The sequence below is a fragment of the Mustela lutreola genome, chromosome 1, assembly GCF_030435805.1.
Source record: "Mustela lutreola isolate mMusLut2 chromosome 1, mMusLut2.pri, whole genome shotgun sequence".
Taxonomy (NCBI): domain Eukaryota; kingdom Metazoa; phylum Chordata; class Mammalia; order Carnivora; family Mustelidae; genus Mustela; species Mustela lutreola.
This window is the reverse complement of record NC_081290.1, coordinates 282,794,687-283,337,703: the sequence shown is the minus strand read 5'-3', so window position 1 is coordinate 283,337,703 and position 543,017 is coordinate 282,794,687. Positions and strand designations below refer to the sequence as shown.

Here is a 543,017-nt window from a genome sequence, read left to right as displayed (position 1 = left end):
AGGGCCCGAGCTGCACGCGGCACACCAGGGCGCCCAGGGCCTCACAGTCCTCCACGTCGCACGGGTACCGTGCGGCCAGCACGTTGCCTTTGGCCTCCTCATAGAGCAGCCGCAGGACCTCCTCATCGTGGATCTGTGGGCCGGGGGGGTGGGGAAGGGCCGCTCAGCTGGGCCGCCGCACCCGTGTCCAGGGGCCTAGGGACACAGGACCCCGGAGATGGGTGGTCCCACCCGGGGCTCACGGTCTCACCTGGAGCTCCCGCCGCTTTGGGAAAAACACGTTCCTTCGGAACTGCAGGGAAGGCTCATCTGAGGAGAGAGGCTGGGGGTCACTGCCTGGCCCCCCGGTCCGGCCCAGCCCTCTCCCCGCACAGGTCCAGTGCCGCCTTCCTGCACCACAACTGCCAGAACCTGAGGGCCGTCCCGAGAGTGGGACACCTGGTTTATCTTGACGTCACCCCACGCCACCCTCTCCTGCCTTCCCCCCAAGGAACCCATAAAAGCTGGTAACTGAGGCCCGGGGGGCCCGAGGGGCTGCCCTCCCCCCGCCCCTGGCAGAGCCTGGGCTTCCCCATTCCCCGGGCCCGATCTCTGGCTTTGAGGAGCCTCGGGTCCCCGGAGCAGCTATGGTTGCCCGGAGAGGCCCAGGCGGGCCCAGCACTAACCCGCAGCCACGTCGTCGTCGGGCGCGTCAGTGAAGCGCAGCAGCAACTCGGGCCACTGGCGGCCGAGCTTGTAGGGCCGGTGCCGGGGCTTCAGCTGCACCTCTGCGGGAGAGAGAGGAAGCGGCTCGTCTGAGCCTCTGGGCGGGACAACGGCCACCCAAGGACACAGCAACGTGGTGGTGGCAGTCGTGGTCGGTGGCTTTAAGATTTATTTATCTATCATTTGAGCAACAGAGAGAGGGGGAAAGAGCATGTGTGCACACATGCAGGGGGTGGGGTGGGGTCAGAGGGAAAGAGAGAATCTCAAGCAGATTGCACCCCCACCCTGACTTGCCACTGAGTACGGAGCCTGATGCGGGGCTCGATCTCACGACCTGAGCTGAAACCAAATGTGGGTCACTCAACTGACTAAACCCCCTGCCCCTGTGCCCCTGTCATGGCCAGCATTAACTGAGCAGATAGAAGCTTCCAGAAGGACTTCAAGTAGATGACGTGCATCTGCCCTGTGGTAACACTATCCTCATTTCATGCGTAGGGAGAAATGAGGCTCAGAGAGGTTAAGTTACTTGCCGAAGTCACACCAGGGAGAGAGGGTCAGGCTCCAGGCAGCGCCAGCCTCTGACCATTCCCTCTGGCACCAAGGGTCGGCTGGAGCACAGAGGCTATGGCTGACAACGGCCACCCGAGGACAGGGATGGAGGTGCAGATGAACCCCCCGGGGCCATTAGGAAGCAGAACACAAAGCTGGTGACCAAGGCCCGAGGGGCCACCCTCCCCTGCCCCTGGCAGAGCCTGGGCCTCCCCCTCAGCAGGCCCCATGTCCAGCATCTCCCCCCGGAGCCCCAGCGTCCATTCCACGCCATCCAGCTCCCCAGCCCATCTTCTCACTCCCTCTCCCACTCTGCTCCTGCTATATAGGCCTCCCTTCAGTCACTGAACCTTCCCAGCTCGTCGGTGCCTCAGGGCCTTTGCACTTCCTGTTCCTCCTGCCTCAGACTCTCTTCGCCCTAGACCCGTATGTGGCTGGCTGACTTAGGTCTTGGTTCCAGTGTCTCCTTCTCCAGACCCTTTACCAAGGCAGCCCCCCGTCACCTTCCACGCCAACTGCACACTGATTTGGTTACTTTTACGGTATTTACCACTATCTGATGTCACCCCCTGTCACTGCCCCACTAGCCAGTGAATCCTCAGGTCACTTCAACAAGAGTGGCTCTGTCCCATTCACTGCTGTACCCCTGGCCCGCCACAGGCCCTCACGGAGGTGGGCAGAATGGCCAAGTGCACCACTCACGCCCAGCCCCTTGACTGGGCAGCCAGCTGGCCCAAGACTCAACAGTAATGAGAAAGGGCTTTCATCTCCTGTGCCAGTGACCATGGCCTTTGAGAAGCAGAGGTCATTTCTAAGCAATCAGTGATGAATGAGCATGGCTTCCGGAGGTCAAGGAGCAGGGAATGGCAACATCTATGCCATCACCTGGTTTCCCCTGCCTTCCGACCTCGCTTCTGACCCCTAGCTCCCCTCTTGACCTCCCAGCAGAGGGCAGAGGGTCCAGTGCCTTATCCCACCAGCTTAAAGCCAAGAGTCCCCCTCTCTGTTCTTTGGACTTCCATCTGGTCCCTGATGTTAACCCGAAACAGGAACCACAACCCCCACACGGGCCTCGCTCCTGCCCGCAGCCTCTCCCACCCAGCCCTGCCATCAGCTTCCTCACACCCCTCTCTCTGTTTCTCCCATTCACACTCCCCGGTGGCTCCTCAACCCCCCATCCAACGTGGATCCTTGACCACACCCATGTGTCCCCATCTCTGCCTCACCCCTCCCCAGAGGGGGCACTGGCCCTGCAACCCCAGCAGCAGCGTCCTCTCCCCTCCAGGAGAGGCTCCCTCTGCAACCCCACCGACCCGGTCACTCAGCAGGGCCGCCGTGGGCTCTCTGCCTGGACGGTCCCAGGACACCAGAGCTGGACGGCACAGAGACCATCCAAGGACAGGTGGAAAACTGAAACCCAAAGAGGGACAGTGCCCACCCAAGCCCCCAAGAGTCAGCAGCTAAACCAGGACCTGAGCTCCTGCACCAGACTTTAGACTGCGAGGACCCTGACCCTGAGAGCGGGACGCCTTTAGTCCTGCTCCCAGTGTCCCCAGCGCTTAGAGTGCCAGCCAGCGCAGTGGTGTGTGTGTGTGTGTGTCTGTGTGGTTCTACACATACTTGTGAAGTGAACAGCGTACTTGACCAGCTGGGACCCCTGAAGACACTAAGGAGGGGAGTGGAGCCGGGACAACGGTGCCCTTCCTTCTGCCCACAGCCCGTCCAGCAGCTCAGAGGACTCCCAGGATCACAGCACGACACCGGCCCCGTGGTGTCCGATGGGGCCTTCCCATCTGGAGACTTTCACCCAAATGAAACTGATGGTCCCTGGAACCGGTTCCATACAGAGCGACAAAGGCACTGAGAAGGACAAACTTCCTGAACATCCAGCTTGCAGTGCGGCTCCAGCCAACAGCGCCCTGCCCCTGCCCTAGAGCCCCGGGCCATCTGCCACTGCTTACCCCACTGAGTCAGGGGTAGCCAAGGGTTCCAAGGGACCTGAGTCAGCGCTGAAATGGCCCTTCGGCCCTCCTGAAACCCAGCCTGGGAACCAAGTAGGCGCTGACTTCATGCCGGAGCCTCTAACCACTCTCGTCCCCAACAGGGCGGTGGCACAGAGTGACCCTGCCGGCCACACAGGCAGCCCATTCATGTTCTTGCGGGGTGGGGGGGAGCAGGAATGCGATGAGGGAGTGGGGGTGGAGGAAGCAGGAGGAGCAGACAAGAGGCCCAGCTGCGGGGACAGGGAGCCTGAGGCAGCACAGGGGCGAGCCACCCCCGGCTTCCCAAAGATACAAACCAAGGGGCCCACCGTTTGGGCCAAGACCCGGAGGCTGAGAAAGGGGCAGCTGAGCTGAGTGGGGAACGGATGGAGAAGACGTGTCAGCAGGAAGAGGGGGGGTCAGAGCAGCAGCTGTACAGGAAGCTTCCATGGTGGGGGGGGCACGGACAGGATGGAGACACATGGGAGGGGCATTCCCTCCCCAACTAGGCTGGGACAGATCCTCCCTGTAGGGCAGAGGCACAAATCCCATCGGTCTCAAGAAAGAAGTCACCGCTCGGGGCCCTGAGGGACCCGTCACCCGCTTCTTGCCCCTGTTCTCTACAAGAAAGGAGAGTATCTCAGCTCCGCAGACATGCCCGGCCCTGGCGCCTCTTGAGGCATCCTCTCCTCTGACCCCCTTCCTGTGTGAACCAGCAGGCTGAAGGCCCTATGCGGAGGCCCCAGGGACCTCCCCTTCCCCCACTCCTGCCCCCCCCCCGCCCCCGCCTTGGGATTTCAGCCTGAAAGGCCAGGACACAGGTGGTCCTGGGGAAGCCAAGCAGGGCTGCAGGAAAGCCGGGTTCTTGCCTGTCCTGCCCTCCCCACCTGCGAGGCTGGCTGCTTCCTGGGCCAGGTCCCACCTTCCTCCCTGCCCTCAAGCAGGATTCAGTTCAAAGAGGCTGGCTGCGGGGGGCCAACCAGGCTGCCACTCTGATCTGAGTCCTACTACTCCCGGAACCCATCACTCCACACCGCACCTTCTTCATCTGCAGCACAGACCGGGGCCATGAGGGTAAGGAGGGATTTCACTCAAGAAATGCCCACTCGGGCTGCAGCACAGACCACGTGCTCCATGAACATGGATCTCTTCCCTCCCTCCCTGTCCCCTAATCCTGTTCCCCCGATGCCCCAGGCTCCAGCACCACGGAGGCTGAGGGCCAGGATTGACCCTTCCTTGGCCACCAGCAGAGAGAAAGAAGAGGGGTCGCAGAAGAGCCAGGTGTCCTCTCAGGGCTCCGGGCCCTAAAAGTGGGGGCTAGCTGTAGGTCCCACCTAGGTCTCACCTTCTCCTGATGCACAGCAGCCGGAGGTTTCGGAAGCGGCCCCCTCCCCAGCCCCTGGTCACTGCCCTTCTGACCCTCCAGCCTGGGCTTCTCACAGCCAAGCCTTACCCAGCAGAGGGGACACAAGCCAGAGTGCGAAGACGTCCAGGGCGATGTCCGGGAGCTGCAGGACCTCACGGACAGCCCGGTGCAGCTCGTGGGCACTGAGCGAGGGCAGGTTGTCCACGGCCAGGGGCAGCACTGTGTCATCCGCCAGGTACACCAGCACGTCAGCTGCTGCAACGGAGGCTAGGTGGGGTCAGCTGGGTCTGCTCCCTAGGCATGGAACCCCTCTACCCCTCACTGGGGCTGGAGGCCTCTCCCTGCACCTTGGGGTGACCAAGGCTACACCCAGAGGCAGAGCCCCAGCAGCCCCAAAGGACCCTGTGAAGAGTGCTGTTAAGACTTACTCGAGACCCTCAAACCACCCAGAAATCCTGCAACTCTGGCCCAGGAACCAACCTAGCCCCACCCTAACTCCCAAAGGCTGGCCACTGCATTCCCACACACTCTCCTGGCAGCCCCAAGGACTCTGCTGGGCTTCTTCCTTGACAGAGAACATTCCACAGGTGGGGACTGAGGCAGAGACAGGCAGAACCCATCCTGAGTTTATAGGAGTTGGCATATCAGGCTGGGAAGCAGGAGAGCTGCCAACCCACTGTTATGCTTAGGCGAGTGGCTGTCTCTCTCTAGCCCAGCCTAAGACGGAATTGAGGATTCCTAAGGCTGCCCCGGGGTAAAGCAATTTCCAGGGCTCAGCTTCCATACGATTCTTCATGCCTCAGGACTCAATAACATAGTCTTTTAGGACTGTCTAAAGAGGCCAGGAGAGGGGCACCTGGGTGGCTCAGTGGGTTGAGCCTCTGCCTTCGGCTCAGGTCATGATCTCGGGGTCCTAGGATCGAGCCCCGCGTCGGGCTCTCTGCTCAGTGAGAAGCCTGCTTCCCCCCACTCACCCCATCTGCTGCTGCTGCTCTGCCTACTTGTGATCTCTGTCAAATAAATACATAAAATCTTAAAAAAAAAAAAAAAAAAAAAAAGAGGCCAGGAGAAATACAGTCTAAAAAGCTGGGTTTTACTTGGGACAGCCCATAGCATTCTTATTCGGAAGCTGGTGCCTAAGGGAGACCCTTGAAAGAGCAGCCAGATTCAAATTCCCCATCCCTGGAGTTGAGGGACTGTGGGAGAGATGGAGCTTGGAGGCCTGTACACTTGGGTCCCAGTCCTAGCCTGGGCCCTGGCTAGCAGGCTGACTTCAACAATGTCAATTGTCTCATCTGTAAAGCAGGGCGAACACCCCTCTCTCAAAGCATGGCTGTGGGTCAAATGCGGGTGAAGCCTATGAAAGGCAAAGGCGTAGTTTATCATTGACACAAGTGAAAGCGTATTTCGGATTTCCAGTCTGTTCTGCCATACCCGCTACTTTCTTGACGGACCATAAAATCATCTCCAGGAGGCTGTGATTCAGACTCACTTTTCAGGTAGGGACAACTGAGGCAGGACAGGCTCCAGGACCTAGTGACTTAATAATCTCTCTAGGGCCCAATTTCCTTCCTTATAAAATGAAAATAATGACCCCTGCTTTCAAACCGCTTTTTGCGAGAAAGAAATCAAAGAACCTGAACGCATCCCTTTCCATTCATGAGATTTTGTTTGAATTTCACAGCTCGGCAAGACTTGCTCCTTTTACAAATGAGAAACGGGAATTTCAAGAACAGAACCCACCTTGGCCAACAGCCTAGTGACAAAGCCCGGCGGCAGCTCTGTCTTCTATCACTTCTCCACACCTCCATAGACCTTATTTGTTAATGAATACATAAAATTCTCTCTAATGAAAGAGATGACAAGCCAGGGCCACTTCCCCAGGGCTGGGGCCTCAGCTCCATACAGATAGGAGGGGATGGGGACAGGGACCCACCTCGGGTTCCCACGGAGGACACGCTGCTACGATGGGACCGCTCAGCGGGGCCCGGCTGCCCAGCATTGCCTTCTGTCCCGTCCATCTGCAGAGAGAAAGAGAAAGAACGGTTACTGGGGGGTCCAGGGATTGAGGGTTGGGGAGCTCCTCAAGCTCCCACTGAAGAAGGGCGGAGTCCCGGCTGATCTGCGAAAGTGAACAGCATTAGCTAGAGGCACCGGTGGGCAGAGCAGTGGATCTTCAGCCCCCTCGAGGTCGAGGCTGGTGGGAAGGGTCAGGGCACTGATGGTCAGGAGCGGGGTCGAAGCTCGGCCGGCCGGGATGCCAGCTCAGGGCACGGAGCCCTTCCTCCCATCCGGGGCGGGAACCCGCGCAGGGCGCCGCCGTAAACTCACCTCGCGGGGAGTCAGTGCCCGCCGCTTCAGCCCACGCTCCGGGTCTGAGCCCGACCCCCAGCTCTGGCTCCCGCCCTGAAGTGCGCGAGGACTCCGGGACCCGCTCAGGAACCAGCTCCCGGGACTGCGACGCGGAAGCTGGGGCGGAGGAAGCGTGACGCGCACGGCCCCGCCTCCCAATCCGCAGGAGCCAATGGGAGCCCGGGGCTGCGGCGCACGCGCCCTGCGCGGCGCCCGCGCGCTCTCTCCGCCCGCGCGCTTTCTCCGCCCACCCGCGCAGGCAAGCCTGGGTCTCCGCGATAGGTGGCTTCGCGGGTTTGCTCACGCCCGTGGTCAACAGGTGGCCTCCCACAGGGCTGCCCGCTGGCCTGTAACAAGGTGTAGCGAAGGTTCGAGGAAATCGAGAACGGGGACTCACTCGCGTGTGGTTTGGGGCCGGTCGCCTCACCTGTGAAAGGGAGATGCTTCCTGGGACTTGTCAGGGTAGAGGTGACTCAGGCAGCAGCCGTACTGCAGCGCCCCTGGGCCATGACGGGTGATGGACTCTTTGCTGGGGTCAGAAGACTGGGTGCCTGGCCGGGCTCAGCCTGACAAGCCCCAGTTTCCTATCCTGTAAAAGGTAGAAGTTGAACTCAACGACAGCCAGTGACTCTCGAATTATATGCTAGAAACTCAGGCCAAGCACACTTGATTTTCCAAGGAGCAGTCACATTAGTCCTCTCTATCTTAGTCTGGAGACCTTGATCTGTTCCCAGGCTGGAAAGAGACAGACAGGAAAACCACCTATTCCAAGGTCAGGTCACCAACATGTCCTGGCAACACCAGCATGTGTACGTGCTGCTTCCACCCCTGCTCCCTTTCTCTTGCAGCTGACTTGTGCCTCATTATTCTCCTGTGTGCTGTGGGGAAGCGGCATGTACGCCTGATGTGTAGATATCAGGGAGAAAAACAGGTCCGTGGGGCACCTTCCTGAGCCAGAAGAACCAGAAGTCATTCTAGCCACAACAATGGGCTGGATGATCAGGGATGGGGGTGCATAGCAAAACGGGGAGTGGGCTCACCCTGCCCTCTTTCCCCAGCATTGGAAGGCAGCCCCATCTCCTAACCCAGCCCGTTTCCTTAGTATAAACAGCTCTTTCCCTGCCCTCCAGGATCCACGCTACCCCACACTGGAACCCACTGCAACATGTCTTCCTTGCCTAAACTAAGGACTCAAGAAAGTTCGATGCGAGCTGGAGAGAAGAGTGAGCAATAATCAGCATCTCCTCCAGGGGGCGCTTGGGGGGGGGCTCAGCCGGTTAAGTGCCTGCCTTTGGCTCAGGTCATGATCCCAGAGTCCTGGGATCAGCCCCACATTGGGCTCCCTGCTCAGCAGGGTGGAGGGAGTCTGCTTTTCCCTCTCCCTTGCAGATCCCTGGGCTTGTGTGCCCCCCCCCCACTCTCTCTCTTTCTCTCTCTCAAAAAACAAAAACAAAACAAAACAAGCATCTCTTTCCAGGTTCTAAGCTCTGAGACCCTCAGACCAGGATACGATGGCTTGGTGGGCTCCCTTATCCAGCCAGATCACAGTGGGAGCACAGTTCAGTGTCACTGAGTGCTTACTGGGTGTGGGGTCTGGGCTAGGGCAGGAGGTGAGGCACTGCCTTGCCCTCAGCAAGCTCAATTATGGTTTAATTAGAGGTAGAGAGGGGGAAGAAGTAAGCCCAGGAGAGATGCGTATTTCTTTTCTTTAAGTAATTTCTTTTATTTATTTTTTATTTTATTTATTTTTTAAAAAGATTTTGTTTATTTGACAGAGAGAGAGAGTTGCGGGAACTGTGGGAGCGTGGTGAGGACCCCAGGGAAGCCCGGGGCAGTCAGAGCACAGCAGGCGAGGTTGGAAGATGGGGTGGCACCTGGGGGCAGGGGTTTGTGTGTGGTGGGTTTGACAGGTGATGAGGAGTTTGGGGGGGTTGTGAGCTAGAGTGGGATGAGGTCAGAGCTCTGCCCGGCCAGGCAGAAGACGGGCCTGGTTGGATTTCGAGGAGAAGAGTCCAGCCAGGGCTGGGGCTGCCCTTTGGCAAGGCTCCCGGGAGGGGTCGTGGGTCTGCCTTGAACTGGGGGGGCGGGGGGGATGGGAGAAGAGAGCGGGGCCCATTCTGATGTGAGGGTCACCAGGCCTTTAGAGCCAAGTGGCCTGAGACTGCGCAATCAGCTGGGCTGGTTTCCTGCTTTCAGAAGCAGGAAAAGATCCGCCCCCCCCCCCCCACCACCAAGGGCCACAGAAGCAATCGCCCACTTGGGAGAGAGCGACCAGCAGAATGAGGACAGCAGCCCAGCCCTCGGCAAGGAAGGGCACTGGGGCAGCCCAAGGAGCCCCGGGCAGCTCTAGGTGGAGGACATCAGAGATGAGCCCTGCTTCCTAAAACCCGTCTACCCGTGAGGAAGTAGCGGTGAGTGGGTTCTACTTTGGCCACAGCGGGAAAGCAGAAGGGTGAGTGGGACTGGTCCTTGGGTATCTGACAGGGAACAAAGAGTTGCATGATCTGGAGAGGCAGGTAGGGATACTGTTAGGATTTCACATTCTTTGGGGCCCTTTGGAGATGGGGCGAGAGAAGTGGAGACCCAGGGCAGGCTGGGGGGCTGCCCACTAATGCTGTTCCCCGCCCCTCACCGTTTACTCCTTCATTCTTGTGCCAAATATGTATTAAGCACCTGTCCTCTGCTACGTGCTGTGCTGAGCCTTCGGGATAACATCAGTGAACAACAGCCAGAGGTCCCAGCCCAGACAGACAACAAGTCAATTCCTTGTTGCATCAGACAGTCACGGGTGCTGTGGAAGAACAAAGAGGAAGAGCCAGGGCAGGGGCACCAGGAGTGTCTGAGTCCAGGCTAGACCAGGCCACCAGGGAGAGGGAACAGCTGGTGCCAAAGGCCTGGAGGCAGGAGCCTGTTGGATGAAAAGAAGGAGGCCCGGGAGGCTGGGACAGAGTAACCAGGGCACGGCCAGAGATGAGGTCGAAGGAATGTGGAGCTGAACGCTGAGGCGTCCTAGAGCCTGAAGGACTTCCGTTTTCAGTCTGAGCAGGAAGGGACCCTTGCAAGGTATGGAGCAAAGCGCAGACACGGTCTGACTTAAATTTCAGCTGAATCCCTTTGGCTGCTAGGTGGAGAACAGACTGGAAGTGGGCAGGGGAGGAGGCGGGGAGGCCAGGCAGGAGACAAGCAGAGGCCTTGGTGGCTTTGGGGCAGGGCGCTAGCAGAGGAAGAGGAGAGGAATGCTGGGATTTGGGTCCTGCTTTGAAGGCATAACCCAGTTTCCTTATGGGATCATGGGGAGGTGTGAGACAGAGGGAGGAGGCAAGGGGGACTCCAAAATTTGGCACCCACATTTGGAGACTTCACGGATTTCTATGGGTGGTGACACCTGCGCCTTGGATCTGTGTGCCCTGAAAAGAGGACCCCGCCCCGGCCCCACTTCTCAGCAGACCTACGAATAGCATCTGACAATATCCCGTGGCCGGGGATGTGAACAATACGTTACATCAGCACCCCCCACCCTGTAAAGTCTGTTCACGTCAGACACTCATGCTCGGCAGCGACCTCAGCACTTGGGTTGTCCATGTCCCCGGGTCTGCCCTGATGCTCCCCCCTCTGCCCTGACCCCCACCGTGTGCATCCACATCCATCCGTGTCCTACCTCCAAGTCCGCAGGACTGCTGCTGGGCTCCCTCGCCTTGCTGCTCAGGAATAACTGAAATGTCATGGAGCCGTGATCCTGAACGTGACCACCACCACCCCACCCCTGCCCCACCCTAGAAGCCCTCCTTGGATGACCTCCAGAGCAACCCAAAGGATGCGGGAGACAGAGCCTCAGGAAGCACGGGCCTTGCCACAGATCAGCCGAGACAGGAACTCCAGTCTGGATGACATGGAAGCCTCTGCTCCCCCACCCTTAGGCAGAGAGAGAGGGTGGGAGCAGGAAAAATAAAGGTACCAGGCAAGGTGGGAAACACAAGGCATGAGCCATCATCTGATTGGTAAAGAGATGCAACAAATTTTTAAGTGATATAAAATATCACTTTCAAAACAATAGCGAGGGGCACCTGGGTGACTCAGTGGGTGAAGCCTCTGCCTTCGGCTCAGGTCATGATCGCAGGGTCCTGGGATTGAGTGCTGCGTTGGGCTCTCTGCTCAGCAGGGAGCCTGCTTCCCCCCCCCCCCCCGCGCCCGTCTTCCTCTCTGCCTACTTGTCATCTTTCTCTCTTTGTCAAATAAGTAAATAAATAAAATCTTTAAAAAAAAAAAAACATGGGGCGCCTGGGTGGCTCAATGGGTGAAGCCTCTGCCTTCAGCTCAGGTCATGATCCCAGGGTCCTGGTATCGAACCCCACATCAGGCTCTCTGCTTAGTGGAGAGCCTGCTTCCTCCTCTCTCTCACTGCCTGCCTCTCTGCCTACTTGTGATCTCTGTCTGTCAAATAAATAAATAAATAAAATCTTTTAAAAAAATTGAAAAAACAAAAACAGCGAGGAGTGAGCGTGTTTAAGCAGACCCAGCTTGTAAGAAGCCGGCGGGGGAGCGGAATCCGAAGCGTGCTAGAACGTGCTTGGTGTACTGGCCGCAGGGAGGGTTGGAAGGAAGGAAACAGAGAGGAGGAGAGACGGATGCAGGCCTCCCTGTGTGTCACTTTAGATTGTCGTCCAAAGAAAAATGGGCTTTCATAACCCCAGCGCTGAGACACCAGCCACCCTTGATAACCCCCGAATCCCCAGCTTGCCCCCTGGGAGGGAGGCCCGGAGAAGAGAAGTCTGTGCACGAGGGAGGCTGTGTATGACTCACACAAGGGAGCCGGGGAAGCTGCACACCCCCCTGGGAGAAGGTAGGGCTTCAGGCTAGGGAGTCACTCCTCTCCGGGTTGTGCCCACCCTGTCCGCTCTGGGGTTCCCAGGGCACTGGGACCGAGCTGGGCCTGCCCCATGGTGGCCCTGCTCCATCTCTGCCGGCCTGGCCACCAGTCCCAGGGGGTTGGGCTAGCCAGGCCAGACTGGACAGGCAGGGCCTTGCCCTGGACAGGCTCATTAAAGCCTTGCGGGCTGGGGCAGCCCTGGAGGCTGGGGCGTGGCTGCCTCGCCTGGTCCCGCAGCAAGGCTGCAAGGCCATCGTGCGCCGGCAGGGGGCGGGCCACCCGCCACGATCCCTGCTCTGAGATTTCACACTCCGCACAGGCCTTCTCCACCGTCAGGGCCACCCAAGGTGGCTTCCTCCCCTCCCGGTGTGGAGGTCTGGGCACTGGGCCACCCTCCCGGCCGAGTTAAACATTAGTGGGAGGTTATCGGACAGGCGACGGGGAGGGAGATCAGGGACGGCCAGACGCTCCCTAGTGTCTCCTGTCTGGAGCCACCGGTTCCCGCCCCTGCCAGACAATGCCCGTGGAGGAGTTTGTGGCCGGATGGATCTCTGGTGAGACGTTTTTCTTCCTTCTGCTACGTGCCCCCCTAGCGGTCTGTCACTGCCAGGGGACATAGAAGGAACAGAGACCAAAGTCTTGGTGGCTTTGGAGCCAGGGGACCAGCTCCCAGAGCCTCCTGGCAGCTGCCTTGGGGGCGCGGGGAAGAAGGTGCATGTCTCTAAGCTACGCGGCCCTCACCTCCAGGGCCACGGTCAGCCCTCTCCCAGACACACCTGCAGACCTTCACCGAGAACCCCACTCTCTAGGCCCACCCTGTGGGGCTCAGAAAGGAATTTCACCTTGGACCCCTGCAGCTGTCCTGCCTTCCCCTCTGGGCCTCTGCCCTAGTTTCCGGCGCCGAGGCCAGCTGTGTCGAGGGCCCAGCCCGGCTACTGGGTGTCCCTCAGCAGAAAGAGAGGGACATTCCGAACCTGCCTCCGGGGCCTGTGACCTCACCCAAGAATCCAGGGCCAGCATCTGCTCTGGGGGGCAAGATCGGAATGTGGGGAGGTGGCCTGGGGGCTGGGCTCTCCTCCTCGGGGGGGGGCAGCAAGACGCCGTTGGGCCCCCAGCTCCGTACTGTGAGTCTGAACCAAGGCCCCGTACTCTGCAGCAGGCGTGAGTAAGAAAGGGATCAGGCTGGCAGGGACGTGGGAGCCCTGGAGAATCTGTCCCAGGGCCCCACAGGAGAATCTGTCCCAGGGCCCCACAGTTAGATAAGCAAGCAGGACAGTCAGTGCTGGACACTGTGAGGACACGGCGTCTGTGGCGGGCTCCTCCCTTCTGCCTGGGTGTCCTCTGGGAACAGCATTGTCCCCTGGTCCCCACACCTCCCTAGCCCAGAGCTTGGCATGGAGGAGGAGGCAAGGGGGCCTGCGGGAGATCTTTGGAGTCCGGCCGGAAGGCCTGGCCCCATCTTCTCCTGCCCGAGCTCCCCTCTCCTCGGCCAGGTGCAAGGGGTCCCCCTCATAGCATCTTCTTATCATGCAGGAGCTCTGGGCTTGGTCCTGGGACACCCTTTTGACACGGTAAAGGTGAGTCAGTCGAGGGGAGGCAGCTCAGGAATGAAGGCTGTCACCGGAACCAGATGTCACCATGCCTTGAGAGCAGGGCCCGGCTGATGGGCAGATTTCCTATCAGTCCTGCGCTGCTGGTATCCGGCCGGGCAGAGCAGGAGGAGCCGGAGGCTGGAGCCATCCCTGTCCATCCCTCCTGGGCTGCCTGCTCTGTCCTCCTCACGCAGGTGCGGCTGCAGACCCAGACCACATACCGGGGCATCTTCGACTGCGTGGTTAAGACTTACCGCCATGAGTCGGTGGGTGTCTCGCTTCTCTGGGGCTTCGGCAGGGGGAGGCCTCTGGGTGGTCGGCAGCAGCTTTCTCCTCCCCCAGTGGGGCTCTGCCCCTGAGAGAGAGGAGACCAAAGCTGGGGGTTCCCGGGAGCTGGTTGTGCCCCAAGACTGTCCCCAGCCTCAGCCGGCCTCAGCTTCCCTTCGGCAGGACTCAGGACTGGTTTCTGGCCAGAGGGGACCCTGTCAGAGTGAGAAGGGCAAAGAGGGACCCCCCTTCCCCCAACTTGGCCCTAAGGTCGCCTTGTCTTTCTACAGCTTCTGGGCTTTTTCAAGGGAATGAGCTTCCCCATTGCAAGCATAGCCGTGGTCAACTCCGTGCTGTTCGGGGTCTACAGCAACACGCTGCTGGCGCTCACAGCGACTTCCCACCGGGAGCGGCGGGCCCAGCCTCCCAGCTACGCGCATGTCTTCCTCGCTGGCTGCACGGGAGGCTTCATGCAGGTGAGAGGGAGGGGAGGGGACACGTACACACAGGTGCTTGCAAGCACGCACACGCAGGTGTGAGCGCACATGTACCTCCAGAGCGGTCTGCCGGGCTCAGTGCTGTGGGAAGACCTCTCTCCCGGGGGATCCATTGCCCTGGAGAACTGATAGTATTGACAGAGCCCCGAGCCTAGCTCCTCCAGTGCTGGCGTGGTCCTGGCAGCCCTCCAGCCCATGCCCCGCTCAGCCCTTTTGCCTGAAGCTTCAACAAGGCCCCAGTCCATAGATCTCGCTGGGAGAGGCCTGGGTATTAATCATTAAAGAGCTCCCATCATTTAGTTTTGGTCTTTGTTCTCAGCATTTAAGGATTGGGCTTTCGATTGGTGGGGAGGAGGAAAGAGGGGCCTCCAGACACGGGGGCACGGGCAGCTGATAGCGGGGTGTGAGCATAGAGGCAGAGGGACCTGTGCCTGACTCTACCCCACACCCCAGCCTGAGGCGCCTGAGGTCACCATCTATTCGGCACCTGCCCTCATGCCCCTAACACACTTTCTGGGGCAGAGACCAAGGACAAAGGACAGAATTAGGTGGCTCACGCCAGTGAATTAATGATTCACGAGATAGCCGCAGGTCCTGGCTTTCCTTCTGTCCCTTCTTGTGCGGAGCACATGCCTGCATATTTCCCAAGTGAGATTCCACGCTAGCGGCTGACCCAGCCAGGCCCAGCTCCTAAGTCGCCCTCCTCTCCAGCTCTTGCAAAGCCGAGCGGATAGCAGAACTGGGGACTGTAGGCTCACGGATGGGGACCGGGTTCAAGGTCCAGCAGGAACCCCGTTTGTCATCAAGCCCATGGATTCAGCTTCCCAGGGTCTTGGAGTAGAAGCTAGATTTTAGTGTGGCCTGGGATGGGGAGCAGAGGGGCCCTAACCTGCCCCTACTCACTACCCTACCTTTGGCTCAGCCACTTCTGCATCACCAGGAGCCCAGGACTCAGGGGCATATCCCCTGGAGAAACCCTGAGCTTGGCATTGCCCACAGGCTCTGAAAGAGTGACATCAGGGTCCAGCCTTAGAGGGAGGGAGCCCAGTCTACCTTCCTGCGCGAGAAGAAGTAAGCAAAGTCGTTCTGCCATTGTCCGAACATCGCTGCCAGAGCCGGCTTCCAGGGCTAAGGAACTAAGCTCATGTACTTTCCACGAAAGAAACAAAACCCACAGAAACCCCTCATGACATGCTAACTTCAACCTGACCTCAGATCTCATCTGGACTCTTTTTATTTTTTTTTTTTAATTTTTAAAAAGAATTTTATTTATTTATTTGACACAGAGAGAGAGAGAGAGATCACAAGTAGGCAGAGAGGCCGGCAGAGAGAGGGGGAGGCAGGCTCCCCGCTAAGCAGAGAGCCCGATGTGGGACTTGATCCCAGGACCCTGAAACCATGACCTGAACCGAAGGCAGAGGCTTTAACCCACTGAGCCACCCAGGCACCTCTCATCTGGACTTTAACAGCTGACCTTGACTTACTGCATCCTTGACCCTCACATTAGCCCCCGGCCCCAGCTTCCCTCCATATCCACCCAGAAGTGCTAACAGTGCCCCAAATGTTTGTCCCTTCTGCCTCTGCCGGGTGATGAGAGTCCTAGGACCCACAGAACCCACCATCGCCCAGCTTCTGTTGGGACCCTAGTGGTTGGGGGTTTGCAGGAGGCAGGAAAGACTGGCTCAACGCTTGACCCCCTCCGGGGCCTCTGAGAGGTGTCCCGCGGGAAGTACAGGGAGGAAGAATCTAGGAATTGATTCTTCAGGCCGGAAGTGACCTCCTTTAGTCTGGGGAGGGGTCAGACCTGTCTCAGGGACCCAGACTGAATGCTTCCTTCAGACCCCATCACTGCAGGTGCCAGCTACCCCCCACCCCAGCTTTGGGGAGGCTTCTTGGAGAAGCAATCCAGGATTGTCTCTGAGCATGTGCCAGGCAAGGTCGGTGCCGTTGTCCGAGGAGATGGCAGTGCCGCCGGCTGTCCGGGGCCAATGCTAAGGGTGGCGCCCGGCCTGTGCCCAGCCCTGCCGGCAGCGGGAGTGGCGAGTCCGATGGGCAGACGCGGCCCTACTCTGCCCACCACCATCCTCTTGTTAGGATCCTCCTCGCTCGGAGCCCCACCCAGGCTCTCGGTGCTTCCTTTCCTCCAGGTCTACTGCTTGGCCCCTTTTGACCTCATCAAAGTCCGGCTACAAAACCAGACAGAGCCGAGGGCGCGGCCGGGCAGCCCCCCGCCCCGGTACCGGGGTCCCGTGCACTGCGCAGTCTCCATCTGCCAGGAGGAGGGGCCCCGGGGCCTCTTCCGGGGAGCCTGGGCCCTGATGCTGAGGGACACCCCGACATTGGGCATCTATTTTGTCACCTACGAGTGGCTTTGCCGCCAGTCCACACCAGAAGGACAGAGCCCCAGTAAGTGGACTGCATGAGTGGGAGGCGGACATAAGGGAGTGGGGGAGGGGTGCTGGCCTTGGCCGCGGAGGATGGGGAGGAAGCCCAGGGACTGGGTGGGGGGGTCTTTTCTCCTTGGTCTGACACCCACCTGGGCTTCCTCTGCCCCAGGCTCAGCCTCGGTGTTGGTGGCAGGGGGCTTCGCAGGCATCCTCTCCTGGGCGGTGGCCACCCCCTTGGACGTGATCAAGTCCCGGATGCAGATGGCGGGGCTGAAGCACAGGGTGTACCGGGGGGTGCTGGACTGCATGGCGAGCAGTGTCCGGCAGGAAGGCCTGGGGGTCTTCTTCCGGGGGCTGACGATCAACAGCGCCCGCGCCTTTCCTGTCAACGCCGTCATCTTCCTCAGCTACGAGTACCTCCTGCGCTGGTAGGGCTGAGCGTGGCCACGTAGTGTCCCCAGCTCCCCCGCCAGACCCCCGCCCCACCGCCCAGATGCGGGGTCACGGGGAGCGCACCCGCTTGCTTCTCCAATTGGAGAGGCCGGGTCTTTCCTGATGGGCAGGCAGCGGCGGAGGGCCGGGCCTCGGGCTCCTGGACTCCGGACCCCAGGGCTGGCTTCAGGCTCCCAGCACCACTTGCCTTGGCTCCCGTGCTCCCCAGGGCTGTGAAACACTCTCAGTGGCCCCTGGTGCCGGTGACATTTGGCCCGACCTGTGACTTCACCCCTCAGAGAGCTCTCAGAGCCGGCTCTCCTGGGCGCTAATGACCCCCTGGATTCCAGCACCGCATCCTCACCCACCCCCACCTGCTCCCCCAAACTGGAGAGCAGCCTTCTCTCCCCTGCTGGTCCAGAACCCTTCAGTGGCTCCCTTGGCCTGTGGGGAAAAGCCCCACCTCCTGGGCTCTCTCCTCCCTGGAGGCTTGGGTGGCCCTTGATCCCTCCTGGCCAGCAGAGGGCAGCACGCCCCTTGGCTAAGCCCGCTCCTTGGCCCAGGCAGAGCACTGTCTGCCAGAGTCCTTTCTGACAGGCAAGGGAGTTCCCCCTTGCTCCCCACTGGCTGTGGGGTTTTCATATCACCCCCTACCCCCTCCTTTATTCCCCAACCCTCGCCCTGCCCCCCCCCCCCATCCCTCTCACATCCCACCACATGCCTCTATCACAGCCCCGGGTTTCTGATTCGCTCCTCAACCTGGCCCCATGACACAGGGAGCTCCTAGAGATCAGGGGTCAGACTTCGGATCTGTTCCCCCACTCCGGCCACCACACCTGCTTCCTTCGTCCCCCCCCATCTTAGGTTTTGCCTGCATGGCCCCTCTCGGAGTGGTCCCAGAAGTCAGGAGCCACTCCTCCCCGGGGTGTCTCCCATCTCCTCATTGATGGCGTTTATTTTCTTTACTTGTCTCAATTGCTAAGCGACAATGACAAGAAAGTTTGCTTGAATGGCAATAAAGCTGAGCAGAGTTTGTACCCACTAATGTCTCCATCTGGTCTGAGATCCACCCGGGCCCACCTTATGGTGACTTGAATGCCCAGAATTCTTGCCAGTGACTGGGGGCTCCCTCTTCAAACCATCACAATAGGGGCACCTGGCTGGCTCTTTCAGTGGAACATGAGACTGGTGATCTTGAGGTTGTAAGTTTGAGCCCCACACTGCGAGCAGAGATTACTTTAAACACACACACACACACACACACACAAAACACAACAAAACCCATCACCATATTATCACAGTTCACAACATTATAACAATCATCACAGTCTCAGCTCAGAGACAGTGTTTAACTTCTCCGAGGTCACACAGCCAGAATGCCTCACACCCCGCCTGGGCACATCCGAGCCTCCAGCCCCAGAGCCCAGTTACTTGGCTGCTCTGTGCTTCCTGGGGCCTGAGACCATCACCCACCAAAGTTCAAGCTCACTGGGGCTCGGCTTAATGGCATTAGGTCTCCTTCACTGAATCCTGGGCTGCGGATGGTGGGTGGCCCCCCAACTGCCCCCCACCCCTGCCTTCCTCCGCTGTCACAGTGTAGCCTCAGGGCTCGAGGCCCGGGGGCCATCTCCACTTCCTCACCTCCCCCAGAGCTCAGCGGGCCCGTGCTTGGACTTTGGCTCGAGAAATGTGTAACGTGTGCAAACTGCTCGTCTCTTGGCTTCGAGGAGATGCCTCACTCTTGGCCCAAAGTGTTGACCCCCGAAGGCCCCACTGGGGAGGCAGGAGGCACCCCATTGGCCAGGAGCCTGGGTGCCGGGGAGCACGGCCTTTTACACATGTTAAAGTTTAAGAAATGGCGTCTAGGTGCTCCTGCCGGCCGATACGCGCTGCCCTTCCGAGCTGAGGGAGTCATCAGTCCAGCAGACATGAGCTGAACTCCCAGCGCCGGAGGCCTCCCCTCCTGCCCGCACTCAGGGAGCCTGTGCTTCTGGGATGGAAAAACGGGGTCTGTCTCAGCCACTCACTGCCCTTTCTGTGCCTTAGTTTCCCCTGATGTCGGGTCAGTCTGTGAGCCCCAGTGGCTGTCCAGCTCCGCCGCGGGGCCAGGCCTTTGGGGCTGGATGTGGCAGTGGTAGTCCGACAGTTGTTGGGGCCATGGGGCAGGGGGCAGTGGGTGCCTGGGAAATGGGCTTATAATGGGCAGGAAGGGAGCAGGCAGTCAGGGTGGTCCTCTGTAGCTTGTCATGCATCATGTTACCAGTCAGCAAGAGAATAATAGTTTAAAAATCCTTTTTTGATTTGGTTTTAGTTAAATCCTTTTTGGGGGTAGTAACTGCGCCTGTGAGACTGTCTCTGTATTATCCGTTTTCCCTATCTGGTTTTTTCTAGAGGTGTCTCTGGGGGCTGGAGCTCCCTCCTCTAGCTTCTCACTCACAACCAGAGAGAAGGCAGGCCTCCCGTTGGGCCGCTCCTTCCGCTGCCAGGTCGAGGGTGATGACGGACAAGGGACAATGGTGTCTAGCCCAGCGGCTAGAACAGAGCTGGGATTAGCGAGAAAGCAACTCACTCCTCTTTCAGAGACCCAGGAAGGGGCACAAGAGTGTTAGAAAGGTGGGTGGAGGGGCGCCTGGGTGGCTCAGTGGGTTAAGCCTCTGCCTTAAGCTCAGGTCATGATCTCAGGGTCCTGGGACCAAGCCCCGCATCGGGCTCTCTCCTTCGCGGGAAGCCTGCTTCCCCCACTTTCTCTGCCTGCCTCTCTGCCTACTTGTGATCTCTCTGTTAAATAAATAAAATCTTAAAAAAAAAAAAAAAGAAAGGAGGGTGGCAAGACAAAGATCAGGCAGGAAATGAACAAGGATTTTCTTTCTTTCTTTTTTTTTTTTTAAACTAGGCTTCACAGCCAGCATGGAGCCCAGCTCAGGGCTTGAACTCACAACCCTGAGATCAAGACCTGAGTAGAGGGGCACTGGGTGGCTCATTCGGTTAACTGTCTCTGCCTTTGGCTCTAGGTCATGATCCCAGGGTCCTGGGATCGAGCCCCACATTGACCTCCTGCTTAGCGGGGAGTCTGCTTCCCCCTCTGCTGCTCCCCTTGCTTGTGCTTGCTCTCTGTCTCTCGCTCACTCTCTCTCTTTCGCAAATAAAATAAAGTTAAAAAAAAAAGAAAGAGCTGAGCTGAGATTGAGAGTCAAACGCTAAACCAATCGAACCACCCAGGTGCCCTATGGCCAAGGGTATTTTTAAAAGCCACGTGTTTTTACATGAGCAGAGTCTCGTAATATTCATGTTTAAATTCCTCAAGGAGTGGCGCCTGGGTGGCTCCATAGGTTAAAGCCTCTGCCTTTGGCTCGGGTCATGATCTCAGGGTCCTGGGATCGAGCCCCACATCGGGCTCTCTGCTCAGCAGGGAGCCTGCTTCCTCCTCTCTCTCTGCCTGCTACTCTGCCTACTTGTGATCTCTGTCGAATAAATAAATAAAATCTTTTAAAAAAAATAAATTCCTCAAGGAATTACTATGTTGTTAGAGGCCATCATTCTTTTTGAGAGCTCACAGAATCCCTAAAAACCAAACAGCAAATGCACCTGCTTTGAGGTTGACAATGGGGCTGGTATCCGAGCCTTGCGTATAAGCAGCCCGTGACTTGGACAAACGTAAATAGCATCTCGTTGGTTTCCACGATGTCAAACGTGACACTTGCTTTTACAGCAGTGATCACAGTAGGAGACATTAGAAGAGGTTAACTGGTGTGGACTCCATGCGCACAGGGAGAAATGACACACTGTGGGACGCTTCTGGCTTAATTCACTTCTCCCACACTTACTCGACAGCTGAGCCATGGGGATGCGGTTTTCGAATGTGCTTCTATGGTGTTTCCAGCCTGACTACTGTCCCGAGCCCTAGGTCCACACTGCTGGCTGTCTCTGCTCACGCATTCTTGAGCATCCCAAAGTGCCACGTTCCCCCTCCAGCCTGCTCCTCCTGCAGTGCTCTGTGGCCCAGAAATGTCCTCAGGCCAGAGGTCTCAGAGAAGCTGCCCTCCGCCCACATCAAAGGAGTCCCCAGCTCCTGCCAACGCTGCCCCTAAAGTTTTCTAGGACTCACTCTCTCTTTCTCAGTCCTAAAACCACAGCCCCAGTCCTGTCCTGAAGCTGGACAAACTACTCACCTTCTTCCTATGGCATTGCTTCTTCCAGAGCAATGGCTTCCCATTGCTCTGTGGAATCAGGACAAACCCCTTCTACAACCTTCAAGGTCCTCAGACATTTGCCTTCTCTTGGTTCCTTAAACAACCACGTTCTCTCTCACCACAGGACATTTGCATGTACAGTTCTCACTGGCTGTGCACCTCCCACTTACCCTTCTGCTGCCATCACCACTTCTTTAGGAAAACTTTCCTCAGTCCCACTGTCTAGGTCAAGTTCCTCTGGCTTATGCCAGTGTTCAGAATCACCAGGGGGGACGTGTTCAAATACAGATTACTGGGTCCCATGCTGGGGTTTCTGAATCGGGGGGTTTGAGGAGACTCCAAGAATTTGTGCTTTCCTAAGTTTCTACTGATGCTGCCAGCATGGGCCACAGTCTGAGAACCACTAGCTTGTGCTCTCATGTAATCCCCACTTTATCTGGAATCACAGGCTTTTGTGCGTATGATTCTTTTATGATTATTGTCCTTCCTCTAAGCTATGAGCTCTGTGAAGCTGAGAACTTGCCTCTTTTTGTTCATCATCAAAATGCTAGCAGACACATAAGAGTTGTTCAATAAAGAGCTTTGAACAAATGAATGAATGAGTAAATGAAAAAAAAACACAAAAACAAAAAACCCGGTCTTCCCAATATCCCTTCTGGCAGACTGGTGCTCTAGACTTTACCCAGAGCCCTCCTTCTACAAGGCAGCTGGATTCCAGATCTGTTATTACAAACACGATCTTAAAACCGTTGCTGGGACACTTGGGTGGCTCAGTTGGTTAAGCGGCTGCCTTTGGCTCAGGTCATGATCCCAGCGTCCTGGGATCGAGTCCCACATCGGGCTCCTTGCTCGGCAGGAGCCTGCTTCTCCCCCCGCCTCTGCCTGCCACTCTGTCTGCCTGTGCTCACTCATTCTTTCTCCCTCTCTCTCTGACAAATAAATAAATAAAGTCTTAAAAAAAAAAAAAAAAAAAAAAAACCGTTGCTAACTTTTCAAGAAGTAAGAGAACTTCCCAAGGGCAAATCGGGGTATTGGAACTAGAGCTGCCCTTGGGGCTCACACTAATGCTGAGACCTTGGAGGTAAAGAACTTCCTGGAGCTGAAGACTAGACATTGAGTGACACCCACAGGGGCGCTGAACCCAAGACTCATAAATTAAACCAAGATTCTGGAAAAGGATACCCCTTTAGCGAAAGGGTAAACTAGAAAACCTCCATCCACCAGTAAAGGGAATCTACAAAGAAACCTACCTCTCCCTTGTGGTGGGCAGAAATTAAGAGTTAGAGTCCCCTCTGTGAACCAGGAACCACAGTCCTACTCACCGTACTTCAGGTCTGAAACAGCTTTCCCCGGAGAAAATTAATTTAGCGTGTCAGTAGCGCCCTCTAGTGCCTGGTAGGAGTAATTACACATTCTTCTGAAAGGGCTGCTAAATCAGACCTTCAAGTTTTCCAGAGATTAAAAAAAAGAACAACCTAATAAGATATTTTTAAAAATGATTCCCACATCCAGAAATTAAAAGACACACAAAGAAAAAAAGCTACCATGAGTTGAAGCATCAGTAGAAACAAAAGCAACAGATCTAGTGTTCCCCCACCCCCAGGCTATATATAGGTCACTTCCTAGTTCTCTCGCTGGTTCCTTAGGTACAGGGACTGTGTCTTATTCACCTCTGCCGCCGTCTGAGCAGAGGGTACTCAACACAGGCTTGTAGATAAACGGAAACGCCCGCACTTAGTCCTGCCCTCACTGTGCGGGTGGTGATGCCTGCCGGGACCTTGGTAAGAGCTCCGCTCTGTTGGGCACAGCAGGTGTCTTCCTTCCTCTCCTTCCTGCCCATCAGGTCTCACCGAATGCAGTAGCTTCCTGACTTCCTTGGTTTTCCTGCTTCCGCGTGTGTCCCCCCCCCCCCCCCACTTCCCATATGAGCTTCACACAGTGACTGAATCTGATTTTCTAAAACATAACGTGTGTTCCTCCGTTATCCAAATCAGGCCCCCACCAAGACCACCCCTCCAAACTGCTTGTCTCACTTGAGGTGACCGTGAACAATGTGACCCCGAGGCCCCTGCTTCCTCTCCTCTCCACCCTCCTCCTCTGCTTGACCCCCCCCTCCGCCCCCACTCTCTACCACAGGACAGTTGCTCCAGCCTGTGACGTTTGCACCTGCTGCTCCCTGGGCAGAGAACACTTCCTTACTCTTTGTGACTCAGCCCAAAGGCCTTCTCCCTAACTCCCGTCTCCCAGCCCCTCTCAAAAACATCACTATTTTATTCTCATCTTGGCACAGATTTCCCTCTAAAATGACCACGTTTATTGGTTTGCTCGCCTCTTCTTTATCTCCCTCTGCCAGAAAGAAAGGCTTGAAGAGGAGGGATCCTTTCTGTCTTGTGTTCTCTATGAGCTGGAGGGTCCTGGGACAGCGCCTGACTCACAAGCAAAGACGTCAGTAAATAGTGTTTGAATGAGCTAACGAAGTCACTTGCAAACAGGACAAGAATGTTACAGGACAGCAGCGCAGGAAAGGAAATGGTTCTTTGTGGCTTTAAAAGAAAGGCTCTGGGAGGAAGGCAGAAATATGGCCGTCAGGCTGAGCTGCTCTAACCGGAATACAGCACCCAGGACAGAGGGCTGGTGTGTCCCCTCCTTGTTACTTTGGTCGGGTCTTTAGAGGTCATATAATTCTGGTTTTACCGTTTAAGGAGATAGGTCAGAACTGGGATGATTTCAGAAAAGGGACAATGGAAGATAGGTAGGAAAACTGGAATCTGTGAGGAAAGCCTACAGGATTTGGGGCTTGGAAGACCATCAGGCAGGCTCAGCACGGTTTAAAAGTGAGCTGTCCGGGTCACCTGGGGGGCTCAGTTGGTTAAGTGTCTGACTCTTGATTTGGTCTCAGGTCATGATCCCAGGGTGGCTGGGTAAGGGTCCACACTCAACACAGAGTCTGCTTACGACTCTTCCTCTCCCTCTGCCCCTCCCCCTGCTTGCGTGGCTGCCGTGGACACTGAGTCCTGGACCGCAGTATCCCCAAAACCAAAAGCTGCCCCGCACTGACTTGTGATGGCCTACTGCCTTTTACGCCACAAGAAGATTTTGGCCAGAACTGGACTCCTCACCAGCCCGGGTCTGTCTGTGCCGATGGCCCATGGCCTTTCCAGGTGAATCCAGCCTCTTCAAGTCCTCCTTCCTGACCTGGCTCGGGCTAACCATCTCCCACCTGGACCACTTGGACTCTGTCTGCCAGTGGCTCTCACATCTTCGACTCACCCTCCACATCTCAATTTTTCTAGAACCCCCACGAATGACTGTCCCCATCCCGACTGAGGAACTTTGGGGTGCCCCCTCACCAGGTCTAGTGAGCTAAACAGCCCTCCTGCTCCCCAGGCCTCCCCATGTGCTCTGGAGGAGCCACCTGCCTCCGCCCACCACACTGTGCTCCCTCCCAGTCGGCCTCCGCGCCCGCCATCCCTTGTGTTGGACTGGTCTTACCGGCCAAGCTGCAGCTCAGAGGGCACAACCCCTCCAGGAGTCTCCCCGGGCTCTGCGGGGCCACAGGACTGTGCACCTGTCTGGGTGACAGCCTTTAATCACGATGCACCTCTGCTGTCCCAAGGTCCTGCCCAGCGGGGACGCCATTTATGCAGTCTCACCATGCAGGCTTGCTGGAGAGATGCTGTGAAATGGACGGATGAACACGTGACTCTTCCCAGTTCTGGCTCCTTCTGGTTTCCCTAGACGGTCCCCAGCCTGGCCCCCTCCTTCCTAACACCACCTGCCAGCCTCGATCTGAGAGCAGAGTTCGAGAGCCGCAGAACTCGGGATCTATCAGCAGGTACGAATTCCCCATTCCCTGAGAGCCCTTCCTGCTGGATTGCTGGAAGAAAGCACGTCCTGTTGGTCACCGGCTGGCGCAGCCCAGACAGCGGAGGTGCGGCAAGCCTCAGTAGCCAAACAAAAGAATCTTAGTCGATTCTCCCAGGAAATTAATACCCTGACCTCTTTTCTGATTACAAATTTTATTTCCAGAAGCAGAACTGTTTCAAACACAGAGTTCGAGGGATTGGCCTGTTTGTAAAGCCCCAATTCCATCTTCCCGAGGCCCAGCCTCCCTAGAGGTTTGGAAACGAGGCGCTAGTTTCACCCCACTGTGCGCCCTGTCTTTCGACCCCACTTCTCAAGGCTTGGACAACTTTCTCTCAGAGCTTAGACTGGGTCTCCCAGCGTGTCTCCCTCGCACACCTTTCACAAGAGCTCCATTTCCACGGGAAAGAGACCAGCCTCCCGTCTGCCTTCTAGAGAGGGCGTTTCCATGGGAAACAGGAGAGGAGAGGCTCCGGCCATGAGGGGCCCTTCACAGGCAGCAGAGCCGCTCTACCTCCTCCTCGCAGGCGTAGAATTTTTCAAAGAGCGCAGGGGAGGGGCTGTTGCACTCCAGCCACCTCCGGAGCGTGCCCAGAGCCCGGAGAGCGTCTGCTTTGGTGGGCAGGGGCTGGAAGCCGTCCTCCCCAACCCCCTCCTCGGCCTTGGCGCCCGTCTCCTCTTTGCACGCTCCAGATGAGGGCTCCTCGCCCTCCAGGTCCACAAAGCGGGCAAACTCCTGGAGACTCAGCCCGCTGGGGACCAGAGGCAGCTCGGAGGCTTCGTTGGGGGCTGGCGGCAGCTGGCAGGGAGCCAGCCCTTCCTGGATGAAGCCTCTGACGATGAGCTGCGGGGGCACCTTGGCCCAGGCCGCTGCTGCCAGGTGCAGCGCATCCAGCATTGTGAGGCCCGCCCCGGCCTCTGCCAGCGAGACGCCGGCCCTCCTGCTCTGCACAGCGGCCAGCTTGCCCAGCAGCCGGTGCCGGTAATGTGTCTTGAAGGCTCGGACCACAGAGCTGGGCAGGGCTGGTGTGCTGGGGGCGGCCGTGGTGGCGGCCAGCGGCAGGAGCCTCACGTGGCGGAGTCCGGGCAGGCTGGCCAGCTCCTCCAGCACCCGGGCCGCCAGCAGCAGGGTGACCTGTCGCCCCTGCCGGCCCATGTCCCTGTCGAACTGGGCCAGCCACTCGGACCAGGGGATGCCCAGGTCAGGGTGGCAGGAGGCAGGCAGGGCCTCACTGTTGACGCCAAAGAAGCACCTGGGCGAGGCCTGGAGCCCACTGACCAGCAGCCGCCGCTTCTCCGTGCCCCTGCTGTTGGTGCACAGCAGCACCCGCACGCGCTCACAGGGCCCCCCGCTGCCGGGCACGGCCCGGTACAGCAGAGGCACTTCGGCACAGCCGAAAACGTCCTCTGGGGAGAAGTCTTTAAGGGAAAGAGGAGGCTGGGCCCGGGACATGGGGCTTGGGGGAGGGGGCTCCGGGGGGGAGGAGGGCGCAAGTCCGTGGCGGCCCCCGAAGCCTACGTTGTTCCGGCGCTTCCAGCGGACCAGCCAGCCGATGCTGGGCACAAAATCCTGGCCCATGATGTCAGCCAGTTCCTTGGCTTTGTGGAGCAGCATGGGCCCCGTGACGTCCCAGGCCTTGGCCCGGGCAATGTGGTACCAGCAGAGCAGAGCCTCGTCCATCCCGCTGTACTTGGACTCCCGCTTGCGCTTGCGCTCCCGGTTGGCCGTGCCGCTGCACCAGTCGGCCAGCAGCTTCTCCTTGTTCTTGCAGATGCGCGAGATCTGGGGCTGGGAGACCTGGAAGCGCCGGGCCACCTCTGACTGGGACATCTTGGACTCATCCAGGAGCTCCAGCACCTGGATCTTCTCAGCCAGGGACAGGGCGTGAAGCTTCTTCTTGCTGCTCAGCTCCATGGCTTCTCCGCGGCCCCTGTGGGGGTAAGAAACAGTGAGTGGGGTCCGGAGGGCCGAGGCCAGGAGGACAGGAAAGGAGCCCAGGGAGGCAGAGAGAATATACGAGGACAGGGAAAGAGGCTGCTGTGTGGCAGAGACTAGGGAAGACTGGGCCAGCTGGGAGAGCGTGAGAGGGTGCCCTGGGCAGGCGTTCAGGGGGCTGGGTGGGACGGAAGGGAATGGCGAGGCTGAGGGAGCCGTGGGCTGGGCACCGACCCAGAGGAATGCCAGAGCAGAGCTGGGGAGGCGCGTGGCTTACTGGTCAGAGGGAGAAGGGGTCTGGCCTGGGATCCAGGGGAGAAAGATGAATAAAGCCAAGGGGACAGCTGCAGACACAACAAAGGAGTGTGGGGAGGGGAGGACGGGGGGGGGGGGGGGCGGCGGCAGAGCTGAGTGGGGCAGGTGTAGGGGATAATCAGGGCCGGGGCTGGGTAGTCCCTGGGAGGGGGAGAGGGATGATGGCCTGGGCTGGATTTCAATGAAGATGTTGGGGGCGGGGTGGTGAGCAGAGTTGAGGTGACAAGTGTACAGACGACAAAGAGCGACAGATGGGGGCAGGAGGAGCGAGGCTAATTTGGTGCTGGGTCCAGAGGAGGTAAGACTGGGCGGGGGTCCCGCCTGGAGAGCGAGAGGGAGTGGGAGCACGGGGCCGAGATGGCAGGTGCACAGGCGACAAACAGCAAGAGGGGTGAGGAGGCCGAGGGCAGCGAGAGGGACGGAGTGTCCCCAGAGGGGAGGGAGGTGGCATGGGAGAGGTACTAGGAGCGCGGGCACGAGCGCCTGGGACCGAGGCCCGGAGCCCGGCTCCGCCACCTGGCCGGCCTCTCTCCACCTCGACGCGGGGTCGGTCGGCGGGGCGTACCCAGGCGCCCGCCTGCCCTCCCGGCCGCCCGGCCTCCCGCTCCGCACCCACCTCAGGCGCTCGTCCCGCGGCTCCCGCCCCTGCCCCGGCTCTGCTCAGCTCGGAGCCCCTGTCCCGGCGGCGACGGGAGAGCAGGGGAGGGACGGGCGCCACGACCCGGAGGGCCGAGTGGGCCGAGGGGCTGCGCGGGGGGCGGGCGGCGGGCGGCGGGCAGCGGGCGCGCGCACAGGAAGGCCCCGTGCGCGCCACCCGCGCCGGGCTCTCTCCGGGCTGCGAAGACCGCGGTGCTGCGCTCAGCTCCCACCCGCCGCAGCCCCGCCCAGGCCCCATCAGATTGGCTCTCAATGACGTCCCGTCCCGCCCCCAGCTAAGTCTCATTGGACGTCGCAGAAGTCGCGGGGCCCTCTCGGGGGCGGGGCTTCCAGCGCGAGCGGCGGTGAGGCGGAGCCAAAAGCCCGCGGGAGTCCCGGAGGCAGCGCCAGCCGTTGGGGCCTGAGGAGCCTCGGGGCAGCGCGGGGGCCGGCGAGCAGATCTGGCGTCTCAAGGCCTTCTTGGCCGTGACCTAGGCAGTCGCAGCTTTCTCGTCTACCAAACAGGGCTAATACCGCTCCCCGACTGGTTGTGAGGAAAATGGATGAAAGCTTTAAGCCACACAAAAGCTGTTACCATGGACAGCGCTGGCCTCAGGTTGATCGGTCCATCTGGGGATAGAACTTGCCTGGCGCCAGTTTGTTGTTTTGTTTGTTTGTTTGAATTTTACTTATTCATTTGACAGAGAGAGATCACAAGTAGGCAGAGAGGCAGGCAGAGAGAGAGGAAGGGAAGCAGGCTCTCTGCTGAGCAGAGAGCCCCACGCGGGGCAAAATCCGAGAACCCGGAGATCATGACCTAAGCCAAAGGCAGAGGCTTTAACCCACTGAGCCACCCAGGTGCCCCTGTTTTGGTTTTTAAAGTAGGCTCCATGCTCAACGTGGGCTCCAGCTCACAACCTCGAGATCAAGAGTTGCATGCTCTCATGACTGAGCCAGCCAGGTGCCCCATGGCCAGTTCTGATTTAGGGCAAATAAGGACTAATCTTTATTAGTTTTGATAGTGGTTGGCAAGGTTCAAGTTTCTTTCTTTCTTTTTTTTTAAGAGTGCAGAGCCGGGGCACCTGGGTGGCTCGGTGAGTTCAGGTCATGATCCCAGGGTCCTGGGATCGAGCTCGAGTCAGGCTATCTGCTCTGCAAGGAGCCTGCTTCCTCCCTTCTCTCTTTCTGCCTGCCTCTCTGCCTACTTGTGATCTCACTCTCTGTCAAATAAATAAAATCTTAAAAAAAAAAAAAAAAGTGCAGAGCCAACTCCAGGATCTGCGCAGGGCTGGATCTTACAACCCTGAGGTCGTGAGGGTAATCGCCGAAATTAAGAGTCCGATGCTTAACCGACTGAGCCACTCAGGCGCCAGAAGATTCAAGTTTTTAAACTTAAGGTCTAATACCAGTCTTTTCCTTAGTAATCTTCAGTCCTGCCTGTTCTTAGCAACTGAAGGTATGGCCTGTGGTCGCGTGTTCTCATCCTCAACTTCTGCCTGCTTTCCCTCCCCCACTCCCAGCTCTGATGGGAAGCCCAGGGCCACCATGAGTCCCCGTGTCTCTGCCTCACAGGCAACCTTCCCCAACCCAATCTACGCCTGATCCCTTTTCCATCTATGTCCCATGCTAAACCCCAACTTCGCAAACCTTTTCCAAATATCTTCTCTTAGGCTGCTACAGCTTTTTTTTCCTTCCCATTTCTTTTCCTTCTATTTTTTTTCTAGCTCCTACTCAGCCACCAAGGATCATTGCTTTACTCCCTCTGCTTCTGTCCTACTTCCGTGTAAAAGCCTGAGGATAGGGGATGTGCTCTATTACTAACACAATTCCCGGCTCAGAGCACACCCAGCTTACTTATTGAATGCAATGGCCTAGGCCACTGGCTTTCCAGTGGGTCAGTGCTTTTCAGTGTATGTGCTGCTGAAGTGAGCACGGTTCAGTGGTTTTCAGGCTGTTTCAAAAAGCCCTAAGGATACCTCAGGGGGTTCATAACTGATTGAGGAAAATCTTAAAAGTTTAAGAGCTACAAAACACTTTCAAGTGAGGTACAGATCCATTATGGAAGCCGTCAACAACAAAATGTTGGCTGCAAGGAAAGGCATCGTTTTTCGTGCACATAAACAATCCCCAAGGAAGGTGGCCGTGCGGGCAGAGTTCATGCTCATGGCGGGTAAAGGAAGGAATGCCAGGCACGCGAAGTCGAAGTATCTCTATGCTCGTGAACAAAGCTTTTACATGTCCCACTATGATGTTCTTTTCTTCTGTCATTCTTTTGTATTTATGATTCAGCTTCTGAACCCACTTTAAGTATCTAAAATCCCAAGATTAACCTTTAGAAGACTGTCACCACTTGCATATACAAGTATAACAGAATTACCTTCAAACAAACCAAAATATAGACCCAGGATGCTAATGTTGATTTTAACCCAAATTTTGTATTGATCAAAACAACCTGTCTTGTCTACCAAGGAATCATTAGAACATGAATTTACATGAAGAAATTAGAACTAACAGGGGCACCTGGGTGGATCAGTCTCTTGAGCCTCAGACGCTTGATTTCGGCTCAGGTCATGATCTCAGGGTCATAGATCAAGCCGTGTCGGGCTCTGTGCTGGGTACAGAGTCTGTCTGAGATTCTCTCCCCTTCCCTATCCTCCAACCCCCACTCATGCTCACTCAACAGATAAAATCTTAAAAACAGGGCCACCTGGGTAGCTCAGTGGGTTGGGCCTTTGCCTTCGGCTCAGCGTATGTGCTGATCTCACGGTCCTGGGATCAAGCCCCGAGTCAGGCTCTCTGCTCGGCGGGGAGCCTGCTTCCACTCTCTCTCTGCCTGCCTTGCTGCCTACTTGTGATCTCTGTCAAATAAATAAATAAAATCTTTAAAAAAAAAATCTTAAAAACAGGAAAAGATATCAAACAAAGTACTCAATTTTATATCTGCTTTACATACTAGGCTTTAGCAAAATTTTAATTGGGGATTAAAAGCTGTTATTTCAAAACACTTATAAACCACTGACCTGTGGAAGAGAAGTTTTAGGCTGAAATGACTTTCTCAACCAGGGAAGGGAGTCGAGATAAACCATCCAGCAGGGAGTTCTGTGTAAAAACGTTTATTTGTACTAATGTTTAGAATACAGGAACTAAAGAAAGAAAGACACCTCAACTCCAAAGGGACAGTGAATTAGGGCCTGCCCACAGCCAAGGGGAAGGCCACTCCAGGGGGTTCTGGCATGGACTATCTCCCTCCACTACGTCATGTCAGTGTCACCAGGCAAAAAACTGAGGAATCAGGATGTGAAGACCTTACCAGCTGCTAGCGAGTGTGCAAGGGAAGAGAGGGATGTCTATGTGGCTTCCCTGTGACCCAGGGGCCAGGACACAGAGAGCAGGAGGCAGAGGTTCCCAATTCAGTCAAGGGCAGGAGCTGGATGTCCAGGTCCAGGAAGAACAAAAAGGGGATTCTGGAGGTAGGCTTTTTTCATCGAGTTAAAAAACAGGCACATTATCCAACGTCTCCCTGTGGCCCCCAAGCTGCTGGCCTGGCCCCCTGATTCTTCCCCTCTCCCCACAAAACCAAAGGGAATAGGAGGGGAGGCAGAAGACAGCAAATTCCAAGGGTGGGGAATGCTTCGGTCATTGAGACCACCTGTGAGCGAGCCCCGTGTGCACAAGGAAGAATCAGGTGAAGCTGCGACTCCCCCTGGGGTGGGGTGGGGTGGGTCCGGGCAGAGCAAGGAGAGTGACCAAGAGCATCCTGGCTTGGGCGAAGGGTCCTGGGTAGCAGGAAGAGAGAGAGCTGCAGAGAGCCGCTCTGGGGGAAGGAGGGAGCGAGGCTAAGCAGCACCAAGGCTCCTTGCAAGCGCCGCCTCGGCTTGCTCTGTCGCTCACTCCCAGCTGCTCCTGGCAGAGGCCCTGTTCTGGCTCGCCTCCAGGGGAAGGGAAAACCCTGGGGACCAGAGTGGAGGCAGAGCTGAGAGAAAAGTGAGCTGCTCTCCTACTCGTACTCGGAGGACACGGTTTGAACCCTGTGATCGCCAGGGCCGGGGCCCAAGGGAGGCCGAGTGAAAGCACTTCACGGAGAGCAGTGAGGAGCTGGGCCGCAGGTGTGCCCTGGCGCAGGGTGCTGCTCCATTCTCCCTGAGGGCCTAGGGCCAGAGGCAGTCAGAGCTGCCGCCTCAGCTTGCTGCTGCCAAAGGCAGATTGGCACGACCACCCGAGGTTCTCTGGACTTGTGAAAGAGGAGGAAGGAAAGGTGGGTATGAAAAACAAGAGAGGAAGAGAGGAACAGCCCTAGATGTACGGCGGGGGGAGCAGGGGTGGGGCACATCAAGAGGAGTTCTGGTTCTGGTAGATGGAAGCTTTCTCCTTCAACAGGTCCAGACACAAGTGGCAGCTCCAACTTCCTGCAGAGAAGCAGAAAGGGGTCAGGATGGGTCCCGTACCGCCCTAAGGTGCTGTCCTGCCACTCCCCACACCTCACTTCCAGGAGCAGGACCAGCTAGAGAAGGCTGGGAGATGTTCTGCGGTAGCAAAGTTCCATGGTTATCCTGAGCTAAAAGAAACCTCCTGGGCTTCAAATATCAGGAAAAATAATTCCCAACGGTGATGAAAGAAATAATCACGTGGAGGACTATTCCCAAATACAGACTCCTAGGCCCTCTTAAATCTGAAATCTCTAGGAGCACCTGGGAAGACTAAATTTTTAAAGCATCTCAGCTTTACACTTGTGATTAGAGAAGAACCAGACTTTGTTCTCAAGGCCCCAAAGGTCAGGATGAAGATCATAATAGTGGTTCTAGAGAAACCAGTTTTGACTCCACATAAGATAGCTTTCTGGGGAAACCATGCAAAGATGAGATGGGCTCACCACCAGGTGTTTAAGAGGCCAAGGAGTAGTGACAGGAAGAGGGGGTGAACTGTGACGACCCAATGTGTTACGATCTATCTCTTAGAATAGATGGGGAGAAACGTCCCTTGAAAAGTAAGCGTTTCAAACTTTGCTTATTAGTATTTATTATGGTTGTGTTCTTCTATGTGTGTGTGTGTGTTCTTCTGTGTGTTTTTTTAGCAACAAAATTAGTCCTTAATGCCTCAAAATTAGTGTCAATGTTTATCTGTGGATGTGGATGTGTATAGGGGAAAGAATCTAGACCTTTTATAAGCTCTGCAGAGACATGGGGCGCTCGGAATGTAAGAAGGGCCTTTCTAACCCAAAGGTCAATAGCACAGGGGCTGGACGGCTTCTCTGTAAACAGCCAGCCAGAATGTTAAATAGTTTAGGCTTTGCAAGCCACATATAGTCTTGGTCCCATGTTCTTTTTTTAAATCACCATTAAAAATGTGAAAAACATTCTTAGCTTAGAAATTATACACATGCCAGCTGAGGCTGGGCCTGGCTACTGATGAGCTGCAGTTTGCGGACCCCTTGACCTAAGAGCCTAGCCCACCTTGCAGCTTCTAGAGAATTCTCCCTCAGCTCCCGGCAGCTCCTCACTACCTCAGCCTCTGACAGTACTCCAGTATGAAGGCCCCTCTACAGTTCATGTGGAATTTTGTCTGTAAACTGGTTATTTCATGGTTAAAAAAAATAAAAGATGAAACACGCTACTTCTCCCCGAAGTGGACTTAGAAGCTGCGCATGACAGACGACAACAGCAGTGTGCTCCCCTGCAGCTGCCAAAGGACTTGCAGACTTTGTTCGTGTCCCCTTCCCTAGGGGGGGGTGCCAGCAGTGTGACCTACATTACAGGTTACTCTAACCACAGTGAGGCGCTTTCTCCTGTCTGCTGCTGGCCCACAGCATTTGTGCACAGTAAAAGCCACTGGGCACACACAGCCTCCTAAGTAAGCTCCCAGATTTCTGTGAAGGAGGGGTTTAGGCACAGAGATCTGGCCGGCAGAGGGGCACCTGCAGAGAGACAGCTGCTTTCTGGTGCCAACACCGGTTTGGCTGAAAAGCTTGTGCAAACTCGGGAGCATTATTAAGCGAACTATGGGAGGGATAGACTGACCCATTCAGGTTCCAGGTTCAATACCTTTCCAGCCTGGGCAAGGGAAAAGAGAGGAAATGCACACTCAAACCTATCACATTCAAAGAGCTGATACCAAAGCCTCGCATCAGACAAACCACGAACTCAGCCCAGCTCCCTGGGCTGCCTGGAGGAAAGCAAAAGCACTCCTTCCGGTGACTCCGCTCAGCCCCAGGTCTCTCTTTGGTTGCTGATTTTCTGCATTTCTAAATGTATCTGGTGATAATGTGCGAACGTTAAACCCTCAAAGCGGAAATGCTAGGAAAGCATTCTAAGTGAAGGACAAGTGTCTATTCCCTAATCTGGAAGAACACACAGGAGAACTCACTTACTGTACAATTATTTTCCAGGTCACTAGTAAGATACTTGTTCTGCGTGAGAGGTCAGGACAACCTACCTTCAGGAGGCTCAGACATAGACGGGGTGAGACAGTACATATGGTAGCCGCGGTCACAGTCGTCGCAGAAGAGCAGCTGGTCCTAGAGGAGGCAAGAAGGAGGTGGAAGGGGCAGGTGAGTGACCAGTGGGGGTGGACAGGGACAGGAGCTTCTGTAGACACTGCTGCTTCTTCCGAGGGCGGCAGGGCAGCTGGCGGGGAGGTGCAGACCTGCGAATTTCTGGAGAGGAAATTCTCCACGCAGACCGAGTGAGTCACTGTCACACTGCCTGAACCCTACCAGCTTCCGAATTCAGCCCACGGCCTCCACTCTTGTCCCCTACGTGCTAGTCTTCACAGAGGAAACTTTTTTAAAAATGTTAAGACAGAGCACATCACTCCCAATTAAACCCTCAGACCTGGTGACACCTGCCCTCCGATCCCTTCTCCGACCGCGCTCCTGCTGCAGGGAGGCCCCACCAGCCCAACTGCCTCGGTCCACTGGGCCCGTCTGCCCGAAGGTCCCCAGCCTCATTGCTCCTGTCCTGAGCACGTTGTGCCCGCAAACCTTCTCGGACTGACCCCTCTGAACCAACCGAATCTCTACCCCAGCACCGCCTCCTTGGAGAAGGTTGCTCTGACCACCAACACCGGGTACCCAGCGGCCTGGCCCACCATGGCTGCCGCTCTCTTCCCGGCACGCTGGACAACCGCAGTGCCTTTCCTCGCTCACTGCCTGCTCCCCACAAGGAGGGCAAGTCCACGGTGGGGGGTCAGGGGGGACCCTGCCATCTTGTTTAGCGCCGAGTGCCCGGAATGGCGTCTGATACCAGGCTAGTGCCCCAGGGAAGGTCTGCTGCTCCCCAAGAGGCAGCTACAGGCTGGGGGGTGGGGGGCTGCGGGGCGGCACGGGGACACGCACATCGTTCTCGGAGGTGCCGCAGATGTTGCAGCACTTGCACTCGATGCACTGCCAACGGTAGGTCTTCACGGCCGCCATCATCACTGGGGTGAACTGCAGGCAAGACGGGTGTCCTGCGGGTGGGAGGAGGGGCGCGTCACCTGGGCGGCGGCGGCAGAAGGCAGGGGTTGAGGGGGAACCCTTGGCCCCGGGCGGGGGGCGGGTACCTGAGCGGCCGCAGTCCGAGCAGGACACCAGCTCCTCAGGCTGCCCTGTCTTCTTGTTGATCTTGGAATCCCCGAGGCAGAAGTCGCAGTAGTTGTTGGGCAGCGCCAGGCCGTCGGGACCCTTCTTGGCTACAGAGAGGGAAAGAGCTCCGCATGGGCTCCCGGGGGCCTCGAGGCATCCAGCAGCCCTGCAGGGAGGCCTTCCCGGGGGCAGGCTGACTCCCCCTGCCCCGCCTCCGGCGTGCCAGCTTACACTTCTGCTCCTCCGACCTCTGGGAAACCGGGGTGGGGGGCTGCGAGTCTTCCTTGTCCTCGCCCTCCTCCTCCGCCAGGTGGGAGTGGGCGTAGTGGTAACTGAGGCCTGGTCGGTTCTTGTAACGTTTTCCACAAACTGGGTGGGGACAAGAGGACAGAGAAAGGTGTTGGGATCCGAGAGAGCCACATCCCCACCCCCTCGCCCCCCTCTCCCCCCAGCTGCGGGGCTCCAGCTGAGGCGGAGGCAACCACCCCTGCCCCCGTGGGCTCTGTCTGCGACAGGCCTTCAGTGACGGCCACCTGCCTCTGGCGAGGAGCAACAGGCCCTGGGGTTCTCCAGTTTCCATGGCTCTGGCCTCTGTTACACCCCAGCCCACGGCCACCTCTGCTCTTCCGCACTGGCTGTCTGGGAGGCTGAACCCTGGCCCCGTTACCACTTGCCCTGGGACTAGTCTGGGGGAGGGAGCTCCAGGTCAGGAAGGGAAGGGAATCTAAAATTTTGTAATCTGGCAGGAAGGAAAAAAAGGGAAGGAAGAGACTCCCGACTTTTTGACCTCTCAATAACCACGGGAAGCTCAAGCTGTCCATGTATACCACAGAGCTCACCCCTGCCCAATGAGGATACAGGAGTAGGGAGTGGATCCCTTGGGGAATCACCTATCAGTAAGTCTGTTGGGGTATCTGGCCCCCAAGGCAGCTGGAAGACACTCCCACGTCAGTGCCCTGCCCACCCCCGCATCGATCAGCAAGGAGAGCAGATCCCCACGAGGCATCTTGCACTCTTAAGCATTGCACTCTTAAGCAGTGACACCAAAAAGAGCTCAGGCCGGCAGGAGGGAGCGGGGATAGGACGGAGACGGCGGGGCGCGGAGAAGCGCTAGCGGACCACCGAGCGCCTGTCCCGCCTGTCCCGCCTGTCCCGGGGAAGGGGAAGCACAGGGGTCTGTCTGTAGTGGGTTCCTGAGCACACTTCTGAAGCCACCCCATGCAGTGGGGCCGAGCAGCCCTAGGAGCAAGTCTGTGGGAGACAAGCGGTGGTCAAGGCAGCTTCCAGGACCGTGAGGAGTGGCGTACCACCGAAAGCCCACTGCTCCTATCCCCATGCCATTCCAGAGACGCTGACACTAGCATCGCAGGAGATGAGCAAGGCGGGAGAAACGAGGGAGGAGGGAAGAGGGAGAGGAAAACCGAAAGTCTGAAAAGTTGAGAGAGCTACCTCTCTGGGGCGCTTTCGAGGTATGCTTTTGTTTGAAACTATCTGAAAGACAGAAAGAAAAGTCATGAGAAGAAGGCCTTGATACACTTGAGACAGGAGCGGCAGCAGCAGGAAAGCGGAGCCAACGAGAGAGAAACCAGCGGCGCTGGTGCTCCCAGGGCGGAGGGACAGAGGTGGGGCGAGTCAGAGAGAAGGGGGAGAGCAGACACTGAAAAATCCGGTGCTGGACTCTGGGGGGCCCTGGCTTGACTGGGGCCAGCAGACGCGGATGTGGTCGACAGAGGGGCCAATTCTGCCTGCTGTGTGCGCCCCCGGCCCCAGCACCCCACCCCAGGGGACAGCAGAAACCTTTCCCGGAGCATGCAGGGCCCACCCATTGGGCAGCAGAGGCTGGGACCTCCCAAGGGTCTCAGAGGGAACCAGTCAGCAGGCAGGAGAAAGCATTCAGGCCTTTTGTTACCACCCTGAGCAAGAACACAACCCTCCCTCCCCTCAGATCCTGAGCAGGGGCTGGGTCCAAGGCAGGGACCACCCGCCCACTCGCGAGGCACTCACTGTCACAGGCATAGGGCTTGTCCCGATCCTCCAAGATGGAAGCATCCAGCTTCTTACGGGCACTGCCCACACCTTTACCCTGCCAGAAACGAAACGAAACAAAACCAACAGAAAGATCCCCTTATTAAGATGCCAGGCCTAGGCCTGGGTGGTCTGCCTTCGGCTAAGGTCGTGATCCCGGGTCCTGGGACAGAGCCCCACACCGGGCCCCCTGCTCTATGGGAAGCCAGTTTCTCCCTCTCTCACCCCCCTGCTTGTGTTCCCTCTCTGTGTCAAATAAATTAATAAAATCTTTGAAAAAACAAAACACAACGAAACAAAGATGTCTACCTGAGGAGTAAACTCCCTGGGGAAGTGACTGCTAATTTCACAAAGAGGAAACATGGCACAAGCAACAGCACAGGGCGCGCTGCAGGCGCCCCCGCAGGCAGGGCTCTGCCTCCTCACCTTGGACTTCCCCTTGCCCCGACGCTTGGGAGTGTCTTCTTCATAGTCCTCGTCATCCAGGTCATCTAGGAAGTCCTCTGGTTCTAGGATCCGCTGAGTGGACAGAAGGATTACGATGGGCAGATACAATGTACCTCCAGAAGGTCACCTGCAATGGGCCCGGCCAGGCCACCCAGAACCTCCTCTGTGTGCGGAGGCCCTCTGCTGGCCCCTCCAGTCTGGCCTCATTCCTCATGGCTGCCCTGTAACACCCCAGAATCCCATTCCTTTTCCTTTCCATGCTTTGGGCTTTCCTTCCTTTTCGACTCTTTTCCTGTTGCTCCCCTAGAGTGCCTTCTCCACTCTCTCCAAGGGGCTGACTCAAATGCCATGTTTTCATGAAGTCTTCCCTGCTACCCTAAGTAGCCGTGCTCTCTCCTGCCTCTGATCTGCTGCCCTAGGAACATACGATCAGTGGTTCCCTTCTGACAGCTCACTTCTTATATTAATTTTTTTTAGTCTATTTAATTTTTTTAGTAATCTCCACACCCAGGCTGGGACTTGAACTCATGACCTCGAGGTCAAGAGAAGCATGCTCTACAGACGGAGCCACTTCTTAGATTTCAATCAAGAGCTCTGAGGGTGCCAGGGAAGCTCAGTCAGTTAAGTGTCTGCCTTCCGCTCGGGTCATGATCCCAGAGTGCTGGGATCGAGTCTGGAGTTGGGATCCCTGCTCAGCAGGGAGTCTGCTTCTCCATCTCCTGTTCCCCCTAGTTGTGGGCACTCTGTCAAATAAATAAATAAAATCTTAAAAAAAAAAAAAAAAAAAGACCTTTGCTGCTAACTTGTGTGGGCTTATAGGAAGTTTTTTTTCCCTAACTGCTCTGCTTCAGCTTCCCTGTTATGTGGAACAGAGGCCACGGTACCTACTTCCTATGGCTGTAGAGACTAGAGAAAATGATGAACAAGCACTTAGCACAGTGCCTGCCACAGTTTTAACTCTTATTATTTCTGGGCATAGTTTTATCTTCGTCGCTGGTAGGGACCAGGCCTGCTTCACCCATGTAACCTCAGGCACCAGAAAACATCTGTGACAAAGACGCCGAATGAGGGAAAGTCTGTACTTAGAAGAAAAGGAACAGGAGAAACTGGATACTAATAGCAAAGCCAGTCAGTACCCAGTGCTAACTAGGGAATGAGCAGGACCAGAACCCCAGGGGCCTTCCTCCTGGCCCAAAGCTTTTGCTTCCATTCTGAATACGGGGTGGCCTCCGATAAAGAGGAGGCTGGTTTCCATCAGAGCTCCCTTAGCCATGGGGTTCATCTTATACCTTCCGTGCTCGACTGTTGGTCACAGGAAACTCGCCCAGGCTGTCATCATCCACTCGGGGGTCAGGGGCACCTCGCTTCTCCAAGGGGTCTGTGCGCAACAGAGCCTCCAAACTACTGCCGTCTTGAGAGATCAGCCCCTCTTTCTTCAGGGTCTGGTCTGTGTCTGCAGGCAAGGTCAGGATGAAGCGAGGCTCAGAAGGGCTGAAAGCAGGCCGCTCTGGGTCTACACAGTGCTAGGCCAGCCATGCGCCAGTCACTGTCTTTTGGTCTCTGGCTGCCTAGGAACCAAGACACCCCGTTTACTTGGCACCGTAACTTATCTGTTTACTTGTCTCCTCTATCAGACTGAGCTCTGTAAAGGAGGGAATGGCATCTCACCCACTCTAGCATCTTTAGGATCTAGCACTAGGCCGGGTACGTAAGAGGTGACTGATTAACAGCCTTACAAGCAGCAGACCACACCCTAGCTCAAGAAGGGGTGTGCTTTACCTGGTTTAATAGATGGGAAAGAAAGTCTTGGGTCCTCAGGAGGGTGGGCTCGCCGCTTTTTCCGCCAGCGCCGGGCAGGATAGGAGTATAGCTGACCAGAGGCCAATCCTGTGGGAAAGAAGAAAGAAAAGTCAAGGCCTAACGCAGTCCTGGGCAATAACATCAAACACCTTCTAGAGGAGTAGCACCCCCTACCCACCAAGTTCTACAGTGAGGGAGCAATATGGACAGTGAGGGCCTGGGGGCAGGAGAAGTCACAGTTCGTGGAAAAGAGAAACAGATGGAAGCTCGAGGGCCTTGGCTAACACAGAGCTCCCCAGAAGCCCAGCGCCAGCCTCAGTAGGGCAGCCCTGCAGAAAACAAAGATACTGGTACGAACCCGCCTGCTTCATCTCCCCTGGGCCTCTAACCCAGGCAAGACCGTATTCATGCACGCGTGGAAGCAGTGAGGAAAACCCTCTCAGCTGGCCCATCACGTAAGATGAAGCTTCTGCCTTCCCTGTGCTCCCGAGTCTGAACCCTCACCTCACCTGGACCCCGGTGTCGTTTCTCCATCCAGATGTAACAGTTGCTCTGGGCCACTCCAGTCTGCGAGTCTAAGAAAGGCAGGCGCACACTGCGCTCAGCGCAGAGGCGGGCATTGTAGTTGTGGCACTGCTCCATGGCGTCCTTGTAGTACTGCTCCCCAAGGCTGCGGCGGACACAAAGATCAGGTGCGCATGTGCTGGGGCAGGGCAGAGCACAGGGTGCCGAGCGGCCCCGCTCCCCTGCCATCTGCTGCTTTAGAAGGCTCAAGGGACTGGGAGACTGCGGCTCTGGTCCTATTTGCCTCGGTTTCTGCCTCATGGGACACCACACCCCTTCACTAAGCCACTATGAGGAAAGGCACTTCATAAATTACCATCAGGAACACATGATCTCTCATGTGTCTACTCAGGCCTAAGCCTAACCCACAAAGATGGGGAGAAACTAACATTCATTCTGTGCCTCTCTTGGAGTCCAGCCCCGTGCTAGTCCTCCCTTAACCCTCCTGACTCTGAGAAGCACAGGTTAGCTTCTTTTCACAATCGAGGAAGAGTTCTACAAGATCTAGAGCCCTCACTAAAATATAGTTAACAAACTACAGCACCTCTACACAACAAATTTTTATTAAGCCATAAAAAAGAAGGAAACTCTTCATGTGCTGATATCAAACCATCTCCAAGACGACTAGAAAAAAAGCGAGGTACAGTGCTGAGAAGTGTTCCAGGATGCTACCATTTATGTAACAAGAAGTAGAGAAGAAACTGTAGGCCTCCAGAGAGAAAAACTGGGTGACCTGCTGGGGCGGGGGGGATTCCTCCTATATGCCATTTTAGATCTTTTAAATTCGTACTAGGTGCAGGTTTCCCCCACTGTCTGATGGTGTACTTTCTGCCACTTGACTTTTATAAGAGACCTACAACAGCACCTATTTTCACTAACTGGAAGACATCTAGAGAGGATTTTCATTTTTAAGAAGAGGCAATTGCTTTTTTGCTTTTTGCCATGTCGGCTTATGTACAGTTTCTTAAGAACACTCTACTTTGAATAGTGGGGGTGGGGGGAACCTGTACTGAGCGAACTAATTAATGCCACGTGCTAATTTTATTTTATTTCTTTTTTTTAAAGATTTTATTTGTTTATTTGACAGAGATCACAAGTAGGCAGAGAGACAGGCAGAGAGAGAGGAGGAAGCGGGCTCCCTGCTGAGCAGAGAGCCCGATGTGGGTCTTGATCCCAGGACCCTGGGATCATGACCTGAGCCGAAGGCAGAGGCTTTAACCCACTGAGCCACCCAGGCACCCCGCATGTGCTAATTTTAAAGTCACTGGAAAACATGTGAAAAACACCTGAACTTCTTTGAATCCTACTTTTTTCCCGAGTGCCATTAGAGTGATATAAAACCTGTTTGCTCACAGGCCCATCTGAGGCCCTTTTCCATTCTCACACCATCAAATTATACAGGAAAGAACCTTCTTTCACTCAGAAGACTCAGTTTGAAATCTCAGTAAAGGTAAAACTTTAAGTGCTTTAAAAAGCTGGACAACTACACAGTGCCAGGAGTTACCTGGTTCTAAGAAGCATGTACACAGAACCAACCTTGTTCTCATCCTCAGGGCATAACAAACGCATTAGTACTGGAATGACAGTGACCCGTCTTTACATATTCGATCCACTGTAAATAAACCGAGGGCAGAGGTGGTTTCTTTCTCACAGTATCCCTAGTATCCACGAAGGTGTCTGGGACATCTTGACCTGGGAGTAAAAAGACCTTGCACTGCAAGTCACCCCACAAATGTGGACATTCAGTCAGCCCGTGTGGAGCTCAGCTTCCTCTGCTGGCCTGGGGGAGCCGGACTAGATACGCTCTAACATATTCTACTAGAGGGAGAACCCTTGCATGAGGAGCTGGACCGAGTGTGTCTCTGTTGTTTATGTCCATAACTCAAACTCCACTGACAAACCAGGCTCTGGAATCCGAGGGGGCTTTCACAGAGCGGTCACAACAGACCATGCAGGCACAGCTTAGTATGTTCCCAAGCTACTGAAGACACACCACACACAAGGTGACAGCAACACAAGATTGCCTGACTTGATTCAATGAGTGGTAATAACTGTAATTTGCGGTAGTAAGCAGGAATCTTGTGTTGGGGAGTGGAAGAAAAAGGGAACAGGCTCACGTTAGCCAGCCTTTAGGAGGCAGCCATGTCCTCACCACACAGAGGAAAATTGGATAAACAAGGCCGAGCGCAGCAGCTCCTTTGTTTCTGCTGATGGCAATGGATACTGATGCTAGAAGTCAAATGGAAGGAAGGGTGAGATGTGCAGAAGGCTGCAGAGTCAGAGCACTGAAGCTACAACTGGTTTTAGGGGGGAAAATAAGAGAGTCTGTCACAGCACTTGGGAGTTAAGGGGATTTCAGAAAGTGGCAAACTGCCTTGTGAGAGAACTGGGAATGAAACACCCAAGTCAGGGGGAGAGGGGATCTGATGAAGACAGACCAAGAGAGAACGAGAGGGAATTTATAAATGGGAAAATTCTTTTCCCAGAACCAGATGCAAGTCAAAAAAGATGAGCTAGTAGTCCTGACCTCCATGTATAACCTCAGCTGTTCAAAAAGCAGGCATCCCACGATCAAGAGAAGTTCCAGAAAAGTATCGCCTGGGTGAGGACGGTACTGGAAGAACGGAAGCCCCCTCTTGCAGGGCAAGGTCTGTAGGGAAATGTATTAATTGCAGTGACCAGCCCTCTGCAGCTAGAACTGAGAACGTTGGCTTCTCATGACCAGCACTCACGAACCAGGGGCTGGTGACCCTCACAATCTCTGTAGCTCCTTTAAGAGAAATGAGTCGTGCGCAACTCCTCCCTTCTAGGACTACATGAAAGGGTTGGCAACTCTATTTCCCTGAAGAAAGTCTTCCAACATAAAATCTCGTTACCTATTAACTCTTAAAACCTAGGGAAGTTTGACATTCCCCCAGCACAGTAAGATTTCCAAGGCAGGAGCTCTGATTTCTTTCCAGGAAGCATGAAACCTGTGTAAAACCTCCCTTTACAGTGGGCTTGGGGTGTGTGTGTGTGGGGGGGGGAGTAGTCAACAAAGAGAAAGGCAGGGAAACAAAGAAAGAACATCTGAGTCAGGAAGAATAACTATATAAATGGTAGATCAAGAGCGACATTTCTAAATTGAGGGAAATGTCAGCCTGAAGAAAGAGCTGGGGGAAACTGGAGTGGGCAGATCAGAGAGAAAGATAATAGTGTTGGGAGGAGGGGGAGCTGAACGAGGAGGCTGGATGGAGCTGAAAGCAAGTTAAAAAAAAAAAAAAAAAAAAACCACAGGAGGAGAAGAAGGCACTTAGCTTAATGGAAGTGGGAAGGCATTCTCAAAGAAAAGGCTCCAGGCCGGGAGGAGGGGAGGTGGGCAAAGCATGCACTCTTTAAAAAGGCTCTTGGGAAGAGTGGGGGCTCAGCCACCACAAAGGCAGATGAGAAGCTCTGAGTCCCTCAGAACAGTTTCCAAACCTTTACCCTGTCATCCAGCCCAAATCCAAAAACCCTGCCTGGGCAATGAGTCGCCTCTCAGTTTTCCTACCTCTGCATCAAGCCCAATTTACCCACTGAAAAGAGCTTGCTCTATCGGCCCACCGGGCCCGAACCCATCTCTTCAGGGAGGAGGCTAGGTTCAATCAAGTCCCAAAGCATCTTTAACTCACAGCCAACAGACCCCGCTCCATTTTCCCCAACAACCATTAACTTTAACTTTGCTCGACACCTGACCAGCACAGGGCGACTGCACAGCGCGCAGCCTGCCGACCTAGATGCCCCTCCAGGCTGCAGAGGCGTCCTGGACCGCTTCCGTCCAGTTCCCGTTTTTTTGGTGGCTGGACTGGCGGGTGCAAAGGCCCTCTCCCCTGAAGTTCCTTCCCTTCTGCACCGCCTTGCTCCTCAACACCTTCTTCCCGATGATGCTTCTGGTCTTGGCCATCAGATACTCAGACCCCCACCCCCCACCCCGATCGTCAAGGGGCTGTTAAAACAAAACAGCCCCGCGGTGCTTAGCCGCACAAGGGCTGCTGAGCCTGTTGTTCCAGGACCGGCCGCGGGCAGCGGATCCAGAGGGGTCGGCGCCCGGCTTCGTGGGGACACGGGTCGGTCCCGGGCCCGCCCTCGGCCCGGCCCCTCCGGACCCAGGCGTCTGGTCTCGGAAGCGCACCCGGACTGTGTCTCTCCTACGCAACGACGGCGCCATACTCGGGCCACCGTGAGCCCGAAGGAGCGCTCAGACCGCAGGGCGCCGCAGGGAGGGTGCCCGTAAGGGGCTCCCGTGTGCCCCCCTCAGGGCCTCCACAAGTTTCCAAAGAAGCGCAACGTCTTCTTGGGAGTCTCCTGTTGCCCTCCCTACTAGGAGTCGCAAGCAGGCCTTCTCGGGCACGTCCTTCCCTCCGCCTCGTCCCCTCCCGCACCGCCGCCTACTCCCAGGCCTCTTAAAAGATCTCCCGGCCTAGGAGAGAAAGAAACGACTACTCACAGCTTCACTACATTTTCTACCACAGCCGCCATCTTCCCTGCTCCTCTCCCTCAGGAGGCCCGGAGCCCTCAGCGCGCAGGCGCCGGGACGGCACCGGGGAACCGGTTTCCTCGTTCCTCTGCGCAGGCGCCGCCCGAAAGCGCGCGCCCGAGAACGAGGCCGGGAGAACGGGCTTCGTGACAGTCCACCCGGGTCGGGGAGTCGAGTCGAGGGAGTCCAATGCGCAGGCGCGACGGAAACGGGCGCGCGCCCCGAGGCTCTTGCGGGAGCCCCGGGTCTTCCGTGTGGAGGGCGGGACGGGAGAGGGAAGGTCTGGCCTGATGCAGAAACGAGAGGGTTGATGACATGAAGATGGTGAAAACTTGAGACCCAGAGCTGGATTAGATGGAGCATTATGCGTTCTGCTGCCTCACCGACATTTATCCTTGTGGTTAACCCCTTGCCTTCACTCATGGGCGCGGGGAGGGAGTTGGTGGGTCGCAGAAAACAAGAGTAATGCACAATCCACTTGGGTCCCCAATCGTGTGCCTCTTCAAGGAGAGGAAAATTGACGCCCGAACTGGGCAGTTCTTTGGCCTGAACACTGGAGTCTTGGCAAAAGTTACCTCCCCTTCCCGCCACCAAACCCAGCCACCAACATCAGTGATACCCTCCTCCCTTGCTTCCTACTTCTGTCCCTCCACTTAGTCTCTGAAGAATTTCCCTCCTGCAACTATGCGTGAATCTTTTGTACCACTCATTATTCCTTCACTGTTGAATCGTGCAAATTCATATACAAATGTGGCTTAATATCCTTTTAAAAATTCAGAGCCCTTCCTTCAGCCCGTGGTTGCCTTGGCTTATCACCCCATTTTTTCTTACCCTTTCACAGCGAGGTTTCTGTTTATACTCCCTATCTCTGTTGACTTATTTCCAAGACCCTTTCGCCCAGTTTAATGACAGTTTTGTTCCCACTGGTTCATTGAAGCAGGTCGTAACAAAGACACCATGACATTCTGACCAGTCCCTCCTTTTTCTTTTTTCAAGAATTAATTAATTTTGGGACGCCTGGGTGGCTCAGTTGGTTAAGCAGCTGCCTTCGGCTCAGGTCATGATCCCAGCGTCCTGGGATCGAGTCCCACATCGGGCTCCTTGCTCTGCAGGGAGCCTGCTTCTCCCTCTGACTCTGCCTTCCACTCTGTCTGCCTATGCTCGCTCTTGCTCGCTCTCTCTGACAAATAAATAAAATCTTAAAAAAAAAAAAAAAAAAAAGATTCTCAAAAAAAAAAAAAGAATTAATTAATTTTTTTTTATTTGAGTGAGAGGGAGCACGTGCAGGGGTGGGGAGGAGAAGCAGAGGGAGAGGAATAAGCTGACTGTGGAGCCTGATGGAGGGTTGGGGGGGTCCATCCCACCGCCCCTGAGATCATGATGTGAGTCAAAATTAAGAATCCACCGTTCAACCCACCCAACCACCCAGGCGCCCTCCATTTCCTCCTTTTTCAAGCCCTTTTCAGGGTCTCTGAGATGAACATTCTCCTGGCTGGTCTCTGAACACATTGACAGCAGTTCCTTCAGCCTCTTTTGCTGATTCTGTCCTTTGTCCCACTTTCATATGTCACAGTCCTCAGGGTGTGGCCTTTGGTGTTTGCCAAATACCTTCTGCCATCAGCTCCAAGATGCACATGTTCCCCATGCCCCTCCCCTACTTTAATATTTCAGAATTGAGTGACATCTTACTATCACCGTGCCTTAAAATCACTTTTGGTAGATGGGGGTTGTGTGATATTGGACAGTGCCTACCCTGCACTCAACTCACATAGCAGGTGGTGGCCACTGGGAAGAAAAACCCAGAAACAATACTGGTGCAGTCTTTTACCTCTAGGAACTGAACGACTGTGGGGATAAAGAGTATCAGAAATGATTCCAAAGCAGGAGTCGAAAGTTCATTGTGTGTTGTGGCCTGAATGTTTGTGATCCTCCCCCAATCCTCTGTTGAAGCATTAACCCCAATATGATGGCATTTGGAGGTGAAGTCTTTGGGAAGCGATTAGGTTCAGATGAGGTCACGAGGGTGGGGCCCTCGTGATGGCATTAGTGCCCTCGTAAGAAGACAGCTTTCTCTTTCCCTGAGGAAAGGCCCTGTGATGTCACAGCAGGAAGAGCTAAACACTCTGGAGAGTAGTTCTCTTCGGAGGAGAGTGACAAGAGGGGCCATAAGGTGGCTACTGAAGTGCTAGGAATGTTCTTTTTTCTTCTTCTGGGTAGTGGGTACATAGGTTGGTTCACTTTATAAAAATTTATTGAACTACCCAAAACTGGGGCACTTTGCTGCATGTATATGTCAATAAGAAAATTTAAAAATATTAGAAATAATATAGAGGGGCACCTGGGTGGCTCAGTGGGTTAAAGCCTCTCCCTTCGGCTCAGGTCATGATCCCAGAGTCCTGGGATCGAGCCCCACATCGGGCTCTCTGCTCCACGGGAAGCCTGCTTCCTCCTCTCTGCCTGCCTCTCTGCCTACTCCTTGTGATCTCTGTCTGTCAAATAAATAAATAAAGTATTTGAAAAAAAAAAAGAAATAATATACAGGTTAGTTCTGTGTAGATGGAAAGGTAGTTTGTGGGCCCAGAATCAATGCCTTTCACTTCTTTTAGGATTCTTTCAAGAAATGCTACATCAGGGGCACCTGAGTGGCTCAGTGGGTTAAAGCCTCTGCCTTCAGCTCAGGTCATGATCCCAGGGTGCTGGGATCAAGCCCCGCATCAGGCTCTCTGCTTGGCGGGGAGCCTACTTCTCCCTCTCTCTCTCCCTCTCTCTCTGCCTGCCTTTCTGCCTACTTGTGATCTCTGTCTGTCAAATAAATAAATAAAATCTAAAAAAAAAAAAGAAAGAAAGAAAAGAAAAGAAATGCTACATCACTGAGCAACAGATGCTCTGACCCAGTAACCAGTATATACAATGTTTCTCTTACAGGAAGGAACCAAGGAGTGGAAGTGGGGTGCGGCCTTTTGCAATCTCAATGAAGGACTTTTTTGCAAAGTGTTTCCTATTTCTGGGCCTCTGGGTTCGGCCTGACCTAAGGGAGGAATGCTTCCACGAGGGGGCACAATAATGATTTCCCTAAATTAGGAGCTAAGACTGCCAATGGGTTATTTTTTGTTCTGCTTGCCACTGGGCAAGAAAGGAAAAAGAGGGCATGCTATTGGCTTGTGTGATTGATTCTTTTTTATTTTTTCTTTCTTAAGATTGAATTTATTTATTTGGAAGAGAGAGAGGATAATTGGACTGATATTTAGGAAGCTAAAACCCAAAGATGTAAGCCCAGAATTTGAAGCAATTTTTGTCCTGGGGACATTTACTGATCTGGGAGATATAACTGTGAAACTGAGCTGTTGTTTGGTGGTTTTGGTGGGGAGGGTTAAAAATCAAAACCCAAAGCCATCCCAAGGTAGGAGAATAGATACCCCACCATGGACACATAAACACGTTAAGATGGGATCCTAACTTGTGTGAACTTGTAGCCCAAAATCATATCTGGGTGGTTCAGGGAAGCTTAAGCCTTGAGTTTGGATTAAAGTAGACCCATCTTTATACAGCCCCCGGTCACCTGACAGAAGCAAGAATATCTGGTATTGAGTAATAAGTTTTATAAATGAATGTATTGTCATCCTAGTCCCCAAATTATTTCTACAAACATGTTTTTCAGATATGACATCCAACCCATCGTCAAAGATAATCAGGCACACAGAGTAAAAAGAAACCTTGTGGGACGCCTGGGTGGCTCAGTGGGTTAAACCCTCTGCCTTCAGCTCAGGTTATGATCCCAGAGTCCTGGGATCAAGCCCTGCATTGGGCTCTCTGCTGGGTGGGGGAGCCTGCTGCCCTTCCTCTCTCTCTGCCTATCTCTCTGTCTGTTTGTGATTTCTGCCTGCCAAATAAATAAATAAAATAAAATCTTAAAAAAAAAAAAAGAAGCCTTGTACAAGGACCTATACAAAAACTATAAAACATAAATTGACCCACACAAAGATTTAACATGCGGAATTTCTGATACTGACCACAAAATAACACTGCTTATTGTGTTTAAAGGAGTAAAAAAACCAGTATAAAAACATCTGTGGGCGGAGCACCTGGGTGGCTCAGTGTTAAGCTTCTGCCTTTGGCTCAGGTAGTGAACCCAGGGTCCTGGGATCGAGCCCCACAACCAGCTCCCTGCTCGGTGGGGAGCCTGCTTCCCCCTCTCCCTCTGCTTGTCCTTCCCCCTGCTTGTTCTCTCTCTCTCTCTCTGTCGAATAAATAAATAAAATCTTAAACACACACACACACACACACACACACACACACACACACCTGCAGTGGGCAAGTGGGATTAAGAAGTACCACAACATGGGGCGCCTGGGTGGCTCAGTGGGTTAAAGCCTCTGCCTTCGGCTCAGGTCATGATTCCAGGGTCCTGGGATAGAGCCCCGCATCGGGCTCTCTGCTCAGAAGGGAGCCTGCTTCTCCCTCTCCCTCTGCCTGACTCTCTGCCTACTTGTGATCTGTCTGTCAAATAAATTAAAAAAAAAAAAAAAAGAAGAAGAAGTGCCACGACAGAATTTTAAAAGAACAATATGGAACTTCTCCAACTGAACAGTGAGATAACCAAAATTAAGAACACAATGAATCCAGATTACTCATAACTGAAGAGACAACATAGAAAACCAGAGGCTAGGTAGGCAGAACTTGTCCTTAATACTGCATAAAAGACAAAAGAACAGAAAATACAGAAGTAGAGCAGAAACATTGATACATAGAGAGATCTAACATACATTTAAAACAAATGTTTTTATGAAGTTGGCTCCATGCCCAGTGTGCAGCCCAACGCAGGCCTTGAACTAGTGACCCTTGAGATCAAGATCCTGAGCTGAGACCCAAAGTCAGATGCTTAAACTGAATGAGCCACCCAGGTTTCCCCTCATATATATTTAATTGGAGTGTCAGAGGGTAAGGAGAGAGAAAGGAGCATAGGCAATGTTTAAAGGGGAAAATGACAATGCTGAAAGAGGTGTTTGTTTGTTTTAAAATTTTATTTGGGGCGCCTGGGTGGCTCAGTGGGTTAAGCCTCTGCCTTCGGCTCAGGCATGATCTCAGGGTGCTGGGATTGAGCCCCACATCGGGCTCTCTGCTCAGCAGGGAACCTGCTTCCCCCTCTCTCTCTGCCTGCTGCTCTGCCTACTTGTGATCTATCTCTCTGTCAAATAAATTTTTTTACATTTTTTATTAAAGATTTTATTTATTTATTTGACAGACAGAAATCACAAGTAGGCAGAGAGGCAGGCAGAGAAAGGGGAGGAAGCAGGTTCAATGCTGAGCAGAGGGCCCGATGCGGGGCTCGATCCCAGCACCCTGGGATCATGACCTGAGCCGAAGGCAGAGGCTTTAACCCACTGAACCACCCAGGCACCCCTAAATAAAATCTCTTAGAAAAAAGGTTTTATTTATATGAGCAAGAGAGATCGAGAGAGAGAATGAGCAGGGGCGAAGAGCAGAGAGAGGGCGAAGCAGACTCCCCGATGAGCAGGGAGTGCAGGAGGGGCTTGGTCCCAGGTCTCAAGGGACCAAAGCCAGAGCTGAAGGCAGACTGGTAACCAACTGAGCCAGCCAGGTACCCCTGAAAGATATGAATCCATAGATTAAAGAAGCCAAATAAGACTGAAGTGAGCTAAATAAAGACGTCTCGGAGATAAATGCTAGGGTATTTAGGATGAAGTGTTATAATGTCCACATCTTATTTTCAAAAGGTCAGGATGATAGTTTTGATAGGCGAAGAGATAAAGCAAATGAAGCAAAATGGTAAAAATGGGCAAATCTAGATGAAGGTGTATGGATGTACATTGTACTCATCTTTCAGTATTTCTGTAGGTTTGAAATGTTTGAAAATAAAAGCTTAGGGGGAAATAATCAATTCTATACAGGTAGATCCGCCGTTCTTTAAAAATGGAAGTCTGGGGACGCCTGGGTGGCTTGGCTGGTTAAGCCTCTGCCTTCTGCTCAGGTCATGATCCCAGGGTCCTGGGATTGAGCCCCACATCGGGCTCCTCGCTCAGAGGGGAGCCTGCTTCTCTCTGCCTCTGCTTGCCACTCTGGCTGCTTGTGCCTCTGACAAATAAATAAATAAATAAATAAAATCTTTAAAAAAAAAAGGGAAGTCTGGGACAACCTGGTAAAGAACCCTGAACCACCAAGACGAAGGCTGGAGGAAAAGGCTGAAGGCAAACTGGCTGGCCCAGTTAGTAGAACGTCTGACTCTTGATCTTAGGGTCGTGGGTTCAATCCCCATGCTGGGGGTAGAGGTTGCATTAAAAAAGATAAAATCCGGGCGCCTGGGTGGCTCAGTGGTTAAGCCGCTGCCTTCGGCTCAGGTCATGATCTCGGGGTCCTGGGATCGAGTCCCGCATCGGGCTCTCTGCTCAGCAGGGAGCCTGCTTCCTCCTCTCTCTCTCTCTGCCTGCCTCTCTGCCTACTTGTGATTTCTCTCTGTCGAATAAATAAATAAAATCTTTAAAAAAAAAAAAAAAAGATAAAATCCTCAAAAAAAAAAAAAAAAAAAAGTAAAAGAAAGTCTTTGAAGGCAAAGGGAACACGAACTGGTTAGTAAAGGAGGGGAAGTTATTCATACCAGCTATGGTTTTGTAGAAAAAGTCTGTCGCTCCTACATATATTTCTCTTCTTGCTGTGGCAAGTATATTTTTACGTATTTTCATTCTCCCATTCTCTCCTTCTTTCTACTCTAGAGTCTAGGGTGTCTTGGTGGTAATTAACTTTACCGCAGAGTTCATAGTTTGCGAGACATTGAGATGGGCTAGTAAACGAAAAATTGCAGGAGGAACGAACATCCGTGAATCCTGGCCTTGCAAGCGGGTGTGATCATTGGCAGATTTTGAGTCATTTCCCTTTGGAAGAAGAGTGAATATATTTTCGGCAGAAAGAGGAGTAGATGCTTTGTACTAGGGAGGCTTATATTATTTTACATGGCTGCCTTGGTGCAAGCAAGGATTCCTCGTTGAGTTCATCTGATGTTTCAGGTGTCCTGTCTAGTTCCCCTTTTCCAGCCTGACACAGCAACCCCACGTGCTCTCCCAGCGCCCCTTGGGTGGGGGTGTCTGACGCAGGGTGGCTGGGGAGCAGCTCCAGGGCACCCAAGACAGGCATGGGTGCTCTGACCTCGGCTCAGGTCCAGGGCAAGGTGTGGTCTTGCAGCTGGGCAAAGCTCTAAGGAAGGTTTGCTTTTTTTCTTGTCTTCCCTTTCCAAGGCAGAAGGGACAAGCGTTTCAAGCACCAGGAGAGGGAGCCTGCAGGCAAGGAGCTGCTTACCTCTTACCTACGAAGTCCTTTTGCCTTAGCACTTTACCAGGGTCTGGGGTGGCACCCGTGTTGGGGGAGTGGGTTGCAGTCAGGTATAGTCTTTAGGGTCTCACAGACCTGGGTTAAAATCCCAGTACCGATAGTGAAACCACTAATCTCTAATGATGGTAAAATTTTCAAATTAAACAGACAAGGGGTGTTTGGAGGGCTCAGTCTTTAGGTGCCTGCCTTCAGTTCAGGTCAGGATTCCACAGCCCCACATCAGACTTCCTGCGTGGCGGGAAGCCTGCTTCTCCCTCTGCCACTCGCCATGCTTGTGTTCCCTCTCTCACTGTGTCTCTCTCTGTCAAATTAATAAAATCCTAAAAGAAAAAAATAAAAAGACAAAGTGTAGCAGGGATGAAACATGACGCGGGTTCTATGGAAAATGGGGGGGGGTGATTCCTCAAGAAATTAAATATAGAATGACATAGTATGACCCAGTGATTCCACTTGTACGTATATACCCAGAAGAATGGAAAGCAAGGACTCAGACTGATGTTTGTGCCCCAATGTTCATAGGAGCCTTGTTCTCGATGGCCCAGAGGTAGAAGCAACCAGGCATCCACTGAGGGGTGAATGGATACACGACATGTGGGATAGACAGACAACGGAATATTGTTCAGCCTTTAGAAGAAGGACATTTCAACACACGTGGCAGCAGGGATGAACCTCGAAGATGTCAGGCTAAATGAAATAAGCCAAAAGACAAATACCCTGTGACTCCACTTACATCCGGTCCCCAGAGCAGTCACGTTCAGAGAGACAGGAAGTAGATGGGGGTTGCCAGGGGCTGGGGGAAGGGAGAGCGAGGAGTTCGTGTTTTGTGGGTATGGAGTTTCACTTTGGGAAAAGAAGAAAGTTCTGGAATAAATGGTGGTGATTGTTGCAGAAGAACATGAATGTATTAATGCCACTAAATCGTACACTTAAACATAGTTAAAATGGTCAGTTTCATATTGTGTATATTTTAACACACACATGTACACAGCCCTGTGGCCAAGCAAAATGCCTCTGGGTCCCATTCAGCCCCCACTATGAAATCTGACACAGGGAATGGAGGCAGGAAAGGCTGGGGGCAAGGTTGGAGTCTGGGATCCGCAGGGTCAGAAGGATGGAGAACCAGTGGTTAATGGAAGCAGGGGACAGCCAAGGCTTGAACTTGCCTCCAGCCACCGTGTGGCCTGTACCGATCAGACACAAGCCCCGCCTTAGCCCTCTCCCCTCCTCACCCCGCAGTGGCTTCTTCCTCTCTGACCTTCCGTCCATCTTCCATTGGCTCGGGCAGTGACCTGCTAAAACCTGGATCTGACCACGTGTCTCTCCTGCTTAAAATCCTTCTACAGCTCCCCATTGCAAGCAAAGCCATTCCCAGCGGACTCCAAGCTGTTTCCCCAGTCCTGCCTTTCCAGAGCCCCACGTTCCTTTATGTCCATAGCCATTTTGGAGTACCTTCCATGTGGCAGTTCATAAACCTTGTCCCTAACTTTTCCCACAACCCTGCGAGGTCAGGACCACTGACCCATTCTAGAGATGGAGAAACTGAATCTCACACAGACTAGGTCAGACCCAGAGATCCGCGCTCTTTTCACCACTTGGCGGCTCCTCTGTCATTCACTCTGGTGCCTCAGTGCCTTTGCTTATGCACGAGTGTATCTTAGCCTTCAGGTTTGGGCCAGAATCATGTCTGACCATCCTAATGGGCCCTCTGCCCCAGACATGCCCGATCTTATTTTCTTTACCATTGTTCAACACGGTGGGAAATCCTCTTACCTGCTTACAAATTCAATATTCTTTTTCCACTAGAATATGAGCTACAGGAGAGCAGGGATTGCGTCCGTCTGACATCCCCGGCACCGGGAACACGCTTGAGTGCCCCCTAACTGCTCACTAAATAGTGCTGATGAGCTCCGTTTGATCCCTCCTGGCCCCAGGTCTGGCCCTCCCTCCTGCATGCGCCCTCAGTCCTCTGATGCTGGTGCACCTGCTGGTCCCTTGCACCAGGGCTTATTCTTTCAGTCTTGGGTCTCCCCCATAGACCCCAGCAGCCTGGGCATGGCGCCTGTCTTACCCCAGGGCTCAGCCACCTCTTGTAAACACCAGAAGCAACACTGCAATATCCCCAGGTGGCATTTGGTTGGTTCCTGCTCCCAGGTAGAAGTTTTCAAAGGGGACCAAGCTTTCTGGGAGTGGGGTCCTCCCCGTGCTTCCCCAGGTCAGCCCATGTCGCAGAGACCAGTCTGCCTTCTGGAGGAAAGCTAGGTCAAGGGTGTAGAGAGCACAGCTACCAGCAGCAGCAAGTTTTATTGCGACCAGAATCTCCTGGTCATGGGAGGGGGATGGGGCCGAGGGACATTTGGTCATCGATGCCATGTTCCTAGTCCAAGACATGGAACCGAAGGTCTGGCTGGCTATGCCGTGCCTCCCCCAACCGTGCCCCGCCCCCAATCAGGGCATCCCCTGGGGCTGAGACAGAAGGCAGGTGGAAAGGGGAGTCCGTCTTGGCAGAGCCCTCATCCAAGGGAGGTGAGGGAAGGAGGAGCAGTTGGCGGTGGGGGTCCAGCTGGCCCAAGATGCTCAGGGCCCTTTGGGCTGACTTCTGCAGGTGTCCTTAGTGTGTTTTAGGGGAAAGCAATGAGGCACACTCTGCCCCTAGGAAGAGCCTGGGAGGGAAAAAAGGCTCAGAGAAAGAAATCACTGGCCAGCGACCATGCAGTGGGACCTCGGGAATCCTGACTTCTAGGCCCGGGCTGCATCGCCCCCTGCCTCCCAGCATTCACTCCAACCTGAGCACCCGGCCTGGCCAGCCTTGGTCCTACATGGGGATCTGCATGTGGCCCAGGTCCTGGTCCATGATCTGGAGAACGTCGTCCAGGATGGAAGGCCCCAGGTCCACGTGCAGGGAGAGCAGGGAGCTGGCATGGGACAGGAAGGGCTCCTCGGCCCCTGACTCGGGGGTCAGCCCATTGTGGGCAGAGTCAGCCTCTGGAATTCTCCAGATGTCCACATTGCCTGCCTCCTGCGGGGAAGGCTGTGGGGAAGGCTGCGGGGTCTCCAGGTGCAGGCGAGGGGGTTTGGGTGGGGCCTGGCTTGTGGGCAAGGTGAGGGCCTGGGGCCCACCGATGACAGGGAGAGAGATGGCGTTCTTGAGCAGAGGGGATGGCCCTTCGGGGAGCTCCCGCCCGCACAGCGTGGCGGTGCGGGTGAACTGGAAGGGGAGGTCGAAGGCGCCATCCTCCTCAGGTCCCTCGACGGTGGTCCCTGGCAGGAGGTGGAACTTGCCCTGTAGGAAGGAAATGTCGCCGAACATGTCGCTGCCCCCGCCGCTGCCAATATGGATGGTGTGGCGGAAGTCTCCTAGCGGCGGGCTGATCATGTCCGACGACAGCAGGTCCCGCAGCTTCTCCTTCTTGCCCTTGCGGCTGCCACGCTTCAGGTAGATGGGCACCTTGGTGGACATCGTGACCTCAGCGCCCAGGCCCGGCTCCTGGCGCTGGGGACAGTGGGGACCGCAGCCTCCTCTCACGGCCTTGGCCACAGACACCAAAACCTTGGTGAAGGGCGAAAACTGATGTGTGGGATGTGACCGAAGATGTCCCAAGGGATGAGAAAAAGAAAGAAGTCAGAAGGCTGAGACAACAAAAATCGGTTTCTCCCCAAAAGAGTTGAAAGTGCTCTGGAAAATTAGCAGCAGCGAAGTGGAACTCTTGGAGACAGCCGCGCTCTCCCGTCTTGTTCTCACGAGGGTCTCCCTGGGAGGCTGAAGAGCTGAAACACCAAAGGTGCAAGTCAGGGACAGAAGGACACAAGGCAGAGGCATTGGTGTCATTTCTGAGGCCCCCGCGTCAGCCCCAGGAGCCCAGGTGCGGCCACTCCTCTGCGGGAAGCCATGTTGGAGGAAGCACGTGTTCGCTTGCAGACTCACTGCCCCTGGAAGCCTGGATCACCAGCACTGAGCCCCTCTCCTGTCCAGGAGGGAAGCTGAGGCCTGGGAACCTGGGTGACAGGCCCAGAGTCATATCCAAAGTCCTGGCTTTGGTCTCTCGCCCTGGGTTTCTGGCTCTGCCCATCGCTGTTGCCTGGGTTCTGCATCAGCTGTGTCCCAGGACATAGCAACTGTCAAGTTTGTGTGGGAAGGTCTCTCAGACCAGTCTTGGTCCCCTACTGGACCAATGAGAGAGATTTTGTGAACTCTGTCTCGGCCACCTGCCCGTGCCAGGCCTGGACACGTGGCAGGTGTTCGGCCAACAGGGCCGAATGACAGACGCCTTCGTTGGGCCCAATCTCATCCCACCCAGAAGTGAGGTCATGCCGGAGTGCCCCTTCTTTCCTCCGGGTTGGCAGTTCACAGCTCCGGGAAGGAGTCTGCCATAGTTACTGTCCCGCCACCCTGCCCAGCGCCTGACGGGAAGATGCAGTGGAGGGTACAAATATTTTGAGGGCTCTGCGCTGTGCCTGGCATTTTGCGGAGTTCCTTGCAAACGCATCTCATTTAGTCGTTGCTATCAACCTCCTCTCATCCCCGTTTGAACACCCAACCCAGAACACATGTTGCAGGGATTTGCACAAGGCATTGACGAGGGAGAGAAGCAGAATGCAAAAGGGTAGTATGGAAGATTCCATTTCTGGGGCACCTGGGGGGCTCAGTCGGTTAAGCGCCCGACTCTTGGTTTGGCTCAGGTCACGATCTCAGGGTCATGAGATGGAGCCCTGTGTCGAGTTCCACCCTCAGCAGTGAGCCTGCTTGAGACTCTCTCTCTCTCTCCCTCTGCCTCACTCAAGCGTGTGCGCTCTCTCGCTCTCTCTCAAATAAATAAAGTCTTAAAAAAAAAAAAAAGATTCTATTTCTGACAGCAGTGACCAACTCCCCTCTGCTCTGCCCCTTCCCCGTGTAAGCACGCAGGTATGTGTACCTACAGATATGATCCGAGTAGGATTATACCCTACATAAAAAGAGAGAACATGGGCGCCTGGGTGGTTCAGTGGGTTAAGCCTCTGCCTTCGGCTCAGGTCGTGATCTCAGGGTCCTGGGATTGAGTCCCACATCGGGCTCTCTGCTCTGCAGGGAGCCTGCTTCCTCCTCTCTCTCTGCCTGCCTGTCTGCCTACGTGTGATCTCTGTCTGTCAAATAAATAAATCAAATCTTTAAAAAAAAAAAAAAAAGAGAGAGAGAGAGAGAACCTGGAAGGCCAGCAGGGGGTTGTTATATGTAGACCGCGGTAGGGGGGAAGGGGAAGGCAGGGAAGGGGTTTGGAGTCAGTGATATGGCAGGAGAGGAGCGTCCTAGATAAAAACTACCTGTAATATTTGGTATTGTTACTAGAAAGTGATATATGTAACTGAAAAAAGGATGGTTGGCAAAATGCTGATGATGGTTCTCTCCAGGTGGCAGATTTCAGATGATTTTGCCTTTCTTCTTCATACTTTTATAAGCTCCAGATCTGAATAATAAGCATATGTTACTTAGGTGCACATATAATTTGTGTAGTCAGAAAAAAATAAAGCTATTTTTAATGTGGAAAAAATAAGTGCACTGTGGTGGGGTGTCATGCTGGCTTAACAGAAGAAGGAAGCATGGCAGGCCCTCCTTGGCGTTCCCACGGTTGGGGATTGGCCTTGAACGTGGATATGAGAGCCCAGATGTGGAATTGGAACACAAAAGGCAAAGAAATGTGTCCAAGGTCGTCCAGAGGGTAAGCAGATGAGCCCCCCTCCCCCACTGCCCCCTCCGAAGGCTGCCAAGGGGCTGAGAAGGTAGGAAAAGGGCCAGGGAGGGGTGGAGAAGCAGCTCGGAGGCCTGGCCTGCTCCTAGGCCCCATTCTCCGTCCGGGGCCGGGTGAAGAAAGAATGAGGGGCTGGCAAGAAGGAGCAGGAAGGAGGAAGGAGGATGCAGGAGAGGCAGAGTTCCAGCTCCCAGCCCAGGCCCTCACTCCGGAAACCCCACCCCAGGACCGGACACTCCAGGTCAGTCACACTGAGCCACAGGGACCGGACATCTTGCCCCTCCCTGAGCACCTGCAGTTTAACAGGAAACAAAGGAGTGACTCTCCAGTGGCAGAATTCCAGCTAAGCTTGGAAGGAGCTGAGCGGAGGGTGGAGGGCGGGGGAGGCGGTGGGTGCCTCGAGGTCCTGGGATCGCACCCCTCACTCATGGAGCGGACATTTACCTGTGATCACCATGCTAGACCTGGGGGCACGCCAACAGCCACCTGACCTGTGTCCTTGGCAGGCAAGCAGTCCTGGGGCAGCTTTTCCCTCCTTTGCACTCACGAAGAGTGGGGCAGACTGGTGGGATCTGTCATCCCCCCCACCCCATCACAGAGTGCACCAAGAGAGCCTGTGTGTTTCCACAACAAACTGGGCGTCCCTGACAGCTGTCTCGCTCTGAGCCAGATGTACCCGCCCATTTCCAGATGTGGGGAGAACTGGGGCTGGGGGGGAAGGGTTGGGCCAGCGTCAGCCACCCAGGGGAGAGCTGGGAATTGCAATCATCAAGCCCTAAGGATTCGGATTTGGCAAGCGTGAGACCCCAGTCTCCAGCTGCCCTCACACGGTTCCCATTTGAAAGTTCCCAGGCACAGCACGGTGGGTGTCACCACTGACTTCTACAGAGGCAGAAGCTGAACCTCAGAGACCTTAACGTTGCTGAGGCTGCTCAGCTGGGAAGAGGAAAAGTGGGCCCCAGTACCCAGCCAGGTCCCTGTAGCTCTGATGCAGTGGGCCACCCAACCTCTGAAAGCTGGGGAGCAGGAAAAAAAGCAGGCTCCCAGCTAAGCTGGGGCTACTCGGTCCCCAGAATGCCTCCATTTAAGTCCATTTGGCTACCCCTCTCCGCTAATTTGCAAGGATCCAGAGATATGAGAATGAGCTCTCCCTCAGGACAAGGCTATGGGGGGCTGGGAAGGGGTGGCTTTCCCCAGAAGTGGGAGGAGCAGATGGGAGCTTGCCCTGGAAAGGAGCCTTGGGCCTCCTTCAGAGAGAATGACTTGCGGGAGGCACAGCCCCTTACCTTGGCTAGGAGTACTAGTCCACTCCCCATCACCGGTGTTCAAAGAGCCAACCCCTGACCTCGAAATCAGGAGCCAGAAATTGAATCCATCTCCATCTGGGACTCTCTGTGACCTTGGGCAAGACACGTCTCCTTTCTGGCCCTCACTTTCCCCATCAATAAAATGGACTGACAAAGCCATCACCAGAAGGCTACTGGAAGACCATACTGCCACAGTTACAAATGAGAGATGTAGGACAGATGGGGTTGGGGGTCCCTGTCATTCATTCGACAAACAGCTGTAGGGCCTGCCTTCCTCAAGCAATTTGGTTATCCGGGGACAGTGCTCCGAACAAGACCAACACCGAATACTTCCACCCTCCAAGCGATCGTCTTCTCCCGCCTGCCCTGGAGGCAGCCTGCGAGTCCCGCTCGCTCGCGGGCGGGAGTCTCCCCGGATCCTCGGGGTCCCTGTGCGGGGCTGCGCTCGGCTTCACGGCCGCTAGGTGGCGCTCGCTCGCTCTGTCGCCCAGCATCTAAGAGGCGTCCCTGCGCGAGCCAGGGTCTCGAGCTCGCTTCGGGCTCCAGGCAGGGGCCCCCCAAGGAGTGGCACGTTCGCTTATCAGATGCGGATCGTCTGGGGGATGTTCTTCTCTTGGGGTGTTCTGGTCTCACGACCAGACGGTAGGTGGGGAAAGGGACGATCGGGGATCTTGTCAGGGTCTCCAAGCTCTGGGAGGAGCCTCCCGCGTGCTTTCCGGCCTGGGCGATGTCCGAGTGTCCGCTCGGCGCAGGGCCAGAGCTCGGGCGAGCAGGCCCCCACCCCTGGCTCCCGCGGGTCGGGTTCCTCAGCCCCAGCTCGGGTTCCGGCGCCGACCCCTCCCCGCCCTCTGCCGGAGCACCCAGCCCGGATCCGTTTCAGGACACTCGCGGCCGCGGCTAAAGATAGGAGGACACATCACCATCAACTAAAAATACGACCCCCAGCCCGGGCGGGATCGCTGGGCGGCGGGAGGGCACTCCTACGTCCCGGGTGTGGGGCGGAGGCGAGGGCTCAGGGTGAAGGGCGGGACCACGAGTTAGGGTTCGGGACGCGTTGCCCCTTGCAGGCGGAGGGGGCGCGGGCGTGGCCGCTGGGACGGACACGCGGGCGGGAAACACCGTGGAGCCCGAGGCTCCCGGGAAAGGACATGCGCGGGGGTGACACAGGGGCCGGGGCGCCACGGGGTGGGCCTCTCAGGGGGGCCCCTGGGAGTCGCGGACGGGCTGCAGAGTCCCGGCCCGAACTCACCTTGACGCGCGCAGGCGGCGGACCCGCAGTCGGCGAAAGCTCGGGAGCGGGACGGCGCGGTTCTGAGAGGCGATCCCGGCGGTGAACTCACAGCAAGATCCGTGGCCCCTGAAGCCCCGCCCCTGGCCCGCGGAGCCAATGCCCGGGCCGCCCCCAGCCAGGCCCCGCCCACATCCCCGCCCCACTAGGGGCCCAGCCTGTGCTCCCCCTTCGGTGGCGCGGCGCCCAGGTCCCGCAGCGGCGCGGGCGCGGGGTCCAGGGCAGGCTCGGGTAGCTGCGGGCCGGGCGGTGTCGGGTGCTCGGGCTGGACTCTGCGGACTCCGGCTGCCCCCGTCGGAACCAGAACTCTCGGTATTCGAAGGACCGAGGGGGCGGCCGCCGGAAGACCGAATTATAGTTCTTCGTAATTCACCGAGCGTCCTTGGACCCGTTGCTCCGTGGAGGGCTGGGTCTGGGGAGCCGCCCATCAAGTGTATTTGGTGGCCACTAAGGGAATGACTGAGGCCTTGGAGGCAGCCGAGTTAAAATATTAAACTTGAGAGAGCTTTAAGTTTACGGCCCCCTAGAAAAGAGAGCACTGAGGGTGTGTGGGCAAGGTGGCCTGGGCACGCCCGTTTGCCCTCAGTCTAGGCGGCTTCCTTCCGGGGCGGGGGTGGAACCCATTCGTAGACTCATTCTAGCTTCTTTTCATTCATTCATTCATTCATTCATTCATTCCGTAGCTTGTCATCCAGCCACTGTCCCTCCTGCCCTGTCCTCCCTCCCACAGCACACCCTGGGAGGGAACAGCAGCTCTGTGTCAAGCCTTGAGCGCTGTCTCTGAGCCGTGGACCTGGGTGGTGTGCTGACTCTGCTGCCCACTTGCTCTGTGGCCACAGGCAAAGGACGGTCCCTTTCTGAGCCTCTTTGCCTGTAAAAGGAGAGTTACATGAGTCCCCAACAAGGTAAGAAACTTGTGTGTGCTTTCTGGATGGGAATACAAGCCCCACAACGGTCACTTTTATACAAACATTGGAACAGTTGCTTTGGGGACAGCAAGCTGGCCTCGTCCCCTGACCTAGAATGACTCCACTGATGAGACCTCCTGAGCCTGCAGGAATGTGGCTGAGGCACAGCCCCCTACACTCTGCTCATCTGCTGAGAGTCCTCCTTTGGGGGAAGGAGGATGGGAAGGTTCGAGAGCTCCCTTCAGAGCTGGTGACAAAATAGAAACTTGCAGGGATGGAAGTTCGGATAGGCAAAGACACTCTTCCGAAGCCACATGATCCTGGGAACCAGTTCCAGAGCTCTTTGCAGAGGTTTGGGGGTGGGGAGGCTGTTGGGGACCATTAGGGGATGGGTAGAGAGCAGCGCATTTGGCCACATCAGCCAGGCTCTAGCCCCTGCTCCCCCCCCACTTAGCGACTGGTGAGCTTTCTCTGCAGCCTGGCTGGCAGGCCAGGACTCCTAACAGGGGCCCAGAGCATTGGGGGACTGTCTTAAGTCCCCTGGATGTGACAAGCTTCCAGTTCAGTGGCGGCTCCCCATGTGGCTCAGTGTACCCGTCATCAGTTAGAGCTCGAGCTCAGAGCAGCCGCCTGCACAAAGCCTACACCGGAGGCATGATTGCGGCCTGGTGGGGGTTCTGGGCTTTGCAAGCACTCGGGAGAGCGCTCCATCCTCTCTGCACAGATGAGGCTGGGTCACTCCGCTGGGGCCGGAGGAATCCCCCGAGATGCCCCGACTGCTCCTCTCCTCGAGCTTTTGCTGAATGGGCAGGATCTTTGCACACACGCACGGGCTGCTGTGGAAGCCCAGCAATTAGCGTGCGCTTATGAACCAGGACTCCTTTTGCTAAAATTGGCGCTTTTTAAATGCAACTTCTCAGGCTGTGTGTAAGGGCCTGAGTGTGGGCGGGGAGGCTGGGATCCCGGGCCAGGGGATAGCGCCAGGGGGTCCTGCTTTTCTGACTCAGCAGACATTCAGGTCAAGTGTCCTGCCCCCCTTCCCTGCCTGCACCCCGTGTCCAGGGTCTAATACCTCAGCCAAGGCCTGGACTGTTCTCCCTGGAAGGGCTCCTGGGCACCCTGGAGGCTGAGGGGCAGGACCTGAAGGGCTTTTGGGTAGGGTCAGGCACGAGGAAAGCTATGGATGGAGAAATGCCTGGAATGGGCTATTGAACTTCCTTCTCCTCCGCTGGGAGCTCTCTCTGGCCCTGAGATCGGTCCAGCTGGTTTCTCCCACCCCATGGCTGCTCCCCCCTCCCCCGTAGGGCCCTGTAATCAGCGCACAGGGACTGACTCAGGCTTTCCTTCCCCTCCCAGCCCCTTCTTCCTGGAAATCACATACGTCAGCAGCCCCAACCCCTGTGGACAGAGTCGGAAGCCCCTTCTCCAAGGTTAAGTGGGGAGGATGGGGGGGCTGGCAGGGAAGGACCCCCCCAGGCTGGAGCCGGCTCACCACAGCCCCACCTACCTTGGGAGGCGGATGGGAGGATGGGGCCCAGGAGTGGGGGGGGGGGGGGCAGGCCTGAGAGCAGAGAGTCACAAGGGAAGCATAGCAATGATCTTGGAGGCAATCTAGAGAGCCAGTGAAAAGAGACAAAGTATCTGGAAGTGGCATCAGCACCGCTACCGCCCAGGGCCGTGGAGCAGCAGGGAGCTGGGCAGAAGCTCCATCCGCCCCTGGAAGCCTCCTCCACTGCAGCCCGAGCTCAGCCTGCAGGGCCCCATGGCCTCAGCCAACCCTAGGCCTGGGTTGGATTTTTCCTTGATTGTTTCTTGTTTCCTTCCTCTCCTGGGCTCCTGCCAGCTCCGGCCCTGCCCTCCTCACTCTTCGCCCTCCTTCAGAGAAGTCTGTTTGGCCAGAGCCTGAGACTTGAGATGGGAGTCCCTTTGGAGCTGCCCCCTGCTTCTGCCTCTGTCTTGAACCCCTCCTGGGGAGCTGGGTATCATGGCCTTGTGGGGAGGTCTTTCCTCTGACTCTGGGTTTTGGCTCCAGGCCCAGAGCCATGGGGGTTTCCAGAGTGGTGACAGCTCTGTCCTAGGAGGGACCAGCCCAGGCATTTCCCCCAGACACCTCTATGAGCATCCAAGCCCATGGCTGCCCTTTGGCCTAGGGAACACAGAGTCAACAGGGGCAGTCTTCAACTCTTCCTACCTCCTCAAGACACCCTGTCGCCGTTCATTTTGAAAAGTCATATTTGATTCTGCTTCTTGTCTATGGCTGTGCTGGACCAGGGAAGACACAGATGGCCAAGACTGGTCCCTGGCTTGCAGGGAACAGATATCCCCAAATGAAACAAATAACCAATCCTAAAACAGCACATTCTGTGCCATAAAGGAGGTCCTCCAGGGTAGAGGCTGGCTCTGATTCCACTCCATCTATGCCAGGCCAGCCTGGATGAGGCTCAGTTAGTGACTGCGGATTGAAAGAAGAACTAGAAAGATCAGAAAAGAGAAGGGTTTGTTTTGCTAGAGGTGAGGAAGCAGATGGGAGCTTTAAGGAAACTTCAAGGAGGAGGTGATACTCGAGCAGGGTATTAACGGGTGAATAGGAGTTCGCCAGGCAGGGAAAGGGAACGGCGTCACAGGGGGAGCAGGCAAAGGCCAAGGCAAAGGTCAGGAGGAGTACAAGTAGATGTGATCGGGGGAATAAGAGCTATCCAGAAGATTGTGGCACAGGACAGGGAAAGGGTAAGAGGGCAGTGGGTGAACACAGTCTTCCTTGCCCAGCATCCATCTCTCTTACTCTGGGGACCTCCGCTCAGTTTTCCAGAGTCTCCTGCGTGACTAACCCCACCCCCAAGGCAAAAGCCTCCCCTTTACCCCTGCCCCTCAGGCATCCATTCTCCCTGCAGACAACCGACATTATCAGCTTCTTGTAAACACTTCTGGAGATACTCTTGGCCTGTGCAAGCAAAGCCCCTCCCATCCTTTCTACACGAAGGGCAGTATCTAGGCGAGTGCCTCCCCCCCCCCCCCAGGTCCCACAGGTCCTGGTGGCCGTGGTGGGGGCAGAACAGGCTCTACTGTCAGAGGCAGGGGAAGGGACCCCACAGGGCATCTCACTGAGCCTCTGCCCTTCCCATTCCTCTGCCCCCTTGCTTTTTCCGGTTAACATTAAATTGTCCTTGGTGTCCCCCTTTTGCTGCTGTGTTCCAGGCTGTCCTGGTGTACCTAAGTCGCTCAGCCGGTGGCCCTTTCGGTCGTTCCCAGCCCTTTCCTATGACAGGCAGGGCTGCTGTGAGTCACTTCGTACAGCTGCCCATTCACACACACGTGAGCACAGCTGCGGAGTCATTGCTGCGCGCGGGGTGGGGGGTGGGGACCTGCGCAGCTGTCATTCGGTCAGCTCTGTCTGCTGGTCCTTCAAAGGGGTGTGCCTGGTACCCGGCCCCTGCACAGACCGCGGGCCCCTCTCTCCTCAGCCTCCCCGAGTGCCTGCTTCTCCAGCTCTTTGTTCTCTGCTCGTCTGCAAGGGAGAACCAGACTGGCCGAAGGAGCCTCCGTGTGGCTTCAGTGTGTGTTTCCCTTACGCGAAGTGAGTTTGGCTGCCTTGTCCTTGGCTTTGGGGCCATTCCTCGTTCCTTCCTTCTCTGGCTGCACAGGTTCATTTCGGAAGGTCGCTTCAGAGATGGGGACCTAAAGCGAGGCCTGACCACAGGCAGGGGGTACTCTGGGGACCGTTGGTTCAAGAAAGACAGAGCTTGGCTCTGAGCTGTGGTGTAAAAGCCAGAGTTGGAGATAATAAAGTAGGAAGATTAGAATTTGGTGACAGACCGGCCACGGGGCCCTTGGAGGGAGGAGAAGGGGGTGGTTGAGCCCAATCCAGGGCGGAATGGATGGGGGGGGGACGGTGGTGTCACCGAGGGAGTGTAGGATTCTTGGGGCGAAGCTGATGTGCCGCCTGCCTATTCTCAACCCCCCCACACCCCAGCTTACATGCTTCCAGGTCCACCATCCCTGGGCAGGGATTGCCGGCTGCCCCCCTCCCTCTGCCGCTGGGGCCGCCCTCGGCTCACTCAGCCATCTCCCCAGGACATCCTGCTGCTCTCCGCTGCGGCGTCTCCCCCCGCCAGGGAAGGCTTCTGCACCCCCAGGCGATGTCATGTCCCCTTGTGATACCCTTGGAGAAACTCTAGGTCGCTGTCCCCTCTGTGCCACTGTCAACAGATTCACATCCATCCCCCTCTGGACGGTAGCCACCAGCATCTCCCCAGAGTGCGTGCAGCATAGCAGGCACCTGACCAACAAGCAAAGGAATGGGTCAGCGAATGAACACCACGATGCTGGGGACAGCAGGAAGGGGGCGTGTCAGTGCTGGGGACATAGGAAGAGGGCATGTCCAGGACAGGGGTTTAGGAAATAAGAGCCTGGAGCCAAGGACTTCTCTGCATGCCCACCCAGTTTTGGTTTTCGCCACAGCATATGCCTGCCCCTGTGCCTGGTGTTTGCTTGTTCTCGGTTTCTGCCCTGGAGTGGAGCTCTGGGGGAAGCAGGCATCGTCTGTTCAGCTCCCGCCTGCATCCAGATCGCACCCCGACACAGCAACACAGCATGGGCCCACAGTGAGTGTTTGGCAACAGGAGAGAATGTGGGAAGTGAAGGGCTCGGTCTCCAGGGCCGCACACCAGAGGCAGAGGCACTCCTGCCTCCTCCTTTCCAGGCGCTTGTCTGGGAAGGTGGAAGGGAAGCCACTCCTGCAGGTACGTCCTGTGGGCCTACTGCCTGCGATGCTCGGCAGGGATGGGACCAGCTCCTGCTCTCGGGAGGCAGGCATCCTGCTGGATTCACGGGGAGGAGGTTACCCACGGGACATGGAGAACAGAGTGGAGGAGCCAGGTCGCTGTGCGCGTGTTTCTTTTAAAACAAACATGCCCATAGCGAAAGATTTCAAATGCACTATGAGCATGGACATGACAATTAATTCTCTGAGTCCTCCTGCCCCTGGCCTCTAGCCCTTCCACACCTGCCCCAGAAGCAAACCATTGTTCCTAGATGTGTTCAAAGGGGCAAGGCATTTGAAGGGGACAGAGGCTTCAAGGGGACTGTGAGCCTTGGGAAGGACCTGTAGGAATCAGGAATGGCCATGCCTTCTAGACCCTGGCCCGCACTTCGCCTCCTGCTCCTGGAGCAAAGAAGCCAGGAGGGCACTGCTGCTGGCTTCCAGGGAGAGCCACCGGCCCAGAGGGGCTGCCTCTGCCAGCCGGGCAGTTCCCCCTTCCCACTCTTGGCGGGGGCGGGGCTGCTGACTTGACCCTGGACCAGATGCTTCAGACCCTGGAAGATCGGGGTGATAGAGCGGGCAGAGGAGATGGGGCTCAGCGGGACCTTCAGGCAGCAGGATGCAGGGATTGGGGTCAGCAGGGTCATGGGGCAGCAGCTGTCCCAGAGACCTCTGAGGGCCCCTGTGGCCCAGGCAGCTGCCGGCCTGGCCTCTCAGCTGTCATGTGGCCTCCGGGGAGGGCAGGGAGCCTGGGACGTGGGGAATCGGGACCTGGCCGTGGGCCCAGGTGGGTCTGAGGGCAGGCTGGGCCCCGGGGGCCTGAGCATTTCTAGGGCAGACCTGGAGGGAGCAGATAGGTCTGGCTGCTCAGGAATGGAGGGGTGACAGAATCCCACCTCAGTGACCTCCAGACTGGGAGGCCAGGAGGGTCAGCTCCACTCCAGCTCCCCCCTCCTCCGCCAGACCCCCAGGACCTCCCTGTTCTCCAGCTTTATGTAGGCCCCTCCCAGATCCACCAGTCCAGTCCCCACCCCTCACCAGAGTGGGGCTCCTGTCACCCACTGGCCCAGCCCAATAACCATTTGGGTGTCCCCCCTTGGTCCCAACCTGCCCCCAACAGTCCCAGGGACCTCCCTGAACACCTGCCTCAAACCGCAATCCCAGGCACCTGGGCTATTACCTGCAAGTCCTTCTAAGCCTGTCCTTGTCGTGGACCAAGTTGGTCAGTGTGGCAGGGTGGAGAGACAGAGGGTTTGGAGTTTAAATCCCACTTCTGTCACTTCCTTAGGCCGGTGACATCCAGCCTCTGAGCACCTGCCAGCGGGGCTTGCTGGAGTTAGGTGTGATATCTACGTCAGCGTTCACACAGTGCATCCTCAGAGATGTTAGCTCCTTTGCCCTCCTACCTGAGCTGTTTTCTCCATCCATCCCCTGGCAGTCATCCCAATCCTGCTGTCCTGGAGCAGCCCCCCATCTCTTTGGTGGCAGATGACAAAAAATTCAATTCCAACTAGTTTAAGAAAAAAAGAAGCGGGTGTATTTGTGGCTTAGGTTTTGAGGGGGTGGGGCTACTGTCATCAGAACTCAGATGATGTGGCCTGGTGCTGACCTCTCCCTCTCTAACTTCTGGCAATATGTCCTCTGGTTTAGTGCCTGCTCAGGACGGGTTTCCCCTCATTGTGGCAAGATGGCTGCAGCAGCTCTGCCATTGCTGCCGAGTCTTTTCTACCACTCCTGCAGTCATGGTGTCCTGGAGTCATGGTGTTTGGACTGTCTTCGGTCATGCTTCTCTCCCAGATCATTCACCAAGGGCAGGAAGGAGCAATGTGCTTCTTGGTTTAGGCAAGGGAGGAGTGTGGAGGAGGGGTGGTTCCCCACAGGGAAACCAGGGTGCTGTTTCTATGGGAACAGAAATGGGTACCAGGAGGCTCTGTCTTCCCATAGCTCTTAGAGTGTCTCTGGCCTCCAGACTCCCCGGGCTTCACTCTGCCCTTTGTGGCACTGCCAGGCCTTCCTAAGATGCAGGTTTCAGGGTCGCCTGGGCGGCTCAGTGGGTTAGAGCCTCTGCTTTTGGCTCGGGTCATGGTCTTGGGGTCCTAGGATCGAGCCCTGCTTTGGGCTCTCTGCTCGACGGGGATCCTGCTTCCTCCTCTCTCTCTGCCTGCCTCCCTGCCTGCTTGTGATCTCTGTCAAATAAATAAATAAAATCTTCAAAAAAAAAAAAAAAAAGATGCAGGTTCCATACTACCCTCCTGCTCCACACAGAAGCTTCCGAAAGTTCCCTGGGGTGAATCAGATACAAACTCCTTTGCAAGACATTCCTGACTTCAGTCTGGCTCCAGAGCTCTGTTCCTGGCCCGTCCCTTCTTTTTGTCCCTCTCTGCCCCTCTTCTTCCTCCTCTTTCCAGGCATTCTCTTCCTCGTGGGTAACAAGCACACTGAAGACAGATGTCCCAACACTGGAGCATCACTTGTGACAGCCACAATATGGGAACAGCCCCGTCCATCACCTGATGAGGGAAGGACAACACTGTCCATCTGCACAAGGGATCACGACTCAAACAAGGGGAGAAAGGAAATGAAAGTCTTGACTCCTGCTAGAGTGTGGACGGCCCTTGAGAAAGAAGCCAGACGCAGAGGACCACGTGTGCTGTGATCCCGTTTGTGTGATATGCCCAGAACAGACAAGTGTGTCGAGGTGGAAAGTAGGTCTGTGTTTTCCAGGGGAGTGACGGCTAATGGGGATGCGATTTCTTTTAGAGGTGAGGAAAATGTGGAATTCAATAGTTATGCTGTTCATATGACATTGTGAATGTACTAAAAACCACCAAATGGTACACGATCAGATGGTAAAGTTGATGCTGGTCGTGTATCTCACTAATTTTTAAAATGTTAAAAAAACCCAGAAAATAAAAACTACCCCCACCCCTGCCCCAGTCAGTCAAGGCCCTTCAAGGCTAGTTAGGAAGGTCAAGTGTGGAGGAAGACCCCTCTGTGTGGCCAAACAGGACTGGCTTTCCGGGGGGCGGGGCGGGGGTGCTCAGCCAGGAGCCCCAAGGTCAGGAGAAAGGACACATGTACCAAACAGAAGTGAAACATCAGCCCTGAAGGCTACTCCCAGCACCAGGGGAAGCTGCAAGATGGGCTGAGCCAGGCTGGGTGACCCCAGGTCAAGGGAAAGGAAACGCCAAGACTGAAGTAGCTGCAGAGGCAAAGCAGGATGGAGGCCCCCAGGAGCAGAGTCACCCTGGGCTTGGGGGGGCGGCTGTGGCACAAGATGTGGAACTTGCGAAAAGCACAGGGACTTTGTCTACTCAGAACCATCTGTCCCACCCTTAGGCTTGTGTCTCAAGGGCACGGGCACGAGGACCAGGGGAGAGGCCACCCAGCAAAACGGGGATTCTGAAGCAGGAGGGTCCCAGGAGTCCCGGCCCAGCCCTGGCTCCCCGGCTTCCTCCACCCTCTCTCCCCGACACCCATCCCCCAGCCTTACTCCAGAGGGCGGTGCCCAGCACAGGAGCCAGAGGGACGTCAGGCAGGACATTAATGTCCCAGCTGAAAAGAGGTCTGGGAACGGCCACTTGGCAGTCGCTGGGCACCGGCTCCCTGACACCAGCAAAAGGGAACTGTCTGGTGGCAAAGAGGCGCTCGCCTGCCGAGTGGTGTGCAATCTGGGGTTTTCTGTGTGTTAAATGCCTCCACGGGCCTCCAGGATCACTTTCAACAGTCACGCGACTCGTTTCCAGGCAACGGGCTTGAGCTCCCATTCATGCTGAGCTCCAGCTTTCTGCCTCTGCCTGGCACACGCCCCCATCGCCCCCACCACGCAGAATCTTCCTCCCCTTCCGCCAACTGCCCCATCACACGGACACTCTGGATCTTGCGGATCTTGCGGAGCCTGTCCTAAGGGGAGAGGAGGCTTTGTACCCTCCAATGGGGGACGACCACACGATTCCCCACAAAACTGCTTCAGTGGCTTGAGCATAATTGGCTAGAGCCGGGCTCCCGCTGAGCCCGCAGGGACCATGCGATAAGGTTTGCCCACGGCCTGGTTTATCGTGGCCCAGGGCCTGCTGCTTAATCTTCCCCCGGCCAGGGTTTCCCAAGGGGCGGGGGCGGGGTGCAAGGTTTTGGCAGACGGCTGTTCTGGAACTGTTTGAGGTCGTGGAAGAGGGCCCCCGGGCTCCTAAATGCCACATCCAGAGACGAAGTGGCTGGGTGCTCGGGGATCTTGAGGAGGGAAACTCAGCTCCCCATGCTGGGGCTTGTCTCTGTTCTCGTGTTCAGACGAGCCTATAAAATGAACGAGATGAAACCACAGCTGCTAGTTTTCAAAGGGAGGCGTTTCTCCCAAAGCCGGTGGGACCTGCCGTGGACTCCCCCTCGCCATCCAGGGCAGGCGGCAAAGGTGGGGCCCTGCTCTGTCACCTGTTTGTCTCTGACTCAGGCCGCTGGCATCACGCCTGCCGCACCCTTGCACACTTCCCTCAGCCCAACAGTCGAGCTCCTCCCGCTTGGCTTTGGCAGACGAGGCGGGAGAGCCCACTGGCTTTGGGCAGAAACTCAGTCCACGTTTAGCTAGTGACGGCTTCTCCCCAAATGCCAGGACACACGGGGTGTTTGGGGACCCTAGAGGGCCCCACCCGGCCAAGAGCTCCAGGCTCTGGGCAAGCCCCACGTGTTGTACAACCTTGGCAGGGCCGGCGCTGGGGAATCCAGCTTTGGCAGGGCTCCGGGAGGCCGCCCCCTCCAGATGGAGTGGTCAGGCTGGGACCACTGCCCGCAGAACAGGGCTGCGCGGGGAGGGCCAGGCGCGCCGCCAGCTCCTCGCTCTGCAATCCCCCCACTCCTTGGCCCCCTCCCCCACCATGGAGGCCACGAAGGCCTGGGGAGGGTCAGGGCTGCTGCCGGACCGACACCCAGTATGACAGACATGCTGGCTTCACTGGGCACAGGTTAAGGAAGCAACGTTCTTTGTTCCCTGCCAGGAAAAAGAAGAAGGAAAAAGAACTCCACTCAGGAGTCCCCCTCGCAATTTACTTTTATTTCTCCAAAAGTTGTTTCCGTGTCTGACTCCCGCCGAGAGATGACCAAGCCTTCTGGCCTTTTCCGAGCACACTGCGTCCACAGCCAGTTCGCCCTGGGCTCTGTGTGTCCACGAAGAAGCAAGAGCTTTCTTCCAGAGCAGCTCGACTCCAGGTCAGGGTCAGGGTCCAGCTGTGCTGGGCCTGTGCCCTGCAGCCTCCCTGCGCTAGGTGACTGTCCGCTGTCCTGCACCTTCCGGCGGCCTGGCTCCCGGCGGGGGGCCGCTCCTGGGCTCGCAGACGTCCGCGAGCACCACACGATGGGGGACGAGGAAGCGCCCAGGCCTCAGATCCTGACCACCTGGGCGGCCACGCACGGACTCTGCCTCCCCTCCCCGCCCGCCGCCCGCCGCCTCCTGAGGAAGAGGCGGCCGAAGGTGCCCCCCACCTGCCCCTTGGTGAGGCGCCCAGGATTCACACAGATGCAGCCGAGGACGTCCTGGGGAAAGGAAAGGGGCAGACGTGAGAAAGCTGGAACCACCCAACAGACCCCGGAGAGGAGCGGAAGGCAACGGAACGCATCTCCTGTCCAACCTGTTAACTCACTATTGGAAAGCCCCGAGTTCCTTTTGAGCCTCTGAACCACAATAAAAAAGCGTAACAATCAGCTCCCCAGCTTAGGAGACAAACCTGACCTGGTTATTGTTTCCAAGAGCGGAACACATTTTGACCTCTTGAGGTCCCACTAGCTGATTAGGCCAAGAGAGCTACGGCTTGGGTGGATCCCGAGGGACCCACCCCGGGGGCGGAGCCGGGGCCTCAGGTGGCAGAGATGAGAATGACCCAAGGGCTTCTTCAAAGTTCTCATGGTGGAGCCCTTTCCGGAGGTGACATCCGAGTTCTGGGGAGTGGGGCAGGCAAGTGCACGTGTGAAATGTCCCCAGGTCTCCCGGATATGGCCCCACGTGACAGTCACTGTGCGAGGACCTTCCTACCTGCCCCTGGGGCTCCCAGGCTGGCTCGCTGAACACCCGGGGGGTACACGGGAGCAGGGAGACAGCTGTTACTCAAACATTTTACTAAAAGATTCATTTTCTAGTCCTTTTATCACCTCTCCCCAAGAAAGGAGCACCATCCCCAGCATGAGGAGCGGGGACCAGCGGTCTAGAAGGGAAAGTCAGACGGGTCCTGGTGTTTCTGGGGAAAAAGCAGAGTTCAAACCTACCTTCACAAAGTATTTCAGCTCTGATGGGATAATGAAGACATCCGGGGTGACGGGCAGCTGTGCGTAGGTGTAGAAATTCTCATAGTCAATGGCCATGTCTTCCTGGGGAGGGTAGAGCGGGTAGTAGCTACAGAGATGGAGAGAAGCAGTCAGCAGTGGCGGGGCTGGGGGCCCCTCTTCCCGCACCGTCTCCCCACTCCTCCCTGTGTTTGGGGGACAGAAGGCCGGCTTGTCATCACATAGGCGGGGGGAGAGTTCCCGGGGAGTGGCCTGAGGAAGGTGCTCGCAATCAAATCCGTCAAAGCACCGGATCCCAAAGCACACTTGTGCTGGTCAGAGAGCCCCACAAGCGAGCTCACCTCCTCTGGGTCAGGATGTGCTTGAGGATTCGGCTGAGTCTGTCTGAAGGTCCGGAAGTACTGGGGAAGCAAGCAAGAAATGGAATGCAGAGCCTTGCTTCTCAGAGTCTGTGTCTCTTTGGGGAGGACCTGAGGACTCAATAAACCGGGGAGAAGCTCCAGGGCCCAGAGGCAGTGATGAGAGGGTACCTCTGGGGAAGTTGAAAGACCCCCTCCAACAAAGAGCTGGGTCTGTTCACCCCGAGAAGGGGAGCAGGCCACCGGGCTGAAAAGGCAGAGAGCAGGCATCCCAGGTGATCAAGACCATGGAAGCCGCTGGCTCAAACTGCAGTGTGCGAGAATGTGCAAGAAGCGTACCAGCGTGCGGTGAGCGTGAAGTCAGGGGGCCCCTGCACCTCGGACCCCAGCCAGCAAGCACACACCCATCTCGCCTAACACACGCACGGCTTTACACGTGATGGAGGAACCACTGGACGGCTGTCAGCAAGCAGGCTAGGTCTGAGTTTCTGCAGACCGATGGCCAGCTGAGCAGCTTTGCAGCTCACTTGCACGAGCAGGGACACCCCCTCCTGCTTAGGTCATGAGAGTGGGAGGTGAAGAAAAGGAGATAAACTTCTGTGATGAGAAACGGAGCGCAAAGACGCATGGCCATGGCTCTACGGGGTCTCCAGCACCACAGACAAGTGGGAGCAGAGACCGACCCCGTCGCTCCCTCTGGGAACAGACAAACGTGAATGGCCTAAGGGTTTGGCACAAAGCGCTGCTCTGAGGACTTCCCAGTCAAGGCTCTGCCAACCAGCCCCGTGGTTTTCTTGGTGGAAGAAAGGCCCGGGGTCCAGAGAGCCAGCGTCCTGCCTGCCGGACCAGAAGTGCTCCCCACCTACTGATCTCCTCGGCTCCCATGTGGAACAGCAGATCCGTGGACGTCAGGCCAAGAATCACGCCGTTGACGGCGAGGCTGCAGGGCTCAGACACGAACTGCACTCGCTGAAACGAGAGGGGCGAGGTGAGCATTTGTGCACCCAACTTAGAAATGTCCTGCCCATGTCGGGGGGACAGTGGGGGGGTCTCCCAGGGGTGGGGAGACCACCAAAAGGGGGGCCAAACCGACGGACAGTAAATCACAAATACATCTGTCTGTTAAAGAAAGATGCTCAAGAGTCAGGCCCATCCACCCTCCCCTCCGGGGCCAGAGTGGGGGCGCCGCTACCTTTCTGTCGTCTCGAAGCAGATCGGAGTAGCTGAAGGGTGGCTGTGGGTACACAGGCTCGCGGTGCACGTCCCTCACAGACGGGACAAAGACGAGGCGGGAGCCAGAGCTGCTTTGTCAGAAAACCGTCAGGAGAGGGAGAAAGGCGAGTGCAGACGAGTTAGAACAGCTGGCTGACAGACGGCAAACGTCGTGCTCGGGACAAGGGCCCCCGTCCAGGGAGGAATTTCCCAGCTGAACTCTAGCAGGAGAGAGGCCGTTTCCCACGGGACACCGTGAGCACAAGGCACCTTGTTCCCACTCCCGCGCATCTACCTCAGTGAGGCTCGGGTCACCCGGGACACGCTTTCTCCCGGCTCTGTGTGGTGTGCCGCTGGGGCAAGGGCACGTTTGGTGGGAAAGAAAGGGGGAGCCGACATTGGGATAGAGAAGATCTAGAAAGACAAGGTTTTGACCAAAGAATCAGGGCCTTGCAGCCAGACAGGAAACCAAACCTCTGACTCCACACTGTGCACACACACGGGGCGTACAGGCGGGAGTCTCCCTGACCCGGTGGGGTGGGGGCACTCTTGCCCAGGGAGGGACCAGCCATGCTGGCCGGACCCCCACACTGCTTCACACATGGAGGGTCAAACCACAACCTCCTACCAGAACACTGGGTCCTAATTACAACAACGGACAGACACACCTCCCGAGGGATGAGGAAGAACACACGTGGCCTTTCCCCAAGGCCCTTCCCTCTCCCACAGGGAAGCGATGCTCCAAGTTTCTCTCAGCAGACTGGCTAGCCAGACTGACGGGATTATTTAATAGCGACGGCAAACAGAGATTTCCTTCGATGGAAGCAGAAGGGGGATCTCTAGGGTTCAACATGTGAGCGAAGAAAAACCTTCAACTCTAGGACCCAACGATTTATCCTCAGTCACACAAAAGAGGAAAAAAAAATCCCGTTTCCTTGGTTCCCTCAGCTGTGTTTGGCAGGGGGCCTACTACAAACCACACAGGCGCCCAGTGTCACTTTGAGGGTATGTTTAAACCCCTCCAACAGTGCCTACTGCCAGCTCCCTCTCTTGCTTAAACTCTACAGCCTTCCCAGACGCAGGTATAGCTCCGTAGCTGCCTGTCCTATGGGAGAAAGGTATTGGTGACTGTTGGCACATCTGTCAACCATCATACCTGCTCAGAGTGTGAACTGAGACATGTGCAACAGAAACCAGGACCTTGAGACCACTTTGGTCAACAGTTACTGTCCTCGTGACATGGAGAAGTACACGATCAAGTCACTCGAAGCCAGGGCTGACCATCCCAGGACCAGCTGAGCTCCAGGCCCAGGGCGGGGGGACTCAGTCCAGGAGGGACACAGAGGGCGGAGATGCCACTGGCCCTGCTTAAAGGTTGCTGCTTCAGGGACGTTCTGGAAGAGCAATGGTTAAGGAGGAAACAGCCCTCCTGCTCATGGTTGTGAAGTGGCTGTAGGGGGAGGGATCAGAAAGAAAATTCCAACTATGCTGAGCATTGCACAACCCCGTGCACAGCGGTGGGAGGGTCCCCACAGCCGCTCCCTCTGCAGGGTTGCTGCTCGGCGGCAGCTCGGCTCTCAGTGCAGGGGGCACTTCCGCGAGCTCTTGCTTTTACTGATAATCAGCTCTGTACGTCTGATCTCTCAGGGATAAAAATAAAGTCCCCCAGCATGGAGTGCTTATATACTGTTTTGGGGAGGGCGGGGCAGCTCCCCATGCCCCGGGGTGCACGCTGGCTGCAGATGAAAGTGCCTGGCAGCGCTGGGCGCTAGCCCCATAGTCACAATGCCCAGTCTGTTCTTTGTTTGTTCCACTGCTGTCACCACCACACGGGGCGAGGAACCAAAAACAGAACCCGATGTCGCACTGAGAGCACCCGGCCTGCTGGGGCATGGCTACACGGTCCCTGATCATCCCCAGGGGACCCCACTGAACAAGGACACCAGCCCTGCTCCTGGTAGCTGGGGCGGGGAGGGGCATCTCTGAGGAGCACCAGGTGCTCCCTAGGTCTGGCCTGCGTCAGGACAAACAGCAAGAGGGGAGGCACTTGTATTAACTTCATTTGAGGGAGGGAGTGAGGAAGGGGCAGACCCAGAGGTAGGCTCAGTCCCCTGGGCCCCAGGTAAGCTAGGCGGGCTTCTCCTCAGTCCCTGAGGCCTGCCAGACCGGCCTTGCTGCCGCTACAAGAAGGTAGTATTACGACTAATCAACTCTGGGATCAGTTCTCACAGCGAATGGGAGGAAGATTATACATCTTGTTTTAAAAACCACCTTTGTTACAGACTTGTTTTTAAAAGCTTAGCCTCAGGAATGTTTATTTTCTCTGAGCTCAGCCATAGGCAGGCAGATCCCTAGAGGAGAAGATCCATCACCTGTACCAGATCCCCTCAAACCCAGGCCCTGGAGGAAGAGGGCAGGAAGTGAGGACATCTGCTTCCCGAGTAACTTCCTACTTGTAGTTTGGGACTTTTCTTGGAATAGTGCCTTTTCTCTCAAATTAGAATCGCATGTCTCTCCTCAGTTCCTGCCCCTTGGTCTACAGCAAGGATCTAAGATCCCCCACGCCCCCCATGGCCTGCTCGGCCGTCAGCAGTGCCCCGTGAAGCGTGGGGCAGCTCAGACTCTGGGGAAGGACTTGGACTCACCCCAAAACACTCACTCATGCAGCGAGATGCTTGGGGCCCCTGGGGATTTCGTTGGGGAACTCATCAAACACTTCTCAGAATCAGCTGGGAAGGTTCCCAGGAAGTAGGAGTTTGCACAAAAGGGAGTGACAAAGGGAAGGAAGCAAGGGGCAAGCGAGGGACGAAAGTCTGTGCAGCCTCTTCCTGGCCAGTGTGTTTATCTTTGTGTTTTAGAGACGCCTCTAAGCCCGGCGTCCGTGCACTTGGGAGTCAAGAGAGGGATCTGATCTCTGGAGTTCAAAAGGATGAAGGGACAGGAGCTACCGTTACTTCTTGCCGCGGGGAACCCGGGCAGGTGACGCTCTGTCCAACAGTCTCAATTCTGACCTGCGCGTCCCTTCGATAATTGTCCGCAGACACTGCTTGAAAATATCTTCAAACGGACTTGTGAGCAGGCAGCTCTGCAAGAGAAGGAAGGAGACAATTCAGAGGGCAGACGCCGGCCTTCACTGACCCGCCTGGCGAGGAGCTGAAGGACAGACAACGATGAAAGACACACGTTCATGGTCTCTGTCCTCAAGAGCAGTCTGTCTGGGGGCAGGAAAGCAGGTGGGGGGAGGAGTTCATCCTCTAGAACATAAACTGAAACACTAGAAGCAACAGTGCTCCGAAATCCTTCCTGTGGAAGGTGCGACATCCTGAGACAAAGGGCAGGAGGCACTGACTCTCGGCCGCAGAGATGTCCCGGGAAGGGCCTTTTGTGTTTTCTGCATCGAAGGACGGCAAGACGGGGGTCCTGGAGCCAAGGGTAGCAGCTTAGTGAGCCACAGACCCCTGCATCTGTGCGAGCGTGCTCAGGCCTTGGGACCCAGCATCACATGGGGACCCCAGACTCACAGACATGTATTTCCTTCCCCAGCTTCCAAACGGGCCTGCATTCTAGTGACACGAAGCCTTCCAATGCAGTCTCTTTATAAAAACGCCTTGCTACAGTGCTTTTCTGATTAGCCGCAGGTTTGTGACAAATGCTGCATAAACTCCAGAATATGGAAACAAGAGTGAGAGCTCAACGGGAGGGAAGAATCCGGCACGTCCCCTACCAGCCTCGACTTACCTCAACCTGTTCGTGCTTTGCGTCCAGGAAAGGTCCAAGCTGCAGATAGAGAAGCGAAGTATCAGAACCGCACGTGTCCGGGAGCGCCTTCACACACCCTCTCCTAGTGGTTCTCTGCCCAGGGTCCGTCTGTCCCTCTGGACAGCAGACGGGGTTGGGTGCCCAGTGAACATCACAGGCAAAGCCACGACCCTGGATGCAGGGAGGCCGCCAGGGCCCCCTAACCAGGTGTGCTGCCTCCTACAGGGGGGCCTTTCTTTCTTTTTTTAAAAATATTTATTTATTTGAGAGAGATCACAAGTAGACAGAAAGGCAGGCAGAGAGAGAGGGAGAAGCAGGCTCCCTGCTGTGTGGGGCGGAATCCCAGGACCCTGAGATCATGACCTGAGCCGAAGGCAGAGACTTAATGCACTGAGCCACCCAGGCGCCCCTAGGGGGCCTTTCTTAAAAAAAAAAAAAAAAAAAGACTTTATTTGAGAGAGAGAGAGAGGGGAGGAGCTGAGAGGGAGGGGGAGAGAATCGGAAGCAGGCTCCATGATCAGTGCAGAGCCCAAATGGGGACTTGATCTCACAACCATGAGATCATGACCTGAGCTGAAACCAAGCATCAGACACTTGACTGACTGAGCCACTCAGACGCCCCGGGCCTTTTTCTACGGTCTCCTCCCCGGTTTCTTCCTTGGTGCCTCCCCTAGCGGAGCTGTCCCAGGAGGCTGTCCTACCAGGATGCAGACATCCGGCAGATCGCGGTTGATGACGGCGATCAGATCGAGCAGGGGGTCGTACGTGATGCTGTCGGATGTGGTGTATGGGCCACAGGCCACCAGGACCATGTTTTGCTCAAAATCTAAGACAGAAAGGATCATAAGGTATTGATTAGAAGATAAAGGGATGGTGGAAGAAAGGACAATTAGGGAAAAGTGCCAGAGGACTCAATTAATCAAGTCTCCCTATGTGTACAACTCTGGGAATCCAAGATCTCATCCCCATCCACAAAGAATGCTCTGCCAGCTGCTAGAGAAAGGGAAGTAAGCAAGTAACTAGGGAGTGACAGGCAGTTTGCCAGCAGCACACGTGGGCAATGGGAGGAAGCAGCAATCAGGAAAGATATGATCAAGGTGAGGTATGCTCATGCCTTTCCCCTATTTTTTTATTATGATAGAACACAAATAACATACAATTTGCTATCATCACCATTTTTTTTTTTTTAAAAGATTTTATTTACCTATTTGAGAGAGATTTATTGAGAGAGATCACAAGCAGGCAGAGAGAGAGGAGGAAGCAGGCTCCCTGCTGAGCAGAGAGCCCGATGCGGGGCTCGATCCCAAGACTCCGAGTTCATGACCTGAGCCGAAGGCAGTGGCTTAACCCGCTGAGCCACCCAGGCGCCCCTATCATCACCATTTTTAAGTATACATTTCAGTGGCATTAAATAAATGCAGAATGCTGTGCAATCATCACTGCCATCCATTCCCAGAACTCTTTCATCTCGTGCAACCGAAACTCTTGTCTCCATTAAACATGAACCCCTGCTCTCCCAGACCCTGGCCACCATTCTCTTGTCTGTCTCTAGGATTCTGGCTACTCTAAGTATCTCATGTAAGTGGAACCATACACTATTTATCTTTTTGTGACTGGCTTATTTCACTTTGCTTATGCTTGTAAGTAGAATTTTCTGGGAGCAAGGGCAGGGCAGCGTCCTGGAGAGTGTGCGGTTTGAGGGAACATCTGTGGTCCAGGGTGGCTGGGGAACGTGGTCCGGTGAGGAGTCGAGAAAGACGGGCTGGGTGTGAGGTTCGGCCTGGGATTCCCGTATGGGGTACAGAGGTGTGACATTTGGCTACTTGTCTCGCACGACCCTTTCCCCACAGCACTGGCCTTCCCTTGGGAGAGCCAGCCCTCTCTCTCCTGCACCAGGCAGTCCGGGGGTGTAATGCTGTCCCCTAGCCAAGAGCCAGGTGTGTGATCAGTCTGAGCCATCCATACTCTCCTCTCTGCTTCTGGAATCTCGAGGTGAATCATTCAAGAAGAGAAGAAAGGGCGGAGCTGACCTATTACGGCCAGAGGTAACTGGATGAGAGCTGGGGAATTCCTGCTGGCTGGACACCTAGGGCTGCTCCAAAGTCTGCATTTCTAGCTCCCCGTCCTCGCTACAGCTAGCTGGATTTCCCCTAACAAATTCTTTTTCTTTCTTAGGTTTCTCGGTTTCTATAGCTTACACCAACAAAACCCAAAGATCTCTGACTTAACATGGAGTTGTGTTAGTTTCCTATGGCTGCTGTGACAAATTATCACAACCTTAGTGGCCGAAATCAAACACACATTTATGATTATGGTTCTGGGGGTCAGAAATCCCACAATCAAGGTTCTGGCAGGGCTGCATTCCTTCTGGAGGCTCCAGGCAAGAGGTTTCCTTGCCTTTTCCAGCTTCTAGAAGCCACCTGCATTTCTTGGCTCAGGACCCCTCTTCCATCTTCCCAGCCAGCCCACTTTTCCTACTTTTGATGTGGATCGTTCTGCCTCCTCCCTACAAAGACCCTTGTGATGTCACTGGGCCCACCCAGACAATCCAGGATAATCTCAGGATTCTTAAGTAAAGGACACCTGTGAAGTCCCTTCTGCTGTAGAGAGAAACACAGTCCCCGTCCGAGGAAGTAGGCCATTACGCGTCTACCAGAGCAGGAACGCCGTGAAGCGGGATTGAGGGTTCAGGGAGAAGAGTCTATTTCACCCTGTGCTAGGGCAGGGGACAAAGTTATATGTGGTTCTGAGGAGCCTATAGCAGATGGAAACCCTGGAGGAGAGCAAGTGCCAGCAGACCAGGGCCCATGTCTCACTCTGCGTCTCCAAGTGCATATCTCAATACCTTGGTTAAAACTGTTTGTTCATAACTAATTCCACTGCTTCCAGAGGCTTCCCTGGCACACGGCTCAGGCTCCGGGCATCTCAGCCACGTCAGTTTCATCTCGCCATGCACAGTGGATCTAATACCACCACGTTCATTGGTTCGTTGCCAAAAACATGGGTCTTCTGATGCAACGTGCAACGTCATAAACCCTGAAATTTCATTCCTGATTCTAGGTCATCGCCAAGAACGCCCTCATCACACCCCGTTACTGGGCACGGGGTGCTGACAATACCCTTGAGTCGGCCGTCTCACTAAGAGTCCTCAACAGTCTTCTGCTTTCCTTCCCAAAATGCTCTGAATGATTCTGAAGCAGACTGTTAGAATTTCTTTTTGTCTTTTCCCATCCAGATTAGTTACCAAATAACTCCAGGCCTCCTTAGAAATTTGTCTTTTTTTGGGGGGGTGCCTGGGTGGCTCAGTGGGTTAAAGCCCCTGCCTTTGGCTCAGGTCATGATCCCAGGGTCCTGGGATGGAGCCCCGCATTGGGCTCTATGCTTGGCGGAGAGCCTGCTTCCTCTTCTCTCTTTCTGCCTACCTATGATCTCTGACTGCCAAATGAGTAAAAAAAATCCTTTAAAAAAAAAAAAAAAGAAATTTGTCTTTTTTTTTTACAAAAAGATTTTATTTCTTTGAGAGAAAGAGAGCATGAGCACAGCAGGAAAGTGGCAGTGCCAGCGGGAGTGGGAGAAGCAGACTCCTGCTGAGCGGGAAGCCTAACTAAGAGCATGACCTGAGCTGAAGGCAGACACTTAACTGACTGAGCCACCCAGGTGCCCCAGAAATTTGTCTAACTTTTTAATAAACTTTCTTTTTTGTTTTTTTTAAGATTTTATTTATTTATTTGTCAGAGACAGAGAGAGAGAGAGCGAGCGAGTGAGCACAGGCAGACAAAGAGGCAGGCAGAAGCAGAGGGAGAAGCAGGCTCCCTGCCGAACAAGAAGCCCGACGTGGGACTTGATCCCAGGACCCCGGGATCATGACCCGAGCCGAAGGCAGCTGCTTAACCAACTGAGCCACCCAGGCGTCCCTTTAATAAACTTTCAATTTTGGAATAACTTCAGAAGCATAGGAAAGTTGCAAAGATAATACCAAGTTCTTGTATATATACCCTTCCCCCCGCGTCCCCGAACGCCAGCACCCTGCCTGACCGGGTGCATCTGTCAAAATGAACCCAGGAACACTTGGGTGTCTCGGTCAGTTAAGCATCTGACTCTTGGGGCGCCTGGGTGGCTCAGTGGGTTAAAGCCTCTGCCTTCGGCTCGGGTCATAATCTCAGGGTCCTGGGATCGAGCCCCACATCGGGATCTCTGCTCAGCGGGGAGCCTGTCCCCCCGCCCCCAACTGACTCTCTGCCTACTTGTGATCTCTGTCAAATATATAAATAAAAATCTTAAAAAAAAAAAAAAGCATCTGACTCTTGATTTCAGCTCAGGTCATGATGGTGAGATCACACTGTGTGGGGCGTGCCTTCCGCCCCCTCCCGCCCAATCCCCACGGACTGCGTGCACGCTTTCACTCTCTCTCTCAAATAAATAAATCTCTAAAAAAACCAAAACGAAATGAAGGAATTCGCTCTGGCTTATTATTGTTAATTCCTGACTATTTGAGGGTCACTAGGTTTTCCATAATGTCCCTTTTCTCTTCCAGGATCCCAAGCAGGACCCCACAGCAAACTGAATGAAATTCCTTTTAAAACCATTCCTATTTGGTCTTTTACAAAATAACTTCCAGACACAGATGGCATGCCTCGTGTAGCCAGAACCCAGGCTCACTGGGCTCAGACCCTGGCCTTCCAAAGGGCCCGGGAAGCCGCCCACCCGCTGTCCTTCCTAGCCTCCCCCGGGGTGCTGCCAGGCACGTTCTGCAGCTTTCTCAGGGCCTGAGGAACCCAGATCCTCCTCCTCCACCCTCGCGGTGAGCAGAACAATGTTTGAACTCACACTTACCTCCATCCTCTTCGGTGGGCTGATAAAATGGAAGTGGCAGACCCTTAAAAACAGGAGAAAAGCTGAACTGAGTTCCTGGTTGAACAACAAAAAAAGGGAGGGGGTGGGCCCTGAATGTGGGTGGGGAACTGCGGCATGGGCAGGTGGGGAGGGCGGGCTGCGGTGTGGGAGGAAGAAAGCGGCCTCCGTCTTGCCCCCTGGAGCTCAAAGCTCACAGAACGGACTGTTCCTACTGTTTTCCTGTATGGCACAGAGCGGCAACGAAACCCAGGTAATGGGAGGTCACGGCTAACCTCGTTAACACCCAGCAGAAGGTGCGAGAGCACAGGTGCCCAGAGTCCCAGGATTCTAGGCAAAACCCAAGAGCAGGGAATCTGCCACTTTTGCTCTAGTTATTTGCAAATCCGTGGAGGACTGCTGCCTAGAGCAGGGGATGGCAAACTAGGGGCTTTGGGGCCCATCCGGCTACCGCCTGCTTTCACGAAGTTAGCCACACTCGCTGGCTTCTATGGCACTTCTAAGCCACCAAAGCCGTCATCGTGGCAGAGACTGTAAGGCCTGTAAAGCTTCAGATATTTACTGTACGGCCCTTTGCAGAAATGGTCTGCAGGAGGCCTGGAGGTAGCTTCCCAATCTATAGCTAGAGGACTGAGAAGCAAATAAATAGGTTCTCCGTGTTTCCAGGACGGACAGAACGGCCAATACTGTGTCTACAGCAGAGGAGGGCGGGGGGGGGCAGTCACCCTCGTACCTCATAGAGTTTGGTGGCAATAAATTTTCTACCAGTCGTGTTGATTCCTTCCATAATTACAACCTGAAGAACAAGTGGAATGGGAGATAAACAAGAGATCGGCAATAAAAGTATTTTGATAAAGTTAAAAAGTATGAAGGTACTGGGGCGTCTGACCAGGTCAGTGGGGAGGACATGTGACTCTTGGTCTTGGGGTCATGAGTTTGAGCCCCACGTTGGGGGTATTTCACTTAAAAAAACATCTATTAAGTACTAAGCGCACCTATCTCATTTTATAATTAGAAACTTGGGGGTATTTTTCTAGGAAACAAATTAAGAGGGTTGTGCCAGTAATAATAATTATGTTCCATATGGATGATCTAATTTTTTGTAACAATTCTATGAGGTAAGAAGTATTATTTCCACTTTAGAGACAAAGACACTCTGCTTCGAGATGATAAGGAGCTTGGCTACAGTGACAGGCCGTGCTGGGCGGAGATGGAGGCTGAACCCGGCAGCAGGTCCCAGGGCTGAGGTCAGAGCATTTGGGGAAATCTGGAATCTGTACACTGGAGTCTGCCCTCGGGCCAGTGCTCCCGCCACACCTCAGGAGAGTATGAGGCAGCCTGGGACGCAATGTTCATCCTACCACCGCCCCCATACACGCTGCAGAGTACACAGCACGCATGCGTCCCGTCTCACCTGTCCGGGAAACAGAGAATATTCTTTGAGCTCAGATAAATCCACTGGAATCTGAGCCCCCGAGGAATGCTCCCGGTCCCCCTCGAGAATCACGGACTTGCTGTTCAGCTTCCCATTTGTGTCACAGCCGATCTGGCCCAGCAGAGTAATGGGCTCCTACCGAAGATGTAACATACATGTGACAGTCCTGGGGGCAGGAGCTCGAGATCTGGGGTCACCAGAATGGACAGCGGAGGATTTTTTTGGCTGGGCCACCCTACTGACAAGCATCATCAGTGATTCTCAGGGCATCTGGTCTGCCCACCCACCCACTGCTTGAGGCCCTCTAAGCGGTCACCTAAGCTTGGGCATCTCTAGTGAAGATAAACTTGGTTCCTGCGCCCCCAAGGCAGCCCAGTGCATTTCTGGATAGTTTCAAACATTAACAGCTCATGTCTGTTGAGCTTACTGAATACCAGGCACGTTCTAAAGGCTTACGTGTATTAACCTGTTTAATCCTCGCAGTGATGATGAAGAGGACACTATTTCTGGACCCACTTTACAAAAGAGAGAAATCAGCCACAGGTTATGTAATTTAGTTAAGGTCAAAGTGTGGGTCAATTCTGGGTTTGAAGTGTGGCTCCAGAGCCATATCCTTAACCACACACTGTATGGTCTCTTAACAGGAAATTCTTCTTTAAATTGAGCTGAAATGTCTCTCTCTGGCTTCCTTTGTCCTGTCCCCATTCCTGGGGCAGACTGAGGAAGTCCAATCCTTCCCCACAAGACCGTGCATTGCTGCCTCCCCTCCACTGCTTCCTCCTAAACTTCCTTATATGACATGTTTTGTGTATCATCCCCAAGTGGTCAATCTTCTCTGAATGCAAACAATGACAGAAGTGCCTTAAGGAATCTTCTAGAACACATTTCCCCTTAGGTTAAAAAATGTTTCAGGGGGGCGCCTGGGTGGCTCAGTGGGTTAAAGCCTCTGCCTTCGGCTCAGGTCATGATCCCAGGGTCCTGGGATCGAGCCCCGAATCAGGCTCTCTGCTCAGCGGGGAGCCTGCTCCCCGCCCCCCACCGCCTGCCTCTCTGCCTACTTGTGATCTCTGTCTGACAAATAAATAAAATCTTAAAAAAAAAATTTCCAGAGAGAAAGCACTGGAGCATATGCCAGATTAAACCACAATTAAAGATATTGCTGGCAATGGTTGATCCGCAAGGACAGACACCAAACTAGATGAGCGACTATGGGTCACTGCTCCTGGACCCTATCCTTGCTGTTGTCCTCATAACCTGATCACTGAACACTTCTATCCGTGGGAAATCTCCAGGGGGCTACCTGCCTCACACTAGAAAGGAGAAGGCCTCAGTCTTTGCTTATGTAGAAGAACCCTAATCCAAGGGCAAAGAAAATGTTATTAAATTCGACCACGACAGATGTTCTAACTAGAACATAGACAAGAAGTAAAAAAGGGAGCAAGGATGCCTTTTTATCATTAGTTTAAAAATACAATATTAGGGAGCTAGGTGGCTCAGTGGGTTAAGCGTCTGTCTTCAGCTCAGGTCATGATCTCAGGGTCCTGGGATCGAGCCCCGCATTGGGCTCTCTGCTCAACAGGGAGCCTGCTCACCTCCCCCCCAATGCCCCCCACTGCCTGCTTGTGATCTCTTTTTATCAAATAAATAAAATCTTCTTAAAAATTTACAGTATTATTTAGGAAGGACTATTAGAACGATTCTTACTTGAGCTGGGACCAGAACAGGAGCAAAAGCCTCAATCTTGTAATGTTCCTTGAGTTCACTGCCAAGTTCCTCTATCTTACAGGTCAGAACTGAAAGCCCAGAGAGGGGAAAAGTATTGTGTTTAGGACATTCCACTTGTAAAGGGAGAAGATACAGCGCATTGTAAAATACTGAAGTCAGTCAATTTACAGAAGTAGGAGGTGCCCAGGACTTCCTGCTAAAGCCCTAGCCAATCTCCCAGTATCTAGTGGCTGAAATTTGGCCACAGATCACGTGGCACACTCCCCGAGAGTCAGCACAGATGCCCACAACCCAGCCTTCCTTTCCTTCTGGTCATCAGTGAGGTTTAGGGCAAGTCAAGTCCAACCTGGAGAATCTTCCATTCTTTACAAGGAAGACACCATAAATGTCTTTGATTTTCATTGGCTTCTACGCAGTTCAAATGGTTGTCACCGGGAAATGGTTATGTGCTTTCTCTTTAGGGAAGCGGAGTGACTTGGGAGAATTGCTGAGAGGGTCACGTCCTGTCCCTCCACTGCTAGGGGCATCCTGAGGACATCTACGAACTTCTGTATTCAAAGGAGACCTTGGAACTTGTTCTACCGGCCTAGCTAAAGCTGTGTTACTTACTCTACGCCTTTCCAGGTGGTTTTATATTCTCCAGAATCGCAAAAAGATAAACAATTACCGTCTCGAATATCTGGAAGCTTCTGGAACATTGATTTGTAGCTCCTGGTGAGTGACTCTGGACCCCCCAAGACCTTCAGGCTGAGGTTACCGGCCCCTCCTCTTCCAGACCAAGATACTCCCTGTGCTGAACCAAAGGAGGTAACCACTTCTCCTCGGTTATTTCTCGAGCTGTATTTCTGAGAGGGAGTAGCACTGATTGGAAGCAAAAGAGATACGCATTACCGAGTTTGTATTTAAAGTGTGAGGTGAATAAAATGAGGTAACCTTTTGGAAAGGGGGACTGGAGAAACGTCAAGCTGGCCTCACATTTTATAAATCTTATCAGCTTAATGGGGTTGGATATACCCAGACCTTTAAGGAATTTCAGGAATGAGGGTAAGCTTAGAGACAGAGACATATTTTCAAAAGGCTTTCTCCTGGATTACAGCTAAACAAAGGAAAACCAAACTGAACTCTGGATTGATTAAAAAGCGAGTCTGAAGTACCACTTTCTTTTCTCTCTTACAATTTTTTTTTTTAAAAGATTTTATTTATTTATTTGACAGAGAGAGATTATAAGTAGGCAGAGAGAGAGAGAGGAGGAAGCAGGCTCCCTGCTGAGCAGAGAGCCCGATGTGGGACTCGATCCCAGGACCCTGAGATCATGACCTGAGCCGAAGGCAGTGGCTTAACCCACTGAGCCACCCAGGCACCCCCTCTCTTACAATTTTTTAAAAGATTTTTTTATTAGAGAGAAAGAGAGGGAACAGGCAGGGGAGGGTCAGAGACAGAGGCAGACTCCCCGCTGAGCAGGGAGCCTGATGCAGGGCTCAATCCCAGGTTCCTGAGATCATGACGTGAGCTGAAGGTAGACGCTCAACCAACTGAGCCACTCAAAGGCCTCTCTTATGATTTTTTTCCCCGCACGTACTAGAATACCCTAGAGCCTGGCTGTGGATAAGACCAAAGTTGCTGTGCATCTCTAATACGGCACAACACAGCTCAAGGTAGACACCACACTGAAATGAAGGTCAAAGGACTTAATCAGCCCCCCGTGTGTGTAGATGGGGCTGTACTGAGTTCAGCCAGCTGGTGGAAAACCGTTCCCACTCTCCGAGGCCCAGCTGACAAGCGCTCGTATTTCCACGGCCCGCCTGGTAAACAAGAACACGGAGGTCACTGAGCTCCCCGGAAGGCCATGCGGGCCTCCCACCCCCTGGCTGGGAACGCAGCTGGCAGCGAGCTCGCTTTCAGACGGTCTGCCCCTAGGACCCAAGCTCTGCAGGCGACAGTTTCACAGGCGATACTGAAACTGGAGCCATGGTTCCTGCTTCCCATAGAGGCTATGGGAGAGGAGCTCAGTTAATGAGCTCGGGCCCTGCGCTGCTTCTACGTGAATAATTTACAGGTTACTTCCATAAATTACAAAACCAGTTTCTGATGTCAGCTTTATTAGCGTGCATTAAAAAATGCCAAGGCAGCACAGGGCCGCCTTCTCTGAGCTCCTCCCCAAGCGGCCCCGTGGGACAGCCATCACTGCTGGCCCCTTAGTGCCAGGACACTTCAAGGGACTGCTGCTGTCACCGTGCTGGCTCGGCTGATGAGAACCGTCTCTACCCAGCAAGTTTCAAAGATGGCCTCGTATGTCTAGAAAGCTCACTTCCCAAACCCGTTTGAGAACTCCCGAAAGCAGCAGGGGATCATGCTAGGGAAACTGTCCTTCCAAGTCCCATGGCCGCTCTTCTGGAGTGACCGTTGTCACCTCCTTTCTCAAGCGGCAGAACTGGACAATCTTCAGTTCTGCTCTGTCGACAAGGGGACCACGGCACAAGCAGTTCGAATTTCCCTAAACGGTAAACGTGACGGGTCCTTGGCCTGACGCAGCAGCACCAAGCCTCTCTTCCACCCAGCAGGGCCATCGCCTATGGAATGTGCTAACAGGAGACATGTCATTTACGGATTTCAAAAAAATCACATGTGATCTTTGTGGATTTACGTGCAGAGGTGGCAGCAGGATAAAAATGCCAACTAAGTCCGCGCAGACGCACAGTGACATGCAAACTCTCAGGAACTAGCTGTAACCTGAGAGAGGAACAATAAGCAGGTTTTCCAACAAGATGAACACAGATATGTGCTTTTCTTTTAAAAAAAATAGACGCTGTGGGGGCGCCTGGATGGCTCAGTAAGCTAAGCGTCCGCCTTCGGCTCAGGCAGGTCGTGATTCTAGGCTCCTGGGATGGAGCCCCACATCGGGTTCTCTGCTCAGCGGGGTGCCTGCTTCTCCCTCTCCCTCTGCCTGCCACTCCCCCTGCTTGTGCTCTCTGACAAATAAAATCTTAAAGAAAAAGTTGATACTAGAGATGAAAAGAAGAAGAACAAGGCGAAGAAACCCAACAACAACAGAACTAACAGAGGCAGATGGAAACCTATCTGTCTCCCTTGGCAAGACTCCCAAGACTCACGGGCTTCTGAATAGACAGGTTGTTTTCCGGAGAAGGTATCTGTTCCTGATCTGGGAAATGAGCCCCAGAAAAGTGGGTGGAAAGTGAGTTTCCTTAACGACTGGAAGACGCAGTAATTTTCCACACAGGAAGGTTAGGCAGCGAGAGCAGACAGCAGTAAGCCCTCGAGCCAGACACCAGAGCCACACGCTCACCTGCATGGACTCCCTCACTCCGGAGGGTCAGTCCCTCAACAATCACAGAAAGGGGAGAGCCGGCCCGCTGTCCGGCAGCTGGATCCATTCTGATCCGTACCTTGGAGAGAAACTTGACGGCGAAAGGAGTTGATGGGGGCTCCGAGTAGACACAGTCCTTTTTGTTAGGGGGGTTTCTGGGGTGGTGATAGCTCGCTTCTGAGAACCCTAGAACAAAACAGAAAACGAGATCCCAGTCACCGAAGACCCAAGTAGCTAACTGAGGGTACGGCCACTCAGGAAGAAAAGCACGATCAGTGCCCAAGTGAAGGGCATAAGGTAGGACTGGGCTGGTTCCCTTCTTAAGGCCCCATCTCCAAGCAAAATCCCATATAGAAATCTTCAGCAGCCATCACCAAATCCATCAGAATCCTGTCCCCATTTTGAAGGCAATTATGAAAAAGGATCAACATTTCCCAGAAAGGACTGCCAGACCGGCAATCTGTCCTGTCAAACTGTTCATGTGGTCACTTTCTTTCCCCGCCCCTTTGCTCTGGAACAGCTAGAAATTTTAATCTGCACAGACACATTATCCTGACAAGGGGTAGGACCACATTACTACTCATTTTGGCAAAATCCCCTGCACGTTTTCACAATTAGAGAAGGGAAATGACTCTGGGAAGAGAGCATGGTTGAGCCCGTAGTCTGAGTGTGCAGCAAACGCCTCACTCATGGTCACTCCTGTTCTCGGGCTTTTGCTCATCCACAGGAATCCAAAGTAAACCCAGGACAGAGGATGAGACCCGCGGCTCCGAGGTCTGCTGCTTTCCAGAGTCTGGGACGGCTGACTGGGGCAGAGCAGGGGTAAACTCTTTGCCGGGACCACAACCAGGAGGCCCGCGGCTCTGCAGAGGATTCCCTGCCCTTGGGCTCCTCCTGGCTGCGCACCAAAGTCATGTCACCACAGCCTCCTGCTGGTGACGACTGGGGTCAAACACTGGAGAACAGACGCAAGGCCATTATCAAGTAGCTGGGACAGAAATTAGGTTTTAAAAAGACCCTGATGCTACCGCTCTTGTACAATAACCAAATTTTTAATATTCCTCTCTGCTATTTTCATATTTTTCCAATTTAAAAAATATATGAATTCTAATATTTACAATCTTAGTTTAAATATAAACCTTTATTTGAGTATTACCTATACTGATTTTTTCCACACTATATTAACTATGAACATTTTCCCACCAACTCTGTCCTTTTTTAGTAGCTGTGATTAAACTGATACACTGGGTTGACGTGAATACTTCTCTACTGCTGGGTGAATGGGTGCTTGTACCTTTGGCTGATCCTAAATAATGCTGATGCTCATCTTCACACAGATGGCTTCCCCCATAATTCAGATTACTTCCTTAGGAGAGATTCTGACTAGGGACTATTACCGGGCCAAAGGATGGGTAAGATTTTATGGTTTTGGTGTATTTCCTCAAACTAATATCTTTTTTTTTTTTTAAAGATTTTATTTATTTATTTGACAGACGGAGATCACAAGTAGGCAGAGAGGCAGGCAGAGAGAGACAGAGAAGCAGGCTCCCTGCTGAGCAGAGATCCCGATACGGGACTCGATCCCAGGACCCTGGGATCATGACCTGAGCTGAAGGCAGAGGCTTTATTTAACCCACTGAACCATCCAGGCGCCCCTCAAACTAATATCCTAAATGACTCCTATAATCCACAGAGGCTGTGGAACTCTAGGTCCAAGGTTAGGAGCAGGTATTTCAAGAGAAGGACAGTCCATCTCCCAGGACTTGGCGAGAGGATGGGAGACAGGGCAGTTTCATGGCCTTTGTCCTCAGCGCTCGCAGCCAAACCCGATGGTGTCAACAGACCAACTCCAGTCAGACTTCTCGGGGATGTGCTCGCTCTGAACACACTCAAGAGATTTGCTATTAATGCTGCACGTCTAGGCATTTACAGTGAGAAAAGCCAGGACCGAGGAGACCATATTCTCATATCCTGGGGCAAGCACATTCTCACACCACCCAGAAACCCAAATTATAGCCCAGGTTGCCAATTTATTCATTTACTAGGAAGCCGATGCTGGTGGCACGGGAACTTCAGATCCGCAGGCTAACCCATTCTCTCCGATCAGGCAGGACATGTGGAAAGCAGAATGATCACCAGGGGATTTATGGCGAGCGCAGAGGCAGAATAGTTATTAACTGCACAAGTCAAACATTTAATGATGATCGGAGGAGGCCACCAGGACACTGGGCTCTACACCATGGGCACACCTGCCTCGGAGACCCAGCAAGGGTCTGGCAAGCTCGCTGTGCACTGTTTGTGCGAGGAAAGGCCAACGTGTGGCCCCATGACTACGCAGTCAGGAGGCCACTGATGTACGGCCTAACGATGACTGAGCAGTTTCCTGGGATAGGTATGATTCTAGGTATTTCATGTTCCTCTGGGCCAGACCCACGTGGCATCTCCTCTGGGCTTTCCACTGGTCTTTCATCTTGTTTGTTCATTTCAGTCCAACCCACTTAACTCTGATTCCGGGGTCACCAGCTGTGACTCCTAACTGAGCGTCCATGGCAGGAACGGGCATCCTTAGAATGGCATTTCTCTCCCTGGAGGGGCATATACTCCCCTGGGAAACCAAGTAAATTTGTATTTGACCTACGCGTCAGTCCACAGAGCGCTGGGTGACCAGGAGTCAGTCCCCAAGAACACGCTCAGCTCTGGACATACAGACAGATCGCAACTGCTGGACCTGTGAGGCCGTCACATGAAGCAGCCTCACCAGGGCCCGCAATCCCAGCTGGTGGTGCTCCTTAGGGAGCCAAGCAACCGTCCTTACTCAGAAGGTCTGTCCTTCAACTATTAACACGCCAGGCTCTGGGAAAACAGCAGCAAACACAGCCATGTTTCTGCTCTCAGGGAGCTTCTGTTCTAACACAGGGAGGCAGACTGACACAGAGCAGTAAATACACAACCTGCCTCATGTTAGTAAGTGCCACGGAGAAAAGGAAAGCAAGAGAAGGAAACCAAGGCGCGAAAGAGGAGGGGCTTGCTCTCGGCCGTGGGTCTGTTCCCTCAGACAGGGGACAGAGGAGGCGGACTCATGTCTGGGGTGTCTGAAGAGCAGAGAGACCGCCAGAGTGAGGAGGAGAGGGAAGTGGACAGGGAGTGGGGCCAACTCAGACCCTCACACACTTCCTGAATGTGATCGGGGAAGATGGGGGAGACGGTGGAGGGCGGGGGAGCAGCAAATCCTGGCCTTGTGTTTGAAAGGAGATGGCACACGGTGCCTACTGTGTGAACGGCTCAGAGACGGACATAGCAGAAAGCAGCCAGGACAGGGAACTGTCCTGCTCATCCAGGAGAGGACAGTACCAAGGACCTGGTGGCAACAGGTCCCGGTGCACAAGGGGAGAGGGCTGGTGAATGAGTTGTTTTGTGTCAGCAACTTCACAGGGCATGTTTTCAGCTTTCTTGCTCTCTGCAGGCACACCTAAACTACTTGCCTTCTTCCTCATGATGCAACTGGACTTTGAAAAATTAAGGCTTCCTCCGTGTTTATGGATTTCTACAAATTTATTTTGAGCTTCTTCTTCTTCTTCTTCTTCTTTTTTTTTTTTTAAAGATTTTATTTATTTATTTGCTAGGGATCACAAGTAGGCAGAGAGGCAGGCAGAGAGAGAGGGGGAAGCAGGCTCCCTGCTGGGCAGAAAGCGTGACTCGGGGCTCTATCCCAGGATCCTGAGATCATGCCCTGAGCCAAAAGCAGAGGCTTTAACCCACTGAGCCTCCCAGGCGCCCCTATTTTGAGCTTCTTAAGGGCAGAGCCCAGCCGTGCCTGTTCTCTCCACCACTGCTCTCCCAGCATCTGGTACTGAGCCTGGCACACAGCAGCTACTCAGTAAATGAATGGAAGCATCGGGATCTTAGAGATAAGGAAGCTGCAGCTCAGAGGGATAAAATAACTCACCCAAGGTCCTCTAGGTCTTCTGACACAGGCTCTGACATCAACACTATCCCACTACCCTAGCCTACCCCTCATGCTAGGATCCAACATTGGAACTGAATCATTCAGTTACAGCACCTCCACCGGATACAACGCTCTGCAACTTTTACGAAGAGTAATAATGGAGAAACTGTATTTATGAACATTTTATGATGCTTATGCTAGTTGAAAAAAGGCAGGATAGCTCTATGGTTCCAAGGACTGCCATTACGTAAACACGGCTATGCCTGTGACGGAAAGGAGGCCGTGTCAGTGGCAGCACGGCAGCAACTGTATGGGTGGCTCCTTTTCTCCCTCAGAACTTCGAATGTCGTGACACTGTTTTTAGAATAAAGAAAAAAGGCTACTCGTGGGAAGCGATCTCCAACCTAGACTGACCTTAGAGGGCGTGGTGTAGGAGTCCAAGAGGCTCTCTTCTTCTTTCTCCACTTCGATTCTACAAACAGTGCTCAGGAAAAACAGACTTCCATCCGAAATTGAAGGCAAGGGTCGATTAAACAAGAAAGCCAATTAGTAGGTACTCTAATTATTACTTGCTTTTAAATTACGCAAATTACAAGATACAGCACCCAGCTTTCTATAAAGACCAGCAGCAGGAAAGGATACAGCTCTTGGATGGAAACAATGTCTCTGGCTCCAGCGTGCCCACCATCCCTGGGCGCTCTGGACGATTTTTTGCTCAGACACTGAGGAATAAAAGATAATGAATGTATTATTCCATAGTCAAGTAACAGAGGAGGTGTGCTCCAGAGCTGTGAGGTAATAACAGGCATTCAAAATACAATCTAATATATAAAATTCCTCCAAGAAAGAGTTAAGTCAAGACAATGCACGGCAGGCTAGCAAAGAAGAGTTCTCCTGGGACTGTTTGCAACCGCTCAAAGCTAACACCACCATCAATGATTTGCTGAAGGCCTACATACCACCCAACATACTGTTTCAGGTGATTCTGACCCACTCTCGTCTAATTCTTACAATAACCATAAAAAAATACGGGTTATTAGAACCAGTAACCGAAGAGGAAATGGACGCTGAGGGACAGACGTTATGTTGGCTGCCCCTGTGCACACTGGGCCAGAGTTCAGCTGTGTTTCTGAAGCCCACACTCATCTCACACCACCTCCCCCTGAAGAGGAGGAATGGAGAATTTCATTATTAGTTTCCTTACATTTTGTTCTTACCTCATGCTCAAAAGAGTTCAGGATGTCTGGGGTGAGGCCAACTTTCCCCGTTCTGGTGCAGAAGGCTATCAGCTCGGCTACCATGCCCTCCTCGTTCTGTCCGTACAGGAGGCACAGCTCCACCACTGCGGGAAGGGAAAGAGTGCAGGTGAGACCACAGATGGTTTCTCGCAGCTTCCGCCCGGGAAAAGTGAAAACAGTCTTTGATTTCTTCAGTCAGTGTTTCCTCAGCACCCACTGGTGCCAGGCCCGGTTCCAGGCATGAGAATAGAGCAGTGAACAACAGAGAAGAATCCTTATCTCCACAAAGCTTAGTCTTGGAGACAGAAAACAAGGAAATAAAATCTGTGCTATGTTAGATGGTTCAATGTGCTGCGTAGAAGAAAGCTGGGTGCACCCAGGTGGCTCGGTCCGGTAAGCAGCTGCCTTTAGCTCAGGTCATGATCCCAGTGTCCTGGGACGGAACCCCAGGTTGGGCTCCTTGCTCAGCGGGGAGTCTAATTCTCCCTCCTCCTGTGCGCTCTCTCTTTTCTAAGATTTTATTTATTTATTTGAGAGAGACTGTGAGAGAGAGAGAGAGCACGAAAGGCGGAAGGGTCAGAGGGAGAAGCAGAGTCCCCGCTGAGCAGGGAGCCCGATGTGGGCTTGACCCCAGGACGCTGGGATCATGACCCAAGCCTAAGGCAGACGCTTAACCCACTGAGCCACCCAGTGCCCCTCCCTCCCTTGCTCTTGCTCTCTCTCCCTCTTCCCCTTTCAAATAAATAAAATCTTAAAAAAATAGATAAGATTAAAAAGAAAAAGAAAGCTGGGGAAGGGATCAGAGGTTTGGGAGCAGGGATTGGTCATTTTCAATACAGGGATTAGGGAAGGCTTTGCTGAGAAGGTGGAGAGCGAGCCATGCAGTATTTAGGGAAAGAGATTTCATGCAAAGATCCGGAGGCAGAAGCGAGATCACCACTGCGGCTAGAACACAGTGAGGAAGGAGACAGACAAGGAGTTCAAGGGGGAGCCGATTGTTGGCCACTAGTTAGTGGTTAGTACCCCGAGCAACTTAGAAAATCACCAGAGGGTTAGTACCCTGGTTAGTACCCCGAGCAACTTAGAAAATCACCAGAGGGTTCGGACAGGGCGGTAACATGGCCCAGCTTCCGGTGAACAGGGTCACTCTGGATGCCGTGTTAAGCAAAGAGCGAGCGAAGGAGGCAAGGGTAGCATCAGGGGAACCAGTGAAGAGAACCGTGGCAAAGTGCAAGCGAGCAATGCCGGCGGCTTGGACCAAGGTGGGGGCAGTGAGGTGTGGCGAGAAGTGGTTGGACCTCACACAGGAAGCATCGTGAGGGTAAAGCCAATGGGATTTGCTGATGGTGAAGAAAAAACAGAATCAAAGATGATGTGGGTTTCAGGCTGAGCACCTGGAAGGGTGGGGAAGAGAGCAGCAGGAAGTCCTACGAGGAAAGGGAAGACACACGGTTTTTAGATGCATGGAGTTCGAGGTGCCCATTACACACCCAGCTAGCAGCTGGACAAGTGAGCTGGCCATTTAGCAAGTGGTCCAGGCTAAGATAGGCACCTGGAAATCATCAGCAACACATGGGATGAAAGGCCGAGAGACCACATGAGATTCCCTAAGGAAGTGTGTGCATCTGGGACTCAGCATGAGCCTGAGAAGCGGTGACAAGCAAGATAAGAGAACAAGTAGGTGTAGTGTCTGAGAAGCTAAGAGATGTGTTTCAAAGAAGACACGACAAACGGTGTCAAATGCTAATTCCGGATGGGAACTGAAAAGTCACCCCGAGTTTAGCTAAGTTAAGGTCACTGGTGACCCTGAGAGAAGCAATTTCAGAGAAGCCGTGGGGATGAAAAAGATTACTGAAACAGGCTTAAGGAGGACAAATCTGAAGACAGCAAATACAGAAAACAGACAACCCTTTTGAAGAGGTTTGCTGTAATTGGGGAGGAAAGAACTGGAAGTGGGAATGGGTTCAACAGAGTATTTTATTTTTATTTTTTAAAGATTTTATTTATTTATTTGACAGAGAGAGAGATCACAAGTAGGCAGAGAGACAGGCAGGGGGGGTGGGGGGGGTTTAGCAGGCTCCCTGCCGAGCACAGAGCCCAGTGCAGGGCTGGATCCCAGAACCCTGAGATCCTGAACCCTGAGATCCCAGAGAACCCTGAGATCCTGATCCCCTGAGATCCCAGAACCCTGAGATCCCAGAAACCTGAGCTGAAGGCAGAGGCTTTAACCCACTGAGCCACCCAGGTGTCCTTCAACAGAGTATTTTAAAAGTGGAGCAAGAACCACACTACTGTGCTATCAGGAGAAAAACTCTCATAGTGAGAAAAATAGAAAACATGTAAGAGGTTAGAATTACTGGAGCAATGTTCGTAAGAAGGTTCGAGAAGGAATGGGATTTAGGACTCTAGTTGGGGGGGGTCTGGATTTTACTAGGAATAGGGAGAATTTATTCATTGGAATAAGGCATCAGAAGAGGTAGGTGTGAAGAAGTAATGGTGGAAGTTTTCTGTTTCTACTTTTTTGGTGAGACAAGAAGTTCATCAGCTTTGAGTGGGACAGAAGGACCTTAAAGGAGAAGGTGACAAACTTAAAAGTCCCACTGAGGTTAGTAATTATGAATTCAAAGACTAGAATTCTAACACCACTGCCAAAGTAGTTCTGTGAGATAAAAGCAACAGCATTTTGGAAAAGAATGCACTGGGCATAAGACCTTGGAGAATTCTGGTATCTCACGGAAAGTTAACATGTTTGCATTTTGGTTTTACACATTAAAAAAGAAGTTCTAAATGTTGACGAATGGTTAGGGCAGGGGCACGTTCATCACGATTCTGAAACTGAGAACTCTACACCTCCCAAGACACTGCTTCTGACATCTCCTGCCCCAGAGCCTGACCAGTAAGAGGGAGCACCCACACTCGATGAGAGGAGACTGGGGTTCAGACAAGCCGTCTCCTGGTCTGTTTCAGCCTCTGTAAACAGCTGACAAGCTCCCCAGCGTTTTTATCAGAGCTAAAATTCAATTTGGGGAACCCACCTCAAGGGATCATATTTGCACAGACCACCAACAGCTTTGATGAGAAGTGATGGATCAGAAGTTTACAGCCAGGCTGGAAAGGGAGGAGCCACGAATAAAAAGTTACATTTCAAACCCCCCACGGCTCTTGTTCTGTTTTGGAGGCTTAAAGAATTTCACAACTCGCGCCACCGGGCCTAGTCTGATCCTGGCACCGCCCAATTCCACCTTTCCGAAACTGCGCGGGTTTAAAGTCGTGCTTCATATTCTTACTCTTGAGTTGGGATCCAAGCAGGACACTGCAAACGCTGCCAAGTCCCTACATCCCATATCGCAAGACTTGGTTTAATTTTTCGCCTCCCAAACACCAAGAGGTCTGATCTAGGGGAGGGGAGAAACTTGGCTGCGTTCCCTTTGGGGTTCTAGGCGACTGGGAACACCGAGCGGGAGCGCGGATCCCGGCTGGGGGCGGCGCGGGGCCGAGGCACTCACATTTCTCGGTCAGAGCCGCCTCGCATTCTACGTCGAAGATCTGCAACTCTTCCACCAGGCGCTGGGCGCACACGCTCATGGTGACCCCGCAGGGAAGCCGGGGGCCCGGCCCACCGAGCTCCGACCTGAGTTCCGGGAACCCACGGCGTGGAGACTGATGGGGAGGACGAGGTTCCTCGGATCCTGGGCACCCTCACAGAGAGCGAGACGGAAGAGGACCAAATGGCCCAAGACCTCCGGCGGTCGGAAGGCCCCGGCCTCAGCCACGGAGAAACACTTCTTTTTAATGTGGGAGGAGCCCCCAAGCGCCCGAAGGGAGGAAGCCGAAAGCTCGTTAACTCGCACTCCTGGGGAGAACGTCCTGCTCCCTAAAAGCTATCGCGAAGCACCTCCAGGACTGGGACAGAACAGCTCAAGCAGCGAAAACCCGCCAAATGGTTTGCACGGCGCGCGCATGCGCGAGACGGGTTAAACCCCGCCCCTTCCCTTCTGCTTCCTTCTTGTTCCCAAACGTCGCGCGCCCCCGCGCGTCCAAGGGCGCGTGCGCACAAACGCCGACACGCCCGCTCGTGCGCCCGGCGGTCCGCCTACCTCATGGCGGCTGCGCAGTTGTGTCTCATAGGGCGCCAAAGTTGGGCTCTGGAGCGCGTTGTCCTTGGCCCGCATCCCTTAAATCGCGTCTGGCTGCCAGCCGTGGTTGCCTATATTTTGGCACCGCCTGCTGGGCCAAGCTCCGTGACCCAGGCTCGTCACCTTTTTGTCCTGTGGTTTGGTGCGCAGGCGCTGCTGTGCACACACCCGCAACCTCCCAGAGCCGCTGTGTCCAGCGCGTGTGTTTCCGTCTCTGTCCTGGTCTGCACTCGGCCTGCCCGCACGTATCTTAAAAAAGTGGTTTTGTTAGGGAATCCGGTTGATTATCTTCAGTGGTTATCAGCTTGGGCCCGGCCACAGGGATAGGTCTGTTTTCTAAACCTGGGGCACTTTGGTGGAAAGGTGAGGTTATGCCTTTGTTCGGCGTGCATACGTTAGGTTTGGATGCCTTTGGGATTTCCCGGTGGAAATCCCAGTTTCCGGTGGGCGACTGAAAACTTGGGAGTGAAAATGGTTCACTAAGAGGGAGAGAGTGGAAGTAAAATGAAAAGGTGGCCTTCCCCTGAAGTTTCTCTTAAGTCTTTGAGCTGTTGGCTCAGCTTGGAAAAGTAATCTTAGACATCGTGTTCCCCTGGTATACTGGTAGGATCTTTCTAGAAAAGTTTGCGAGTATATATGAGGAGCCTGGAAGATGTTCATTTGCTCTCGACTCAGCATTTCTTATCCTAAGAAAACCCGCCCAAATCCAGGCAATGTTTTGGGTACAAAGATGTTTGCGGTAGCTTCATTGACAACATTTAAAATGCACACTGTTCCAACAAAGATAGGGGCTAACTAAGGAAAGTATGGGGTTTTACCAAAGCGGTGATTCCCAAGACTGCACCAGAGATCAAAGACTTCTAGGGGACACCTCAGGGAATGAGATGAGGGACGGGCCAGGCAGAGCCAGAGCACCCTGTCTTAGCTTCAGCCAGACAAGGTAGAGCCGACCTTAGTCTGCTTCCCCATTCAAGGGTGGGTGGAGAGGGAAAATCTTCACTCTCCCCTAAGGCCTCTACTGGTAGGTACAGAGGGCAGAGGGTAGGAGTGGTTCTCCTGGGTGCAAGCAATAAAGGGTGTAATCATTTTCTATTGTTATGTAGTGATTTATCACGAACTTAGTGGCTTAAAACAACATCCACGCAGTACCCCAAGCAACGTTCTGTAGGTCAGCTGTCTGGGCAAATCATGTCTTCATGTCTCCATTCTCTGCTCAGTGAGGCTGAAACCAAGGTGTTGCCAAGCTGGATTCCTTTCTAGGGGTTTCTTCAACCTGCCAGAGGAACTCTGTTTTTATTTTTATTTATTTTTAAAGATTTTTTATTTATTTATCAGAGAGAGAGAGGGGGAGAGAGCAAGCACAGGCAGACAGAATGGCAGGCAGAGGCAGAGGGAGAAGCAGGCTCCCTGCCGAGCAAGGAGCCCGATGTGGGACTCAATCCCAGGACGCTGGGATCATGACCCGAGCCGAAGGCAGCTGCTTAACCAACTGAGCCACCCAGGCGTCCCGGAACTCTGTTTTTAAAAGGCTCTTGTTATTAGGTCAAGTCCACCCAGATCATTGCCCTTTATTAAGGCCAAATGATTTGGGACTATAAATTACATCCACGAAATACCTTTACATAGTGTTCGCTTAGTGTGAAGAGGGCACTGTTCTTCCATAAAAAGACAGACTCAGTAGAGCGTGAAAAAGAAAAATTAAAGGCGAAAGAGGAAGTCATTGAATGTCTGGAACTATTCTGAAATAGGTAAGGCCTTCCATGTTGGGTATAGTTTCCTTTCATGATAAAAATAAATGCTAAAAATAATGTAGTAGAGAAGAGGAAGATTTAAATCATCTGCTCTCAGTGTCAAATAGACTAGGTCTGACCCCAGCTGTCCTCCCTGTCAATCCTTTCCTGAATTAGTTGCCTGTTACTGTTTGGAGGTAGGTGATGGGGGCCAGTTGTCAAAAGACTGATGCTCGTGTTTTATAGAAAGCTTTCAAGAGCTTGTCAATACTCTTTCTCTAGAATGTGCGATTATTTTTGTATGTTATACTCAGATAACAGGAAAAATCTCATTCCACATCCTGTTACAAATGCTTAGTGGTCATTTGGATTTCCTTTTCTGCAGCTGGCATGTCTACATCCTTTGTCATTTGCCTTTTATGACCAAGTAGCAGGAGCTCTTTGTATATCATCGACCAAAGGTCGCAAATTATGGCCCTTAGACCAAAACTGGCCAGCTGCCTGTTTCTGTAAGGCCTTCTAGTTAAGAGTATTTTTTACATTTTTAAGTGGTTGGAAAAAATTAAAAAAAGAGTATTTTAAGATGCATGGAAATGATATGAAATCCAAATTTCAATATGCATAAAATTTTATTGGAATGAAGCGGTGTTCATTTGTTTACAGTCTATGGCTGAGTCTGTGCTACAGAGACAGACTTGAATAGTTGTGACAGAGACCATATGACCCTCAAACCTCAAATATCTACCCTCTGTCATTTACAGAAAATGTCTGCAGACCTGTCAAAGACGATAACCACTGTCTAGCAAGTGTGTTGCACCCAGACTTTTTCCAATCTGTATTTTAACTTTGTCGTTTCTTCTACCAAAGTTTTAGAATTTTGTTTAAAGATTTTATTTTTAAGTAATCTCTACAGGCAATGTGGGGTTTGAACTCACAACCCTGAGATCAGGAGTCAATGACTCCACCAACTGAGCCAGCCAGGTGCCCCTCCCATTTTAATGTCCGCTGTTTCCTTTGTGGCTTTTTGGTTTCCTGTTCTGCTTAATAAAGTCTCCCTAAACAAAGCTTGTTTATGCCAATTTCCTTCTAACTTCTCTTTGATTAATTTAATTGTTTTACATTTCATCTTTTGACCTCTATCTACTCTCTCTCTGTACTTGTTTTATTTATATTGTGAGGAATGATTTATCTTTGTTTTCTTCCAGGCAAACAGCCAGTATGTCAGGTAAACTTAGTAAATGAAACATTGTTCTCCAAGTGAACCGAACTGTGATCTTTTCATGTATCAAGTCCCCATAAATACTTGAATCTACTTCTTGGATGTTTTCCCCCCATTCTGTTGATTTATTTATTGCCTTTTCTGTGTCATGATAATAATTTTTTTGATTACAGTAGTGGGTCAAATAGGTTTTGGATCAGGAACGTATCGTCAAGTCCTAAAATAACAGTGACTTGGGCAAAAACAGAAGTTTATTTCTCTGTCAGATAAAAGAATCCAGAAATGGGCAGCCTGGGACTGATGTGATGGCTTCATGTTCATCACGGGCTGAATTCCTTCCACCTTTCTCTTCAACTATGCTTGTGTTAGCATCCATACTTAAGGTCAGCTCAGAGTCCAAGATGGCTTCTGGAATGCTAGCCATCACATCACTTTCCAAGCGGGGTGGGGGTGAGACTTTTCCGAACCTTCCAAACCTTCATCTGTTCCTCTCTGAAGGAGTCATTCTGTAAACTCTTCTGACAACTTTTAGATTTTAGTCACCAAGCCATATCTTTAAAGGAGGCCAGGATATGCAAGTTTATAAGTTTTTTTTTTTTAAAGATTTTATTTATTTATTTGACAGGCAGAGATCACAAGTAGGCAGAGAGGTGGGCAGAGATAGAGAGGAAGGGAAGCAGGCTCCCTGCTGAGCAGAGAGCCCGATGTGGGGCTCGATCCCAGGACTCTGGGATCATAACCTGAGCTGAAGGCAGAGGCTTTAACCCACTGAGCCACCCAGGCGCCCCTAAGAGATGATTTTAAACTTTAAAATCCTTTTATGTTTTCCAGCCCATCCCAGGCCATTCTGATTGGAGGTATTTAAAGTTTTTATTTACTTGGGAAGAATTGATACGTTTTTTATAAAAAGATTTTTTTTTTTTAAGATTTTATTTTTAAGGAATCACACTCAGCATGGAGCTTAAACTCACAACCCTGAGGTCAAGAGCCGCATGCTCCACTGACCCACCCAGCCAGGTGCCTCAAGAATTGATACTTAAATGATATCAAGCAGGATCTTGATATCTCTTCATTTTTCTAGGCCTTGTGTTTATGTCCTTAAATACAACTTTGCAGCTTTTTCCATATAGATCCTGATTTTGTTCAAATTATTGATGCAATATTTTTTTCTTGGTCTTGTGAATGGAATATTTTTTCCACACTGATTTCTACTTGGTTATTGACAATTCGAAGAAAAGCTATTGGGTGTTTTTTGGTTTTTGTTTTAAATTTATTTGAGGGTGGGAAGGAGCAGAGGGAGAGAGAGAGAGAGAGAATCTGAAGCAGACTCCCTGCTGAGCACGGAGCCCAAGGTGGGACTCGATCTCACGACCTTGAGATCATGACCTGAGTTGAAACCAAGAGCCAGACTCTCAACCGACTGAAACACCCAGGCGCCCCAGCTATTGGTTTTTGGTACATATTTCTTGAAGCCAGTCATTTTTGCCAAATCCCTTCATTTTAATGTTTTAGAAGAGCCTCAGATTTTCTAGATTATATTGCTATAAATAAAGGTATCTGTTTCCCCTTCTTTTCCAATGTTGATGCTAGTCCTTCTATTTTCCTGCATCAGCGCATTGATCCAAACCTTGAAATCACAGTCGAGGGTGCCTGGGTGGCTCAGTTGGTGAAGTGTCTGCCTTCGGCTCAGGTTGTAATCTCAGGGTCCTGGGATCAAGTCCTGCATCAGGTTTCCTGCTCAGCGGCGAGTCTGTGTCTCCCTCTTCTTCTGTGATCTCTCTTGCTTTCACTCTCTCTCAGATAATAAAATAAATCTTAGAAAAAAAGCTCACAGTTGAAACAGAACGGGCATTTTGCCCTTTGGCTGTTTCTAAGAGTAGTGGCTTTGGCATGGCCTCGTGTGGTTTGGTGATTGCTACTGGTTTTGTTAAGAATACATAATCAGGGGTTGGTTGTTTTCTTCCAATTCTCTTTTACTCAGAGTTTATTAGGAATGGCTGCTGAATTGTACACAACCACAAGACAACGATTTTCTCTTTTAACTCACAAATGTAATAAAGCAAATCTTGTCACTTCGCACCCACTAAGAAGGCTATAATAAAAGAGATCAGCGGGGCGCCTGCGTGGCTCAGGCGGTTGACTGTCTTGACTCTTGGTTTTGGCTCCGGTCATGATCTCAGAGTTGCAAGATTGAGCCCAAGCCCTGCGTAGAGCTCTTGGGATTCTCTGCTTGGGATTCTCTCTCGGCCCCTTCCCTCCCAGCCCCCACTACTGGCACGCTCCTGCGTGTGCTCTCCTTCTCTCTCAAAAAAGGAAAGAAAGAGGGCTCAGTCATTTAAGTTTCCCAGGGTTCTGGGATCGAGTCCTGCATCAGGCTCCTTGCTTAGCAGGGAGCCTGCTGTTTCCCCTGCTTGTGCTCTCTCCGTCTTTCTGACAAATAAATAAAATATTGAATGAAAGAAAGAACGAACAAGCATAGGAATAGAAGGCCACATAATATATAATTCCATTTATATAATATGTCTGAAAGAGACAAATCCATAGAGATGGAGAATGGTTTAGTGGTTGCCAGGAGCTGGGGGAGGGAAGAAATGGGGAGTGACTGCTAATGGGTATAGGGTTTCTTTTTGGAGTAAAGAGAATGTTCTAAAATTCGATAGTGGTGATGGTTGCCCAATGTGTAAATATATGACATTGTGAATATAATAAAAACCGCTGAATTGTACCATTTTATAGGGTGAGTTATCCCAATAAAACTTTTATTTTAAACAAGGTTATGTGTGTTCTAAGCAATATAGTCTACTGTAAATGTCTAAAATTTTCTTTACTTTGAGATACTATATAATTAATATAATTCCTGTTAAGCTGTGAAATAAACCTTATTATCCTGAAGGGCTTGGCGGGGGGGTGGGGTGGGTGGGAGTGCGTGTCACTAATTTTTTGAGTGACTTGTCATCTCTAAGGAACTGTATAGTCAGGGAATAAAATGCAGAGTCCCAAGCAGCAACATCCTAAAATCTGTGGGTGAAAACCCGGGCTGCTTGTGGTGAGGAAGGGCACATCCTGGTGCATGTGGCCAGGGTCAGTCAGAGAGTTTCCAGAACAGCCTGTGTTCTGAGCGACCTCTTGGGTCCCACTCACTGCACCCTTGCTCTGGGACAGCCGTTTCTTTGACCTTTGCTATGTCGTGTGATGATGCTATGATCCCCGAGTTCATGAAATAGTTACTTCTACTTCCCAAATGTGAATACAGAAGCTCTGAACGGGAGGTGAGGTGTCCAGAGAAGGTTCTCAGCTTAAAGGCAATGATGGATCCCAGCCTAGCCCAGGTCTCCACCCCATGTCCATGCTTTAATTGCCGCTGAAACAGACACACAACCATCGTCTCGATGTGGCCATGCAATATTTGCAAAGTGTCGTACAAGCGACAATGCTTTTTCTATCTTTTGTCTTTTGGTTTTTAGCATCTTCTTGTGAGGAAGACCTTGTTAATCCCGGCTTCCTGATAGGGATCCCATAAATGCAGCGAGGCTAGGTAAGTGGCTGGAGGTCACACAGCTGCTAAGAGCGGAGCAGACTGAGGACTGGGTCTTTTTTACTGTAGCCTTGAGGGGGTGTAGAGAAACCACTGTGGGAGCCCTCAGGAAACAGTGAGGGGAGACTTCAAACCAGCTCCCGTCATTGCTTTCCAGGACTTGGATTGCAAACGGGGGACCTCGAGGATCTCACATTTATTAGAAATGTTGGAAAGGGTGAAGGTCCGGGCCCGTCGTACACTGCCGCTAGCAACACACCGGGCGGGTAGGTCACACGTCTCCTTTCGTTCCCTCGCAGGGGTGGACTCAAATCAGATGGAGCGTGGGGTTGAGAAAGTTGTGTTTGGAAATTGCAAAGTGTGGCTTTGAGAGAATTGAGTCAAACTGCAGCAGCAGTATATAAATTTATTATATAATATTTATAATCCATAACGTAATTAATAACATATACCATAAGAGTAAACCATCACATCCATCCCCGGCCCAAGGACACCAAAGAGAAATTTTAAAGGACTTGAGGGAAGTGCCGAGATAGGATGGAAATACTTTGAACTGTCATATGATAATGTCATTTGTATGAAGTGAGAAAGAAAATTTGAGAGCGTTACAACAGAATCCCAAGACAAGCAATGCGATATCCTAAGTGAGAAAGGACTAATTTTACTCTTTTAAAAAAAGATTTTATTTATTTATTTGACACACAGAGAGAGATCACAAGTAGGCAGAGAGGCAGGCAGAGACAGAGGGAGAAGCAGGCTCCCCACTGAGCAGAGATCCTGAGACCATGAGATCATGACCTAAGCCAAAGGCAGAGGCTTAACTCACTGAGCCACCCAGGCGCCCCTAATTTTACTCTTTAAATTCATTTTACACCTTAATTATTTGCTTATCATGGTAAAGACACAACATAAAATTTACCACCTTAGCCATCTTTCAGTGTACTGCTAGTGTGATCTCCTCATTTATCTTTGGCACTCTTGCTGCTGGGAGCCATTGCTCTACCCTGTAGGCATGTTGCCACCAGGTGGCGGCAGAGTGTCTCAGTCCAGAACTGTTAGTTACTCCAGCGGGCCTTTCCGGATCCCCGGTCGGTTGCTAGCGAAACCAGGGCTCTTTGGATGGTGGGGTGGGGGTAGGGGACAGAATTAAAACAAAGCCATGAACCTTGAGCCAATTAACTACTGTTTACTGAGTAACCATCACGTCTGAGGCACTGGATTCTCTCTGTGGCGGAAAGGGATCTGGGTTACAAGGACAGCAAACCTTGGGAGCATCTAATAATAAGAGCATAATGAGAGCAGCTGGATCCACACCAAAGGGGTTGGGCACCATGCTGGGGCTTCTTCTGTCTTATCCTCACTCCTTAAAGCAACCTGGTGTGGCATTATTGCTCCCCGCCTCCTTTCTGCGGCCACACTGGTCCTTTGTCACCAGGCTTTTCATCGCCACTGGGGCCCCCACCCGGACCAGTCCCCTCTTCCCAGAGCTAACTCCAATTCTTTCCTGTTTTCATCTTGGGGCTGTCTTCTCTGACCTCCAGGACCTCTCTTTTGGGATCCTAATTACAACTTTATTTTTTTAACTTTTTTAAAAAAGATTTTATTTATTTATTTGACAGACAGAGATCACAAGTAGGCAGAGAGGCAGGCAGAGAGAGAGAGAGAGAGGGCGAAGCAGGCTCCCTGCTGAGGAGAGAGCCCCCATGCGGGGCTCAATCTCAGGACCCTGGGTCATGACCTGAGCTGAAGGCAGAGGCTTCAACCCACTGAGCCACCCAGGCGCCCCCTAATTACAACTTTAATTTCATGTTTATTTCTTGTGTTAGTTAATATCTTGGGTTAGTCAATATCTCTGCAGCCCATTTTACCCTAAGCTCCACTGGGCAGGCGGCATGTGTGTTTTTAGACCCTGGTGCCTGACACATGGTAGGCTCTCAGCCCACTGCATACTGAAGGAACAAAGGAAACAAGGTATTTGCTTAGGGTCCCACAGCCAGTAGAGATCCCAACCTAGAGGGGCTGCAGATTTGCACTCTGTCCTCTCAGGTTGGCTTTGAGCCCTTTGTGACCTTGGGGAGGTTATCTATTTCTGCACTTCAGTTTCCTAATTTGTCAAATGAGCATAAAACCCTGCCGGGGTCCCTGCATGGCTTGGCTCAGTCTGTTGAGTGTCTGACCCTCAATTTCAGCTCAGGTTGTGATCTCAGGGTCCTGAGCCCCGGTTGCATTGAGCTCAGCGTTTGGGGGGGGGTCTGCTTGAGATTCTCTCCCTCTGCTTCTGCCTCAGCTTGCTTGCACTCTCTCTCTCTCTCTCTCCCTCTCTCTCTCAAATAAATACTCTTAAAAAAAAAAAAAAAAAAAGGAAGAAAACCATGCAGAAGGACTGTTGGACCCCAGGTCAGCTGTGACAGTGAAATGAGTTGATACATCCAAAGCATTTAGGTACTAGGGTATGGGGCAGAGACCCACAGGAGAACATAAATGATCTCATTAATAATGCCTTTATTATTATTTTATTTATTTATTATTTTATTATTATTGCTATGTAAAGATCTTTATTTATTTGAGAGAGAGAGAGAAAAAGAGAGCATGAGCTGGGGGGAGGGGCAGAGAGAGAGAAGCAGGCTCCCCACTGAGCAGGGAGCTTGATGCAGGGTTCAATCCCAGGACCCAAGCCAAAGGCAGACACTCAACTGACTGAGCCACCCAGGCGTTCCTCATTAATAATGTTCTATATTGATTACATGTTGAAATGATAATATCTGAAATACCTTGGGGTTAAATAAAATATCTTTTATCATAATGTATACTATAAATTAGTTTTTTGAAACTTCTAAAAAATGTGGCCACTAGGAAATTTAAAATTACGTATGTGACTTGGGTTCTGTTTCTAGCAGACAACCGCTGCTCTAGGTCGCGGTTTCAATGTGGAATTAGCTGGGTGGTCTAAAAGCAGGCTTTGACCTGCCCTGTTGGGTGAACTGGAAAGAGTAGCTGATATCTCTGAATCTCAGTTTCCTCCTGTGTAAGCAGGAAAAGTCACAGACGTGTGGTGCCTTTTTATACTGGGGTATAATGCTGGTCAGCCCCTTGCACAGTGCCTGGTGTCTGGAATGTCCTCGATAAACTTTAATTATCCTAATTGTGATCGTGGCAAGGAGTAGACTACATTCCGATGGTGGAAACTGCTGGCCGTCCTATACCCGTGTTTCATTTCTTCTACCAAGACACACCAGCTTCTTAGCTGGCCCAGTGGCTACCCAGAATCAAACCTACATCTCCTAGCCTCCCTTGTAGCCTCATGTGGCCATCTACCAGGTTCTGGCGAAGAGGATGTGAGTCACAGAGAAGTGGGTACCCTCTGGGCTGTGTCCTTAAGGGAAAGAAGCAACAGGCCCCCATCTCCCAATGGTTGGAATGGGGCATGACGGCAGCGATCTTGGATTGTGAGGACAAAAGGAAAGCCCAAAGGATGACAGAGCTAATGAAAGAATGTTCTTAGGTCTCTGATGCTGTGGAGACACATTCCTTCCAGCCTGGATGCCTTATGTCTGACCTATAACAGGAGAGTGAAATTGATTTTTTAAAAACCACCTTTGGGGCACCTGGATGACTCAGGCGGTTAAGCGTCTGACTCTTGATCTCAGCTCAGGTCTTGATCTCAAGGTTGTGAGTTCAAGCCCCACACTGGGCTCCATGCTGGGCATAGAACCAATATAAAAACCACTATTCTTTTGTCTGTGCACTCTAATGTGTACAGCTCTGGTGTGGAGAGACTGTCCAAGCTAGCACCTGGGATACCAAGATTCCCATGAGTAGCTGAGTTCCAGACCCTGAAGGGTATAAATATCCTACTTGCCTTGGTCCAGATTGGTCCAGGACCAGGTAGGACTGACCTTGTGTGTTGAGGCCCTCAGTGTAGCTGGAGGAAGCCAGGAGTGGACATCCTCGCTTCTCCAAAGGCCTTCACCTCTACTCCTTGGTCCTGTTTCCCAAAGAAGGAGCACTTGGGTATTTGTGTGCAACTCACCCCTTGGAGTTGCCCAGAGTGTAGAGCTCTGAATGGACCTGCATTCCTCAGGCCCGAGGATTCCTGGGAGGACCACAAGTGCATCGGTATCCTGGTTTAAAAACTAGTCTAGGTGTTTATAAGCTAGACTTTCAAAAATGAGTTCAGTGGGGACGACATCACCTGGGCCTCTCTGAGGAGGAGGAAGGTGAAGGAAGCCATGGAGACCCAGTGTAGACAACCAGCTCCTCATCAGCCTCACCTCTCAACTTGAAATTCAACCAGCTCCTCACTGGCCTCACTTCTCAACTTGAACCTCACCCTTTGTCTTCTCAGAAGGATGCAGTGAGAGCTCTGGGCTTAACAACAGGTGGGTGTAAAAGCCGGGGAAATCAGCTGACGTGGGTCTAGTGCCCACTCCCTCTGAATGTGAAAGGCCCTGGAGAAGCCCCGAGGGAGGGAGCTGTTTGGGGTCAAAGACCTTAACTAGGTAATTTCAGCAAGAGGTTTAAAAAAAATCTCCACAAGGTCTTTGATGTTCTTCCCTCCCATAGGTGAAGCCTAATTCCCCTCCTGTCATGCACGGCTTGGACTCAGGGCCTCATTTTTTTTTGTGACTAGAATGTGGTGGGAAAAGCCCGTGTGTGACATCTGAAATTGGGACAGAAAAGCCATTGTGGCTCCAGTCTCTCTCTCTCGGATCCCTCGCTCCGAGGAAGCCAGATGCCATGCTGTGGGGACACTCCAGCAGCTCTGTGGACAGGTCGACATGGCAGAGAACGAGGCCTCCCGCCACCACCTGTCAATGAGCATCTTTTGGCAACAGCTCCTTCAGGTGACATAGCCCCAGCCAGCCTCCTGACTGTCACCTCACGAGGAACGCAAACCCAGAAGCACCCGACTCAATGGCTCCCGAATTCCTCACCTGCAGAGACTGTGGGGTAAGACATTTGTTATTCTGAGCTGCTAACTTTCTGACTAATTTGTTACATAGCCATGTATAACTAATACATTCAGGTTTCCAGAGATTTCTCTGGGTGTAAGCTTCTCTTGGACACTTGCCCTCCGTGCCCAGATGACTTCTTGCCATATTTTCAGAGATATAAAATCTTCAGGAACAGCATAAAAATTTTAAAATATTTGTTGAGGGGGTGCCTGGCTGGCTCAGTCAGAAGAGTGTGTGGCTCTTGATCTCAGGATCGTGAGTTCAAGACCCACATTGGGTGTAGAGATGACTTGAAATAAAATAAAAAATAAAATAAAATAAAATAAAATATTTATTTGTTGACTTGAATGCAGAACGAGAATACACAATACAAGAATAAGCAATTTAATTAAGTTTGCTAAATGATCCAAGCAGCGTTGAGGTGGCTCCCTCCACAGCTGTGGCTTCAGGGCCCCCCCTACCCAGATGGCTCATGGATTTTTACCTGTAGTGGATCGTAGTGGATTTTTCCTTTGAGGTCAGAGGTGCAGGCACAACTGCTTTCTTTTGGAGGGAAAACATCTTAAGTTCAGGATTCCCTAAACTAAATTAGGACCTTCCCCTTCAACATGGTCCTCTTCTGGCATTGCCTGTCCTAGCGAATGACACCAACGTCCATCTAGAACCATGCGTCTCAAGTCTGGGAGTCGCCTGGATGAAGCTCTCGGCCCCTCCCACCACATTGCTTCCCTCTTCTTCCCCAGTGAAACCCCTTTTCCTTACCCCATCACCACCATTCAAGTCCAGGCGACACCCCATCTCCCCTGCACATCTGCAGTGACCTACCAATTGGTCTTCACACCACTCTGGCTCCCTTCTCATCTGTTTTCTACTCAACCAGCGTGGTTTTTTTCAAAAAGCAATGTAATCCTATCACACTTGCCTCCTCTCGCCTCTTGCCCCATCTTGCATTAAGAGTCAACCTTCACTTCCTGTTGCTCATAGGATGATGAGCCATATCCTTACCGTGGCCTCAAGACTCTGCCCAGTTTGGCTTCAGCTAGCCTCCTTTGATATTACTGCGTTCCAGTCCCGGGGGCCTTGCTTCCATGATGGAGCCAAACTTCTTCCTGCCACAGGACTCTTGCACATGCCCTTCTCCTCTGATTGGGTCTGTTTTTACCCCTCTCATTGCTTCATACTCTCCATTCTTTTTTCACATCACAGACTAAGTAGGAACTATCCCCAACCCACCTGACCAGGTCAGTCCACACCCCCCCATCATACCCTCTCATAACTCTTATCCTAATGGAAATGTTATATTATTTTTGACCCCATACCAAATGGTAGGGAACCTGGCTATAAACTCATGGTTTTGTTTCAGTGCCTGGATGTGAGAAATGTTCAGTAAGTATTAGCTGAATGAATGTTACTTTCTGTTATCTTCAGAATAGCCCTGTGAGGTCACTATTTTTAATAAAAATTATTTATCTATTTATTTACTTATTTAGAGAGGAGGGGGAGAGGGACAGAGACTCTTGAGCAGACCCCCCCACACACACACACACCCTGCTGTGTGTGGAACCTCAGGTAGGGCTCGATCTCCTGAACCTGAGATCATGACCCGAGTCGAAATCAAGAGTCGGATGCTTAACTGACTAAGCCACCCCGGTACCCTGGGTGTACCCTGAGGTACACATGTTTATCTTCATTTTCCAGATGGGGAGACTGAGGTTAAATGACCTGCCCAAGGCCATGCAGGCAGAAGCTGAACTCACCTCCAGCTGAGTGTACAGACCACATCATCTGTTTCTCTGCTGCTGGGCCAAGGCCCAGATGTCTTTCTGAGTTTTATCTAAGTTTTTTTTCACTTCCTTTTATATAACCTGAAAATTTCCTGAGAAGCTCTTGAGTCAATAGCCCTCCTCTTAAAAAACAGTTGTTATTGCCATGATGTTTTAAGAATTGTAGTAAATGACGCATGATAAGAATCAGGCCAGGTGAATTGCTTTCCTCCTGCTGTAGAACAGCTTAATGTTTGGTGATTAAGCAGAACCGCTGAGTGCAGCTGTGCAGGCTGTTCACTGAGCAAGGGTGCCCAACCAAATGGGTGGGAAAGTGATGGTGAAATTGAGCCCACATTTTGCTGGCCAAGCTGCGCTGTGAAGCTGTATCTCCCCAGGGTGTGGTGGGGGTTGGGACTCTTTCCAGCATGTGCAAAGGCACCCCTCACTCCCCAAGCTAGGGGCTCAGGAAGCCGCCTCTGCCCGGAGGGGAGTGCCTTTCTCAAGTTCACTCAAGGGTAGTATATGGGCTAGGTGGCCTGGGGTTTATGGTCAGCCCATTTGCACATTTTAATTGAATCGAGCTTTCTCTGCTGTAGCAATTTTGGAAGAAAAGGGCCTTGTGTATTTGGGGACTATCGTGTATGAACAGGAAAAGGTGGGAATGACATTAGCCATTCTCTGTCCCAGCCCCACTTTCAGGTCTGGTGGCTCATCTGCTGGACATTCTTCCATAGGGCACAATGTTAACTGTCCTAGAACCAGGGCTAGACTGAACTGGGCCCCAGTTTTTCTCTCTTGTCCTTGCAGGTGACGTTGTGGGAGCTGGCCTGGGTCTCCAAGGATCATGTGACCGGGCAAGATGAACTTCGCTTCTCTGTAGCAAACACTCACTTGAAGGGCAGCTTGAGGACACTGGTTTTGTTTTGTTTTGTTTTAAATATTTTATTTATTTATTTGACAGAGAGGGAGAGATCACAAGTAGGCAGAGAGGCAGGCAGAGGGGGGGGGAAGCAGGCTCCCTGCTGCGCAGACAGCCTGATGCGGGGTTCGATCCCATGACCCTGAGATCATGACCTGAGCCGAAGGCAGAGGCTTAACCCACTGAGCCACCCAGGCGCCCCTTGTTTTGTTTTTTTAAGGTTTTATTTTATTTTATTTTTCAAGATTTTATTTATTTATTTATTTATTTGACAGAGAGATCACAAGTAGGCAGAGAGGCAGACAGAGGGGCGGGGAGGGAAGCAGGCTCCTCACCCAGCCGAGAGCCTGACGTGGGGCTCGATCCTAGAACCCCGAGATCATGACCCAAGCTGAAGGCAGAGGCTTTAACCCACTGAGCCAACCAGGTGCTCCAAGGCTTTATTTATTTATTTTTTTATTTGTCAGAGAGAGAGCACAAGCAGGGGGAGCAACAGGCAGAGGGAGAAAGCAAGCTCCGTGCTGAGCAGGGAGCCCCATATGGGACTCGATCTCAGGACTCTAGGATCATGACCGGAGCCAAAGGCAGATGCTTAACTGACTGCACCACCCAGACATCCGAGGTGAGTGTTTTCACCATGTTCTCCCCCGCCCACCTTCAAAGAAGAACGACTTCTCCGGGGCTCATCTCCCTCAAGCCTGGTGAGGGCCTTTCCCCTTCTGAGGTGCTCCCCCTTAAAACCCCGTCAGAGGAGTGCTGTTGGCTCAGACACTCTAGCTTCCTCAGGCGGAACGGACTGGCCAGTTTAATAAATTCAAATATTCTAAATATTCTTCTGGCTTGTCCTGGGAGACGAGGTGGTGTGTCAGGTGGGCCCTAAAGAAGGAGCTATGAAGGATGCCCATTTTTTGGTTTTATTTTGTTTTGTAAAATTAGCTGATTTTTTTTAGTACTGAAAAAAGCAAATACCTTGAACTTACGCAGATAGCTAGCAAGTGGCCAGAAAGCCAAGTGCATTTTCAGCTCCATTTACATGGAATTAAAGCAACAAGTTTTGTGCATCACCTTATCTTGCTAAACACCAAATGTTCAATTTGTTCCTGCAGTTGAAATGAGCTTACTACAACGTCTTATTGTTCATAATTATCAGGCTGACTCTGGCACTCTGTTCTCCCACAATTCTTTATCTTGTTTTCTTCTCATGAAAGTATTTCAACAGTTATACCTCCTTTCCTAACCAAACCCAAAAAAGTCTAGAATTTTGAGCCCCCCCCCTTTTTTTTTAAAAAAAGATTTTATTTATTTATTTATTTATTTATTTGACAGAGAGAGAGAGATCAGAGAGAGAGGCAGGCAGAGAGAGAGAGGGAAGCAGGCTCCCTGCCGAGCAAAGAGCCTGATGTGGGGCTCCATCCCAGGATCCTGAGATCATGACCTGAGTTGAAGGCAGAGGCTTAACCCACTGAGCCACCCAGGCGCCCCTTGAGCCCTTTTTAAATAAAAGGTGATGTTTAGCTATTTCCACTTCTGTGTGTAAGACTTAAGTGTCCCTTTATGTTCTAATGTCACTTGGTCGCTCTTTTAAGCATCTATCTATCTCTCTGTATATATTTTAAAGATTTTATTTATTTGAGAGAGAAGGAGAGCACGCCAAGAGCAGGGGGAGAGGCAGAGGGAGAAGCAGACTCCCCGCTGAGCAGGGAGCCAAGCAGGCCATCCCAGGACCCTGCAATCATGATCTGAGCCAAAGGCAGTTGCTTAAGTGAGCCACATCAGAAATATATTGGATGGCTTGCTGATAAGTGACAGTATCTTGTTAGGTATATTGAATGAAAAGTGATCATTTCAAGTTTGCTGATTGAATTTACTTTCAAACATTGAAAATTTTGCTTCAAATGGACATTAAGGAGACTTGTCAATTCTTCGTTTTTACCTGCTTACATGAAGTTAGGCAAAAGTTGGGGAAGAGAATAAACTGTCCATATTATGGTAAAACAAAGTTATAACACAGAGACCCTTGTCATATGTCCCCAGAGTTTCCCTGAAGAGCCACATTCTTGCAGCAAGCAAGCATTTACCCCTTTAATGCCTGAATTCCAGTGACCCCCCCCCCCCCCGGCCTTCCCCAGGAGACTCTGTGGCTCCCGCCTGTCATGCATGGCTTCCTTCACTCAGTGCCCACTCAGCTTCTCCCCATGTCCCTTCTCTCGCCTGTTCTGTCTCTTGCTCACAGATGAACACCTTCCATGGAAAAGGCCTGGCTTTATGCAGATGGGACCAGCGACATAATTTAAAGGGCTTAGGCAGAAATGAAAATGCTCAGAAATGATTATGAATATCAAGATGGTGGCCGCAGAGCATTAAACCAAATGTGGGACACTCCCGAGTGTGGGGACAGTTGGTGTTGATGTTGGCTTGACGCTGGCTTGAAGTTGGTGTTCAGTAATTCTCAGCTAATGCCAGAGGGTCCCTTTGCTTGCAGCCAGCACTGGGCCACGACTGAGTGGTTGGTGGCCCTTCTCTCGACTTGGGCTTCTCATTTGCTCTCTTTCTGCGCAAAGGGTCTATATTATAATCCTTACTAAATCTTCCTGAGACCAGCTGCTGGTCTAGGAGAGGAAGAGGGAATGCTAGTAACAGCCTTGGCTGAGGAACCAGGAGATCTGGAGAGGATTATAAGACAAATGATTTTAGGTTGCCCTCGAGTGAGTGCTTGCTAAAGAGAGAAATGGCCCTGGGGCCTGGGAGCCAATCACAATAGTAGCACTGAGGGTATTTTCTTTAGACATTCTTTCTCTCTGGCACAGAACTATGCTGGAACAAAGCAAATAGTAAGAAATGACCCAGAAAAGTCACATTTTTCATACATTACCTTGTCTATTCAAAGTAATCTGCAGCCAGGGTGCCTGGGTGGCTCAGTTGGTTGAACATCTGACTCTTAATTTCAGCTCAGGTCTAGATCTTATGGGTCATGAGATCGAGCCCCACATTGGGCTCTGTGCTCAGGAGGGAGTCTGCTTGAAGATTGTCTTTCTGCCCCTCCTCCCCACCAAATAAATAAATCTTTTAAAAAAAGAAATCAGCACCCATCAGGGATGGTTCCTGTTTGCATATGAAGGAGACTTCATGCTCAGGTCCTCTTCAGCCATTGGACTCCAGCACTGGTCACGTGCTCAGAGACAGCTGGAGAGGAAGTATCAGGAGCAGTGCGACGGTGGAAATGTTCTGGATCTGTGCCGTCCTCTACAGCAGCCGCATATGGTTGCTGAACGCTTGAATTGTGGCTAGTGAAACCGAGGAAATGAATTTTAAATTTCATTTAATTTTAATCAGTTTTGGTTTCAATCTCGGTAACCACCTGTGGCTGATAGCAACCACACTGGACAGCACAGACTAAAGCCCCAGCCCAGATGGAGACACCGTATCTTCAAACAACTTTTAATCTTCTAGGGCAGGCAAAGCACAGTGCGGGGAACCATAGGGAGGGCCGCCGAGCCTCCCACCCTTCCTGCTGCTGGACTCTTGTAGGAGACAAGATGGGGAACAATAACTAAGAATTAGAGAATCTACAAGCTGATGAGAACTCAAGCTTACTTTGTCCTTTTCTGGTGATGTTGTTAGACTCTTTCTGTTGTAGAAATGCCCCTAGGATGGGATGCTGATGATGATGTGATGAGAGTTTTCCACTGGGAAGTTACCCAGGACCGTGGCACTTTTCTTTTTTTAAAGATTGTATTTATTTACTTGACACAGTCTGAGAGACAGCAAGAGAGGGAATACAAGCAGGGGGAGTGTGAGTGGGAGAGTGGGAGAGGGAGAAGCAGGCTTCCTGCTGAGCAGGGAGCCCCACGTGGGGCTCGATCCCAGGACCCCATCCAGCCCCAAGATCATGACCCCAGCCGAAGGCCGACACCCAGCCGACACCCAATGAGCCACCCATGCGTCCCTGGGACTGTGGAACTTCTGAAATGGTGGAGTAAGGACCTTCAAATATCTCTGCCCCCCAAAACAATGTGAACACTTAAAAAAGATATAAAAATCAACTTTATTCAGAACTCTGAAAATGAATCAAAATTAATCAAGAGGCTTGTAACAGATGCTCCACAGATTAGTCATAAGCAAAATGCCCATCAAAACCACAATGAGATGACACTACACCCACTGACTCTAACGAAAAAAAAAAAAAAAAGGAAAATAACAGGTTTTGGCAAGGATGTGGAGAAATTGGAGCCCTCAGATATTGCCTTGCAGGGGGGAACGTAAAGCGGTGCCATCTCAGTACAAAACAGTCTGGCCATCCCTCCAAAAGTTACCATATGGCCTAATGATTCCTTGTGTAGATATACGACCCAAAGAACTAAAAACAGGCGTTCAAACAACTACTTGTACACCAACGTTCATAGCAACACAAATCACAGTCGCCCCAAAGTGGAAACAACTCGTATGACCAAGAGTTGACGAATGGATGAACAGGTCGGTAGATCCCTGACATGGAATGTTATTGGGCATAAAAAGGAACGAATCACTGACACGTGCTATGGTGTGATTGACCCTTGATAGCATTACGCTGCGTTGAGGAAAGCAGACACAAACGACCACATATTATACGTTCTCATTCATATGAAATATCCAAAATAGGCAAGTCTGTAGAGTCAGGAAGTAGATCTGCGCACACCAGGTATTGGGGGAAAAGAGGTATGAACAGTGATTGCTGATAGATACGGAGGTTCTGTACAGGGTGTCGAATATGCTCTAAAATTACCCAGTGGTGACAGTTGCACAAATTCATGAATATACTATGAACCACAGAATTATGAACTTTAGAAGGTTAAATGTTATGGTATGTGCATTATAGCTCAATAAAACTGTTATTAAAATAACCACACGAAGCTACTGAGTACGAAAGACCTACTTTGTCCTTTAGCTTTGTTTTGTTTTTAATTATTTATTCTAAACATTGTGGTGAAATAGACATAACATAAAATAGGCACCCATCAGCCATGTAAGAGCGATTAGCCTGGACGCCATTCTTGTCTTGGGTGACAGGCTCTCTGGGCTCCTTTCCGACTGATCCCCACAAAAGAAGTTGGGAGTGTCAGTTTGGCGAGGACTCAGAACTCCTTTCGGGACAGATCACTGGATGAGAGGGAGCTAGAGAAAAGCAAGCAGCCACTAAGGGGCCTGGCCAAGGCTACCTTTTGGACCCCTGAAAGCTCTTCAGGGGACCTGGTTCCTTACTTGCCCATCTGCGCATCCAGAAAGAACCCCTCTACTACTTTTTTCTTAGCTGATTCCTCCCATAGGAGAATGAGGGGAAAGTCCAGGATGGGCCTCTGGACATTCTCTTGTGAGTAGCTTGGGTGGCCTTCAAGGGACCTCACTCGCAGTTCCCTGTTCTGGTAAGGAACAGTCTCCTGTTTCTGACTCCTCCTCTTCTGAGCATTACTGGGAGGTCCTTTGAACTGGTTACACCACTTATGTGAAGGAATGGCCAAGCAGGGCAAAAAAACTAAGATCTAAGGGATCTCCCAACTTTTCGGTTCCATCAGGGCTTATCCCAGGTGGATTTCCCCTCCCTGGGTGCCCCATCTTGCCCCTCCCGGTGGCTGTGCCAGAAAGAACAACTCTACTTAAAGAAGTCTGGAGTATCTACTGAGTTCTAAAAGAGTCTTAAGGGTGGGGAAGCCAGGGTTGCTCTCTGGAGGTAGGGCCAAGCTTGGGTAAGTGCGACTTCTCCCAGCACCTTTCAGAGAGGATGGGGTGGGGGGTGGGGATGGGGGGATTGGCAGGGCTCTGGCTGTCAGAGGCGAGAGTAGGGCCACACATCAGGAAAAGATGAGGAGAACTGAGGTGGGGAATGCCTTGTCCCTCTTCCCAAGTCTCCCTAATCAACTTTAAGAAATTGAAGTAAGGGATGCCTTTTCCTCTCTCCTTGTGGATGAGTAATTAACTCCCCGACCAACACCTTTCTTCCTTCAGAATCTCTCCCTGGCATTATAGGTTACAGGAAGGGTATCAAACCTGTAAATCACTCAATATCATTCACTCGAATGCCTTCCTGGTTTTAACTGACGAAGGCAACTCATTTGCTTTTGTCTGGGGCACGGCCACAATACAAGTTGGAGGATGAGACTTGGCCACCTGAGTGACTTTGCCTTCTGGGTGCTAACTGGGAAAAAGGTGGCTCATTTTCTTTTGTTCTGATTTTCACCATGTAGGATTGATCCAGCCTCCTACTGCTTTCATTTGGACCCCCAACCCCCAGTGGGGTAGGGAGGAATCAAGGAACATCACATCCACATCAAAAGTTGATTGGCACACGGAGTCTGCAGGGGAATCCTGCCTGGCTTCACCCTTCCTGGGGTAAGATCAGGTCCCCTAACCTGTCCCTCCCTATCTTGGAACCCCTGCTGGTGCTCGAGGGCTTGACCCTCTTCGAGAACAGGTAGTGCTCCAAGGAGGACCAAAGGGAGGGGCTGCGACAAGACCTGAGATGAGGGGGGACCTCAAAGTTTTCCAAACTCGGATGTAAGGCTTCTGTTAAATCAGACCCTCTCTGAAGCAGAAAAATGGGGCGTCCTGGCCACTGCTTAAGAATACGGGGATCAAGGGGCACCTGGGTGGCTCAGTGGGTTAGGCCGCTGCCTTCGGCTCGGGTCATGATCTCAGGGTCCTGGGATCGAGTCCCGCATCGGGCTCTCTGCTCAGCAGGGAGCCTGCTTCCTCCTCTCTCTCTCTCTGCCTGCCTCTCTGCCTACTTGTGTTCTCTCTCTGTCAAATAAATAAATAAAATCTTTAAAAAAAAAAAAAAAGAATACGGGGATCAAGAGATGGGTGAGCCCATGGATGGTCTTGCTTTCCAACTGGAGCGCTTGTTATTCCTCCTCAAGACCCCAACTGGGGACCCTCTCAAGACCTCAGTGAGGATATGAATGATCCCTTTGGAAATTGGTATCACCGGCCCTTCCAAGCCTGCATCATAGAGGGATTGAAACCTAGAGGTTTCTCTCCCTCATTCATTTCCTGCGTTAATGGCTATAATTGGAGCCAACTGTGATTCGTCTGTCTCAGGATGGAGACTTTTAAGGACTATTCCCAAGTTCCTGTAGAAACTCTGTTTGTTTTGGGAAATTCACTGTCTTCTCTGGCCTGACATGGATGGCATATTTCCACTTTGGTGGAAAAAAACATGCCATCTACTCATCTGTCCAAGCTGGTAAGGTTTAGAACCAGGAGGGATTCCATCTAGGTTTGCTGAAGGTCAAATAAGCTCACGTTAAAATGGCTGCTAATCTTGTCTCAGAGTCTTCCTGGGTAATTTTTAAGGAAGTTCTGCTTGGATGTTAAATGAGATTACATCTAGGTCTTTTCCAAATAGGATAAAGTGCTAATAAAGCATTGATTACCGGACTTAGGTTTGTGCTTTTAAAGGATATCTGGGTCTGTTGGTAAAAAATTGGTGGTTAATCTTGTCTCGAAGTTTTCTAGAGAAATTTTTAAGGAGGTGGCTTTCAAAGTCTCTGGTAAGGGTATCTGGGTCTGTAGGTAAGTTAAGTGTCAACCCAAACTCGGGAAGAAAACCCAACAATTTTCTCAGATTGAGAGAGGTTCTCATTGAATACACAGTCGGCTCTCCTGGTGCTCCCCATGCTGAGGTCATTCTTAAAGACCCAGTCAGCTTCCAGGTTCCGAAGGCTCTGGCACCAAATGCCCTATCTATGGCTGCCTGGGACACTGGAAGTGAGAATGCCCCCAGTGACAAAAACTAAGGAGAACACTGGAAATCTGAAGGCCCTCGGGGACCTTAATCCTCAAGGGCTCAGGTGGCCAGAGCCCTGATTGGGACTGCTGGGTCCTGGGGCTCTCCATGGGGCTCCTCCCCAACAGCTCACCCTAAGGAACCCAGAGCCCCAGGCCGTTTTGGAAACACCAGGAAAACCAGCCCATTTCCTTCTTGATACAGGAGACACCCTTTCTGTTCTCTCTGCCCTGGGCCAACTATTCAACTGCGATGTTGTCGTTAAGGGTATCACTGGGCAACCCATTAGCCAGATTTTTTTCTCATCTTCTGGGATGCAGCTGGGGAGACCTGATTTTCTTCCTTCCTTCCTTCCTTTCTTTCTTTCACTCGTTTCTTTTCTTCTCTCTCTCTCTCTCTTTTTTTCTGGTGCAAAAAAGTGATTTTATTAAAGCACGGGGACAGGACCATCGACAGAAAGAGCTGTAGTGGGGTCAGAAGAAGTGGCCCATTACATACATTCAAGTCGGGTGGGGGTTAGGGAGAGTGTAAGTCTCTAAAGAATTTTGGAAGCAAGGTTTCCAGGACCTTGAGGAGGCTAGCCATTGTGGCCAAAATGTGATTTATTACCGTCTAATAAAACCTTAGTCATGAGACCCTTCAGATGTATATTGGTGGGCCATAAGCTTGGGGGGGGGGAGGTGATCACTAACATGGAACTTGGTGGGGTTTAGAGATAAAGGAATCTTCTAAAGAATTTTTATATGTTAAAGTGGACTTACAGGACCTTGGGGGGGTGGGGGGGTGGGGCTAAGATTGGCTTTTGCCCTTAGGAAAGTAGCATCATTGAGGCAATAGAGTCCTTAGAGGAAGAAGGTCCCCTGCCTGTTTCCAGGACTGTCAGTGGGGTAGTGAGGAAATTTAATAACTTTTCTTCTGCCTTTGTTTCCCACATCACCCATCACCCATCACAAAACACCTGAGGGGTGTTTTCGGGTTTCATTTGCTGCGGCTGAGGTCAGCTGGAAAGAAGAGCTGAAGGAGAAATGTAAGACAAAGGTCAGGGAGTACAAGCAGGTGGGCAGTGAGCGTCAGGCCCTGGGGTCCAGCGGGTGAAATCCCCGAATGCTCTTCCATCACAGGCATGTAGGAAAGATGTTCGGGTTCGAAGCCAACAGCCAAGAAAGAATTCTTGAGAAGTTTTGGTGCCAAAAGGGTTTTTTTTAAAGCACAGGGACAGGACCTGTGGGCAGGAAGAGCTGCCTCTCTCACTCTTTCTTAAGTCCAGAAGTTCCACACTTCTTTTAGGTAAAGAGAAACTCTCGTAGTGATGGCCCCTAGGCAGGCTGGCAATGGCCTCCCTGTAATGGAGGCTGATATTAATTCCCAGGTCTGGGCATCCCAGGCCAAGGTGGGTTGGGACTTAACATAAGCAGTGCCTGTCCCCATATACCTAAAGGACCCCACCGCTTTCCTTTGATGGAAAGGTTATTGGGACATAATAGGACACAGTCACGGAGAAAGGGCAGGTCCCCTCTATTGGTTGATCAAGGACACCCAGACAAGCCAGTACCCACCTATTAATGTGGGATCCAGAGTCAGAGAAAGCTTTTAAGAATCTCAAGAGGGCCTTGCTCAGTGCCCAGCTCTAAGTCTTTCCACTGTGAAGGATGTGACAGAAAGGGAATGACCTCGGGCGTCCTAATCCCCGGCTGGCCAGCATGCCTTAGGGGCAGCTATAGCTGCCGGCTCCCTTGATTCCCGAATCTATGAAACTGATTCTGGGACAGGAAAAACGTGAAGAATGACCAGTTCCCCCATTCACAAGTCCCCAGAGGCAAACAGTGAGTAGGAAGTTACCCTGGGGAAGACGGGCAAAGGGACAGGTATCCTCTGGTTTGGGTAGACACCCTCACCTACTGGGTTAAGCTCTTTCCCTCTAGAACCAAAAAAGCCACAGAAGATCCCTTGGCTTGGACTCCCCCAGACCCTGCAGAGGGAGTAGCCAAGGTTTGGGGCTCTATCACACCATGTCTGAAGACGTCAATCCTTGGAAGAATGAAATGGCACAAGAGACAAGTAAAAATTGGGTGTCTCTACTCCCTATCGCCTTATATGGGAGACCCTTCCTTGTCAATGACCTGCTGACAGACAAGGAAGTCTTTGATTTAATAAATCATCTCATCCCTCTTGCAAGAAGCTTCCCAACTCCCAGCCCCCAAATAACCAACCTCTCCTACTTCACCCTGGGGGCCAAGTCTTGTTAGAGCCAGTCTGGGAAGACCCGCACCCAGGGACAACTCCCAACAGCAATGTGCCTGAAGTTCAAGCCTGGGTCCCCGAAATCCTTCTGGGAACCTAGAGAGGACCTCCAACTTGTCTTGGAGGCACAAGAAACAGATAAGTCTTTTTCCTTTTGCCGGCCATCGCCTCACAAATACATGCTCTATTTCTCGCCGGACCCCCGGCTGTACTCGGTCTTGCATTATGCATTGGGCCTTGCCTCCTAAGTGCTCTGACCCACTTTAGATCTTCCAGAATAAAGATCATCAAACTCCAAATGATGGTGGTTCAGAAGGAGCCTCGCACGGAGGTCAAACCAGACACCTGCAGGGGACCGCGTGACAGATCTTGATGAGAGCAGCCCTGACTGCCGCCCCATCCATGCCCCTGACCAGCAGGAAGTAGCTACGATCGGTCGTCACCCTTTTTCCCTGACAGTAGTTGGGGTTACCTCTTTAGAGGAGGGAATGATGAAGGATAATTGGAAGGCAGGCAGGCAGAAACAAGGGACCCCCCAACACCTTAAGAGGAAACCACCCTTTAAAGGATTTTATGCTGCCCTGGAAGGAGCCCTCCATCCTTCCCACAGGATAGATAGGTGACAGAAACTTGATTGGATGACAGGTGCAGGGAGGGTTAATCAGATGAAAACAGCTGGCCAACAAGCCCATAAAAAACCCTAGACTTAGAAACTCCCGGTGGCAACCCCTTGGGGTCCCTCCCTCCTCGAGAGCTTTGTACTATCCCTTCACTATCGCTCAATAAACCTTGTTTTGCTGCCCACCAAAAATAAATAAACAAATAAAAATAAAACAAATATCATACAGATTTTTAAGGCATTGGTCAAGCAAAATAGGAAATACTAAAGTTAGTCATTAAAATTCTGAAAAATTCATATGATATGTGAAATCATATTCGTATATGATTTATCATTCTTGAACTCAGGTATGATCAAAATATTTTATTTATTTATTTATTTTTAAAGATTTTACTTTTAAATTTATTTTTTTTTTAAGATTTTATTTATTTATTTGACAGAGGGAGAGATCACAGGTAGACAGGGAGGCAGGTGGCGGGGGGGGGAGCAGGCTCCTTGCTGAGCCTAGAGCCCATTCGGGGCTCCATCCCAGGACCTTGAGATCATGACCTGAGCCGAAGTCAGAGGCTTAACCCACTGAGCCACGCAGGTGCCCCTAAGGTTTTTATTTTTAAGTCATCTCTACAACCAATGTGGGACTCAAACTTACAGCCCTGGGATCAAGAGTCCCTCGTGGGGCACCCCGATGGCTCAGCTGGTTGGGTGTCTGACTCTTGACTTCAGCTCAGGTCATGATCTCAGGGTTGTGAGATCAAGCCCGGTATTGGGCTCATGCTCAACAGGGAGTCTGCTTGAGATTCTCTCTTGCTCCCCCTCTGGCCCTCCCTGCTGTATGTGTCGGTGTGTGTGGAGTCACGCGCTCTCTCTCAAGTAAATAAATCTTAAAAAAAAAAAAAAAAAAAAGAGGGCGCCTGGGTGGCTCAGTGGGTTAGGGCCTCTGCCTTCGGCTCAGGTCGCGATCCCAGGGTCCTGGGAACGAGCCCTGCATCAGGCTCTCTGCTCAGCAGGGAGCCTGCTTCCTCCTCTCTCTCTCTCTCTCTGTCTGCCTCTCCCCCAACTTGTGATCTCTGTCTGTCAAACAAATAAATAAAATCTTAAAAAGAAAAAAAAAAAAGAAGAAGAAGGAGCATTTGCTTCACTGACTGAGCCAGCCGGGTGCCCCGATCTAAATCTTTGTAAACTTAGGTTTTCTTTCTTTTTTTTTTTTTTAAGATTTTATTTATTTATTAGAGAGATAAAGAGAGAACACAAGTAGGCAAAGAGGCAGGCAGAGAGAGGGGGAGAAGCAGGCACTCTGCTGAGCAGGGAACTGGATGTGGGGCTCAATCCCAGGAGCCTGAGATCATGATCTGAGCCAAAGGCAGAGGCTTAACCCACTGAGTCACCCAGGAGCCCCTAAACTTAGGTTTTCTGAAGCAGTCAAGTTTTATAGTCTGTTTTGATGTACTACTTTAATTCAGTTATGTTCAACCATTATCTGTTTTCAAAAAAGGGATTTTTATTTCTAAAAACAAACCATGATATAATTCATAATCATAATTCAAACGAGAATTGAATATTGGTTAATCGTTCATACTTAAAGCAGATAAATAAGTAAACAACAAACAGAAATAACAAAATATGAATTAGCATTTGAGAAACTTAGCTGAATTTTTTTGTATTCTATTTAACATCATTAGTTCAGAGGCTAGTAACAAAAACATGAACACTGCAATAATCCTCTGTCTTCTATGTTAGAGAAAACGTAGGTGTAGGGAAAAAAAAATACATACATTTACATGCCCATGCTGGATAGAGAAGCTCAGTGATAACCAGCGGACACCTTGATTTTCAGAAATTCAGGAGGCTCTTCTCCATACCGAAGCCCTGTGGGTCTCAAGCATATGTCCTTGTATATCAAATGACCATTACCAAACTTAGCGATATCAGTAACTAGCAAGCGATGTCAACAGCGCTCTGATCAACATCTTGGACACGCCCCTCACCACCTCTCTTTGGAAGCTCTGCTAGGTTTTTGGCCTTTTGGAGTCTCAGGCATTCACCCTGTGATCTGGGCTGCCTCCCTGGGCTGCTCGCCAGAGAGCTGGTTGGGTCATCCACAGGCAATGTAGGATATGACCTTGAGCTGCAGCTACTAAGGGTTTCAGGGTCTGATAAGAGCCACCACCAAGGAGACAAAACCCTTGGGGAGGCAGCCTGGGGGGACGTTTTCAGCCATCATGTCATTGTTTTAGATTAATCATAGAAAAAAGCTGTTGGACTTGAAAAATATTTCAATCATAAAAATTTCCAAACAGGGCGCCTGGGTGGCTCAGTGGGTTAAGCCCCTGCCTTCTGCTCAGGTATGATCTCAGCGTCCTGGGATCAAGCCCCACATCAGGCTCTCTCTCAGCAGGGAGCCTGCCCCCTGACCCCCATGCACCTGTCTCTCTGCCTACTTGTGATCTGTCTGCCAAATAAATAAATAAAATCTTAAAAATTTTTCCAAACACGTCCCAAAGTAGGAAGATCAAGGAACTCCCTGCTTCAACCCTGGCACTCACTCTGTCCACTTTTCTAGAATTTTAAAGCAAATTCCCGATGTTTCATTTCATTCCTAAATACTTCAGCTTCACATCTTTTTTCTTTTTTAAAAAGGGACGTTGGCTTCTGTTACCTGATGCCACTTCACAAAATCGACGGATCCCTTCATATCTACTTAAAGCTCATTCTTCATATTCAAGTGTCACAGATTGTCCAATACGTGTCATTTCTCGTTGGTCTCTAAGTCGAATGACTCATCTGCCTTATAATATTTCCAGAGCACAGCCCTATCGTTGCTGTCCATAGTGGTCAAGCGGGGTGCCACCGCATTTCCTTGGCAAGACGTGTCACATTTCCAAAACATGAGAAAGTGAAGAGAGAGGAAGGGCCATTCAGAATATAGGTGTGGGTCCAGAGAAATCACACCGTACATTCGACTTTTGTCTTTTCTGGGAGAAGTGAGGCCAATCCTTTCTTTGTGGTATTTTCACTGACGTTTCTTTGCTTGTCACGAGCCATCTTCACTCTGGGTAAGGAAAGACACAGAACAACATGCTCTGAGCGGAAAAGCGAGAGCTTCAGAAATGGACGGGCTCCTGGGTCTCTGCCACCGCCCTGAGAAGGAGGGTGCTTGCTGCCCCAGAAGAAGGGTGAAATGGAAATGCAGAGCTGCCCCCTGAGAGGTGCCCCCCGGCCAGGCCAGGCCAGCCCAGCCCATCTGACCTGCAGACACACCCAAGCCCAGCCCCGATCCTCCAAGCCACAGATAAGGAACCCACTTGCAAAGAAGTGCTTTGTGGGTAGATTAGATGACCGTCTTCCTTCTAACCTAGAAAGCATGGCTGAACTTCATCTGAAGGGACAGACTGACTCACTTGTTCCCTACCCCGTGTTTTGCAGCCACAGGTTAGGTGACAAGAGGGATTTAGCCATGCGACCGCTCCCCTCCACATACAAAGTGATGATGTATTTAATAGAAGGAGAATTAGGCAGCACTGTATATGGCCTCCTGTGGGATTCACCTCCAAATGCTTCCTCAGGCTCCCGGGCGATCACCACCAATTTTAAGACACCTGAAGCCATTATGACATTTACAGAAGGAGGGGGAGGGGCAGTGCGAGTGGCCCCAGAGGTCCTGACATGGGCCCAGGGGGGTGCCCCCCACTCCTGCCAAGGCAGCAAGAACCCCAGAGGACCCTTTCCCACTGCTGGTCCCCACAGGCTACAAGGACTTTCTGAGACACTGGAGAGATGGGAGCAGGAAGTCTCTTACCTCTTCTCTGTCTCCTGGATGGTGTTCGGCAACGGCTGGTTGTTGGTCTCTATCAGGAAGGAGCCCGCTGTGGCTGCCAGGATAGGGACCAGGCCAAACATCACCGGCTGTAGCACTGGGCTATGGTTGCCCAGGATGTAGACCAGGGGGGACAAGAGGGAGCCCAGGCGTGTGCTGAAGATCCCAGCACTCATCCCGGTCTGCCTGAGGAGACAGAGAACACGGAAGGGGTTGGGACCGTGCAGGTGCACTGCCGGAATTCAAGCACCTGCACCAAGCCTGAGAGGATCTGGTGAATGAATGAATGAACCAGGCCCTGAGTGTCAGGGCTGGTGCACAAGAGATAAGAAGGCTGCGTGGCAAAGGGCCTGATCCTGGGATGGGTCATGTGGGGGCACATCATGGGGAAGGGAACCTTGATCTCAGATGCGGCCAGGGGGATGCTTACTGGGAGCCATGATAATGACGGAAAGCCTGACAGCTGATACTTACTGAGCACGTGCTCTGGGCTGGGCACTGCTCCAACACTCAACTCCTCAGCTCCTCATTTCCTACCACTATCTGGGATACTGACATTTTTCCGAAGCTATAGACATGATACCGTTTATGGAGTGCCTGCCAAGTTCCGGTCACTATTCCAAGAGCAATGTCCTACGAGACCCAAAATCACGTTAAAATAGGGACTTGAACCTGCTCTTTTGAGACATGAAACCACAAAACCATTTCCAAATGGAGGCTGGTTTCCTTAGTGGCCCAGCTCTGAGCAACAGGGGCTGCAGTCTCGGTCCCAGAGACAATGACCCATCTTCTTACCTGACTTCGGTTGGGAAGAGCTCCATGGTGTATAGGTAGAGACAACTGAAACAGCCGGCCAGGCTCCCTTTCCCAAACAAACAGAGGATCATCTTAAAGGTATTCAAGTCTGAGAGAAGGCAGTGGGTGGGGTGTAGACAAAAGGGAGTTAATGAAATGTCAATGTAATCACTAATCACCTGTTCTGACATCTCATTGTGTCAAGCACCTCCCGGCCCCATGGCCTTTGCACTGGCCGTACTCCCTCCTCAGCGAGCTCTTCTCCCCACTATTCACCTTCTTCTTTCTTTCTTTCTTTTTTTTTTTTTTTTTAAAGATTTTATTTATTTATTTGACAAACAGAGATTATAAGTAGGCAGAGAGGAAGGCAGAGAGAGAGGAGGAAGCAGGCTCCGTGCTGAGCAGAGAGCCCGATGCGGGGCTCGATCCCAGGACCCTGGGATCATGACCTGAGCTGAAGGCAGAGGCTTTAACCCACTGAACCATCCAGGCGCCCCTCACCTTCTTATTTCTCATCTTCTTCTCATCCTTCTCAACTCAAATGCTACTTTGGCGAGGAGGACTTCCCTGATCTGTTTCACTGAGCGGAGCCCACCATATATTCCCTTACTCCTTGGACATCTCCTCTGAGGCACTGATCTCAACTGCAATTAATTATAGTCTGTCTCCCTAAAGGCTTCTGTGTTCCCTGAACCTGGGTCTGGTCTGAGCCCCGGGGCCGGCAGGTGCTGGAGAAAGAGCCGTGAATAACTAACAACCAACCCAAGTTGCTACTTTCAGATGAGGCAGGGGCAGTTGGGGAGTGCGGAATGCTGAGATTTAGCCCTGTCCCGGGGAGTTGGGGAGGTGACTGTCCCACAGACATAGGGTTTTCATCAGTAAAATGATAGATGCGACAGTCTTCAACACATCCCCCACTTGCAGGATTCTAGATTTTTGTGATTCCTACAACCATTTCAGATTAGTATCCCTTGCTACTAGATCTCAGAGGGCTGAATTTATATCTTTATAAACTTACCTAATGATGATAGCTAAAATTTATTCAATGTTTCCCATGAGCCGGGCACTGGGATATGAACTTTTTACACAGGATCTTTAATGATTTTTTAAAAATTATTGCAAACATGGAAAACTATAGAGATTGCTATGACAAAATGCCCATGTCACCATCATGTTGTTTTCCCCGATGTTAGCACCTATTAGCTGTGTGACCTTGGACAAGTCACTTCACCTCTCTGTGATTTATTTATTTATGCTTCAGTTATAAAAGCAGCTTATGATGATCAGATGAGTTGATACATGTGAAGGACTAGCACAGTGCTTGGCAGGCAGTTAACCCCAAATAAGAGCTTCTTAATTATTCTTCCTAAACAACTGTGAGTGTCAATGGAGGGTAAGTGGGTCGACTTGTCCATGATCACAGGAAACCAGTTGAAAAAAGGTTCATCTGGTTCTCTAGTCTGCTCTGAATCATCAAACCAGACCGTGTCATCCATCATATCAGAAGAGAATTTTCACGAGACCCAGAAGAAAACCTCACCTCGAGGAAGAAATGAGGTGACAAGGATCACGCAACCGGCCGCCAGCTGCAAAGAGATGGCAGTGATTCGGCGGCCAAAGTAGCCCATGCTCAGGCCCGTCAGCAGCTTCATGGGGAAATCCACGACTGTAAACAGCAGTTGTGTCCAGTAGATGTTGAACCCAAATTTCTGCACATCCAAACCCAGCCCAAAAAAGGAGAAGCCTGCGGAAAACCTGGAGGAGAGAAAGTGCCAGCAATTTACTTCCTACTCTAGAGGTGACCCATGGTTTGCCTTTCTTTCAAATGGAAGGAGTCTCCAACATTCTGGCCATGGATAGGATGCGATCCTATTCTAGAACCCAATCCTCTCTGGTTCCAGACTTTGCCAGGTTTTCCCATCTTCTCAGATTGCTTCGCCCATGATCTGTTGCCTCCGTCTCTGTCTCAAGCCAGTGGGGTACCAAGGAATGACAACTCAGGAGCAGCCGTCAGGTGAATGATTCGGGTGGGGGGTTGTCACTCTTTGGGGCACCACTCACCATCCCAGGGCGATACAGCAAGTTGTCCTGCGGAGTCCCGGAGTGCGGAAGAGATCGAGGAGGAATGGGGTCTCCTTGATAGCAGCTGTGTCCTCCTGCATGTGGAGCCTTACTACCTAGCAGGAAAAGACCAGAGTGGGGATGACGGAAGAAAGGGCTCCGGCCCTTAGTCCTTCCACTTCCTGATGCCCTACAATTACTTGATTCCTCCCACATTGGCCAATTCCTTCACACACACCCTCAAGGAGAAATACAGGACTTCAAATTATGGGCGTGTATTCTCGTATATAGCAACTTCTCCTTTTCTTTTAACTAGAGTTTCTTGATGGTCAACAATGACCACCATTTATTGAGTACTTGTTATGTGCCAGATGGGGGTCTAAGTACTGGATGTGAACGAACTTATTTAATGTAAGGGAGATTCTGCAATCCTTTTTACAGAAGAGGAAACAGAAGCTCCGAAGGTTAAATAATTTGCCCAAGGTCACAGAGCTCTAAGTAGGGAGCTGGGAGTCAAACCCTGGTGAATGGCCCTAAGTCTGGGATCTTAGCCATTGTTATTTTGTTTCTTCATGTTCGTAGTTAGAAAGGTCCCTGCCTCCTCTTTCTCCAGCTCTACTCTCAATTCCCCCTCTCCAGAACTGTCTTCTACTCTTCTAGGTGTTTCTTCTCATACTTATTTCCTATTTCCGGATAAAATGCTACACTGCTATGGCTTGATTTTCCAACGTTAGATTGATTTATGCTAAGAAAGAATGAAGGCTTAACCCTCTTACTCTACTACCTCTGACCTAACCCTTCCCTTCTGTAATTCTCCCAATGTAAGTCTCATTCAGAGTTGAACCATGTCGTGTACTCTGATTATATTTCTTTCTGTGATGTGAGCTTTTTATTTTCCTAAAGTTAATAATTGCCTCTTTTGTGTATTTGCTTGCTAATATTCTTGGTTTCTTAAGTACTTGGCACTTATTTATCCCCAAATTCTTTGATAGAATGATAAAATTCTTATTAAGAGGATAAAGTTCAATGAGCAATCTATCAAGATCATTTTTTTTCCTTCATGAAAGGCCTCTGGTATATGTCTATTCATGTGTTTCAGTACAGACTGATCATTCTTTAGGTTTTCTGTCCAACTCTTTCCCTTCTTTATTACCTTTCTCCTATTTGGGATCTTCTATTTCCTGGATTCCCTGGCTTACATCCTTGTTTTGGTGGAATGTCCCCTGTGGTAGCTTCTGAGAAAGGGTGTAACAAGACACTTTCCCCAAAGGTCCTCTGTCTATCTGTTGGTGACAGCAACTGCTTCTGGATGTAGACACTTACCTCTTTGTTCACCCTCGGGAGGCCAACTTAAGCCCCCACTGAGAATTACTGCCAACTCAGGAGGAAGGGTTCGGGTAGTGTGTGGGTTCCCTTTGTGCCTACCTCTGGAGTGAGTTTCCTCCCCTGCTCCTTTCTGCCATTTAATGTTGCCACAGCCTGCAGATTTTTCACAGCCTTGTCAAGTTTGTTGTGGGTGATGAGCCAGCAAGCCGATTCTGGCAGACCCCTAACGGTGAGAGGGCATGGGGTAAGGGAGGGACCAGTCTGGAGGGAGGGACCGATCAGACAGGCAGAGCCTTGAGCCCAACCCTATCCCTGACCAGCTGGAAGGGCCAAGGGATCTCCATCCACAGTGCTTGCCCAGGTACAGGGCTCACACTCCCAATCACCATAGGTCAAGGGCTAGCCCACTTGGAAACAGGGAGATCCAAGAGAAAAATCGGAAAGAACAAAATGGGAGGAGCGTCAGTGAAAGGGGCCTTGGTTGTTTCCGCCATTTTTCTCTTGGTCCTACCGCAAGATATGAATTCGGGCACGTGTTTGTTTTTGCAGAACTGTCACCACGTTGCACACATTTTCTGTCTCCTGCATTTCTCATTTCATGCTGCGCTCTCAATACCTCTCATGGCGCTAGTTTGGGTCTCCCCTGTCATTTTGAGAATTTTGCCTACTTTCCCATGGCTCTGGATTTAAACCTCTTCTCAGTGGCCGGCGGGGTCAAGTGTGCAGCCACTTAGAACCCCAGATGGCGCGATTCACCAGACGATTCGCCAAGGTTGATACGGAGAAAAAGAAACCAAATGAAAACACCTCGTATATCAAGGGTCCTCTCTTCTCTCCTTAAGGAGGTTGGCCCGGTGATGGGTGTTAAGGCAAGCACGGATTGCATGGAGCACTGGGTGTTATACTCAAACAAGGAATCATGAACACTACATCAAAACACTAATGAAGGGGTTCCTGAGTGGCTCAGTGGGTTGAAGCCTCTGCCTTTGGCTCAGGTCATGATCCCAGGGTCCTGGGATTGAGCCCCACATCGGGCTCTCTGCTCAGCAGGGAGTCTGCTTCTCTCTCTCTCTGCCTGCCTCTCTGCCTACTTGTGATATCTATCTGATAAATAAATAAAATCTTTTAAAAAACAGTAATGAAGTACTGTATGGTGATTAACACAACGTTAAAAAAACAGAATATTAAAAAAAAAGGAGATCAGATCTCAGCAGAGCCAAGCCAAGGTCGGCTCTGAGGCCAGCAAACACCTCACTGACATGAAGTCAGACCAGACAAGGCAACTCTACGTAGGCCAGGGGGCGTCTGGGAGCTGACGTACCAGGAGTACAGAAGAATGATCACGTAGGCGACAGATAGGGTGCCCTGGAGCCAGCGCCAGGGGCGGATGAGGTAGGCCAGGCCTGTGAGGACCACCTGGCCCAACGTGATCATGTACATGGTGTAGATATTCACCAGCGTCCGCCTCTGCGTCGGGGTCCACTCCATGGCTGGGGATGACAAGTGTGGCAGTGCTGGTAGTGAGCTCCCAGGGCCAGGGAGAGGGGTCAGCCTGGGTGAATCAGGGGCAGGGACCCCAGACAAGACCGCTGTGGAACTTGCCCCCGATGAACCCTGTTGATGGGCGGGCTCTGACCCCGCTCGTTGCCATGCAGGGCACACTGTCCTGAGCATCCCAAGCAACTTTGCCATCTCATTTGGTCTTTGTGACACCCCTCTACAGGGCCATCTGGGATCCATCACCCCCAACACAGGCAAGGAGTATGTCCCGGGGACTGGGAATTCGAGCCTGGGGCTAGCTTAAGCCACCACCTTCAAAGAGCAGACATTTCCTGAAGGTCTTCGAGGGGGCCGGGTATCATTCTATAAATAGGTATGAGATGAGGGAGGTTCAATCATTATCACCCTGTATCACAGATGGGGAAACGGAGGCCCAGACAGGGTAACTGAAGTGCCCCCCCACCCCACCCCCGCCCCCCCGGGTGGCACAGCGGTGAGCGGAGCAGCCAGGGCTCTGCAGGGGTACTCACTGAGGCAGAGGCTGGTGATAATGATGCCGGTCATGGCCATCCCGCTGAGGAACCTGAGCACGCAGTAGGCCAGTAAGTTGGGCGAGAAAGCGGCGCTGGTGCCCGCGGCCATCATCAGCAGTATCCCGCTCCGCAGCGCTGTCTTGCGTCCACACCTGCCACCGGGACCGACGGAGCCGCCGGCTGAGCCCCCGGGTCCGGCTGCCAAGTGGCCTCTCTGCCCCCGCTTTCACCCCAGCCTGCTGGCCTCCACCAGTCTGCCCCTCACTCCCCCACATCCTTAGGAAAGGCCTTGGGAAGGGACTCCCGCCTTGCCCCCGCCCCTCCCCACACGAGTTGCCGAGGCCTAGATTCCCCTAGGGAAGGAGGGTTTATTCTTTGCCTCTTGGCTCCGTTCCTTGTTGAAGTACAGCTGTTTCCAGATGGGGCTGTGATGAGCATCTGCGTGTGGCTTCTGGTCCCTGCCCCATGGGGGAGGGAGTGTGAGCAGCGCCTCCAGTGTTCCAAGGGACCCTCGACCCCACACTCATTCTCTTCTACCCCCTCTCAGACCCCCATGGGCCAGGCAGGTGCCAAGTGCTGAGGCCTCGACCGGGAGCTCCCTTGTCCCTTCCCATGGGACCCCCTACCCGCACCCTCTGTCCTGGCCACTGCGCGAGAATCAGACAATAAGGAAGAAACGTAGGTAAAACACACAGACCGTCAGAGGCCACAGAACAGCGCGGAGCAGAGAAGAACAGGGAACGTCAGAGGGGCTGTCCTTGTAAATAGGGTGGCCAGAGAAGGCTCCTCTGGGCAGGTGACACCACAGAGTGCCACGGACATAGCACTGAGGTGTGTCATCTAAGGTCAAGAGCGTCATTTTCCCCATTTTACAGATGAGAAAACAGAGGATCAAGTTGAAATGACATGCGCCACACCCGCAGCCAGTGAGAAATCCCCATCATTGTACTCTGAGGCTGTGAGACGTGGCCTGAAGAGGGGTCCTGGGACTAGTGCCCCTGGTGGGGGAATAGCCAGTGCAAAGGCAGGAGGAAGGAGTAGGAGGGGCAGGGCCGGTGCTGGGTTCAGAGCCCTGGCTCCGGGGCCAGCCCGGGCAGGGCCAGCAGCCCACGCACCCACCAGGCTTCACAGGCTAGGAACCAACGGGCTGGCGGAAGGTCGAGCAGAGGAAAGGCAGGGTCTGTTCTGCACCTGATAGGATCGCTCTTCCCATAGGTCTGAGAGCAACAGAAGGGGTCAGGAATAGGAAGAAGCAGGGAGGCTCCTTCAAAGGCTGTTGCAGCCAGCCCGGGGCTAGGGGAAGGAGGCTGCTCCCGGAGTGGTGGCCTCGGAGGCGGCGAGCGGAGGAGGTAGGTCCAGGTCTGTGCCGACGCAGAGCTGTACAGAGCAGACAGGGTTTGCTGGGATACGGGAGAGGAGGGAAATGGTGGGCGAGGTAGGGGGGAGGAGGGGGGGGAGCCAAGGGGAGGTCTCAAAAGGGATCAGGCAAACAGTGGAGAAGAGATGGGTTCACAGACTCAGGAGGTCCATCCAGCTCCTACTGGTCTCTTCCCAGAGGCGAGAGCTCTTGACTTGGAGCTCCACTCGGATGTGCTGCAGCTCTCAGCCATCTGTACGCACAGTACGAGCTGGCCAGGCTGCAGGCCCCTTGTTACTGGGGACTGGCGTTTAAGGCAAGAGATCCTTGCCAGCCCCATGGAGATGACTTTAATTCCCTCCTTTCACCTCTGAGTAGGTGGCGGGGTGGGGGACAGAGTCTGGGGCCCTCCAGGTGGCCTCCTTTCCGATGAGCAAGGCGCCCCTCCTGCCCAGAGCTTAAGGCTGGGTGTACCAGCACAGGGGACTGTGGTTGAGTGTTCCAGGAGCCCAGCCAGGGGAGACACAGGCGACTGGGGTCACTGGGTGACTGGGAGGGCCCCTCAGTTGTACAGAAATGATCCCAAGAGCTAAGTGAACTTTCCAAGGTTTCCTAGAGGGGCAGAGCCCAGCTCCGCTAATGTCCACCTGCCATGTTCTTTCTGCGGCACCGGGGTGGGGTTGGGGGGAAGCTTCCAACAGGCTGGCAAAAATCAAGAGAGGCAAAAGATTAGAAGACGCTGTACCCGGGAGTGGAGTTCTCAGAAATGTGCCTTGGCCTGTTCGGCTTGAACAAGGATCATCAGTCCAGATACGGCATCGAGCGCAAATCTGCTTCCTTTTTTTTTTTTTTTTTTTTTTTTTTTTAAAGATTTTTTTTTTATTTATTTATCAGAGAGAGGGTGGGGAGAGAGCGAGCACAGGCAGACAGAATGGCAGGCAGAGGCAGAGGGAGAAGCAGGCTCCCTGCTCAGCAAGGAGCCCGATGTGGGACTCGATCCCAGGACGCTGGGATCATGACCTGAGCCGAAGGCAGCTGCTTAACCAACTGAGCCACCCAGGCGTCCCGTTTTTTTTTTTTTTTTTTTTTTTAAAGATTTTCTTATTTATTTGTCAGAGAGAGAGAGAGAGAGGGAGAGAGAGTGAGCACAGGCAGACAGAATGGCAGGCAGAGGCAGAGGGAGAAGCAGACTCCCTGCCGAGCAAAGAGCCTGATATGGGGCTCAATCCCAGGACACTGGGATCATGACCTGAGCCGAAGGCAGCTGCTTAACCAACTGAGCCATCCAGGCGTCCTGCAAAGCTGCTTCCTGATGAGAACATTGTCCTCACTTCCAAGAACATGGACAAAATGTCCACGCTGGAATCAGTTTTCCGTGGGACCAGTGGTGCTGAGCCCCGCGTCATCTCTGAAATGGGAGCAGCCACCCAGGGCTATTGGGAGGACCTGGGAGAGCGCTCCATAGAATCAGCCACTTACAGCAACAGTGACTGTGCCAGGGGCTCCTGCTTCCTCGGGAAGCGACCCGTGGAGGCAACCCAGCGGGGAAATCATGGCTGGCAGAAACAAGACCACGGACGCAGCTTTATCACCATTCCCATGATGAAGTCCTTCTGCCGCGTGACTCCAAATTCATCCCCAAGCAGAGAGTAATTCGAGAGTCATGATTGCAATTCATTGCAGAACAAAATAAGGAGGTGTCACCACCCCCAGCCCTCATCAGATGCAGGCACAGGGACTGTCTTCTAGAAAAGTTGGGGTGTCCGGGACCTGGGCAGGGAGGGGCGAGCGCTCTAGCCTGACCCCTCCGTTTGAGGTGTCGGGTGTAGCCCTGGTCGTCTGGCAGGGTAAGGAGGTACGGGGGTCTTCTCCTGTGGGGTCCTGAGCCGTTGAGGACAGTGGGGGGATAGCATGAACTCTAGCCTAGTTGGAAGCTTCTGGAGATTTCCTCAGGCCTCCTCCCCTCACCTGTCAGAGAAGATGCCAAAGACAGTAGCTCCGACCAGCTGTCCCATCATGTATATGGACTGGGCAATGGACTTCAGTGACTTGTGCTTGCACACCAAGTCCCACTGGACAGAAAGAGACAAGTGTCAGCAAGTGGCCCATGTACCCTCACCGTGTGGCTTCCGTAGAATAGTAAGAGCTGCCTTGTCACCTCTTACATGCTAATATGGTCCCACAGCTTGTCCTTCAGCCCATAACCCTGCTTTCATGAGCACTGGCCCTTTTAGATTAAATGGCGGAAACCTCGATTATCAGCGTCACCGTGATGAATTAAGCATGTTATCCCAGATGTTTTATGAAACACTTGGTCCCGAGTCTTAGAAAACCTCTACCCTAAAAGAAAGATGACCAGCACAAATCTAGACCCAGTTTACTGGAAAGGCTTCCTTTTTTCCTTCTTTTTGTTCCCATTTCATTCAGCGGTCTGAGAAATTTGGGAGAAAACAGGAAAACAAAGGCACCTGGGTGGCTCAGTGGGTTAAGCCTCTGCCTTCAGCTCAGGTCATGATGGCAGGGTCCTGGATTGACCCCCACATGCTGAGCAGGGAAACTGCTTCTCCCTCTCCCTCTCTCTCTGCTGTTTCCCCTGCTTGTGCTCCCTTGCTCTCTGCCAAATAAATAAATAAAATCTTAAAACACACACTCGCACACACAGGAAAATGGATGTCATGTCGATTTTCTGACTGCTTTGCAAATAGCTAAGTGAAGGCAAAATAAAATCATCAGACCAAGTGTCGGGGTGGGAGACGCAGTAGGATGGAGCCCTCCGACGTGTCTGAATGTCTTATGCACAGCGAAAACTTCAGCAGAATCTGGGGCCACTCTATGATCCTACAATCCCACTCCTGGGCATACACCCAGCAGAAATGAAAACCTGTGTCCACCCCAATACGTGTGCAAGAACACACATGACCGTGATATTCATAATAGCCCCAAACCGGAAATAGTGCAGGTGCATTTCTCGGTAGAAATGACATAGATTGTGTGGTATATTCGTGCCATGAGATGCTCCATGACCCTGAGAAAGAACCAGCTCCCAAATAATATATCAAGATGATTGACTCTTAAAAATCCATACTGAATGAAAAAAATCCGAGCACACTGAAGAACACACACTATGATCCCATGGGTGTAGGGGTTGTTGCATAGTGATGTAGTGACATAGTGACGTAGTGACGTAGAAAGGTGCAAGGGAGCCTTCTGGGGTCCTTAGAAGCATTCTGTATCTTGAGCTGGTGTTTACCTATGTAAATGTCATCCTGCCACACACTTAAATTTTGAGCATTTCATGGAACAATTTACACCTCCATTAAAATAAAACAAACAAAAAAGCATCTAAAGACCCAGCGTTCAGCTGTAGCCTTGTCTCACCTCAGAAACGATGGAGGAGGCAACACTCTGGTCATACACCCACCCATCCAGGCAGACCTCGGTGTCCAAGCTTAAAGAGGAGGTGTCGTTGAGGCTTAGGATCTGCCAATGGGGCTCAGAGAACCGCAGGCACCGCTCAGGTTTCCGGTCCTTGTCCAGGGGGATGAAGACCCTCAGTAAGTCCCCATCCCCCACACCGCCGGGGGCATGAGACCCATTGGTCCAGTTGGCCGGCCGGCAATGATGCTCCGGGGTTATGGCGGTGAAGTTCTGCAGAAAGTTGTGACAGCCGATCAGGAGGGCGGGGAACATCATGAGAGCAGTCTGGAGGATCTGGAACTTTCCCATGCCGCCGATGGTGTGGAGCAGCTCCGAGAAGCCCATGGTGCGCTCTCTGCTGTGGCTGTTGACAGAGGTGTTTGCCCACATGCACCGCAGTCTAATTTATAGGCTCTCTCACCTCCTTCTAGTGGGTTCTTGGGAAAGAGCTTCTGGGTATCTGTCCAGAATCATGATATCATCACATCTTATTTGCTCTGCATCAGGAAATAAGGTGTTTCCACTTAAGAATATTTGTTCAAGGGGTGCCTGGGTGGCTCAGTCGTTAAGTGTCTGCTTTCTGCTCAGGTCATGCATGATCTTGGGGTCCTGGGTTCGAGCTTCGCATCAGGCTCTCTGCTCGGCAGGAAGCCTGCTTCTCTCTCTCCTTATCCCACACCCCCTGCTCGTGTTCCCTTTCTCGTTGTCTCTCTGTCAAATAGATCTTTAAAAAAAAAAAAAAGAAAGAAAGAATATTTCTTCAAAGAATAAACTTTTCACATGACCATTTCAACGGAGTCCTTCCAGGTAAGTTCCCTGTGTCTTAATTGCACAAGTCCATTGTCAATATTTACTGAAGACCTGCAGACTGGTTATCGTCCCCAGGCTCATGGGCAACATTACAGCTGTGTGTGTGGCAACAAAAAGTGATAAATTCTTGGGAGCCCGGGAGGCTCACTCCATTAAGCATCTGCCTTCAGATCAGGTCGTGATCCCCAGAGTTCTGGGATCGAGCCCCGCTTTGGGAAATCCCTGCTCGGCTGGGGCCTGCTATCTCTCTCTCCTCCTGCTTGCCACTCCCTTTGCTTGTGCACTCTCTCTCTCGCTCGCTGTGTCAAATAAATAAATTAATAAATTTAAAACACCTTTTTAAGAAAAAGTGATAAATTCTCTGAGTCAGCCTTGGTTAAGCTGAGAGGCAGAACTGTAGGCTCGGATCAAACCCGCACACGAGACAGCGCCCGGCCAAGGTCAAGGCCTGATTGATTTGGCTGGTAAAGATACAAGAAGCCGTTTTCTGTTTTAAGGTTTATTACTTACACAGACAGTGAGAAGACAAGTAAGTCAAAGGCGTCAGCTCCCTGAGGCTCTGGTCCAATACATCCAAAAAAGGATGACCTTGAAACCAAAGGGGTTAGGGGATGGCAAGATGAGTTGTGGGATGCCTGCAGCTGAGAAGCCGGCTCCAGACTGCAGCCAAGAGCCTGTAGCTCTCTCCCAGAGCAGGCGCTCAGAGGCCTCCGACCCCATCAGAACACAGGGGTGACAAGAAAGTCTCACGATGCTCCGGGGTACACAGGTGGGCAAGGGGCAGAGGCGTTGTGGTGGCTCCCACATTGGTCCCACTCTCTGGTGTCCCAGAAGACAGCAGCTTCTCACCCAGAAGTAGACGAGCCATGGTTCCAGCCTCTGCCTGCATGGCCTGGGTGGGGTCTCCAGGGCGCCATGGCCCACACGTTCCCCTAAAACTCTACCCCCAACCCTTTACTCGCAGCTGAGGCCACTCCCCCAGACACTGGTGTTAATTGTACTCTTAGGGGCTTGAACCAAGTATTTTTTCCAATTTTTAAAATTGTGATTTAAAAAATTGTGGTAAAATACACATAAAATTTGCCATCTTTTAAAAAATATTTTATTTATTTATTTGACAGAAAGCGGCACAGCGAGAGAGGGAACACAAGCAGGGGGAGCGGGAGAGGGAGAAGCACGCTCCCTGCTGGGCAGGGTGTCCGATGCGGGGTTCGATTCCAGGACCCCGAGATCATGACCTGAGCCAAACACAGATGCTTCACGACTGAGCCACCCAGGTGCCCCATAAAAGTTGTCAGCTTAACCATGTTGAAAGGCACAGTTCAGTGGTATTAAGTACACTCACAATGCTATGCAAACATCACCACCGTCTACCTCTATAACTCATCTTGTTGAGCTGAAACTCTGTCCCCATGAAACACTAACTCCCCATCCCCCACTCTCCAAGCCCCTAGTCCCCAGCCTTCTACTCCATCTCTACGATTTTCACCAAACTAAGCACCTCATATAAATGGAGTAACACAGATTAGGTTTTTTTGTGACCGGCGTATTTCACTTAGCATAATGTCCTTGTGGTTCATCCGTTCTGTAGTGTGTTCAGAATTGCCTTCCTTTTAAGGCAGAATAATAATATCCCATTGTCTGTCTACACCACATTTTGTTTATCCACTCATCCATCAGTGGACCGGTGGTTTGCTTCCACATTTTAGCTCTTGTGAATAATACTGCCAACCACTGTGGACATACAGATATCTCTTGGAAGTCCTGCTTTCAGTTCTTGGGGGTATATACTCCAAAGTGGGGTTGTTGGATCATTAATGTAATCCCATGTTTAATGCTTGGAGGAACCATCATACCGCTTTCCAAGGGGGCAGCGCCATTTGGGTTCCCATCAACAGTGCCCAAATGTGGCAATTTCTCCACATCCTCGCCAGCACCTGTCATTAGTAGCCATCTAATGCGTGTCTGGGAGGGTCTCTCCTTGTAATTTCTATCTGCATTCCCCTACTGATCAGTGGCACGGAGCATCTTTTCACGTGCTTACTTACTGGCCATTTGTCTGTCTTTGGAAAATGTTTATTCAAGCCCTTTGCCTCTTTTTGAATCATCTTGGTCGGAGAGCTTTGGGTGTCCTCTGTGTATTTCTGGATATCCACCCCTCCTCAGATATATAAACTGCAAATATTTTCTCCCATTCTGTGGGTTACCGTGGACCCACTCCACTTTCCGTGCCTTAGAAACCGTCAGACTACTGAGCACAGCTGCCCCTCTGTGGGCTGCCCAGGGCTGTACCGCCCAGCCCCCCTCTGCAGCCAGCCAGCAAATAGGTCATTGAACAAATAACACAGCAAGAGTGGCCGCCGGCCACGCACTTCACCTTGCCAAGCTTGCAGGAAGTTCAGGGCGCTAAGATTGCCAGTGGCTTGGGACGCCTGGGTGGCTCAGTTGGTTAAGCAGCTGCCTTCGGCTCAGGTCATGATCCCAGCGTCCTGGGATCGAGTCCCACATCGGGCTCCTTGCTCCGCAGGGAGCCTGCTTCTCCCTCTCCCTCTGACTCTGCCTTCCACTCTGTCTGCCTGTGCTCGCTCTTGCTCTCTCTCTGACAAATAAATAAATAAAATCTTTAAAAAAAAAAAAAAAAAAAGATTGCCGGTGGCCACCTGTGCTGGAGAGTTTAGAGTGACGACCAGTCTGTGAGAAACATAAAAACCCATCCAACAATAACAAGAGGAAAGCAAAGGGACTGAGCCAGTGTCCAGAATGTTCATCTTGTTCTGTCTTCTAGAGTGGAGGTTGCTCCCTCTTGGGTTCAGTAGCTTTTGGCAGGTGTCTAATTAAGACCTTATTACGGGCACCTGGGTGGCTCGGTTGGTTGAGCGTCTAAGCTTGATGTCGGCTCTGGTCATGATCTCAGGGTGGTGAGATCAAGCCCTGCGTTGGGCTCCATACTGGGACCTGCTTGAGATTCTCCCCTGCTCTCTCTCTCTCTGCCCCTCCCCCATCCCCAAAAGACTCTTTATTAGTCAGTGGTCAAGTTGAGGGTGGCAGCGAATGGCTGGGTTAAACTGCCCGGATGTCCCCTGAATAGGTGAGAAAGAGATTCGTGTCCCTGCCCGTGCCCTGATCTCCCAGGTGTAAGGTGATCCCTTCTTCCCATAGTCCTGCGGGCCCCATGGCTACTCCGTCAACAATCAATTCGCCCTCTCCAGTCTTCTCCATGTCTTACCTGCCAAATAATGACATCAGCAGCCCTAGGAGTGGGCTTAACCTAGTACTGGTAATTCTTTTTTGCACTGGTATTTTTATTTTATTTTTATTTTTTTAAAGATTTTATTTATTTACTTGACAGAGAGAGAGATCGAAAGTAGGCAGAGAGGCAGGCAGAAAGGGGGGTGGGAAGCAGGCTCCCCGCTGAGCAGAGAGCTGGACACAGGGCTTGATCCCAGGACCCTGAGATCATGATCTGAGCTGAAGGCAGATGCTTAACCCACTGAGCCACCCAAGTGCCCCTGCACTGGTTTTTTTTGTTGTTGTTGTTGTTTTGTTTTGTTTTTTAAAGCATGAAAGTGATTCCAGGATTGAGAATCAAGATTTTACATTTTCTTTAAAAATAAAAATTACAGATGTTTACAACAGATTTGTTTTTAAAACTATAAAAAAAGGGGAAAAAACAGCTTTCCCCAGATAGAGTCACTTGTGCTAAATCCCACTCCAGCCAAGCAAGACTTATTACCTAATTGCCTAATTGCAGTTTTAGCATCTCCTAGGAGTGGAATTTTAAACCAATTAGTGTAGCATTTCCTGATCCGCACTAGTGAGGTCGTCTGCTAGAGAGACCTCTGTCCTTCTGCCCAAAGGAAGGGGACTGTATTAATCCTTTCTTCCATTTGTGACTTCGATGTTGCTGCCTTAAAAAAGCTGTTTTCCTTTTGCCTTAAGAAGTTTTCCATTTTGTACAGCTCCTTGGAGCTCTTTTCTGTTTGCTAGGAGGGATGCTGCCCAAGTCATGAATCATCGAATAAAGCCAATTAGATCTTCAAATTTAATTTGGCAGGAGTAACAGAATCCAAAGCCAAACTCCTTTTTCTTTCTTTTTCTTTTTTTTTTAAAGTAGGCTCCACGCACAACATGGGGCTTGAACATAGGACACTACCAACTGAGGCAGCCTGATGTCCCAAAGCCAAGTTTCTGATGGCATTTGGGGACAGCAAGAAGCAAGGTGTGCTACCCTAAAACCTCTTTTTTGAGTTCTTTTTCTTTACCTGTAAGTTCCTCTCGGTTCTGAGCTCCTGGTCTAACTGGCCTTTGGATGCAGGACGGGTCAGGCTGAGCTAGCAGACGATTCCGTCCAGGGCCCAACTGTGCTCACGAGTGGGTCTGCCCAGAGGCAAGCCTCTAGGCTATTAGACTGCCAGATTCTTGAGTGGAAAGCACCTAGCCCTTAATTGCTTTTGAAGATCCATGTGGGAACTGTTAGTGGCAGTCCCCAGTCCCCAGCTGTTGGGGACTGCTGCTTCAATTCTCTCCCTAGTCCAAGCTTCCAAGGGAATTGTTGGTGCTGTGCATGGACTATTTGCTGGGCCAGGACAGAGTGACATGTCTCGGTTATTGCTGATCTATTAAGGTGCATATGTTTCTTCATCTTGTCTTGTACAGGTAAAGGCTAGTTGCCCATGAGAACTCCAGGAGTCAAAAAAGTCCACCAAAATTGGTGGGCATTTAAAGCATTTATTTATATTTATTTTTGTTTTGTTTCATGTCATGTCATTTCATTTCAAGCATTTAAAAGTTGCTATGACACTGCCACCGCACCCAGAGACTCCATGTTAGGATAAGCTGGTCACGGAAGAGGTGAGATTAATACGAGGTCACCTACGAACCTCAAGAAAATTTCCGTGCACCAAGGTACACTGTATAACATCACACAGTTCCCAACCCACAATGGCACATCTTTTTGGGTAATAGTTTGGCTCCAAGATACCCAACGTCACAGCTGAAAGTGCTCAGTGGGGAGCCTGCTTCTCCCTCTTCCACTCTTCTTGCTTGTATCTCCTCTCTCTCTGTCTGTCTCTCTCTTTATCTGTGTCAAACAAATAAATAAAAACCTTTAAAAATTTTAAAATCTTAGGGACGCCTGGGTGGCTCAGTTGGTTGGACGACTGCCTTCGGCTCAGGTCATGATCCTGGAGTCCCGGGATAGAGTCCCGCATCGGACTCCCAGCTCCATGGGGAGTCTGCTTCTCCCTCTGACCTTCTCCTCGCTCATGCTCTCTCTCACTGTGTCTCTCTCAAGTAAATAAATAAAAATCTTAAAAAAAATTTTTTTTTAAATTTAAAAATAAGTAACTAAATAAAAACAACCAGACATTACAATGGTCATTACAGGGAATGTTCCTATAGGTAAGTTTGTTCATTTAAAAAGTGAACATGAGGGGCGCCTGGGTGGCTCAGTGGGTTAAAGCCTCTGCCTTTGGCTCAGGTCATGATCCCAGGGTCCTGGGATCGAGCCCTGCATCGGGCTCTCTGCTTAGCAGGGAGCCTGCTTCCTCCTCTCTCTCTCTGCCTGCCTCTCTACCTACTTGTAATCTCTGTCTGTCAAATAAATAAATAAATCTTTTTTTTTTTTTAAAGTGCATGTGAAAGTAAGGGTTTTCAAATTAAACAAGCAGAACAGGATACTTATTTTGGCTGGCATGCAGAAACCTCCAAAAGGCTAAGATTTTTTTTTTTTTCAAAAAGGCTAAGATTTATGGTAAAAAGCTAATGAAAAATTAAAGATAAAATTGTACCTAGAACAAAAGACTGGAAGGCTGAGAAAAGCAAGCCTTCTGCTCCCCTCAGTCCTCCCTGGAGCATCTAGAATGCCGTGTACATTGCCTGTCCCCTAGGGAGAGACTGCTAAGCAGGTACCTTTTGAAATAAGACCACTCAAGGCTGCCGATGGTCCTCTTCCAGTCTCCTACCCTCCTCGAGCAAAGGCCCATCTGAGACCCAGCACCGCATCATCCTTTCCAAATCCAAGCCAACGATCATTGACCTTCAGGAGTGACTCCAGATCTTGTGACAATCGCGTCTTGTACACCCTCCCTGTGGATGGCTCCCAGACCCACAGGGTTAATAACACCAGAAAGAGTTGCTGTTCGTCCCAGCTGAAAGTGACAAAATATTTAAAAGAATGTTTAAGTAGCTCTATGGTTGGAAGTTGGACAGGTGGTTGGATGATATTCCAAGATATCATCTTGGATAAGAACATTTTTTTTTTTTTTGGCCTTCACCGCTGTGCTAAATGCATCCAAAAGGACAGAAAAATTTTCCAATATAGTTGGATGGTTATGTTAGTATTTTGATATCTTTTAGGCGGCAATCCAATTCCCTGAGGAATTAAAAACAGCTCTCCTCGTTTTACAACTTGAGTCTTTACAGAATCCAGGTAAGGCTCTAGAATATTCAACGTCTCTTTTACCAATCCCTCAACCTCTCCTACTGATCGCCAAAGGCCCCTTCTTGTGCCTCTGAGATGTACGTGTGCTACCTGGTCTTCTCCAGGAACTTTTATCTAGGTCATGTCTTTAACATGCCAATGTCAGGGGCACCTGGCTGGCTCAGTGGGTGGGGTGTGTGACCCTTGATCTTGGGGTCATGAGTTCAAGCCCCAAGTTGGATATAAGGCTTACTTAAAAATTAATAAAATTAAAAATTTTAAAATAAAATAAAATATCAACTTCAGGGAAGTCATTCTTACCAGAAGAAAAACAAAAGTAGGAAAGCTTATTTGAAATTTAAACAAATAAGAAACAATAACAACTTTAAGTGTCTCCTCCACAAATGCCTATCACGTGGTAGGAATCTGAGAGTGGAACACAGCCTTTCTGTGTCTGTCCTATGTCCACGTGTGTCTGTGTGAGTCTGTGTGTGTGTAAATTCGTAGCATTTTCTAACTGCAGATGGTATTGCCAAAATTAATTTGTTAAAGATCTCCCCTTAACTGGCTTAAAGAAAATCAAGTGCTTACATACAAAATCAAGTGCTTAGTGTTTACATAAATTAAATTCTCAAAAATATAATACAAACTTAATCCAGATGAGGGTGCCTGGGTGGTACAGTCGGTTGGGTATCTAACTTTTGGTTTTGGTTCTGGTTGTGATCTCCGGCTGGTGGGATCAAGCCCGGTGTCAGGCTCTGAGCTTAGCAAGGAGTCAGCTTGATACACTTGCCCTCTGCCCTTCCCTACCATGTGTGTGCATATAAGCACACACACACACACACACACACACACACTACGGGAAATAGATCAATATTTTAAAAAAAAGAAATTTAATCCAGATCAATTTCCAGGACATGTGATGTGGGGAAATATTTGCTATTAAAGCTAGTTTCAGTTTGTGAATTTATTTTTATTTTTATTTTATTTTTTATTTATTTACTTGACACACAGAGAGATCACAAGTAGGCAGAGGCAGGCAGAGGGCGGGGAGGGAAGCAGGCTCCCCGCCGAGCAGAGAGCTGGATGCAGGGCTCGATCCCAGGACCCTGAGATCTGACCTGAGCCGAAGGCAAAGCCTTAACCCACTGGGCCATCCAGGCGCCCAGTTTGTGGATTTAATTAAGGCAGGAATATCTTTAGAGTTAGCAGCATTGAATATAATCTTTTTAGTCCCCCTAGGCTTACTAAAGGCCTGGTAAGTTCATATTATTGCTTACAGAATTCGTCAGCAGGAAAAATACCTCGAGACAATGGCTGACTGTCTTTTTAAAAAAATATATTTTATTTATTTATTTTCAGAGGGAGAGAGGTTGTGCAAGCATGTGAGTTGGGGATGAAGGGCAGAGTGAGAGAGGGAATCTCCAGCAGACTCCACAGTGAGCATGGAGCCTGGCCCGATCGCATCACCCGGAGATCATGACCGGGGCCTAAACCAAGAGTCAGACACTTGGTGGACTGGGCCACCCAACTTTGTGTAGAATCTAAGTGTATTCATTGAGAGGCCAATCTGTAGAATGCTAGAGTAACATTTCACAACTGTTTGCTCCTTTTTCTTTGTTTTACTTTTCTTCTTTTAAGGGTTAAGAATTCCAATATACCAGCTACTAGAAATAATAAGGTAAATTATCCACATGCGAGGAAAGTTAAGAGTGTGAGAAGGTATGGGGAATGGAGGCATGTTTTTGTGTTGAGGGAGAAGTAATTTTGTTCCAATCTGAGGCTGGTTGTCCAAAGAGGAAAAACATAGGACAAATCTGAAAGTAAGCAGATTTTGTGAAAAGGAGTCTGGGGAAAGGAATTTTAGTGTGGTCAGGCTAAATGAATTTAAAGGTTAAAAGAAGCTTTAACATCAATAGTATACTTATGCAAAACTAAACTTTAGGTTTTTCTTTTATCTGATGAAAGGACATGTTTTCTTTATTTTTCTAAAAAAGGGTGTTTTTTTTTAAAAGATTTTATTTATTTATTTGACAGAGAGAGATCACAAGTAGGCAGAGAGGCAGGCAGAGAGAGAGAGAGGAGGAAGCAGGCTCCCTGCCGAGCAGAGAGCCCGATGCGGGACTCGATCCCAGGACGAGAGATCATGACCTGAGCCGAAGGCAGCGGCTTAACCCACTGAGCCACCCAGGTGCCCCTAAAAAAGGGTGTTTTAAAATGATAATGAAAACATAACAGTTCAAAATCTGTGGGACACAGCAAAGGCAGTCCTGAGAGGAAAATATATAGTGGTACAGGACTTTCTCAAGAAACAAGAAAGTTCTCAAATACACAACCTAACCCTACACCTGAAGGAGCTGGAGAAAGAACAAGAAAGAAAGCCTAAACCCAGCAGGAGAAGAGAAATCGTAAAGATCAGAGCAGAAATCAATGAAATAGAAACAAAAAACCCAATAGAACAAATCAACGAAACTTGGAGCTGGTTCTTTGAAAGAATTAATAAGATTGATAAACCCCTGGCCAGACTTATCAAAATGAAAAGAGAAAGGACCCAAATAAATAAAATAATGAATGAAAGAAGAGAGATCACAACCAACACCAAAGAAATACAAACAATTATAAAAACATACTATGAGCAACTCTATGCCAACAAATTTGACAATCTGGAAGAAATGGATGCATTTTTTTTTTAAAGATTTTATCTATTTATTTGGCAGACAGAGATCACAAGTAGGCAGAGAAGCAGGCAGAGAGAGAGAGAGAGAGGAGGAAGCAGGCTCCTTGCTGAGCAGAGAGCCTGATGTGGGGCTCGATCTCGGAACCTTGGGATCATGACCTGAGCCAAAGGCAGAGGCTTTAACCAACTGAGCCACCCAGGAGCCCCAAAATGGATGCATTTCTAAAGACATATAAACTACCACAACTGAACCAGGAAGAAATAGAAAACCTGAACAGACCCATAACCAGTAAGGAGATTGAAACAGTCATCAAAAATCTCCAAACAAACAAAAGCCCAGGGCCAGACAGCTTCCCAGGGGAATTCAACCAAACATTTAAAAAAGAATTAATTCCTATTCTCCTGAAACGGTTCCAAAAAATAGAAATGGAAGGAAAACTTCCAAACTCATTTTATGAGGCCAGCATCACCTTGATCCCAAAACCAGACAAGGATCCCATCAAAAAAGAGAATTATAGGGGCGCCTGGGTGGCTCAGTGGGTTAAGCCACTGCCTTCGGCTCAGGTCATGATCCCAGGGTCCTGGGATCGAGCCCTGTGTCGGGCTCTCTGATCAGCAGGGAGCCTGCTTCCTCCTCTCTCTCTCTGCCTGCCTCTCTGCCTACTTGTGATCTCTCTCTGCCAAATAAATAAATAAAATCTTTTAAAAAAGAGAGAGAATTATAGACCAATACCCTTGATGAACACAGATGCGAAAATTCTCACCAAAATACCTAGCCAATAGGATTCAACAGTACATTAAAAGGATTATTCACCATGACCAAGGGGGAATTTATTCCAGAGTTGCAAGTTTGGTTCAACATCTGCAAATCAATCAATGTGATACAATACATTAATAAAAGAAAGAACAAGAACTATATGATACTCTCAATAGATGCTGAAAAAGCATTTGACAAAGTACAGCATCCCTTCTTGATCAAAACTCGTCAAAGTGTAGGGATAGAGGGCACATACTTCAATATTGTCAAAGCCATCTATGAAAAACCCACCTCAAATATCATTCTCAATGGAGAAAAACTGAAAGCTTTTCCGCTAAGGTCAGGAACACGGCAGGGACGTCCATTATCACCACTTCTATTCAACATAGTACTAGAAGTCCTAGCCTCAGCAATCAGACAACAAAAAGAAATTAAAGACATCCAGATCGGGCGCCTGGGTGGCTCAGTGGGTTAAGCCGCTGCCTTCGGCTCAGGTCATGATCTCAGGGTCCTGGGATCAAGTTCCGCATTGGGCTCTCTGCTCAGCAGGGAGCCTGCTTCCTCCTCTCTCTCTCTCTGCCTGCTTCTCTGCCTACTTGTGATGTCTCTCTGTCAAATAAATAAAATTAAAAATCTTAAAAAAAAAAAAAAAGACATCCAGATCGGCACAGTAGAAGTCAAACTATCACTCTTCACAGATGATATGATACTATTTGTGGAAAACCCAAAAGACTTCACTCCAAAACTGCTAGAACTTGTACAGGAATTTAGTAAAGTGTCAGGATATAAAATCAATGCACAGAAATCAGTTGCATTTCTCTACACCAACAACAAGACAGAAGAAAGAGAAATTAAGGAGTCAATTCCATTTACAATTGCACCCAAAACTATTAGATACCTAGGAATAAACCTAACCAAAGAGGCAAAGAATCTATACTCAGGAAACTATAAAGTACTCATGAAAGAAATTGAGGAAGACACAAAGAAATGGAAAAACGTTCCATGATCCTGGATTGGGAGACCAAATATTGTGAAAATGTCTATGCTACCTAAAGCAATCTACACACTTAATGCAATCCCTATCAAAATCCCACCCATTTTTTTCCCAAAGAAATGGAACAAACAATCCTAAAATTTAAATGGAACCAGAAAAGACCTCAAATAGCCAAAGGAATATTGAAAAAGAAAGCCAAAGTTGGTGGCATCACAATTCTGGACTTCAAGCTCTATTACAAAGCCATCATCATCATCAAGACACTATGGTACCGGCACAAAAACAGACACATAGATCAATGGAACAGAATAGAGAGCCCAGAAATAGACCCTCAACTCTATGGTCAACTAATCTTCGACAAAAGAGGAAAGAATGTCCAATGGAAAAATGACAGCCTCTTCAATAAATGGTTTTGGGAAAATTGGACAGCCACATGCATAAAAATGAAATCGGACCATTTGCTTACACGACACATGAAAATAGACTCAAAATGGATGAAAGACCTCAATGTGAGAAAGGAATCCATCAAAATCCTTGAGGAGAACACAGGCAGCAGCCTCTTTGACCTCAGCTGCAGCAACTTCTTCCTAGGAACATTGCCAAAGGCAAGGGAAGCGAGGGCAAAAATGAACTATTGGGATTTCATCAAGATCAAAAGCTTTTGCACAGCAAAGGAAACAGTCAACAAAACCAAAAGACAACTGACAGAATGGGAGAAGATATTGGCAAATGATATATCAGATAAAGGGCTAGCGTCCAAAACCTATAAAGAACTTAGCAAACTCAACACCCAAAGAACAAATAATCCAATCAAGAAATGGGCAGAGGACGTGAACAGACATTTCTGCAAAGAAGACATCCAGATGGCCAACAGACACATGAAAAAGTGCTCCACATCACTCGGCATCAGGGAAATACAAATCAAAACCACAATGAGATATCACCTCACACCAGTCAGAATGGCTAAAATTAACAAGTGAGGAAATGACAGATGCTGGCGAGGATGGGGAGAAAGGGGAACCCTCCTACACTGTTGGTGGGAATGCGAGCTGGTGCAACCACTCTGGAAAATAGCATAGAAGTTCCTCAAAAAGTTGAAAATAGACCTACCTTATGACCCAGCAATTTCACTACTGGGTATTTACCCTAAAGATACAAATGTAGTGATCCGAAGGGGCACGTGCACCTGAATGTTTATAGTAGCAATGTCTACAATAGCCAAACTATGGAAAGAACCTAGATGTCCATCAATAGATGAATGGATAAAGAAGAGGTGGTATATATACACAATGGAATACTATGCAGCCATCAAAAGAAATGAAATCTTGCCATTTGCGACGACGTGGATGGAACTAGAGGGCATCATGCTTAGTGAAATAAGTCAATCAGAGAAAGACAGCTGTCATATGATCTCCCTGATATGAGGAAGTAGAGATGCAACATGGGGGGTTTGGGAGTAGGAAAAGAATAAATGAAACAAGCTGGGATTGGGAGGGAGACAAACCATAACTGACTCTTAATTTCACAAAACAAACGAGGGTTGCTGGGGGGAGGGGGGTCAGGATAGGGGGGTGTGGTTATGGACATTGGGGAGGGTATGTGCTATGGTGAGTGCTGTGAAGTGTGTAAACCTGGCGATTCACAGACCTGTACCCCTGGGGATAAAAATACATTCTATGTTTATGAATAAATAAAAATTAAAAAATTAAATAAAAAGAATAAAAATAAAAAAGGGTGTTTTAAAACATTTTATTTATTTATTTGACAGAGACAGAGAGATCACAAGTAGGCAGAGGCAGGCAGAGAGAGGGGGGGAAGCAGGCTCTCCGCTGAGCAGAGAGCCCAGTTCAGGGCTGGATCTCAGAACTCTGGGATCATGACCTAAGCTGAAGGCAGACACTTAACTAACTGAGCACCCAGGTGCACCAACTTTTGATTTTTTTTTTATTATTAACATATAATGTATTATTTGTTTCAGGGGTACAGGTCTGTGAATCATCAGTCTTACACAATTCGCAGCGCTCACCATAGCACATACAGTCGTCAGTGTCCATCACCCAGCCGCACTATCCACCCCCCCACCTCCAGCAACCCTCAGTTTGTTTCCAGGGATTAAGCGAGTCTCTTATGGTTTTTCTTCCTCTCTGGTTTCATCTTGTTTCATTTTTCCCTCCCTTCCCCTGTGATCCTCCGTCTTATTTCTCAAATTCCGCATATCAGGGAGATCATATGGTAATTGTCTTTCTCTGGTTGACTTATTTTGCTTAGCATAATACCCTCTGTTCCATCCACATTGTTGCAAATGGAAAGATTTCATTTTTGATAGCTGCATAATATTCCACCACATATATACACCACATCTTCTTTATCCATTCATCTGTTGATGGACATCTGGGCTCCTTTCATCATTTGGCTATTGTGGACCTTTGATTTTTTTTTTAAAGGTTTTACTTATTTATTTAAGAGTGAGAGCGGGAGCAGGGGGAGAGGCAAAAGAGAAACAGACACTCCACTGAGCACTGAGCCCAATGTAGGGCTTGATACCAGGATCCCAAGATCCTGACCTGAAGCTAAATCAAGAGTTGGATGCCTTTGAGCCACACAGGCACTCTATCTTTGATCTTTTTAATCAAAACTATTTCCTGTGTTTGCTGTCTTTATCTGATCTTTGACTACTTAGCTAATACTTTCAATATTAACAGTACTAAGTTTTTCTCAGAATTACGCAACTGTCTATATTTGCCTGTGAAGTCTTTGTCACTTTGGTTAAATAGATAACTTAGTCATGTTTTAGTGACCCATGATCCCATTTAACGAAAGGTTTTAAAAACTTTCGATGTTTTTTTTTTTTTGAGAGAGAAAGAGAGATAGAGTGTGTGTGTGTGTGTGTGTGTGAGAGAGAGAGAGAGAGAATGAGAGAGAGAGAGAGAGAGCACCTGTGTGAGTGGGGGGTGGCGGGGCAGAAGGAGAGGGAGGGAGAGAAACTCCAGCATGCTCTGAGCTCAGCACCGATCTGACGCAGGGCTCGATCTCACAAGGCGGAGATCACGACTTGAGCCAAAATCAAGAGTTAGACACGTAACCAGCTGAGTCATCTAGGCTCCCCAAAAACTTTTGATATTTTTGACAAACTTCCTCAAAATCAAGTTCTTAAATGAACTCTCCTTCTCCTTCTCCAAGTAGGCTCCATCCTGGGCATGGAGCCCAACATGGGGCTTAACTCACAGCCCTGAGATCAAAACCTGAGCTGAGATCAGGAGTTGGATGCTTGACTGACTGAGCTACCCAAGAACCCCAGTGAAGTCTGTTTGATCTCAAACTAACTTGGAGATTTTTTGGAGGTCCTTGGAACATCTCAAAAGGTTTGTTCTCTCTCTTTATAAGAAGGGAGATGTGAAACTAATTAGGCTGATTTGATATGTTAAATTACATAGGAAGCATTGTCAAATAAGAAGTTACACTAATGGGTGCCTGGGTGGCTCAGTTGATTAAGCATCCAACTCTTGATTTTGGCTCAGGTCATATCTCAGGGTCATGAGATCAAGCCCCGTGTCGGGCTCCATGATTTGCGGGGAGTCTGCTTGAGGTTCTCTCTCTCCCTCTGCTCCTCCCCCCAGTAGCATTCTTCCCCCTCTTCTACTAAATCTATCTTAAAAATAAAATAAAAAATAAAATATTGTGTCACAGAAACAACCAGACTTTCTTGTCAGTTCCATTATAATGAACTTTCATCAGATCTTTAATAATGGATATCTAAAAATCTTTGTCATTTACAGAGTTTTTATTTTACTCTGATGCTTTTATAAAAGTGTTCCAACAAATTGCTTCATATTCAAGGAAACTCCTGGGAAGTACTTTAGAATACAGGGCTGTTGTTCTTTTCAAAATCATTTTAAGTTTAAAAAAAATCACTTTAAGTTCATAAAAGTGAACTGGTAAGAATTTACAGAACTAATGGAAAAACTGGGTTCAAGCAGAACAAGAATGAATAAAGTGGGACCAAAGAAACTGATGAGGATGATTATAATTTTTAATTTTTTATTTGAAACGTTGCTGGTTCTTGAACATTTGTTTTTTTTTTTTTTTCCAGATTTAAGAAAATTTTGTTCTCTTTTCTCTTACTATGGCTCATGGTGATTTGCTAAGGTATACCTTTATAAACAAAGACGAAACATTAATTTCCTCTCCCTCCCTGATCCTGCCAGAAACTCTTGTTCTTTCCATGGTAATATATTTAGTTATGTGTGTAAGCTCAGTAAGAATCTATTCTCCTCGTAACAGGACACAACCGGAGACACTGGGTGTATTACCAAACCTTTGATTGGAACGTCATATTTGAGAGAGATATGCAAGCCTCAGATATGATCAGATAGCTTTAAGGAGCTGTTTTAACCTTGGCTTGGCTTCCTGGCCTCTGGCTTTTAAGAATTCAATCTGAGTTTCGTTATAGAAAGTTCCAGCAAAGGGGCGCCTGGGTGGCCAAGCTGGCTAAGCAGCTGTCTCTGGCTCAGGTCATGATCCCGGGGTCATAGGATCAAGTTCCTTATCAGACTCCCTGTTCAGCAAGGAGCCTCCATCTCCCTCTGTCTGCTGCTCCCCTAGCTTGTGCTTGCTCGCTCTTTCTCTGTCAAATAAATAAATAAAATCTCAAAAAAAAAAAAAAAGTTTTCAGGAAAGCTGTCTTAAAAAGAGCTTATATGGTCAATCACTATTTTTGCTTTGCTTATGTAGATAATCAGGCCAAGTTTAATACAAATAAATTAGTTTTACTGTGATTATCTTTGGCTTAAAACAAGCAGACGGGGGGGAATGATCGCCAAGAGAAAAATTATGTTTGCACCTTTGCCTAGATATTAGATTCTCATCCTGCTCGTTGCCTTTGAGGTTTTGGGACACACCTGCAAAATGGACGCAATCCTGTATTCTTCTAGTTTCCTCAAATATCTGGCTATGACTCCCCAAATGTTCTAATTTTCTCTGATCCGGAATTCCCCTTGAATCTCTCTCAAAGGGACTCTCCGAGGTCTGTGTGGTCCTGTGCAGACCCGGAAGACCTCCAAAGCGAACTGACCAGGAGGAGAAGCAGCTGATCTTGAAGGTGAGTGTGTCTACCCAAGATGCTGAGTCAAAACTTCGAAGCTCAGCTACACATGAAATCCTTCCTTCTTTTCTTTCATTTACGCTGGCCTTGGCCTGATGAGACAACACCATCGTCGGGATCTCCCAGGCCATTACAGTGGGGGGGGGGAGGCGGGGGGCGGGGGGTGCTAATCTTTCAGACTGCTGGATTGGTCATCAAAAACTCTGACCTTGGGGCGCTTGGGTGGCTCAGTGGGTTAAAGCCTCTGCCTTCGGCTCAGTCATGATCCCAGGGTCCTGGGATAGAGCCCCACATGGAGCTCTCTGCGAAGCAGTAAGCCTGCTTCCCTTCCTCTCTCTCTGCCTGCCTCTCTGCCTACTTGCAATCTCTGTCTTTCAAATAAATAAATAAAGTCTTAAAAACAAAAACAAAAACAAAAACAAAAAGCTCTAACCTATCTATGATGCCAGAGGCCTCCTGGTCCATTTCGCTGTTGCTGGCTAACAGTGCCAAACTTGAGGGACTGCGTGTCGAGGCTGTATGCGAAGAAAGGGACACAGGGCAAAGGTAACCAGAACAAAATTCCCTGTGTGGCCTGCAGCCCTTTAAATATTTCCATGCCTCGTGGATGTCACCTTTCTGGTCCAGAATCCAGCAGGAAATTCCCAGAAGGCCTTTATGAGTCCTTCATGCCTTCATGCAGAGCTTTACTTCCCTGGTTAGGAATAAATGTAAATGAGGCTATAATCAGGAGCGTCTCCTTAACTCTTGAAATTATTGCAGATTTGCTGCTAAAGCGATAGCTACCCAAGAAAAAGGCTTAGGTTCTCTGGCCCAAGTTGTTCTTGATAAGAGGATGACCCTTGATTATATTTCAGCCGAGCGAGGTGTCTGGGCTGAGGCCAACACTACCGGCTACACCCGGATCGAAACTTCTGGGGAGGGACGCCTGGGTGGTTCAGTTAGTTAAGCAGCTGCCTTCGGCTCAGGTCATGATCCCAGTGTCCTGGGATTGAGTCCCACATTGGCCTCCTTGCTCGGCAGGGAGCCTGCTTCTCCCTCTGCCTCTGCCTGCCATTCTGTCTGCCTGTGCTCACTCTCTCTCCCTCTCTCTCTCTCTCTGATGAATAAATAAAATCTTAAAAAAAAAAAAAAAAAAGAAACTTCTGGGGAAGTTGAAACTCAATTACATGAGCCCAGTTGTACCTAATTACGTACCATGACATAATTACACTGAGCCAGCTGCTTGGCTTAGAAAGGTGACTCCTTCAAAGGGGTCTTTGACTCCTCGGGATTTGGATTGGTTTGGGTCCCGGGCACCATGGCTCTGAAGAGTGCTCCAGTCACTGGGAATTATCCTGTCTATAATAACCAGAGTAATCTCCCTGGCATGTTATATTATCTCAAAAGTTTATTTTTAAAGGATTTTATTTCTTTATTTGTCAGAGAGAGAGAGAGAGAGCACAAGCAGGGGGAGCGGCAGGCAGAGGGAGAAGTAGGCTCCCTGACGAGTGAGGAACCTGATGCGGAACTCGATCCCAGGATCCCGGGATCATGACTCAAGCCGAAGACAGACGCTTAACCAACTGAGCGGCCTAGGCATCCCTCTCTCAAAAGTTTAAATTCATGTTGGCAGCTACTAATCACCAAGCAAATCGTCTCTCGAAGACTGGAACATCAGAAAGGAATAAAGACTAAAAAATTGTAAACTTGAAGTCATGATTTGTGAATACCAGAGATTCAGTAAAAAAACCTTGCAAAAACCATCCTGACTTGTGGCCTCTGTGTCACCCAGAGGATCAGTACAGGCTGGGACAAGTACAGAGCAGTCGCTGAGAGTGGCACCCATGCCTTCAATTTTGATTACATCCTCTCAGGTTGGGAGTCTAATCAAAAGGGCAGAATCATTTAAAAAAGGAACAACAGGCCAAAATAGAGTCACTTGTGCCAAACCCCACACCAACGAACCAAGACTTAATACCTAACCAAATGGCAGTTTTAGCTTCTTCTGGGAGAGGCTGGAACCAATCAGTCTGGAATTTCCTGATCAGCCCCAGTGAGGTCATCTGCTTGATAAAGCCCCTCCCCACCGACACCCTGTCCTTTCCTAAAGGAAGGTGACCTTCTTGAAATAGTCCTTTCTTCTGTTTATGACTGCCATATCCCTTTCCTTTTCTGCCCACAAAAACTTTCCATTCTGTGTAGATCCTCAGAGCTCCTTTCTGTGTTCTGGATGAGCTGTTGCCTGATTCATGAAATGTTGAGTAAAGTCAATTAGACCTTCAAATTTACTCAAATTCTGGGCGTTTTAAAAAGATTTTATTAATTTGAGAGAGATAGAGTGAGTGAGCACAAGCAAAGGGAGCAGGAGAGGGAGAGGGAGCAGCAGGCTCCCCACTGAGCAGGGAGCCTGATTCGGGTCTCGATCCAGGGACCTGGAGATCATGACCTGAGCCGAAGGCAGATGCTTAACTGACTGAGCCACCCGGGTGCCCCCTAATTCTGCTTTTCAATAAAATATGTACAAAATCTTGTTTCTCTATTCAGGTCTTCCATTTTGCTTTTCTGCCTCCTCCCTCAGAGTTCAGCAGTGACATATCATTTTTTTAAAGATTTTATTTATTTACTTGACAGGGAGAGATCACAAGTAGGCAGAGAAGCAGGCAGAGAGAGAGAGGAGGAAGCAGCCTCCCCGCTGAGCAGAGAGCCCGATGTGGGACTCAATCCCAGGACCCTGAGATCATGACCTGAGCTGAGGGCAGTGGCTTAACCCACTGAGCCACCCAGGTGCCCTACATGTCACTTTTTAAAAAAAAAATCCTCATACCGTTTCGTCTACTCGTCAACATGAACTGAGTTCTTGCTCTGAGTGGACCATGGTAGCTACACACGAAGTTGACATAACTGTCTTCAAGGAGCCACGATGCTAGATCAGCCTGTAATGAATCCATCACAAACGGTGAGGGCAGAATCACCCAGAGGCAGGCAGGGAAGGTAGGGAATGCTGCTGCCTGGAGGCGGGGACTGTCATGGTGGATCTTAAGGCATGACAGCAGCCTGCTGCCTTTCAAATTACTGATCCACTGGGGGCTGTGGGTTGAGAACAACTCAGAAAGGAAACTCACATCAAAGATCGCTGAATGAGAGGTGAGATCTATGGGAGGAACTGAGGCTTTGGTGCATCAGGGCTCATGCCTTGGGACAGCTTTCTGGAGGATTCTCCAAGCTCTGTTCCAAAGTGTAAGCTGCTGAAAGACTTGACCTTGGCGAAATGACATGTTGCAGTGGTTCCTGCCCAAACTCTGATATTCTTACTTTTTTCCCAGATTGTCCTTTTTTCCTAGAGCTTTAGGGGTGGAGCCCTGATCTCATCGATTCTCTGGTAATTCCAGGGGAAGGGATCAGACAGGGAAGTTTGCTCAAGACTACTCAGTAAACCAGGATTTGAATCCTTCATGAATCCAATCTGAATGACAGTGAAGGCCAAGGTCAGGGGTGCAGGCACCTGTCCAACATCTGGACTGGGAATGGATCTGAATGGAATGAATTCACCTCCCTGTGAGATGTTTGGAGAACCAAGCCACATCCTGTTTCTGCAAGGTGGTATTGCCAGGAATGCGCGGGAGGGGTTGAGGTCTCCATCCAGTGCCTGAGTCCAGCTTCATCACATTTGTGATGCCAGTCAGCTGCTGGTGGTCAGTTTCTTTCTAGGAACCAGAGCGCTGGTTTGTGGCTGGCTCTTTGGGACAGTCCTTGGCCTCCCTCACCCCCATCAGCGTCAGAAACAGCCGTGGGGGTGTCTGGACATCCAAAGAGGTATTGTGAGCCAGCACGAGGCTTCTGGCAGCTTAGATGGTTTCTTTGAGGGGAGAAGCTCCGAGCTGCTGGAGAGAAATTTCTTCCCTCTTCTCTTCTTCATCCTTCTTGGAAAGACCTCCTTTGACTCTGTTGAAATGAAAAGGCAAATGGAAAAATAAGACAAAAAGGCAGAAAGGAGGTGGCAAGAAGCAGGTGGTGTGTGCACAGCCTTCAAGACCTGGGTCTCTACTGTCTGCAAACCCCCAAGGATGGTAGAAGCCACAGCGGCCCTTCCCCTAGTCCTCATGGGGGCCCCTCAGGGAAAGACTACAAGGTTAAAAAGTTTTCCAACGAAGATTTGAGGCCAGACACACACCCAAGGTCTCTCAACTGGTTAATGGGGCACCAGGCTCACTGAACTTGCTGGGGCTGGGCCTGGCTCCCTTGCGGGCCAAGGACACCCCCAGAGACCATGGGGGGACGGGGCACTGCCAAGGCCCTTCTCCCTCTTCCCCAGGTAGAGAATCAGTCAGGCAGGAGCAGAGAGGAAAGTCAGGGGCTGGGCCTCCCAAACGGTATGAGGGCTGCCCCATGGGGCTTTCCATCCTTTGAACAGGTGCAGTTTTGCCTTTTTCGATTGTATTCCTCGATCTTTGAAATAATTCGTGTTTTGGTCCCTTTTATTTCATCCTGGAATTGTGCAGCCCAAGAATGGTTTGTTCTACATAGTTTTGTTAGTCTTCATTGATTTCTTGTTTTCGTCATTTACACCTCTCATCAATTTCTCTAGTCTATTTTCGCAGGCTCCGGTGTGAGAACGTTTTCAATGTTCCAGATGTTTAATCAGAGCTTTCATCCTGGATTGTAACTCTTTTATTGCTAACCTTTTAGTCCAATGGTTTAAGCCATTTTGGGGTGTGATTATCTCTTCACATAATTCCAAAGAAACGTCTCTTTCTACTCCCTCTACTGCCCGCCATGTCTCTCTTTTCTGCACTTGAAGCCTTGTAGCCTTTTTTTTTTTTTAAAGATTTTATTTATTTATTTGACAGAGAGAGATCACAGTAGGAGAGAGGAAGAGAAGAGATCACAGAGAGAGAGGAAGGGAAGCAGGCCCCCTGCTGAGCAGAGAGCCCGATGTGGGACTCGATCCCAGGACCCTGAGATCATGACCTGATCGGAAGGCAGTGGCTTAACCCACTGAACCACCCAGGTGCCCCGCCTTGTAGCCTTTTTGACTCTGTCTCTTGGGTCCATTCACCCATTGTGTGGACAGAAGCCTGTCCCACCTGCCTCTGTCTCCTCAGCTCCCACCCATGGATTCCCCATCCTTTCCAAAGACAATTCCTAAAAACCCAGAGGCAGACATTCTCCAGATTCAACTGCTCCTATGGTTAGACTGGCTCAACGCCATTTTTTAAATTTATCATATGAGCAAAGATGACCAGAAGGCCTGTTGTGGGACCTGAAATCCATGGTCTTCTTTTCTTAAATTCTGGAATATAATACAATAAGCATTGAAAGTGTACTGGGGTGGGGGGCGCCTGGGTGGCTCAGTGGGTTAAAGCCTCTGCCTTCGGCTCAGGTCATGATCCCAGGGTCCTGGGATCGAGTCCCGCATCGGGCTGTCTGCTCAGCGGGGAGCCTGCTTCCTCCTCTCTCTCTGCCTGCTTCTCTGCCTGCTTGTGATCTCCATCTGTCAAATAAATAAATAAAATCTTTAAAAAAATAAAATAAAATAAAAGTGTACTGGGGTCAGCCATGCAGCTGGTGTTCACCATGCGTGAGACGGTGGCAGGAGGTCCCAGCTGACCAATGGGTTGGGCTTTAGTCTTGGTGGAGTGTCAGACCTCCTGCTGAAAGCCTGCAACCCATCCCCCACCCCTCACCTCTCTAAGCCCCCACTACCAGTGGAAGAAACTCCATGGAAGGTCACTAACGGGAGCCTCACAAATGTGTCCAGGCCCTGTGGCCTCTCATCTGGGTCTTTCCACCATTTTGGCAGGCTTTAAGGAGCATTAACCTCTTCCCAGACCCATCCCTAGCTTCTGGGCCTTGAGAAGGGCTTCCCTGTGCCTGGGAAATGACCTAATTGAATTCTTTTTTTTTTTTTCTTTTTAATTTTTAAATATTTTATTTATTTATTTGACAGAGAGAGATACAGCGAGAGAGGGAATACAAGCAGAGGGAGTGGGAGAGGGAGAAGCAGGCTCCCTGCCGAGCAGAGAGCCTGATGCGGGCTCAATCCCAGGACCCTGGGATCATGACCTGAGCCAAAAGCAGACATTCAATACTGAGCCACCTAGGTGCCCCGACCTAACTGAATTCTTATAATTATTTTCATTGTGTGCCTCTCCATCTAGGTTACCAAAGAAAGCCTGCTCAATATAGACAATTTGGAGATAATTTTCCTATTAAAATATTTTTAATGTTTTATTCATTTTTCTAATCTCTATCCAGTGCAGGGCTCAAACTCAGGACCCCAAGACTGAATCTCTTGTTCTTCTGACTGAGCCAGCCAGGTACCCCTGTAGATAATTTTTTAAAATGTAAAGTAGCCAGGGGGTGCCTGAGTGGCTCAGTTGGTTAAGCGGCTGCCTTTGGATCGGGTCATGATCCCAGGGTCCTGGCATCGAGTCCCACATCGGGCTCCCTGCTCAGCAGAGAGCCTGCTTCTCTCTCTTCCTCTGCCTGCCTCTCTGCCTACTTGTGATCTCTCTATCAGATAAATAAATAAAATCTTTAAAAAAAAAAAAAAGAAAAGAAAAAGCAAAGTAACCAGGAAAAAAATTCTCACTCATACCTTGAGGCACCAATTGTCACCATTTTAAGATATTTCTTTCTTGCGAGTCTCTATTTTTTTTTGAAGTTTATTTTTATTTTATTTATTTATTTACTTGCTTACGTAATCGCCACACCTGATGTGGGGCTCAAACCCATGACCTCAAGATCAAGAGTTGTATGTTCCACACACTAAGCCAGCCAGACATCCCTTGAGTCTCTTCTTTATTTTTTTTTAAAGATTTTATTTATTTATTTGACAGACACATATCACAAGTAAGCAGAGAGGCAGGCAGAGAGAGAGGGAGAAGCAGGTTCCCCACGGAGCAAAGAGCCCGATGTGGGGCTTGATCCCAGGACCCTGGAATCATGACCTGAGCTGAAGGTAGATGTTTTAACCCACTGAGCCACCCAGGCGCCCCAGTCTCTTATTTCTTGACATAATTAGGAAATATCATAATTGATTTTAATATACTGTTTAAAAATATAGTATAAACATTCCCCAGGCCCTTAAAAAGTCTTCATCGGGGCGCCTGGTGGCTCAGTGGGTAAAGCCTCTGCCTTCGGCTCAGGTCATGATCTCGGGGTCGTGGGATCAAGCCCTGCATCAGGTTCTGAGATCAAGCCCCACATCCGGCTCTCTGCTCAGCAGGGAGCCTGCTTCCCCTCTTTCTCTGCCTGTATCTCTGCTTACTTGTGATCTCTGTGAAGTGGATAAATAAAATCTTTAAAAAAGTCTTAATCAACATAACTTTTTACTATTGCACGGTATATTATAATTGATTGAAATTGTTGGAGAGCTGGAGAGTTTACATTTTTTCCGGGCGTATTAAATATGGTGATGAATATCCTTGTCAATATCCTTTGTCCACATTTCAGCTTATTTGCTTACTGCAGAGTCCTGCAAATGTTGTTGCTACTTAGAAGTATATGAAAATTTGCCATCTCATGATCAGTAATGCCAAAGAAACTTGCAGGAGTTTCCTCCTTCCTGTCTATACGTCTTCCTTGACTACTACTATGTTTTAAACGTTTTCCTTATTGGATATTTAAAAATGACCTCTTTCCCATTTTATTTTACATTTATTTGATTATGACTGACGTGAATAGCTTTCCTCTGTTTATTTTCTATCAGCATTTCCTCTTTTGTGAATGTTCTATTCTTACAGAAGAGGATTTTTTGAGCAGGGTTAGTCCACTCTTCCTTTGCTGTGTTGCCCCAACAAACTGGGGCATAAGCCCAGCTGGGTCACAGAGGCTGACCTGGCCCCACACCAGGCATACAGACCATTCTGGAAAAACAGTATCTGCTCTTGTGATTAATGAAGGATGGGAACAATTTACATAGAAATTATTCATTAACAAATGGATTTTTGGCAGCCTGTGAAGTAAAAACGGAAGAGGTTCCCTTACATCTTTACATAACCCAGTAACCAGTAGTAGAAGGTGTGTTACTGCTGATCCCTCTTGGTTTGCCGCCATCTTGGAGATGGGTAACGTGAACCTTGGAAAGAGACATTCTCTTCTCATCTTAATCTTTGACACCCCAGGGGGATGCCTGGGTGGCTCAGTGGGTTAGGCTGCTGCCTTCGGCTCAGGTCACGATCCCAGAGTCCTAGGATCGAGTCCCGCATCAGGCTCCTTGCTCAGCAGAGAGCCTGCTTCTTTCTCCGCCTCTGCCTGCCTCTCTGACTACTTGTGTGCTCTCTCTCTCTTTATGACAAATACATAAATAAATAAAATCTTTAAAAAAAAAAAGTGACCTGCTTCCCCCTCTCTCTCTCTACCTGCCTCTTTGCCTACTTGTGATCTCTCTCTGTGTGTCAAATAAATAAATAAAGTCTTAAAAAAAAGAAAAGAAAAGAAAATTCCGCTCGACAGAGGCTGTTTCTTGCCTCCTGTTCCCCAACATCACCATTTCCTACAAAACCAAAACAAGTTGAGTTGTCTCTGTCTCTTATTTGGTTATGGGGGAATTGTCAAGAAGAACCCTGGACAGGTTATTAAAGAACATGGACCAGAACCCCTGAGAATCATGCAGGAGCATATTAAATTTTTTATCTGATTATAAGCCCCTCAGGGGCTCTAAAAATCCTAACTGCGGATGCCTGGGTGGCTCAGTTGGTTAAGCGACTGCCTTCTGCTCAGGTCACGATCCCGGAGTCCTGGGATCAAGTCCCGCATTGGGCTCCCAGCTCCATGGGGAGTCTGTGTTTCCTTCTGACCTTCTCCCATCTCAAGCTCTCTCTCTCTCTCTCTCTCAAATAAATAAATAAATAAAAATCTTAAAAATAAAAAAATCCTAACTGCAAGAGGTCCCATGGCTGTTGGAACAGGTAATCATGAAGAACACTCATTCTTCATGGGGATGATGTTGTTTCCAGGAGGCAAAAACTGGTTCTTGGTGGGGGGAGAGGGGGACACAAAAAATCCAAGATATTAAATGGTTTGTGGCCTTCCAAAGGGCCACAGTATGTCAACAGATACACAGTGTATCTGTGGTATTACATTGTTATTGGGAGGGTGGGGGTGTGATTAGGGGGAAAGAAATGTATATATAGAAAAAGCCCCGCAGTGGGGAGGGGAGGGGTGATAATGAGAAATGGTTGAGAAACTGTCCCAAAGCAACTGCTCGTCCAGCTCCAACCCAAGAGCAGGTTTTGTTCCCCAAGATGTGAGCCCATTCTATTTGCTAAAAAAGCATCGTGCTATTTCCTCCTTAATAAATCACAGGTTTAGGGGCGCCTGGGTGGCTCAGACAGGGAAGCATCTGACTTCAGCTCAGGTCAAGATCTCAGGACCTTGGGACTGAGCCCCAAGACCCCATCAGGCTCTGTGTTCAGTGGGGAGTCCGCTTTACCCTCTCCCTCTGCCCTTCCTGCCGCTCATGCTCTCTCTCTTTCTCTCTCAAATAAATAAACAAACACAATCTTAACCAAAAAATCACTCACAGCTTTAGATTTCTTATGCAAAAGTTTATACAAGATGCAAACAGGCTCTGAATGTGGCTCATCTACCTTTTGGCCTTGTTATACTTGCTATAATCTCAAGGGGGCATCTAGAGGCATGTGAGGTTGGCGGAGTGGGGAGGTCAGGGGGATTGCCCTTTATCTGTTTATGACAATGACAACCCCATCAAGAATATATGGAAAAACTTTTCTTCCCTTCTCTTCCTGAACAATTCGATCTTAAAGCCATCATGTGGGGCAAAGCAAGGTAGGTGTCCACATAGAGGGACCAGGATGGACCTTTGGAGCCCAGGGTGGGTGTAGAGGGGTCCACGGAGGAGAGGGATGGGTTACATGCTGGGGGATTGATGAGTTAGGCAACTAGGTTAAGGCGGAGGGAAGGCAGGTTTCTCCTTGTCAGAGAAGGGAGTTAAATATGAAAAGGGACCAAACTGGGATAAACCTGGTGGTGGGTGCTGTTGGATTGGAGTTGGAAGTAATGGTGTGACTCATGGTTTTCAGTATGATCTACAGATATTAAAAAAAAAAAAAGATGTACTGCTCTCTGTATCTATATGTATATTCATATATTCCCTACTTCTGTCTGCTGAGAGGGCTTGAGAGCAGGAAAAAAACCATAATAATGAGTCCCTCATACGTGGATCTTGGATTGTTTTTAATTTAAGATTTATTTGAGAGAGAGAGAAGGGTGCGGGAGGAGCAGAGAGAGAGAGAGAATCTCAAACAGACGCTCTGCTGAACCCAATGGTGGGGGCCCATCTTACAACCCTGAGACCGTGACCTGAGCCAAAATCAAGAGGCAGACCCTTAACCAACTGAACCACCCAGGCGCCCCAAGGACCTTGGCTTCTAAATACCAATCTTTCTTAAAATGAACCAGGGAAAAGGTTGCTACCAAGACAGCTATGGGGAAATGAGCTAGACTAGCCAGAAAACAAGGACATACTGAAAGAATCGTGAAAGAACACGATGGTGGGATACAATGAGCAGGACTCGGGCTCATGCCTGTGATAACCGTGCCAGAGATGTCTAAGCTGCAACCGGTAACATCGGAAAACCCCAACCCGGGGGAAAATCTACAGAACAACTGGTCTGACATCTTCAAAACGGTCAAGGTCATGGTGAATTCACAGCTAGTCTGTGGCAGCTCCGTGTTCAACTTCAAAGACACCTGGAGCCAAGACACTGACCATCAACCACAGCAAGGAGGAAATAGACTAGCCAGTAATTCATCAGGTGCTATCAAAGTGGGGCTCTCCCTCTGGAGGACGCCTCTCCCAGCCCGTCTAGTATGGTGTGTTGAAAATTATGAACTTATGGTCTGCAGTTGGTTTACCTGGTTCTACCATCTGATTTTAGCTGTGACCAATGGGATACCGAGAAAACCCCTCAACAGGCATATGTGCCTAGGCTTCCCTGAGATTTCGGTATCTCCCTTTCATGCTGAAAGCCTGTGACAGAGACCAGAGGGCAGACAGGACCCCCGGGTGGTGCACCAGGATACCCTGGGCCTTCCTGATGGTTGCCTGCATTTTTTCCCCTCTTAACTGTTTTGCATCCTTCATCTCCTGAAAGCCCTTTATAAGTGTACTTTATGGCCTCACACTTGTCCTTCCTAGTATAAAACCTTGTCGATCTGTTGGAGTCTAGAGGGTCCGAGAACACCGGAAGACTTCGTCCAGCCCAAATGAAATACAACGTCTAAATGCCTCTTCTGATTCTGAACCACATCCTCTTGTTCTATAGGATGTTGGGGGTGGGGCCAGGGATGGGGGTGGGGAAGACAAGCAGAACTTGACCAAGGCCAGAGGATTAAATGGAAATCATTTATCAATATTAGCTTTCTGACTGGGATGGCTCCACTGAGGTTGTGTAACAGAACATCCTTGTTGGAGAGAATTACACATTAGAGTATTTGGCAGGGGGGTCTCGACAACGTTCTCCTCTAGGGTTCAGACGAAGAGGGTATTTTTGAGATTGCCCCAGACCTCGCTCAACACACACAGACACAAACACCCTCAAACATATGTTAATGTAAAAAATAAATGATAAAACCATACAAAATCTGGGATGACTCTGCAGCATTTGTGAAGCTTCAGAGAACACTCTGTTTTTAGATGTTGGTTAGTTTCGCCACATGGTCAAGGTCTCCACACCCCCGGGATGACCGGGCTCCTGTAGGACCAGCTAGGTCAGATCTGATCAGCAAATCGTTGTGAGAAAGAATGGCTTTCTCCCAACTATTTTATTCTATTTTATTTTAAAGATTTTACTTACTGGGGTGCCTGGGTGTCTCAGTTGGTTAAGCCACTGCCTTCAACTCAGGTCATGATCCCAGAGTCCCGGAATCGAGTCCCACATCAGGCTCCTAGCTCTACGGGGAGTCTGCTTCTCCCTCTGACCTTCTCCCTTCTCTTGCTCTCTCTCTCTCTCAAGTAAATAAATAATATCTTTTAAAAAAAATAAAGATTTTACTTACTTATTTGATACAGAGTGAGAACACAGGGGAAGCGGCAGACAGAGGGAGAAGCAGACTCCCAGTTGAGCACGGAGCCTAGAGCCCAACTTGGTGCTCAATCCCAGGACCCCAGGGTTAATGACCTCACCCAAAGGCAGATGCTTCACCAACTGAGCCACCCAGGTGCCCCTCAACAATTAAAAAAAATGAAATTATTTTTAGGGGCGCCTGGGTGGCTCAGTCAGTTAAGCATTGGATTCTTGATTTCAGCTCAGGTCATGATCTCAGGGTTGTGGAATTGAGCCCCATGTCTGGCTCCATGCTCGGCATGGAGTCTGCTTGAGATTCTCTCTCTCCCTCACTCTCCCCCTACACTCTCTCTCTCAATAAATTAAATTAAATTAGTTTTAGTAAATGGTCTCCATCATGTAATTGGTTCACATCTGTAACAACATACAGTAGCTTTATAATAAATGTTCCTGGCAGGATCAAAGGGAGCTCTGTTACTCAAAACTCGAATTCATTTGGCATTACTGAGATTTTTCTAGAGCTCGGATTTCAAACACAGTCCACCTCGCAGGTCCCTAGAGCAAGGGCTCCAGCTGCCAGATCAAGCTGGACCCCGAGAAAGCTACAGCCTCGGGCCCTGTTCCCTTACCCCATCTAAGGGTCTTCGGTGACCTCACTGTTGCTGGGAAACGCACCAAGTCCACCGCATTTTCAGAAAGATCCTCAAGCACATCACCTTACTCAGTGACCGCCCCGAGGAGATCCATGAGAGAAATTTTTTCCAATGTTAATTGTTGAGGAAAGTTCCACTTTCCCCAGAGAACTGGTAGCGCTTTTCCTCTCTGACAATACGACAAAAGTCATTAAGGGGCGTTTCCCTTTCTGGTGTTCTGGGCCAATCTGGAAGGCCACCCCGGCAGCCACACAGGCCTGTCTTTGCTTCTGAATGTGGCACCTCTCCTCCCTACAAACCGTCATCCCCATGTCTCTGCCAGGCTTGACCTCAACTCATTCCCTGTTTTGCCTGGTCTCCAATTTATTCTTTGTTCTGTGTCACCATTCACGGTTGGGTCTGTCCTTGATGAAAGCCAAGCCTCTTACACAAAGGTGGGTGGGCGAGGCTGGTCTTCCCGGTGTGGCTCTCACCCACCCACCATGACATTGGTACCGCAGCGGGAGGACCCTCATGGCCCCAAGTCATTTCACAGGAACCTGCAGCCTGTTTGGCCCCACCCCCACCCCACCATGCCCAGAGGCTCCTTACCTCCTCTCCATGGCCTCGATGGTCTCCAGCAGGGGCGCGTTGCGGGTCTCAGCCAAGAAGCAGACAGCCAGCCCAGCCAGGATCGAAGTGGCCCCAAAGCCCATGGGGGGCAGGATGGCACTGAACTCCCCGAGCGTGGTGATCAGGGGTGCAACCAGACCCCCAAAGCGGGCACTGACCGAGGCAAAGCCCATCCCCATCTGCCTAAAAAGTGCAGACTGGTCAGTGACTGTGGCCCAGACTGCCTAGAGGGCCGGGCCCCGGGTGTCAGGGAGCAGATGGAAAGGAGGAGGGGTCTTGCTTCACCAAACTCAGCAGGTGCTGAGGCCTGGGGCTCCGGGGTCTCCCAGCTTGGGGCAGGTGCTGCTCTGCTCCCCTCACCCCATGGACCCACCTGATCTCTGTGGGGTACAGCTCTCCAGTGAACAGGTACACAGAGATGAACGAGCTGGCCAGGCAGCCTTTGCCTAGTGCTGCCTGGGCCGTGCGCAGGGTCTGCATATCTGCAGAGAGGTGGACAGAGCCAGGGGTTAGGGGGAGCTCAGAGCCCCAAAGGGGTCAGGGAGGCAGAGGGGTAGCAGTGGGAGCAGGGGTGCTCGGGAGGGGATGGGATATGGGGAAGAGGCTGAGGCTGAGGCTCAGAGCCCGAAAAGGGAGGAGGGAGGCCAAGCAGCGGGCGGCACGGATTGGAATCCGCATCACCTCATGTTGCCCCCCCGAGGCCCCGGAATGCCCCACCCTGCTCTTCTCTCACTTCTGCCTCCTTTTCCCCTTTCTGAGGCAAGACAAACTTTGGAGTGAGGCCTGGGTTCAAACCCCAGCTCTGAGCCAGCTGGGTGATCTTGGTCACTTGCATTTAACCTCTCTGGTGTCCTCAACCATAAAATGAGGAAAATACCAGCACCTGCTTCACCGGGTTGTCATAAGTTTCCATGACGTCAGGAGTGCAAAGGGCTCAGCGCTCACTCAATGTTTGCTCTTACCATTATTAACTTGTCCTGCTGTTGGTTATGAACAGTAAAACCCCCACGGCACGCCCAACCTCCAAGCAACGGTCAAGGAAATTATGGTACATCCTCCGGCTGTGCACTGGGTCCAGGAGGGAAGACGTAAAAGATACCCACACCTGGACCCTACCCCCCTCCATGACATTAAAGCCTCTTGGGGAGAGCCTCAAGTTTGGGTATTTCTTTCAAGGTCCCTCGGAGATTCCAACAAGCAGCCAGAGTTGTAAAACACCAATCTGGATGAATTGTCATACAGTAATACAACACTGGGGTCATGGGACATTTGTATGAACAGGAACAAGCATCTCGGGACACCTGGGTGACACAGGCCATTAAGCATCCAACTCTCAGTCTCAACTCAGGTGTTGACCTCAGAGTCATGAGTTCAAGTCCCACGCTGGACTCCACACTGGGCATGGAGTCTACTTAAAAAATAATAATAATAAATAGGGGATTCTGGGTGGCTCGGGTGAGCGACTGACTTCAGCTCAGGTCATGATCTTGGGATCCTGGGGTCAACCCTCCTCAGCAGGGAGTCTGTTTCTCCCTCCCTCTCTGTTCCTCCTACCATGTTCTGGCACTCTCTCTAAACTGAATGAAAAAAAGCTTTAAAAATAATAATAACAATAAATAAATAAAATGAAAAAGCACATTTATGTTATATAGTGAAATAGGATATATTTTATATATATAAATAAGATATACACATACATATAAATATAATCATATGTATACACACATATAATATTATCTCAATTATGTCAAATACAAAATCTACAAAAAGAAAAAAAGATTGGATAAAATGTGTCAAAATACCAATAGTAGTAATGTACCATTCCATAGGAAGGTAATAAGACACTGAGAAATCAGACAAGTGGCCCAAGGCCATGAGCCCTTGGCTTCCCACAAGCTCTAGGACTCTTGACATTCAACCCCGGCTTCTTGTTGGAATCACTGGACTGTTTATTAGATACCTACATTTGGGTCCCATTCCTTGACACTGGAACCCCTGGGAACTGGGAATTTCAAAGGTCATCAACCTGATCTCCCTGACAAGATGGTAAATGCCTTGGGGGCAAAGACTCATGTCTCTGCCAATTCTCCACCATGACCCTGATACTGAGCCCTGAGTGCTTAGTAAAAACTCTGCTAATAGATAGTCACTTCCTTTCCAGATCCTGAAGAACATCCCTCAGTCCTGTTCCCTTGTTGTAGTCAAGGCTCACCAGACCCCAGAGACTCCCGGGCAGTCATGGCAAGAGCAGATGGCTCACCTTCGGGCACAAACATGTTCACGATCACCATGAGCCCAGCCAGGATGAGGAAGGAGGCCACGGTGGCCCGGCGGCCCACATAAATCATGGTGGTGGTGGCCACCAGCATGGCCGGGATGTCTATGACCCCGAACAGGACCTGCACCAGGTATACACTGAGTCCAAACTTCTGCAAGTCCATGGCCAGCCCGTAGTAAGCCATGGAGGTGGAGAACCTGGAAGATGCAGCAGAACGGTCCTGCTTCAGCCCAAGGTCCACATTTCTGGACCCAGGGGATGGCACACAGGATGAATGACATAGGACTCCATTTTCAGGGAGTGAAAATCCCCTGAATTTAACATGCCCCTCTCCCCTTCCCCTCACCAAATCCAAGTCTCTGACTTGGGTTTTAGAGCCCAGGCTACCCTCCCTCCATGTCCCTGCTTAAGCACCTGCTCCCCGAGACCAAATGTGGGCTCCGGAGTGTGAGTGTTTTTCCCTATCTGCACTGCTCCAGCCCCTCTTCCTCCCTTCAGTGGCTGATCTGAACTTCACATCTAAGAGCTGGAAGGAGAAAACGAGAGCCTTCCAACCAGGCGAAGACCCCGTCGGACCCTCACAGCGTCTCCCGATGTTTACTGAGAAGTCTGCACCCGTAGATGGCTGCTTCTGCCGAGGCGGGGTTTACAGTCAATCTGATGGCAAAGGTCTGGAATTCCCACACTGCGGGGAGGGGTGGGGGAGCTCTAGAGAAATTTAAAATGTCCCTGCGGCAGTGTCTCAAAGAGTTATTTGTACATCCGTGTTCATAGCAGCACTGTTCACAAGAGTGGAAAGGTGGCAGCAAGCCCAAGTGTCCATCAACTGACGGGTAGATAAACCGCACGTGGGGAACGCGGGTGATTACTCAGCCTTCCGAAGCAGGAAGCAGGCGCTGAACTGCACAGCGATCAGCCATCGTGATGCCACACTTCGTTAGGTGTCATTGAGCCCACTTAACAATAAAAGCGTGGGACAGGCCCTCATGCACCCGGCGGGTCGGCCTGCCCACGTTTCCCTGCAACACCTCATGCGACACAAGCTCTGGGACATCTGGGGGCAGAGGGAGGTGGAAAAATGGAATTTGGCAGGGGGCTCTCTCCAAGCAGGACCCCGGCCTCTGCCCCCTTAGTGCTTACTGAGAAACGCCTCCCTTCCTCCCACCTACCCCCAGCTACTTGAGTCGGGGAGATGGAGAAGAAAAGACCCTTCTAGAAAGCTGATACAGTTATTCTTGTTGACTCTAGGCAGGTCTGGGTTCATGTAACACGCAAAGATATTTACAGAGACGGTTGCGTTATTAGAAGCAAGTAGCGGATCTGTGTGGTACTGACCCATTTTTGTAAGAATACATGTGGCGTCTTCTGTGTACAAAGGTCTAGAAGGATATGGACTCGTGCTTGGCAGGGCTTGCTGCTGGGGGGGTGGGGTGAGCAGAGTGGGAGGAGAAGCTTTCGGTTTTCTTCAGTACAGTGATAACAGGTACGAGTCTTGAGTTTACCAAGATACTGTTCTATACGTGAATGTTTCTAATCTCCACAACCGCCCTATGTGGTAGGTATTATTATGATATCAGTGTTACAGGTGAGGAAACTGAGGCACAGAGAGGTTAAGGAACTCGCCCAAGATGACACAGACAGAGCTGTGGCAGATAAGTGGCAGAGCTGAGATTCGAATCCAAGCAGTCGGGTTCCAGAGTCCTGCCTTTTGTTTTGTCTTGTTTTTAATTTTTATTTTGTTTTTAATTTTTTTAAGATTTTATTTATTTATGTGACAGAGAGAGACAGAGCACAAGTAGGCAGAGAGGCAGGCAGAGGGAGGGGGAGAAGCAGACTCTCCGCTGAGCAGGGAGCCCGATGCGGTGCTCGATCCCAGGACCCTGGGCGACGACCTGAGGCAAAGGCAGAGACTTAACCCTCTGAGCCACCCAGGCGCCCCTGTTTTGTCTTGTTTTTTAAATTGAACTACACTTGAGTCTAGTCTCACAACCAATACATGACCCTGTCTACGTTTCTGGGTTGTTTGAAAAATCAAATTTTTTCCCAATGAGTATGCAGTGGTTTTGTAATTTAGGAATAAAAAAACAACCAACCAGTAGAGAAAAAGAAATCCACGTTACAGGAGGCATTTACAACAGGAGCTTGTGAAAGCCTACCAGTTCCTCAAAATTCTTTTTCCTCCTCCCAAATCTCCCCACCTGCCTGCAGAAACTCCATCCGGCTGACCCAGTCCCTAGCTGCCCGAATTACTTCCTTCAAACAGAAACGGGCCTTAGCTTATTCTCTCCAGAAGGATCCAAGAGGGGACTTTCAACCCTGGAATTTTTCATTCATGATGATTCTTCCCAGTGGGAAGAGGAGAGCGAAGCAGGGGGTGGGCCCCAACTTGGGTTCTGAGGAGCCCTCTGGCTGCCCAGGGCAGAAGCCCTCCAAAGGTCCAGAGTGGTGGACAATCCCACCAGTGCATAGGGGACACAGCTCCAAACTTAAATCAGAGACTAGACTCTACCTGAGCACTTAACTCGGCCAGGTGTGGGGGGTTACATGTCTAAACATTTAGTTCTCAAAAGGACCTTAGTGGTAGGCATCTAAGCTGGAAACTGTGGCACCAGGAGGCTGGCTGCCTCGCTCAAGGTCACCCAGGTCATCTGGTCATCTACCACAGCCTGGCTGGTAACCACTGAGTAAGAATGCTGGGTGTCCTCCTGAGAACAGATGACTTGTAGCCTGTGTTCCCTACTTCACAAATATCAACCCTTACTATTTACATACCTAGGGCATCCTGGTCCTTAAAATACCCTCTACCCCCTTTCTAAATCCATTCCTCATCTTAGGATTTGCCAGCTCCAGTCTGTGCTAATGGGAACAAGTTGTCCTTGTGGTTTGATCCGTTTTACACTTCCTGTTTATCTAGGTGGCCGCTCTGAATTCCTTCCTGGTCCCCTGGCAAACTCCACAACCGTTTTTGTAAAACCCACTTAGACGCCATCTCCTGCATGATGTGCTCGGCAGCTCCAGTCAGGAGAACTGCTGTAAGGACACTTGTCATACCTCATAGACATTATTGTCTCCTTGTCTGTCCCTTCCTGACCCACAAGTGTTTCTCCAGAGTTGGACACTTCCTAGAATCTCCTGGAGAGCCCCAAAGGGCCTATCAGGAGGGGACAAGGTGCATTTTGGAAAAGCTGCATGGGTAATTCCAATGGGCGCCCCCAGCCCCACCAAGGTGAGACCCACTGTCCAGATGTGGGGTCCCCAGATCAGCACAAATGTCTCATCTATGACCACATCTTAGCGCTGAGCAGAGGGCCAGAGAACCGTAGAGAAAGGGTAGGGAACAAGGTCGAATTCACGAGGCTCACCTGCTCATTGCATTAAGAGTATTTGAGAACAGAGTTTGGAAGTGGCGATAAGAGGAGGCTTGGCCCTGCCTCAGGTCAAAGACGTGGGCTCGAGCACATCACCTACCAGACCACCATGAGACAGCACGTGACCTTCCGGATAGCCGGGGTTCGGAAGAGGTCCAAGACCGAGTTAGAGGTGCGCACGCTTGCGATCTCACTCTGGAGGTAGGAGTTCACCACCTGGACACGGGAAGTTTGATCAGCAAAAGGAAAGGATCTGGGACCCTGTTTTCCTGCGAGGAGTCCCTTCATCTGGGGAGAGGAAGGTCAAGGCTGCGGTCCCCGGCAAGATGGCTGGTTCTAGTCTCTGCATCCTGGGACTGATGGCTTTCAACAGATTTGTTTCCAGAGCTTCGGGATGAAGCAGAGGCTCCAGTGTGAGTCCCAGGGCTCCTGAGCTGCCTGCTGATTAGGCTGAAATCGCCACCTGTGGTTCTGGAGGGACCCTCACACCTCACTCCCAGGAGAGACTCTGAGATAGGCCTGGGTCGTGGTTAAAGGCAGGGGTTCTGAGCGGTTCTGCCACTTTCCACTGTGTGTTCTTAGGCAAATGACCCGGCCCATTCAAACTTGGCCTCCTCAACCACAAAAGTAACACATTAAATGAGATTATGGGCATAAAGCCCTCAGCAGAGTGCCTAGCATGGGGCTCGAGGAAACCCTACTTACTCATAATAAATGGTGACGATCTTACAAATGGTAATTCTCTGATGCTGGTATTTATCGTAAGGGTACCTTTATTATTGATTCTTTGATAATTTCCTCTTACGGCTTCTACTTCAATATTTTCATTTTATTATTTTATCTAAATTTCGGCAATTCCATGGGAATGGGGTTATTTCCCCATGGCAGAGATGGATGGACCGATGAACAAAGCAGTTAAATGATTTCTCGCAGACCGCCCAGCCCTTCGATGGTGATGCCTTCTCGCCTCCCCAGAAGTCTTCCCTCTCTCCTCACTCCCAGCCTCTCCACCTGGATGGTGGGGCGCGTCCCGGCAAGCTACTGAGTCCTGGCACATCCTGAGGCCACCAGCCAGATTAGAAACGGTCCCTCCCCTTTCTTCCAGCCCCGCCGCCTACCTCTTTGGTCAGCCTCTCCCCTTCCTGCGTTCTCCCGTTCATGACGGCCACCTTCCGCAGGTTCTCCACGGCTAACTGCGACCTGCCGTGCAGCAGGAGCCAGCGGGATGACTCTGGCAGCCACCTGGGACCAAGAGAAGGATGAAGGACCGCAGGGGTGAGTAGAGCGCCTTCCATTCGCCAAACGCAAATGCACCTTCTTTTCCTTTCCAGCCGCCTCCAGACTCAGGAAGACTGGGGACACACCAGCTTCCCTTTCCCAAAGCACAGCGGACAGGGACCCACTGAAAGGCACCTAAAAAACGGTGACAGATTCAGTTTTGAATCTGGTTCTGACCCTGCCGTGTGGCTTGAATAAGTCATGGCTCTCTCTGGGCTGCGTCTCAGTTCCCCTCCTGTTGGGAGTTGCAAAGGAACTGATGAGCAAAGCAAAACCACTCGAACGTTCTGGAGCCCTACATCAACGGAAGGGATTTTATCAGAGCTTCCTGACAGCCGTGGGCAATGCCTGTGAGCCTGTGGTCCCCACAAGCATCCACCCCCTTTCAAGTCCCCACCATGCCCGGCAAGGCTCAGTCACACAGGGGCACCCTCCCAACCCCCCTCCATGTCGGGACGTACCAAGAATAGAGGAAGAAGATGAGGAACGGAACAGAGACAGCAAACTGCAGCCAGCGCCAGGGGCGGATCAGGTATGCCACTCCGGCCAGGATGAGCTGACCCAGGGTAAAGGAGTACCCCAGCAAGACCCCGGCCACGGTCCGGCCCCGGGTGGGCATCCACTCCACGACTGCAGAGGGAATCAGGGCAAGATCAGTGGCACCACAGCCCCCAAGGTTGTCTAATGCACCTGTGCCCTCATATCGACTCTGTGGCCACTTGAAATTTTTCCAGAGATCTACTGAGACACAGGTGCACCCAAGAACTAAATATAACCAGTAAGGGACACCTGGGTGGCTCAGTCAGTTAAGCATCTGCTTTCAGCTCAGGTGGTGATCCCAGGGTCCTGGGATCGAGCCCTGCATCTGCTCCTTGCTCAGCGGGGAGCCTGCTTCTGCCTCTGCCTGCTGTTCCCTTTTCTTGTGTTCTCTCTGACAAATAAATTTTTTAAAAATCTTTAAAAAAAATTAAAAAATACATATAACCAATTAAACCACAAGAATGTTAGAAAAAATCATGGTAATTTTTTTTCAATCTTAGAGTCAGGAAAATCTTTTCTAAGAATGCCAGAAAACCCAGAAAAAAAACAAAAGCAACGAATGGGAAAATCAACAAATTTGACTTTATAAAAATAAGAGTGTCTGCATATAAAAACCAACGCCTTGACTGGCTTTAACAAAAACAAACAAGCACCATAAATCAAGTCATAATGTCAACAAAAACATGCAAACAAAAACTTTGCAACTCAAATTATAGATAAAAGGTACATTTCCTTAATATTGGAAGGGCTCATATATCTATAGGAAAACCACCAAAAGGAAAAAAAAAAAAAAAAAAAAAAAAAAAACAGAGAGAAGAAAAGAAAAAAACAAAAAAAGAAAAAGCCCACAAAAACCAGCAAAAGATATAAATGGTTGGTAGGAAAGGAAATATTATGGCTCTTAATTATATGATTTTTTTGTAAATAGCAGAACTTGGAAACAACCTAGCTGTCCACGCATAGGGCACTGGTTAAGAAATCACGCTCGCTCTTACAAGGCAACCGTAGCCCATTAATGAGGACACTTCCCCTTCCCAGAAGCAGGCAGCTCCTGCGTCCTGTCCATCACCAAATCCTGTTGCTTCTACCAACAGAATCCAGTTGAGCCCTTCCTGCTAGCACGCACCTGGGGGAGTAGCTAGCCACTCCCCCCACCTCCCCACCCCACCCCACCCCACCCCTGCAGCCAAGCCACTCTGCCGCTGGCTGGCTGGCGGGGAGGCATGAGGCTTGGAACTGGCCGCCCTGGTGGCAAACACTCAGATCAGGTCAGGCCTCTCCTCGGCTTGGGGTCCTCCAGGTTCTCCTGCCTTTCAGAGTCAAAGCCAAAGTCTGTAAGTGGTCACAGGCCCTAAGGACCTACAACTCCAACTCCCTGACCTCACCTGTCACCACTCCACCCCCTGCTTCCCACCCTCCCGCCACAAAAACCCCCTCCTCGGGAGGCCTGGGTGGCTTAGTCAGCTAAGCGCCTGCCTTCAGCTCAGGTCATGATCGGGGGGTCCTGGGATCGAGCCCCGAATCTGGCTCCTTCTCTCAGCAACAAGCCTGCTTCTCCCTCCACCTGCCGGTCCCCTGTTCGTACTCGCTCTCTCTCTGACAAATAAATAAATAAATTCTTTAAAAAAAAAAAAAAAAAAAAAAGAGGGCGCCTGGGTGGCTCAGTGGGTTAAGCCGCTGCCTTCGGCTCAGGTCATGATCTCAGGGTCCTGGGATCGAGTCCCGCATCGGGCTCTCTGCTCAGCAGGGAGCCTGCTTCCTTCTCTCTCTCTCTCTCTGCCTGCCTCTCAGTGTACTTGTAATTTCTCTCTGTCAAATAAATAAATAAAATCTTTAAAGAAAAAGAAAAAAAGAACCCCCTCATCTTGACCCCACTAGAAACACACACCCCTCAGGGCCTTTGCCTGGAATGTTCCTCTCCCAGATAGCGGCGGGGCACACCCCCTCCCTCCTGCAAGCTCTGCCCAGTGACCCCTCTCAGCGAGGACTTGCCCTGGCCGCTCCACCGTCCCCCCAGCTCCCTGCTCGCTCATTCCCTTTCTGGGCTTTAGTTTCCTCTGCAGCATGGGTGCCCTTCACACACACTGTATAAGCCGCTTGTTTGTGCGGCTTTCTTCCTGCACAAAACAGAGGCTCCGTGGGACCAGAAATCTGCTATGTACCTTGTTCCATCTCTGGCGCTCAGAGCCGCATCTGGTATGTAGTGGTAGTACAGGGTGTGTGTGTGTGTGTGTGTGTGTGTGCGCGCAGGGATATGCGTATATGGGTGCGTGCACAGGTAGGAGAGTTTATGTGTTCGTAGGAGGTGTGTCTCACAGACCCAATTCTAGCACGACACGGGCCGTGCATGTCCGATCCCGCCTTCCGATCCCACCAGCTGTGGCTGCGCGCCCGCCCTGGAGGCTGAGGCCAGTGGGCTGGGATTTGTGGGGATCACGCGTGAGATCAACAACCTTCAGGGTCCTGATTCAGAGAGGGGGATGTCAGGTGTGCGAGCCTGGTGCGGCCTGGTTCTCCAGCCCTAAGATTTTCCCCCATCCCTGAAATGAAGGACCCATCCCGTCTTCGGCAGCAGTGTCTGGATCCCTCAGACCCTCCCTGAGCCTGGTAGTGTCCCAGGTGTCCCAGCTAGCCCTTAGCACAAACCGGTGGCCGGCCTGTGTGCACCATGGGCTTTCTACTGCCTGACGGCGCTCCATGCCGGAGCGACCAGCAGCAGCCGGAAACCAGCCTGGAGTGAGGACTGACCCTGTCACTTTGGGCATGGGGAACATTCCCATCTGGCTCCCAAGGGGCCAGGTCTCCACCTTGGGGCTAAGGAGCCTGGGTGAGCCCTGCCCTTTTTGGAGCCACAGCATCTTAGGACAGCCTGGAGCCTTGGGGACCACTGCATCTCAGCTCCCTTTGTGACCCCACACTGAACCTGGCATACAGTAGGTGCTTACTAAGTGGTTCCTAGGGACTATAGCACACAGGAAACAACCCAAGTCTCTCAGCATATGGAGGGACGCGTTGCTGCCAGGGTCTGCGGCTCACGGCCGGTGGGGAGAGCCCAGATAGCCCGAGAACCCCGGGGCGGGGTGGGGGTGGCGAGTGTTTCTGAGTGGAAGTCACTGGACGTGCATCCCAACACAATAGTAAAGACGTCCACAGATCTGGCGTGATCCCCACTTCCACAAGCCGGCCGCCCCGCCAGGGCCCTCCTTAGCTGGACTCACCCAGGGAGAGGGAGTTGAGGATGATTCCAGAGAAGGTCATGCCCATCAGGAACCGGAAGACGCAGTAGGCACCAAAGGAGCCGAAGTAGGCGGTGGCGGCCCCGGAAACTGCCAGCTGCAGGTACGACCAGACCAGGGGGCCCTTGCGGCCCAGCCTGAGCCGGGCGCCGGGCTGGGGTTAGCTTCCGGGGGCAGCAGCCGCATCTCTCGTGGGGGCTGCCGGGGGAGGGAGAGAGGAAGCGGCTCCCCCAGGCCAGTCCCTCCAACAGAGCCAGGGGCACCTGCTGGGACGCAGGTGCTGGCTGCCGAGGGTCAGGGAGGGAAAACCGGACACGAAGACTTGTCTTTTTTTTTTTTTTTTAAACATATTTTCTTTCTTTTTTTTTTTTTTAAGATTTTATTTATTTATTTGACAGATAGAGATCACAAGTAGGGAGAGAGGCAGGCAGAGAGAGAGAGAGGAGGAAGCAGGCTCCCTGCTGAGCAGAGAGCCCGATGCGGGGCTCCATCCCAGGACCCTGAGATCATGACCTGAGGCGAAGGGAGAGGCTTAACCCACTGAGCCACCCAGGCGCCCCAAGACTTCTCTTTTGTCTTTTGTTCCTTCACCAGAGGAGTGTATCTGCCCCTGCCCCAACCCCGCTCCTGATCTTCGGGGCTTGTGGTCAGAAGGCCCCCTGAGTGAGCTTCTGGCTGGACAGAGGCCTCACACCAGGACTCAGGGGCCAGTGGGAGCAGGACCCCAGCGTCGAGTCCTCATTTGAGCTGGTCATGCTGGGGAGGTCCAGGTGGGACGGGGGCTTGTCACAGCACAAATGGGTCGAAGGTCAGGGTTCAGGGTAGCAGGGTTATCCTGGTCCAGCCTTGGCCCTGCCCCATGTGTGAGTGAGGGTCCGGGGCCGGAGCCCTGGCGCGGCTGGGAGGGCAGCAGGCCAGGAAGGGGGCCGCACGCTGCTCGCCCCCCGACCCATTCACTTGTTCACGCATTCATTCTCTGACGCAAACATACCTCAATCACCTCGAGGTAAGTAACCGTCCTGCACTGGGGGCTGGTGACAAACGCGACACCGTGGGTAAGAGACAAGCTCGTCCACAGGAAGGGCGGGCTGTGCCATGACCTAGTACAGCCACAGTCATGGCAGAGCTGCCCACGAGGGGCCTAAAGCACAGAGCCCGGGGCGGGGGGCCCTCTGGAACTGGCAGGGAGGGTGGGGAGATGGGGAGGGGGAAGGGGCGGACGAGCTAGAAGGTGGGAGCAAGAAGACAGGAGGTGCGGAGCCGACTCCATCGTGGCCAAGCGCCGGGTTGGGTATCTTGGGGTCCCTCTAGAAGGGCTGCCAGCTACCCTCAGGGGCCGTTCTTCTTAGTTCCGGTCATCCATACCATAGAATTTCAGCAGGGACAGTAGGGAGGACCAGAAAGTTCTTTGTAAAGGAACATGCAGAGGCCTGGAGGGGAAGTAAAAGCCAGGTCCAGAAGCACCCGTGTGGTGCACCAGCATTGGCATGACACAGGTGAGACAGAGCATATGTACCCGTGGCACGGATGACATAAAATCATAAAATATTGGGGCATCTGGGTGGCTCAGTCATTAAGCACCTACCTTCGGCTCAGGTCGTGATCCCCGGGTCCCCGCCTGGAGCCCCGCATCGGGCTCCCTGCTTGGTGGGAAGCCTGCTTCTCCCTCTCCTGCTCCCCCTACTTGGGTTCCCTCTCTCTGTGTCAATTAAATAAATAAAAACTTTTAAAGAGGGCACCTAGGTGGCTCAGTGGGTTAAGCCGCTGCCTTCGGCTCAGGTCATGATCTCAGGGTCCTGGGATCGAGTCCCACATTGGGCTCTCTGCTCAGCAGGGAGCCTGCTTCCTCCTCTCTCTCTCTGCCTGCCTCTCTGCTTACTTGTGATCTCTGTCAAATAAATAAAATCTTAAAAAAAAAACAAACTTTTAAAGAATCATAAAATATATCTGGAAAGAGACACAGAAACCAGGCTGCCCTCTAGATATCAGTGGACGGTGGGACAGCAGCGGGAAAGGGACGCTTCCCTGCAGACTCTCCCACACCTTCTAGAACGGTGAACCATGCGAATACGTCATCTCTCTACCAATCAGCGTCAATAAAGTAAAATGAATGAAGAGGCTCAGGTGGCTGGGACGCTCCCCGTCAAGGCTCACCTGTCCGCGAGGCTGCCGAATACGGCGGCGCCCACCAGCACCCCGGCCATGTAGATGGACTGAGCTAGGTCGCGGAGGGGGCGGGCCTCACACACCAGATCCCACTGCAGGGGAGAGAGGGAGAGGGGCGCTCTAGCCTCGGCCTCGGGCAGCAGCTCCCCCACCCGTCCACCGCGCTGGCTCCCCCGCGGACCTCCGTCACGATAGTGGCCGGGAATGTGCTGAGGTCATAGACCCAGCCGTCCTTACAGTCCTCCGTGGCTGCCCCGTGGACAGAGGTGTTGGGGCTCAGGAGGGCCCACTGAGGTTCCGTGAAGCGCCGGCACGGTTCAGGGGCCCCGAGCTGGTCCAGGGGTACGGTGGCCCTCAGCCAGGCCCCCGAGTGGTTGGTGGCGGCCATGGTGTGGTTGGCGGAGCCCCGGCAGTGGTGGCTGGGCACAGCGGCCGTAAAATTCTGCAGGAAGTTGTGACACGCCAGCAGGCTGCAGGGCAGGAGCAGCAGGGCCGTGTAGACGAGCTGGAACCGCCCCACACCACCCAGGCTGTCCAGCAGGTCCGTGAAGGCCATGGCCACGGGCTATTGCCCAGCCTGCTGGGGCCTTATATAAAGGATGGGCCCCCCCGGGAGGTGGAGGTCAGGACCGCATGCCCTGCGTCCGGCAGGTCAGAGGGGTCCGGTTACACCTCATAGGAGGCCCTGGGAGTCCCCAGGCCTGCAGGGCTCCCCCTCCCTCCAGGGCCTCGGTCCTCACTTCTCTCCATCTCTGCTCCCAGTTAGAAAACCGGGGGTCCCAGAGCGCTGCCTTGCAGCCCACCGCCGGGATCCGCAGGCCCAGCCGCCCCGCCCCTGCCGCCCCCCCACCTGCGAGACCCCAGCAGTCCCTGCCGCCCATCACCACGCTCCCCTCTCTCCTGGGGGCCACCGAGAGGCACCTTCCAGAGCCCGATCCAGACAGCGTAGGGGACCCAGTCCCTGGGCCCCAGCCCCCAAGAAGAGGCTGCACAGGATCAACTGGGGTGGGGCAGGATGGGAATGCTGGGGCAGGGGGGCTCAGAGGCAGCCGGGGTCTCCCCGCCTCCGTCGCAGGCACTCAGCCTCAGTGTGGGGTGTGTGGGCGGGTAAGGCCACCAGACCGTCCAGACTATTACCTCAATGCGCTCTCAAACCAAACCCCAACACAGAGAACTACAAGGGGGTGGAGGGGCATGAGACTGTCCTGCCAGCCCCCCACCTGGCCCCCCTCACCAGCCCAGACTCCCAGCAAGTGACAGGCACCCCCGCCCCCTGCTACTGACGGGACACCAAGGCCCAGGCCCAGCTCTAGGGCTCCTGGGGGCCAAATGCTGCTCGGGACAGGGAGTCCAGGCCCTGAACCAGCCTGTGGCAAGCAGTGCCCAGGACGTCTGCCACTCGGGGCTCTATCTGGGCCTCCCCCAGCCGCCGAGGGCAGCCACCATCCCCACCCCAGGCTCCGTCAGCCTCTGCCCTGCAGACACCATCCTAGTTTGTGGCGTACCCCCACCTCCCCCCGCTTCCCACTGTCCTCTCTCTTCTACCCTCACCGCAAGCCACTCTTATCTCTGGTAAGAAAAGCTGCGACCCAGAGGGGCTGAGCAGCTTACATAAGCTGCAGGTGTCCGGGTGAAGGAGGCCCTTGTGTTCTGGAAGCTTCCTGGGGGGTCAGGTTTGTGCTCAGTGGGAGTTCGGGTTGCAGCCGGAACCTTCCGGGCGGAGCGTACATGGAGGGCAGGGGTCAGGCCTCTGGGGCTTCGAGTTAGGGCACAGGGGACCAGCAAGGCTGGTCAGGGGGACCTCCCCAGTATGGCCTTGCCCCTGCAGCTGGGAGCCCCATCCTCCCCAGCTTCCTAGGTACCCGGACTCCAGCAGGGGTGTGAGCCCCCCCAGGAGGAGCCGCAGCGAGGGGATGGTGGGAGGCCCTGGGCTGTCCCTCCAGCTCCAGGCTTGCTGGTGCCTTCCTGGGCAGCAGCTTGGGGCAGAAATACACTCCGGACACAGGGGTGGGGCCTTTTCCTTTATTGTTTGGGGTTTCTCGGCATGGAAATGTGAGATCCCCACCCCACCCCATACCCAGGTGCCTCTGGCACCCCCATTACTGGTACACCAGTCCCTGAAGAGTCCCCGTTAAAGTCACCAATATAAAAAAGGAAGGAGCGGGGGAGGGAGCACCCAACTACCCCTCATGCCCGGCGACTCCTGGCTGGCAGGTGGGGCAGGGCAGGCCACAGAGAGGAGGGACACGGGCTTCTGCGCAGGAAGGAGCGGGCCTTCCCAGGCCCAGGAGGAGGCCTCGGCTGGGAAGGGCCCTGCACAGCTGGGCTGTAACTGTGCAGAGCTAGTGGTTCTGTCTGAAGGTCTGCAGGTGACACTGGGTGGCGGGGCGGGGGGGGGGGGGGGCGCTCTGGACACCGTCGGGACACCAGGAGGCCCGGGGCTGTCGGCTCCCCCTGGAGCCCCATCCTGAGGCAGGGACAAGCGAAAGCTGCCTTCCTTGTTTGGAGACCGGAGGGGCAGACGAGTCCCCCCCTGCCCCCCCCAGCCCACAGAGGGCAAAGGCAGGGAAGGCCACACGGCTCTGCGCAGAGCAGATGAGCCGCAGCAGCTGGGACATGTAGGACAGGAGGACGAGGCTGCCTCCCGCTCCGAGGAAGGCACTTGCAGCTGGTGTGGCCTGCTGTGGCATGGTGGGAAGGCATGGCTTGGCAGACGAGCGAGAGGAACACAGCAAGGGGGCCTGAGCCCCTGCCTCATGCAAACATGGTCAGCTGTAACCACTGCCGGGGGTGGGGGGTGGAGAGACGGGTCAGGCGGGGACAGCAGAGACGCCAAGTCCAGCCTCCCGCCCCAGAAGACACTGTCGCTTCACCCACTGAGGGCAGGTGGGAGGGGGCCCTCTGGGGGAAGGAGCGCCACAGAGACCTCCCGGAGCCCGGCCCTCCCTTCCTGCTCCCTTCCCTGGACCCAGGCGACCCCACCCCCTCCTTCAAGGACCCAGGAGGCCTGGCCTTTGGGGCTGGGTCTGAAGCCCCAGGACCCAGACGACCCCACCCCCTCCTTCAAGGACTCAGGAGGCCTGGCCTTTGGGGCTGGGTCTGAAGCCCTAGGCTTGCTACCCCCGAGCAGGTAAGGAAGTTCCACCAACCCTAAATGCCCTCCCCTGCCACAGCCAAGGGCAGTGCCCACCTTGAACAGATCAAAGGTCACGACACCATCCAGATCCGTGTCCAGAGTTTTGAAAAATCCTACATTCAAAAGAAGATGTTCTGGCACTGAGAACCCAGTAGAACATTCCTACAAGACCAGGACCCACCCTGCCCCTCATTCCCCATCCCCATAGCACCCCAAGCCCTCACCTGTGCCTGCCGGGGAAACAGCTCTTCCTGCTGCCCGAGCCCCGCTGCTGCCAGGTCCCCGCTCCCCTAACCTCCCAGCACTCAGCCTGCAGGGCCCCAAGTGCCGCGCCCTTCACCTCTCTGGCACACGCCATGGCACGTCTGTCCTATCTCTCCCTATTGCCCTGTCATTCCCCCACAGCTGATGAGAGACAGAACCAGAGGCAGGAGCCCGACGGGGCACTCACGGAACATGGTCTCCAGCCGCACTAGGCAGCACACGAAGTTGTCGAAGTCCACGGCCAGGTCTGGCTCCGAGTAGCGGGTGATAATGAGCTCATACAGCTTCTTGTTGAGCTTGAAGCCTGGCCCGGGAGAGTGGGTAAGGGCCAGGGAGGCATGGCCTGGCCCGAGGGGACAGGGAGGGGGACTGGAGGCAGGGCGCAGGGTGAGCCCTGCAGCTCCAAGGCCTGAAGGGCTCCTGAGTAGGGCCCGCTGCTGGGAGGGGCTGGGCAAGCAAGTGCCAGCCCCAGAGGGAGCGAGGGCCTGACAGCCCCAGGGAATCAGGGGCCAGAGGGCCCAGGGGTCAAGTTTTATTTGTGCGGAAAGCCCTGGCCTCATCCGGACACGCACCTCCCTCACTCGAGGCTCAGGCGCCAAGCTCCACCCCACCCTGGCTGTGAGGCAGCAGGCCAGTCACTTTCCCTCTCTGAGCCCTACTTTCTTCGGCGTACAGTGGAGATAGTAAGAGACCCTTGCCCAGTCAGGCTGCAGAGGACAAAAGGAAATGCTGACAAAGCACTTAGCTCAGTCCCCACAGGATGCCACAACCAATCATCACCACCATCCCCGGGACAAGGACAGTGTGCTAGCCTGCCACCCTGGGTCACTAGTGGGGAATCGGCCTGGGGCCATCGGCCTCTGGCACTCAGGCCTTACCCGCAGACTCGATGGCCATCCGCATCTCGTAGGCGCTCATGCTGCCCGACTTGTCCAAGTCAAACTTCCGGAAGATGGACTAGAGCAGGGAGCGGAGGGTGAGGGCCGGGCCGAGGGAGGCACCCAGCCCTTCCCGCCACCCCCCAGGGTGGGGGCTTGATGAGGGTGCAGGGGAAAGACCCGAAAGGTGGGCCAGGGGCTGGGATCTAGAGGTGTGGCCCCAGGGTGGGCACAGGCTCTGCCTGGGATCGAGGCCACAGCAGAGGGCGGGCACCAGCAGGGCCGAGGGACCACCCACCAGGTAATTCCGGATTCGGTTCCACAGGATGTTAAACTCCACCAGGCCCAGTTTCCCGTTGCCGTCCCGCTGGTGGCTACTGTTAAGAAGCTTAAACCAGGGGCGCGTGGGAGGCTCATTTGGGTAAGCATCTGCCTTCAGCCCAGGTCATGATCTCAGGGTCCAGAGATCGAGCCCCGCATCAGGTTCCCTGCTCAGCAGGGAACCTGCTTCTCCCTCTGCCTCTGCCTCTTCCCTGCTCGTGCGCATGTGTGCACCCTCGCTCTCTAATAAATATTTTTAAAAGGGCAGCTTAAACCAGGCACAGGGTGAGAACAACCGGGAAGAAGGGGAGACTGACCTCAAGGTGAGGGGAGACGGGAAGAGGCAGGAACCTGCAAAGCCAGGGGGGTTGGGTTTGGAGGATACAAAAAGCACCAACTTGAAGGTCACTCAAGGACCTAGACCCTGCTCTATCGCTCACTCAACACAAAGCCTGTGCCTCCGTTTCCCCTTCCCAGTCAACGGGAAGTTGCCCGAGAAAAGAGCTTGTCTGTCCACACTTGACAGGGCTTTTGTCCCTTTCTCTGCACTGTTCCTGGGAGAGGTCACAGGGTGTCCCTCTCCCACTCGCTGCCCAACCCAAGCAGCCTCAGGAAACAGAAGCGAAGGATACGTCCATGAGGTTCACCATGCTGCGGCACGACTCCAGGCTGAAGCCCTTGGTACGCAAGTCCTTGTCTGCAAGAAAACCAGTTCCAACACCTCAACCCCGCAAGCTTCTGCGGCACCGCGCAGGGGTCCCCAGGGGGACGGGGACCAGGCGAGCACGATTCCTGGCGCCTGGCATGGAAAGTCTAGCAGAGTGGGTGCGTCAGGTCATTTTTATCATTAGCACGGTTTAAAGTACTAGAACAATCAAGCTGGTGTGCCGTCAGCCATGTCCCTGCCAGAGAAGAGCCACAAATGAAAGGGAGTCAGTGCCAAACAGACGTGGGACAGACGCAGTACGAACGTGAGGCCAAGGCGGCCACGGCAGGGCTGGGGTTTGCCACGGGCCCCACCGCGGGGCCAGAGGAGAGGGCTCTGGGCTGAGGGAGCAGCGTGGAAGGAGGTCAGAGGCGGGGGCAAAGGGAAGGTCGGGGGTGGCTGCCCTTGGCTGTGCACATGGGGGGGAGTGGAGGGGGAGCCAGCCTCCTTCTGCTTGATGCCACTTGGCCCGGCCCTGGGGTGTATCTTCTTGAGGGGGGTGGGCTTCTCCTTCATACTATGGTGCTTGTCAACAGCTCCGCTTCTAGAACAACACTGAGCCCCGGCACTCGGGCGGAGAACAGGGACCGGCCAGATGGTGGAAGGAGTCCGAGAGGGAAGTGGGGTGAGCAGGGCTCAGAAAGGCAGTGGGGGCTTGCCCCGCCCACGAACACCGAGGACTTGGGTTTGGCTCAATGTGGGAGCAGAAGCCCAGATTGTGGAGTTCAGAGGAAGCGAGGACCCAGGGCGGAGAGGTGCCGGGACGCTCACGTTTGCTGATGATCCTGTTCAGAATGGTCTGCAGCTCCTTGACGCTGATCTCCATGTCCTGGGGGGGAGACGGATGGCACCACCCACCCTGGGGAAAGGCTGCCCCCCGCTGCCCCGGAGCCCCTCACCCCAGCCCACCCAGCCTACCTCCCCTGCCAGCTGCCTGAAGAGGGTCTTGAAACTCGCGTCAATCTCCTCTTCTGAGAGCACTTGCTGGATGGAGAGCAGAGGAGAGCAGGTCAGGAGCGAGGCTGGGACCACTCGTCACCACCTGCCCTCTCGGAGCCTCACTCTTCTCACCTGGAAAGTGGGAATCTAGACCCGCCCCCCCCCCCCCCCCCCCGCGGCCCGTCCACCTGCCCAGGGCTCTGTGGCCCAAACTGGGCACCCTTCAGATCTGTGATGGGGGGGCAAGTTCCCGAACCTCCCTGAACTTGAGCTTCTCGCTGAAGGGGAACAGGGTGACGGCATCCTGACACGGTTGTCATGGAGGAAACGGGGTGACCAAGGAGCTCAGCAAAAACCCGAAAGAGACGAGCTCAGGGATCTCGCACCACTATTACCTCAAAAGCCTTTGCAAACTGTCAGGTGCTGGGCGGATGAGGGATCAGGATCCCTCTCACAGCTCCTCGCAGGAGCCAAGACGCCCAGGTCCCCACGACACACCCAGGTTGAGGGCAGAAAAGGAAGGCAGGGGGTAGGGAGTGTGGGGGGTGGGTAGGGCACACACCTCATCAGGGAGATTGGCCTGGATCTGGTCGTCCAGCTCCCTGCAGGGGTGGGGAGAGAGGGGGTCCAGTCAGGAGGGCGCAGGGAGACCCCAAGCAGGTGGGGAGCAGGCACTGGCGAGAGGCTCTCGACTCACTGGGTCCCTGCGCTCTTCTCCGAGAAGAAGCGCAGCACGAAGTCCCCCTCCTTGTTGGGCTCGAAGGTGGAGGGCACCACCACGTACTCCCCGGGCGGCAGGCGGAAGCGGGTGCTGACCTCCCGCAGGTTGATGAACTGCTCTGAGCGCGCCCGCGAGGAGTTCGCCAGGAAGAAGTCCCGCTTCAGGTGCACTGCGGGCTGGCCCACCAGCTGGCCGGAAGCAAGGAGGGGGCGGGGCTGCAGATGGCCACGCCCCTGTCCCCCCAGGAGCCGCCCACTGACCCAGACCCTGACAACTCTGACAAATGGTTTCGTCTGTTTCCTCATGGGTCAGGCGCAGGCGACAACCCTGCCTACCGCACAGGGCGGCGGCGAGGAGACACTCTGGAGGTGGACGGGGATTCTAGGGCACCACTGAAGAAACATTCCCACGATTATTCCCCAAGTCACTCAACACAGGTACGTTCCGGGGGGTGGGGCCCTCGTTTAAAGCTCACGCGGGCCATGTGAGCTGGTGTTCTCGCTGACACTGAGGCTTGGAGCTAAGGCAGCTTGCTCAGGGCTGCGGAGTATTTAGCTATCCCGGGCAGCCGCAGCCAGCGCTCACTCAGGGGAAACAGCAAGACAGGAAGAGCCTCAGGTGTGTGGGAGAGGGCGGGGTGGGGGGGGGAACTGCTCTGAGGGCCAGGGTTCAAATCCAGCTCCCTCACTTGTTACCTGCCCTGGCGCCCAGAACAGCAGTGTCTGCCCCCAGCCCCGGGAGAGGGGAGGAGGGCAGTTAGCGAGCCATAAGAGGAGGTGACTTCTTAACTCTCTACGCACGAGCCATCTTGCTCCCCTCTGGGCACCGTCAGGCCCCCTGTGTTCAGGGGTATGGAAATCCAGGTGGTTCTGGTGTTACACCTACCTCCGGAGGGACCTGCCAGAGAGATGGAGGAGTTAAGAGACCTGCGCCTGGCCCAGAGCTGGGGGTGGGGGGCAGCATTTCCTGGGCAGAGGTCCTGAGTTCTTAAGAATGATGGGTTGAAGACACCAGGAGGCAGAGCCCAGGACCACTGGTGGCCCCAGACCCATCATCACAGCAGAGCGGGATCGCAGGACCTCAGGAAAGGGAGCCTGGTCCTCTTCAGGCAGGAGGCAGGGTTCTCTTCATCCTCAGAATGCCCTGGGCCTTGGCTCTGAATCAGAGAACCCCGGACAGACCCCAGGTGGCCAGCTGCCATGTCCCAAAGGCCAGGGACATCAGAGGTCTATACCAGTCTGCGACCAGGAGCTCTGGGCCTGGGTCAAGACCGCAGTCATTCTTTGCCCCTACCAGCAAGGTCCAGAAGTTTGTGTCTTAAACATAAGGGGTGAAGCGGGGCCCTCCCAAGCCAGCCTCTGCTTATACACTTCTAAGACAGGGAGCTCACTACTCCACCAGGACGCACACATGCCTACTTCTTTCTGAAGCCAAGCCCAAGCCTGTCCCCTAAAAGCTACCTCCCAGTTGTCAACTAAGCCAAATCCCTCTACCCAAGAGCGACTTCAGCAGGTGCCTCTGGGGACAGTGTCCCAGGCCTCCTGCCTGAACGCTATGGCAGCAGGGTCCTCTGGCGCCCCCTGCTGGAACTCGCCAGCAGGCTTCTCCGCTGGTTCTGGGCCAACCCCCCGGGGCTCACCTCATAGACCGCGAAGCCAATGGTCTCCATGTCCCGGCCAAAGCGGCGCTCGCGGCGACGGTGCTTCTGCATGAGGGCGAGCACGAAGCTGCAGCCTGACTCGCGACCCCCGTAGTCGTCGTCTGCATCATCCGTCTCCTCCAGCCGGATCTTGAACTGGGGATTGACCCAGAAGGTCGCTGCAGGAGGTGGGTGGTCGGCAGGAATCAGAGGAGGAACAGGGCGGAGTGGCCCCTCTGCGTGTCTGTTCACCCAGTCATCCAACAAACAGTTCTAAGTGTGCACCGTGTGCCCTGTGACAGCCCTGCAGCGGGGACACACGGTCCCTACCCTCGCATTCCAGGAGGGGAGCAAAGTATGAGCAAGTCAGTGTAACTGACAGAACAGTTACAAAAATAAGCAAGCATCTCCGAGGAGGTGATAATTGAGAGAGATGGAAAGGAGAAGCCCTGGGAAGACCCTGGGCAGCAGAAGAGAGAACCAAGAGCCCCACACATGAGGGACAGCCAGGATCTAAGGCAGCATCGGACTCCAGCGAGCACGGGGGATCCAGAAAGGTGGCAAAGGGGCAGGAGCAGGGTGGGTGGTAAGGAGTGTGGTTTGAATCGAAGAGCAAAAGGACCTCCCCAGCCCCAACAGGCTTGCACCAGAAGGGGCCCGAATGGATTTGGGTAACTGCTGTGTGGACAATGACCTAGGGAAGAAAAAGAGAAAGCAGGGTCTGACAGGAGGCCTCAGAGCTGCAAGGGTGACAAAGACATTTCTGGCAGTTGGGTGATTCAGCGGCCCACAGCCCCTAAAACAACCAGGTGCTGGATACAATACTCGAAACCACTTTTTAGACACGAATAAGCCACGGCATTCCCCTCCCCCCCACACAAGGTGACATTAACCAAAATGAGATGCGCTCAAGTGCCAGCCAGGATGTGGAGAGCAGAACCTCCGACAGGGCTGGTGGGGGTGCAGAAAGGGGCAGCCACTGCGCAGAACAGTCCGCCAGTTCTTCGAATGGTTAAACACAGAATGACCCTATGACCTTGCACTTCCAATCCGAGGTACTTCCCCAAGTAAGCAAAAATGTACATCCACACAAAAACTTGCATGTGAGTGCTCTTAGTTGCATCATTTATAATATCCAAATGCAGAAATAACCCAATTGTCCATCAACTGAGGAACAGACAGGAAAATTGTGGCATAACCAAATGATGGAATATTACTCAGCAACAAAAAAGGAATGGAGCACAGATGCACACTCTTAACATGGGTGAGTGTACAAACAGGCAAATCCATGCAACGGGGTGTGGGGGGTTACGGAGGAACGAGGAGGAAGAAGGGCTCAGGAGTGACAGCCATGGGGTGTGTGGTTTCTTTGGGGGCTAAAAAATGTTCTAGGGGCGCCTGGGTGGCTCAGTGGATTAAAGCCTCTGCCTTCGGCTCAGGTCATAATCTCAGGGTCTTGGGATCGAGCCCCGAATCGGGCTTTCTGCTCAGCAGGGAACCTGCTTCCCTTCCTCTATCTCTGCCTGCCTCTCTGCCTACTTGTGATCTCTGTCAAATAAATAAATCTTAAAAAAAAATGTTCTAAAATTGATGTGGTGATAGATCTGAATATATGAAATATATTGAAATAAACAGTGATTTGATATATGAAAATAAACAGTGATTTTTATACTTGAGGTAGGTGAATTGTATCATAAGTGAACTACATCTCAGTAAAGCCTTTTTTTATTTTTATTTTTTTTTAAAGATTTTATTTATTTATTTGACAGAGAGACACACAGCTAGGGAGGGAACACAAGCAAGGGGAGTGGGAGAGGGAGAAGCAGGCTTCCCGCTGAGCAGAGATTCCGATTGGGGGCTGGATCCCAGGACCCTGGGATCATGACCCCAGCCAAAGGCAGACACTTAATGACTGAGTCACCCAGGCACCCAGTAAAGCCTTTTTAAAAAATCGACATGAGGTAGGGGACCTGGGTGGCTCAGCAGGTTGTGTGTCTGACTCCGGCTCCGATCACGGTCTCGGGGTCCTGGGATCAAGCAAGCCCCATGTCAGGCTCCCCACTCAGCAGAGTCTGCTTGCCCTTCTCCCTCTGCCTCTCCTGCTCATGCTTTTTCTCTCAAATAAATAAACATAATCTTTAAACAAACAAACAAACAAAAAGGACACTAGGAGCCTACAAGGTAAATAACGCCAAAGGACTTCTGCTGACTCCTGGAAACCCTGAGCCCTGGGTTCTGGCACAGGAGACCAAATCTAATAGGATGGCACCTGGGTGGCTCAGGCAGTTAAGCGCCTGCTTTTGGCTCAGGTTGTGATCCCAGAGTCCTGGGATGGAGTCCGGCATCGGGCTCCCTGCTCAGCGGGGAGTCTGGTTCTCTGCCCCTCCCCTGGCTCATGCGCTTTCTCTCTCTCCCTCTTGCTCACTCTCTAAGTAAATAAATAAAATCTTAAAAAAAAAAAAAATCTAATAGGAGATCCTGGTGATATAACTGAGACCCTATGAGGAATGCCAACAGTGTTAATAGTGAAAGAAAAATAAACCCCATTGGGAAGAAGGGGGGAAAATCTCCCGGAGAATTTACACCCACAAGCCTTCAAGAGAGCTTGTGGTTTTATTTATTTATTTATTTCATTTTAATATTTTATTTATTTGATAGAGATCACAAGTAGGCAGAGAGGCAGGCAGAGAGAGAGAAGGAAGCAGGCTCCCCGCTGAGCAGAGAGCCCAATGCAGGGCTCAATCCCAGGACCCTGGGACCATGACCCGAGTTGAAGGCAGAGGCTTTAACCCACTGAGCCACCCAGGAGCCCCAAACTTGGGTTTTACTTCATGCTGCCTGTGGGGTCAAGGAAATCTTAAGGAGAGAATTTGTTTTTGAAAGAGTCCTGGGTTAGCAGCATCCCAGGTGACTGACAGAAACACTCGAGGAACCCAACTTTACCCAAGGACTCCAAGACCTCCCACCCATGAACTTGTAGGCCAAATGGGTCAAAAATCTCACAATGCAGGGGCGTCTGGGTGGCTCAGTCGGTTAAGTATCTGCCTTTCGCTCAGGTCATGATCCCAGGGTCCCAGGATCGAGACCCACGTGAGGCTCCTTGCTCAGTGGCGTGTCTGCTTCTCCCACTGCCTGCTGCTCCTCTGCTTATGCTGACAAATAAATAAAATTAAAAAAAAAATCTCACAAGGAAAGAAGGCATGAGGAGTAAAAACCAGCAGCCACAGTGGACAAAAACCAACCCACCAAGACTTCAGATATTGCAATAATCAGACACAGCATATAAAAAAGACTAGACATATATTTAAAGAAATAAATGAAAAACTTGAAAATATGAGGAAGAATGAACAGATTTGAAAAAGAGACATCAGAACTTCTAGACATAAATTTTTAAACAAAATTAAGTACTTGTTAGAAGGATTAACCAACAGGGGCACCTGGATGGCTCAGTGGGTTAAGCCTCTGCCTTTGACTCAGGTCATGATCTCAGGGTCCTTGGATCGAGCCCTGAATCAGGCTTTCTGCTCAGTAAGAAGCCTGCTTCCTCCTCTCTCTCTGCCTGCCTCTCTGCCTACTTGTGATCTCTGTCTGTCATATAAATAAATAAAATATTTTTTTTAAAAAAAGACAGTAGAGTATTGAGAATGGAAGGAACGCTCCAAAATGTGACCCAGGGAGATTAGATGGAAAACTGAAGCGATGTTAAGAGACACAGACGACTAAGCAAGAAGTTCCAGCTTACATTAGATTGGAATTCTAAAAGGAAAAAAACGAAGAGTGTAAGACAGAGCTGCTATTCTAGAAGCTCATGACTAAAAATTTTCTAGAATTGTCTGAACACATCAATTTGCAGATGGACAAAGTCCAATGACTCCAAAGAGGAATGAAAACAAATCCACACTTCAGTACATCATGGTGAAATGACAGAGTATCAAAGGTAAACAATCTTAAAACAGAAAAGACAAAGCATCGCAGGAGGCATGGGAGACAGAGTCTGACTCCCGGAGCAACAGAAGCAGAATGAAGAGTAACAACTTCCTTCAATGGGCTGGGAAGTCTCACAATCCAGAATTCTGTGTTCAGAGAACTGCTGAGAATAAACACCCTATGAGGGCATTTTACAGAGCTACTGAGAACGTTTAGGGAAGGAGAGGGAGGAGGAGACGGACAGTAAGAAACACAAAGGGTGTATTTCGGGGAGATGGAAAATGGTCTCAGACGAAAGTTGTGAAAATGGTGAGAAAAAAATTATGTGGAAAATCTAATGAATATGGACTATATCAAATAGTGATGATGATGATATTTAAGAATTAAATATAAAGATATTAAGAAAAGTGTTTAGAATTAAAATCTAAAAACAGCATATTAAACAAAGGGAGGGGTGAGCCAAGTTAAGTAGTCTAAGGTCTTTGCATCGTTCAGGAGGAGGGTAAAGATATTGATCAACTAACTTCAGAATGTATTAAGAACGTATATCTTCGGGGCTGCCTGGGTGGCTCAGTCGTTAAGCATCTGCCTTAGCTTGGGTCAGGATCCCAGGGTCCTAGGATAGAGCCCCACATCAGGCTCTCTGCTCAGCGGGAAGCCTGCTTCTCCCTCTCCCATTCCCCCTGCTTATGTTCCCTCTCTCGCTGAGTCTCTTTCTCTGTCAAATATATAAATAAAAAATCTTAAAAAAAAAAAAAGTATATCTTCCAAATTCATAGACTGAAAAGCCAGCAGAGAAAAAGGTTAAAGAATTCAATCCAAAATAAGGCATAACAGGAGGGATAAATAAAATGTGCAGTAAGTCTGCTGAAATAAATGCAAAGTTATTAGTAATCACTGTAACTGTAAGTGGATTAAACTTTTTAATCAAATGGCAAAATTTTTCAAACAGATTATTAAAAAGCCAGCTACAGTCAGTTTATGAAAGATAACAACTAAAACACTGAGCTTTAGAAAAGATCAGACATCACAGAGTATAGTGAAACATACCACAAAATTACTAACCAGAAGAAAACTGTAATTGCTATAGTGACATTGAGTGAAATATACTTAAAACTACAAGATTTGTTACTGAAGGGGGAGCCTGGGTCACTCAGTCACTAAGCATCTGCCTTCGGCTCAGGTCACGATTCCAGGGTCCGAGGATCGAGCCCCACACTGGGCTCCCTGCTCTGCGGGGACCCTGCTTCTCCCTCTCCCACTCTCCCTGCTTGTGTTCCCTCTCTTGCTCTCTCTTCTTCTGTCAAACATATAAACAGAATCTTAAAAAAAAAAAAAAAATTGTTACCAAAAAAGGTAGCCATTAAGTAACAACAAAACAGGTTCAATTCACTAGCAACTGAAAACAATTCTAAGCCTGATGCACCTAATATCATAATGCAGAACATGTAGAGAAAAATAACTGACATATAAAGGGAAAATCAGCAAAACCATCAGGAGGGGGTTTGATTTTATCCTCCCTCTTCCAGTAATTAACAGATTAAGTTTCATATGGTGAACAATTATAAAGCATTCCCCCTAGCCCTCAGAACTGTGTCATGGTCAAGAGAACAGACTGCAGGGCTGCAATCCTGGGTTCAAATCCCAGCTCCGCCACTTCTTAGTGACCCACCTTCCTTAACTGTTAAACACGTAATAATGAAAGTACCTACCTCGTAGGGTCAGCGTGAAAGTTAAGCAAGTTACTGCACTTCAAATACTTAGAGGAATGCTTGGCATATAATACAAAACAGGTAAGTGTTGGCCAGTCTTATTGAGAATGTGGGGACACAGAGGAAAACTCACCACGTGCTGGCCTGCAGAACCAGCTTCTATTTATTTCAAAGCAATGATCTCATACAGATTGTAAAAGAATAATTAGCAGGTTATAACTGGGAGGTTTGGTTATAGACTCAATCTCATTACAGGCATATTCAGATTTTCTGTTTTCCTTAAGTCAATGTTGGTAGCCTGTCTCTTTCTAGGAACTTGTCCATTTCATCTAGGTTAGCTGATTTGTTGGCACACAATTATTCACAGTATCTCCTTATAATCCATTTATTTCTGTTGGGTTTGTAGTCATGTTCTCTCTTTAATTCCTGATTTTACTAACTGGAGTCTTCTTTTTTCTTGTTTAGTTTGGCTAAAGATTTGCCAATTTTGCTGAGCTTTTCAAAGGACTGACTATTGATCTCCCTGATTTTTCTCTATTGTTTCTCTATTCTCTGATTCCTTTCTTTGGACTTTCATCCTTATTATTTCCTTTCTTATGCTTGCTTTGGGTTTAGTTTGCAATTTTACAGGTTATTGATCTCAGATTTTTTTTTAAATACAGGCACATAGTGTTTTAATTACTATTCTACATGATTTCTCATTTACATGATCATTTCTTTTTGATAAACTAACTCATTCTATGTGACACTACCTTGACACCAAAGCCAGATAAAGACATCCCAAGAAAATCACAGGACATCACTTATAAATATCAAAGTAAAAATCCCCAACAAAATACTAGCAAATCAAATCCAAAGGTATCTTAAAAGGATCAGACCCCATGAAACAGGATTTATCTCAAGAATGAGAGATAGTTTCAACATAAGAAAATCAACCAATGTAATATATATACTACATTAACAGAAGAAAGGGGGAAAACCTACATGATCATCGTAATTGATATAGAAAAGGCATTTCATGAAGTCCAACACACATTCATGATAAAAAAAAAAAATTCAGAAAACTAAGAATAGGGGCGCTTGGGTGGTTCAGTCATTAAGCATCTGCCTTGGGCTCGGGTCATGATCCCAGGTCCTGGGATCGAGCCCCATGTCGGGCTCCTTGGTCAGCAGGAAGCCTGCTTCTCCTTCTCCCACCCCCCCTGCTTGTGTCCCTCTCTCACTGTTTCTCTATCAAATAAATAAAATCTTAAAAAAACAAATACCCACTAGGAACAAAATGGCATGACCTCAATATGACAAAGAATGTTTATAGAAAAGCCAGTAATATCATACTCAGAGACTGCAACTTTCACCCTAAGATCAGGAACAAGATGCCTGCTTATACCACTGCTATATAACCACGGTATGGGAAGCTCTAGCTAGAGCAATTAGTCAAGGGGAGAAAAAAAAGCATTCAAATTGCAAAGGAAAAAAACTATTTCCATTTGCAAATAACATGATCCTGTATATAGAAAAACATGAAGAATCCACAAGAAAGTTACGAGAACTAGTATCAAAGTCAGCAAAGCTGCAGATTACGAAGCTCAAGACACAAAAATCAATTGTGTTTCCATACACCAACAATGAACAATTGAAAAAGGAAATTAGTAAAATAATTCCTTTACAACAGTATACAAAAGAATAAACTACCTAGATATAAATTTAACAAAGGAGCTGAAAAACTTAACATTGCTGAAAGAAATTAATGAAAAAATAAAAAGATACCCCAAGTTCATGGATCAGATAATTTAGTATTATTAAAATGTCAACACTATCAGAAGTGATCTGCAGATTCGATATAATCTTTACTAAAATTCCAACACCTTTCTTCACAGAAGTGGAAAAGCATTATCCTCAGACTCATATGGAATTATAAGGGGCCCAGAAGTCATAATGATTATGAAAAAAAACGCAAAAGGTAGAAGACTCACACTTCCGGATTTCAAAGCTTACTACAAAGCTACAGTAATTGCTACAGTAACTATAACATTGTGGTACAGGCTTAAGAATGGATATAGAGGGGTGTGTGGGTTCTCAGTCAGTTAAGCATCTGACTCCTGATTTCACCTCAGATCACGATCTCAGGGTTGTGAGATCGAGCCCTGCATTGGGCTCTTTGCTGAGCATGGAGTCTGCTTGGGATTCTCTCTCCCTCACACATGCTCTCTGAGTGAATGAATGAGTAAATGAATGAATAAATAAAATCTTAAAATAAAAAAGGGATATATAAACTAAAAGAAAAGGACTGAGTCCAAAAACAAACCCATATACATAGATGGCCAACTGATTTTTGCCATGGGTGCCAAGACCATTCAATGGGGAAAACGTAGTTTTGTCAACAGATCATGCTGAAACAACTGATGTCCACACGCACACAAATTCAGCTGGACACCTATCTCACACCATATATGGTACTACAGTGATCAGTGATCTCTTACACTACTATTGTGCTTATTTGGGGGTACTACAAGTTGTACCCACTTAAACAAATGCCATGCGTGTTCTAACAATTCCACCCACCGGCTGTCCACCTTTCTCCCTCTTCTGGGGCCTTCCTATTCCTGGAGACACAACAATATTAAAATGAGACCAGTGCATCACCCTACAATGGCCTCTGAGTGTTCAAATGAAAGAGTCCCATGTCTCCCACTTTTAATCAAAAACTAGAAATGATTAAGCTTAATGAGGAAGGTGTGTCAAAAGCCAAAAGGGGCAGAAGGCTAGGCCTCCTGCATCAAACAGCCAAGTTGTGACTACAAAGGAAAAATTCTTTTTTTTTAAGATTTTATTTATTTATTTATTTGACAGATAGAGATCACACGTAGGCAGAGAGGCAGGCAGAGAGAGAGGAGGAAGCAGGCTCCCCGCTGAGTAGAGAGTCCCACGCGGGGCTCGAACCCAGGACCCTGGGATTAAGCCCCAGATGGGGCTCCCCACTCAGTGAGGAATCTGCTTCACCCTCTACCCCTCTCCAGCTCAAGGGCCTGTGTGCACTCTTTTTCTCTCTCAAAATAAATAAGATCTTTAAAAAAATAAAAGCACTATTCCAGTGAACACATGATAAGAAAGTGAGATAACCTTATCACTGATAAGAAGTTTTAGTGGTCCGGACAAAAGATCAAACCAGCCCCAACGTTCCCTAGGCGAAGACCTAATCCAGAGTAAGGTCCTAATTCTCTCCAGTTCTGGGAAGGCTGAGTGAGGTGAGGAAGCTGCAGAAGGAAAGTCTGAAGGCACCAGACGTTGGTTCATACATTTGAGAAAAGAAGCCAACTCCGTAACATGAAGGTGCCAGGAGACACAGCAAGTAGGAGCGGCAGCAGCAAGTTCCCAGCAGATAAAGCTGAGAGCATGAATGCAAGCAGCTACACTAACCAACAGATTTTCAGTGTAAACAAAGCAGCCTTCTATTGGAGGAAGATGCCATCTATGACTTTCATAGCTGGAGAGGAGAAGTCAATGCCTGCTCTCAAGGCGTCAAAGGATAGGCTGACTCTCTCATTAGCGGCTAACACAGTTGTTAACTTTAAGTTGAAGGCAGTGCTCATTTATTGTTCCATAAATCCTAGGGCTCTTTAGAATTATGCCAAACCTACTCTGTCTGTGCCCTCTAAATTATTAATTTTTTTTACATGATCTCTACACCCAACCTGGGGCTCAAACTCATGACCTGGAGATCAAGAGTTGCACGCTCCTCCTACTTAACCAGCCAGATGCCCCCAGCTGTGCTCTTTGAATGGAATAACAAAGCCTCTGTGACGGCACATCTGTTTATAACATGCTTTATGAACATTTCAAGACCATTGCTGAGATCTCCTGTTCATAAGATTCCTTTTGAAATATGACTGCTCTTTGACAATCCACCTGGTCACCCAAGAACTCTGATGGGGACACACAATGATATTAATGTTGTTTTCATGCCTAGCATAGTACCCATAATGCAGCTGCCGGATCAAGGAGTAATTTCAAGTCTTTCTGCTTACGCTTTTCAAGTCTTACTACTTAAGAAATACATTTTGTAAGAAGACAGTGATTCCTCTGATGGATCTTGGCAAAGTTAACTGAAATTCTTCTAGGGGGCGCTTGGGTGACTCTGACGGTTAAGCATCTGCCTTCAACTCAGGTCATGATCCCAGGGTCCTGGGATCAAGCCCCACATTGGGTTCCAAGCTCAGTGGAGAGCCTGCTTCTCCCTCTCTCTGCCAATCCCCCTGCTTGTGCTCTTTCTCTCCGTCAAATTATTAAAATCTTAAATAAAATTAAATTAAAATGACCTGACTATTTGAATAGCAACTCTGAAAAACATACATAAGTGGCCGATGAATACATGAAAAGACATTCTTTTCAACATCATTCATCATTAGGGAAATGCAAATTGTCAATGAGATGCCATTTTATACCCACCAGGGGCAGCTACAATAAAAAACCTGGTCAATGACAAGTGTTGACAAGCATGTGGAGAAACCGGAAGTCTGACAGCGCTAGCGGGAATGTATCACAGTGCTGTCACTTTAGGAAATAGGTGGCAGTTCCTCAGAGTCAAACATGGGGTTACCATGCAACCCAACAATTTCGCTCCTAAGAAGAGACCCAAGGGAACATCTGCTCCCACAAATACAGGTACATGAATGCTCGTGGCAGTACAACTCATAAGAGCCCAAAACTAGAAACAATCTCAATGTCCAACAACTGATGACTGAATGAGCGTAAGGTGGTGTTATACACACCGTGGAGTATTTTTCAGCCATAAAAAAGAAATCCAGTACTGGGAGCATGCTGCCACAGGGACAGCCTTTGAAAACATTATAATAAGGGAAAGAAGCCAGGTATGAAAAGCCACATGTTGTATGATCCCATTTACAATGCCTAGAAGACACAAATCTACAGAGACAAAATGTAGAGCAGTGGTTCCCAGGGGCTTAGGGAGAGAGAGGGAGAGAGGGAGTGATCCTTATGGATACAAGGTTTCTTTGGGGAGTAGTGAAAAGGTTCTGGCATTAGATAGTGGTGGTGATGGCCCAACACTGCAGGTATACAAAAAAATCACTGGTGCCTGGGTGTCTAAGTTGTTAAGCATCTGCCTTCAGCTCAGGTCATGATCCCAGGGTCCTGGGATCAAGTTCCGCATAGGTGTCCCTGCTCAGCAGGGGGCCTGCTTTTCTCTCCTCCCTGCTTTTGCTCTAACTATCTCTGTCTCTCTCACTCTCTCAAATAAATAAAAGCTTTTAAAAAATTATAGTTTAAAAAATTTGCTAGAGGGGCACCTGGGTGGCTCAGTCCGTTAAGTGTCTGACTCTGGATATCAGCTCAGGTCATGATCTCAGGGATAGGACATCGAGCCCTATGGGCATGAAGTTTGCTTAAGATTCTGTTCCTGTGTCCCCCTCCCACCGCCAACTACTCTCTTGCCCCATGCACTATTGGGAAAAAAAATAAAAAAAGATTGCTGGATACAAAATAAATTTAAAAGGTCAAGTACATGTTACTGTGTTATTTGGGAAAGAGAATTTGAAGAGACGCCATTTATAATAGCAACAAGATGATACAGTACCTAGTAATTAAGCTCAAAGATATTTAAGTCTTCTAGATGAAAATTATAAAATTTCATTGAAAGACACTAAGAAGACCAAAACAGAAACATGCCACATTCTTGGATAAGATGACTCAAAGCTTTAAAGATGTCAGTTCTCCCCAAATCGATTCACAGTGTCAGCGCAATTCCACATAAAGTCTCAAAATGATTCTCTGTAAGGCTTAGTAGCTGATTCTAAAATTCGTACAGGAAAACAGAGGGCACGAATAGCTAAGAGACTCTTGAAGGCGTTTGTCCCACCCCCAAAGGACTTCTCGCAGATCTCTAGCAATGAAATCAACGTGCTATCCACAGAAGCAGAAAACCAAGGGATGGAATGGTGAGTCCAGAAGGAGACGCACACGGATACGGGAACAATCGCATGGAGCGTCACCGCAGCGAGAAAAGGAGAGAGTTTTCTTAATAAATGATGCAGGGCACAGCTATTGCCTATTTGAGGAAAAACTGGAACTGGATCCCCACAAGGAGGAAAAAATGCTTCAAAACAGGGCTATGAGCCATGCTGGGAACACGGAGGACACGGGACATGGGAACAGAGCGGTGGCGGGGGAGGGTCTGGGTAAGCCGAAGATACGGGTGGCCTTCCAAAGAGATCGCACGGTGAGGACGGAAGCTAGACCACAGCGGGTTAAAAATCTGAACTGGAAGCTGAAAGGAAACGGGGAGTGTAGCGAACCGGAACATTTTGCTTCGAAGGGGAGCAGAGCAATGGGTGGGGAAGTCTGGTTACGAGAGGTGCTCTCAGACGGGGGAAATGGAGAACAGGGGCCGGGGGTGATGGATGATGGAGCCTAAGGCTTTCAGACACGTGGGAGAACAGGAGCCAGAGCAGGGGCAAGGGTGGCCCCCCATGAGCACGGGCAGTTCTGTCATTGTCACAGTCAAGAGAGCAGTAATGACGGGCATAGGCCAAGACAGGCAGGACGAACACCAGAGGCACCCTGCGGGAAGTAGAGGTATCCCTCAAGTGCAAGGCCAGGTCCGCAGATGGGAGTGACCGCGGAGGCAGATCTGAGGGAGTGGAGATGTTCCTAACTGGCAAGGGAACTGGCGGGAACCATGCAAGGTGGTCCTCTGAGGGCCACGGCTGTGAATTTACAGGGAAAATGCTGCCCCCGTTGCGTGACAGGGAATATGCAGCCCCTCTCAGTGGTCCTGCAGCTGATGGAGAGGGTTCAGCTAGGATTCTTCGGGGGAGGAGGAGGAGCAGAGGGAGCCAGGAGCCAGAGTGTCTGCGGGGACAAGATGCCATGGTGACTCTAACTGGTGAGAAGAAAAGGCACAATGACTGGGGAAGGACAGAGCAACAGTGGGCTTCACAGACCAGACGGTCAGATGAGGCTGAGGGCTGCCGGAGGAGGGGGCCCAAAGGGTCAGGGCAGAGGTCAGGGTGCGAGGTCTGGCCAGGCTCCGGTGGGCCTCCGGGGGGTGCCTGAACTAAGGTGGAAGAAAGGGTCGCTGAGGGTGTGGGTGGGGAGGAATGGAGAGCCCAGGTTGTGGCCCACGTCACCCGCATGGATTCAGAAGTTCAGGGAACAGTGGCCGGAGGCCCAGGCAGGAAGACAGCAAGCCAGGAGGGAAGGTTCCAGAATGAGGAGTAAAGGATACTCCCCGAGGAAAATCTCAGAGGTCAGCACAACCACGCCATCTCACAAATGAGAAAAACGGGGAGGCTTGGGGAGGAGACGCGCGGGAAGCAAGGTGAGCGAACCAGGAGGCAGCCAGGCCCAGACGCCACCCCTGGGTGCCCCGCGGGCCTCGAGGTCAGGTCACCTGGGTAGTTCCGGCAGCCGCCCGCGGTGCTCCCCCGCCGCCAGGTGCCCTCGTACAGCGTCGTGTTCCACTTGCGGATGGACCGGCTCTTGAGCGCATCGGGCGTCAGGTTGCAGATCTCCAGGCGCGTGAACTCACGCATGAAGTCCCGGAAGGACATCCTGGGGTCCCGGAACACAGTTGAGCCCCGGTCCCCAGCCAGGGCACAGAGGGAGGGTGCAGGTGTGGGGTTTGTGGAGCTCGGGAACTGGAGCGCAAACCCCAGAGGGCCGGACAGGGCAGGGGCCGCTCACCAGAACTCTCCGTCCTCCATCTTCACCCGGAGCTGCTCCCGCTCGTAAGGGTCCACATTATTCCACTCCGAGGAGCTGGGGGGAGAGGGCGCTGCCAGGTGCCGGCAGGACTGACCGGCGACCTCCGTCCCAGGGGCCCATCCTCCCTGAGCCCCGGTCAGAAGGCCTCCGTGTGGTCCAGCCCAATGTCCCAATTCCAGGGGTTGTCACAGGAGGACCAGCTCCAAGGATGCTCTGCCTGAACTGTGTCGGGACAGTCCCCCAGAACCAGTAACACAGAGATGCCCTCCAAAACCCCCCTCCCCGGTCAGTCCTGAGCACAGCCCCAGCACAGACACCGGCAGCCCCGACCAGCCTCCCCAGCCAGGGTCCACTGCCCCTCACCCGTCACTCCAGGCTCCCGTCCACTCCACCTCGCCCCAGGGGTTCCGCATCCGGATCAGGCTCACCATCTGGCCCTGGTAGTTCACCTGTTCCCCAGAGCTCCCGTCAGTGCCCGCTTCGAGCAAAAGTCACTTCCCGCCCCGCTTTGAGCAAAAGTCACTTCCCGCCCCTTCACCCTCAGGAGTCCTGCTCAGCGCCCAGCACCGCAGCAGGGGAAATACAGCCGGTTCTCTAGGAATTTACCGTGGAGGGAGGCAGCTATGCACACAAGCTACCGAAAACCAGGGCAGAGCAAGATAAACATTTCAGGATCAGGGGCCACGAGTAAGATGCTTTGGGAGGTCAAAGAGCCAGCCCTTCCCCCAAGCCCTGGGCACAAGCCAAACAGGCAAAGGCAAGAGAGGAGGCGGGAACCACCCTCCAGGGAAGAACCCCATGTGGGCTGCTACCTGCTTGGCCCCTGTCACAGAGTAAGCATGGCCCTTCACCAGCTTCTTGAAGGTGATGGCCTCCATGTCCAGAACGCTGGAGATCTGCACAGCAACACAAGTGTCGTGGTCAGGGGCCAGGTTCCAGGGACCACAGGCACCCGCATCCCCAGTCAGGAGGTGAGTCCCAAGCATCACAGGTCCCAGACATCCCCCAAACACATACGACGGCCACTGAGAGTGGCAAGCAGGGACCCTGACTCTACCTAACGCCCCCACATACACTGCACCCCTGGAAGGGGAGGGTCACTCCTCCAATGCCACCACTGGCGGAGGGGGGCCTGGGCAGCCCACTGACACTGCTTTGGCCAGAGCTGGCCAGACCCATGCACACACACACGTGCACACACACACATAGCGTGTGCTCTCCCAGAGCCCCAAGGCCCTCACGGAGAGGGATGCGGTGAGGTGGAGAAGGGGGTGAGGACAGAACTGAGTCAGCGAGGACTGGGGGAGAAGGGCAAGAGCAGGGATGGGGTTAGAGCTAAGGACACAGTGATGTGGGGGGAGGAGCCCGAGGTCAAGGGTAAGTGGTGAGGACAGAAAAGCAGCAGGGGAGGTGATGAACAGCACTGGCCGACAGCACCGGGCAGCAGAAGGGCAGGAAAACAAGCTGTCTGTCTGAGGTCTGGGGGACAGGAACGACACCAGCCACGAAGGAGGCAGACAGGACTGAGGTGACAGATGAGGCTGGGTGAGAATCCAGCGATGGGGTGAGGTGATGGGTCTGGAGCCAAGTCTGGGGCCAGGACAAGGCCCCGGGCTGGGCTGGAAAAGGAAACCGCTGGAAGAGAAGACAGGTCATGCGGGGGAGGGGTGCTCAGGGGTCAAGGCTGGGTGCACTCACGTCAATGGAGCAGCCCAGGAGGGACCCCCGCTCCAGGGCCTTGAGGATGATTTGATAGAGGTCGCTGGGTGCCTTGCGCAGCTCATACCACTCGGTGACCCCGCCTGTGAAGTCCTCGAAGCCTTCTGAAGTGCTGCCCCCGGAGAGGGCCTCATAGCTGCCATTCACCCTGCGGGCAGCCCCAGGTCAGCGCTCTGGCAGCAAACAAGGCCCCAGGGTCCCCTGCCATGGCCCATGGCCCCTACTCACTTGGCATAAGCCTTCTCGAGCAGGGCACTCCAGAACTCGTTGCCTTGGGCAGAGTGAACAAACACCAGCTTCCCATCCTTCATGGGCAGCAGGTCATCCACGACTACGTCCACCCATTCCCCAAACTGCCACAGCTGGAGGGGACGAGAGCACGGTGAGCACCTGAGCCCCACCATCTGCTAGATGCCGGACCACGCACCCCAGATCTAGAAGCCTGAACGAGGTGGCCTCTCTGAATCTCAGTTTCCCTGGCCAGAAAAGGGAACAGTGGAGCCTTCTTCAAGGGAAAACAAACCATGCTCACAGAGCTAAAAAGTTTTTAGGGCAGCATTACTGATACTCTGGAAACAGACCAAGGTGCTTTCTCAGGTATGGAGAGCCTGGAAGGCCCTGGGGGCTTGGCTCTCGTGGACCTAGTCCCCTCCCTTCTGCATTCTAGGTCTTATTCTAGGTCATTCTAGGTCCGGATGTGTGTCTGGAGGCGGTGCGCGACAGGATAGACATGTAAAGGAAGTGTGGATCAAAAAACATGGCATCTAGACCACCCTAGATGGATGCGGTTCCCGCATTCATGGGTTTGCTTCAGAGATGGCGGGAGAGACAGGCCCCAGGACCTTCCCAGGACCAGAGACATCAAGAGCCTGGGGCCAGAAGCGATGGAGTGCCAGGTAGGTGGGAAGGAGTGCAGAACAGCCTTGCAACGAGAGGAAGCGGGCCCAAGTAGTTAGGATTTGGAGGCAGGCGTATGGAACAGGCCAATCAGGAGGCCAGGGAGGAGCGGATTGGAGGAGGGCGGGAAGGGGGCGGGGCAGAGAGGCCACACCCCTGCGAGCGGGACCCTGCAGGTGCAACCCTAGGTACCTCTGTTCTGCTCTGCTCAGGCCCAGGGCAGGATGGAACAGGGAAAAGGACCCCCTGAACAGGCCAGAGGGGAGAAGGCCCTGGAATCCCCCGGGCAGGGTTGGGGCCACTAGGGCCAGAGGGTCTAATCCAGAGTTGATGGGGGGTTTCTCTCTCCCAGCATCAGCTGACTGAGAATTCCTTAGTGTGACTTGAGAAATGGGCTCTGTGTGCAAAAAGGGAATGGGGGGGGGGGGGGGTCCTGGGTGGCTCAGTGGGTTAAGCCTCTGCCTTCGGCTCAGGTCATGATCTCAGGGTCTTGGGATCAAGCCCCACATCAGGCTCTCTGCTCAGGAGCGAGCGTGCTTCCCCCTCTCCTTCTGCCTGCCTCTCTGCCTACTTGTGATCTCTGTCAAATAAATAATATTTTAGAAAGGAGGGGGATAGCAGGTTTAAACAGATTTAATCCCTTCTTTCTTCTCTGCAGGGCTCTGTCAGAGGCTAGAAGCTGCCAAAGTGCAGGAGGAGGTGGGGGAGAGGGGCCACTTGAGCCACCGGTGGGGATGACCACCTGTGCTGGTCTGTTTTCCCACAGGGGATCACTATCCATTCTTCAGATGGGACACTGAGACCCTGTGGAGGAAAAGCATTTGTCCCTCAGGAAATACTACAGAGATCTTTCAATTCTTCTGAGCACTTTCCTCCTGATACCCACAACCACACGGGAAAGCCGCCAGCCGAAATACCTGCCTTGCCCAGCCGTTTCACACATGACAGATCTGAGATGGCATCAAGAGGTCAAATTCTTTCTAGAGGGAGGACCGATCCCCGCAGGGTGTGGACTTAAGCTGCCCTAACATCAGAGTGCTGTGAGTCACCGGTCCTCACCTCCTCCAGGGCCTGCTACCCCCTTTTCCCCTGGTCCTAGGTGGATCCGGGGCTCCTCACCTGGAAATGGAAGATGCCGGCATAGCCGTTCTGGAAGCTTTGGCCGTGTGGAACCACTCGATGCAGAAGCGTGTCATTGAGGGTGAGGGAGGCAATGGCAGCCAGGAGCCAACAGTCCCCTGGGATGGGAGGGACCCAATCAGGACTGCTCTGCACATCTGCTCCCCGGGAAGCATGGATGCCCATTCCTGGAAGAACCTGGGATTCCCTGGGCACCCTGTCCCTCAACAAAGAGACCTGACCTAGGAATCTAGGCAAACCAGCCCAGCGCTGATAGCCAGAACCTGCCTGAGCTTGCAGGAGGGAGGGAGGGGTTAGGGCAGAGCCGGAAGGAACAGGCAGGGGGAACTACTCTGGAAAAAACACTCAGAATCCCAACCCCCGCCCCCAACCAAAGGCCTACCCAGTGCTCCCTGGCAGATGTCTGTGCGCGTGGCTCCATCCACAATGAACTGGGGATTCGAGAGCAGCTCCTGCAAGAGACCCGAGTCCTGTCTCTGGGCCAGACCCCCCCCCCCCCCGAAACTGGAACCCAGCCGCCCCACAGCCCACTCCCCACCAGGGACCTGGAGTCCTATTCCCACTCCTCACCCAGGACAGGGGTAAACTGAGCCCACCCCGGGGAGGGGGTCCCTCTCACCGTGGGGCGCTTCCACTTGATGCCATAGGTTTTGGAGGAGTTGGGGCCCAGGTCCTTGTAGCCTAGGCTCTGGGGCACCGGGGGGAAAGCCTCGTCACGAAAGAGGGCCCCACTCTGCAGGCAATGAGCCCGCAGCTGCTCATAGTCTTGGCCCATGTACTTGATGGCGTTTTCATGGCGCCCAAGGCCCAGATCCTTGGCCCGCTGCTTCTGCACTTGAGCAGACACCCCGGTGCAGTACACGGGGGTGATGAGCTCCTCAGCCATCCTGCAGGACAGACCAGCGTGCTCAGAACCCAGGCCTTCCCAAAGCTAGAACTGGGTCTCCTGCCTGCCCCTGACCACCCCTACTTTCCAAACCTGGGGTTTCCCCACCTCACCGCTCCGCTCATAGAACCCAGGACTCTCTGCCACCTCCTTATGCCCCCAGAAACCAGGAGGGGGGCTGTTCCGCCCCTCGGTGCACTGGCCACCCCCTCCCCAACTCTACATAATGCTAACCCCTCCCCTTCCCAGACTCCCATTGTCGCGGGCCCGCAGTGCTGGGCTCAGCGGGCCAGGCAGGTGAGGCAAGGCAGAGCCGGGAGATGACACAGGAACCCCTTCCCCAAACAGCCAAGCTCCTAGGCACTGGCCCCTTTACCGGACTGGGAGGCTGAGAACTCCAGGCAGCCAGGGTCCCCCTCCCCAGCGCCCTGAGACGGGCTGGGTGATCCAGGGCTGCCGGGCCTCCGTCCCGACCCCTCCGGCCTTCCCCCAGCCCAGCCCCTGGAGACAGTGGTGAGCGCAGGCTGGGCCGGCTGCCTGGGCTGAGCGGCTTCCCGAGCCGCCGCCCCTGTCCCGGGCACTCAGAAGACCCGGCGCAGGGGGGCAGCCCCTCAGCCCGAGAGCAGTGGCCAGAGGTCGGGAAATCCTGGCCGGGACACCCAGCTCCTTACCTGGGGGAGCAGTGTTTGGGGGATCGCTGCAGTCCCTGCGGCTGCCTTCCCGGGTGGCGGCTCAGGGCAGGGCCCAACCAGGAAGAGCGCTCCTCCCCGCCCTCCTCCCGCTGCCCCTCCGCCCTCCTCTCCCCCTCCCTCCTCCTGCTCCTCCTCGGCCTCCTACCCGGCTTCCCCTCGGCTCCCCCTTATCTCGGCGTCCCCTTCTCCGACTATCTCTCTCCCAGGGTCTCCCCGCCCCTCCCACCGCCGCCGCGCCCGCGCGAGGACAGATCACTGAAAGGCACAGCGGTGCCCGGGGAGGGGCCGCTGCGGCCCAGACGGAAGGGCACCGCGGGGGCGGGGGAGGGGAGCGCGGGGGAGGGCAGGGCCGGGGGTATTTTTAACCCGGGGCCGCGGCTCGGGTTGCAGGGCCGGGCCGCCCCACCCCAGGCGGCGCCCCCGGAGGGCATTCCCCGGGGCTCAGCTCGCCTCGCCTCCCGCCGCCCCCCGCCAGCCCCGCCGCGCCCCCAGCGCTGGGCAGAGATTGCCTCTGGCAGCGGCGGCCGCTCGGAGGAGGGGCCGGGCTGGCGGCGGGCGCACCCCTGCCGGACGCGGGCCACACGGCAGCCGGGACCCCGCCGCAGCCCGGCTCCGCGCCGCCACCCCGCTACCCGCCCCCGCGGCTCCAGCTCGGGGCGCCTCCAACCCGGCCCGAGCGGCTCCGCCCGCCCCCCGGCCCCGGCTCGCGGCGCGACCTTGAGCGAGTCCCGGCCCCTCCCGGCCTCGGTTTCCCGGGTGTGTGCGGCGAGAATGGGACGGAGCCCGGCAATGGCGGGAACCCATCTTCCTCCTGCGCTCGGGGGTTTCTTGGACCCGGAACCGGCGAGAGGTGGGCGTCTGTGCCCGCGCCCCCGAGTCCTCGGCCCACCCACCTGGATGCGTCCTTGTGCCGCCTTACCCGGGAGGGGGCGGCAGAGGCTGCAGGCAGGTCGGCGGGCCCACGCTGGACCCACAGATCCGCCTCCCGCCTCGCGAGCTGTGCTGGGAGAAGTCGGAGAGCCCGGAGCCCGAGGGTGGAGGACTGCGGCGTTCGCCCAGCTCAGGGCTTCTCGCTGACCACGGGGGCCAGGCCCAGCAGCCGCTGCCGCTCTCCTAGCATGTATACACGAGCATTTTGTTGGGGGAAACAGTGCATTACCTTTTCTAGGATTCCAGGACACATGGACCCCGGAAGGGTGAGAGCCCCTGATTTAACCCGACCTCATTCACAGCCTCACTTTACAGATGAGGAAAACTGAGGCCGAAGGATGCGACTTGCCGAGTCCCCTCACCTGGGGCCGGAACCAGGGCTCTTTGCTCTTCTCCCTTCAGCATTCATGTGTCCACTCTTGGCTAAACCTTCTTGCCAAAGCCTCTCTGCACAGCAGAGACCCATGACTAAGACACACCAGCCCCCTCTGGGGGAGTGGGCTCTCCTGGTCCCCTGGTTTTGGTGGTTGGGAAGTTGAGTCCTGATGGACACGTAGAAGTTAACTAGGCAATGAATTGCTGGAGAGGGTGTCCCAGGGGAACACAGCTTATGCAAAGGGCCGCAGGCTGGGAGAGGACATGGCAATGAGGGGAACAGCAGGTGTTCCTTGTAACTAGATGACCAGGAATAAGGGGGCCTGCAAGAAGAAAGAAGCTCTGGAGAGGTACGTGGGTCGACCTATATATCCCACAGTCCCCAGAATCACCTTCACAAAGCTATCACTGCTACTGTATTTGATTGTTCATGAACTAGGAACCGACCATCTCCTGTATGTGCACAGACTGGGCTCACCTGAGCCTAAGATGGTGAAGACCCCATGGCCACACCCCCTCTGAAGGAGGGGCTCACTCATGTAATTATGATCCCCATAATTAGGAAGAATTGATGCCAAGTCCTATCTAGTCCAGGGGTTAGGAGTGGGCATAAATCAGACACAGGGAGGTATGAGAGGCTAGGGGAGATGCCAGGCTGGGGAACTGCGTTGGCACAGTGGAGAAACTAAAATATGCATAATGTAACTTGAGCAGAGAGAGAGAGAGTTATAGCAGGACTAGGTGAACCACAGGAGTTTCCATCTTATTCTCCTAGGAGTAGAAGGCTGTCAGATTTGTGCAGATGAAGAAGGAGGCTGCAAGGGAGTGGGTTGGAGGGGGCAGGAGAGGAAGCAGGGGGCGCAGATAAAAGACCAGAGAGAGGGGGGCACCTGGGTGGCTCAGTGGGTTAAGCCTCTGCCTTCAGCTTCAGTCATGATCTCAGGGTCCTGGGATTGAGCCCCGCATCGGGCTCTCTGCTCAGCAGGGAGCCTGCTTCCCCCTCTCTCTTTGCCTGCCTCTCTGCCTACTTGTGATCTCTGTCAAATAAATAAATAAAATCTTTAAAAGAAAAAAGAAAAGAAAAATACTGACCATGTTGGCAAGAGCTGAAGTTCTCAAATGCTGCTGGTGGGAATTCAGAATGACATCGCCACTCTGGAAACCAGTTTGACAGTTTCTTCAAAATATGTTTCCTAAACATATATTTAGCGATAAATAGAAGTGACCTATAGAGCTTCAGAAAGACAGTAGAAAATCTCAAATGCCGGTTATTCAGTAGAAGAAGCCAGAAAAAAAAGCTGTATAGTATGTGATTCCAACTACATAACATTCTGTAAAAGCCAAAACTAGAGAGAGAAATAAGGGACCAGTGGTTGCCAGGGGTTTGCGGGAGGAGGGGAGAGATGAATAGGACATTTTTAGGGCAGTAAAAGTTCTGTATATTATAATGGTAGATACATGACATTACGCACTTGTCAAAACCCATAGAATGTACAACATTAAGAGTAAATCCTAACATAAACCATTACCTCTCTCTCGCTGCCTGCCTCTTTCCAATGAAGAAATAAAATCTTTTTAAAAATGGTCTTTAAAAAAGGAAACAGTTAAACATAAACCTGCCATATAGGACCCATTATTCCTCTCCTAGGCATTTACCCAAGAGAGATAAAAGCTTATGTCCACACCAAGACTAGTGTGTGAATAGTCATAGATTTTTCTTCCTTTTGGTGGTCAAAAGATCATGGAGTCTTCTCCTTTGTTTGTTTGTTTTTTCTTTACTAATATTTTCTTTTTTTTAAAAGATTTTATTTATTTATTTGACAGAGAGAGAGATCACAAGTAGGCAGAGAGGCAGGCAGAGAGAGAGAGGGGGAAGCAGGCTCCCTGTTGAGCAGAGAGCCCAATGTAGGGCTTGATCCCAGGACCCTGAGATCATGACCCGAGCTGAAGGCAGAGGCTTTAACCCACTGAGCCACCAGGCGCCCCCAGTCTTCTCCTTTGTAGCCGGGCATCCCACCGCACCACTGCTGACATCATCCATGGTCTTGACGTTGGCAGCCGTCAACCCCGCTGCCCACAGACTGGGCAAGCCCTACGATTTCTGTAATGGCTCCCGAGCATTCTAGTTAAAGATCGGTGTGGTATCTGTCCGGCAATGTTGATGGATAGATAGTGTCCAAAAGAGATGTTTCCACTGGGTTTAATTCTTTTCTGCTCTGTCTTTTGGTGGTTCCTTGAGGGTTTTGATGATCAGGGCAGAGGCAAAAAGTACTACCCCAACCAATGAACAAAGGAATATCATAGCCTGAGTTACATGTGACTCACTAAATTAAATAAAACTTATTGTACACACACATACACACACAAAAGAAAGAAGGTGCCACCCCCATTTGGTCCTGTCCGTGTCCTCAGTCCCTTGTAATCACCTGTTGCTTTTGGCAATGTCATCTCCAGTCTTCTGGGGGGACAGACCCCAAGGGCCAATCTTGGGCGCCAGCACCAATGTGGCCCCCACCTCTCCGCCAGTGCATCTCAGGTGTACAATTCTGATTGCCTTGGGGTCAAACCTAAGCAGCAGGGTGGAGGCAGCTAGAGCCAGATGAAGCCAGATTTGGGACGAACCAGGAAGTTGCACAGGGCCCCCCTAAGAGCACAGAGCAGAAAGCTATTCACAGCAATTTTAGTCATAGCAGGCCAAACTAGAACCAATCAAATCTTCATCTGTGCATTGTGAATACATAAACTAAAGGTAGTATACATACACAGTAGAATACTACCCAGCTATAAAAAGGACCAGATGAATCTCGGAATAATTATAACAAGTGTAAGAAGCCAGACAAAAATATATATTATATACTTCCACTTCTATGAAAAGTCTAGAAAAAGGATGCCAATTTAGTGAAAGCAGATCAGTGGTTACTTGGGGGTAGGGAGAGGGTGCCAGCAGGTGGGAAATTGTGGGGAGGGTTACAAAGGGGCTGGAGGAAACTTTTGAGGGATGGATCATGTTCATTACTCCATTAGGTTTCAGGGGTGAATACCTGTCAAAACAAAATGTATATTTTAAATGTGTGTGGTTTATTGTATGCCAGCCAGACCTCAACAAACCTATTGAAAACACCAATAGGATTTGGAGTGCCTGGATGGCTCAGTTGGTAGATCACGTGACTCCCGAGCTCAGGGTTGTAAGGTCAAGCCCTATGTGAATATAGGACTACTTTCTTAAAAAAGTCTTTTTTTAAAAAGTCAGTCTTTTTTTTCTTTTTTAAAAGATTTCATTTACTTATTTGACAGAGAGAGACTGCGAGAGCAGGAACACAAGCAGGGGGAGTGGGAGAGGGAGAAGCAGGCTTCCTGCCAAGCAGGGAGTCCAATGTGGGGCTCGATCCCAGGACCCTGGGATAATGACCTGAGCCAAAGGCAGACACTTAACCAACTGAACCACCCAGTGCGCCTAAAAAATCAGTCTTAAAAAAAAAAAAAGAAAAGCAAACAAACAAACCCGAATAGGACTTAGGGTTAGACATGGCTCTTGGAACACAGTAGGGAATCAAAGACAACTCCAAACCGTTGACCTGGCTTGACCACCTGAGTAAATTAAAGGGAGGGATGGCTCATCAAGCTGGGGACAACAGTGCAAGACTTTGGGGGAACACCTCCTCCAAGCAGACAAGCCCAAAGTGGGAACAGCTCTCAGAAGAAAGGTACAAATTTGGAAGTCATTAGCCATTAGTGCCACCTGAAAGAAGAGGTCAGGGGACAGACACTCTATTCTGGATACCAAGATACTTCATAAAGATGTCAGTTTTCCATAAAGCAATCTATATAGGGGCACCTGGGTGGCTCAGTGGGTTGAGCCGCTGCCTTCGGCTCGGGTCATGGTCTCAGGGTCCTGGGATCGAGTCCCGCATCGGGCTCTCTGCTTGGCAGGGGGCCTGCTTCCCTTCCTCTCTCTCTGCCTGCCTCTCTGCCTACTTGTGATCTCTCTGTGTCAAATAAATAAATAAAATTTTTTAAAAAGGCAATCTATATAAATATCACAATTTATAATCTAACTGATTGGGGGTGGCTAGAAAAGTTGATTTAAGGTCCATATGGAAAGTTAAACAAAGAATAGCCAGGGTGTGCCTGGGTGGCTCAGTGGGTTAAAGCCTCTGCCTTTGGCTCAGGTCATGATCCCAAAGTCCTGGGATCAAGCCCCACATCAGGCTCTCTGCTCAGCAGGGAGCCTGCTTCCTCCTCTCTCTCTCTCTCTCTCTCTGCCTCTCTCTGCCTACTTGTGATCTCTGTCTGTCAAATAAATAAAATCTTTAAAAAAAAAAAAAAAAAGAATAGCCAGGAAACTTCTGAAAACAAAGGGAAATCAATTGAGACTAACCCTACCAGATACTAAAGCACAACAAATCCATCATAATAATTAGATGTAATAATTAAAGAAGGGTACTGACACATGTAGATCATTGGAAGTTAGAAAAATCTAGGAGTAGGGGGCACCTGGGTGGCTCAGGCACTTAAGCACCCAATTCTTGATCTCAGCTCATGTCTTGATCTCAGGGTTGTGAGTTCAAGCCCCACGTTGGGCTCCACACTGGGAGTGGAGCCGTCTTTAAAAGAAAAAGGAAAAAGAAAAATCTAGGGGTGCCTGAGTGGCTCAAGGGTTAAAGCCTCCGCCTTCAGCTCAGGTCATGATCCCAGGGTCCTGGGATCGAGCCCTGCATCAGGCCTGCTTCCTCCTCTCTCTCTGCCTGCCTCTCTGCCTACTTGTAATCTCTGTCTGTCAAATAAATAAGTAAAATCTTTTTTAAAAAAAAAGAAAGAAAAATCTAGAATTAGATCTAAATTCACATGGGAATTTAGTTTTTTAAAAAAGTAGCATTTCAAGTCTGTTGAGAAAAGATGAGTTTAAATGAAAGGCAATAGGAAAATGGGAAGGAATTTTGCATATGATAAATTCCAGATGAACTCAAGATGAATTCTAGATAAATTCCAGATGAACTCAAGATCTGGATGTAAAAAAACGAAAATAAAAATGTAGCCAAGGGATGCTTTGGTGGCTCAGTGGGTTAAAGCCTCTGCCTTCAGCTCAGGTCATGATCTCAGGGTCCTGGGATGGAGCCCCTCATGCGGCTTTCTGCTCAGCAGGGAGCCTGCATCCTCTTCTCTCTCTCTCTCTCTCTGCCTGCCTCTCCCCCAACTTGAAATCTCTGTCAAATAAATAAATAAAATATTTTTTATATGTAGCCAAGAGCTAAGGAAAAAGATTCTTTAGTCATCTCAGTGTGAAAAAGTTCTTTTTAACTATGATATGAAATCCAGAAGCCACAAAAAAAAAAAACACACCTTATTTTACTACATTAAAAAACCTGCCCAGCAAAGTCAGCAAGAAACTTACAACTGACTTCTTGAAGAGCTGTTTTTCCTGCAAACCCTTGTACGTCAATCAGAAACAAAAAAAATGGGAGAAATGGACAAAGAATAGGGTTGTTCACAGAGAAGACAAACAGCTCTTAATTGTATGAACTTTAACTCACTAAGGAGAAATGCAAATTAGAACTTCACCAAGAGACCATTTTTCACTTAACAGTTTGGCAAAGATAAAAAAAATCTGGTATGTCAGGGCGCCTGGGTGGATCAGTCGGTGAAGCAGTTGCCTTTGGCTCAGGTCATAATGTCAGGGTCCTGGGATCGAGCCCCACATCAGGCAGAGAGCCTGTTTCTCCCTCTCTCTCTGCCTGCTGCTCTGCCTCCTTGTACTCTATCTCCGTGTCAAATAAATACCCCCCCCCCAAAAAAAAATCTGGTATGTCACTGATGGGTGAATGTTCTGGAAAACAGCCTTTTTATGTACTGCTAGAGGTGGCGATCGGTATGTGCACGGCCTCTATAAAGGGACATTTGGCAAAAATTGTAAAAATGACTATTTTGACATGGCCTTGGGGCAATTCTTAAAGGAATTCCTACTACAGGTATCTTTTCATATTTGAATAATGATGTCCTTACAAAGTCTTGGTGACTCTCTGTAGGACGACTTGGAATAGCAGAATTCTGGAAGCAACTTAAATGTCAATGGATAAGGAACAAACTACATTTTGGTATGGCTATGAAGAGGAATACTACACAGCCATCAAAAGGAATGTATGGATAAGGAACCATCTTCAAACCTGGGGTACCCACAACCCCCTCCTCAGGTTTGATCATTTGGTATTAGACTCACAGAACTCAGGAAAGTACTTTACTTAGGAGTTTTATTTTAAAAGACACAACTCTGAAGCAGCCAAATAAAAGATGTGCCTAGGACAAGGAATGGCAGGGAAGGACACAGAACTTCTGTGCCCTCTCTCGGCAGCCCACCAACCCAGCACCTCTGTGTCCACCCATCCAGAACTGCTCCGATTTCCTGACCCCCTCTCCTCCCTGCAGGAGGTGGGGAAGCTGAAAATTCCTGCTCCTGATTGGTTTTTCTGGGGTAAGGAGGGGTCCCACATGGAGTCACTTCATTAGCATGAACTCAGGTGTGGTTCAAAGGGGCTCATGGTGAGAACCAAATTCACTCCTGTGACTCAAAACATTGTAAGGATTTTAGTAACTCCGGGCCAGGAACCAGGGACGGGGGACAAGGACCAAATCCATACATTTTTTTTTTTTTTATCATACTACATTTGGTTAGGTCTGCTTATACTCTTTCTCTGGAAGGGGAACCAGGGATACGAGGTAACTCTTAGTTCAAAATTTAAAGTCTAGGGCGTCTGGGTGGCTCAGTGGGTTAAGCCTCTGCCTTCAGCTCAGGTCATGATCTCAGCGTCCTGGGATCGAGTCCTGTATCGGGCTCTCTGCTCATCGGAGAGCCCGCTTCCCCCCCTCTCTCTGCCTGCCTCTCTGACTACTTGTGATTTCTCTGTGTGTGTGTCAAATAAATAAATAAAATCCTTAAAAAAATGTAAAATGTACACGTGAATATATTACCTCTCTGAAAAACAAATGAAAAGGACTTTGTAGCCCATGTCTTAGCTTTTAATGCCTGCAATCCCCCAGCTTTCTCATTTCCATGCTTCCTGGGAGCCACTCGGTGTGCAGGGAAATGGTGTGCAGATCCCCTTGTCTGACGCTGGTGGATTTCACCAGCTTCAGACCAGCAGCTCCCCCAAACACACCCTCCCCTCCAGACTTTCCCTAGGCAGCCATTCACTCTACTGGTGACACCCATGGCTTGCCTCTGAGCTCCGTTCTTGAGACACTTCTAAACACTTCTAGGATTACTGTGCTCAAACCTCACAACAGGGACACCTGGATGGCCCAGTCGCTTAAACATCTGCCTTCAGCTCAGGTCATGATCCCAGGGTCCTGGGATCAAACTCCACATGGGACTCCTCGCTCGCTCGGTGGGAAGCCTGCTTCTTCCTCTACCCTCTGCCTACCACTCGGCTGACTTGTGCTCTCTCTCTCTCTGACAGATAAAATCTTTAAAAAAAGAATACCTCTTGTCATTCAACCTCACAGACAACATGCACAGGTGATATTATAGAAGGGAAAGTGAGGTTGGGTGACTGGTCGTCATCGGAAAGGGGAATTGTTATCAGAGCCTCTACTCGTGAGTCTCCATCACTGGAGCTTAAAGTTGGCAGACCCCCTTCTCTTCCCATTCCCTCCCCAGCCCTGCCCTGGGTCAAGGAGCCAGGCCAGGGCCTAAGCACAGTCGGTGTCCTATGGACACGAGTTTATTAGAGGGGCCAGGGTCAGAGTGGGTACATCTGGGAGGAGGTGACAGGGGGCCTGGGCAGCTCAGCCAGCCTGACGTCAATAGGACAGAAGGCTGGGGTGGGGGGCCCACAGCTAGTGGACCTTGGGTCAGCGGGCGAGCAGGTGGGCTACTCTTCACCCAGAGAGTGTCAGCACCCAGGGCACGGTGGAGGCTTCGGGAGGACTGCGGAGAAAGGACGAAGAGGCTCATCAGAGAAGAAACTTACCGCATGCACACAGCTAGGAGGTGGCAGGGCTGGGCCAGGGGCCCAAGCCTGCTGGACCCCAGGTCCTGGGTCCCTTCTTCCCATTTTATCAGGCCCCACACCTGCCTCCTAGGCTCCCAAGGCCAGCCCCAGCTGCTGTCCCCAACTCACTGTGGAGAGTGTAGGTGCCCGGCTCCAGCTGCAGTTGGGGGGGCGGGATGATGAGGAAGCCGCCCGCCAAGGGGTCTTCAGCCACTGAGAGGCAAGCTTCGAGGGGAGCGCAATGCCACTCAGGGTTTGGGGAAGGGCACTTGGATAAGACAGGCACCGGGTGGGGCTGGTGGCAGCACTGGCTGTGGGAAGGGGGCTGGCCGTGGAGGGAACAGGGAGGTGGCGAGGGGCTGGGGGGCCCAGGAAGGAGGACCTGGGCCTTTGGACCCCTCTGAGCCCCACCGTGCTGGGGGTGCCGCTCTCGAGTCCAGGCCCAGTGGGACGGCTCCTTGGCCATGACCTGGCGTGAGTAGAGTCCGTAGTAAATAGGGGGTGGGAGGTCCAGCCTTGTGCCCCCCACCCCAGAATGATGGTGGGGCCTCACCTCCTCACAGCACTCGCGGCTCACCATGGCCCGGAAGCCCATCCGGGCCCACAGCTTATCCCTCTGATGCAGGAAATCCGCCACCCGGAGATGCCAGTCTTTTCCCAGGGCCCACAGAAAAATCACGCATTTGGGGTCCTCCACATCCTCCTCCATGTCATTAGCGAGAAACCTGGCAGGCAGCGAGCAGAGGCCATAAGCCTGTGGGTCCCCCCCCCCCCCGCCTCCGCATCCCACAACCCCCATCTAGCGTCTCCACCGCCCGCCCTGGCCACTCACAGAGCCAGGAACAGGTTGCTGTGGGTGTACTCGTGGAGCTTCAGGTTGGCGCGCCGGAAGTAGACCAGCACCATGGCCAGAAGATACTGCAGACCCAGAAAGGGGGAGAGGTTACAGGGAGGAACAGGGGAGGGGGGGCTCTACTCCCACGGTGTCACCTCACCTTATCTGAAATCTGGAAACAGGGATCTTTGGAAAGGAATTCCTGGAGGAAGCTGTGCTCTGCAGTAGAGAAGAGAGATGGCGGACTGGGGTTACCATCGGCCCCCATAAGACAAGAGCGGCTTCAGGGTTCCAAAGCCCAAGCCTCGGCTGAACCCACATCCTGCCAGGACCCCTCCCTTCCCCTTGCCACACTGGGGTCACCTGCAAAGGGAAGGGACAGAGATTTCAGAGGCAAGCGTGGGCAAGGGAGATCCTACCTCTCATCCTAATGTCAGTGCCAGGCCCCACAGCCCCTTCCATGCCGGCCCCCAAGTGAACTCACCCAGCAGGTTGAGAAAGGCCTGGAGCTCCTGGTGCGGGCGCTGATGGACAGACCCACTCCCCCTACCTGGATGGCTCCAGCCCCCCAGCTTCACCTGGGTGACAACCTCGGGCAAAGTGGCCAAGTCTTGAGTGTCGCTCATCTCAAAGCGGGTGGGAGCAGGTGCGGCGGGGCAGGATGGCCTGCAGAGAAAGCAGCCTCCGGATTTAGCACCTACCCTCCTCGCCCCCCACAAATCCAGGGGTTTGGTGAGGCTGGCCTGACAGAGGACCTCCAGGAGGTGGGGAGATGGGCGTGGAGACTTGGAATGGGGGGCGGGGCGGTGCCAGGAGCAGACAGAAACTGGCCTCTGTGTGGGGTGAGGAGGCCCGAAAAGCAGCAGAGTCCCTGGAGCCCGCAGCAGCAGCAGCACCCCCCACCCCACTCCATCCCGGCACCCCAGGCCGGGCCAGGGAGGAAGCCGAGCAGCAACAGGGCCCCGTGGAGGGCTTCCTAAGTGCCTGGAGCTGTGCTAAATTCTTTAAGAGCATTATCTCTCTTCCTCCGGGTAGGTGGGTCTAGGTCAATACCCATCGCGCAAACATGGAAGTGAAGAGCGGAAGTCTCATGGCCACTTAAATACGCGGCCTGCCTGACCCTCAAAGCCCAGGAGTTTAATTGCTCCTCTGGCCCCCCAACTCTCCCTTCACCAAAGCAGCATACTTGGAAGGACCACCAACCCACTTCTTCACGGAGAGGAAAGTGAGGCCCAGAGTGGGGAATGTGATTAGACCAATAATTGCATTTAGAGTCATGTGAAGTGGGGTCACCTCAAAATTTTCAGGCTACGGGAAGAGGCACCAACTCCGGGGCTCAGAAGTTGCCGCGCACCACCCTGTGGCCAACCTGGGGACCTCCACCTAGGCTCCTACAAGCCAAGCCGCCCACCCTTCTCCAAACAGCCTTACCTGAGCTAGGGGATTACCTACAGCATGACTCCAGCCCCCCAGCCGGGATTTATATACTCCTGGCGCTGCTCCGCCCCCGAAGCCCTCCACCAATCAGACCCCTTCCTGGGGAGGGGGTGGGGCTTTGGGCCATCACCACCCACTTCTGCCTGGAGTGAACACGGTCTCCACGTTAGCCTCCCAGCTGCGGCCTCCCAAGGTAAGAGCTTCTCCAAGGGTTCATCACCTGCAAGAGGGGTAAAGGCAGGACGGCGGGACCCCAGGACCGGAGTGGCGACGCGGCCCCCTCCCCACCTCTTCATAAAGGTGGAGCCAAGGGGCGGGCCGGAAAAGGGGCCGGGGCACCATTCACTGATTGTGCCTTGGTGGGGCTGGGTTGCTGGCCGGGGCTGTGTTTGTTTCAGATCCAGGAACCTCAAAACCTAGGAGCCAGAGAGGAGAGTGTCTTGGCATGAGAATTCCCAGAGTCCACATCCCCCTTCCAAGATCCTTGAGCGGCAGGGGGAGCCTTGTCAGTGGCTCCGAGGTAGGACGAGAGGCCTTTGCCAAAGACCAACAAGCCCCTCCCACCCCACCCCACCCCACCCGAACCCAACCCCACCCCACCCCCAGTCTGGTGCACACCTTAAGCCTTTCCGCCTTCACTGAGTCATTTACTCTCTCTACAATCCCAGGCGACAGTCAGCACCTTTATTACTTTCTACATTTGACAAGTGACACTTTTTCCCCCATTTTTTTTTTATTGTGGTCAAATACACATCATGTACAATTTAGTATCTTAGCCGTTTTTGAGTAGATTTAAGTACATTCGTACTGTTTTGCAAACATGACCATCATCTATCTCCAGAATGCTTCATCTTGCAAAAGTGGGTGTCTACACCTATCAAACAATCACCCCCTCTTCCCCTCCCCCAGTGCAGGGTAACCACCATGCTGCTTTCTGTGTCTATGAATTCAGCTACTCTAGGGGCCTCCTACAAGGAGAATCAGGCAGGAGTTGTCTTTTTGTGACCGGCTTATTTCGCTTAGCATGTCTTCAGGGTTCATCCGCACCCTGGCATATGTCAGAATTTCCTTCCTTTTTAAGGCTGAGTAATATTCCGCTCCGCGGATAGACCGCAGTTTGCTTTTCCGTTCATTCACCGATGGGCAGGCACATAGGCTGTTTCCCCCATCCTGGCTCTGGTGAATAAGGCAGCCATGAGCGTAAGTGTACGAATATCTCGAGACCTGGCTGTTCATTCTTTGAGGTGCACACTGAGAAGGGTCAGGTGGTAATTCTATATTTAATTCTTTGAGGAAGCATCAAGCTGTTTTCCACAGCTAGGGCACCATTTTGCAGTCGCGCAAACGGAGGCCGAGGGTTCTAACTTCGCATTGTGGCCAACATTGCTATTTTCTGTTTTGTTGATGGTAGCCACCCTAATGAGTGAGAGGTGCTAACGGATGACTTTTTTTTTTTTTTTTTTTAAGATTTCATTTATTTGTCAGAGAGAGCGAGCGAGAGCAAGCACAGGCAGACAGAGAGGCAGGCAGAGTCAGACGGAGAAGCAGGCTCCCTGCGGAGCAAGGAGCCCGATATGGGACTCGATCCCAGGACGCTGGGATCATGACCTGAGCCAAAGGCAGCTGCTTAACCAACTGAGCCACCCAGGCGTCCCAACGGATGACTTTTAAAATACGTATTTACGGTCACCTGGGTGGCTCAGTCGGTTGAGCATGTGCCTTCTGCTCAGGTCATGATCTCGGGGTCCTGGGACTGAGTCCCCACATCTGGCTCCCTGCTCCGTGGGGAGCCTGCTTCTCCCTCTGACTCTCCCTCTCCAATCTCTCTTGCTCTCATTCTCTCTCAAATAAATTAATCTTTAAATAAAATAAAATATGTATTCAATAAAAATGGAGGCCAGAAAGAAGTTGAATCATTCATGCTCCAAATCCCACCAGAGGTGACAACAGAAGTGGGCTCAAGTCACATGACCAACACGTCTGCCACTGCGAGGTTGTTTTTGTGGTTCTCACTGACATTTTTCAGATGCGAAACTGAGGCTCATTGGGGCCTCAACCTGCCAACGTTTGAGTGAAGGAGGGAAGGAATGTGGCAGGGCCCGGTGTGGAGGTCAGGCCTGCGGACCTCAGTTGCCACAGTGCCACGGTTCACTGTTGGACACTCAGCAGCCGTCTCGGCTTTGCTCCCAGTCTCGGGCTTTGACCCTGGCTGCCAAGTGTGACTTTTCATTCCTAGGGACTCTCCCTCCTGTTCTGCGTTCCTTCGTCTCTGTCAGTTTCTGAATCCATTAATCTCTTGATCTTTATGTCTCTCAATCTCTCTGCATTTCTGGGTATCTGGGTATATTGGGGTCTCTTGGTGTCTCCGTGTCTTGGGGTTTCTTGTGGTGTCTCTGGATCTCTGGGTCTCTCTCAGTGTCTGGGTCTCTATATGCATCTCTGGATCTCTTGGTCACTCTGGATCTCTGGACATCTCTCAGTTTCTGCATGCCTTAGAATCTTTGGGTTTCTGAGTCTCTGTGAGTATCTCTGAATCTCTCCTTTCTTTGTGTCTCTGGTCTGAGTCCTCTCCTTGGGGCCACCTCCCACACTCCCTGAGGTTGCTGAGCCTCTCTCTGACTACAGGGTCCCATCAGGCCGCCCTGCTTGTGTGTGTGTGGGAGGGGTGCCATGTCTGTGTTTCCCCTTGTGTATTTGATGTTGGCCTCCCCAGAAAGGAAACTGTGACCCCCACGGTCTCCATACCAAGTCCCCTAAACATGTCACTAAAGAGCCTATAACTGAATCAGTTCCCATGTTCGTCACGACCACCCACGATGTTGATATGGTTAGTGACCTCGTTTTACAAATCAGAAGGATGACAACTAAACCCCAGAGTTTGGATGGTCCCTGGGAGGTTATGCAACTCAGCTAGTGAGGGGAGGGCCACATTTCAACCTGGCGGTCTGGCCTAAGCCACGGAGCCTGGCTGTCTGGTCTAGCGCTGTTTCCAGACGAGCCTGACACAGAGAAGGTGTTCAGAACAAACGAGCGAATGAATGAATAACGAATCCCCCAGACCAGCTGTGTTTTCAGCCCCCCACCCTCAGCAGGTGGGTACAAAGAAGCCTCAGGTGGGTTTCCGGCCCAATCCCTTCAGTGCCAGCCTTGGGTTCCACGCTCCACACTGGAGAGAACGTTTTCGTTTTTCATTTTGAAAGAATTCTCGACTCACATAGATATTGCCTGAAAAGTATGGAGGGATGCTTGGATGGCTCAGTCGGTTAAGCGTCCAACTCTTGATTTCGGCTCGGGTGGTAATCTCAGGGTCATAAGATCGAGCCCCACACAGGGCTCTGCACTGAACGTGATGCCTGCTTACGATTCTCTCTTCCTCTCTCTCTGCCCCTCCCCCACTCCCATGCCTCTTAAAAAAAAAGGAAAAGTATGGAAAAGTTTGTGGCCTCTTTGCCCAGCTTCCCCCAATGCTAACATCTTACAAACCAGAAAACACTGAGAACCAGGAAATTGACATTGGTATAACAAAACTGCACCTCATCCAGATTTCATCAGTTTTGACAAGCACTCATTTATTTATTTGCATGGTGTCTGGTTCTATAAATGTTATCACACGCTTGGACTGGTGTATCTGCAACCCCAAGCAGGATACAAACAATTCCATCACCCAGAGGAGCTCCCTTACCAGTCCTTCAGAGGCACACCCTCCGCCCCACCCGCCTCCAGCAACCATTCCTGTGTCACCACCGTAAGAACATTACACAATTAGAATCATACTGGATGTGACCTTGGAGGCTGGCTTTTTCACTCTGCGTTTCATCTGCCCAGGTTGCTGCATGTATCAAAGGTTCGTTCCTTTTTATGACCATGTTTTGTTTTTTAAAAGATTTTATGGGGGCACCTGGGTGGCTCAGTGGGTTAAAGCCTCTGCCTTCGGCTCAGGTCATGATCCCAGGGTCCTGGGATCGAGCCCCGTATCGGGCTCTCTGCTCCGCAGGGAGCCTGCTTCCTCCTCTCTCTGTGCCTGCTTCTCTGCCTACTTGTGACCTCTGTATGTCAAATAAATAAATAAAATCTTAAAAAAAAAGATTTTATGTATTTGTTTGTTTGTCAGAGAGAGAGAGAGAACACAAACAGGAAAGCTGCAGGCAGAGGTAGAAGAAGAAGCAGGCTCCCTGCCGACAAGGAGCCTGATTCAGGACTTGATCTTAGGACCCTGGAATCACTTCTTGAGCCGAAGGCAGGCGCTTAACTGACTGAGCCACTCAGGCATCCCATGACCATGAATTTTTATTACCAACTAGTATTCCACAGTTCGGAATGGGTTGTCACCAGTATGGGCTATTACAGTTAAAGCTGCTATGAATGTTTGTATACGGTCTTTACATGGCCATACGTTTTTATTTCTCTAAGATAAACACCTAGGGGGAGTCATATTGTAAATGTATGTTTAACTTTATAAGGGACTGTGAAACTTTTTCAGAGACAATTTTCATATTGTCAGTATTCTTTATTTTAGTCCTATGGTTTGTTTTTCTTTCTTTTCACTCCCTCCTAGGCATTTCTACCTGTAAAGGAATATGTAACTTCTCTTTTTTAATTATTATTTTTGTTTTATGTGTTATTTTATTATTTTATTTTATTATCTTTTATTATTCTGACATCCTCTACATATAAACTTTCAATAACTGGATTTCTAAGCAACAAATTCTAATTAAATAATTTTGGGGGCGCCGGGGTGGCTCAGTGGGTTAAGCCTCTGCTTTCAGCTCAGGTCATGATCTCAGGGTCCTGGGATCGAGCCCACATCGGGCTCTCTGCTCAGCGGGGAGCCTGCTTCCTCCTCTCTCTGCCTACTTGTAATCTCTCTTTCTCCGTCAAATAAATAAATAAAATCTTTAAAGAAAAAATCTTAAAAAAAATAATAATCTTTACTGGAATTCTTTGTATAATGTGTCACGCATTTCTGTGTCTAACCATACTTACTTATGTGGTTTCCTTAGTCGTGTGGGTTTCATTTGCATTTCCCTAACGGCTGATGATACTGAACATCTTGTGCTTATTTTCAATTGTGGAGTGTATCGTAGCCCTCTTCCCCACCAAGAGATGTTAGCCCTCCCTCCTCCATTTCCTGTGAATGTGATGTGCTTTGGAAACAGGGTCTCTGCAGATGTAATCAGGTAAAGATGAGATCAGACTTGATAAGGGTAAATCCTAGTCTAGTATGACTGGTGTCCTTAGAAGGGAAGAGCCACGGAGACAGACACAGAGAGGAGAACACCAGGTGAAGACAGATGCATGAGGAGGAGGGGAAAGGGGGCCCTGGATGGCTCAGTTGGTGGAACATCTGACTCCTGGTTTTGGTTCAGGTCATGATCTCATCAAGGTCATGATCTCATCAAGGTCACAGAGATTGAGCCCTGCGAGGGCTCCAGGCTCAGTGGGGAGTCTGATGGAGATTCTCTCTCTCCCTCTGCCCCTTGTCCTTGTCCGGCGCTCACGCCCTCTCTCTCTCTCTCTCTCTCTGTCTCAGATAAAATCCCCAGACCGAAGACAGCCATGTAACAGCAGAGGCAGACGCTGGAACGTTGTGACTGCCATCCAGGGAACACCACAGTGTGCTTGCACCCACCAGAGAGACAGCATGGAGCCACTAACACCTTGATTTTGGGCTTCTGGCCTCCAACGCGGAGATAGTAGCTTTTTCCCAAAGCCCTCCCGCTCATGGTGCTTTGCTATGTGGCAGCCCTGGGACATGCGTACATTTTGCAACATAATAACAACAAAATTAGGGGTTGTTCCACAGTACATTTTTTATTGCCCTGCGTCAACCACATAGAAAAGTACACAGACCAGAGAACTGCATCTTCTCTGGTCAAGTGTTTCTTGGGATCTGTTGCCTGTTTGTTAATTGGATGTCTGTTTTCTTATCGTCAAGTCTCGAGCATTCTTTACATATTCTCAGTGCAAGCTTTTGTCAGATAAGTGATTTGTAAATATTTTCTCCCGAACTAGAGCTTGTCATTTTGCCTCTTACTGTTGTCTTTCAGGGAGCACAGCTGTCATTTTTGATGATGTTCCGTGATCGACTGTTGTTAATAAACTGTGGGATTTCAAAGGTAGGGGTTCTCCCATTCGAGGGCCTCAAGGAGCCCAAGAGAGAGACAAAAATAAGAGAGGAGAGGATGCCTGGGTGGCTCAGTGGGTTAAGCTGCTGCCTTCGGCTCAGGTTGTGATCTCAGGGTCCTGGGATCGAGTCCCGCATCGGGCTCTCTGCTCAGCAGGGAGACTGCTTCCCTTCCTCTCTCTCTCTGCCTGCCTCTCTGCCTACTTGTGATCTCTCTCTCTCTGTCAAATAAATAAATAAATAAATCTTTTTAAAAAAAACTCCCATAATTTAAAAAAAAAAAAAAATATATATATATATATAAGAGAGGAGAGAGGGAGCCAAGGGTAGATCACTCTAGAAGAAAAAACCAGAGTCTCGGGGCTGGGGATGCCCAGTCTGGGTGTGTAGGAGGCCCAGGGGGCGGGAGGGGGGGCAGGAGCTGGGGTGAGGGGACTGGAGGATGGAGGAGCTGGAGATGAGCCCTGAGTGGGCATGTTCGGGGGGGTCACCATGGAACACAATCGTGGAGGCAGAGGGCAGCCAAACTTCCAGGCCTGGTTCTGGAGGCCCTTCTTGGCCCATGCTCCTGGATTTGCTACCTGAATTGTCTTGTCTATTCCACTGGCTGTAGATCTTTCCAGAGGCCGCAGAGGCTCTTCCCAGCCCTGACACTCCCTCATGTCCACACTTATACCTCTCGCTGCCTCTCAGCCCTCTCTGCTGGTTTTCTCCAGGCACCTCACAATCTGCCCCCAGGAACCATTCCTTCCTCCTTTCCCCCACCACTTACCAGCAGTTGTTCAAAAGCAACATAGTAACAACAAAATTGGGGCCCTTCCTCAGTACATTTTTTTATTGCCCTGCCTCAACCACATAGAAAAGTACACAGAACAGAAATGAGTTCCGTGATGAATTTTCAGAACCCACCTGTGTAGCCGGGGGCCCCAGTCTCTATCCACCGCCCCCATCCCCCATGCTCCCCAAAGGCCAGTCAGTGTTCTGGACTCTAATCTCATCAGTTAGTTTTGCCTGTTTTTAACTTTACGTAAATAGAAGTACACAGTAGGTTTGCTCTGGGGTGAGATTTCGTCATGCTGCTGCTTCCTTCCCCTTGCTGGTGAGAATTTGGATTTTTTTTTTTTTTTTTTTTTGACAGATAGAGATCACAAGCAGGCAGAGAGAGAGGAGGAAGCAGGCTCCACGCTGAGCACAGAGTCCGATGCGGGGCTCGATCCCAGAACGCTGGGATCGTGACTTGCACCAAAGGCAGAGGCTTTAACCCACTGAGGCACCCAGGCGCCACTTGGGTGAGAATTTAAAAGTATTTTTACTTTCTTTTTCATCCCTGACATCCAGTTCATCACTACATCTTATGGATTCTCTCTCAAAAATCGCTCCCTAGTTCATGCCCATCTCCCCCCAGCTGCCTCCCCGGCCATCAACTCCTGCCTGATGACCCCCGTGGTCTGCTGAGTATTCTCTGCCTTCTTGTGCTCTTGGCCCTCCCTAGAGCTGCGGTGATCTTTGAAAAATAGTCCTTTCAGGGAGGTCGGTTAAGCGTCTGCCTTAGCTCTGGTCATGTTCTCAGGGTCCTGGGATCGAGTCCCGCATCATGCTCCCTGCTCAGCGGGGAGTTGGTAAAAACTTAAAAATTAAAATAAAAATAGTTGGGGCGCCTGAGTGGCTCAGTGGGTTAAAGCCTCTGCCTTCAGCTCAGGTCATGATCCCAGGGTCCTGGGATTGAGCCCCACATCGGGCTCTCTGCTTAGCGGGGAGCCTGCTTCCTCCTCTCTCTCTCTGTCTGCCTCTCTGCCTACTTGTGATCTCTGTCTGTCAAATAAATAAATAAAATCTTCAAAAATAAATAAATAAAAATAAAAATAAAAATAGTCCTTTTAATAAAATACAACCTCCTTAACCATGGTACTTAGATATGATCACATCTTGTTTCCCTGTCACCTCCCAGTACATCAATGCCTTTAGATCAGGGACCTGGTCAGCTTTGTCTGTCCCCAAGCTTCCAGCCCTGACTCAGAGCCTACTGTGTAGCCCTCTGCTCACATTCCCCGGGATGAACTGATGGCTTACCAGGCCCTGCACCCTCTGGTCTTGCTCCTGACTGTGGCCCTGGCACTGCCCCTCCCCCACCTTCCAGTCAGACCAGCTTCTTTAGTTCTTCTCTGAACTCTGTCCCCCACTCCTTGCCCCAGGGCCTTTATGCATGCTAGTTCCTCCAAATAAGACAGGTGTCCTTTCTCTGGGACAATTCTACTCCCTTACCCCCTTTTATACTTACCGGGTGGCTTGCTTCAGTTGCTGGAATTTGAATAGAAATGGTTTATGCCGTATCTGAGCAGAAGCTGTCAGAGTCCCAAGATGGTTCTACCCTTCCTCTTTTCCAGCTGCACTGGACAGCCTCTCTAGCCTGGAGTCCGGAAGAAAGAAGCCATGGAACGGATCCCGAGCCAAGCTGTAAAGGGCATGGATTGTGAACAAGAGATAAACGTTTGTTTTTGAAAGCCACTGAGATTTGGGAATTGCTTATTGTCGTATCAGATCTCTATTTGCTGCTGTGACAAACTGCTAGCAATAGAACAAATTTACTATCTTTTATATGAATCTATTCTATTGCAGGTTCTGGAGGTTCCATGTGGACCTGGCCTGCATTCCTTGGTTCATGGCCTCACCCTCTGTCTTCACAGAGAGCAGCCCCATGTCTTCAAATCTCGAACTCGGACCCCACTTCCACTTTTAAGGACCCTGATGATGACATTGAGCTCACCTAGATAATCCACGATAATCTCTCCATCTCCAGATCCCAGACTTAATCGCCTCTCCAAAGTACCTTTCGCTCTGAGGTCAGATTCCCAGTTTCCAGGAACTGGGAGGCAGACATCTTTGAGAGGCCGCTATTCTACCCACTATATATATTACAGCATAATTTATGCACTGCTACCAAATTTCCTATTTATAAAATCGTATATTAGCACTGCGTGCTATCTATAAAAATACACATGAAACACAAGGATATGGGGGTACCTGGGTGGCTCAGTCGGTTGGGCGGCTGACTCTTGATTTCAGCTCAGGCTGTGATCTCAGGGTCATGAGATCGAGCCCCGTGTCAGGCTCCTTGCCAGGCATGGAGCCTGCTTGGGATTCTCTCTCTCTCCATCTGTCCTGCCCCACATTGCTCATGCTCTTTCAAAAGGAAAAAAAAAAAAAAAAGGATATAAAGAATTTGGAAGTACAAGGATAGAGAAAAAAATTAGGCAAATACTAAAAGAAAGTTGAAATAGCTACATTAGTATAGCTGTTAACAAATTCCAGGTTAAAAGCATTACCAGGCAGAAAGAGGGTGCTTCCGTAATGATTTCTAAAATATATAGCAATTTAGAATTTATTTATTCTTAAAAATAAAGTCCATGGGGCACCTGGGTGGCTCGGTCAGTTAAGTGTCTACCTTCAGCTCAGGTCATGATCTTGGAGTGCCAGGATCAAGTCCGGCAATGGGCTCCCCAATCAGCAAGGAGTCTGCTCCTCCCTCTGCTCCTCCTGCTGCTTGTCCTCTCTCTCTCTCTCTCTCTCTAATCAATAAATAAAATCTTTTAAAAAAAGTAAAGTCCGGGACGCCTGGGTGGCTCAGTGGGTTAGGCCGCTGCTTTCGGCTCAGGTCATGATCTCAGGGTACTGAGATCGAGTCCCACATCGGGCTCTCTGCTCGGTAGGGAGCCTGCTTCCTCCTCTCTCTCTCTGCCTACTTGTAATCTCTCTATGTCAAATAAATAAATAAAAAATAAAAAACCTTAAAAAAAAATAAAAAAAGTAAAGTCCATAAGCAATAAAAATATGTAACTATATTGGGGTGCCTGGGTGGCTCAGTGGGTTAAGCCTCTGCCTTCAGCTCAGGTCATGATCCCAGGGTCCTGGGATTGAGCCCCATATCAGGCTCTCTGCAGAGAGCCTGCTTCCCCCCACCATCTGCCTGCCTCTCTGCCTACTTGTGATCTCTCTCTCTCTGTCAAATAAATAAATAAAATCTTTAAAATAAAGAAAAGAAAAGGGCAGTAGAGCACATGTATAATAAGTAAGAAATGACCAGGGGAAAAACTGTGGACAAAGAAATGTTTCCATCTTAAGGTTCATTTCCAAATCTCAGAGTGAGGAGTGCAGTAAACTCTCTCCCCAATGAAACAACCATTTAACTGGGAAAAAATAATTTTGACAACTCAGCTATTCAGTGTCTGGAAGTTATCCTACAGGCATATCCAACAAACGTAGAAGAATTCATTAAGGAAAATCTCAGTAAGAACAGTGAGAGCTTGTGGCATTTGGGCCACCACACACTTCTTTCTCTTCCCCTCCCCCCCCCCTTCTGTCTTCCAAAAGCTGTCTTCTGGGGCTGTGCAGCTGAGAAAACAGGGCCCCCCCCCTCCCATTCCAATCCCTATTTCCAAGTATAGAGTGAGTATTTTCACTCCAGGAGGGGCAAACGCTCAATGGTGTCACCCCCTTGTCACGGAAACTCTCTCTAGTCCAGGAAGGTGCAACAAAAAAGAACCAAGCATCTTCTCCCCCGACACAACCCACACTTGCAGGGAAGAAGCTCTACTCCAGGCATGACAGACCTAAAATACTGGATCCCCAGGCTTCACACCCCAGCCGTCTCCTAGGACAGGTGTTGCGTGCCGGAAGGAAAAGTCCAGAAGACCTCAGGCTACTGTCCCCCTCCCCCACCAGCTTACAGAGAAGAGACTTTACTCATGATAATGGCTGCTCTCCCCACCCCTAAATCCCACAGGGTAAGACAGGGGTTCCAGCCCCGGTGGGTGGAAAGGCAGGCCATAAGGAGGAAGAGCTCCATGGTTCTACCGGAAGGAACTGATTTTATCTGGCACAATGGCAGCCTGTGGCTTGTCTTCTCATTCCCAGTTCCTAGGTAATAAAAAGTTGAGTTTTCCATCTTGGGCCTTTCTCGCTTCTTCTCTCTTGGACCAGTTAATCCTGAGGGAAACAGTGTTTCCATCTTTGGCCTTTCTCACTTCCTCTCTCTTGGATCAGTTATTCTGAGGGAAGCCGTGCTGTAAGCAGTCCCACCGAGAGGCCCACGTGGCGTGGAACCTTGTTCTCCAGCTGGGGAGGAGCTGAGGCCTGCCCATAGCCGCGTGAGGGAGCTTAGAATGGAACTTTCTTAAGCTTCGGCCTCCGCGGAGCCTCGAGTTGACCGCAGCCTTGCTTAACTCATTAAGTTAACTCATTAAGATGAGCTCATGAGAGAGACCACGAGCCAGAGCCCTCAATGAGGCCGCACCCAGATTCCAGGCACCCACAGAAGTTGCTAGAACACAGGAGATAGATAGCTTCATGACAATAGATTGCTAAACAGAGGACCAGTCCTAGCAGTCATTAAAACAAGTATAAAGCCTCTGCAAGTAACACAATGTGGTAGGGGTACAGGAAAAGACAGACCAGCAGAATAGAAGAGAAAATCTAATCGCAGTACAGGGGAAATCTGGAGTGGAACAGGAGGCACAGGCAGGATCTCAAATCCACCGGAGAAAAGGTGGCCTTTATAATAAATGGTGTGGGACCACCACCAGCTCTCTGGACAAAGAAGAGAAAAAAGACCCATTCTTTACACTCTAGCTGAGAATACACTTCGGGTGTATCAGGAATCGAAACGTCAAATATAAAACCATAGGAGTACTAGAAGAAAATATGAATGATTTCCTTATTCCCCTCTGAGTAGAGACGGCTTTTCTAACTCTGATTCAAAATCCAGAGATAGTAAAGGAGAAGATTAATAAATTCTACCACCTCATGTGAAGAAAAGAGCTTTGCCCGGTGAAAACATGAAGAAGCTGTGACGGCCATCTTGGGATCCTGAGAGGACAGGTCAGGAGACAAAAATCAACACGCTGAGAATGTCAGGGGAGAAAGATAAGAAAATCCTGGATCTCTGATGACATCATTGAGCCATTTAATTACCAGAGGCATTTACCACCTACTCGGGCTTCTCATCGTATGAAATAATAAACGTCCTTTATTTTAAAGCCTTCAGAAGAGGAGACTTTTGCTTGGGTTGAAATGATCTCATGCTAATCCTTGATTCACATAAAACATCCCAGCAAAAGGAACATTGTATACAAACTAGAAAACAAAAGCTTCTGAACAAAGGAAGACACCGGACAAATTAAGAGAAAACTTTTCAACCCATGTCCTTAGTATAGAAAGAACTATTACAAATTGTGAGGCAAAAGACTAAAACCCAGATTTTTAAAAATGGGGAAGAGATCGCAACAGAAAATTCACTGAATAAAAGAAATAAAAATCATTTTCAAACGTATGAAAAAATCTCCAAACTCAAATAAATCAAATTAAATCAACACCAAAACACCTACCAGATTGGTAAAAAGTAAACAATATGACAACATATTTTGTTGGTGAGGCTGTGGTGAAACAGACCTTCCCATGTTGCCAGTGGAAACGGGAACTGTGTGACCCTTCTGTAGGGAAATTTGGCACATCTAACAAAGCTACGTGTGTACTTACTTTGTGGCCCAGTAATGTCACTTCCAGGAATTTCCCCTGATGTACACCTCTAACAAAATGAAAATATATATGCATGAGGTTATTTATTGAAGCATTGTTTGTCATTGCAAATAATTGAAACACACTTTACATACTATGTCGTACATGGGAGATAAGTGAGGGGATTTGGTACATCCAGACAATGGAATACTATGCAGCTATAAAAGGGGGAAATGGGGGGCACCTGAATAGTCAGTTGGTTGAGTAACCAACTTGATTTTTCAGCTTGTCATGATCTCAGGCTCATGAGATCGAGCCCTGCATCAGACTCTGAGCTCAGCGTGGAGTCTGTTTGAGATTCTCTCTCTCTCTCTCCCCCGCTGCCCCTCCCTGCTCTCTCAAACAAATAAATAAATAAAATTTAAAAACAAAAAGAATGAAGAAAATCTCTATGAACCACAAGGGAGTAATTTCCACCATATAGGATGTTATCCTTTATGCAAGAAGGAGGGGCTATAAGGAAATATACCTGTATCTATCCATTTGTGCAAAAAAGAAAAAAAACAAGACAGATAAAACCAGAACTGATGACATTTATTACCTTTATGGAGTAGGTGGGAACAGGTTAGAAAGAAGCCAGGAATGGAAATAGCATAGAAGGGATTAGGGAGGAATGACCCTTCCCTGAGTGTGTTTTTGTATAGCGTTGACACTTAGATCCATGTTAATGTCTCCCTACCCCCAAAACAATAAATAAATAAAACCAACTGGACTATGGGGGGGGGTGCCCAAAAAGGAAAATAAATAGAAAGCATGAACTTCACTGCATGAAAAATAAGTAACATGGGGCACCTGGGTGGCTCAGTGGGTCAAGCCTCTGGTTATGATCCAAGGGTCCTGGGATCGAGCCCCGCATTAGACTCTGCTAGCAGGGAGCCTGCTTCCCCACCCCCAACCCGCCTGCCTCTCTGCCTACTTGTGATCTCTGTCACACAAATAAATAAATAAATAAATAGTCAAATAAATAAATAAATAAATCTTAAAAAAATAAGTAGCATAACCACACTGAAAGGAGTGGGGAAGACAAAAAATTCCCCTAAGTCACTTTAGATATCAGTATTTTGACCACATACTGTAAGGCAAAAGACAGAGGTACTGAACAACACAGGTATTATACTCGAATTACAGTATTTGTTTTTTAGACTGGTATGGGTTAGAATTCTGAAACTATCTAATGTATATACTTGTATTAAGCATTAAGTAACATCCTGTGGGTTTCTCACTGTTAGAATAAGGAAAAGGGTGTCTTGGATTGGAATCAAAAGCATTAGTATAAAGTCGTGATCTGCATATATGTTAAACACATATATAACATGACACATGTAAAACATGCATGTGATATATGTAAACACACACGCACACAGAGGAATAGATCTAGAAACAAAGAGATGTATGCAGGCATAATTATATCCCTACTCTACACACTGACAAGGCCTAGAGAAAATGGCCTCCAGCGGCCGTGAGCACGGCCAATATCCAGATCATAGTTCTTCAGTTCCATTCTCCAATAAACGTATTCCGGGCTCTTTGGAGAAATGGTTCGTTTCCAGGCTAGGGCAGTCCTGGTTGACATCATGAATTCAACATCATCGGAGACCCTGACCAAGAATGACCCACCTAAGCAGCTCCGAAATTCCTGACCCACAGAAACTATGAGACAATAAATATTTGTTGTTTTAAGCTACAAAGTTTTAGTATAACTGTTACATAACAATGAATAATGTGCCAATGATATGCAATTTGGAATCCTGGATTGGATTGTGGACAGAATTCTTTTTCTGTGGACAGAAAAAGACATTAATGGGACCATTGGCACAATTAAAACAAGATTTACAGATTAGCTAATAGTATTGTGGTGCTGTTCATTTCCGGTTTCAAGAACAGTCCTGTGGTTGTGTAAGATGTCAGCATTAAGAGTGGTTAGGTGACGGGTATACAGGAACTCTTTGCACTGTTTTTGCATTTTTTTGTAAGGCTGAAATTATTTCAAAATAAAGAGTTTTTTTAAAAAGAACCAAAATATGCCTAATGAAAGTTGAAGGAGTATAATAATAAAGAGCAGAAATTAATAAAAGAGGAAAAATTTTAAAGTCAAAATTGGGTTCTTTGATAATACCCATAAGATCAACAAACCTCTGGCAAGACTGATTCAGAGAAATTTTTAAAAGAGAAGGCACAGGGGGGCGGGTGGCTCAGTCATTAAGCATCTGCCTTTGGCTCAGGTCATGATCCCAGTGTCCTCAGATCAGGCCCTGCATAGGGCTCCCTGCTCAGCAAGAAGTCTGCTTCTCCCTCTCCCACTCCCCTGCTTGTGTTCCCTCTCTCGCTGTGTCTCTCTCTGTCAAATAAATAAGTAAAACTTAAAAAAACAAAGAGAGAGAGAGAAGGCACATATTAACAATAATAGGAATGAAAAGGGAGCTAATAACTACGGGTATTAGAAAATAAATATATGAGGATATTATAAACAACATTATGACAACTTTTATATTTATATTTTATATACGAAACATATACTGGAGTGCCTGGGTGGCTCAGTCAGTTAAGCCTCTGATTTGGTTTCAGCTCAGGTCATGATCTCACTGTTGTGAGATTAAGCCCCACATTGGGCTCTGAACTCAGCTTAGAGTCGGCTTGAGATCCTCTCCCTCTGACTCTCCCTCCACTTGCATTCTCTCTCTTTCTCTCTCAAATAAATAAATAACTGAATAAATAAAATCTTAAAAAGAAATATATTTATTTTATATACTTAGATTTGTTTACATGAAAGTAGACAAGTCCCTATAGAAAAATAGAATTCACCAAAACTAAAACAGATGGAAATAGAAATCCTGCTTAGTCCTATAACAGTAAACAAATTGAATCATTAGACAAAATCTTATAAAGAAAACTCCAGGCCTATATGGTTCCACCAGTAACTACAATTCAAAAAATAAATAATTACAATTATTTATTAACTACAATTCAAAAAATAAATAATTGCATCTCACACAAATCTTTCCAGGATATAGGGAAAAAAAAGAGGGCCCTTCCTCCACACATCATCAGGGTACCATACTTGATACCAAAAAGTCAATAAAGACTACATAAGAAATTCTTCAGTTTCAGAACATAGACATAAAAACCTCAAGCAAATCAATAGTAAACTGAATCTAATAATATATAGAAAAGATAACATATTGTGCGCAAATTAGATTTATTCTAAAAAGGCCAGGTTAGGGGCACCTGGGTGGCTCAATGGTTTAAGCATCTAACTCTTGATCTCAGCTCAGGTCTTGATCTCAGGGTCTTGAGTTCAGGCCCCGACATTGGGCTCCAAGCTGGGCATGGAGCCTTCTTAAAATCAATCGATCAATCAATCAAGAGGCCAGGTTAGAGATGAGAAATTTAATGAATGCAATTTAGCCATTTAACTTAGAGAGGAAAAATTGCAGCCCTTTAATGAAGGCACAGAGTGCATCTTCCCATGCCCAGTGAAACCCACCCCACAGGGCACATTGCAGCAGTAGCGGACATGTGGCCAAGAGTAATGGAAGAGGCAGGGTCTGGGCAGAAAGTCTGAGCCAGTTGTTGAAACAGGATCTAAATCCTGGGAGCTTTATTGGGCATGCAGTCAGCTTCATACTGAAAAAGAAAATCCATGGGGTGCCTGGGTGGCTCAGTGGGTTAAAGCCTCTGCCTTCAGCTCAGGTCATGATCCCAGGGTCTTAGGATCAAGCCCCATGTTGGACTCTTTGCTCCTCGGGGAGCCTGCTTCCCCCTCTCTCTCTCTGCCTGCCTCTCTGCCTACTTGTGATCTCTGTCTGTCAAATAAATAAATAAAATCTTTAAAAAAAAGAAAAAGAAAATCCTTTCAATTCTTAACTGGAATATTTTGACAAGCATCTTTAAAATAAAACAGCCACTCAAGTTTATGAGAAACATGATAGCGAGGGAATGACTTTAAAAATAATATAAATTAGGGTTGTGGGGGTCGGGGAGATGTGCTGGGAAGAGGAAATGGGTAAACAGCGATGTCACTGTTCTGGTTTTCGAGCCGGGTGTTTGTTATTTCACTCCATTGCTTATGTATATCTGACATCAATTATTTCGTACATACCAAATATTTCATAATTTTAAAAAGTGAACTCAGGCTTCTTCTCAACTTGTAGTCTCTGGGATTCCCCATCTTAGAGAATAATTCTATCTTCCACCCAGAAGCCTGGGGCTGCTTGGCTCTTCCTTTTTTCTCTCTCCCCCAGTTACTCAGATACCACCTCCTGGCCCTCTCTTGCCTTCGGGGTGTCTGTCCACCCTCCCTAGACCAGACCAGGCTGTTTTTATCTCCGTCTGAATGCTGCATCAGCTTCCTGACCACTCTTCCTGCTCCAGCGGCCACCCCCTTCCCTCCGCCAGTCCCTCCCTCTGCTGCGGCCATGATGACATTTCCCAGAGCAGACCTGCTCCTCCTCCTCCAGCTTAAACCCTGCAGCATCTCCCCACTGACCCTCTTCTGGCTGTTTATTTTTTTTTTTTTTTAAGATTTTATTTATTTATTTGAAAGACAGAGATCACAAGTAGGCAGAGAGGCAGGCAGAGAGAGAGGAAGAAGCAGGCTCTCTGCCGAGCAGAGAGCCCGATGCGGGGCTCGATCCCAAGACCCCGGGATCATGACCTGAGCTGAAGGCAGAGGCTTTAACCCACTGAGCCACCCAGGCGCCCCTCTTCTGGCTGTTTACAAGGCCAAGCGTGCTCAGTCCTCACTCCCCTCTTCAGACTCATTTTCAGCCGTTCTGTGCCTCACTCCGCAAGCTCATCACTCAGGGATTTTCCTTGTTTCCTATAATTCAACCACACTTTTGGACCAGAGGGTCTTCCTACTGATCCCTGTTCCTCTTCCCCTTCCCCCCACCACATGCTCTAATTCTCTTCCAGTTCTATCCTAAATGTCATTTCCTCATCCCATTTTTCATTATTTTTTATTACTCATTACCAGCTGTGGTCTTTGAAAACTGTCCTAACCATCTCCCTCACTTCCTATATCCCAGACTTCCAGCCCAGTGCAGATCTCCAGGGAGCTCCAAGGCTGCCCAGGGGATGGCAGAGCCACAAGATGGAAGGAGCCTGGGCTCTTGAGTAACCGGGTGGAAGCCTGCCCTCCAATTGTTCCTCTCTCTATTGAAGATACAGATGTATTTGTTATCTGCTGTTGTATAAAAGTTATCCCAGAACTTTCAAAAAAGAATCTACTACCTTGCTGTTCCATGCATTAGGCAGTTCAGGAGAAACAGAGCTAGGAAGTTCAACTCACTGTGTCTCGTGAGGTTTGCAGTCAAGATGTCAGCCAGAACTACCATCATTGGAAGGTTTGGTAGAGGCCGGAGGTTTGCAGGGGGTCCCCCTCTTTGTGGGCTCATTCACATGGCTGGGGGCTGCAGGGCCTCCATTGCACACCACATGGTCCTGTCCAGAGTGCTGCTTGCTTGTCTTCCTGCCATGGCATCTGGCTTCCCCCAGAGTGAGTTGACCCAAGACAGAGAGCACACTGGAAGCCAAGTCTCACAAGTCAAGCCATCACTTTTGTTTGAATCTACTCATTAAAAGCGAATTACTGAGCCCAGTTCGCACTCAAGGAGAGGGGAATTGGGGCCACCTCTTGAAAAGAGGGGTATCAAGAATGCATGGATGTATCCTAGAAAGGCCACACCCTGGCTGAACCCATTCGTCCATCTACGTGGTTCCTGCACCTGAGGAGAAGCAAGTCAGATAACCCGAGGGCTGTCTCTGGTCTCACTGTGACCTTGGGATGCAGGAGTCCCTGGGCACACACCTCCTGGAGTTCTTCTTGTTTCTCTATTCAGATCCTGGTCCTTCCCTCTGAGAGAACTGGTCGCCAACTTCTCCTCCCTGCTCCCACCTCCACACACATTCCCTTGTCCTGTTCCCATATCTCCCTGAACCCATATCCGTGCACACTTCCCACAGGGACAGAAAGACGGACTCTCCTCCCTTCAGCCATGCGGGGTCCCCCTCATCTGTTCCACCTCCCCTCCGCTCTTGATTTTCCAAAGTCAACACTTCCCTGTGTGTTTCCTTGTTTATTAGTTGTCCGTGGTCTGGAAGCTCCAGGAGGAGAGGTTTTGTTCATGAATGCGTTCTCTACACTGAGCACAGGGCTGGCTCATAGTGGGCACTTGGTGAATACTTGCTGGGTAACTGGTTGATGAGCATTAAGGAGGCACATGATCTGATGAGTCCTGGGTGTCATACGCAACTGATGAATTATTGAACACTACATCTGAAACTAACAAGGTACTCTATGTTGGCTAACTGAATTTCAGTTTAAAAAAATACTTGCTGGATAAAGAAATGACTGAATCGGGGGAGCAGGGGGACTCCATTCTCATGGTAAAGAGGTAGGAGGAAAATTATGGGTCCCAAATTTCCTGCACTGTGCAAGAAGGTTCATGAGGGCAGAAAGTGTGCTTTTGCTCCCTACTGAGTCCCCAGCACACAGCCCTGTGCCTGGCATGTAACGGGCCCTACAAATGTGTGCTGATTGCCCAAGCTAGCAATTTATTGCCCCTAATACCTTTCTTTGTCTATAAAACACTTTCATAACAGTTGCTATCCCTGGACCTGTCCTTAGCCCAGTCCTATACTATGTCCCTTTCATAGATGCCCTCAGGGTCTCGATTCAGAGTTATGACATGGTCTCACACCTGGCCACCTGCCCCCTGCAACGGGCAGAGACTTGAGCTCCCTGGCCCTGCTCTGCCCTCCAAGGACACTCAGGTTGTGTAGCCCAGCGGTGACTGCTCCCTGGTTTTGTCCAAAGACTGTGGGTAATGAGTGAACCCCAGACACTGCTTGAAAGGGTGGGTGGAACTCACCACAGTTCATGGGGAGAGTTGGGTGCAGACAGTGGGGGCTCTTGGATCACAAGAAGTGCTGGGGAGTGTTGGGAAACCAGACAATGTCCCAATGGTATCCTTAGTGTCCTAGCTCGGCCACTCTCCAGCAGGGTGGCTCTGACTAAGTTCTCTAGCCACTCTGAGCTTCTGCTTTCTCATCAATAAAATGGTAACTTGGGGCACCTGGCTGGCTCAGTCACTACAGCATGCAACTCTTGAACTCGGGATCATGAGTTCAAGCCCCACTTTGGGCTAAGAGTTTACTTCAGAAAAAAAATGGCAATTTGTCACGGGGATTGAGAAAATGGATATGTTGCAAAGTAAAGAGATGGTGAGGCCAACCTGGGTTTAAATCCTGACTTTGTCTTTCCCTATTAGCTGCACAAACCTCAGGCAAGTTACCTAATCTTTCTGTACCTCAGTTTCCCCATCCATGACAGAGGCAGGATAATAGTGCCTGGCTCATAGGATTGCAATGAGCCAAGCATACAGTCAGAGCTCAGCATACGTGGGCTGTGTGATAATCCTTACAATTTACAACACACACACACACACACAACACTCTGCCCTGACAGAGGTCCCAGACACAGGAGCAATGACAATATAGGGTCAGATGAGATTGCCCTCCCATTGGCTCAGGGCCATGGGCACCAAGAAAAGGGAGAGAGTCACTTGGGTTTACAGCCGATGCTTGAAAGTATCTTTGGAGGTGCACTAAGCATTTTCTGCGCAAACAGGAGGAGGAAAGCATCTCATACAAAGGGGAAACGAAAGAGAAGAAGGCTACACTGAAGAGACCAAGCAGAGCATGAGGAATGAGGACAAGTTAAGTCTGGCCACGACACAAAGTGCGTGAGCGACAGTGGGGGCGGCAGGCTGAGGCAGATCACCGGGGAATCCGAATGCCCAGGGAGCGGACGGGGGTGTAGCCATCTGGCTCCCGTGGCATCCGTCCCAGCCTCCTCCTAGCTGCCTTCTTGGACTTGCAGAGGTTGGAATGAAGGAAAAAAAAAAAAAAAAAAAGTTCCAGCTGTTTAGCTGCAAGCTGGAATCACGTGAGACTTAACTCTGGAACTTAACTTTGGAACGGAGTGAAATGGAGCCCCACCCCCACCCCCCCTGCATTCTCCTGGTGTGGCTCCAGCACAGACGTGTGACTCTGGAACCCCTGCACTGTGGAGGCTTCCAAGTCCCTGGATGGCAGGGACACCTCACAGGGACAGCGGTGTAGGCACTGACTGGAACCCTGCCCAGGAAATGAGGTAGGAGAATCCGAACAATAACAACAAAAACAAAACAAAACAAAAGAAACAAACAAACAAAAAAAAAAACAAAAAAACCCAAAAGAGAAAAAAAACACACAAACATAAAAACAATTTCAATAGAAACTGTCCCCTCAATCCTCCATGAAACTGCAGCCCCATGTCCCGGGCGGTCAGCTCCAAGTCAGTGAATGTGCCCACCCATCTGTGTATCCATCCAAACCAATGTCTAGTCACTCCTTCAATATCTACTGAACTCGTGTTGTGTCCCAGGCCCTGGACCTGGGGCTGGGAACGGCGAGACAAACCAGATATCATGCCCACTTTGGTTTTGGTTATCTGTTGCTGTGGAACAGACCCCCCTCAAACTGGAAGGTTTGTAACAATAATCATCATGTGTTTCCTTACAATTTTGCCATTTGGGCAAGGGTGGAAAGCTCTTTCCTCTGGCACGTGGCATCATCTAGGGCGGCCCGATATTTTCCCAGCAGAGGACGGGTTTATTCAGCAATCACTGAGAATTACAACAGGGGACAAGCAACCTCCAGCAAACCACCAGCAAGTCCCTGACCCCAGGAGAGGACCACTCTTTTATAGAGGCAAGGGGGGAGTTGGGGGTTACAAACTCAAAGTCCATTGGAGTAAATTGGGAGCTTGAAGTGCAGTCGCTTCTCAATGGCTGAGCTCTGTCTGTCGTTGGCTGGGCTGTTGCTGGGGCAAGAAGAAATTTCCCTGACCCTCGCTTGGAGAGTACAGGGGTAACCACTTGCGCAGTCTGCCTTTTCCGGTTGGGTCTGCGGTGGACAGCTAGCGCCGGGCCCAAGAGCGCCCCCTGCCGGCCTCCTGGCTCCATTCTCAGCGAAGTTTCCTTTTCTTAATTTTCACACCGGCATGGACTTAGTCTAGAGAAGAAACAGAATGTCATAAACGTATGTCAGATAAATGATGGGACAAATTCCTGAAATGTGCCTCTGGAGCCAATACCCAGCTGAACGGAGGAGTGGGCATGGCTTCTCAAGGAGTGCCAAGAATGCCTCATTTCAACACGTGTCCCAAGGAACAAAGCTAAATGCCCACAGAGCTGGGACAGATAATGAGCAGCAGTGACCTTGGCCGCTGGCCCCATCCAAGCAGCTGTAACCCGGAAGTGGGCCCGACGGGTCAAGTTTCCTGGAGGAGCCAGACATCCTTACTTCTTATGCGAAATCTTACACGTTTTAAGCAATGACAACTAATTGATAAAAAATTGTCAGTGCCGTATTGGGCAAATGAAACTCAACCACAGGCCAGATGTGCCTATGGGCAGGCAGCTCAGATCTCTGGTCTGAAGGCTGTTTGCCCTCCAGAATGCCAATGGTGCCCTCCTCGACGAAGTTTCAGGCTAACCCTGCCACGCAGCTCCCAGCAACCCAGGATTGCTGCTGCCCTTATTTTTAAAATCTTTTTCTGCTTATGAAAGGAATCCCCTTTCTTGGTGAAAAACTCAAACCTTACAGAAATTCCAAACACATCCCATAACACAGATCTAATCCTCTCTCCACCTTCCACCCACGCAACCACCCGTCACAGTTGGTGAATATTCTTGCAGATATTTTCAGAGTAATTTTTTTTTTCAGTTCACAAAATTGAAATCTTACTGTATAACCATGTTACAATCTTTTTTCACAATAACATAGAATAGACCACTTTTACATTGATGTAAACTCATCCTTCTTAATGCCTGCGTTTAGGAGACACGGTGGTCAAGGTGAATGATTATGGAATCAGATAGACCTGCGTTCAAACCCTGTGTCCTACTACTTTGATACTAAGTGACTGGTCCAGTGGCCCAAGTTCTCTGAGCCTCGGTTTCCTCACCTATAAAATGAGAGAAGTAATGTCGTCTACCTTGCCAGGATGGGTTAGATGAATTTTAGTTGCTACCGTAACTGTTCTGCTCTTTGGTTATATAAATTTCATCATTGGCCTATTGATGGGCATGTAGGTTGTTTCTAAATTTTCTCTATTATAAACTGCACTTTGGGGAATTCTTTTTTTTTTTTTTTTTTTTTTTTTTTTAAGGGGAATTCTTTGTCAAGATGATTCCTAGAATTGAAATTGCTGGGTCATGGGGTATCTACATTTTTTTTTTTGACTCATTGAAATCCTCAAAATCATTTTATAAATAGTTATACAAGTAATAGATGAATATATTCTTTCATATGGTTTTAAGCTGCTCATAAGCCTGCAGGGCAAAACAGCCATCTCTCATTGCAACACTCCTCCCCCCATCCCACCTCCTCCTCTTTTCCCTAGAGATGTGCCCTTTATTTATTTTTCTTTTTTTCTTTAAGTAGGCTCCATGCCCAGCATGGAGCCCAACATGGGGCTTGAACTCACGACCCTGAAATCAAGGCCTGAGCTGAGATCAAGAGCCGGATGCTTAATAGACTGAGCCTCCCAGGCACCCCTCGGTGTCCCTTTTAAAAGTGTATTCTTTGTCAATAGGTGCATGTAATATATAATGTGTTTATAAATACACACAGAGGGTTTATTTTTTCTTTATATCAATGAGGCCATACTTCTAACATTATTCTGGGAGTTACTTTTTAACCTAATAAAATGAGAAATTTTTCTGCATCAGGATATGGAGACTTACCTCATTCTTACTATGTAAAGAACTATTACAGACTACAAAAAGAGAAAAATGTAGGAGTGCCTGGATGACTTAGTCAGTGGGACACGTAACTCTTGATGTCAAGGTTGTGGTTTCGAGCCCCATGTGTGGTGTAGAGATTGCTGAAAAATAAAATCTTAAAAAAAAAATGTAGACCCATCTATGTATCCTCCACCAGCTTAGGAAAGGAAGAGGGGTTTTTTCTTCTTTTTTTAAATATTTTATTTATTTGGAGAGAGAGAGAGCAGGAGGGAGGGGCAAAGAGAGCGGAGAGAAAGAAATCTCAAGCAGACTCCTCGCTGAGTCTGGAGCCTGACGCGGGGTTTGATTCCAGGACCCTGAGATCATGACCTGAGCCGAAGGCAGAGGCTTAACCCACTGAGCCACGCAGGCACCCCTGTTTGTTTGTTTTCTATCGTAATCTTTACACCCAATGTGGGGCTCGAACTCACAACCCCAAGGTCAAGAGTCACACACTCTTCCAACTGAGCCATCCAGTCATCCCCACATATATGTACATTTTAAAATAAACTCTTAAGGGACGCCTGGGTGGCTCAGTTGGTTAAGCAGCTGCCTTCGGCTCAGGTCATGATCCCAGCGTCCTGGGATCGAGTCCCACATTGGGCTCCTTGCTCCACAGGGAGCCTGCTTCTCCCTCTGACTCTTCCTTCTACTCTGTCTACCTGTGCTCGCTCTCACTCACTCTCTCTCTGACAAATAAATAAATAAAATCTTTAAAAAAAAAAAAAAAAAAAAAAAAATAAACTCTTAAGTTCCATGAAAAAGTCTTTTGATTTAGATTGAAATTTTAGGTCAATTTGCAGGAGAGCTGAGATTTCCTGCCAGAAACGCACGAGGTACCAGTATCTCCACATCCTTGCTTATAGTTGTCATGGTTGTTCTTTTTGTGTCTTTTTTATTGTAACCATCCTAACGGATGTGAAGTGATCTCCTTGTGGTTTGGATTTGCATCTCCTTCATGTATCTATTGGCCTTTTCTTCTCTGAAGAAATTTCTGTTCAATTCCTTTGCCATTTTTGAATTGTGTTGTCTTTTGAATTGAGTTTTAAGAATTCTTTTTATATGCTAGATACAAGTCTTTTATCAAATATATGATCTGAAAATTTTTTTTCTTATTCTGTGAGTTGTCTCTTCAATTTCCTGATGGTTTCTTTTGAAGCACAGAAGTTCTAAATTTTCATGATGTCCAATTTATCTAGTTTTCCTTACATTGCTGTGCTTTTGTTGTCATATCCAAAAAACCATTATCTAACCCAAGGTCATGAAGATTTATGCCTGTTTTTTTTCCTAAGACTTTCATAGTTTTAGGTCTTACATTTAGGCCTTTGATCCATTTTGAGCTAATTTTTGGTGTATGGCGTGAGGTAGGGTTCCCAGCACCATTTGCTGACAAGACTAATTCTCTCCCACTGCATCGTGTTGGCACCCTTGTTGATAATCAATTGACTATAAATATTTGTGTTTATTTCTGGACTTTTAATTCTACTCCATTGCTTTATTTGTCTATCCTCTTATCAGTACTACATAATCTTGATTATTGTGGCTTGGTACTAAGTTTTAAAATCAGGAGGTATGAGCACTCCAGCCTTCTTCTTCCTCTTCAAGAGCATTTTCTCTATTCTGGGTCTCATGCATTTGCAGATGAATTTGAAGATCATCTTGTCAATTTTTGCACTGAAGGCAACAGGGATTTTGACAGGGACTAGATGAATTTAATTTAGATCAATTTTGAGGACGATGCCATCTACCAATATTAAGTCCTATAATCCATACATATGAGATGTTTCTCAATTTATTTAGATGTTTAATTTCTATCAACAATATTTTGTAATATTCAGTGTACCAGCCTTACACTTCTCTTGTTCAATTTATTTATAAGGATTTTATTCTTTTTGGTGCATTGTGAATGGAATTTTCTTGATCTCATTTGTGGATTGTTCATTGCTAGTGAATAAAACTACAATTGATTTTTACACATTGGTTTCTATCCTGCAACCTTGGGGAACTCATTTACTATTTTTTGATGGATTCCTTAGGATTTTCTACATACAAGATCCTGTCATTTGCAAATAGAGATACTTTTATTTCTTCTTTTCCAACTAGATGGTTTTTATTTATTTTCTTGCCTAAATACCCTGACTAAAACTTTCAGTATAATACTAAATAGAAGCGACAAGTGTGGACATTTTTTTCTTGTATCCAGTCTTAGAGGGAAAGTGCTCAGTCTTTTACCATTATTGTAATGTTAGCTTGCATTTTTCATACATGCCATTTATACGGTTCAGGAAGTCCTAACAGATTCCTGGCTTTGGTTTTGTTTGTTTGTTTGTTTGTTTGTTTTTTAAGATTTTATTTATTTGAAGGACACCTGGATAGCTCAGTGGGTTAAGCCTCTGCCTTCAGCTCAGGTTATAATCTCAAGGCCATGGGATGGAGCCCCGCATCTGGCCCTCTGCTTAGCAGGGAGCCTGCTTCCCCCCACCCCCACCTGCCTCTCTGCCTACTTGTTCTCTGTGTGTGTGCGTCAAATAAATAAATTTTTTTAAAAAAATTTTTTAAAGATTTTATTTATTTGAGTGAGAGACAGAGTGCGGATGGCGGAGGGGCAGAGGGAGAGGGAGAAGCAGCCTCCCTGCTGAGCTGGGAGCATGACTCCAGTCTCTATCCCAGGACTCTGAGATCATGACTTGAGCCGAGGTCAGATGCTTAACCAACTGAGCCACTGAGGTGCCCTCCATTGGGCTCCCTGCTCAGTGGGGAGTCTGCTTTTCCCTCTCCCTCCTCCCCTCCCCCTAGCTCATTCAATAACAGAGGTGCTAGGGTGATCCTTTTAGACCTAAGAAGAGGGCCCGCCACCTCCATTCAGCACCCCCAATGGCTCCTCCTGTCATTCAAAGTAAAAGCCAAAGTCCTTATAATGGCTAATGCCATCTGGTTCTTCCTCCTCCTCCCACTTACCCTTTTGCTATTTCCACTCCAGCCATACTCACCTCCTCCCAACAACCCAGGACAGGTCCACTCTTCACCAACGGTGACTCTTTACCCAGGGGTCCCTTTGGCTCATGCCCCTTCCTCCTTCAAGTCTTTGTTTAGCTTCTCACTTACACTGCAACCTGCTTCAAGGAGCCCCACCACACTCCTGATCTCCTTCATTCCCCTCTTGTTTTGCCTACAGCTTATTACCTACTTATTACCTCCCAGCACAGTAGCGAATTCCCTTATATCATGTATCTGGTTTTTTTTTTTTTTTTTTTTAAAGATTTTATTTATTTATTTGACAGAGAGAAATCACAAGTAGACGGAGAGGCAGGCAGAGAGAGAGAGAGAGAGGGAAGCAGGCTCCCTGCTGAGCAGAGAGCCCGATGCGGGACTCGATCCCAGGACCCCGAGATCATGACCTGAGCCGAAGGCAGCGGCCCAATCCACTGAGCCACCCAGGCGCCCTCATGTATCTGGTTTATCATCCATCACACCCACCAAGGTAAAACTTCACAAAGGCAGAGATTGTCATTATGTTCACTGATATCCTGAGTTCCTAGAACAGGCTGCATCTGACAGGTTTGCAGACAACTGAATAAATGATTTAATTACCAGTTTGGGTGTGGGGACAGATGGGAAAGGGAGAGGATGAACAAGATGCCCAGGTTTCTGAAGCCAGGGCAGGGGTGGAGAACTACGAACACTAAAATTTAAAAAAAAAAAAAAAATAGATATTTCAGCTGGAGACCAGACCTGGGAGTCATCAGCACCTGGGTGGGAGTATGGAGTCCACAGGAGCAGAGGGCATTATGCAGAGAAAACAAACAGAAGGGACCAATATGGACACCAATATCTAGGACAGACGAGATAGGACAGACAGAGGAGAGGATGCACAGCCAGGAAGAAAAGCAGAGGCCTGTGGGATCACAGAATCTCAGGTATGAGACTTCTTGGGAGAGAGGTCGAGTCAGGCAAGAAGGGAAAGTTGACCGCTGGATGCAGTCACTAGAAAGTAACACATGGCCTTGTCGGGGAGCCAACTCTGTAACAGGTTACAGGCTAAACTTGTCAGGCCAATTCAGGAGGTGATGAAGGTGGCTGAGGCCAACAGGATGGGAATTTAGCGTCAGACAGACCCAACGCCAATCCAGGAACAGGTCTTGTTAAACCTCTGAACCTCCATTAATCCACGTACAAAATGAGAATGGCACCTCGTAGCCCATACGCTTTGGTGACTGATTGCTACCCAAGACGGAAGAAATGCAAGATACAAATTGGGTGTACTGGCTTCATTCTGTCAATGAGCAGACTGGTTTGGCTGCGATTGAGACACAAACTGAAATAATGCGCAGCTCAAGACCTGTTGTAGCTGCGGTTATGGCCGGGGAGCGGACAATACAAGGCAGAGCTGTAGGCACAGGGAAACTGAAGTCGAGCCCTTTGCATAGAACACTATTCCAAATCAGCCGGTGTTAAAGATCTGCCTTCTTAGTCCTAGACACAACAGCTTGCGCCTCTCTTTTGTGGCGCAGCAAACGTTCCCCTTGGGCAGACACAGATCACCCGCCCACGGACTGTACCCCCCTGCACCCCACCCCTCCCAGCCAGCTGTCCGCCCACCGGGCTCGGACCTAGACCTAGGCAACGCTGCCTTTAGCGCCTAGCAACCGCTCACCTGCTACGCTCTCTCCATAGGCCGGCCAGTCTCTTTCCTTTTTCTTATTGGTCCGCGTAACTCTATCTCGGCCAATTAGCAGCAGCCACGGGGACCCAACACACTCCCACACAATTTGGGGGTGATCATGAAGGAGCAAATTTTTCTTTTCTGAACCTAGTTCTCCAGGAAAGCATCTGATTTGCTGTGAAATCTTCTGGAGTGAGACCCTAAGACATTTTATTTCTCTAAGACATTTTATTTCTCTTAAGCCCGTAATGTCGGTCCCTGGCACACTCCCCCCCCCAAAATGGTACGGCCCGCACAAAGCCCCACCTTCCTCCCCTCCCTGAGAGCCCGAGTCCTCCTCTAGGCTGAGTCCGCTCAGAGACGGAGACGATACCATCTGGGACTAATAGTCGGGGGGACTCCAGCCACCTGCCGGGCTACCCTATTCCGCTGCGACCACCTCTCGTACCTCTTGCTCCGGCCGTGGGCGCGACGCCTGGGTACAGTGGTGGGGCCACCGCTGTCGGCCCCACGGAGGGTGCGCGGTGCGGCCAACGGAAGGGTGCACTTGGTACGACCCACTCGGCGCCACGCCGGAAGTGAGGTGTCTGACTCCCGAAGTTCCGGCTCGCAGGGGGTGGGCAGTGTTGTTAACCGGAGCCGCCTCCGCAGTTGCGGGGATCGAGCGGGCTCGCGGCGCTGGGCTCCTGGTGAGTCGGCCGGGGTCGGGCCCGGGTTGTGGTTGGGAGTCGGGACCTGGGCCCTCCCCTTGAGGGCTCCGGGGTCGGCGCGCCCCCTGAGCCCCGCTCGCGGCTTGTCAGCTGGTGGTGGACCTCAGGCGCCCGCGCGGCCGCTCTTCAGAGGCCGGGCCCCGCCTGCGACGCTCGCTGCTCCTGGCGATCACAGGTGCGGGGGCGTCCCGGGTCCCTCTCCGTGTCGCCGCTGCATCCCGGCGATCGGCCGTTTCTCCGCTGCCCCCGAGTGGACACTGCCCCGGGGGTTGGGGGGGGGACGCCAGGGTTCCAGGCTGACGTATCCTGCCCGCTCCCGCGGGGCGCGCGTGGCCGCTGCCCACCCTGCCCGAGCTGTCACCGGCGCTGTCGCCTGCCCACCTGCGCCCCCCAGCGCCTGGCTTCTCCCGATCCAGGCGGCACTTTCCTGCTTCTGGAGGTTTCTGCGTGTGCATCCTCCCCATCATCTTCACTTTAGAGGCCGTGGTAGCGGTTCCCTCTCCTGCAGCACGTTTGCTTTTCCTCGTGCCTCCCTAGAGGCGGCGGCTTGGCAGGCGGCGTGGAAAACCCTAGATTTGAAACAAGACTGACCCAGGCTCCAGACCTTGCGTCAGTGGGCTCGCTTAACCCCCCTTGAGCCTCCATTTTCTTATTTGTAAAATAGGGGCGCGTATGCTGTTCTTGGCGTCATGATTGTGAGGGTGAGGCGAGGCGGGTTTGGGGTTTTTTTTTTCCCCACTCCTATTTGGTGACACTGCGTGTCGGGCGGGGGGCTGGGTTTGCACGGTGTACGCATCACACGGGTGATTCCTTCCCTTTCCCCACGCAGGTCTCCAGGCCAGGGCAATGTTCCGCACCGCAGTGATGATGGCGGCCAGCCTGGCGCTGACCGGGGCCGTGGTGGCTCATGCCTACTACCTCAAGCACCAGTTCTACCCCACTGTGGTGTACTTGACCAAGTCCAGCCCCAGTATGGCAGTGAGTTCAGGGCTCAGGGTAGGGGGAATCTCCCTGGGCGGGGAGGCAGAGTCCGCTTGAGGCGCGGGGGGGGGGGGGGGGGGGGGGCGGAGTTAGAGGTCAGGTAAGTGGGAGAAAGGCCAAGTAGCCCACTAGCTGCCTGCCTTTTAATTAATTGGGATGGGGACATTGGGGGAGGTTCCCAAATGAGGAGCCCCAGACATAGCAGAGCAGAAAGTGACCTCAAACCATAGCTTATTCTCACTCCTAGGTCCTCTACATCCAGGCCTTTGTCCTTGTCTTTCTCTTGGGCAAAGTGATGGGCAAGGTGTTCTTTGGACAGCTGAGGGCAGCAGAGATGGAGGTAAGATGTTCTTGACTGCAAAAGCGAGGGGCAGGGAGCTGGACAAGCAGAGTGTCTTGAGGTCCTCATCATTCCTTGTCCACCCCCCAGCACCTTCTGGAACGTTCCTGGTATGCTGTCACTGAGACTTGTCTGGCCTTCACCGTGTTTCGGGACGACTTCAGCCCCCGCTTTGTTGCACTCTTCACCCTCCTTCTCTTCCTCAAGTGTTTTCACTGGCTGGCTGAGGACCGTGTGGACTTTGTGAGTTGGGTTGAGGGCGTTCTCCGGAGCAGATGGGAGCCAGGGATTGGCTTGGTGGGTGGGCTTGGGCAGTGAAGTCCGGCTTGGGGATGTGGGGTAAGCCCCGGCCTTCCTGATGGGCCCCTTTTCTGCTCTGCCTCAGATGGAACGCAGCCCCAACATCTCCTGGCTCTTTCACTGCCGCATTGTCTGTGAGTGAGATCCCTGGGAGGGACGAGGAGGGAGCTGGAGGGACGAGAGGCTCTGTGGACGATCGGAACACGACAAGTCACTAACCGTGGTCCTGTACCCTAGAGCACAGGCATCCCCCTTGACCCACAGCTGTACAGGAAAGATAAATTTGGAAGTTAATTTGCATCACCTCTGTCCTGTTCCACCCCAGGGCTCCTCAGCTGCCCAGCCCCGAAGCCCTTGGCCTCCTCACCTGGAGCTCGGGCCGCTCTAATACCCTCCTAGGCAAAACTGCAGTTCCCAGGGGGCTGGGGTCAGTGGAGTGTGGCGCCTGACTAGATGGCTAGGGCCGTGGTGGGCCGGAGGGTGGGGTCTTGAAGGAGGAGGTGGCCATCAGGCCCGGTGCTGACCCCACCAATCCCCCATTTGGGGGGGTCCCCACAGCCCTCATGTTCCTCCTTGGTACCCTGGACTTCCTCTTCGTCAGCCACGCCTATCACAGCATCCTGACCCGCGGGGCCTCTGTGCAGCTGGTGTTTGGCTTTGAGGTAAAACTGCCGGAGGTAGCACCGAACGTGCCTCGAATAACCCAACAGACCCCTCCCGAGCACCTGTTCTGGGGCCGGGCTTGCCGTCAGTCAGCATCAGCTCTTGCCTTGTACACACGCACACCCAGGAGAGCAGGAAAGCGTGGAGGGAGGCGCATGGGGAGGAGCAGCTCCAACCTGGCGCCCTGGGAGGGCCTTCTGGACGTTGTGGCCCGAGGAGTGGGCTACTGCCCACCGCAGGAATGAGCTTGACGAACAGCGGGGTGAGGAGGGGTGCTCGGTGCCAACATTCCCACTGGTTGAGCGCTCACTTGGACGCTAGACCCTGTGCCGAGCACTCAACCTGTGGCTTTTCGTCGGCAAAGGAATGTCGTTAGAAAGAGACAGTTAAGGGGGCGCCTGGGTGGCTCAGTGGGTTAAAGCCTTTGCCTTCGGCTCGGGTCATGGTCCCAGGCTGCTGGGAACGAGCCCCGCATCGCTTCGGGCTCTCTGCTCAGAGGGGAGCCTGCTTCCCCCTCTCTCTCTGCCCGCTTCTCTGTCTACTTGTGATCTCTGCCAAATAAATGAATAAAATCTTAGGAAAAAAAAGAAAAGAAAAGAAAGGGACAGTTAATTCTGTCATTGGACAGACAGGCTGCCAGGGTTGGAGAGGTCTGGTGAGTCACCAGAAGTCCCAGCAGCCGGGGAGTGGAGGAGCTGAGGGGTGACGCGTCCCTGCCCATCGCTGCGCTCTGCCCTGCAGACGCCCGGCCCCAGCCGTGTGTGGCTGCCGCCAGGGGGCGCCGTGTGCTGACGTCCCCGCCCCCTCCTCCCGCAGTACGCCATCCTGATGACTATGGTCCTCACCATCTTCATCAAGTACGTCCTGCACTCCGTGGACCTCCAGAGCGAGAACCCCTGGGACAATAAGGCCGTGTACATGCTCTACACGGAGCTGTTCACAGGTGAGAAGAGCCTGGGCCTCCTGGACCGGAACCAGCGTCCCCGGCCCTGCCTCCCAGGCCCTGTGACTGCTGCTCTCTGCACTTCTCCTTGCCCCCAGGCTTCATCAAGGTTTTGCTGTACATGGCTTTCATGACTATCATGATCAAGGTGCACACCTTCCCTCTCTTTGCCATCCGGCCCATGTACCTGGCCATGAGGTAAGCCCAGCCCAGCCCTCCCCTACCGGTCCCACACCTGATCCTCCCCCCTTCACCCAGCGCTCACCGCACGTGGTCTTGCAGGCAGTTCAAGAAGGCTGTGACGGATGCCATCATGTCCCGCCGCGCCATCCGTAACATGAACACACTGTAAGTGGGCTGGACGGCTGCCGTCCCGAGCTCTGCCCCTGGTTCCCCCAACTCCGCCTCTGGTCTTGACCTAGCCTTGGCCTGTCCTCACTAGGTATCCAGATGCCACCCCAGAGGAACTCCAGGCAATGGACAACGTCTGCATCATCTGCCGAGAAGAGATGGTGACGGGGGCCAAGAGATTGCCCTGCAACCACATTTTCCACACCAGGTGGGGGGGCGGTGCCCAGGGAGCCGGACATTGGGGGAGAGGCTCTGGAAGGCTCTGGAAGGCTGCCCCCCTGGGGATCTGCAGACCATCGCCTTGTCTTCATGCCCTTAGCTGCCTGCGCTCCTGGTTCCAGCGGCAGCAGACCTGCCCCACCTGCCGCATGGACGTTCTCCGTGCATCACTGCCGACCCAGTCACCTGCGCCCCCGGAGCCTGCTGAGCAGGGGCCACAGCCGGCCGCTCACCCCCCACCACTCCTGCCGCAGCCCCCCAACTGTGAGTGGCCCCCTCATCTGGCCATTCAGCACACCCTGTTCTGAGCTGGGTATGGGAAACACGAGGTGAATCAGACTCCCTGTCCTCGAGGAGCTCAGTCTGGGCAGGGAAGGGGGTCATAGGAAGAAACATCAAATGGCTGGTAGTCATGGGTCATCAGTGCTGAGTTCAGACGGGCCCTTGGGAGCAAAGACGGGGTTCCTAACACCCAGCCCCTTGGGTGTGACTTGCATCTGTCTCACTTGGATCTTTTCCCACTACCCTGTTCTCTCTCTGCAGTCCCCCAGGGCCTCCTGCCTCCCTTTCCTCCAGGCATGTTCCCGCTGTGGCCCCCGATGGGCCCCTTCCCACCTGTCCCACCTCCCCCCAGCTCGGGAGAGGCCGGGGCCCCTCCATCCACCAGTGCAGGTGAGTTTCTCCGGGACTGCGACAGCCAAGGGGTGGGAGGAATGGAAGCGGAGTCCTCTTAACATTCTCCAAACTGTTCTTACCCTTCAGCAGCCCTTCCTCGGCCCAGTGGAGCCGCCACAACCACAGGGGCTGCTGCGGCCCCGGCCCCAGCCCCTGGCTCCGCCCCCGCCCCTGAAGCCGGCCCCGCCCCAGGCTTCCCCTTCCCTCCCCCCTGGATGGGCGTGCCGCTGCCTCCACCTTTTGGTAAGCCGAGCCGCAGGCGGGGTTGATGGGGAGGAGGGGTCGGTGGGACCCAGGCTGAGCCTCGACCTCTCTCCAGCCTTCCCCCCCATGCCCGTGCCCCCCGCGGGCTTTGCCGGGCTGACCCCGGAGGAGCTGCGGGCCCTGGAAGGCCACGAGCGGCAGCACCTGGAGGCCCGGCTGCAGAGCCTGCGCAACATCCACACGCTGCTGGACGCCGCGATGCTGCAGATCAACCAGTACCTCACCGTGCTCGCCTCCCTGGGGTACGTCCGCGGCCCCCACGGAGGGCCCCCGGCTGGGGTTGCCTCGGCCCACCTATCTGTAGGCAGACCAGGAGCTCCAGGTTCTCGAGGCCTCTGTCCTCTTGCTGCAGAAGGCCTGCCTGGGTCTCAGGAGGGCTGACGGTTAGTAGAGCGTGGACTTCAAATCCCGCTCCTTCAGGTTTTTCTAAAATCGGACGACTCCTAATTCTCAGTGCTTTCGTTCATCACGGGGCCCTTCTCCCAAGTGGTGACCCTGTGCCTGAGAACCAGTGGCCCTGATCTGAGTCAGCAAATATAAAGGCCCCTAGAACCAGCCTGTCCTAAGTTCAGGTCCTGGTCCCACCACTCGCTTGCCCCGAGACCACTCTCGCCTTATTTGAATAAGTCCCACCCACAGGTCACGTGCAGAGAGCCCAGCACGTGGGGGTGATGGCACAGGCCTGGCGGGGCACTGGAGTCAGAGATTTGAGTGGGGTTTTATTCAGGGGAAAGTCTGCGGGTGTCCCTTGGAGCCTGGCACCCCGCAGTCTCAGAGCGAACAAGGCTACCACCAGTGCTCGCCGGCAGGTGGCTTATGGCACATCTACGGTGTGGGCCCCCGAGGACTCCCACAGCATGTGCTCGCCTGTGTCTGCTGTTCCCTTGGGCCTCAGACGTCCCTCAGCGCTGATGCTACCCTGCAGGGCTCATAAGGGGCAGACAAATCTGCCCAGTCGTGCCAGGATGTCAAGGCCTCACCTGCCCCTTCCTCCTTCTCTTCCCAGGCCCCCCCGACCTGCTGCCTCAGTCAGCCCCACTGAGGAGACGGCCCCTGCAGTGGTCACTGCTGCCTCCCCCACCAGCATCCCCAGCTCTGAGACCACCACCCCCTCCCCTGGGGCCTCCCCACCAGCCCCTGAGCCTGAAAAGCCTCCAGGTAGTCTCGGTCAGCCTGGGGGTTGGGCTGGGGAGTGGGGAAGGAACTTCTCTGGGTTCCACTTCTGAACTCTGTCCGCAGCTCCTGAGTCACTGGGCACGGAGGAGCTGCCTGAGGACGGGGAGCCTGATGCAGCAGAGCTCCGCCGCCGCCGCCTGCAGAAGCTGGAGTCCCCCGTCGCCCACTGACATTACCCCGGCCCTCCCCTGCCTCCCCTCTCTCGGGCGGCCCTAATGTAACACGTCCCGCCACCAAGTGCCCGCTCCCTCTCCGTGTGCACCAGGGAGCACCGACCCCCAGCTCTGAGAGAAAGGAGGAGGCATCCCCCAGGCCAAGTGGAAAGACGCCTGAGGCCCCAGTTGACTCCAGCCCTTCCAGTCCCGGGCAGCCTTGGGGATCTCGGGTCCATTCCAGCCTCCCTCCCCCACCCTTCAGCCTGTTCTGCTGGGGCCGTGAAGGCAGGAAGGCAGTCTCAGAGAAGCTCTCTCTGGGAGAAGGGGCAGCCCATCCAAGGCCCACCTGTGTGTGTGTGTGTGTGTGTGTGTGTGTGTGTGTGTGTGTTTGTGAAGTCGCTTTCGTGCTAAACAGTATTAGCGCCCCGATCCCATGTGTGAACTTAAGGGCCTGGAGGCAGGCCAGGAACTTGCTCCCTGGGCCACCCACCAAGATTGGTACTGCTGTCCCTTTTCTTACGCTAAACTCCCTAGAGGCCCTTTGTGATGGTGGCTGTGTCACTCGTGCCCTGTGGTGTTTCCGTGTCTTACTGGCAACCGCCCAGCTCAGGGAGAGGCCTGCCTTGGGCTGGAGGAGCAGGGGGGCAGCACTGAGGTGCCCTGCCCCTCTCCCCAGGGCCCTTTCTCCCTGAGGTCTGTCTATCAAGTGAGACCATTCCTGGTCTCACCCAGCAACCACTGCCCAGCCTTGCGCCAGGCTGAGGGCCCGTGCGTCTGCTCCTGAACCACTGTGAGCCCCAGAATCTGTGGAAGGCCACTTCTTGACTTACAGAATGTCTCGGGTTCAGAAGAATTGGAACTACTTCCTTGCTGTTGTCTTTTGGCTTAAATTTTGTCTTTGAACTTGAATGCTTGACCCTAGGAAAGAGGAGCAGGAGTGTCTGGCTCCTGGTCTTTCCAGTTTAGAAAAGGCACTGGGCCAGGTAGGGACCACAGGAGCTGAGGCCCGCCTGCCCTTGTCTTTTTTTTCCCCTCGGTTCTGTGTTACAAGAGTTGCTGGAGACCGTTTCAGATGATTATTTAATTTGTAAATATTGTACAAATTTTAATAGCTTAAATTGTATATACAGCCAAATAAAGACTCGCCTTAGTGACTGGTGGAGCTGGGTGTCACAGGAACAGCAAGCCAGGCTGCTGCTGCTTGCTCGAGCTGTCGACTTGAGAATCCCCAGGGCCGTGGGTTTCGTCAGACAAGACATTGACTGTTCTGGAGCTACCCCCATTTGCCATATGAAGAAACTGAGCCCCCAAGAAGTTCAGTTCCCTGCCTTCGAGGCTAAGTAGGGGAGCCAGGCTTTGAGGGTGGGAACTCAGGCCTATGACCTTTGTAGCTCCCTAGATGGGGCAACTGTGAAGGTTCACGGGCTGGGGGCGTGGGTCGGGATGGCAGGGGCAAAAGGCCAGCATCTTCCTGCGAAGCCGCTGTCTAGCCTCGATACCAGGCCACCAGGGAAGGCAGGCTGGCTCTGCCCGACTGCTGGGAGCTCCCGAGCACCCCCTTGTGGAGGCACCAACTCAAGCTAATCACTCAGCATCGGGCTGTCGACTGGAGATGCAGTCAGGCCCAACTCTCCCAAGAATGGAGCCCAGGCGAGGGGCCTTCTACTTCTCCGTGGGTGAAAGGAACGAGTTCAGGGGCTGACCAGGGCCCTCTATGCCTATGCCCCGTGGAACTGAAGACCTCCAGGAACCACGCCCGAGTCCTGTGTGTTCTCCACAGCCGCCACCAAACCAGGTCTGGCCCAGAGCAAGGGCTTGAGAACATCTGCAGCAGTGAGCGTGTGAAGGCCAAGGAAGACACATACTCAGCGGGTCTGCTCTGCACTACCCGCCCCTCAACTGGGTTGGGCTGTTACTTCCACCGGTCAACAACCTCCAGAATCTGAACAGTAAGCCCAGTGAGCTCCACCAGAGGCAGGGTCCCCACTGGCAGGCAGCCCTCCCCGCCGCGGGCATCTGTGGAGAGGGTCACATTCCCCCTAAAGTGAGCGAGGCCTGCTCTGAAGCCCTTTAGCCCTGACTGCGCCCTGCCCAAGCTCTTAGCCCTGGCATTTATACCTCCTGTCCTAGTTGCTCCAACAGTCACCTCACTCCTCCCGAGACCCCCCAGACTCTAGTCTTGGGGGAATGCTATCATGCAGGCTGCTCAGCTGGCCCTCAGAAGCCCTTCTCCAGGAGCCAGGCTTTGAGCTGCTGGTCAAAGTAGCCCTTGATGCGCAGGGTACCTGTCACCTCATTGACCTGGGTGACCGGTGTCTTCCCCAGCAGTGGACTCAGAAAATCTTCCACATCTTTCTGCAGGGCCTGAGGAGGGAGAGGGAAGACCACACATCAAGCCTGGTCAGACCATCCCCTTATAAGACTCCCATCCCTCCGGTCCCGAAAGGGTTAGTATCAGCCCCCGACCCATGTCCTCACTTACCCAGATGTCCCCCTCCACCTTCCGGATGACAGTCATCTGGCGGTTGCCATGTGTGATGTCCTTGTAGACAGGGATGTTGTGCATTCGAGAGCGCCGCACCAAGTAGGGCAGGTCGGGTGGGGGGTCTATTACATGCAAGAACAGTGAGAAGCCAGACCTCCCCAGGCTTTATGCCCCCTCAGCTCATGCCCTTCAGTGCACCCGACGGTAAAGCCACCTCGATTTCAGGTCAGAACACCTGCTCTTTCCCTAAATTGAAGCCAAGACCAGCTGCTTCACTCTGATAACCTCCTAGGCCTAGCACAGGGCGTGGCAGTAGAAGATGCTCAAGAAGAAACAAAATTAGGGCCATGCCTCCCTATATCTTTAGATCCCCATCTGGGGCCAATCCTTGCACTTCTCCCCTGGGTCAGGGAGGTTAGTAGCAATCTCTGACACAAAGAAACGGGGATTTACAGCACTGAACACCTACCTACCACATGCCGGGCTCTGTATTAAGTGTTTTATGTACCAAGCAGATTATCGCCATCTTGCTGAAACTCCATATGGGAGAAGCTAAGTGACTAACTCGTGACCACACTGGCAATGAACAGCAAAGTCAAATCTGAACCCAGAAATGCCCAACAACCAAGCTGTGTTCTCAAAGATGGTACGAGGCCCACTGGGGTGGGAGTGGGGGTTCCAGCTTTCAGGTCTTCTCTCTATGCTTCACTTCTCCAGAATGGGAAGACTCCATCCCGACAGTGTGGATGGATGGGTACTAGTAAAACAGCGCTGCCTTCCCAGGCCCTTCCTTGAACACGAGGCAGATGCTAAGCCCTGAGACACCTCAACACGAGTCCTGAACCCACTGGGGAATCCAGAGCCTCAACTGGGGAGGTAGACCAGTAGGGAGAGGAAGTTTTCCCCCTATAAACCTCAAGCCATCCCGATCGCCCAGCTCACCTCTGGGTGGCTGCCAACCACTGGGAGTGGGATAGTGTTCATGGTTCGGTGGCTTTGGGATGCTGGTAGGGGGTATCAGGCGCTCCACAAAATGGTATTCATCTACAGACTCCATAAAGCTGGGGTAATCAGGAGGCTCCTGGGTTTGGCTCTGAGGCCAAAAACAAAAAAACCAAACAACTATGAGCCCACCCACTACACACCCACCCATCAAAGGAGAGGCAGAACTTGTTAAAAAAGGAAGCACTACAGGTGCAAAAAACGGCATAAATAAAAGCCTGGAGACAGAAAAGCCCCAGACTTCAGTCGGCCAGGATAGAGGTGAGAGTAGAAAAGAAATTCAGGCACTCTGAAGGACTTGCCCCCTTAGGATTTCTGTGTGACTCAAAAACCATAGTCAAGGCACCAGGGTGGCTCAGTCGTTAAGCATCTGCCTTTGGCTCAGGTCATGACCCCAGGGTCCTCATCAGGCTCCCTGCTCTGCGGGAAGTCTGTTTCTTCCTCTCCCTCTCCCACTCCCCCTGCTTGTGTTCCCTCTCTCGCTGTGTCTCTCTCTGTCGAATAAATAAATAAAATCTTATTTTTTAAGATTTTATTTATTTATTCGACAGAGATCACAAGTAGGCAGAGAGGGAGGGAGGGATGCAGGCGCCCCACTGAGCAGAGAACCCGATGCCAGGCTCGATCTCAGGACCCTGGGATCATGACCTGAGCCAAGGCAGAGGCTTTAGCCCACTGAGCCACCCAGGCGCCCCAAATAAATAAATAAAATCTTAAAAAAAAAAAAAAAAAAAAAGGCAATTTACTCTAAGTCTGACCGACTGAATTTTTTCAGTGTTTTAAAGCTTCCTCTAAACGTTCTACTGAAATATTCTAGTTCAGGATTAGGCACTTTCAGCAATCGTGATAATCCCACTCACAATCACCCGTTGTGACCCTCGCTTACCTGGAACATTCTGGCTTCATATAAACACCCCCAGGCAATGGATGGACTAAATGTGTTACGGGTATTTTGACTGAATTCTTACAATGACACAAGTTAGGTATTTTACTACCCCCTTTTACTATGTAGGAAAAATTAAGACATCAACAAACCATCTACCTAAGGTAACTCTCCGCAAACTGTCCTCCCATTCTCCAGCCTGAAGATTCTTTTTGGACACTTTTCCCAAAAGATACCCTGGAGTCCTGATAGGCCCGGGGTTACGAGAAAAGGGAAGCAGATTGGAGTGGACTGTGTATCATGAACTCTAGGTTCTCATTACTGTCGTCAATGATCTAGGGCCGACCACTACCCTGTGGAACCGTATCCCTTTTAAAAAATTAGCCGGAGTCGTTGGGCAGCCCCTCCCAGTTCTGACTCACCCAAATGGTCCACCAATCAGGTTCTAAGCCCCAAACACCGAGGCGCACTACAGGCCTTGCACCTTGCCTCTATCTTGTATCTCAGCTCCAGGGTTACAGGAGTAACAGTGTTACTCCTGTAACTGTTACAGGAGTAAGAGCCCTGTCTTCCCCATCTCCAGGCTCAGCGTTCTCACCAGCTGCCGTAGCCCACAGCCCCGCTGGACGCCGGTTCTCCATCCTCTCAGCGTAGCGCGGAACATGGCCGCTGCCATCTTGAACTTCTCCCGTACACCGGTCTTCTGCGCGCGCAACCGGCCAGGTCCCGCCCCTTAAGGGGCGCGCTCCCGGGACCGGAAGAACGCTTGCGCAAAGCGTAAAGAGGCGGAGCTAGAACTGCAGTGGGCGGTACAACAACCAAAGGCTCTAGCGGTCGCCCAGCAGTGACGTGGCACGCAGCAGGCAGTGTAGACGTGCGCGCCCCTGCTCCTTCCTCTTTCTCGACTCCATCTTCGCAGGAGCGGCTGCGGTGCCCGCGGTTCAGGTAAGATTTGGGCCACCGCTGGATCTGGAGGGCCTAGTAGCAGGTGGGCCGCGAAGTCAGAGGGCGCGGGAAAGACAGAGGGAGAGGGTGTGTCCTGAGGGCCAGCTCCCGGTCCGCACCCGACCTCCCTGACAGGCCCGGCCTTACCCACGTGAGATCCCGCGACCACCTATATCTCAGCGCGATCGGTGCCGGCCCGCTGCCTCCCCCCGACCCCCTTTCTCCCAGAGCATTCTTCTCTTACGAGCCTTTCTTTCGTCAGTCGCCGACATGCAGCTCTTCGTCCGCGCCCAGGAGCTACACACCCTCGAGGTGACCGGCCAGGAGACGGTCGCCCAGATCAAGGTAAGGCTGCGTGGTGCTGCCTGGGCACCGTCCTTTTGTGTTCTTCAGTCTCGCTCCTCGGGGACGCTGATGAGCCTTATTTTACCATAGGCTCATGTAGCCTCGCTGGAGGGCATCGCTCCTGAAGATCAAGTCGTGCTCCTGGCGGGCACGCCCCTGGAGGATGAGGCTACCCTAGGTCAGTGTGGAGTGGAGGCACTGACCACCCTGGAAGTAGCCGGCCGCATGCTTGGAGGTGAGTTGGGGAGCATTGTACTTTGAAATGTCGGTAAACTCATAATACGAGTGTGGGGTGTGGGGTTCAGTGTCCTAACCCCAGGGTGGTGGTTCCTGTTTACCTTCCTCATTAAGAGGTCTATGGGAGACGGAGCTAGAGCCTAGTTCTGTTTCAATTACTTGTTAGCCCCTTGTTCGCTCACTGAAATCAAGTCCGACTGGATCCCTCAAGGTACTTTTCAGCTCTTGTTTAAAGTTGGGCTGGAAGATACTGAAGTGAAACCCTGGAACGTACTGTACTAAACACTCCTGGTCAGAGGTCATATCTCTGCACCTTTCTTTGCAGCCCCTGTTGGTCCCTGTTTATTTTTAAAGGCTTGAGTTAAGGAAGAAAGGATTCTGCTGGGTGGGGCCTTCTTGCTCTCCTAACTGCGTTCTGACTTCTTTGCCACCACAGGTAAAGTCCACGGTTCTCTGGCCCGTGCTGGGAAAGTAAGAGGGCAGACTCCCAAGGTAGGTGACCGTATTCGGGGTTTTTGGGTTTTGTGTGCAGGTTTTGTTTTGTTTGTTTGTTTTTCAGCTAAGCCAAGACCTTTGGTCTTTCCTCTGTTTGCCCTCTCCCTCCCTGGAGGTAAGACTGAGGGATGGTCCGGGAGGTCTGATGATCCTTCCCTTTTCCCAGGTGGCCAAACAGGAGAAAAAGAAGAAGAAGACAGGCCGAGCCAAGCGGCGGATGCAGTACAACCGGCGCTTTGTCAACGTTGTGCCCACTTTTGGCAAGAAGAAGGGCCCCAATGCCAACTCTTAAGTCCATTGTAATCCTGGCTCTCCCCCAATAAAGCCTCTTACGTAGTTCAATCATTTCATTGTTTCATCTTAATGTACAGGGAGGGCCTCGGGAAGATACTTGTTCGGGTATCTTCTGGGGCTGGTGGTGTGTTGATTAGAACAGTGAGGCCTGGTTCTGGTTTCTTGGCACTGTCAGGTTGGAAGAGACGGGCCTCGGGTTGGGGAAGCAGTGGTAAACTGTAGGGAAAGGGTTACCATGAAAATTGGTAACTCCAGATGGCAACTCTTTGGATGGAAATTGGGGGAGATTTCCTAATCCAAATAACTTGACAAGTCTGCCAAATCATTTTTTACTGTTTTGTTTTTTTATTTTTAATATTTTATTTATTTATTTGACAGAGATCACAAGTAGGCAGAGAGAGAGGAGGAAGCAGGCTCCCCGATGAGCAGAAAGCTCAGTGCAGGACTTGATCGCAGGACACTGAGATCATGACCTGAGCTCAAGGCAGCAGCTTAACCCACTGAGCCACCTAGGCGCCCTTGTTTTTTGTTTTTTAAGGTTTTTTTTTTTTTTTTTTAAATTTTTTTTTTTTTTAAGATTTTATTTATTTATCAGAGAGGGGGAGAGAGAGAGCACAGGCAGACAGAATGGCAGGCAGAGGCAGAGGGAGAAGCAGGCTCCCCGCTGAGCAAGGAGCCCGATATGGGACTCGATCCCAGGACGCTGGGATCATGACCTGAGCGGAAGGCAGCTGCCTAACCAACTGAGCCACCCAGGCGTCCCTGTTTTTGTTTTTTTTTTTTAAGATTTATTTGTCAGAGAGAACACAAGCAGGCTTAGCGGCAGGCAGAGGAAGAGAGAGAAGCAGGCTCCCCACTGAGCAAGGAGCCTGATGTAGGACTTTATCCTAGGACCTTGGGATCATGACCTGAGCCCAAAGCAGCAACTTAACCAACTGAGCCACCCAGGCGTCCCTGTTTTTTAAGGTTTATTTGAAATGGAGCAGGGGAGGGCAGAGGTAGAGAATCTTTGCTCAAACACACACACACACACCCAGCCCCATCCCAAGCATGGGGTTCTACACAGAGCTCCATCTCAAGATTTGAGCTGAAACCAAGTTAAGACATTAACTGAATAACCCATCCAGGCACCCTGTTCTTGTTCTTCGAACAGAGGAGATAAGAATTCTTGTGGGAGGATTATGGAGGCATCAGCAGAGAAATTTGGGTAGAAAATATATCAGGGAAGGGCAGTCTGACTTTTCCTAAACTTAGAACCAGCTATGGCCTTAGTGGAGTCCAGGGCACAGGTCCAGTATGTCCCTACTTGAGAAAATCTGGGCCACCTCTATTGGGGGGGAAGTCAGTGGTGCACGCCCTGAAAGAGAATTCACCCAAAGCAGAAGGAGATGAAATTTATTGAATATACAGCAAAAGAGCAGGGGGCAGGACAGTAAAGGAGAGACTGCCAGGAGGCAGTGGTGGGGGGCCTGAGGTTAAGGGGGAGGGGGGAAGAGTTAAGAGACCTTGTGGAACTTTTACTTTTTTTAGTACCTGTGCCTGGTTGTAAGCAGCCTGTTGTTGCTCAGCTAGGACTTAAGACTATTTTGAGGTGGATCTGTGCAGTCAGCCCAGTGGTGGCTGTAGGCCCTTTTATTTTACCTTAACTGGGACTTCATTGCCCATGCCTGTTCCCTGAAAGTGGCTGCCACAGAAAGCCTTGCCTGATGACCTTGGCATGACGGTGACCTTGTTTGTAGCTCCAACTGTCCAGCTAACTTCGTTCATGAAATCACAGCTCAGGTTGGTGGGTTGTTGGTAGTGTTCCTGGGAGTGGATTCTCTGGGCTTCATTCAAAGTTCCCCTAGCAACACGCGCACCCACCCATTTTGTGAAGGTTTTCAAACCTGCTGGTTCTCTAAAATACAGTATGAGATGAGGTAAAGACCTTGTATCTAGACTTGGACTGCCTTAAGTTTGAATCCTTGCTTCATTTATTTTCCAACTCTCCAACCTTAAAATGACTTAATTTCTGCTCTCATGTCTTGAGAGTTGTGAAGAATATACAGGATGTGAAGGTCTTAGGTCACCTGCCACATAGGAAGTGTGCAAGCCTACAGGCTCTTTTTATCTCTAGTAATCTTTAGGAAAAGTCAGTCACCTCCCTTCTAGACATTTGATTCTTGTGGGTTAAGTGAGGAAGGTAGTTAACAAGTAAGCGGTAGAGTCTCAAGGTAAGGAGGGTGTTGCAAAGAAAGAGGGGAGGTTGGGAATAGACTGTGCAAAGCTGTGTGGTTTTGTCAGACCTGAACAGGAGTTCGGTTTTGAGTCCAAGGGCAACGGAGGGTCACCAAGTATAGGGAAGGGTTTAAGTAAGGGCCTGATGCGTTCTGACTTGTGATCAATCCGGTGCTTCCTCTGGCTGGTTTCTCTGGATGGCTGGCAAGAAAGGGAACCAGATAAGGGACTCGTAACTGAAACCACCAGTAGTAATGGGATGTGGAAAACAAGCGGACTTGATGGTCTTCAAATCCATCCAGATCTTGAGAGGGAAATAGATGATCCATAAGGAGATAAATACAAGGGATTGTGAAGGCAGAACTTACTGGGGGTGGGACTAAAGAAACAGCTCTCTTTTCATGGGTGTGATGGACCAAGTCCTGGGGGCCCTAGCATGGTTTGTGTGGGTTATCGCCCCCCACTCTACAAACTAAGCTTCATTAGGGCAGAGACCCCATCTCTTTGCTGCTCAGTGTGTTTCTGGCACCCAGTATGGATTCTGCACTTTAAAGTTGGACGAACCATAGATTTGGAGGGAAATCATACAGGAGTTCAGATACCTGTTAAAGTTTCTCTTTTCTCAAGAGGGGAAATACCTCCAACACACACATACAGAGTCTAGACCAAGGAGTCCATCTTCACCCTTTTTCTGCACTCCCCTTTATGTGTCTGTGTCCTCTAGTAGAATAGCTGCCCTTCCAGTGGAGGGAGGCATCACATCCCCCATAGGCCTGGGGCATTTAGGGGCCTTTGAGGAGGTGCTTCGAGAAGATCCTTTTCCGCCAGGTCGCTTTACCGTGCTTCAAGGAACCACTAGGGGGCGAGCAGGTACCAGCGAAGCACGGGCCTCGGGCACCGGCCCTCGCTCCCTCCCGCGCAGGGCGGGACCCGTGCGTCCCGACCCACTCCTGCGCCTGCTCAAGAGCTATTTGGCAGTGGGGGCGGGGCTCGGCTTCCGAGGGTGGGCGGAAGTTGCCGAAAGGCTTCGGGGGCTTTACGCTCCGTTGGCCTCGCAAGGAGGCGGAAGTAACCGATTAGCACCGGAAGTTGTCCGGGGCCGCCTGCGCGTGTTCGCTAGTACGCGGGGCGCCAGTTGCCATGGAGCCGGCCGGGCCTTGCAGTTTCTGCCCGGCCGGGGAGGCCCAGCCCGCGCGCTACACCTGCCCTCGCTGTAACGTGCCCTACTGCTCGCTGCGCTGCTACCGGGCGCACGGCACCTGCGCCGAAGACTTCTACCGGGACCAGGTGCTGGGAGAGCTCCGCGGCCGCAGCGCCTCACCCAGCCGCCTGGCCGGCGCCCTACGGCGGCTGCGGCAGCAACGCGAGACCGAGGATGACCCCGAGGACGCGGGCCTCAAGTCTGGCCCGGCGCCAGGTGGCCTCACCAGGCTCTGGGAGCTGCTGGCGCCGGCCGAGAAGGCGGCCTTCGAGCGGCTGCTGAGCCGTGGCGAGGCCGGGCGGCTGCTGCCCCCGTGGCGGCCGTGGTGGTGGGGCCGCGGGGCCGGGCCGCGGCTTCTGGAAGAGGTGGATGATGCCGCGGGCCGTGACCCTGCGGAGCTGGAGCCCACGCCCGCGAGGAGCCCACCGGAACCCGCGAAGGAGGCTGCCGCCGAGCCGTTTCTCGAAGACGCTCGCGAGGCCCGCTCGCCCACTGTGCCCTCCCGGATCCCCACGCTGGCCAGCCTGAGCCGCAGCCCGCCCTCGCCACTCGTGCGCTTCCAGCTGCCCAACGTGCTGTTTGCCTACGCGCACACTCTTGCCTTGTATCACGGTGGCGACGATGCACTGGTCTCCGACTTCTGTGCCACGCTGCTCGGCGTGTCGGGAGCACTGGGTGCGCAGCAGGTCTTTGCCTCTGCCGAGGAAGCCCTGCAGGCCGCAGCCCAGGTGCTCGAAGCAGGCGAGCATCCTCCCGGGCCCCTGGGCACCCGGGGCGCCATGCGCGAAGCTGCCCGCATCCTGATGGGCGAAGGCCCAGCAGACCAGAAGGGCTACACACTGGCAGCACTGGGGCACCTGGCACAGACCCTAGGCCGGGCCCGGAAGCAGGCCGTGGCCACGGAGGAGCGAGATCGCCTCTACCGGGCGCGGAAGAAGTGCCAGTTCCTATTGGCTTGGACCAATGAAAATGAGACGGCCCTCATGCCGCTGGCTCTGGACTGTGCCAGGGCCCATCGAGCCCATGCTGTGGCGGCAGAGGAGGTGGCAGCCCTCACTGGGGAGTTGGAGCGGCTTTGGGGAGGCCCCCTGCCACCTGCTCCAAGAATTCTCATCGAGGAACTCCCGGGCTGATCTGGGATCTCCCTGTCTTTAATAAAGCTGTGACTGGTCTGCCCTGTGAGCAGTGCCTGCTTCTGACTCACAGCTGCTGTCCACCCCACCCCACACCCCTGGCATCCCTAGACTCTCCAGCCCAAAGCCACCTCTCAGCTTGTCCTGGATCCGAGCTGACCCAGCGAATTTTTAAACACCCTGGCCCCAGAAAGGGAGGGAAGTGGTACCATGGCTTCCAGATGTTTATCCAGGAGGAAGAGCAGCCCCTCCACTCCCATTGTTGGGCACTGGCTGCATTTCTTCTTGCTCCAGAGCCCTTGTCCGAGACTGTTCGTCCCTGCTTGCTGGAGCTCAGAGCGGCACAGGGCCCAGGCTCCTGGTGCTGGCTGCACTGACAGACGGGTGGGCACCTGCCCTGCCCGGGTGAGCAGAGCCGCTTCAGTAGACGTAGGGCAGGATTCGGTAAGGCACGCGCCGGCAGTACTCACGCCAGGCCAGGCCATACTTCCGCAGGCACTGCTGCTCGTCCCGGGCCTCGCGGTGCACCAGCAGTGCCGTGAAGTAGAGGACATAGAAGTAGGGCAGCAGGTGGGACACTCCTGTGGGGAAGTGGAGGCTGTGACCGCCCAGCAGCCCCCCAGTTCACAAAGGTTTCCGCATCAAATGGCTCACAGGGACACGGGCTCCTTTGGAAGGTCTGCAGTGCGGTGCTGGCTCGCAAGCCAGGCATAGAGGCCCAGCTCCCTGACGCCTCCCTCTGCCAGGGGATGGGACATCCCTGTTCTCACCTCCACACCCAGATGGGGCATCCTGTGGTTACCACCTTTGTCCCCCTCATGTGTGGTCCCCATTCCGTGCCCCCCCAAGCCACTCACCACAGGGCAAGGACCAGGCCAGAGCCATGATGAGGTCTCCAAGGTAGTTGGGATGGCGGACCATACCCCACCACCCAGACACCAGCAGCTGTCGCCCCGTGGCTGTGGGGATGGTCTCAAGGCCTGGGGGAAGACAGGGAGTGGGATGGGGGAACTGGCAGGAGCCCAGCTGCACTGCTTCGCTCATGGCTTCCTGGCAGCCCAGCTCACCAGCCACTCTGGGGTCAGAAGGGTTCTTCCGGAAGGTGTTCTTCTGGGAATTGGCTCCCCGGAAGATGTAGTAACCAACAGCTGGGGAAGGCATGGGCAGGTGGTCAGGGTCGAGGTTTAGAGCCTTCTAGGTGACCCTGACCATTCACCCGCAGCCCAGACTCCGTTCGCCTGGAGACCTAGGACCCAGCCCTTCCCCCACACCGCCCCCCCCCCATCGCCACCCCTGTGTTAGAGGAGCACCTGAGGCTTAGTATCTACAGGGTGCTGAAGAAAAGGCAGGAATGAATGAAAGGGGGAGGAGTCCCGTCCTGACTGACCATTCATGAGGCAGATGACGGAGGCCATGGGCAGCCCCAGGGCCTGCGGGTGGTGGAGCAGGAACTGGGCCTGCAGGCTGTAAGTGAAGGGGACCCACGCCAGGTCCCCAAAGGCCAGCATGAAGCCAAACCCGTCGTGTGTGATGTCCATGGTGGTGAGGACGGCCTCCTGCAGGGATGGGACCCCGACACACCCGCTTAGTCCCCATGCGGTCCTCAAATGCCCTCCCTGCCTCTTCGCCCGCTCCCGCCTCACCTCGTGCCAGAGAGCATCAGCTACATAGAGTAGCTGGAAGCCATTGACCAGCCACATGGCCAGTGAGGGAGTCCCCCGAAGCTCCGCTTCCTGCATCAGCAGGGCCAGGTTGATGAGGACCTGGGGACGTGGGAGAGGGAGGACAGGGCAGTCTGTCTCCAGCCCGCCCCCACGGAGGTGGCAGCACCTAGCGGGGTAGTGGCCAGCCTTTTCCCTTATCTCTCTCTCGGCTCTCGGCCACTAAGTCCTTGGCCCTTTGCTGAATGAATCCAACCGCTCTACCCAGGGGCAAAAACTGCCACGGATGCGTCCAGAGGGGCTCCCTGCCCGTGTGGGCTCTCGCCTTGACCTGTAATGTTCCTTTGGGGAGAGCAACATAGAAAGCCACTGGACACATCAGGCTTGGTTTTAAATCTCCGCTTTCCCACTTGGGCAAGTTGCTTTCCCTCTCCAAAGGCTCCTTCCCCGCAACACCATGTGGTAAATGGAGTTAATCATGGACCTGCCTCACGTTGCTGTTGGACTTGTTGACACGAGGCATGTTCTTAGCTCACAGCAAATACACATGAGTAAACCCATCTGGTAGCGCTGGGTTGGCGCTGTCACTAACATTACCACTTCTAACCCTCACCAGAACCTTCGCAGCAAGTTCTCACTTTATCCCACCTTGCACGTGGGGAAGTGGCCTCGGCAGCCACAGCGCGGATCCACGGCGGGCCCTGGCCTCATCTCACCTCTGATCTCCAGGGTGACATGAGGGACACTGCCCAAGAGACCCTTGGGGAAGCTGTGACCACAGTCCAGCATGGGTGATTATAACCCATAACCACAGTTGGCATGTCCTCAACGCCACTAGTGATGGACAGCTTGCTATCCATCAGTCTCAATGATCAGTCTCAAGTTCTACACCGCTAGGACCAGCAGGTGGCATAGCCTCAGCCTCTCCTGTCCTCAAAATAGAGTTTGAGCTTGATTTATTTAAAGTCGCACCTGCTCACCTAACTCCCTCCGTGCTTTTTCTCCCCAGCACATAGCACCCCTGCCGTGCTGTACAGATTTCACTTATGTTTCGTGTGTTTTTCCTAGAGTGTAGGCTCCGTGAGGACAGAGTTTTGTTTTTTGGGTTTTGTTTTGTTTTGTTTGCTTTCCTGTAACTTTCTTTCTCTTTTGTCTCCTTGTACCTAGAGTAGTGTCCAGGGCACTCAACCAGTATTTGTGGGATGAATGACTAATGGTTTTCATCTGTGCAATAGTGGCCCGGCCCTGCCCTGCCCAAGCACTGCTTCCCCACTCCGCCCCCTCCTCCTGGCCCACATAGCCATGCCCAGCATACCCAGCCGATGAGGCCAGGCCGCAGTTCACAGAAATATTTGAAGTCGAAGGACCAGATGCGCGGGTTGAGCTCCCGTCCCAGGAAGAAGTCGTAGATGGGATTGCCTGGAGAACAGCGGAGCCTGAAGTCGCGAGCGAGCACCCCCCCATCTGCCTTTATCTGCACCCTACTGGGACCCCTCTCACCTGAGTTCCCCCCAGGCGCCAGGGCTGAGGCAGGGGCCACCAGAGCCTTCAGATAGAGAAGGAGGCTGAAGATGAAGGCTGTGAGGGTGGCTGCAAAGGCCAAGGGCAGGAGCATTTCTGGGAGCGCCCCCAGAGGCAGCCCGGCACACACAGCCAAGCCCACCAACAGGGCTGTCAGCACCAGGGCCTGGAAGCCTGAAACCAGTACACAATGAGTCCTGGGGGCTGCGCCTCTACACCTGCGCCCTTCCCCTCCCCTCCACTCCCTCCGTCACACACACACACACACACACACGCCCCGGCAACACACAGACACAGTCCAAAAGCCCAAGGAGGTCAATGACCTTGCCCTTGGCTTTCAGGGGGTCTCCCCAACCACTGCTCTGGTGCAGAGTAAGAGCAAATGCTGCGGGTAGGTGTGGAAGAACAAGGGATGTGGAGAGGGACACTGAATCCCCCAAGGCTACCCCGGGCACAGATCCTAACACAGGCATCTAACGGAGCTCGGGGTTGGGGGCTACTCTCCATTGGGTCTAGAGCTCCACCCCCACAGGCACAACTCCAGCGCGGGGATCCATCCCCCACCCCCGCGACCGTGCACCGTTAATGGGGTAGCGCAGGCGACTCTTGTCCTTCAGTTCCTGTCCCTCCGCCACCTGTGAGCACAAAGAGGCTCTGATAAGAGGTGAGAGTGAACCCCCTCCCTCAGCCCGCCTCCCCCGCCATCCCCCGCCCAGTCCACACCTTGCGCGCCGGCAATAGGTAGAGAGCCGCCTGAAGGCCGAGCCAAGTGAGCCACAGCAGCAGCATCTGCGGGCTCCACAGCACTTCGGGCCCCGGAAGGTAGGGGGGTGGGCCCAGGAGGCGCGCCGGGCCCGAGCGGGCCACCAGGAGCAGGTGGAACATGGTGGCAGGAAGCAGCAGCATCAGCGCCGCGGCGCCTGGAGACGCGGAGGCGATCGCGTCGGGCGTGCGCTCCGCAGCTGTCCGCCACCGCCCCCTCCGCATTCCCTGCCCAGGACCCCTCAGGGCTCCCCACCTACATTCCCACTGCCCTCTTCCCTACCCCGTTCTCAGCCCTCAGCCCGGCCCCATCTTGAGCCCGGCCCCCTTGCTCCCCCGAAGATCCTCCCGCTCTCGGTGCAACCCCCCACAGATCCCGTGCTCTGCAGCCCCCTCCCCAGTCCCCCGCAACCCCCAGATCCCTCTGCCTCTGGACACCCTTCAAAGCTTTCCATTCTCAGATCCTGCTCCTCTGCCCCACTCCCCCGCAGCCGTTTGCAGTTCACCCCACTTCGCTGAGCCTGACCCCAGATTCCACCCTTGCCCCATTACCCAGGGGTCCCCCGAATTCCAGCGGAGGCCGGGAGCCCTGAGGAGAGGCCATGGTCTCCGCTCCACCGAGGGGGGGAGGGGGTACACAAGAGTCCGTCAGAGAAACACAGTCCGCCTCATCCCGAGGACATGAGCCTGGTGACGCGGGGTATCAGACCGCTACACTGGAACCTACTTGGTCCCCGCGCTCGGACTACCACCACCCACGTCCCGAGATCTTTAAATGGCCCCACCCCCGGCTCATCCTGGGCCCAGCAATCCAGCCAATCGGCTCGGGGGGGCGGGTCGGCCACGGGCGCCTCCAGAGCCACCCCACAACTCCACCCCCAGCCGGCCCCGCCCCCGCAAGCCAGAGAGGGGAGGAGACAACACGTCTTTATTGCGGGGTCTGGAGGCCAGGAGGGGAGCGGGCCGAGGACACACTGGAGACCGGGGGATGGGGAGGCTGGGGCGACAGCGTAAGCCCGCGCATGGCAGCGGCCCCGCCTAGCCTCGCTCACAGATGACCTCGACGACACTGGGTTCCATGGGCACTGGGTCCGGGCAGCGCAGGGCGGCCGAGGCCACCACTTCATCCAGCAGCAGGTGCACAAGCTCCTCATCGGCCACGAAACGCCACAGGTAGAGCTGCAGGAAGTGACAGTCCACCTGCACCTGCTGCAGGCCGAAGCGCCCAAAGGTGCGCAGCCGCACGCATTCGAGCAGCGTCTTCAGGCTGATCTTGATGATGCCGGTTAGCACGGATACCTGCGGGCAAGGATACAGGAATGCAGCCCTGGGACAGCCCGCGTTGGGAAGGGGTACTGGGTTCCTGAGGGCACCCGCGCGCGTTCTGGGCAGGGGCCAGAGAGACAGCAAGAGGCCAGGGTGTAAAAGTCCCAGGACCCCCTAAGAGGGAGGGACAAATACAATGTTGGCACCATCTTCTGGAGAACAGACAGGGATGGCCCAACGATCAGAAGCAGAGGAGGGAGTCAGCACTAACATGGGGAGCCGAGAGGCTTGCTGAGTTAAAAGAACACCAAGTGCCAGAATGTGGGCTGGTTTGCGAAGACGAAGGTGTGGACAGGAATTCCTGGGGAGGACCGGGACTACTTTAACAAAAAGGACAAGAGTCAAAGAAGCATTCTAATGCACATCCAGACCCAGGCTGGGAGCATACCAAAGTCAGGGCAGAGGGCCAAGGGATATGGTGACAGTGGGGCTCTGAATGACCGTTCACTCCTAGAAACAGCCCAGAGATGGAGCCTGGGTAGGGACAGAGTCCAAGGTTCCCTGACTCAGTATGGGATTGCTTCAGCCAACCTTCCCAAGGGGCCCTGGAAGGTGGGGTCACTGCGGACTCAGACCTTGTTGAACTCCACAGGGCTGAACACGTCAATACGCTCAGAAAACAACTTCTGGATGTTGCTCAAGAGATTAGTGTCCATTGGGGCGCTGGATGGTGGGGAAGACAAGCAATCAGAGCCCACCCTGCACCCCCATCCTCCTCTGTCCATTCCCCCTGGGGTTACCCTGGCCAGCCAGACCTGGGCGTGTAGCTAGGTGCATAGCGACCCTGCTGCCGAGAGCTGCTGTACACAGAGAAGGTCCTTTTGCTGGAGTCGCTGCTCTGGGCCTTGCGGACACCCTCTTCATACAGAAGCCCCACCTGGTGGTGAAAGGACGCATTGCAAGGAGGCCAGAGCAAACGGAGCCTCCAGGACACCCTAAATGAATCACAGGGTAGTGGGGACCTGGTATCTAGTTGGTACCTGGTCATTGTTTAGAGAACCAGGGGAGTGGGGCAAAGGTGGGACATAAGACTTGGTGCTGAGGCTCCATCTTCCGTGCTAGCCCTGCCCGCCCTGATTCCCTGGATGAAGTGGGGCAAAGATACCCGGAGCCAGGACTGAGGAGGAACAAGGCCACAGACGCAGGCACTGATGTCTTGATCTTCCGAAGGCTGCTACCCCCACACCCACAGCCTGCATCAGGAGCCCCCGGCCAGCCTGGGGGTAAGCACCTGCACGTCAATCGCCGTGGTGTCCTCTACCACCCGCTTCATGACGGCGCGCACGTTCCGGGGCTCCAGGGTGCTGAGCCAGTCCCTGGTCTCCACGCTCTTGCGCAGCATCTGCGAGATGACCAGGCCCTGCACCTTCACATAGTGGGTCAGTAGCCTCCGTGCCGTCTCTCTCGCCTCCGCACACAGCGTGCTCACGGGCGTCACCGGAGACTGGTCCTGAGCCAGGGGCGCAGAGGACAGAGAGACAGTGAGTGCTGGGGGCAGCTCAGGGGCCCCTGCCAGGCAGGAGCAGGGCACAGGCTGGGCTGGGGCAGGGCCTAGGCAGCTGGCCTGAGTCTGACCACGACAGCCCTGCCCGTGGGGGACCACCATCCCTGACCCTGCTGCGAGCTAGTGGTTCACCTGCACGAGAAACTGTTCATCAGTAAGGGTGAGGATGTAGGAGATGGTGGCTGTCTCATAGTCCAGGCAGAGGCGGGAGAGCAGCAGGAGCAGAGCTGGCGGTGTGGCACCCCCCTTCTCCCCAGGGCTGTCACAGAAGCTCTGCGCTGTCTGGCACATGGAGCGGATGAAGCCCACGATGAGGCCCTCACGAACACCCTGGCTGCAGAACTCGCCCTGTGAGAAGGAGGGCCCCGGATACATAGCAGGTTCCCTCTCCCAGGCAGGGGCTGCTAGCGACCCTTGTCTGGGACTCTAAATGCCCTGGCCCCTCTCCAAGGGACAGCTTCCTCCTGCATTCCAGGACCCAAGAGCAGCTCCCCTGCTTGGTGGGGGGTGGGGGGGCTGCAAAGGGACAAAGCCAGTGCTGGGGACCCTGCTTGCGGATGCCCTCCAGCCTTCCCCTCCCCTCCAGGCTGTGCCAGCCTTCCTCCTGACTGTCTGAAACCACATCCAGAGCTCCTGGGCAAGGACTGGTGCCCTGCAAACTGCCAAACTCTAGGATGAATAAAAGAATGCCCAGAATGGGGGTGGGGGGGAATATGCCCAAAGGCAGGCCATACCCGGAAGTAGGGCTTGTTGGAGAAGGACACCTCCTTGGCGGTGAAGAGGTGCACAGCTGCCAGGGAGGCCTTGATGTGGCTCAGGATGGAGCTGGCCACATTGGCCAGCAACTCGGCCAGGCCAGGGCCTTCCTTTCCAGCCAGGCGAGGGGCAGCCAAAGCCTGCCGCACGTCGGTCAGGCAACCCAGGAAGGCGGCGCGCAGGCCCTGCAGGTGGTGGCCCAGGCGCTCCCTGGCCACCCGCTCCACGATCTCCGTGGCGGCCTCCGCCAGCCCTGTAGCGGCCAGCAAGGCCCCAGGTGCGCGCAGGCGCCGATGGAAGCGGTCCAGCGCCCGCACCAGCAGCGAGTTGTCGCCACTGCCCTGCTCCTGTGCCAGCCGCCGCTCCACCAGCGCGAAGTAGCGGCCACCCAGCTCCCGGGCGAAGGCCGCCAGCTTCTCGGCACCCGCCGGGCCCTGGGCCGCAAACAGCTCCTGGTAGGCCGAGGCCACCTGGCAGAGGCCACCCACGAAGCCACTTCCTCCGAGATCGGTGAATTCTAAGACGTCGGGAGCGGGAGGGGAGGGCCCCAGCTCTGCCTCCAGGCTCTGCAGCTCGGCCTCCAGCCGCCCGCGGGCATGCGCCAGGAACTCGTCACACAGCTCCTCCGCGGGCTCGCCCAGGGCCAGCAGCAGCTCCACGCACTCTGCCTGCTCCGGGGCGCCAGAGCCGCCCTCCCTGCGAGGTGCGAGGTGGCGGTGAAGGACAGGCTGACACAGGTCGGGGTGGGGTGTGGGGTAGACGCTCGGCGGGGTGGGTCAGCGCCCCGGGGGCCACACCTGAAGCGCTGCCGCAGCTGCTGAGCCAGACGAGCCGTGATGACCTGGCAGTCGTCCTGGATGGCGCGGAACGAGGGCAGGTGCTGGTACTGCTGCAGCACGGCCCGCGCGCGGCCCTGGTAGCGCACCGCCTGCCCGTAGGCGCCCAGCTCCACGCACTTGGTGAGGCGCGAGGGCAGCTCGAAGAGGAACTGCAGCTTCCGCAGCAGCGCGTGGACGCCTGGGGGACGGGGACAGGTGGCGTGAGCCCCAGGGCTCCGGGCGACCCGCTCAGGCTCCGGCTCGGGATCCCGCTCCGGCTCCGGGGCCCAGCCCACCTGCTAGCTTGGTGATGCGCTCGTGGCGGTCCTGCAGGGTGGCGCTGATGCGCGCGCTGAAGTCCGTGATCACCGCCATGTTGGTGGCCAGCCGGTCCATCTCGTCCTCCATCTTCCGGAAGTCGTTCTTCATCTTCCGGATGGTGTCTGGGCGGGCAAGGGAGCGGGAGAGGGCAAGGGGGATACTTGGCACAAGGGCAGCGCTCAGCTTGAGGCAGGATCCAAATGCTCCCCCCAAACACACACTCATGCACCTGTGTGCGTGCGCGCCTCTTTCCCAGATGCTCCTGAGCCAGCTCAAGGGTCACATTGATGATTCAGTGCAAAAGGGTCTGACATGGTGCTTGGTTACAGTAAATGGAAGGGAGCACCCCTGGTGTGCCCTGGTGCAGTGTGGAGAGGCTTACGGACCCACAGTCCCTGCACACAAGATGCCAAAGGAGAGCACAGAGCACGTGGCAGGAAGCTGTCTGCTCCTGCTGAGGGGCATCCTCTGTGTCCAACCCACTGCCTGGCACGGAAGAGACACCTTCATGTCCTTCCCAGAACGCCCAAGCCCTTTCACTTCACCTTCTGGAACACAGCCAACCCTCTCTGAAGGGTCCTTTCCCTTTTGTCTTAAGGGAAACCTGCCTAAGGAGACAGTTCTTTTCATACCCAGTGCCTCAGAGCCTGGCCCCTTGACACGTCTAGATAGTTTCTACTCTTCCTCCCTTTAAGACACCCCATCTTCTTGGAAGACCATGCCATCAAACTACACCCTTCTTGTTGCCATCCCTATTGTCCTCGGTGCCACACCTCTACATTGCTGATCACTGTCACCTCCTTGTGGACAACAACATCCATCTATATGGGGATGCTGGGTGGCTCAGTCAGTTAAGTGTCTGCCTTCTGCTCAGGTCATGGTTCCAGGGTCCTGAGATCAAGCCCCCGCATCAGGCTCCCTGCTCAGCAGGAAGTCTGCTTCTCCCTCTGCCCCTCCCCCCAATCCTATTCTCTCTCACATCCTCTGCTCTCTCTAATAAATAAATAAACCTTAAAATAAAATAAAATAAAATAAAAATCCATAAAAAAAGAAATGTATTATTGGGATAAGGGTACCATTCCAAATCAGTGGGCAAAAGATGAATTATTCTACAAATAGTGTTGGGACAAATGGAGAGCCATTTGAAACAAAAGTATAGCTGGATTCAGACCTCACACCTGACACACACACAATCACACACAGAACAGATGAATCCAAGTTTAAGTGTGATTTTAAAATGTAATCACAAAAGTATGTGAAGAAAATCAGAGAGAATTTTAAATAATATTAGGGATGGAAAGGTCACTCTACAACACCTCAAACTCAGAAGTCATCAAAGAGCAGATTAATACAATTGTTTGATCTGCAAAAACCACCATGAGCTAAATCAAGACGAAATTTTTAAAAAAGATTTTATCTATTTATTTGAGAGACAGGGAGAGGGAGCAGCAGACTCCCTGCCGAGTAGGGAGCCAGATGCGGGGCTCTATCCCCAGACTCTGGGATCATGACCTGAGCCAAAAGCAGATGCTTAATGACTGAGCCACCCAGGTGCCCCAAAGATGAAATTTTTTAAAAAGGGGAACCTGGGTGGTTCAGTCAGTGAATGTCTGCCTTCAGCTCAGGTCATGATCCGCTCGCTCTCTCTCATGCTCTCTCGCTGCCAAATAAATAAAATCTTTTTAAAAATAATAAAGATTTATTTATTTATTTATTTGACAGAGAGAGATCACAAGCAGGCAGAGAGGCAGGCAGAGAGAGAGGAGGAAGCAGGCTCCCTGCTGAGCAGAGAGCCCGATGCGGGGCTTGATCCCAGGACCCTGAGATCATGACCCGAGCCGAAGGCAGCAGCTTAACCACTGAGCCACCCGGGCGCCCCTTAAAAATAATAAATAAAATTTAAGAAGAGCTGCAGGTCATTTCATAGAGGGCTATTTTTCCTTAGTATATAAAGAATTCTTCTAAATCAATATGAAAAAGAACAGCCCTATAGAAAAATAGGAAAAAGACATGAACAGGCAGTTCAGAGACAAGGATATCCAACAGCTCTTAAACAGGCAAAAGATGTTCCACCTCCCTCACAGAAAAATGGCAACTACAGAGATTTTCACTTTTCACCTATGGGATTGTCAAAGATGAAAAACGACCAGGGTATCGACCACGGTATTTATGAAGAGCTATGCTCTTAGCTGCCGGTGGTCGTGCAAACTGATGAATGTTTATGGAAAGGAGCCCGGCAACATCTACCTACAGTCATCCGTGAGTCTTCCCACCCATACCTGGTTTGTGTGTGGCTCCTGGACCATGGGAATATTCTCTGAGCAGGCCTGGGGCAGCAAACCAACTTGGGGAGACAGCAAGAGAAGCAAGGTAAGGAAAGAAACATCAATGACAAGGACTAGGGAAATCAAAGGGAACAGACACAGAAGTTGCAGGGAAAAAAAACAGGGAAGATAAGAAAGAACCCACAGAGCGAAAATGTATGGAGCAACTGAGAGGTTCTAAAAATTTATACAAGGAAGCCATGAATCAGCAAAACAAGCTGTTCATGTTAGCAACGCGGTCTATGGCATAAGACCCACTCATCCTTATTCTTAGAGATGATTCTCTAGAGAGGAAAGTTGCTAAAAAGTAAACTCACATAAATGAAATGACTATACTACTCGTTGGGGCCCTACTCTGGAGGTGTATTTTGTTAGAAAAGGATGATTGCATTGCCAAGCCACTGACAGTGAATTAAAGAACACAGCACACACAGTGCTGCACAGTTAAAAACTGAAGAAAAGGGGGCGCCTGGGTGGCTCAGTGGGTTAAGCCTCTGCCTTCGGCTCAGGTCGTGACCTCAGGGTCCTGGGATTGAGCCCCGCATCGGGCTCTCTGTTCAGAAGGGAGCCTGCTTTCTCCTCTCTCTCTCTCTCTCTCTCTCTGTCTGCCTCTCTGCCTACTTGTGATTTCTTTCTCTCTCTGTCAAATAAAAAAATAAATATTTTTTTAAAAACCTGAATAAAAGGAGAGCAAAGGCAAAAGAGGGAAGCTGAGGCACCAGAAGGATCATGGGCTAATGGTCATGGAGAAGCCTGGAAGCCCAAGAGGCATTTCATCCTCCCCCAAATTCTGTTTTGCTTATAAACAGTGTAACTTGTTGACATAACCTCCTTCCAGGTCTGTCAAATGATACCATCAAAAGAGCAGATTCCTTTTTGGAGTAGGTATTTGGGTCCTTGAGTCTGACTTCCAAAGGGGAAAAAAAAAAAGAATCCAAACACTAAGTTGTCACTGAAACAGAGTAAAAGAAAACCTACTGCTGGTGTCACTGTTGCTGAATGCACAGGCACAGAGCCATTGAAATGGAAACAAAAGTTGTTACCATGTGAAAAAACAACAACACAAAATCCCACACCACTGAGTAATAAAGACTACACTGCACATCCTTGAACTATTTGCAGCCTGTTAAGAAAAGCAGCTTGCACCAGGGCAAATGTTTGGACACCCAGATCCTAGCTTGGGAGAGGAGTGGGTGGTGGCTGGTAGGAGGCTGCAGGGGCCCTGCCAGCCTGGGTGCTGACTGCGGGTGGGTTCCATTCAGGAAACTCCCGCAGCTGTCCTCCTGTGACCTGTGCACTTTTCTCTATGTCTGCGCGTCTTCAATAACGTTTACTGTTAAAGGTTGCTCTGTCACTGCCTGGGGAAAGGAATGGGAAGAGGCTTTTCTCGGTACAACCTTTGAGACCTTTTCAGTTTTGAAACAGATAAATGCAATTATTACAAAACCTAAATATCGAGGCCAGAGGTTGGCAAAGTGCAGCCTGGAGGACAAACCTGACTTGATCCCTGTTTAGCATTTTGGTTTTTAACTGGGATATGATCGGGATACCATAAAATTCAGTGGTTTTGGGGGCACCCTGGGTGGCTCAGTCAATTGAGCATCTGTCTTCCACTCAGGTCATGATCCCAGGGTCCTAGGATCGAGCCCCATGTCGGGCTCCTTCTTCCTCTGCCCCTCTGCCCCCACTCACATGCTCTCTCTCTCTCTCAAAATCTTTTTTAAAAAATTCAGTGCTTTTTGGACGCCTGGGTGGCTCAGTTGGTTAAGCAGCTGCCTTCGGCTCAGGTCATGATCCCAGCGTCCTGGGATCGAGTCCCACATCGGGCTCCTTGCTCCGCAGGGAGCCTGCTTCTTCCTCTGACTCTGCCTTCCACTCTGTCTGCCTGTGCTCGCTCTCGCTTGCTCTCTCTCTGACAAATAAATAAATAAAATCTTTAAAAAAAAAAAATTCAGTGCTTTTTAATATTTTTAGTATAGTCACAAGATTGTTTAACTGTTGTAATAAACACTAAGTCTTATAGAAGACCAAGGAAGCACAGACCTATATCCCAAAACAAACAATACATTCTATGGTAATTAACTGGATATAAATTAAAAAAAAAAAAAAAACACTAAGCTAAAACTTCCAAAAAAAAGAAAAAAATCATATAACTGATATCATCATCTAGTTCCAGAACACTTATCACCCCAAAGAGAAGCCCCGTAACCCGTGGCAGTCACTCCTTATTTCTCCCTTGCCTCAGGCCCTGCCAACCACTCATCTGTTTTCTATTTCTATGCATTTGTCTGTTCTGTACATTTAACTCAAATGGAATTATACAAAATGTGGCCTTTTGCACCTGGCTTCTTTCATTAGGCACATCTGCAACGTTCTCTACATTACAGCGTGAATCCGTATGTCGTGGTTTATTATGACCGAGGTATGTTCTATTGTGTGGATCCACATCTGTCTCCCCATCCACCAACTGGTGGCCATCTGGATTGCTCCTATGGGCTACTATGAATAATGCTGCTATGAGTGCATTCACGTACGTGCTTTTGCGTGAACGTGTTTTCAGTTCTCTTCAGTGGAATTTCTGGGGTGTATGCTAACTCTGTGCTTAGCTCTTTGAGGAACAGCCAAAGTATTTCCAGGTGCACCATTCTGTCTTCCTGCCAGTAATATGAGAGTACCAAACCCTCCACATCTTCATCAACATCTGTCATATTCCATTTTCTGGAAATCCCAGTGGTGTGCAGTAGTATCTCACTGTTTTTGTTTTTTTAAGATTTTATTTGGGGCAACTGGGTGGCTCAGTGGGTTAAACCTCTGCCTTTGGCTCAGGTCATGATCTTGGGGTCCTGGGACCGAGTCCCGTGTCGGGCTCTCTGCTCGGCAGGGAGCCTGCTTCCCCTTTCTCTCTCTGCCTACTTGTGATCTCTCTGTCAAATAAATAAAAATCTTAAAAAAAAAAAAAAAAAAAAAAAAAGGTTTCTTCTGACAGTCTGGCAGCAGATGCTGTGATTATCTGACATGCTTCGCCCCATAGGATCTCCCAGGTTCATTTCACGCCTGGCTCCCCTTTAGAGGTAATAATCCAACCAAACTAAACCAAAACTCTAGCTCATCATGACCCTCTTCCCAACCTGATTTTCTTGCGGTTTCTTGAGCACCACACCCACCACCCGACCATCAAGCTGAAACCTCGGGGTCATTCTTTATGCCCAAAGCTCCTCAACACCATGGCCCATCGATACTGCCGCAGATATTTGTTTGTCCATCACCGTCCATCTCCACCGCTACCAACCTGATGTAAGCTCCCCAGATCTCTAGCTTGGACAAGCGAAAAGGCCTCCCTCCAGCCACCTCTCCAACCCACTCCTCCCAGAGCAGCTGGAGGGATCTTTTCAGAACAGAAATCTGCCGTATCACTCTTGTGTCTGAACTCCTTGCTTAGCTTAGTGCTTAGTACGGATAAAGGCAAACTTCCTTACTATGTACTTATGCTCTCCAACAGCTGCCCGCCTGACTGGCCCTGCCCACACGCAGCTCTCCCTGCTCCAGCAGAGGCGCTCCTGACCCTTGGTGAAGGCCAACCCCCTGCCCCTGCACTGCTCTATCTCCTCCCCCTTTCCCAAAGACTCTGCCCCTGCCATTCCCCTCTCTCTGCACCATCCATCAGCACTCCAAATGCTAATGTTTCAGCCAAGCGGATCAATTCTATTTTTTGGAATGCTTCCCTCCTGTGGCTGCTCAGATACCCAGGCCCCTGACTGTCCTCAAACCTCTGCAAATGAGATCCTCCTTCTCTTCAATACTTCTGAATGTCAGGATGCCCCAGGGCTCAGTCCTTAGACTTCTTCTCTCTGCACACTTTCTCCATCAGAGCGCCTCCTACTCCCCCGTACCTCGAGTTCCAGCCTTCTCTGAACTCCACACCCTTCAAGTAAGCAATTCAAAACCAATTTCAGGGGCGCCTGGGTGGCTCAGTGGGTTGGGCCGCTGCCTTCGGCTCGGGTCATGATCTCAGGGTCCTGGGATCGAGTCCCGCATTGGGCTCTCTGCTCAGCAGGGAGCCTGCTTCCCTCTCTCTCTCTCTCTGCCTGCCTCTCCATCTACTTGTGATTTCTCTCTGTCAAATAAATAAATAAAATCTTAAAAAAAAAAAAAAAAATTTCAGATCCTTCCACTTTCCCCTGCTGCCATCTTGGTCCATGCCACCAGCATCTCGCCTGAACTGCTGCAACAGCCACCTAATGGGGGGCTCGGCCACCTGTGCCTCCCTCTAGTCCCTTCCCCACAGAGTGGACAGACGGGTCCTTTTGAAATAAAAGTTAGGTTACCCCATTCTCCTCATTTCAACTCATTCCAAGTAGAGAGCGGGATCCTCATAAACACTTTCATGGCCCTACAAAATCTGGTCTTCTACAAAAGCCTCTACCACCACCCACCTCTCTCCTCCTCCCTCGCTCCCCCTTAACTTCCTGCCATACCCTGAATTCGCCTGACATGACCTTTCTTCAGAGCCTCTGCCCCTGCTGCTTCCTCCCCAACCAGGGCTGGTTCGCTCTCCTGAAAGCCCTGCTCAAATGTCACCACCTCCAAGGGGTCTTACACTTACTCTAGCTGAAGACAGACCCACACATACATCACTCTTTTCTCCCTACTCTATTTTCTTCCTCTAGCACTTACTACTGCCTTGGTGCATTCATTTATTGACTGTCTCCCCAACAAGGATACGGGCTGCAGGGAGGACCTCGACCTAGCTGGTTCATTACTTACCCTCAATATGCAGAACAGCTCTTGGCAAAAAAAAAAAAAAAAAGAGCGGGGGGAGAGGCATTCAATGAATACTTCTTGAATGGATGTAAGACTTTAAAGTATTTATAGATTTAGAACCCCTGATTCCAACACTCACTTTATAATTTTCTCCCTTTCTTAGGAAAAAGATAAAATAACAAGCCATCCTCATTAAGAGCTCAATGTCAAAACTATACAAATTCTGGGCGCCTGGGTGGCTCAGTGGGTTAAGCCGCTGCCTTCGGCTCAGGTCATGATCTCAGGGTCCTGGGATCGAGTCCCGTATCGGGCTCTCTGCTCAGCAGGGAGCCTGCTTCCCTCTCTCTCTCTCTGCATGCCTCTCCATCTACTTGTGATTTCTCTCTGTCAAGTAAATAAATAAAATCTTAAAAAAAAAAAAAAACTATACAAATTCTAACACAGGGAAAATGCAATGCTTGCAAAATTCTGGTGGGAAATTTCGTAGCTCAGAGATTACGATGATTTCTTTTCTTAAAAACGATTTATTTATTTTAGAGAGACCATGGTGGGGGAGGGTCAGAGGGAGAGGAAGAGTGGGAGAGAGCAGCAGACCACCCACGGAGCTTGGAGCCCCAACAACCAGGCTCAATCTCCATCTTGTGACCCTGAGATCACAGCCTGAACCAAAATCAAGAGCTGGATTGTTAGCCAGCTGAGATGCCCAGGGCTCCCTAGAAATTCTTTTTGGTGGATGCTATTAGCAAATAAAAGATGCCTACTCATTGAACCTGCTTCACATCAGACAAAAGAACAATGACCACACCCAGCATTGTGACAGTAGTAGGGTAAGAGATGTCAGAATGAACCTCACAAAGGTTCACCCAACATTTTCAGAAACCACAGACAGACCCTGAAGACCCGCTTCTAGGACTAAGTACACAGGGGTCCAAAATTATCATGAAAGTCATTTCACCAACATAAGAAGAGTAGTTACTGTGACTGATAGCTGAACATTGTCTAGCACTGTCCCTAGACTGAGAATAAAGGGGGCAGGAAGGGGGGGAACCACCTTTACATGATCTTTGTGTCCCTTAATGTCCTAAGTTTTCTGTTTCTTTGCTCGATTTAAAAGGGGAAAAAGGGGGTGCCTGGGTGGCTCAGTGAGTTAAGCCTCTGCCTTCAGCTCAGGTCATGATCTCAGGGTCCTGGGATCGAGTCCCGCATTGGGCTCTCTGCTCAGCAGGGAGCCTGCTCCCCCCCCCCGCCTGCCTCCCTGCTCTGCTTGTGATTTCTGTGTGTCAAAAAAATAAAATTTTTAAAAATAATAAAAGGGGGGGGCGCCTGGGTGGCTCAAGTGGGTTAAGCCGCTGCCTTCAGCTCAGGTCATGATCTCAGGGTCCTGGGATCGAGTCCCACATCGGGCTCTCTGCTCAGCGGGGGGCCTGCTTCCCTTCCTCTCTCTCTGTGATCTCTTTCATTCCTCTCTCCTACTGTGATCTCTCTCTGTCAAATAAATAAATAAAATCTTAAAAAAAAAAAAAAACTTAAAAAAAAAAAAAATAATAATAATAAAAGGGGGCAAAGGATAGAGGAAGGGAGAGAAAGAGAGACAGGCCCAGCCACAAGACAGACCTGGACAAGAGAAGAAAGCTACCACGAGTAAGAGAAACAAACTCATCCCGAAACATCCTTGGTGTCAGGGACTCCAAGTGGTTCAGGTAACCCACGTCAGTCTAAAATTTCATTTTGGTTTTTCCCCCCTTTGATCCTTAGAGCAACCCTCTGAGAGCAGCTATGACCTCGCTAGTCATTTGACCACCAAAGCTCTCAGAGAGAGGTGACATGGGATTAATGTCAGGGAAAACCTACAGTCTGGGTCTCCTCCCCCTGAATCCCCTGCTGGTTTCCCCAACACAGGACAACAGGTAAGCAGCGGGACTGTGTGTCCCAGCGGGAATCACCTGTGGCGGAGATGAACTTGTTATAGTTCTCATAGACCAGGGTCTGCATGTCGCTGTCCAGAGCCCGGATCTGCCGCACCATGTCTGTCTCACTGTCCATCAGCTGGGCCAGGGGGCACTCTCTACGCAGCTGGAGGAAATCGGGGTGTTAGTGCTCAGGTCCGGGGACCCCCATGGCCCTCGGCTAACCCCTACCTGGTCGGTTTTTCGGTGCAAGAAAACCCTCATCCGACCCCTGTCAGGAATCCTAGACATGGGGCCTATCGGTGGCATAGGTCGTTACTGGATTCGACCCTGTTTGGGGTTTGTCAGCCTTTGAAATGCTCAGACCCAGCCAGGGCCCAGTCCAGAGCCCATTAGCGCCCGGGCCACGCCCCCTGCCGCCGGCCTACCAGAACACCAGCCTCGGACACCTCACACTCCACACCTCCGTAGGCCAGGGCAAGCCTGCCCATGCCCCCCTTACACTCCAGCTCTGCCCCCGCTTCCTCCCCGAGGGTCGTCTTGTTTTTAGGAGCCCCTGCTTCCCTCACCCCCGCAACAAAGTCGAAGTCATGACCTGGGGGTGCAATGTATCAGGGGTTTGGTTCCCCCAACACACAAAAACACACCTTGTCCAGGTACACTTCCGGGTCGAAGTGCGCCCCGTTGAGATCCGTCGGGTCCAGGGGGTCCGACCCTGGGGGGCGCCCCGCCGTCTCCCCCTCCGAGAGACCGTAGTAAAGCTTCAGCATTCCGTGCGCCTTCCGCCGACGCTCCGGGGCCTCTGCCTCAGGCCCCTCGGGAGAGTCCCCAGGTCCAGACCCCGTACCGGGCCCAGCGGCTGCCGCCGCCATCGCTCCAACTGCAGCCCACAGGCGTGAGGCTGGGAAAAGGACCGGGAGGAAGCACTTCCGGGAGCCATAAAGTTCTTGTTGCAACGAGGCAGTCCTTTAGCTGAAACGTCCCCCTGCAACCCTGGGTCCTTCGAGACTAGCGTTCCCCCGTCCCTTTCCTCCGCGAGCGAAGAGGTTCCGGGAGAGCCCTAGGTTCCCACGAGCCTCTCGAGCGGAAGGAGTGACTGGAACTTGTGGGGTGCTTCCCTCCCAGAAGGAAAGCGAGTCGTGGCTCCCAGTCCCGCAGCCCGGCACGCAAAAGCCCCCGGAATACGTCCCTGGATGCCGCGGACGCAGCGCCGACGGTGGAGCCAGAGAGCGTGTGCCTGACATCCTGGCATTGGCTCGTTACCGGGGGGGGGGGGGGGGGGGGGCGAGGCTCAGTTTCCCCCATTCCTAATCCGGGGTGGGGGGCGACTTCACAGGAGTCTGCGAGAAGGCTGAGAGGGTTAGATGCCCGTACAGGGCGTGCAGTGCCTCTAGCTGCTAATGCTGCTGCCGCTGCTGCTGCTTTTTTTTTTTTGAAGTCCCCAAGCGCAACATACATGCTTAGAAAGAAGCCCATTTCTTGAGATGCCAGGGACTGGTGGGCCATACAAGTGAGAAGTGAGGGGCTGGTGGAGATGTCGAGGATCATTCTCAGGCATCCAATTTCATCAGAATGCAGGTGTCCACCAAGGTGCAGCGCTCAGTCGGACAGCAATGAAGTTCAGATTGAGAAAGGATGAGTTTTAATAGAGAAAGCGACTTTATCGAGGTGGTCCTTGGAACATTTCTTGTGATTGGCTGGCGGCGGGGGCGGGGACAGGGGTGGGGGCGGGGGGGTGTTGGAATGGTATCCACCTTGTTTAATCATTCTTTGGCAGGGGTCCCACAGGCCAAACACATCCCACCACCTGTTTTCATTTGGCCTGTGAGCTAGGACTAGTGTGTTGCTTTTTTTGTTTGTTTTTAATGGTTAGAAAAATATATATAAATGACATTTCATGAGGTGAAAATTTTGTAACATTCTTATAATCAGAGTAGATCTTTAAAGTTCTCAACAGGAGAAAAACAGTTGTAACTTGTAGGGTGACAGATGTTAACCAGATTTGCGATCCTTTAAAAATATATACAAATATCAAATCATTACATTGTACACTTAAAAATAATGTAATATGTCTATCTCAGTTTAAGACAATTTTCATAAAATACGAAAATCATGTGAAAGTATATGAGTTCTGGCAGTGTCTATAATTTTATTTGAACACAGTCAGGCCTCCTTGTTTACATATTTTCTATGCCTGGTTTTGCATTACAAAAGAGGTGTTGAGTTGTTGTGAGAGAAACTTTATGGGGGCTCCTGGGTAGCTCAGTTGTTAGGCAGAAGGTCAGGGTCCTGGGATGGAGCCCCTCATCAGGCTCCCTGCTCAGCAGGGAGCCTGCTTCCCTCTCTCTCTCGGGGCGCCTGGGTGGCTCAGTGGGTTAAGCCGCTGCCTTCGGCTCAGGTCATGATCTCAGGGTCCTGGGATCGAGTCCCGCATCGGGCTCTCTGCTCAGCAGGAAGCCTGCTTCCCCCTCTCTCTCTCTGCCTGCCTCTCCATCTACTTGTAATTTCTCTCTGTCAAATAAATAAATAAAATCTTTAAAAAAAAAAAAAACATTTATAACTGGTAGAAAAAATAACTTGAGGGGCAACTGGGTGGCTCAGTTGGTTAAGCGTCTGCCTTTGACTCAGGTCATGATCCCAGGGTCCTGGGATCAAGCCCCACATCAGGCTCCCTGCTCAGCAGGAAGCCTAGTTCTCCCTCTCCCATTCCCCTGCTTGTGTCCCTATCAAATAAAATCTTTAAAAAAAAAAAAAAAAAAAGAGGGACCCAAAAGATGCCCACTCACCAAACTGTTGAGGGGATTACCTCTGTTAGGTAGGTAGGAGTGGTGGGAGGGAGGTCATTGCCTTCTCCTCTGTATGCTTGTGTGTTACCCAAATCTTGTAATTACAAGAACATAGTCATACGCTACTTAAACTTTTAAATGGCATTGAGCCAGAAGCCCTAACGTATGAAAGTTTACTTGTAGTCACATGAGACTAGAGGTGCAGTGATTTCAACAGTGGGCCAATGGCTGAGCATTGGGTGAGTCACCCCTACGTCAGAATGTGGGGTCTGAGGGACTGTGGTGATTAATGACACTAGGAAGCAAGCATGGAGATGGCAGGGCATTTTGGGTCTTGACGGAGAATCTAACTTCTGTGGCTGGCAGAGAGGAAGGCGGCCGCGGTGGGGCAGAATTCAAGCACCCTTCTTCTACTCTAGTCCCTGGGAGTTTCATGTCCCTCCACACCATTTATGCCCATTTTTCTGGATGATACTTGTGAGTTCTAGAGTTTTCCTCTCTTCCATGTATGGAGGAAATGTTTCCTTGTTGCTTGGAAGGGTCCCTACCCAGTCAGTCACAGCCTTGGGTAGAACTGGACCTTCATTTCAGTCCTCAGTGCATCCCTCACTCATTGGCCAGAAGCGCCCGGGCTGACACTCCCTCTCTGTACCTCGGATTTGGGCGCAAAATAGGATTTATGCCACCTGCCTCACCTGGGACTCTTGGAAAGGACGGGGCTGGTGGCTGTGAAAGTGCTGAGTGCTGGAAGGTGGCAGATGGTTAAGCTGGTCGGCATCAGGTCCCCGGACCTTTGAGGCAGGACGGAAAAGCCAGGTGCTCTCTGGGCCATGCCAAGGGAGAGAATGGCGAAGGCCCCAGGACAGCTGTGGGCAAGCTCTTGTCTCTTCCCTTCGCCTTGTTCCTCCCCATTCGGGAATGGAGCAAAAACTTGGGAGCCATTCGGCCCAGGCCTCCCCTCACCTGGGGGTCCCCTCCAGCTACACATCCAGGGCCTAGTCTAGACTTGCACGTACCTAGGACATGCCCTTCCACATTCTGAGCCCCAGCTCTGTAGACATGTGCCCACAGTGCCCCCTGTGTAGAACCATCAAGGGACTCGGTAAGCAGATAGGCATGAGCACACGAAGCGTGCGTGCAGGCAGGATGGTGAGGGACGCCGTTCCTTCCTCGACGCTCCTGCTGGTCTGTACCGTCAGCCCTCCGTCTGACCTTCCATAACCCGGAGCTCCCCCAGCCACCCGTGAACCACTCCCATACTGGCTGGAATCAGCCTGTATTCTAGAATCTTGTCCCTCTCCTATGTCCTCGTGGTTCTAGCATCCCACCACAATTCCAGACCACGCACTCGGGTCCCGGAAGGGTCAGCTGCTGCTCCCGAACGGGGCCGGTTTGCTCAGGTTCCGCTGTCAGCCTCGCGTCTATGCGGCCGCCACGATGCGGTGGGTGGACCGGCTAGCTGTGCTCTTCTTCCCGCAAGGCATGGTGCTCACCGCCGCTGCCCTGATGATCTTCTTTATACACCTCGGCGTCCTTGCCAGCGACGTGCACAACTTCTACGTCACCCACCGCTACGACCGCATGAGCTTTCAATACACGGTGGTCCTGATGGTAGCCTGGGGCCAGGGCTCAAGGGCTGGTCGGGGGAGGCCCAGGGGCTGATGGAAGCCCCGCTGTTGTCTCAGGGGCCACTCCCCCACTGGACGGGGCCTACAGTTCTCCCAGGTGATCAGCATCTGCTGGGCTGCCATGGGATCACTCTACGCTGAGATGACAGATGACAAGTTTCTTCGGTGCTTTGCCCTGACCATCCTGAGTGAGTGGGGGAAGGGGTCGTGCTGAAGGGGAGGGGGAACTCTGGATCCCCAGACATGGCAGAGAGCGGGCAGGGAATGCTGATAGGGGCTCTCTTGTCTGCCCAGTCCTAAACGGAGTCATGTTCTTCAACCGCCTGTCCCTTGAGTTTCTGGCCATCCAGTACCGGCAGGAGAACCACTGAGGCCTGAGGACTGGGCTGAGAAGGGGGAAGGAAAAGGCGGCTTCGGTGTTTTAATAAAGTCTGTCATTTATTTCCACCTGTCATCTCCTTTGTGGGGAGGGCGGGGGGCTGGAGACTCAGGGTAAGCAGGTCAAGACAAACGTTTGCCCTGTGGGGGCCCCAGGCCCAGCCAGCAGCCCCTCTCATGGACTGGACTGGGCCTGGGATCTTAGTGTCTCAGGCTTGAAAAAGAGGAGCAGAAGGAAAGTCCCTAGACCGCCCTACCTCAGGCCCCCATGTCCTAGGCTGGCCCGGCTCCCAGCGAGGGCTCAGGAGGGACCCACACGGATGTGAGGGTTCATGAGGGGGTCCAGGTTGGGATCGCTGTCAGCTGCGGCTCGGCCCAGGCGAGACATGAGCGCGAGGAGGGCCAGAAAGCCCAAAAGCCCCAGGAGCAGCAGCAGCCCTGCCCGCTGCAGCAGGGTCAGCGGCCGCTTACGAGACCCAGCCCGGCTCCTGGGGGGGGGGGGGGGGACGAGGGGGAAGTCAGGTCAGGCGCCCCTCGGCCCAGAGAGGAACCCCAGACATGATGCCTGCCTTCTGGCCCCGGTGCCACTGTCCCCAAGGCTTGCTGCTTCAGTGTGCAAGCTAATCCCCACGCCTGCTTATTACACAGCAGACAGTGCAGCTCCAACCGGCGGAAGCAACCACCGTTCTGCAAACCAGAACGTGTCGGGCACATCAGAGTCGCTAGGCTCAGGGGTTGTCAGAGCAGGAACAGGCCTCAAAGAGCCCCACCTCAAGCCTCAGATACCTAGCAGGCGAGGAAAGAGCCCTATGGCGGACCAGACTCAAGACTCCCAGGGCTGAGCGGGGGCCTGAGTAGCCAGACACCAGGTACTGTGGTTACCCAAACTGAAGCCCATCTTCTCTATCACACAATGATCACGCCTGGGGCCTCTGGCTCTCATTTCCTCCCCTCCCCCTTTCTGGCAGCCGGGCCCCCCTGCCCCTGCATACCTGAGCAGCTGGGCCAGCCAGCCGAGGGCAGGCCGGCGACGGTACTTGTCGTCATCACAATCCCCGTGGAGGCCTGGTGAACGGTCATCATCCCGCGTGTCATACACCTTCCTCGGGGCTGAGGCTGCAGAAGCAGAGCCACCGGTATCCACAGGCTCAGTGAAACTGGCCTGCAGCAGGGTGGGCAGGAAGTCCTTGCCCTCTCAGCCCACCAGAGCACCTCAGAATTGTGGGGAAGGAATGCCTTTGTCAGAGAGAGGAGGGGGGCCCCCCGGGGTGGCCCATTCCCTTCCTATCCTCCCCCAGACCGTACAATTATCTGGCTCACCGTGAGTCAAGGGCTCAGGATTGCCCATGTGAATCACTGTGTGCTGCTCGGGCCGGCTCGGGGAAGCGGGGGGCCGGGGGACTTGGCTGTAGAACGATGGGGCAGCGGAAGCGCTGGTTATCTCCTCCTGTTCAGCAGTACCACTGGCTGTGGCAAGAAGGGAGCGGTCAGCAGAGCAGGGGGGCTAGGGCCCCCAAAGGCAGTGCGGACCGCCACTTACCATTAAAGCTAGACCAGTCAGAGAAGTCAGAGGTGTTGAGGGGCTCGGGTTCCGGGCTCACCACCTCATCAATCTGCAGGAAGGAACCTGTGTCACCAGCAGGCCCGGGGCTGTCCCTCCCCACCCATCTGTCCCAGGTGGGACCCAGGGCAGATGCTCAGTCAGACAGACAGACAGACAGGTTCTCACCAGAGGAAGGCCCAGTCCTGCCCGGGCCCAGTTGACCGTGGCCAGCTTCTCTCTCAGTGCGGAAGCCACAGGGCCAGCCAGGTTGTTTGAGGGGAAGATGGGCCCACTGCAGGTGGGACACTGGTAGCCAGCAGGCGCTGTGTTTCGGGGTAGCTGGGCAGCACGTTCATTGAGGCAGGCCCAGTGGAAGAGGTCTTAGGGCCCATGAAACAGGGGAAGAGAGGCATGAAGAAGAAGACACTTAGGACATCTAGCCCAGCAACAGCCCCTAGCCTGCTACACAGACGTATGCACACCCACGCACATAAGCCCACAGCTTTCTCCTTCCTGTCCTCGCTCAGGTCCGTTTCAACAGTGTTCCCTAAGCATGTGGCCTTCTTGGCCACCATTACTTGACCCAGTCAACCAGATGCTAGCAAGATCTCCAGCGCAATAGAAGGGAGAAGCCCACTAGGGTGTGAAGAAGACGTCAGCGACCCTTAAAGTGAGTCCTCTCTGAACACACACTCATCACAAGCTCCTTGGGCTAACAGCTAATCAAGAACAGTTTCAGAAAAAGTTTCTAGACACACAGAGGCACACGTATGCCCACGAGCGCATACGCACACGTGCCTGTACACCTACAATCAAACACAAATACCATCCCCTGCATCTATACTTGGGGGCACACTGATTCCCACATGTACACACCTATACATTCACGTTTGCTGAAAACTAGCAGTCACCCACACATTCTCCTGCAACCTCCCAACATACTTTTGTTCATACGTGCACATGCATTTCCCCATTCATTCATCCGCAGGTACGAAGACACTACCACACGTAAAGTCATAACATTAAATTCATGTGCGTATGCCCACACACTCATCACACTGAGAAACACACACATGGAGCTCTTTTGCACTAGCTCCTTCAAAAAGTGGAGTTAAGCTTCTTACACCAGCGTCAAGTCAAGGTCATGGAACATGTGAGTGCCAACTTCTTTTGGCTGAATGTACTGTGAGAAACTCCCTTCCTGTTTAATTGAAATGAATAGCAGATCCCAAATGTCCAAAAGCCTCCTGCCTTCAGCTCCCTGCTGGTCCAGCCAGCTACTGCTTACAGCCAAAATGATACCAACAAGTTGGACTGGCTCTCACTCAAGCCTCAAAATGGGAAAGAAATAAATTAAGAGCTTTAATTTTTAGGGAAAAACACGGAGGCCTAGGAAGGGAAAATGACTTGCATGAGCTCACACAGCAGGTAAATAACATAGGACTAGAATTTGGGGCTCCAGCCTCCCAAGCTTGGGAAGATCTCATTGCCCTGCTGCTTAGAGAGGACCCAGAAACTGGTCACCAAGCTGGGCAGGCCTCACCATAACAGACAAGGCGGGTCGTCTCCCGGTTGGCGAGAGGTATGTTGCACAGGCGGCAATTCGGATTGTAGTCACTATCTTGGAGCCACTGCAGATAGGACTGGACGATGCACTGGAGTGGGAGAGAGAGGTCACAACGGGGGCCCATCTCCTCAAGGCCCAGCTGCTTGTCTCATCACAGAGGAGAATCATCCTTTCGTTTGTTCCATCAGTAAACATTTATTGAGCACACACTGTGCCAGAGTCTGTCTTATGGGCTGGAGATAGAGCCGAGCACAAAAGATACAAAGTTCCTGCCCTCCTGGAGCTTCATGCCAACCCCTGGCCCTTCATGGGAGTTGGAGGAAACCAATCCGGCCGGCCCACCCACTGCCCTGCTCAGCCCCTCCCCTGAAGGCCCCACCTTGGCGTGATTGGCTACCAGGCAGTGCTCGCAGACGTTGACCCGGTGTTCGAAGCAAAACAGATTGGTGACCTTCCTCTTGGGGCACTTGCAAAGTCCCATATTCGACCCTGAGAAAGGGGTCTGAGTTGACAAAGAGCCAGGTTCCGATGTTCGCCACGACGAACTCACAAGCCCAGATCGTTTCCACTCTTAACTCCCCTAAACATCTCTCATAATCGCCCCAACCCCCAATTCCTGCCTACTGCCCCTCTACATTCAGGGCCACGCCCCCCGAACGAATCCCGCCTGCGGTGACCCCTCCTCATTCCTCCTCGCTCCCGCCCCCGGCCAGGTCCCTCCACCGGCGAGCCTCCGATACCACCGGCCCCGCCCCCAGGGGCTCGGCCTGAGCCCCACCCCCTCCAAGCTCCGCCCCCACATTCAACACAGGTTTCTCCCCCCGCACCCCCGCCCCCGCCCCCGCCCCGTGTTTACCGATTGACCGCCGCACCGGTGCCGACGGGCGCGAGCGCTGGCCCGAGGCGCGGAAGGAGAGACACCGCGCTCAGCCGACCTCCCGCTCTGCGCTCTCTGCCTCGGGCCGCTCCGATTATCCCTCCGCTGCCACGTCTCTTCCGGGTGCGGCGCGTGCTGATGACGCCAGCGTGTCGCTGGCCCCGCCCCTGCTGACGCTAGACGTGAAGAGCGAGGAGCCTTGAGAGGAATACAGCGGCCCGCCCGCCTTACGCCACTTCCGCTTCCTCCAGGCAGGGCGGGTAATTCGAACGTTTAGGTCTCCGTCGACCCTCCGGGTTGGCGCGAGCCCCGGCGGCGGAGACCGCGGCGAGGGTTGAGACCAAGGCTAACATGTCCGAGAGGCGAACGCGGTCCGGAGGAGCCGCCCAGCGCTCCGGTGAGCGGAAGGCGCGCGGGAGCGTGGGGCCGAGCCGTTTGAGGGACGGAGTCCCGCGAGGAGTCCCTCCCCCCACCGCTCTAGGAGGCTCACTCCCCGGGAAGCAGCTTGTTCGGGAACCTTCTCTCGCTCACTCCTGATCCTGTTCTCCAGACTCTGAGGCCTAGAGTCTGCCCCGACCTCCTAACTTTTTTTCCCTTCGCAGGGCCGGGGGCCCCATCTCCTACTCAGTCTCTGCGGAGGTCCCAGCGGAAATCAGGCCCTGATCTCCAGAGCACCCTCCCTGAAATCTGGCCCAAGGTGAGCCCCTGCTTGCTCGTTTCTGCCCCGGAGGCCGCTGGGCTAATGTGGAACTCACACTCACTCCTCTTTTCTAGGCACCCCATGCGGCTCCAGGCAGAAAGCCCATCGTTTTAAAGAAGATCGTAGCGCATTCTGTAGAGGTGAGGACTGAGGGAAGCCTTGTGGGTTGGGAGCCAAAATTGGGGTTGGCTATGTTGTCAGTTATTATTTTCTCCACAGGTGCCGCCTGTCCACACACCTCGAAGGAGCCCAAGGGTGAGTTCATTTTTATCTGCTTAGCGGAATGGAATCCAGGGCACCCTAGAGATGGGGCAGGTCATACTGGCTGCTCACATCTGCCTAGGGAGCAGTTTTGAGGTACAGATCTTCGTCCAGAGATTATACTGAATGAAATAAGTCAAGCAGAGAAAGTCAGTTATCATATGGTTTCACTCATTTATGGAACATAGGAAATAGCACAGAGGACACTAGGAGAAGGAAGGGGAAATGAAGGCCGGGGGGGGGACGGGAATCAGAGGGGGAAACCATCCGTGAGAGACTATGGACTCCGAGAAACTAATTGAGGGAAAGGGGCTGAGGGGATGGGTTAGCCCAGTGATGGGTATTAAGGAGGGCACCTGTGGCATGGAGCACTGGGTGTCAAACGCAAACAGTAAATCATGGAACACAACATCGGAAACTAATGATGTACTGTATGGTGACTAACATAACATTAAAAAAAAAAAAAGCTCTTTCTCCAGTTAGGATTGGATAAACCTAACATAAGTTGAAACTATTACAAAACAAAAATCTGTTTAATATGCCGAATCTATCAAACATCTTAATTTAGCTTAGCATGCCTTTAATGTGTTCAGAACACCAACGTTCGCATGCAGATGGGCAAATTATCTAATACAAAGCCTATTCATAATGAAGAGTTGAGTATCTTTTATTTTCTTGAAAACTGTACTGAAAGTAAGCAATGGAATGGGTATAAATTTATCAGTTGTTTACCCACGTGATAGCGTGGCTGACCGGGAGCCACAGCTTCCTGCCATTGCTAGCATCACAAGAGGATCTTACCACATACGTATCACCAGCCTGGGAAAAGATCAAAATTCGAAGTATGATTTCTAGTGAATGCCTATCAGTTTTGCTTCACTATGACATTGGAAAACTTCTTAAGTGAAACCGTCACTGGGTCGGGAAGCATCTGTGGGTTTTTTTGTTGTTGTTTTTAAAGATTTTATTTATTTATTTGACAGACAGAAATCATAAGCAGGCAGAGAGGCAGGCAGAGAGAGAGGTGGAAGCAGGCTCCCTGCCGGGCAGAGAGCCCGATGCAGGGCTCAATTCCAGGACCCTGGGACCATGACCTGAGCCGAAGGCAGAGGCTTTAACCCACTGAGCCACCCAGGTGCCCCAGCATCTGTATTTTGAAACAGTTTGCCTCTGGAGACTCTCATGCATCACCAGTCTTGCTCACTTCCTTGTGGATTTCATACGTTTAGGTCTCGATGTCCTGATGTTCCCCCAGTGTTTTCCTATGAGAGCTGAGCTGTGTCCCTAGTATTCCTTCTCTCTAGTCCCATCTCCTCAATTTGTGAGAACAGGTTGTTGTAAGATACGTGTACAGCATTTTTACTGTTTTAGCAGAAGTAATTAAGGATGTTTTGTGAATAGAAAACCTGTGCCTGAAAATATAAGTGAGAAATGCTAGCTACCTTTTAGGGGTGGGGGAAAAGGTGAACAAGTGATAACAGCTGCGTGCCGAGGACTACAGTGAGAAAAGTACTAGATGTTACGAAGGCACCTAACCCAGACCAGCTTGCCCTGGGGCCAGGTAGTCACTAAGGTATGCTTGAGTGTTTTGGGGAAAAAAAATCTCTCTGGGGTCTGGGTGGTGACTGAGGTGCAAACAGCCTGCCGGGGACCCCAAGACCAGGTAGGAAGGCTTGCCAGGAATCCTGCAGCGAGATGGCGGAGGCCTGAAGTAAGGTGAGGGCAGAGTGATGCTCTGTCCTTCCTCTCATCACGTGACCTTCCCATCACACAGTACGGCGCTGAAAGGACACCTTCCAGAAGGCTTTCCTTTCCACTTGTGCCCCGTCACACACACCACTTGTGTCCTGTTTCTCTATGTAGTTCTCCTTAGGCCTTCTCCACGTCTGAATGTCTGCGTGTTGTCCTACGGGCAGTGACTTGTGCCTCCCTTGTAATCATTCATTCTTGTGGGTTGAACGATAGATTGCTGAGATGGAGCAAGAGAAGCGACGAGGACTTGTGTGAGCGCTTACTGTCGGGCATGAGGAAGGGGTCTTCGGGGCTAACCCTCATTTTGGGCAGCATCCCTTTTACTCAGACTCGTTACTAAGACTCCAATTGCCTGTGCTTGTAGCCAGGAAGAGTCTCTCTGGATAATCAACGCCATTCCTTGTGTTAGCCCCCAAGAGTAACTGCATTTGTCCTGTTTCCTACCGGGTCCAGCTGCCAGAAAGCTCAGTGCCGCGTTTGGGGTCCATTAAGGTATCAAACACCTGTTCCACGCAGGGCTCTGCGGAAGGTGCTGGCTAGAGGTCGGGTCCGCCGGACAGATAAAGACCCCTGCTCCCAGGAAGTTCGTGTTCTCGTTGGGGTGATAGGTGACCAGTGTATAAGAGAGGTTGTTGGGACACCTGGGTGGCTCAGTTGGTTAAGCAGCTGCCTTCGGCTCAGGTCATGGTCCCAGCGTCCTGGGATCGAGTCCCGCATCGGGCTCCTTGCTCCGCAGGGAACCTGCTTCTCCCTCTGACTCTGCCTTCCACTCTGTCTGCCTGTGCTCACTCGCGCTTGCTCGCTTTCTGACAAATAAATAAATAAAACCTAAAAAAAAAAAAAAAAAAAAAAAACATTCCTGGCTATATGGAACTTTAAAAAAAAAAAAAAAAAAGAGAGGTTGTTGGGCCAGGAGTAAAGAGCAGGGGTAGCGGGGCTGGTCCCTATTCTGTGGTAAGAAACGGCTTCTCTGAGGAAGCAGTATTTGAGCCGAGAGTGGAATTTTAAGGAGCAAACACGTGAACCTCTTTTTTTGTTTGGTTGTTTTTTTTGCTTAAGATTCTATTTATTGATTTGACAGAGGGAAACACAGCAAGAGAGGGAACTCAAGCAGGGAGAGCGGAAGAGGGAGAAGCAGGCTTCCGGCCCGAGGCAGGGCTTGATCCCAGGACCCCAGAATCATGACCTGAGCCAAAGGCAGACACTTAACAACTGAGCCTCCCAGGCACCCTTATGAGATTAATATGCATATGAGATTAGGCTTTTTCCCGTTCATAATCTTGTCGTGACTCCCTGGTTCTCAGAGCAAGGGTCTCCATGGCCCTCCCCTTCCAATGTCCTACAGATGGCCCTGTAGTGGCCCCCATCACCTCTCGAACCCCATCTTCAGTTTCTCTCCTCACTTTCTCTCAGCGACCCTGGCCTTGTTCCTTTACCTTTCCCTGCGCACCTGTACCTCAGGACTTTGGCACCTCTGTTCCCTCTGTCTACAACACTTGGCCTCCATGTGACTCACTCCCTCACCTCCCTGAAGTTCTAACTCAGACGGCTCCCCAGTGGGGCCTACATTGACCTTCACCTACTTAAAATCCCAGCTCACCCCTGGTGCTATCCTGTTCTGTTTTTTTCCAAAGCACTTAACACTTCTAACGTGCTGCATGACTTTTACCTGTTCGTTACCCGTTTTGCCCCCGCCAGAATGGAAACTCCATGGAGACAGGGCTTTCTCTGTTTTATTCCTGGCCATTCTCCTGGTGCCGAGAAAGTACCTGGAACTGGGCAGGTGACCGGGAGGTACTCGTTGACCAGATGGATGTGTTAGGAAAACCATTGCCAGCTGTGTGACACATGGACCAGAGGGCCCAGGTGGAAGCAGGCAGAGGCATCGGGAGCTTGTCGAACTGGTCTAGATAACATGAAGGGGCTTGCGGTCAGTAGGGGTGGCTAGATTCTAGTCGGTTTTTTGTGTTTGTTTTTTTTTTTTAAGATTTTATTTATTTATTTGACAGAGATAGATCACAAGTAGGCAGAGAGGCAGGCAGAGAGAGAGAGGGGAGGAAGCAGCCTCCCTGCTGAGCAGAGAGCCCGATGCGGGACTCGATCCCAGGACCCTGAGATCATGACCTGAGCCAAAGGCAGCGGCTCAATCCACTGAGCCACCCAGGCACCCCTCTGGTCGGTTTTTGATGGGAGGCAGAGCTGGTAACATCTGGTGGTGAGAAGTCTTGCCTTACCAAAGTGGACTCAGAAGTGAGGACAGATTCTTCTTTTCTTCCCCTCCCCAAATCTGTCTCAAGGTCTGACTTGGTGCCTGACCTGTCTTCTGTTTTCCTTTTGAAAATGTCCTATGGGTTTTTTCACCCTGAATCTCCTCGGACCTTTCTGGAAGTAAGTAATACAGCTAACTAACAAGGAGGTGTTCTCTCTTCTGGCCCGGTGCAGATTGCTTTTTTCTTGGAGAAGGAAAACAACCCTCCCAGCAAGGAGCCTGCGAAGGAGGACCGCTTCAAGGCATGTGGAGTTCCTGTCACGCCCACCACCACCCCCGTGCTCTGCCCCCTGAATGCTGAGTCTAGCTCCAAGGAAGGAGAGCTGGATGCCAGAGACTTGGAAATGTCTAAGAAGGTCAGGCGATCCTACAGCCGCCTGGATACCTTCGGCTCCGCCTCTACCTCCACCCCGGGCCGCCGGTCTTGCTTTGGTTTCGAGGGGCTGCTGGGGTCAGAAGACCTGGCCCAGGTCTCGCCTGTGGTGTGTTCCAAGTCAACCGAAGCCCCCAGGGTCCCTGTGAAGCCCTGGGCCCCAGATACAACTCTGCCCGGAATTTCGCCGCCAGCCGTGAAGGAGAAACGCAAGAAGAGAAAGGTGCCCGAGGTCCTGGTGAGTGAGGGCCAGGGCTTTCCCCCACTGTTGCCCCAGATGTGCCCGGAGGCTGCCAGGACTTGGGCCGGCCTGGGGCTCAGTGCCTGCAGGGTTCTGGGTACGTGTGCTCTGGCCAGCACCCCCTGGCCCCCGTCCTCCTCACCTGCCCCCTTTTCTCTCCCCCTAGAAATCGGAGCTGGATGAATGGGCCGCGGCCATGAACGCGGAGTTTGAAGCTGCTGAGCAGTTTGATCTCCTGGTTGAATGAGATGTCGGGGAGTCCCTGGCCATCCTCTCGCCTCCCCTGTACATAGCTCCTCCCTGTGGAGAAGACCCTTGGGGCCCCTCCTCTGGCCTTGTTCCATGTACATAAGCAGCTACTATGCGAGGCCTGTGTTCCTCAGGGGGCTGGGGCGGTGACAACAGCCGTCTCAGGAAATGGGGCTCGCTGGGCCTGGCCACGCTTTGCTGTCCTGTGTCTGGTCTGGCCTCCCCCTGCCTCCCAGTGGAGTCTCGCCGTTTGACAGCTGGGCCGCACACTAGGGAGTAGGAGCTGCTGGCCCAGCCAGAGGAGGGGAAAGGCCTGGGACTGCAGGTGAGCAGGGACCGGGGCTGTGGTTGGGAAGCGCAGCTGCTCTGCGCCGCCCCAGAGGCCTCATTCCCAGCCACAAGCCCATCTACGTAAAGAGGCTCTCAGATTCTGTAGATGGTCCAGGAGAGAATTCATGGGTTGGGAGGAGTTTAACCTGTGAGAAGAAGACACTGGACACTGTAGAATTTTACATTTTGAAGGAGGTGGGGAAGCCTTGGTTGGGTCTGAGACCAAAAGTATTTGCTCAGAGATGCTGTGTTTAATCACTCTGCCCTGCTGCTGACATGTTCGGTTAAATGCCAGGCGGGAGGAGCACAGGCTGCTTGGGGTAAAGAGGGTGCGTTTCCCGGTGTGGCCGTCAGGTCCCGGAAACTGAGGCCCAGGCTTCTGGACCAGACACCGCACAGGGCCAGGAAAGGGGTGGTGGCGGGAGGTGCCCCAGTTGCCACACACACCTATTACAAAACAAAGTGCACAGAGGCTCCTCCCCCCTAGAGGGGAAAACGGGGTTGTATGCTCCGCCCCCTTGTGCTAGACCTGCTAGCTTTGCAGTTGCAGCTCGCTGGTGCATGTTTTGACATTTCCAGGGTCATAGCAGTAGAGGCTGAGAGGAGCGTGTCAGGGCTGGTGGGGAGCAGAATACCGGGGAGGATGCGCTCATGCTTGGTTAGGGGACCTGAGACCCCGGGCCACGCCTGGAGGGTGCTAACAAAAGCCCTTGCAGGGCCTGGGAGCCCTGGGCTACCTGTTCGACACTTCGTGATTTGTCAGACTGCCCTGCCCCAAGCACGCCCCACTGCCAGGCAGCCCAGATGCCCCTGAGCCGGACAGCTGACGAATTCTTGTCCTCCCCTGCTGCCGGGGCAGAGCTCCTGGGAAGAGCCTTAGTCCTGCAGAGTAGGGAGTCACCAGGTGGTGTGGAGTTGATGTCATCATGGCAAATTGTTTCTGTCCCTGAGAAATTAGGACTGTGGGGTGTAGGGAAAAACTGTGTTGCTGTTGTTGTTTGAATTAAAAAACAAAACCCTGATTAAAAAGTTTCTGCCTATTTGAGACCGTTGTTTTATGGAGGCAGAGGCGAAGGTGGGAGGTGCAGGAAGCCAAGCCTCCTTTGGGCTGTGTCACCAGGGTTGTCCCCTTGTACGGGAGACCGCCAGCCTGGCCTCCAGTAGCCCCGTGATCACTGCTTGGCCTTCACATCGGGCTTTTTCCGTGTAGTCCCAGCTGCTCCTCCAAGGTAGGGCTGCTTGCAAAGGAGGCCTCCAGGGAGCCCCAGCCCGTCCTGTCCCAGGAGGAAAGCCGCTGGTCCTGGGGTGGGGCTGCTGAGAGCCTCACTCAGAGCCTGGAGACCCCAACCCCACAAGGTCCAGCCCTCTTCCCCTGCAAGCCAGCTCCTCCCCTGGCCCAGCCCCTGTGTGCTCTACGGCGCTGGCACCCGGAGCCTCCCGGGGAGCTAGTCAGAGATCCGGGTTCCTGGGAATTCTCCGCCTCGGCCCACGGAGGGGCTCGAGGAGGCCCAGAGACGAGCGTGCAGCTTGCGGCAGGCGGCACAAGCTGGCCTCCCTCCACCTCCTTACCCTCGACCTTGCCTCCTGGTCCTCAGAACGCAGTAAGTTCTTGAAAGCTTCACATTCTCCCTACGGCCTCCCCAAGCCCCGCTTCTACCCCGGCCCCCAGGAGAGCAGTCCTCTCCTTTCAAGGCCAACTTCCCACTTGGTCTTTTGATTCAGTTCTCATCTCTCGGACCTTGCTCAGTCCCGAACAGTCTTCTGTTCATTACGGTAAAAAACAACCACCAAAAAGTCGACCAGCGTCTGTTTTTAACTACTACCATTAGTCCTTTTAGGGCTAAGCTCTTTGAAAGAATGTTCGGGGGCTCTCTGCTTCTGTCCCGCTTACTGTGATGTGTCCCACATCGCCGCCCTGTTCCCTTCTCAGGCAGAAGCAACCAGCAACCCCGTGATGACCCAAGCGACAGGCTCCGGTCTCCGCCACACTCTGCCCGGCTGAGAACACCCCTTTCACCCCTTTCGGTGCCATGGCATCACTGGGCCCTCTATCTTGACTTCCCCTAAAATTTCAGGGCACCCAGGTTCAATCCGGGGCCCTCTTTCCAGCCTGCTGGCTCTCCCCAGATGAGGACAGGCTCTCTGGGCCGCCTTCTTTTCATTCATGGCCAGTCTTGATCTCCATCCCATACCTTCTTCCCGAGCTCTGAACCAGAATCTAAAACTACCCTTTGACTCGGAATTCCTCTCAAACTCAGATCAGCCACGAGCTCTCCTCTCCCTGTGCTCCCTATGACTTCCACGTTCCCCCAGCTGACCTCGCCATACATGCCAGGAGCCCGGGCATCCTCGTGGGCAGCCCTACCCTCTCCCCGCTCCGTCCTGTCAGCCCTAACTTCAATCTCTCCCCACAGCCACCGGACAGCACCGGCTTCCTAGCAGATCTCTCCTTTTAACCTCTCCCCTCTCCAAACTGTCTATACGGCAGGCAGACTGCGTCTCCTAGAAGACAAAATGTGATCCCGCTTTTCCAACGTAAAATCCTTCGATACCATTCTACTTCAGGGTGTAACACCCAGAAGAATGGAAAGCAGGATCTTGAAGACATATTCGTACAGATCATCGTGAGGCTTCCTTTTGTGGTGTTGGCATCTCCTGCACACGTCCCCTGGTATCACCATGCCGACTCTGGTCACGTGGGGTAGCTTGTACTTGCCTCTCTCCATTTGCACGACCTTCAGCTTCCCGGCCCCAGTGTCTTCTTGTCCCAGTTACGGCCCAAACAACCCACACAGAGACACACAAAGGTTTCCCGTGCCGCCTTGTCACTTGGGGGCTACAGCCCAGGCCCCCTCACGCTGTCCCAGCGGGAGTGCCCTTGGGCACGAGCCTGCCCCAAATTGCTCCCCTACTTCTTGATGCTCAAGGAGCCCCTTCGTGGTGGTCTCCAGAACTCTGAGCCGAATGTGTGGTTCCCTTCTTTCATGGCCAGGGCTGTCTGTACCGACGTCTGTTAGGGCCCATCTCCCTGAGCTGCGGTCACCTGGGAACCTGGGGTCTCCCCCAGCCCCGGGAGCTTCTCCTGGGCAGAACTGGGTCCTGATCACCTGTCTGTGTATTCTCAGGACCCTGCTGAGGTGTGTCCCCTGGACGGCATTTGGTCAACCTTTTACCACAGAGTGAATGGTGTTCAATTGTGTTCATGCCATTCTTTACTGGTCTTGTCTTATATATTGGCCCCTTCGGGCTGCTTCCGGTTTTTCCTCTTGGTGTAAATTGGCCTCTGTGTAAATTTTTTTTTTTTTTTAAGATTTTGTTTATTTTTTTGACAGAGGGAGAGATCACAAGTAGGCAGAGAGGCAGGCAGAGAGAGACGGGAAAGCAGGCTCCCTGCAGACAGACACTTAACCGACTGAGCCACCCAGGCGCCTTTAGAGTTGTGTCTTTAGGCCTAGTTACCAAAGTGATATTACCAGGGACAAAGGACCTGGTTAGTTTCGTGGATCTCGTTACACGCTGTCAGCTTGCCCTTGGGACAAGTCAAACATGGCGATGCGAGTCCTGGTATTACCTTGGAGCTCAGTGAGTCCCCAGAATTAAACAACACCCCTTTCCCAGCAGGGTATTGCTGGCCACTAAGATCCTGTTACTGTTGGGGCGCCTGGGTGGCTCAGTGGGTTAAAGTCTCTGTCTTCAGCTTAGGTCATGATCCCAGGGATCAAGCCCCACATCAGGCTCTCTGCTCAGGAGGGAGCCTGCTTCTAACTCTCTCTCTGCCTACTTGTGATCTCTGTCAAATAAATAAATAAAATCTTTTTTTAAAAGAAGATCCTGTTATCATCATGTGGACAAGAATTTAAAAATTTTAGGCCATCTGGAAAGGCTCGATGTACTGCGGAGAGCACATGATGTGGGATCCCCGCCCCAGCCCGCGGGCCTATCAAAAGCCCAGATGGAAGCTCTGTGTGAAGGCCACATCTGAGGTCACTATTTGCCATGGGATTGGATTGTCCTCCGTCGCAAGGCCCGCAGATGTACAAGATTCTTCTGGAAGATCTGGAAGTGAAAAATGGTGATGATTCCATCTCTTGACTCGCGACCTTCTGTCACTTGGGGAGAAGCTGCTATTTCAAGCCTGCTCCAGGGGAACATCTAACACCGCCTTGTAGAGACAGACGCATCCTCGGGCTCAACCCAGCTCTGGCTCCACAAGAACCTATCCAAGGGGGTCCCAGGGGAAGGGGGTCCCAGGGGAGGCACATTTGCTCAGCAGAGAAAAGAGCCGGTGCCATTCAGATTGCAGAGCGGGGAGGGAACAGGAGAGGGAAGAACGGCATAGGCGAGAGCGTGGAGGTGGGTCAAGTTCGAGCTGGTGCTGGGAAGTGAGGCTCCTGGGCGGTCCTGCACCGTTGTTCAGGGACAGCGAAATATTAAGGGGATTACGAATGAGGGTGAATGAGGCTGCTCGCAACGTGGGGCTGGAACGGCACACTCTTTGCCTCTCCCCGTCCCATTGATCATTTCTACACCCAAAATGGGAGGGATTCTCTACCTTTTTACAGGCTACTGTAGGATTCCTTTCAATAGGGTGCCCCTCGTGCCTCCACGCCCGATAATTTGCATTTGCAGGGATTCAGTTCATGAAATATTGTCAACATGTGGTATGTTGCCACCTAACACACAGGCCACCTTAGCGAAATTTGAATTTCACACAAACAATGAGTCTTTTGTTTAGTATAAGTACTGCCCAAACATGGCATGGCATACTTAAACCTTTTTTTTTTTTTTTTTAAGATTTTTATTTATTTATTTGAGAGGCAGGCAGAGAGAGAGAGAGGGAAGCAGGCTCCCTGCCGAGCAGAGAGCCCGATGCGGGACTTGATCCCAGGACCCTGAGATCATGACCTGAGCCAAAGGCAGCGGCTTAACCCACTGAGCCACCCAGGCGCCCCAACCTTTTTTTTTTTTTTTTAAAGATTTTATTTATTTATTTGACAGAGAGAGACAGAGATATAACAAGTAAAGTAGGCAGAGAGGCAGGCAGAGAGGGAGGGGAAGCAGGTTCCCTGATGAGCAGAAAGCCTGATGCAGGGCTCGGTCCCAGGACCCCGAGATCATGACCCGAGCCAAAGGCAGAACCTTAACCCACTGAACCACCCAGGTGTCCCACACTTAAATTTTTAAAAAGTTCTTGCTTTTCGTCTGAAATTCAGATCGCACCATGTCCTTGTATTTGCTAAATGTGGTAGCCCCAATTTTGAGGGGTCTGGTTTGCTGGACAGAACTGGTCGTGGAGGCTGCCCCAAGGAAACCAGACAGGGCTGGCAAGAGGGAAACCGGCAGGACTGGTGGACGCGGCTTGCCAACTGCGCGTCTGTGTCCTTCAGTCTCCCAGGGGAAGACAAAAAGCCTTCTCTAACCCCGTGGTAAAGCCAGAAGTACAGCCTCCGGAGAAGCCTAAGCCAGAAGACCCTCAGGTCTCCGGGGAGCCAGGCTTAGAGGTGATAGGAAGCCCCGGGGCTCCCCAAGTCAGAGAGCAGGGGCGGCTGGGAGGGGGACATCCCCGATGCTACCAGCCTCATGCTGTGCCATCACCATGGCACCTTCTCTGCCAAAGCCACCCTCTTCAGAGCAAAAGTTAGACCTGCAGCCAGAACCCACCGCGACCTTCCTGTTTACCCTCCTGAGCACAGCGGAGCCCACTGAGTCCAACAAGCCTGAAGAGTAAGGCTGTGTGTGTGTGTGTGTGTGTGTGTGTGTGTGTGTGCGCGCGCAGGGGAGGGAGGCGGAGGGGACTTCCCTCTGCTAACATTCAGAGCCAGGCCAGGACTCAGCCTGGGGTGGGCAGAGGGAAGACCCATGTACAGGCCCTGGGCCTGGGGCTGCCTCCGCCCCCTCCCCAAGCTGCCCAGCCCACCCTCCCCCAACCTCTAGACTCCCTGGTCCCACCCTCTCTGTGTACTCGTCCCAGAGTCCTAGAGAACCAAGAGTGCCAGTTCCTGGACAAGGAAGACTGGGGCCCCCAGCGGACCTCAAAGGAAATCAGCCATTTGCAGAGTGATTGCAGGAGGTGAGCTGGCTGGGGACAGGTTGGGGCAGATAGGGGTGACAGAGTTTTTCCCCACTGAGGTCAGGTCCTGGGTTTGCATCTTCCATTCACCCTCCTCCTTCCCTCCTTCCCTTGCCTTCTCACCCGTTCTGCTCTGGGTGACCTCCTCACTGGCCAGCGGGTCCCTTCCCCTCCGAGCATCAGTGTCCTCCTGTGTGAGCGGGAGCTGCCCCTCGGCCTTGGGGGCCACAGCTCTTCGCCATCAGTCGACTGTGTGCCCGCACACCTGGTCTGCAAGCAGTCTCTGGCGGCCTCTAAGGGACCCCCCGCCCCTCCTTTCATTGCCCAAGAACCAGATGGGGAAGTTTGGTCTGTGAAGCAGCAGGCGTGGGGCGGTCTGGTCTCAGGGTGGGGCAGTGGGAGCCAGTCCCTCGGGGCTGCACGGGGAATCCCAGAGCGTGGATCTGGGTGGTCAGCACTTTCGTTCATACCCAGAGCACTCAAGCAGGGCTGGTTCCAGGCTTGACCCTCTTGCTAGCCTGGAACCTCAGAGAATTCTGTCAGCGTCCCCGCTGGAGCCCGACAGGGTGGGATGGCTAGCCTGCTCCCTGGAGCGGCCGGTCCTTCGCTTGCTAAAGAGGAGAAAAAAGACACGTCATCCCCGTCTGCGCCTGCTGCTGCCAGCCACTTGGGAAGAACAGTTCCGTCCCTGCCTGTGGCTTTGCCACGACGAGAAGACTGGGCTCCAGTGAAACCCTGTTCCCGGGCGGCTGCTCCAGGCCACACAGCTCACGCAGGAGATGGGAGCCGGGGCCGGAGGACGCTGCTTTGGACAAGAACCTGTGGGCTGAATGGATATTTTTCAATTCTAGACTCTGGGAGTCACTGAGCACTATCCAAGCAGACAACCGGGCCCTGGGGGAAAAGCTGCAAAATCTGGTAAGGTGCTCTGCCCAGGCCGCCGCCTCCCTGCCTCCCAGCCCTGCTAGGGCACCTCCCGCAGTCCTGCCTGGGGTCGCTACCCACCTCTGGGCACTGCAACCTTCTGTTCCAGCCAACCTTGTCATATGAGAGCCTAAGGAAGGAAGCAAAGGCCCTCCAGGAGGAGGCGAAGGCTGTCGCGGACGGAGCCCAGGCTGTCCAGGAGGGTGCCCAGGCCATCCAGGGGGTGGCACTGTTCCAGGTGCAGGGGCAGCCCCACTGCTGCCCGTAGGGAGGAAGGGCACGCCTTCCCCGGCCGCTCCCTCAGCTCCCCGAGCCTGTAGCAGCCCAGCTCCCGGAAGGTAGCACTGTTCGTCCCGTAGCCTGGGGCTCCCATGTCCCACAGACACCAACATCAGCCCTGGCCAGGCCCAAGGCTGGAGACTAGACACTTCCCCGGGGAGCCATGCCAGCAGCTCCTCTCCAGGTCACAGTAATAAACTTGTCTGAAGCTGAGCCGCCACTCACCGCCTGTTTGTGGGCCCTTGGAAATCAGAGAGGTGGGAAGTCAACCTCTCCAAAATGAGCTTGGTCCCTGGGCCCCCTCGGACATCCCCCCCCACCTTACTCCTCTGGTCCTGAACACCCACCACCTCAGAGGGGGTTCCAGGTCTGGTCGGTGTCAGCCTCAAGGGCAGTGTCCCAGGGATAAGCGCTAGGGTAGGACTGGAAGGGGGCCACGCCCCTCTCCCCCAGGGATGGAGGCCCCTGGTCTAACTCCAAAGGGCAGAAAGAGACTAGGGAGCGGCAGTCAGAGCTGTGCCTGCCTTGAGACTTTGGATAAATCTCTTCCCCTTTGTAAGTCAAGTCAAGGGCAGGGATGGGGACTCCTAGTGGGAGCTCCCTGAGGGTCCAACACCCAACACCCGCCACACTCCTGAGTCCTCACACACTTCCCCAGTGGGACCATCCCACCCTTGGCAGCAACTGGCTGCCTGACTTCCCACTGAAGCAGAGAGAGAGAGAGAGAAAGAGAGAGAGAAAAAATTTCCATACAACTAGACAGGGAGCATGCTTCAGTTCTGTGAGGAAGTTGATGGCGACAGTAAGATGACAGAACCAGTTTTAAGGAGGTTACAAGAAAGCAATCCAATCAAGAAATATCTCTCTCTCTCTCAATATATATATATATATATATATATATATATATATATGTATATCAGATAGAGATCTGAGAAAACAGAAGGAATCCTGAAATAAGATCACAAAGTTAGATAAAAATTGGTCAATACCTTCTGGAAAAGTTTTTCTCAAAGCCCCGTAATTCCATGGGGGATTGAACTGCTTATCACTGGAACATTGCCCTTGTGGCTAACACCAACCAGACCTGGAACCTCTTCTGGGGTGGTGGGAGTTCAGGACCAGAGAACCAAGGCAGGGTGGATGTCAGTGGGGATCCAGGGACCAGGGAAGGTCTCATGGAGAAGCGACACTGCAGCAAAGATGCGGGGGACCTGAGGGAGGAGCCCCAAAGATGGCTGGGGGAACAGTGTTCCAGAAAGCCAGAACAGCAGACTGATGGTGAAATTGCCCTCTAGGAGCGAGGAAGAGTGAGAAGGCCGGGACCAGGCGAAGACAGTGGGGTTGCTGGCCAGTGGTGAGGGCTGGCTTGAGGTTTGGGATCCTAAACTTAAAGCGAGACCAGTGAGGTCCTGTGAGTCGGCAGGCCCATTCAGGGTCAAGGGTACAGTACAGGTGCAGGGTGGGCAGAGAGTCAGGTTTTTTCCCCAGTGGAGGTGGCCAAGACAGAGAGGAATAGGCGAGTGGAGAGGCTTTGCAAAGGGCTGGGCCGGAGGAAGGACAGGGAAAGTGGGAAGAGCTGGCACCGTACGTCAGGGGTCCTGGAGGGACCCGAGAACGCTGCCATCAGTGGGATCGATGAGCGAAGTGGGAAAAGAAAAGGAGATGAGTTTGCTACCTTAAGTGGTTTCCATCAGCCCCACAAACCAACATGTTCAGGGAGGGCCCCAAGGCCACACTGCTGTGGCGTGGGAGCAGAAAAAGCCTGTGACAGGGATATCTTGGGGACTCACTACCAGGCCTGCTTGTACGCCAGCATCAGGATTGCTGGGACAAATGCTGAGGTCACGCCCGTCCAGTGGGAAGTCCGGACAGGAACAAGAGAAGGAATCGGCGTGAGAGATCATCTCTGGGTGGCCTCTTTCATCTTGCGTCATGTATGTGAAGACTCTGCAGCGATAGCAACCTTGGATCCTGGGCCCATTCCCAGGAACCGGGATGTCTATGCCAACTTCAGTGCCAAGGCCACGTGAGAAGAGAATGATCGGAAGTACATTGAGGAGTCCATCGGGAAACCGAGCAAGCGACACCAGTACGACATCAGAGCCTACAGACTCGAGGGGAGCCTGGATAACGCCGGGCACTGAAATGGATTTCGTGAAATGTCCAACATCACTGACTTCTCCGCCAGTGTGGCCAGCTGGGGGTTAGCATCAGCGTTACCTGGACTGTCAGTCAGGAGAAGACCCCTGCCAACCGCGAGCCCTTTCTGGTGACAAGAGCCCTCATCCACACGAGTCTTCTCAGTGAAACTGGCGACGAACCTTCCAGAACAAAAACGAAGGGGACTAGACTTGCCGCCATCAAACCCCTCCCAGCCCTCCATCCTGCCTCCATGTTTGCCCCTTCTTGGCTCTCCTAATAGCTGTAACTTAAAGGGCAGAATATCAAGGTCACTTTTATCCCTCATGCCCAGGTAATATCTCTTGCTTTCTTTGACCAGGGTCAAGTTCTTAATCTTCTTACAGCCCCCACCCCTTTCCTCCCCTGTCACTGAAGCGTCTAATACGTCTAATACGTTAGCAGGGAGGGGTAGGGAGACACACCACTGTTTCCATTCAGTCAGGGGCCCCTATAACCAACTTTCTATTAAAAGGGAGATTTATCAGAATGGCTAAAATTAACAAGTCAGGAAATGACAGATGCTGGAGAGGATGCAGAGAAAGGGGAACCCTCCTACACTGTTGGTGGGAATGCGAGCTGGAGCAACCACTCTAGAAAACAGCATGGATGGGGCGCCTGGGTGGCTTAGTGGGTTAAAGCCTCTGCCTTCAGCTCAGGTCATGATCTCAGGCTCTCTGCTCAGCAGGGAGCCTGCTTCCTTCTCTCTCTCTCTCTGGCTACTTCTCTGCCTACTACTGATCTCTGTCTGTCAAATAAATAAGTAAAATATTAAAAAAGAAAACAGCATGGAGTTTCCTCAAAAAGTTGAAAGTAGAGCTACCCTATGACCCAGCAATTGCACTACTGGGTATTTACCCTAAAGATACAAATGTAGTGATCCGAAGGGGCACGAGCACCCGAATGTTTATAGCAGCCATGTCCACAATAGCCAAACTATGGAAAGAACCTAGTTGTCCATCAATAGATGAATGGATAAAGAAGAAGAGGTATATATATAATATACATTATATATTATATATATTTATATATATAATGGAATACTATGCAGCCATCAAAAGAAATGAAATCTTGCCATCTGCGACAAGGTGGATGGAACTAGAGGGTATTATGCTGAGCAAAGTAAGTCAATTGGAGAAAGACAATTATCATATTGATGAAGTTCTTGAACCTAGGTGAGGTTCGGAGCCAAAGGCTAAGAAGGAATTCTTAAGATGTCTTTGGTGCAAAAAGGTGGTTTATTAGAGCACAAGGACAGGACCCGTGGGCAGACGGAGATGCTGCCCCGGGGATGTGAGGAGTGGCTTATATACACAGGAGTTGGGTAGGTGAGGACAAAGAGGGTGTTCAGAAGGGCTATCAGGGTAAAGAAGACTGTCAGGATATGGAAGGCCTGGTTACTATCAAGCCAAGGCCATTTTCCCTCTAATGAGGCGCTAACATAAAGACAATTGGGAGTCTCCCGGTAAAATGTCACATTCCTGCTATCCAGCGTCCTTGTTAGTGAGATTTAGGTTTAGAAGAAATTTAACTCTATTTACTTTTCCTTCTACCTCAGCCTCCTTCAGTTTTGTTTATGGAGGGGAGGGCGACATTAGGGCTTGAGGAACTGAGTTCTGTGCCTCTGGAAACTGGGCTATTGATAAGGTAATTTCTTTTTTGCAAATCTCAAGGACATTTGTAAACCAAGGGAGACTCCTGCCTTGCAGGGTTGTGATCTCTGCAGGTTAACTATTTGTTTTTCCTTTAGGGCAGCCCGGGGTGCCTGAGGAATGTCACACATATTACCGAGGGGAGTGGGTGGAGACGGGGTGCAAGGTGCCAGCTTTTGCTTTGTCCCCAGCCGGCCTCCTACTCCCTCATCAATATGATCTCCCTGATATGAGGAAGTTGAGAGGCAACGTGGGGGGTTGGGGGCATAGGAAAAGAATAAATGAAACAAGATGGGATCAGGAGGGAGACTCTTAATCTCACAAAACAAACTGAGGGTTGCCAGGGGGCAGGGGGTAGGGAGAGGGTGGTTGGGTTATGGACACTGGGGAAGGTATGTGCTATGGTGAGTGCTGTGAAGTGTATAAACCTGGCGAATCACAGACCTGTACCCCTGGGGCTAATAATACATTATTTTAATAAAAAATAAAAAATTAAAAATTAAAAATAAAACGGAGACTTATGAGGGGCACCTGGGTGGGTCAGTGAGTTAAGCATCTGCTTTCAGCTCAAATCCTGATCCCAGGGTCCTGGAATTGAGCCCCACATCGGGCTCCCTGCTCCTTCTCCCTCTCCCCCGATCCTGCTCTCTCTCTTTCTCTCAAATAAATAAATAAAACTTAAAAAAAATAAAAGTGAGACTTAGGAGAGAACCAAGCAGGAAATGCCCCTCCCCCCATCCTCCTGGTACAGCTTCCCTCACGGGGGCAAAATGGCCCTTCCCTGGAGACAAGAGCATCATGAAGGGATGACCCCATTCTTGGAAGAAAAAGTCCTTACTGCTTGGTCCTCCATTTATAACACAAAGCAGGGTAGTATTTCCATATTTAAATGTAGAAAATGATATATATGGGTGTGCAGATTTGTGTTTTTTGTTTTTTTTCTCCTAAAGGAGGAAAAACAGCGGTTACTGGGAGTCAGATACGGGGTGAATAATAGTCCGGTTGGACATAAGGGTGAGCGAGGCAGGGCTGGCAAAGCTGGCGATCTGGGGCTCTCTGTTATTCCCTCCTTGTCACTGCAGGGTCCTCTGTGTTCTGCCCACCCTTGGTGGGGGGCAGGGAGGTGGATACCGGTCAGGTAACAGGTGGAAGCGCGTTGTAGAAGGGGCAGTCACCAGAGTCCTGTGGCTTTGGTTTAAAAGACACACACGTACATGTGGCGGTTTAGAAAGAAGAGTTAGCTGGTCGACCTGAGCGTGGTACTGACAAGGAGCTCCTGGGAATGTATTCTAGCACGTAGCTAACGTGGGTCTTCTGATACATTCACATTTTTCAAGAAGCAAAAGAGAGAAGCTTAGCTTTTAATCCTATCTGTAGTGCTTCTGAGCCTTTGTCTTTGCAGAAGCCCTTGTAGGCTTCAACTGTCCCCTTCCCATCTCTGCTCTGTGAGGAGATGGGACAGCCCCGGTGTCAGAACCCATGTCATTTTTTTTTTTTTTAAGATTTTATTTATTTATTTGACAGAGTGAAATCACAAGTAGATGGAGAGGCAGGCAGAGAGAGAGAGAGGAAAGCAGGCTCTCCGCTGAGCAGAGAGCCCGATGCGGGACTCGATCCCAGGACTCTGAGATCATGACCTGAGCCGAAGGCAGCGGCTTAACCCACTGAGCCACCCAGGTGCCCAGAACCCATGTCATTTTGTGTCTTCGTGTCTATTCTCTGGGTGTGAGATACACCTTTTCTCTCTTAAGATTCCTGAGAATTACTTTTTCTTTTACAATAAAAAAACAAACCCCACCTTCGTCCCTACACTTTCCCGGCTGTGTCTGGCTGTTTTTAATGTTGGTTGCACCAGGCCGCCCGTGGTTTTTGCCTGCCACAATGACTTTTCACTGTCACGTGCAGTAAGTTCAGAGCTGGACAGCTCCTCGTGGTAAACAAATTGTTTACCCCCTAGAGAAGCTCCTATAAATCAACCAAACATTCCTAAGATCAATTCTTTGTGTTTCTTTTAAATTCCTATGTGCCTTTTCATTCTTTTCTTTCCTACCAAAAAAAAAAAAAAAAGGGAAAATTTTTAAAAGACAAAGGAAGCTCAAGTTTACTTGTTCAAGGAATTTTGAGAAATCTGTTTTGAGTCCTGCTGCCAAAGAGCTCTTCGCTGCACTTCCGGTGTTTGGAATCTCAGGATGAAGGCATTCCCTGGAGCTACAGGTTTGTAGTAGGGTTCAAACCCCAGCCCTCCCCTCCCTGCGCTCCAGACCGTGGCTTTGACTTATAATGCTAGAACACTGTCTCAAAAAAGGTAATGTTCAGGGAGGGGTCACAGCTCCCACCCAGCCAAGATGGGGAAAGGAAAACCGACCAGGCTCCTGTCCGTGCCTACAGCTGTGCGGACACCAGCTGACTCCAACAGCCAGAGCTGGAGAGCTCAGATCTCACACACAGCTGTCACACGCTCTTGTCCACATATCCTGTCTGGAACATCCCATGTTTAAAAGGCAAAATTCTTCCACGAGCAGGCGGTGTAGAACATGCAGCAGCTGCTTCCTCGTGTCCTTACCATGTCTGTTCTTTAGCTTATCAGTGGATCTTGGTGTCCCTCCCACTGCCTGCCTGTCGCTCTCGGCCCGCAAGAACGACACGGAGACACGCGTGGAGGCAAACTTCTTTAATGGCTTCTTTTTATCTTCCCCCTCTGGCGCAGCACAGCACGCAGCTCCCGCGGCCCCGCTCGGGTGCCGCCGCCGCCTCCAGGGCCGCGCGCCGCCCCTCGGCGCCCCCCGCCGCTGCCACGGTCCGGGGTGCGGCCCCCTCCGGCGGGCGAGGCTCCGCCCGGCCTGGCTCCCGGGGGCCCGCCCCTCTACAAGTACATTCAAGCATATATACACCGGCAGCTTAGCCCGCCTAGCCAATCACCGCAGTGCTCATGCACCTCCCGCGTGAGTGGACCTAAATGAACAGCCAATCATATTCAGTCCCTTACAGCTCTTATAGTAGGCCTCCTGTACTGGCTCCCAACACCTGCCTCCCTCCTGTGTCCTCACGAATGCATCTGCTCCCTACCCAGATGGGCTTCTGATAAGATCCAAGGTCATATGTGGAGCGCTGATAATCACCCAGCCAGAAACTGTGGCTTCCTGGTGTGCCTCCCTGAAGTCACTGATCACGCTAGGCCCCCTTCATAGTCCTGCCACACTAACATGCTAATCCTCCCGACCGGGCAACATGCAGGGAGATGGACATGGAGAGTGAGGGGCAGGTGGTGCCCACGAAACAGGGTTGTGAGCAGGAAGGAGGCTGATCTGAGACTGGGCAGTGAAATATCTCACACACACACAAACACACCACACACACACACACACACACACACATTTTCCATGGCCTGGCTCCCCCAGCTCTTCGGGCATCTTTGGGACAATCAATGGCTGCCAAAGGCCCAAGGCAGGATAGATGATGGCGGGTAGGAGGAGTCACAGCCCAGGGAGCTCCTCAACCCTGCCCAGCTCTCTGAGGCCCAGAGGAGGCTCAGCATTTGTGCGGAGGAAGTACTCTCCCTCTCCCTGTGCACATGCTGGGCCATTTGCATTGGCCCTTTTGCCCCTTGCCTTCTCAACCTTGGAGGATCCCCTCAAATGTTCCCTCTTAGAAGTCCTCATCCTCCCCAGGGGAAACACACTGGTCCTCCCTTTATAGGGGCGCTTACCACATGGTTGAGCCCAAAGCCTGCCTGTCTCCCTACTAGACTTGAATTCCTGGGTCTCCCAGGACCTGGATCTGGGCACCTTCTCCTCCTCAGGGGCTGGCATGGGTCTTGCACAGAGCCAAATGAATGAATGAAGTTTGCAGGAGGGAAGGAGTGAATAAACGAATGGCTAGATGGGTGGGTGGGTAGGTGGATGGATGGGGGGCAGGTAGCTGGCTGGCCGGCTGGCTGGAGCGGTGGACTGACAGATGGCTCAATGGATGGATGGAAGAGTGGGTTGGGGGGTGGGTGGGTAAGTAGGATGGACGGATGGTTGAAGAGACGAATGGATTCCAGATCAGGTCAGGGGATGGAGGTCACCTAGCCAAGGAACTGTGGCCTTCCTTGGCTCTGACCTCTAGAATGGCCTCCCTCTCTTAGAATTCGATGTCCTCCCATAAGCTGGGACCCCTACAGGATACATAAAGAGAATTCTTGTAAATCCCTCTTCACATTTTAGGGATCCAGATGAGGCAGGAGTGGCTAAAACTTATTGAGCTCCCACTAGGTGCCCGACACTGGCTAGATGTTTCCATGGATGCAGTCTTCTTAAATGGAAATAGCATTAGTTTTGTGAAATAAGCCTATTATCCCTATTTCACAGCTAAGAAAACGGGTTTAGAGAAGCTAAGTGAATTGCCCAACATCACACAGCCCATGTCTAGCAAGGATGGCAATTTGAACTCAAAACCTCTTCCAGCAGCCAGGGCTGGAAATGCTGGAAATCAAATGACACTGAGGAGGGGCCCCTGGGTGGCTCAGTTGGTTAAGGGTCTGCCTTTGGCTCAGGTCATGATCCTGGGGTCCTGGGATGGAGCCATGCAAGGGACTCCCTGCTTAGTAGGGAGTCTGCTTCTCCATCTCCCCCTCTTCCTGCTCACTCTCTCTCTCTCAAATAAATAAAGTCTTTAAAAATATATATTAGAGGGGCACCTCTAATGGGTGCCTGATTGGATTATAGCCTCTGCCTTTGGCTCAGGTCATGATCCCAGAGTCGTGGGATGGAGCCCCACATTGGGCTCTCTGCTCCATAGGGAGCCTGCTTCCCCCTCTCTCTCTCTCTGCCTGTCTCTCTGCCTACTTGTGATCTCTCTCTTTGTCAAATAAATACATAAATAAAATCTTTAAATATATATATTTATATATATTAGAAATGACACTGAGGAGATAGGTAGGGATGGCAGGGAGTTGGCCCAGTCTTGCTCTAACCGGGGCTCTGAGTTCCCATTCGGGCTTGGCCCTCTGTTTTACTGGGAGATCTGGCTGAGCCCTTGTCCCTGTCTGGGTCTCAGTGTGCCTGTGTGGACTTGACATCCCTGGGGGTCCCTTCCAGGTGACTGATGCCAGAACCGAGATGGCTGTGAACCACTCCTGGCCCTCCCTGCAGGATGCTCCGGGACTCTCCCTAGGGCTGGAGGCCAAAGGACAGGGCCACCCACCAGGTAATGGTTAACTAGACCTGCACCCATCTATAAAGAGTGACCCCATCTTGCCAAGACACTGCAGGATGCAGTGGGTGAAGGTGCTTGGTGGGGTGGTGGGGGCCGCTGCCCTCTTGGGGCTGGGGATCATCCTGGGCCACTTCGCCATCCCTAAAGGGGCCAATGTCCCAGCGCCCAGCGTCTCCCAGGACCTGGACCTGGAGATCCTTGAGACCGTCATGCAGCAGCTGGAAGCCAGCAGGATCCGAGAGAACCTCAGGTGAGAGGGCTGGCTCCCCTCCCCGCCTGCTTGCCAGAGCCACCCCCCTCCCCCTGCATCTGCGTCTGCCCATGCCTCTGCCCACCCTACAGAGAGCTCTCCAGAGAGCCTCACTTGGCCTCCAGCCCCCGGGATGAGGCCCTGGTGCAGCTGCTGCTGCAGCGATGGCAGGACCCAGAGTCGGGCCTTGACGCAGCTGAGGCGCCCGCCTATGAAGTGCTGCTGTCCTTCCCCAGCCGGGAGCAGCCCAACCGTGTGGCCGTTGGTGAGGTGCCGCTCAGGCGGGGGGGGGGGGGGGGGGGGGCACCTGTGCGGGCGGGTCGGGGGGAGCTGCCAGGCCCAGTCCTGAGGCCTCCTCCCGTCCACAGTGAATCCCACCGGGAGCGTCGTGTTCTCCTGTCGCCAGAGCGAGCAGAACCTGACTGGGGAGCAGGTGGGGCCCGACGTGGTGCCCCCATATGCCGCCTACGCTCCCCCAGGAACCCCACAGGTGGGTCTGGGACATCCCCTCCACGCCCAGCGCCAGGCCCCCCCCTCCCCTCTGGCTCCAGCCCAGCTTCTCCCTTCCTGACCCGGGGCCCTCCCCCATACTCCATTACTGCTCCTTTACCATCACCGAGTCATTCTGCAAACCCTAGCGGCCCTTACTCAAGACCAGACCAGGGGTAACTCTGCTCCTGGGGGGCTTACAAGCTCTGACTGAGGAGGAAAATCGAATCCAATGTCATCACCCTGCCACGCAGCAGCCACGCTCTCCTGTCCTCACCCCCTCTTTCCTGGGGCGGGTTCTGAGAATCACCTCCTCTTGCTACCAGGGCCTCCTCGTCTATGCCAACCGCGGAACGGAAGAAGACTTTATGAATCTACAGACTCAGGGCATCAAACTGGAAGGCACCATTGCGCTGACCCGCTATGGGGGTGCAGGACGGGGGGCCAAGGTGAGCAGCCAGCGCCAGGGAACTGGGGGCTGGGAACAAGGCAGGGAACTGGGTGGGCCAGGAGCCAGCCCCTGACGGGATGGAGTGGTGTTGGGTGGTGCACCGAGCTCTGGGTTGGGACCGAAGCAGCGGGCTCCATTTCTACTGTTGGCACTCGTGATGTGCTGTGTGACCCTGGGGGCTTCCTCTTACCCCTCTGAGCCTTGGGAAATCAGTGGATCAGGCAAAGTGTTCACCTTCGTTATTCTGGAGTCCAAGTTTTCCTGCCAAGGAGTTCTGAATATTTAGCTTAAATCCCTCTGGTTGGTTGCCTCTCAGCCTGCATCTTTTCAACTAAAAATTTTGACTAATTATGTCATGTCTGTGGTTTTTTAAAATTTAGTTTAGTTTTTTTTTTTTTTTTAATTAAAAAAGGTATAGAGTGAGGGAAAAGACTAGGTACGGATTAGTGTTTGGTGACTTCAGAGTTTCAGGTTGGCAAGATGAGGAACTCAGTGGGTGGTGGCAGTGGCAGTATAGTAATGTAGTATGTCCTTCATCCCGCTGAACTTTGTGCTATAAAGTGGAGAGGGCAGTAAATTTTATTTTATCTGTAGTTGAAAGAGGTGCCCATAATAAAAGCTGCAAAAAAAAAAAAAAAAAAGAGGGAAGAGGCATGGTCTAATTATACAGATCACAGAATTTCCCTTTAAAAAAAAAAAGTCGAGTGGGAAAGTTCTCCTGCAATGCCATCCTCCAAAGAGGTAATCTGCTGATTTGTTTATTTGTTTTAGTTTTCGGGAGATCAACCCACAGTTTCTTTTGGAAGAGGTGCATATGAATATGATTTTTTATTTCCCCCTTCTTCTATAAAAGCAGCGTAGTAGGGGTGCCTGGGTGGCTCAGTGGGTTAAAGCCGCTGCCTTCAGCTCAGGTCGTGATCCCAGGGTTCTGGGATAGAGCCCCGCATAGGGCTCTCTGCTCAGTGGGGTGCCTGCTTCCTCCTCTCTCTCTGCCTGCCTCTCTGCCTACTTGTGATCTCTGTCTGTCAAATAAAAAAAAAAAAAAAAAAAGCAGCGTAGTATACCCACTGTTTCAAACAGTGCTTTTGTTTGTTTGTTTGTTTACCTTAATACCTCCTGGAGATCATTCTCAACTGGTACATAAATTGCGACCTTGTTCTTTTTCTTTTTCTGAGGTCCTGTTTTGTTTTTATGGTACTAAAACACGCCAGCATAAAATTAAATGGAATCAAATTATAAAATAAATCTCCAGTGTTTAATGCTGGCCCTTAAGCACCTTTACAGTGTTGGACAACTGTCGCCCCCATCCATTTCCAGAACTCTTGATCATTCCCAATGAAACTCTGTGCCCCTTAAACACTCAAGCTCCCCCCATTCCTCCCCAGCTCCGGGGAACCTCTCACTCATACGTTCTAGAAACGTATGAATTTGCCTGTTCTAGAAACCTCACATAAGAGGAATCCCGCACTATCTGTCTTTTTGTGTCTGGCTTCTCACCGATCGTCATGTTTTCAAGTCACATGGATGCAGAGCCCGAGCATCATTGCTTCCAAAGGCTGAATTATATTCTCTTGCACGCGGGGGGCCACTGGTTCGTCCACTCCTCCCAGTGGGCACTTGAGCCGATCTCCGCTAATGGCTCCTATGAACAGGGCCACTGTGCCCGTGGCCGCACCATACCCTGCTCCCCTAGGCAGCTGCCTGGCGGCCGCGGCTCAACACTCCATTTCTGTGCCCTCCACCCTGATCAGCATTGGCCCAGCTGTGCCCCTGGTCCATTGCTGCCACCAGCCGCACTGCAGTCAAGGACTGGTGCCAACATCCTCTTGCCTGTGGGAAGACAGATCTTCCACAGCAAGGAAGGAAGTGGGAAAGGGACCTGAGCCCGCCTCCCCCTTGCCCTAAACACAGTCTCATTCACCTCCCGCAGGCTGTGAACGCTGCCAAGTACGGGGTCGCTGGGGTGCTGGTGTACACGGACCCCGCAGACATCAACGACGGGCAGAGCTCTGCCAACGAGACCTTCCCAAACTCCTGGCGCCTGCCTCCGTCTGGGGTGGAGCGAGGCTCCTATTATGAGTATTTTGGGGATCCCCTGACTCCCTACCTTCCAGCCAATCCCTCTTCCTTTCGCCTGGATCCTGATGCTGCCCCTGGATTTCCTCCGATTCCCGCTCAACCCATTGGCTTCGACGATGCCAAAAGCCTTCTCTGGTAAGCTCTTGTGCCCGCCACCCCCGGGGGGGGACCCCTACCCACCCTCCAGTGGCCCCAACCATCGATGCCCACACCATTCACCTCCTCCCCAGTAACCTCCAGGGACCTGTGGCCCCAGCTGCCTGGCAGGGAGCACTGGGTTGTGACTACAGGTTGGGGCCCGGCTTCCGGTCTGATGGCGACTTCCCAGCAGACAGGTGAGCTGGGGCCCCTCCTCCTCACGGCTCCTCTCCTCTGCCTCCTCTCCCCTGGTCATGCTTCCCGGTCCACCTCAAGGCCTAGCCTTTCCCTTTCTTCTCTCTCCCAACGGTCCCCTGACTCCAGAACACCTACCTGTCCTGTCTTGGGGAAAGCCAGTGAAACAGCTGTGCGGCCCACAAGGCCCCGTGGAGTTTCACGCCCACTTCACCTCTGACCTCCACACTTCGGCCACCCCCTCTCTTGAACTACCAAGCTCATTCCCAAACCAAGACTTCCGCACTCACTGTTCCCTCTGCCTGGAACACCCTTCCCCATACTCCTGCCATTCCTGGCCAGCACTAACCTTCCCACCTGCCACCAGGTAACCTCTCAGGGGTGGACCCCTTAGTGTCCTCCCCATTTCCCTTCAGCCAGTTCTCCTCTGCAGTCGCTCAGTTCCTCAGGCTTCGTCTTGCTGGGGGAGGGGGGATGGGACATCCCACAAAGGCGGGGCTGTGTCTGTCTCAGTTACTGCCCAGTGCCTGCTAAATATCCAATAAGTACTTAACTGAATGAGTCCATGGAAAGAACTGGAATCAGAAGACTGGGGCTTGCTTCCTCTTTTTTTTTTTTTCCTGTAAATAGAGGACATTTTTTTTTTAATATTTTATTTATTTATTTGACACAGAGAGAGAGAAATCCCAAGTAGACAGGCAGGCAGAGAGAGAGGGGGAAGCAGTCTCCCGGCTGAGCAGAGAGCCCAATGCGGGGCTCGATCCCATGACCCTGAGACCATGACCTGAGCCAAAGGCAGAGGCTTAACCCAATGAGCCATCCAGGTGCCCTAGAGGACATTTAATATTAAGTGCTGATCAAACAGAACACAAGTGGAGAGTTCATAGGCGAGGGGTAGCTTGTGCAGGGGTGTGTGTGGGGGGGGAGGGGTTCTTGGAAAGTAGTCCCTGGAGTCTCCTGAGCAAAGAGGTCTGGACTTTGGGTATGATGTGCATCCAAGGCAACCAGTCCTTGGCCTAAGTTGGGGCCCCCCACAGGGTGTCTGTGGAGTCTCACCTTTTTTCCAGCTCCTTTGCTGGAATCCACACTCCCGGGATAGGGGACTTGGTCCTTGCGAGGGGTCCGGAGGGCGTCCAGGAAGCAGGCCAGGGTTGGGACTAGGGCTCAGGGCCCACTGCCCGAGGAGATGAGAACCCCTAGGGCTGTGCACCGTCTTTCCCTCTGCCCCCATTCCTTCCTCCAGGCTGGCCAAGAGCAGAGTGGCGGTGAGCAGGGCCCCCAGCCTCTACTGAGTCCCAGGGTCCTCAGAGGGTGGGGTGGAGGAAAGGTGGAGACAGGGTCTGGGCCACCAGCTGACACCACCAGTTTAAAACTGTACCTTAAGGGATGCCTGGGTCTTTGCTCAGTGGGGAGCCTGCTTCTCCCTCTGCCTGGGCTCAGCACTCTCCTTCTCTGACAAATAAATAAAATCTTAAAAACAAAAACAAAAATAAAAACAAAAACAAAACAACACCTGTAACTGAAGTGGGGGGGGGGGGCTTCCAGCCTGGGGTCAGGGTGGGAGCGAGGAGGAGGAGCTGGAGCGGGAGTGCGAAGCGGCCGAGGAAAAAGCGAACAAGAAGTTTTGGGTTTTGCTTCCGGCATAAGAACGATTTTGTTTTTGGATCCTGGTCTTAGGATTTACTGGGGGTGGTGGGAGGGGAAGGGAAGGATGGTGCGGAGGTCCTTGCTGCCTCTCTACTTACCTGCGGGCCAGAGACTTGGTGGTGTCCCTTTCTCGTTCTGGGTCTCAGTTTCCCCTGCATCGGGTTGGGAGCGGGAGTGGTCAGGGCCAAGCCTCTGGTCGCCCCCCGGGCTCCCCAAGCCAGGTGAACGTGAGTGTCCACAACCGCCGGGAGCTGCGGAACTCCTCCAACGTCCTGGGGATCATCCGCGGCGCTGTGGAGCCAGGTGAGTCCCTCGGGCTGGGCCCCGCCCCGGGCGTCTCTAGCCACGCCCCCTGCGCCCGGCCTGGCTGGCCCCGCCCACACTCCCCGGGGAATCTGAGTGTCCACTCCTCTCGCCAGACCGCTACGTGCTTTACGGAAACCACCGCGACAGCTGGGTACATGGGGCCGTGGACCCCAGCAGTGGCACTGCCGTCCTCCTGGAGCTCTCCCGAGTCCTGGGGACCCTGCTGAAGAAGGGTGAGGCAGCCCCGGTCTCTGGTCTAGGGACCGTCCCCGCAGGCGGTCACCTCCAGCCCGCGCCTCCCTACGCTCGCGGGAGTCCTGCCCCACCTCCTCTGTCTCCCGCTCCAGCGCTCACTTGTGCCAAGTTCGAGGGCCCCGGGGGCCGACCTGCATGGACGCCAGCCCTGGCCTAGCTCAAGTCGCCCGGTGGGATGTGGGGAACTCGTGCAGTGGTGAGGCCGGGTGCCGCCAGGAGCAAGGCGGTCCCCAGCCTCTGCTTTCAGGGAGCTTCAGCACAGTTGAGGCAGCGATAACAGACAGTCGCTAACAAATATGTCCCCTGTGCCTGCTGTATGCCAAGCCAGTTCCAGGCACAGCAGACTCCACAGTGAACACCCCAATTGCTGCATGCAAAGACGTCGCCGTAAGGAGGACTATCCAAGGGGCTTTCTGGGCACACGCCTGAGCTCAGGAACGCCTCCCTGTGGAAGTGGCAGTTTGGGGTGGGGTGGGGATCCAGGTGGAGGGCATAGCATGTGAAAAGGAGGGCCTGGACCAGGGGCCACCCAGCTGGGGAGTTTGGGGTTCAGTCCAAGGTTGGGGGGAAGATGGCATGGGATTTTTTTTTTAAGATTTTAAATAATATATTTATTTATTTATTTGAGAGAGAGAGAACGCACAAGTGGGCGGGTGTGGGGGGATATGGGAAGGAGCAGAGGCAGAGAGGCAGAGGGAGAGGGAGAAGCAGGCTCCACGCTGAGCAGGGAGCCCCATGCGGGACTCAATCCCAGGATCCTGAGATCGTGACCTGAGCTGAAGGCAGACGCCCAAATGACTGAGCCACCCACATGCCCTTAACCATGTTTAAGTGTACAGATCAGTGGCATTAAGTATATTCCGTGTTGTACACCCATCACCACTATTCATCTCTAGAACTTTTCATCACCATTCTAAAGTTCTAACTATATAATTTGAATTGGTACCAACTGAATCTCATACAAAAGCTCACTCCTATAGAGCTCTGTCCTTCCCAGTTACGGTACTGATGTCACAAATTACATCTTTATGCATGTGTCCCCCTTCACATTGATTTTGAGGTGCCTAAGAGACATTCCTGGGGGGAGGGCAAGCAGGCAGTTGAAGGTGCCGATCTCCAAGCTCAGAAAAGAGACTCCAGACATCCACTGAGGAGTTCCTGGCATCCATGACTGGTAAAACCACAGGTGTGGTTGAGATCAACTGATAGCGGAGGGAGGGGCTTGTGGAGAGAGACTGGGAGTGTGGCTTTACTCCCTTTGGTAGTGTTGGAATTTCTGTCTCTGTTCAAGTGTTTAATTTAAAAAAAATATATTATTTATTTATTAATTTATTTGACAGAGAGAGAGCACAAGCAGGTGGACTAGTAGAGAGTGGGAGGGGGAAAAGCAGACTCCCTGCTGAGCAAGGAGCTGGATGCAGGGGCTCCATCCCAGGGCCCTGGGATCATGACATGAGCCAAAGGCAGTCGCTTAACTAATTGAGTCACCCAGGCGCCCCACAAGTATTTTATTTTGAAATAATTTCAGACTTACATGAGACTTGCCAAAACAGTACAAAGGAGCCTTGGACACCATTCACCCAGATACTCCTGATACTAAGATTTTACCATGTTAGCTCTTTCTCTCTCTGTTGTTTTCTGGAGTGTTTGAAAGTTGCAGAAACGCGGCACCTTTACCCACAAACATATCATGGTGTATTTCCTAAAAATAAGGACATTTTCTTTCAGGGCCACAATATAATGATCAGAATCAGCAAAAGAACAATGTTGCTACCTGTTCTTATGATGACCTTTAAAGAGCAAAAGAAATTTCTGACCCAAGGTGTCAATGCAGGGTCCCACATTGTATGTGTGGTAGTGACACGTGTCATCTGTAAGAGTTCCATAATTCTTTTATGATCCTCATGTTACTTTGTTGAGGGTTCCTTAATTTGGATTCATCTGATTAGAGTCAGGTTATACATTTTGGGCAGGAAAGAGTGTGAGAATTAGTCATGGCAAGCACATAATCCTTTTATATTTTAACGATTTGGATTTAAAATAAAAAGCTGAGAGGGGCGCCTGGGTGGCTCAGTTGGTTAAGCATCCAACACTTGATCTCAGCTCAGGTCTAGAACTCAGGGTTGTGGGTTCAAGCCCCAAGTTGGGCTCTGCATTGGGTTCCACGCTGGGCATGGAGTCTACTTAAAAAGATAAAATTAAAACAGAAAGCTGAGAAAGGATCAAAGGGCACTGAGATGGAGCTCAAGATGGAAGCACACACAGGGACGTGTGGTGCTGTAGGCTGCCAGGGGCTGTGGGAGGCAGGGTTGCCAATTCCTTAAGCCCCTGGACTCTGGAGCCAGACCCTGGACTTGAACCCTGACTTCATGCCTACCAGCTGTGTTACGCTGGGCAAGTCATTTAACTTTTGTGTGGCTCAGTTTCATCTGCAAAATGGAGACAGTAAGCCTCTGTCCCTTAAGTCCCTAAGGAGAGCCTCACTTTATTATCACCGAGTGAAGGTTGCAGGAGAGTTTGGCACGGGGTGCCGGAAGGAGACAGTGGGGGATGGAGTGTCCGGAGGTCTCTACTCCCCTCTAAGGAAGGGGGAGGCAGGGCATTCTGGCAGAAGGGACCACCTGGGATTGGCACAGAGGGCAGTGTTGGGGCAGGGTTCCAGCCCTCGAGGGAGCCTGGGAGAAGGGGACGGAAACTCGAAGGATGGCCTGGAGAGGCCGGGGGACCTAGACCTCTTGTCACTGGCTGCCCCGCCACGGCCGGCCCTTCCTCCTCTCCGCGTCCCCGGCGTTCCCCCCAAGTCACCCCGAAGATCCGGCGACCCTGTCCTCCAGCCCTTTATCCCGCTCCCCAGGAACCTGGCGTCCCCGCAGATCTATAGTGTTCGCGAGCTGGGGCGCAGAGGAGTTTGGGCTCATTGGCTCCACAGAATTCACCGAGGTGAGTGAGCCCGGCGAGGCGGGCGGTGGCCGGGTTCCCGAGGCGGAGGCTGGCCGGGCTCACGTGGGCTCCCAAACCGCAGGAATTCTTCAGCAAGCTGCAGGAGCGCACCGTGGCCTACATCAACGTGGACATCTCGGTGTTTGGTATGGGGGCCGGCGGCTGGGCTGACGGGGACAGGGAGAACAAGGGGCGGCGGCCCGAATAGTCTTTCTGCGGTCTGCCCACAGCCAATGCCACTTTGAGGGCGCAGGGGACGCCCCCGGTCCAGAGCGTCATCTTTGCTGCGGCCAAACAGGTGAAAGGGGCGGGGCAGGGAGGAGGGCAGGGCGGGTGGGGCGGGCGGGGCTGGAGCCGGTCCTGATCGCAGGGGCCTGGCGGGGATACTGAGGCCGGGGACAGGCCTTGTGGGACCCTCAGGCCTGTGCTTAGGATGGATACTCGGGTGGGCCCGGCGGAGGGCCACCTGTTGGGCCTGGGGAGGGGCCGGCCCCAGACTAGGTTCCCCTCTGGTTCAGATCCCCGCACCAAGCCCGGTTGGCCTCAGCATCTACGACAACTGGATCCGGTATTCCAACCGTAGCAGCCCAGCCTACGGCGTGGTTCCCAGGTGAGCCCAGGGCCAGGACAGGGGCCCCAGGTGGGCAGCCTGGCCCAGTACCCTCCAGCCCAACCGACTTTCTTTTCACAGCCTGAGCTCTCTGGGCGCTGGCAGCGACTATGCACCTTTCATTCACTTCCTGGGCATCTCCTCCATGGACATCGCTTACACCTATGACCTGGTGAGTGCGTACCCCTCTGTCCCCCAGCTCGGTATGTTGCTCCCCCAGCCCCTTCCTCTCTTAGAGCCTCTCTAGTGCAGCCGAGTCTGGCTCACTCACTCAGTAGCTTAAGAAACTTAGCCTCTCTGAGCATCTGTTTACGCTCGCCTATGTTATTTTATCCAATTTAAGCTACTACTGATTTTAAGATGCAACACTGTGGTATGCACCATTGGCGGAGTTGGGGGGCGCAGGGACACACTGCCAGTTAGTTGTAGGATGACATTGACTTGAAAAGCATCCTGGCTTTTCAGCTCTTCAAGGAGCTTGCAACTCTTGATCTTGGGGTCATGAGTTCAAGCCCCACGTTGGATGTAGAGGTTACTTAAAAAAATAAAATCTTAGGGCGCCTGCGTGGCTCAGTCATTAACCTTCAGGTCGTGATCCCGGGGTCCTGGGATTGAGTTCCACATCAGGCCCCTGCTCAGCGGAAAGTCTGCTCCTTCCCTCTCCCACTTCCCCTGCTCGTGTTCTCTCTCACTGTCTTTCTCTGTCAAATAAATAAATAAAATCTTAAAATATATATATAATAAAATCTTAAAACTAAAGAGGCATCCTGATTCAAGATCTTAAAAAATGAAAACATGTTTACCCCAGAATAATTAAAGAACGGTATGAAACTGTGGAAGGCCACGGGAAGGCTTGAGACGAGAACCAGGCCCTGGTCCAGGCCCTGACCTGTGCCTCCTTGAAAGGCCGAATAGCTGAACAAAAGGCTTAGGTCGATAAAGTCAAGTAGCACTGAGAAAGGGTCTGCTCGCCTACGTGACTTCCCACACATTTGCTAGTCAGATAGAAACGATTTGGCTGGGGTCAGAAATTCTTGGCTGGTCCTTGCAAGGGCTATAGACTACACCGTTTTTTTTGTTGTTGTTGTTTATTTTTTATTTTTTATTTTTTTTAAATAAACATATATTTTTATCCCCAGGGGTATAGGTCTGTGAATCGCCAGGTTTACACACTTCACAGCACTCAAGAAAGCACATACCCTCCCCAATGTCCATAATCCCACCCCCTTCGCCAAACCCCCTCCCCCCAGCAACCCTCAGTTTGTTTCGTGAGATTAAGAGTCACTTACGGTTTGTACACCGTTTTTAAGACTGTGCTGTGCTTACACAAACTATGTCTTGAGTGGCCTTGAAGTCAGTACATCTGGCGCTAGAGGGTCTGCTATTGGTGCTTGGGAAATAGATAATAGGAAAGCTTGAAGGATTTTCTGTGCATGTTGCAAACTCTTTAGTAATCAGCTAAAAATAAATACTTTCTTATGATTGTTTCTGTTAGCTCTATAATGCCTCACAGCCTTGGATAAAATCGGCACTGTTGGACATCCTCCTCCGCGCTCCTCCTGTCCCCATCTCTTTGTCTCTTAATTTCTTTTCACCATCCTCTTACCCTCTCGACCCTGGTCGATGTGTCGCACCGGCCGCGACGTGAACAGGGATGGATTGGTAGCACTGGTGTGCGGGGATCAAAGAAGGTGAGGCATACGGAGTGCCCAGCTGTGTCTCCCTGCCTGATGCTCCAAAAGCTTCTCCCCCTCATGGCCCTACCGCTCCTGGGTGGTAGAGTTGGGATTGGAATCCTCTGATTTGAGTCCCGAGCTTTCTCCTTCATATGAAATAGGAAACTGGCAGCGGACTCAGCTGGGCCACTATTAGCTGTGAGGTCAGGCAGGTAATGTAATCTCAGCCCTCAGTTTCCTCCTCTTTAAGTGGAATTCTAGAACCCACCTCGTGGCTGTAGCGATGATTTGAGATAATATCCTTCTGCTGTAGCTCACTGTTGGTACATGCCCCTCTCTTCTCATCCCAAGCCTGTCACCTTGGCATTGTTCCCCTAGAGCAAGACGTCAGCCAGGATCTACCCCACTTACCACACAGCCTTCGACACCTTTGGTTACGTGGACAAATTTGTGGACCCTGGTGAGGAGGGGGCAGGCAAGGGGAATCCTGAGGTTGGGGGAGGAGGGACTGAAGACTGAGCCCTGGCCTGGTCACCCTCCCCGCAGGCTTCAGCAGCCACCAGGCTGTGGCCCGGACAGCAGGGAGCGTGCTTCTTAGGCTCAGCGACAGCCTCTTCCTTCCTCTGAATGTCAGTGACTATGGAGAGACCCTCCGAAGTTTTCTGCAGGCTGCACAGCAGCACCTGGGGGGCCTACTGGAGCAGCACAGCATCAGCCTGGGTATGGAGCCCCCTTGACATGGAGGTGTGGGGAGCGCTCTGCCCTCCAGGGCTAAGATGCTGGCTGTTCCCCACAGGCCGTCTGGTGACTGCAGTGGAGAAATTTGAGGCCGCAGCCGAGGCCTTGGAGCAGCACCAATCCGCGCTGCAGAAAGGCTCCCCTGAGTGAGCGAGGGCACTAAGCAGGTGTCTGGGAGGGCGGCATCGGGGCCAGGAGGCAGGCTGCCCACTGGGCTGCTGGTTCCGGGGTGACAAAGGTCCCGCCGCTTCCAGCCCCCTGCAGGTCCGGATGCTCAACGACCAGCTGATGCTTTTGGAGCGGACCTTCCTAAACCCGCGAGCCTTCCCAGAGGAACGCTACTACAGGTGAGCCTGTTCCAAAGCTCTTGGGAAGTACAGTGGGGGGAGGCTGGGCAGGGGCAGCCACTGGAGGGAGGAGCTAAGAGATTTCCTGGTCTTTAGAGCACAGCCCAGCCCCTTCAAACAGTTGGGGAATTGGGCTCAAAGGATGGGCGCAAACCCATCTAGGTCACCTTGGGACTATAAGTGGTCTCTCACCACCACTGCTTTAAGGGTCCCAGATTTCAGAGGCAGTGGGGAGGCGCCTCTGTGCCTTGCTATATACAGATGAGCCCGTTCCAGGCTGAAGCCCCTCTCTTTCCTGGTCCCTGAGTGACTATGCTTCCCCCATCTCTCCCGTCAGCCATGTGCTCTGGGCACCCCGCACCAGCTCCGTAGCCACATTCCCTGGCCTGGCCAATGCCTGCTCCAGGGCCATGAACACCAGCCTTGGATCGGAAGCCTGGGCTGAAGTGCGGAGGCAGCTCAGCATCTTGGTGGTGGCCCTGGAGGGTGCAGCGGCCACCCTAAGGCCTGTGGCTGACCTCTGACCCCAGCTCCTCACGGCCTTCAACCTGACGTTCTCCCACTCCAGTTTTCTTTGAGTGTGTCCCAGTCTTCCTTGATGCCAACCTGAGGCCAATCACGGGACCCTATCAAGCTTCTGAGACAACAGCTTAGGGTCCCACCAGTTGGGGACACCGGAGGGGAATGAGATGCTTTCCTCAGGGTATACCCCTACCCTGTCTCAACTCCTCCCTGCCCTCCCCCAAATCAACCAAGCAGAGTTATTGCTCCTACAAAACAAATAAAACACTTTTATTGTGTAGGAACTATGAAAAAAGAAACCTGAGGGCTCAGAGCCAGTCCTGGGCTCTGGAAGAGTGTCCGGCTCCTCCTCATGCGGGGGACTTGGGTCTGTCCACACCCTCCTCTTCCTCCTCAGCCATGACCACCTCCTCCAGGGTGCGCCCTGCAAGTTTGCTCCCCACCAACACTTGGCAGGTGCCAGCAGGTGGCAGCCCTTCCTCAGTGTAGCGACCTCTGAGAAACACAACTCTTTCCTGTCCATCCAAGGGCAGTCCGTGGGCCTGGCACAGGTCCCGCGCCTCTTCGGGCCCATCCAGGGCCAGGAGGTGGACCATGAAGGCCAGAGGCAAGGTCTGGCCTTTGGGGGTGCTCAGGGCACGAGCGAGGCGGGCCAGGGCTCCCCGGCGAGCACGGCCTACGTGACACCGGATAGCGCAGCTCTGCAGGTAAGGCAGGACGCGGAGCAGGCGGAACAGGCGGGCGGTGTTGCCTTCGCGAAAGGCCGAGTCCACAGCCAGGGCCCGGCGCAGGGCCGGGCAGGAACGAAGGGCGTCAGGCAGCTGCAGGACCTCATGCAGGGCCTCCACGGAGCCTGTAAGGGCGGAAGCCAGGGTGAGGAGAACTTGTCTTTCCCATACCGGGCCCCCCTCCATCCCGTCCCGTTAGGCCTCCCTCCCAAAGGCTCGGTCCTCAGCCCCGCCCACCTCCCCGCCTACCGCCAAGCGCACCTCCGACCTTGGCCCGCCTGCTTTCCACTTTGGCCGCGCCCCTCCCCTGGGCCAAGCTCACCTTCCCGCGGGCTTTTTTTCATCAGCCCCCTCCAGAGCCTTATCTGAATGTGTTGCCAGAGCCCCTTCAGTCCGGATCCTCGTAACGAAGGGAGGCATTGTTTTTGGATGAGGGAGACAGGCCCAGATAAGTTCACGACTTGCCCGAGGGCTGTCTCAGAGTTCCAATGTAGCAGAATTTGACACAACAAAACCCAAGTTTCCTGACTTCAAATCCACAGCCCTTTCTCCAATTGCCCTAAAAAGCTGGCTCAGGTGTCCACCCGGTTAAGGCCTTTTCTTTAGAGGACATTCTGCCTCTGCTTCCCCTGCAGGAGAATCATGGACACTGGAACCTTGGACCACTTTTGTAAACTGAGGCTTCTGACCCATTAGTGGGGTTTGAAACCAAGAGCATTTTATTACAATTAAATACAACAGAATTTATTAGAATGCACCGTCCGTTCATGGGAAGGATCTAATGTTTTGAAACTTGTGTGTCACCACGTGAGGGTTCAGTGGATCCTGTGCATTGACTTGACACACATTTAGAAGGCAGGGGTGGGGAGGGAGCTAAAGGTGAGATTGCAAAGCTTCTCTTTCCTTCCCCGGCCTCCACTGTCCCCACGGAGGCACCACCTCTACCCCGTACCGCCGCGGAGACCCCGACTCACCCAGATTATAGAGCAGAAAGAGACCCTGGAAGGCGGCCTGGCGGGGATGCGGCCCGGCACCCTGCGCGTAGCAGCGCCGCAGGGAACCGAAGCCCTCCTGCACCTGGGCCTGCAGCAGCACCGGGTCCGCCGGCCCGCGCGCCCCGTCCGGCCCCAGCCGCGCCGCCACGGCCAGCAGCACGGCCAGCGCGGCCTCCAGCACCGCCGCCGCCTCGGCGTCGCCCGCGCCCTGCAGGGCCAGGTCCAGCCGTACGGCGCGCAGCCGGTCCGCCACGAAGCTGGCCACCTCGGCGCAGGATGCGTCGGCGCGCTCGGCCACCTCGCCGGCCAGGTAGCGCACGGTGGCCAGCAGCACGGACGGCGGACGCAGCTGGCTCGGCGGGGGCCGCGCCTTGCCGGCGGCCGGCCGCTGGTACTCCTTCACGGCGCGCTGCGGGTCCGCGCGGGGCGGGTCGCTACCGCACCCCGGCGCCACCTCGAAGCGGTGGAGGCGGCGCTCCTTTTCGCGCTCGGCGCGCTCGGCGGCCGGACACATGTCTGGGCAGGTGCCCATGGGCAGCTCGCAGCCGGCCATGGCGGCGCTGAGGGGAAAGGATAGGGTCTCAACATCCCGGAGACGACGGCGGCCGCTCGCCCCGTTCTACGCGAAGGCAGGCGGAGGGCGGCCGGAGCTCGAGCGCCGGGGCGGGCGGATCCCAGCTGGGCCCCGCCTACCCGCCCTACCCGGCTCCCGCCGTCCTCTCACCGAGTCTTGTCTCCTCCCACAAGGCCTGGAGTAGGCCTCCCGAGACACACTGCGTTGTAGTTCAGCGCCGCCACTTCCGACTCAAGCGCGGCCAAAGCGCCCAGGATGCACCGCACCCAGCCCAGCCCACTCCCATGATGCACCAACCTGTAGTCCCTTCCGCAACCAATCGCTTTGCCGGAGAGGCGGGGAAAGCCGTGGAGCCACGCCCTCCGGGCTTCAGCTAGCCAAACCGTGAAACCTCGCGCTTAGCTTTTGGGCACCTCCCAAGATGGGTAACCCCAGTTTCGGTTCCTCTTCGTCATCCCCTTCACCCAGTAACCTGGCTCAATGGGCCTCACTGTCATTTTCTACTCGTTTCCCTGGAGACTGTTCTCCCCATTTTCTAGATCAGGGGTCAGCAGACTTTTCCTGCAAAGGCCCAGATAGTAAATGCTTTGGGATTGGCAGGTCGCAACTGGGCAACTCGGCAACTATTCACCTCTGCTGGTGCAGCGGGAAAGCAGCCACAGACAGTATCAAGTGAACGAATCTGTGTTCCAACAGAATTTTATTTTCAATACTTAAATTTCATTAATTTCCATCTGTCACAGAATACTATGCTTTTGATTTTTTTTTTCAACTGTTAAAAAATGTAAAAACCATTCCAGCTCATGAGCCTTACCAAAAAAAAAAAAAAAAAAAGGCCTTGGGCAGGATGCAGCTGCAGGCCATGGTCAGCAGAACCCTGTTCTAGATGGGTGAACGTCTAGCTCAGGACCAGGGGTGCGGCCCCCACAAGATACACAGGTGGGATCAGAAGTGTTTTGTCCTGATTCCAAAGTGGCAGTTCGGTCAAGGAGCTCTGAATTCGTATTTGTCTCACTGTTGGTCCAGTTACATACAGAAATGACCCCTAGAGTTACAAGACCAGGACCCTGGGCCAGGCCCCAGGGAGTGTGAAAGGGAGTGGTGGCTGGCAGTGCTGGAGCTAGAGTCCTGGGCTGGGGTTCACTCCTCCTCAGGAGGGGAGCTGGGACAGGTGCATGTTCAAGATTTCTTCTGCTCTCTTCAAGTACTCAGCTGCCTTCTTCTTCACACCCTCCCGGCGGGCAGGTGATGGGTCACCTGTGGAGAGAGAATGGCTCGGCTGAGATCCCTGGGTTCAAAACCCTTGGCCAAGCCCCTTAATGGCTCACAGAGCATCAACATGTGTCTTTCCCCACCTCCCTGGAAACCCCATCTATTTGCCCCATTTTACAAATAAGAAAACTGAGGCCACAAGAGGTAAAGAAACTGTCAGAGGTTATGCAGTTGGTCAGTGGTGGCAATTCTGATCCTTGACTGGTTTGTCTCTCACTTTCCGTTCCCTTCTCACCCAAGACTCCAGGCCTGACCTTCCACCTTCCAGTCGTACTCACCAGGAACACCCTGCAGCAGGATGTGCACGCCGTCCCGGTAGCCCTGCAGAGCTGCAGCGTAGGCACCTGCCTTCTCATCCCGCAGAGCCTGGGTGATGAGCTCTGTGGCTTGGCTCAGGTAGGCAGGGGCTGGCCGGCCTTCCTCGTCCTCTTCCTGCCCTCCAGGCTCCCAGGGTTCCTGGTCCAGCCTTTCAGTCTCTGCCTCCATCGCTGCCAGCTCACCCATGTGGGTTGGACTGGGGCCTGCACCTTCTACAATCAGATATGAAGGGCTCAGGCCAGGCTGCCCTCCATTTCCCAGGGCCTGAAGCCCCTCCCCAGACCTCTCTTGCCCATCAGGGTACCAACCTGCCGCAGGTGGAGGGAAGCATTGCCCAAGGAAGTCAAAAGCCATTCATATATAATAGACTTGCCACGATCGATTTAATTGGTGGAGTTCCTATGCTTTTGTAAAGACAATATTACCTTCCTAATTCTTTCTTTAGGTCTGTATTAACATTAGTTTGCGGGGTCTGGGTCACTGGACCTACTTCCCTCCTGACTACAGTTGATCTACAAATCTAAGAATTCCCACCACAAAGTTTAACTGAAGGACGCCAGACCAGGGCAGAAATGCTCCAAACCCTGGAATGTCAGAGTAACAGATGCAGAGAATCTCACATCTTACAACTTTAGCTGAGGACCCAAACAGGAAGACAGTGGGTGGTGGGTATCCTCCAATTCCAGAGAGGGCTCCTTATAGACCCCAGGACTGGCAAAAAGGAGGCCAAACATCCCCTCTGCAGCTTATACAAGAGAAGGCTAGGGGTGCCTGGGTGGCTCAGTGGGTTAAAGTCTCTGCCTTCAGTTCAGGGTCCTGAGATCGAGGCCCTCATTGGGATCTCTGCTCAGCATGGAGCCTGCTTCCTCCTTTCTCTCTGCCTGCCTCTCTGCCTACTTGTGACCTCTGTCTGTTAGATAAATAAAATCTTTAAAAAAAAAAAGTTTCTTTAAAAAAAAGAAACAAAAGGTAAGGCTAGTGATATGGCCCATCTTTGGTGAAAAGGCCTTTAGAGGGAAGGTGCCAGAAACAGAAGCACCAGGGCGCACCACTGGCCTGGAGGGGGAGGGGCGGACATTTCTTTTAGCTCCAACCCAGTGACCCCAGGAGGAGACTGGAGGACCTCCTGAAGGAAGTGAAGATGACCTCTCACTTCCCAGCTGTACATACAGGCCTCCCTATGCTGCTCATGGAGCAGAAGGCAGAGAAGTTCCGGGGATGCCCTAACGTGAGTTCAAGAGTCTGATGATGCACGTGCTGAAGAGAGAGACAAGTGCCAGCTCCTTGCTTGGACGATTCTGATGGTGAGGGACTGGCTAGAGGTGCCCACAACAGCGGGACAAGGAGGCAACGCACCATCTGAGGGAACGGTACTTCCAGGCTTTCGCGGGGCAGGAGTTGGGGAGTTAAAATTTTCTTTCCTTTTTTTTTTTTTTCTTCTTTAGGATTTTATTTATTTATTTGACAGAGAGAGAGAGATCACAAGCAGCAGGCAGGGGTTGGGGGAGGTGGGGCAGGGCGGGGAGCAGGCTCCCTTCCGAGCAGAGAGCCTGATGCGGGGCTTGATTCGAGAACCCTGAGATCATGACCTGAACCGAAGGCAGAGGCTTTAACCCACTGAGCCACCCAGGCGCCCCAAGTTTTCTCTTCTTTTTAAAGGTTTTATTGGGGTGTCTGGGTGGCTCAGTGGGTTAAAGCCTCTGCTTTCAGCTCGGGTCATGATCCCAGGGTCCTGGGTTCGAGCCCCGCGTTGTCGGGCTCTCTGCTCAGCAGAGAGTCTGCTTCCCCTCCCCTCTCTCTGCCTGCCTCTGCCTGCTTGTGATCTCTGACAAATAAATAAACAAAATCTTTTAAAAAAATTTGACAGAGAGATCACAAGTAAGCAGAGAGGCAGGCAGAGAGAGAGAGAGAGGAGGAAGCAGGCTCCCCGCTGAGCAGAGAGCCCGACACGGGACTCCATCCCAGGACCCTGGGATCACGACCGGAGCCGAAGGCAGCGGCTTAACCCACTGAGCCACCCAGGCGCCCCAAGATTTTATTGATTTGTGAGAGAGAGAGAGAGCGAGCAAAAGCAGGGGGAGCGGTAGGCAGAGGAAGAGGGAGAAGTAGGTTCCCCACTGAGAAAGGAGCCCTACCGAGACTCGATTCCAGGACCCTGATGCTTAATCAACTGAGCAACCCTGGCATTCCAGAGTTCGGGAGTTTTCTTATGGGGCAAGGGAATGTCTGATGGGAGTTACTGACAGGAGTCTTGACAGTTCCAGTCAGAGCATCTGGCCACCGGGCACCCGTGGGGGTTCAACTGGGGCAGGGAGGCAAGGCCCCAGCGACACCAATCCCTCCTTCCCCCCAACCCCTTCTCTCCTATCCCAGCTATGGAGGGGCTGAAGGAGCCCCTGGAACAGGAGGAGGCAGAACGAGAGGAGTAAAAGGACACCCCTCCCAGGTGAGTGGGGCGGCGGTATGGAGCTGAATAACCGGGCGGAAGACTGAGGTCCCCATGTGGATCGGAGCCGGGGCGGGGAGCGAACCCAGATGCCTGAAACCGATCACAAAGCTGACAGTCTGCCCAGGTCACCAAAGGCCAAAGAAGAAAAACCAACAAAGCAGGCTTCAGAATACGGCAGGATTCCAAACTGAAACCCTTTCACAATGATCCCGAAGCAGAAGAGCCGCTTCCACACCCCAGCTGGAGGAACCGCACAGAGTCGGAGACTTTGAGAATGAAAAGGTCCAGGGTCTCGGAGCCGGGGACTCTCAGCTCCAGGACCCAGACCTCCACGGGAAGTGGGGAGGCTTCTCCTTCCACGGCAGGTCTGGGGTGCCCCCGCCATGCCTACGCCTCCTGCAAGAGGGCATCCTGTGCTGTTCTCTGAGTCCGAGCCTCACCCCCCTGACCAGAAGCCTGTCCTGCCTTCCGGATCTTCGGTGTGAGACCCCCCAACCGGCCAGGACACCCCGACCTTGGGCTTCCAACGGAAGGAACTCAAATACTACCAAGACAGTGTGACCCCTGACTGTTCCAAAGCTTTCTTAGAAGAGCCAGCTCTCCCTGAGCAGACCTCCCTTTCCCCTGTGGTTGCTCACTGTCCAGGGGCATCTAACTCATGGGCCCTGGCAGCAGGGTGCCTGCTTCCACTGCTCACTGAGGCTGCCCACTGCCCGCATGGGGGTGCGTGTTTCTAGGATTTACAGGTGCTACGCATGTTGGTCAGCGGCTCTGCCCCCCTCTCCTTGCCCCTACCGCAGCCCCCCTCGGCTTGTCCCAGCTTGTTACCTTCCCTGGAGAAGGGGTCGAAGAGGGCGAGCTCGGCCTCTGTGAGGGGGCCTCGGGCAGGGGAACTGGACGCCTCCTCGGTGCTCCCGCAGTTAAAGAGGAGATCCAGGGCCTCCTGGGCAGGGCTGGACGGTGGGGGATCCGCTGTGGAACCAATCATTGGGGACATTCATGCCCGTCCTTGACATTCCCAGCTTTCAAATACAATTACCCTCTCACTAACGCCTTGTGGCGCCCAAGGGCATCGACAAGCCCACTCTTCATATGGGTTGTACCGCTTTTACAGATGAAGAAACTAGAGCCAAGAGAAGGAAAATGGCCTGGCTAGAGCTTCTCAGCACGTTAGCAGCAGAGAAGCTGGGACAGACCCCAGAATTTTTTCTAAGCTCACCAAGGAGGGAGTGTGTCCTCCCCAACACCCTCCAGCCCTGGCTCCCACCCCGACACAGAGATGTACCTGGCACCTCCAGTTCCTCCAGGCCTCTCCTCTCTGCAGGGAGCGGCTGGGGCAACCAGGGCTCCTCAGGGGGCGGCGTGGGGATCAGAGGGGGCGGCAGGATGTGGAGGTCTCTGGACATGTCGGAGGGCTGGGTCACCTCCCCACCCTGCAGGAGAGAAAGACAGGGACGGGCAGCGGGGATGGGGGGGTGGCCTCAGGGTGCAGCCCAGGGGGCAGGGAGCTCTCCCAGGCGCTGGGGAGGAGGGACAGGCAGCAACACATACCCGGAAGAAGGCCTGGAGCTGCGGGCTGTTGTTGAGCGCAGGGATGTGCACAGTGAAGCGAAGCAAGTCCTCGGCCCCCTTCCGCCGCTCTTCAATCACTGAGGCCTCGAACCGGCCTGCAGCGCCCAGGAGGAGAAATGGGGAGAGAAGCAGTGGTCCACGGGGGTCGCTTTCCTTCTTCTGCCTCGGAGGATCCCAGCAGCCAATGGCTCTCCCACCCATTCTCCTTGCTCCTGGGGGAGCAACCTTCTGGGGCTCCCCCAAGGGGGCAGGGACCAAGCTCCCTCGTCCTCTGTGTACCAGATGTTTATCAAGCACCTACTACGGTGCAAGGTTCAGCAGGTGAATGGGAGGAGGGCACGGAGTCCGCTGTCACAGGATCACATCCCAGACAGGGGGAGGCGGGCAACCCACAAGAAACAAAATAATTTCGGATGGCTCTGATGCAACAGAGAGGAAGGTTAAGACTCAGGGAGGAGAAGTGACTTGCCTAAGGTCACACAGCTAGCAGCTGCTTTTTCCTAGTCTCCCTGCTCTGTTCTAGGTATGCTGCGGAATTAGCTACCTCGGACCTAGCAGCCGGCTACGGTGCCCACAGCCTGGCACCACCCTCCGGCAGCAACCCTTCACCTTGCTGTGAAAGAGAATCTCCCGCGAGTCTAGAGATCCAAACAGCAGCTCACTCCTGTCCACCAGTAATACGTCACGAGTGGCATGTGCAATTACTAATTTTCTCTTAGCCACGTTAAAAAGAAACAGGTTAACTCAACTTTAGTAATACATTCCACTTAACCTGGTATATCTGAAATAGTCTCATTTGCACGTGTGATCGATAAATAAATTATTGCCACAGTTTACAGTCCATTTCAGTGGGCATTCGACCCATACGGCAAGCCTCGGCTCAGACTCCCCACATCTGGCTCACAGCTGCTGCTTCTGGACAGTGTGGGTCTAGAGGTGAGACCAGCTCCTGGGGAGGAATTCTGGTTCTGCCACTGACAGGCCAAGCCCCTTTAGGACCCTGAGCCTCAGCTTCCTTGTCCTGGAAATGGGGCTAAGGAAGATGGACTGCTGAAGGGCTCCACACACACTGAAGGCTCGGCTGCTCTGAGCCTGCCTCAGTTTCCCCAGGTGTGAAATGAGGCTGTCTCTAAGGCCCCCCCCCAAGAAGTGCTTCTGCTGGGGGTTTTGGGCCCCCATCAGGCTCCCTGCACCAGCAGGGGTCCCCTCTGCCCACCTCTTCCTCCATCTCTGGCCTGAATGCGTAGATCAACACTCACCAAACACTTGGGCGCGGGGGAAGGCCGGGAACTCCTCCAGGCGGCGGAAGAGGTTGCGGTGGGTGTAGGCCAGGTCCCCGTGCAGCTTGCGGAAGTCACTGTACCGCTTCCAGACCACCACCTGCCAACGATGCAAGACTTGACCTAGGCTGGCAATGGTGGCGGATGAAAGAGGCTTTCCCCATTCCCAGCCTGGAACAGCACATGCGTGCCTGTGTGCGTGTGTGAGTGCGTGCCTGTGTGCCTGTGTGCGTGCGTGTGTGGCTTGGGGCAGAGGGCCAGTTCCTCCCAGGGCTGAGGAGTTACCAGCTGTTCCTTTGCTGCTCCTGCATCTGGACCTGGGGAATGGTTCCCCTTCCTCCCAGGAGCCTCACCTCTTTGACATCCTCTGGATCCTTCTTTGAGATGAACTGAGGAAGAAAGGCAAGAAGCAGATGAGACCAGAGGCTGACATCTGACACCCCATCTCCCAGTAAAATCCAGCGACGCCCCAGGTACCTCCCAGCCCTCATCGTGGCCTTTGGCTGTTGGCCACTGGTATCAAGGGGTCCTGGCTTCAAGGCTTTGTGTCACCTGAAGCAGTTTTTCTATCACGTGCTAGTTTCTTCATCTGCCAGATGGAAGGATCCCATCCAGACCCCTTGGTCCTCAGCCCAACTTTCATCTCCGTTCCTTCACGAATCTGCATGTCATCCTGGCACAAGGGGCCACGCTGACCTCTGCATCGTTCCCGTCTTCTGTGTGTGCTGCCGAAGCGAGCACTATCGCCCTTCCTTTGAAGGCCCAAGTCCCTGCATCTCCTTCTGAAATTAGAGACCCTCCAGTTCTCTAAAAAGTGAGCTTCTGTCCCAGGAGCCACTCCTTCCTTAAGTGAGGAAGTCTCTGTGGGCAAACACTCCTGAATGCAGAAGACAGCATCACTGGGTTGCGACCCCCGGAAGAGAAGAATGGGGTCTGAGCTGGAGAGAAGACTCTGTACTCACTATGGTATATTCATAATAATTAGAAAATACCACTCCAAGGGCGCCTGGGTGGCTCAGTGGGTTAAAGCCTCTGCCTTTTGCTCAGGTCATGATCCCAGGGTCCTGGGATCTAGCCCTGCATCAGGCTCTCTGCTCAGCGGGGAGCTTGGTTCCCTCTCTCTCTCTGCCTGCCTGTGATCTCTGTCTCTCAAATAAAAAATAAAATCTTAAAAAAAAAGAAAGAAAATAACACTACAGTGTGGACTATTTGATAGTTTTCCAGAATCCCCTTTAATTATCCTAGATCCCGAGGCAGCAGATAGGATTAACATGCCCATTTACCAGTGCAAGATTACACAGCACATTTTGCAAATGACCTATCTGATAATGAGCTGATATCCAAAATATATAAAGAACTCCTACTCAATACCAAAAAACCCAAAACAATCCAATTTAAAAATGGGCAGAGAGAGGAGACTGGTGGCTTAGGTCATGATCTCAGGGTCGTAAGATCGAGTCTCATGTAGGGCTCCGTGCTGGGTGTGGAGCCTACTTAAAGATTCTCTCTCTCTCCCACTCTTTCTGTATCCCTCACTGGGTCAAGGAAGGAAGGAAGTAAAGAAGAGAGAGAGGAAGGACACGAGTAAAGGTAACTAAATCAATCCCAAAAAGGGGGGGGCAGAGGGGCGCCTGGGTGGCTCAGTGGGTTAAAGCCGCTGCCTTCAGCTTGGGTCATGATTTCAGGGTCCTGGGATCGAGCCCTGCATGGGGCTCTCTGCTCAGCGGGGAGCTTGCTTCCTCCTCTCTCTCTGCCTGCCTCTCTGCCTACTTGTGATCTCTGTCTGCCAAATAAATAAATCTTTAAAAAAAAAGGGGGGGGGGAGGCAGAGGACCTGAATAGATGTTTCTCCAAAGAAGATATACAGATAAGCAACAAACAGATGAAAAGATATCCATATCACTCACCACCAAGGAAATGCAAATCAAAGTCACAATGAGATACCACCTCATGCCAGTCAGAACAAAAAGGTAAGAAATAACAACTGTTGGTGAAAATGTAGAGAAAAAAACTTTGAAGCACTGTCTGTGGGGATGTAAATCAGTGCACCACTGTGGAAAACAGTATGGAGTTTCCCAAAAAATTAAAAATAGAAATACCGGGCGCCTGGGTGGCTCAGTGGGTTAAGCTGCTGCCTTCGGCTCAGGTCATGATCTCAGGGTCCTGGGATCGAGTCCCGCATCGGGCTCTCTGCTCAGCAGGGAGCCTGCTTCCCTCTCTCTCTCTGTCTCTCTGCCTGCCTCTCCATCTACTTGTGATTTCTCTCTGTCAAATAAATAAATAAAATTAAAAAAAAAATAGAAATACCACTGGAGCTGGTAATCCCACTTCTGGGTATTTACCCAAAGAATACGAAATCACTAATTGGAAAAGATATATGCACCCTTATGTTTATTGCAGCATTATTTATAATAGCCAAGATATGGAAGCGCTCTAAGTGTCCACCCATAGGTGAATGGATAAAGAAAATGTTGTAGATACAGACAATGGAGTATTACTTAGCCATAAAAAAGAATAAAATCTTATCATTTGTGCCAACATGGATGGACTGAGAAGATACTACACTACGTGAAATACGTCAGACCCAGAAAGACAAACACTACGGGATTTCACGGATACGTGGAATCTAAAAAACAAAACAAAATAAACAAAACCAGGAACAGACTCATAAATACAGACAAGGAACTGGTGGTTGCCAGAGGGGATGCGGATGGAGGGAATCAGTGACATAGATGAAGCAGATAAGAGGTACAGACTTCCAGTTCGACAATAAATAAGTCATCGGGATGAAAAGTACAACACAGGGAACACAGTTTATAATACTGCAATAACTTTGTGTGGCAACTGATGGTGAACTACACTTACCATGGTGAGCAATTCCTAATGACGATAAATGTCGAATCACTATGTTGTGCACCTGAGACTAACATAATATTGTAATATTCTATGTCAACTGTACCTCAGTTGAAAATAAAAATTAGAAAGAAAAAAAATCACATACCAAGTATGAGGGACTGCTAGGATCAAAACCCTGGCCTTTGCTTTTCATGCCCGAGTCAGCCTGAAATATCCTGGGTAAAAGAAACTAGATTTAAAAACTGCTCAGGAATATATATGCCTGACAAAGGAGTCAGATCTAGAATATAGAAAGAACCAGAGATCAGTACTAAAGACAAACAACTCGACTTTCAAAACTGGGCAAAATATGGGGTGCCTGGGTGGCTCAGTGGGTTAAAGCCTCTGCCTTCGGCTCAGGTCATGATCCCAGGGTTCAGGGAGCCTGCTTCCTCCTCTCTCTCTCTGCCTGCTTCTCTGCCTACTTGTGATCTCTGTCTGTCAAATAAATAAGTAAAATCTTAAAAAAAAAAAAAAAAAACTGGGCAAAATATTTGAGCAGGAACCTCCCACAAAAGAAGGTGTTTGAATGGGCAGTAAGATAACGAAAATATGGGGGCGCCTGGGTGGCTCAGTCAGTTAAGCATCTGCCTTTGGCTCAGGTCATGATCCCAGGGTCCTGGGACTGAGCCCTGATTTGAGCTCCTTGCTCAGCAGGAAGCCTGCTTCTCCCTCTCCCCCTCTGTGATCTCTCTCACTTTCACACTCTCTCAAATAAATAAATAAATAAAATCTTAAAAGAAAAAACGATGAGAATATGCTCAATATCATTAGTCATCAGAGAAATGCAAATTATACCCTAATGAGGTATCACATACCCACCCACCTAAAATGCCTAGAACTGAAGATGCTGAAGTATTCGTGAGAAATGGGAGTATAAAACGATACTTTAAGTACTGTACCACTTTGGAAAACTGGTAAATTCCTTCCTTCCTTCCCTTCCTTCTCCTCCACTCCCTTCCCTTCCTTCATTTTTTAATGATTTTAAAGCAATCTCTACATCCAACGTGGGGCCTGAACTCACAACCCTGAAATCAAGAGTTGCATGCTCTAGGGCGCCTGGGTGGCTCAGTTGGTTTAGCGACTGCCTTGGCTCAGGTCATGATCCTGGGGTCCTGGGATTGAGCCCCACCAGGTTCTCCCTCCTCTGTAGGAAGCCTGCTTCTCCTTCCTCTGCTTCCCACTCCCCGTTTGTGCCTTCTCTCTGTCAAATAAATAAATAAGATCTTTTTAAAAAAGAGTCACACACTCCAACAGAGCCAGCCAGGCACCCCAGAAGCTGGTACTTTAAAGAGATGACCTAGATAAAAGCTCCTGGAGAAGATTGTAGCACACTTAACATCTCAGAGGCACAAGGAGGAGCCTTTGGAGATAACAGGGGAGGTTTAGGGATCAGTAAAAAAAAAAAAAAAAAAAAAAAAAAAAAAATTGGCTTTGAATTTTCCGGAGCCTCACCTGCGGTTCTGTAAAGACTCAAGGTGTAAAACAGGGACAGCTGCTTTTAATTCTTCAGGGAATTAAAAGATATGAAAAGACTGATCCATTTTTGTTGGAAAGTTCTGTCCCTTTGGGTACATTTAGCATAGGGGTAAAGGCCAAAAAACAAAAACTAAGACAAGAAACAAGTTCTTATCAGGCTCTGAGTATCAGCCACTAATCTGGCCAACTTCCACCCACAGAGCTACTTAAACACTCTTTTAAATATTGTGTCAGTTTCAGCTAGGATGAACAGCAAAGGGCACATGGGAAACTGGTAATTTCTAGGGCAACTACATACGTAGCTATCAAATGACTGAGCAATTCCACTCCTAGGTACACACCAAGGAAAAATGGGTGCACAGGTCCCTAAAAAGACTTGTACATGAATATTCCCACAACTCTACTCATAACAACTAAAAAATTTTTTAGACACAACTCAAATGTCCATCAAAAGGAGAACGAATAAAGAAATGGTGGTATATTTCTAGAAAGGACTACTATCACATGGCAAAAAAAATTACACATGCAACAACATGGATGAATTCCAAAAACATTATATAGAGAGTGAAAAATGCCAAATACAAATACTTGCTGATTTTATTCGGTTGAGGTTCAAGAACCAACAAAACTACTCTTATAGTGAAAGAAGCCAGGACAGTGGTTACCTCTGTGGGAGAAGAACTATAGACGGAAAGATACAAAGAAAGTCTCTGGGGTGAGGGAAATGTTTGTATCCTGATATGAGCACTGCCTACGCGGATCTATAGGTATGAGAAAATTACTGAGCTGTACACTTAGGGTTTATGCACATTATGTATACAGCTTATGTCTCCGTTTTAAAAATTTTACAAGGGGAAACAACAAAACACTGAGGAATACCGGCATGTGACTTGCGGAGCTGTGCGTAAATGATAAACTGGATACTCATATCTGCTTTTAAATGTAGGGTTGCTGTGCAAGGATAAACAAGGAATTAGCAGCATTGGTTCTCACCAAAATGGCAGACGAACAGGGATAGTAAAAGAGGGAAAACTATTTCTCTTTCAAAGTCATAAAAACATACCGATGTAATGCATGTTACTTGCTTAAAAACCAACAGAAAGATTTATAGGAAAAGGTTTAAGTCCCTTGCCGCACCTTTCCCACCCCCAGTCCGATCTTCCTAGGACTGTGTGTGTGTGTGTGTGTGTTTGCAGAGGCAAGAGAGACATAAAAAATATGGGGAAAGCTGTTTTAAACATCTAAGATTCTGTACTTAAATCGCTTTGGAAGCTGTTTTAAACATCTAAGATTCTGTACTTAAATCGCTTTGTGTTTTCACTTCCCTTTAATAGTTACTAATGCATCAGTTTAATAGTTGCCTAGTTTAAACTTTGAAAGGTACGAAACAATTTACAGTGAAAAGTCTTCCCCCCCCCCACCAGTTCTCGGGTATCATTCTGCAGATAAATTTTATACCGTTCCTTTTTTAAAATTCCTCATAGTTTCCTCCCTGTATCTATAAAATCTGCTTATAACGTTGTTACTGCTTCGTAATCAAGTTTAGTCTTTATTGACTTCCTGCTGTGACCGTGAAGATAGAGACTTGAAAATTTCTCCGGAGCTGTACGAATTTTTAGGCATAGATAGGTTGTTTTTTTTGTTGTTGTTGTTTTGTTTTGTTTTTTAATTAAACTCTTTTCAAAGGGGTTTTTATGTAAATATCAAACAAACCAGTTAACACAACTTACTCCAAGAGACTGGAGAAATAACGAAGATTTGGGCGGAGCCAGAGTTTTGGCGTTAATTTAAAGAAATTCACAGTCTGGTGAGCAGACACCACTCGTCGGGCGTGGGAACCCACCCCTCCCACTCCAAGAGCTGCTGTCCACGCCCTTTTAAAAGGACAGCGCCCTCCCAGAGCCGCACCCCCCCACACCCCGTTAAAGAAGTAAACGCAGGCTCCTACCGCAGCCTCCTCTTAAAGGGGAAATGCATTTCTGCCATCTAGAAAGGGAGCGTCCAGGAGTGACTTGCCTTAAAGTAAAACACTGCCCCCCACCTTGTTAAAAGGGTAAAGGTCCCCTCCGGGCCCCACCTCACCTGCGCGGTCACTTTATACTCGGTGTAGCCCTTGGGGTGGGTCCGGGGGTCGGAGACTGTGTAGTGCCGCAGGAAGTCGTCCTTCGCCTGGCGGGACATGGCAGCCGAGCGAGAGTGGAGCTGACCGCCGGCCTCTGCCTCCTCCACGCCGCCCCCGCCCCTCCGGGTCAGTCTACGCCAGCCGCCGCCGCTCCGGGGCCTGCGCCCGCCTTCCTCGGTCCCAGGGAGCAGGTCGCAAGTGACGGCGCAGTTCTCGGCCGCGGTGTGCATCCAGGGAGCGTCTAAAAAGTTCTCGGTGGCTGGTAAAGCGTAAACTAGGTGATTTGAGAGTTAAGGACTTGGGAAGGTTGGATCACTCCGCTCCGAACAACGTTTAAGTCAGCCCAAGCCTACCCGGTTCCCTTCTTTTGGCTACCTACCGAAGTTTTATCGTGTCCAGTGCGTGCCAGGTGTAGCCAATCATTTCCCTGTCTCCTTCCATAGGATTCGCTAGTTCATGTTTTCTGCAAGGGTAGAGGGGGCAAAATTGACCTCCAGAGCAGCAGAATGGTTTCACAGTTTCCGAAGTCACACTTCTTACCTACTGGAGCCCAAGTTTCTTATCTCTAGAATGTTTATAGTGTTTATGATAGGAGATATTATAATAGAATCTACTTCAGAGGATGACTTTTTTTCCCCCTTCTTGGTCTGTCCAGCGTTCACTGCCACCTCTCCATTAGAACCGTATCTTTGTTTGGAGGTGGTTCTGTCTAGGTAGCCCTTCAGCTTCCTACCCCAGAATCCAAAGGTGCCAGGTCCTTGCCCTAGGTCTTGTGTGGGGCAGCTCTCTTCTGAAGTCTGAATCTTGAGTTTCTTGAGTGAGGGATAGAGGGCACAACACCAGGGCCAAGGGACCACTGTGTTCCTCATGTGCAGATTGAGCCTCTGGGCCCTCTGCTTTCTGAACCTGATGTTGGACATCTGGAGTCTGCCGTCAGGATGCTGTGAGTTCTTAGTATCCCTCCAGGAACCATCCTTTCTGGGGAAGGCAGTTGTGATCCATGTCTGGGGCAGGTCGCTGGGGACCCTGACCAATACCAGGACAGCCAGGTTGTGAAGGTTCAAAGTGGTAGTGTGTGGGTGAAGCATTTAAGGCTCACGGCCACTCTTAGAGGGGACACTGTATGGCTAGTTTCCAGAAAGAGACAAAGCCAACTCCCAAATGAGACTCGTGGAAACTCGGACATGGGGTAGATTATCCAGGAGCTGTTTGGGAGGAGGCTTAGATGGGGTGGTGTCCCCTTGAACAACACACACCTCTAGAAACCCCTTTTAGCATCACTTCTGTTCTCTCAAGCTCTCCCAGCAGGACTGGCCCCAAATCTCTTTCTTGCCCATTATTCTCTCCCCTTCCTGGCCCTGCATTGCATTTCCCAATTCCCCAATTCTCATCTTTTTCTCTTTTTTTGCTCTGTCTCCTCCAAGCCCATTCCTATTTAGATCAGTCCCCCCCAATCCCACTACCCCCCCCACCCCGCCTTCAGACTCCAACTCCACCATTTCCATCACCAGAAAAAGCAAACAAAAGAGCTTTCTCCCTGGGCAGGAGAGAGGAAAGCTGCAAAGGCACAGCTGCCAGCCTAGCTCCCCACATCCCCACCCTTGAGGGCCTGACCACAGGATGCAGACTTGCTGCCACGGCTCAGACACCCACCCCCCTCCACAGGCCTTGGTAATGAGTATAACCTTGTTATTTCCTTGTCTCCAACCATGCAGAATTCATGCTTTAAACCAAGGATGCTGCTTACTAAGCTTTGAGCAGAAACAAAAACCTGGAATAGTATGGTGTAGTTGTTAAATGTGCTGGGTCCATATCCCAGCTCCCCCACCTCCTCGCTGGGTGGCTTTGAGCAAGTCACATTATCTCCCTCCTGGAGGCTCAGTTGCCCTATAGACGGGATCCGGAGAGTCTGTACTGCTGAGGGCTGTTCTTCAATGTGATGATACCGGGAAGAGCTTCGAACAGAACCCAGTGGAGTTAGCGGCCACCGGTAGGACCAGGGCAGGGGGCCCTGTGAAAACAGCCACCTGTCCGGACATCTGTGGGGCAGCCCTGCTCCGGAGAGCGCCTTAGTCTTCAGAAGACCCTTCCCTGCTCTGTTTGCTTAGCAAGCTCTGTTTGACCTTGTCCTCTTACACTGGAGTCCTCTCCCCTCCCCACTTCCAAGAGTCCTTGAGCTTCATTTCTCGGTCACGTGCTTGACCCAGACCTGCCTGCAGAGCTGTATAGGCAGTCTGCTGCCTCTGGGTTCCTGGCTGTGGTGGGGAGTTGGGAGCTGAAATTCAGCCCGTATTCCATTCAGCTGAGCCCTGATGGGGGGCTGTGTCCCTTTTCCTTATTCACTGTTACAGTAAACTGCCCCTTCCCCTTCCTCTACATAGAGAACTTCTACTTGGCCTTCATGCCCAACGTTAATGTCACTTCCTCCAGGAAGCCTGCCTGGACTCTTCCAAATGGAATTAGTTTCGGCCCCCAGCCTGTGCTCCTCTAATTCTTCATGTGTCCCTCTGACACTGCAGTAGTGAACCCTTTGACTGGAACGACCTGTTCCTTTCGGTGCCCTGCTACTCTGTGGGCTCCTGGGGGTCTTGCAGAGCTGTGGAAGCAACAAATGACTCCACGAGGAACTGGGGCAAGGAACGGTTTATTCTCACAGCGGAGTTAAGGGTGAGGCCCAAGCCTTGGTAGCAGCAGAGGCAGCCCCCTCCCGGCCCCAGCCCTGTCCCTTCAGTGTGGCAGCTGCCCGTGGTGGGTTGGGAGGCAGGGTGACAGCCTGGGGCCACAGAGCAGCAGTGGGCGGCATTAGCAGCAGCAGCAGGTTACAGGGTGGGGGTCAGGGCATTGGTCAGGCTGGCTGACTCCCATACCCCCACGGATGGCGCCTGAGGAGGGCTGGGGTGGGGGTGGGGGAGGGCCGGATTGTGAGGTGGGGGGCATCCGGAGGGGTTCAGTCAGCTGTGAATATGCGGCTGGAAATGTCATCCAGGAGCCAGTCAACACCGAGCAGGAGGTTCTCGCCGGTGACGGCACTACAGCCCCGGATGCACCAATGGTGGCTGTGGATGGAGTCCAGTTCCAGGGCCTGGAGAGGCGGGGGTCGGGGAGGGAGAGAGCAGGGAGGGACCCCCGGTGACCACAGGCCCTGCCACCCACAGCCCCTTCCCCTCTCCTGGCCCAGGAGAAATCCGGGCCTCCCTCAAAGGCTCTCAGAAGTACCCCCCTGGCCCCTGGGCCCTGTGTACACCCCCAGACCAGCACTACCCCTCAGTAACAGCACAGCACCTGCTGCGGCTCCAGGAGCACCTGCTAGGATCCAGGCCTTGTGCTCTGTGCCACACAAACGTCCTCCCATCCATTCCTTCCAAGTCCCAAGGAGCCACAGGGATTGCTGGCCATTTCATGGAGGAGAACACCTCAGAGAGGTCAAGCAACCTGCCTAAGGTCACACAGCTCGTAAGAGACAGAACCGAGATTCTAACCCCACTCTTTCTCATGCTGGTGCTCACGTTCTACAGTAGGAGGCAGGATACAATCTGGGGTCCCAAGGGCCAGCACGGAAACCCTGGCTCTGCATGACCTCGCTTCTCTAAACCTGCTTCGCCCTCTGCAGAAGGATTGTAATGGCTCCTCCTGCACGAGCCGGGGGTGAGGACTGAAGGGGTTCGTCCACGCCAAGATCTGGCACAGAATGAGGATTCACCACTGGGCCAGCTGCTGTTACCCTTTAGGGTAAGGTTTGCATGTCTGCCTTCCCCCAGCCTGGGGCGTAACAGCTCACTCTTGTTAATCGCTCCATCTCTAGTGTCCTGCATACATCCTGCCCCAGAAGAGGAGCTAACACATGCTTTTTAAATAAGTTAACCAAGAAATGTAGGCCCCTTTTCCTCCATGCGCCTATGCCAAGGCCCACACTCACCTCACGGATGGCGTTAGAGGACAGTGCTCCAGGCAGGTCCTGCTTGTTGGCAAAGATGAGGAGGGTGGCTCCAGCCAGGCGCTGAGGGGAGAGAAATGGGGAGGGTGGGGAGTAGGGACTCAGAGGGCAGCCCCCCCTCCTCTGATCACCCAGAGCAGACGGGGTCAGAGAGCAACCTGGAAAATTAGGGTAATGCCTCAGGGTGGTTGGAGAGGCCCAAACAGGGTAATGAATGTGGACGTGCCTTGTGAGTCCAGCCATGTGTGGGGAGGGGGCAGGGAAGGAAGGAGCCCTAGGTGGGGGCCCAGCAGACACTTCTCTCCTCCATGCCTCAGTTTCTTCCTCCATAAATGGGAAGGGGGTGATGGACAAGATAATGAGCCTTTTGTTCTAGATTGCTCTGTGATGACCTGAGCTGGCCAAATAATGCAATCATCCCAAGGCCACGGGGTCTGCTGGGAGTGACCTTTCTGTCTTCCAAGGTCATGTAGCACTTCCACTGTTCACTACCCTGCTGGGCCTCTCTCTCTGCCTCTGCTTCCAGTTCCTTCCACGTGTGTTTCTGACTGGGAGTCCCTCCAGGTAGGTAGGTGAATCTGGGCATGATAAAAGGCCTCGAGGTGCCAGGCCAGGGCTGAGCACGTACAGCCACGATCTCACTGGACCTGCCTGACACCCCCCGGAGGTGGCTAGTGCTAGACCAGGTGACCGCGCCCCTGTATGCCCAGAATGGTCCTGTTTATGTCTGTTGTCCCTGTATAATTAGGAACAAGTCCCTCTTTCATTCTTAAAAGTCTCTTGGTTTTCAACTAAATGCCAGTGCAGTAACCTGGATCAAGTACTGGGGCAGAAAAAAGGGGCTTAATAGAAAAACTGGTGAAATCTAAGTAGAATCTACAGTCAAGACTAACTTGCCAATGTTAATTTCTTTGTTTTGACAAATGCAGGTTGTTATGTGCAAGATTACCACTAGGGGAAGCAGGGTGAACAGCAGATAGGGTATCTCTTCAAACTCCTTGCAACTTTTCTGTAAACCTAAAATTTTATTTAAAGAAAAGTGTATGGGGCTATATAATGAGTTATATGATCCCCCTAATTCAAATGCCCATCTCAGAAATGAGGACATGAAGGTTCAGAGAGGCTAAGTGTCTTGCCTGTGGTCACACAGCAAAGAGTCCAACTCCTGAGCCAGGCTCCACTGCCTCTCAAAGCTTCACACACTGGCCTCGAGTCATCCTCCTTAAAGCCCCATTCAGGTGGAGAACCTGAACTCAGGGCAGTGACATCAAAGGGACATGAACCCCAGGTCTCAGTTCATAGCACGTCCTGCCCACAGCACTTTGGGGCTTCCTGGGACCAAGCATACAGGTGGTCTCTGTCTCCTAAAGGGTGATCTGAGAAGAAAGAGACCCCGCCCTAGGTGTTCCTCTGGGGTCATGGGTCCCTCAGGGAATCCGCTGAGGAAGGGGTTCGCGCATCCACGCCTGGGCACCGAGTCTTGGGGGCTGGATGGTACTGGAAGCCTGGCTTCCCAGGCTTGGCAGGTGCCCCGCCCACCTCCTCCACCAACAGGCTCTGGAGCTCCCGCCGGCAGTCCTGCATGCGTTGGCGGTCAGCGCTGTCCACCACCCAGATGAGGCCATCCGTGCTCTCGAAGTAGTTCCTCCAGTAGGACCGCAGGGACTTCTGGCCACCCACGTCCCAGATGTTCAGCTTGAACCTGGGCAGGAAGGGGGGGGTGGTGGCGCAAGGCTCAGCCAGGCCCCTCAACCATGCTCCCTGCCCCACTCCAGGGCCAGCCCTCCGCAGGGTCCCCGCTCACCCTCGGTGTTCCAAGGTCTTGATGTTGAAGCCCAGCGTCGGGGAGATGGTGTCAATGTCTTCCCCATTGAACTTCTTGAGGATGGTTGTTTTGCCAGCATTGTCCAGGCCACTGGGGCACGGCAGGTTAAGGAGAAGTCCCCAGGCCCTTGTTTTAGGGGAGATGTTGCTTCCCACCACGTAGCATATTAGTTGAGCCCATGCCTGACACACACATTAATTGGCCCAGGATAAGTGGGAAAGGTTGGAGCATTTAAGACTTTCTCACCTCCGCCTAACCAAAGGCTGCTCAGGCTACTCCACAGTATTTAATGAATGCTTACTATGTGCCGGGCCCTATTCCGGTGCTGGGGGTACCCCAGAGCCAAAGTCCCCACCCTGGGCAGCTCCTACTCCAGTATGGAGACAGTCGACAGAGGGCAAACAAATGAGAAACGAGGCACCGTCAGCTCGTGGGGAGCATAAGAAATACAACTAAGGAGTTTTCAGAGAGGGCCACCGCAGGAGCCTTCTTTAGCTGGGGCCCCTCTAGACCTGAGGCCCAAACTGCAAGGAGCCAGCTTTCCAGAGGACTAGGGAAGAGCCTTCCATACAGAGAGAACGGCACGAGCAAGTATCTGAAGGTAGTCACCTGCACCTGTTTCTAGACTGTTCCAAACCCTTTGCTGCTAAGTTGAGTGTGCAAACGAATGGGTGAGTTCAGCAGCTAGTGGAGCCCCACCCCCCCATCCCATCCTTCCAACACTTAAGAGGGCTGGCACCCAAGAGGGGGCCCAGGGGACTCAAACCAGTAGAATGACGGTGCGAAAAGCTGTCTGGAGGCCCAGCCTTCAGCCTTCGGCCCCCCCGAACCGCCTTCCTCCACCGGACCATTCCCATCAGCTGACAAGCTGGAGTCTCTCCCCACACCCGCTCTTGATCCCTCTTCCCTCTACTTATTCCTTGATTTCTTTCCCTTTATAGCAAATCTCCCCCCAAATGCTGTCCATACTCTCCCTCTCCCATTTCTGTCCCCCTGCTCTTTCTTGAACCCGTGAGACTTTTGCTCCCACTGCTTCCCTGAAACTGCTCTGGCCAAAGTCCCTGAAGACCTCACATTGTTCTCCGGCTGGGCAGTCCCCAGCCCCCCTCCTCCTCCCCATCTCCCACCTCCATTCCCTTGCCTGGTTCCCACTGCCCCAGCCTATAATCCAGGCATGCCTCAGTGCTCCTCTGTCCACATTCATCCCTTAGTGCTCTCACCCAGGATCATGACTTCAAATACCATCTTTATGCTCATGGCTTCCAAATGTACACATCCCACCCAGCTCCTCCCCTGGACTCAGTCCCTCTATCCAGCTGCCCATCTGACACTTACACGGGAGTGCCACACCCCGAGTTCCCATCTTTCTGAACCTGCTCCCTATCCCTTCCCCATCTCAGCGAGTGGTTCTTCATTCTCTGAACTGCTCAGGCCAGAAACCTAGAAGTCGGACTTGACTTCACTCCCTGCTTACACCCGAGTCCAATCCAGTAGCAATGCCTGCAGGGCCTCCGGTCAAAATGTCCCCCAACACCCATCTCTTCACAGATTCCATTGGTCCAAGCCATCATGCTACAGCGCCTGTGGTGCAGCAAGCTCACACTTTAGCTCAGATCACACTCCCCCGGCACTTCTCATTTAAAGGAAAAGCCAAGAACCAAAAGGCCTTACACGAAGTGGCTCTTCTGTCCCCTCTGTCCTAATCTCCTTGTACACTCTCTCCAGCCACCAGGCCCTCCTCGACACACCAGCTGAGCGCCTCCTTCCAGACCTTCCATTTGTTGTTCCTTTTGCTTAAACAAATTTCCCCAGATAGCTACATGGTTCATCCCTCATCTGTCTTTACTGTCATTTTCTCACTGTGGCCTTCGCTGACCTTGTTTAAACTGCATTCGTCTCCACGCATCTTAGACATTTTACCTATTTGCTTTGTCAACATCTTTCTCCCCACAGCATTACAGACCATCCCTGCCGTTAAGGATTTGTTTTGCTGTTTTACCCCAGGCCCTACGACAGTGCCTAGCACAGGGTAGGCACTCAATAAATATAATCGGATGAGTGAATTCTCTGTGCCTTTCTCTGAGCTCTTTATAACAAACACGATGTGAATATTATAAAGTTATCTGCGCACTTCAGTATCTTCTCTGCCGGGATTGGGGAGCTCCGGGTAAGACCCGCCCAGCTCTGGGATTTCAGATTCGCAACGGGGCCTGGAACGGAGGAGAGGGCGCGAGTGCAGGCGCCCGCTAACCGGACTCAGAAGGTCGGCGGGGCCCTCGGGCCTACAAACGTCGGGGTAGTGATGCGAGTGGTTACTGACCGGCCGTGCGGTCACAAAGACGAAATACTGCCCACACGGAAAAAACAAACCTCGCGGTCTACACCCACCTCGCTAGGAGCGCAGGGCGGGGCCCGCACACCCCCGGGATTCCGACCTTGAGGGCGGGGCCGGGGCCTGGCACCCTCGGACGTGGGGGGAGGAAGGTCAGAGCCAGGGGGGACAGGGGCCTCACGCTCGAGCCAGACCAACGGGTGGTGGCATCCGAGACGCCTCCGAGCCCCCCTCCCCCCCTACATAAGGACATGTGGCCCGGCCGCTGCGCCTTTAGGCCCTCACCTTTGGCCTTGGGAAAGGAGCCCCCCCGCCCCGAGCCGGTGGTACGGCCTCCTCCCGGCCCCCCGCCGGGGCGATTGGTAGGGCCCACGTGCGTGACGCACAATGGGCAGTTGGTGCGCGCCGGCCGCGCCCCCCGCGCCCGGTAGGGGGCGCCTGGCCCCGCCCGCCCGGCGAGGCTTCCCCCACCCCGCTACCCTCGCGGCTCCGGCGTCCGGGAGGATACAGCATGAGCAGTCGCAGCTCCCGCTCTTTCTGCTTCATCTTCTTCAGAATGGTCAGGAGCCCCATGGTCCCTGTAGCCCCCTCCCGGCCGCCGTTTCTTCCTAGTCCCGGGACTCCTCTCTCTGCTCCTATTGGCTATCACGCCCACCGACAGCGCAGTCTATTGGTCGGCCTCTCGTTTGGTCCCGCCCTCGCTCCCACGTGACCGCGAAGGCGCCGGGCAGTGCTGGTCCCTCTAGCGGCGCTGGGGGCTTCTGCTGGGCCGCCCGCGTTAACCCTTCGCTTCCCGAGGGCTTGGGGTACAAGGGCCCTGCCAATCCTTCCTCCCCAGAAACCCAGGCTCGGCTGGGAACGGAAACCCGGGTTGTATCTTGGCTGCATAGGAAGTAGGAGATGTGACCCAGGAGTCGGAATTCAGAGCCCCAGGGAGGTTGACAAGCTCGTTATTGGCCGCGTTCCCCGGAAACAAGGTCCAGATCTTGCCCGTCTTGGACCTCGGCATCATCCTCCACTTGCCAGTTAGCGGGCTTCCCCCTTCTTCCGTCTCCTGGGTTTGTCGAGAGTGGGCGGAGGATTCTACATCGCGGGCGAAAATGCCCCCTAGGGGTCGTTTCGAAATGTGCGGGGGCATTTTGGGGGTGTCCCAATTGCAAGGTACAGCCCCTGTCGTTTTGAAGGTGGGGAGCAGGCCCGCGTGAAGCACTGTCCCGCCCAGGACGTCCGTGGTCTCTCCGTTGAGAAGCCCTTTCACATGATGCTTATACCCTGACTGGCATATAGTAGGTACTCAATAAATAGTTGTTGAACGAATGAAATTGTTCAAGAGTTTGGTTCTTCACCTCGGCTCTCAAGTCCTGAAGACGGGAAGAAAACGAGGATAGGGAGTAGGCAAATTGTAAACTCAAGAGTGGGGAGCTAAGCTTGTGGTCTTAGGCTGAGCCCTTCCCCCAGCCCACTGCAGGGAAAATGCGAGTAGAAGGCTCTCTGTTGCTTGGGAAAGAACAGTTCCACCCGAACTGAAGATAGTGGCTGATTTCTGTGAATTGTTTATAAAGCACTCCACGTTTTCTGCTTCATCCCCCTGGCAACCTTTTTGTTTCCTTATTGTACATGTGAGAGTGACCTCGGGAGAATCTAGAAGGAGCTTGGGCAGCAGGGAAACTCAGGTCCGGTTGACAGGAAGATGCCCCGTTTTTTCAGGGGCTCTCCATAGTGTTGGCCTAGAGAGGGAGAAGTCTGGAGCAATCCCGAGCTTCCAGTCCTGCAGAAGAAGGTTGTGGACAGATGCGGGCTGGACAGAACAGGGTGCCTGGGGGAGTGCCCTCAGTCAGTACTGTGTACCCTCCACCAGGCACACAAAAGGGGAGACAGCAGCCTAACTCTTATCCAAAGGCTTTGACACACAACTAAGATCACAAGATGCCTACCGCTCTGCCTCCGAGAGTCTATGCTCCAGAAATTCCAGCACCAGCGAGTGAACAGTTACGATAAGGAAGTTCTCCGTGACAGGGTTTGGAACAACAAGAAACGGGGGAGAAAATGCCTCCAGTGGGGAATCAGTTACCTAAGCTGGGGTACCGGTGTGGTAGATCCCATGAAGCTTTTGAGAAGGATGAGATGGAGCAGATGTTATGACACGTTAAGTGAAAAATCCATTTTCAATCCTATTTTAATTTAAAAAATAACAGTAATAACAATGACTCACAAAACAGTGTTTTCTTATGGGGTGCAGCCCATTAAGCAGAATGAGAAACTACTTTAGGATCACAAATTCGTTGAACCATAGGAAATCACTCAGATCTGACTGTTTTGACTACAAAGATGTCAGTTTTGTATGGTTCAACTCAGCAGCATTAGCAAAAAAATTATGTGGGGGGGGCACCTGGGTGGCTCAGTGGGTTAAAGCCTCTGCCTTTGGCTCGGGTCATGGTCTCGGGATTCTGGGATTGAGCCCCAGTGTCAGGCTCTCTGCTCAGCTGGGAGCCTGCTTCCTGCTCTCTCTCTCTCTGCCTGCCTCTCTGCCTACTTGTGATCTGTGTCTGTCAAATAAATAAATAAAATCTTTAAAAAAAATTACGTGGAATGAACCGACTAGACCATATCGCTGCCTTTGCCCATGGAGTAAAGGTAAGTCACATTTGTTGAAAAATCCGGATATTTATATGTACGTGAGAGTACGTACATCTCTTTGAGTGAGAGTCCTAGTCATGGAAGTTTGAAAATCACTGCCATTCAACTGTTAACTCTCGAGTGGGTTTGAGGGAAACTTAAAAATTACCTTAAGGGGCGCCTGGGTGGCTCAGTGGATTAAAGCCTCTGTCTGTCTGTCAAATAAATAAATAAATCTTAAAAAAAAATTACCTTAAGCACACCTGGATTGATTTACTTTATGACCACCTCTAGTATCCAAACCCTTGTTTAAATGTCAGGATCAAAGCCCTGCTCTGTGCAAGCTGTTGTAGCCTCTCACAGGCCACAGGGTAGGATTATAATGGATAGCAATTAAAAAAGCAAAAAAAAACAAAACAAAAAAAACAAAAAAAAACAGGCACCTAGATGGCTCAGTGGGTTAAACCTCTGCCTTTGACTCAGGTCATGATCCCAGGGTTCTGGGATCAAGCCCATCAGGCGCTCTGCTCAGCAGGGAGCCTGCTCCACCCACCCCACCCCACCCCCCAGCCTGCCTGTTGCTCTGCCTACTTGTGATCTCTCTTTCTGTCAAATAAATAAATCTTTAAAAACAAAAACCTGAAGGCTCTGTGAAATAGTGGTCCAGGATGTAACTGAATTTAACTTTTTTTTTAAGATTTTTCTTAAAAAAAAGAAAGATTTTACTTTGATTTATTTTTTTGAGAGAGAGAGAGAGAGCGAGCAGGAGAGGGGAGAGGTCAGAGGAAGAAACAGATTCCCCGCTGAGCAGAGAGCCCGATGCAGGACTCCATCCCCAGACCCCGGGATCATGACCTGAGCCAAAGGCAGATGCTTAACCCACTGAGCCACCCAGGCAGTCCTATATTTAACTTTTGAATAATAATTGCCTAGGGAGGCACCTGGGGGGCTCAGTGGGTTAAGCATTGCATTCTTGGTTTGGGTTCCTGTCCCGATCTCAGCATGGAGTCTGCTTGAGATTCTGCACATGCACACTCACTCGCGCTCTCTCTCTGGAATAAATAATAAATCTTAGAAAAATAACAATCACCTGTAGCTAGAGATCTAGACGGGAGGGTAGAGAGGAGGGGCAGAGCGGGTTTTAAAGACAAGGTCAGGAGCCTCGAGAGTGACAGGCGGTATTTTTATTTGCCTGATCGAAAGGAAGAAAGGGTGTTCTTAAGAAAGTCAAATCTTTAGGGAATACCTTTGGAAGAAAACTGGAAAGATCTATATAGCTGTCGCTATATATAAAACTGTGAATATATATATATTCACAAGAGAGAATCGGGAAACTGAAATACCAAATCTTAACAACTGTGAAACCTGCTGTTGGAGGGAGAGTTTCTTGAGGCCCAGTAAATGGATTAGAACTTGAGGATGGAGCTCTAGATGCCTTTTAAAAAGGCACACGTGTTTACCCAATGTCTGGGGAGGAAATTTTTGGTATTATTTTAATTGTAAGAGGTGCACCCTTTCTGAGTCGGCAATACATTTCGTGTATCACCTTTAGAATCATAAAAGAAAAGTAACAGAACTCTTTTTATCCTGGAACAACAGCAAGCCGGGGGAAAAGATCCTGCCTTACTTAAATTGCTAGTCATGAAGCACTGGCCAGAGCTGTACCTAAGTATTTTATTTATTTATTTGTGTATATAAGTATTTATTTTTAAGCTTGCCCTCGATGAATTTTCTATAATGAAGTATAACGTTCATGGACGTTGTTTAAAGCTATAGTTTTGATAAGAGAAAGCCTATTTTTTTTTCCCCTGGTGAGAGTCATCTTTGAGCCCAGGCGAATGACAGAAGCATCAACTATCACTTGGTGGCAGCATACCCAAGTGTAGGTCTTGTCCTACTAATCAGTAAACGGAGAGCTGGAAGGCGGAGTGCGTGCACTGGAATGGCCGTGGCCTTCAGACCACAGTTCTGCTCTGGCCCGTTCTAGGACTCTCACCCCTGATCTTTCTGTAAACCGCAAGCACCCAGGAAAGGCGCTGTCCCCAGTAGATGTGTACGACGTGCCGGCCCTGGCCGAATAAATCCTCACAGGGCAAGCAGGAGTGTCCAGGCCTCCTCACTCCTGGCCTCAGCCCGGCTGCCTCACTCCAACTTACAGATGACAAAACAAAGTCTTCACGCACACCTCCGTCCAAGGGCACATGACATCCTTAGGCTTTTCCAGAACCTTTAGAATGGGGGAAGGTCTTGAGAGCCTGAGCTCTTCCAACAAACACGACCACGTGTGCCTGTGGGGTCCTCGAGAGCTATACTGTGCCCAGGCTTCTCGTGGCCACGGCGCCTGGCGGGGTGAACGGACTGGTGGGGTGCGTGGTAGCTATGCCTTCCCTCGGCAACCTGAGAGGCAAAATGATTGACCTCGGTCACCGCCTAAGGTCTACAGCATGATGGTTTGACCTGGTGAAATGGTTGCTGTGATAGGTTTAGCTTCTCATGTAAATACAATAAAGAAAGAAAAAGAAAAAGGAGAAGAAATTCTCCTTACGATGATAACTCTTAGGATTTATTCTCGTAACTTCCCTATACCTCTCGAGGCACTGTTGGCTCTGGGCCTGGAGGGTCTCCCCTTACGTCGTCGTCCTCAGTACTTCGTTATCTTGCAACTAGAAGCTGGTGTGTTCGGACCACCTTGCTCCATCTGCCCCTCCTGGATTATCCATCTCTGGTGTTGGATATGGATCTTTTTAATACTTTTAAAAAAAGATTTTATTTATTTGAGAGAGAGACAGAGCATGAGCCAGAGGGTGGGGATGTGGAAGACAGAGGGGAAGACCACGCAGACTCCTCGCCAAGCAGAAAGCCCGACTCGGGGCGCCATCCCAGGAAGACCAGGTGGGCAGTCTCGAGTCTTCTGACCTTGACTTACGGCCAAGCTGCCTTGCCAAAGTTCTTGACCCCCTTGGTACAGTACTTGGGATGGGTCAGCCAATACACATGCTCTCTTGTCTCTTGCTTGGGGGACACTGGCCACGCTGAGCTGGGCTCATATATCCCACCGCACTAAGCCTCTCCAGACTCTGGCTTGTGACCCTGCCTGGCCGCCCTCCCCCACCCCCCACCATTAGCCTCCAAACAAGGCCCAGAGCTCTTATGGGAACCAACACCAAAGACAACATGAGGGAATGCCATTTGGGGAGTGGAGAGGCTCCCTCAAAGGCCAAGGTGACAGTCCCTCCTCTCGGTGTCTAGGATCTAAGCAGGGTTCCCAGCCTGGGCTTCTCTGCCGTCTGCAGCAGACCCTGGAGATGGGACAAGGGAGAGCTGGCCAGGGACTCTGGGAAAAGAGGGAAAGAAGGAATTTGCTGGTGACTTCCTTCCTTCTTTCCTTCCTGATTTTATTTTCATCTATTTTGAGAGAGAGAGTGTGGGCAGGGGGAGGGGCAGAGAGGAAGAGAGGGAGACAGAGAATCTCAAGCAGACTTTACAACCGGAGCGCAGAGCCGGACGTGGGGCTTGATCCCATGGCCCTAAGATCATGACCTGAGCCAAAATCAAGTGTCGGACACTTAACCCACAGAGCCACCCAGGCACCCCTGGTGACTGCTTTCCATCCATGGTTGACATCATCATGACAGCTCTGGCCAGGGTATTATCCCCATTTTACAGACAAGGAAACTGAGGCCCAGAGAAACCACAGGCCATGTTTAAGGTCACACAGCTGGAAGTGACAGAGCAGGCATTTGAACCATAGCCTGTGTGGGACTTGGGCCACCTGAAAAATCCAGGAGCTGCTGTCCCCCGGGTCACATCCTGCAAAGCCCTGGGAAGGTTTGCTGACCCCAGTACTCACTTGTTGATTATTTATACTCCCTGCCCACTCCCAAAGTTTGAGTCCGCTTGCTGGAAAGATGTGTATGTTCAAGGAACAGAGAATCAGAAGCACAAAGCTTGGGGGCAGCAGGGGGCCTGGCAGGATGAGGGCTGGGCACCTGCCCCAGCTTCCACTAACCACTGAGCAGTGACGGGGTCACTGAGCCCTGGTGAAGTCATCCAGTTCCTGGGAAGCCCGGCTATTTGCAGATGGCAGCTGGGATGGGTGTTCACAGGGTGCCCTGCTGAAGTGAAAGTCCTCTCTTCCCTCCGCCCTGGGGAGTCCCCACGATGTTGCTGCCCTAGTCCCAGCCCAGCATTCGGTTCATCTGGAATCTTCCCCTCAGCAAGCCACCACTTTTCCACCCCGAGTCCCTGTGAAGCAATGGAAAGAGGGGGTGCAGGGTTGATGTCAGAGATGGGAGGCATGGAGTCCATCCCACCTAGGGATGTGACTCCGCCAAGGGATAGACGGCTAGCGGCAGCCTCTGCGTATCTGAATCTGAGCCAAGATGGTGGCGTCAGCCCAGTATCCGTTTCCCCTTCTTCTGCCAACAGCCCTGTGGGGGTTGCCCTTCCCTCACCCCTCATCCCTTGGGTTAAGACAGGGCTGACCCCTTCTCCTGGACTCCAGGATGGGCCTGGGACCCCAGCCTTGCCTATCTTACCTTACCACCTGGCCACAGTGACTGACGTCAGGAATAGCCACATGACTTAAGCCAAACCAAGTCCTGGCCCTTTGTGGAAACATGTGGGAGAGTGGCTGAGGGTGGAGGCAAGCGCTATCCCCTTCCCCATCTTACTAGATGAGCGAGGGTGAGACATTGGCTCCTGATGATGTTGTCTGGGCTTCATGATCCAGCTGTGCCTGAAGCTGGTATCTCTAGACATGTCAGTAACGTAAGCTGGAGTTAGATCACTTAGAAAACTAAGAACCAGAGAATTCTAATTTCCCACCTTTTATTAATACTCCTTTATAAGCATGAGAACTTTTGAACAATTGATTTCAAGTTTTTTTTTTTTTTTTGAAGATTTTATTTACTTATTTGACAGAGAGAGATCACAAATAGGCAGAGAGGCAGGCAGAGGGCCGGGGGGAAGCAGGTTTCCTGCTCAGCAGAGAGCCCGACTCAGGGCTTGATCCCAGGACCCTGAGATCATGACCCAAGCCGAAGGCAGAGGCTTTAACCCACTGAGCCACCTAGGCGCCCCGAGCAACTGATTTGAAATATTAAGTACTGCTGCTTACACAGGGACAGCAACGCTTTTTTTTTTTTCCCCACTGAGAAGGTATTTCATTAGGGGGAAAAAAATCTCATCCCTCATGGACTCCACCTTTTTTTCCTTTCCTTTCCTTTCCTTTTCTTTCTTTCTTTTCTTTTTTTTTTTTTTTTTAAGATTTTTTATTTATTTGAGAGAGTGAGAGATAGGGAGAGAGAGAGAAAACGAGCAGGTAGAAGGACAGAAGCAGACGCCTCGCTGTGCAGGGAGCCCAACGTGGGGCTCGATCCCAAGACTCTGACTCTAGGATCATGACCTGAGCCAAAGGCAGACACTTAACCAACGGAGCCACCCAGGCACCCCTCCACCATTTTTTTCTTAAAATACATAATAATAATGAAATAAAATACAAGCCTTTGGTTATGTGAACAAAAATTTATCAGATATTTATTGAATACCTTTGTTAAAAGTTTTACTGATGTGTATGTGACTCTCTGTGTGCCAGGCACTGTACTAAGCCCTTTCCTTAGGAGTTCATCAAATCCCTTTTTTATCATGCCCATTTTACGAAAGAGGCATGAAGAGTTAAGTGACTTACCCGAGATCAAGTTCCATGTCCCAGATGCACCTGGGTGGCTCAGTGGGTTAAAGCCTCTGCCTTCTGCTCGGGTCATGATCCCAGGGTCCTGGGATCAAGCCCCGCATTGGGGTCTCTGCTTAGCAGGGAGCCTGCTTCCTCCTCTCTCTCTCTCTCTCTCTGCCTGCCTCTCTGCCTACTTGTGATCTCTATATGTCAAATAAATAAATAAAATCTTATAAAAAAAATATCCAGGTGCCAGAATGGAGCCTACCTGTCCTTCGATGTCCTTGCTGAAGAGTTTCTTCTTTGGAAGACCTCTGATCTCCCCAGAAGGAAGTGTCCTCTGTTGCTGTGGACTCCCCACCCCTCCCTGCCAGCTGATGTGCTGGGTGTGTGGCTCCTGTCCTGGGCCGAGTGTGAACCGATGTGGCCGAGGCTTCACTCCCAGGCAGGCCCATCCACAGTTGCAAGTGGGAAGCCAGTAGCCAGTCTCGGCTCCATCCGCAACCACTTGGCCTCTTTCTCTGCTCTGCAAAGAAGACCAGGCCTCAAGTGAGGGGTGCACACGGTGGGGGAGACCTAGCCAGAGGCTCCTCATTCCTGGATAACTAGAGACCTCCAGCATCCCTCCAAGCCTGTAAGGTGTGGGAAGGAACTGGGCAGGACATCTCTCAAACCAGCTGGGGGACTCTATCCTCCCTGTGCCTCTGTTTCCTCACTGGTAAAATGAAGAGGCTGGCTAAGGAGAGACCCCCAGGAACCCAAAGCAGGTCCTATGGGAATGAATAAGGCAGAAGCTTCTTTACTTGTCCAGGAAGCTTCTGGGGTTTCTGACAAGCTGTCGGCAGGACTTCCGTTCGTTCATTCATCTGTTGAACACCCCCTATGTGGAGGCAGTGTCTGAGGCCCTGGGGATACTTCAGAGACTAAGACAGGAAAGAACCATTGCCCAAGGTCTCACTCTGTAGCTCTAGTCTGGGGAGGCCTCCAAGCCTCCCACTGTGGGAGCCTCGGGCTTTGACCTAGAGGATCAAGCCCTTCCAACCTGACTGTGGACGAGGACTCAAGCCTCGGAGGAGAGGCGTGTCCTGCCTCCAGCTCTGTCCCCTCCCCCCAGGCCACCTGACCTCTCCAGGCATTAGTGCCTTCCCCTTCTAAGTGAGAAGTTGCCCTGGGGGACCCTGAAGCCTGCGCAGCCAGTCCGGGGGAAGCCAAGCACAGCCATTCATGGTTAAACATTACCCATTCTGTGTCCCTCATCCCTGCCACGCCTCAGGGAGGGCCAGCCATAAACGCTGCCTCCTTCAGACTTCCTCCAGGGCTGTGGCCTCTGGAGAGGGGCCACAGGCACACTCAGGGACTGTCTCCCTTCCTCCCAGGACTAGGGTCTGCAGAGGGAAAGACTGGGGATCCGAGTCTGGAGCTGGGGGCTGAGTTGGGGAACGATGGGGCCCTAGCCACTGCCCCCTGACCCACAGATATTTTTTCTTGGTTACATTATGTGTGTGGCTTCCCCAGATCCTTCCCTTTGGAGCTCATGCACTGGCTTACTGAGCCCATAGGGGCCTGCCTTGGGCACGATGACCTGGCCCTCTTGGTTTCTGGAACAAAAATCATCCAGAGACATCAAGGCAGCCTCCCTGCAGGAGGTGCCCCACTTCAGCCTCTGCTCGAAGGCCCCTTTCAAGGACGGAGGCCAAATTAGGAGGCTTCGTTAATCCTGCGTTCCCACCAGTCTCACCAATGGGAATGGATTCTAGTGGGAGAGCACTTTGCAATATGCAAAGAGCTTTCTTCTCAGCTCATTCTTTTCCATCTTCAAAGCAACTTTGCAAACTAGGTATGATCTCATTGTCATCTGCAGCGTGCAGATACAACACTGACGCTGCAGGTCACCGACCTTCGAGTTCCTAATATCAGAGCAGAGTCTGAATCTAAAGCCCAGGCTGGTTTGGTGCCGGATTCTAGGCAGAGCCTACTTGTGATCTCTGTCTGTCAAATAAATAAATAAAATCTTAAAAAAAAAGATTTTATTTATTTATTTGTCAGAAAGAGAGAGAGCACAAGCAGGCAGAGTGGCAGGCAGAGGCAGAGAGAGAAGCAGGCTCCCCGCTGAGCAAGGAGCCAGATGCGGGGCTCAATCCCAGGACCCCGGGATCATGACCTGAGCTGAAGGCAGAGGTCTGAAACCACTGAGCCACCCAGGCTAAAACCACTGAGCCACCCAGGCATCCCTCACATGCACATTTTAATACCTTTTTTTTTTTTTTTAAGATTTTATTTATTTATTTGACAGAGAGAGAGAGATCACAAGTAGGCAGAGAGGCAGGCGGGGGGCGGGGGGGTGCCCGCGGGGACGCAGGCTCCCTGCTGAGCAGAGAGCCTGACGCGGAACTCAATCCCAGGATCCTGAGATCATGACCTGAGCTGAAGGCAGAGGCTTAACCCACTGAGCCATCCAGGCGCCCCACATTTTTATACTTTTATTACAAATTCGCGTACCCATATGATTACACCTTACAGAACTGGTGTTGTTCGGACCTTGCTGCAGCTTGTGATTTTCAACCAGCTGGACACGATGGACTCGCAGGCACGCGATGCTCAGTGCAGCTCCGAACCGGCCACAGCCCGTGGCTGCAAATACTTGTTGAACTCTTCCTCTGTACCAAGCACAGTGACAGGTGCCTTGCCCGCTTCAACTCATGTCACGTTCCCAACAGAACTATTTTTATCCCCACTTTATAGATTTGAAAACAAAGGCGCAGAAAGGTGAAATTCTTATTTTTTTAAGATTGTGTTTATTTGTTTGAGAGAGCGAGAAGGAGCGAGAGAGCACAAGCAGGGGGAGCAGCAGACAGAGGGGGAAGGAGAAACAGGCTCCATGTTGGGCAGGGAGCCCGATGTGGGGCTTGACCCAGGACCCCAAGATCATGACCTGAGCCAAAGGCAGACGCTTAAGACTGAGCCGCCCAGGCGCCCCAGAAAGGTGAAATTATGTCCCCAAGTCACATAGCTTGGAAGCTGTTCTCCTAACCGCTAGACACCACTCCCTCTCCTGCTGCGTGGTCTGTTGAATGAAAACACAGTAATTTATCCATCTGTTCTCCTACTTAAGGGCCATTGCTTATTTTTGCACACTTGCCTCAACATTGGTCTCAGAGGGTTTGGGGGTGGTTGTATTGTCTTGCTTGGTTCCTCTGTGAAGCTGTGAATAGCTATTTGTACCACCCCCTACACTGGTTAGAGATGAGGAAACTAAGGCTCAGAGAGGGTGAATCACCTTCTCAAAGCCACACAGCTCCAACGGGCCAGAGGTGGGCTGCGAACATGGACGGTTGGCAATGCCAGAGCCCAGAGGCCCTCCCATGTCCCACATGAGCCCTCGGCTCCCCATTGGCTTCCCCTCTTGGCTCTGTGCCTGGCCGCCTGCTCTCGCTCCCCCAGAACACCCTCCCCCTAACAGGCTTTTGGTCTCCCCTCCTCTGGCCACCCTCCCTCATTCTCCTTCCAGAAAAGGGACCCAACCGGAAGGCCAGTTCGTGTTAGGAAATTCCAGCCACGTGAGCCAACCCGAGCCAGGGATTCTGAGCAGCCGGTGGCTTTAGAAGAAACTGAAACTTGGTTTGCTGGGGGCGGAGTGGTCACCGGGGATTTAAAGAGCTGCCACTTCCTTGGGCCCCCAGAGGGCACTGGGAGGTCACAGTGGCAGAGGGACACCCCAACTGAGCCTCTGCCTACCCTCTGCCTAAGCCATGCACCTCTGTGGGGGCAATGGGCTACTGACCAGGACGGTGAGTACAGGGAACCAGGGACAGGGGATGAGAAGGGGAATAGGGCCAAGCGTCCCCAGTTTCTAGGCCGGGAGGAACGTGTTCAGAGCTTCTAGTCCCAGCTCTGTACTTATGGGCGGTGTGACAGTGGGACCCACATAAACCCTCTCTGGGCTTCAGTTTCCTCAGGTGATTGAAATGCGGGCTTTCCTGCTCTCAGGGGACAGAGCCACGTTCCCGTTTAGAATGTGGCTTCTGAATAAGGCTGTCCCCTCGCCCACCCCTCCCCCCACTGCCCTCCCCAAATTCCCTGGCTTGGCTTCCCTTGGAGGCCCTGTTCCTCTCCTGGGACCCAAGTACCAGAAGCCCACTTCCTTCTGTCAAGCACAGGTCTTTTCCCCCACCAGGCTCCAGTCTCTTGGGCCTCCCAGCACCTGCAATGGTCTTCTAGTGACCTTGAACTGAGCAGCATGGAGTCCTCAGCCAGGGAGGACAGGGTCTTATCTGAGCTCCCTACACTCAGAACACACCTGCAGAGTGACCTAGGGGAAGGGGGATTTGGGCTGTGGGGCTCCAACATTCTCTCTTGTCTGACCTTCCAAAACTTTGGGCATTGGGGTTAAAAATCTTGTCTAAGTTTCATGGACCAGGACCCCCTAATGTGGGGCCCAGGGGAAGGGGAGGGGCACTGCTGGGGAGCTTCGGGTCCACTCATGCATTCCTTCCAGGTTGCAGCCACCCTAGAATGTCAGCAACTGGAGGGCAGGGATTTTTGCCTGCCTGATTTGCGGTTCTGTCTCCCTCGCTCAGTGCCCAGCATACAGTAGGTGCTCCATAAATGTCTGTTGAGTCCCTGAATATGAGCTTCGGGCTTGGGCTGGGCACGGGCTCACGGAGCCGAATCGGACCCTGGTCCTGACCTTGCAGACGAGGCGCATGCCTGCTTTATGGCTCTTGCACAGATGAGGCGGCGGGGCTCAGAGAAGGAAGCGATTTGCCCAGAGCCAGATGGCTGCTAAGGAGAGCGTAGGCGTGAAGTCAGTTCTGTCTGCATTGGAACTGAGGCTTTGGGCTTCTCCATGTGTCCTCCCCCATCGGGAGCTGTAAGCAGGATGTGTGGGTGAGGCAGGTGTTGCAACAAGGTGTACCACGCGAGCGATGCCGTGTGTGGGTGCCCAGGAAGCCAGAGGGGGTCCTCTAGGAGACGGGAGACCCTTGGGGAATTGGATCGGGGAGGGTGTGGCTTTACAGATGGCCAGGTCAGAGGGTGCAGGCACCTGCCGGAACCCTTGAGCTCTCTGCCTCATACCCTGCAGGACCCCGAGGACCATCAGAGGCTGAAGAAGAAACAGAAGAACCGCGCAGCGGCCCAGCGCAGCCGGCAGAAGCACACGGACAAGGCGGACGCCCTGCACCAGGTCAGGGGTGCCTTCCTCTCCCGACCCTGACTCCACTTACCTGGCCTGGCTGCCTCTTCTCCATCCCCATCTCCCTGCCTGTGAGCAGCTCCCCCTCCACGGTTGTGTGTTCCCAGGTCGCCTGAGCCGGAGAGAGGTGCTGAGTACAAACTGTGCCAGACTCGGGGTGGCCTCTGGGGACACAAAGGTGTGTCCGAGGCCCAGCCCTGCCCTTGAGGCGCCCCGGATCTAGGGAGAAGAGACAAGCACTCACCCTAAGAGAAACTGGTTCAGGGTGAAGAGGGACTGGCTTTACAGTCCCAGCCCGTGGCACTCATACCTACAAGTTACCTCCTTGGCTGAGCTTCCCTGTCCTCATCCAAAAATGGAGACCACAACCCCTGCCCACAGTCAGGACCCTTGTGGAGACTAGAAGAGGCAAAGGACCCCAGTGGGCGGTGGGCGGGGTGGGAGGCTCCACTTTCCTCGCCTCTTAACCTTGGATGGTAACTTGACCTTGGGTGGTAACCTGACCCTTGGAGCTTTTCTTCCTCTGTGCAGAGAGAAAGGACATCACCAGTTTCATCCCAGGGAAGGGGATTCAGAGCTGGGCTCGGGACCTGGCCCTTGGGAAAGCTGCTTACACCTTAGTCCTTAGAGCGCTGAGTGAAATTCACAACCCTCCCTGCCAAAGGTCCTATGCTGTCTCCTCCCCTTAACCCCACACCCTGTTCTCCCTGTTCCTTCACTGGCCACGCACACCCAGTCATTCTGCAGAGATCATTCCCTCTAGCCTCAGACCTCAGCCCGGCTAGATCCTCACTCTTTCCGGCTGTTTGGTTTAAATGTCAGCTCCTCAGAAGGCTTTTCCTAAAACACCCGATCTCCAGACCCAGCTGCTACCTGTTTTCTTTTTTTTTTTTTTAAAGATTTTATTTATTCATTTGACAGAGAGAGATCACAGGTAGGTAGAGAGGCAGGCAGAGAGAGAGAGAGGAGGAAGCAGGCTCCCTGCTGAGCAGAGAGCCCGATGCGGGACTCGATCCCAGGACCCTGAGATCATGACCTGAGCCGAAGGCAGCGGCTTAACCCACTGAGCCACCCAGGCGCCCGCTACCTGTTTTCTGACTTAGATTTTTAGAGGTCTGTTGCTTGTCTCCCTCACCAGACTGGAAGCACCGTGAAGGGAGGGAATGATTTTGTCCCCTGCTCTTTCCCCATCCCTGGAACAGGGCCCGACAAATAGAAGAAACTCAGTTGTGCCCTGTGGAGCAGATGATAGAGTCAGAATAAAGCGCTCTAGGAGCACCTGGGTGGGGCAACACACAGGTCACGGAATCGGGGTGTCCATGGGGATGGAGTCTGAGCTGGCCTTAAAGGATGCATAGGAGTTTTCCAAACGGATGAGGGTAGGAAAAGGCATTGCCGGCAGATGAAATAGCGCTGGCATGAGTGTGTGTGAGTGAGAACCAGGGCACCGTCCTGACAGGGTAGAGACTTCATGCATTCACGTGTTCCTTCCTTCTAGAAAGTTCTATTGAGTGTCTCCAGGTACAGTGGCAGGTACAGTTCTCAGCATTGGCGATGCAGCTGTGGACACAGCAGACAAAAGCCTACCCCACACTCTCCAGGGCTCATATTTTCATGGGGGAGCCAGACAGAAAATCAATGATCCATGAGGGATTTGGGGTGTCAGCTGGTGATGAGCACTGTGGGGTCAAGTACAGCAGGGAAGAGACAAGGGAGCAGGGAGGGCGAGGTGATGGAGCTGGGGACTCCTTCCCTGAGGAGGTAACACGTGAGCGGCCTGGAGGTGGCGAGTGAACATAGGAGGGACCCAGCGAGTGACTCCGTTTCTGGAGGTGAATTGAAGCCTTTGGAGAATTTAGGTGAGAGGTGACCTAATGCCGGGTTTTAAAAATATCATTCCACATGCAGAGACCAGCCCAGGAGTAGGGCTGCTGGTGGTTTTGAGGCTTGTTTGCATTTTGAGTTCATGTCTGCAGCAACTTTTTTATGTAAAACACCCTCGTGGCTTCTCCTTTTAAAAACTGTCTGCAAAAAGGGTGCCTGTGTGGCTCCGTGGGTTCCTGGTTTCGGCTCAGGTCATGAGGGTCATGAGATCGAGCCCCACATGGAGCCTGGCTGGGGCCTTGTGCTCCGCCAGGAGTCGGCGGAGCACACGTAGGCTCTCTCTCTTTCAAATAAATGAAAAAAGGAAAATAAATAAAAGATAAATAAAAAATTGTCCACAAAAGTAGTGATGTAGGGGAGGGAACCAGAGGAAGTCACTCACCCTTTGGAGCCGTGGAAAGAAAGTTCTTTCATTGCTGTCACTATAAATGGTCGTTTAGAAACTGCTTGCTCTCAGTGGGTAAGCAGAACGGAGAGTCCAGCAGAACAGAACCTACCAGCTGCTGGTTCAGGAGTGCCGAGTAGAACGTTCTGGTGCAAACACCACCCAGGGCTCCTCTCACAGTGCCCCCGTGAGTCAGTTCTGGGTGCTAGGGAGGTCTGACAAGGGCATGAAGCCGCCTAGAGGTGTGCAAGACAGAATAACCTCCAAGCGGTCATGAGAAGGCCATGTCAGGGTTAGCCCAGTGGGGGAGGTGCTGGCAGAGTGTGCGGGCAGAGGAGACAGGAAATGTGAAGAAGCAGAGTCCACCGGAGGGACAGGAAGTTCAGGGGAGCAGGAGATGTCAGACAGATACAGCTGGAGGTGTGAGCTGGGGCCACGGTGCCCAGGGAGGCATGGGAGACTTTGAAGGTCTTGAACTTGGACGTACAGTTGATGTCATAATTACCAAATGGTTCCTCTGGGCCAAGAGGACAGGACAGTTTCAGAGATGCCCCAGTCAGGAGGCTGATGGAGTTCTCAGGTGAGTGGAGGTGGCCGGCTGGTGGAGACCAGCCGGCTCAGGGGACTGGAGGTAGAAGTGGAGTGCAGGCCAGTCTGAGCCCCAGTAGGAGCAGAATGGGAGAGATGGGCTGGGTGGTTGTGGGAGAGCCGGCCAGAGAGGAGCCAAGGGGCCCCTGCTCAGGCATTTGGACAGCAGTATACCTTTCCCCCTAAGTTCGGGATGCTGGGGGCTGGGTAGAAGACACGTGCTGGCTGACATCCCCTCCCCCACCTATCTGCTTCTGCCCCCAGCAGCACGAGACCCTGGAGAAGCACAACCACGTGCTGCGGAAGGAGATCCAGGCCCTGCAGGCCGAGCTGGTGTGGTGGAGCCGGACCCTGCGCACACACGAGGACATGTGCCTCGTGGACTCTGCCACCTGCTTGGCTCCAGGGACCCCTGGCGGCTGGGGCCAGACGGAGCGGCCCCCGGACCCCGTGTTCCACGGACAACATGGCTGCCAGGAGCCTCTGGGCCTGTTCCAGACCCCAGTCTCCTCTCCCTTGGTTCACCGGCTCTCTCCAGATCTGCAGCCTCACAGTTCGCCTGGCCTCCCCGTGTCCCCTCTGCCCTCTCTGTCCCTTGGCTCTACCAAGGTCACTGCACCTTCTGCCCAGCCATCCCCCAGCCCTGTCCAGTCAGCCTCACCCCTTGGCTCCAGCCTTCCAAGGCCTTCCTCTGAGCTCGACACCCTACTGCCCAGCCCCCCAGCCCTATGCGGCCCTCTACAACCCCTTGTGATGGAGTACCCCACCAGCGGGAAGCTGGGGTCTTCCGCTGACAACCTCTCAGTGGCTCTGGGGGTGGCCTGCCTGCAGGGTAGCGAGCACAAGCCTGGGGTGCTCTCAGCTACACATCAGCTCGGGCTGGGGGTGGATCCCAGCCCCCACCCCCTCTTGGCCTTCCCCCTGCTCTCCTCTGCTCAAGTCCACTTCTAACGCATCCCTGGAAGCTGAGCTAGCCCCTTCCTTGGGCTGAAGTAGCAGCCTTAGCACACAGGCATCTCCTCGTCTTCCACTGGAGGTTGCCTTTCTTGGTTGACCAGCTGGCCCACCATTTCACCAGGAAAAGAACGTCATTGCTGCTGTCCAGCACTCCGCTGGGCCCTGTGACCGCCATTATCTTATTTCAACTTCATGGTCATTCCGCAAAAATCCAGATGGTCACGCCACCTTTTTAGATAAAGAGACAGAGGCCAGAGAAGCCGTGTGACATGCCCAAGGTTACAAAGTCTTTTTTTGGGACCTGAAACACCACCATCTGCTCTTCCTTCTCCTGGTGGGATCCTCACCCAGGCACCCTAGGAGCTAAAGTCCTAGAAACTGGGGGCTGGTATGAGGAGGTTTACGTGCTGGGAGCAGGGAGGAGCTTTTCCTTCTGGTTTTCGATTCCCAGAGCCATGGACAGTTCCTGAAACCCCGCCCTAGCTGGGGCTAGTCCAGAGTCCAAGCCTGCATGGGGAGAGGCCAGGCAGGGGCCCAGAAGGCCCAGAAGTGGACTCTTTCTCCCCTAGCAGTCTTTTCAGTGCCAAGGAACTGAACCTGAAGTCTGGAGTTGGGGAGAAGCCTGGAACAGTCCCCCTCCAGGGATTTCTGCAGGAGGGGCACCCATAGCCATACCAAGACCTGTGGAAGATTCTCCGAGGTCAGCTCTCCAGGCTATTCCCCAATAGCTCTCTGCCTCTCCCAGGCAGGAGCTCAGTGGCAGTATCGCCGGGATGGGGTCATAGGGAGGGGTTCTCACTCAGACTCAGGACAAGCTCTGTAACGAGCCTGAGATGAGAAACTCCAAATCTTCCCCCAGATTTTCACACACATGTAAACAGACACTATGTTGGTATTTGACACACTCCGGGACACTGAGCACAAGTCTCGGCACACATGTTATGGTAAATAAATCAAAGTGTTTTCCAATTCTTTTTGCCTTTGCCCGTTCGTTAAATCTCGGGTCGTACTCGGCACGGTTGAAACTGAAGGGCCTTTGAAAGAAGAGGGACTAATCCTTCTCTAAACTCTATTTAGAGGTGGGCAATCCCTCGTACACCTTCCCATTTAATCTCCTCTGAATATCGCAGAGGAGGAAGCTGAGACCCAGAGCCAGGCTGAACTTGCCCAGGACCACACAACTAGACCAAGTGTGATGGTTGCAGGATTGCGGATGGTGCCCCAGCCGGGGTCAGCACAGGTTCACGGAGAGCAGGCTGGTGGGAGGAAAGCCAAGGTGCTTTTGATTGGGGGTCAGCTGGAGTCTGGAATGAGAGTCCGTGTACCATGTTGAGTCCTGGACTCAACAAGGAGTAGGGGGTGTGTGTGTGCGAGGATACTGTGTTCTGGCTTGAGTCCATATACCCTAAAATTATTTGTCAGATACTGTGCTGGGTTAACTCCAGGTTATGCCTCTAATAATTCTGTGAGGTAGGTATGGGCATTATTCCCACTATTTAGAAGGGGAAACTGAGGCCTGGGAGTGTTAAGTACCAAGCCCAAGGACACATAGCCAGGAAGTGGCACAGACCTGATGGGACATCAGGAGCACTGTGTTCATCGAACACAGATGATCCTGCCTTCTACCTGCCCCATACTCCTCCCATGAGCCCAGCTTGAAGGGGCGGGCACGTACTCATCAATGTGACCCAAGGCATTAAAACCCCACCTTAAGCTCAAAACATAAAAGAGGGAGGGAAGTGACTAAATTAACTTTGATGCATTCCTATAATGGGCCGCTGAAGAGATGTGAGGGAAAAAGAATGCTTTGAAGAATAGTAAATGAGATGGGGAAACGCTCAACACATGAGGCAGAAAAAAATAGAATGTGTAACTGTCACTATAGTTTGATATTATGTTTATTTAAAAATAGAAAAAAGAAAAGGAGTGGGTGAAGATGTTGTAGGATTCTTGGGAAGGGATATGAGCTAATATCTGTGAATCCTCAAATTTGTAAACACAGTTACTATTATAGCATAAGGCTTCAACATGGTTGAATATATCCTCGGAGTTTATTTCTGAATGTATCTATCACTGCTCTGCAAATTGCTCCAAAATGTCGTGGCTTAACTGACAAATGTCTTAGCATCTCGCAGTTTTTGTGGGGGCAAGAATCTGGGCATGGCTCAGGGTGGGTCATCTGGCTCACGGTCTTCCATGAACTCCAGTCAGAGTGTTGGCCAAGGCTGCATCACTGGGAAGGTCACCTGGGGCGGGGACATTAGCTTCCAAGCTCACTCACTGGCTGTCCGCGGGCCTCAGAGAGTCCACTTCTAAGCCTCCTCGCAAGGTTGTTGGCAGGTTTCAGTTCCTTGCGGGCTGCTGGACCAAGGACCTCAGGTTCTTGTAGGCTGTTGGCAGGAGCGATTAGTTTCTTGTCATGTGGGCCTTCCCACAGGGCAGCTCGACATGGGAGCTGGCTTCCCTCACAGAAAGCAAGCTAGAGAGTGAGAAAAGGTGAGCAATACAGAAGCCACGGAAATTTTAGAAATGATCCGGACACTTTTACTGTATTGTAGCCTCAGCCTATGCTTGAGGGGAGGGGATTACACACGGGCATAAAAACCAGGAAGGGGGGAACCACTGGGGATGGTTACCTACCCCCTCTTTGGTCAAAACCAGCACTTTCTTGGATCCTGTCTTTTTCCTTTTGTTACCAGCATAGCTGGTAGCTAGCTCTCTTTGGGAAGATTGTTTTTCAGAAGGAAACTATTTTGGCCCTTAGTCACGGTGGCTATACCCCAGCAATGATCTGGTGCGTTTGGGGTAGTGGCAAGGTCCCTGGCTAGACTCATGGCCCCAAGTTAGCCTTGCAGCAGACACTCCTTCCACAGAATGACCTTTGAAGGGATGCATGGACAGTCAGTGCTGAGATAGCAAGTATGTGCAGGCCAAGAGTCTAACACGCTTTGAAAAGTAATCACTCACTGGAGAACTAAAGCTTAAACTCAATTTAAACTCTCTTAGCTTCTGAGATTCATCTCAGTCGAATGATGGATCCATAAAAGCTGTGTCCATCTATAACCTATGAATGTGACCTTATTTGGGAAAAGGATCTTTGCAGATGTAATTAAGGACCTTAAGATGAGATCATTGTAGATTATCCAGGCGGACCCTAAATTTAATGACCAATAAAAGGAGGTCATCAATAATTGGAAGAGAAGGTGCAGAGAAGAAGCCCACATGGAGAGAGAGGTAGAGACTGGAGTTAGGAAACTCAAAACCAAGGAACATTTGGAACCACCAGAACCTGTAAGAGGCAAAGAAGGCTTCTCTCTGTGGCCTTCCAAAGGAGCATGGATGCAGGGAAAGCAGGAAGGAGGCTGTTGCAGTCATCCAGATGAGTGGTGATGGTAATCATGACCAGGGTGGTAGTGGGGAGGTGGTAATGAGAGATCACATTCAGGGTATGCTTTGTAGATATCGCTGATGGGAGAGGCTCATGGATTGGATGCAGGGAAACGGAGCAAGGAAGCATGATGATGCTGTTGGAGGCCTGAGTAGTTGGTGTCTGGTAGTTTCAAAGAACCAGAAAGACGGGAAGAGGAGCAGTTTAGAGTGCGTGGGGACAAAATCAGGAGCCCTGTCTTGGCAATCTTAATTTGAGATGCCTGTTTGTCATCCAACTAAATAGAAAAGAGTTTAGAGAGCAGGGTGATGGTCAAGACTGAGTATATCAATTTGGAAGTCAGCAATGTAAAAATGGATGCATGGACAATAGGGACTGGGCAAGGTGACCCCTGAGGGCCCTTGCAGCTGTGACTCTATGAGGACTTCCTCTTCTTCTGCCCCCAGACTCTCTCAGCTTGGCACTCTTTCCCTCATCATCCTGGCATGCCCATAATCTGACCCCTGCATTTTCTATTTAGGCGCTTTCTCCTCTAGGAAGCCTCCTGTGATCTTCCAAGATAAAATTAACCCCCTTTCCCTCAGACTCCTATCACACCCATCTATCATTTTCTTTCTTACATGACTGTGCCTTCCTATCTTTTTATCTCCCTCAATAGCAGCAACCAATCTGGAACATCATGAGTACTTTTTTCTTTTTTTAAAGATTTTATTTTGGGGCGCCTGGGTGGCTCAGTGGATTAAGCCTCTGCCTTCAGCTCAGGTCATGATCTCAGGGTCCTGGGATCCAGCTCCACATGGGTCTCTCTGCTCGGCGGGGAGACTGTTTTCTCTCACTCTCTGTCTGCCCCCCTGCCTACTTGTGATCTCTGCCTTTCTCTTTCTCTCTCTGTGTCAAATAAATAAATAAAATATTTTAAAAAATATTTTGTTTTTACATAGTTTCTGCACCTCACATGGGGTTTGAACCCACATCCCCAAGATCAAGAGTCAAATGCTCTACAGCCAGGCGCCCCAGCATCATGAATACTTTTAAATGGCCCATGCACTGGAAGGCAGTAAAGCATGATGGTTAGAGAACTTGAGCTCCAATGCCAGACAGGATAGGATTCATATCCCAGCTCATGTCCTACTACTTCCTAGGTCAACTTCTTCAAGGCTCTGTTTCTCATCTGAAAGATGGGAATTGAAAAATGTACCACATTCCACCCAATGTATATGTATGTATGTGTATACATATCCATATATCCATGTATATGAAATATCTTATATATTATGGAAAGACATCTGTTCATCTAAAGATATGAGCAAGAATGTTTCTATCAGCAATATTCATAGTGGTAGAAAACTTGAAACAACTCAAATGCCCCATCAGCAGTAGAATGAATAAATTGCGGAATTTTATTTTTAAGATTTTATTTATTTATTTGACAGAGAGAGACACAGCGAGAGAGGGACCACAAGCAGGGGAAGTGGCAGGCAGAGAAAGAAGCAGGCTTCCTGCTGAGCAGGGAGCATGATGTGGGGCTCAATACCAGGACTCTGGGATCATGACCTGAGTTGAAGGCAGCCACTTAATGACCGAGCCACTCAGGCGACCCTAAATTGTGGAATGTTCTACACGAGGTAATGCTACATGGCAACAAGGGTAAATAAACCACAACCATCTAGAACAATATGAATAAACTTCACAAACATAATGTTGGGCTATAGAAGCCAGACACAAAAGAGAAGACAGTTTGTATGATCCATTTATATAAATAAAGTATAGAAGTAGGAACAAAGTAATCTGTGCTGTCAAAAGTCAAGGCAGTGGTTACAATTGGAGGGTAGCACCTGGAAGGGGAGATGAAAGGCCTTCTTGGGTGATGATAATGTTCTATTTCTTGATCTTTGTTTTGGTTCGATGTATGAAATGGATTCACTGTATGAAACTTCATTAAGCTGTACATTTATGATCTGTGCTCTTCATTACATCTGATAGACTTCAGTAAAAAGAGGCTAAATGTAAGGAGGATATCACAGTCTCTGACACATAGTAAGTGCTCAATAAATGTTAGTGATCGTGAAGAAATGAGTGAAAGGACCCACATGGCTGTCCAGTGAAATCCATTAACAATCAGAACCATGGACAGATCAGAATCTGCTCTCAAGGAAAGCTAAAGGGGAAGAAACTGATCTTGGGTCAGCTATAAAGGACTGCAAGCAGGAGAGAACCTGAGACCTTTCCTCTTGGATTAGTGGTTCAGTGCCTTTTGGAGGGCATCCTACAATGCAGAAAGAAGACTATTGCTAGGGGACTGTGGGTATCTCTGTGTGCGCTCATGCAGAATTTCATTCCATTTTGAAAGGTCTGCACCCTATTGTTTTTCTACACCAGTGAATACTGAAATCTCCCTGGAGAGGTCATTCCTAGATCTAGCATATTCAATGGCTTGCTCAAGCTCTGCAGGCTTTGTTCACTGTCTTGGGCTTGTGTCTACCTGGTTAGGGGAGATAGGGAAGAGACCCTAGGGCAAAGATAACCAACGAAAGAGATCTCTCAGTCAAGCCCAGGTTCTATGAAGAAAGGTATATTTTGGAGTGCCTGGGTGGCTCAGTCATTAAGCATCTGCCTTCGGCTCAGGTCGTGATCCCCAGGGTCCTGGGATGGAGACCCATACTGGGCTCCCTGCTTGGCAGGAAGCCTGCTTTGCCCCTCTCCCACGCCCCCTGCTTGTGTTCCCTCTCTCACTGTGTCTCTCCCTGTCAAATAAATAAAATTAAAAAAAATAAGAAAGGCATATTTTGTTATCAATCTAATGCTTTATTTGATAGTGAGTTCCCATTACTAGGAATATCCACACAGAGGCTGCACAACTGCTTGTCAGGATATTGCAAGGAGAACCCCTGCAAAATGAAAAACTTAACCTAGGTGACTGCCAAGGGCATCCCAAAGCTAAAATTCTCTTATTTAATTCAACACAACATTTTCTTAAAGGCATGAACTTCTTCTCTATCCATTACCCACCCCCCATCAGAACTTTTCTTTTTTCCTAAGGATTAAAATATTTCATGTTCAGTAGGAACTTTGAAAAGTATGTATGTGTGTGTTGGGGGGGTATCCATACCATTGAATATTACTCAGCAATAAAAAGGAATGAACTACAGATACACTTAACAACTTTGATGGATCTCAAGGCATTATGCTGAATGAAAAAGGCCAAATCTCAAAAGGCCACACACTGCATGATCTCACTTATGGAACACTTGAAAAATGAGGAAATTATAGAGATGGAACACAGATTAGTGGTTGCAAAGGGTTAGGGATGGTTGGGGAGGAGATGGGTGTGGCTATAAAGGGTTGCATCTTTGAGGTGATAGAACAATTCTGTACCTTGCATGTGGTCATTACATGAATTCACACACCTGATAAAATGATTCTGAACTATACATGTGCTTTATAGCAATGACACTTCTCTGGTTTTAATATTGTACAAGGTCAGGTAAGATCTAATCATTGAGGACAACGGATGAAACGTGTAAGACCTCTTTGGGCTGCCTTTGCAATTTCTTGTGAATCTATAATTATTTATAAAAATACTCAAAATAAAGAGCACCTGGGTGGCTCAGTGGGTTAAAACCTCTGCCTTCGGCTCAGGGCTCAGGTCATGATCCCAGCATTCTGGGATCGAGCCCCATATCTGGCTCTCTTCTCAGCAGGGAGCCTGCTACCCCTCTCTCTCTGCCTGCCTCTCTGCTTACTTGTGATCTCTGTCTGTCAAATAAACAAATAAAATCTTTAAAAAAATAAATGAACAAAATAAAATTTATTAATATAAAAAGCTTTTAGAGCAGAGCAAAGCCCACTGTTGACATTTTAGCCTATTTCCTATGAATTATTTTCTTTACACAGTTAGGATCCTATTGTATATAAATTTTGCATCCTGAAATTGTTTTCTTTTTTTTTTTTTTAAGATTTTATTTATTTATTTATTTGACAGACATCACAAGTAGGCAGAGAGGCAGGCAGAGAGAGAGGAAGGGAAGCAGGCTCCCTACTGAGCAGAGAGCCCAGTTCAGGCCTTGATCTCAGGATCCTGGGATTATGACCTGAGCTGAAGGCAGAGGCTTTAACCCACTGGGCCAACCAGGTGCCCCTGAAATTTTTTTCTTTTTTTTTTTTTTTTTTTTTTTTTTTTTTTTTTTTTTAAAGATTTTATTTATTTATTTGACAGAGAGAAATCACAAGTAGATGGAGAAACAGGCAGAGAGAGAGAGAGGGAAGCAGGCTCTCTGCCAAGCAGAGAGCCCGATGCGGGACCCGATCCCAGGACCCTGAGATCATGACCTGAGCCGAAGGCAGCGGCTTAAACCACTGAGCCACCCAGGCGCCCCATGAAATTTTTTTCTTAATAGAGTAGCAAAGGCATTAAAAAAAAAATAGCATAGGCATTTCCTATATCATTAACTACTCTACTAATACAATCACTGTAATAGTTATGCTCATCACTTGGAAAAATGGATAAATAAACTGTAATACATTTATACAATAGAATATTACCTAGTGATCAAAAGGAACAAAATGCACCAATATGGATAAATTTTACGAACATTATGCTGAGTGGAAGAAGCCTTACACACATAGTATACACTCTATGCCTTCATTTATATAAAGTTCTAAAACAAGCAAACAATCCATGATGGGTAAAAATTAGGATAGTAGTAATCTCTGGGGGTGGTAGTGGTGGTAGAAATGAGGGCAGAGATTGCCTGGGCAGGGGCATGAGGGAACTTTCTGGTAATGGTCCATATCTTGATAGGGATTTGGGTTACACAGGTGTATGCATTTGTTAAGATGAAGCAAATGTACACTTACGATGCAGGCATTTCATTCGTGTAAATTTTATCTCAGAAGAAAAAACTCATAAGTCAGTATGATTTCTATTTAATGAAGTGCATGCGGCAGGATCCATGGGAAGTATACCGATATCTGCAACTTCTTTGAAATTCTCAAAAAATCATGGATGGATGGATGGATGGCAAGAAGAATGGGTAACGGACAGGTATGTGATGAAGCAAGTAGAATTAAATCAGAATGATAGTCTGGGGAGATAGGTGTACGACTTTTCTATATGTTTGAAGGTTTTTATTATATATATAAATATATATATATATTTTTAAATTTTGACAAAAGTCACTGGAATCCTTGGTACAGATGCAGAGTGCCCCCCAGCAATGTGATTCCCTGGTCTAGGCCTGGAACCAGTGTCTCGATCATGTTCTTTGGAGGATTCTTGGCACACTTGAACTTCTAAAGGCTCCCAGCTAGGTCCAAACACAAAGCCTTTCCAAGGATCAGCCTTCTAAAGGGGTCTTTCTAGAGTCTCTCTCACCTCCTTGCTGGGGTTCTCTGCTTCTGTCCTATGGCTAACACCACCAGCAGAAACCAACTCTCCCCACTAAATTCACAAAGGCCTCCAAGGTCTAAGCTGAGCCCAGAACGATTCTCTTTTCGGGGTGGTGGTGGGAGGAATAAAACATTCTAATCTGATGGTAGCACGTAATACTGAACAGGGAGCACTCCCTGGTCCCCTCCAGATTAAGCTAACTGGGTCTGCTAAAGCCTGGCCCCCTGGCCATGAGAGGGAAAGGAAACAGAGTGGGCAAAGAGCTGAGGTCTGCTCTCTCCTCACTCGTGGATCCGGTTCTGAGCACAGCTCTTCTTTTTTTTTTTTTTTTTTTTTTTTTTTTTTTTTTTTTTTAAGATTTTATTTATTTATTTGACAGAGAGAGATCACAAGTAGGCAGAGACACAGGCAGAGAGAGAGAGAGGAGGAAGCAGGCTCCCTGCTGAGCAGAGAGCCCGACGTGGGACTCGATCCCAGGACCCTGAGATCATGACCTGAGCCGAAGGCAGCGGCTTAACCCACTGAGCCACCCAGGCGCCCCTGAGCACAGCTCTTCTAATCTACCAGCTCTTCAGGCCAAAATCACAAGCCAGTCTCCTTCTCTGCACTCTATACGGAATCGCTGTCATGGGTAATGTTCCTGACAACCTGGAGGCAAAAATCCCCATGGATGGTCCCAGGATTGGAGTAAGAAGGGTTAGTCTCCCAGAGCATCACTTTGGTCTGTCTTCACATTCAGCCCCTTGTGGGCCATGGCGACCACAGGCCCTGATCTCAAGTACTTCACCAGGCCGGCACAAAGAAAGGACAGTCTTCAGGTCAATGTCGTGTTCCTTGAGAAAGTCTTCTGAAGCCTGGATTCTTTTCATAGCAATGGGGAGGAATCCCTTTTGCTCAAAACATTCATAATCTCTCCCAAGAGGCTGCACTGGACTCGGTCAGGCTTGATGGCAGTGAAGGCGTGTTCACTGTTGGCCTTGGACCTGGGGATAGACAGCCCACCGGTTGCAACTCCATCTGGGGCAGCCGGCACTGGAGGAGCCCAGAAGGATTCTGAGGCCTCTTTGAGCATACCTAGCCCAATCCGTTGCATCCCTGAGCACTACAAGTCTCCCGCTTGGGTATTTCACAGCCTTGCAGAGAACCCAGACACCCAACAACACAAAGAAGGAGAAAAAAAAAATTGGCCAATCAAATGAGAGTTTCCCTTAGGAAACCTCCTTGGTCCTACCCACAGGGCTGCCTGTCTGTGCCAGTTTTCCCTGTGGCCCCACCAGGCCAGTCTCTGGCCTCCAGCCTCCCCCAGCTGAGGGCTGAGGACTATCACCTGGCTCTGGTAATTGACCTGGGAAGCCCAAAGGGAGGTGGCAGGGACTCCGGGGAGGGGGAGCCCCAGGTGCTGCAGGAAGTGGAGTTGTTAATGAACAGGCTCCTTCCCACCCTGGGAGAGGTAGATGGGGAGCTGCAGAGGCCCAGGAAGCAGCAGCCCTTAAAGGAGACAAGACCCTTTTCTGACCCTATTAGAAAGAGCCGTGCTATATCCCAGGCTTCCTCACAGGTCACACCCAGGATTTGTTCTGTCCTCTGGGGCTCGATGGTGGAACTACTCAGCGGGAGAGAAGCCTGTTAAGGAACCCATGTCACCAGGGTTCCTCTGAGAAGCCTTACGAAGTCCCTGGAAGCAACGGACCAGGAGAGGGCACTCTAATGCCCAGCTCCAGCTCCAAAGGCTGGACCAGGGGCAAGACTAAGGAAATTCCAGGAAGGGATCCTCTGAAAGGTTAGGTGGTCAGATGGCTATGATAAGAAGCAGCAATGAGGGCCTCTTGATAATGCCTGGCCCACGGCTTGGCTATGAGAGGCACGTGAATTGTAATCACAGCCACATCGAAGGTTCCCTGAGCGTGGTCTTCCCCAGCAGCATGTGATTGCCTGGGAACTTTGCATATTCAATATGCACATTTTCAGGTCCCCCCCCCCCCCCCCCGCCTTCCAGACCTATAAATCAGAAACTTGGGGGGCTAATTGCAGCAATCCACAAGCCCTCTAGGTGATTCTGACGCGTGCTCAAATTTGAGGACTACTATGATCAGATTCTGGAGCTGGGCTGCCCCCAAAACTTCCTCCATTCACGTATTCATTCACATTCGTCAATTAGCACCTTCTATGAGTTGGCGCAGCATCGAGTATCATGAGGAGCCCAAAGTGGGACAAATTATATCTGCCACCCTCCAGGCAGACTGACTAGAAAGTGCAAAGCAGGGCAAAGAGCAGCAGGAAGGAGTCGATCTTTCTGGCTAGAGCGATCCGAGAGGACTTCCCAGAAGAGGAGGACTTTGAGATGGGCCTTGAAGGATGAGTTAGAATCAACAAAGTAGAAAAGGAAGGCACTTCTAAAACCAACATCTAACTTTTATTTTTAAAATTTATTTATTTATTTATGAGGGAGAGTGAGCGCATATAAGAGGTGGGATGGGGCAGAGGGAGAGAGAGAATCTTAAACAGACTCTACACATAGAGTGCCATACGGGGCTTCATCTCAAGGTCGAGATCCTGACCTGAATGGAAATCCAGAGTTGGATGCGTAGCCCACTGAGCCCCACCAAAACCCTAGCTTTTATTTATTGATTGATTTTAAAGATTTTTATTTATTCACTTGAAAGAGAGAGCATGCACAGAAGGGACTGGAAGGGAGGCGAGGGGCAGAGGGAGAGGGGGAAGCAGGCTCCCCAAAGAGACCTGAGATCTGAGAGCTCAGAGGCCTGAGATCATGGCCTAAGCCGAAGGCAAATGCTTAACCATCTGAGCCACCCAGGTGTCCCCCAAAACCTAGCTTTTAGAAACACCTTATAGATTTGGGGATACATTCACGTGCCTCAGCACAAGCTTCTCCATGATCCAGCCCCATCTCCTTCATTCACTCCATCTCCTGCCATTCCACACCTCTATCCTTAGATCCGAGTAAAACTGAGCTTCTCACCGAAGTGCACACACAACATGCTATTTTTTATCTCTGGGTCTTTTGTCCCTCTGCCTGGAATGCCCTCTTTGTGTCTCTTAGCCCAACAGCCACACATCCTTCAGGACCCCTTTTTGGTCTTTCCTCTTCCAGGAAGCCCTCTCGACTCCTAGCTGGTTAAGAATCATCCTCCCCGGGGGGAGGCGGGGGGTGCCTTGGTGGGTCAGCTGCCTTTGGCTCAGGTCATGATCTCAGGGTCCTGGGATTGAGTCCCATGTTGGGCCCCTGGCTCAGCAGGGAGTCTGCTTCTCCTTCTGCCTACTGCTCCCCCCTGCTTGTGAGCTCACTTTCTCTCACAAATAAGTAAATAAAAAATATATTTTTTATTTTTTTATTTTATTTTTTTTTAAGATTTTATTTATTTATTTGACAGAGAGAGATCACAAGCAGGCAGAGAGGCAGGCAGAGAGAGAGGAGGAAGCAGGCTCCCTGCTGAGCAGAGAGCCCGATGCGGGGCTGGATCCCAGGACCCCGAGATCATGACCTGAGCCGAAGGCAGCGGCTTAACCCACTGAGCCACCCAGGTGCCCCCAAAAATATATTTGTTAAAAGTAAAAAGCTGCTTTTTGTTAATCCCCCTGTTAGAATGAGAACCTACTGGGAGTAGGAATCTTCTTCAACTTTGTGACCCTAGAGCCTAGCACAGTGCCTGGCATGCAGAGTGCATTGCAATAAACAGTCATTTAGCAAAGAAAAGAAGATGTTAAATAGGAGATCCAGGGGAAAAACCATGGCAGGAACGATATAGAGTCTCACAAGGGGCACGTCCTGAAGGCAAAGGCATTTGCCTCTCTCTAAAGCATGGAACAGACAAGACCGTGCTCAGCCACCAGGAGCCTCTAGCCACCTGCTTGCTGGCTGGACAGATCTAGCCTATGTGCTCTGACTCCTATTATCATGTGCCGAGCACTGCTGCTAAAATGTTCCAGTCTGCCAGGCCATGTGTGAATCCATAGAAGTCTCTCTAGCACTGTGGATCGGTTTATGAGTTGCAGTACAAGTTTATTAATTCTCAAGAATCCCAAGAATATATCAAAAGATGCTCAACATCATTAGTCATGAGGGAAATGCAAATTAGATCTACAACTAGATACCACAAACATCTATAAGAATGCCCCCCCCAAATTAAAACAGAAAATGGACAGCGATTCACAGACCTGTACCCCTGGGGATAAAAATATATGTTTATAAAAAATAAAAAAATTAAAAAAAAAAAACAGAAAATGGACAAGGACACATGGCAACCCAAACTCTCATATTCTGCAGATGAGAATGCAAACCAGTTCAGCCACTCTGGAAAACAGTTTAGTAGTTTCTTACAAAGTCAAACATACACTTGCCGTACAACCCAGCGACCCCCATTGTCAGTATCTGTTGAGAAATATGAAGCCTTTTAAGGTCATACGACAACTGGGATGTCGATCCTTATAGAAGCTCTATTTGAAATTCCCCAAAATGGAAAACAACCCAAATGTCCAACAATGGGCAAATAATTAAAAAGTGGTGAAATATCCACACAATTGGATATATCTTGGCAATAAAAAGGAATGAGCTACCGAGATATACAACATTCAAAAATCTGAATGTATCACTCAGAGAAAGAGTGAGAAAGAGCCCAATACCGAAAGGCTACCTATTGGAGAATCCATGTACATGACACACTGGAAGAGGCAAAACCAGGAGTGGAGAACAGCTTGTCAGTGGTTGGGGTGGAAGGGGGGATTTGACTACAAAGGGGTAACCTGCGGTAAATTTTGGAGTGACAAAACCGTTCTTTATTCTGATCTATCCTTGAATCTATGCGTATGTTTAAAAAATCATAGACTTGGGGCCCTGGGTTAAGCGACTGCCTTCAGCTCAGGTCACGATCTCAGAGTCCTGGGATCGAGTTCCACATCGGGCTTCCTGCTCGATAGGAAGCCTGATTCTCCCTCTCCTGCTCCCCTGCTTGTGTTCCCTCTCTAGCTGTGTCTCTCTCTCTGTCAAATAAATAAATAAAACCTTAAAAAAGATCATAGACATATACACCAACAACAGTAAATTGTACTACATGTAATTAAAAAAAAAGTAATACTAGTTTTGGGGTGCCTGGGTGGCTCAGATGGTTGTATCGGCTTTTGGCTCCAGTCATAATCTCCGGGCCTTGCCATCTATCTGCCAGGGAGTCTGCTTCTTCCTCTTCCTCTGCCTCTCGCCCCTGCTCAAACTTCCTGTCTCTGTCTCAAATGAATAAATAAAATCTTTTTTAAAAATTAAAAAATAATAAATAATAATAATAAATGTAATACCAGTTTCAAGTAAAGAAGAATCCCAAGGGACAAGGCAGTCCTCAGGCCCACAAGGGGCTCCCTTCCCATTGTCTTGTCTGCAGCGACCAGTGTCACAGTGTCTGTGTCCCCTCCAGCTCTTTAGGCAAGGTCAGTGGGTCATACAGCCCTCCTGGCTGGCTCACGATAGCAAGCTACAATCCTCCGGTATAGTTTGATCTCATGGTCATCTCCATAAAGACAGCTAATTTTGTCTTCTTCACTAATGTATTGCCAAAGGGCTAGAAAAGTGCTTATAGTTATTCTTTTTTTTTTTTTAAAAACATTTTATTTATTTATTTGACAGACAGAGATCACAAGTAGGCAGAGAGGCAGGCAGAGAGAGAAGAGGAAGCAGGCTCCCTACAGAGCAGAGAGCCCGACATGGGACTTGATCCCAGGACGCTGGGATCATGACCTGAGCTGAAGACAGAGGCTTTTAACCACTGAGCCACCCAGGCGCCCTGCTTATAGTTATTCAAATAAGTATTTGTTGATTGAGTAAATATTTGTTATCCCTTTATCTGCTGGGCTCAGGATTCCTGAATCCACCCTCTTAATTGAAATGCTTATCATAGCCCGCCTTCTCGATAACACCACTTGCTCTAAGTTCCTCCTGGAATTTTGGCCCTTAACATTACTGCTTAGGTGTTGGCTCTGCCACTTTTCTGGCCCAAGGGTCTCCTATTATCTCAGGTAAGAATCCCTTCCTTTAGCTCCATCCCGTTATGGACCCTCAGCCAGAGCCCCAGTGAAAGGAGCCTGGCCTCATCACAAAAGATGGTACCCAACCATGGGATTGGTGCCCTCCTCAAACTGGAAAGAAATAACGTGGACCACCTGGGCTGGGAGGCCACCTCGGGTTCTCCAAGTGCTGCTGTCATGCCTCTACAGCAGTGTGTGCTTGTATCTGTCCCCTGGAAGACCATTCAGTCTTACTCATTCAAAGTGTTTGTGTGTTCCTTTTATTTCACTTGATACACTGAAATTGTTGATGACAGGAAGTTGGATGTTTGGTCATTTGGGGTTGCAATAAGACTTTTGGTTAGAATCCCTGGGTTTCTGCCTATTTCCCTCCAGTCCGGTTGAAACTAAAGTGTATTTGTGTCCACTGGTTGGTTATTTCCCCTGTCCATCACACCTGACCGGCTGCCATCCTCCATAGGAAATTATGTACATCACACAAGTGGCCATTTAAGACTCATAACCTTGCCTACTATAATCTTAGCTACAAATAATATCAACGTAGGTAGATTACAAGTAAACAGAACAGGCACAGAACAGTTTTCTCCAGCCTCACCAGAATCCTGATTCCTTTACTCTGCATGGACCCCATCCCTTGCCCCTGCTCAAAAAAGGGTCTTTCTCTTGGTTCCCAAGCATGGATTGTGCAAGGGATATGTGCACAACAGATGCCAAAGGCTGTGCTGGCCTGGGACTCAAGTCTGACTAGCTTGGTCAACTTTTACTCTGTGCCAAGGAAGGTCAGAGTCACACATGTGTTAGTTTCAGTCCACATTATATTCAAGTTTTTCAATCAGTTGCCAACTTTTTTTAATTGAGAAATTTCCCGTGAAAATCAGATCTGGCATTACCAGGTCACACTTCCCACAAGCCCCACTTATTGGGACACTGCATAGCAGATGCCTTCTTAAGATGGAGCAGGTGCCCTCGTGAGACCAATTTTCGTCTTTCATCCGCCCTCCACCCACTCACTCTTTTTCTTTCTTTTCCTGCCTCGCCTTTTCCAGGAATTTATGTGTACTACCTAATAGGAGGAGCTTAGTTTCCTGTGTACAAAAGATATACAAGAGTCAGCCTTCGAAGAGCTTACAATCTGGGCTTGTGGAGTAGAGCTTTTAGGAGGGGGTGGGGGAGACATTCCAAGCAGAGGCACAGCAAGAGCGTGAAGAGGAAGGCAGAAGAATGCAGGAGAACTATAGGTATGAGCTGGGACTGCGATCATGGTCCATCCGTGATCAGGAACGCAGCAAACCCAGCCCTCCTACCCCTCCAGTGATGTGGGGCCAAATCGCTTAATAATTCACAACATGGTCAGAATTTGATCAGCAGGAAGTGGAAGGGAAGGTGCTGGACTTTGAAATCAGAGATCCCTGTTCGTGTTCTTGCACCTCCACAAGTCGCTCCCATTCCCAGGCCTCTTTAAAATTAAGATATTAATAACAGCTTTACAACACCATGGACAGGATCAAAGGAGAGAGAGTACATAAAGTGCTTGCACGATGTTCCACACGTAATAGGAAGTCCGCGGTAGACAGCTCCTTACCGGACCACGGCAGGGACTGTGTGCACGATTAATGAACAACAGTGTATAGGCCAGGGGCGCCTGGGTGGCTCAGTGCGTTGAAGCCTCTGCCTTCGGCTCAGGTCATGGTCCCAGGGTCTGGGATCCAGCCCCACATCGGGCTCTCTGCTTCATGTGAATTCTGCTTCCTCCTCCTCTCTCTCTCTCTGCCTGTCTCTCTGCCTACTTGTGATCTCTGTCAAATAAATAAATAAAAATCTTTAAAAAAAAATGTGTACAGGCTGCATAGTGACAAAAAGGCGCCAAGAGCCTGCGTCCCGGCGGGTGGAGCTATGGGTCACTCCCAGCCTCGGCTCCGCCCAACCTTTGGGCGGTGTCGCCGCACCGCGCACGCGCACATCGTGGCCGGCCTCGGAGAGCGCGCCAACTGGGCGAGGCCAGGAAGAGCAATTGCGCATGCGCAGAACGCCCAGTCGGCCGAGAAAGGGCGCAGGGAGCGCAGCTGCGCGCGCGCAGAACGCGTGACGGGCGCGCGGCAAAAGCCAAATCTCGGGCGGGGAGTGAGTGAGCTCACGAGACGCGCTTCGAGCGCAGTCGACGCCGGCCTCTTTCGGGGGCGCTCTCTCGTGGCAGCCGAGACCGAGGCCACTTTTACGAGGCGCGAAGAACCCTTAGCCTGTGTAAGAGCCCGGCCGGGCCCGGGAAGTTCTTGGGTATGAGGTAACGGCCCTCAGCGGCCTGGTTCTCCCCTGAGGTGCGCGCATCGTTGCCTTAATTTTCCGAGGGAGAGTTACAGCCCCGGCGCCGGCGCTCCGCAGCCGCACCCCCAACCCCGAGGGCCAGGCCGTGGCCGCTTGCGGGCCGCGAGGGTGCGAGGGAGGGCGGGGGCGCGCCGGTGCAGACCCGCCTCCCGGGCCGAGCGGCGCGGGGCGCGGAGCTGCCTCTGGCCGCACCCCCTCCTGGAACACCCCCCTCCCCACTCCCTCTTGGGACACCTCCCCCACTTGGGACACCTCCCCCACTTGGGACCCCCTCCCGCCCCGGGAAGGAAAGCTGCGCTCGGGTCTGCAGCCTCCCTCGGACCCAGGCTTCGCGGTTGCCATGAAAGCAAGACTTGTCCCATGGAGACATTTCTTGCCCGTCGTGTCTTCGGGATCTCAGCGAGTTTCTGCCTTCTAAGGCCTGACTGCACCTCGGGGGTAGAGACTGGAGTCACGGCCCTCGGTGAGGCGTCTGTGTTCACTGAATCTTGGCATCGGAGAAAGTGGAAGGATTCCAGCGCCCGTAGCTGCCTGTACCTCCTCGGCTTTTCTGAACCTGATTCCTTCGTTTGCGCACCCGCAGGTAGCACACCCGCCACAGGACCCCAGCAGTCCACCTAAAACCTCTCTCTGGCATCTCGACATTGGGCATGTCCCAATAAGGACTTCATATCCTCCCCCTCAAAAATTTACTTTGTAAGGCTACCTTTTCCAGGAACTGGCCCTTTTTTCCTCTTCAATAAGTTGCTCAAGCAACTAGGAATGATCTTTGTTCTCTCTGCCTCCCCTGTCAATTCACGCAGTCATAGCTAGACGACTTCTTAGGCATCTTGCAAACCAGTGACTGTAGACCAGGCTCCTTACCAGCCTCTGCCTTGAACCACAGGCTGGTCCTGGTCCCTTTTTTTTTTTTTTTTTAAATCTGCTCTTGTTCTGGGTTATTTCCCATAGTACAACCAGATACACACACATACACACATCTTTAACTCACAGCTGTGTGGTCATTTCTTTATTATACCCTTCAGTGCCTTCCTATTGCTCTTAGGATAGACTCCATGAGTCATAACCTGGATTGTAAGTAAGGCCTTCATCCCTTCTCTAGCTATAGCTTCTTAGATGATCTCATCTGTTCAGTAGCTTTAAATACCATCTAAACACTGATGACTTAAATTTATATTTCCATCCTGATTTCCATCTTTGCACACTAGGCAACCACCCTCTTGGCATATCCACCAAGATGTCTAAAAGGCCTCTCAGGGCGCCTGGGTGGCTCAGTGGGTTGGGCCGCTGCCTTCAGCTTGGGTCATGATCTCAGGGTCCTGGGATCGAGTCCCGCGTCGGGCTCTCTGCTCGGCAGGGAGCCTGCTTCCTCCTCTCTCTCTCTGCCTACTTGTGATGTCTCTCTGTCAAATAAATTAAAAAAAAAAAAATCTTTCAAAGGCCTCTCAGACTTAACCAAAACAGAATGATGGGAGTTTTCTCCACAAATCTCTCTCCCTAGAATCCTTGGCCAGCTCAGTAAAGGGTATGTACCATTATCTACCTAATAAACTAGCAAAGGCTAAAAACATAAGAGCTATCCTTGATTCCCACACCTAGGCCATCAGTCTAAAATATACCCGAACAGGGCGCCTGGGTGGCTCAGTGGGTTGGGCCTCTGCCTTCGGCTCAGGTCATGATCCCAGGGGCCTGGGATCGAGTCCCGCATGGGGCTCTTTATTTTTTTATTTTTTTATTTTTTTAAAGATTTTATTTATTTATTTGACAGAGATCACAAGTAGGCAGAGAGGCAGGCAGAGAGAGAGAGGAGGAAGCAGGCTCCCTGCTGAGCAGAGAGCCCGATGCGGGACTCGATCCCAGGACCCTGAGATCATGACCTGAGCCGAAGGTCGCATGGGGCTCTTTAAAAACAAAACAAAACAAAACAAAAAGATAAAATATACCCGAACTATTCACTAACTACTGAAACTCCAGTCAATATCAGCAGCATCTTTCCTTTGAATTACTACAAAAGCTTCCTGACTGGTTCCCTGCTTTTACTCTTATCCTTGTACAATTCATCTTTCTTTTTACTTTTCTTTACTTTTTTTTTTTTAAGATTATTTATTTTAGAGAGAGAGTGCATGATTGTGGGTTGGAGGGGAAGGAGAGAGAATCTCCAGCAGACTCCCCACCCAGCTTGGAGCCCAACGAGGGGGGGCCTGTCTCATGACCCTGAGATTATGACCTGAGCCAAAATCAAGAATTGGACACTTAGCCAGCTGGGCTACCCAGGTACCCCATGTACAGTTCATCTTTCTGAAGCATAAATCATTTCACTTTTCTTTCTAAAACCCTTACCATAAAATTTGAACTCTTTACAGTGGCCTACAGACCTTACATGTTTTGGTTCCTGCCTTTCTCTCACTTCATCTCCCTCTAGCCTGTCTACATTCTCCCTCTAGCCTGTGCTCTAGTCACACTGACCTTTCCATCCATTAAACCACCCATCACAGGGCATCTGTGCTTGCTGGGTTTTTTTTCCACCTTGACATGCTTTTCCTCTTGACTTTGCATGGTTGTTCCATTTTCCACGAAAGCCTCAACTCCGCTGTGATCTTGTCCGAAAGGCCTTCCCTGGCCTCAGTAGTTAAACCAGCCTCCCAGTCACTCTTTACTATAAAGCCCTATTTTCTTTTCTTTAGAGTACTTGGAGTACTTCAGGTTATATTTATGTGTTCATTGTTGCTCTCCACACCTGAAATGTAAGCCCTTAAAGACAAGTTATCATGTCTTTCTAGTTACCTACTCTAAACATGCTCTTTCTTGTTACCTACTCTAAACAGTGCCTAGTGCATAGTAGGCTCTCAGATGTATGCCAGCTGACCCACTGCTTATCTCTCTATTACTTTCATAGCACTGTCCTTTTTGCCCACTATCTTCTGGGTCACTACACTTCTGTCTTTTGAAAGTGCCATGCTCTCTCCCAGTTGAGGACTCTTACATCTGCTGTTTCCTGTACCCACCCCAGACCCACTCTCTGTTGGTGCCTCCCTAACTCATACTCATCCCTCAGATGTGAGTCTGTTACTTACAGTTGGCTTCCATGATTTCCATTCTAGGGTAAGAGTCTCTATCATGTTGCCACATCACCCTATTCCTTTTTGTAGCAGTCATCACACTTAAAATTATTTGTAAGCTCTTTGCAGGTGAGGACCAAGTTCTTACTATCTCCACTATATCTCTGGCACTTCGTTTCTGGAACATAGTATGTATGTGACTATTTGTGAGCCGAATGAGTGAATGTTGAATGAACATGAGAATGAGAGAAATCAAGTAAAAATGAAGAGAGCAGTTAGAGTATAAAATAGCTGAATCTGCCTTCCTACTTTAATAGAGGTTTTTTGATCTTGTGGGATAGGGACAGGGAAGCATTATATACATTGAAAGTGCTTTATAAATATGAGATTGTTTGTTAAGATCAGTTCACCATCAGATCCCTATGGTTTGATGGTTTTTCAAAGTACAAAGCTTTATGTTTCTTAGCAATAATAACTGATTTTCTTATTTGAGAGCTAGGCTTAGGTGGTAAAATATAAAGAATTGAGGCTAATATGGTGTGTAGGCCAGTTCATAATCAGCTAGACTATCTTGCTTTAGCAATACATCTGAGTTTTAGTCTTGCCCTTGTATGATCTTGGCCAAATTAGAAGATGATCTCAAGTCAGATACATCTTTTTGTAAATACAATTCTTATTTCCCCAGTATCTCACCAGCATTGGATTAAAGTTAGTAAGATATTTCAAATTTCCTGTGTGAAATTTGCTCTTTACATAAAAAGTAATTTAGTTTTCTTATTAACTTAATTTCTTCAGAATCTGCCATTGTTTCATGGCAAGAACAAAGCTGTATATTTTAGAAGCTTTCTTTTTACACTTTATTAGTCTTCTGTCACTAAGACCCTTGAGATAGGTACATCAAAGACTAAAGAGTTTTTAGCTCAAAATTATAGAAGATGTTCTTTTCTCTCCACCACTTGTCCTTCTGAAACTATTGGTACTTTTTCCCCCCGTTTAAAATTTTCTTTCCTACATGAACTGCTTCAGGGCAACTCACCCAATGGTGTAACCAAAAAATAAAATGTCTTTCTTTGCCAGCAGTTTTACATCCAAATGCTTTTCGGGTTCCTGGAGTTGGTAGGATGTTTAGAGCTCTGCACTATAATGTTAAAATGCTAATAGGTTGATTGTCATTAAACAAGCCACAGCTTCTGGTTAGGGTGGAGAGAAGCAATATCATTCTATTGTTTTTCCAGAATAGGGAGCACAGATCTGGACCTATCGACCAAAGGCAGTTTTTCCAATAGCTTTTAGGATGGTTAAGATGTAAGTGGAAGTGGCACTTCGGTCCCAAAAGTAGCAGAAGAGATTAACTTAGACTCCTTTCTGGTCTATTGAGTTGTCCAGTAGGCCTTTTAGTTTCATTCTGGGGCATCTTCCTACCTCTCTGTTAGTTTTAGTTACTCCTCCCCTCTCAAACAAAACAAAATCTGACACTTCCAAGAGCAAATCTATTCCTGAACAAATGCCAAGAGCATTTTAAAGATTGTGTCTAAAGAGTGGGAAGAAACCTAATGAGGAAAAATGACATTGATAAGCATGAAAGTATCCTGGGTCGTCTTAGATTAGTATCTTCTTGTCCCGTATTTTAACACTGCTTTTTAAAAACATTTTTTAAAAGGTTTTATTTGAGAGAGAGAGCATGAGAGGGGAGAAGGTCAGAGGGAGAAGCAGACTCCTCGAGGAGCTGGGAGCCCAATTCTGTACTTGATCCCAGGACCCCAGGATCATGACCTGAGCTGAAGGCAGTGGCTTAACCAACTGAGCCACCCAGGTGCCCTGATTTGTTTTTTTTTTTTTTTTTTTTTTTTTTTTTTTTTTTAATAAAGATTTTTTATTTATTTATCAGAGAGAGGGTGGGGAGAGAGCGAGCACAGGCAGACAGAATGGCAGGCAGAGGCAGAGGGAGAAGCAGGCTCCCTGCTCAGCAAGGAGCCCGATGTGGGACTCGATCCCAGGACGCTGGGATCATGACCTGAGCCGAAGGCAGCTGCTTAACCAACTGAGCCACCCAGGCGTCCCCCTGATTTGTTTTTAAATAAAGAATAACCTATGTGTAGAGTGCTACAATAAGCAATTATACCTTCATTATTTCATTAGCTGTCCTAGTCACTCTGCAAGGTGAAGAAACCGAGAATAGTTCCTTTTGAAAATAGAGCTTGAAGACAAACAAATGTGAATGTGACCCTTTACCACCTCCAAGAAATAATTCTAAGAACATTTAATCAGAAAAGCTTACATTTTGATTTGATCCCTTTGTACCCAGATTGAGTTTGTCTCTAGTCATCCACAATTACGAGATAACCAGGGATTACAGTTTATAAAGTGACTGACAGTGATGTGTTGTAATGGAAAATGTGTGGGCCAAAGGAATCAGCAGTCTTGGGGAGAACTAATCCTGGTTGCATTCTGAGTTATGTGACCTTGTGGAACTTATTTCCTACTTTGGTGAAATCAGTTTCTTCTCATACCCTCTAAAATGAATGGCATGGGGCGTCTGGGTGGCTCAGTGGGTTGGAGCCTCTGCCTTCAGCTCAGGTCACGTTCCTGGGGTCCTGGGATTGAGCCCCACATCGGGCTCTCTGCTTAGCAGGGAGCCTGCTTCCCTTCCTATCTCTCTGCCTGCCTCTCTGCCTACTTGTGATCTCTGTCTGTCAAATAAATGAGTGGAATCTTTAAAAAATAATAATAATGAAATAAAATAAAAAATAAAAATAAAATGAAGGGCACTTGAGGCTATAGGCAACCGTGAGTCTCTAGTTGGAAATATTCTCTAGTATAGAACCTCTATTCTGAATATAATTTAGTAGAGCCAGGCAGATGTCTGAGACCAGCCAAGGACTTGTGAAGGCAAAAGGAGAAACTGGTCATCCGTCTTCAATCTAAGTTCTAAAACTTGGGTAGTAAATCCACAGTATCAGTGGGATTTCCCTATCTTGTTGCCCACCCTCAGTTGTCGTAGAGCCTGTCGTATTAGATCTGCCCAGTAAATGTATTTTGAATAAATGCTTATGAAAGCTCTTTTGTTCTTTAACCCTGTGGAGGATTTTTCCATCAAATGTCCCCAGATATATTGAATGACAGGACTTCCTTATCATCTCCTTCCACCGCAGTAGTCAATATCATTATCCTCATAGAGCCTTCAGCCCTGCTTTAGATTCCATGCACTGACCCAGATGTTTCTTTATGGGAAACAAATGACTAAAAACCTTTAAAAATCTAACATCCTTGCCAGTATGTCATTTAAAGCTAATTATTGGGGGAATTTTCAAAGAAAGGTTCTTGATTGGGATGTGTCAGATTTTTGTGCTGAGATGAAAGATAGTTTTCCTCTCTTATTAAATTTGCTTTTCTAGTGAGGCATTAAGAGAGAAACTTCAAATATATCAAAAAGCTAATGTTTATATAATACTCTAGAGCTTATGAAGTGTTATTTACAATATAATCATATTCCCATTTGCAGGTGTGGAAACAGAAACGATGAGGCCAAGTGACTTGCTCGGGGTCTAATGACTAATAAAAGGCAGAGCTAGGACTCAAGCCTTGATCCTCCCCTTCCAAGTCTTATGTCTTTCCAACTAATGGATATTGCCTCTAATCTTTTCTGTTTTAAACCCATCGTGTTTTTTGATCACCTAAAAATGGGTTGAGAGTCTGACCCTTCACCTGTTAAGATCCCATAGTGTCGTCATGAACTGCAGTACTCGTGTTGGAAAATAACCTTGTGAAATCTTTGAACCACCACCACTTACGTGGTTCTTCTGGATTATGCTCTCTAATCTTTATTTTCAAATGAGGTAATTAGTGTGTGTGGTATTTGTTTCTGAAGCAGGCAGCCAGCAATTAACAGGCAGGCCCCAGCCAGAGAGGGCTGTTTTTACCTCTCTCAGGCAGCCAGCTGTGGCACAGTGCATGAAGTTTCCTCTCTGGACTGTCATTTCCAGCAAATGTCCTTCATTTCCTTTACTCTGATCCCTCAGCCCTCTGTCTTTGATAAGAGTGACTGCATTTTAGGAGAACCCTCTGAATAAGTGAAAGCTAAATTTTTGTGGCAGCAACCCAAGTCTTACCGGTAGACTCCTTTCCTACTTTGAAAAAGTGTCACCTTAGCACCAAAAACACAATCAAATCTAGTTCAGTTCCTCCCATGCCTTGGACATGGGAATCAGTGAGCTTTTTTTTTTTTTCCTTTCCCTTCAGGATATGAACAATATTTCCCCTCTGGTAACTTTGCAGTTGGCACCAACTATTTCTTTTCACTTTTGACTGCAATTCTAGTCTAAATAGTCTCATGGGCTCTGGCTCCAGCCTCCTGTCATTCTAATCCCAAGCAGCCAAGATCAGACACTGGAATATCTCTTTACTGGCAGGCCCAGACATGAACTTTGCAAATTGTGGGAAATTCCATTCTTTGGGCACATAGATCTCCTGACTCCACCAAACAAGAGTTTTCCCTGCTGAGTAGAAATGGTATTGGGGTAATATGGAGGAAAGAATAATAAAAATAGTCCTTTATGTGTATATAATATTTTAGTACTTACAAAATGTACTTTTTAAAAAAACTAAAATCCTCAGAAAGCAGAGTGGGAAAGTGGATAAGTGCATCAAGTCTGGCCCTGTATTACCTCACTTTGAATCCCGATTCCAATATTCATATAACTATGGGGAGGTTAATTCATCTCTCAGTGCCTCGGTTTCCTTATCTATCAAATTTAGACTATTGATTTCCGGCTTATTGTGAGGATTAAGTGAGGTAATATATGTAAGACACTTAAAATAGGGCATAACAAAAAGCTATTGTTAGTTTTTGTTATTATTGTATAACTAAGAAAACCAAGGCCTGGAGAAAATAAGGAGGGGTATAAGGGGAGCTAAGGTTCAACCCTGAATTATTCTTTCTTTGTGCCTGTTCGGTCTATGGCATCTTAGCTGCCTCTGAAATCAATACTTTGTGTTGTGTGTGGGTAGCTTTTATCCTCAGGAACTCTGGACCTCTAATCTCATTATTTATTACTTAAACTTCCATATGAAGAGACAGAAAATGCAGGGTTTATTATCCCTGCAAGTAAAAAGAAGCACAGAAAAGTCCTAATGACTTTGAATACCGCTAATCACTGTGCTTGATTCTTACTTTTGAGTGTGTCCCAAATGCCCCCTTGAAGGAGAAGAGACCTGCCATTCTCCTTTTTCCATCTTTCCCCTTTCTCCAGTTTCCCTCAGAGAGGACCTCAAGTGGGCAAAGATTCTGGAATAGGAAAAGTAAAGCAAGTGCTAAGAGGATAGTAGGCACTCTTGTGGCACGGGCAGTCTCACAAGCGGGTAAAGAGGAAGAATGGCTGAGAGCTAGGAAAGAGAAGGCGTTCCTCGGCAACACTGGAAAACATTAGTGTACATCCTTATTTGCTGTATTAGCTGTGACAGGATGGTGTGCTCATCCCTTAACTTCATCTAAAATTAACAGCAGAGGTCTTCCTAATTATGCCACCTTGATGCATTTGGATTGTTTCATTATTTGACTTGAGCCCTCTTCACACTGGCCCTAGGTTCCAGGGAAAGTGGGGACAAGGGAGGAGAATAGATTCAGGAGATATTTGGGAGATAGATTTAATCTTAACAAAAACCTTGTGAGTCATCAGATGTTGCTATTATTAGTCTCACGGAGAGAAGTGATTTGCCTGAGGTGTAAGGCAAACAACAAACCTTGAACTCAGGTGTTTTGATTTCAAGGATAGAGATTATCCCCAATCACCATATATCTTCCCCATGCAGGTAGGAGAATGATCCAGGTGATTAATGTAGACAGTTAATATAAAAACTAACCGATGTTGAGTGTTGAATATTTTACTCATGAAGAGATGCTATATATTGGGCAGGCTCTCTTTCCTATACCATAAAGTTGATAAGGAACTGTCTTTTGCTTTTTAATAATTCTCTCATATTTCTGTTTTATTAGGCTATCGTTTGGAAGTATGAGTTTAAAACCCTTCACCTACCCGTTTCCAGAGACGAGGTTTCTTCACGCAGGACCCAATGTGTATAAATTCAAAATTAGATACGGCAACAGCATCAGGTAATTTTAAAGCTAGGAGAGTAGCCTTTGCAAATACAGGTCGGTACATTCCCATGTGTCATCTCTTCTCTGCCTTCACTCAGTCCTGGAGACTGGCTGAAGTATGTAGGACTCTCTTTCCCAGATATTTTATATTCCATATATTATTATTCAAGTAAGTTTCTAAATTAGTGATGGCATACATTTGGAGCAGGGGTTCTCAATATTTTTTATCTCAGGATCCCTTTGCACTCTTAAGATTATCAAGGATCCTAAAGAGGTTTTGATAGTTGTGGTTATACCTGCCAATATGTGTCATATAAAGATTAAAACAAAAATTAAAATAGCATACTTATTAATTTAAAAATAATATATCATTAAATATTAACAGATAATATATTTTATTTAAAATATCTATATTTCTAGGGGCACCTGCGTGGCTCTCTTAGTTAAACATCTGACTCTTGATTTCTGCTCGGGTCATGATCTCAGTGTTGTGAAATCGAACTCCACATCAGGCACCACACTCAGCGGGAGTTTGCTGGAGATTCTCTCTTTTCTTCTTTCTCTTCCCCTCCTCCTGCTCATGCTCTCCCTCTCTCTAAAATAAATAGTAGGGACGCCTGGGTGGCTCAGTTGGTTAAGCAGCTGCCTTCAGCTCAGGTCATGATCCCGGCATTCTGGGATCAAGTCCCACATCGGGCTCCTTGCTCTGCAGGGAGCCTGCTTCTCCCTCTGACTCTGCCTGCCTCTCTGTCTGCCTGTGCTCGCTCTCCCTCTCTCTCTCTCTCTCTGACAAATAAATAAATAAATAATCTTAAAAAAAAATAGTAAATCTTAAAAAAAAACAAGTATATTTCTAAAAAATTAATGAGGAGACTGGCATTGTTCATATACCTGGGACTTACACCAGGAATTCAAGGATGGTTCAGCATACAGACATCAACCAGTATAGGGGCATCTGGGTGGCTCAGTCAGTTAAGCATCTGCCTTCACCTCAGGTCATGATCCAGGGTTCTGGGATCAAGTGCTGCACTGGGCTCCCTGCTTGGTGGGGAGTCTGTTTCTCCCTCTGCCCCTTCCCCCTGCTTTTATGCTCTCTGTCTCTCTCATGCTCTCTCTTTTCACTCTCAAATAAATAAAACCTTTTTTTTTAAAAAAAGAAATCAACCAATATAGTACACTGCATTAATAGAATGAAGGGTAAAAAAAACACATAATCATCCCAACTGATAAAGAAAAAGCATCCAAGGCAGACAGCCACTCCTCTGCTGTACTGTCTGCCACTCCTTTGAGGTGTATTCAGTAAACTTTTACCTCCTTTAAGAAAAAAAGGGGCGCGCCTGGGTGGCTCAGTGGTTAAAGCCTCTGCCTTCAGCTCAGGTCATGATCCCAGACTCTTGGGATCGAGTCCCACATTGGGCTCCTTCCTCAGCGGGGAGCCTGCTTCTCTCTCTCTCTCTGCCTGCCTCTCTGCCTGCTGTGATCTCTGTCTGTCAAATGGATGGATTAAATCTTAAAAAAAAAAAGAAAAGAAAAAACATTTGACCAAATCCAGCACCCTTTCATGATAAGAAAGGTCAATAAACTAGGAATAGAGGGGAACTTCCTCAGTATGATAAAGGCCGTATAGGAAAATGCCACAGCTAATGTCACAATCATTTTTAGAAAAAGCTTTTCCCTTAATATCAAAAATAAGACAGGGATGCATACAAATTAGAAAGGAAGAAGTGAAACTATATCTGTGGAAAACGTGATCTTACATGTAGAAAATCCCTGCCTGCCTCTCTGCCTATTTGTGATCTGTCAAGTAAATAAATAAAATCTAAAAAAAAAAAAAGAACAAAATTGGAAGATTTGTACTTCCCAATTTAAAAACTTACTACAAAACTATAGGTAATCAAAAAGTATGGTAATGGCATTAGGACAACTTTATAGACCATAGAATAGAATTGAGAGCCCAGAAATAAGCCCTCACATCTATGGTCACTTTTTTTTTTTTTTTTTTTTTAAGATTTTAGTTATTTGAGAGAGAGCATGAGAGTGGGGGAGGGTCAGAGGGAAAAGCAGACTCCCTACGGAGCAAGGAGCTGGATTTGGGACTCAGTCTTGGGACTCCAGGATCATGACCTAAGCAGTCGCTTAACTGACTGAGCCACCCAGGCATTCTGATCAATTTGTTTTAACTAGAATGCCAAGACCATTCAATAGGGGATGAACAATCTCTTCTCTTTAATCAGTGGTTCTGAGAAGAGTAGATATCCACATGTAGAAGAATAAAGTTAGACCCTTACCTTATACTGTATACAAAACTTAACTAAACATAGATCAAAGATCTAGGGGCACCTGGGTGGCACAGTTGAGCTACCAACTCTTGGTTTTGACTCAGGTCATGATCTCAGGCTTGTGAGATTGAGACCCATGTTGGGGTCCATTCAGTGTGGAATCTGCTTAAGACTTTCTCCTGGGGCGCCTTGGTGACTCAGTGGGTTAAGCCTCTGTCTTCGGCTCAGGTCATAATCTCAGGGTCCTGGGATTGAGCCCCACATTGGGCTCTCTGCTAAGTGGGGTACCTGCTTCTTCCTTTCTCTCTGCCAGCCTCTCTGCCTACTTGTGATTTCTCTCTCTGTCAAATAAATAAATAAAATTTTTTAAAAAGACTCCTTTTCCCTCTTCTTCTGCCGCCCAATATAAATAAATAATAAAATATTTTAAAAAATAAATCAATGATCTAAATTTAAGAGCTAAAACTATGAAACTCTTAGAAGAAAACATAGTGACAAGTCTTCATGACTTTGAATTTGGCAGTGGTTTCTTAAACACAATACCAAAGACATTGACACCAAAAGAAATTAGATAAATTTGGACTTGACTAAATAAAAAAATTTTTTATAATGGTTTTATTTATTTGAGAGAGAAAGCATGGAGGGGATGGGCAGAGGGAGAAGCAGACTCCCTCCTGAGCAGGGAGCTCACTGCAGGGCTCAATCCCAGGACCCTGGGATCATGACCTGAACCAAAGGCAGATGCTTAACCTACTGAGCCACCCAGGTGCCTGACTAAATTTTTTTTTTTTTAATTTATTTGACAGAGAGAGACATCACAAGTAGGCAGAGAGGCAGGCAGAGGGGGAGGGGGAGGCAGGCTCCCTGCTGAGCAGAGAGCCCGAGGTGGGGGCTCAATCCCAGGACTCTGAGACCATGACCTGAGCCGAAGGCAGAGGCCCAACCCACTGAGCCACCCAGGTGCCCCCGACTAAATATTTTTAAAAATTTTTAAAGATTTTATTTATTTGACAGAGACACAGTGAGAGAGGGAATACAAGCAAGGGGAGTGGGAGAAGGAGAAGCAGGTTTCCCATCAAGCAGGGAGCCTGATGAGGGGCTCGATCCCAGGACCCTGGGATCATACCCTGAGCCAAAGGCAGATACTAACAACTGAGTCACCCAGGTGCCCCTAAATTTTTTTTTTTTTTTTTAAGATTTTATTTATTTAGTTGTCAGAGAGAGAGCGAGTGAGAGCGAGCACAGGCAGACAGAGTGGAAGGCAGAGTCAGAGGGAGAAGCAGGCTCCCTGCGGAACAAGGAGCCCGATGTGGGACTCGATCCCAGGACGCCGGGATCACGACCTGAGCCGAAGGCAGCTGCCCAACCAACTGAGCCACCCAGGCGTCCCTAAAATTTTTTTTTTTAATTATGCATCAAAGGACACTATCAGCAGAGTTAAAGGGCAACTCACAGATGGGAGGAAATATTTGTTAATCATATATCTGGTAGAACTTTAATGTTTAGAATATAGAAAGAAGTACAACTCAACAGCAAAAAAACCCCCAGTTTTAAAATGGACAAAAGACTTCACTAGACATCCTTCAGCGGAGATACACGAATGCCAATAAGCACATGAAAAGATGCTCAGTATCATTAGTCACTACTGAAATGCAAATCCAAACCACAATGAGACAACTTCATACCTACTAGGATAGCCATATAAAAGAAAAACAAAACACCACCCAGAAAATAACAGTTGGCAAGGATGTAGAGAAATTGGAGCCCTTGTGTAGTGCTTATGGAAATATAAAGTAGCGCACTTGCCATGGAAAACAATTTGGCAGCTTCTCAAAAAATGAAACATGGAATTACCACATGACCCAGCAATTTCATCTGTAGGTATGTGCCGCAAAGAATTGAAAACAGGGATGCAAGCAGATGGTTGTACAACACCGTAGCGATATTATTCACAAAAGCCAGAAGACGGAAACAACCCAAGGGTCCATCAGATTGGTGAATGGACAAACAAAATAGAGTTATCTGTATGGTGTGTATAGATATATATACAATGGAGTATTATTCAGCCATAAAAAGAAAGTTGCAAAAAAAATGAAGTTCTGATATAGGTACAACATGGATAAACCTTGAAAACATTATGCTAAGTGAAATAATCCAATAACAAAAGGAAAAAATATTGTAGGATTCTGCTTCCATGAAATATTAAATAGGAAAATTTATAGAGAGAAAGTAGAATAGGGGTCATCAGGGGTGGGGTGGAGGGCAGAATGGGGAATTATTGCTTAAGGAGTATAGTGTTTCTGTTTGGGAAGATAAACTTTGAAAACAGTGGTGATTGTTACACACCATGGTTATGAGTGTAATTAATACCACTGAATTGTATACTTAAAATGTTTAAAAAGGGGTGCCTGGGTGGCTCAGTCATTAAGTGTCTGCCTTTGGCTCAGGTCATGATCCCAGGGTCCTGGGATTGAGCCCCACATTGCACTCCCTGCTACAAGGGAAGCCTGCTTCTCCCTCTCCCTCTCTCCCTGCTTGTGCTCCCTTTCTCGCTGTGTGTCTCTCTCTGTCAAATAAATAAATAAAATCTTTTTTTAATAAATAAAATCTTTGGGGCGCCTGGGTGGCTCAGTGAGTTAAAGCCTCTGCTTTCGGCTCAGGTCATGATCCCAGCATCCTGGAGTCAAGTCCTGCATTGGGCTCTTTGCTCAGCAGGGAGCCTGCTACCCCTCTCTCTGCCTGCCTCTCTGTCTACTTGTGATCTCTCTCTGTCAAATAAATAAAATCTTTTAAATAAATAAATAAATAAAATCTTTTAAAAAAATGTTTAAAATGGCAAATTTTAGGTTATATATATCTTACTACAACTTTAAAGTGTGTTAATTTAAAATAATAATATATCCATTAAATGCTAATACATTTTTATTGGAAAAAACCATATTTCAAGACAAAATGTTAGTGAGAAGATGGATATTGTTTTAAATTTTTGCAATTCTTACTAGTGTCTGGCTTAATAGAAGGCTGCTAGACTATTGCTGCTTCTACATTCAATCTGTTGTGAATTTTTTTTTTTTTGGTTGAGTTATATGAAAAAAATCCTGCCCCACATAGATGTGTAGTTGGGAAAGGTAGGGATTTGGTAATAGCCTTCACAGATCATTGTGGATATTCTTCTTTGACCCTTCATCAAAACTTGACAAGTGGTAGTTGTTTCGTTTTAATGTAGCTCTTTAAAATTTTATCTATTTAGGGGCGCCTGGGTGGCTCAGTGGGTTAAGCCACTGCCTTCTGCTCAGGTCATGATCTCAGGGTCCTGGGATCGAGTCCCGCATCGGGCTCTCTGCTAAGCAGGGAGCCTGCTTCCTTCTCTCTCTCTCTCTCTGCCTGCCTCTCAGTGTACTTGTAATTTCTCTCTGTCAAATAAATAAATAAAATCTTTTTAAAAAAATTTATCTATTTATTTGACAGAGAGCGAGCACAAATAGGCAGAGCAGTAGGCAGAGGGAGAGGGAGAAGCAGGCTCTCTGCTGAGCAGGGAGCCCCATGCGGAACTTGATCCCAGGACCCTGGGATCATTACCTGAGCCGAAGACGAAGGTAGACTCTAAACCGACTGAGCCACCCAGGTGCCACGTTAATGTAGTTTTTTATTTTTTATTTTTATTTATTTATTTTAAGATTTTATTTATTTATTTGACAGAGATCACAAGTAGGCAGAGAGGCAGGCAGAGAGAGAGAGAGAGGAGGAAGCAGGCTCCCTGCTGAGCAGAGAGCCCGATACGGGACTCGATCCAGGGCCCTGAGATCATGGCCTGAGCCGAAGGCAGCGGCTTAACCCACTGGGCCACCCAGGTGCCCCGTTAATGTAGTTTTTAAAAAAGATTTATTTATTTGAGAAAGAAAGCAGGTGGAGAAGCAAAGGGAGAGTCTTTTTCTTTTTGAAGATTTTATTTAGTTCTCTGAGAGAGAGAATGTGTGCCTGCGTGTGAGCAGGGGTAGAGGCACACAGAGAGGGAGAGGCAAAGAATCCCAAGAAGACACAGCACAGTGCTGGGCTGGGGGCTCTGTCTCACGTCCCATGAGATCATGACCTGAGCCAAAAGCTGGAGGTGGGCGCTTAACTGCCTAAACCACCCAGGCTTCCCTAACCTGGTAGTTTTTTTGTTTTGTTTTGTTTTGTTTTAAGACTTTATTATTTGTCTAGATAGGGAGAAAGAGAGGGCAGGCAGGTTTGGGGAGCAGAAGGAGAGGGGAAGAGACAATCTCAGGCAGACTCTGCCCTGAACACAGAGCAGAGAGCCTAGAGTCCTACACGGAGATCAGTCCCAAGACCTGAGATTGATCATGAGCAGGACTGAAATCAAGAGTTGGTCGCTCAGCCAACTGAGCCACAGGTTCCCCGTTTAATGTAGTAGTTTGTTTTTGTTGTTGTTTTTTAAGATTTTGTTTATTTATTTGACAGACAGCACAAGGAGGCAGAGAGACAGGCAGAGAGAGATGAGGAAGCAGGCTCCCTGCTGAGCAGAGAGCCCAATGCGGGGGCTTCAATCCCAGGACCCTGGGATCATGACCTGAGCCCAAGGCAGAGGCTTAACCCACTGAGCCACCCAGGCGCCCCAATGTAGTAGTTTTTTAAAGGTTAGTTGCAGTATGGAATCTGAATCATATCAGTGAACTTTCTGAACTCTGCTACACTAAAACCCATTGGTATGTCTTGTGCTGTAAATGAGCCTTTAACCTATAATGATTTTGTAACGTGGTGTGTTTCATTGGTCATTTGGAAAATATTGATTCACTGACTTCTATAGATCATCCAAATGTCGACACACTTCATTATACAACATTATAAAATCATATTTACTAATATCCCTACCAATCTTAGAAAAGTGTTTAAAAATTTGAAAGTTGTCAACCTCAGTGTGGTGGGTAGAAGTTTTCTAAAGTTCAAATTTTTGCTGGAAATCCTAAAATGTATCATTGATACAAACTGTCAGTTGCTTTCCTTTTTTTTTTTTAAATTTTTATTTATTTATTTGACAGAGAGAGAGCTCACAAGTAGGCAGAGAGGCAGGCAGAGAGAGAGAGGGGGAAGCAGGCTCCCTGCTGAGTAGAGCCCAATGTGGGCCTCTATCCCAGGACCCTGAGATCATGACGTGAGCCGAAGACAGAGGCTTAACCCACTGAGCCATCCAGGTGCCCTGTCAGTTGCTTTCCTTGAATTGATAAGCTCACTCTTCATGAGAAAATGTCACGTTCCTAAATCTGAATAGTTTGAACAGTTTTTCTGTTAACTGATCATTGAAGTAAAACAACATCCCATGAAAAGACCAGCTAGTTCAGTTTGCAGTATTCATACAAGTGCTTTTCCTCAAGACAGCCATCATATTTTGGTGTGCAGCAGAAGTACTGTATGAGTACTTTCCATTTTATCACATTATGTATTAAAAAGACATGTATTTAAGGGTTGAGATTTTATAAAATTATTAATTTTTTCCTGCTTCCTGAAATATAAAGGAAACTGGATTTTTTTTTTTTCCTGTGTGGCAGTTAAGATGACCACAACTGATAGTACAGTTTAGTGCAACTGGCTAGACTTGTGCAAAGGCACCAGCGATTTTGCCCTCTACTGCTTTTGCTCTAACGGTTAAAATGTTAACATAGCAAAATAAATAAAATATATATATAAAAAAAAAAGCAGGGCGGGGGGCACCTGGGTGGTTCAGTGGGTTAAAGCCTCTGCCTTCGGCTCAGGTTGTGATCCCAGAGTTCTGGGATCGAGCCCCTCATCGGGCTCCCTGCTCAGGCGGAAGCCTGCTTCTCCCTCTCCCACTCCTCCTGCTTGTATTCCTGCTGTGTCTCTCTCTGCCAAATAAAATTTTAAAAAAATAAAATGTTAACACAGCAAAAAAGGGCAAATGACATCTTATTATTACTATAAAAATAGTTTTGCCCTTTGAGATCCCTTGAAAGGGTCTTGAAGACTCCTGACGGTCCACAGGCTACACTTGAGTACACCTCTAACAAATTAATTTTCACAGTGGGAATTTCGGGTCTTGGCGGGTTACTGGAGAAGATATTTTGGTACCGCCTCCTACCGGTTCTCAGACCACATCACCTAGGTGATCACCTTTTCCCACAAGCCCTGTCAACACACACAACTGTTACTTAGTCGTGAATGGAGGTGTCCTTTTTGCTCTACTGTCTTCACTTTACTGACAGTAGAGTCTACTGTCTTCACAGTTTTCCTTCTCGGTTTACTTACCTCTGATCTGTTTACCTTCTAGAGGGAAAGACATAGAGAATAAGGAAGTCATCGTCCAGGAGCTGGAGGTAGGGAAAGAAGCACACGACTTCTGGGAAAGTTATTCTTTAAGCCAAGGATGTGTCCATATCCAGATCTTAATTATTTCCTGTGAACTGAGTCACAGCCTCCACCTGATCTCTTGGCTTCTCCCTGCCATATTTCCTCTGCAAAGAAACTTCACTGTTTTTCCAGGAAAATTAAAGCCTGTATCCTTTGTCAGTTCTCCTAGTTGAAGTGTCAGCACCTTTGAGGTGGAGTTCTATTGTTTCCACCAGAGTTCCCGGCCCTCCGCAGCTCTCTTTTGTGGCAGCTGGCATGGGGAAAGCTTCTGGAGGACTGCCGCCTTCCAGGGCTCTGGAAACCTCACCCTCCCAACTACTGCCTTGTACTTGACGTTCAGGAAACTCAACTGTAAATACACAGACAAAACTGCTGTGCCTTCGCTTTAATTGGAAACATTTGCAGTTTGCTCTATTCCCACTTCATTTTCATTCCTTTTCTACCCAGCTTTAGGTTCTCCCACAGGAAGAAGATCGAGCAAGTCAACAGCTTTGTAAACTGGTGAAAGCATTGTCCAAGGAGTTATAGCCCTGGGTGCTGGCCCTGGATTCCAGCCCTGGCTGAGCCACCAATTAGCTGTGCAGCCCCCTAGCAAATCGTTCTCGTGGTCTTAATTGTCTCATTCATAAAATGAGAGTGCTAAATTAGGTTGTCTTCTAACTTCACAACTCAGTGATTTAGGACTGTTCTAATTTATGAACACATCTGCTGCCATATTTCAAAGAATTTGAATACAATGAAATATACAAACAAAACTCTATGAAACCAGAAATTTAAGTCATAGCCTTAAGGTATGGTATCTATCTATAGCTCTTTGGCAAAGTGTTTTTTTGTTGTTTTTTAAAAAAGATTTTATTTATTTATTTGACAGAGACACAACAGGAGAGGAAGTACAAGCAGGGGGAGTGGGAGAGGGAGAAGCAGGTTTCTCACTGAGCAGGGAGCCTGATGCAGAACCTGATCCCAGGAGGCTGGGATCATGATCTGAGCTGAAGGCCGAAGCTTAACGACTGAGCCACCCAGGCATCCCTCTTTGGCTAAGTGTTGAAAGATATGTTAGGCTCTTGTAGGAGCTCACAGACATCATTATAACTAACAGTTATTTTAATATAGAACCATGACAGTTTTCTGCTTATTTTAGTAGTGAGTAGAAAGTGTTTATTTTACTTTGCTTCAGTTAATTCGGGCAGAGAAAAACTAAAGGCAGCATAGTAAAGTGGAGAGAGCATAGACATTAGAGCCAGTCACATCTGGATCTGAGTTAGGTTCTGCCTTCACACTGGGATTTGGGGGAAGTTACCTGTATTCTATTTTTCTACCTGTCAGTGAAGTTCATAAAAGCCCCTGTCTCCAGGCTGTGGTCACGATTCGAGTCGGATGTGTGCAGTGCTGGCCACGCAGTGAGCAGCTCCATATATCATCACAGCTAGAGAGCGTCTGTCTGCACTTATGAGCCCACCAAATCTTTCTAAGTGCTTCTTATATGTTCTTACTCTCAGTTTTGAGTCAGACGTTACCATCCTCTTTCATTTATCCAGAAAATGTTTACTGATAGGTAGTGAGCTTCATGGTTAGGAGGGTAAACTCTGGAACCCCACTGCCTGGGTTCATATGTTGGCTCCACCATTACTATCTGTGGAACTGGATAAGTTGTTTCACCTCTCTTTCTTTTGGCTTCCCTGTCTATAAAAAGGGAATAATAGAGTGCCTATCTCATAAGGTCTCTATAACTGTTAATGTGTATAGTAACAATAACAGTTGACATCATGATTATTCAATAAATGTTAGCTATTAAGATTATAAGACAGAGGCTCCTGGCTGGTTCAGTTGGTGGAGCATATGAGTCTTGATCTTGAGATCATAAATTTGAACCCCATGTCGGCCATATAGATTATAAATAAACTTTAAAATTATAAGCCAGATACTATGGTAGTGCAGAGAATACAAAGATAAATAAAGCACCATTTCAGGGCACCTGGGTGGTTCAGTGGGTTAAAGCCTCTGCCTTCAGCTCAGGTCATGATTTCAGGGTTCTGGGGTTGAGCCCTGCATTGGGCTCTCTGCTCAGTGGGGAGCCTGCTTCCTCCTCCCTCTCTCTCTGCCTGCCTCTCTGCCTACTTGTGATCTCTGTCTGTCAAATAAATAAATAAAATCTTAAAAAAATAAATAAAGCACCATTTCTGCCTTCTGTGAGCCCCAATACAAGGAAATCGAGGCTTAGAGAAATGACCAAATTAAGACTGAAATTCAGGTGTTTTCCCCATAGAAATCCAGTAGTCTTTTTATGATACCAAACTGTTTAGTTGGTGAATACTAATAAGCATAGGTTAATTAGAGACTAATCAGTTAAGATTTTTAAAAAGTAGAAGAAAAGGCTGAACTTAAGCTAAAGTAAAAAAACTACAAATCAATAAATACCAGTATTATTCATTCACACAGTCAGTATACATTTACTTGAGGTAGACACCATAGAAGGGATGCTAAAATAAATCAGGTGTATATTCTAGCTCCAGATCTCTCAGTAAGGAAAATAAAACATATGTGGATGGAATGTAATAAAGATCCAAGGCTAACTACTGTGAAGTTAAGAGACTAATTAATTTACAACTTGGGGAAATCAGGGAAGAGTTTCCGGAGGAGATAGCTTTTGAACTGGCCCTTAAAGGATAGGTAAGATTTGGACATAGGCTGATGGGTAGAAAGGGCATTTCAGGTAGAGGAGCAGACTCTGCAGGAACACAGAAATGGAGAAACAGAAGGCATGTTCAGGGAATAGTTCAACTTTAATGGAATACAGAGTATAGAAAAAGCAGCGCCAGGTATAGACGGAAAGATTGGCCGGGACCAGACAGTATTAAAGTCATTTCAAGTTGGTTGGTTTGTTTTTTTTCCAGGATTCTATTCGTGTAGTCTTGGGAAACTTGGACAATCTGCAGCCATTTGCTACAGAGCACTTCATTGTATTTCCCTGTATCCTTTCATTTCTGGATAGAAATGAGCTGCAGATCACATTGGAGATCCAAATGGAAGCCACAAACCCACAGGCCAAACCAGGGAAAGGAGAGGGTCTTATCCTTAAAGTAGTAATCAAGGGTTCATACGGACTGATTTCTTTCCTCACTCCTTAGCACCGTTTTCCAGATAAAAGCAAATGGGAGAGAGTGTCCCACCTGAAATTCAAGCATGGGGAAATTGTCTTGGTCCCCTACCCATTTGTTTTCACTCTATATGTGGAGATGAAATGGTTTCATGAAAACCTGTCACCTGGTAAGTAGAATGATGGGAGTGAGAGGTAGAGAAGAAATAGGGATGAATGTCCCTGGGTTAGCAGTGAATGTCCGTGGGTTAGCAGTGCACGCTCAGTATGGCAAAATAGTCAGCCAGACTGGGCCCCAGCACTGCACGGAGCAGAGGTTAGGAACCGAGTGCTCCAAGCCAGACTGTATGGTTCAGATCCTGGTGGATTTGCCACTTAACAGTTGTATGACCTTAGATGAATTAGTTAATCTTTCTGTGCCTTCTTTGTAAAATGGTGAAGAATAAGGATAGTACCTATCTCGTTGGGTTGTTAACAGGATTAAATATATATACATACTGGTAGGTGAAAAGGAGTACAAACTCTGACAGTAATCACTCAGCGAAAGCGATCTATTATAAAAAATACCTCCTTTCACTTTAGAGTATGCAGTGACTTTCACCTTAGGGATGTCTTAAAGGCATTCCCAATTTTTAATCTCTGAAAGCCATTGCTATTTTTACTCAGAGGGACAAACATACCTTCCAGTTTTATTGGGAAAAGAGTGCAAAGGCCTTGCTTCAGAATATCTCCCCAGTTTGTTTATCACTGATGTTTGAAGTTGCATCTTGTTTCTTTTAGTAAGGATCATTCCCTTTTAAGTGGCATATCATTAGAATACAGTACGAATGTAATACTTTTGAGTTTATAGATGACAATAGTTCTAAAATGGGGGAGGAAGAGAATTTGAAGACATTGTATTTCTACCAAAAGTGGTATCAGGCAGAAAGAAGGGCAGACACAGGTTTTTGTCTAGGACAAGTTCTGAGAAATAAATGATAGCCAGAAATCCAAGTGTAACCACATCTTGGGATGCCTGGGTGGCTCAGTGGGTTAAGCCTTTGCCTTTGGCTCAGGTCATGATCTCAGGCTCTCTGCTCAGCAGGGAGACTGCTTCCCCCTCTCTCTGCCTGCCTCTCTGCCTACTTGTGATGTCTCTGTGTGTCAAATAAATAAATAAAATCTTAAAAAAAAAAAAAAAAGAAACAACATCTTGAACCATTATGACATTTAAATTTCCTATTGTAGGGGAGCCAATAAATGACAGTCCTCTTGGCTTGGTAAGTTTGCCTTTTCTATACAAGATAACAATTGCCTTTATTGCCTTGTGTTGTCCAAAAGGTTCTGCTCTCACCTCTTCCTCTGCCCCTTGGTCGCTGCTCAGATGCAGTTAGAATGAGACCATCTTTTTACTGGTGGCTAGATTTCTGAGACCGTCTCTAACAGAATGCCTGTCCTTACTTGAAAAGCTGGTGTTAAAAGTCACTTCTGGCAATTTAAAGATGGGGAGTTCTCTTCACTGTGCCCTCCTGAACTGTGAGCAGCTCTGGAAAAGGAGTCACAGGAGGCGGGTTCCTCTCTGAAGGTCCTAGCAGAGAGGAAAGCAGCAGGAGCCATGACGAGGAAACGAAAACGAGTGGAAGTGCCCAGCTCCCCCAGCAGGCCAGCGCTGGACAGGTCAGTGGTGTTGGGAGAGAGTCTAAATCCTGCATCCTGGCTAAGCTTTGCCAGTGATTGCTGCCACGCAATCCTGACCTTCAGTGAGTCACTTTTTGTCTTGGGTTCATTGGTAGTTGCCTATTTCCATGGGTGGACTAAGGAAAGGAGGCAAGTTGATGTTTGCAATACAATTGGAACACGATTCCTTCTTCGGCAAAATGGGATTCTTCTGTTCATCAGACAATGGCTGGGAGGAAATGCAATCAGATCTATACCGTTGAATCTGGCTCGTACTTAGTGAACATTTAGTATGGTCATACTACCAGAAAGCGTAAGACTTTGGGAAGTCCCCAAATATTATACAAGAACATAGAGAAACCTGCAAAAGAATGAGAAAAAAAAAATATATATAATTCTATTTTACCTAGTAAGCTGTAAACATTTGGAATTCTACCTTAAGAGATAGAGTAGGCTAAAATGGGAATGTCTGTAAGAGGTTATGTACCAATTAAGGCTAAAATGGGAATGTCTGTAAGAGGTTATGTACCAATTACTGCGTGAGATGCTGCAACATTAGCGGCAATGTTGAGCCCATCCCTAACCTGCCGAAGTTGCTGTCGTGGGGGTTACTTACCTTCTTCTTCCCAGTCTCTGTCAGGGACAGAGTGAATCAGTAAGGAACACAGTCTTTTCTTATTAGCACCCAGAGACGGCAGCTAGAATAATCCAAGATGTGGTCTGCCCTCCAGCCCAGTGTGCTTTCAGCCCGTGTTCACAGAGAGCAGCTCCTCCCTTCCTGGGATGGCGCGGTCTCACACAGGAGTGGTAAAGGTGGACCATGAGGGGGGGTTGAGCCCTCTACCCTCCAAATGCACATGTCAGGGAAGAGTTAGGAAATTTCTTTCCCAGCCAGGTGGAATGTGAAGGTACTTGGAGGTATGAAGCTTTGCTCAGTTCTGTTTGACTGAATTTTCCATGGGGATGAGGCCTCAGTCTTGCCTTTCTCTGGGTTTGAGGCAGGCAAGTATTTAAAAATCCGATTACCTGCCGGCAATCACATTTTTCCTTTCTCAACCCCAGATTGCTAAATATCTCAAATTGGGATTCTGCTGTGAATTAAAGCAGCACCCAAAGAGAATTTGGCCACACGATTTATTCTGCAGGCCAGGAGTGGTATAAAAATAGCCAACCTGCTGAAATATTCATTTGGGCCACATTTGCTTAAATGTGGTGATGTTGCTGCTGCCAGTAACATTTCCTGGGCTTTTCCCCCACTCAGGACCAAGATGGGGATTTCCAGCCAAGGCCCCAGCAAAAAGAAGCCCCTTATGGATACCAGGAGGGTAAGCACCAAAATGGAGGCTTTAAGGCTTCTGGCTGTTCCTGCTCTGTTACAAGTCAGGCTTCCTGTTACCAGCGCATCTTGGTCCTAAGTACAGACTGAGCCGACTGAACTCACTCTCAGGTTTCACCATCTGCAGAGCAACATCCAACCATTCCAGCCTTGCCGTGACCTGTCCCCCAAATGGCCGCATTTTGCACGTGGGTGAATCCTTTTGTGAAAAGGTCTTTTCTTCTCAGCTTAAAAGGCTGCTTCTTGTACTCTGCAGTGAGATAAGAAAACAGGTCTCTTGAATTGTGGTGGGATCCGATGGAGAATTTTTTTCATTTTAGAAACCTTTTTGCCATCATCTAACTGGGGTCTGAGCCTGGGAACATCTAGTTTTCATAGATGAGCTAGGCGTGTATCAGCATGGGGTACTGGTAAGAGAAAACTTTGTAGGGCAGCCACGGGCTGATCCCAGTAGTATTCGATTTCATTTGTGAGGCTTATTCCCCATTTTGTTATTCCTATATCCTATATCTGCTGCTACTCCATTTCAGAGCCTCTGTTCCACAGTAGTCTCTAGAAGAGCGCTCTTTTTCTTTTCTTCCCCTCTTGAAATAGCCGCTATTTGTGCCTTTTTCTTACTTTTCACTGATCACTCTAAAGTAGCTCCGACCTTCCACATTTAAATGCTCCTAGTTCACCTCCCTCGCCTTCCCAAGTCCCGTCGCATGACCAGTCACAGAGCCAACACCTTCCGTGCACTTATTCAGCAGACTTACTGGGTGTCTACTGCGTGCCGCGTGTTAGAGGTATCGTGCCTTCCTCTAAAAATGCCAACGGTATAAAGCTAGGCAGATCATTATTGATAGATGGTGCTACGTACGGGGATAAAGGAAGTACGGGGAACAAAGGAACCACAAAGGGGAACATCACCCAAATCAGGTGGGTGTGAGGCAGGGCTCCCAGAGGAGCTCAGAGAACTAAGGCCAAGAGGAAGGAGTACGGCGCACTTGGTGACTGCAAGCCAGTGTGCCTGGGGCTGGCTTAAGTGGAAAGTACAGTGCTAAGAAATTATACTGCAGAGGTTGGCACAGGCTCGATCATGAAGGGCCTAAGGCTGCCTTCAAGAGCACAGGATTTCCCTAAAAATTTCCCTAAAACATTTTTAAAGTAGAAAAGTAAAGTGATTTTCATTTCTTTTTTTTTTTTTTTTAAGATTTTATTTATTCATTTGACAGAGAGAGATCACAAGTAGGCAGAGAGGCAGGCAGAGAGAGAGAGAGGAGGAAGCAGGCTCCCTGCTGAGCAGAGAGCCCGATGCGGGACTCGATCCCAGGACCCTGAGATCATGGCCTGAGCCGAAGGCAGCGGCTTAACCCACTGAGCCACCCAGGCACCCAATGTGATTTTCATTTCTAAATGGTTATTCTGCCTCCTGTTTGCAAGATATTGTGTTAGTTGCTGGGATGCATGCAAACACGTAAAACCTGGTTTCTTTCCAGTAACTTACTGTTTAGTTGGGTGAAGAGAGAACCCTTAGGGACTCGGACCTCTGCCTCTCAGAGTAGGGGCAGGGCACAGGACCCATTGTGCAGAGTGGCCCACTGAGTGATGATAGGCAGGTGATTGCCCTCTTCTATACTCCCATCCCTTCAAGAAGGAAGAAGAAGACATGAGAAAGTACAGGAGGAGTACATGAAGATCTGAAGAACAAAGACGCTTTATACAACCCAGAGAATTACTATTAAAAGAACATTTCCCTCCCTCTCTATCCTTCATACCTTCCTATTCTTAGTTTGACACATCATCTCCCTCAAGAACAGTACCCACAGTTTCTTACTCAACATAATTACCTTTTCTTTTTTTTTTTTTTTTTTTTTTTTTTTTTTTTTTTTTTTTTTTTTTTTAAAATTTTGGTGTTTTTTTTTTTTTTTTTTAATATTTTATTTATTTACTTGACAGAGATCACAAGAAGGCAGAGAGGCAGGCAGAGAGAGAGACAGGCCGGAAGAGAGAGATGAGGAAGCAGGCTCCCCGCCGAGCAGAGAGTCCGATGTGGGGCTCGATCCCAGGACCCTGGGATCACGACCTGAACCGAAGGCAGTGGCCTAACCCACTGAGCCACCCAGGCGCCCCCATAATTACCTTTTCAACCTGATACTCGGTTTAGAGAAAAACAAGAAAAAAAAAACCCAAAAGGAACATGTTTATTGATTTTGACTCAAAGCCCAATGACGGTCTCCATTGTAGACCCTGTTCCCGGAGAGAGGATTTCTCCTGAATTAGACTGATCACAGTAACTCTCAGTGTAAGTCACTTGAGCTGGAAAAATTGAATTTGCTCCTGTGGTCCAATGCTTAATATTTCCTCTCCTCTTTGGGGAACTCAGGGTGTTGGGTCACAGTCAGTGTGGACGGTCATGTCTGAACATGACACCACTAGGATCTGGTACAGGGAAAGCTTAGAACACAACACGTATCTGAATAAGGTGTCCATTTCATAAGAGGTGTTTTGGGGGGAATGGGAAGGAAAAGCAGACCCATTCCCTTTATGACTTCAGGTCCCAGACTAGAGATCCCACACTTCCTAAGGATAAAAAGTAGGGGAGAGCAGATGAAGAGTTCAGAAGTAAAACAGATTGTCATGTGTGTAGTTTTTTGTCTCTCTTTTTTTTTTTTTTTTTTGCCACCTCTGCTTCAACTGTACATCTAAGCAGATCTGGCCCTGAACATACAGAGAACAACCTTGTGTTGGGTTGTAAGTGCATTATGTCTTGCTGGAAGTCCCAGATGGTGCCCTCAATCTTATTTCAGGCTGTGTTTTTTCCTTTCTTATGACATTTGCCTAAAAAGACATCTGTCAAGTTTTCAGGAGAGCACAAATGCTAGACTGTCTTGTAAGGGGAATCTCCCCTGGTCAGGAGATCTTTACCTTTGCCCCAGGGCCTCTGCCCTTCTGTTCCCCACTGCCAGCCTAAGTAGATGCTTTCGTTAGGGCCAATGCAGCAGAATTTAAGCTCTAGTCGTAGTTTCATTAAATCTGTAAGAATCATTTCCTCAAGCTACAAATCAGAGCTGTATCCCTGTAAACCAGTGCTCCTGGAGACGCAGAAGAGGTCAGAGATGGTTTTCTTCCTCCCCAGAGTGCCCTTTCATGTTTATAGGAATGTTACTTAAGTAGCAGCCTATGTTTTCTGGAATCTGAGGTTTTGTGGAAAAGTTTCTCTTAGAAATACAGCTTAGGGTGCCTGGGTGGCTCAGTCGGTAAAGCGTCTGCCTTCAGCTCAGGTCATGACCTCAGGGTTTGGTGATCAGCCGCATTGGGCTCCCTGCTCCGTGAGAAGTGGGCTTCTCCCTCTGCCTCTCCTCCTGGCTTGTGCGCTCTCTCTTTCGCTCACTATCTCTTTCAAAAATCAATCAATCAATCAAATCTTAAAAGAAAGAAAGAAAATAAATACAGCTTATGCTTTGGATGGGGGCTACATCCTAACTTTCCTAGAAGCTTATCATACCTCTGCCTCCTGCCCCACCTGCCAGTCTACGTAGTTCTTGCTGTAGGATTCTTCACCAGCACAATGGCTCAAGGAGCTTCTCAGCACTGCTACAGTAGTCAGGCCCTCAGGTCCTTTCCAGGTGAGGGGAATGGCCAGTTGGCAGAAAATACCAAAGGAAATACATGAACCATGAATCTGAATATCAGGGTGTCCACTGGAAATGTTGTGGGCTTGGAACTGGGTTATAGGATGTCCCCTTCAAAGTACAAAAGAAGTTCTACAATGGAGTAGCCCAGGGAGAAGATTGAGTTGTAGTTGTGCTTGTTGCTTAGGCCATAGTCATGTTTTCACTGTCCCAGTTCTAGCCACACTCATCACATTTACTTGTTAATGTACTGTGCCTTTGTACATCATGTCCCTGTCTAGAATGTCCTACTCTCCCTGACCATCTCTTCACCCTAATTAGGACAAAATCCCACTCAGCCATCAAGTCCCCATTCTAATAGCACTTGCCCTATGAAGTCTTCATTGGCTAACCACCAGTCAACAGTCAACAAATAGCATTCAGCTCTATAGGAGTAAAGTTTAAAAACTTTTCTTGGTCCTCTTTTTATCAGAATGGAGAAAGAAAAACCCAGCAGGAATGGCAGGACACCCCAACATTTAACACCACTGATATCCAGGAACAGGGTAGGTTCTGGGAATTTTATTCTTTTTAAATAATCGTCCTGTCCTCTTGAGTTCTCTCATGAGCAGAGCAGCGTGGAGTTCTGAGTCTGGGCACACTTGCTGGGCGATGTGTCTTGCTCTGGTGGAGATGCCTATTGGCCATCCTCCGGGTCCGGGGGCCTGTCCTTAAATAATAAAAGCTCCCCAAAGAGAAGCAAAGGGAAACAATTCATGTACTTCTTGTGCTTCTGATGGTGAAAATGATGCTCACACTATTTGAAAACATTTCTGCGTGGAGTGATAAGTTTTGCAGAAAAGTTGGGAGGGATGTGTTTCACTTTTTTGTCTCGTTGAAGATTTATCTTTGGGAAGCTGTCTCTCCACCTCTTCCCTTCAGGGCATTAGTGTTAATATTGAAGGTGCAGTGGATGCTTGGGAGGGGCTGGGAATGCATGTTAAGGTGTTGTCTAGCATACGGATTCGGTATGGACTGTAGTCATCACAGATGCTGGGATGTAAGCACGTGAGTTCTTCAACAAGTCATCATTCCATGCGAAAACCATCTGTGGTCGGTGGCTAGGACTTGAGCAGTGTAAAACTCTCAGGGGCCCAACAGAAAATACTCCAAGGTTAGAAGAACATCTCCAGAGCGGAGATGAAACTGGGAAGGTCAGAACAAACGAGTCTTGGTGTAAGGCTGCCCTTGGTCCACACGATGTCCCATGAAAGCAGTCCGCAAACTAACACTTTTTCCCTGTTTTCCTTGGAGATTCTAAGTGGGAGGACAGCCTAGCCCAGCAGATCATCCCCCCACTGCAGCAAAACCATCCACCTCCACCTAAAGGACCCCCAGAGCTGGGAACCAGTGGCTTCTTTGGGTTTCTAAGGTAGGACAGGTGTCGCTCCCACCATCACACTGAGACCCAGGGCAGTCTAGCTCCAGAGTCAGCCTCATCGAGTCTCTCAGGGAAGTTAGAAAAGAAAACAGATTACCTGCATAATCTCTATTTCCCCCAGGATACTTGAGGGAAGTGAGACTCTGCACAAGGGCCCTAACTGAATCTAATAAAGACTGTGTCTTGTTCATTCTTACACCCACCCACCCCCACCCCCCCCGCAATGTGCCTGGCATTAGACCTCGTTCCACAAATGCTGCTTGGACAGAGACGAGTCTTACCATTGGGTCATTCGGACTCTTTGGTTACCAAAATGCTTCCATTCTCCCCCTCTGCATCCAGGCTGTGTCTTCAGAGTCCTTTCTGCAGAAGATAGTCCGCAGATCCCTTTCTCTCTCTCCAGCTCAGCCGCCCCACTGCAATTCTCCTTCGTCATGCCCCACTCCTGAGTATCAGCTAACTTGGGTACCTTTTCAAATGCGGCTCCAGAGTTGAATCCATACAGTGATTCCCCAAAGCAAAAATGCCCTAGTTAATGGAGCCTTAATGGGACTGGGAGAAGGGAGGGACCTCCCGAATCTCAAACCATCCTGCTCTCCTTCCACAGATCTCTCTTCCCCTTTCGCTATTTCTTCAGAAGGAGCAGCCAGTGAGCCTTCCAGATGCAGCAGGGGAAGAGTGTCCTCTCGCACTGACTTTTCACATTCCGGCCTCTGTCATGGGGAACGCGGGCTCCAAACTCCCGGCGTCCCCTTGTGGGTTTGTCTTATCCTTTGCCCCTTTACAATGGATTTTTTTTTTTTTTCCAATTTAAAACACTAAGAAAAGAACTTCCTAAAATGTTCCAGTCTGAGAGCTGTACTGCTCTAAGGGCCAGTTTAGGTCTTTCATCTCCAGCACTTAGGATCCTAATGAAAATAAATTATTTATGAAGAGTTATTGACTGAATTTCATGAAGTAGAGAGAGAGCAAACTCTTTCCTGAAGATACGGGGAAGCAAAGCCTGAAGCCTCCCCCTGGGTTTGCCTAGTTACTGTTGGGGGGATGCTTTGGGTGGGTGGGGTCCATACCCGCCTATAAACCTTAGCCTCTGCACCAGGGCTTAGAGAATGGGGTCTTAGAAGACTCACTTTCCTGAGCCCTGCTGACCCTCAAGATCTCATCTATCCCAAACCCACGCAGTTTGGCCTCAGAGTACACTCTCAGGAGATAAATGCTTTCCACTCACCTATCCCTCTGGCTTTTGACAGTAAAGTAAAATAAAGCTTCTCAGATTAACTGCAAGTTGGCCCGGGGTTGGGGCCACTGGAGAAGCCCGGGGCACCCAAGCTCTGACTTCACGTAACCCGAGGGCTGATCTGGGACAGACAGGTTAGACTTGGTTGTGTGGCCACAGATCAAATAGATGGGAATTTAGGGAAACTCAGTTTAGCTCAGAACAAAGGAATCTGTTATAAATATCCAGTATTAGAATGGGCCACCTTGTGAGATAGTGAGTCCTTGTCACTTCTAGTCTTTAAACAGAACTGATGATCTGTCGGATGCTAGGTTCCCGTGATCAATGGGAGAATTGGGGCTGGAATGTTGGAAGTCCCTTGGGGTCCCCTTGTTTGGCCACATTACTGGGATGGGGAGAAGACCTAGCTGGTGTAGACAGGCCCAAGTGCTGAGGGGAGAAGGGCCAAAGGGGAACTGCAAGGTTAAGGACAAGTTGCGCTTATAGCCTTTGTCCTATGGTCCCGAACATGGCCTACTTTGCAAAGATGCTGAAAGGCACAACTCCAGAATCTAGAGAGCCGAGTGCCACTCTGACTCAGCCTAGCTTACAGTGAGGCCTTACACTTTCCTCTCTGGTTCAGACTTTCTCATCTGAACAACAAAGGGGTAGGATTCAGTGAGCTCTCAGGCACCTTCAAGCTAGGGTGGTGTGTGTGGCTGGCCCTGCCTTTCTGAGTAAATCAGTGAGGCAGTGGCCCTGGGGTGTGGGGGGCCAAATCACCACAGGCTTCTTTCTGATCTCTGGCGTGCCCTAGTCCGTGCAGCTACTGTTGACCAGGGATCTTTTCCAACTTGCCCCATTTTTGCCCCAAGTGTAATTTAGCACCAGGTATGGAGAGCAGCTTGGGCCTGACATTGACTCTGTGACCTTTGGTAGCTTTCCTTCTCTAAGCCTTCGCTGCTTTACCTGTAAAACCAGAGCCAGAGCTGGACTAGACCACGGGCTTTGCTGGGGTTGACAGCTTCAGACTGTTCCAGGAGTCAGGTCCCTGTTATTCCAGGGTCAAAGGAGAGCCACACTCTGTGGCTGACCCCCAGGATGACAAGTGAAAATGAAGCTTTGAAACGGACTTAGAACCCCCATCTCCCCAGTTCTGCCTCCCAGCGTATTTCAGGAGCCCCTTACTGGTGTCACTTCCTTTGTCCTGAAAAACATCTTCTCAACCCTTTTCCTGTGCAGTGGATAAGGGACAAGCTAGGATGAGTTTAGTAGCTCTAGGGCTGGGGTGGTAAGGCCCCAAACAGGGGAGTGTCTTGCCCAAAGTCACGCAGCAGAGAAGAACCCTGGCGGCCACAGCGCAGCCCCGGCTCGATCCCTCTCTCCCCAGCTGCACATAAGCTGCCCACTCCACCGGCTCCCGGGCTTTCTTCCACATCTCACTTCCCCCAGCCCTGGACCTTGGGCCGCAGAAAGCCACAGCAGTCACTCTCGGAGGACCACGCCTCGGAGCAGAGCTGCATCTCCCAGGTGGGGTTGCTCGGAGGCCTCTGCCGGGGAGGCGGGCCCGTAAGCTGATCCCCAGGAGGGTGTGGCTCCAGACGCGGCAAATAAAGATCCAGAGAGCAGAGCCGTCTGGAGATCTGAGGAACCCATTCGGCCAGCCACTCAGTGCCTGGGCCTCGGAAGTGGTAAGCCCCCAGAGGCAGCAGGAGCCCCCGGAGGGCCTGGGGCCTGCAGATGGGGCAGATGGAGGGGAGGTCGATGTTTGTGCTCCAGATGGTAGAAGAGATTCCGCGGGAGAATCACTGCAGTGGGCTGACAGCTGCGCACACGCACGCCCATGCACCCAAAGGCAGATAGAGGAAAAGCCAGCCCCACTCCCGGGCTCGCCTCCCCCCAGTCAGGAAAACCAGCCTAACTCTGGCTCCTTCACCTGCAGGCACACAGTAAAGGACTGGCCTTCCCAGCTGCACACTTCTCTCGAGACCGCGCTCTACCCGCTGTTGCAGATCCCCATGGCATCCCCCCAAACGCTGCTCCTCTGCCTGCTGGTCCTGGCAGTGACGGAAGGTTGGGGTCTCCAGGCACCCATCCCAGGCTGCCACCTGCACCGTGAGTAACCCTGGGAACAGACAGCTGGGTGGGGGCAGAGAGCTGATGCACGGGCTGGAAGGGCGGGCAGCACCCGCCATGGACCCACCCTGAGGTTCCCGCGACAGGAGCTAGGCGAGGCTTCGCAGAGGCACTGCTTGCCACTCGCCTGTCTCCTTCTAGCCTTCAATGTGACAGTGCGAAGTGACCGCCAAGGCACCTGCCAGGGCTCCCATGTGGCACAGGCCTGTGTGGGCCACTGTGAGTCTAGCGCCTTCCCTTCCCGGTACTCCGTGCTGGTGGCCAGTGGCTATCGACATAACGTGACCTCCGTCTCTCAGTGCTGCACCATCAGTGGCCTGAGGAAGGTGAGAGAGCCCAGCCCGGTAGTGGCTCTTTGGGGGTGGGGAGAGACAGAGGAAGACGGGGATCAAGATGGCCCAAGAATGGATGGAATGGATGGCCACGTGAGTGGAACACGGTCCCCCTCCCCCACAGGTGAAGGTGCAGCTGCAGTGTGGGGGGGACCGGAGGGAGGAGCTGGAGATCTTCACGGCCAGGACCTGCCAGTGTGACATGTGTCGCCTCTCGCGCTACTAGCCCTTCTTCCTTCTCCTTGGTCAGAGGGTCTGAGCTGGAGTATATCCTCTATATCCTGAGCCTCCTTGAGGACAACAGGTTCAGCCAGCTCTCTTAAGATTCTGTGATTGTCACCTCGAGAGAAGAGGACAATTTCGGCCCCTCCCCTGCCTCGGCCTGGCCTCCTAACCAGTCTGTCATCATTTCACTCGGTTCTTTGTCCCTACCCCTAAATAAAGCAAGCAGTTCTCAAGTTTCTCTCTTTATTAAGTCTACCCCCAGCCAGGGGAAGGGGGACAGACCATGGTTAACTGTGACACCACCCCCCACCCTAGGACACGGGGAATCTCTTCTGCCTATGCCCTCACCCCTCCCCCTGCCCAATAAATAAAAAGGGGACCAGGAAGTACAGGGTGAGGGAGAGGAGGGAAAGAGGATGCCCCAGGGGCATGTGTCGGGGGTGAGCTGGGGAGAATAAATAAACCATGGATCCCATGGTAGGGTGAGGAAGGACCTCGTGCTGGCACGAGGCGGGGCAGGCGCGGGGCTGAGTCCCCTTGCTCTAGGCAGGAGCAGGGGGAGAACCTGCCTGCAGTCTGGAGCCCAGCTTTGCGGGGCAGGTGCAGTCCGCAGCGGCAGCCTCCTGGCCAAGCCTGCCCTGGTCAAGTCCTGCCACAAAGGCCTGAGAGTTCTGTTGCCAGGACCACCATCTCCTCTCCTCCTCCCCCGCAGTGGAAGCTGCCCACGCTGGGCCAGGCAGGGAGCCCTCCGAGCCCACTCTGGCAAGGCCAGGGGTAGGTGCGCGTCTCTCTAGGCCCCTGGGTAGGAGAGGGGATGGAGGGACTGATAGCTCTGGATTTAGCTCCTCCCCTTCTAGGGGATCTCTAGCTCTGACCCCCGCTGGCGGCCACCTGGGGTGTAAGCCGTTGGAGGGGTGCCTCTTTGGCCCCTTGGGTCCCCTGTAACCGGCGTAGCCGTAGCTCCTCCAGGCCTTGCCACAGCTCCTGACGCTCCCGGGCCTTCTGCTGCTCCCTGAGGAGAGAGGGTGAGGCAGCTCCCCTACCCGAGCCCACCCACCGTCCAGCCTCGCTCACCACCACCCTACTATGTAGGGACCTTCCACTTAGGGAAGAGAGCGCTGGGAAACAGGCCCTAGCCTGTGGTCATGGAACTGAAGGGGAGAAAGCTCCAGACCTGGGAGACAACTTGGGAACACGACTGGAGGCTGCACTGGGGAGCTGGGCGTACACGGCCCAGCAGGAACCCACAGACTAAACCCTGATTACACAGGATGTCGTCCTCCGAGGCTCCTTCCAACCACAGCAGCCGGCTCCATCCTGCTTTTCCCCTCTCCCCCCAGGCGCAGCCCAACACTCACTGCTGCTTTTCTAGCTTGTAGGAGGCTGTGAGCTCATCAAACAGCTTTCCATTCATCTCCATGAACGTCTTGAGCACGTTGTAGATCAGAGACACGATGGTTCTTGGCAGGGTCCGGGGAGGGTGAGGAAACGGTGACAGCTCAGTCGGGCACCGCCTCCCTCCCTGCACTCTGCCCACCGTTCCCCAAACGCACACGCAGCTCTGAACAGCTCTGCTCTCAGCCTGCCCCTCTCCCCAGCCCCGACCCTCCCGGGTCTGCACCGGCCAGCCCTGGACCCAGCTTCTGTGGGTTAGGTCAAGGCCTAGGCACTCACTGATTCCAGTGTTCCTTAGAGACTTGGTAGAGGGTCCCAAACACAGCAGGCAGCACAGTGTGGCAGTTGTCCTCAATGAGGCTCAGGATATACTCATTGTTCCAGAAGTACAGAGCCCGCTCTGCAACCTGGGACAGCAAGGGGGCAGAGTGGGCGCCTGGCAGTGGCGTCCCCGCAGGTGCAAGGCCTGGTGCCCACCTCTACCCACCAAACCCAGGGTGCCCCACCCTCCACACACCCAATCCTCAGGGCTCATCTGACCCACTGGAGAAGACAGTATAGTGAAGACAAAAGAGCACTGGATTTGGAGTCCACCGCTCAGGGTTGAATCCTAGTTCTGCTACACACTGGACAGATGACCCAGGCTGAGGCCTTCAACCTCTCAGCTTCGGTCTTTTCAACTGTAAAATGGGGCTCTTAATAGCTCTCTCCCCAGGGCTGTTGTAAGAATCAAACGAGGTGTTTAATAAACTTCAATGCCAGACTCCCTGTGAGGAAGACTTGATTTTCACCAGGTTAAGGCACAGACAAATGGGCGAAAGTCTGCACACACACACGTGCAGGAAAATAGCAATTCCGACCAGCCTGAGGAAGTGGGACTGCCTGGCTGGGCGCTGGAGTGGGACTCATGACATCAAAAGCCACCAAGAGGGGAGCGGGGATAACAAGCCATTTTGGAGCACACCTGAGTTTACCAGCTAGGTTAGCACTACACTCTCCTTAGTCCTCATCACTACCTTGTGAAGAGACTACTGTGGTCCACTCCACAGATGAGGAAGCGTCATCAGATTCGAGTGCCAAATGATGGCCTGGGACCTTTAGCCCGTGGGGTTAAAGGGCTGAGGCCTGCCCCTAGGTCTCCCGACCTGAAGTCCAGTTATCGCCCCGTTATCAGACCCTGGTGGGTCCAGAGGAGAAACTGAGGTTGGAGGGAGCTGTGTTAGGTCAACTGGCCAGCCCTCCTAGTCCATACCCCGGATCCCACCCCTACCTGTTCCCACCCCATACCTGGAAATGGGGGCTGGACACACAGCGGGCCACCTGCTTGAAGAGGGGCTCCTGGATCTTCACAAACTGGGAGGGCTCGATGACATCAAGAATCTCTTCCATCTCCCCCAAAAACATCACCTGGGGTTCGGGACACAGGAGATCGCAGTTCCCATCTCCCCCCACCCACATGTGACCACCCGCCGGAACCGGGGCCCCCCATCCCCGCTCTGGGGGACATCAGAGCCCTTCCTCATACCTCTTTCTGCGTACAGGTCTTTGGCCAGTATTTGAGCAGCCCCCGGATCACCTGTGGGAGTTGAGGCAGAAGAGTCAGACCTGCAGGGGTGCGGCCTGCCTCTCCCCCCCAGAGGTACTCACGTGCTCTGTCAAGGTGGCGTCCTTCTCCAGGAATTGCACCACACAGTATGCCAGCTGAGGGGGGGTGGGGATTGGGGGGAGAAAGAAGACTGGGGTCAGGAAGGGACTGTGACCGCACGCCAGATGTTCGCTCCCTTACCCAGCCTCCCTCATTCGCCAAGCATTTACCGACTGACTATCTAGATTGGGCCAAGCACCATGCTCTGTGTGCGGGGACACAGAGTGTCCTTCCAGAGGGAAGAGGCACCAAAATAGCCCTTATAAATTTCACAAAAGTTTCCATAATTGAAATCTACATCATAATCTATGGGAATATGGAAAGAGAAGAATTTAATCCTGCCTAGAGCAGGTCGGGAGGGAGAGGACTGGGAAGGCTTCCTGAAGCTGATGTCTGACATCAGCCTTAAAGCGTCGTGGAAATTCTCTATGGTAGACGGAACAGAATTGGTAAAGAAAAAAGGTGAGGGGAGACCCCAGGAGTTCATGACTTAGTGCGGGCTGACCCCACAGCTGCCCTGCCTCTGCCAGGATCTCTCTCCTGTGGCAGGGCCAGGCCTGGGCCTTACCTGGGCGTGAAACACAGAGAGTGACTTGACGGAGTGTAGGGGAATCAGGACCCGGACCAGGAACTGCTTGTGCTCGGTCTTCAAGGGCAGCGCAAAGCCATTGATGATGCTGTGGAGGGGGAAGAAGAGAGGAGGAGGGCTCAGATGACGCGGCCTCTGTTTTTCCTCCCAGAATCCTAAGGCTCCAGCCGAGGCCCAGAGAGTCACCTTCCTAAGATCTCCAGCAGCTCAGCCACACCATTGAAGTGCTCGAGTTCATAGATGAACCTGTGAGAAGAGGGGGAGGTTGCGGAAGGGTTCAGAGCAATTCGAGTCGGCCCAGCGCCCCCTTCAGCCATCGTGCCTGCCGCCCCCACCCTGCACACTAATCTGACTGTCTCCCAACCCAGAGGCTGTGCTCCCTTCCCAAACCAGGCCCCCCTGAAATCCACACCCACCTCTGAATCACCCTCCTCAGCCCAGGCCCTGGTGCTCAGACCTCTCTTCTATGAGGCATTCCAACTTGTCTCTTTCTCCCCCAGACCCTGACTCTCATTTTCGGGACCCCATCCAGTCCGCAGGCCCCCTAGCTTGCATCCTTGGCTTTCATGCCTTTCAACCGAAAGAATGACAAACACTTAAAGAGTGTCTACTCTGTGCTACATACTTCTCGAAATTATCCTGCGAGATAGGGTTTATTAGATCCATTATATAGATGAAGAAATCGAGGCTCAGCAGTTCAACAACTCCTGCCCCAAAGTTAATAAGCCGGGGGATCTGATGGACCCGGAGCTCCTGGAGAACAGGGACCGGGGCTCGGCTATTTTGTAGCCAATACCGTAAGAGCTAATGTTTCAGATTCCCAGCCTTGGCCAAAGAGCTACATCCTGTGTGCTTTGGAGACATTGTCTCATTTCACCCTGATGACCATCCCCGGGGGAGTAGAGCTATCATTCCCGTTTTAGAGATGAGAGAACTTAAATAATGTGCCCACGTTCACCTAAACATTTGAACCAAACTCAGAAAGGCCACTGAGCTCCAAAGCCAATCTCAACTACAAGGCCATGTGGGCCCCTGTCCCCACTGGGCACTGTTGCTCAATCCACGTTTGCAGAAACAATCTCTTTACTTGGGTCTTTATGGCTTGGTAGCAATAAAGGTCAGAAGATTTGATCCTAGGCTCCCAGGACTGACCTAGTCCCTGCAAACCAATTCATCTCCCTCAGTCTGTATTTCCTCATCTGTAAAATGGAAATAAATACCCTTTCCCTGCTGACCTCACGGGAGACTCTGCCTCCCTCTTCTCCCCTGTAGCTCTCCCCTCCCGCCCCAGGTCTCAGCTGGGCAGGCAGCAGGCACCCACCGGAGGAAGATGTGGCTGCACTGTTTGCGGATGTAGGCCCGGAGCCCCAGGAACTTGCCATAGACCCTGTGCAGGATGGTCTTGAGGTACTCGCGCTCCCGGGGGTCCTCACTATCAAATAGCTCCAGGAGCTAGGGGACCCAGGGTCAGGGGTCAGGGGGGAGCCCAAGCCCAGGCTGCTTCCATCCTATCCCCACACCCCTCAGAGAGCCTGCCCCTGTCCCATGGCACCACCCAGCCTGGGCTCCCCACTTCACCATCAGCACAAACTTTTGATCCACATATCTCTTGGCCACGGAGGGCTGGAAGTCTGGGCTCTCCAGGAAACGTAGGAAAAACTCATACACCAGCTGGGAGAGGGGACAGACAAAAAGGTGAGTTCAGGAACAGCCCCCCTCTTCCCCCAGCCCTACAGCCCCCTCTCTGCCAGCATAGGAGACCCTCTCCCCTCTACGGAAACCCAGCTTCCTGCCTTCCCCAGCCCCCATACCTGCAGATGTGGCCAAGAAGGCTCCAGGTTGGGTTCATCCTCTTCAGGATCAAATTCAGGGTTCTCACTGGGTGGTAGGGTCCGGAAGATATTCACTGAGATCTGAAGGGCAAGGGCAGGGTTCTTTTAGGAAGAGTTGTCGGAGGCAGAAGCCAGGAGGTCCCCTATCCAGAGTTCTAATGAGCCTCAGCGCCTGCCTCACGGAAGCCTTGGGCAGGGGGCTGGGAACCCAGAAATAAGACACATCTCTGCTCTCTAGTGGGCACAGTCCAACGGGGAAGACAAGATGTTAAGCGGTAAGGTCTATGGACATTCTAGTCAACACAAAGGAGATTTCTAGCTCGAACATTAAGAAACTCTGTGGAAGAGGCAGCGCCTGAGCCAGGCCATGGCAATAAGGGACGTGGTGGGCAGGCACACCGGGCCTCGGGAGGGCATAAGTCGAAGTGCATGGTGGGTCAGGCCCAGGAGGCGCTGAGGGAGGCAGTGGGGCTGGGGGACCGGTAGTGGCGGGTTCTTCTTTGCAGAAGCAGGTCAGTAGGGTTCCATGTCCCCCCAGCCCTCCCCCAGAGGTCAGGGGCCAGGCGCTTACCATGCGGATGATGTCTGGGTAGACAGGCTCAATGAGGACCCCCCGGGTGCTCCCCACACACTCCACCAGCTCATTGAGTGCCGCCCGCTTCACCTCCTTCCCCTTCAGGTCAGCCACACAGTCCAAAAAGTCAAACATCACCCCACACTGGGCCAGCTTCCGGCTCAACAGCTCATGCAGCTCAGAGGCTGGCACATCTGGGGAGAAGGGAGGGGGCTGAGCCTGTGCCCCAGTTACCACAGCTCCCGGCTTTGGCGTGCCCTCCGAATCCACAGAGCGGCCTCCTCTGCCCCCAGACCCCCTGCTCTTGTGTCATCCCCCACTCTCTGCAGAGAGCAAACGACTTCTGTCCCATCCTCCACTCCTGCAGGGTAAAGGCTGCATCTCTCCCTCCTAACCCAGGCGCAGACGGCATGATGGCCTGACTCAGAGCCAGGGAAGGGACCCCGGAAGCCTGGGCTTTCCACAGGTGCCTGAAACTGCCATACCTTCCTCTCCCAGCCGGCGCTCTGTTCTAAGAACCAGAAAGGGGGAGGACGGTGGGGGCTGAGGATCTCTTGGGTGCTCCCTGGCTCAGCCAGTCGGGGGCCCTGTGGCCCAGCGGTGGGGAGACTACACGGTGATCACGGGGAGCCGGGCTGAGCACCTGCTCCAGGACCCTAGCTGTGGCCTCCTGGAACCCAGGCTATGCGCCCCACCCTTGGCCCTGGTCTGCCCCCCAGGGTGGCGCCACTTCCAGATGCCCCACCTCCAAGGATGACAGGCCAGTCAGGCCATGCGTCAGCAGAGAGGGCTGGAGGGCTGGGGGGTGGGGGTCATCTCTAGTGGTGGAGTCCCTCGCCTGGAAGGGGCCATCTAAACCCTCTAACCGCAGCTGCCAGCTGCATGTCACTACCCGCTGCAGCTTTGCTTGCCCACCGTCGGGCTCAGGGACCCTGGCAGCCAGGAGCACGGCTCACCTTTGAGCAGGGGAAGCGGAGTGAGCTCTTGCTGGTTGCTCTGATAGCGGAACTGAGAGGAGCTGTGGGAGCGCCGGGGCCGGGCCCTGCGGAGGGAACGGCGGGAGAAGCCATCCACCTTATCGGGTGGGGGCACAGGCGACAGCCCCGGAGAAGAAGGGCTGGTGGGGGTGCTTGCGGGGGGCAGCTTCGTCTCCATGGCAGCCAGGTGGTGGGTCAAGCTTTCAGAGCCCCCGGGGTTCCCTCTGGGCCTGGAGGATGCCGAACGGGGTGAGGCTAACTAACTTGGGCCCATCCTGGAGGCGGGGGGGTGGGCACAACCACAGTCTGGGCCCCCCCCAGGGCCTTTGGCAACTGCCCAGTCCTGGGGGGGCAGGCAGAGTAGAGAGGAGGATGGCTCAGGCCTCAGGTCCTTCCTGGGGGTCCCGAAGAGTCCAGTGAGGGTTCTCACCCTGGCTCTTTTGAAAATGAAGTCAGGGCAGAGAGACCAGCAAAAGAAACAGAGAGAGCCTGTCAGTTCTTCTAGGAAAGACAGTGTGTGGGGCTGCCCAAGTCCGAGTGCTCAAATCTTCATTTCCCTCCTACCCTCGCCCAGATCTTAAATACAGGTGCAGCCCCTTCCCAAAGGAGCATGTCCCGCCCTTCTCCCAGATGGAAAGATCCCAGGCTCCAAAACAACCCCTCTTGGGATGGGGCCTATCCCCCACACCAGTCCCTATGTAGAATGGGGAACCCCATCCTTATCCCTGGCCCCTAACAGAATGGGGCCCCCTTCTGCTCCACTAATCCAGGCCACCAGAGACTTCCCCAAGAATGGGGGCCCTATCCCCACGCCACCCTTCCCTTCTAAAATCTGGCAAGCTCCGCTACCTCAGCTCCTCCTTCCTCGTCCCCCAAATCTCATCTGCCTCCTGGTGGGGGACACTCACTTCTCAGAAGCCCCGACTTCCGTCCCCGACCACCGGGGGCTGCGAGTGGGGAGGGGTAGGCTGTTCAGGTCTCCTTCGCAGCGGTTTCGCTCCGGGCGCTGGCTCTGGGTGGCGGCGCTCCTGGGTTCTCTCTCTCGCTCCGGGAGAGCCGGAGCATGCCCCCAGCTCAGCCCCAGGTCGGGGTGCAGGCGGTCGGCGCGCTCTGGGCTACCCCGGCAGCGTGTGGACCTCTCCTCAAGTCTTGGGACCCGACCCAGCGCCGCGCTGCGCCGCGGGAACCCCGGCTCTGTGCGCACCGGCACCCGCCGCCCAGCTGCTCAGGATGACATCAAGTCACCTCCCCCCGCCCGGCCCGCACCTCCCCGAGGGCTGGGGGGGGGGGGGGTGGAGGGAGGGGAGCGCTGCGTCAGGAAATTCCCGGGGCCGCTGGGAAATGTAGTCCCCGCACGGCTTAAAGGGTCCTGCCAGACCAGGGGTAACCCCTGCAGGAGCCTGGGGTCAAAGCTTAAGCAGAATGGGATGGGGTCCAACTGGGGCTAGGCTCCTGCGTTCTAGGAAGGAGACTGCACCGGAAGAGAGGACTCCGGAGTCTGCACCAGGAAGCTGGGAGTGATGCCAGGACCCTGGCTGGAAAGAGGACCAATCCTATATCAGGCCCAAAGATTTGACCTGCTTCGTCTGTGCCCCAAGCATTCCACCCACTGGGGAATCCCTCCCTCACCCCAGAACGGCCGGACAGCAGACCCGACTTGGAAACGGGCACGGAACTGGTTAATATTCTGCAGTGAGCCAGTGCCTGCTGGGAGAGGTGTGGTGTACCCAAGACTGCTGGGAAATGCAGTCCGCCCTCAGGCCTGCAGTCCCCCTCCCATCCCTTGCTGTCTATGGTGACATCATGGTCTGGGGTTTAAAGGGCCAGCCTTGGAATGGCAAAGCATCCAAGTAGGAGGTGCTCCCTGGCACTGCCACCCCCCTCCCGGGCAAGCAGGCCTCCCTGGACAGACCCTTAGCTCCTCTGGGCCCTAAGATGTGATAGTGGGGTCTCTTGTTAAAACTCTACTGCAGGGCATCCAAGGTACAGGTGGGATTCCAGGAGTTTGGCGTTCTGGACAAATATTCCTGTCCTATAGTCTTGGGCCTCCTTCTTAGGACTCTGGACCCCAATATCCTTTATATGTCTTAACTCCATCCCCTACCCTACACTGTGAAATCTTCATCCAGAAGTTCTGTCAGGATCAACAACTAACCGGTTCATGCAAGCAGAAGAAAAGAGCAATGAGGCTTGGACACTGAGGCCATTTTCAGAATCTTCTTACCCTGCCTTATACCTTGGTGACCAGCCATCTTCCCCGAGAGGTGCCCATCTGCTGGAGCTACAGAAAGCAAAGGCCATAGTTTAGCCAGGCAGGGTACAGGGCTCTATGACTGAAGAGGTGGCCAGCAGCCCCCTGCTTGGAAGTCTTCAGCAGGCTTTGTCCACCTGGCCCTTGGTGTCCTTAACTGTCAAATGAAAACCCATAAATTTTCTCCTTGCCTACCTCCCAGGCTCAGAAGCGAAGCCTGTCCCACATCCCTGCAGAAAAAAGCTGGGGGACAGCAGGCCCACAGAACCACCTCCAGCCAGATGAGGACCCACCCCCTTCCCAGCCCAGACAAGAGAAGGGCTTTGCCCAAGGTCACAAAGCTAGGACCACAGACGTCCCAGCCTGAATTAGGAGGACACCAGCTCCAGCCTCCCCCCACCCCAGCTCCCTGGGGGCTAGTGCCCTGAACTCTGAGGATCTCCAGGCCAGAATGAGTGTGGAGAGGTCATGTTTTATAGAAAAGGTGTGCTCCGTTTGAGGATTTGGGGGGTCTGAATGGTGGAAGACATAAGACTTCTTATAAGAAGTAGCATTTGAACTAGATCTCAAAATAGATACAATGTCACCTGGGGGAGAGGGGTATTGGATAAAAATCCTTTTTTAAAATCATCATTATTGAGATATCATTCACATACTATACAGTTCACTGATTTTGGCACTGGCATTTAATGAGTACAGAGTTGCGGTTTTTCAAGATGAAAAAGTTCTGGAAAAAGAAAAAAAAAGTTCTGGATATTGGTTGCACAACAATGTGAATATCCCTAATACTACTGAACTGTACACTTAGAAATGGTTAAGATGGTAGAATTTGTTATGTGTATTTTACCACCATTTAGGCAAAATGCAAAATCTAGGTCTTCCATCATGGACCAAGTCAAAAGCCACAGCCCACAGATTACCTTCCATGATCCCTTCCATAGCTATCCAGAGGCCACTGAGGGAATTCCCAGAGGGGCTTCTTCTTCTAAGCAGCCCATCCCTGGAAAAGGGAGAGCCTCCCCCCAGGGCCCTGGAGGCCTTCAGCAACCGGTTTGCCTGTTGAGTTTCTTTTTTTCTTTTTTAAATTTTCTTTTTTTTAATTTAATTTATTTATTTGACAGAGATCGCAAGTAGGCAGAGAAGCAGGCAGAGAGAGAGGAGGAAGCAGACTCCCTGCTGAGCAGAAAGCCCAACTCGAGGCTCATCCCTGGACCCTGAGCTCATGAGATCCTGAGCTGAGCAGAAGGCAGAGGCTTAACCCACTGAGCCACCCAGGTGCTCCACCTATTGAGTTTGTACCTAAACTAATATGGAGAGGCCCCCAAGGAGCCCCATAAATCCTGACCCTCCCCCCTTTTATCTCTGTGGAGAGGAACCATGGCCTGGGTCTTCACCCCAGAAATACCCCTGGGGGATCCCCACACCACCTTCCCTCCTGATAACATAGCATTCTCTTTACTCTGTATTTCTTATTCTCCCTTTCAGCTCCTACTCCAATGCCCTGGCTAGATTCTGGAACTACTATGTCTTTGGAGCTGGTCTTCTGTGGATCTCATGGTACGCTGGGGGAGGCAGCAGGAAAGACTTTTGTGCCCCTCTGAGTCCTGTTTATCTCTCTGCTGTGTGCAGACACTGCGCTATGTCACAGATGTGGGTACAGCCTCACTGGAGGGAAGCTGGCCCATGAAGCAGCCACACCAGATCAGGGGCCTGGGTACTGGGAATGGCTCTGTGTTCCCAAGCCTTGAACATGATGTACCCCATTCTCACAGCAGGGGAATGACCGCCTCTCTTAGTCTGGACATCAGGACAACTTTCCCTAGACTCCAGAATATACCTTCCATCCCCACTGCCTTTGGGAGAAGTGATGTTTGTTCATTCACTTGGCTCCATAGGCTCTTAGATGCATGGCCTCAGTTTTCCTCTCCTGTAAAATGGGGATTTTAATAGTACCTCTCTCCAAGGGTGTGCTGAAGAGCAAATGAAGTAATGTCTAGAAAGTGACAAGGCCGTGGCCCAGGACATCACACAGGCTCCATTCATGGTGTCTATCACTTTAATTATTACGAACTGAATATATGTGCTATGAATACAACACTGCCCCTGGCCTGTCACGGGGAAAGGCTGATCTTTTGATTCATTCCACAAGTATTTTCCTGTTAGCCTGCCTCCTTGAATGGAACCTTCCCAGTGCTTCCCTGAATTCTCTTTGAGGTTATTCCTTAGTCCCTTCCAAGAAAATGAGCTATACCACCTACTAATCGAACCTCTGGTGACAAGGGGATAAAACAGGCGCCTGGAGGAACAGTAACTTGCCTGAGGCCACACAGGACTGGAAACCAGGTCCTGCCCTCAGGCCAGGGCAGTTGCCCTTGCTTCAGGCTGACTTCAAGCATTAGACTGCAGTAGAGTCCACCTCCCTAGCAAGGCTAAAATAGGATTATAATTACCTGTGGGTATCCTTTAAGTCAACCATGATGTAAGAGGGCTTGGGTGACCAACCCTGTTGAGCAAGAGTTGGCAAACTTTCTGTAAATGGCCAGAAAATAATTATTTGAGGCTTTGCAACCGCCCCCCCTCCACACCTTGCACCAAGTGCTCAGCTCTGCTGCGGGACCCAGACAGTACTTAATCGAGTGTGTGTAGCTGCGATCCACTGAAACTTTATGGATACTCACGTGTGAATTTCAGGATATTTTCAAGTGTTATGAAATCCTATTTTTTTTTAACTACTTAAAAATGTAAAAAAAACTTAAATAAATAAAAATTGTACAAAACCAATAGAACCCTGCCCAAGGGGTTTAGAATCCATTCGTTATTAATTTTAGGTTAGAGATAAGAAAAACTATTGTTTTTTTTCAGAGGAGCTGGAGGCCTGACCAAATGCAGAGAGAAGGGAGGCTGGGTCAATTTCCTGATCTGCATTCCAGGTGAGGACTGGTGAAAAAAGATTTCCTGGGCGATGAACTTAACAGCAACCTTTGTAAACTTGCTTTCTTATCTCTAAGATGGTTTTCTTATCAGTAAAACCGCCACCTTAGAGGATGGTAAGGTTTGAATGAAATAAAAGTTGGAAAGCGTTTTGTAAAATGCAAACGCTTACTCACTTAATTGTTTCTGGGACGCGTGCTGGAGGAGTTTTCACACAGACTCATTCCCCCGGGAAGCTTGCTGGTAAGTTTGATGAGACACTGTCCCTTTAAATACTCCCCAACTACCTCAAGGAGGTGGAAGAGTCGGCACATGCGCACTCCTCTGCGGGGCTGACACCTCGAGCCCCAGCCTTCCCAGAGCCCGTAGAAGGGAGGCTAAAGGTCCTCCCACACAGAATTTTTACGCAGGCGTAAATCAAGCTTGGGAGCACTATATCATGCGGAGAGCCCAGTCCCTTTTTCGTGCTCGAAGACTCCGCCCTCCACGGCCAATCAGTAGGCCTCGCCCTTTACAACGGCGAATGGCAGTGAGCGTGGGGGGCGTGGCTGAGGGTCCGGGGGCGCGGCCTGGCGCTGAGAGAAGCGGCGGGGACAGCCGGGGGCTCTAGTGAACTGCGAAGCCGGACAGGGATCGCCGGCGGTCGGCGAGCAGAGGCGGCCTGGGCCCGGCGGTCTCCGAGATGTCACGATGGCTGTGGCCATGGTCGAACTGTGTGAAAGAGCGGGTATGCCGCTACTTGCTGCACCACTACTTGGGTCACTTCTTCCAGGAGCACCTCAGCCTGGATCAGCTCAGCCTCGACTTGTACAAGGGCAGCGTTGCCTTGCGGGATATCCACCTGGAGATCTGGGTGAGGAACGAGGCCCGAGATCGGGAAGCCGGGGCGGTGCGCAGAGACCTGAGGATCCTGGCTAAAGGGTCAGGCTGGGGGACCGGGCAGAGGGCGTGGAGAGGCCGTGGGAGTCAGGCCCTTTCCAGGCGACTGATCGACTTCAGAGCCAGAAGCTGGGTGGGAAGGGGGTCCCTGCCTCCACTTCACCGTAGGAGAAAGTGAGGTTGAGGAGGGGGGTGTCACTTGTCTGTGGAATGCCAGAATAAGCACATCGAGTTTGGGGCCTGAGTTGAGAGCTGTGGTCCTTGGGGGCTGAGAAAGGCGAAGGAACTAGGGGGCTCTGACAGGACGGGACCAGGGCAGGGACAGAGTTGGGGCCGTGCAGCTAGCCGGTCAGGCAAGGCTGGTGGGGGTCTAGAGTCCTGCTGGGAGCACCTGTAGGAAAGGTGCTCTGACCTCCTGACCCTCCGATCCTGGGCCAAGTGGGTGGCGTCCGCCTCAGGATGTGGATGTCAACAACCGCGTCAGCACCCGTGTTGATCAACACCTCGTGTGACTGCTGCGGCTGCCTACTTCCTGCTTTGGGGAGAGTGGGATGGACCCAGTGGGGTTTGGGGAGGGGCTTGGGAATCAGCCTCCCTACCTGCCGGCAAGCCCCTGAGGAAGGGTGGAGAGGTTCCTCTTCAGGTGGGGAGGAGGGCTAGGGAGATGCTGAGGAGGCAGGGAGGCAGGAGGTCTGGGTCAGAAGCCGGAGGCTGGGGGCGCTGAGGGGCAGTGACTCACAACTCATCCAAACTGGGAAGTTGCAATGGAGCCACCAGTTAGAGGTGTCAGGCCAAGGCTGGCACTGGGTCAACCCTGCCCCCCAACTCCAGAACAGCAGGGGTGGGCATGGGGTCGGGGCTTCTCAGCGAAATTTCTGTCTGGGCAGACAGGGTTCTCGGCCTAAATGCAGTGAGCTTTAGGGGTAGGCCAGGACTTGCTGAGCAAATGTAGGGGCAGAGGGAGACCGCCAAGCCCAGAATTGGGGACACCTCCTGATAACCTCTTGTCTGCGAATCCTAGTGAAGGCCTTCTCTGACCTCTGACTTTTAGGCTGGCCTGAAAGAAATGGCGAAGACCTCTAGGCTGCCTCTTTGTAGTTCCAGTTCCAGAAAACACTCCCACCCTGCCCTGCCCTGCCCTGCCCTCTTGGTGGGGATTGAAATGACTCCCAGCTAGGCTGCTTTCTGGGTTGGCCTCCAGGGAAGAGTCCCCCCCCCCCCCCCCCCCCCGCTGGTGGAAAGCAGGTCCTTTCATAGCCAGCCCCTCCTCCCACTGGCTCAGCCTGCAACCCCCGCCAGGAAGACCCCAGAAGAAGCCGAGTGCATGGGGAGCCTGGGATGGGGTGAGGAGAGAGGCCTGTCTTCCTAGTCGCAGTCCTCACAGTACACTGAGTGATTAAACTAGTTCCTTCTCTCTAGGCCTCAGTTCCCATCTGTGGATCTCTGGGTAAGGAGTTTCAGCTTGACCTCTATAAGCCTTCTAGTTCTGCCATGTGTTTGTTGGTTCTTGGATCCAACTTCTCTGGGTGGTACCATACAGCACCTGGGATCACACGGAGCAGGGAGGTGGCTTCCTGCCTTCACGGAGCTCCCTGATGGCGGTGGTGCTCTTTCCCCATTGGTAACCAGGGGCTCTCAGCCTTGTATCTCAAAGAGGTACAGCTGTACCAAGTGTTCAGAGTTGGGGGGCGGGGGTCACCTCTGGCTCCGTTCAGTCCTCTGCCAGCCTCCCCTTGAACTCCTTGAACTCCTTGCCCAGAGAGAACATAGGTGCTGCACTCCGCTGGGCCTTTCCACATGCCGCTCCTATGCCTGGAGCATGCTACCTTCCATCCTCTCTGCCTGGCTTCCTCCTCTTCATGCTTCAGCTGCCCCCTCCTCTGGCTTAAAGGCTGAAGCACGTTTGGATGGACCAAGAGTAGGAACCAGCTAAAGCAGTGGCAGAACTCTGTAGTAGCCCACGGTGGTGGCCGGGAGAACCAGGGAGCTCTCCAGGGTTAGGGCAGACCAACAAGGAGTGTGGCAGCCAAGGAGACAGCCCCATTTGGGGTTTCCCTGAGCCGGCTCTGTCTCTTCCCCGTTCCTAGTCCGTGAACGAAGTGCTGGAGTCCATCGAGTCACCCTTGGAGCTGGTGGAAGGCTTCGTGGGCTCTATCGAGGTGGCCGTGCCCTGGGCTGCGCTGCTCACCGACCACTGCACTGTGCACGTGTCAGGCCTCCAGCTCACCCTGCAGCCTCGCCAGGGCCCCGGTGAGGGCAGGGCAAGGCTGGGGTGCGAGCGTGGGGAGCCCGGTGGTAGGAGTAGGCCTGCCTTTTCTGATACCCTCTTCCTCCTCTCAGGGCCAGGGGCTGCCGACTCGCAGAGCTGGGCCTCATGCATGACCACGAGCCTGCAGCTGGCTCAGGAGTGCCTCCGGGATGGGCTCCCCGAGCCCTCTGAGCCACCACAGCCCCTGGAGGGCCTGGAAATGTTTGCCCAGACCATTGAGACTGGTAAGTAGGCCTCTCGTGGGTATCCTGCTGTCTACCCCTCCGTAGCCCACAAGACGGGGGCCCCAGATAGCAGGATGGCCACACGGCCGCCCCAGCTGGGAAACTCTGCCTACCTCTTGCTGTCCCAACTGGCCTGAGACTGCTTCCCATCCCTCAGTGCTGCGCAGGATCAAGGTGACCTTCCTGGACACTGTGGTGAGGGTTGAGCACTCGCCGGGTGATGGGGAGCACGGCGTGGCAGTAGAAGTCCACGTACAGAGGTAGGGGCGTGCCCCGAGGGGTGGGCTGGGGTGCAGACAGGGGGCAGTGAGGGGCTGCTGAACAGTATGGGCCCTGCCCCTGCCCCTCTCCCCAGCTTGGGCTCCTGGGAAGCAGCACGGCAAAGCTTGGGTGGGACTGGGTGGTGGCCATGGTGGTAGGGAAACCATATTACAAGCCCGCAGTGGTGTCCAGGGGCCAAGGGGTACTGGCGGTCCAGGGTGGCTGGGGCTCCCAAGGATCAGGTTACACATGGAGGGTCTGAAGAGCCAGGGCTGGCCCTGGAGGTCCAGTATGGTCTGGCTGTGACGGGCCAGCTCTGTCGGCCAGCCTCTCTGGCCGCAGACCCCTAGAACAGAATACTGCGTGGGGAGAGGGGCTCCAGCCTGCGGTGGCTGGGGCGAGGGCTGATCCTACACTCGCCAGACTGGAGTACTGTGATGAGGCAGTGCGGGACCCAAGCCAGGCACCGCCGGTGGACGTGCACCAGCCTCCCGCCTTCCTGCACAAGCTGCTGCAGCTGGCAGGAGTCCGCCTGCACTTCGAGGAGCTCCCCGCGCAGGTGGGCTCACTCGGATCCCTGCCTTTCTTCTCTCCTCCCCACTTTTCTCCTGTCCGCCTGCCCCACTGGGCCCCATCCCTCCTGAGCATATCTGACCTCATCTTCTCATTCCCTTCCCTCCTATACCCTTTTGCCTCCAGGAAGATCCCCCGAAACCCCCCTTGCAGATCGGCAGCTGCTCAGGGTATATGGAATTGACAGTGAAATTGAAGCAGAATGAGGCCTTCCCAGGCCCCAAGGTGGGTCCCCGGCTCCCGTGGAGGAGGGAGCGGGCCCCATCTCAGGATACTCCTCGGCAGTGCCAATCTTCCCCCGCACCCCGTACAAAGCAGGCTCTTTGATGGGGGAAAGTTACTGCCTTCTTGGCAGTAGGGAAATAGGCTCAGTGGTCAAGTTGTGGCCAGGGTCACAAAGCTGCTTGGTGAGGGCGCGCAGCCTGGCAACTGGCATTCTCCCTCCTCTGGGTGAGGGCAGGTGGGCGGCGGCTCTCAGAGGGCCGAGGCGGCAGGTGTAGGCTCCATGGTGGGCCCCTCTGGCCCCTTCTGTCCCCAGCTGGAGGTGGCTGGACAGCTGGGCTCCTTGCACCTGCTCCTGACCCCTCAGCAGCTCCAGCAGCTTCAAGAACTGCTCAGTGCCGTGAGCCTCGCAGGTGAGGCCTCCGGGCGCTGCAGATGTTGGGATGGCTGGGGAGGGGCCGGATGGGCTGGACCCACACAAGGACGTGTCCTCCTCCGTAGATCCCGGGGGCCTGGTTGACAAGCTGAACAAGAGCCGCCCGCTAGGTGCCGAAGACCTGTGGTTGATCGAGCAGGACCTGAACCAGCAGCTGCAGGCAGGGGCTGTGGCCGAGCCCCTCAGCCCAGAACCCCTCAGCAACCCTCTTGTCAACCTGGACAGTACTGGTGGGCGTGGGGCCAGACCTGGCGGTTGTTGGGGCAGCGGGGCCGGGTGCGGGACTCACGGGGGCCAAGTGTGGCCTTCCCTGACCTCCCCTGCCCTCGCCCGCAGACCTCTTCTTCTCCATGGCGGGCCTCACGAGCAGTGTGGCTTCAGCACTCTCCGAGCTCTCCCTCTCGGATGTAGACCTGGGGTCCTCCATGCACAGCGACGTGGCCTCCCGCCGGCTCTCTGCCCATGCCCACCCAACTGGTGAGTGCTCCCGGGGCGAGAGGAGCTGGAGGAGGCCTCAGTGCCCGAGTGATGTCATGTGCCCACAGGAAGCCCCCCACCGATGCTACGGCCCACCGTGGGTGACTTGGTTCCCTGGGGATGCTCAGGGGGGAGGCTGGTACCACAGTGGATAGAGGCCAGGTTTCAAAGTCAGTGATCTGGGGCCAGGCACTTAAATTCTTGGAGACTCAGTTTCCCTTTCCGTAAAAAGGTTCTAGTAAGATCTGGCCTTGCCAGGCTATGAGGTTTGGCCAGTGTTTATTGAGGGATTGCGTCTGACAGGTACGAGTCTGAGTGCTTTATGCCCCTGTTCCTCCAGCTCCTTGAGAGGATTGGACTGAGCCTAGGTCGGTATCTGGCTAAGGAGACTCTGGGTTAGCCCCGCCCTGCCAAGCCCCATGCCAGAGTCACAGTCCTTCAGGGCTGGGGCTTCTCCCAGCCCCCAGCCCGGTGTCTGAGCAACCCTCTACCTGGGGTACCCATGAGCCCTGGGAAGGCCCTGGTGACACCTCTGTCCTCTCAGGCAAGATGGCCCCCACACCCCTCCCGGACACCCTGCGCCCGGACTCGCTAGTGAAGATGACCTTGGGGGGTATGACCCTGACCTTGCTGCAGACGTCTGCCCCATCTTCTGGACCGCCTGACCTCACCACCCACTTTTTTTCGGAGTTTGATGCCACCAAAGATGGGCCCTTCGGCTCCCGTGACTTCCACCATCTCCGGCCGCGCTTCCAGAGGGCCTGTCCCTGTAGCCATGTCCGGTACAAGCCCAAGGCAGGGACCCCAAAGAGAGACTCCCTCCACCCCCATAAGCCCAACCTCTGATACCCTGCTGCTTCGTCACAGGCTAACGGGGACAGCTGTGCAGCTGTCCTGGGAGCTGCGGACGGGCAGGGGCCGGCGGACTACCAGCACACAAGTGCACTTCGGGCAGCTTGAGGTGCTGGAGTGCTTGTGGCCCAGGGACACGTCAGAGCCCGAGTACACAGAGGTGAGGACCAAGAGCCGGTGTGCACGGCGGAGCCTGCAGCTTCCAGCGGATGTGGAAGCTCAGCCTGACTTTGGCCTCCTGTGTCCCGTGCCAGGTCCTCAGTTTCCCCAGCAGCCACGGTTCCCAGGCCTCAGCTCGGCCCTGTGCCCACCTGCGTCATACACAGACTCTCCGCAGGGTGTCCAGGGTAACCCACCCCACCCCCTGGCTGTTTCCCGCCTCTCAGCCTCCGTTAGTACCTCCCTGCTCCCCGCCTCCACCGCCTGTGCCCGTGCTCAGCCGGAGCGCACCTCCCCATCTGGGAGCCCTCGGGGGCTGGGCCCTGTGCAAGGCATCCTCTGTGCCCGGTTGCCCCTTCCCTGGCTCATCTGGGCAAACCCCGGCGGGTCTCCAAATATGGGGCGGCTTTTATTAAACAAACATGGTCATCCTTCTCAGGCAGCGTGCTGAGGCTCTCCAGGTCCTCTGCCCGAACTTTCCTTCCCACCACCGGGGAGGGCTCTGTGTTTCATTTCTGCTCAAGGGCATGCCTTCCCATCCTGCCCTCAACTGCCCTACAGCCCTCGCTGACCTGAGCATCTTCGCCCTCAGAGCCGACCCCGGCGCCCCGCTACCTGCCATTGCCACTCCGAGCTGGCCCTGGACTTGGCTGACTTCCAGGCAGATGTGGAGCTGGGGTCCCTGGACCGGCTGGCTGCTGTGCTGCGCCTAGCCACTGTACCCCCTCCCGAGCCACCTGCTGGCCTCCTGGTAAGAGACCCGGCTGGGCCAGGGAGCTGGCACGGACCCTCTGGCTCGAAGCCACAATGGCAGGGCCCCCGGCAGTGGCTCTGATTCCCCCCCACCCCCGCCATCCTCCCGCAGACAGAACCCCCACCAGCTGCCGAGCAGCAGACTGTGGTGCGGCTGTCGGCACCCCGGGCCACACTGCAGCTGCGCTTCCCCATCGCTGACCTGCGGCCCGAGCGGGACCCCTGGGCAGGCCGGGCCGTGCGGGCCGAGCAGCTGCGGCTGGAGCTGAGTGAGCCCCAGTTCCGGTCAGAGCTGAACAGCGGTCCGGGTCCCCCGATCCCCACCCGCCTGGAACTGACCTGCTCCGACCTGCATGGTGAGAGCCTCCCAGGGGACAGTCCCCAGAGCAGGGCCTCAGGCCCGTGGGAGAGGTGTGGAAGGGACTGAGGCAACATCGGGACAGACTCTGGCCCAAACCTTACCAGCTCCGTGAGGTACCAGCGTTGCCTATTTCTAGGCTTGCCTGAGAGCGAGCAGAGCGGGCCCTTTGTTGCTGGTCTGCAACAGATTGTGGGTGTAAGAGAGAGCACGGGCCTGTAAATGATAAAGGACAGTCACTGAGGTGGAGGTTCCAGGCCCCCCGACCTCACCTCCCACGGGGGAAGGAATGGGGAGAGGCAGCTGTGACAACCTCTGCTCCTCCTTACCTTCCAGGCACTTACGAAGATGGAGAGAAGCCACCTGTCCCCTGCCTTCGGGTCTCCAAAGCTCTGGATCCCAAGAGCCCCGGGCGCAAATACTTCCTGCCCCAGTAAATGGGGGGGGCTCTGGAAGGCATAGGCGGGAGAGGAACGCTTAGCTCCTGAGCTGGGATCTGGGGCTCCGGGGGCCTGGCAGGCCAGTGACAGTCCCGTGCCCTGGTAGGATAGCGGTGACGCTGCACCCCCAGCTGAGCAGCGCCCAGTGGGAAGCGGCCCCCGAGAAGGGAGAGGAGCTGGAGCGGTCGGCCGAGAGTCCGTGTGAGCTGCGGGAGCCGGAGCCCTCACCCTTCTCCTCCAAGAGGACCATGTATGAGACAGAGGAGGTAAGGCGCCGAACCCAGGGGAGCCACTTGGTGGCTGTGGGACAGGAGGACAGGACCGCCTGAGGCACCAGGGGATGTGACCTGGCACCAGCAAGAATGTCATCTCTTCCGTCATCTTAGACCAGTGGGGAGTCAGGTGGCCCCGGCCTGGGCGTGAGGACACTGGGGAGGGCAGGCCCCGGACGGCACAGGTAATTGATCGGGAAGGTCAGAACCACGTCTGTGGACAATGTATGTGTGGACCTCACCATCCTCTTCTCTGGGGGTGCTGAGATTTGAGTGAGAGACAGTAAAGGGCCTGGTCTCTGGGCCCCGTGGTCTGGGTTTGAATCTAGGCACTTCCATTCAGTGGTCTCGTCCTCTTGGAACTGGTGTAATCTCAGAGTTACACACGGATGAGTTTCCTCGTCTTGAAAGTGGATACAGTGACCTGCGTCACAGGCTTATCACCACGAGGAGAAAGGAGTTGACTTCCTTGGGGTCCTCCCTCATTGCGGGGTTGGCACACGGTCGGCGTTCGCACGAGCTGGCTGCCATCCGTCCCAGCAGAGAGGGGCTCCTATGAACGAATGAGAGTGAAAGAATGAATGATAGGAAGTCAGGGTGCAGCCCGGGGTCTGGTTCCCGAGCCAGCCCAGTCTCTCAGATGCCTCTCTCCACTCGCCTGTCTAGATGGTGATTCCTGGAGACCCTGAGGAGATGAGGACCTTCCAGAGCCGGGCCCTGGCGCTGTCACGCTGCAGCCTAGAAGTGCTCCTGCCCAGCGCCCACATCTTCCTGCCCAGCAAGGAGGTCTACGAGAGCCTGTACAACAGGTGCAAACTCGGGCACAGGTGGGGGCGGAGTGTGGGGAGGGGTGGGGCTGGGCCACCCTCACCGCCACTGTCCCTCCACCTGCCCCAGGATCAACAACGACCTGCTCATGTGGGAGCCTGCAGACCTGCTTCCCGCCCCTGCCCCAGCCACTCACCCCGCTGGCTTCCCGGGCCCCTCGGGCTTCTGGCACGACAACTTCAAGATGTGCAAGTCAGCCTTCAAGCTGGGTAGGAGGGACGTCCCAACTGGGGTCCTGAGCTCCCCACCACCCAGAGCTGGGCAGGGCTCAGGCAGCCCTCCCAGGTCTCCTTCCCACTTGGCTCCTTGATCTCACCCCAGACTCAGACTCCGATGAAGAGGATGCCCACTTCTTCTCAGTAGGGGCATCGGGTGCTCCCCAGCCCCCTGCCCCTGAGTCCCCAAGTCCTCGCTCCCAGAGCACCTTCTCGACACTGGTGACTGTGCTGCAGGGTCGGATCACAGCCCTCTGTGAGACTAAGGTGAGGGCAGCCCCAGTGAGGTGAGCCCTGCAGACTCTGGTGCCCCCACCCACCGTTGGCAGGAGAGGAAGACCAGTGTGAGCAGCTCCAGTTTGGGAATCTAGGAAATGAAAGCCCAGTGTGGCTGAGAGTGGTGTGTCTGGCGAGCAGAACCCACCCATGCCTCCCCAACCATCCCAACACACCCCATTGGCCCCTGTTGTATGGAAGGTGTCATACCAGAGGTCCGGGGAGGGGGTGGCAATGTCTCACGCCAGATGGCAAGTAGGGCAGGGATAACTCTCCTTCTGGCAAAAGACACAAGTGATGGGGTGCTGGGGTGGCTTAGACTGCTTAGGGTCTGATTCTTGATCATCTCAAGAGCCCCGTATCGGGCTCCACACTGGGCGTGGAGTCTGCTTAGGATGCCCCCCACCCCGCCAAAAAAAACATTCTCTCTCCCTCTCCCTCTGCCCCTTCCCACTCTCTTTCTAAAAAGGAAAAAACAAAAACAAAAAAACAGGTGCTGCTCTGGGATGTCAGTGAATCTGGGTGGAGCCAGAGCTGGTCCTATGTAGGCAGAATATGGGAGGCCACGCCCCTGGGGGAGGGCCCTGGTGAGGCCACGCCCCATGCTCTGTGTGCAGGACGAGGTTGGGCAGCGGCTGGAGACATCACATGGGGAGCTGGTGTTGGATGTGGAGCAAGGTACCATCTTCAGCGTCTCCCAGTACCGAGGCCAGCCAGGACTCGGCTACTTCTGTCTGGAAGCGGAGAAGGCAAAGCTCTACCACCGAGGTGTGAAGGGAGGGGACTTGCCGGAGGGCCAAGGGCCTTGGGGGGGGGCTGCCGGTGAGCCAGCGTGGCAGGGGCTCACCAGCTGCTTCCCCAGCGACTGTGGATGACTCCCGGCTGCCCAGTCGCCTGGATCTGCCCAGCTTTGCCCCTCCGGCCCAGCTGGCCCCAACCATCTACCCGTCGGAGGAAGGGGTGACTGAACGGGGAGCCTCGGGCCCCAGGGGCCAGGGCCGGGGGCCCCACATGCTGTCCACAGCTGTGCGCATCCATCTGGACCCCCACAAGAATGTCAAGGTACAACAGTGCCTGCTTCTGGTCTACCCGCTTGGCAGGGGCTACTGCCTCCTGGTGCCTGGTGGTCTGGGTACCCCGGGCTGACTGTGTCCCACCTCCAGGAGTTCCTGGTGACGTTGCGGCTGCACAGGGCCACCCTGCGCCACTTCATGGCTCTTCCAGAACAAAGTTGGCATTCCCAGGTGAGCAAAAGTAGGGTGGGCAGGCGGGTCTCTGGGCTTGGAGAGGTGGAGGCCAGTGTGAGGGGCCTGGGCTGGGCCAGAGCTGACTTCCAAGCGAAGGCAAGGGGTATGGTAGGAGGGATGGGCAGCACATGGGGAGCCATCCTGGAGCGGCGGGGTGTGGCGGAGAGGCGGTTAGAGGAAGGAAGAGGTTCCTGATCCTCACCACCCCTCCCGTCCTGGCCCCCAAAGCTGTTAGAGTTCTTAGATGTGCTTGATGACCCAGTGCTGGGCTACCTGCCCCCAACCGTCATCACTGTCCTACACACTCACCTGTTCTCCTGCGCCGTGGACTACAGGTACCCAGGCTGGGTGGGCCGAGAGCCAGGGGCCGGGGGTAGGCTCTCAGTAAGGAGCCCACCCCAGCACATGTGTGACCCACCCCTCCAGGCCCCTCTACCTCCCCGTGCGTGTCCTTGTCACCGCTGAGACCTTCACCCTCTCCAGCAACATCATCATGGACACCTCAACCTTCCTGCTCAGGTACGCACCACCTCCACCCAGCTCACACACACCGCCCCCAAAACTGGGCTGCAGCTGTACTCCCCCAGGGTCCTGCCTACCTGCTATGTGCCCTCAGGCCCGTCCCTGAGCCTTTCTATACATTTGGGTGACGATTCCTTGCTCAGGAATGAGAATTGATTCCACCTTCTTGGACCACAGTTGCTCTCCTTGTCAGAGCCTTGAAAGCATTTGTGCTAAGCTGATCATCTCATAGACGTGCTTGTTCTAAGGATACACAGATAACAGGAGCGGAATGCAATGCCTTTGTCGTATCATTTAAAACTTGTAAATAACCTAAATGCCCCCAGATGACAACTTGAGTCAGTAAATGTGGCTTACCTGACCATTAAAGTCAGGTTGAAGAATGACATTGAAGAACACGAGAGCCGTCGTAATGCAGCATTTACTGAAAACCCGAGCTAGAAAGCTCTGTGTGGTGGTGGTGCTTTTTAAGATTTATGAAGGTTTATTTGTATACTCTGGGGCTTCACAGAGCAGGTAAAAGAAAATGCATAGGGCGCTTTTCTCAGAATTCAGGATTAGAGAATATGATTAGAGATGATTTCTTAGTCCTGTGTTTTAGAACATCTTAAAGGAGCTCGTGTCATGTTGCCACTAAAATAAGGACTGACTTTGAAAGAACAGTGAATGCTGTGGGAGAGTCGGTAAGGGAGCAGGACATTTTCCTTAGGCCTCAGAAAAGAGGCCCTGAGGCCTAGATGAGGCAGAGAAGCGGGAGAAACTGGGAGCGTGCACTCTGCCCTCTGACCTAGGCGAGCTTGCGTTATTTCGGGGCCTGCGGCCCAGGAGACAGGCCCAGTATACAGAGATGAACACTGAGACTGAGGCCAGAGGGGACCCAGCGCTAGTTGCTTGTGGGTTTGGGACCCCCTGTGGCTGCCCCTCTGCCTGTCTCTGGGGGCCCCCGCCCTGTGGCTCCCACGGAGCTGCACCCTGCAGCGGTTCCTGGGCCCTTCTCAGCCCTGTTCCCCACCAGGTTCATCCTCGATGACTCAGCCTTGTACCTGTCCGACAAGTGTGAGGTGGAGACCCCGGACCTGCAGCGAGGTGGGCAGGGCCTGGACGGGGGCCCCCTCCCCTCTGAGGGCTCACAGCCCCAGGCCGCACCCGGAGCAGCCGGACAGCCTCACCCAGCTGCTGGCCCGGGTCTCAGCACCCGCGCCCACCCGCCCCCAAGTGCTGCGCTTAGATCAACGCCCGCTTCTCCCGCTCGGGTGCTGGGCCAGGGGCTCAGCGTGAAGAAGCAACTGGAACTTCTCTCACTTTCTGCTGCAGATTATGTCTGTGTCTTGGATGTTGACCTTCTGGAGCTCGTGATTAAAACCTGGAAGGGGAGCACCGAGGGCAAGCTGGTGAGAGTTGCCCAGAGTCCCCCAGAGCCAGAGCGGTCGCAGGGGCTGGGAGGGCGAAGCCTGCAGGCGGTCACCGTTTCCTCTTGAACCGTCTCATCCCTTCTGCTCCCTGGGTCTGGGCTCAGGTTCCAGTCACTAACTGCCCTTCCATGCTGGGCTCTGGGCCAGTCCCCCTGCCAGCAGGGCGGCCCATCGTGTGAACCCCCCCACCAGGGGGCAGCTGCGGCCAGGGCCGAAGCAGTGTATTAGGAGTCAGTGGGCCCTGTGGGGCCCGTGTCCTCCCTGGTCAGATGGAGGTAACGGGCTGCACGTGGCCAGGCTGAGGGGAGTGACAGAGGACCGGGCCCTGGAACACTGTCACGCAGGGAGGGCACTCCAGTTTCTCTGCGTGGCCCTGAGGGAAGCCCCCTCACGCTCTGGGCTCCATTTGCTCCTTCCTTCAGCAGAGGTGCTGGGCGGGAGGCTGCCCAGCCCAGGGAAGACCAGGCCGAGCCCCATCTGTGCGTGGTGGGGATGAAGCCCCGCCTGATGGCCCCTGTACCCCGCACCCCTCCCCAGAGCCAGCCGCTGTTCGAGCTGCGTTGCTCCAACAACGTGGTGCGCGTGCACAGCTGTGCGGACTCCTGCGCCCTGCTGGTCAACCTGCTGCAGTATGTGATGAGTGAGGGCGACCTGCACCCCCCGCCCCGGCCCCCCAGCCCCACGGAGATCGCCGGCCAGAAGGTACAGGTGAGGCCTGGCCCTGCCGGCTCCGGGAACTCCCCCAGCACCCTGGCATCGGAAAAGGAGGAGGTGGCACCCCTCGTTTTGTCGCTCATTCATCCTACCCCTCCCCGGCCTGGCCCAGCTCTCCGAGAGCCCTGCCTCCCTGCCCTCCTGCCCCCCAGTGGAGACAGCTCTCATCAACCAGCGGGACCTGGCCGACGCCCTCTTGGACACTGAGCGCAGCTTACGGGAGCTGACCCAGCCTTCAGGTGCGGTGCGGGGGTGCTCTGGGGCCAGAGGACAATCAGGCACCCAAATCAGCCATCCCCTCCAAAACTGGCATCTCGCTCCACAGGTGGCCCCCTCCCTCAGGCCTCGCCCGTGTCAGTCTACCTCTTCCCAGGTGAACGGAGCGGGGCCCAGCCCCACTTGCCCCCTGTCGTGGCCCCTGCCAGCAGCTTGGGGTCCCGCTCAGAGGTCAAGGAAGATGAAAAAGAAGACGGAGATGGAGACGCTCTGGACAGTGATGAGTTCTGCATCCTTGACGCTCCAGGCCTCGGCATCCCGGTGTGCGGGGGGGGCGGGCTGGGCAGGGCCAGGAAGTGGTAGGAGAGGGTGGCTTCCTTCCGCAGCCTTCTAGAGCTCCTGCTGCTAGAGGGGTAGGAGGTGGTCTCTGCCACCGGGGAGGCGGGTCTGGGTCCCTGACAGTCCCTGTGAATACTGGCCTTGAGGGAGCAAGTGGATTTCCAGAGGAAGAGAGAGAGAATGACATCCAGGGCCGAGGACAGGACATCAAGGGAAGGGAGGAAGAGGAGCTGGATGGTTAGCAGGAGGGAGAGAACCGTCTGACTGGTGGGGTGCGGACCGGCTGGTCCCCAGGAGCCAATGGGAAGGCCACATGCAAGCGAGACCCAGGCCCAGGCAGATAGGGTTGGCAAGAGCACGGGGCACTTGGGTCCTACCCCCCCCTACCCCCCGCACCGGCCCCCAGGACAGAGCACTTTGACACAGCTTCTGGGGATGGTGACCCAGGAGAGTCACCTTTTGTCCAGAACGGGGTGGGGGGGCGGGATATGAGGATGGGGGGGAAGCTGGGAGAGGGTGGCCTGGACTGGGGAAGGTGTCTGTGCACATACGTTGACTCACCCCCGCCTCTCTACAGCCCCGAGATGGGGAGCCCGTGGTGACACAGCTGCATCCCGGCCCCATCATCGTGCAGGACGGGTACTTCTCCCGGCCCCTGGGCAGCACGGACCTGCTGCGGGCACCTGCCCACTTCCCCGTGCCCAGCAGCCGTGTGGTGCTCCGGGAGGTCTCGCTCGTCTGGCACCTCTATGGCGGCCGGGACTTTGGCCCCCACCCTGGCCACAGGTGAGAAGGACGGGTGAAGGCGGCCACTAGGGCCATGGGGCCCACCCGGCCAGGAGATGGGGCCTGGGCTGGAGGTCAGCTCTGACCTTCAGCAGCTGATAATCTTAAGCCGCGTCCTTGACTCAGTGGCCTCTGTTCTTTCTCCTTCCTTGTCCCCCACACCCACCCCCGGGGCTGAGGCCAAAAAGGGCTTCCTGCCCCGCGCTGAAGGGCCCGCTCTGACAGGAAGGGTGTCCCTCCGTGTCAGCTTGTTCCCTGTCCCTCTTCCAGGGCAAGAGGCAGCTTCATGGGCCCTAGGGGCTCCCCTTCCCGCTGCTCCGGTCCCAACCGGCCCCAGAACTCCTGGCGTACGCAGGGGGGCAGTGGGAGGCAGCACCATGTCCTCATGGAGATCCAGCTCAGCAAGGTGAGCTGGGGGCTCAGTATAGAAAGCCACCTGGATGGGGGACAGGCCTGCCATGCCATCCCTGGCACCCAGCCAGCCCTCCACCACGGCCACTTAGCTCCAGGTCCCCAGTCAGGAACCATGTCCCCGAGTGTTTGCAGGGCACAGCCATGCCACTCCCCAGGTGCTGTTCTAGACTTTGGAGGGAGCAGTGAGCACGGCAGAAAGAAGCCCCGCTTCCCTGTCATAATGTGTGGTAGTGGAGGGAGCTACGGGTCTGTGGATCTGTACGGTGTGGCAGGAGATAAATGTTTGGGGAAAGCGAGCCAGGGCGGGGTGGAGCGCAGGGAGCAGGGGGAGGAGCCCCGCGTCTTCTTGAGAAGGTGTCGTGGGCACGGAGACCTGTGGGCTGGAGGGAGACCTGCGGGAGGGGGCAGGCTGAGGGTGTCAGCATGAGGGCCACGGGCCGCGAGCATCTCCGCTGTGTGTGGGGGCATGTGGCCAGCGGGACCGCAGCCGGGCCAGGAGGGTGGCCGTGGTTCTGACCAGGAGCCAGGCGGCCTATGGCCCTGCAGACCACAAGACGGTTTTGGATTTTACCAGAATGAGATGCAGTCAGCAGGAGACGGTGGCCAAGCAGGGAGGGTAGGGGCAGCCGCAGATCTGGGGACAGCGGTCCGTTTCTGGAGATACTTGGATGGGGAGGAACCACAGGCTGGGTGGGCTGCCAGGCTGACCTGAGGTGGTGTGAGTGGAGGTCCCGTTCCCTGAGGGCGACCCGGTGCGGACCTTCTCCCCCAGCACACGGGGCTGTCATGCCAGGAAAACTCGGGGGCTCCCTGCAGCCAGTAGGGCTGGGGAGCCAGCACTGGGTATGGGGGAGAGGGAAGGCCAGGGCCACGTTCCAAAGACGAGAAAGACCTTGAGCTGTTCGAGGTGCAAGAGAGAGGCCAGTGGGGCTGGCATGTCCGAGCAGGGCAGAGGCTGGGCCCCTCCAGGCCCCAAGGGGGTGTTCACAGGGCGCAAGGTGGGTGGGCGGGTGCTGGATGAAGATCCCTCTGGGTTAGTGGAGAAGGTGCCGAGGGGCCCAGGTGGGAGGCTGTCCTGGGCTGAGGGGGCAGCAGCCTCCAGGCCAGGGGGCAGGGGTGGAGGCCGACACAGGTACGAGGAGACTGGAGACATGTGCGGAGGAGCCAGGCGGCGGCTGGTGATGGAGAGGCAGAGGGCGGTGCTGGCGCTTGGTGACAGGCACACGGGGGCCTCTTGGGTGATAGGAAGGGACTGGGAGCCAGTGGCTTCAGGGGAAAACTTCAGGTCAAGAGCTCAGTGTGCCAAGCGGAGTTTAAAATGCTCTTGGAACAACCATGGGGAGGCAGCCCGGTGCGGGGCTGGGGGAGGCGGGGTGCTGCCTCCCTGACTCAGGCCTCCATCGGCCTCGCAGGTCAGCTTCCAGCACGAGGTGTACCCGGCGGAGCCCACGTCGGGCCCTGCAGCCCCCAGCCAGGAGCCAGAGGAGCGGCCGCTGTCCCGCCAGGTGTTCATTGTGCAGGAGCTAGAGGTCCGAGACCGGCTGGCCTCCTCCCAGATCAACAAGTTCTTGTACCTGCACACGAGCGAGCGGATGCCCCGTCGCGCCCACTCCAACATGGTACCGGCCACCCCCGCTGGCCACCCTGGGCCGAGCCTGGGGGTTTGGGGGCCCGGGAGAATGCCGGGGCTCAGGCGGGCCCAGCCAAGGGCACCACGTGTGCAGATGCAGCCACGGCTGAGCACAGGGTGGGGGCCGGGGCCCAGGGCCCGGCAGGTACCCAGAGCTTGCCCTCTGTCCCCCAGCTCACCATCAAAGCGCTACATGTGGCCCCCGCCACCCACCCGGGTGGACCCGAGTGCTGTCTCCGAGTCTCGCTGATGCCGCTGCGGCTCAACGTGGACCAGGTGAGCAGGCCAGGCAGGGGCAGGTCCTGCGGTGAGCCCCACGGCCGCTGGGCCCCCCTGACTCGCACCTTCCCCGGCAGGACGCCCTGTTCTTTCTCAAGGACTTCTTCACCAGCTTGGCGGCTGGCATCCACCCCGTGGTCTCGGCAGAAACGTCCGCTGAGGGTGAGAAGCTGAGCTGGGAGGGGAGGGCCCGGGCCCCCCACCTCCGCCCTCCCAACCAGCCCTGGGTCCACCCCCCCATCGGTGCCCCCCACCCTAGCTCGCCCCGAGACCCGAGTCCAGCCCAGCAGTGTCCAGGAAGGCCTGCCTGAGGACGCAGAGATGACCGGCTCCCGGGAGGCAGCGGGCGGTGGGCACAGCTGCTCAGTCGAGCAGCAGCCCATCTACTTCAGGTAGTGTGGGGGGTTGCTGGGGGTCCTCGCCCAGGCGGCGGGGGGCGGGGGCGGGAACCAAGCCCGCTCTCCCTCCACCCCCAGGGAGTTCCGCTTCACGTCTGAGGTGCCCATCTGGTTGGATTACCATGGCAAGCACGTCACCATGGACCAGGTGGTAAGTGGGGCTGTCCCGCGGAGTGGCTGTGTGCGCCATCCCTCTAGGGGGTCCCCACTCTGCCCGGGTGTGGCCGGAGCCTGTATCCGGGCTGTACTGGCGGCTGAGTCGGTCCCCAGGGCCTCCGATGGGCTGGGTGGCGCCCCGAATCCCTTCTCCTTCCCCAGGGCACGTTCGCCGGCCTCCTCATCGGCCTGGCCCAGCTCAACTGCTCCGAGCTGAAGCTGAAGCGGCTCTGTTGCCGACATGGGTGAGCACCCCCAGCCTCCCTTCAGGGTCCCCCGTCTCCCCCTGCCACATCCTGACAGGTTACGAGGCCTTGGCCGAGTCATTACTCCTCTGGTGTCTCAGTTTCCGCTCTGTAAAGTGGCCACAGTCATCCTTTGCACCGGGCTGGGCGGCTGCTGGGGAGAGTGGGGGGGTACCTCAGGCCCTGGCCCTCCGTGTGGGGCTGTGCCTCCAGACCCTCCTCTCCTCTCCCCTTCCCAGACTGCTGGGCGTGGACAAGGTGCTGGGCTACGCTCTCAACGAGTGGCTGCAGGACATCCGGAAGAACCAGCTGCCCGGCCTGCTGGGGGGGGTGGGCCCCATGCACTCGGTGGTCCAGCTCTGTGAGTGGTGGCTGTGGGGGCCCTGGGAATGGCTCTGACTCTGGGGCAGCCTAGACGCTGCCCTGGGAGGAGAGGGAGGAGGTCCTAAACCAGGGTCAGCGCGGGCTGCACAGCCTCGGGCATGTCTGACAACCCCGTGCTTGCAGTCCAAGGGTTCCGGGACCTGCTTTGGCTGCCCATCGAGCAGTACAGAAAGGATGGGCGCCTCATGCGGGGGCTGCAGCGGGGGGCTGCCTCCTTTGGCTCATCCACAGCCTCGGCCGCCCTGGAACTCAGCAACCGCCTGGTGCAGGCTATCCAGGTGAGCGGGCTCGTGCTTCCAGGCCGGGTAGGGCCGAGCGGATCTGCCCCACGATGCCCCATCAGTCCCCAAAGCGCTACTGAGGATGGCAGGTCTGGGGGCGCAGTCTCGTTCTCTGAGACACAGTCTTGCACGGGGGAGGCCTGGTGACTCCCACAGCAAGCCCTCAGAATGTGGGCGCCCTGCAGCCTCCTGAGTCTGCTCCTGGCCAGCTCCTGGAGAGGAGGGGGGGGGACTATGGCTCTGTTTATAGACAGGAAAACTGAGGCACAGACTGGCCCTCACTCATTCAAGCCCCGCACATTGCCAGGCCCAGAGACAGACCCCCGGGGAGGCGCGGGAGTCCTGCAAGCAGCTGTGGTTTAGTGCCCTGAACCCCAGTAGGAGGGCGAGGGGAGGTAGGCCTCTGCAACGGTCACGGCCGATGAGCGCGCAGATGATGGGGAGCTCGGTGCTTTCTGGGATCTGCATGCGCAGCCCCCTGTACGCCGGAGCGAGATGTCCAGCCAGGACGCTGGAAGGAGAAGCAGGCCCCAGAGAGACCCCCAGATGGGGCAAGGGTCCACGCGTGGCGGTCCACCCAAGGAGGGCTGGGGGTCCAGAGGACTTGAGGACGATCCCCTCAGGAGGTATGCCCTCCACCTGAAGCCCCCTGACTTGGGTGCTGGAAGCATCGGCAGGACCCCCAGGAGCAGCACATAACGCAGGGCCAAGGGGCAGGCGGAAGCGTGATGCCCCCCCACCCCACCCCCGGCTGGCCAGGGGTTCGACACCCTCCTCTGGGGCTGGCCTGGGGACGTCAGGGCTGGGGGTGGTGTGTGCCTGGGCTGGCTCCTCATCGGGTGCCCTCTGTGTTCCCTCAGGCCACAGCTGAGACTGTGTACGACATCCTGTCCCCAGCCGCGCCCATCCCCCGCTCCCTGCAGGACAAGCGCTCAGTGCGGAGGCTACGAAAGGGCCACCAGCCCGCTGACCTCCGGGAGGGTGTGGCAAAGGCCTATGACACCGTTCGAGAGGTGATGCGACCCTGCCCTCCTCCCAGTCCCACACCCGCCTCCTCACCCCCCACCCCCCAGTGGCTGACTTCCGACTTCCACAGGGCATCCTGGACACGGCTCAGACCATCTGTGATGTGGCCTCCCGGGGGCACGAGCAGAAGGGGCTGACGGGTGCCGTGGGGGGCGTGATCCGCCAGCTGCCCCCCACTGTGGTGAAGCCCCTCATTCTCGCCACGGAGGCCACGTCCAGTCTGCTTGGGGGCATGCGAAACCAGATCCTTCCCGACGCACACAAGGACCACGCTCTCAAGTGGCGTTCGGACGAAGGCCAAGACTGAGCACTGGGCACCCAGGACCTCGGGCACGGCCGCCCTCCTCGCCCAGCCAGCCCCAGGGCCATCATGGCTCCTGCACCTCCCCAGAGCTTTTTCGGTCCACAGCCGGGCAAACCCTCAGGGGAAGGCTCTGGAAGGACCCTGCCCGGCCCACCTGCCAATCGCTGTGAGAATGAGGCCTCCCTGCCTGGGGCCTCAGCCCCGTCTTTGCACTTTCTTCTGGGGAGAAAGGACACTGCCTCCACCACTACCTGGGCCCACACTGCCACCTTGTCCCAGGACAGAGGCCTTTGGACCCTCAGACCCCATCCCCACTCAGCCAAGTGTCTTTCTGTGTCTGGGGGGAGGTAGGGGACAGACACTGTGTGGTTCAATGTATTTTTAAGCTCCTTGAGCGTGTGGGTCCGTGTCTGCATGACGTGGAATAAACTGCACCCACCGCCAGCCCCCTTGTCCTGTGTGCCTGCGCTGCCCCAGCCTCAGCCTTAGCCTTGACCTTGGCCCATACCCAGATCCCCACCTTTGCCCCAGGACCTCCCCTGTTACCAGCAGGGGTCACCACACCTCCCCAGCAGGTTCAAACTGGCCCCAGCGACTGTCCGCCCCCACAGTCCTTCCCCCGACTGTCCCTGCACTGTGCTCCTCGCCATGGGCCCTGCTTCTGTGTGGCAGGAGCCCAGGGCAGCGGGAAAGAGGCGGCCTGGAGCTCGCCTCACCCAGACCATGTTTCTTGCCTCCAGCCCTGCAAGAGCCCAGGATCCAGCCTTACCTAGGGCCTGGGTGAGGGGACAGCTGGGAGGACACTTGAGCCGGAGCAAAGGGTCAGGCTGTGGGGTACCCCAAGAAGGTTCAGACCCTGACCATGTATTCTGAGGCTGTGCCCTTGGTCTCTGAGTTTCGGGTCCCTCCTGGTAATCCCTAACCAGCAACCAGCAGGGTCAGTTTCGCACAGAGACTGACATGGTGTAGGGAAAATGCCCATCGTAAACCGCCCCCCCACCCCCCACACATACCTTGTTGCTTCCAAACAAGAAGGAGCTAATCTGATCATACCCCACCACGGTTCCCCACGAGCACTGCACGGAAGCAGGTGGGCCTGTGGGGAAACTGAGGCTCAGGTTAAGAGGCACAGACTTAGAGAACCCTCACTTGCTATCTGCAGACCTCTTGGGTGAGCAAAGGTCCCCCCAGTCCCCTCTGGGTCCTTGCTGTCCCCTTTGTGTTGGCACCAAATGAATAGCGCAGAAGTTCTGTCCATGGTCACTGGGCCGGTAAGCCGAAATGAGGGGGAGGGGGTCTGATGCCCCAAAAGGGATGGATGGGGGCCCAGCCTGATGCTTCCTAGAAGTGCCCCACCCTGCCTGGGCACAGTCCAGGCTTCCATGCCCTTCGAACCACACTTGCCCTCCGTTTGGACAGACAGCAGGGTAATCATTAACCATCGCCAGGGGCTGGGCCAACGGCTCAAAAGGCACAGGGCCCAGGGCGTCCCCACTTCCTCCTCGTGCCCCGAGGGCCAGCCAGGCACCCAGGTAAGAGCCTGCCCCAGGCCGTCAGACCCCTACAGCCCCCCTTGGCCCCAGGGCTCTCCTGGGCCCTGCCACTGCTGCAAGGGACCCAACCCTTCCGAGGAAAAAAGGGAAGGGCCAAGGCAGCTGCTGGGTGACCTAAGCAAGTCCCTTCTGGCCCTGGGCCTCCATTTCCACCTGTGAGATGAGGGGGTCAGGACTTGCGCTTGGGGGGCCACCGCTACTGCCTCCACCAAGCCTGGCGCTTGGCCTTGCCTGGGTGTCTTCGGGAGGCCCTTCTGGGCTTTGGCGGGAGGGCAGTGTCACCCGCTATGGTGTCTTCATTCACAGGCCTGTCCGCCCAGGCAACGGACTCTTGCCCGGGCACCCCCCATCCTACCTTGACTGCATCCCAAGGGGAAGGAGGCCACTTCAGCGAAGTCGCCAGACGGGACGGACCTCAAGGCCCGGCTCCGTGACCTTGAGCAGCTTCCTTTGCCTCTTTGGGTGTTTCCACTGCCGGGAGAGGGGGGCATGGCCCAAGTCCACTCTCAAGGCTCAGAATCTCCGGTCCCCCTTCTCTCTAGAAGTTTTGGGTTCTCTCCAACATGTCCCCTAGATGGGGAGGACTGGCATTGGAACCTGTCACTGAAACCTCTCGGGCCAGATCCTGTCAGGGGGGTGGGAGGGTGGGCGAGAACACACCTTGCAGGAGAAAAGTCTGCTCTCCTGGGGGTCCTGGTCTGGCTCAGGGACCACAGCAAGCAGCCCCCTCCACTCCCCACAGCAGGGATGGAACCAGAGCTAGATGGGAGGGTGGCTTCCCAACAGTGGGGGCCAGAGGGCGGGAGGGACCTCACAAGGCCTGATTTGCATGTGAGGAAACAGCAGTGGCTCTGAGAGGTTAAGTCACGTGCTCAAAGGTCACCCAGCTCCCAGACCCCTGCTGGCTCTCAGGCCACTGAGGTGCTAAGCGTTCTTCTAGACGGGATTGCTGACAGCCCTGTTCGTAGCCTTCTGCCAGGGGTTAGCATCCTTTCTCGTTCCCTGTTCTCCCTCTCCCTCCCCCCTGGCCTTTCTCAGTCCCTTTTTGCTCTGTTCCGTTCTAGTTCCCTCCTGTTCCACATCTGCCTCCCTCTTGGCCTCTCGGCCTCATTCTCCTACTTTCTGTCTCCCCCGCCCCTCTCAGTCTTGCCTCCAGCTTCTCATCTGGGGCCATCCCCAGGAATCTGGGCAGTCGGCGGTCCCGGGAGACTGACAGATGCCCAGGTGTCCCTCACTGTCTGTCCACCCTGAGGCTGTGGCAGGAAGGGTAGGCAAAGGGCAGAGGGTGGAGGCCCGGCGCTGGCTGGGAAAGAAAGGCAGAAGCAAGGAACTTGGGGACAGAGGGCGTGGGGGTGGCCCAGTGGGCAAAGGCTGCCCAGGAGCTGTAAATCGGAGCCACTCCCGGCTTTATGAGCCCCGCTGGGGCTGAGCCTGGACTTCGCCCGGAGAAGGAGGACTGGTGTGGGGCCTCCAGGTGTGGGCCCAGATGATAAGGAGCCTCAATAAAAAGACCATGGGCCTGTGGTCATGAGGACCTGGGCAGCCCCGACAGGTGGGCACGAGATCCTCCCCCAGACTTGTGCCCGGGGGGGAGCTGCCAGCCAGGCGGGGCCCGGGCCTCCAGTCGGCTCCCACCCCCTGTAACAGCAACTCCATGTGGAAGTGCCCACTGGTTCCAGTGGGGCTGCTGTTATCGGGGACGGGGGCCAGTACCTATGGAGGAGGGGAACCGGCTGCTGCCCAGCAGACCACCAGGGACCTCCCGGGCCATGCTCCCAGGCCCAGATTGGCCAAGGGCGGTGGGCCATCCGCAGGCTGCCGAGACCGAGTGCACAGGGCTCTGACCTATGAATTGACAGCCAGTGCTCTCATCTCCCCTCTGGCTGCCAATTCCATAGGTCACAGGTATGTTCGCTTCAATGCCAGCCGCCAGGACCTGCGGGGGAAGGGTTGGGCTGGGGTACCCCAGGGCAATGATGACTTACTTGCTACCCTAATGCACACTCGGGCCAAACTCCCTCCTGTCTTTTTCCTGCCTTTCCATTTCCCCTCCTGGGAGATTCACTGCTTTAGGTCCTCACTTACATATGGACTGTTTGCGGCAAGCCTCTGGGCCTTACCCATGCTGTTCCCTCTGCCTGGAATACCTTCCAGCTTGCTTTCTTTCTTTCTTTCTTTCTTTCTTTCTTTCTTTCTTTTTTTTTGGCCAGGTTCACCCTTACTAACTGTTCCAAGCTCTGCCCACGAATTTGCTGCCTCCAGGAAGCCTTCCTGAAGCCCACCTGATCCCAACTCCCCTAGCACCCTGCACTTCCCTAGAGGACTGGACTCTCCCAGGGTTTCTATCCACCCCATCACCTGGGAGCTCAGCTCCCAGCCCAGGCCAGGCCCAGGTATGTGCTCAATAAATGTCTGAACAGATCCTAAGCCTCTGTCGTGCACCCCAAGGGAGCACTACCCATGTCCCATGTGGCCAAGAGAGCCCAAGGGCCCTGGACCCCGGTCTGTGTTGGAGCTCCCCCCCAGGACAAGGACCCAGAGCTGCCCCCCTCCTCTCTCTCGGATCCCCAACCCCACAGGCTCCCCGCTTCCAGCCACCAGCTGCGGTGTATACCCTAGTGGGGCCAGACCCACTAGGACTCAGACCCAGTCCCTCTGCCAGCTTACCCAGCCCCTGCGCCAGTTTCCCGCACAGCCTCACTCCTGCCTGGCTTTGATACGAGGCAGTTCTGGAGATATTCTCATTTAAATAAAAAGGCTTCTGCTGCTAAAAGATACACTTTTCAAAACTGGAAACACACACCTAAGAATAAAGTTCGAGTTGCATAATAACAGGAGCCATTTCTTGTGCCTCTCCGCACGCTGGGCGCTTGCGCAGGTCCGTCACCTGGGGTCAGCTCGACGACCTTGCAAAGCTGCCATCATGAGCCTGTTCCAGAGGTGAAGACACAGATTCAGAGGGGGCACATCTTGCTGAAGCCACACAGCAGGGGTGCCTGGGTGGCTCAGTCGGTTACCATCTGCCTTCGGCTCAGGTCATGATCCCAGAGTCATGATCCCAAGTCCTGGGATAGAGTTCCGCATCGAACTCCCCGCTCAGTGGGGAGTCTGCTCCCTCTCCCTCTGCTGCTCCCCCTACTTGTGCTCTCTCATGCTCTCGCTCTCTCTCTCCCTATCAAATAAATAAACAGAATTTTTATTTTTATTTTTTAAAAGATTTATTTATTTGACAGACAGAACACAAGTAGGCAGAGAGGCAGGCAAAGAGAGAGAGGAGGAAGCAGGCTCCTCGCTGAGCAGAGAGCCTGATGCGGGGCTCGATCCCAGGACCCTGAGATCATGACCTGAGCCGAAGGCAGGGCTTTAACCCACTGAGCCACCCAGGCACCCCATAAATAAGATTTTTTTTTTTTTAAATAATATGGGCACAGAGTAGTTGAACCTTCTCTCTCCACGGACTAGGCAGCAGACAAGCATCCAGGCACCCTCTCTTGGCACTTACGACAGTCACTTTTCCCAGGGTGGCTTTGCTCGCGGGGGCCCTATCTGCTTCGGCTCCCTGGACCCCCATCTCTATCTAGCTCAGAGGTCCCTCCAGTGACTGCAGGAGCTGCTCCCCTCTACGGCACCTGGGGCGCTGTGGGCCTCTCCCACCAGCCCTTTGTCTTACTCATGCAGGGTTGAGAGCTCTGTGCACTTATCTTACCCCAGCTCTGGTCTGAGACTCTTTGAGGGCAAAGTCCATGATTCACTCCTCCAGCCTGCCCCACCCAACCCCCCCCCCCCAGCATAGTAAGTGTTCCAGATCCACCCACCACGTCCCCTGCCTTAAGTGTCCATCTCCACTGGCCTCAACAGAGCCTCTGCGGGCTTCCACAGATCGTATTCCAACTCCCAAGCAAGGCAGACCCAGCTGCCGCGGACAGGCTCCTCCCTCTTCACTGGCCCGTGCCCATCTCACCTCACCTGGATCCTGCTCTCACGTCCTCCTGAGCCCTCTGGGACCCCTGCTGCTCGCTGTCCCATTCATGTTCTGGGAGTTCTGTTAGGGTCCACATCATAGCCACCACCAATGCCTAGCTATTTCCCGCCCAACTTGTGAACCCCGGGCATTATCAGCCACTGACTTTTGGTTTCCGGTAACCTGGGACGGGCGCAGAGTGGTATCTTTATAAACACAAGCTGCGGGACTGATAGTGGAGGGAGATGCCTGGGGGGAGGCAGGCATCCGACCCTGGAGCCACGGTCATGGTCAGCCAGCGCGGGCAGCGGGGAGGCCCTCAGTAAGGGCCAGACTTCACCACACTTTTGGGAAAGGACAGGCGTGCAGAGAGGGCATGCAAATTCACTGTTCTGACAGTCAAGAGCCAATGAGGGAAGCAAAGGTCAGAGTGCAGCGCCTTTCCCCAGGGACGTCTCCCTGAGAGGGGAGTCCGAGTCCAGCTTCTCCTGAGGTGAATCCTAGGAATAGGTGGTGACCCTGGAGGAGGAGGCACTAACAGGGGAAAAGAGGCAGACAGAAGGAGGCAGGGGGCTGGGGGTTAGGATGGAGGGGAGCCGGTTCTTCTGCAAGCCTCACTCCCCGCAGCCACCACCAGGGGGAGCACTGCGCCGCGGCCCTCCCTAGCCGGCGGGGCTCGGCGCTCCCACCCTCCTCCCCACCGCAGGGAGTCCTCCCCAGCCTTCCCAGGAGGCGGCGGCCAGAATCCGTTAGTTAGTGTCCTCAACACAGTGGCGGGTCCCAGGCACTCAGGGCGCACCTGGCACAAAGTGGGGGGCTTCCTTGCTGGCACTTTTACAGCTGCTACTCATGTATAAAACATAAATGTATAGTGTATATTTATGTAATTATAAAGTAAGTCCCCGTGTAACTATCACTCAAAAAAGAAAATCTCTGGGGTGCCTGGGTGGCGCAGTCGGTTAAGCTTCTGACTCTTGATCTCCGCACAGGTCATGATCCCAGGATCCTTGGATCAATGCGGGGAAGGTGGCGGGAGAGGGGAAGGGGGGTGGTTCTCGCTCAGCAGGGAGTCTGCTTAAAATTCTCTCTCCCTCTCCTTCTGCCCCTTCCCCCACGCTCGTACACTCTCTCTCTCAAATAAATAAATATAAGAAAATATCTGCGCTGCAGAGCCTGCTCCCCCCCCCCCACCCACAAGTGTCCTTCCAGGTGACCCCTCCCTAGGTAAGCACAGTGCTGCCTTTTACAATCATCGCTTCATTGTCCTTCCCTGTTCACCCCCCCCACCATGTATGCAGCCTAAAACAATATGTGTTCGTTTTGCCTGCATTTGTCGCTGTTGTCGTGTGCTTATTATACCAGTGGAACCCTGCCGTCGGTCCGGCCGGCCCCGGAGGTCGCTAGCGTGCGTTCAGGGCGGTGCGGCACTCCATCGCACCAAGGGAAAAATAGTCGGTTTCTCCCTTTTACTATAAATGGACTTCGCTTGGCTGTGTCCGGCAGGGGGCAGCAAATTCACACTGGCCCGGTCCCCAAGGGGTGGCGGGGGAGGAGCACCTAGTTACAGGCCTGATTTTGTTTTTGCCAAAACAAAAAAGTTGCAAGAAAAGTACAATGAGCAAAAGTTACCAATGAACCCTTCACCTGGATTCATCAATAAGAGTAACATTTTGCAACAATTGGTTTCTCTTTCTCTTTCTCACACCCCTGGAATTTCCTCGGACCCATCTGAGAGAAGGTTACATAGGTTATGACCCTTCACTCTTAAATATTTCAACATGTACCCCCCCCATGACATCTCTTACACAACCGAGATATGGTTCCCAAATTTAGGCCGGGAGACAGTGAAGCAATCCTGTGTTGTGAACATGCCATCCACTTTCTTTTTTTGTTACTTTTTTTTTTTAAAAGATTTTATTTATTCATTTACTTGAGAGAGAGAGAGAGCGCGTTTGGGAGCAGGGGGAGGGGCCGAGACAGAGGGAGAGAGAGAATCCCAAGCAGACTCTGCCCAGCTAGAGCCTGGGCGTGGGCTCTATCCCACCACCCTGCGATCACGACCTGCGCTGAAATCAGACACTTAACCCCCTGGGCCACCAGGCGCCCCTGCCATCCCCTTTCCAATGTCACCAGCTGTCCCAATAAACAGAGATCACACCTCACATGTGGCTACCAGCTCCCTTCAGCCTTCTTTAGTCTGCAATTGTCCTTAGCCTTGATTTGTTTTTCAAGATCTCACTTTTTTTTTTTTTTTTTTTAAGTACAGGCCAGGGCGCCTGGTTGGCTCAGTGGCTTAAGCCTCTGTCTTCAGCTCAGGTCATGATCCTGGGGTCCTGGGATGGAGCCCCGCCTCGGGCTCTCTGCTCAGCAGGGGGCCTGCTTCTCTCTCTCTCTCTCTCTGTGCCTCTCTGATTACTTGTGATCTCTCTGTGTCAAATAAATAAAATCTTTTTAAAAAAAAATTTTTTTTAAGTACAGGCCAGTTGTTTTGTCCCTCAGCTTTCCCTCTCCCCTCAATTAAGAAAATCAAATGTGTCCATTATATCAAGTTTGGGCAATATAGAAAAGTCAACAAAAATTGCCCCAGCTCCTATGATGCAAGCGTAGCGGTGTAGACATTTCCTGTGATCGCTCAAGTTAGCTGACTTTGTTTTTCTGTGCACGCTCACAGTAACTCCTTTACCCCAGAGGTAGGTGCTTTCCTGACATCTGGTCTCAGAGACCTCAAGTCTTGCTGAAGATCACACAGTGGGTAGAACTGGAACCTGACCTTCCACTTGGCCCTTAGGCTACACTGCTTCTTAACAATGGCTGGGTGCAAGTTGGGGGGGGTTCTCAGCCTTCTATGGACATTTGGGGCTGGGTAATTCTCTGTTGGGGGCCGTCCTGTGTGTGGTAGGATGGTAAGCAACATTTTTTTAAAAATTTGTTTCTTTCTTTATTTATTTATCTATTTGACAGAGAAAGAGAGAGAGAGAGAGAGAGAGATCACAAGTAGGCAGAGAGGCAGGCAGAGAGAGAGGAGGAAGCAGGCTCCCTGCTGAGCAGCGAGCCTGATGTGGGGCTCGATCCCAGGACCCTGAGATCATGACCTGAGCTGAAGGCAGAGGCTTAATCCACTGAGCCACCCAGGCGCCCCAGTAAGCAACATTCTTGACTCCAGCCTGCCAGATGCCAGCAATGATCCCCAAGCTGTGACCTCCAAGAATGTCTCCAGATGTTTCCTGGGGAGGGAAATCTCTGTTCGGAGCCGTGTGTGTGTGTGTGTGTGTGTGTGTGTGTGTGTGTGTGTGTATGCGTGCGCGTATCAAGCCAGGCAGCACCCTGTTCAGTGTGGCAATCTGCTTTATCAGTTACTGACTCCACGATCACTGTGAGTGTCTTTCCTTTTCTTTTTGTCACGATTGGCCGCCAGGTGTTGCCAATTGAAGAAATAGTTCATTGACCAAAAGACACACCCACCACGGCTCAGTGGCTTAAGTGCCTGCCTTGGGCTCAGGCCATGATCCCAGGGTCCTGGGATCGAGCCCTGCATTGGCCTGCGTGGGGAGCCTGCTCCTCCCTCTCCCTCTCCCTCTCCCCCACCTCTGTTTTCTCTCTTGCTGTGTCTCTCTCTGTCAACTAATGAATAGAATCTTCTTTTTTTTTTTTAAATATTTTTATTTATTTATTTGACAGACAGAGATCACAGGTAGGCAGAGAGGCAGGCAGAGAGAGAGAGAGGAGGAAGCAGGCTCCCCGATGAGCAGAGAGCCCGATGCGGGGCTCGATCCCAGGACCCGGAGATCGTGACCTGAGCTGAAGGCAGAGGCTTTAACCCACTGAGCCACCCAGGTGCCCCTGAATAAAATCTTTAAAAAAATTTTAAAAATTGAGTGGGACGCCTGGGTGGCTCAGTTGGTTAAGCAGCTGCCTTCGGCTCAGGTCATCATCCCAGCGTCATGGGATCGAGTCCCACAACGGGCTCCTTGCTCCTCAGGGAGCCTGCTTCTCCCTCTGACTCTGCCTGCCACTCTGTCTGCCTGTGCTTGCTCTCGCTCGCTCTCTCTCTCTGACAAATAAATAAATAAATAATCTTAAAAAGAATTTTTTTTTTAAATAGAGTGTTTTAAAAAAATGTTTTTTAGCTCCTGGTTCTGCAGGTCAGAAGTCCCAAGTCTCAGATGCTGATGCCGGGGCTACCCTGGCTGAGTTCTCAGCGGGAGGCTCGGGGGCGGAAGGAGTCTCCCTCCGTGCCTGTTCTTGTTATCCCTTAGCAGGGACTGGGCTTCCTTGCCACTTGTCAGCCTCGGCTCCTAGAGGCCAATACATTCCTTCCACATGGCCACGCTCCATCTTTAAGCCAACACTGGCCCCTTGACTCCTTCTTGTGCTTTGCATTTCTGACTCCCTTCCTCTGCCACCAGCGGCAGAATATCTGTGCTTTTCAAGAGCTCCTGTGATTAGGTCAGGCCACTGGGAGACTCTCCTATCTAAAGTCAACTGCAGGGACACCTAGGTGGCTCAGTTGGTTGAGGGTCTGCCTTTGGCTCAGGTCACGATCGCTGGATCATGGGATCGTGCCCCGCGTCCAGCTCCAGTCTACCTTTCCCTCTCCTTCTGTCCCTCCTCCCTTCTTGTGCATACAAGCTCTCTCTTTCTCTCTCAAATAAATAAATAAAATCTTTAAAATAAATCCATAAATGAATAAGGTCAACTGTGCCACTGAACGTGACCTATCACAGAGGAAAGCCATCACAGTCACAACCACAGGCTCTATAGCCGGTGTGTACACCAGAGTGGGAAACATTGGGTACAGCTCAGAATTCTGCCTATCATGACTAGCAGACAGCGATGGGGGGTCTCAGGGCGAGGTCTTGGAACCCAAGGGGTCGGAGGCCAGGCTAGCCGAATAGCAAACAGGGGTTCGACGCCAGTTCTGGGAAGGGTCCTGCTGCGCCCCTGCCCTTGGATGAGTCCCAGCCTGTGTCTCTGCAGGCCTGGGTCCTCTCATCTCCCCAGATCCCAGTCCCTTTTCAGATGGCTTGTTTTCGTTGCCCGTACTTAGGGCAGGATGAAGAAGACACAGGTCAGAGGAATGTTCCAGCTGGGCCAAAAGGGAATTGAGAGACTGAGTCTTGGCAGAGTAGGTCACCTGGGGCAGCTGCACGGACCACCCCAACTTCAGGGAGACCGAGCGGAGGAAGGAGGAGGGAGCTGTAGGTCAGCAGACGGGCCCGGAGGGTGGCTTTGGGCACAGTGTCTGGCCCCCACAGAGGTGTGGGTGGTGGGAGGCAGGTCTAGAGCCCAGAGAAGCTGGCTTGTGCCTGGGTAGACATGTGTAACACCGTGTTGGGCACAGAATTGCTGTCCAGCCCCCAGCCTGTGGGGCGCAGGGTAGCCTCCACCCCATGCCATGGGGGAACAGGGCCTCAAGGCTATGGTGAGGGAGAGTCTCGGCTGGAGCAGAGAAGCGTGCCTGGAGGGGACTTGAGGTGGGGCAGTGGCCTGTACTCACACGGGTGGGGCTACAGCTGTGGCCCCTCAGGCAGCAACATCTGAGCCCCTCAGGTGTCCCCTCCGACTGCTGAGACCGAACCTCCCAATCTTTCCCACCAGTCCTGGTAGCTTCCTAAGTGGCCGATGGCCCCCTCACCTCCTCCATGGCTCCCACTAACCTCAGCCTCTTCCTTCCTGCGGGGGGGTGGGGGTTAGAGTTAACATAGCGCTCTGGGCTCAGCTGCAGCTCCTGGCTTGGGGGCCCCCGCAGGATGGGGGTGCTGGGAAGCCCAGCAGTGGGAGGAGTGTCTACCACAAGCGCTCAGAGGTTTCTGGGGCTCGGCTCCGCAAAGCACTACCGGGTTCTGTACCCACAGCACCCTGCTCAACCTGCAGGCTGGGGCCCCGGGGTTGCAGAGCTCACAGGCGGAGTTCACCCCAGCCTGCACTTGGAAAGAAGGTTCTGGAAATCCTCTCCCACTGCGTGGCCACCGGCCCGACCCTGACCTTGCAACTTCAAGATGTGAGCGTGGAGAGGGCCGTGTTAAGATTCCAAAGGCCCAGCTTCTTATTCGGCCTGAGTGACTCCAGGCCGGGCACTCACCATCCGTGGGCCTTGGGCTCTTGTCACTGAGATCAGAAAGCAGAGATCCTGAACAGCCCTGACACTCTGCGTCACCTCCAAGCTGGGCCTGTCCCAGCCGCTGGATACCTTCAGAGGTCCCTGGAGCGCAGCAACTGTTGCTGGAACCCAAGCACCATGGCCGCGTGCACTGCCGTTCCCCTTCGAGAGGATTCGCGGGGTACAGAGGATGCCCTTGTGACCGGTGCTAGACACCCCAGACTGCAGAGGACCAGACCTCCCCTGTTCTTTACCTTGATTTGACAAAACTCACTGTTGGCCAAATCTGTTCCTCCTGACAGAAAAGCTGTTTCTACACAGACTTTCTCAGCAGGAAGAATGAACCACTCTTCCAGGAACAAACCTATGTGTTTTGGGTACCCCCCCCACCGCCGGCCTGACTCTTCTGCCATATTTGGACAAAAGTCTGCTTTTTTTCTCTCTTTTTTTAAGTTGTTTTTAGGGGCCTTGTACGTAGAATCTTCTGCAGACCAGGCCATTACGGGACGGAGCAGATCACCGCCAGGGGAAGCAGATAAGCCTTTTCTCTGGGGAGACCTAGAGAACAAGGCCTGGTTGGGCAGGTGTGTGTTGGTGAATTTGAACGAAGGAAACACTAGGAGTGGGGGATGGGCCTCATTTCCACAATTCCTCATTTCCACGGAAAAAGGAAAATAGTTGAACTCTTCCTTAGTCTTTTGTCACAGCCCTGGGCAAAGACAGACAGAAAGTGAAACAGAGAAACCAAAAGTGAAATGTTTCACTTAATGATTTACAAAACTTCCACCAAATAGAATCCACAGGGCTTCGAATACAAAAAGAGAGTTAGGACTTTTTCACAATCTGGGAATTACTAGATCAGGAAGCTGCCCAGGATCCAAGCGCCAACTCCATGAATTTCGGGAAACTAATTTCCGCCCCCCTGGAGCCCCACTGAGGGAGAGACCCCTTCTTCCAGTCCTTTGTGTTCCTTGGAGAAAGTCAAGGGCCCTATAGAACAAACAGGGGGCTGGAGTTTCATGTATAAAGAACCCAGGAACATTTTGTTGTTTTCAGTTTTATTGGGCTGGCTATTCCCAGCATAGAGGACTCTGGGGAGATGTGAGGACCCTGGCGGGTCAGTGTGAACCCTGCCGAGAGGGGCCTTCTTGGAGCCTCATTCAGGCCACTGAACAACCGCCTCTTTCAGGAGCCTCAGCCCCGAGCCCTTCCCTGGAACAGTCCAGAAACTGCATCTCCGGGGTGGACCCCTCAAAGCGCCATGGAGGAGGCAAATCCTTAGAAAAGGCTGGCCCAGGAAGTCTGGACTGGGCCCACCCAAGGTTCCCCATCACCAGCTGGCACACAGCCTCTGGTGACAGCCCTGCTTAGGAGTTCTCAATATGTTCTTTTGAGCAGGCCACCAAGAAAAGAGTCTTGTGGCTTCTGGTTTACTGGTATTGATGAAAAGAATGCTAATGAAACCCCAAATAAAAGCAAATAAAAGTCATGGGCTTGAGAGTGCAGACAGGGCTCTCCAACAGGGAGGCGATGGAGGGAAGATTTTCTTTCTTCAGAAGACACGGAGGCCTCCCCTCCCCCTTCACTTTGCCCCTTCTGGCTCCCACTTGACCCAGCCCACTTAAGAACTCTGCTCATTCTCAGACTTGAGTTCCTGCCTCCATTCCACACCTCCCAGAAGCGAGAAGGTTGGACATGAGGTCTTCAAGCTCTTGCATGCATTTCAGATCTACCTAGGAGTCCCTGCCAACCCGCCGCCCCCCCCCCCCCGCTGTGCCACCACCCCTCCCCCTCCACTTCGGTGTCCGGATACCGGTTACCTAACAATCACCGGCCCCACAGCTCTGACATCACCCGCTGAAGATTCTCACCAGCCTGGCCAGCCAAGGGGGCCGATGTGTGGCCAGGAATGATGGCGGGGGAATGAGCGTAATGGAACAGCCAGGAACTGGTAAGGTGGGGGGGGGGGACCCCGGGCCAGAGGTAAAAGAGGGTAACTGTTGGTGACCCTGAGAGGAAAGCAGAAGTATTTGGGTTTTTTTAATTTCCCCTAAGTTTCCCACAAGATTTCATTGTTGCCCCACATTTCGCCTCCTCCCCACATAGGGAATTTCCGATTTCACTTCCTCAAAACTCGGGCCAGAGGGCCTCCACTTCCTTCGTGCCCCCACCCCTCCTCCCGCAGAGGCAGCCTTTGCGGAGAGGCCATCTCGTCTCCCCCACATGTCCAGTGCCCTTTGTGTCCTCCACTGCCGCGGGCCTCTTCCAAGCCCCAGCGCCACCGGCCTGCGGGGAGCTCAGGCGTCTTGCGGCCGGTCGGATCTTCCCCAGGGGCCTCTGCCTCCCTCCCCACTCCCCTTTCCCTCTTCACCAGCCGGCCTCCCCTACCACCTCTCTCTCTCCCTCTCCCAAAGCAGATCAAGAAGGGTGCGAAGTAGTATCAGGGAAGCAGGGGCGGGGAGGCGGCGGGGACGGGCGGCTCCGACGGGAGGCGCGGGCCGCCCCTTCCCCCGGGGTCCGCCGCTACTGCCGGGGATTCCGAGCCAGCGGGGGAGGGAGGACCGTTCGTGGGGGAACTGCGGGTGGGCCGCGCAGCCGGGGACCCGGGTGTCTAACTGAGCGTCTCGCGGACGTTCGAAGGCCCGTAGGCTCCGGGACCTCTTCGCGCCCGACTCTCTCCTCCCGCCGTCCCAACCGCAGCACTCGCGTGCGCGGCCCCACCGAGGGAGGGGCGAAAACAGGTGCGGTTGCCACGGCAGCCGGGCCAGGGGCGGGGAGCAGAGCGAGCGGCGCTCGCGATATTTGGAATAGGCCAATGGGAGGCGGGGGAGGGGAGGACGTGGCGCGGAGTTCGCGGGCGGGGCTCCTTCCTCCCCTGCCCTTTTCTCCGCGGCTCGGCGCTGCGGCGGCGGCTGCGGCGGCGGCGGTGCGCGCGCCCGAGCATGGGGTCCGGCCCTATAAAGGCGGCTCGGCGAGGCGCGCGCCCCACTCCGCAGAGGACGCTCCGCGGGCCGTGCAGTGCGCCTGCGCAGTACGGGCCGCTCCCCGCCCCCTGCCCCGCCGCCCCTCCGCCGGCCGGCCGGGCCCCGCCTCGGCTCCGCGCCCTCGCCCCGCTCTCAGCCGCCGCTCTGCCCCGCAGCAGCCAGCCCCGTCCCCGCCAGCATGTTTAGCTGGGTCAGCAAAGATGCCCGCCGCAAGAAGGAGCCGGAGCTCTTCCAGACGGTGGCCGAGGGGCTGCGGCAGCTGTACGCGCAGAAGCTGCTGCCCCTGGAGGAGCACTACCGCTTCCACGAGTTCCACTCGCCCGCGCTGGAGGACGCGGACTTCGACAACAAGCCCATGGTGCTCCTCGTGGGCCAGTACAGCACGGGCAAGACCACCTTCATCCGGCACCTGATCGAGCAGGACTTCCCGGGAATGCGCATCGGGCCCGAGCCCACCACCGACTCCTTTATCGCGGTCATGCACGGCCCCACCGAGGGCGTGGTGCCGGGCAACGCGCTGGTGGTCGACCCGCGGCGTCCCTTCCGCAAGCTCAACGCCTTCGGCAACGCCTTCCTCAACAGGTACCCGCCCCTGGCGCCGGGGAGAGGGGGGCGGTGGGGAACCCCCGGGGGCGGCCGCACTCGGGTCCCGGCCGTACTGTGGTCGTGGCCCGCCCCCCACCCCATCGTCCTTTGTCTCCGAGGCCCCAGCGAGCCCCTCTGCGACCGCTCCCTGGGACCGGGGCCCCTGCCGCTTCGCACGAGAAACCCACCGGGAGGTCTGGCGGTGGGTATCGCCGCCCCCTCCCCCGCTTCGGTCACCCCAGAATTTTCCAGGTTATCAGTTTAACTCCCGCACCGTCCCGCAGATCCCAGCCCCACTCTCCTCAGAACCGGGGTCAGAGTTGGGAAGGTGAGAGATTCTTGTCTCCACCTCCTCCCAGTGTAGTTAGTCCCAGGCTGGATGCACCGAATTCATTCAAACCAGTCCCTGTCCTCCCCTCTTCCTTCAAGTGGCTGCTGCCTAAGTGTCCTGGAAAAATATGTGAAACTTTAGTCATTCCCTTTGCTGCTGTGCTGTGCTGTGCTGTGCTTCCCTGGGGACCGCTGGTTTTGTGTGGGAGGGACAAGGAGGATCTGCTGTGGCCTGCTGAGTTTGGGGGCCGCCCACGAGGTAGCAGACAGATGGAGTGTGAACACTCCCCCTGGGGGGCAGCTCCACAGGGCCTGTGCTCTCTTAAGGGTTTCAGGAAGCAGCCTGTCTATAGCACTGGGAGCCCACGAATGAGATCCGGGCCCTGACTCCCTCACTAGGAGGTACCTTAACCTGTTTGGGCCTCAGTTTCCCCAGTTAGACGGAGGAAATCTTGCTTCTTCGTGATACAGGTCATCCTCCAAGAGTCTAACCCTCATGCTGCTGGGAAGGAAACACATTGATTTTCTGTGGTGTCCAACAGCCAAGTTCACTCTTCTTTAAAGGAACTCAAAGGCGCTTGTCAGTGGTTCTAACATCCCCGTCCCCACCCCTACCCCCAGGGACATACCAAAGGACTTCACAGATCTGCCCTTCCTGCCATCCCCCATTCAAGGAGTGACTGCACATGCCTTTCAAAGTGTGTGTCAGGGAAGAGCCTAGGAAAGAATCCTTGACTCTTGCCTTCCAGGTCTCCACCCTGTGTGATCACATTCCTTTCCAGACACTGTCCAGCCGCACAGGGTGAAACAGCTTGCTCCCGATCCAGGCCAGTGGCCAGCCTACCTCTCTGCACAGAGCTGACTTTGAGAAGACAGGCAGACTCATATTACGTTGTTTTGCCCCTTTCGGGCATTTAAGCCTGGCCTCCTGTTTTATGGCTGTTGGCATTTGTGTGTCACGGCCGGAGCTGTGTAGAGCCCTTTGAGTGAGAGGCACGGCCCTCTTCACCTTGAGCCTTCCTCTGGAGAATCGCTGTGTCCCGGAATTACTGCGCCAGTGGACCCGCGATTGGCCGGGACTGTTAGCTGGTGGGCACCAGACGGCGTTGTGCGTAGTTTGGCTGCTGTGCTGGGAATTCCAAGCATTATTAGGTCTTGACTTTCACACACAACTATGGGAAGCTAGAAGGAGGGGTGCTGCGCCTTGGGTCCTTGGGCCTCCACTTCTGAGTGTGAGAGCAGACAGCTTTTGAAAGGAGAAATGGAGTATGCGACGTGTTTCTGAAGTTGGAGACCTAAAATTTCAGTCAGATGGGATCATAGACTCATCTGGGCACACACACCCCCCCCAATCTCCGTGCCCGCTTAGAGGGCTCTGCTGATTTGCTGAGCTCACCGGGGTAGCTTACTGTAGGGCCAGCTGGCTGACTGGCCTTCATGTGTCCGGTCACCGCCTACTGCTGCTTCTGCCTGGGAAAAAAACACAGGTCAGGGATATGCTGGGTCCAGGACAGACACTCTGATGATGTTGGTGCCTCGGGATTCAAGAAGCACACTTTGATTTCCCTTTTTTTTTTTTTTTTTTTTTTTTTTTTAATTTAAGTAGGCTCCACACCTAATATGGGGTTGAACCCCTGCCCCTGCGATCGAGTCTCAGGCTCCGCTGACGAGTCCCAGGTGCCCCTTATTTTCCTCTTGCCACTTGATCTCCAGAGGGTTCTTGATCACTAAGTGTCCTTATCAGCCCAGGGGTGGGGAGGAGGTGGGGCACGGGTTTGCCCTGGAGCAGAGGCCCCAAGCTGTGTCAGCCTGTGGAGTGCACTGAGCGCCAGCCGGCCAGCCAGGCCATACAAAGGGGGCTCTTCTCTGGCTGACACAGCCTCTCCCAGCAGCTTAAAGAGACCTATTGAGTCATGAACTTGACTTTCTGCCCTTTTCACCATTAAGTGTCTGCTCTAAGACTAAAATCCAACGGAGCAGACCGAGGCAGGCTGCAGGCAAGGTGTCCTACGAGCAGCCTATGAAAACTCACTGTGTGGCTGCCACCAGCCACTTGTGGGGTGAGATGCAGTCGGTGTGTCCTTGCTGGTGGGAGATGAAGCCTCTGTGTCTGTACTGCTTGCTCCCTTTCTTGTTTCCCACCAGGCTCCCAGGGCTCCTCGGGACAGCTCACTTCCGGGTCTTACCCATTCCCTTACTCTCAGGTCTCCTTTAAAGGCGGTGCTGTGTAATGTCACCACTCCAGCCAGTTCTACTTTTGGTTCTTTTAATGGGGGCTTCTCTCCTTGACCCTTCCCCAGCAGGATCCCCAGGGCTGGCGCACCGATAATCAGGGCGTGCGCTGCTGCTGGCAGGGGGAGTCACCGGGTCCAAGGTCTGAGGGTCAGCTGGTTCTGCCCCGCTGTGCCTGCAGACACCACCCCTCGCCCTGGCGGTCTGCCCCAGGCCTGGCCACTGGTCACTTGGGGGTAGGAGGGGGGAGGGCGAAAAAGGAGAACCTTATCAGCTCGGATTCCTCCCCACAGTTGGAAAGGCAGCTTTAAGCCTGCATCCTACAGACAAAGGGTCAGTATTTTCTTTGCTCACAATGTCTTTTTCAGAGGTTTTTAAAGGAGCTTTTTCTGTGTCCAGTAAAGAATCTCTGATATCAGTTGGGACAGCCCCTTGCTGTTCTGGGCTGTTCTGTGCTTAGTGGGAACTTGGGCACACACGGTTAGGCCCTGGCCCAGGAGTTGCCAACCTCTCTGTGGCTTAAATTTGTCCCTCCTCCAGCCTGCTCCGGCTTTCAGAGAATGGGGTCCAGACTCCCGGTCCAGACTCCCTGTCCCGCCAACCAGCCCACGCATCCCCCAGCTTTTACTGGCCGCCCCCTGCCATCCCTTCATCCAAGCAGCTGGGTGGAGGGGTCGGCTGGTCCCGGCAGCAGTAAGGAAGCCTCTCCCCACCTTCCGGGTGTGAGGAAATTTACTAACTCCTACTGTCACCTTTATGTTTCCCTTCTGGAATGGAATGGTGACTCAGGCTCGTGCAGTTTGCACTAACACATCAGCAACTTGAAAGCTGAACTCTTGAACCCTGGGGGAAAAGCTAATGTGAGGGAAATGCTGAGGCAGGCCAGATTGGCTGCTGGTTGGGTTCTCAGTTAAGACACCACGGAGTGGAGGGGCGCCTGGGTGGCTCAGTCAGTGTCCCAGCGGGGAGTCTGGTTCTCTCTCTCTCTCTCTCTCTCTCTCTGCTCCTCCCCCCTGCTTGTGCGCTTTCACTTGCACTCTCATAAAATAAAATAAAATCTTTTTTAAAAAAGACAGTACAGAGTTCAGTGGCCACCCCGGAAACGCTAGAAACTCCTTTAAACTCCTTGGTCTGGGAAAAGAAGGCAGAGGTGGAGAGGAAGGTGCACAGAAAGCCCCGTCACTTTTAGAGCAGCGAGAGCTGAGTCTTGACATGTCCCCTCTGGCTCTCGCTCCCCTGCAGGTTCATGTGTGCCCAGCTGCCCAACCCGGTCCTGGACAGCATCAGCATCATCGACACTCCCGGGATCCTGTCTGGAGAGAAGCAGCGCATCAGCAGAGGTAAACAGGCTCTGACACAGCCCAGGGTGCCTTCCATCTGCGGTCTGGGACCCGGACCAGTGCTGCCCCTGAGGTCCCTCCCAGCCCAAGTGAGAACCCGTCTGACATCGGCCAGGTGTCTGCTCGGTGTACTGAGCCCTGACGGGGCAGGAGTTGCTCTCTCCCTTGGCTCCCGGGCCGAAGTTACAGAGAGCTGTCTGGGGGCAAGCACAGCCAATCTTATGACTCTCGTGCTTTCCAGCCCCTGGGGCATGCTGGGAGATGGGCAGGCTGGCGAGATGGCACCTTGGGCTGGCTGTGAGGTCACGGGAAGTCACTCTGTGTCCGGGCTCCAGGTCCCCCAGCCAGCATCATTGCTCCCCTGGGACTTCCTCACCTTAGTTGGGGTGTAAAGGCTAAGCCGTCTGAATTCCTGGTAAGCCTAGCAGGTCTGTGAGCGAGCACTTGACTCTAGCAGGCCGGCCAACAGGAGAAGCTGCAGGGGTTTGTTAAACGTTTGGGGGCTCGTGGAAAAGGGTTTAGTTTGCTCGGGGTTGGCAGTCAGCAGCCTCCCCAGGGGCTGTGCACGCTGGAAGGTTTTTGGGCTGAGTGCCGGGGCAGCCGGCCCCTGCTTGTGTCAGCTCCGGTCTTGACTTTGCCACGCTTTCCTGAAGATCGGTTCAGGATGAGCCTGAGCTGGGCTCTGTTTCTGCTGCGGCTCCTTTTTGTGGAGGGGCGGGGAGCCTCGGGGCCTGAATGCTTTCTGGCGGTTGCACGGGGGCAGGCCAGGAGCAGAGCCTACAGTTGCAGATGGGGAAAGGAAAAATCAGGCTCAGACCACGGGTGGGGGAGAAGCGACCAGATTTGTGTATCATTTACTTGCAAATCATTCCCCATGGCCCTTCCCCTCTGAGCTGCCCAGTTTTGGTGAAGTTTGCATTTGAAGCCAGCAACCTGGTGACCTGGTGACCTGGCGTTTGGGGGATGTTTATGTCTGCTGTGGCTCCCAGGGGGTGGGGGCCCTGTTCTTGGTGTTGAGAAGCCTTGCTTCTCTCTTTTTTTTTTTTTTTTTTTTTTTAAATCCAGGCTGTGGGCCTCTGCCAGTAAGGGCTTATCTCAGAGCTCCCTGAAACTGCTCTGTCTCTCAGTCTGGTTTAAGCTCTTAGCTTCTGCACCCCAGTGAGAAAGACAGTCCTGGGAGTTCAAGGGAGCAGCTTTGGGACCCCTTCTGAAAAGGCAAGGGCTGGGGCTCCTGGCTGGCTCAGTTGGAGGCGCACTCTTGATCTCAGGGTTGTGAGTTCGAGTCCTACGTTGGGTGTAGAGATTACTTAAAGAAATAATACGGGGCGTGTGGGTGGCTCAGTCAGTTAAGTGTCTGCCTTTGGCTCAGGTCAGGATCCTCTGCATCCCAGGATTGAGTCCTGCTTCAGGCTCCCTGCCCAGCGGGGAGTCTGTTCCTCCCTCTGCCCTCCCCCACCTTTGTGCTCTTGCTCGCTCTCTCAAATAAATAAGTAAAATCTTAAAAAAAAAAAACCTTTAAAAATAAAAGAGCAAGGCTGTTTTTCCTTTCTTACTGCTCTTGTTCCAAGCTGGTTTTAAGAAAATGCTTGGTAAGCATTCAAGAGAAAGACCCACAAGGAGGGATTTATCCTCTGTTTACTTCCAGCCTGAGTTATCCTAGAGGGACCTTGTTGGAGGCTCCCTAGTGGTATCTTCAGAATGATCTGGAAGAGTAGGCAGAGGGGCTGCTTGTAACTGGGGCCATGGGGTAGAGAACTAAGCCGCCTCTGGGCTGCGCACAATGCTCCCAGCCCAGGGGTCAGTCGATGCGTGCAGGTCTTCGGATAGGGGCCGGGATAGGGACCGTAGCTTACAAAAAGAGGCTTAACATCTCAGGCTGTGTTCACTGTGACCTTCAGAGCTGGGAGTTCAGGCATTTGCAGGAAAGGGTACGGGGTTCTTGTGACCCTTATGACCCCGGGGACCACTGTTTTCCCCCAGTGCTGTGGCGTGCCCCTGCTGCGGGGGGGGGGTGGGGGGGAGGCGCGGCGGCGTGTCTTTGACACATCAGCCTGGGTCCAGGGAGCCCAGCAGGCTGATGGGTTGGGAGGGTAGGTCTGGCTGCTCTGGGCACCCTGCCCTCTCTGCTGGGATGCGCCTTCTGCCCCTGGCCTCCTTTCCTGGTCGGCAAATGGTGGGCAGCGGTGTCTAGACCTTCTCTCTCTGGGATGGGCCCCACTGCGGCGCCTCCCTGGGCTGTCTGGGGGTGGATCTGTGGACATAGGGTGCATGTGATGGGGGAGGTGTTTGGGGGGGGGACATGAGGTGTGCAGGGCGATTTCCACCCTCAAGTTGTCTGTGCAGGTGGCAGATTCTCAGCAGAGGAAGCCAGCAGGGGACGCCAGGGCTCTCCCCTGCTTGCCTCTGCCCCCCTCCAGGTGTGAGACTTGACCCCTCTCTGTCCTGGGGCAGCTGCTCCCCCACCCCATGGTGGGCAGGAAGGTGGAGTGGGGTTTAATCTGATTGGAGCAGGGCTTCCTTTTGTGAAATAGCGAGATCAAACTGATTTTACTGGACAGTTCTTTCCCTCCAGGACCCAAGTAACTAAAAGTTACTAAGTTGGGATTTGCTCTGCAATATGTTTGGTGTGAGTGTTTTATCAGCCAGAGAGAGACCATCGCGCATTACCTCTCCGCGGTGCTGCCTGTGGTCTTCGAGGGAGGTGGCCGCTAGCTGGACAGGGAAAGGAGTCGCCGTCTGCTCAGAGGCCCCACCCACCAGTCTTTGCAAAGGTCCCGTGTGGCCCTGTCCAGCAGAGGAAGTCAGAGGAGGGCAGTGCGTTCCAGGCTCCGCGGCCAGCTCGCCTGTCTGCTCTCTTTGCTGACAGCATGGAAAGCAGGTGTTTCCCTCTCAGCAAGATAGGACCAGCAGAAAACACGGGTCCTGGGCAAGCAGCGTGCAGTTCTCTGGTCTGCGGATCTTGTTCCCTGGAAACAAGGTTCTTTTGCATTAGAGTTGTTAATTACATTTATGTCCATTTCCCACCGTATCTGCCAGGCCCCTCCTGGCTTCTTCCCCTTTTTCCTGTGGTCCCTAATGTGTGAGGAAATACCTTCTGGAAAGATAACACAGGGGCTGTGTAGGCCCAGAGCAGTCAGGATATAGGCCAGGCTCTGCAAGAGACTCCCAAGAGTTACTCAAGGAAGAAGGGGCCTCCGTGGGGGTCTCAAGCTGCACTTCCCTGGTGTGCTAATTGGAGGGACTTTTTTTTTTTTTTTTTAAAGATTTTATTTATTTGAGAGAGAGAGCATGCTTGAGAAGAGAGAGGGTCGGAGAGAGAAGCAGACTCTGCCAAGCAGGGAGCCTGATGCGGGACTCGATACCCAGACTCCAGGATCATGACATGAGCTGAAGGCAGTCGTTTAACTAACTGAGCCATCCAGGTGCACATAATCCGAGTGACTTTAAAGATAAAACATTCTCCTGTGTCAGCAGAGAAAGGTGATTTGTGGGGACAACATTCGTTCTTGAGTGCCATGTGACTGATAAAGGGCATTCCAAAGGGCATCCGGGGCCTGGTGGGGCGGGCGCCCTTCGCTCCCAGGCTCCTGCCTGTGCCTGCGCAGTCACAAGCCAGAGCAGGGATTTCCCACAGCGGGTCCCGGGGTTGTGGGGGGCAGGTGCACTCAGGTGGAGGCCCGAGCCTGGGGGTTAGGGGCCTGGCCGGGGCACTCCCTGCCATCGTCACCTTGTGGCTGTGAGCTGGGTATTGTCACTTTTGTGCCCTGATTTCCCTCACGTGAGTTGTGTCCGCAGGGAAGTGTTCCTTCAGCTTGGGTTTGGAAGCTGACACCTGGCCAGCCTTGGGCCCGCCGTTTTGTATGTGGTCTGTACCAATGCCTCGGAGTGAGCCGGCGCCCCTTCTTAGCTGTCACACAGCTACACATGGGGAAGCCCTGCTGCCTTCCAGACGAGGAGGCTGAGGCTTGGGAAGGTTAAGTTGTTCGCACAAGGCTGCACGGGCAGGTGTGTGTCTGTGGGCCCAGCAGGAGCAGTGCCCCCCAGCCCCCCAGCCACCCGCCACCCCGTTACGGAGAGGGCACACGCCAGCCCGGCCTACAACAGCACTTAGAGCCCAGATCGGGCATATCTTTGACCTGTTGCGTGGTGACGTTGCGGGGCTTCTGAGCTCTCCTGACAGTTCTCTCCCAGCCTGAAGTCAGACTCCGAGTTCACAAATGGACCCGAGGTCCAGGGCTTGGAACAACCATGCTGGTGTCTTCTTCCTTTTCCCTGTTCTCAGGCTCTAGCCAGGATCACCTCCCCGCCCCAGACCCTCTGCGGATGGGTGTAGGACCCCTGGCCAGGGCTGGCTTCTCACTGGCCCTCCTACTGACTGACCCCTGGTTCCCAGGCTCCCTCCAAGCCTGGAAACCGCCCCAGTAGGCAGGTAGGGCCTTCCAGGGGCAGACCTGAAGTCCTGTGACTCTGAGGGGGCCCGCGCTGTGGGCAGCCCCCTGTTCCTGCTGACCCTTGCGACTGCCTCCAGAGCTGCCCCATCCCTAAAAGCCCTCCATCGAGGTCGGGGTTCTCTGCAGTCCGTAGACTGCTCCATGAGATGGCCTGCAAGCCTCTGGCTAGGCCACGCGCTGCACCCTTCTTGGATTCCGCATGCGCACAGAGTGGATGAGGTCGGAAGGTTCGGGCCCCAGCTCCGTACTTGAGCCAGGGACCCTGGGGAGTTCCTGCAGCCTGTGTGCTGACCCCTTGCCCTAGTATCTCATGCTCAGTGACATGTTCAGGCAGCGTCAGCTAATTACAAACAGATGTCCAAAAAATCCAGGAATTCCCAGACTTTGATTAGAAAGACCTTTCTCTGACTAACACCCTGAGGAGTCCAGAGGCTAGGGAAGCACTGACTCAGCCGGAGTTTCCCTTCCTGGCCCCCTGGCCGCCTCCAGGCCTCCCTCTCGCCCCTGCCCCACCCCCACTCTGGTCCCCGGACAGCTTTTGGCCCAGCCTTTGGCGGGAATGCAGCAGCTCTGCCGAGGGGCGTGGGCCGCTGGCTGCGGAGGAGTGGGACCAGCCGGCGCCCGGCACCTGCTGGCTTCGGGGGGCTGTGAGCTGGCAGCTGGCCCGGGCGCCTGCGAATGTTCCGTTTATATTCGGTGGTACGGGGCATTCTTTGAGCATGAGAGGTGATCATTGCCCACACAGCCCTCTGAGTCTGCACTCCTTGAGCCCGAAATACAGTTCCTGGGTGTAAATGAGAACAAACATTTACCAGCGCTTACGGGCCACCAGGCACCACTTCGGTGCCCACAGCCATGATCAGCGTCTGGTCTTTCCATCAGCCTGGAAAGTTCCCTGCTCCCCTTTATAATCCCCTCTGGTCCCCGGCAGTATCAACGGACCTGATACTTATCCGTGAGGGTTTGCCTTCTCTAGAATGCCCGGTACAAGTCTTCCATGCTTGGGGGTGTTCGTCATGTTTGAGAACATTGACCCATCATTCCTCCCGTGTACCTCATGCCTGATCCATTCACCTGCCGAAGAGCCTTGGCGTTTCCAATTGGGGGCCCTTTTGAATAAAGTTCCTACAGACATTTGCATAGTACAGTGTGGAGTTCAGTTTCTTTCTTTCTTTCTTTCTTTTTTTTTTTTAGATTTTATTTATTTATTTTTTTGACAGAGAGATCACAAGTAGGCAGAGAGGCAGGCAGAGAGAGAGAGGAGGAAGCAGACTGCCCACTGAGCAGAGAGCCCGATGTGGGGCTCGATCCCAGGGTCCTGGGATCATGACCTGAGCCCAAGGCAGAGGCTTTAACATACTGAGTCCCCCAGGCGCCCCATGGAGTTCAGTTTCTTAATTTCTCTTGGGTAAATACCTAGGAGTGGGGAGGCCCCTTTCTCCTCGCCGCTGAGTGACACCAGGAAAGTCCTTCCCGGAAGAGAGTGCCCGCCAGAGGAATCTCGGCCACCACGTTGGTTCTCTCTCAGCTCCTTCATCGTCCCCCTGCTGTCCTGCGCCCCCTCTCCCGTGCCCAGCACCGGTTGGAAACGTGTGTGGTGGGAGCCACGGCAAGAAATACCAAGGCCCACGCAGCTTGAATGGCAGGAAACAAAAGTCGTTTGCAGGCAAGCCCTCTATTGTTGATGTTCTAGAAACTTGGAATGTATGAAGCAGCTTTTCCCCCAGCTGCTGGAACTACCTGTATTTGGAGGGCGCCAGGAGAGGGCGAGGACCTGTCACAACTTCCTTTCTTTCACCTCTGTGCCCGTGGCGGGGAGCGGGACACTTGTCAGGACGGCAGACCTGGTGAGGAGCCCGAGGGGCCCAGAAGAGGCCGGGTGAGGACAGAGCGGAGACGGGCGGCACGTTTGGATGTCCTGTTCGCGTGGCCCTGAGTGCTTGCTTCCCGAGGTCGAGCCCAGCCCTCAGCCAGGTTGCCCCGAGGGCACAAGCGACTCTTCTTTGTCCCCTCTTCCTGGGTCCCCAGGTCTGTGCCTGTGTGCTGAGACTGACCGCAGTAATAACCCTTCTCGGTGCACGGTTCGGTGGCATCGAGTACGTTCGTGGCGTTGTGTGACGGTCCCCACCATCTGCCTTTCCGACTTCTCCGTCTTCCAGACAGAAACAGCACCCCGTTAACCACTCGTTCTCCGTCCCCCTCGCTGCAGCCCCCGGCCCCCTCAGCTCTCCTTTCTGTGTCTGCGGACGTTGGATGCATGGAATCGTGCAGCGTTGGTCCCTTTGTGCCCGGCTTATTTTAAAATTTTTCCAAAGTCCCAGAGCTTTCTGTGCGAGGGCTTGCCCCTTATCAGAGACGGCACCGGCTTTTCCTCACACTGTGGATTCAGGGGCCCAATGCGTCCTGGGGCCGAGGCTGACCCCTCGTGTGTCCCGAAGCCTGGAGGCTCACCGCCTTGGGTGATGCCTACGGTGGGGGCACTGGCCTCCATTGAGGCTTTGGTGCTGCTGCTGCTGTGGGTCCAGCCCTGGAGACACCATCCATCAGGCCAGAGTGAGGGTTTGGTGGACAGATGGGTGCCGGGTGGGCGTGGCAGAGGCTGCAGCCACGTGGTTGTGCGCGGTCATACAGCTGTGATGACGTCCCATGTGCCTAAGTGCCGTGACCCTTTTCATGACCCGTGGACGTACTTGGCCAGGCACCATGTCTCCCGCCCCAAAACTTGGAGCATTTTTCATAATAAACAGGAAATTTCATTCACCTGCACAAAAAAAAAAAATGGACTTAGCTCTGTTGGCTCCAGCTTCAGGTGTTGGCGGATAACGGGGCTTGGGGGGGGGCGGGCAGGAGGGAGCACTTGGAGTTCTTGGCTCTTCCCGTGGCGACTCGGGCGCCACGATTCAGAGATGGCTGCTCCCCCTCCTCCTCTCTGTCATTCCTGGAGTCTTTCTGGGCCCCTACCAGCGGGGGACATTGGGTGGAGGCCGGGGGCTGAGCTCAGCTCCCTCTGTGCTGTCCTGACTCCTGGGCCAAAATGAACTTGGCCTGGAGCCCGGCCCATCAGGGAACCCCTGGTTCCAGCACCTCGCCTCTGGCGCCGCTGCCTCCCCAGCCGTGCGAATCTGGGCTCGTTCAGCGTGTGGAGGTCTGAGGACAGGCAGGGTGGTGAGGGCAGGAGTTGGGCCTTGTTTTTGCTGAGCGGGAGCCGTCATTCAGTCCTGAGTCTCCCTAGCCTGCTGCTCTGCCCTCCCTTCGCGGTTTCTGCCAGGAGTTTCTCTCGGAGCCAACCGCGTGGTGTCCGGGGCCGTGGGGGCCGCATCCTCTGCCCCCGGTGGCCTGTGGTGCTGGCTCCAGGCCTCCTCACACCTTCTGGGCACGGACAGTTCGGTGGTGGTCCGGCTGTTTCTGACCCTCAGCATGGGCCTCGGGTAGGCGAATGGCTGCCCTGCCTGGGCTCAAGTTCAGATTCTCCGAGGCCTTACTGCCCCCTCCCCCACCCCTGCCCCCTCCGCCCTGGTGCACCTCCCTTCCCACTGACCCCCTTTGGAAACTCCAGCCGGTCGAGGGGCCGCTTCTGATCAGGGTGGCCTGTCTCCCTGGCACACTGGGCAGGGGCACGGATTGCCCACTGGAGCTGTGGTGAGGCTGCGTGCTAAGTCAACGGAAATAGTGAATTTGAGGTTTTCCTGAGGTTTCAGTCTCACCCCGAGGACGAAAGCTGGCCTCTGGCCCCAGGACCAGGCTGAACTTTGGTGACTCTCAGTTCTGACTGGTAGTGCTGGCCCAGGCCCCTCGGCCGCTCCTGCCTGTGGGAGCATGTGTGCGCGCTCGTGTGCGTGCGTGTGTGGGTGTGTGACCTGATCTCATCTGCTCTATAGTCAGAGAAGGAGGAATTGTTTCTGGAATTCCACAGATCGAGAAATTGTAACTCAGGAGTGAGGGACAGCAGGTCTCAGTCAGTGCCTGGCGCTGCGAGTCGAATCCAGGTCTATCTTGGTTAAGAGCCAAGCACTCTTTCTGAATGCTTAAGTGTGGGGCGAGGCTTGGAACGCTGTGGCTTCGGGCATACAGTTCTGCAGCGCACTTGAACCTGGGGGACCTGGTGGCCAGAATGTTTATGCTTCACCCCTCGGCACGCCCCACCGTTAACTGTATATCTTAAAGCCCTGGCAGTGGGGCCCCGGTTCTGGCCTGAGTAGAAGTCGTCTCTTGAGGAGCCCATTTGGGGACCTGCATTCAGTCCAGGAGCCTTGGCAGGACCCGGAGCAGCTGAATACCTCCCTGCTGACCTACTGAGCAGGTTCCCCTGGGGCCAGGGGGGGCTGCCCTCCCTCCTCATGGCACCATCGGTCACTCTGTCCTTTTTCTCTGTTCCCTCCCTCTACCTGGTACTTTTCTGTAACCTGTAGTCCACACAGCACATGGCGACATCCCAGTGTGTTCAGGGTGGCGAGCATGTTGTGCAGGCAATGCTAGCCTGGGGCCGGCTGTCAGGACCGGGGTGGGGGGGCTGTAGCTGGCCGGGGTCTCAGGCTCTTCTCTGGGGAAACAGCTTCTCCAGCTTACTTTCAGGAGCTCGACTGTGCTCTGGGGTATGTTTGCTGCTGCTTAAGAGGCCCGGCCTGTGTCGGACATGGCCTGTGGGGATTGGGTGAAGAACCAGGAGCCCAGGGACAAAGGAGGCTTGCCCAGAATCACCCGGAGAGGAAATGGTAGCTCGGGGGCTTTGAGCCAAGCTTCCCAAAGACTCTTAGGCCATTGTTGTCACGTGGTCTTCCTACATCTTCTCATCTTTATTCCTAAAAGTTGAGAAATAGGGGCGCCTGGGTGGCTCAGTCGGTACGTGTCTGTCTTCAGCTCGGTTCAGGATCCTAGGGTCCAGGGATCGAGCCCCGTGCTGGGCTCCCTGCTCAGCAGGGAGTCTGCTTCTCCCTTTGGCTTGTGCTCGCACGTGCGCGCTCTCTCTCTCTCAAAGAAAGAAATATTACAAGTAAAAAAATACAAGATGAGAAATAGAACCTCCCTCCTTCTGGGGGCAGTGGAAGAAGTGGAAACATTTCGAAGAGACGTGGCTGTGAAATAGGGTACAGGTTTGGGGCGCCTGGGTGGCTCAGTGGGTTAAGCCGCTGCCTTCGGCTCAGGTCATGATCTGAGGGTCCTGGGATCGAGTCCCGCATCGGACTCTCTGCTCAGCAGGAAGCCCACTTCCCTCCCTCTCTCTCTGCCTGCCTCTCCATCTACTTGTGATTTCTCTCTGTCAAATAAATAAATAAAATCTTAAAAAATAAAAAAGAAATAGGGTACAGGTTAAAGTGCTGTTGCAGAGACCCAAAAATCCTTTGGCTTAAATCAGATATCCGCTAGTTTACGTGAAAAGTAACAGTTCAAGGCCATCCTGAACGTTCAGCTTTCATCTCCGAACTCAAGGTGGTTGCTCCTGCTCCTGCTATCACATCTGCATTCCATTCCTTAGGAAGGGAAAAGAGGACAAAGGTCTTAGAAACCTTGTTCATGTCTGCTGCAGGAGAGGCTAGGAACTAGCGGGCCAGAAGTCAGCTAGAACTGGTCCATTCTGTCATTCAAGGGAGAGCTCCAATGAGCAGTTTCTGCTACAGATGGCCACGTCCACCAGGAGGCTTCCACTGGACGGTGGGGGACTTGGAGTTGAGAGCTAGACTTGATGTAGTCCAGCTACCTCATTTTAGAGAAGTGTTGAAGACCTGGGGGTGGTGATGCGTAGCATGGCGTAGGCTTATCTGGGCGGCAGAGATGGGCTAGAGTTCATGGTTTGGGCCGTAGGCCTGTGGTCTCCGTCCTACAGCTGAACTCTGCTGCTGTAGACCCGGGCAGCCACAGACGGTCCGGAGGAATGTGGCCATATCCCAGTCAAACTCCGACATACGGAGCAGGTGATGGGCCAGCTGCTGTTGGCCGGCCCCTGCTGTGGAGAATAATTGAGGTTCCTAGAGGAGGGGGTGCCGGCACGGGTGCCCCGCAAGTAGCAGCTGCAGGTGTCACGGCTGTTCCTTACTGTCCTTGTCATACAAGAGCATGTCGCGGGCAGGCTGCAGCCGGGTCTCTCTTCTTCTCTGTGCTGAGCTCCCCTCCATGTCCTTGCCGCCTTAGAGCTCAGACTTCGTGACTTCTTTTCTTTCTTTTGAGATTTTATATATTTATTTGACAGCAGGAGTGAGGATAAGCAGGACAGTGGGGGGGAGGTATTGGGAGGGGGGAACTGCCTGCCGAGCAGGGAGCCCGACGGGGGGCTGGGTCCCAGGACCTGAGCCGCCAGCAGACGCTTAACGCGCTGAGCCACCCAGGCACCCCTGGATTTTGTGACGACTTCTGCGTTATCTGTGGCGCACCTCTCCGTGCCAGGTGCTCTGTGGGCGAGGGTCACACCGGGCGGACACAGAAATAGGGGGACCCAAGGCCCTGCGCTCTGGGTGCTGTGCTGGCCCCGTGCGGACACGGTGGGGATTTAAATGAGCCCAGGCTGGGCAGTCCCAGGTCGAGTCGGGGAGGAGAGCCTCAGAGCAGCCCGGCCCCCGGTGCCCCCGAGCTCAGCCCGCTCTTCCCGCAGGGTACGACTTTGCCGCCGTGCTGGAGTGGTTCGCCGAGCGGGTGGACCGCATCATCCTGCTCTTCGACGCCCACAAGCTGGACATCTCGGACGAGTTCTCCGAGGTCATCAAGGCCCTCAAGAACCACGAGGACAAGATCCGCGTGGTGCTGAACAAGGCGGACCAGATCGAGACCCAGCAGCTGATGCGGGTCTACGGGGCCCTCATGTGGTCCCTGGGCAAGATCATCAACACTCCTGAGGTGGTCAGGGTCTACATCGGCTCCTTCTGGTCCCACCCGCTGCTCATCCCTGACAATCGCAAGCTCTTTGAGGCGGAGGAGCAGGACCTCTTCAAAGACATCCAGTCTCTGCCCCGCAACGCTGCCCTCCGGAAGCTCAATGACCTCATCAAGCGGGCGCGGCTGGCCAAGGTAGACTTGTGGGGGGGGACTGCTGGGGAGGGCCCCAGGATCGAGCTGCCATGGCTCTTGGGGTGCCCGAGACCCATCCCCGTAACCCACTGCCGCACCTCTGCCCTGTGTCTAAACGGGTCCTCTCTGCACCCATGGGTGCGGCCCTTTCTCAACTGAATCCTCCTGGTGCATGCAGACGTTAATCAGGAGGGGTGCGCTGGGCCGGGGGCAGCCTGGGAAGTGGGGAGGAGGCGAGGGCAGGTCTTACCGGCGTCCCCGCCCAGGCCTGTCGAGCATTCCGCACGGGTGGGCTGCTGGGGACACAGTGGGGACTGACACGCACTTCCAGCGCGCCCTAGTCGTACCAGGAAGGTGGAATGTGTGGAGTAAAGCCAGGCCCAGTCGTTTGTCCTGTCGTGGGATGCCGCAGAAGGTGGCCACTGGGAGGCCGCGGGTGGGCATGGGTACATATGCCAGGACAGGAGGGAGCTAGCAGAGAGATGGGGGGCAAGCCTGTCAGCCGAGGGAGAACCCTGGGTGGCCTTGGTCCCCAGTGGTCTTGTGAGCCATCCTGCCCCCCTGGGGAGGCACAGGGCCCGCTGGCCTCTGCTGGCGCATCTGGATCGCCCAAAAGCCTAGAATCTCGACACCTGCCTACAGACTTCAGGGAGACTGGCTGGGGCTGGGAATGGAGGTGGATGCCACCAGCAGGCCCCTTCGGTCACGGAGGGGCAGAACATATCCCACAATGTAGCCCGGCCACCTCTGTGCACATGCGCAGATCCTGGATCCATGGAGCTCCAAGCTCGGCTTCAACGGGGACCCTGAGCATCACTGCTTCTCTGACGACTTGGCCGTGGAGGGCAGGGGTGTTCACACCTGCCTCGGGGCTCTGGAGGTGTAGGAAGGGGTTCTGTGGGGGTTAGGGCTTTGGCAAAGGCAGTACTGTGGCTGGTAAGACAGTCACCCCAGGCTCCCCAATAAAGGACCGAGGAGGGGTGCCTCCTCTCCAGTGGCAGGCCCCCTCTGGCGAAAACCAAGAGGAACCCTGAGTCCCGGGCTCCTGGCTCTGGGAACGCACCGCACGTGTGCAGTTCTGGCTTTTGAGTGTCCACCAGGGGCCCCACACAGTGGCTCAGGCTGCGCCACGCCATCACAAGGTCTGAAGTCAGGTGGCATTTTGGTGCTCGCTGTCTTTTTTTTTTTTTTTTTTTTTTTAAAGATTTTATTTATTTATTTGACAGAGATCCAAGTAGGCAGAGAGGCAGGCAGAGAGAGAGGAGGAAGCAGGCTCCCCACTGAGCAGAGAACCCGATGTGGGGCTTGATCCCAGGACTCTGAGATCATGACCCAAGCTGAAGGCAGAGGCATTAACCCACTGAGCCACCCAGGCGCCCCGGTGCTCACTGTCTTGAGTAAAAAGAACTCAACGTTCACCTACCACCAGTCCTGGTCTCCACACTGGTTACCTAGAGTGCTCGTGGATCCCACCGGAATGTGCTAGAAGGACAAGCTCTCGGGCCCCACCCTGCATCACTGAACCATCTGGGGATCTGTCTGCACAGTGAGGTCGCAGGATCTGCTCTGGGGGATCCAGGAACCCTCAGTTTTCCACATGTCTCACTTCTGGAAGCTTCCCAGGGAGGGGGGTGGTTCTGGGAAGGGAACCAGTGAGAAAATCCATGTCGCTGGCTCCTGGCCTCCCATTTCCAGGCTGCAGGGAAGGGCAGAGCTCCTCCCTCTTTGTCCAGTGCACCCCCCACACCATCCCCCACCAGAGGGGCCACCTGTACCCTCACGCAGCCTTCTTCAGGGAGGGAACGACGGGCGGGCTCTCCATTCACCGACAAGTGGTGTGTAATCGCCTGGCCTGTGGGCACCCTGAGTCACCGTGCCCGGAAAACCCCAAGGCTTCCGATCTTGTCCCGCACCTGTGGGTTCCAGACGGCTTCCCTTTCCTGGAGCGAGTGGCTCTTCGTGCCAAGCCGCACGGGCCGGTGACGGGCAGAGCGGGGGCTGCCCTGCCGCGGCGGGCCTGCTTCCCTAGAGCTGTTCTCAGCCGGTGGGGCTCCCAGCCTGGGACACACAGGGTCCAGCTTATAGGGGGGTTTTGAGGGGATCGAGTTGCCAGGGCTGGGAATAGGAGGGTGAGGCTGGCTGCCTGCAGCCCTTCACGCCTGGACGTTCCTTGGCAAGGCAGTGGGATCCGAGAGCCCGTGGCCTTGGAGGGCGGCCAACGCTACCAGCTCACTGCGGGGAATGACGGGTGTGCCGCCCTTCGTTGGCAGACGTTGAAGTAAGGTACCGAGCTTAGAGGAACTTCAAAACATCTGGGCAGCAGCTTATGTGCTTTTCTTAACACTTACTCATTCCGGGTGATAAACTGAGCAGAGCTCGGGCTGCGTTGGGGTTTTGTGACCTTGACATCAGCGGCCCCCAACGTGTGCTTGCGGATGGCGGGACAGCAGGTCCTGTATCTCTGCTGTGGGGTGCGGAGCTGGGGGTGTGCCCGGCGCCGCAGAGAGCACGGGCCCTGGGCGGCTGCGGGCGGTCCCTGGTGACCTCAGCCTCCTGAGGCAGCCCATCTCCGGCCCCTCCCGACATGGTGTCCCTTCCTGTTTTCCAGGTCCACGCCTACATCATCAGCTCCCTCAAGAAGGAGATGCCCAATGTGTTTGGGAAAGAGAGCAAAAAGAAGGAGCTGGTGAATAACTTGGGAGAGATCTATCAGAAGATCGAGCGGGAGCATCAGATCTCCCCCGGGGACTTCCCGAGCCTCCGCAAGATGCAGGTATGGCTGCCCCACTTGGCCTCCCACACAGGGGCCCCCCGAGTTCAGTGGCAGCACCCCGCTGCGGGCCATGACATCGCAGAGGGGAATGTGGTGACTCACCCTGAGCGGTGGGGGGAAGGGCGGAGCACCAAGCCTCCCAGCACCCTCAGGGCTCCTCCCTCGCTGCACCCCCCTCCCCCCCGCCCGCCCCGACCCCAGCCCTCAAGGGAAGGTGCTGTTGCCACTTTGACCTTACAAGCTCCAGAGCCAAAGCTGAGGGGCGAGCCAGGGTGGGGTTGTGACCTGGGCCCAGCTCTTGCCTGGCCTGGCATCTGCGGGGACCTAACCCGGCCTTCCCCCCTCCCCTGCCCACCACAGGAGCTCCTGCAGACTCAGGACTTCAGCAAGTTCCAGGCCTTGAAGCCCAAGCTGCTGGACACGGTGGACGACATGCTGGCCAACGACATCGCCCGGCTCATGGTGATGGTGCGGCAGGAGGAGTCCCTGATGCCCTCCCAGGCTGTGAAGGGCGGCGCCTTCGACGGCACCATGAACGGGCCCTTCGGGCACGGCTACGGCGAGGGCGCCGGCGAGGGCATCGACGACGTGGAGTGGGTGGTGGGCAAGGACAAGCCCACCTACGACGAGATCTTCTACACCCTGTCGCCTGTCAACGGCAAGATCACGGGCGCCAATGCCAAGAAGGAGATGGTCAAGTCCAAGCTGCCCAACACGGTGCTGGGGAAGATCTGGAAGCTGGCCGATGTGGACAAGGACGGGCTGCTGGACGACGAGGAGTTTGCCCTGGCCAACCACCTCATCAAGGTCAAGCTGGAGGGCCACGAGCTGCCCGCGGACCTGCCTCCACACCTGGTCCCACCCTCCAAGCGGAGGCACGAGTGACCGCCCTGAGTGACCGCCAGCGCGGCCCCCCGGGGGGGAGGGGCCATAAAGACTGAGCCGCGGTTCCTCGGCTCTTGCGAAGGAAAACCACCATCTTTCTTTTCAGGCTGTTCTCGGGCCCAGCAGGGAGGCGGGTGGTACTTGTATGTGAATGATGGAATTTTGTGCACAAGAACTATGGATATTTTTAATATATAACGTTAGAGGCAGTGTTCTTTCTTGCCTCCTCCGTCTGACAGCCCCACGCACGTGAGCCCCTGTCCTCCCCGCTCCCGGCTCTACTGTACAGCACATGCCCCCCCCCAGCAGCTGTGGGGACCCCGGGGCCATGTGTAGACAGGAACCCCAGCATTCCCGCTGGTTTCTAAGCTGAGGGCTGCTTTGCTGAGCGCGTGGCTCCTTCCCTGTCCGGCTCTGCCCCCTCCCCACGCTCCCGGAATAAGCTGGTCTGGTGCCTTCCACCTCGCCCTCCCGGGCAGCCCCCGGTGCGCGGGCCCTGCTCTCCGCTCTCACATCCCCCCACCCCAGCTTGAAAGTCACAGAAACGAGCCCAGCTCCCATTTTTATGAGCTCCAGGGAATGAGGGGGGATGTGAGAACGTCCCTCAGGAAAACATAAGCTACTTTTATTCTGTGAAGTGACACCTTTCCTACTTGACCGAATTTTCCAGTAACTTCCCAACTAGGGGCAGCTCCACCCAGGCGCCGTGGACCTGGAGAGCACACCCTGTTGGGGACCCCAGGGTTTGTGTTTCCTCCTTCTCCCTTTCATGCTCCTGGAACATTCTGGTGTTCCTCCTCCCCCAACTCGGATGGGTGGTGGCCTCCATGAGTCTGGCCTGGCTTGGTGCTCCCGCCCGGGGCCTCAGGTCCAGACATCAGAGACCAGGGACAACCCGCCCCTTCCCGCTCCTCCATTCTCCCCTCGAGCAAAGCAGGGCAGCGGATGTCTCGGATGCCCTCAGAATCAATCCCCCCGGACTGAGGGACAGGACTGGAGGCAGTGAGCAGAGCAGCCGGGGCAGGCCACCTCTCAGCTTTGCCTTGGCCGGGCTCTCCCAGCAGAGCCATGGTGGGGGAGACCCAGGACACACCCCACTCACTGGCTTCCTGCTGGAGCCACGGGCAGGGGAGCACACGTCCCACCGGGCACCCCCCCAGGCCAGGTCTCAGGGACTCCTCCGTCGGACCTCTTCTGCGCCCCCTGACCCCAGCCCCCCAGGGCTGCTCCCTGGACTCTCGCAGGGTCTGAGTTACCTGCGCTGGCTTCAGCCCACGGGTGTGTGCAGTATCCGCTGAGGGCCGCGGCAGCCTCCTGATTGGGAAGTCACCGTGAGGGACCCTAGCTCATGCCCACCTGCCTATTGCAAGGAAAAGCAACAGAAGACGACTTTTTTTTTTCCCCCTTGCATTAAAAAACAAGTTGACTTGCACTGAAGCTGGCTTTTGGTGCTGAGTTGTCTCTCCCTGGGGCCTGCGCTCCGCACAGCACCTGCTGGGACGCCGGCCGAGCATTAGGAGGGTGGAGGCACCCGCAGAGGCCGCTGGGCAAGCCTGCCGGGGTGCAGTGGGGGGGGGGGTCCCCTCCCCGGGATGCTCAGCTCGGCAGCACAGAGTGAGGCCTGCCATGCAGCTGATGGCCTCTGGTCCTTGTGCTGATGCAGGCTAAGCGGGAGTAGTTTATTGGGAAGGGGAGGACGGGGTGAAGAAGCGGAACTTCCGGTGACTGAAAGCAGGCTGGCCCCCGGGGCTGGGGGAGAAGGTACCTGCGCTCTGCCGCCTTCCCAGCTTCACCTCCAATCGGGGCCCCTCCCTAGCCTCAGGCAGTTGGGGGTGCCACGGGGCGCTCGGCCCCAGGAGGGATCACCTAGACAGGGGTTTACTGGTCTACATGCTAGCCTCAGGGTGGCTTGGAGACCCTGAGGCCCAGCAGGCACACCAGCGACAAAAACACAATTAGGAAGGGCTGGTTCCAGAGGGAACCGTGGCCAGTTGAAACTAACGCACCCTGGAAGGTAGAACACTCGAGATGTGGTTGGGGTGGACACCGGTCAAGCCGGAGCAAAAAGCAGGTCACAGAGAGGTGCCCGTGGCTTCTGAGGGCCAGGCTGTGGGCCGCAGCCCACGGGGCAGGTGTCTGGTCTGATGGCCAGTGGCCGAGCGGGGACTCGTCGGCCCTCCCGGTACCACTCCGAGGGTTTGCCTTGACCACCAAGACCCAGGAAATTGCTTTTTCCCATTTCACTGCCAGGAACCTGAGACTGGGGAGAGCTGGGGACTCCAGCCCGGTTGGCCCGACTGCAGACTACCAGCTCTCGGAAGCAGCCTTTAAAAAGGAATCGCTCGTGGGGCGCCTGGGGGACTTAGTCGGCTGAGCGTCTGCCTTCAGCTCAGGTCATAGTCCCGGGGTCCTGGGATCGAGCCCCGCATCCGGCTCCCTGTTCAGTGGAAAGTCTGCTTCTCCCTCTGCCTGCCCTCTCCCCCTGCTTGTGTTCTCTCTCTGACAAATAAAATCTTAGAAAAGAAAAGCTCACTGTGCTCCCAAAGTCTGTGAAAGACTCAGGTTTGAGAACCCCACACGGAAGGTCCATTGCGGTCACTCCGGCCCAGGGCCTTGAAGGCTCAGGACAGTCCTCAATTTCCAGGGGTCACCCGAGAGGTAGAGCGTGCTGTTCGAGCTGCTAGAGAAAGAAAACAAAACTTCCAAGTTCTTACGGAAAGTGGGTGAGAGGCACTGCTGGCGGGCTCGGCTGCCTCCAGCCACGGCCCACACTGCACAGGGGTGCTGCCCATCTGAGGCTTGGAGGAGAGGCCCTCGGCAGCTGTCTGCCCCACTGCTGCTTCAGAGCCTGTGTCCGTAGTCTGTGTGTGTGTTGTTGTTGTTTTTTTAAGATTTATTTATTTGACAGATAGAGATCACAAGTAGGCAGAGAGGCAGGCAGAGAGAGAGAGGAGGAAGCAGGCTCCCTGTCGAGCAGAGAGCTCGATGCAGGGCTCGATCCCAGGACTCTGGGATCATGACCTGAGCTGAAGGGTTTAACCCACTGAGTCACTGAGACACTGAGCCACCCAGGCGCCCCCCTAGTCTGTGTTTTATAGCTGGGGGGAGTGGGGTGTCTTCTCCCAGGCTGAGGTTCAAGTGTGGCCAACCCCCCTGAGGACCGGCGCTACATCTCTTCCTCCTCCCCACCCCACAGCTGGCCAGAATTCTGGGCAAAAGACCCCTCTTCAGAGCCTAGTCTGGGGAACAGGGGGCTGCTTGCACTCGGCCCCCAGAGCTCCTGGAATGAGGGGCACCTCAGTCCATCACCCAGGGAGCCATGGGTGCCACCCCTGTCTAAGCTGCACTCTGCAGCTCTGTTTTCTTATAATATTTTTAAAACATTTATTTGCTGGAAAGAGCAACAGAGTGTGAGAGCACAAGCAGGGGGAGTGGCAGGCAGAGGGAGAAGCAGACTCACCGCTGAGCGAGGAGCCTTATGCGGGACTCGATCCCAGAACACTGGGATCATGACTTGAGCCAAAGGCAGACAGACACCCAGCCGACTGAGCCATCCAGGTGCCCCTTTTTAAAATATCTTATTTATTTGAGAGAGAGAGAGAGAGCGCGTGCTCGGGAGCTTGAGGAGGAGCAGGGGGAGGGGCAGGGGCAGAGGGAGCTCCGCTGAGCAGGGAGCTGGCTCCATCCCAGGACCCAGATCAAGACCCATGCCAAGGTAGACAGATGCCCAGCCAGCTGAGCCACCTAGGTGCCCTCATGGCAGCTGTTTCACACATTCATGCTCCACATGAGAACACACCAGAATGAGCATTTCTTCTATTCTTCTACTGTGGGGCTCAGGCCAGGCAGGCAGGAGTTAGAATCCCAGCTCCACCACTTGGCAGAACTCAGCCTCTCCCTTCCCGAGACTGTTTTCTTTCGGTGCCAAATGCAGGGACCCCGGCTTCACTGAGGCCGGGTCCCTGGGGTGCCCTACTCCAGCCACCCGCTATGGTTGGTGCGGGGGTGGGGTGTTAAGGGTTGGTGCGGGGAAGCCCAGCACCCCACCCAAGTCCCAGAACAAAGCAGGCAGGGCCCACCCTTCCCTGAAGCGGCTCACAGACTGGGTGGCGCCCATGGGTCAGGGGGTGGTGGCCGAGGGGCTCCTGGGCCTGGCTTCCTGTGCACCCAGAGGGATTGGTAATTATAAAACCACGTGGGGCCGCCACGGCTGTGGAGCGTGGGAGCCCCTGTAGTGTGTTGGAGCAGCACAGAGAAGGTTTTTGGAAGAAAAACCAGGATGATGAAATCACCATATGTCCACCCATTTGGAGCTTTGGACTTTTCAAAGGACACACCCCCGGTGTGCTGGGGAGGGCAGGGGAGTGGGCATGCTGGGCTGCCAAGACTAGCTTGGGGAGTGGGGGGGCCCCCACCGCACCATCTCCATCAGCTCTTCCCTGAAAAGCCACCCCTACAGACAGACAGTGCCCTTAAACCCGAGTGCCTGAGCAGCAGGACACAGCAACCACCCTGCCTCCCCGACAACCACACACTCTTCCTGGACAGACAAGCTCCAGCAGCCATTGGTGGTCCGTCTTCTTTTGCGTCTCTGGCCTGAGCTGGGCAGTTCTCCCTGGTGCACAGAGACCACGGCCCAGAAAGAGAGGGGCGGCAGACCACATGCCCTGTCAACAGTAGGGAGGGCTGTATGAGGCCACAGCCAGCCTCTCAGTTTTCCCCAGTCCTCTAGGGCAGGAGTGGGTCACTGCTTCCGGGGCGGCCAAGGGCAAGTGCAGTCTGGCACTCTAGTCACCCCTGTGGGACCATCTGCTAGAGCGGCTTCCCGAGCACGGCTGGGAAGGGTTCAGCCTCAGCCATGGGGCTGCCTCTCTCTCGACTTTGGGGGAAAGGGGAGCCACAGACCAGGCTGGGGAGGCCTACGATGTGGCTGTCAATGTGAGAGACCCTGGAGCCTGTCTTGCTTCTCACAGCCCCAGAGGGCTATACTCCGGGGGGGCAGGAGAAGTAGGGTTCCCTCCCCCTTATTTGGGACCCCCTTATCTGGGCTGGCCTCTCTCCCCCACTAAGCCCAGGTCACACCGTCTAAGGCCCTTTGCAGAAGTTCTATGTCAAGTCCACTGTCATTTGGCCTTTCCTCACTCCTGTCCCCAGCATAAAGGCACAACACACTGCCCTCCTGCTCCCCGGCACTGGCGGAGACCTGCAGCCTGGGTCAGGAGGCAAGCTGGCACTGCCCCCCTCCCCCCTCCCCAGGCTCAAGGTATTAATTTTATTACAGGAGGGAAATAATAACCCCCTCCTGGCAAAGATAACAGATCTGCAGTCCCTTTGAGATGCTCAGAAGCACCGCAGGAATGGAATGTGAGGTGTAATCCGGAGATCTGCTCTTTGCGGACTGGGTAAGAGAGGGGAGAAGAGGTTATGAGGGCAGCAGGTGCCGCATCTGGGTGGGCCTCACACAAGCAGTGAACGAGATGGCAGTAGGGAAGAGGGAAGTAGTGGGGGCTTTCCTGCTCAGACTCACCCGCTGAGCACCCACCGGGCTGGCCCACAACAGGGGTCCCTGGGGCAAGGACCTAAGCTCAGAGACAGATGTACTGAGACAAAGCAACCCTGGGTACAAGAGCTTTCTGGGCTCAGGGCTGGAGGACAGGTGCTTGTGGAGACCGGAGGAGGAGTTCAGGCACTGACTGAGTGCTGAGAGGTTTTCCGACCTTGGAGCCCCACGGGAGTGGGCAGAGCACCCAACCTCCTTTGACAGATAAGGAAACTGAGACTTGGAACAAGGATGTGACAAAAGTGAATACAGAACCAAACTGAACCAAGTACCAGATAGGCGGGGAGTGCCGAGCCCTGGTCCCAGTTCAGCCCAAGCAGACCTCGGCAGGACTCCCGTTTTTGTGGCCCGTGACTCAGTTTCCCCTCTGCTGTCCAATGTGGGCATGGAATCTTTTCTTTTTAAGATTTTTAATAAAATATTTTATTTATTTGAGAAAGAGAGACAGGAAAGCATGAGAAGGGGAAGGGGCAAAGGGAGAAGCAGGCTCCTCCCCGCTAAGCAGGACCCTGGGATAATGACCTGAGACGAAGGCAGAGGCTTAATGACTGAGCCACCCAGGTGCCCCAGATTTTTAATTTTCTTAAGTAATCTCTACACCCTGGAGCTTGAACTTACAACCCTAAGATTTCAAGAGTCCCAGGGTCTAGGGACTGACCAAGTCAGGTGCCCCTGTTGTGATGTTTTTTATAGGGAGCCCCTAGTAAAAGGCAGGAATTCCAGGCATTCAGGTCCCTGTGGGGATGGAGACTTCTGGGCAAGAGGATAGCCTTGTCTGAGAATAGCATTCAGAGGCTAGGGACTTGCCAGAGGTCGCACTTGGGAGTGATCCAGGACCCAGAGGCCTCACTGGTTGGCCCGTGACTGCTAATCCCTGGGGGCTGGGAGCAGGGAATCAGGGTGTCCAAGAGGGGCAGGGGGAATGGCCCATCTTCCCACCCAGGACACTTTGCCTACCCTCTAGTTCCTTAGGAAATGGGCACTTGGACTGGTCCTGAGCACCTGGCCCTTCTCTGGTCTCTGGCGCCCTCCTGTGGTCTGTAGAGGGGGGACTCTTCCTGTGGGCTCCACCCCAGCCCTGCCCCATGAGGACCCAGAATGCTTCAGGTAAGAGCACCCCAGAACTCCTGCCCCCACTCCCTGCCAGGAGTGAGTGAGACAGCCTGACTCCATTTCCCCATTTCGCTGACGGTGGGCACAGGGAAGCCACAGGGCAAGTCTCAGAGGACAGCAAATGGGACACCTGAAAGTCCCCTGTGTCCAGCCAGGGAGGCTCGGTTCAACTCCGCTGACATTCACAGAATGCCTCCTCCACCAACACTGGCAATGACCCTGTCTGGACTCAACGAGGTCCCCGTCTGAGGGGGCAGGCAAATCCCCAAAGAGATCTCCTAATGGAAGAATTTGTTGTCTAAAGCCACTAAAATGCCCCACCCTTTGTTCTCTCCTCTTGGACAGACCCACAGTCCCCTGGCGTCCGGTCCAGCCCAGCTGGAGACAGCTGGGCAGAAATCAAATGTCACTGGACAGAATCAGTCCCTCCCCCTCCCACCTCCTCCTGCCCAGCTTCCACCTCTCCTTGGCCCTCACGTTCCAGGCTGGCCACAGGCCTTGCTCCTGCCGAGGCTTGAAAAGCCTGTGGTGGAGTTGCCAGCCCAGCTCCACTCCAGGGTCTAGCTGCGGGGCCTCCTCACCCTCAGACTCTCCATTCACCTCCGTCCTTCTCAAGCCTCAGTGTGTCCATCTGCCAAATGGGTGTAAACATCCCTGCCTCACCTACCTGTCTCCCGGGTCGGCTGTAACGACACAAATAAAATGAAATCAGAAACTAGCGAGGTTCCCACCCCTGCCCCGCTCTTGGGGGTAGGGGGGTGTGCCAAGCGCGGCGGGCATCCCGGGGAGCGAGGGGACTACAACTCCCATCCGGCTCCGGGGCCGCGGGCGTCTCCAGCCCCCTCTCCCTGAACTAAGGAAGACGCAGTCGCTGTCCCAAGGAAGCGAGGGAAGCTGAACTGCCCCGGGCATCCCCTACCTAGGTTAGGGGCCGGCGAAGGGCCCGGTAGGGCTGGGCCTGGGGCCGCACAGAGATGTAGGCAGCCTTCCCGGCCCGTACGGAAAGAACCCCCTGTCCAGCCCAGCCAGGAGTTTACTCTTCGGGGCCCGCCCCCCCACTTCCTGGCCGAGGGTTGGCCCCGCCCCCGGGCGCCTCCGCCCTCCCACCTTCACCTTCAGTCGCGTGTCCCATTGGCCGGAGCTCACCTGCTTGTCCGTCGAGGGGCGGGGCAGAGGGCGTGGCGCGGCGCCCAGGTGTGGGCGCGCAGGCGGCAGCGGAGGAAGGTGACAGCGGGGAGGGCGGGAGGGGTGGGGGGAGGACTCGCGGACGACCCGCGGACCGACAGACGGACGGGCCGACGGGCTGGCATGCGAGCGTCCCGGCTCTAGCCCGGGCGCGGGGCTCCGGCCGCAGCCATGGAGCGGCGGCTGCGCGCGCTGGAGCGGCTGGCGCGGGGCGAGGCCGGCGGTGGCCCCGGGCTCGACGGCCTCCTGGATCTGCTGCTGGGGCTGCACCACGAGCTCAGCAGCGCCCCCCTCCGGCGGGAGCGCAACGTAGCGCAGTTCCTGAGCTGGGGTGAGTGACTCGGGCGGGACCGAGGTGGGGCGGCTCGAGGGACACCGCGCGGAGACCCTCTCCCTCCCGCGCCGTGCGCCCACAGACCCTCCCGCGGGGAGCGGCACCCCGACGAGCTACCCGCATAGAGCCCGCACTGGCCCTGACATGTGCCACCGGACCCCTTGGGCCCTCTCAGCTGTACACCTTACCCTCCCTCAGACTCACACACACACTCCTTCCCACTCACAGAAGCTGGCGCGTGTTCACAATACACAACTTACGCAGACACACACAAGCTTGGTCTCAAGTGTAGACCTCAGACTCGTGTCCACCTCACATGTGCTACAGAATCGGGTCAGGGACTCCTCACTCACCCGTCATACTTCATGACCCTGGAGAGCAAACAGGCACACACGCAGACCCGTGTGTCTCACGCACCGACACACACGCTTTCTCAGTCTCCCACATACCGCACAGACATGCTGAGATCCTCACAGCTCAAGGAGAGACCCGGGGAGCCCCACACTTCACCCTGAATGCCATCCCAGCCACACTGGCTGTTACACACTTGCCTACTACTCACAGATCCATGGGGATTGCATACCTGCACATTCCTACACACGCACACACACACACAAACACGTCCATCTCATGGCACACAAGGCCACCCCAAACTGGACACAGGCACCAACCTCAGCCCCTTTCCCTGTGCAGGTCGCTGGCCAGGCTTCCTGAGTCTGTTCCCCAGGGTGGGGGTGGGGGGTCCGGCTGGAGGTGGGTCTGCACCCCCTCCTAGTTGACTCCTCTGAGTCACTGGAAATGGGTGACCCAGAGCAACGGTCAACCCAGTGTGGGCACCAGCCGGGCACCAGCCTGGCACCAGCCTGGCACCAGCCCTGGGCCTCCCTGGTTATGCCTGGCCAGGCCGTGGTGGGGGGAGGGCATGAAGCCTGGCCGGGAGGGTGGGGTGAGGCCAGTGTTTGCCCAGTGGGTGACTAGCGTTCCCGGCACTCCTTAGCTCTGGGTAGGCACAAGGCCTGGCCTGGTTGGGGGCCCACAAGACAGTCCAGTGAGCTGGCTCCGAGCCTAGCCCTTTCCTCCAGGATGAGGGCAGCTAGGAAGCCCCTGCCTCTGGTACCTGCCACTCTCCTTGGGACTTTTTTGCACCTTACTCCTGTGTTTCTGACCGCATTGTCACCACCTGCTGTGACGCCCACACACGCGTGTGTGTGTATTTGCACACACATGTGCTCCTCCCTGCCAGCCTCTAGTGTCTCTGCCCAGGACCCCAGCATGGGGGCCTGTGTGTTGACATCTCCCGAGGTAACCCAGCAGGGCGGTGACTCACTCTGCTCCTGCTCCAACTTGTCCCCGCACCAGCCCAGAGCCCCCACCCCCTGTGGCAAGGCAAGAGGACTGGGCAGCTTGTCCTGGAGACCTTGATCCTCCCGACTGTGGGCCCCGGGTTTTGGTTCTTGTCTGGCTGACAGGTAGCCACCCTGGCCTCAGTTCCCCCCCGGATGCCTGTGGCTGCTTCTTCCCAGCTGCACACACAGACCTGGGAAAGAGACAATTAATTTCTGTAATGAGGTTTGCACACCACCCCTGCTGCGGGGGTTCTGCCTGATAAACCTGTGGAGCAGCTCTCTGTCCCACCCACAGACCCGCCCAGCTGGCAGGGAGTTTACCTGCTGGCCGGGGGAAACTGAGGCAGGGAGCCAGACTGCAGCTGCCCCCCAACCCCACCACCCATTCTTGCCTCCCTGAGTTTCCAGGCTCCAATCCCCTCCCTAGGCCTGTGGCTTCTCAGGGCCTGGAAAGGGCCTGGGAGTGGCTGGAGATGCCCCTCCAGGGAGTATAGGGGACTGGGAGAAGAGGGGGTTCTCGCCTGGGTGAAAGCCGAGTCCAGAGAGGGAGGCAGGGCCTAGAGTTGTAGGGCTGGTCAGGCCTGGAGGAGATCTTGAGGGTTCACTCCCTCAGGTGCCAGCGTCAGGCGCCAGGGAAAGGTTTTTTGGCTCTGTTTTTAAGTCTTGTGAGAACGTGGGCAGACCTATTTATGCCTCCAGACTGAGAAGGCCCCACATAGGGCACACAAAGCCTGCCCTCCCGGAGCCCTGCAGAGCCACCGTGTGTCCTGTCCTCTGGGGCTGCCCCAGGCCTCCCTCCCAGCCAGGTACCTCCGTGCCTATAGGGTCCCAAGACCAGGGCTCCCAGCTCCCAGTGGCAGGGAAGCCTCTCTGGGGACAAGGAATGTCGTCTGTCCAGTTTCCCAAGACAGGCCCGGGCCTGGTCCTGCCAGGTGCCAAGAACTGTGAGCTGAGGGTGGGAATGGTGTATCCCCTTCCTCCCCAGGGTGACCTGGTCAGCCAGAGTCAGCCCCAGACTGGGAAGGACTACAAGTTCCATCAGCCCCTGGAACCAAGACTACCTAGAGTCAGGGAACCCTGGATTTCAGGAGGTCTGGGGGCCAGGTGGTCAGCAAAGCCCACCTTCCGTGCTGCTTACTCCACGACTGAAGCGGGGATGGTGCAGCCCCTCTCAGCAACTTGGCCAGAGACTCCCCCCCCCCCCCTGGGGAGGCCATCCCTGCCCTGGCCTTGTGGGGGTCGCAGCTCCTGCTTTCCCCAGGCAAGAGCCGGAGCCGGGGCCCTCCCCTTGGGGTCCCTGAGCTCTGCTCTGTGTCCCCTCAGCCAGCCCCTTCGTAGCGAAGGTAAAAGAGCTGAGGCTGCAGAGAGATGACTTCGAGATCTTGAAGGTGATCGGCCGAGGGGCCTTCGGGGAGGTGAGCGCAAGGCATGGGATGGGTGGGGAGAGGGGGTTTGCACCCAGGCAGAGCTGACCGCGGTGCTCCCTGTGGCCTCAGGTCGCCGTGGTGAGGCAGAGGGACAGCGGGCAGATTTTTGCCATGAAGATGCTGCACAAGTGGGAGATGCTGAAGAGGGCTGAGGTCGGTTTGGGCTCCAATGGGACTTGGGTGTCCTACCAATGGGCAAGGGGTGGGGACGGGGGTGCTGCCAGTGGGGTGTACGGGGCATACCGGGGAAGGGGTAGGCGATGCTGCTGAGCATGCCTCCCCCATTGCTTCCCCACGATAAGCCCTTCTTAGAAGCTAACATAGTTCCCATTTTCCTTATGATAACACTGAGGCCCAGAGCCATAGAGCGCAGGCCCCGGCTCACACAGGCAACCTCATTTTGAGCTCCCAGACTAACTGATTCTTCCTCCATCCCCTGAGCTGGGGAGGAGGGTTTCCTGGGCCCTGATCCCACCATTCCCCCCTGCCCCACTCCCCAAAACTGCTGCAGACTGCCTGTTTCCGGGAGGAGCGGGACGTTCTGGTGAAGGGGGACAGCCGCTGGGTGACCGCTCTGCATTACGCCTTCCAAGATGACGAGTACCTGGTGAGGGGACTCAGCCAGGTTGGGGGGTGTTGCCTGGGGATGAAGGAGATGCTGGGTCCGAGGAGAGAGAGACCCCTCCTGTGGGAACCATGAAGCTTCCACTCCCTGCCACCTGCTGGGCCTGGAGCCCCTGCCTATGCTCTGGCTGGATGCTAGTGACCCCAGAGCTGCTGGGACACACTCATGCCTTCCCAGAACCCCTCAGGACCATGGGGCGGTGGGCAAAAGCGAGGGCCCCAGGACAGTTACCCCCCACTGTCTGATTCTTGGCCACCCCCCTTTCCACCACCATCCAGTACCTGGTGATGGACTACTATGCTGGGGGGGACCTCCTCACTCTGTTGAGCCGCTTTGAAGACCGCCTCCCACCCGAGCTGGCCCAGTTCTACCTGGCTGAGATGGTGCTGGCCATCCACTCTTTGCACCAGCTGGGCTACGTCCACAGGTAGGGCCCCCAGCCCACCCGCTGACTGCCCTGGCGACGGCTGCCAGTGGTTGAGTGCTTAGCACGTGCCAAGCCCTATGCTGGCTGCTTCGTACACGTGACGCCTTTGAGTCCTCCCACCAAAACCCTGTGTGAGGGGGGGCTGCCCTTGTCTCCAGGTGAGAAAGTCAGGGCTTAGCTTGGGTTTAGCTAGTGGTTTGCACTGGGGCAGTCTGACTCCCGCATCCCCCATGGTGGGCCCTGCTCCCTCCAGGGATCATCTTTATGGGTCCTTCTTCCCAGTCTAACCAGCTTCTCCCTTCCTGGGAGTCAGGAGGCCTCGTCACCAGCCTCCACCACCCCCCGGCCCTCTGTACACATGCACACACACTGTTCCTGTATGCTCACGGACATGCGTGTGAGCAGATACACGCCAGCATGCGTGTGCCCACGTACTCCCATCCAGGCATGTGCCTGCACACACCCCCTGCACACACGGCTCAAGCCCTTCCCTTCCCCTGCGCTCCCTCAGGGATGTCAAGCCGGACAATGTCCTGCTGGACATGAACGGTCACATCCGCTTGGCTGACTTCGGCTCGTGTCTCCGGCTCAACAACAGCGGCATGGTAAGGCCCCAGGGTGAGGGCAGGGGTCCCCCGGCACGCAGAGCTTCCCAGGGCAGGAAGGACGGGGTCGAGGCCGCAGGTGGGGTCACTGGGTCAGTGGGAGTGTCAGGGCCAGACCCGGGGGCTCTGGTGAGGAGCCATCAGGCCTAGCCAAGCCCAAGGCTGTCCTCATGGTGTCGACACCCCTCCACCCACACCCCCCCCCCCACAGGTGGATTCGTCAGTGGCGGTGGGGACACCGGACTACATCTCCCCTGAGATCCTGCAGGCCATGGAGGAGGGCAAGGGCCACTACGGCCCACAGTGTGACTGGTGGTCTCTGGGTGTCTGTGCCTACGAGCTGCTCTTCGGGGAGACGCCCTTCTATGCTGAATCCCTCGTGGAAACCTACGGCAAGATCATGAACCACGAGGTCTGGCTGCCAGGAGGGTGGCAGGAGTCCTAAGCCCCCATAGCTGGGATGTCCATGGGCGGGGGTGGGGTCCGGGACGCCCACCTGCACCCTCCCTCCCCCTGGCCTACAGGATCACCTGCAGTTTCCCTCGGACACACCCGACGTGCCCGCCGCTGCCCGGGACCTGATCCGCCAGCTGCTGTGCCGCCAAGAGGACCGGCTGGGCCGTGGGGGGCTGGATGACTTCCGGAACCACCCCTTCTTTGAGGGCGTGGACTGGGAGCGCCTGGCAACCAGCACAGCCCCCTACATCCCTGAGCTTCGTGGGCCCGTGGACACCTCCAACTTCGACGTGGATGATGACACGCTCAACCATCCGGTGAGTTGTGGGTCCCGCTGCTGGACCTTGCTGGCTGTGGAAGCCCCCAGAAGTTCTCCAGAGGTTCACAGGCATTACGGTTCACCTGTGCTACGGTGGGTTGTAATGAGTGAAGGTCTTTGGACCTCAAGTGTCATCCTATGAACCGGAGGTCTTGTGAGGAAGAACTCTCAGTGGCACCTGGGAGGCCATGGCTGTGAGGACTCGCAGGGGTCATGGTCTGCTTAGGTGGGGACCAGGTCACCCTCCTCGGTTCCATCTGAGCAGGAGGAGGTCGGCATTCCCAGTCCCAGGGCAGTCTCCGGGTTTTGAACCTCAGCCTGGAGACAGGCCTGTGGGGTGTGACACTCCTTCCCCTCCTGCTGCAGGGAACCCTCCCACCGCCCTCCCATGGGGCCTTCTCTGGCCACCACCTGCCATTCGTGGGCTTCACCTACACCTCGGGAAGGTGAGTCTAGACCTCACATACCTAGTGGGAGGCCTGGCCTGGAGGTCACTGGGCACATGGGCCACTAGGACCCCGGGAAAGAGGTTGAATGGCCTACCCGGTGCCTGTCCGTGACTGGAGTCTGGGTGCGTACTCTGAGCTCTCGGGGAGACAAGTCCCATGTGCTCAAATTCTGGTGGAGCCATGCCGATGCCCCGTCTGGGTCGCATCCCAGCATCTGGCCCTTAGAGGACCCTCCACGCAGGCTGAGAGGGTCCCAGACTCAGAAGCAGAGACCTAGAGTTGGAAGGGCCCCTCCCAGTCCCTGAGCCGCCTTTTATGCCTCTTGATGCCCATTCTACACTGGGCCAGGTGACCTAGATCATTCGAGGGGCTGGCCTGAGACGCCGGCAGCAGTGAGGAGGCACTCGGAGGAGCCAGCAAATGGATCCAACCGGCACTCTGAGCGCCACCGTGTACGGGGGATGGGGCCAGCTGGCCCTGATCACTGTCCTCATGCCAGTCCCTGGAAGAGGGCCTTGAGGAAACTGAGGCTCAGATATGTTAGGTGACCAGTCAAGTTCAAGCAGCCTCTTAGGTCCAGGGCTGGGGCTTGAACCTGGGTCTGGGGGATCTTGGGGCACGGCCCTGCCCACTGGGATCCTGGGGGCAGGGTCTGGTCCGGTCTGGTCTGTTTCTGCCAGCACAGAGCCCAGGGCTGGGTCCGGAGCTGGCACGCAGAGGGTGTTTCTTGGATGAATGGATGAGTGGATGCGGGAAGGTGGAGGGGCCCTGCGTGGGGTGGGGCTTCTGCCACCAAATGTCGTCCTGCTCTCCCCAGTCCGGACCCTGAGAGCAGTTCCGGGCAGTGGGCTGGCCTCGAGCGGCAGCTCCGTTGTCTGGAGCAGGAGAAGACGGAGCTGAGCCGGAAGCTCCAAGGTACTAGGGAGCCAGCCCGGCCAGGGTTGGGGGTGGGGTCTGACCCGAGAGCTACTGTTGGACTAGCTGCTCACCGACGGGTGCCCACCCCCTGCCCCGCAGAGGCCCTGCAGTTCTCCTCAGACCATCGGGAGCTGGAGAGGCTACGGAAGGAAGTGCAGACTCTACAGGGCAGGCTGTCAGGTATCCCGCGCCCCCGCCCCCATGCCCCCCCCGCCCGATCTCTTACCCCCATCCTCACCCCGGAGGCTGAGCGGTGTAACTGGCGCCCCTGGGTCCAGCCTGGATTCCAGTCGTGTCCCGACTCTGGACACAAGGTGTGGTCTTAGGGAAATATTTTAAACTCTCTGAGCCTGCCCATAGGAAATGGGCCAAGAAGACCCATTTTCTTGGGCTGGGGTGAGGGTTTTGGCGCATGTGGAGTGGCTGAGGCCATCAGTATGCAAGGGCCTCGTGACCATTCCTGGCAGAGACGCCGAGGGACAGCAAGGCCCAGACAGACGGTGGGAGCCCGGGCCAGGACGGCGAGCTACGGCAGGAGCGAGACGGGCTCGTCCAGGTGAGGGCCTGGTGTGGTGGGGGAGCGGCCCAGGGCTCTGTGCTCAGGAGATCTGTGCCCTGACTCCAGGCCTTGCCCTCTGCACCCGCTCTCTGGGCCTCCAGGAGCTGGCCGAGGCTCAGGCAGGGCTGCGGGCGCAGGCTCAGGAGCTACGCAGAGCCCAGGAGCGGCAGGAGGAGCTGCTCCAGAGGCTGCGGGAGGCCCAGGAGAGAGAAGCGGCCACAGCCAGCCAGACCCAGACCCTGAGCTCCCAGCTGGAGGAAGCCCAGGAGAGCAGCAGGAAGGTGTGTGATAGGGGCAGGTGGGGACTGCTGCTGTGACACACACACACACACACACACACACACACATAAATACACACCCCTTGGGGCTGGAAGAAGCCCTGGGAGCTTGGGGCTTGGTGCTGGCAACACTGCACACCTTCGCACCCCCACTGTGGATGCCCGAGGCCCCAGTGAGGGGATGCGTTGGCCGGGGGACCCGGCTGGACGGTCACTGCCTGCATCCCTGCCATGGCTGCCAGGGCCCAGAGAGTGTAGCAAGGCGGGGGAGTGGCTTGGTGTGGACATGGTCAGCAGTGGCTGTCCCCATGCCTCCTCGTCACAGTTACAGGCCCAGGTGGCTACCCTCTGCCGGGAGGTGACACAGCTCCAGAGACAGAGGGAACGAAGTCTTGAGAAGGACTCTTTCCGGGTCAAGGTAGGGCGGTCTAACCTTTTCCAAGGGGCACTTCCGCCTGGGTCCCTGGAGTGCGGTGGGCCATAGCTCCTCAGGCCCCTGCCCTGACCTGTCTCCGTGTCCCCAAGACCATCCACACTGCCTCTGAGACCAATGGCACGGGGCTGCCGGAGGCCGGGCCTCAGGAAGCGCAGCTGAGGAAGGAGGTGGCGGCCCTGCGCGCGCAGCTAGAGCAGGCCCGTGGCCACGCGTGAGTTGGGCCGCCGGGGTTGGGGGGGTGGAGGGGGCCTGCGCTGGGAGTCATCGGGCCATCCTCGCTTCCCCAGGCTGAGTGGGAAGGAGGAGGCTCTGTGCCGGCTACAGGAAGAGAACCGGAGGCTGAGCCTCGAGCAGGAGCGGGTGAGCATGGCGGACGGAGGTGGACAGACCAACAGGCAGTGGGACGGAAGTGGGGAGCTGGCAGGGGGGATGGTCCGAGCTGCCAGGGCCCTAGAGCAGGCGGTCTCCCCAGCCCGGTAGCACCACAGCTGGCAGGCGAGCTATGGTGGGTAAACTAGGGTGGGGCTCGAGGGTGCTGGGACCCCCAGGGACTGACCCTTTTCCTGCCTGGTCCCCAGCTGGTGGAAGAGCTTGAACGGGAGCAGCAGAGCAAGCAGCAGCTGGAGGGTGAACGGCGGGAGACGGAGAGCAACTGGGAGGCCCAGATCGCTGACATCCTTAGCTGGTGGGAGCCGACGGGGTAGTGGGGAGGGGCTGGGCCCAGGTGGGGCTGAGGGTCCAGGCCATGACCATGAACCCCCTTTGCCATCAGGGTGAACGACGAGAAGGTCTCAAGGGGCTACCTGCAGGCCCTGGCCACCAAGATGGCCGAGGAGCTGGAGTCCTTGCGGAACGTGGGCACCCAGACGCTCCCTTCCCGGCCGCTGGTGAGAGCCTGCGAACACCCTGGGGGGCGGGCGTCCCAGGAGCCTCCCTCGGTAGACAAGGACACTGAGCTCGTGGAAGATCGGTGACTTGCCTGAGCTCACAGCAGGCCAGTAGCCAGTCTAGCGCTTTGAGTCTGGCCAGGTGGCGTGGACAGCAGTGCGCTCAGGTGGGAGGGGCCTCCGAGGCAGCCAGGCCCTGGGAGGCATCTTACGCTGGCGCCCCCTGGCCACCAGGACCACCAGTGGAAGGCACGGCGGCTGCAGAAGATGGAGGCATCGGCCAGGCTGGAGCTGCAGTCGGCGCTGGAGGCTGAGATCCGGGCCAAGCAGAGCCTGCAGGAGCGGCTGACGCAGATGCAGGAGGCCCAGCTGCAGGCCGAGAGGTGAGAGCACGGGCAGGCCCCGCCAAGGGGGCTCAGGACCTCTGCGGAGGCCTCTGACGAGCCCTCTGCTGCCTGTCTCCCAGCCGCCTGCAGGAGGCCCAGAAGCAGAACCAGGGCCTGCAGCAGGAGCTGGCTGCGCTGCGAGAGGAGCTGGCGGCCCGCGGCCCAGGAGGTGAGTGCTCCCGTGGCCCCGGGGAGCAGGTGTCCCCACAGCCCGTGGGTGGGGGTGGGTGAGTGCTCCCACAGCCCAGAGGTGGGTGCTCCCACAGCCCGAAGGGTGAGTGCTTGTCTGCCTGCCTGTGCTGGAGTGAGGCCTCCGGCTCCAGCCTCATGAGGACTGAGGGGGGGTCCACGACAGCCTTACAAGACTGTGGAGACAAGTCCAGACTCTGCTGCTTACCCCACTGTTACCCAGCACTTACAGAACGCCTGCTGTACCCACCACAGCCTGCCGTCCGTGCTCCGTTTCACTGAGGTGGAAACTGAGGCACGGTCTGGCCCCCAGTTCCTCAGGAGCGAGGGTTAGGGCTGGGCCAGGGCCCCACCCCCAGTGACCTGTGCTCTCTGTTTGCAGACACGAAGCCCTCGAACTCCCTGATTCCCTTCCTGTCCCTCCGGAGCTCAGAGGTAAGAACTGTGCGCGGCGGGGCCGGTTGGAGGGAGTCCTGGGGAGAAGCACAGGGGTCTTGACTTCCTCCTCATCTCACTGCCCAGAAGGAGTCCACCAAGGATGCTGGTCTCTCGGGAGAGGCCCCAAGGCCCGGTGTGGAGCCAGAGCTGAGGCCAGAGGGCCGCCGCAGCCTGCGCCTGGGGGTGAGGACAGGCGTGAGTCCCGCGTTTCGGGGGCTGGGCCCCCCCGGCTGCCTGTGCCCTCCTCACCCATCCACTTGCCTCCCCCGTAGGCTGTGTTCCCCAAAGCGCCCGCTGCTCCCACCGCCCCTGCTGAAGGTCCTCCAGCAAAGGTCAGCACCCAGAGGGCTGGAGTGGGGTGGGGGCACCAAGCCATTCTGCCAGGTCCCTGCCTGGGTCCCTCCCCAGGCGTCACGGCTGGCAGACTCCACAGGGGACGGGGGCGGTGAGTTTGAGCACCGTGACGGGCTCACTGGGGCTGGGCTCACACTGCCAAGGCTCGTCCCCTGGATCCACCGGAGGGTGGCTTCGGGGATGGGCCACAGGGTCCTGGGAGGCCATGGTCAGCTGTGGGTAACAGGCGTGTCCTGCCTCCCCAGCCTGGTTCGCATGCGCTGCGACCCCGGACCTTCCCGTCCCCTACCAAGTGTCTCCGCTGCACCTCGCTGATGCTGGGCCTGGGCCGCCAGGGCCTGGGCTGTGACGGTGAGACCCCGCCCCACTCCACCTGCGTGTCCCGCTCCTGTTCCTGGGGGAGGGAATGAGACGCCCTGATCCGGACGCACCCCAGTTTTCCTGCTGCTCTGTTTCGTGCTCTCTTTTTTTTTCTCACGTGATGGGGGAATTGGTGACAGTTCAGAGTCCTGGTTCCAGGCTGTCCCCACCCAGCCTCACACCACCGGCTTCTGCTTTCCCCACAGCCTGTGGCTACTTCTGTCACTCAGCATGTGCCCCCCAAGCCCCGCCCTGCCCCGTGCCCCCTGACCTCCTCCGCACAGCCCTGGGAGTGCACCCCGAAACGGGCACGGGCACAGCCTACGAGGGCTTCCTGTCGGTGAGCTGGGTCTGGCCAGGGAGGGGGAGGCCAGCGCGGGTCGGCTGAGAGCCCGGCGGGCCCTCCCATGCCTGCTGTTCCCCCCAACCCTGCAGGTGCCGCGGCCCTCGGGCGTCCGGCGCGGCTGGCAGCGCGTGTTTGCTGCCCTCAGTGACTCCCGCCTGCTCCTGTTTGACGCCCCTGACCCACGGCTCAGCCCGGCCAGCGGGGCCCTCATGCAGGCCCTGGATCTGAGGTGGGTACCAGGCAGGGGTGGTGGGAGCGAAGGGCTGCAGGGGTTGGGGGGAGGCAGCCAGGGGCCCTGTGACTTCTGACCAGCTCCATGGACCTCCCCAGGGACCCCCAGTTCTCAGCCACCCCGGTCCTGGCCTCTGATGTCATCCACGCCCAGTCCAGGGACCTGCCATGCATTTTTAGGGTGAGTGCCGGGCGGGGTGAGCCGGGCCGCCGTCCGCCTCTGCATGGCCCTGCTCCAGCCACGCTTCTCTGTGTCCTTCTCCGTGGCTGCCCTCTTCACCGCCCCCTGCCCCCACCACCCCATCACCTCCACAGGGACAGCTACCGTAGCCTCCATCCCACAGTGCAGCACGCTTTCTGTTTGTGACGCTGGCCGGGTCCTGCTCCATTAGGATCCTTCTGTGGCTTCCTATCACCTCAGGGTGCTCCTGAGTATGGCCTTGGGTCCTCCCATTTCTGACCCTGCAGGCCTCCCCGGCCTCCCTCTGGATCCTCTCTCTGCTCTGAACACGGCTTGCTTTCTCCAGTTCCAAAAGTGCCTTGTAACCACGGACCCTTTCCATCCCGTGTCCTCTGCTCGGCCCAGGCCATACCTGAGCCTCTCCCCAGCCTGGACCATTCCCGGTTACTCCACTCACCCTCGGGGCTCCAGCGGAAACGTCTCTTCCCCACAGAGGTCATCCTTCCCTCTCAGCCTGGCCCGGGCCCTGCTGGATGTTCCCACAATGCCCATCCCTCCCCACCGTGGCACTGGCTCAGGGCTCTGGCCTTGGTGTGCCAGTCTGACCGTCCTGCCTGGCAAATCACCTGCTGGAAGACAGCTTCCAGCCGGGCGCCTGACTGCTCCCGATGGTGCTAAGAGGCATCGGCCCGGGGAGGGAGGGGATGGCCGACTGTCGGTCCACAGCCCTCCAGCCTGGGCCCCTGCCCGCAGGTGACGGCCTCCCAGCTGACCGTGCCGCCCGCCGTGTGCACCGTGCTGCTGCTGGCTGAGAGCGAGGCCGAGAGGGAGCGCTGGCTGCAGGTGCTGGGCGAACTGCAGCGCTTGCTGCTGGACACGCGGCCAAGGCCAAGGCCTGTGTACACACTGAAGGAAGCCTATGACAACGGGCTGCCGCTGCTGCCCCACGCACTCTGCGCCGCCATCATCGGTGAGCCTCATGGCTCTGGGGAGGAGCCTGGGCCTGTCGGGAGGGTTCCTGCCTGGTCACTGCCCGGTCCCTGCCGGGTCCCTACATCCACAAGCTGCAGACTCTCTGCATTATGTCCGTGACCCTCCCCCAGGCATGGCTCTGTGGGCAGCCCGGAGCCAGGGGCTTAGGTCTAGGCTTTTGCCACTCCATTTCTCTGTGCCTCAGAGTTTCTGCTTTTTCTCAAAGCATCTTAAGTGCTTTAGCAAGAGATGAATGAGGGCTCCCATCCTGGCTTTCTTACCGGCAGCGGGGAGACCACGGGGGAGCCTCATACTGCCCTCTGTGGGGCCGCTGTGTTCGTCCAGGAGCCTGGGGCTCAGCGGGACCTCCATGAAGAAGTGAGGGAGCAGTGCCTCCTGGCTTCCCTAGGCAGCTCACCTTGGCCTTAGCCAGCCCCTGCCCTGGAGACCTGGGGCCTCCCCCTGCACTCAGAGTGGGCACCCCAGGAGAGACTGTGCAGCTCCTCCTGACACAGGGCCCCTGTGTCCACCGGTCACTGGGGGGACAAGGGCACTGGCTGAGCAGGGACTGCTGTGAGCCGGGCACTCATGGGCAGCTCTGGGAGAAAGGACCCCTTGTCCCTACTTTACTTCAGGAGGGACAAGCCTCTGAGAGGTGACAGGACTTACCCCAAATCCCACAACTTGGGGTGGGGGCCTCTCACTCTGCCCCTGGCCCTTGTGGGCCTTCCCCCGGCCCCCTGTAGAGCCAGCCCAGACTTTGAGAGAAAAGGGTCGGGTGACTCAGGGACAGCGGGCTTGCCGTCCCCATGTCCTCAGGAGAAGCTGAGGCTTAGTAAGGACGGGCAGGCTGCCTCATCTGCAGCTGCCGATGGGCCCCCTGAGCCCTGATTCTCTCCCTCCCGCTACCAGACCAGGACCGGCTTGCTCTGGGCACCGAGGAGGGCCTCTTTGTAATCCACCTGCACAGCAACGGTACGTGCCCGGCAGGGCGGGGGTAGGCCTGGGTGGGGGTCAGCCCCAGGGGCGGGGGGAGGATGGGCACGGTTGCTGATACTCTCCTCTGCCAACCCCGAAGACATCTTCCAGGTGGGCGAGTGCCGGCGGGTGCAGCGGCTGGCTGTGAGCCCCGCGGCAGGCCTTCTGGTCGTGCTGTGCGGCCGCGGCCCCAGCGTGCGCCTCTTCGCCCTGGCCAAGCTGGAGAGCGCAGAGGTGGTGGGTGCCAAGATCCCCGAGTCTCGAGGCTGCCAGGCGCTGGCAGCCGGGCGCATCCTGCAGGCCCGCACCCCTGTACTCTGTGTAGCTGTCAAGCGCCAAGTGCTCTGCTACCAGCTGGGCCCGGGCCCAGGGCCCTGGCAGCGGCGCATCCGGGAGCTGCAGGCACCAGCACCTGTGCAGAGCCTGGGGCTGCTGGGCGACCGGCTGTGCGTGGGAGCCGCTGGTGCCTTTGCCCTCTACCCGCTGCTCAACGAGGCTGCGCCCTTAGCGCTAGGGGCCGGTCTGGTGCCAGAGGAGCTGCCACCGTCCCGCGGGGGCCTGGGTGAGGCGCTGGGCGCCGTGGAGCTCAGCCTCAGTGAGTTCCTGCTGCTCTTCACCACTGCGGGGGTCTATGTGGACAGCGCCGGCCGCAAGTCTCGCATCCACGAGCTGTTGTGGCCAGCAGTGCCCACGGGCTGGGGTAAGGCCTGCTCAGGGCCAGGCTGTGGAGGGTCCTCCTGCCTGACCACCCCCTGCTTTGCCCTCCGTGGACCACACCAGATCTTCCTCTCCTGGGCCTCTCTGCTCGTGCTCTTCCCCTCGCCTAAACTGTTTTTCTTGTACCTGGCAAACTCTTAACAGCCAAGTCCAGCCCCGATGCCAGCTCAGGGCTTGGAGCTGGTAGGCTCTCCGTAAATGACCACCACGACTTCTGTCATTGTCATTGCTGCTCTCATGCTCCCCACCCTGCCTTCCCCCATTTCTGGTCCTTTGTTTCTTTTTGCTTCCCTACCTGTGTGTGCAGACCTCAGCCCTACTGCTCTTTGTACCTTCTTGTAATAACTGGTTTGGTACGATGGGGGTCTTGTGGAATGGGCTGGGGCTGGTTTCTTCATCACATCCTGCACCAGCCCAGGGAAGCACATCCTAGGGGCTATGAATGTTTGGAGGAATTAATGAGTGAATGAATGAATGAATGAATGAACAGGGCAGTGGAGGAGTCCAACACATGCGCAGGTAACTGTGAGATGGCGTTGGGCTAGAAGACAGGGACACAGCTCCCTTCACAAGCAGAGGCTTTTCTCGGGTTGGGCCTGTGGGTTGGGTGTAGCACAGACTTCGTCAGGCTGCCCAGGGCTAATTCCCAGCTCTCACTCACCACTGGGTGACCTTGGCCACTGCTCAGCTCTGGGGTTCCATTGCGTCATCTGTAAGTTAGGGATGATAACGCGACCTGCCCAGAGTTGTTTAAGAAATGAAGGAGAAAAAGTCTGCCAAGTGGTGGGAACTATGCCTGGCATGCCACTTAGTGAGTGCTCTGAGACTGTAATCTGATTTCTTCTGGATGTTGGGTGGGGCAAGCTGGAGTCTTCAGAAGGACCTTCGGTGGGGCGTGGAAGTTACTGTGTGGCGGCAGGACCCAGGGGGGTGTTCCCCGGGCCACGGCAGAGGAGATGAGGCCACAGAGGTGCCTGGTTTGCGGGGGCTGCTCAGCACGTCTCCTGCCCCGCAGGCTATGCAGCCCCCTACCTGACAGTGTTCAGCGAGAACTCCATCGACGTGTTTGATGTAAGGAAAGCAGAATGGGTCCAGACGGTGCCACTCAAGAAGGTGAGGGCCTGCCCAGACCCCTGGCCCTGGAGTGGGGTGCAGTCGGGGAGCGCGGCTGACCTCTGTGCCTGCTGCCTCAGGTGCGACCCCTAAACCCGGAGGGCTCCCTGTTCCTCTTTGGCACGGAGAAGGTCCGCCTGACCTACCTCAGGAACCGGCTGGCAGGTGAGAAGTGCGTGTGCAAGACAGTCCCGAGTGTGTGCCTTCACGTGTGGGTGTGTGACGCTGGGCTCCAGCGGACGGGGGCCCTGGGCACTTGGGAGCACCGTCCGGCCCTCTGCTCCTCCCACAGAGAAGGACGAGTTCGACATCCCCGATCTCACTGACAACAGCCGACGCCAGCTGTTCCGCACCAAGAGCAAGCGCCACTTTTTCTTTCGCGTGTCGGAAGAGCAGCGGCAGCAGCGGCGCAGGTGCACCTGCGCGGTGCGGCAGCTGGGCGGGGCCTCCCGAGCTTGGGGGCGGGGCGAAACCCAGGCCCGTCCCGGGGGCGGGTCCGTTTGGGGAGAGGGTCGGCGTGAAGGAGTTACCCCTTCCCCCCATATCCCTCCACCCGCAGGGAGATGCTGAAGGACCCCTTTGTGCGCTCCAAGCTCATCTCGCCGCCCACCAACTTCAACCACCTGGTGCACGTGGGCCCCACGGACGGGAAGTCCAGCGCCAGGGACCTGCCCCGGGTGAGTTCTCCGGAGCCAATCACAAGCCGCCATGCGGAGGCTCAGCCAATCACCGGCCTTCCCGACCCGCTTGAGCCTCTGCTTACCTGGGACCCGAGACCTCAGCCTGTCCAGGCGGGGGTCCCCACTGCTACGGCTTCACCGCCCGGTCCCAGCCCTTCTGCACTGCCCCCCAACAGGCTCCAGAAGGGAAGGGCCGAGGCACGCGCAGCTCCGGCCCGCAGCGTCCCCACAGCTTCTCGGAGGCTTCGCGGCGCCCAGCCTCCGTGGGCAGTGACGGGCTTTCTGGAGACGCGGACGCCAGTAAGGACAACCCCGCTGCTTCCACTGCCTTCATTCGCTCCCAGAAGTTTCCACCCCCTTTGGACTCCTCATATTTGACCTTGGATTTCTGTGTCCCTCCCCACCCCCACCCCTACCATCCTGCTCCTGGAGCAGTGAAGAGGAAGCCTTGGACATCTCTGTCCAGCGAGTCCGTGTCCTGCCCCCAGGGATCTCTGAGCCCCGCAGACTCCCTGATACAGGTGAGCTGGTGGGGTTTTCTCCTCCCCTGTAAAAGCACAGGCAGTTCTGTCCGGGCTGGGACCTGAAGCCACAGAACAAGCTGGGCCCATCCCTGCCCTGGATACTAAGAGAGGCTGACTCGCCCCACAGTGGGCCCCAACGGAGGCCTCGAGTCAGGTCACCCTAGGTGGGAATCTTGGCCCTCACTGTCCCAGGAGTGTGGCCCTGGGCGAGATGTCCGGCCTCCCGTTCACCTATAAAATGAGGTTATTGTGAGATTATTCTAGAAATGATAGCTGTATGAGGTGATGATGACTACAACAGGGTGCCTGACACATGGGGAGAAGTCACAGAAGGGGAACTCTTCAGAGGCCCAACCTGGGGTGGAGGATCAGAGGAGAGGCCGCTCTGGCTGGGCACAGGGGAAGGTGTAAGAGCTGGGAAGGCTCCCCTTCACCCTCCGGTCACTTCTTCACTGCCACCCCCACTGGAGCCCAGAGCCCTGGGACTTGCCATATTCTTTCACACCTTCAGGCTCTTGCCCCTGACATCCCCCTGGCGTGAATGCCCTCTCATTAACGTCCAGGCCACTCTCAAGGCTCTCCACTAATATCACTGCCTGGCAGCCACCAGCCTCCCTAGGACCCGGGCCCTGCTCCGCATCCCTCCTTGTCAATCCTTCTGTGCTACGGTTTTCCTCCGATGCCAGTCTTCCTCCCTCAACTGTGGGCTCCCCGATAGTGAGGGTCAAGTTTGGCTTCTGCCTAGAGAAAAGTGTGTTTGCTGACTGATGAAGAATTGAGTAAATGACCAAAGGGGCTTTGATTTGGGCTCCAGGGTTAAGTAGGAGTTACCCAGGGCTTTTTCTCCTATAGTCCTATTCCCACCTCACATCTGGCCTCCTCCAAGGGCCCTGATGCAGCAGGTGATGGGTCTTGGGAAGGCCTGTGGGGGGCACTGGTCTGGTGAGGAAAGAGTCTTTCCTTCTGTTTCCCCTCCAGGTGTCAGAACGGCCCCGGAGCCTTCCCCCAGCCCCTGAATCAGAGGGCTCCCCTTGACACCCTCTGGCAGGGCCCACCCCGATCCCAGGACCAAGAGACAGAAACGAGCAAAGAGCTTGAGGAATGCCATGCTCCGGCTGGCCCGGGATGTGTGCAAATTCGGACTCAGGGAGGGCCTGGGTCAGAGAGCGACTTGGAAGCTGGTCTGGGTACCCAGGACCCGGGGGGCCTGACTCCCAGCCCTTATCCTGCCTTTCCCCTCTGCTCCCAGCCCCTGTCTGTGCTAGCTATGGGAATAGAATGGCCCCCTTTCTGCCCTGGGGGCCCATCTTCCCTGGAGTCCTGGGGCAATTGTGCCAAAGCTCTCCTTTTCAGTGCCAAGCCTTAGAAAGCCTGCAAGCAAGAGTCAGGATGAGGGGTAGAGAAGGACTGGGCCTTGGGAGCAACGGGGGGGTCTTGACTGCGGACTGTCTAGACGGTAGGTGAGGCCACGTTGGGGTGTATCGCAGTATCTGCTCAGGGTCAATGTAGGAAAGACAAGAGTCTGATCCAAAGGAAAGGAGAATGGGGTGCCTGGCTGGCTCAGTCAGTAGAGCATACGACTCTTGATCTCAGGGTTGTGAGTTCAAGCCCCATGTTGGGTGTAGAGATTACTTAAAAATTAAAATATATTTTTTTTCAAAGGGAAGGAGAATAGGAACAGAGAATGTAGATGAGGGAGGATGTAGGTGAAGGAAGTCGGAGAAGGTCGGGATGGAAAGGAAGTGAGGGCGGCGGTGTTAGTGACTGGCAGGAGGGGGAGGGGAGGCACCCAGAGGAGAGGGTTAGAGGAAGAGCGCAGCAGAGCCGAGGGGCCCGGAGGAGAACACTACTAATGGGGCCTTTCTCTCTGGGGAGGAGCTCGGCGGGGTTGGAGACAGAGAGGGGCCCTGTGAACCAACTGACCTTGTATCTAATCCGCCCAGGGGGAGATCACTCCTAGACAGGGACAGGATGGGGAGGGTATTTATAAAGGCTACTTGGTGGGAGATGGCACCTGATGGGGGCCGCTGGAGGGTCTCCAGGCACACTCTGGCCCCTCCCAGAAAGGGGGGGTGATCCTTTCTCTCAAAGCTTCAACCACCTGTGTATTAGGGGATCATAGGAGGCATTTTATTATTGATCATAGTCATTATTATTGTTATTATATTACTATTTTTATTAAACTTCCCTCTACTGACAAGTTGGGGGCAAAATAAGTATTTATCTCTTCAAACGCCATATTCCCAGGAGGGACTGACCTTGATGCTCTGTGAGTCAGTTGGAAACCAATAAAGATGACTTTTTAAGCTGCTGGCCTCCCTGCCTGGATCTGTCTTCCTGGGGCTCAGAAACTGGGGTGGCGGGGAGAGGTCAAAGATGGAGGGAGGAAGCGGGATGTCGGGATAGTTAAAGAATTGAGTTCTCTCCCCCATACTTCCAGGAATCAGATGACACATGCCAGTGGGGGTGAGGACAGTTCAACAGCAAAGGGACGGTTTACAGAAACGTGGTCAGTGTTCAGGGAACCTGCCAAGGAGAGGCGGGGCTCCGGGGCTCCTGAGCTCGAGCCGCGTGGGAAGAGATGGCGGTGTCACCCGATAGGAGCGGAGGCTCTCCTCGAACTTGGCTGTGGCGGAGCAGCATGGCAGCCAGCCCAGGAGTACATTCCTCATACCTCCCTCCACCTCCTGCCTCCCTCTGTCCAAACACAAGCAGCAGCCAGAGGACCGTCGAGTTTGGTCCCCACAGCTCGCTCGCAGAACAGCCTTGGGGGCACAGAGCTGCCGGGCCCTCCTGTGGCGCCGGCGCCCTGTTGCCCCACCCAGGTTGGTAGGTGTGGGAGGGCGCTCATTGTTCGCAGCTCCAGGGTCCCTGACTGAGCAGAACCCAGGCCTGAGGTGCATGGGGAGGGAGGACACGGCCTGTGCCCCTGGGATCAGGAAAGGCCTGGGGAGGGGCGCCTGGGTGGCTCAGTGGGTGAAGCCTCTGCCTTCGGCTCAGGTCATGATCTCGGGGTCCTTGGATCGAGCCCCACATCGGGCTCTCTGCTCGGTGAGGAGCCTGCTTCCCCCTCTTCTGCCTGTCTCTCTACCTACTTGCGATCTCTCTCTCTCTCAAATAAATAAATAAATAAAAATCTTAAGGAAAATAAAAAAAGGAAAGGCCTGGGGAGCTGAGGACTATGCCCTGAGATGCATGGCCAGCCCTAAACCGGGGACAGTACCAAGAAGGGGCCCCAGTGTCACATCTGGCTGGGAATGGGAGTTGGAGGGTGCGCTGGGAATTCCAGCCTTGAGAGTCAGACAACCTGAATTCTAGCCTAGCTGTGCAGTCGCAGACAAGTTACCCGACCTCTCTGCGCCTGCGCCTCCGTCCTCCCATCCGTAAATGGAGGATCCTAAGACCCACTTCATGGGTTGTTCTGGCGAGACTTCGGTGCAATGAGTGTAAAATGCCTTCAGCCCCCTCTGGAAATGTCTGCTTCCACCCACTGAGATGCAGAACCCCGGAGAGGGGGCAGGGACCCCGAGGCCTCTCTCAAGCTAAGGCCCGCAACCATCCTCCCCAAACCTGGGAAATGGCTGCTTCCCAGACACCCAGCAATGATTCAGCCAAAAGATTTTCACATTTTTAAAAATTTATTTTCGGGGCGCCTGGGTGGCTCAGTGGGTTAAAGCCTCTGCCTTCGGCTCAGGTCATGATCCCAAGGTCCTGAGACTGAGTCTCTTGCTTAGCAGGGAGGCTGCTTTCTCCTCTCTCTCTGCCTGCCTCTCTGCCTACTTGTGATCTTGCTCTGTCAAATAAATAAATAAAATCTTAAAAATTTTTTTTTTCTTCCAGGGCACCTGGTGGAGTGTGTGACTCTTTTTTTTTTTTAAGATTTTATTTATTTGTCTCAGAGAGAGAGAGAGACAGTGAGCACTGGCAGACAGAGGCGGAGGGAGAAGCAGGCTCCCTGCCGAGCAAGGAGCCCGATGCGGGACTTGATCCTAGGACGCTGGGATCATGACCTGAGCCGAAGGCAGCCGCCCAATCAACTGAGCCGAGTTTGTGACTCTTGATCTTGGGGTCATGAGTTCAAGCCCCACACTGGGCATAATGGTTACTTAAAAATAAAATCTTAAAGGGGCGCCTGGGTGGCTCAGTGGGTTAAGCCTCTGCCTTCAGCTCAAGTCATGATCTCAGGGTCCTGGGATCGAGCCCCACATCGAGCCCCACATCAGTCTCCCTACTCAGCAGAGAGCCTGCTTCCCCCTGTCTCTCTCTGCCTGCCTCTCTGCCTACTTGTGATCTCTCTGTCTTGCAAATAAATAAATAAAATCTTTAAAAAAATAAAGTCTTAAAAATAAATAAATAGAATTAATTTTCTTCCAATGTTTTATGTGGACAAATTTCAAACCTACGGAAAGATCAAGAAAGCACTCTCCACCTCTACTCACCAACTGTTCACATTTTGCTGCTTTGGCTTCCCCTCCGTATCTATCCATATCTGCATTTGTGTATAGCACGTACCCTGCTATCATTTGGAAGGAAGCTGCAGACGTCTTACACTGAGGCATCCTATTTCACAGGCATCCCTTAAGAACAAGGAGCGACCCAGGTCATGATCCCAGGGTCCTGGGATGGAGCCCCGCATCGGGCTCTCTGCTCAGCGGGGAGCCTGCTCCCCACCGGCTCCCCCCCGCCCCCCGCCTACTTGTGATCTCTGTCTGTCAAATAAATAAATAAAATCTTAAAAAAAAAAAGAACAAGGAGTGACCATGCAGCACCTGGGTGGCTCAGTTCGTTAAGTGTCCAACTCTTTAATTTCGGCTGGGGTCATGGTCTCAGGGTCATGGGCTTGAGCATAATGTCCAGCTCTGTGCTCAGCAGGGGGTGTCTGCTGGAAATTCCCTCTCTCCCTTTGTCCCCCCAGCTCGCTCTCTAAAATATATAAATAGATCTTAAAAAGAAAAAGAAGAAGAAGAAGAAGGGCTGCCTCGGTGGCTCAGTCGGTGAAGTGGCTGCCTTCAGCCCAATCCCAGGTCCCGGGATCGAGCCCCGCATTGGGCTCTCTGCTCAAGTGGGAAGCCTGCTTCCTCCTCTCTCTCTGCCTGCCTCTCCGCCTACTTGTGATCTCTGCCTGTCAAATAAATTTTAAAAATATTTTAAACAAACAAACAAATAAATAAATAAATAAAATGAGTTCATTAAGGTGGGCCCTGATCCAATATGACCAGTTACTTTAAGAAAAGGAAAACTTGTAGGACCCGGCTGGCTCAGTCAGTAGAACGTGCGATTCTTGATCTTGGGGTTGTGAGTTTGTGCCCCATGGGGTTAGAGTTTGCTTTAAAAAAGTTTTTTGGGGGGGCGCCTGGGTGGCTCAGTGGGTTAAAGCCTCTGCCTTCGGCTCGGGTCATGATCCCAGGGTCCTGGGATCAAGCCCCGCATCAGGCTCTCTGCTCGGCAGAGATCCTGCTTCCTCCTCTCTCTCTGCCTGCCTCTCTGCCTACTTGTGATTTCTGTCTGTTAAATAAATAAATAAAATCTTTTTTTAAAAAAAAGTTTTTTTTTACCTTTTTTTTTCTTAAAGATTTTATTTGAGAAACAGAGTCCAAACGGGGAGGGGCAGAAGGAGAAGCAGACACAAAGACACACAGGGAGAAGGCCATGTGAAGGTGCAGGCAAAGATTGGGGCGACGCTTCTATAAGCCACGGACCACCACAGATTGTCAGCAAACCCCCAGCAGCTGCGGAGAGGTCTAGACCAGATTTTTCCTCGTGGCCTCAGAGGGAATCAGCCTGGCGGACACCCTGACCTCAGCCTTCCAAATTCCAGATGGGGGGACAAGACATTTCTGTGTTTTTCTGTTGTTTAAGCTGCCCAATTCATGGTACGACTGTGTCCAAAATGTTCTTTTTTTTAATCTTTTTTTTTTTTAAGATTTTATTTATTTATTTGACAGACAGAGATCACAAGTAGGCAGAGAGGTAGGCAGAGAGAGAGGGGGAAGCAGGCTCCCTTCTGAGCAGGGAACCCGACACGGGGCTCGATCCCAGGACCCTGAGATCATTACCTGAGCCGAAGGCAGAGGCATAACCCACTGAGCCACCCAGGCGCCCCCAAAATGTACTTTATGGCATTAAAAAAAAATCAGATATCTGATTCTAGATCAAAGGTTGCATTTGGGGGTCCAGGCTCTCTAGTCTCCAATAACCTGGAACAATTCTACTGGCCTCCATTTTTGTTGCCTCCATGATATTAACATTTTTTTCCCATGGGTCTAGGCCTATTGTTTTGTAGAATGGCCTGCAATTTACATATTTCTGATGGTTTCCCCATTACATTCACATTTAACTTTTTTGTCAAGAATATTACATAGCCGGGGCACCTGGGTGGCTCAGTCGGTGAGTGTCTGCCTTGGGCTCAGGTCATGATCTCAGGGTCCTGGGATCAAGCCCCGCATCGGGCTCCATGCTTAGCGGGGAGCTTGCTTCTCCCTCTCCCTCTGTACCCTCCACTCCCACTCACAGGTGCATGCTCACTCTCTCTCTCAAATAAATAAATAAAATCTTTTTGGGGGGCGGGTGTCTTTTTTTTTTTTTTCTATTTGAGAGTGAGAATGAGAGACAGAGCAGAGTGAGAGAGAACTAGAGTAGGACGGGGAGGCAGAGGGAGAGGGAGAAGCAGATTCCCCACAGAACAGGGAGCCCGATATAGGGCTCAAGCCCAGGTCTCTGGGATCATACCCTAAGCCAAATGCAGACATTTAACCAGCCTCAATAAATAAAATTTTTTTTTTTAAAAAGAATATTACATAGTTGATGCTATTTTAAATTAATTTGGGGGGTACTTGGGTGGCTCAGTCATTGGGCATCTGCCTTCAGCTCAGGTCATGATCCCAGGGTCCTGGGATCCAGCCCCGCATCAGGCTCCCTGCTTGGCGAGAGGCCTGCTTCTCCCTCTCCCACTCCCCTGGCTTGTGTTCCCTCTCTTGCTGTGTCTCTGTCAAATAAATAAATAAAATCTTTTAAAAATTGTATTAATTTTAATTATGATACCTTTTGTTTTGTAAATTAGAAAGTGAATTCTGCTGTGACTCTCTCCCTTCCCCCCATGAGGTGAATTTACGTCTCTGTGTTGTCATATGTGCCCGTATATATGCATACACTGGCAGACATCAAGAGGGGCTACCCTCCCCGAGTCCCCTTGCTTCCATCAGCAGAAATCAAGTCAGAGCTTTAGGGCCCTTCCTAGTGTTGGCAGGAAGCCCAGCCCTCAGTACTCTCACCCTCACACCGGCCCCCCACCTCACTCCTGCCTCAGGACCATCAAAACTAGTCCTGCCCTTTATCCCTGTTGCTCAGTGTCACCTAGGTTCTCCATGCTCTGGCTGTCCCCTTTTCTGACCTCATCTCCATGCACAGTTCCGACTAGCGATCCACGGTGCCCTCCAGGCTCATGGCCATCTCCAGCAAAATCCCCCATGTCCGCATCCCCATCTGTAAATGGTCCTCAACCCCCCACTCTAGCAGGAACCTGAGGTCACTACTGCACCTCCTTCTAACACGGGGGCTGTAGGTGCTCTCCATGATTCTCACTGCCGCTCACGGACACCCTCCTCCTCCTTTTGATGAAGTCCCAGAACCTAAGTCAGGTTCGGTGGGGAGAGGTTCGGAGCTGACGACTAAAGAAAGAATTCTTAAGACATCTTTGGTGCAAAATGGTGGTTTATTAAAGCACGGGGACAGGACCCGTGGGCAGACGGAGATGCTGCTGCCCCGGGTTGTGAGGAGTGGCTGGTTATATACACAGGAGTTGGGTAGGTGAGGACAAAGGGTTGTTCAGAAGGGCTATTGGGATAAAGAAGACTGTCAGGATATGGAAGGCCTGGTTACTATCAAGCCAAGGCCACTTTCCCTCTAATGAGGCACTAACATAAAGACAATTGGGAGTCTCCTGGTGGAATGTTACATTCCTGCTATCAAACGTCCTTGTTAGTGAGATTTAGGTCTTAAAAGAAATTTAACTTTATTTACTTTTCCTTCTACCTCCGTCTCCTTCAGTTTTTTATGGAGGGGAGGGTGACGTTAGGGCTTGAGAAACTGAGTTATGTATCTTTGGAAATTGGGCTATTGATAAGGTAACTTCTTTGTTGTAAATCTCAAGGACATTTATAAACCAAGAGAGACTCCTGCCTTGCAGGACTATGATCTCTGCAAGTTAACTATTTGTTCTTCTTTTAGGGCAGTCAGGGGTGCCTGTGGAATGTCACACATATTACCAAGGGGAGTGGGTGGAGAGGGGGTGCAAGGTGCCAGCCCCTGCTCCATCCTCAGCCAGCCTCCTGTTCCCTCATCACTTTCGGACACTCAGGAGGGCATGCATTCCAGCTCCTGACTTGCTGTCACTCTCTCCTTCCTACTCCAGTTTTAATTCTTAGAGACTCTGATAGAACATATGCATGACCCAGCCCTGGGTCTCTCTGTTCCTTGAACCCTCCTCTCCCATGGCACCTCGTCTTCTTCTGCTGCTGCCCCAGCCGCACGCTCCCACAGCCATCTTGGAAAGCTGCTTCCGCCTGCATGACGGCCACCAAATACACGGGCTCTGGAGCCCTTGACAAGGGACTAGCCTGAAGTGAGATGTGCTGTGCATATAAAATAGAGCGGATTTCAAAAACTCAGTGTCAAAAAATACATAAATTATCGTTAATAATTTTTATATCGACTACAACTTGAAATAACATTTGGACATAATTAAAATTAATTTTGCTTAAGTCTTTTACTTTTTTAAATGTAGTTACTAGGAATTTTAAAGTTTTATAAATATAGCTCATGTTACATTTCTACTGGAAGCACCGTGCTAGGTCATTTCATTGCCAATAACGACAGCTCTCTCCCTGTAACTTCGATCCCAAGCATTCCTATCTCAAGCATCTCTAACCAACACCCCTATCTTTCCAGCTCTAACACCCCAACCCCAGTAAACTTTTGACCCCACTGGAACCTACAATCCACTGATTTTGCCATACTTGGACTGTCACTCGTCCCTGATGTGTCTTTCGTCCCGCCTCACACAGCATAAATTCCAGGTCAATCATTATAGTTACTCTCCTGCAGAATTCATCTATTTATTCAGCAAATCTTTGCTGAAGACCAACTGTACACCAGACTCTATTCTGGGCACATGGGACACATCAGTGAACGAAAGAGACAATATCCTGTCCTCGTGGAGCTTTTTTTTTTTTGGTAGGAGGAGATAATCAATGAACAAATAAGTTATATAAGATGCTAGAAAGGTGGTTCTCGATTGGGAGTAATCTTGCTCCCCCCCCCCAAGGGGACACTTGGCCATGTCTGCAGACATTATCAGCTGTCACAACAGAGGAAGACGGGCTACTGGCATCTAGTTGATAGAAACAAGCGATGCTGCTAAACATCCCAGAGCACAGAGGGCTGTCTCCAACTACAAAGAATTTTCTAGGCTCAAATGTCAATATGGCCATGGTGGAGAAACTCTGTTCTAGAAAGTGTTACTAATTTGGTGGGGCGGGGGGTGAGTAGAGCAGAGTGGAGGGATTGAAAGAGAAATTTGGGTTGGAGAGTATGATCTTTTTTTTTTTTTTTTTTAAGATTTTATTTATTTATTTGACAGAGAGAGATCACAAGTAGGCAGAGAGGCAGGCAGAGAGAGAGGAGGAAGCAGGCTCCCTGCCGAGCAGAGAGCCCGATGCGGGACTCGATCCCAGGACCCTGAGATCATGACCTGAGCCGAAGGCAGTGGCTTAACCCACTGAGCCACCCAGGTGCCCCTGATCTTTTTTTTTTAAGACTGTATTTGAGAGAGAGCAGGTGCACACATGGGGGAGGGGCAGAGGGACAAGCAGACTTCCTCCTGAGCTCAGAGCCCAAGGCGGAGGGCGGAGGGTAGGGGGGGGCGGGGGGTGCTCTACCCCAGCACCCTGAGATCATGACCTGAGCTGGAATCAAGAGTCTGATGCATCCAGGCGCCTCAGAGAGCGTGATCTCGAGTAGGCTGGTCAGGTCTGGGTCAGATTCATTGAGAAGGTGACATCTGAGCAAAGGTGTGGAGGGAAAGACACCACCACCTGGGTTTCCTGTTTCACCGAGAACATTAAAGTCCCCAAGTACATGTGCCCATGTAGTCTGCCTTCTCTCCAATTATTGCAGGGAAACTGTTCATGTTCCTAGCAAAGGCCAAACACGCCACTCAGGAACTCTCATACCCTCCATGCATTGGAAGCTCTATTTTTTTTTTTTTTTAAGATTTTATTTATTTACTTGACAGACAGAGATTACAAGTAGGCAGAGAGGCAGCAGAGAGGGAGGGGGTAAGCAGGCTCCCTGCTGGGCAGAGAGCCTGACGACCCTGGGATCACGACCCAAGCAGAAGACAGAGGCTTTAACCCACTGAGCCACCCAGGCGCCCCTTTGGGAGGCTCTATTCACCACCACCACCTCAACCTCCTTTGACCCTCTTCCCCCCAACCCCTGCCCCGCCCACCAGCTGCCATCTTGTTTTTCTTCCATCTTTGCCGCAAAGCTCCCTGAAAGTGTTGAGTGTTAGCACTGTCACCAATTTCTTTCCTCTCATTTTTCTTGAGCCAAGGATCTCCAGGTTTTTGCTCCCAAACTGCTCTTAACGTGGTCACCAGGCGTTCCCTCTGAACCAAATCCAGTCAGCCTTCCATGCTTAGTTTGCTAACCTATCAACAGCATCTGATACTATTGGTCACACCTCTGTCTTCTTCTGCACAAAGGCTCATCTGATTTTCTTCCTATCTCTCCGGCCAGTCTTCTTTGCTTGTTCCTCCTAGTCTCCTAATCTCTATGAGAAGAAGTACCCCAGAGCTTGGTCATTGGTGTTCTCGTCCCCGTATACACTCTGCCCAGCTTCCCCTAATGTTAACATCTGACATAATCAGGATACATTTATCAAACCTAACCGATGAAAACTATGAACAAAGCTATAGACTTTATTTAAATTTCACAGGGAGGGTTCCCAGATACCCTGACTTGGTTTTAAGACTAAAATCCCATGTTCCTGGGGCACCTGGGTGGCTCAGTGGTTGGGTGTGTGCCTTTGGCTAAGGCCCTGAGCCCAAGGCCCTGAGCCCAGGCCTGCACTGGGCTCCCTGCTCTGTGGGAGTCCAGCTTCCTGCTTCTCCCTCTCCCACTCCCCCTGCTTGGGTTTTCTCTCTTGATGTGTCTCTGTCAAAAAAAAAAAAAAATTTTTTTTTTAAATCTTTATTAAAAAAACAAAAGTCCTATACTCCTAAAGTCCCTTTAGTCCTAGGCAAACTACAAAGGTCAGTCACCCTGTTGACCATTTTTTTCCGTTAATGTCCTTGTTCTGTCCCAGACTTCAACCCAAAATACCATGTTGCATTTGGTTGTCCTGTCTTACTCTGTTCTAATCTGCAAGTTTTTTTTCTTTCCTCATCTTTTATGACCTTGACACTTTTGAAGAGTACTGGTCAGGTGTTTTGTAGAATGTTCCTCAGTTTGGGCTTGCCAGATGTTTTCTCATGATGAGACTAGACTTATGGATGTGGGGGGAAATACCTATGGAGGTGAAGAAGGGTGGAAATTTGATGTTTTCCTTACTGCTATATATCCAGTGCCTAGGACTGAGTGCCTGGCCCACAAGCACCTAAAACCTGTTTGTTGAATTAATAAGGAAGGTGAATGGATGATTCTGTAGAAATTATTTAGTATTGGTTTGAAATGTTCTTAATAAGGACGACTTGTGGCTCAGTCGGTTACGTGTCTGCCTTTGGCTCAGGTCATGATCTTGGGGTCCTAGGATTGAGCCCCGCATGAAGCTCCCCACTGAGCTTCTCCCTCTGACTGCCGCTCCCCTGCCTGTATGCTCTCTTTCTCTCTGGCAAATAAATAAACAAATAAAATCTTTAAAAAAAAAAAAAAGCCTCTTGGGCACCTGGATGGCTCAGTGTGTTAAAGCTTCTGCCTTTGCCTTGGGTCATGGTCTCAGGGTCCTGGGATCCAGGCCTGAAGCAGGCTCTCTGCTCAGCGGGGAGTCTGCTTCCCCCTTTCTCTCTGCCTGCCTCTCTGCCTACTTGTGATCTCTCTCTCTGTCAAATAAATAAATAAAATCTTTTAAAAAATAAAAAATGCCTCTTAAAATTTTTTTCTTAATGTAGATAATATCTTATCACAAATATCGTTCTGAAGCTTTTTTCCCCCTCAATAATACGCTCTTACCCTATTACAAGTAACTATAATGATTCTTAAAATGTTCCTCTTTGCACAGATATTAAACTTCCTGAAGAACAGAACTAGGGAAGAACTGCTAGATACAGTAGTCACATTTACATGTTAATGGATATGGATAAATACCCAACTCAAGGGTTTGAAGGCACGTACGGAACCCTGCATTGTTTTTTTTTTTTTTTTTTTTTTAAAGATTTTATTTATTTATTTGACAGAGAGAGATCACAAGTAGGCAGAGAGGCAGACAGAGAGAGGAGGAAGCAGGCTCCCCACTGAGCAGAGAGCCCGATGCGGGACTCGATCCCAGGACCCTGAGATCATGACCTGAGCCGAAGGCAGCGGCTTAATCCACTGAGCCACCCAGGCGCCCCGAACCCTGCATTGTTTAAAAGTACCCGTGTTCCTCACATCTTGACTACATGGGAAAGCCGAAGCCAGAGCAGCCTGAAGAATGCCTGCGTCACTCCCTGGACTACATCTCCCAGAATCTACCGCGCTTCCACGGCCTACCTGGAGGGCGTGAAATGGAGTGACCAATCCCGGAGGATCTCAGGAAGGTGGCGCAGCCTCCACTCCTCACCTACGGCTCAGGAGCCCAGAGCTGCGGGACTACCACTCCCATCAGCCACCGCGGATTGTCGGGCCGGCCACCATTTCAAGACGCAGCAGGGACAGGAGAGAGCCCGGGACTGCACTTCCCGGCAGGCGGTGCGGCCCAAGGGGCGGAACTCCATTTCCCAGCAGGCTCCAGGCGGCGGGCGCCGTGGTGCCTTGTGTGGGATGTAAGCGCGGAGGTGGGCGCGGGGGACCCAGGCCAGGACTCTCCTTGGGATTTGGGGGGCTTGGCCTAAGGGCGTGTTCCGGACAGACTCTAGGTGCCCGGGGATACGGTCGTAGAGAGGGGGCGGGGCGGCCAGGGAGGGTTCCCCAGCGGGGTCCTAGGGGCGCACCCCCGTCGGGGCCGCGGCTCCTAGGGTTGTGGGGGACGAGGAGGCCCTTACTGCCTCGGCTGAGGGGTCTTCCACGGAACAGGGGGAACAGACGAGCGGAGGGCGGGGGGGGGCAGGAAAGCAAGAGAATGTAGGGAGTGGGGGTGTAGAACCTTAGCTGAGCCTGGGAGGGGGCTCCCCGGTCGTACCCGCCCGACCCTCCCTCCTCCGGCTCGCCCGCAGGCCGAGGCCCGCCGCCATGGGGCTGAAGGCCGCCCAGAAGACGCTGTTCCCGCTGCGCTCCATCGACGACGTGGTGCGGCTGTTCGCTGCCGAGTTGGGCCGAGAGGAACCGGACCTGGTGCTCCTGTCCTTGGTACTGGGCTTCGTGGAGCATTTCCTTGCTGTCAACCGCGTCATCCCCACCAATGTGCCCGAGCTCACCTTCCAGCCCAGCCCCGCGCCCGACCCACCTGGCGGGCTTACCTACTTCCCTGTGGCTGACCTGTCCATCATCGCTGCGCTGTATGCCCGCTTCACCGCCCAGATCCGTGGCGCTGTCGACCTGTCTCTCTACCCGCGAGAGGGGGGTGTCTCCAGCCGAGAACTGGTGAAGAAGGTCTCCGATGTCATCTGGAACAGCCTCAGCCGCTCCTACTTCAAGGATCGGGCCCACATCCAATCCCTCTTCAGCTTCATCACAGGTTGGAGCCTGACAGGTGGCAAAGGGCGAGAATCCTGTCTCACCTGGGAACCTTGGCCCACCTCTTCACAACCCTGTCTGGTTTGCAGAACCCATTAAGACCTGTAAGCCTTGTGAAGTGGGGCAAGTGTTACTACCCTCTTTGCAGCAAGGGAAACTGAAGCCCAGAGAAGGGAAGTGATAATGCCTAAGGCACAGAATGGCCTGCACCCCACTCACTTGACTCTGCCTCCTCAGTACCCCCATCCCCACCCTTGAGCAGCTACAGGAGTCCCTCAGCCCAGTATGAGGCACTGAAGGCAGGAGCAGATTTGGGGAGCGAGGAGCCATAAACCGGCTACATTTCAGACACTTAACATGAAAGTCAGTAGATGAGGGCGGGGCTTCACATCAAGGAGCTTAAGACTCAGGGCTTGCAAAGAACTTTCTTCGTTGCTCCAAGCCCAGTAGACTGGCAATCAGGTCCTGGAGTGCCACGCTGAGAAGGAATCTGAGGCCTCTTCTGTGCCTAGCAGGAAAAGAGTAACAGAAATTAGGAGTATCTACTAGTGGGTGTATGAAGAAGGAGTGTTGGCCAGAGGGTCCCGTTTTTGCTGTCCCTGTTATAACCTAACAGGCACAATAAAGCAATTATAATGTGGTTGCAGAGAAAGAGAGGGACAGGGTCAAAGACTGGGTGGAGTTGCGGGAAAGCCTAGAACTAGGTCTTCTGCTGCAGCACGTCAAGGGGGAGGGAGAGGCTTCGAACACAAAGGAGGAAAGGGATTGAGAACTGATGGGCAGGAGCCTCTAAGGTTTGGGCACAGGCCTGGAGGTGAGCATGGGAGGAAGCATGGCCCATCACGACCTGGCCCCTTCCCCTAGGTCAGAGCTCAGAGGACCCTCTTGCATTTCCTTCCCTTCCACAGGCACTAAACTGGACAGCTCTGGTGTGGCCTTTGCCGTGGTGGGGGCCTGCCAGGCTCTGGGTCTCCGCGATGTCCACCTGGCCCTGTCCGAGGACCACGCCTGGGTAGTGTTTGGGCCCAACGGAGAACAGACAGCTGAGGTCACTTGGCATGGCAAGGGCAACGAGGATCGCAGGGGCCAGACGGTCAACGCGGGTGTGGCTGAGCGGGTACTGCCCCTCCCCCAACTTGGTGCACTTGGTACTCTTCTCTCCTAGCCCAAGCCACTTCCCCTCCTCCTGGCATCACCTCCATATGCCAGGAATGAGGGGGGAATCCCCTTTTCCTGGTGGTCATTTTCTGGAGCAAGCCCAAGTGGGCCATCCTGAGACATCTGGTCTTGTCCTTTCCCAAGAGCTGGCTGTACCTGAAAGGCTCGTACTTGCGCTGTGACCGCAAGATGGAGGTGGCGTTCATGGTGTGTGCCATCAACCCTTCCATCGACCTGCACACCGACTCCCTGGAGCTGCTGCAGCTCCAGCAGGTGAGGGGTGCCTGGGGGACCCTGGGTGGGGGCGCTTTCCCTTCCCGAGCTGCAGCTTCCCCTTCCAGAACACAGGTTGATCATTCTCTGCCTGGCCTTTCCCAGGGCTCTTGGGAAAAGTAGAACTGGGATGTGAAAGGGCTTGGACTCCCGAAGGGGCTGGTTCCTCAATTCTGATCCCAGCCACCTGGTGGGAGGTCCCTGCTGCTGCCGAACTCCCATCTGCCTGGGAGACTGAGACCCTCCTCCCCTTCCCCCTCATGCCTCTCTCTCTCTCTCTCTTCTTCACCCCCCACCCCCAGAAGTTGCTCTGGCTGCTCTATGACCTGGGACATCTGGAAAGGTCAGTAGGGGAAAGTGGCCAGGCTGGGCCTCCGAGCGGGTGGCTGGGAGGCAGCCTGGACTCAATGACTCTTTCCCAGGTACCCCATGGCACTGGGGAACCTGGCGGATCTGGAGGAACTGGAGCCTACCCCCGGCCGGCCAGACCCACTCACCCTCTACCACAAGGTGGGGACATCTCAGGAGGGTACAGAAGGGGGGCCCAACAGTGGCTGGGGTCCCATTCTGTTTGGGGACTGGGAGGGGGCAGGTGAGGAGAGAGGAACTTGACGTGTATCGAGGGGTATCGCCCATCCGTGTCTCATTTAGTTTTTGCCTCGCATGTATTGAGAGCACAGAGGGCTGTCTGAGGGGTGTTCTGTGTTCCCCAGCGTGGGAGGGCTGGGGTCTGAATTTGTCCCCTCAACCCTGCTTTTTCTGCTGCCTGTTATTGTCCTAGAGTATAATAGAGGTCACCTGTGGCGGGAGCCCTAGGAAGGGGTTGTTAACTCTGTGGGGCTTGGGGAGTAGGAGGGACATTGGGCCCGGCTTAAAAGCCTTTGGTGTTTATGTAGGAGTGTGTCCGGGAAATGGATGCGTCCCGAGCTTGGAGAATGGGTCCCTTCCCTTTCCTAGCCCTTGTTCTCTGGGGGTCTCTGCCCCCTGCAGTGTGGTCCAGGCCTCAACAGGTAGCCCCCTGCAGAGCCTGGGCAGGAGCAATTGGCAGAGAGGACAGAGGGGGGTGGGGTGAGATCAGAGACGAGACTCTCTGGGATCAGCCCACTGCACCTCACGGGTGTGACCGAATGGGATTTTTGCCATCCACGGCCACTGGGGCTGCGCCCTGAGGTCCCTCCGCTCTGTCCCCAGGGCATTGCCTCAGCCAAGACCTACTACCGGGATGAGCACATCTACCCCTACATGTACCTGGCTGGCTACCACTGTCGCAACCGCAATGTGCGCGAAGCCCTCCAGGCGTGGGCTGACACGGCCACTGTCATCCAGGAGTGAGGATGCCCCTGCCAGGGCCTCAGGCCGGCTGGCCTTCCCCTTCTACCTAATTTCCAACCACCCTCATCCAGGCGTGAGGCCTGGGTCCCCAGCCCTACCCCTTCTCCCTCCAGTCCCCAGACAGCCAAAGCCACCATCACCCAGGAGGCTGGGACCCCTTGATGAGGGCCTCACACCTTTCCCTGGCTCCCATGGCCTCCCAGTTTGCGACCACTGCCATCCAGCAGTCGAACTTGTACCCCCCGCCCCATGCTCCCCCCACCCCTTACTCAGACCCATGATTTCCAAGGGAAGACTCCATCCGCTCACCAGGTCCCTGGGGGTCCCTGCCATGGCCCAGACCCCACAGTGCCCTACTGCTCTCACAGCTACAACTACTGCCGTGAGGACGAGGAGATCTACAAGGAGTTCTTCGAAGTAGCCAATGATGTCATCCCCAACTTGCTGAAGGAGGCAGCCAGCCTGCTGGAGGCCGGCGAGGAGCGGCCAGGGGAGCAGACCCAGGTGAAGGGCTGGAGGGGCAGCCTGTGTTCACCTTGCGGGCCTCCCTGCCCCCCAGCAGAGCTCCCCGTCCGTGGCCACAGGGACTGCTGCGTGGGACTGGGGCCTGCTGGGGGAAGGTGGCCCCGCATGGAGAGCTACATTCTATCTGCTGTAGGGGGTCCCTGGCCTGGCTTTGAGGGAGTGACTTTAGGGGTCACTACTCTGTGCCTGCAGGGAAAGGGTGTGGAAGCCCATCTCTCTCATGGTCAGTGCCCCTCATTCAGTTGGGGGGGTGGGGTATAGGTAAGAGTTGGCTTCTGCCTTCCCCCAAGTCCTGGCTAAGGACTGGTTTTATAAAAGGAAGGAGGTTCTGAAAGATCTAAGACATCTTTACCCCTTGCCCAGGGTGCCCAGAGCCAGGGTTCTGCCCTGCAGGACCCAGAGTGCTTTGCCCACCTGCTGCGGTTCTATGACGGCATCTGCAAGTGGGAAGAGGGCAGCCCCACGCCGGTGCTGCACGTGGGCTGGGCCACCTTCCTCGTGCAGTCCCTAGGCCGGTTCGAGGGACAGGTGAGGCGCAGCTGCGCAGGGCGGCAGGGGAGGCCAGGGGGGTGATGGCGGCTGCCGAAGCAGAACCTTTGTGGTCCTGAAGAGGCTTGGCTTGTCCCCTTTGCGTGCAGATAGGACTGAGGCCCTGGGATGCGTGGCCCGAGGCTGGTCCTGGGCTTCCAGCCACAGGCCTGCAGCCTGGTCTCCACTTTCCCTCCCTGGCCAGGTACGGCAGAAGGTGCGCATCGTGAGTCGGGAGGCCGAGGCGGCCGAGGCGGAGGAGCTTTGGGGCGAGGAAGCCCGTGAAGGACGCCGGCGAGGCCCCCGGCGTGAGTCCAAGCCTGAGGAGCCGCCGCCGCCTAAAAAGCCGGCCCTGGATAAGGTCCCGGGCGGAGGCCAGGGGGCGATGTCAGGACCTCCTCGGAAGCCCCCAGGGACGGTCCCCGGCACTGCCCGCGGCCCGGAAGGAGGCAGCACGGCTCCGGCGCCACCGCCTGCGGCGTCGCCACCGCCCGAGGGCCCGGTGCTCACTTTCCAGAGCGAGAAGATGAAGGGCATGAAGGAGCTGCTGGTGGCCACCAAGATCAACTCGAGCGCCATCAAGCTGCAGCTCACGGCGCAGTCGCAAGTGCAGATGAAGAAGCAGAAGGTGTCTACACCTAGCGACTACACGCTTTCCTTCCTCAAGCGCCAGCGCAAGGGCCTCTGAACTACCTGCCGGCCCTTGCGGTGGGGGGACAAGGGCACTCGGTCCCGATGGAGGGGCCACCCCCGTCACCCCCACCCGGCCCTCGAGCCCAAGCCCCGCCCCCGGGCCAAGGGGGCCTGAGCCCCTCCTTCAGGCCCCACCCCCACCCGGAACCCCTGCTGCAACTTGCGGGAGGGCAGACCACTCCCCGGCTCTGCCGGTCATTGGAATGTAGATCGCATCCCCTGGAATCCCAGCCGGCCAAGGGAAACCTCACTTGGAGCTCCATCATTAATCTTTAAAGGTCCAAGCACTGGAAACAGGCCCCACCTCAGAACCGAGGCTCTAACCCTGGACCAGACCGGGGCTGCTCATGGTTGCTCCCTGCCTGTGGGGCGGAGGTTTCGCCCTACACCCCAGAAGCACAGGTCCCGCCTCCAACTCCGGAACCTGGGACTCCGCTCGGCCCCTAGGAGTACAGTTCCGCACTTCAGAATTCCATCCTTTGGGAATCCAAGCCCCCGACCCCAAAGAACTTAAAACTTTCAGAGTTTGGAAATCCTAGCTTCTTCCCTTCTCTGCCCTGCGAGTCTGGGACACGAAACGCAGTCTCCGGCCTGTGAATCCTGAGCCCCGCCCCCTTCCTGACCAAACTGGCCCCAGATCAGAGCAGACCTCTTTCCGACCCTCTGGGAACCTCCCCGAGGTCCAGCCCGTCTCAGGGGACTCTGGAGGAAATCTGCAGGGGTTTGCGAGTGGGTGAGGGGAGCCTGATCTCTTCCTGTTTTGTACATAGATTTATTTTTCAGTTCCAAGGAAGATGAATACATTTTGTAAAAAAAAAAAAAAAAAGTACACGTCCGTGTTTCATCGGGGAAATTGCGGGAGGGGCGGGCGGGACAAGGAAAGGGTGTCCCCTCTTCCCTCTGCCTTCTGGTCTTCGGACTCCCCACCTGTACGGCACAGGGAACCGGTGGCCGGCCGAAGGGCCTCTGCCGGGTCTGCTCCGCCGGGCCTCGGGGCTTCCCCTCCCCGCGAGGGCCTGTCCCGCGGGCGCCTCCTCCCGGCCGGGCGGCGGGGCATTTTGCGCACCCCCCCTTCTGGCCCCGCCCCTGGCCCGGGCCCCGCCTCCGCGGCCTCGGAGACACCCGCGCCCGCCCCGGCGGTCCTGCCCCGCCCCACCCCGCCCCGCACCGCCCCGCGCCGGCTCCGCGGCTCCGCAGCTCACGACTGCCCGCCCGCCGGCCCGCCCGGCGCCGGGCAATGGCGCTGCTGCGGGACGTGTCGCTGCAGGATCCACGGGACCGCTTCGAGCTGCTGCAGCGCGTGGGGGCCGGGACCTATGGCGACGTCTACAAGGTGCGCCAGGCGGCCGGACGGGCGGGAGAGCGGCGGGGAGGGTGCCGGCTCTGCGCCGTACCGCGCATTCAGCCCCCAGCCCCGCCCCCTCCTCATCCCGCTTCACCTCCTCCGCCCCTGCAGGCCCGCGACACGGTCACGTCCGAACTGGCCGCGGTCAAGATAGTCAAGCTAGACCCAGGTGAGGGCCCGGGGCAGGGCCTCTGCGCTGGAGGGAGGGCGGAGCGCCAGGAGGGCGCTGAGAGTTGACCCCCTGAGGGGCAGGCCCCAGGAGGTACTGTCACTTGGGATCTTTCTGGCCCGGATGTGCCCATTTTGCAGATGGGGGCACTGAGTTAGAGCAATCCCTAGGCGCCTCCTCCCCATGATGCCCTGTTCTCCCCAGGGGATGACACCAGCTCCCTCCAGCAGGAAATCACCATCCTGCGTGAGTGCCGTCACCCCAACGTGGTGGCCTATATTGGCAGCTACCTCAGGTGAGGCTGCTTTATCCCCTTGCCTACCCCCAGGCAGCCCCCATGTGGCTCTGCTGTGTGCCCACCCCAGTTCTGTGCCCCCTCCACCCCCCAGGAATGACCGCTTGTGGATCTGCATGGAGTTCTGCGGAGGGGGGTCCCTGCAGGAGATTTACCACGGTGAGGACCGGGACTCCAGGCCCCAGAGGGCCACAGCCTTTTCCCAGCCCACCCTTCCCCAGCATGGGGCATAAGAGAAGAGCTGGGGTCCCAGACTCGGGCCCTTCTCCACTCCTCACTGGCTGTGTGACCTTGAGAGAAACGGTGTCCTTCTCTGGGCTCTGTATCCCGGGCTGTGCAGGGAGGGGATGTGGTCAACATCTATTTCACCTGGCAGTGCCTGCTGCTTTCCCCCACAAGGGGTGGCCTGGGAAGGTCAGCCTATTCTCCAGACCTCCATGCCAGCCTTCACCCATTCCATTCCAGCCACCGGGCCCCTGGAGGAACGGCAGATTGCCTATGTCTGTCGAGAGGCCTTGAAGGTAGCCGGGCCCCTAAGGCTGTTCACACCCCCAGTCCCAGGAGCTATGGGCAGGGAGCCCAGCTGGCCTGGCCTGTGTGTGTGTATGTGTGTGTGTGTGTGTGTGTGTTGGGGGTTGAGTGGAGTGGCTCAAGCAGAGCTGGCCTGAGGGGCTGTGGGTCCTGGCGGGGAAGGGGCCCCAGCCCTGTTGCCGGAAGCAGCACATTTCCCTCTTGGCTCAGTCACTTCCTGTTTGGGGAGAGGGGAGGAGGAAGCTGCTTGGGTGGGGGGCCCCAGTGGAGAGAGGGGGCTCAGGAAAGGGGGGGATAGTCCTGGGTGGCTGCTCTCAGGAGCTTCTCTTTGTCCCCAGGGCCTGCACCACTTGCATTCTCAGGGGAAGATCCACAGAGACATCAAGGTAGGGGTCCGGCCAAGGGCATCCTGGGAGGGCGGGGGGAGGCTCTCGGGGGCACCAGACGGGATTCTCTCTCCTCCATTCCCACAGGGAGCCAATCTTCTCCTCACCCTCCAGGGAGATGTCAAGCTGGGTCAGTACCCTGGGGACACAATCAGGGTGAGGGTTCTCTGGAAGCCTGTGGAGTCTTAAGGTCTGCATTGGAGGGCTGGGTGTCCTTGAGCGAGTCACTTCACCGCTTAACCCTCAGCTTCCCCGATGAGGACATGGAACCGCCCTCTTTCCCCACTAGCAGTTGGATGTGGTTGGGTCTGTATGGAGTCTAACCTGGGACTCCACACTTGGTCAGGGATAGAAGGTGGTTGACCCCTCCTGGAGGGGGCCCTGGCCTCGACTTGGATGTGTGGCAGTTGCGGCTGAACCTGGGCCACCTGCTCTCTGAACCCTTTAGGTGCATTCCGAGCCTCAGCCCTCGAGGTGGGTGGGGAGCTGTAGCCAGAGGGCAGGTGGGAACAGCTCTTTGTCCCTGCAGCCGACTTTGGGGTGTCAGGCGAGCTGACGGCGTCCGTGGCTAAGAGGAGGTCTTTCATTGGGACTCCATACTGGTGAGGCTGTGCCTTTGGCTGAGGGGGCAGGGGGGCACAGATCGAGCACTTGGCCATCCCATCTGTGACCCCCTCTCTAGGATGGCCCCAGAGGTGGCCGCCGTGGAACGCAAAGGAGGCTACAATGAGCTCTGTGACGTCTGGGCCCTGGGCATCACCGCCATCGAGCTGGGCGAGCTGCAGCCCCCTCTCTTCCATCTACACCCCATGAGGTCTGCTGAACACTGACCGGCCCCCTGGCCTGACCTCCAGTGCCCTGCAGACCTTGTCCCCTGACCTCGTGCTCTCCACAGGGCCCTGATGCTTATGTCGAAGAGTAGCTTCCAGCCGCCCAGGCTGAGAGACAAGACGCGCTGGTGAGGGCCCACGTCCCCTGCCGGGGCCTCCTTTCCAGCAGTCTCCACGGGGGCGGAGAACCTTCTGCCAACTCCCAGGGTGCAACCTGGGGAGCTCTGTGCTCTCAGCCTTTGTGGACTGTCTGTGGGCGGGGGCGGGGCCCACCCCTGCCCCTGGGCGCGGGGACCCGGTGTGGGCAGGGAGGGAGGGCACATGGTTAATGACCAAGGAGCCACCCGGTCACAACAGTGGTATCGCTCAGGCTGGCTGCCCTTGGCCTCAGTCTGTCTCCTTCCTGGAGCAGACTCCCTGCTTTGGAGCCGGCAGGATGCCCCCCATGAGGGCTAACTTGGGTCTGGGGGTGGGGGGCTCTTGTGCCCACTAGGACCCAGAATTTCCACCACTTCCTCAAGCTGGCCTTGACCAAGAACCCCAAGAAGAGGCCAACAGCAGAGAAGCTTCTGCAGGTGGGAGATGGGGGCAGGGCAGGGGCCGAGGGGTTGGCAAGCAGGGGCCTAGAGGCCAGGAACCAACCTGTGCCCCCCCACCCCCGCTCCTCCAGCACCCGTTCACAACCCAGCACCTCCCTCGGGCTCTCCTCACACAGCTGTTGGACAAAGCCAATGACCCCCACCTGGGAACCCCTTCCCCAGAGGACTGTGACCTAGAGGTAAGTGAGGGGAGCTGAAGAATGGATCTTGGCCCGGGCAGATGAGAAGCAATGCAGAGGCGGCCTGGGTCAGGTTCCTTTGACTTGAGTATTTCCAGCACTGGGAGCCTTCCTCCAGGGGCACCCACCCATTAGAAATCTTCCCTGGGCTCATCTTGCCCCCCAGGAACCCCCACTTGATAAATTCCTGCCCTTGGCTCAGGCTGACCTGACCCTGGCTAAGCTCTCTTCTGGTCTCTGTGTGATCTTTAGCCGGTTACTTGCTGCTTTGTGCTGGTTTTCTTCTCCTGATTCTTACGATAATCTCAAAGGGTTGTTGTGAAAACCAAATGTGGGTAAAGGACTTTGAGCAAGTGTCAGGTGCGTATCAACTGTCTGTGTTCTTTCCTAGACCTATGACATGTTTCCAGACACCATTCACTCCCGGGGGCAGCACGGCCCAGCCGAGAGGACCCCCTCGGAGATCCAGTGTGAGTCTGCTCAGCAGGTTACGTGTGGGGGGAGGGGAGGTTAGTGGGGTTGTGTGTGTGGAACTGGTGGGGGGCTGTGTAGATGGACTTGTCTGGGTGCTGTGTGGGGGATCCAGTGGGGGGCTGTGCAGGGGGACTCTGGGGGGTATCCAATGGGGGATGCATGTGGGGGTATGGTGGGGAGCTGTTGGGGGGTTTGGTGGGGGCTGTGTATATGGACTTTGTTGGAGGACTTTGGGGGGGATCCAGTGGGGGACACATGTGGGGGTTTGGTAGGGGAGCTGTAGGGGGGTTTGGTGGGGGCTATGTATATGGACTTGGTGGGGGGTGCTGTGTGTGCGGATGTGGATTTGGTGGGGGCTTATGTGTTTGGATATAGTTGGGGGCGTGGGGACTTGACGGGGTACTGACTGGATTTGGGGAGAGGCTGTATGTAGATTGGGGGGCTGTGTGTGGATTTAGTAAGAGGGCTGGGATTTGGATTTGCTGGGGGTTGAGTGTGGATTCGGTAGGGTAGCTGCGTGGACTTGGGGGCTATGTGTGGATTTGGAGTGCTGTGTGTGGATCTGGTGGGAGGTTGTGGGGGATCTGGTGGGGGGACTGTGTTGGTGGACCGGTGGGAGGCTGTGGTGGGGGGTGTTCCGGTGGGAGGGCTGCATGTATGGATTTGGTAGGGAACTGTGTGTGTGGATTTGGTTGGGGACTGTGGGATCTGGTGGGGGAGCCGTGTGCATAGACCTGGTGGGGGGTGCTGTGGTAGGGGATCTGGTGGGGGGCTGTGTGTGGGCATTTGGTGTGAGTATGAGAGTCATTCGAGAGACTACCTTGCTAACTCGCATACCCTGGGCCCCCCAGTTCACCAAGTGAAATTTGGTGCCCCACGAAGGAAGGAAACAGACCCACTAAACGAGCCGGTGAGGGGGGCCGGTGGTGAGGGGGGGCTGTGAGCCCAGGCGGCGTGGGAGGAGCTGGGCTAGAGGTTGAGCGCCTCAGATTCCTGGGGCCTGGGGAAAAACCGTGACACCGAAGGGGGTTGGGGGGTGCTTCTGGGCACCGTGATCACACCTTTCTAAAAAACGGGCCTATCACAGACATGAGCCCGCACCCCACCCGCTCGGTGTTCTATGTCTGGGTCCAGTTATCTGACCCCCCACCTCTGGGTCCCCTTCTCTGGTCCCTTTTTCTGCTGCTTCTCTCTCCCCTTCTCTTGCCTTTTGTCTGTCCTCCTCTTTCATAGTTTCTTTGTCCTTCCTTGTCTCTCGATCACAGCTCTCTTGCCTGTACCATGTCATTTTCCATCTGTCTGTCTGTCCGCTCTCTCCCACGGTCCCTCGAGCGCCCTCTCACGTTGCTTCTCTTCTCTCTGTTCCCTTTGGGCTTTTCTGACTTGGTTTCCCCACAGTGGGAGGAGGAGTGGACGCTGCTGGGAAAGGAGGAGCTGAGTGGGTGAGTGAGGGAGAGGGAAGCCACGGGGCGGGGGGGCTGCCGAAGAGGTTGACCTCTGACCTCATCGCCTCCTGCCCAGGAGCCTGCTACAGTCCGTGGAGGAGGCCCTAGAGGAAAGGTGAGGAACTGGGCCGGAAGGTGGTGGGGTCGGGCAGCTGGATCTGGGGCCCGGTGACATCTCATACTTCACGTCCCCCTGGTTTGTCCCCCACAGGAGCCTGACCATCCGGCCAGCCTCAGAACTCCAGGTACAGCATGGAGAGGAGTTGGAGCTGGGGCTGGGGGGTGGGGGCTGCAGAGGGTACAGGTGGGTGAGACCAGGTTACAGGAGACCTGCTGACAGCCAGGCTCGGTCCCCTGACTCTCCTCCCAGGAGCTGGACTCCCCAGACGATACCACAGGAACCATCAAGCGGGCCCCGTTCTTGGGGCCGTCCTCTGCTGAGCCTCCAGCCGAAGAAGACCCTCTCTCCAGCCCCCTGGGTGAGTCCAGTCTTGGGGGACCAGGAGGCCAGCTCGGGTGGGGCTGGAGCTGGAATTCACAGCCGGTCTGTGCCTGCAGGAACCCCACCTCCGCCGCCCCCAGGCCCTAACAGCCCCCCGCTGCTCCCCACTGCCTGGGCCACCATGAAGCACAGGGAGGATCCTGAGGTGAGACGGCGCTCCAGAGGGACCGGGAAGATGGGAGGCTGGGGTGCCCCCTCGGCCCTGACTTGGTCCCTCCCTTCCAGAGATCCTTGTGCCATGGGCTCCCCCCAACCCCCAAGGTGCACGTAAGTGTCCTGCAGCCCTGCCTGCCCGCTCCCCACCCCCCACCCACCTCCTGCCCCCCCCCACCTCTGTCTTCTTCACCAGCCTCTTGCCTTCTCTCCAGATGGGCGCCTGCTTCTCCAAGGTCTTCAATGGCTGCCCCCTGCGGATCCACGCAGCTGTCACCTGGGTTCACCCTGTCACCCGGGGTAGGCCAGGGCCGGGAGGAAGCGGGAGCCCAGGAATCCCCCAGCCTGGGCCAAGGGTGGGGGCGGACCCCTGACCCCAGACCCCCTCCCCACCGCGCAGACCAGTTCCTGGTGGTGGGGGCCGAGGAAGGCATCTATACCCTCAACCTGCATGAATTACATGAGGACACGCTGGAGAAGGTGAGGCCCGGCCGGCTTTGGATGGGGGAGGGCCCTGGGAGGCTGGGGTGCTGACTCCCCGTCCACCCATCGCTCTGTGGCCTCCAGCTGATTTCGCAGCGCTGCACCTGGCTCTACTGTGTGAATAACGTGCTGCTGTCGCTCTCAGGTATGGGCTGGGGCCGCCAGGGGCTGGGGCCTGCCCCGCCCCCAATCCACGCTCTCTGAGCCCCTCTCTCCCTCTCTCCGGCAGGGAAATCCACGCACATCTGGGCCCATGACCTCCCAGGCTTGTTTGAGCAGCGAAGACTCCAGCAACAGGTTCCCCTCTCCATCCCCACCAACCGCCTCACACAGCGCATCATCCCCAGGTCAGGACCCCCAGCCGAGGAGCCTGGATGATGCGGTGTGGGGCAGGAAAGGGGGGAGGTGGAGGGGCAGAGCCGTGGTTGGACTATGTATGGCCTTGTATGGGACTGGGCTTGTGATCTCACAGGTTGCTCTGCCTGTCTGAGCCTAGTTGCCTCCTCTATCAGAGCCTTGGTAGCTCCCATCCCCGGCCCCTGGGTCTCCGGGCCTGTTTGGAAGCAGGGAGACCCTGGTGAGGCAGCTGTGGTCGTTAGGATACCAGGAAATGCTTAGCAAGCACTTGCTGTAGGTCTGTGCCTAAGCTCGGCTTAGAGACAGCAAATCACATGCGTCCTTAATGGTCAGTACCTGGCCAGGCAGGGAACCAGAGGGAGAGCTGGTGGGGGGGTGGGGCAGAGGCCTCTGGGAGGGCAGCCACCCAAGGCCGTTGGGTTGGCAGGTGCACAGCAGGCTTCTGTGCAGATGAATTTGGGAAGGGTGTTCCAGGCAGGGGAAGAGCACGAGAGAATTCTTGTGGGTGATGTGGGGAGTTGTCTGGCCAGAGGGAGGAGGGCAGAGCAGCCTGAGGGGAAGACACATGGGTGTCAGAGCCCTTCCTTTGATGCCAGGCCCAGGATCTGGGTTTTGTTCAACCAGCAGCAGCAGGGGGAGCGTTTTAGAAGGATCCCTTAGTATGTCAGTCGGGACTCTCCCTGTTGTCAGCGATGCGGGTCATTGACAGAAGCAGGAAAGGGGATTTAGTGGCCCATGTAACTGCAAGGTCAGGAGTAGAGTTAGCTTCAGGCCCAGCTGGATCCAGGCTTAAACGGCTTCATCAGGAATCTGCCTGCATCTCTTGGCTCTGCTTTCCTCTATCCCCTTCCTCCTCAGGTAGGCTTTCCTGTCCAGGGAGGCAGGCCCGCCGATCCAGACCAGCGTTGCCTTAGCTAACAGCTCTGTGGTACTAGAACCTTGGCTTCCAAGGGGTTCCCACAAAGTCCATGGGTCTAGCTTAGGTCCCCGCGCACTCTGAGCCTGTCCCTGTGGCCACAGCATGAGGAGCTCAGGGGGTGGGGACATGCCCACCTGGGTCACGTGCCCTGTCCTAGAGCTGGGGGTCAAGAGAGACAGATGAAGACTAGAGGCATCTGCTGGCTGGCTGTGCTGACAGCCATGTTCAGCTTGAGCCATGTTCAGGAAGCAGGGTTGACTGGCTCTGGGGCCTGACCGGAGTGAGCAAGAGGGAGAAGGGAGGGACTGGGGCACCTCGGGGGAGTTGGTGCCGTGTGTTTTGTGAGGTGTCCAGGGTATGTCCAAGGTCAGCACCTTGGACGTGTCTGGGGCCCTCTGTGAACTAGAGTCCCTCGTATTCTCTGGACTCTCTTGTCACGAGAGACAGACAACAAACAATCAACATAAAAAGCGTATTCTCTGATGATGTGCAGAGGGGGAAATGGTACGTAAAGCAGGGGGAGAAGGAGAAATAGGAGGGGTGGGGCCTGGATTGTGTTTTAAACAAGGTGGTCAGGAAGGACCTGTGACGTGTGCTGTTTGAGTAAAGACTTAGAGCAAGCCTTGTTGATATCTGGGGAGGGGGGCATTCCAGGGGGCCAGGACGGCCAGTGCAAAGGATCTGGGGCAGGAACAGGCTTGGCCTATTTGACAAACAGCAAGGAGCCTGGTGTAGCCAGATGGACGGAGTACAGGGAAGGTGATCTGGGAGGGCCCCGTAGCCACAGTGAGGCCTTTGACTTTGACTCTCTGCAGCCCGAGGGCCGCTGCAGAAGAGTGACGTGGACTGAGGTTTTCTGAGGTTCATGGACCAGGGATCCCTGTAGCCACTGTGTTGAGAATAGACTGACGGGGTGAAGAGAAAGCAGGGAAACCGGTCAGGAGGTTCTTGGAATCATGAGGCTGGAGGCCATGGGGGCACGGGTCAGGGTAGCAGTGAAGGAGATAAAAAGCGGCTGAATTCTGGTTTTCTTTGCAAGTTGAATCAGTAGGATTTCCTGACAGTTGGTGGGTGGGAGCGAGAGTCTAGGATGACTCCGGGGTTTTCGGCCTGGGCCGCAGGAAGGATAGAGCTGTCGTCAGATGGGGGTGTCGTCGCATCGAGTCTGAGATGTGCAAGCGGGACCTCCGGCAGCTGTGTGCCAGCTGTGTCTGGATTCGAGGAGGGGGTCCTCGCTGTGGGGCTTGGATGTTGCCCTGCCCAGGGGGCATGATGGGAGCTGGTAGGGGCGTCGAGAGAGGTCAGGCTGGTGGCTACCCCAGCTGGGGAGCTGTGGGCCCAGGCCCTTCCTGCAGCGGCCTCACTCATATACCACATCTGGAGCCCTGCGGCCCTGGGGCTTCCTGAACTCAGCTCCCGAGCAAACCTCTGCTTTGTCCCAGGACCTGCAGGAAACGGGCCCATCAGAGCCCCAGCTTGGGTGTGTGTTTGGAAAGTCACAGAGTCATGGTGTCCCCTTTGCACATTAAAATCAGAGAGCCAGAATTGTTTGGAGGAAAAAAAAAAAAAAAACCAGATACAAAAATATATGCCTCTGTCCCGTCCAGAGGCCATTTGGGACAGAGAGCAGCAGGAGCCAAGGGAGAGGAGACAGAGGGGCAGACGGCCTGGGTCGCTGGGAGGCCTCCAGACGTGTAACCCTGTTCCCCAGAGAAGGACTCGGACTCTGGAGGTCCCCTGAGGGCTTGGGGGGCAGCCAATAACCAAAGCAAGGATGATACCTACTCTCCCCCTGCCGAGGCGGCCCAGATAGTTGAGCCACCTGCTGGCCTCCTGTGGCATCTCTTCAGCCGAGGCCGTTTGTTTGTGGTTTTCTTGCAAGTCTTGATCCCCTTGGGCCCGCCTGCCCTGCTGTGACGTGTGACATGTGTGACATGTGGCAGGCAGAGGGCGGGGGAGTGGGTGGGTGGGTGCGGGTGCTCGGACGGGCCTCACGGGGGCTGGAGCCACCATCCGCTCCTGCCCTCCCCTGCCCTTGTTCCTCCGTTCACGGCCGCTTTTAGATCTTGCCTTCGCCTCAGAAGGATTTTCAGTGACTGACAGTGGGCAGGAAAGTAATTATTCAGACTGGGAAATGCTAGCCCTGCTTGAGTGCACGCAGCGCAGCGCACTGGGCTCTGCTGGAAGCCCTTCTCCTCCCCGCGGGGTCGGTGCCACAATGACCTCCATTCTCCAGATGAGGAAGTTGAGGCAGGGGCAGGTCAAGCGAGCTGCCCAAAGTGGCGCAGGTGAAGGGACTTCTGTGCCCACACCCCTGCTGCACAGGCTGTGGAGGTGGGCGCTGGACCCTCAGTCTCTCCCCACCTCCCCATCAGGCAGGGAAGGGGATAGTGCCCATCTCAGGGCTCAGGGGGGCCTTGACCTTGGATGGCGCCCATGACCCACGCCCTGGTCGTCACCCCCTGCAGGCGCTTTGCCCTGTCCGCCAAGATTCCAGACACCAAAGGCTGCCTGCAGTGTCGTGTGGGTAAGAGCCGGGTTTTGGGGGCTGGGGGGGCGGAGGTCACAGCTATGTCCCGGTCCCCATTGCCGGCCTCTCTTGCAGTGCGGAACCCCTACACGGGCAGCACCTTCCTGCTGGCCGCCCTGCCCGCCAGCCTGCTCCTGCTGCAGTGGTATGAGCCGCTGCAGAAGTTCCTGCTGCTGAAGGTACGCCACGGGGGTGGCGGCAGGGAGGGCTGCGGCCGGGATAGGGGCGACCCTGGGCGGCAGCAGTGGGCCTGGGGGGAGAAATGGAGACCTGAGCACCGCTGCTGCCCCCAGAACTTTTCCAGCCCCCTGCCCAGCCCAGCAGGGATGCTGGAACCCCTGGTGCTGGACGGGAAGGAGCTGCCGCAGGTGTGCGTGGGGGCAGAGGGCCCGGAGGGGCCTGGCTGCCGAGTCCTCTTCCACGTCCTGCCCCTGGAGGCTGGTCTGACTCCTGATGTTCTCATACCCCCTGGTAAGCCGGAGGGCTGTGTGTAGGGGGATGGGGGTGGGGGGGAGTGGAGGGTTAGGGATTGGCTTCACAGCAGCTTAGGGCCCTGCGGAGAGCCTGGAAGCCCAGAGCTCCCAGCGCCACTCCAGCCGGGCTTCTTTAAAAGGTTTCATGAGGGGCGCCTGGGTGGCTCAGGGGGTTAAGTGTCTGCCTTCGGCTCAGGTCATGATCCCAGGGTCCTGGAATCGAGCCCCATATCAGTCTCTGCTCAGCGGGGAGCCTGCTTCCTCCTCTCTCTCTGCCTGCCTCTCTTGCCTACTCGTGATCTCTGTCTGTCAAATAAATAAATAAAATCTTGGTTTAAAAAAAAATAAAAGGTTTCATGAGACCCCAGGCTTGGCAGCTGAGAAAAAGCCTGACCAAGACCGGTAGGGGCCGCAGGACAGAACCCGACTGGGCAAGGCAGACACCGAGGCCTTCATTCTGAGCGGGGGAAGCAGGACACTGGGTTGGGACGGCTCAGGGGAGCAGAGGGGGTGGCCGTGGGTCAGGAAGGACAGGAGCACTGGACTGAGGCCGAGTTGTGCCCCCAGCAAGGGGCCTCCCACACCGGCCTTCATTCTTAATCTGCACGATGGCCCCGCAAGGTCGCCATTGCCCTGCCTGTGTTTCGCATGAGGGAGCAGAGAATGCGAGTGTGACTGCTCCGAGACATGCGGTCCCATGGCGGCAGAGTCGCACACTGTGCTTCCCCCGGCTCCAGAAACCCTGGCCTCCCCGGCCTCCTGGGACGCCCCTCTGCCTCTCTACGTGCCCGCAGGCGGGTCACTCAGCAACTCTGAATCTCAGTTCCCCACACTGGCCCGTGTGGGCATCTGTCAGACTGCTGTGGGGTTGGAATGTGCTTGTGGGGACAGCTGGCCCTCTGGCGGGCCCCAGCGAGGCTGGTGGCTTAGCCGGGCACCGTCTCCCTTGTCTGCCTGCAGAGGGCCTCCCCGGCACCGCCCAGCAGGTGATCCAGGTGGACAGGGACACAGTGCTAGTCTGCTTTGACCGTGAGTGCCCCTGAGGTCAGGGCTGGGGGCAGTGGAGGGGCCGCGGGGAGGCTGAGGGAAGCCACGTGAGTAAGGGTCCGCCTCCCCAGAAGGGGACCACCCCATTCGCACCCACCAGCCCTCTCCCTGTACAGGCTGCGTGAGGATTGTCGACCTGCTGGGTGAGCCCACGGCCGCACTGGCGCCTGTGCTGACCTTTGACTTCCCCATCGAGACCGTGGGTGAGTGAGCCGGATGGGGGTGGGGCCGGGAAGGTCCCTAGCCTGGAGCATGGACTGTGGCCCCTTGGGGGCCGGGGGTGGGCAGCTGGATGAGGGGGCAGGCCCCAACCCCTCTCAAGAGCCACACGGCTCACCTTCCATCTGCAAGAACCTCTGTGGCCAGGTCCAGGGTGTGGCTGGGGCGGGGTGGGGGGTGGTGTGTCCTCAGAGCTGGTGCAGGCCTGAGGCAACCTGATGCCTCCTAGTGTGTCTGCAAGACAGCGTGCTGGCCTTCTGGAGTCATGGGATGCAAGGCCGTAGCCTGGACACCAACGAGGTAAGTGGAACTCAGGACCCTGGCTGCCCCCACAACCCCATGCCCTGTTGGCCCCGCCCCTTAGGAGAGGACTTGCTGGGGTGGCCTCAGTGCCTCTTTTCTTCCCAGGTGACCCAGGAGATCACAGACGAGACAAGGATCTTCCGGGTGCTCGGGGCCCACAGGTAGGACACAGTGCCCCGAACTCCCCTTCAGATGCGCCTGCGGCCGGATGCAGGTGCACACAGGTCTTCCCTGCCTTGCTCACATCCGGTTCTCTCTCGCCTCCAGAGATATCATCCTTGAGAGCATTCCCACCGACAACCCAGGGGCTCACAGCAACCTCTACATCCTCACCGGCCATCAGAGCAGCTACTGAGGGGGCGGGTCTGGCCTTGCCATCCGTTTAGGCAGAGGGCCCTCTCCCCGGTCAGAGGAGCCCAGGCTGTGCTGGCCTAAAGGGCAGAAATAATCCTGAGAAGAGTTTTGGGACTATAGAGGGGAGTGGAGGGGAGCCCACCCCAGCCCCCCCACCCCCCCTCCCCCGGCAAAACTGGACCAGAGGAAGCTGCTGTCCCCTCCCCCTCCCCCTCCCCTGTGCGCAGCTGGGGCTCTGCGGCAAGGGCCCTGGGCAGGGTGGGGGCAGGCCCAGGCGACCCATTCCATTTTGTTCCACATTTCCTTTCCATTCTTCCTGCCAAGAGCCTGCCCCCTGCACCCTGTCCTGGGGAACATGGTATTTAAAAGAGAGACTATATTGGTATTAAAGCTGGTTTGATTTTACTCCACTGATCCCTCTTTGTGGGGGGGGGGGGAAGCTGAGCCCACGGTCTCATCTCCCTCCCCCTCCCCTCCTTCCCTCCAGCTCATCTCTCTGTGGCACCAGAAAAGGGGGGCCACCCATGGGGGAGCCAGGCAGAGCTAATGGAGAGGCCAGTGTCCCCGAAAGTCATCTCGGGGGTACTGTCTTCCCAGACACCCCTGCTCAGCATGAGCCCTCGGCTTTGAAGTGTGAGGCCTCTTTTGTGGCCCAGGAATCATGCAGGTGGGGTTAGGACCCCGAACGAAGGGATTCTCAGCCAGGGCACCCCTGCCCCACCAGGGATCTCACCGGGCAGCCAGGGCCTGGGAAGGGCCAGCCACTGACTGCGCTATAGACACAGTCTGCTACGAGCTGTGTCCCTGCCCACGCCTGGGGCTACCTCCCTGCCCCCAGCTGTTGCCCAGGTATCAGCGCGTTCCACCAGGCCGGCTGCAGAGTACGGACACCGTCCGCAGGCTGGACTCGGGGAAGATCAGCCTGTGTCCGTTTCACCAGTACTCCCAGACGGCCTCCTGAGCGCCAGACCCTGGGCTCACAGAGGGTCGGTACCAAGATATGGACCAGCTCCCAGTGAAGGCAGTGATCCTTGCCGGAGCCTGCATCGCAAGGGTACGTCTGTCTGCCCATGGCGGACCTTGGGCTTTGCATTGTCATTCTCGCACTTTTTCCTCTTAGAGGGCTCCGTATCCTTAGGCCAGGGCACCCCACCCCGCCATTGCACTGACCAGGCTGCTCTCGACTGCTGGAGCCTCTGGGCAGGTGAGGCCAAAGAGGCAGGATGGCGGCTAGCCTTGAAGGAGAGGTCAGGTGCCCACACAGGACCCTGGCTGCCTAGGGTAGGAAGGCCCTGGGTTTGGGGAAGAGCTTGAGCAAAGGCCCAGCGGTCGGGTCTCCAATGTGGCCCAGTTATCTTCTGATATTCCAGACAAGTGTTTGAATGAAGAATTCCTCTCCACCCGCTGGGTTGCTGGTATTTGATAAATGGATGCACGGGGCAGCTTACGTGAAGAGCAGCAGCCCAGTCCCTACTGCCCTGCCAGGGGCCCCGGGCCATCCCAGGTTGTCCTGTCGTCCCCTTGTCCGCCCTCCTGCAGAGCCCCGTCTGCTCTAACTCCTAGGGTTTTTTTTTGGCTGAAAGAGCTTGTCAGACCGGGAGGGAGACAGAGCTGGACATGGGCAAGCACGCCTACCCTTCTCCCTGAGACCCGAAGGAGGGTAACAGGCACCTCCCAAGTTCGGACAGTCTGCGCCTGCCTGGAGGACATATGATGGACCAAATGGTGGAGGGACGTGATCGATAGATCCCTACCTTCCCATTTTCCAGATTTCTTGGTGGAGGTGTGGGACCGAGTTGAGGAGTGCCAGGGGTGGAGAGGTGGGATCCCACTCAGCAGAGGCACCTGACCCTCAGGCCAGGTGCCTCTCCAGAGCAGAGAGGTTGGACCCTTCCCCGCCCCCGACAAAGCAGCAGCCA

At 53.1% G+C, this 543,017-nt stretch overlaps 34 protein-coding genes, 8 long non-coding RNA genes and 1 pseudogene across 74 annotated transcripts in view; 19 read left to right on the top strand and 24 right to left on the bottom strand.

Moving 5' to 3' along the window:
* The window catches only part of FRMD8 (FERM domain containing 8), a 22,598-nt gene extending 15,482 nt beyond the window's left edge, over window positions 1-7,116 (bottom strand). The window contains exons 1-6 of one of the 4 annotated variants that reach the window (XM_059147067.1): window positions 6,934-7,116; window positions 6,539-6,623; window positions 4,690-4,869; window positions 666-767; window positions 251-309; window positions 1-133 (exon numbers count right to left, since the gene is read on the bottom strand). The exon at window positions 1-133 is cut by the window's left edge and continues 34 nt beyond it. In XM_059147067.1, the coding sequence (XP_059003050.1) occupies window positions 1-133; window positions 251-309; window positions 666-767; window positions 4,690-4,869; window positions 6,539-6,623 (559 nt within the window). In that variant the 5' untranslated portion in view covers window positions 6,934-7,116. The remainder of the gene's footprint in view (window positions 134-250; window positions 310-665; window positions 768-4,689; window positions 4,870-6,538; window positions 6,624-6,933) is intronic. The other 3 variants (XM_059147043.1, XM_059147057.1, XM_059147048.1) reach the window with 3 other exon arrangements.
* Window positions 7,117-7,187: 71 nt separating this feature from the next.
* On the bottom strand, window positions 7,188-9,902 carry LOC131815330 (uncharacterized). Its single transcript, XR_009347656.1, has 3 exons — window positions 9,628-9,902; window positions 7,382-7,543; window positions 7,188-7,301 (listed from the first exon to the last, which is right to left on the bottom strand). It is a non-coding gene; the product is annotated as an uncharacterized LOC131815330 (long non-coding RNA).
* On the top strand, window positions 9,199-18,037 carry SLC25A45 (solute carrier family 25 member 45). 4 transcript variants are annotated; one of them, XM_059147099.1, is made up of 6 exons: window positions 9,199-9,365; window positions 13,355-13,398; window positions 13,608-13,679; window positions 13,971-14,156; window positions 16,325-16,583; window positions 16,734-18,037. In XM_059147099.1, the coding sequence occupies exons 4-6, from the start codon at window positions 13,992-13,994 to the stop codon at window positions 16,994-16,996; spliced, it is 687 nt and encodes a 228-aa protein (XP_059003082.1). In that variant the 5' UTR covers window positions 9,199-9,365; window positions 13,355-13,398; window positions 13,608-13,679; window positions 13,971-13,991; the 3' UTR covers window positions 16,997-18,037. The 4 variants fall into 4 exon arrangements, with proteins under 4 accessions (XP_059003082.1, XP_059003089.1, XP_059003073.1 ...); XM_059147090.1 differs by lacking the exon at window positions 9,199-9,365 and adding an exon at window positions 11,424-12,375; XM_059147080.1 differs by lacking the exon at window positions 9,199-9,365 and adding an exon at window positions 12,398-12,982.
* Window positions 18,038-23,173: 5,136 nt separating this feature from the next.
* On the bottom strand, window positions 23,174-28,237 carry TIGD3 (tigger transposable element derived 3). Of its 2 annotated transcripts, XR_009347628.1 has the most exons (3): window positions 27,918-28,237; window positions 25,429-26,981; window positions 23,174-24,862 (listed from the first exon to the last, which is right to left on the bottom strand). XR_009347628.1 is itself a non-coding variant. In XM_059146981.1 (2 exons), the coding sequence occupies exon 2, from the start codon at window positions 26,963-26,965 to the stop codon at window positions 25,541-25,543; it is 1,425 nt and encodes a 474-aa protein (XP_059002964.1). In that variant the 5' UTR covers window positions 26,966-26,981; window positions 27,918-28,237; the 3' UTR covers window positions 25,177-25,540. The 2 variants fall into 2 exon arrangements, 1 of the variants encoding a protein (XP_059002964.1); XM_059146981.1 differs by lacking the exon at window positions 23,174-24,862 and having other exon boundaries at window positions 25,177-26,981.
* Window positions 28,238-31,034: 2,797 nt separating this feature from the next.
* On the bottom strand, window positions 31,035-70,892 carry DPF2 (double PHD fingers 2). 2 transcript variants are annotated; one of them, XM_059146997.1, is made up of 13 exons: window positions 70,882-70,892; window positions 44,797-44,851; window positions 40,277-40,437; window positions 39,747-39,854; window positions 39,257-39,420; window positions 37,947-38,039; window positions 37,500-37,578; window positions 36,945-36,986; window positions 35,727-35,864; window positions 35,474-35,602; window positions 35,268-35,380; window positions 34,367-34,448; window positions 31,035-32,343 (listed from the first exon to the last, which is right to left on the bottom strand). In XM_059146997.1, exons 2-13 carry the CDS (start codon window positions 44,826-44,828, stop codon window positions 32,267-32,269), a joined length of 1,218 nt encoding a protein of 405 aa, XP_059002980.1. In that variant the 5' UTR covers window positions 44,829-44,851; window positions 70,882-70,892; the 3' UTR covers window positions 31,035-32,266. The 2 variants fall into 2 exon arrangements, with proteins under 2 accessions (XP_059002980.1, XP_059002987.1); XM_059147004.1 differs by lacking the exon at window positions 36,945-36,986.
* CDC42EP2 (CDC42 effector protein 2) lies at window positions 54,450-60,925 on the bottom strand. 2 transcript variants are annotated; one of them, XM_059147023.1, is made up of 2 exons: window positions 60,444-60,591; window positions 54,450-55,932 (listed from the first exon to the last, which is right to left on the bottom strand). In XM_059147023.1, exon 2 carries the CDS (start codon window positions 55,622-55,624, stop codon window positions 54,980-54,982), a length of 645 nt encoding a protein of 214 aa, XP_059003006.1. In that variant the 5' UTR covers window positions 55,625-55,932; window positions 60,444-60,591; the 3' UTR covers window positions 54,450-54,979. The 2 variants fall into 2 exon arrangements, with proteins under 2 accessions (XP_059003006.1, XP_059002999.1); XM_059147016.1 differs by having other exon boundaries at window positions 55,622-55,932; window positions 60,444-60,925.
* Window positions 65,789-71,260, top strand: LOC131815292 (uncharacterized). The gene is made up of 3 exons (XR_009347644.1): window positions 65,789-65,991; window positions 68,558-68,911; window positions 71,138-71,260. It is a non-coding gene; the product is annotated as an uncharacterized LOC131815292 (long non-coding RNA).
* On the bottom strand, window positions 71,173-98,225 carry POLA2 (DNA polymerase alpha 2, accessory subunit). 3 transcript variants are annotated; one of them, XM_059146951.1, is made up of 18 exons: window positions 97,773-98,225; window positions 94,246-94,370; window positions 93,671-93,750; window positions 93,443-93,500; window positions 89,162-89,268; window positions 86,425-86,618; window positions 85,737-85,825; window positions 84,012-84,167; window positions 83,331-83,393; window positions 82,580-82,622; window positions 78,448-78,572; window positions 77,726-77,764; window positions 76,942-77,072; window positions 73,968-74,076; window positions 73,638-73,744; window positions 72,758-72,817; window positions 72,399-72,525; window positions 71,173-71,672 (listed from the first exon to the last, which is right to left on the bottom strand). In XM_059146951.1, exons 1-18 carry the CDS (start codon window positions 97,849-97,851, stop codon window positions 71,520-71,522), a joined length of 1,845 nt encoding a protein of 614 aa, XP_059002934.1. In that variant the 5' UTR covers window positions 97,852-98,225; the 3' UTR covers window positions 71,173-71,519. The 3 variants fall into 3 exon arrangements, with proteins under 3 accessions (XP_059002934.1, XP_059002942.1, XP_059002952.1); XM_059146959.1 differs by having other exon boundaries at window positions 76,999-77,072; window positions 97,773-98,224; XM_059146969.1 differs by lacking the exon at window positions 84,012-84,167.
* Window positions 98,226-124,625: 26,400 nt separating this feature from the next.
* On the bottom strand, window positions 124,626-129,522 carry LOC131815241 (organic anion transporter 3-like). The gene is made up of 4 exons (XM_059146940.1): window positions 129,295-129,522; window positions 127,755-127,863; window positions 126,942-127,145; window positions 124,626-126,194 (listed from the first exon to the last, which is right to left on the bottom strand). Exons 1-4 carry the CDS (start codon window positions 129,404-129,406, stop codon window positions 126,089-126,091), a joined length of 531 nt encoding a protein of 176 aa, XP_059002923.1. The 5' UTR covers window positions 129,407-129,522; the 3' UTR covers window positions 124,626-126,088.
* Window positions 129,523-135,862: 6,340 nt separating this feature from the next.
* Window positions 135,863-138,305, bottom strand: LOC131822732 (solute carrier family 22 member 20-like). The gene is made up of 2 exons (XM_059159022.1): window positions 137,910-138,305; window positions 135,863-136,603 (listed from the first exon to the last, which is right to left on the bottom strand). The coding sequence occupies exons 1-2, from the start codon at window positions 138,291-138,293 to the stop codon at window positions 136,496-136,498; spliced, it is 492 nt and encodes a 163-aa protein (XP_059015005.1). The 5' UTR covers window positions 138,294-138,305; the 3' UTR covers window positions 135,863-136,495.
* Window positions 138,306-158,353: 20,048 nt separating this feature from the next.
* Window positions 158,354-182,731, bottom strand: LOC131815232 (solute carrier family 22 member 20). Its single transcript, XM_059146929.1, has 10 exons — window positions 181,035-182,731; window positions 180,842-180,945; window positions 178,670-178,824; window positions 175,373-175,541; window positions 174,752-174,875; window positions 173,734-173,849; window positions 170,248-170,462; window positions 168,361-168,469; window positions 167,967-168,170; window positions 158,354-158,632 (listed from the first exon to the last, which is right to left on the bottom strand). Exons 1-10 carry the CDS (start codon window positions 181,407-181,409, stop codon window positions 158,536-158,538), a joined length of 1,668 nt encoding a protein of 555 aa, XP_059002912.1. The 5' UTR covers window positions 181,410-182,731; the 3' UTR covers window positions 158,354-158,535.
* A 130-nt stretch (window positions 182,732-182,861) lies between these two features.
* CAPN1 (calpain 1) lies at window positions 182,862-209,171 on the bottom strand. 4 transcript variants are annotated; one of them, XM_059146911.1, is made up of 22 exons: window positions 209,046-209,171; window positions 207,194-207,461; window positions 206,957-207,026; window positions 206,554-206,672; window positions 204,766-204,899; window positions 204,517-204,685; window positions 203,631-203,714; window positions 203,182-203,267; window positions 202,798-202,872; window positions 202,505-202,665; window positions 189,458-189,636; window positions 188,704-188,715; window positions 187,795-188,006; window positions 187,660-187,699; window positions 187,077-187,142; window positions 186,930-186,987; window positions 186,085-186,149; window positions 185,430-185,498; window positions 185,132-185,210; window positions 184,441-184,557; window positions 184,044-184,102; window positions 182,862-183,634 (listed from the first exon to the last, which is right to left on the bottom strand). In XM_059146911.1, exons 2-22 carry the CDS (start codon window positions 207,458-207,460, stop codon window positions 183,608-183,610), a joined length of 2,148 nt encoding a protein of 715 aa, XP_059002894.1. In that variant the 5' UTR covers window position 207,461; window positions 209,046-209,171; the 3' UTR covers window positions 182,862-183,607. The 4 variants fall into 4 exon arrangements, with proteins under 4 accessions (XP_059002894.1, XP_059002903.1, XP_059002898.1 ...); XM_059146920.1 differs by lacking the exon at window positions 209,046-209,171 and adding an exon at window positions 208,869-208,989; XM_059146915.1 differs by lacking the exon at window positions 209,046-209,171 and adding an exon at window positions 208,298-208,521.
* Window positions 209,172-217,189: 8,018 nt separating this feature from the next.
* Window positions 217,190-219,105, bottom strand: SPDYC (speedy/RINGO cell cycle regulator family member C). Its single transcript, XM_059159021.1, has 6 exons — window positions 218,762-219,105; window positions 218,438-218,496; window positions 218,275-218,360; window positions 217,996-218,167; window positions 217,572-217,911; window positions 217,190-217,378 (listed from the first exon to the last, which is right to left on the bottom strand). The coding sequence occupies exons 1-6, from the start codon at window positions 218,901-218,903 to the stop codon at window positions 217,344-217,346; spliced, it is 834 nt and encodes a 277-aa protein (XP_059015004.1). The 5' UTR covers window positions 218,904-219,105; the 3' UTR covers window positions 217,190-217,343.
* A 4,353-nt stretch (window positions 219,106-223,458) lies between these two features.
* Window positions 223,459-228,391, top strand: LOC131815203 (uncharacterized). Its single transcript, XR_009347605.1, has 4 exons — window positions 223,459-223,558; window positions 225,245-225,830; window positions 226,977-227,127; window positions 228,223-228,391. It is a non-coding gene; the product is annotated as an uncharacterized LOC131815203 (long non-coding RNA).
* A 12,651-nt stretch (window positions 228,392-241,042) lies between these two features.
* LOC131815198 (uncharacterized) lies at window positions 241,043-248,475 on the bottom strand. The gene is made up of 2 exons (XR_009347602.1): window positions 248,352-248,475; window positions 241,043-241,465 (listed from the first exon to the last, which is right to left on the bottom strand). It is a non-coding gene; the product is annotated as an uncharacterized LOC131815198 (long non-coding RNA).
* A 983-nt stretch (window positions 248,476-249,458) lies between these two features.
* SYVN1 (synoviolin 1) lies at window positions 249,459-255,842 on the top strand. 3 transcript variants are annotated; one of them, XM_059146863.1, is made up of 15 exons: window positions 249,459-249,591; window positions 249,842-249,934; window positions 250,025-250,177; window positions 250,320-250,368; window positions 250,793-250,896; window positions 251,714-251,840; window positions 251,939-252,038; window positions 252,123-252,188; window positions 252,283-252,399; window positions 252,511-252,674; window positions 252,954-253,082; window positions 253,176-253,328; window positions 253,405-253,591; window positions 254,356-254,507; window positions 254,589-255,842. In XM_059146863.1, the coding sequence occupies exons 1-15, from the start codon at window positions 249,460-249,462 to the stop codon at window positions 254,693-254,695; spliced, it is 1,833 nt and encodes a 610-aa protein (XP_059002846.1). In that variant the 5' UTR covers window position 249,459; the 3' UTR covers window positions 254,696-255,842. The 3 variants fall into 3 exon arrangements, with proteins under 3 accessions (XP_059002846.1, XP_059002837.1, XP_059002856.1); XM_059146854.1 differs by having other exon boundaries at window positions 253,173-253,328; XM_059146873.1 differs by lacking the exon at window positions 254,356-254,507 and having other exon boundaries at window positions 253,173-253,328; window positions 254,589-254,732.
* Window positions 255,747-259,799, bottom strand: MRPL49 (mitochondrial ribosomal protein L49). Its single transcript, XM_059146881.1, has 4 exons — window positions 259,649-259,799; window positions 258,108-258,258; window positions 257,163-257,287; window positions 255,747-257,044 (listed from the first exon to the last, which is right to left on the bottom strand). The coding sequence occupies exons 1-4, from the start codon at window positions 259,724-259,726 to the stop codon at window positions 256,898-256,900; spliced, it is 501 nt and encodes a 166-aa protein (XP_059002864.1). The 5' UTR covers window positions 259,727-259,799; the 3' UTR covers window positions 255,747-256,897.
* A 50-nt stretch (window positions 259,800-259,849) lies between these two features.
* Window positions 259,850-261,414, top strand: FAU (FAU ubiquitin like and ribosomal protein S30 fusion). The gene is made up of 5 exons (XM_059146884.1): window positions 259,850-259,995; window positions 260,258-260,340; window positions 260,431-260,575; window positions 261,014-261,069; window positions 261,239-261,414. Exons 2-5 carry the CDS (start codon window positions 260,266-260,268, stop codon window positions 261,362-261,364), a joined length of 402 nt encoding a protein of 133 aa, XP_059002867.1. The 5' UTR covers window positions 259,850-259,995; window positions 260,258-260,265; the 3' UTR covers window positions 261,365-261,414.
* A 3,127-nt stretch (window positions 261,415-264,541) lies between these two features.
* Window positions 264,542-265,966, top strand: ZNHIT2 (zinc finger HIT-type containing 2). The gene has a single exon (XM_059146803.1). The coding sequence runs from the start codon at window positions 264,724-264,726 to the stop codon at window positions 265,915-265,917; it is 1,194 nt and encodes a 397-aa protein (XP_059002786.1). The 5' UTR covers window positions 264,542-264,723; the 3' UTR covers window positions 265,918-265,966.
* A 157-nt stretch (window positions 265,967-266,123) lies between these two features.
* TM7SF2 (transmembrane 7 superfamily member 2) lies at window positions 266,124-270,639 on the bottom strand. The gene is made up of 10 exons (XM_059146793.1): window positions 270,414-270,639; window positions 269,823-270,019; window positions 269,680-269,734; window positions 269,079-269,273; window positions 268,894-268,997; window positions 267,561-267,680; window positions 267,305-267,473; window positions 266,985-267,065; window positions 266,775-266,897; window positions 266,124-266,498 (listed from the first exon to the last, which is right to left on the bottom strand). Exons 1-10 carry the CDS (start codon window positions 270,463-270,465, stop codon window positions 266,338-266,340), a joined length of 1,257 nt encoding a protein of 418 aa, XP_059002776.1. The 5' UTR covers window positions 270,466-270,639; the 3' UTR covers window positions 266,124-266,337.
* Window positions 270,640-270,772: 133 nt separating this feature from the next.
* Window positions 270,773-284,542, bottom strand: VPS51 (VPS51 subunit of GARP complex). The gene is made up of 10 exons (XM_059146784.1): window positions 284,226-284,542; window positions 283,615-283,744; window positions 274,562-274,708; window positions 274,245-274,464; window positions 273,426-274,143; window positions 272,824-273,039; window positions 272,419-272,637; window positions 271,943-272,064; window positions 271,763-271,850; window positions 270,773-271,160 (listed from the first exon to the last, which is right to left on the bottom strand). Exons 1-10 carry the CDS (start codon window positions 284,448-284,450, stop codon window positions 270,900-270,902), a joined length of 2,346 nt encoding a protein of 781 aa, XP_059002767.1. The 5' UTR covers window positions 284,451-284,542; the 3' UTR covers window positions 270,773-270,899.
* A 1,820-nt stretch (window positions 284,543-286,362) lies between these two features.
* Window positions 286,363-288,433, top strand: TMEM262 (transmembrane protein 262). Its single transcript, XM_059146839.1, has 3 exons — window positions 286,363-287,975; window positions 288,081-288,180; window positions 288,287-288,433. Exons 1-3 carry the CDS (start codon window positions 287,802-287,804, stop codon window positions 288,361-288,363), a joined length of 351 nt encoding a protein of 116 aa, XP_059002822.1. The 5' UTR covers window positions 286,363-287,801; the 3' UTR covers window positions 288,364-288,433.
* ZFPL1 (zinc finger protein like 1) lies at window positions 288,405-292,497 on the bottom strand. Its single transcript, XM_059146816.1, has 8 exons — window positions 292,337-292,497; window positions 291,860-291,969; window positions 291,457-291,568; window positions 290,100-290,293; window positions 289,911-289,983; window positions 289,691-289,837; window positions 289,363-289,486; window positions 288,405-288,858 (listed from the first exon to the last, which is right to left on the bottom strand). The coding sequence occupies exons 2-8, from the start codon at window positions 291,959-291,961 to the stop codon at window positions 288,672-288,674; spliced, it is 939 nt and encodes a 312-aa protein (XP_059002799.1). The 5' UTR covers window positions 291,962-291,969; window positions 292,337-292,497; the 3' UTR covers window positions 288,405-288,671.
* Window positions 292,498-292,559: 62 nt separating this feature from the next.
* On the top strand, window positions 292,560-299,561 carry LOC131815156 (sororin-like). The gene is made up of 6 exons (XM_059146830.1): window positions 292,560-292,754; window positions 292,960-293,054; window positions 293,132-293,197; window positions 293,277-293,312; window positions 297,513-297,950; window positions 298,120-299,561. Exons 1-6 carry the CDS (start codon window positions 292,709-292,711, stop codon window positions 298,198-298,200), a joined length of 762 nt encoding a protein of 253 aa, XP_059002813.1. The 5' UTR covers window positions 292,560-292,708; the 3' UTR covers window positions 298,201-299,561.
* A 2,967-nt stretch (window positions 299,562-302,528) lies between these two features.
* LOC131812330 (uncharacterized) lies at window positions 302,529-306,018 on the top strand. The gene is made up of 6 exons (XM_059141731.1): window positions 302,529-302,604; window positions 303,795-304,033; window positions 304,150-304,256; window positions 304,504-304,602; window positions 305,454-305,520; window positions 305,636-306,018. The coding sequence occupies exons 1-6, from the start codon at window positions 302,529-302,531 to the stop codon at window positions 305,792-305,794; spliced, it is 747 nt and encodes a 248-aa protein (XP_058997714.1). The 3' UTR covers window positions 305,795-306,018.
* Window positions 306,019-306,598: 580 nt separating this feature from the next.
* Window positions 306,599-308,983, top strand: LOC131812270 (glutamine synthetase-like; annotated as a pseudogene).
* Window positions 308,984-314,857: 5,874 nt separating this feature from the next.
* NAALADL1 (N-acetylated alpha-linked acidic dipeptidase like 1) lies at window positions 314,858-327,754 on the top strand. The gene is made up of 18 exons (XM_059146746.1): window positions 314,858-315,081; window positions 315,174-315,346; window positions 315,450-315,571; window positions 315,897-316,019; window positions 317,952-318,235; window positions 318,331-318,435; window positions 320,298-320,383; window positions 320,500-320,619; window positions 323,496-323,581; window positions 323,664-323,727; window positions 323,812-323,879; window positions 324,100-324,191; window positions 324,273-324,363; window positions 326,246-326,327; window positions 326,414-326,587; window positions 326,664-326,751; window positions 326,860-326,952; window positions 327,290-327,754. Exons 1-18 carry the CDS (start codon window positions 314,888-314,890, stop codon window positions 327,474-327,476), a joined length of 2,232 nt encoding a protein of 743 aa, XP_059002729.1. The 5' UTR covers window positions 314,858-314,887; the 3' UTR covers window positions 327,477-327,754.
* Window positions 319,489-320,507, bottom strand: LOC131815124 (uncharacterized). Its single transcript, XR_009347568.1, has 2 exons — window positions 320,179-320,507; window positions 319,489-319,903 (listed from the first exon to the last, which is right to left on the bottom strand). It is a non-coding gene; the product is annotated as an uncharacterized LOC131815124 (long non-coding RNA).
* Window positions 327,714-330,026, bottom strand: SAC3D1 (SAC3 domain containing 1). Its single transcript, XM_059146776.1, has 3 exons — window positions 329,922-330,026; window positions 329,177-329,757; window positions 327,714-328,327 (listed from the first exon to the last, which is right to left on the bottom strand). Exons 2-3 carry the CDS (start codon window positions 329,748-329,750, stop codon window positions 327,825-327,827), a joined length of 1,077 nt encoding a protein of 358 aa, XP_059002759.1. The 5' UTR covers window positions 329,751-329,757; window positions 329,922-330,026; the 3' UTR covers window positions 327,714-327,824.
* Window positions 330,027-330,454: 428 nt separating this feature from the next.
* On the bottom strand, window positions 330,455-343,326 carry SNX15 (sorting nexin 15). 2 transcript variants are annotated; one of them, XM_059146765.1, is made up of 9 exons: window positions 343,119-343,257; window positions 339,664-339,733; window positions 337,016-337,051; window positions 336,642-336,762; window positions 335,362-335,477; window positions 335,096-335,243; window positions 334,639-334,782; window positions 331,322-331,573; window positions 330,455-331,028 (listed from the first exon to the last, which is right to left on the bottom strand). In XM_059146765.1, the coding sequence occupies exons 2-9, from the start codon at window positions 339,709-339,711 to the stop codon at window positions 330,922-330,924; spliced, it is 972 nt and encodes a 323-aa protein (XP_059002748.1). In that variant the 5' UTR covers window positions 339,712-339,733; window positions 343,119-343,257; the 3' UTR covers window positions 330,455-330,921. The 2 variants fall into 2 exon arrangements, with proteins under 2 accessions (XP_059002748.1, XP_059002740.1); XM_059146757.1 differs by lacking the exon at window positions 339,664-339,733 and having other exon boundaries at window positions 343,119-343,326.
* Window positions 343,327-345,786: 2,460 nt separating this feature from the next.
* Window positions 345,787-351,917, bottom strand: ARL2 (ADP ribosylation factor like GTPase 2). Of its 3 annotated transcripts, XR_009347562.1 has the most exons (6): window positions 350,794-350,838; window positions 348,897-349,099; window positions 348,632-348,794; window positions 347,075-347,155; window positions 346,441-346,594; window positions 346,086-346,240 (listed from the first exon to the last, which is right to left on the bottom strand). XR_009347562.1 is itself a non-coding variant. In XM_059146731.1 (5 exons), the coding sequence occupies exons 1-5, from the start codon at window positions 351,820-351,822 to the stop codon at window positions 346,106-346,108; spliced, it is 555 nt and encodes a 184-aa protein (XP_059002714.1). In that variant the 5' UTR covers window positions 351,823-351,917; the 3' UTR covers window positions 345,787-346,105. The 3 variants fall into 3 exon arrangements, 2 of the variants coding, with proteins under 2 accessions (XP_059002714.1, XP_059002705.1); XM_059146731.1 differs by lacking the exons at window positions 346,441-346,594; window positions 350,794-350,838 and adding an exon at window positions 351,758-351,917 and having other exon boundaries at window positions 345,787-346,240; window positions 348,897-349,007; XM_059146722.1 differs by lacking the exon at window positions 346,441-346,594 and having other exon boundaries at window positions 345,787-346,240.
* Window positions 351,918-353,407: 1,490 nt separating this feature from the next.
* On the bottom strand, window positions 353,408-358,492 carry LOC131815080 (uncharacterized). The gene is made up of 2 exons (XR_009347556.1): window positions 358,404-358,492; window positions 353,408-358,110 (listed from the first exon to the last, which is right to left on the bottom strand). It is a non-coding gene; the product is annotated as an uncharacterized LOC131815080 (long non-coding RNA).
* Window positions 358,493-358,540: 48 nt separating this feature from the next.
* Window positions 358,541-364,931, bottom strand: LOC131815071 (uncharacterized). Of its 2 annotated transcripts, none has more exons than XR_009347550.1 (3): window positions 364,765-364,931; window positions 359,808-360,065; window positions 358,541-358,618 (listed from the first exon to the last, which is right to left on the bottom strand). It is a non-coding gene; the product is annotated as an uncharacterized LOC131815071 (long non-coding RNA). The 2 variants fall into 2 exon arrangements; XR_009347551.1 differs by lacking the exon at window positions 364,765-364,931 and adding an exon at window positions 360,343-360,663.
* Window positions 363,148-369,516, top strand: BATF2 (basic leucine zipper ATF-like transcription factor 2). 2 transcript variants are annotated; one of them, XM_059146633.1, is made up of 3 exons: window positions 363,148-363,327; window positions 364,623-364,724; window positions 367,858-369,516. In XM_059146633.1, the coding sequence occupies exons 1-3, from the start codon at window positions 363,289-363,291 to the stop codon at window positions 368,539-368,541; spliced, it is 825 nt and encodes a 274-aa protein (XP_059002616.1). In that variant the 5' UTR covers window positions 363,148-363,288; the 3' UTR covers window positions 368,542-369,516. The 2 variants fall into 2 exon arrangements, with proteins under 2 accessions (XP_059002616.1, XP_059002609.1); XM_059146626.1 differs by having other exon boundaries at window positions 367,855-369,516.
* A 911-nt stretch (window positions 369,517-370,427) lies between these two features.
* Window positions 370,428-403,755, bottom strand: LOC131815064 (uncharacterized). Its single transcript, XR_009347548.1, has 2 exons — window positions 403,370-403,755; window positions 370,428-371,026 (listed from the first exon to the last, which is right to left on the bottom strand). It is a non-coding gene; the product is annotated as an uncharacterized LOC131815064 (long non-coding RNA).
* MAJIN (membrane anchored junction protein) lies at window positions 385,412-415,416 on the top strand. 4 transcript variants are annotated; one of them, XM_059146653.1, is made up of 11 exons: window positions 385,412-385,595; window positions 386,096-386,259; window positions 394,728-394,844; window positions 403,392-403,437; window positions 406,366-406,441; window positions 406,613-406,738; window positions 407,796-407,827; window positions 408,133-408,224; window positions 409,486-409,549; window positions 413,647-413,719; window positions 415,202-415,416. In XM_059146653.1, exons 3-11 carry the CDS (start codon window positions 394,744-394,746, stop codon window positions 415,414-415,416), a joined length of 825 nt encoding a protein of 274 aa, XP_059002636.1. In that variant the 5' UTR covers window positions 385,412-385,595; window positions 386,096-386,259; window positions 394,728-394,743. The 4 variants fall into 4 exon arrangements, with proteins under 4 accessions (XP_059002636.1, XP_059002647.1, XP_059002629.1 ...); XM_059146673.1 differs by adding an exon at window positions 414,468-414,585 and having other exon boundaries at window positions 385,415-386,259; window positions 415,202-415,384; XM_059146664.1 differs by lacking the exon at window positions 386,096-386,259.
* Window positions 415,417-417,791: 2,375 nt separating this feature from the next.
* GPHA2 (glycoprotein hormone subunit alpha 2) lies at window positions 417,792-418,736 on the top strand. The gene is made up of 3 exons (XM_059146689.1): window positions 417,792-417,925; window positions 418,088-418,272; window positions 418,403-418,736. The coding sequence occupies exons 1-3, from the start codon at window positions 417,829-417,831 to the stop codon at window positions 418,502-418,504; spliced, it is 384 nt and encodes a 127-aa protein (XP_059002672.1). The 5' UTR covers window positions 417,792-417,828; the 3' UTR covers window positions 418,505-418,736.
* PPP2R5B (protein phosphatase 2 regulatory subunit B'beta) lies at window positions 418,730-427,796 on the bottom strand. The gene is made up of 15 exons (XM_059146617.1): window positions 427,740-427,796; window positions 426,424-427,046; window positions 425,495-425,952; window positions 424,536-424,732; window positions 423,944-424,045; window positions 423,711-423,803; window positions 423,454-423,584; window positions 422,319-422,378; window positions 422,112-422,220; window positions 421,546-421,599; window positions 421,424-421,474; window positions 421,186-421,305; window positions 420,178-420,305; window positions 419,862-419,963; window positions 418,730-419,515 (listed from the first exon to the last, which is right to left on the bottom strand). Exons 3-15 carry the CDS (start codon window positions 425,691-425,693, stop codon window positions 419,368-419,370), a joined length of 1,494 nt encoding a protein of 497 aa, XP_059002600.1. The 5' UTR covers window positions 425,694-425,952; window positions 426,424-427,046; window positions 427,740-427,796; the 3' UTR covers window positions 418,730-419,367.
* A 3,462-nt stretch (window positions 427,797-431,258) lies between these two features.
* ATG2A (autophagy related 2A) lies at window positions 431,259-450,988 on the top strand. Of its 3 annotated transcripts, none has more exons than XM_059146598.1 (41): window positions 431,259-431,550; window positions 433,664-433,826; window positions 433,917-434,069; window positions 434,227-434,329; window positions 434,754-434,889; window positions 435,030-435,128; window positions 435,442-435,538; window positions 435,627-435,791; window positions 435,898-436,038; window positions 436,583-436,820; window positions 436,906-437,050; window positions 437,145-437,237; window positions 437,642-437,800; window positions 437,915-438,158; window positions 438,497-438,593; window positions 438,707-438,866; window positions 439,539-439,681; window positions 439,770-439,909; window positions 440,022-440,182; window positions 440,809-440,959; window positions 441,054-441,253; window positions 441,355-441,435; window positions 441,667-441,773; window positions 441,865-441,957; window positions 442,976-443,046; window positions 443,275-443,351; window positions 443,910-444,074; window positions 444,199-444,325; window positions 444,412-444,623; window positions 445,219-445,427; window positions 445,698-445,833; window positions 447,254-447,460; window positions 447,646-447,747; window positions 447,828-447,912; window positions 448,010-448,142; window positions 448,227-448,299; window positions 448,467-448,549; window positions 448,789-448,910; window positions 449,057-449,211; window positions 450,075-450,227; window positions 450,311-450,988. In XM_059146598.1, the coding sequence occupies exons 1-41, from the start codon at window positions 431,380-431,382 to the stop codon at window positions 450,545-450,547; spliced, it is 5,787 nt and encodes a 1,928-aa protein (XP_059002581.1). In that variant the 5' UTR covers window positions 431,259-431,379; the 3' UTR covers window positions 450,548-450,988. The 3 variants fall into 3 exon arrangements, with proteins under 3 accessions (XP_059002581.1, XP_059002571.1, XP_059002588.1); XM_059146588.1 differs by having other exon boundaries at window positions 443,910-444,080; XM_059146605.1 differs by lacking the exon at window positions 433,664-433,826 and having other exon boundaries at window positions 431,260-431,550; window positions 443,910-444,080.
* Window positions 450,989-463,965: 12,977 nt separating this feature from the next.
* On the top strand, window positions 463,966-484,943 carry EHD1 (EH domain containing 1). Its single transcript, XM_059146578.1, has 6 exons — window positions 463,966-464,109; window positions 465,298-465,724; window positions 469,532-469,629; window positions 480,664-481,076; window positions 483,685-483,849; window positions 484,210-484,943. The coding sequence occupies exons 1-6, from the start codon at window positions 464,082-464,084 to the stop codon at window positions 484,732-484,734; spliced, it is 1,656 nt and encodes a 551-aa protein (XP_059002561.1). The 5' UTR covers window positions 463,966-464,081; the 3' UTR covers window positions 484,735-484,943.
* Window positions 484,944-492,652: 7,709 nt separating this feature from the next.
* CDC42BPG (CDC42 binding protein kinase gamma) lies at window positions 492,653-511,436 on the top strand. Of its 5 annotated transcripts, none has more exons than XM_059146550.1 (37): window positions 492,653-492,923; window positions 495,596-495,687; window positions 495,769-495,852; window positions 496,211-496,306; window positions 496,603-496,751; window positions 497,263-497,356; window positions 497,568-497,768; window positions 497,881-498,129; window positions 498,498-498,577; window positions 499,398-499,495; window positions 499,598-499,678; window positions 499,966-500,054; window positions 500,159-500,338; window positions 500,661-500,753; window positions 500,861-500,982; window positions 501,059-501,131; window positions 501,350-501,456; window positions 501,544-501,658; window positions 501,893-502,041; window positions 502,125-502,213; window positions 502,616-502,668; window positions 502,759-502,854; window positions 502,944-503,003; window positions 503,271-503,376; window positions 503,592-503,725; window positions 503,821-503,960; window positions 504,044-504,143; window positions 504,897-505,113; window positions 506,028-506,090; window positions 506,194-506,793; window positions 507,826-507,923; window positions 508,004-508,088; window positions 508,216-508,336; window positions 508,483-508,600; window positions 508,780-508,903; window positions 509,036-509,124; window positions 510,106-511,436. In XM_059146550.1, exons 1-37 carry the CDS (start codon window positions 492,764-492,766, stop codon window positions 510,160-510,162), a joined length of 4,662 nt encoding a protein of 1,553 aa, XP_059002533.1. In that variant the 5' UTR covers window positions 492,653-492,763; the 3' UTR covers window positions 510,163-511,436. The 5 variants fall into 5 exon arrangements, with proteins under 5 accessions (XP_059002533.1, XP_059002547.1, XP_059002542.1 ...); XM_059146564.1 differs by having other exon boundaries at window positions 502,756-502,854; window positions 504,062-504,143; window positions 509,039-509,124; XM_059146559.1 differs by having other exon boundaries at window positions 502,756-502,854; window positions 504,062-504,143.
* Window positions 511,437-521,996: 10,560 nt separating this feature from the next.
* Window positions 521,997-528,323, top strand: MEN1 (menin 1). 3 transcript variants are annotated; one of them, XM_059146499.1, is made up of 10 exons: window positions 521,997-522,146; window positions 522,537-522,997; window positions 523,905-524,113; window positions 524,299-524,427; window positions 524,730-524,770; window positions 524,850-524,937; window positions 525,619-525,755; window positions 526,128-526,263; window positions 526,648-526,812; window positions 527,018-528,323. In XM_059146499.1, coding segments are annotated over exons 1-10 (1,851 nt in total). In that variant the 5' UTR covers window positions 521,997-522,144; the 3' UTR covers window positions 527,501-528,323. The 3 variants fall into 3 exon arrangements, with proteins under 3 accessions (XP_059002482.1, XP_059002493.1, XP_059002500.1); XM_059146510.1 differs by having other exon boundaries at window positions 522,006-522,158; XM_059146517.1 differs by having other exon boundaries at window positions 522,052-522,239.
* A 335-nt stretch (window positions 528,324-528,658) lies between these two features.
* On the top strand, window positions 528,659-541,503 carry MAP4K2 (mitogen-activated protein kinase kinase kinase kinase 2). Its single transcript, XM_059146318.1, has 32 exons — window positions 528,659-528,838; window positions 528,962-529,019; window positions 529,224-529,314; window positions 529,409-529,473; window positions 529,780-529,835; window positions 530,184-530,231; window positions 530,319-530,361; window positions 530,761-530,833; window positions 530,914-531,045; window positions 531,127-531,189; window positions 531,555-531,636; window positions 531,732-531,839; window positions 532,231-532,309; window positions 533,165-533,223; window positions 533,712-533,755; window positions 533,835-533,873; window positions 533,970-534,003; window positions 534,129-534,237; window positions 534,317-534,405; window positions 534,486-534,527; window positions 534,629-534,713; window positions 534,814-534,893; window positions 534,981-535,041; window positions 535,126-535,243; window positions 538,641-538,699; window positions 538,778-538,881; window positions 538,996-539,173; window positions 540,136-540,204; window positions 540,339-540,425; window positions 540,671-540,741; window positions 540,850-540,905; window positions 541,012-541,503. The coding sequence occupies exons 1-32, from the start codon at window positions 528,743-528,745 to the stop codon at window positions 541,097-541,099; spliced, it is 2,466 nt and encodes an 821-aa protein (XP_059002301.1). The 5' UTR covers window positions 528,659-528,742; the 3' UTR covers window positions 541,100-541,503.
* The last annotated feature ends 1,514 nt before the right edge of the window (window positions 541,504-543,017 follow it).

What these genes read in the sequence shown, in the direction of transcription:
- TM7SF2 (XM_059146793.1), bottom strand. Translation starts at nt 270,465, where the DNA reads ATGGCCTCTCCTCAGGGCTCCCGGCCTCCGCTGGAATTCGGGGGACCC. An exon ending in GGAATTCGGGGGACCCCTGG is followed by an intron (nt 270,020 to 270,413) that starts GTAATGGGGCAA and finishes CCGCGTCTCCAG; the next exon opens with GCGCCGCGGCGCTGATGCTG. An exon ending in GGCCTGGTCCTTGCCCTGTG is followed by an intron (nt 266,499 to 266,774) that starts GTGAGTGGCTTG and finishes ACTTCCCCACAG; the next exon opens with GAGTGTCCCACCTGCTGCCC.
- ZFPL1 (XM_059146816.1), bottom strand. Translation starts at nt 291,961, where the DNA reads ATGGGACTTTGCAAGTGCCCCAAGAGGAAGGTCACCAATCTGTTTTGC. An exon ending in GACCCGCCTTGTCTGTTATG is followed by an intron (nt 290,294 to 291,456) that starts GTGAGGCCTGCC and finishes ATGGGCCCTAAG; the next exon opens with ACCTCTTCCACTGGGCCTGC. An exon ending in TGGCTGGCCCAGCTGCTCAG is followed by an intron (nt 288,859 to 289,362) that starts GTATGCAGGGGC and finishes CCCCCCCCCCAG; the next exon opens with GAGCCGGGCTGGGTCTCGTA.
- SAC3D1 (XM_059146776.1), bottom strand. Translation starts at nt 329,750, where the DNA reads ATGGCCGGCTGCGAGCTGCCCATGGGCACCTGCCCAGACATGTGTCCG. An exon ending in CTTTCTGCTCTATAATCTGG is followed by an intron (nt 328,328 to 329,176) that starts GTGAGTCGGGGT and finishes CCGCCCTTACAG; the next exon opens with GCTCCGTGGAGGCCCTGCAT.
- LOC131822732 (XM_059159022.1), bottom strand. Translation starts at nt 138,293, where the DNA reads ATGGGCTTCTCGGAGCTGCTCCACACCATCGGCGGCATGGGAAAGTTC. An exon ending in CCTCCTCCATCGTTTCTGAG is followed by an intron (nt 136,604 to 137,909) that starts GTGAGACAAGGC and finishes CTTTCTGTCCAG; the next exon opens with TGGGACTTGGTGTGCAAGCA.
- FAU (XM_059146884.1), top strand. Translation starts at nt 260,266, where the DNA reads ATGCAGCTCTTCGTCCGCGCCCAGGAGCTACACACCCTCGAGGTGACC. An exon ending in AGCCGGCCGCATGCTTGGAG is followed by an intron (nt 260,576 to 261,013) that starts GTGAGTTGGGGA and finishes TTGCCACCACAG; the next exon opens with GTAAAGTCCACGGTTCTCTG. An exon ending in TAAGAGGGCAGACTCCCAAG is followed by an intron (nt 261,070 to 261,238) that starts GTAGGTGACCGT and finishes CCCTTTTCCCAG; the next exon opens with GTGGCCAAACAGGAGAAAAA.
- LOC131812330 (XM_059141731.1), top strand. Translation starts at nt 302,529, where the DNA reads ATGGGATTGGATTGTCCTCCGTCGCAAGGCCCGCAGATGTACAAGATT. An exon ending in GAGTCCAACAAGCCTGAAGA is followed by an intron (nt 304,257 to 304,503) that starts GTAAGGCTGTGT and finishes TACTCGTCCCAG; the next exon opens with AGTCCTAGAGAACCAAGAGT. An exon ending in TTGCAGAGTGATTGCAGGAG is followed by an intron (nt 304,603 to 305,453) that starts GTGAGCTGGCTG and finishes TTTCAATTCTAG; the next exon opens with ACTCTGGGAGTCACTGAGCA.
- NAALADL1 (XM_059146746.1), top strand. Translation starts at nt 314,888, where the DNA reads ATGCAGTGGGTGAAGGTGCTTGGTGGGGTGGTGGGGGCCGCTGCCCTC. An exon ending in GGACAAATTTGTGGACCCTG is followed by an intron (nt 326,328 to 326,413) that starts GTGAGGAGGGGG and finishes CCCTCCCCGCAG; the next exon opens with GCTTCAGCAGCCACCAGGCT. An exon ending in CCAGAGGAACGCTACTACAG is followed by an intron (nt 326,953 to 327,289) that starts GTGAGCCTGTTC and finishes CTCTCCCGTCAG; the next exon opens with CCATGTGCTCTGGGCACCCC.
- MEN1 (XM_059146499.1), top strand. An exon ending in CACTCACCCTCTACCACAAG is followed by an intron (nt 524,938 to 525,618) that starts GTGGGGACATCT and finishes CTCTGTCCCCAG; the next exon opens with GGCATTGCCTCAGCCAAGAC. An exon ending in TAGGCCGGTTCGAGGGACAG is followed by an intron (nt 526,813 to 527,017) that starts GTGAGGCGCAGC and finishes CTCCCTGGCCAG; the next exon opens with GTACGGCAGAAGGTGCGCAT.
- DPF2 (XM_059146997.1), bottom strand. Translation starts at nt 44,828, where the DNA reads ATGGCGGCTGTGGTAGAAAATGTAGTGAAGCT. An exon ending in GTAGAAAATGTAGTGAAGCT is followed by an intron (nt 40,438 to 44,796) that starts GTGAGTAGTCGT and finishes TGTCCGCCGCAG; the next exon opens with CCTTGGGGAGCAGTACTACA. An exon ending in CAAGCCCTATGCCTGTGACA is followed by an intron (nt 36,987 to 37,499) that starts GTGAGTGCCTCG and finishes TCTGTCTTTCAG; the next exon opens with ATAGTTTCAAACAAAAGCAT.
- EHD1 (XM_059146578.1), top strand. Translation starts at nt 464,082, where the DNA reads ATGAGCGTAATGGAACAGCCAGGAACTG. An exon ending in GGCAACGCCTTCCTCAACAG is followed by an intron (nt 465,725 to 469,531) that starts GTACCCGCCCCT and finishes GCTCCCCTGCAG; the next exon opens with GTTCATGTGTGCCCAGCTGC. An exon ending in AGCGGGCGCGGCTGGCCAAG is followed by an intron (nt 481,077 to 483,684) that starts GTAGACTTGTGG and finishes CCTGTTTTCCAG; the next exon opens with GTCCACGCCTACATCATCAG.
- MAJIN (XM_059146664.1), top strand. Translation starts at nt 394,744, where the DNA reads ATGAGTTTAAAACCCTTCACCTACCCGTTTCCAGAGACGAGGTTTCTT. An exon ending in TCATCGTCCAGGAGCTGGAG is followed by an intron (nt 403,438 to 406,365) that starts GTAGGGAAAGAA and finishes TTTTTTTTCCAG; the next exon opens with GATTCTATTCGTGTAGTCTT. An exon ending in ATGACAGTCCTCTTGGCTTG is followed by an intron (nt 407,828 to 408,132) that starts GTAAGTTTGCCT and finishes TCCTCTCTGAAG; the next exon opens with GTCCTAGCAGAGAGGAAAGC.
- MAP4K2 (XM_059146318.1), top strand. Translation starts at nt 528,743, where the DNA reads ATGGCGCTGCTGCGGGACGTGTCGCTGCAGGATCCACGGGACCGCTTC. An exon ending in CTGAGAGACAAGACGCGCTG is followed by an intron (nt 531,190 to 531,554) that starts GTGAGGGCCCAC and finishes TGTGCCCACTAG; the next exon opens with GACCCAGAATTTCCACCACT. An exon ending in ATGAGGACACGCTGGAGAAG is followed by an intron (nt 534,894 to 534,980) that starts GTGAGGCCCGGC and finishes TGTGGCCTCCAG; the next exon opens with CTGATTTCGCAGCGCTGCAC.
- PPP2R5B (XM_059146617.1), bottom strand. Translation starts at nt 425,693, where the DNA reads ATGGAGACGAAGCTGCCCCCCGCAAGCACCCCCACCAGCCCTTCTTCT. An exon ending in ACGCCACCTTGACAGAGCAC is followed by an intron (nt 421,475 to 421,545) that starts GTGAGTACCTCT and finishes CAACTCCCACAG; the next exon opens with GTGATCCGGGGGCTGCTCAA. An exon ending in AGACCTGTACGCAGAAAGAG is followed by an intron (nt 421,306 to 421,423) that starts GTATGAGGAAGG and finishes CCCGAACCCCAG; the next exon opens with GTGATGTTTTTGGGGGAGAT.
- MRPL49 (XM_059146881.1), bottom strand. Translation starts at nt 259,726, where the DNA reads ATGGCAGCGGCCATGTTCCGCGCTACGCTGAGAGGATGGAGAACCGGC. An exon ending in TGGTTGGCAGCCACCCAGAG is followed by an intron (nt 257,288 to 258,107) that starts GTGAGCTGGGCG and finishes TGCATGTAATAG; the next exon opens with ACCCCCCACCCGACCTGCCC. An exon ending in AGGTGGAGGGGGACATCTGG is followed by an intron (nt 257,045 to 257,162) that starts GTAAGTGAGGAC and finishes CTCCCTCCTCAG; the next exon opens with GCCCTGCAGAAAGATGTGGA.
- LOC131815241 (XM_059146940.1), bottom strand. Translation starts at nt 129,406, where the DNA reads ATGAAGCTGCTGACGGGCCTGAGCATGGGCTACTTTGGCCGCCGAATC. An exon ending in CACCTCATTTCTTCCTCGAG is followed by an intron (nt 127,864 to 129,294) that starts GTGAGGTTTTCT and finishes GCCTTCTCTCAG; the next exon opens with ACTTGAATACCTTTAAGATG. An exon ending in ATCCAGGAGACAGAGAAGAG is followed by an intron (nt 126,195 to 126,941) that starts GTAAGAGACTTC and finishes TTCCTTACCCAG; the next exon opens with AGTGAAGATGGCTCGTGACA.
- ZNHIT2 (XM_059146803.1), top strand. Translation starts at nt 264,724, where the DNA reads ATGGAGCCGGCCGGGCCTTGCAGTTTCTGCCCGGCCGGGGAGGCCCAG.
- POLA2 (XM_059146951.1), bottom strand. Translation starts at nt 97,851, where the DNA reads ATGAGCGTGTGCGCCCAGCGCCTGGTGGAAGAGTTGCAGATCTTCGAC. An exon ending in TGAACTCTTTTGAGCATGAG is followed by an intron (nt 93,751 to 94,245) that starts GTAAGAACAAAA and finishes TTTATTCCTCAG; the next exon opens with TGTCTGAGCAAAAAATCGTC. An exon ending in CAAAGCACGAACAGGTTGAG is followed by an intron (nt 77,073 to 77,725) that starts GTAAGTCGAGGC and finishes CTTCTCTTGCAG; the next exon opens with AGCTGCCTGCTCACAAGTCC.
- TIGD3 (XM_059146981.1), bottom strand. Translation starts at nt 26,965, where the DNA reads ATGGAGCTGAGCAGCAAGAAGAAGCTTCACGCCCTGTCCCTGGCTGAG.
- ARL2 (XM_059146722.1), bottom strand. Translation starts at nt 350,832, where the DNA reads ATGTCTAAGATGCGTGGAGACGAATGCAGTTTAAACAAG. An exon ending in AGAGCCTGTTGGTGGAGGAG is followed by an intron (nt 347,156 to 348,631) that starts GTGGGCGGGGCA and finishes CTCTCCCCTCAG; the next exon opens with CGCCTGGCTGGAGCCACCCT. An exon ending in CCTCTAACGCCATCCGTGAG is followed by an intron (nt 346,241 to 347,074) that starts GTGAGTGTGGGC and finishes CCGCCTCTCCAG; the next exon opens with GCCCTGGAACTGGACTCCAT.
- CAPN1 (XM_059146911.1), bottom strand. Translation starts at nt 207,460, where the DNA reads ATGGCTGAGGAGCTCATCACCCCCGTGTACTGCACCGGGGTGTCTGCT. An exon ending in AGGCCAATCTCCCTGATGAG is followed by an intron (nt 187,143 to 187,659) that starts GTGTGTGCCCTA and finishes CTCTCCATCCAG; the next exon opens with CAAGTGCTCTCAGAAGAGGA. An exon ending in TGACCTTTGATCTGTTCAAG is followed by an intron (nt 183,635 to 184,043) that starts GTGGGCACTGCC and finishes CACCCCCGGCAG; the next exon opens with TGGTTACAGCTGACCATGTT.
- SNX15 (XM_059146757.1), bottom strand. Translation starts at nt 343,217, where the DNA reads ATGTCCCGCCAGGCGAAGGACGACTTCCTGCGGCACTACACAGTCTCC. An exon ending in AGTATAAAGTGACCGCGCAG is followed by an intron (nt 337,052 to 343,118) that starts GTGAGGTGGGGC and finishes TTTCTTCCTCAG; the next exon opens with TTCATCTCAAAGAAGGATCC. An exon ending in AGCTCCAGGCCTTCTTCCGG is followed by an intron (nt 335,244 to 335,361) that starts GTATGTGTTGCT and finishes TCTCTCCTGCAG; the next exon opens with GGTGGGGAGGTGACCCAGCC.
- VPS51 (XM_059146784.1), bottom strand. Translation starts at nt 284,450, where the DNA reads ATGGCGGCGGCAGCCGCTGGGCCCGGTACGGGGTCTGGACCTGGGGAC. An exon ending in ATGAACAGTTTCTCGTGCAG is followed by an intron (nt 272,638 to 272,823) that starts GTGAACCACTAG and finishes CCCCTGGCTCAG; the next exon opens with GACCAGTCTCCGGTGACGCC. An exon ending in GCACCTAGCTACACGCCCAG is followed by an intron (nt 271,851 to 271,942) that starts GTCTGGCTGGCC and finishes CCCACCATCCAG; the next exon opens with CGCCCCAATGGACACTAATC.
- GPHA2 (XM_059146689.1), top strand. Translation starts at nt 417,829, where the DNA reads ATGGCATCCCCCCAAACGCTGCTCCTCTGCCTGCTGGTCCTGGCAGTG. An exon ending in CCCAGGCTGCCACCTGCACC is followed by an intron (nt 417,926 to 418,087) that starts GTGAGTAACCCT and finishes GTCTCCTTCTAG; the next exon opens with CCTTCAATGTGACAGTGCGA. An exon ending in CCATCAGTGGCCTGAGGAAG is followed by an intron (nt 418,273 to 418,402) that starts GTGAGAGAGCCC and finishes CCTCCCCCACAG; the next exon opens with GTGAAGGTGCAGCTGCAGTG.
- CDC42EP2 (XM_059147016.1), bottom strand. Translation starts at nt 60,910, where the DNA reads ATGGGCGGCTCCCCAGACCCAGCCCTCCACGGAGCAACGGGTCCAAGG. An exon ending in CGCCGCCTGCGCGCGTCAAG is followed by an intron (nt 55,933 to 60,443) that starts GTGAGTTCGGGC and finishes TTGGTGTTTCAG; the next exon opens with CTCTTCAGCCTCCCAGGGAG.
- LOC131815156 (XM_059146830.1), top strand. Translation starts at nt 292,709, where the DNA reads ATGTCCGAGAGGCGAACGCGGTCCGGAGGAGCCGCCCAGCGCTCCG. An exon ending in AGGAGCCGCCCAGCGCTCCG is followed by an intron (nt 292,755 to 292,959) that starts GTGAGCGGAAGG and finishes TTCCCTTCGCAG; the next exon opens with GGCCGGGGGCCCCATCTCCT. An exon ending in GAAAGGTGCCCGAGGTCCTG is followed by an intron (nt 297,951 to 298,119) that starts GTGAGTGAGGGC and finishes CTCTCCCCCTAG; the next exon opens with AAATCGGAGCTGGATGAATG.
- SLC25A45 (XM_059147080.1), top strand. Translation starts at nt 12,865, where the DNA reads ATGTGGGGAGGTGGCCTGGGGGCTGGGCTCTCCTCCTCGGGGGGGGGC. An exon ending in ACCCTTTTGACACGGTAAAG is followed by an intron (nt 13,399 to 13,607) that starts GTGAGTCAGTCG and finishes CTCCTCACGCAG; the next exon opens with GTGCGGCTGCAGACCCAGAC. An exon ending in AGACTTACCGCCATGAGTCG is followed by an intron (nt 13,680 to 13,970) that starts GTGGGTGTCTCG and finishes GTCTTTCTACAG; the next exon opens with CTTCTGGGCTTTTTCAAGGG.
- SPDYC (XM_059159021.1), bottom strand. Translation starts at nt 218,903, where the DNA reads ATGAGCGACACTCAAGACTTGGCCACTTTGCCCGAGGTTGTCACCCAG. An exon ending in GTTTCCAGATTTCAGATAAG is followed by an intron (nt 218,361 to 218,437) that starts GTGAGGTGACAC and finishes CTGGGTCTGCAG; the next exon opens with TATCTTCTGGCCATGGTGCT. An exon ending in GCCGCGAGTGCTGTGAGGAG is followed by an intron (nt 217,912 to 217,995) that starts GTGAGGCCCCAC and finishes TACTCACGCCAG; the next exon opens with GTCATGGCCAAGGAGCCGTC.
- BATF2 (XM_059146626.1), top strand. Translation starts at nt 363,289, where the DNA reads ATGCACCTCTGTGGGGGCAATGGGCTACTGACCAGGACG. An exon ending in ATGGGCTACTGACCAGGACG is followed by an intron (nt 363,328 to 364,622) that starts GTGAGTACAGGG and finishes CATACCCTGCAG; the next exon opens with GACCCCGAGGACCATCAGAG. An exon ending in AGGCGGACGCCCTGCACCAG is followed by an intron (nt 364,725 to 367,854) that starts GTCAGGGGTGCC and finishes TTCTGCCCCCAG; the next exon opens with CAGCACGAGACCCTGGAGAA.
- TMEM262 (XM_059146839.1), top strand. Translation starts at nt 287,802, where the DNA reads ATGCGGTGGGTGGACCGGCTAGCTGTGCTCTTCTTCCCGCAAGGCATG. An exon ending in AATACACGGTGGTCCTGATG is followed by an intron (nt 287,976 to 288,080) that starts GTAGCCTGGGGC and finishes CGGGGCCTACAG; the next exon opens with TTCTCCCAGGTGATCAGCAT. An exon ending in CTTTGCCCTGACCATCCTGA is followed by an intron (nt 288,181 to 288,286) that starts GTGAGTGGGGGA and finishes TTGTCTGCCCAG; the next exon opens with TCCTAAACGGAGTCATGTTC.
- ATG2A (XM_059146588.1), top strand. Translation starts at nt 431,380, where the DNA reads ATGTCACGATGGCTGTGGCCATGGTCGAACTGTGTGAAAGAGCGGGTA. An exon ending in GTAGAAGTCCACGTACAGAG is followed by an intron (nt 434,330 to 434,753) that starts GTAGGGGCGTGC and finishes TACACTCGCCAG; the next exon opens with ACTGGAGTACTGTGATGAGG. An exon ending in GCCTGGTGCAGGCTATCCAG is followed by an intron (nt 449,212 to 450,074) that starts GTGAGCGGGCTC and finishes GTGTTCCCTCAG; the next exon opens with GCCACAGCTGAGACTGTGTA.
- CDC42BPG (XM_059146536.1), top strand. Translation starts at nt 492,764, where the DNA reads ATGGAGCGGCGGCTGCGCGCGCTGGAGCGGCTGGCGCGGGGCGAGGCC. An exon ending in TTCTGGAGACGCGGACGCCA is followed by an intron (nt 508,904 to 509,035) that starts GTAAGGACAACC and finishes CTGCTCCTGGAG; the next exon opens with CAGTGAAGAGGAAGCCTTGG. An exon ending in CCGCAGACTCCCTGATACAG is followed by an intron (nt 509,125 to 510,105) that starts GTGAGCTGGTGG and finishes TTTCCCCTCCAG; the next exon opens with GTGTCAGAACGGCCCCGGAG.
- SYVN1 (XM_059146854.1), top strand. Translation starts at nt 249,460, where the DNA reads ATGTTCCGCACCGCAGTGATGATGGCGGCCAGCCTGGCGCTGACCGGG. An exon ending in CTACACGGAGCTGTTCACAG is followed by an intron (nt 251,841 to 251,938) that starts GTGAGAAGAGCC and finishes CCTTGCCCCCAG; the next exon opens with GCTTCATCAAGGTTTTGCTG. An exon ending in AACCACATTTTCCACACCAG is followed by an intron (nt 252,400 to 252,510) that starts GTGGGGGGGCGG and finishes TCATGCCCTTAG; the next exon opens with CTGCCTGCGCTCCTGGTTCC.
- LOC131815232 (XM_059146929.1), bottom strand. Translation starts at nt 181,409, where the DNA reads ATGGCCTTCACGGACCTGCTGGACAGCCTGGGTGGTGTGGGGCGGTTC. An exon ending in TTCGGCAGCCTCGCGGACAG is followed by an intron (nt 178,825 to 180,841) that starts GTGAGCCTTGAC and finishes CGCCCGGCTCAG; the next exon opens with GCTGGGCCGCAAGGGCCCCC. An exon ending in ATCGAGGCCATGGAGAGGAG is followed by an intron (nt 158,633 to 167,966) that starts GTAAGGAGCCTC and finishes TCATTTCAACAG; the next exon opens with AGTCAAAGGAGGTCTTTCCA.